The sequence below is a fragment of the Phycodurus eques genome, chromosome 9 (assembly GCF_024500275.1).
Source record: "Phycodurus eques isolate BA_2022a chromosome 9, UOR_Pequ_1.1, whole genome shotgun sequence".
NCBI classification, from domain to species: Eukaryota; Metazoa; Chordata; class Actinopteri; order Syngnathiformes; family Syngnathidae; genus Phycodurus; species Phycodurus eques.
Genome location: NC_084533.1, coordinates 15,495,739 through 16,072,454, shown reverse-complemented (window position 1 = coordinate 16,072,454; position 576,716 = coordinate 15,495,739). Strand labels below are relative to the sequence as shown.

Sequence of the window (576,716 nt, the reverse complement as noted above, 5' to 3'; positions counted from 1 at the left end):
CCCTGCTACGTCCCTGTGGATGTAATGGGATACAGTGACGGGGCTGTTCAAAGGCAAAGCTTTAGTCCCTACAGACGGACAGCAGGAAAATTCTGCATTTTTGTAGATGTTTTGGTGGGTGAATGTTCAACAATGATTATTGATGGTATGATATTGCAATCTGTCTGATCACCGGCCCTTTGGGAATACGATATGCATGTACAAGACTAATCCAGTTAAGGCACACTCATGTTTCATTGTTTCTTGTGTTTATTTTCAGTGGAAAAGACATCTGTATTTCACATATAAACTCACTCAGATTAGTCTGAGGAAGAAATTGGTTAAAATTGTTTGTACATATTAAGGGTGCGTGGTGCTTGACAATATGGAATTGGACCATTATTTTCAGGAATTTTTTTTTTCTAAAGTTAATGTCATGAGCCGTCACCATATCATCCAAGTTTATCTTCACTATACCTCAGTATTGTAAGCATCAAATGATTAACTGGGTTTTTTTTTTTTGTGACTTTTATATTGCAGCACTTATTCTTAAAGATTGACTGCAAAAGATCAGAATATCACATGAGACATTAGCGTATCTCATAAAAAGTGTGTTGAACTTTGAATGTTTTTATTTCTCTTCAGCTTTTTGGGGTTTGACGCCAATTCCAAAACATGGACCAGCATCAACAATGGTGTTAAAAGAAGAAGAACATAGTGGGATATATACACAAGGGCTGTGTTCAAAATCATTCCCTATCTTATATAGAGAGTTTCCCATTTTGTCGCGCTGTTTGAATGTGTAGTGAATACAATTACCTCCCCCCTATTGTGCCCTTTATACACTATATGCATCGGAACAGCAGTGAACGATGGTGACTAGAAAATCGAATGTTTACAAATGATGTGGGTTTTTGAACAATTCATTTTAAGTACTAAATTATTGAAGAAAAATTACTCCCATTCACACACTTTTTTTGGTTTGCCAACAGTCTTGGCATAGACGTGCCAAAGATAGTTTCGCTATTACTGTAGTTCCTTCTTTTTTTCAACAGTCATATGTTTGGGCTTCTAATAACACTATTGTTAGCATTTCTCCTACCACTTATAGGTCCATGCATCACACATTGTGGCTGTATTTGTATTTTGCTCTAAATTAGCCCTCAGAATGGCTACAAAGAAAGTGAGAAATGCTAACAATAGTGTTATTAGAAGCCCAAAAATATGACTGTTGAAAAAAAGAAGGAACTACGGTAATAGCTAAACTATCATCCATCCATTTTCCATACCGCTTATCGTCACTAGGGTCGCCGGCTTGCTGGAGCCTATCCCAGCTATTTCTGGGCGAGAGGCAGGGTACACCCTGAACCGGTCACCAGCCAATCGCAGGGCACATATAAACAAACAACCTTTCACACTCACATTCACACCTATGGGCAATTTAGAGTCTTCAATCAACCTACCATGCATGTTTTTGGAATGTGGGGGGGGGGGGGAACCGGAGTACCCGGAGAAAACTCACGCAGGCACGGGGAGAACATGCAAACTCCACACAGGCGAGGCCGGATTTGAACCCGGGTCCTCAAAACTGGGAGGCAGATGTGATAACCAGTCGATCACCGTGCCGCCTAAACTATGATAACAATCAAATTTGTGTTTGCTTTTCTCAACATCCAATTACACAAACAAAGAGACAAGTATCATTAAAAACTCAAGCCTCTTTGGATGCAGCGTGGACAGCGAAGCATTCCTTCCGCGGAAGGTAGCGGCGGCAAGCTAGCCACAGGTCGCTCGGCTCCAGCTATGTCTCAGCCAGCGAGTGTTAACCGCACAGAGAGAGGTGAAAGTCTGCCCAGGTTCTAGCTTCAGCCGTGGTGATAGGGATAGCCAGGCTTTATGGTCTATGATCGAGGATACTGCTAGCCAGAAATGGCCACCGCATCCGCAGCACAACCTTGTTTTTGTGCATTGTGAGGTGACCAATTTAGGCCAGCAGTAGCCATGGCAAACAACTATGGTGTGTGAAAAGGCTACAAAATTGGACTTTGCTACCAAACACTAGTGTTACTTATTCATAATAATGTGTGTTTTCAATTATTTCTATATTGTAAAATATTTTATTTTAACCAGACCTCTCAAAATAAGGTAATTATAACTTGCTAATGTGTATTTGTTTATACAACCTATTCTGGGCTAGAACAGATTGATATTAATTACATTCATCTCAATGGGAAACATTACCTCTTTGTGTGTGTGTTAACTTTTTTTTTTTTACACTTGTCTGAATAGGACAAATGGAACACCATATGATTGAGTGTTTTATTCTTTCTACATCTTAATATTAAAAGTGTTTAAGTTATTTTTACATTTGTAGGACAGGTAAAGAATGTTAAAAATGGTACTTGCTTATACAGTTATGGTTCAGGTTAAGGTTTTACTCAGGTTAAGGCTCTTCGAAATTCACATTTACAATACAATCAGTAATGCCAGCCTGGCGCCTGCTATTACATTACTGCTCCCACAAACGTTCTGTATCCAATATACTATGCTAAATATATTCCAAAGTCGGACTGCGACATAGTTTTGTGGTCAAAATTGCTTTCACAGACTGGGCGGGGCATCTCGGAGTGCTTTTTGAAATGGTTTGTGAGACTTAAACCCACAGACTCATAAATGTACTGCGGCAGGACCAGCATACTAATACCAATGCTAATACACTGGGAATGAATCCAAGCCACAATCAAATGGCACTGTTTGGGGTAATGCTGAAATCACACAAAGGGGTTTTAAGTCATTAGGAAAAACTAATAATAATAAGGTGTATGCAACATTGCCTCTCTTTAATTTACTCCTGGCAACAGTGCTGTTATGACATGAGGGAATACGGACCACAATGGAAAAGTCCTCTGAGGTTGTAGATTGCAAAATTTGGGAAATATAGAGCTTTAAAGTTGCACAAAACCAGTTTGAACCAGTATGTATGATGTCACCATATGAGTAAGACATCAACATGTTAGAATAGAGTTTTGTTTTTACATTGTACAACGGTTCACTTCTTTTTACACTTGTGTGAAGAAGTCAGCATGTTAAAAATTAAGATGCGTGCGACACATATGCAGCATCACCTTCATTTTCCATATTAAATTAAGATGGGTACTTCATTTTTATGTTAAATATTAATCATAGTTAGCTTCTTTTTAATATTACAGTTGAGAATTCCAAAATGTTCCTTAAACCATTGCCTGTACAATTAATAATGGTTTTATGGATTATTTGCATATTTTAAAATTTGAACAGGTTGGAGGTCAACCTGCATCCCACAAAGGATTGTGTTCAACTTTGGAGGTTATACTACATTTTACAAATAAATCTCAGGTTTGAGTCGTGGAGACTATTGCTGTTTTCTTCACTCCAAGCTTGTCTGGTTCTCATCACATTTAAATGCAATACATAAAATGTGATGTTATCCAGTTGAAAACCACACTCATCAGTGTTCACATGCCACCGGCAGCCAATTCAAACAAACGCCGGATGTTGCTTTTCAGCTCATTGTTTCCATGTAAGAACAGTGCAGCAGCACCTAGTACATGAGCGTGGCTTCATTAATGTCTCCCGTGGGATATTCAGTTGTTATTACATATGACACAACAGAGGTTTGTATGACACTACGAAACATTCTGGTTATTTAGCATTAATAGTTGATACTTCATTAGGCCAACACATGATACATTTAAATCAGGTTTACAACAACGTTACATTAACATTCAAATAAACCAAATTCAAATCCAACTTGTAATCCATCAGAAGTTGTGTACTATGCACAAACATATGGATGATTGCATGTGATATCCCTTCTGCTTCTGTTTGGTACAGACCATTCCCATGGAAATGCCTTTCTGCTTAGTAGCTGGGCCTCCCAGCAGACGGTTGGAAACAAGGCGGGAATTATTGTCCCAACTACAGTGAGCCTTGTGTAAAGGAAATGCATGCTGCAGGATGGAACCAAAATTTACCAGAAGATAATGATAATGAAATGGGAAATGTTGCCATGCCAGCTAAATTTATTTATGGCACGCCACGCAAGGACTTTAATCCTGCAAGTGACATCAGTACGCAAAGATCTGCTGCAGTCGTTGTCCATGTGTAATGCGGCGTAATGCCGGGAAAGCAGCAGCCCCGGTTGTGTGTGTGTGTGTGTCTGTGTGTGTGCGTGTGTGTGTGTGTGAGAAAATTGACTTTATTTGGATGTTTATCACAGTGTTCTACTCCAGGCTGACCTGATTTTTAACTATTAACACTTTGATTAGAGATTAGTCTGACATAGTGATTCAGCTCAAAATACTACCCACTTCCACATCTTGAAATACGACATGCACGCAAACACACACACACACACACACACACACACACACACACACACACACAGACACTCACACACACACACTACCCCGTCGTTTGCATTGCATCTGCAAGCAATTAAATTGATTCGTTCATACCTCCAGCCATCTGGCCGCTTTGTGTCTTTACTCTGAATTAAGAATCTGCATTGGATATTTTCCATTCCGAGGGCTCGTATTTTTTCCAAGGACACTAGAAGCTTTGTTACACACCAGCACGCCCATTTTTCAGGGCAAATCAGCCACTGGAGATCTGTTTAGTCTCAACTGGGAATAATTTACGGTAACAAGATTTGCTTAGAAAACTATAAGATGGAATGGAACATTCTTGTAAACTGATGTTTAAGGTTGTAACAACGAAGCACAATTAATGTAGCAAAGGGTTGATGCAGTTCCAAGAAATTCCCATGGCCGGATTCACTGAGGAATTTTGGAAAAAGTAATGTTTTTTTTTTTCTAATATATGCCAAATATTATGAATTAACTGGTAATTTGGATTAATGCAGTTGAAAATATCATACCCTCACAACATTTTTAAAGTGCATTTTTTATTTGTTGAATGGGAAATGGAAGACATTGTTTTAAAAGACAACTACAAACATTCACAAAATTGATTGTTGTTTTTATATTAATATGTGATAATTTTGATTAAAAAAATTATATTTTGTACCATTCTAAAGGTTCTTGATCCTGTCTCACATAATGTAGAGCCTTCTACAAGTAATTGGCTGTGCATGTATGAGAAACGCTATGAATGAGTAAGTATAAATGACATTACAAAACATTTTAAAATTACACTTTTCTGTGTCGTTTCCAAGTAAAATATTTACAACAAATAAATATCTCAAAATAAGGCCAATGTATTAATTATTTTGGCCTTAACTGTACATTGCTCAATGGTCCCAAGCCTGGGACCCCTATGAAGAGGGGAGAATGAGGGTTGGTCGCAGGGCAAGCGTCCTCGCATTGTTAAAAAAAAAACAACTATGCTACAGAAACCACAGCCGCAGATCGATGTCTTCGCGAGGACAGAAACACCTATGGTCAAAGGTAACTTCATATCCGAACTAATGTACATTTCAAAACTGTGATTTGTGACTTCTTAGTACAGTACTATAATCAATTGCTTGTTGCAAATGTCGTAAATGAAATAGTATTTCCTCAATAAGGGTGTGTCTGTGGCACTGGGGATGCACAGCGCAACTAGATTTGCATTAAATTGGGTTTAGCCATAATTATGTTGCAAGATGTTTTTTAAGTCACCTTTTAAAGACGAATCTGAAGTTGTAATCCCAAAAACTGAAGCTTTCCGAGGTCAAGATGGATGTTTTGCCAAAGTGGTGGTAATGGTTGTTTCTGCTGTTTGCATTAAGACTCCTCACTGTGTGCCCCTCTTATCACGATCATGGGCCAGGTGTAATGAACTTGCACTGATCCGCACAGGATCCCTTTACTTGGGAGATGAGTCAAGATACAGGAGAGGACACATTGTGGCCATTATAGAGCGTCAGTGGCGGCCAACAGATGGGTCACGGAGAAGCTACAACACTGGATGTTTTTAGATGGTTATTTATGGTCTTTGGTTAGGAGATGAGGAGAGAAAGGCCATTTTTAACAGCACCACTCTGAGCCATCCACCAGCTGCATGACAGAGAAGACTAGTGACAGACGTTTTCTTCACTGCATTCTGGAAAAGTCATTCTCTAAAAATGAACTGTCACATTCATGGTCAGTCTTATTTTTTATATATGATGCAGGGAGCTCGTTTGACGTGCGTTTCACTCGGAGCTTTCATTAAAAGTGCATATAATATATGAAATGCCGCTATGAACCAAAACAAAGATGTTGAACAAACATAACCTTTAAAACGGTACAGTTAAGATCTGTTAAATTACATATTGTGAAATTGTTTGAGACTTCAATGCAGCCCTATGGGGGGCACAAGTCAGTGCAAACTGTAGGCCGGTCCCAAGCCAGGATAAATGCAGAGGGTTGCGTCAGGAAGGGCATCCGGCTTAAAACTTTGTGCCAAACAAATATGATCGTTCATCTAAAGAATTCCATACTGGATCGGTTGTGGCCCGGGTTTACAAACCCCTCCAAATATATATGATTCCTAACCCTAAAGAGATTTAGGGTTCGATTCACAACTGACCATAGGCCGAAAGAACAAGATTGGGAATTCAAGCGGCCGAAATGAGTTTGCGCTGCAGGGTGTCCGGGCTCTTAGAGATAGGGTGAGGGACTCAGTCACCCAGAAGGTGCTCAGAGTCGAGCCGTTACTCCTCCGCTTAGAGAAGAGCCAGATGAGGTGGCTCAGGCATCTGGTTAGGATGATTCCTGGACACCTCCCTGTGAAGATGTTCCGGGCATGTCCCACTGGGAGGAGGCCCTCCGGATGACCCAGGACACACCTGGGAATGGCTCGGTCGGGATCGCCACGAAGGAGCTGGATGAAGTGGCTGGGGAGGGAGAAGTCTGGGCTGCTACCTCCGTGACCTGACCCCGGATAAGCAGAAGAAAATGGCTGGATGGATTGATAATGATTCTTACAAATTTCACTATTACTCAAAATTTTGCATCCAGGTCAACAACATTGAGGACTACATTCTATGACATTTTCAGTAGGCACCATTTAGTTTTAAGGGAACATAGAGGATTATGGAATGTTCACTTTTTAATTGCTTGTACTGTCTACAAATAGTTGGGTCTCTGGAGTGCCTCTGTTAAATGCCTTTGTTTTCTCATCCTCTGACTGTCCCTTTCTTTTTAACTCCTGCTAAGAGAGAATTAAGCAAAAATAATGTAACACTCCTTAAAGTGGCACTAAGCAGACCCAAAGAATGGCATGTTAATTCGACACACCACAGAGAAGAGTAATGTTAACAGGCCTGCCAAATTTGAATGAATAAAACATCGCTAAGTGTATAAAATCAGGCTTTTAAACTTGAATAATAAAGGCCAGCGCTTAGACGCTGTGGGCGTGTCGAATGGATGCGCCAAAAGGAATCACACATACTGAGGGGGTGATAGCTTATATGATGTGAAATCTCGTTAGGAGGCTCAACTTCAAAATTGAATGGTTATTGTGGACTATAGTCATCAAAATTTCCAGTCGAAAAGGTTTCCTGCAGCTCCTGAGTATTAACAACACATCTGTTACATCACTGGCATTCAACAACAAATGTTTATTTCATCATTTCAAGGAAACAGATTTGTTGTATTATCAGTAATGTGATTGTTACGCATCTGCAGACATACTAACATTCACAATTGAACTTATTAGTAGATATTTCCACCTCAACTTTAAAAACAGCAACGATATTTTCTGCACAATCTATTGCTTTTGACCTACGTATGGCGAGTATACAGTGTGTTATGTGCATGCTCAGCTGTAAACGTCCGTGAGACAGGGCCACCTTCTCAATACAGCTTTATTTCAGACACAAAAAAAAAAAAAAAGGGTGTGTAAAGTTTGACATAATTCTTGATTGTTGGGGTATTTTGACAAATGCATATCCCATTCATGTTATTAAGACACACAGGAGCTGCTTTAATTTAAAACTGAAATAGTAACAAAAAAATGAAAGAAAGCGATTTTTCATTTAACTGTTGCTGTGTTCACAGACCTTTGCTTGGACTGCTTACTGTCAGTTTTCATCTACCGTTGTTGATGACACACATCAGGGTCAGTAGACCTCCCCTAGGTATTACAAAACATACTGTGGCTAGAAAAAGTGCATACCCCATATTTAAATGCCAGGTTTTGTGATCTAAAAGGTAAAAGATAAATTATTTCAAAACCTTTTTGATTGATGTGACCTATAACCTGTACAGATCAATTGGGAAAAAGGGTCTTTCCAAGAAGGAAAATAAAAATAAAAAGCTGAGGTGTTGTCGTTACACAAATGTGCACACCCTTTTGTAACTACAAATTTTGCAAAAAAACACATTTGAAATCCCCTGAAGGCATGTAGGAATTTCTTTTATGGTCTGATAAAATCAAGGTTGGATTTTCTGGATGTCATTCCAAAATGTATGTTTTGGACCAAACACGACACTGCTTATCACCAAAAGAGCACCATACCTACAGTAAAGCATGGTGGTAGCAGCATCATGCTTTGGGGCTGCTTTGCTTCCACTGGAACTGGGTTCGTTAATCTTCATCAAGGTGGAGTGAATTATGAAGAGTTCAAAGTACCAGTCTGTGTTAGAACAAAACCTTCAGGCTTCTTTTAGTTGCTCTCAGAAGGGAAGAACATACCAGACAGAAAAGTGTACATTTTTACTCCAGTCTTTGAACTTGATGTGCAACCCTGAGTCAGTTTTGCACCACTCCCTGTTCAAATCAATCAGCAGTCTCACCTCACACTAAATTGTAAATACTTTACAATACACTATCTCTCTAAAGTGTACGTTGTAACTTTCAACTCATAACATAAGAATAACGTGTGTGGTTGTTCAATGAGTCTCAAGTGTATTCAATCACTGGCAGCAGGAATATGGCCTCAGCTGGATATGTGAAGGATACGCTTCAGCTTAGACACGGTCGCCATCGCCCTCAAACCCCAGCTTCTTCGTCATGTCTGCTGGTGCGTGAGACCAGATAGGCACTCAGTAAGGCAAGACAATGTGGAATGATTATTCACACAGTGTGCAGAGGAAATGTCCTTTCCAATTTAAACTGAACTTGTTTGTTATTACGAAGAGGTTACACTGGAGGCCATCTGAGTTGTTTATCCATCATTGCCTGTTGGCTTCAATCGCATCTGCTTAGCATATGGAGTTGAGAAAAAAGGGCTCTCCGCTGTGTGAAATGACCAATTAAGAAAACGTGTTTTTCCACCTTGTACAATTTGTTACGGAAAACCTACGTATGTGCCCTCAGTAAACCGGTCCTCCTCTACCATTACCATACAGCCACCCACTTCGATGGACTCCACCGGGGAGCTTTCTGTGCTTCGAAACTCAAGAGTGGTAAATCAGAAGAGACAGCAGGGGCTCTTTTTCGGACGTCCGCAAGCTTTTTTGCCAACTATTGCCAATCCACTGGCACAACAGATTAAACAAGAGCAGAGAGTAGTGTTCATACAAAATGCTGAATATCCATTGCCTCTCTTTTGTGGATGCAATAGCCTGCAGCTGTCTTCATTATTGCTCTTCCAGTCAAATGAAAGCTTTCCAGACGGCGGTGACTGTGTTGTAAACAGATGCAAATTGCTTCAACAGACTTCAGACATAATGCTCCCTTATTTTTAATGTCCTTATTTCTTACAGTCTTTGGACAAAAAGATTGCAACACCTATCATTTGCACTTATAAGTGAAAATTGAAGTAAAAATGGCCCCTATATTGGAGCTGTAATAGCTTACACTTTTCTGTGAAGAATGTCTAAAATATGTTGGGAATGTTTCTTTTATTTTTTTGTTGTCATTTTTCTGTCTAATCTTTGCTCTTTTTCATCCCAAAGGTGTGTTCAAGTAGAATAGGACTCCAAAAGTCACAAGGACAAGGAAGGTAGAGCGGTTGAACATAATTCCTGAAATTAGGCAGACCGAAGGTAACTAAACTAACAAGGCCTGGAGGTGGGGCTCGAAGGTGAGCGCCTGGTGGCCTGACCTGCACCCATGGGGCCTGGGCGGGCACAGCCCGAAGGGGTAACGTGGGTCCCCCTAGGTGGCAGTTCAATGATCGACTTTGTGTCATCGGACTTGCGGCCGTTTGTCTTGGACACTCGTCAACTGTCAACTGATCACCACCTAGTGGTGATGCGGACTTTGTATCGATCCGTTGTGGTGAAGAAGGAGCTTAGCTGAAAGGCGAAGCTCTCGATTTACTGGTCGATCTATGTTCCTGCCCTCACCTATGGTCACGAGCTGTGGGTCGTGAAAGAAAGAACAAGATCCCGGATACAAGCATCCGAAATTAGTTTCCTCCGCAGGGTGTCCGGGATCTCCCTTAGAGATGAAGAATTAATATTAATATTCAGGGAGAAATACGGTGGGACCATTCACCTAATTGATGAAGGACTTGATTGGGATTGTGGTCCCAAACCTTGCGTTCATATGGTGTAGTTCTCGTTTGCTTTGTTTTGGATCCCTTTGCTCCCCAAATATTCCGCCCTCATCACTGGCAAGACAACAGCTTTACTGTACGCACAAAAAGAGGTTCTTTCAGAAAATGTCATGGAATTAAAATGTCAGAAACTCATCCATTCAATAGAGTAGAATATTCCTTAGTTCTTCCCCAGACCTTTTTGCAGCACGAACGTGTGGTGAGGACTTCTTTTTAGGGGAAGTAAAATCACAGCTGGCAGAGATGTGTGGTTTTTGTGTCTGTGAGCGTCACCACATAGGGAGGCAGCCCAAAGAGAATTAGCTCAGTATAAAAAGGCATTTATTTGTGTCTGTGTACAGTATGTCCTCTATGCATCAACAGTGCTCTATATACATTAGAAGTTCTAATGTTTTAAGTCGCTGTGTGTGGTGGCATGTGGTTTTACATTAGACGCTTGCTGGTCTGGACACCAGTGTGTTTAGTCTACAGGGTGAAGAAAGCTGGCTTGGTGAGGATAAATAGATCACTTTGTGACCACCTATCTATCAGAAGATGACATCATTACTTCCGCTTTCATTTTGTTGGCGAGCTGGTAGTTAGGGCGTTGTGGGAATTCTCACTTGCACAGTAGACAAGATGCATGAGTGGAACACAGAGAAATACATTGGGATTGTATGTGTTAGTGCGCAACAGTGCAATGTGAATATCCTGTACAGTAAGGGTTTTTGTTATTTCAGCCAAAAATAACTCTTATTGTAGTCTTTAGTTATTGCTTTTTAGCAACTTAATTTGTGTTGGTAATAACAAGCTGCATACATCATGTAAATAAGTGTAATTCTAATAATGCTAATAGTTTTTAAGCTGTTTGTATGTGCAAAAATACACCGTCAGATGAGGGTTTGACAAACATCCCAAGACTTAGTCCATCTCTTTTGAAATGTATCTTTTCTTCAGTGAAACCTACAAAGTCTAACATAATTCATAGAGGGATAGCTTTCTACCTGAAATTTGTTTGAATTTAAAAACAGTTTTTACGTTCAACATCCATCCATCTGTTTTGTAAAAAGTACCGCTGTCTTCATCATAATCACGGGTGAACTGGAGCCTATCACTAAACTTGGCAGGCATGCGTATGCAGTGGAGTTTATGTATTTTAGGGGTCCCGGACATGACCCTGAAAAATAGATTTGCTAGCACTGCCTGGAAAGTTTTTTTTATTTTTTTAATCAGTCCTGACGCCAGTTTCGTTTCTTTCTTTTTTTTTTTTTTAAACCTTTTATTTGATTTGTATCGCATTGTATGTATGTATATTAGATATTTTAACAACAGGGCATATTGCATCTAAAAGCTTGCTTACAAACACTGTATTTTTTCACAAGATCATAAATTAAGCATCAGCCTGTAAATAGGTTCTCAGCAGGGTAGAATCAACGTGAAGCCAACGGTTTATTCGTTAGTTCACTGACTCTCCGAAGAACTTTAATTTGTTACTGTTATCACATTTCCTCCATTTCTTTTTTTGCTCGGCCTCCTTAAAGTTTCCCACAATTTTCCTTTGATTAGATGCACATCTGTCTCCCATTAAAAATTCCACAAGCACGTCCAGGGGCTGCCTCTGAGCTGGTTGGGAGTTTTTTTTGTCTCCTTTTCTTATGCGGCCAAGGCCGAGTTAAGCCCCTCGAAAATGTTTGACCCATAGAAAACTTGTTGTCTGCCGAGATGATATAGATGTTTTCTCATCAACACAATCCAGTTGAAGTAACTCATTTCACTTTTTACTCACTCCCACTGCTTTCACACTCTAACTTTCCAGTATAAGCGAGTGTTTTATTCATGAATTTAACCAGCAGGAATATTCTTTTCACACACAGTATAGTCTGTCTCTCGCTACTCAAGACAATCCCCCCAAACACTGCTCAGCGTCTGGGAATGAAGTTATAATGGCAGTTCCTTCCCTTTTATAGCTCAAATGTCCAAGCAGAGGTGTAGCCAGCCCATCATTCTTAAACAAAGTCTACAGGCACAAGTGGAGAGAGTTTTAAAAAAAACTTAATTTTCTAAAACTGAAAATGTCTTTTTTATTTAATTGCTATTTCCGATCGTAAGCATGTGTCTTCGGTAACGAAAGTCGCTAAATGCTTCACCTGAAGGGAGAGGAACCATGAAGGAAGTCAAAGGAATCATATTTGACAATATTAATGTTAAAGTATAGTACAGTAGAACCTCGATATAACAGACTATTATTACATTGAAGCACTTTTTTTGGAGACCATATGCACCCATATTACGGTACAAAATTATTGTTTTGTAGGGTTTTTTTCATGGCCTAAAATGCCCAATAAAGACTGACTGTGCTGGCCAAGAAGCTGACTATGTTCGGAAATGGCACAACGTAACGCCTCCATTTCTGCGGGGTCCATTTATTTTGGCTGGATAATTCTGCCATGGTTCCTGACCAGTCAGACCCCATGCTCTGTTACTGCTTTGGGGTCCAACTAGTCACAATCCATAACACATAACATGAACAATCTTGTGATCAGAAACATACAACAGTTTCCTTGAACACACCATACAAAAACTGTGTTGGGTAATGAGCCACATGCTGCTTCATCAAGTCTAAAGACAAAGGCATCATTACGTGATCACATGCATCAGCCTGTTCCGGTATATTTCCATGACATGCCACCATACTTCTTGCTGTCGTATCATGTATGGTGCATGTCTGTCCTTTCACATACGCTCAAAATGTCAACTTCACATAACGAAAACATTTCAGTCAGAGAGAAAAAAAATGGGACATAATTGCAGGTTATCATGTGTCCAAGTGTTTCAAGTTAAAACACAAAAGGAAAAGAAAAGCAAACATTTTCACACTGCAGTGGGCAGGGCTCACCATAAGGCCACAGAAATAGACATGGACAAAGAAAGGCCGAGTGGGCGGCTGCTTGGCAAGGACAATAGGAAGTGATTTGCCTGCTCTATGGATTCCAGAGAGGAAATGACACAGTGTGGAAAGTCTCAGAGGCCTTGAATCCCACACTGTTTGGCCATGCGGGTTCAACCCTGAAGAAGTAATAATCCCAGTAGCTCTCTGCCAAGATCGCCAGGCTGCTTTTGGGGAAGGTGATACAAAAATCAATAATCCACACGTTGTGCACCTTTTTCACAGTGTCGGTCTGATGCATGGGGTGTCATTACCGTAAAGTGTGGGCCGAGCAGGAATGTCCGGGTGAGGTCAGCAGGGAAAATATGCACGTGCCACGCACTGAGCAAGCAAACCGTCTATCTCAAACATATCCTGGCCTGAAACACACAGTGGGCACGTCTGTCTTACAGACCCATGAAAGGATTTTTTTTTTTTTTCAAAATTCAGAGAGGATACAAAATTACAGTACACCTAATATCAGCTTGTAACACTGGTTCAAGTTGCCCAGGTACTATAAAAAGGTGTTTGAGCATTTAGTCGAAAGACTAAGTTTGAGCATTTAGTCCTCACTAAAGAAATTCTGTCCTCCCTAGTAAGACAATTCAGCGCACTACTAGAACAACGGTGTAACGCCCCCCCCCCCCCCCCCCCCCCCCCCCCCCCCCCTTGCATTCGTTGGCAAATACATGCTATTAGTACTACTAGTGATACAATAAAATTCTACTAGTTAACTTCAAGCACTTCATTTATACTTTAGAGATGTCTTTCCGTGGATAGTTTTGCCTCACTAGTAACGTAGTTGTCCTACTAGTCAGCTCAATTAGTCCTACTAGTGTGCTGAATTATCTTACTAGTAAGAACAAATTCACATTGACTTTGAGATATCGAGATAGATATCGAGGACATTGAATAAATGCTCAAATGGCTTTACACACTCAGCGTTGCATCTTAGCAACTGTTACTATACTGCTACTAGTTTCCGACGCATCTGGCGCTTATTTTCCAAAATACCGACTAATTTTACTGTTACGTGCCGTAACAGTTGGGCAGAAGTGCAGAACGGCTAACCCACAGGCACATTTGCAGAAATAGGCAGATTTACTTAGCACACTTTATGGTTGGGCAGTCAATCCAGAGACCCAGCTATTTGTATAAGAGAAATTAAAAAGTAAGGTTTCCATGATTTGTCCCCTTTAATAGACTGGACTAAGGACTGTGCCACCTGGGTTAGCAAGATTACTATACTTGTATGTGTGTTGGGGCTTTTAAAAATGCTCGCTACTCCATTGGCATCCAACGTGCAATTAAAATTATGATTCATTTATTTAAAAAAAATATGTCGACGATAGCTGGAACAGGCTCCAGCACGCCCACGACCCTAGTGAGGATAAGTGGTACAGAAAATGGATGGATGGATGTTGGCACAGTCATTTGAGCATGTTTATCTGCTGAGCCTCCACTAAAAGTCTTAAAACTTCCTTTGAGGGTTGATAAAAGCGAGGAAGGCCACACGGAATGTATTACTCATCACACCCACTTTCCAATTGGCGAGCTACCACATTTTATCATTGCAGATTCATCAGAATCAGAATCAGAATCATCTTAATTTGCCAAATATGTCCAAAAAACACACAAGGAATTTGTCTCCGGTAGTTGGAGCCGCTCTAGTACGACAACAGACAGTCAATTGACAGAGAACACTGAGCAATAAAGAGTTGCTAGTTATCTGGTAATGCCGGTACAATTAATTTTTTTTATTTTGTTTCGACAATTGTGCAAAAAAGATGCAGAGTCCTCTAGCACTTAGAGCAGTTCGAATGACTAATCTCTCAATAGTCCGGTGCAATGACCATTGTGCAAAGGGCGCCGAGACTTCAAGGAGTGTATGCGGTTTAAAGTGACGAGTAGTGCGATAATCTGGGACAATGTTGATTGTGCAAATGTTGCAGATACTCCTCAGTCAGTGTGCAAATGGGGCAGATGCTACTCTGGCATGAGTGGCACAGACTTATCACATACCCCTGCCACAGCAGAACACACATGTTGTAACTAGAGCCTGTCACTGGAGCTTAATTGTCTGCTTTTTTCCCAGTAAACATAAATCAGTTCTCTGCATCCTTTCAGTGTCTTTTGTCGAATGCGTTGCTACAGGCTGTTAGGCCATCTGACAAATACCCAACTGAAATGCTGGAGTTGGCTGTAACCAATCATATAAACAATGCTCTGAAGTACATCATTATTAAGTTGACTGTTATCTGCTCACTTTTGTTGACAAATGTTCATTCAGAGACGTATTGATTTAGAAATGTGTACGAGTTTCATCTTATTACGAGGTGTTTCTAATGCATTTTTGTTAGGTTAACTAATTTCTAGTATTGCATAAGTGTACTTAGGGTGGACCAATTACATGTATTTGAATACGAAATACATCTTTAAATATCAGCCTTGTGTCCACACAGAGACAGCATTTTGTGAGACTCCTCCTGAGTCCTCTTCTTCTTCTTGTTCTTGTTCTTGTTGTTCTTGTTGTTGTTCTTGTTCTTCCACTTTCTTCTTCTTCTCCTTCTTTTCCTTTCAGCTTGTTCCTTTAGGGGTTACCACAGCCTGTCATCCTTTTCCATGTAACCTTCTCCTCTCTAACACCAACTGACCTCATGTCTTCCCTCACTACATCTATCAACATCCTATTTGGTCTTCTTCTAACTCTCTTGCCTGGCAGCTCCATCCTCATCATCTTTCTACCAATATACTCACTCTCTCTCCCCCGGACGTGTCCAAACCATCGAAGTCTGCTCTCCTCAACTTTGTCTCCAAAACATCTAACCTTGGCTGTCCCTTTGATGAGCTCATTTCTAATCGTATCCAATCACTCCTAGAGAGAACCTCAACATTTTCCTTTCCGCCACCTCCAGTTCTCACCACTGTCTTATTAACCTTGCCCTGAATCCTAGCAGAGACTCCTCTATCACACAACACGACTGACACCTTCCTCCACCTGTTCCATTTCTTCATCTCCTTACCGCTGAACTGTTGACCCAAAGGGCTCTATTTTTGTGGCCAGCACTAATCCAGTCCTGAGCTTGGTGTAATGGTACATCCACACCAGGCGTGAATTTACCCATTCACGTGAGCTGATTACATTCCATTTTCAACACCGCTTATCCTGGTTAGGGTCGTGGGGCACTGGAGCTTATCCCAGCTGACTTCGGGCGAAAGGTGGACCACACCCTGAACTGGTCGCCAGTCAGTCGCAGGGCACATACAGACACGGACAACCATCTGCACCCACATTCACACTGTCACTGAGTGGGAACTGAACCCACGCTGCCTGCACCAAAGTCAGGCGAGTGTACCACAACACCATCAGTGACGTCCTGATTACATATAAAGTCAATCCAAATGGCACAAGTTGGTGCAAAATTGCACCTCGGGGACATTATTAACATTAACAACATGCGCTCGGGCAGGTATATGAACCAGAGACCCTTCGGTTAAAGCGCGTACACTTATCCTATGTACCACACCGCCTCATGTATGGATGCCTTATGATTTTTTTAAGAAAACTGGAAAAACAGTCCAAACTATTAGAAAAACCCTCAGTGGGATACAATAGTAATATGAATGATAAATGAAGCTATTTATGTGGGTTTTGTGTGATTCGCTAATCACGGTGTAAAAACATACAGTATACTTTTGGTGTCAAGACTATTGACACCAAATGTCAAGCAAAATTAGAGAACAGGAAATAAATTCATTTTTATTGCAGTGCACACCAGCATTTAACAGGTTCCTGCTATGCACGTTTCATTCAAATTGGTGGTCCAGATTTTAAGTAATCCTTAACTAACACATTATTAACAATACAGCTCTCTTTTGCACTTGGAGGTAGTGAGGATAAAAAATGGAAACTCGCCACTGTGAAACGATGAGACAGTCAAAACAAATCAAATTATTACATGGCTTATTGTTATATACGTGCATATATTTCATGATAGTGCACTCAAAATGAAATGATAACATCTACACAGACACAATCATTTGTAACATATTTATAAGGAACGGGGCCAACTTGCCCCGTTGCTTGTTTTTGTAAGGTCATATTTCCTGACTGTCTGGCACTTTTCTGAGGTTCGCTAAGTGTTTGCAAGGTCCAAGTAAAACAAAGAGGACCATGGACCACTGCCTCAGCCCACCATCCCAGCTATCTGCTGATCTCAGCCCAGATCCTGTCCAGACAATACACTACTTTCCTCTGCTACACCAATCCAAACACGCGCCCATTATATGGCGGCCGGGTGCGAGGCTTAGGGTCTAAAAACAAAAAGAAAGGAGAGAGAGTGAGTGAGTGAGTGAAAGAGAGAGAGAGAAAGAGAGAAAAAAGAGGTTGTCGTGTTTTTTTGTTCAACCCCCAAAATTGCATTCTGAATGAATTCCTCAAATACATTGCAAAGAGTTACAAAGAAAGTTGAACAGCAGATTCAAGGATTATGTGGCATTTATTATTTAACAATCCATCAATTTTTTCGTTCGAATGAGAAAGTTTCTCATTCAAACGAGAACGTTTCTCATTATAACAATAGAGTTTCTCATTCGAACGAAAGTTTCTCATTAGATTGAGAAACGTTCTCGTTCTGGACACGAAACCAAAAAATCGAAATAAAAAATTCTAACCCAGAACTTCAAAACTCTGAACCAGCTGTGCGAACCATGTTTCCAACGTTTCCTCAAGTAATAATAAAAATGCAAAAGGTAAATACAAAAAAGAAACTAAAAAAAACTTGCAAATTAAAAGGTTATACTGTATAATAATTAAAGTGTGCATTCTGTGCAATATGCACAGTACATGAAAGCTCCTCTCCACTGGACTCAAATAAAATATAAAAAATAAAAACCTGAGAGATGGTGAACAGTCTGTAGTCTCTGCGGACCAGTGCTCTGCTGATGGCAGCCAGTCGGGGGCAGTGAACTTCATCCTGCTCCGCTGCTCCCGGACAGAATCTCAAAAACCATTGAGGTCAAGTCCTAGCTGAGAATCTGAAGTCTGACAAAGCTAAGCTCTTTTTATTTGATACAGACTGCTGCATTTTCTTTTAAAGCTTTTACAGAGGTGAGTTGAAAGTGGGCATGGAGCAGACCAACTTAACTGGATTCTAGGAACTAAATGTGCCTTTTTAACAACAACCTGATGCCTCCTTTGTGTCTGTTTCCCATCACTGTGCAGCATGACCAAGTAATGCAAAACAAAACATTCAGACAGCCAGTAAATTCCTGGTGGGTATTTCCAAAACTGCTTCGGTGCATTTTGATGTGGGGAGAGCCGAGCTGAATACTTTCTTGTTGTTTACAGGGCAGGTGGAAAAGCGTCTTATCAGCCCTGATGTTGTCTCTTTTAATTCCTGTCCTCATGCTTCTCTGCAGAATAGATGGGTGGGTCCGATAAAAAATGACTTACTGTAACATTACGTCTGGGAAATATGTGAGAATGCAAGAATAAAGTAATCATGAAAACCTGGGTAGGCAGTACACAAGAATGAAAACAATTTATTGAACATAACTGGAAGAAGTGTCAACAAAGTTGGACAGTGTTTATAAGTAGTCTGCACGCCTCTGTTTAAATGAATCATTTCAGAAGCTTTTCCACCAGTAATTGAATTACGCCTTAAATCTAGGCTTCACATGATCAGGATTTTTGGGGCCGATCACCAAATATATATTACAACATCTGAACCTTTGGGAGGGTTGAGCGACGTCATCTTGATGGCAATGATAGCAGGTGTGGACTGAGAATTCTTTAAGATGACTTTGAATGTCACATCCCCAGTTATCAGCACACTTATGGAATATCCAATATAATTGTGTGCTTTTTTTTATTCTCTGCCCTTGAAATAATTTTTCCAATTACTCTTGACAGGTTATAGTTTACATTAAAAGTGGGGACAAAACCCTGAAATTATTCATATGGGTCTTACTTTGTTATTATAAAAACCTTTTATATCCATTGGATGTATTTCCTTGTCAGGGTCCTTTTGTTTTTCGGTTGACAAGAAAATGATTAGCGGAGATGTATTATCTTTTTTTGCTGAATTTATATGGAATGTATTCAATAGAATGTGCATGAGCCAAACTACACTTTTAATACAATAGAGTGATTAGTTATGGGCGATGACAGATGACCATGTCACGTGTTGATTCGGAGTGAACACATGCAGGGTGTGTGGGTTCAACAAGCATTCTGAACCGTGGCGATGGATGGATGTCTTGTTCGGCAGTGTAAAATAGGTGTGATTGTGTTGGACACTTTCCCCGTGTCACATCCCGGCCACTTGAGGGCCAACGGGCCTCAACAGGATGATGCTTCTCTTTTAACCTCAACAACACCCCTTCCTCCTCCTCCTCTTCCTGCTGGTCACTGAGTGCCATCAAGTGCAGACTATGCGGACTCAACTTAGGGGGGAAAATGTAACCATGTGTGATTCTTTTCAAACAATTCCAGAGAAATGAAGTAAGGTTATATAACGTGTGGGCTGCATTTTCACTCTCATAGCAAAAATATTCGAAGCAGACAGGTCCGAAAGGTCTGCTCAAGGTTTACCAGATGATAAAGGGCCACATGCAATATGCAGACTCAAAGCCGCAGGTTTTAAAGTGTGCAGGCAGCGAGGGTTCAGTTCCTACTCAGAGACAGTGTGAATGTGAGTGAGAATAGATTGTCTCCAGTGGGATGAAAAAGTATGTGAACCCTTTAGAATTTCTTACATTTCTGTATAAATTGGTCATAAACTGTAGTTTGATCATTTAAATCACAAAAAGAAAGAAACAGTCTGCTTAAACTAATACCACACAAACAGGTACCTGTGTATGTTTTCATATTTTATAGAGCATAACATGTAAACATTCACAGGGGATTCCTTGGCTTTAATCACTGGTTGACACTCATTTGGCAGCAGTAACCTGAACCCAATGTTTCCTGTCGCTGCAGATCAGACATACAAAACAATTAGGATGAATTTTGGATCATTGTCTTTCCAATGCTGTTGCAGTACAGAGAGATTCCTGGGATGTTTGGTGTGAGTAGCTCTCTTGAGGGCATGCCACAGCATCTCAGTCTGGTTGAGGTCAGGATTTTGATTGGGCTAATCCAGGACATGCATTTTCTTCTTCTTCTGAAGCTATTCTGTTGTTGATTTGCTTCTGTGTTGGGGATCATTGTCCTGTTGCGACACCCATCATCTTTTGAGGTTCAACTGCTGCAAAGATGGCCTCAAGCTCTTCTAGTGTAAAAAGTATCTTGATAAACTTGTGAATTAATTTTTCCATTGATGATAGCAAGCTGTCCAGGCTCTGAACCAAAGCACGCCCATACCATGGTGCTTCACAGTTGGGATAAGGTTTTGATGTTGGTGTGCTGTGCCGTTTTTTCTCCACAGATAGCGTTGTGTTTTCCTTCCTTCCAATTAAAATTTGGTTTCATCTGTCCACAGAATAGTTTGCCAGTAGTGCTTTGGAACATTCAAGTGCTCTTTAGCAAAGTTGAAACGTGCAGCAACTGCTTCCTCCTTGGTGTTCTCTCATGAACCACATTCTTGTTTATCCATCCATCCATTTTCCATACCGCTTATCCTCACAAGTGTGCAAATTTAGATCCTGGATCAAAATGAACTTGTGGTGCTGAAATGTATCTATAGCTGCTTTGATGTTATACAAAAGAAAAAGAAAAAAAGGTGTACTCTGGCCTTTTGGAATTTGATTGTTTCGTTGTCTGCTTCTTCTGAAGTGGACAAAAGGTCAAGAAACATGCAATACACTTCCACGACAGAAAATAGTGTGACTCTTGTTTTTACATTTCAGACTTGGGCTGTATTGTTGGAGTCGGAAAATCAATAGTCCATACAGAGTTGTGACACCTCACCATTTCTGAAGATGATTTCTGAAGACCTTTCGTGTTTAGACGATACAATAACAGTTTTAGAAGTTTCGACATAGGAGACTAGTGGCAAGCAAAGTTTCTAAATTGCTTTGCTATGGATAAAGATAGCATTTCTTGTCAGCAGCCATTGGATTCAGTAAATAGGGACCCAAAGGTTGAAAAACACATTCAACAATGAAATAAAAACTGATTTTTTTTTTTAAAAAGCAGAAAAAGTCGCTGGAAGCTTCTGTTGTGATTCTTTCAGTGAAGGAAAAACAACCTAACAGGAGTGACAGATGATTTGCATGTTGAAATAAATTGGGACAACTTCAAAATAATTGGAAATAACGCCCTTCAGGCTTTGCTGTTTAGTAATGCAGAACTCTGAGGAGAAATACTATAAGGTAGTGGGGTAAAAGTTATGAGCTACACGAAAATACAAAAAGGCAGACAGACACCAATTTGGTGAGCCAGCCGTAAAGGACTGTCAGATTTAGAATATGTTAAAACATGCATCCATCAATCCAATTCCTCCACTGCTTATCCTGTTCAGGCTCGTGGGTGCTTGAACCTAACAAGTAAACAATAAATAAAAAGCTTGCTGCATCAAGGACGCTGCCGTGTTTTGTTCCAGCCCTCCAGGTGATCCAGTAAATGTTAAAACTAGCTAATCCATCCAGAACCACATTCCCTGAGGTGTCTGGCATGTGAGGGGGCCTGAGTAAGAGTACGTTTGACCTTCTGCATCCCTCTGCCTCCGGAGGACTGCTTTAAGCGCTAAAAACGTCATGTCTGAGGTTTCACTTTCCTGACCCACTTAAGTGTGCTGTGTGGCATGCGTGCCCGCAGCAGTCAGCAGCTCATCTGGCAGGAGAAGTTGAATTTTGATGCTGCATTTGGATCATCAAACTCACAAGTTTGGCAACCTATTTCCACTCCTCTCTGAATCGAGGGGACCAAAATAACAAAAAAGGGAAAGAGAAAGCAAAGAAGAGTATGTCAGTGAAAGCAACGAAGGAGAGTTGTGATGATAACCCTCAGCATGAAAATATTTGTGCATTCAGTGAAGGGAGGAGGGGAAAAAGAGCCTTAATAACAGATCATGTTGTTCGTTTTGGCAGCCAAATTCCTCCAAAAATGTCGAGCAAGCTCGACACCAGAGACGTGTTTTAGTGCTCCATGAGGCTTCCACCCACGTGTTGACTCCTCATGCACTGACCTTGATAGCGATATGAAGAACGCAGTGGAACCGCTGAGATCCAACACATTTCATTCAAGGTTGCTGGTTGACCTCGTTTTGTTAGGATTTCAACTTCTGTCTGGATGTACACTGCATGGGTCAAGCGACGACAGCACAGGAGACAACTGGTTTGCAGGTGTGCCTCTCAGGTCTGAGGTTCAGGGTTCGAATCTCAGTGCTGGCCTTCCTTGTGGCGTTTGCATGTTCTCTTCATGCTTGCGTGAGTTTTTCACTCCACAAATACATGTCAAGTTCATTAAAGATAAAATTGTCAAGGTGTCAATGGTTGTTCGTCTATTTGTACCCTGCAATTGGCTGGCCACCAGTCCAGGGTGTATCCAATCTCTCGCCTAAAGTCAGCTGGAATAGGGTCCAGCTCACCCACGACCAGCATCTACCCAGACTGGTTGTTTATGTGTTCACGCCACCATATTGGATATGTGTCACTTGAAATTGGAAACAGTAAACCCCTGTTTATCACAAAGGGATGCATCTAAGACCCACCTGCAATAGGTGAAAACCTGCTTTAGAGATCATAATTTAAAAAAAACAACAACAAAAACTCCCACACGCTTTGAATGCATTTACATACTAAAACACACTTTGAAAACATTGCAAAGGTAGTTGAACAAGAAATAAATTGCGAGTACAAAATGTATAGAAAATACTGTACGTATTGTGTCTGTACATGCAAGTGATGGATAGCAAATCCAGGTTGATATATTAAAACGTGTAAATAGGACTCAAACAAGCAGGAATAAACCCACACCAAAGAAAGCATAACCTCCTTGACAGAGGTAATAAAATTAAGAGGGTATCCGAATATGATGAATACGACGCCGTGAAGGCACCCACGGCCCCGCTTTCATCATTAACATAACACTTTTGTGTTAGGAATGTATTTCTCTTGCTGCAGGTCAAAAAATGTCAAGTGCTCAAGAGGTCAAACTCATCCATTCTTGGAGGAGTGCACTCCAATGTCAGCGCCGGCTGCTGCTGTGTGCACTTCTGTTACCCAGGGCTTACACGCTGACAGCATTTGTGTATAATCGGGCCTGCTGAAAATCATGACATTTTGTACTTATGCAAATGATTGTTTACAGGCACGGAGCGAAGACGTTTGCTTTGTGGAGAACTGTTGCTGATTTTCCACTGTTATAAGAGGAGGCTGCACAGGAAAGGAGTGACAGATGCTTTAGATTGCATCCAGGGTCACACATTTCACCTTGGAATTAAATGAAAATGGCTTCTTTTTTCTTTTTTTCTTTTTTTTTTGCTTTGCTACTTCTCGTCAGCTAGCTAGACTCCTTCCACTGCACTTTTAATGGTAAATCAGAAGATGTTTTCTTCTGAAATGTGCAATGGGAATTGTATTACAATATATACTGCGCTATTATATTCATTATTCCCTTTATTGCATTGATTTTCAATTCACAAGTCACATCTTAATAACTGCTTGCCCTCCCGCCTCGAGACTTACAAAGCTACAGCTTTGAGAGCGACGTTTGTCTTTGTGTTTAGTTGTGGTGAAGCAGCATGGGGCTCACTGTCAAAGGTTATTTTGAACATCCTGTTCTCAGTAACTGTACACAAATGTATGTTTGTGATTACAGGGTGCCTTAATTTTTTTTTTTGAGGCAGCATCAGAGAACCTTGTATACTGCAGACAACTCTTGGTGTTTCCAGTGTTTATTATATTATTGTAGAACATTTCGCCATGCAACTTCTTGCACTTTTCTCCCGTTAACGCCTTCATCCCATCAAATATTCTAAAACCTCAAATAAAAACAACATGCATTAGCGAGACTGTGAGTGTAAAACCCGAGAGTGTAGCTGGTGTGAGGAAATTCTCACTCAGTGAATTGGCACCAAGATTATCTTTCCAACATAAGCAGGAAACCAAATCTATGAGCCACATCAACAGGAAATTAAAGGGAACGTCAGTGTATACAAACTCTAAGGAAACTGCAGCAAATCCGGGTCCTCCCGGTAGAAAACATCGACACTGACAAAACTTGTGTGGTATTTAAGGACATCCTGACAGCTCAACACTCTCAGTGTGTCCAGTGTGTGGATAAACTGGCGCAAGCACTCACACTGCAGCGGCAGTCTCTAAAATTAAGAGCTGTTGGGATATTTCCTCCATATCAGACACAAGCATATCTGCTTCTACAACAGTTGAATTACTATTGTTACACATCTAAACTCAAGCACTTGTTGGTCATGTTTTTATCGCTGATGGTGATGAGAAATGACTGTTAAAGCTCATTTTGTTGGCACAAAATGAGATCTACACTCACAGGCCAAGCTAGATTATGTACAATTTGAGTGCTGTAGGGTGGCAGTGAACTCAACTCACTTCAGCAGCAACTGTTTGGCAGATAGTTAACAATTCTTCAAAAACAGGCTTTAAGATGTTTATTGCCACTCCCAGTTTGTTTACTTTCAAATTAAACAAAAAACAAAGAAGTACAAATTTTGTATTTAAAACAACCACATAACTTCGCCTGATGACGGTCTGTTTAGATTAATGCTAATAGCAATGCAAAACGCCATAGACGGGCTATTGAATAGCATCATTGTTGCTGTTTTATAAGCCTTTAAGATACAGATATTTGAACACAAATGATGGAGCAGCACATGCAGACAGACATAACAAGACTCAGTCTTACATCCCTTTGTGAAAAATATCACCGCAGCTTACTGAACCACGTACTCGTAAAAGTTCTTTGTTTGATTGTTTGCATTATACTGCCACCAGGTGGCAAAGGTGTGCACACCAGAAGGAGCACCACAATGGTGATTGATTTGAAGCAAAAATGAAGAAAAAAAACTTTACATTCTATTAGATTATGTCAGCGATTGGCTGGCGACCGGTTCAGGGTGTACCCTGCCTCCCGCCCGAAGATAGCTGGGAGAGGGTTAGTAGCCCCCGACCCTAGTGAGGAGAAGTGGTAAAGAAAATGGATGGATGGATAGATTATGTCATTACTGTATATTTTTAAAATGGAGTATTATAGAGTGTCATTTACCAAAAAGTGTTTTTGTTTTTTTTTGGTGACGCTGAAACAGATTATAATGGCATTTCCTTTTGAGATACTTGATTTGAGATACGAGTGTTTTCATTAGTCACTTTTTCTTACATTACTTGAGGGTGACTGAACTTTGTAACGTATGTCAGCGCCAATTCCCACCGGAACCTTCTAAGGGAGGGAGCTACACACTCTTTTACACACGATGTGCTCATTAATTCCGCCGATACATTTTTAAATCATTGCATCACTCCATCTGCGGCTGCTGCGGGTGCAAGATGAATCATTATGCAAATAAAAGCAATGAAACCTCACTTTCCGGATGAGACGGGCAACACATAATGAATCTCTTACTCTGGCTCACACAAGATAAAAATCATTTTAGTATAATATGAACAGAGTTGAAACCTGAAGTTCACATACTGTATAGTATACTATATAAAAAGATGTTTTTTTTTCCCTCTCACTTACTGAAATGAAATCATTTTTCCTGTTTTAGGTCAATTGGGATGACCAAAATTATTTGCATTTGCTAAATGCCAAAATAATGAGATACGGATCCTTTTTGACAATTTTTCATTACTTTCTTCAAAGTCAGAAGTTAACATACATGTTAACATGATTTGGGTCAAACGTTTCAGATGTCCTTCCACAAGCCTCTCACAATAGTTGGCAGGAATTTTGGCCCATTTCTCCTGACAGATCTGGTGAAACTGAGCCAGGTTTGGAGGCCACCTTGCTCGCACGTCTTTTCAGGTTTGCCCGTAAGTCTTCAATAGGATCGATATCAGGGCTTTGCGATCACCGCTCCAAAATACTCACCAAACTGTCACAGTTTTTACTGTATGTTGGCCGCCTGCTGCACCACCAGCAGCCTGTCGGTGATCTCAAGTTGTATGTGGTTGCGGTCAGATTCCCCAGAGGAGGGACAGACAAATACCCATATACCCCCTCCATATCGGCATACAGGGCGTTCAGATGAGATGGAGATTTTTTTTTTCAAAGGCAGAACCTTTAAAAGAAATTCTAGTAGTTTTTAGGCTGGCATAAGGCACTATGAATTTGCTTCAAATTGTTATTGGAATCGAGAACTTCCTGAAATAAGGCCATGGGTGGGGAATATCTTGCTTCTCTAAATTTGTTGTTCCTTCATGTCGCTGATGTCCCTGTTCCCAAGATCTCAATTCGTCAATCAATCAAGATCTCAACCGTGGTTGACGTTACCTCTTTCTATTGGCATCTTTTTTACGTCACGTCGTCATCCACGGAGGTTGAAAAAAGTAACGAGGCTATTTGAACAAAGCAAGCAGTAGAAAGTTCAGATATCTGGGAGTAAAAGTACAAATTCATCAGAAATCGAAGTACAGTAACAAATCATTTTCAGTTTTTTACTTCCCACCACTGTTATGAATAAACCTGTTTCAAATTGTGAAAACAATGCATCACTTGTCTCCTTTAAAAAGAAACCACATACTGTACTCCAACAAATAGAAAACATGTCTTACCACAGCAATGCTGCGCAAGTTGCGTCTAATCTTGTTACTGTGAGGTGCAGTGTGTACTGCAAATGATTGTCTCCAGAGCCACATTTCATATTGTTCTAGTGTACGGAAATGAATATTGATGTATTGATTTAACGGTGCTCTCTTGGGTGAGTGCACACTGCTGCTAAGCGATGGGACGAGGGGGATACACTGCATTTGTGGTGTTGGGGTGGGGGGCGGAGGGGGGTTGGTGGGTCTTGTAGGGCTTCTCCACCTATCTTTGGCTGCTGGCCCTCGCTTGGCTCGCACCCGTGTCTTCACTTTCCCCCCAAAAAAAACAAGACGCAGGGGGGCTCGCTGGCCAGGAAACGTCCAGCTCTGCCACCCCCAAAGAAACAATTGGACCGAGAACAATTTGAGCCCTAATTGAATGCAACTTGCTTTATTGCTGGCTTGTGCTAGAGAATTGTGTAGCATGTAATTTAGTCCTCATTTAAGGTGATGTTTGTTAATCACACAGGACTGTCCTTTGCTTGGCATCAATTATCTTCTTTCTGTGCTTGCTTCATATGCATGACTCTTTTCTATAAATGTCAAGGGGAGTCTCGTTTCAATCTGCATGCTGATACAAATATATACGTGTCATTTGTGGTCCAGCGCCGAATGTCTTCCGACTCAAATTATAGGTCAGTGCGCAGACAGCCAGAGTCTTCTGAGAAGTTCAGGCGGTGGTGTGATAAGAGTGACTCAATACACGCAGCGCATAGTGAAAATGACTCCTAATTACAGGGGCCAAATTCACTGACAGAGCATAAATAAAAGCTTTATTTAGCTCTAATATATTGTTTTGCTGGGGACAACCATACATAATAACCAAAAAAACTAATAACTCATCCTATGGTACGCTTTTTACTCTGAAGTCCCTCATAGCAGAAAGTATGCGCAATGTTCCCATGTGACCTGAAACATAATGCATGTTTCACCACATTATTTTTTGCAACAAGGTGCACTAACATGCTAACTCACATGTACTCCAGCTTGCTCCCACATTCCAAAAACAGGCATGCTCGGTTGACTAAAGACTCCAAACGATCCGCAGGTGTGAATGTGAGTGTGACTGGTTGTTTGTCAAAACATGATTAGTGACCAATCCAGGGTATAGGCCTATACTGTTAGTATTGGGCAGAGCACATCTAACTGGGCGGCGTCAGGTCAGCCTGGGCCACATTCTGCTACTAAATAAATATTTGATAATATTCGTTTTCTGTCAGCAACTAATACACTCATCCATCTCTTATTCTGAAACATCCCCTTGCATTGCCAGAAAATAAGAGCATGCGCACACACAGGCACACACAAAAACTCACACATACATTCAACATTAGGCGGTATAAACTGGTATGCCACAGAAGGACATTGTAAGGTAAATTAAACACATGGCTTAGCTATAGCAAAGTCATAGGTGGCAAGTTGTGGTACTTTTCTATATGTGACAATGTAGTAGTACTTTCATTTTTGCATTACGTCTAACTCAAACGCCAGCTGAACCAACTGGGCTTTTTCTTGTATGGAGCATTGTGTGCCCGGGCTCTGAAATTTGTCTTTATATTGCCGTGGAGGCAATTTTATTTTTATTGTTAGTACTTTTTTTTATCATTAGCTCACTGTCAGTGAATACAATAAATAGATTTACACATGGATTAGAAAATAGATCAAGTTTAGCGAGAAAAGGCTACACCGTCGGGGGCCACAATAATTCATATGGTGGGACTTGCCCGGGATTGCCCCCCGCCCCCCATGACACCAACACTGTGTACCCCACCCCTTGACCAAAGTCCGCTGGGATGGGCTCGAGCTCGCCCGTGAACCCTAATGAGGGCAAGCTATAGAAAAAGGGCGGAAGGATGGATTGATGTGGATTTTTCTCTCTTGCACACTTTGAATAGAGCTGAACAGAATGATCCAAACCATACCACATCATGAGATAAACATGGTGGAGGTGGTGTTAGAATGGCACGGGTGTGGAAGATTCCACGAAGCACTTTTTTTTTTGATTTCTGTAATCATATTGGATTTAAAAGCCTTTGCGTGCCCTCAAATGTATGTGAATTTGCAAGACAAAAATGGATGAAAATGTGATTTATATGCACCCGAAGGCTTAAGTAACCACTGGCTGAATCTCATGTGGTGCTGAGGTCAGAAACTGCCCGATTCTAAATTTGACTAACACACCAATCTGTGATTTCATTTCTTGTTTGCATTTCTTCCGAGTGAAGAGATGATTGCATAAACACAAAATTTCCTCCCTCTGGTGACTCCAATTTGAGACGGTGACCTCGACTCGGGGGTCCTGACACATGTAATTCGCCCGGTGATCAATTGAGCAAATAACAAACGAAAGCCCTCAGCGAGTGTGCAGTCAGTGTCTTGTAGTCCGCGGAGGCGGGCCAGCACTGGCGGGGTTGTGATCTTTCTACGACTGGGAGTCCAAAGTCAACATCTCAAACAACCTCCAGCTTCAGGAATGCTTTGTGAGGATGAAAGTGTGAGGAAATGGAGAAAATGAACAAATGAGAGTCGGTCTTTGAAGGCCTTTGCCCACATGCGGAGTCGTTCCTCTGACTGGGTGTCGTCGTTAATAATGAACTCTAATGAAGCAAATGATGGTCTGCTGAGCAGAAACGGAGGCGGTGATTAATCAGGGCTTGAAACTCTTGATAATTTCCTTCTTTTGCTCCTTGTGTGAAAACCTCCCAAACAATGTGTTCCACACACTTTTTCCATCCACCTGACACATCCACTTGTGTGCTAATCTGTGCAGTTGATTTAAAAATGGAATGGACATGAAATGCAAGCTTAAACTTGTAAGTAGATGAAGAGGATTTAAAGCTCTTTCTTGGGCTGTGGATTTTCCCCCCTTCTTTTTTCCGACCGGTGTCACTCATCTTCTGTGGTTGACTTCCTGGCAGGGGGGACCATGATGTAATAGTGGAAAAGGTCCGGGGTGCAGTCCCACTTGTGATTCAGTGAGGAATTTTACATCTGGCTGACGCTGGCTCGTTCCCTACATATTATGAAATAAAGGCGAAAGAGCACCGCGGGAAAATGAGCGGAGAAATGAAATCAACATGTCCCCGAGTAATATCGCAGCTGTGATATTCATTACTAATCGTTGTAAAATGTACACAGATCATTTCTCAGTGCTGTTTACAGTAAGTGCCAACATAAAGAAAACAGGATGAGTTTGAAGTAGATCCTGCTCTAATGCGGGAAAATTCTATGTAGATTAGGGGATTACAGAATTCTTTCAGATGGACTTTTAGAGATCGTTTCAGGCAACAGTTTTCTAGGTTTTTAGAGCCCACCAAGACTCAACACCATACTGCCAAAAGCATGGCTCTGGGGAAAGAAAAAAAAAGACAATCAATATTTATTTCATACCTAAAATAACCTCAGATACGTTAAAGGCAAGAAAGGAACCCAAGCTACTAAGGTCGAAATCAGCACTATGCACAGTGCACTGTAATGTATTATTTTAGTGTCCATACCCACGGTGACAGGATCAGAAATTCTCTGACTTGAAATTTCCCAAGGGCCTTGCAGTGAGTGAGGCATTGCTTGTTGTTGACATGAGGTTATTTGAGGCTTTATAGATTTTAGTTTGGCTATACAGTAAATGTCAAAGAGGAGTCAGACATTTTAAGTGTGAATATGGGAAAATGTTGGGTTGAGAGTGATGTAGTCCAAGTTTAATTTCGGCATCCAACAGTGTAGGCGCCATATCCCCAACAACATTAATAACTACAACATTGAAGTGTGTACTGTGTATAGTCGGGCTTTATTCCCCCACACTTGGAATGCTACATTTATTTATGAGTCTGTTTGTTACATGATAAGTACATACTCACAAGTGTGAGTCATTTCCAATTCATGTTGATCTCGCCTGAATTACGGCCGTGGCTATGAATATCTTAGCATGGTTCAGTGTGTCCATCTTTTCTCAATAAAATATGGCATGCCACTCATGAGGCAGCAGCCACTGCAGGCATAGATGAGCACAAGAATTCTGTAAGTGACTTTTCATGGGCGTCTGGGCTGTTTGTGGAGCATGGATTCACTTTGTGACGATTTTATTACCTCATTTTCAGGGGTGCCGTAGAGCCGCTCTGCTAAGCTGTTTATGTCTGCTGAAGATAAAAGAAAATCATGGCTTTATTACCCAGATGGAGAGGCACTGTTTACAGAGCAGACCGGCGTCAAATAGCTGAACTGCATTATAGCCTATAAGCTGTCCCGAGTGTAAAATAGCATTATTTTCCATCTAACCCCAGTGTTGGCAACGATATTTCATCTCCAGATAACGTTTGGTCTTGATTGGCTTCTTGTTCAACATTAGCGCGCAGATGGGTGGTGTCCTCTAACTGAAGCACTGCATCTAAGGGACATCATGAGCACCATTCAAGCAGATCTGCTGCTGGAGCACACAGTATGATGGCGGGAAAACAACAAAAAAAAAAAAAAAACGCTTACCTTGAACCAAGAAGGTGTGAAAGACGGACGGCAGCGTCATCTAGTGGTAATACAAGGTAAAAACACAATGAACACCATAAGAATCAGGAACAGTACCACCTTGTTACTTTATTGCTGTTAATTGTAAACCGTTTGTGAATTGCTATTTTAATTATACTAATGCAAGAAGAGAGATTAATGGTATTTTTATACTTTTCACTTTAACTTTCCTAAAGTAGATATGTGGAAAAACTCATAGTGACTGTGGGGTTTCTCAAATAGTTTTTCACCTAGTATCACCTAAACCAATTCAGCAGACGCTCTAACCAGTCGCTCACCGCGCGGCCTCTCTCTCACACTCTCTCTCTTTCTATATATATATATATATATATATATATATATATATATATATATATATAATTTTGGTTAATAATGTATATATATAATAAATATATATATAAATTATTAAGCAAAATAATACGCACCTAAATATAGGAAATAAAAATACTGTACTTAAAATGATTCAAGCCGAATGTATCATCCCGAAATTTTTTTTAAAACAAACAGTTCATAAAGATGAAGTGCAAATGTATCGAAAAAAAGTTAAATACTACTGAACTGTACTTGGCCAGTGATTCATCACTTCCCACTAGAGGGATCCCGCACACTACACCGATCCGTATTCATGATAATTGTTGACAAATGACCAACCATTCTCTTGACTCGATCACTATTGTTATTAAGTTCTCGTGTTTCGTCTCAAGCAGGGTACGCACATACCGATAATCCGACTGAATTTAAGCATTTTCCTTCCTTTCGATTTAAGTCAGCAAAAAACAGATTTTCGTATTTCTTTTAAAGATTATCTTGAGCAATTATTGGGTGATGTAGGATGGTGTGTAAATAGGTATGTTTTCCTCCCCCGATCTACTCAAAAAATTATCAAGGTCGACAATCACAAATCTTTAACATGTTCAATATTTACGATGGCAAATGCTTGACGATGTGGTGAACACCGACTTTCGGGAGCCACGGACTCATGTCTTGTGACATAAAACGAAACCTAGCCAATCTATTTCTTCTTCGTTGTATTTTACAGCATTCTGGGTGTGCTGTGCCATCATGCTGCCTCTCACAGTGTTGGTACTACAACAAGTAGCATCTGGGTCTGGGCCACTAGATACAGCACTAGAGTTGTCAATTAACCTAGCATGCATGTTTTTGGGATGTGGGAGGAAACCGGAGTACCTGGAGAAAACCCACGCAGGCACGGGGAGAACATGCAAACCCCACACAGGGGGGGCCAGTGATTGAACCCTAGTCCTCAGAACTGTGAGGCAGACGCTCTAACCAGTCCTCCACCGTGCCGCCCACCACACACGATGGGTTGCAAAAATATTTTTTGTCGCGGGCCACATTGTAATTACATTCCCTCAGAGGGCTGTCATGTGTGTGAAACCAAATAAATGTTAAATTGCTTCATCATATTATTACATATACACAACAAATTGATGGATTTAGTTTTGAAATCAGAAGTGAAGGATAATAGTTTGTTCAATTATTGCTCAAGTAAATGTAAAAAGAGGTTTGGTAACAACAACAACAAAAATATTTAGTATCTCAACATTATTGATTCCATATAACTATTTGACATTTTAGAACAGATTTTAGGAAAACAGATGGAACTTGACACCTGATTTGCTTTCGCGGGCCACATAAAATGATGAAGTGGGGCGGATCCGGCCCCCAGGCCTTAAGTTTGATACCTGCGCGACAAGAACACGCAAATTTTTGTCCTCAACGTGAGAGGTTTCTCGGATTTTAAAAGTATCCATCCATTCTCCTTATGTAAAAAAAAAAAAAAAAAAAAAAAGAAAGAAAAATCCTTGCTTTAGTCTAAATATTTTGACGATGCGAAAAGATGCATGTGCAGTTTAGGCAATTGGCATTATGTTTCAAACCGGCGGATGACGGGTTAGCACATCTGTCACACAGTTCTGAGGAACAGGGTTCGAATCCCGGCCCGCCTGTGTGGAGTTTGCATGTTCTCCCCGTGTCTGCGTGGGTTTTCTCCAGGTACTCCGGTTTCCTCCCACATCCCAAAAGCATGCATTAATTGAAGACTCTAAATTGCCCGTAGGTGTGAATGTGAGTGCGAATGGTTGTTTATGTGTCCTGCAATTGGCTGGCGACCAGTTCAGGGTGCCCCCCGCCTTTCGCCTGAAGATAGCTGGGATAGGCTCCAGCACCCCCGCGACCCTAGTGAGGAGAAGCGGAACGGAAGACGGATGGATGTTTCAAACCAGCCAAACAGTGAGCCAACCCTGAAAACTGGACTACAAATAAAAAGAAATGAAGTTTTTTTGTTCTTATAAAACAGTGACAGCTTTCTGGTCTTAGTTTCATTTGTACACAGTGTTCTTATTGCATGTTTTCACATGATTTCACGTCATTTGTTTCAGTATGATATTTTATTAGGGATTACAGATGATTATGCATGTAGTTTTACTCTTCACTTTACCAAGGTTACAAAATTGGAACCAAAAGTGACAGCAGCTTACAATACAAGACGGCAAATCAAACAGTATAGCTCAAAGACGAGTCATACTGTAAAACTACTGAGCATTTCGTAGTGTCAACAGTTCTCCATTTGCCAAACAGCAAAGCAGAGTACAGCAGCATGTGTGCAATGACAGTTGTAATATTTATTATTGATAATCCATGCGGGTTAGTGCAACACTATTGTCTGAGGAAGCTACACGTGCACTGTATGTGTGTGTGGGTGTGTGTGTGTGTGAGAGAGAGAGATAGCTGTGTTGTGGATTGTTCTGATTCGATCTCTTCTTTTGCTCATCTTTTATGCTGCCAAGTTTCAAGTGAACAACTGCTGTTGTTTTATGCATTTCATCATCACTGCAAACAGCTTCAGGACAAATTGTTGCCTTGAAGTAGATAGAAAAAAAATATATTTGAAGGGCGGTGGAAGGGAAACATGCAGCAGCGAGGAGGGTAGTCAACTCCTAGTCTCCTGTTATGCTGGGATTGCATATAGTACATGACTATACAAAGTTGGATATGATGCTCGTATCAGTTTGTCCTCATCATCCAGTTAAGTAAGAAGAACTGCATCTGATAATGCAACAAAGGCAAAAAAAAAGGCAAAATAACCCAAAACTGGGTCAATGGTGGGGCAGCAAAATCCCGTGAATTTCCTCAATCAGAAACTTTCCACAGGAATGTATGGGAATAAATTTTCTGTGTCACGTGCTGTCAGTCGATTTTTTTTTGCTTTGTTGCAAGCAAATATTCGAGTTACAAGCTAGCTTCAGAAACGCCGCCGCTCGAGTGAAGTGGGAATTTTTTTTAGAAAGGATTGTAATGTCCTCGTATGAGTTTGAATATCAAATGAAGCAGATACAAAAGGAGAACTATCGATTTTGCACGAATGTCAGTTTATGACAAAACACAAATTTATGCTTGGATGTTTTTCTGAGTTAATTCCCATGCAAAGGTTCCAATTAAGAAATTTTCCAGAATTACACAGCTTAACTTCCCATGGAAATCTAGCGGAAATTTTCCACCGCTTTGCAACCCTCATCAACAGTAAGCTAATGTTGACTGTTTGTTCATAATATTAAGCAGAAAAAGAAACCGTTTCAAACGATAGATTAAGGGACCAACACTGTGTGTGTGTGTGTGTGTGTGTGCATTCAAGGAACAAGCGGTCCCAGCCTCAGCTCGACGTGGTGCGTCAGCCAAATGGCCTCCGCAGTGGCGTCGGCGCCCTCCTCGCTCGGCCTGAGGGGAGCGGTGAGGTTCCGGAAGTCGTGACGGATCTTAAATGAAACGGTGACATCCGTGTCGTCCTCTTTGCGAGGGATCACTTTGATGAAGAAACCAATCTTGTTGGATTTCCTGAAGGCAACAACGCTGGGGAGGAGACCAGATGAGGTGAAGAACAGGGCGCAGTTGAGATTCTCTGTGTTAGTGCGCGTGTGTGAGATACTTACTCGGGGTCATCTTGGAAGTCCTGAGGTTCGGCCAATTCATCATACTCAGCGGCGGCATCCTTCCCTGCCAACACCAACTCCTTACGGGGCACAATGACCTTCAAGACAAACACCAGTCAAACACTCATTCCTCATCTCTTACACAAGGTCTCCCGGAAGCCTCATCATTATCCTTTCCCTCCCAATACAATTTTACAACTGCCTCAACGCATGTCTCCAACTCTAAAACTAATTATGTTTTGGGGTCATGGAGTTAAGAGATTCAATGAAAAACGCATCTGGATCATTGAAAATTGCCCGCATTATAATTCATCAGGAAAAAAAAACTGAGCAAAAACAAGCGTCTACGTAAATGCACGGTCATAGGTCACTTCCTATTGTCTGTTTATTGAGTCACACATTTTACATGATAAAAATCTCTAAGCACAAACCCAAACAATCACACCATGATATTTGATTGTGAATATTCAGAGAGGATTTTTATTACCTTTTTACTTAAAAGGCGTTTGTTTTTATCGTCTTATTTCCTTTTCTCTCTAAATTTATGTAACATAATTGTTATTTTCTATTCTTGATTGTTTTACATTACCTTTTAAATTAAAAGCAAATCTCTTATGTTGTATGAATGGCAACACAAGTTAACTGTACCTTCTACCACAAGAGCATTTAACTGTTCTGCTTGTCACTATATGTCACTGTCTTAGACAGATGGGGAAAAAAACTAAAAGATTATTTGTAGTACATCAATCATTTCTGGGCCAATTAAAAGAGGTACCTTTAAATTATGGACGCCCCTCAGTGACATAAAATTTGGAGTATGACCAAAATCTGGGCAAGAAATCTGCCCAAAGTCATAGATGGTGTAGTCGTACACTCGCCTGACTTTGGTTTACACTCAGTGACCGCGTGTGTGAATGTGAGTGGTTGTCTGTCTCTACATGTGCCCTGTGATTGAATGGTGACCAGTTTTCAGTTGTGTACTTTCACCCAGTCTACTCAGATAGGCTCCAGCTCCCTACCACCCGCAACAGGATAAAGCGGTACAGAAAATGGATGGATGGATTGAAATTCTGCCCCAAAGTTGGCACCGTTTTTAAAGTTGTGACTGTCACCATATGTGACGTCAGCATATTACGCAGTCAGTTCACCTCAGTAGACCTGGGCTGTGCGTATATTCTACTGATGTGAGCAGACGTCTGCCACACCTTTTGATGTCTTCAACAAAGCAGCAGAAAAAAATTAAATAAAAATCCAGTGGAGTGAGTCAGTGAGTGAGGGGTGGCAAATTATTTGAAACCACATCAAAGTTCAAGCACCATACCCCATCCATCAGTTTTCTGCACCGCTTATTCTCACAAGGGTCGGAGGCGTGCTTGAGCCTATCCCAGCTATCTTCGGGCGAGAGGCGGGGTACACCCTGAACTGGTCGCCAGCCAATCACAGAAGCACCATACAATAAAAGTTAAATTAAAAACATAAAATACAACTTTATGACAACCTGTACAATCCAATCAGGTGTATTACAAACATTTTGATAATAGTGAATGATACTGTCAGGGGTATTAATTTAATGCATTATATTTGCAGAGCATATTTTTTCAATAGAGTGGAGGCAGTTTTTCTATCGCCACCCTCTAAAACGCACACTACTGCCACCTGCTGTTCAAATGAAACTTACGATGAAATGACACCTGAAGAGAGGAAAAAAAAAGTCATGTCATGAAGATAAAATGTTTAGCTCATGGTTGAGACCCTAAGCACTGTTACTAGCACGAGCCATTTGAATGGGCTCCAAATAAAAACACAAAAGCGTGACATGAGACATCATCAGGTACGCGGTGGGAAATTATCTAATTTCACTTCACCGGTCCAAAATATTATTCACTACAAGTAGAGTATCTTTGTTCATCTATCCATGCCAGCGACGAACAGTGACAGACAGAACAACTAAATGCCCTTCCACTAGATGGGAGAAGGTACAATTAATCCGTGTATCCGCCTGGCAGCATGATTGCCATAAAAACTCAAGAGCTGTTAAAGATCATCTCTGTGCGAGTCTTTAATTCCTGCAAGAATACAGCTTTGTGTTCAACAAAACAGGACAAGATTTCACAAAGAGTAAGTAAAAACTACATCCCTTCCCAGTGCGGACCCTGACTGGAGTTTGCGAGGTCTTGACATGATGACTGATGTTTCCATCTCGCCTCCCAGCATTGCGGAAAATGAACATTTCACCTGCTGAGTCATGAGCAAACTAGTAGACTGCACAGGTCAGCAACATCATGTCACACCTAGAGGTGAGCCAAGTCCCCCCCCGCCCACTCTTTATTTTTGGAAGAGCTGGTCAATGTAAGCAGTCAAGCACGAGGCCCTCCAGGTGTTTCAATATCAAATGAATCAGACGGACAACTGCACACTCACTTTGGCCGCGATGTGACTAGAAATGGGTCACGCTCTTTGTTTGGCCAGAAGCTGTGACTTATTTAGTCAGAGCCTGTGACTTCATCACTAAAAGAGGCCAAGACAAACAGGCTGTCGAGGTGGGCCGGGCAGCATGCGACTCAACGGACCGCCCTCGGATGGAATCATGACGCCGGTCACTGTGCCTGTGACAGTTGACAAATGGAGCTCAAACTGGACCTTACTCTCCTGCGAGATGAATACTGCCAGATCCAGACAGCCAAGGTAATATGGCGGCGCTGGCCATCTTGTTCACATTCCAAGCAGTAAGACACAGTAAGTGACACCTTGTGCATTGTGACTTGCCATGGTTAAAATACCGTCGTGTTATTTTACATTACTACTATATATATATATATATATTTTTTTTTTTTTTACACTGACAAAGAATGTTGAAAAGTGAAATGATAGGCTATGACCTTAATTTTAATCAAAGCTATAACTATGTTTTATTTTTTTTAACATACTATGGATATAAAAAATAAAAATAAAACAAAAAGTCTACACCCCCCTGTTGAAATTCCCGGTTTTTGGGATATAAAAAAAGAGCCCAAGATAAATTATTTAAAAAAAAATTCCACCATTAATTTAACCAACAACCTGTACAACACAAATCAAAAAAATATTTTAGAAAGGGGAAGTAAAAATTAAACAATGAGATGTGGTTGCACAAGTGTGCACCCCCTGTTATAACTGGGATGTGGGTGTGTTCATAAACAAAACGTCTATAAAAGCCAAATAACTACTTTTCTTCCCCACAGTTGCTCACCTGGCCAGGTAGCCTTCCGCTGCAGATTTTCCAAAAGCACTGCTGACTGCAGATGAAATATAGCTTTCTGCCAAATCTGGCGCAAGAATCTCTCCATGTCTTTTGACAGTGTGTGTATATTGTAGATAAACTACATTTTTTTTTAAATTTAATAAAAACTGCTGATGTTGGCATGAGTTATTAATTTCAGTACCAGGACAAATGAAGCAAATTAACAAATAACATGCCTGCAAAAACATAACAGTTAATCACAGCTGGCTGGCTGTTATATTTGTAGGTTTCTTGTTTTCATTAACATTTTACCTTAAATTATATGTAATCAACAGGTACAGCACAATAAAAGGGAGCCTGTTTGCACTATTTGTCCAGTAACTCATTATATTTAATGTTCTGTAAAGACGTGATAAAGAGGTCCTGAGGGAGGGCCGGCTGTAATTACCCCAGCAGTGCTGTTGATGTCATCAGGATCTTCCTCATCACAAGAAACCAGGGTGACGTGGGTTACGTTCTCCACTGGGTTAGTCAGGGTCAGCAGAACTTGGCTCTCCTAAAGCAATAAGAAAGCGAAAGGTTCAACTCACATCACTTATGCTGTATGGAACCAGGCAGGGTTTCTCTATGCAATTGAGATTTAATTAACATTTGTGTTTCTTTTAGACACTTTGTAATCAACACTGGAATTAGATGGTTCGTTACATTACAACAAGCAGAAATGTACCCATCCATCCATTTTCTATACCGCTTGTCCTCATACGGATCGCGACCCTATCTCAGCTGACGGGCGAAAGGCGGGGTACGCCAACCAATTACAGGGCACATAAACTATTCATACACACCTTCACACCCATGGACAATGTCATCTTTAATTAATATAACCTGTATATTTTGGAATGTGGGCAGAAGCTGGAGTACCCTGGGAAAACCCACGCAGGCACGGAGAAGCAGACAAGCTAATGACTAGGAGACTGTGCCACCCAGCAAATATGCACACTATAAATGATTAATTTAAGTGCAGCCCATTTAATGACTATCCCCTTTCAAACATCTCAGACAGACAGACTGACCTTCATATAGCGCAGATTTGGAATGGACATAATTCTCACTTCAGGGATGTAACTCCTATAGGAGGAAAGGCAGAACTATTTATACCTCTTGATAAAAACAATTGCAAAAATTACAAAAGGACTGAAAAGATACTTCATTTTATGAATAAAATTAAAAACAACAAATACAAGAAACATCAATTGAAAACAATATTAAAAGGGAAAGCCCCAGGGTAAAACTGCAAATAGGAGCACTTCTAGAATGACCAAAAAGCACCACAGCTTAGACCAGGGACGGGGCAACTTAAATGATGGAGGGTGCCACAATTTTTCATCAGTCCTACCAGGGGGCCACATAGGACCGCACACTTCCTAACCCGACGCATGACAAAAATGCCATTTTAAATATGGACAAAATGTGTGCATGCGGCTGTTTATTTGTATTTTTTAACCAATGTACATCACAGTATCTTAATATATTAATGCTCAAAGTCCTGCATAAAAGACCCACTCTTTAACAACAACAACAGTGTCTCCTCATGGGAGCCTCCATGCAATGAGGTGTGTTCGGTTAGCCCTCTGTGGTGGCATTCTCTGTAGTTGCGGGCTGTGTCGCCTCTGGGTGTGGATGCCTCCCACAGGTTGTCTTTCCTCACCTGGACCCTCAGTGCCTTGCCATGTCTCTACACCATTAATCAATATGTGATGGGTACGTGTCTACATGCGGTGATGTGTGTTTGTGTGGGTGCGCTTTGGGTTTATTTGTGAGGACGGGAGGGGTGTGTTAATATTCTTTGCCATTTTAATTGTCTGGTTTTATCTCTGTAAAGCATGTATGAAGTGCTATGTAGATAATTTTTATTTGGACAAAGTGTTTGAAGCAAACAACAAAATAACTACATACTGTTGAGTTTTTTCCAGTGCAAAGGGCTCTCGTGCTTAAAAATTACCCTTCAAAGATGGCACAAAACTGCTGAACAGCAAATCAATATTAAATGCAAGAACCCATTTCACGTTTTTTCACCAAAATAAAGTCAAATATTTTAATATTACACTATGTTGCTGCATGTCATTCAAAATCCCCAAATGTTCTGTATTGATGGCACATGATTTGGCATTGACAATAAAGTAAACCTCATGAGAAATGAGCAAGTTATGACTTAATTTTAATGTCCATGCATTGTCTTCGATCGGAACATCGCCCCTGCAACATGGCCGCCACATATGCATGTCAGTTAGCCAGGCTGGTGTATAGCGCGCTGGCATACCTAGTCTCCTCTTGTCTGTGGTCACAACAGCTGTCGGTCCACCATACTCGTTGCACAGCCATTAGCAGCATTAAATGTGCCCATGTTTTTGGAGAACACACAGGACACAACTCCTCATGTACTTCAAATTAATAACAATAATTTTTATTTTTTAAATCACTATTTGTGTACTTTTGTTGAGATCGGTCAGTAAATCAGCATGCATTGCAGCATGTAGTGCTGAACCTTTTCCGTAATAAGGACATTAATCATTATCGTTAAAGTGAGATTATGTAATCTGTAGTTCACTGAATGTGTGTCTTAATCAACTGTCAGGTTTAATTCATGTTAAGATAAAACTGTGACTTGTGTACGATACAGTAACATCCCAGTCAGTACTGTCGTATGTTAAGCAAAGAAAAGCATTATGTGGTGTCGTAGCAGGAAAAGCTTGCGAGCTCTGTCTAGTAGTGATGCGACTATTCCTACTTCTCTGTGTTGTAAGAGTTGCCGCTTTCTTGAGCAACTCACCAGCGATCAACCACAGCTGACGGGTGTCTAGGTTTTTCTTTTCTAATGGGGAACAACCTGTGGAAGGGCTACTAAGCGATGTCTGCCATCTGCTGGTGAACACCTTAAAACTGATAATGTAATGGTCGAGGAGGCATTTTTACACCGTTTAAAAATTAGTTCAGTCGTCGCATTTAGTTGCCCATCCATGGACAAGACAAAGAAGAAATAAGGAACAGCCCTGATAATTTAAATTTTCAATACATACTAACAATACAGTGGGGCAAAAAAGTATTTAGTCAACCACCAATTGTGCACGTTCTCCTACTTAAAAAGATGAGAGAGGCCTGTAATTTTCATCATAGGTATACCTCACCTATGGGAGACAAAATGAAGAGGGGGGAGAAAAAATTAAAATAAAAAAATAAAATAAAAATCCATAAAAACACTGTCTTGATTTTTAAAGAATTTATTAGCAAATTATGGTGGAAAATAAGTATTTGGTCTCCTACAAACAATCAAGATTTACAGCTCTCACAGACCAGTAACTTCTTCTTCTGTCCTCCACTCTTTACCTGTATTAATGGCACCTGTATAGTCAGTATAAAAGACACCTGTCCACAAACCTCAAACTGTCACACTCCAAACTCCACTATGGCCAAGACCAAAGAGCTGTCAAAGGACACCAGAAACAAAATTGTAGACCTGCATCAGGCTGGGAAGACAGAATCTGCATAGGTAAGCACCTTGGTGTGAAGAAATCAACTGTGGGAGCAATTATTAGAAAATGGAAGACATACAAGACCACTGATAATCTCCCTCGATCTGGGGCTCCTCGCAAGATCTCACCCCGTGGGGTCAAAATGATCACAAGAACGGTGAGCACAAATCCCAGAACCACACGGGGGGACCTAGTGAATGACCTGTAGAGACCAAAGTAACAAAGTCTACCATCAGTAACACACTACGCCGCCAAGGACTCAAATCCTGCAGTGCCAGACGTGTCCCTCTGCTTAAGCCAGTACATGTACAGGCCTCTCTGAAGTTTGCTAGCATTTGGATGATCCAGAAGAGGATTGGGAGAATGTCATATGGTCAGAAGAAACCAAAATAGAACGTTTTGGTAAAAACTCAACTTTGGAGGAGAAAGAATGTTGAGTTGCATCCAAAGAAGAATGAAGAAGAATCAGCTTTTATTGTCATGAACATGCATGCATGCACACGAAATTTGTTCTCTGCATTTAACCCATCACAGTGAACACATACACGTTAGTGGAACACACTGGAGCAGGGGGCAGCTGAAGCGCCCGGGGAACATTTCGGGGTATCAGTGTCTTGCTCAAGGACACCACAGCCGTGAGTCTGGGGGATGTTGGCGGATGGTCCAGTCGGTGTCTTGAACCTAGGTCCCCCACACTGGCAGGTGATGATCTTAACCATTGGGCCACGGCTGCCAAAGAACACCATACTTACCGTGAGGCATGGGGGTGGAAACATCATGCTTTGGGGCTGTTCTTCTGCAAAGGGACCAGGACATTCTGCATGACAATGATCCCAAACACACCGCCCGGGCAACGAAGGAGTGGCTTCGTAAGAAGCATTTCAAGGTCCTGGAGTGCCTGAGCCAGTCTCCAGATCTCAACCCCATAGAAAGTCTTGGGAGGGAGTTGTAAGTCTGTGTTGCCCAGCAACAGCCGCAAAACATCACTGCTCGAGGGGAGATCTACATGGGGGAATGGGCCAAATACCAGCAACAGTGTGTGAAAACCTTGCGAAGACTTACAGGAAACGTTTGACCTCTGTCATTGCCAACAACGGCTATAACAAAGTATTGAGATTAACTTTACTTTTGTTATTGACCAAATACTTATTTTCCACCATAATTTGCTAATAAATTCTTTAAAAAAAGAAAAGGGAGAAATAAATAAATGGATTTTTTTTTTTTAATTAAAATCAGACAATGTGATTTTCTGTAAAAATCTCATTTTGTCTCTCATAGAAAATTAAAAATAATACAGGCCTCTCATCTCATCTTTATAAGTGGGATAACTTGCACAATTGGTGGCTGACTAAATACTTTTTTGCCCCACTGTATATTACTTGAATTTATACTCTTAACGTGTGCCCCAATCATCACAGTACAGTACGCTGCAATGACACTGAACAAGAGCTTCACTGCTACAGAACATCCTGTGAATCTGCACACTTACAAACCCCAATTCCAATTCAAGCTTTTTTGGAACATGTTTCAAGCATCATTGTATTCTGTTTTTATATAAAATTTACACAATATCACAACTTCATTGGAATTGGGGTTTGTACAATAATAAAAGGATAATAGCTTGTTTGCAGAATCTTATTAGATGGAGCACGTGTACCTAATGGTGTAATCGCTAAGAGTATGTCTGATGGTTGACACTCACACAGCCACCAGTTGAATTTTGAACTTGATTGAAGTCGGATTGAATTCGGGCTTGCTCAGGTTATGCTCGCATTTCTGAGGAGATCAAATGAAGAAAAATGAAGAAAAAAGATTAGCATTAGAGTAACGACAACCTAAATATTTTATCTGAATTATTGAACCAGAGCGTTGTGACTGACCCTGCAGCGAAGAGAGCGTTTCATCAGGAGATGTTTGTGCCGCGGGTGCAGCTGCGAGGCTCCTGCGGGCTGAAAGTCGGGCTGCAGGAGTCGCTGGCGCAGCCTGGTCACTAGGAAGAGGAAATTTATGATGAATCATCTCCACCTGAACTAGGTATACGTACAGTTCTGGGCACCATTACACAGCACACAGTGGGAGGAAAAATGTATGTGAACCCTTTTGTAATTTCTTACATTTCTGTATAAATTCTTAACATGCATGAACAGTCTACTTAAATTAATACCACACCAACAAGGCACGGTTGATGGCAGGTTGGATGGTTTTTTTCTTGTTTTGTTTGATGGTTTTGTCTAGGTACGTTTTAGCAAAAAAATCACAGGTGCCAATAAGTGCAACAAAACAATGAGAGAATTGTACAAACACTACTGAATAGAAATATTTACCCTCTGGCAAACAGATGGGCCTGGTGTAACAATCTTCAGGTAGAGGCTCCACCTCGTCAAGAGCCTGGGCAGGCTCAATGGTAATCTCCCGCTGGTCGTCTCCCTCTTTAAGGCTGCAAAGCAACACGTCCAGCTATAATTATTTCCATCCATCTATTCCTTTTCTATATTACTTATCATTATGATCGCAGATGCGGCACGGTGGCCGACTGGTTAGAGCGTCAGCCTCACAGTTCTGAGGACCCGGGTTCAATCCCCGGCCCCGACTGTGGGGAGTTTGCATGTTCTCCCCGTGCCTGCGTGGGTTTTCTCCGGGCACTCCGGTTTCCTCCCACATCCCAAAAAACATGCATAAATTGGAGACTCTAAATTGCCTGTAGGTGTGACTGTGAGTGCGAATGGTTGTCTGTTTGTATGTACCCTGCGATTGGCTGGCAACCAGTTCAGGGTGTACCCCGCCTCCTGCCCGATGACAGCTGGGATAGGCTCCAGCACGCCCGTGACCCTAGTGAGGAGAAGCGGCTCAGAAAATGGATGGATGGATGATCGCGGATGATGGAGCCTATCCCAGCTGACTTTGGGCATGTTTTTGGCTTGTGGAAGGAAGCCAGAGTACCAGTAGAAAACCCACACAAGCACAGGGAAACTTCACAAAGGAAGGCCGGCGCAGAGATTCAAGCCCGAACCACTGAACTGTGAAGCAGACATGATCACCACTACGGTGCTGTGCTGTCCCTATCATTTCCTTATAATGAATTTCCTTTTGCCACTTACAGTGCCGTGAAAAAGTATTGGCCCCCTTCTCAAATTCTTATATTTTTGCAGTTTCCCCACTTTAATGTTTGTGTTGAATGCAACCCAGAGGGCAGCTGATCACAACTGTCATTCTGTAAGCATGGATGATACAATGTTACGGAGGGTGACAGACAGCTGTCAACATGCCATTCAGAGAGTGGCCCTGCAAGTCACAGCATTCAGTAAATCGTACAATGAAAAATGCAACTCACGAAAGACCAGCCAGAGTAGAAATGGGCGCTCCAGACCTCTGCCGCTGCAGTCGTGTTCCAAGGCCGTACTTTTCCTGCACGACCGAGGAAGAACAGGAGAAGACATTTTTGATCTATTCATCACAAATTGTTCTCAAGCTACAATTTAATTTTTTTTTTCTCTACAGGCTACTTATAACAGAAAGTGTTGCGTACAGTGTCAACTGATTTGGACAACGTAGGGAACAACAGTAAAAAAAAAATGAAAGCACTTCATTTACATGGAGAGAGACAAGAACCTTTCTGCCAAGGATAACAAGGGAGTATTAGCTGAAGTTGTTGTATTGTGGAGGTATGTTTTCATAAATGATCATAAATAATAAATTAGCAGATTAGCAGCCCTCTCTCATTATCCTGAAGCACATAAATAAACTGTGCAGGGTGTTCCATCCATCCATTTTCTGAGCCGCTTCTCCTCACTAGGGTCGCGTGCACGCTGGAGCCTATCCCAGCTATCATCGGGCAGGAGGCGGAGTACACCCAGAACTGGTTGCCAGCCAATCGCAGGGCACATACAAACAAACAACCATTCGCACTCACATTCACACCTACGGGCAATTTAGTCTCCAATTCATGCATGTTTTTTGGGATGTGGAAGGAAACCGTAGTGCCCAGAGAAAACCCACGCAGGCATGGGGAGAACATGCAAACGCCACAAAGGCGGGGCCGGGGATTGAACCCCGTTCCTCAGAACTGTGAGGCTGACGCTCTAACCAGTCGTTCACCATGCCGCCTACAGGGTGTTCCAATATATTTAAAATTACTTTGTAGACAAGAGTGCAGTGTGCATTTTTGAGGAAATTCAATTAAAAAATACACCAAATGGGCAGCAGATTTGGACATAGCACAGAAAAAGTCAAAGGCGGCAGCAAAAGAGGAAAACTGGCAGTGTTCCAAGCAGTGCACACATTGAATAAATATATGTTGTTGGAATTTTAAGAAATTAATATTGTATTTTTCAACATGAAGACTATTTCATTGCCTTGGATATGTATTCACTTAGATATTCATATTTCAAATGATGTACATTTTGGGGAACAACCTGCACTATTGTTTTTCAAAATGATTTTAAATGTAAAATAATAATATACTTTCATCTTATGATCTGCTCACACTAATATGTCACTTCTCCCCTCTTAACCCGCATACAAAGGCTCCAACTTTGTGGCTATCATTTCACCACAGAGAGATTCATGTGATTTGTGAGGACACACACCAACACGTGAGATCAAGACTACATACTAAACTGCAAAAAGTCAAATACAACTCACCACCACATGAATAGTGTGTTGCTGGTAGGGGTCAAAAACAAAATATCGGAATGCATTAGCAAAGGAAAGGGGAAAATAAAGAGGCGTCAAGAGATTAAGCAAACATTTGGTGACATGCAACAGCAATACACAGTGCAGCATTTCAATTAGAAAAAGACAGGACATCACGATTTAAGCATAAAGGCAGACTGAAAAATTGTTGTACAATTTGTTTGCCTTTTTTTTTGGCTTTGACTCTTTGTGTATTTATTTTATATAAAAGTTAACTTAGTTATACTGCATAGCATCTTAAGAGATGGTTCTGAGCTAAATGTCACTGTGTGATATACAACTACAGTATATACAGTGGTAAACAATTTTTTAGTAAAAAACGAGAAGAGACCATCTAGCACCATGAACTGCTTTAGGCAGATTCTTTCTGTTTCAGTGAGCTCTCAACATTTTACAATTTTGAACAGCAATGAAGAAATTTTAACTGAATTCACCTTTTTATATGCAAATTTGACATGGCTCATTGGGCTTCTCTGAGAAGTCACAAATTAATCAGATATAACATTGAACCCCTAAACCATTTTTTCTGCTGAATAATACAAGTACTTAACTACCATCCAAAAATGCGCTTCACTGTTTTTTCAGATTACTGTTACAAGTTTGCATTTGAAAATTCATGGACAGGAAGAATAACTTAAATATAGTTTAGATAATTTTAGCTCTACAAAAAAATACTACAGACCTTCAACATACTGGTGTATTAACAATAACAGAAACATGGAAAATTATATTGCGGTTCATTTAGGGTAGGTGTGGCATAAAATTGGATGTTGGCTGGTGGTCAAATAAATTAGTTTACCACTGTATATAACCAAAGTGTAAGGACTTCAAACTAAATATTTGCTATTTCAGTTGGGTTTTTTTTCTCAATTTTATGTTGCAGAAAAATAATTACATGGCTGCTAAAACAAGAGTTTTGCACTTTACTGTATGCCTATCTTGCAAGACTAAACATAATAGCATATAAACTATGCATCAAATAAATCTCTTATTGGCTTTCCACAAGAACATTTTGCGACACATTACACAATAGTTCTGTGACATTTCCAAAGGTTAAAAACACAGACTTAATAAAGGGCTTTATGTTTGTCTCAGTGGGAAGAGTACCGAGAAAGCCAGAGGCATGCACTGTCGTCTTCTGGCCAGCTTCTTCCTGTCTCGCTCCTGCTTCTCTCTATGAGCCAGCTGCTGGTAATACTCAATCAGCTTGTTGATCTGAGGCATGGGAAATTCACATTTATTGTTCACAGTTAGAAAGATGACATGCAAATGGATGCAAATAATACAAGTCAATGTGTCAAATAAAAGTGGTTGGAGTGTGTATGAGCTACAGTGGAACCTCAAAAGTCAAGTACACGTTAAGTACAGGTAAATCTATTCGGACTAGGACTAAAAACCACACCTCAAATGTTACATGACATGCCTGAGAAGACGTCATGGACATCTTGTGAGACTTCAGCTCAGTGAGCATCTAAAGGACAAACTCCTTTTTTTGTGAATGTGATGATGACCATAGTCTTTAATTAATCTAACACATTTTTGGAATGTGGAGTGTGTTGGTAGAGTAGCCACAGAAAACCCGTGCAAGCATGTAGGAAAAAGGTAAACTGACCCAAGATTCGAATCCCGAACCTCAGAACTGTGAGGCAGACATGCTAACCACTATATCTCTGTGTTGCCATAGAACTGGAAAGTATTGTAATGTAAGAAAATGATCCAAACTCAATCTTACATAAAGGAACACTAAGTTGAAATCAATAATAAAACGAATACATGAAATTCACACTCCTCCTCTCTCTTGTATTTTATTGTGATGAGGTATATAGTGTTTCAATTCTTTTAACGCTCGTTTTACAGATAAGAATGTCAATGCTACATTGTAGTGTACACAACTGCACGAGTCTCACTCAAGTCTTTCGGTCCGAAACTCAAAATGCATTTCTGGGCCATTTTTGGCCGAATATTCAGTGCATCACTAATCAGAATCAGAATCATCTTTATTTGCCAAGTATGTTCAAAACACACAAGGAATTTGTACATTAATACATTTGATTTCAATTATTCCCTATGGGGGGAAAAAAGGGCTGCTCAATATGAACAAATTAGAGGTCGGTCAGTGTCCTAGAGCGAATTGTGTTCAACCAAGAGGTTTCCACTGTACAAAGATACACTCTGAGCGGCCGATTGTCTCAAAGATTTAGTCAAAGACATCTATTCACATCATTAAAACATGTGAGTAACCCAAGACAACATGACTGCGAAAGGGGAGAGACATACCCGCTGATTATGACAGTTTTCAGGCTCCTGCCACCCACCGCTGGCTACAATGAACAGAAACATAAAATTTATTGAAATAATCTTTAAATATGGTCACAGTCACACATACCTTACATCACATATCAACACCCACCCACTGATTTGTCAGCCATTCCAACATCCCTGGAGGTCCAACGGCAGAAGCCACAGGTCAGGTAGTATGCCTTTTTCATCGCAGTCTTCGTGGGATCATCAGGCAGAGGAGCCGCGATGTTAGTGGCTCGAGTCGACAGTGTGTGCATGCAACATGGGCAGTCAAAACAGTTGGCACACCTGGAACAACAATAGTGGAGGCATGTAAATTAATCAAGCAAGTATTAAAAAAAGAAAAGAAAGAAAGAAAGACCACTTATAAAGACCCGCATATCCACTTTGGAATCTTCTACAAGTTAACCTCACCTGTTCTTTTTCAGTTTAGCTTCAGCAGATGGCATATTTTCCAAGCAGCTTGGGCAATAATGGGAATCCACCTGATTAGTGAGAGAAGCGGTGGAAATGAGAATCTAGCTATGTGTGTTAATTGTACAGTATGTCGACAACCTTGGAGATAACCAACTTGGTGAACATCATTGTGGAATATTCAGACATTATTGTTCTGACACAAACTTGGTTAGAATACAAAAAGGCTAAAATGGACACGTGGACATACACTAACATATATTGTTTGACTTTCATCATAAAAAAATCGCAAAGATGTCAAGCTGGTGACAGTAAAAGTCAATGAAAGATGACTATGCTTAGGAATCTGAACTTGGCCTTTCTGGGTGTGGTGTTCGTAAATGGAGGCTAAATTAGCAAGCTTTGCTGACAAGTAGTACCTGGCTGAGGGATAAAATAATCGAGGTTTACTGCAGTTTTATTTTTCAACATTAATGCCTGCGCTCATCAACAAGTAACACAATTACCAAGCGCTAAGCCAGTTAGCTTGAACGCCCATAGAGGAAAGTGCTGCAACAAAAACGGAAGCGCAGATAAACAGCCAATCAAAAGAAGGGATTGTTTGACAGTCAGTAACTGGCAGGTTACACGGCCAATCCATGCACGAAACAGCTCCCCGTAACCTGCTAGCAAGCCAGCTATCAACATAGAAGCCACTCGGGAGGAAGAGAAAAAAGCTACAAGCTAGCGCGTCAAACTCAATAGAGAAAACCCGATAACGTACCTCGTGAGACACACATTCTAGGGATCGTAGCTCGCTACAATACCGGCAGAAATAGAGCTGGGATAGAGGAGCCCGGATCTTTTTCTCTCCGCGAACCAGGTAGATGACTCTATCTGGCTGGAGAAGAGACGCCATCTCTGTCAGACTTCCACGGCCACAGTGGTCGACTCGGCTGACTGTTCTGGGAGCGGAACCCGAGCTCAATGTCGACCTCTTGTGGTGACCATTCACAAATTAATAGACGTTGCAAGACTGAATGGATGGGCTGGTAAAAAACGAACAAGAAAAACAACATTTGCATCCACTTGAGTTTAGGTGAAATCAGGCAGGTTGAGTTCTGTATAAGATTATTTCTACTTGACTATGCTGACGTCACATTTCACAAAAGCAACTGAGTGGTTCTGGCCCACCTACAACCACAGGTGAAAACTGCTCTGGACCCTTGAAGTTCGTCTAGCAGCCCCATGTTACTGTGGATGATGCTTTCACCTATCTGATGCATTGTACTCCCCCACACCTGGATGGTAGTGGCGCTACTGTGCGAGTTAAAAAAATGTTTTTCAATTTTATTTATTATTATTATTATTATTATTATTCTCCAGTGCCTTCAATACATATCCAAACTTTTCTGTGAGTGAAAAGCTGCATCTCCTGGATCATGGACTATCAAAACAGACCCCAGTTTGTGCTGTCACAGGGCCCTGAGCATTTGTGGGGCCCCGGGCTGTCCAGCAGGGAGCCCAAAGTCCCCCCTAGCTCCCCAGGAAGGAAAAGTATAGTAGTACTAAAGTACAGTAGTTTGGGTCATTGTCCTGTTGCAACATCCATCCTCGTTTGAGTTTCAACTGTTGGAGAGATGGCCTTAAGTTCTTCTGCAAAATATATTGATAAACCTTTGAATTCATTTTTCCATTGGTAAGAGCAAGCTGAGGTAGTAAAGCATGCCCATACGATGATGCTTCCTCCACTATGGTTCACAGTTGGGATAAGGTTTTGATGTTGGTGTGCTGTGCCATTTTTCCGCCACTCATGACGTTGTGTTCCTACAGGACAATTCAACTTTGGTTTCATCTGTCCACATAATATTTTCCCCGGTAGAGTTGTGGAACATCCAAGTGCTCTTTAACAGACTTCAAACATGCAGCAATGCAATGTTTTTATGTTTGTTTGTTTGTTTGTTTGTTTAAATACAGCAACGGCATCCTCCTAAGCAAGAGTAAATATAGAGAGATAAAGTCAACCTAAGTTATCATCTTTATTGATTGAGCTCCTGGGGGCTCATAAGACACAGAGTAACGTGAACCAGGGAGCATTAATGATGACGATGCAACAGATTCAAAGAAGCAATATATTCCCCATGCATGGTCTTATTTAAGAGTATCTTTTGATGTTGTTACTGCCTACAATAATCTGTGATGAATGCATTGTGTCATGTGCCAGCAACAAACCAAAAGCTTCTTGCGTTAAAAAAATTATCTATCTAATCTAAAATTGCACTTACAGTTAAGGTGTATATTTTCGGTTGTCATTACTGGCTAATGTGGTAGATTTTTTTTGTTAAGTCAGTTCACAACGTTAGCAAAGCTATGGAAGAATTTTGTTTTTATGGCATGAAAGCCTGAGCTTTTATTATTTTTGTGCAGAGATTTTTTTGTTTTGTCAAATTATCAAAATGGGTTTTGTATGGGGGCCCCTCAAGGTTGTGTGTTGAGCCCCCTCCTCTTCACCTTGCTGACCTATGACTGCACACCGACATACAGCTCCAACCTCTTCATCAAGTTTGCAGACGACACAACTGTGACGGATCTCATCAGCAACGGGGATGAGACAGACTACAGGAGTGAGGTGAGCCGCCTGGCCGGGTGGTGCACGGACAACAATCTCTCCCTGAATGTGGAAAAAAACAAGGAGATTGTTGTGGACTTCAGGAGAGCACACTCCCAGCATGCTCCCCTGAACATCAACGGTGCTGCGGTGGAGAGAGTGCGCAGCAGCAAGTTCCTGGGAGTGCACATCACTGAGGACCTCTCCTGGACCAGCAACACCTCATCAATGGCCAGGAAAGCTCACCAGCGTCTCTACCAGAGCCCCGACCCCCATCATGTGCTCGTTCTACAGAGGGACCATAGAGAGCATCCTGACCAACTGCATCACTGTGTGGTACGGAGCCTGCACCACATCCTGCTGCAAGGCTCTCCATTGCATAGTGACAGCAGCTGAGAAGATCATCAGAAATTCTCTTCCCTCCCTGCACCCGCCTCACCCGCAAAGCCCTCCCGTTAGCGGGGGATGCCACCCATCCGTCACACAGCTTCTTCAGTGTGCTGCCATCAGGCAGGAGACTGCAGAGTCTGTGGGTCAGGACGAGCCAACTCAAAGACAGTTTTATTCATCAGGCTGGCAGGAATCTGAACTCTCTGCCCCTTCTACCTTTTCTGTCCTCTGCTCACCTGAACTTTGACGCCCCACAAACATGTAGATGCACACACACAAAAACAGACACAATACACACATGCGCACACTCACACGAGACTCAGGGTCGCATCAGCCACTTTAACACCATTGGGGTTTTGTCATTTAATTTATAAATGTCTTATTTTCCTTGGTTCTCTGACCTTGACTATGTTGCACATGTCACCTGACCTTTGATATTTGCACATTCAATTAATACTATTTATACTGTAGTTTATTTAGCTTTTATATTTATAATATTATTTGTACTGTCTTTTGTCGCACCGCGGGCCCTTGAGTAAAGTAATTTCATTCCTCTGTATGTTACACATATTGAAGAATTGTCAATAAAAGTACCGTGTACATATATAATTAACAGCAATTTTTACTTCTGTAAATCCATTATAATCTGTACTTGTTTTTACTTAAGTAAAGGAGTTGAATCAGTATTTACTTTTTACTGTTCTATTTTCTTGAACAAGTATTTGCTGATTTTAATGAGCTCACACTGTCTTCACGGGAGTTATGCCTAACCCCACATCCTGAAGTGCTAATTCAGTGTTTGTTTTAAAGAAAGACAGACAGACCGACCAGCCGGCAGACAAGAAAAAAAGAAAGAAAGAAAGAAAGAAAGAAACAAAGTTTTGAGTCTCACAGTGTCATCAGCAGGGTGTAACACAGACTGCAAGTCAAATAATGGAATAGAAGACACATAATAATTTGTTTAAAAAAATGTCGTTTAGCTTCTTATTGAAAAGCAAGTTATGCAAAAAGCAGTAAAACGTGCAAAACATGGACATGTGAATTCAAAAGTTTAAAGGAGGTCAAATTAAGCTCACCTGTAAATGTTACGGTGCCTTTTAGTTTAATCCTGAGATTTCCTACAGTGGCCTGGAAGTGCAAAAAATTGTGAAAAACTTTAACATTTCAAGAAACACAAAAACAAAACACTTTAACATTTCAAAAAACACAAAAACAAAACACTTTAACATTTCAAAAAACACAAGAACACACAAAACAAAACACTACCTTTTCAAGAAACACAAAAACAAATTGCTGGCACGGTGGATGACTGGTTAGCACATCTGCCTCACAGTTCTGGGGACCGGGGTTCAAATCCTGGCCCCACCTGTGTGGAGTTTGCATGTACTCCCTGTGCCTGTGTGGGTTTTCTGCGGGCACTCCGGTTTTTCTCCCACATCCCAAAAATATGCGTGGTAAGTCGATTGAAGATTCTAAATGGCCCATAGGTCTGAATGTGAGTGTGAATGGTTGTTTGCTTCTATGTGCCCTGCGATTGGCTGACGACCAGTTCAGGTGTACCCCCGCTCCCACCTGTAAAGTGTTTTGTTTTTGTGTTTTCTGAAATGTTAAAATGTTTCAGAATTTGTTATATTGTTTTGCACTTCCAGGCCACCGTAAATACCCCTAACGATTTGCGATTAGTGAAGGTACAACCAAGAAAGAAAGCACATAAGAGAAAGAGAAACATTGAGGAGGGATTCAAATAAATGTAAATCTTTTTTCTTTTTTCTTTTAAGAACAACACAGAAGACTATCATTGTATTGTCTAGTGTTGTTGCTATATGGAAAGTAATAAATGCAGTCTAATGAAATGATCTGACAATAATGGTATTACTCGTTACCATTTTGCGCCGCCTTGTGGTCGATGACGTCTATAAAGGGCGTCTCGCGCTCATTATCACAGGGGGAGGGAGCCTGCAGTCACCGCCGCCGCCGACGACGATTCTCCAGAGTGAAGGTGAAGGTGAAGGTGAAGGTGAAGGTGGCGGACGTGATGTTTCCCTTGTTGCTCCTGCTGCTGTTCGGCCTGCTTCGGCCTTCCGACGCCGAGGGAGTTCCGCTCACTCAGGTACCGCCGAAATATGGTACTTCCCAGCACCATAGACTTGTTAAGTGTTTGGGCGAATTTCCAATACTAATTTAAGGACGCGCGTCGTGATAATTAGCAGTGGCGTTTTTTTTATGGAACTAACGCAGCTGTTAGGTAAGCCAGGACAACTATAGAACCTCATCTATGACAGTGGAGCTTAAACTTTTTACACCAAGTATCACCTAAAAAAACTAAAATAAAAAGCTCCCCAAGCACCACCATCATGACCAACATTAAAATACAATAGCGTACTTAAGTGTTCATGAAAAAAGTATGCAGGTGCTTTATTCCTAAAGAAATAACTAATATTTTAAGCCGCTGTGACATTATGTGCAGTTTGAACATTAACACAAATATTAGGAAATGTTCCTGACAACATCAAAATGTTCCTAACAAAATATCCAGAATGTTCCTGAGAGGTGATGATAGGGGTTGGTGTCTCTGCAACGTAGCACTGACTGTAATAATGACTAAGTAAACAAAATTGCCTCAATGAGCTACAAAAGTCACCAGTGGCATCTGCTAGCCAGTGATAGTAGACTTGCACATTTTGCACATGGAACCACCATTGACTTTAAGTCCATCAAGTGAGGTCGGTGGATTGGGGGGGGGAATGAGCGCCAAGCATCAGCCTCTGGTGCTCCTTCGAGAGCCAGACCAAAATTCTGTGCACTTGTGACTATGGTGCACGTACCACACTTTGAGAATCACTACTCTATTACGCTGAAGTTCCAATGTCTCTTCACTTCCACACAAACCATTTGTGAGTTATTATAAAACTTCACAAATGTAATCGAAAGGTACCATCTGGTGGCTAGTAATTTAGTTCAACAGAATAATCAATCAAAATCATCTTTGTTTTTCCAAGTATGTCCTAAAACATCACAAGGAATTTGTCTCCAGTAGTTGTTTCCCTTGTGAGGTTTTAGGCTACTTTAGTTCAAAAGGAAGTATAAAAGAATAAATAAAATTAGCAATTACCAGTGAGCCAAGTAGGCTGTTTGATTGACATTGGGGCTGATAGCACTGTGCCTGTGGACAGGGAGCCTATAGGAAAGGATGCCAAGGAAATTGCTCCAAAAATAACACAAGGACCATGAAACTCATTTCTGCACACACACACACACACACACACACACACACACGTTAATTGTGTGTGTGTTGCCGCCAGTGGTGCAACCCATCCGCAGATGGCACCATCTACAAATACCAGGCAAAGCCCCTGAATGGCAGTCGTGCCATTAACTTCAGCCACTATGCAGGAAGGACTGTCCTTTTTGTCAATGTGGCTACGTACTGAGGTTACACCTCTCAGTACGTGGGTAAGTGACTGTACCACAATTTAAAGTTAAGAATATAAAATTAATAATGATATTTGAAATGTACCTTTTATCTGAATGCAGAGCTGAATGCACTTCAGGAGGAGATGAATATCCTTGGACTCACCATACTCAGCTTCCCTTGCAATCAGTTTGGGAAACAGGAACCTGCGGAAAACCACGAGATCCTGCCAGGTTTAAAGTAAGAAATTGTAAAATTATACTTTTTGTCAAGTTTTTTTAAATTTTAATAAGGGAAGCTCTGTGTGCTGTTAGAATTTTAACATGACCTCGCACTGCTAAATGTGAAAGGAATTTTTTTAATTACTCTAAATCATGTCATTCAACAAGGCTTCATTTAACCCGCTTGCTAAAAATCAGTCATTGTCCCAGTGGCCTTTTGCTGGAGAATTTCCATCTCATATTCCACCAGTCTTCTTAGAGGCAGGACAGCCTCTGCAGTAGACTGTAGCTAGGAGGGAATTTGGGCTGGCTTCCAGCGTGCAGCTCATGAAGTGTTGAAAGACTAATGTCTGATAAGGTTCTGCATCTGTATTCCAGGCATGTCAGACCCGGCAATGACTTTGTTCCAAACTTCCTGTTGTTTGAGAAAGGTGATGTGAATGGGAAAAACGAGCAAGGGGTTTATACTTTCCTCAAGGTAGGTTTTGCCAGTTCGCTTAAAATGTATTGTAGATGAGTGTGCCAAGGCATAGATTTTCATCCATTTTCTGAGCCGCTTCTCCTCACTCGGGTCGCGGGCGTGCTGGAGCCTATCCCAGCTATCATCGGGCCGGAGGCGGGGTACACCCTGAACTAGTTGCCAGCCAATCGCAGGGCACATACAAGCAAACAACCATTCGCACTCACATTCACACCTACGGACAATTTAGAGTTGTTAATTAACCTACCATGCATGTTTTTGGGATGTGGGAGGAAATATATTATATTGCAGCCATTTGCTAAAATCATTTAAGTAAATGTTTTCGCCCTCACTAATGTACACACAGCACCCCACATTAATAGGAAAACAAAGTTACATTTTTTGCAGATTAAAAAAGAAAAACTGAAATATCACACAGCCGCAAGTATTCAGACCCTTTGCTCAGTATTTAGTAGAAGCACCCTTTTCAGCTAATACAGCCATGAGTCTGTTTGGGAATGATGCAACAAGTTTTTCACACCTGGATTTAGGGACGCTCTGCCATACCTCCTTGCAGCTCCTCTCCAGTTCTGTCAGGTTGGATGGTGAACGTTTATGGACAGCCATTATCAGGTCTCTCCAGAGATTCTCAATTGGGTTTAAGTCAGGGCTCTGGCTGGGCCATTCAAGAACAGTTACTGAGTTGTTCTGAAGCCACTGCTTTTGTTATTTTAGCTGTGTCCTTAGGGTCATTGTCTTGTTGGAAGGTGAACCTTCAGCCCAGTCTGGGGTCCTGAGCATGCTGGAGAAGGTTTTCGTCCAGTACGTCCCTGTACTTGGCCGCATTAGTCTTTCCTTCGATTAGAACTATTCGTCCCGTTCCTGCAGCTGAAAAACACCCCCACAGCATGATGCTGCCACCACCATGCTTCACTGTTGGAACTGTATTGGACAGGTGATGAGCAGTGCCTGGTTTTCTCCACACATACTGCTTAGAATTAAGGCCAAAATGTTCAATCTTGGTCTCATCAGACCAGAGAATCTTATTTCTTACCATCTTGCAATCCTTCAGATGTTTTTTAGCAAACTCCATGCAGGCTTTTATGTGTCTTGCACTGAGGAGAGGCTCCCGTTGGGCCACTCTGCCATAAAGCCTCGACTGGTGGAGGGCTGCAGTGATAGTTGACTTTCTCCCATCTCCCGACGGCATCTCTGGAGTTCAGCCACAGTGATCTTTGGGTTCTTCTTTACCTCACTCACCAAGGCGATTCTCCCCCGATTGCTCAGTTTGGCCGGATGGACAGCTCTAGGAAGGGTTCTGGTAATCCCAAACGTCTTCCATTGAAGGATTATGGAGGCCACTGTGCTCTTAGGAACCTTAAGTGCAGCAGAATTTGTCTTGTAACCTTGGCCAGATCTGTGCCTTGCCACAATTGTCTCTGAGCTCTTCAGGCAGTTCCTTTGACCTCATGATTCTCATTTGCTCTGAAATGCACTGTAAGCTGAAAGGTCTTATATAGACGTGTGTGGCTTTCCTAATGAAGTCCAATCAGTATAATCAAACACAGCTGGACTCCAATGAAGGTGTAGAACCATCTCAAGGATGATCAGAAGAAATGGACAGCACCCGAGTTAAATGAGTGTCACAGCAAAGGGTCTGAATACTTATGGATGTGTGACATACGTTTTTCTTTTTAAATAAATCAGCAAAAAAATGAACTTATATGATTTTGGCAAATGGCTGTAATATAACAGAGTGAAAAATGTAATGGGGTCTGAATACTTTCCGTACCCACTGTAAATGCTCCTCCATTAGATGGCTGAAGGATATGCCTATGTATTCACCACTTGCAATTCGTACAATGGAATAAGTCATGGCTCCTGTGAGTACTGTATATCAGCTTTGCTTTGAATTAAATTGGCCCAGATTTAATTTCATTTTGTGAGTTAATTGAGATAACATAATTTTAGTATTCATACTTTTTGTGAAAATTTTCTAATGTAAAATGGGTGCTTTGGCTCAGTAAAGGTTGTTATCGTCAATATTGTGGCTATTTGTTGATTCAGTGTACATTACCTCCAGACAAATGTTGCTTAAGAGCTTCACCATTTCTAGGTATAATAGTGTACTGTATACTTTGTTGCTCTCATTACTCACCTATGTACATCCGCCTCTACAGAGTTCCTGTCCTCCAGTCTCTGATAACTTTGGTAACCCCACCAACAGACTGTTCTGGGATCCGCTGAAAGTCAGTGACATCAAGTGGAACTTCGAAAAGTTCTTGGTGGGGCCAGATGGAAAAGCTGTGATGAGATGGCACCCGGCTATCAAGGTTTCCGAGGTGCGAGCTGATATTCACGAATACCTGCTCCGACGTTACACAGAAGAGATTTTCAACTAGAAAGTCCAAACAGTAGTTTCCAAATGTAGTCAAGTGTGAAGAGCTGTAGAGCTAGCCGTTTCTCTAATTTGTGAAAGTAGCATGTTAAATGAAGAAGAGGTTTGAAAACAGAAAGTCTGTGGAGCTTCTTTGGAGTCTGAGGATCAAGGCTAGCTTTTTAGTGCATTCAAGCTGTCTTTTGATCCCACAGCAACATGTTGTTTTCACAAACCGGGAACTGCCGGCATTTACAGCCTCAACATCAACTACTTTTAATAAATGACAATGACAACAGCACACTGGTTTGCAATCTTTTACTGGAATGAAGATATTGTGTGAGGGGTGTGGAAATTCTGTCATGTTTCTGTCTTGAAATTAATAGTACACATAACAGGAGTGGGAGACATTATTGCAGTAATGGGCCATTTCAGTCCACTGAGAGCCATAGTAAAAATGATTGAATGAATGTTTGTTATAAACACTTGTAGTTAGTGTTTCAAGTTATTCCTGGTGGGCTACATATGCCCCATGGAATATAGGCTCCCCACCTTTGTAAACCTAGATTGTGTCACTGACATTCAAGTGTGTTCAGATGAATTTAAACTAAACAAACAAAAAAAGGGTGGTGGGGGGCGGAGAGGGGGGGGCTTTGTCACCACAGACAAACAGAATCCTAGATTTCTACTTTTAATACATGTGAAATCTTGTAAATCATTTGCATAATCTTGCTGTGTCTAGCAGAAAGTGCTACTGCTAACATACAGTAACTTCTTGAAGGCTGAAAAATGACAACCAGTATAGATGATCATACAATATAAACATTTAGAATAGATTTATTAAGCCAGTCAAATACAAAAGGCCTCACATGTGCTTTTGCCTACAGCAAAACAGAAAAAGGGCTGCAAACCAAGAAATACAACTGCCAGTAATAAAATACCTTTTGAAAAGTGCACATTTCCCTTCACTTTCCACCAATCCGATTCGCTTTCTTGTAACCTAATAACTTAGTTTAAAATGCTTTTTCTCAGATTCTGCACAATTTTAGAAACCCTACATCTGACTACCTCATAACACCTAGTGAGTATTCGGTTCAGACATTGGTATTGATTTGAGATTGGGGAGGAAAAAAAAAAAAAAAAAAAAACTAAAATGAAGATGTCTCATCCGCATTATATCAGGGCTCTTGACTCAGTGTCATGGGCTAGTTGGCAAGGCAGGCATCAGATTAACCCAGACATCCTCTGTTGTGAATGTCTCTCTACTGTTTATAAGTTAACAGCTATTAAAAGATTGCAAAACTGTTAGGTACTACACAGGGCTAACATGTTCATGAGATTACTAGAGTGACATAGGCGGTCAAATAAAAAAAAAAAATTTTAAATCATAGAAGAGCTGTGTTTAATGAGATTAGGTCCATCATCATGGTGAAAAGAAAGGCTTATGTGTTGTATACTGTGTCTGACACAAACATGTCAATAGCTACAATTATATCAGGAATACACTAACAACATTGAGCAGCATTACTAAAAGACAATGATTCACACTTAAGTCAATGCAACTATCAAAACAGCAGGTTATAAATAAATTATCAATCACAAATATGTTTTTGGTATGCTATGTCAAAATCCCCTCTACCTACCTCCCAAATGTTTGTATGCAACATTTTGAACACTTACACATATGGGACATTTCTATCACATCAATGTACTGTGGAAGTCTTCTGAAGTCAATTGACATTTACTTTGTAAATTCAGAGATTGAATTTGGCTACGTTGTCATCCATTGTTGGAATGATACATTTTGCTCATTCAGGGGAATGCTTGCTGTAACCCTACTAGCTAAGTCAAGTTGTTGCAGATTATAACATAGGAAGTTATATATTTTCTGGGGGGAAAAAAAAGTGTGTTAAGTATATATAACAAACTATAGTACATGATTTAAAAAGAAAAAAAAATCTAAATAGTTCATGTTTAGATTCAGAATAGTGAAGTGTTCCACAAATAGCCTTATAAAACGCAAGTATAAACAACATTACAATAGGATATCTACAGTTCAGTAGGAAAATTATAGATCAAATTACACCTTTTCAAATCAAAACATTGATTCCATGCTACAACCCAATTTCCATGACACGGTGATATTTCAGTGCTTTCCAGGATCTATATTTTGTCGCTCCCTTTTTCCAAATCCTCCTCCTGCTGCGGCCGCCGCTGATGCTGCTGCGGACTGGTCTGCAGGTAGAAACAAGGAACAGTACTGTCAAATGTAGATTGTGCATTTCCCCTACACAGATTGTGAATTTCCCCACTCTTTGCTACTTCTCAATAAAACATACTTTACCATTGTGTGGCATCACAGCAAGAAAATAAAAGACGACCGCTAATGGGCCGATGTTCGACTGATTACAGCTAATTACACTGTGGAAGCAGTGGAAAAGTATTTTAATAGCTTTTATCAGACTAACTGTGGTGAAGGCCTGTAATGCAGAAGGAGCAGACCCACCTCCAGACAGGCGCATCAATGCAATGACTTACTGTCATTTACTCAGCTTGCTTGCTGAGTAAATGACAGTTCCAGAGCTCCAGTTCCACAGCTCCACAGAAGCATTTTAATTTGTTTATCAGTGGTTTTTCAGTTTCAGAGCATCATGAACCCTCCACCATGCTTGCCTTTTGGGAGGGTGTTCTTTTCCTTCTTGACTTCCTTGTGCTCTGCAAGCATACTGTTTGTATGTATTGCCAAAAAGCGCTATTTTTGTTTCAACTGTCCATAAAATGTTTATCATTTGCTTTTTTGTATCAAAAACACATTCTCGATAGAAAATTGTTGTTTCACTTGTTTCATTTTATTCCAATAATGGTGAGCACGACTATGTACCTTTTCTTTTCCTATCTTTGTACGGTGACCTTGAGTGCCCTCAAAGGGGTCTATAAATCATATGAATTATTATATTACTATAAGCATCTGATTGGCTGCATATCTTGTGATCATGTGACAACAACAAGAAATACACTGATAATTGGCAGACTGGCCCACATGATCAAAAGGCTGCGTTTGGATGCGGAAGTAATGCGGACTAAACGCTGCTTTGCCGGATTTAACTGCAATGCCGTGAGTTTTTCCCACAATATGGCAATAATCATCGTACTGTACCCAACTGTGAGTTCAGGATATTGTTACATCCCTACTGCTGGCCTTTCATGACAGAAGGACAAAAAATGTTTTGTGTTCTTAAATTCCTGTTTTACAAATATGGCTTGTCCTACTATACTGTAGAGAGTGCCGATGTGAGTGGTGCTAAAACCTCTACCATACGCTAAAACGACAGCTGAATTAGCCGGCACACTTATTATATATAAAATGACTACATATACATACATGTGAGAGGCTAAAATTGTGGCCAATGAATTAAGCCCTTCAGGTAGGGTGAATTCACGAAAAGGCTGTGTTCGGAATCACTCCCTCGCCACTAGTGATTAGGGAGAAGGGAATGAATGAATGATTTCGAACACCGCCTAAGACTCACGCCCTTGGTCAGGGGTCGAAAACCCACGGCTCCAGAACCATATGTGACCCTTTAATCCCTGTTCTGCATTTCCCGGTGAGCTTTAAAAAAAAAAGTATTTAATTTGAATTTAGAAAACATTGGATGTGTAATATTACAACGTGCTTAATTTTTTGTCGCTCAAATTATGCGCAACACCCAGCATATCTTGCAGCCCCAATGTGCAGACACTGTGCATTCAAGTTCAGGAGCTAAAAGTACATTAACCAGGTAAAACAAACATTTTAATTGGTAATTATTTTGCTAATACTGCACATATTTTACATTGTTCGGTGGAAATGTTTTTTTATTCAAGTTGACAGCTGACTGATTCAAACCGCTCTGAGTATTTAAGGTGACGACCCCTGCCCTGGCTACAAAGTGTTGATGTCAAGTTCCACAGTTTTTACCTGCATTATCTGGTGCTGGCCGTGAACTCTCCCCCACTGCTCTAGCTCCTCTGGGCTGTAGAAATGACGATGACTGCCATGGAAAACCCTGAAGACACAACAACAACGTAATTCAAACTACTAAAAATATATATACCGTAATTTCTTGTGTATAATGCGCACCAATGTATAATGCGCACCCCCAAAGTTGACCTCAAAATTCTGGAAAACCCTTCAACCTATGTATAATCCATTTTTACAATGCATGATTTTGCCTCTACCCATATGATAAAAATGTTTTAAAAAGTATTTGTATTTTGTTATTTTTTTCAAATTATTCTTCTGAAGTTAAGTACTTTATTTGAACACATAATACTTTCTTTTTATTTACTTGCTCTTATTTTGAAATTCACAGCCCTACTTGTATTTAGTAAATGAGAAAACACAGTTGTGGTCATATGTTTGGTTACCCAGGCAGAATTTGTAAGATGTGTACAATTCTTAAAAGAAAACATTAAGGACCAAGCGAAACATTGAATTATATTTTAATGGCATTCAAATTAAACTGTCAAGCATTTCAGAAAAGCATTATTATTAAACAAAACATAACCATAGAGAAATTAATGATGGGTGTTGTTCAGTCATCAGTCGTATTTAAAAAAATATATATATACATTTCACAAATTCTGCCTGGGTATGTAAACTTATGAGCACAATTCTACATATATGCAGTCATATGTACCCTTGTCATATTGGAATGAAAGTGTAGTCTACACCTTTGTCATAACCTCTAGGTGGGACACTAGAATGAAAGTGTACAACTTTTTCATAACCTCTAGGGGGCGTGGGATAGTGGAATGAAAGTGTACAGCTTTTTCATAACCTCCAGACATTCTAAAATGTGAAAGGTATAGGAGAAATTGAAAGACTATATATAATGTGCACTATTGACTTTTGACAATTTTGGGGGGTAAAAAATGCGCATTATACACGAGAAATTACAGTACACTGCATTCACCACAACCAGTCTCCATCATAATAATAGATGTACCTAGACCCTCGTCAATCAGTATTAATCCGGTATATGCACAACCTACTTATGCATTCAGCAAAATGAGTCTCAGCGCTTCAGGTGAATTGGCGAAGGGGGCCGTGACAAAGCAACCATAGGGACTTTAAACGTCTACAATGCCATTTAATTTTTTTTATTTATTTATTTTATTTTTTTAAAAACAAGATGTCACCACAGAGCCACCAAAGATATCAATATTCAATGTTTAGGCTTAATTTGTGTTTACATATCATATTTGTATAAATAAATGATATACATGTTTTAAAATTTTGTGCAGACACCAGCCATAAAATAAACAACCTTTTAGCAAGTTCGGCTTCAAACAATCACTGTACTCAAGCTTGTTAGCGTGGGATACACAAGAAGTACTCTTCCTTTTTCCGGGTTTGGTCATGTGACATTCCCCATATAGCGATTTGGCGGAACAAAGACCTTATTCTGTCACCCAAGTGTTGCCCCAACATAAAAAGGTCGTAGAGGTAGAACAGAGAGCCTGGTTCTGTCAGTGAGACAGACATAGGGACCTTTGAGGACCCTTACCGGGGTAACAGGCTGGAAGTCTCGCACGTGGGGTGGAGCTGCGGTGGCTGCCGCCACATTGGGCATCCGCGGATGGAAGTGTATGGGCCACCCCTCAAGGCCCTGCGCTCCCACCTGCACAAAGGGACCACAGTAGGGGGGGCTCAGCGGGCCGTTCTTTGAGCCCGACGTGGGGTCTGAGGTACGTCGTTCCTGTTGCTGCCCCTACGAGGGATCACAAGTACACATGTGATCCCCAGTCAGTGCATGGACGCTAAACTGAGCGAGCATAGAGATGGCCTGGTTATGGTGTGGCCCACTGCTGAAACCCTGATGCACTGACTAACATGAGCACTGCAGTCAGCCTTTTGTCTCGACCCAGTACAATTAAGAATGGCTTCCACTGGTCACAAGAGGGCGCTAGTTTTCAAGCTTAACCATAAAATCAAGCAGTTCAAGTTTTGGGGCTGTCCTGATGTACTCTATCAGGTATCAAAGCTGGTGGCACCCTTTCATTCAAGAGTCAAACGAACACACGCACAAACCTTTTCACACACTGACACTTTCTCACACTATCGCTCACGCACTCACACACACTACCTGTTTATGATGCTGCATCTGCAGTCTTTCTAGCTTGCATCTTTCTGTGTGTTCTCGCTGACACTCATTCTGTGCTTGATGCAGCTGAAGGACAACACAGGAGAGAACAAATTCAGTTCAGTGAGACGTGTTCCTGCGATCATTATCATCAACTTCAGCATCAGCTCACTCACCTGATTGGTCAAGTTTGTAATCTGAATCTGCAGTCGCTCCACTTGCCGCCTCAGGTCTTCTTTTTCCTCATTCATTCGCTCCCTGTCACTACGTTCTTTTCGGAAGTCTTCTTCAAAGATTTTAACCTGATTTTGCAAAAAGATAATAATAATGAATATCAGATGAGGATATGAACATATTATTGCAGCAACATTTTTGTTTTATATTTTGTCTGACCTGTTCTTTTAGAACAGCAATTTGAGTGAGTAGTTCTTGCTTCTTCAGGTTACTGGCAGCATCCTGACCAGGTTGTTGTTGGGAGGATGAAGGGGCATGCAAATTTAAGGCTTCTTCTAAAGCCTGGAAATAGAAAGAAAACAAATAATTTTTCAGATTTTGTAAAAGGCAAACCTGTAAAAATCCTGGGCCTCCTCTTGGATGTCCCTTTCACTTACCCTATTGAGGCGTTGGATTTCCTTCTCTTGGTACTCTCGCTGTTTGCTGAGGGGCAACAGCTGGTCCTGCAGGTAGCGAACTTTCTGCTTCAACTCTGTCGTCTCAGTATTTAGACACTCCTTCTCACCCTAAAACACAGCCCAAGTATTCTCAAAATCGGTGTCTTCAGACTTGGGTTTCTGCTTTGAATTTAATTCTGACCGCATGTTTACCTGCACATTTTCAATCTTGGACTTTGCCAGGAGCAACTTCTTTTCGTAGTCACGCTGTCTCTGCTCTCGCTCCGCCTCCAGTTCAAGCACAGTCTTCTGGGAATCTGCGAGCCTCTGTCTTAGGTCCGTGATCTGCGTTGTTGAGTTAAAAAGCATTTATTGTGAGGGTATCAAGTACTAGTATGTCCATTAAATACTATATTCTTGTCGCTTGACTGCCCCAGTCAAAGTGTGTGCCAATCTGTTAGGGATAAACATGAGCTAGGTAGTCAGGCAATTTGTTATTTGAATTAAACCACAGTAACAAACATCTGCAATGTCATTTCAGTTTCTGTGTGAAATAAGAAGCCTATTGACGCAAATGGATATAGATTGTTTTTTGTGGTTTAACGCAAAGCAAGATGGTGTGCCCATCACAAAGAAGCGTCAAGTTTGTTTGCGATAGAGGGTGTATGATTATGTGCGTCTATCGGTCTCTGTCTGTGTGTGTTTACCCCTAACTGTACCACAGCAGGTCAGCAGATACAAGGGGAATTTTCACTGACAGCGCATGTGGTAAATATGCTCAGATAGCTTAGCTATTGCAAAAGTGTATCTTTTCCACTGTGCAAGAGCACAGCAAACAGGTGCTATACTGCAATGTGTTATTTAAAATCGAGGTGTCATTTATTCACTTGAGCCTTCAAAATGCAAGTCTAATAACGACTGTGCTATTAACATAATGTGAATTAAAACCATTACAAAAGTTCTAAAATGTAATTGTTGAAAAGCTGATAATGCTAGCCTATTTTATAACACAGCTTGCACTTGTGGTATTTATTTTCTCTCTCTTTGGGCAAAATAAAACAAGGGATACACAACAATATAGGAAATAATTTAAGACAAAGAACTAAACTATTGTCACCCATTCATAGCAACCAAATTTAATCAATATCATGGATTTTGTTTTGTTTTACTCCAGCTGGGTAATGCTACAAATTAAAAACATTTGGACTAAATGGCCTTAAAAAAAAGCTACAGAATTTTACAGTCATGAATTTGAGTGTGGTAAAATTTAAATATGGGCTGTAACAGAGGGCACAGCAATGTTTCCTTTCACCCTCATAGCAACCTTAGTCATTACTGTACCTTCTGTTCAAATTGTGACTTCATTGAATTCCACTGAATGTCCCACTGCTTATTCACCTCCAGTACCTATGTAGTGTATGAGACAAAAACAAATGAGCGCGCATATATATATATATAGAGAGAGAGAGAGAGAGAGAGAGAGAGAGAGAGAGAGAGAGAGAGAGAGAGAGAGAGAGAGGAAACTACATCAAATACACTTAAATAGTAGGACTATGGCAAAAAGAGGCTGAGACTCACATCTTTTCTTTGCTTCTCTAGGAGCTTGATCTTCTTTTCATAAACCTCAACGTCACAAGGCTTGCTTGGGCTTTTGTCAGCAGCTTTTCCACTCTAGGGGCATAAAGAACATTGCTACATGACATACACCCGACAGTGGGATCCATCATACAAAGAAAACAACTGAAAGAGTTTGTTTTGAAATTTGTGATAGTGTTTTAATGCACTATCAAAAGGTTTTTGGCCTGGCTACCACAAGCTTTCTGGTTTTAATTACATTAAAAGTTATTTGGACATAGTGAAAAACGTAAAAACAGCTATGGTCCTAAAACATACATTGTTGTTTTGGTTCAATTGGTGTATTTTTTTTCTCATGTACTTCTTAAGAAGGGTTCAGGTTTCTCTGCATTCTGTACATGTACATTATAATTATATATTATCACTATGTACCTGACAAAAGTGTTGTGAAAGGTCAAACTAAATGTAAATCATCATCATTCTATAAACAACAAATTTTATGACCTGAGACTTTTGTATAGTATTGTCTGCAGTACACCATGAGTGACAGTTTAAATGGTAAAAAAATAAATAATAAAATACAGCTGAATCATTTCATTTTAACTACCTTCTGAGGGGTGGACGCTTCCACCTTTGGTCTCACCGTAGCACATTCCTCTTTAACTGGCTCATCTTTGGTGTCAGGAGCTTCAGTGTCAGACACTGCCGTAGATGATGAGGATGATGATGATGCTGCTGCAGCTGCTGATGTTGATGCCACTGCTGCTCCTCCTGTCACAAGTTCCTTCAGTTTCTGATTTTCCTGCCTGAAAACACCAGTGCATTGAGCTACTCAACAAACAAGGCCCTATTCCAGACTTTGGTCCAACTTCAGGATGTCTTTTGGTAATACCCTTAAATGCCCAAAAGGCACAACACCACCTACACTGTGCTAAATATCACCCTACAAAAGGGAAAGCAGGCACAACAAGTGGCAACGCCCCACTAAATAAATAAATAAACAAACAAATAAATAAATAAAAAGCAAACAAGAAGGCATGGGGAAGCGGTCACACAATAATGGCTGCAACTCAAATTTATTTTCTAAAAGTGGTTTGATTACACTGGTCAACAACAAATTTGTCAAATTTTTTATTTTTTTTTAGCCGATTGAGGACAATTTTTAAATGCTGAATCAAAAAATCACATTGGTTTTGCTCAATCGGGTAAACGTTTTGAATTATTGCTACGTTTTTGTTTACATGTACTTTTGCGGTAACATTTAATTTACATGTACTTACTTTTATCAATGTCTACTATTCAATTTACAGTAAGCAAGATTTATAACAATTAATACACTGCTAACAACTAAAAATCCGACCTGAACAAGAGAAACGGATGTCATTTTTTGATTCAACGATGCAAAATTGTCCTAAATCAGTTGAAAAAACAGACAACTTACAAAAAAATAATAATTACGTTTTATACAACGCCCAAGAAATCAGAACTGTCAAGAAGGGCCAACGGCTCCCTGCATGATGTCGTGCAGTTCGACACCACCGCAAATTACAAACACAAAAATAAACATTTTGTTAAATAAACACTCCCCTAAGTGTGTCAATCATAAATGAACATGATTAATTTTTAAAGATACATACACTTCCATTGAAGCTCTTGCATTCGAGATTAGATTGTGCAGGTAGTGATAATATTGCAATTTATCAACAGTAATGAAGTGTTGCAGATTAATTTGATATTACTACTGAGTCATTTTTAAATTTATGATGACTTAAGATTGTTGTTGGTAAAAAACATTACAAACAGTAAAAGGAACACAAAGTGCAGCCAAATTAAAAGAGAAACATTACCTCAGCTGTTCCAAGTCTCGATTCCTGATATGATGATCCTCCTCCATTTTCTTCCGAAGTTCATTGTTCTCGTGTCTGAGCTGCTCACACAGAGTCTGCAAAACAAATTTTGGTAGAATTCATTGCCAATTTGTTCTATGTCATCTAGCTGCCAACACTGAAGAGATCAAACTTTTAAGTGAAATGCCACCCAGCCTTATGACGTATGTACACACACACATCAGCCTTCCCGTGACGTGCAAACTCCGTTTTTGCTCTCTAATTTGCATACACATAACTAGCAAAATCCATTGTGCAATAAGAAAAAAAAAAACATTATAAAAGCCTTCAATTGCAGCTCAATTGCACTATTTTGTATTAATTACTATATCACCTGATAGTATTAACCACTTGCTACCATGTTTAGAAAATGCATTATGAAGTACAAGAAAAATTATAGTATGAATCTGATACAATAAATATAAACACAGAATCAGCCAACTAAAAGAAGTTAAAAGACAATCTGCCATTAAAAGTGTTCAGGACTACAGAGAAATTATGTCCTAAGCCAAAATGCAAAATAAAACATATGAACTGAGGACTGCAAGGCTAGTTTAAACATCACAGTATATCATAGAACCACCCCAATAAATAGCATGCAAATAGAGGGAGAGGGAGGTTTTTACAGAGAGGGAGCAATTTGGTTGGACACCAGGTCTTTACCGCCATACTCTTTACAAACAGGCAACACCCTGTCTCTTGTTAAGGCTCTGATACTACCGCAGAAGGCAGAAAATTTCCAGGTCAACTTCATAACCCCATGTTTGTGGCATCTCGAACAGTATTTCCGAACCAATCGAGTGTTTGCACTGAGAATCGTAAAAGCTCATCTGACCTAAAAGAGCAGCACATTTTTCTCCAAGTTTAAATGTGTTGATCAACAGCAAAGTTATTCATGTGATAAAAATCACAACAGCTTTATGTGTGAATGCTCCTCTCTAAGATTTCACACTATAAACTAAGTATTTATTTTTAGCATTTGTGATGGTGGAGTTTCTTTATTTCTAAGAAACAAAGCCTGTCACATACCTGAAGGAGGGATGTCCTTTGTTCATTCTTTTGGACCTTAGAGGAAAGATGGTGAAACTCCACAGCCATTCGTCCCAGGTGAGCTAACAGCTGGTTTGGATTGGACTCCTCCGCGAATATGCTGAAGGAGCTCTCCAGTTTCTTCAGCTGGCTCGCTAGCTCGACGTTCTCCTGAGGCAGGAGGGGGATTACACCTACTGCAGATCGGGCCTGAAGATACCCACACCCACGTGGTAACAGTCAGTCAATCTTTCCTTTCAAGCTGAATCAGTATTATATCATATACATTAGGAGTCATAGTGTTACTACTTCTGATAAGTCAAACCAGTTGAGTCAGCTGGATTTAAAAAAATAAAAAAATAAACCGGAAGATGGAAGCAGATCACAGTGTGTGCGCGCGCAACAATCCAACCACAAATACACAGGTCACATGTGGTACTATTACCAAATTTAGAATAGTACCACATTGACATTTTATACCATATGTGTCTGTAGTATTCTGGTGGAGTATCTAATGACCACATTCCTTAGGATGCAGCATGTGACTGAATCATGTGTGATTCCAGTCAGTAATAATCCTGGACTTTCCCCAGGTTGACTCAGCGTAGAACTGCCAGTATTGAATGAGTTACTGGGTTACTTCACTGGGATAGGTTTCTATTGTTGGGAAAATGGCTATTTAATAAAGAGTGTATATAAACACACAATAAAGAACACTTTTATCAGAGACATACAAAAACTTACGAGGTTAAGAAATTTAAGAGCTTACGGTCTACTTCTAAAATTGAAGTTAGTGTTAAAATAACATTGGTACATACAGTCAAGGCATCTGACGTCCTCCTGTCCATATTGACCACTTCAAACTCTGATAAGGCCTCCTGTAAAAACCTTATAGTTAGGCAACACCAGCAAAGACCCCTCAATAAAAGTTCCACCAGTTGAAATCCTCAAAAGTTCACACTTACACTAAGTCTGTTGGGCTGAATGGCCCTCACTAAACAGCTTGCATCCGCTTCCTTCGGCTCAGCAGCGGGATACAAAAAAGGTTTACCTTTATGTTGGGAGGGCGGGACAGACAGTCAATGCCATAGTTATGTAAATATACAAAAGCATACCACTTATCAGTTGTTTTTCACAAAAATCAAAGCATCACAGACTGAGACGTACTTTGTGTTTCGGTCTGAACGTGTCCACCTGCGCAAAGACTGGCTGCAAAACTGGAGGACTTGAGGGCCTCGTTGTCTCTTACAAGTTCCTCCACTCGCTGACGAAGCCTCAACGCTTCCAATTGAGATTCTTCGAGCAAGTCACCTGCACAGACAGAGAAGGCTGTTGAGTTTCACCAAGGGGAGAACAATCCCCTGAGGCCCTCACACACACTGCCACTCTGGAAGTATGGTATCAGCCACAATAATCAAACAGGATATTTTGACAACAACTACCGCTAACACTCCTTCCATGAGTCATAGGCACGAGGATAGCCAAACACTGCCCATGTTCAGGTTTTACTACATTTTTGTTCAACTTGCTGCTTGTCAGTCGCTCCTACATTTCATTCATTTAACTTTGAGGGAATCTGTTGTGACAGAAATCATCATCATGTGAGTGCAGTGAATGTCCAATTTCATACGTTTTACCATTTGATTCTCTCTCTATATAGCATTCAAAAATAAAATACTTTGTTTCCTTAACGAGAACATGGAAATTGAGACAATTAAGATAAATTTCTATGTTTAATATGTTTAATTTGATCGCTCTGACATTGTCATAATAAGGTTAGAGTTTGAACTAGAAAATACTAACTATAATCTGTTGTTAAGGGTCCCATGCCATCAGAATCCACATATTTCTACTGTTTTATGCATAACATAGCCCAAAATGAGTCTGTGATCTTAAGTTTGACATCAATGCGGTGTGTAGATTGAATGCAATAGACTTTGAACACCAAAACCACTGGCAAAGGACAGGATATGAAATCGACAACGCTGTGTCGCAGTTATGCCAATTAATATTTAACGACCTGCCCACTTTGTGACTGAGTGACAACGCGGTTGCGTCTTGTGCACAGCTTAAACTTTGCTTCACCTGCCAAAGTCAGAGGAGTTGAGAAAGGAATGGCTTAAATTTTATTTTGGGAGACATTTGAACTATTGTTCATGCACAATAATAACTTATTTGTGCATATGGAGTAAAAAAGTAAAAACATGACGACAGCTCTGTATTGAAAAAGTGCATGTATAGTATATTATACTATTACTATTATTTTTATTACTACTATATTTCTTTACTTATTAGGGTTGGGGTTACCATTACTATTTGCAGGGTTTTTAAGTAATACGTAATTAAGCAAGATGTTTGCGGCATTGTGATCATTGCCGGTACTTTCTTTGTCAAACCCCATTAAATTATTGCCTCTGTCAACAAGTTCAGTATAATGCTCCGTGTGGCTTCTGTTGCAGGGGTCTAGTCTGCAGAACATTTAACACTAATTCCCACTCATTAGAAATTAAATGAGAAGTGAAGTTACTTACATAGGGGTCAGCCAACTTCAACTCCAAAACTGCTGTCTTAAAGGCTCTTTCACACTCCACTTGGCAAGGCGTCTAACGCCCTCGACTTTCCCATTCATTGTGTGTGTGCTGAAGGGGCGTCAGCACGCTTTGACGTGACGCCGAGCGTCGCATCAATGCAGGGGGCGTCTGACGCTCAGCGTCGCTTCATCGGACAGAAAAAAAGTTCTAGTCGGGAGCATTGACGCGGTGACGTCAAAAAGCTTCTCCAACGGGAGCGGGGCTGGCGGAGTGATTTCTGAGAGCTATTTTGGCAGACTTGTACTGTAAATGGCAAGGGGGAAATGGAGGAAGGCATAATAATTGCGATGTCCCACTATCCTGAACTTTGGGCCAATAGAAAAAAAACTTCCTTTTAAAGCTCCCTGCTAAGCCTGAACTACACCTTGAAGCACTTTCCTGGCTTAACTCAGAGATGCAGTCGTGAAATTTAGTATGGGATATTCCCATTCCCTTTTTGCTGTTGTTTCACCTCCTCCCCCTTAAAATAAGCAAAGTTAGGGTTTTCTTTTCAAACAATGACAAATACAGATTGCCGAGTTGCGGTCCACTCGGGAAAGCCTTCCAACTTCCTTCGAGGCTGTTACGTCACCATTTCCAAATATGGGATGGCCACACCCCCGTTGCCGCCATCCTCGTTGCGCTTTGACGCAGGGGCCTTTCTCACTGTGCAAGTGCAGTGTGAAAAGTTTTTAACTCTGTGTACAGTATCGTGACGGCGACCTCTGACATGTTTTCGTATTGCATATCGTGGTTTGAGTCTTTCGTCCACTTCCGGTGGTCCAGATTTATAGAGGAATTTATAGAGGCATTGATGAATCAATATTTTTACCCACCCCTAATATTGCATATCAATGAGAAATCCAGCTGTCTCAACTCCCAGGTGTAAAAAGACCAACTGGAACAGCTTGAAAAAAGACTTTCAAATAATAATAATACATTTAATTTGCATTGCACTTTACATACAAATATCTAAATGCTACAGAGAACCAAGTAAAAATGTATCATTTCTGGGCATTTTCAACCCAAATTATCTTGCAAAGCCAATAAAAGGGCGTCAAAGATTATTAAAAATAAAAAATAAAATCTGATGGTATGGGACCTTTAAGAATCGATTCATTATATGCCAACAACACTGACTAATGACTCGAGTAAAGTTCGCCAGGCACATCAATAATCAACTTAATTTGAATGCCGCTTCCTAGTTACAACAGACTTCATAGAGCAGCAGGCATCCATAGTGGACACTCATATGAGCTTACCTAGGCTTTTAAGACCCTTCATCCTCTCCCTCAGCATGCTGTTCTCCTCCAGGAGCTGTCGATAGCTGCTTCCTCCTGCAGCTTCATCCCTGGACTTGATGTCACTCCCACCCGGATCGTAGATGCGGTAGGGGCCTTTTCCTTCCATTGTTTGGTTCACTTGCTAAGCATGACCCTCTAAACTGCAGAGAGTAGACAAAAGCATTTTAAATAATAAGTCATTGTATTAATGTTAAGAGCCAAATGATGATACCAGTAGTACAAGACCAGAACGGTGCTTGATTCTTTACAGAACAAAAACACGAGTAAGTTTCTCTATCCCTTTGTCATAAAATACACTCACTTTTTTTTACGACGATCCTGTTTGATAACTATGAAAAAATACACTTACTGCAGACAAACATGTTATCATTGAACTAGGGTTGAATACAAAAGCAGTATTACTCCAAGTTCTCTCGCTCCAACCAAAAACTCTACTGCAGCCACAGCTTTTACGATTACAAATACTTTTAATAGAGCAATTGCATTTACACTATTCCCAGCATGCAATGAAAACACTACGGATCGCGTCACAAGACCATTCATTTCAAAGCACCACAAAAACCCCTAAATCTATAATGTAAAATCCTCCAAAGAAACATATAGCTAAAACGCCCGACACAAACTAGCTAATTGGTTGAAGCAGCCTTGATATTAGTTTTCGCTGTTGTCATGCAAATGCATAGCGACATCTCGTTAGCTGTCGGCTAGCTAACACCAGATAACAATGGGAGACAGGAAACAGCTCGCAGCTTTTAAGCCCTCCTATAGACACTTTTACCGAAGCGGTCCGTTAGTCAGAAAACGTAGAGTGTTACGTGACAAAGCAACAAACAAAAGCGGTGTCCTTTGGCAGAATACCTTTCCACTAGCGGAGGCCTATCGTCTCTGTACTCAGACAACTACTGCGGAAGTGGTCTGCTGATCTATGCCGTAACATGGGAAATTCCACCTTGCAACGTTTGATGTAAACAGCGATGAGTGACAGGCAAAGCGGCCAATCAGCGCGTACCAAGGAGGAGCGTCGTTTTTTTTTGGGTGGGGGGGGGGGGGGGTGGCAGTTGGAGTTTTCTGTGTAAAACGTTTTAACACTCGGATATGAAGTGGTTTTGAACTCGAGTGCATTACCTGTGAAGAGTTTACAAACAAATCCATTCTGTGCACCCTTTATTTATTTCAAGGATAGCTCCTTGAGATGCATCATACTGTACACAACATCAAGGCACAAGATATAGCACAGTAAAATACATGCACTCCTAAGGTAATACTGCGAGCAGATGGAGAGTAACTCCAGATAGACTATGTCCAGCCGAAAATGGAAATGAAAAAAACAACAGCAGGATGTTTGACAATGAATAAGAATAATGAGAAAAATTCACAATTATTGTGCCTTAAACTATACTGTGAGCTGAATGGAATTAGGACTTGTTTCAAATATGTAGAAACATTCAAGTTTATACATTTGAAAGTAAATAACAAATCAAGAATTGGCAGTAACGGTGGTTTGGTTTTTATTGTCTGCTTTGCAGTAAAACAGTTCCGTAAACTGAGATAGGCGTTTGAAAAAAATATCTGAGAAATTGTCCCTTATTACCAGACAGTCCCTTATTACCCCAGATTACAAAACGATAAAGTGACTCGAGACGAGGATATATTTTCTTAGAGATTGAATTGATGGGGTTTGTAAGATAAGTGTGAATCTAGCCAAAGGCCTAAATATTTTAATTCATCTTTTCCTAATATTGTTCCATCCTGAAAATTAATATACCAGTTTTGTGGGAAAGGCAACGAATCTGATCAAGTAAAAAATAACATGAAGTATGGACTCGACTAAACTCAAATTGTAATGAGTGTCGAATTTGTCAAATGTCCAAGCTAGAGGAGTATATTACTGTGTCATCAGCATATAAATTAATTTGACATTCAGAACAGATTTGTGGGAGGTCATTGATGAGGATAGAGAATAATAGAGGACCTAAAGATGAACCTTGCAGTATACCTTTGTTAAAAATCTCAAATGGAGCTACTGTATTTATTGTATTTAGAAACAAAATCACTAAAATCACCTTACAGGGTCTTTGTAGACTTGACGATTCAGTCTTGAGAACGTGAGGCCATCTCTGATTTAAAAAAATCATAAAAAATGTAATCAAACTGCATATTGTTGATGAACATTCATCAATTAATTCATCTTCTGTTCCGCTTATCCTCACTAGGGTCACGGGTGGGCTGTAGCCTATCCCAGCTATCTTCAGGCGAGAGGCGGGGTACACCCTGAACTGGTCGCCAGCCAATCGCAGGGCATATATAAACAAACAACCATTCGCACACTCACATTCACACCTACGGGCAATTTAGAGTATTCAATTAACTTACCCTGCATGTTTTGGGGATATGGGAGGAAACCGGAGTGCCCAGAGAAAACCCACACAGGTACAGGGAGAACATGCAAACTCCACACACGCGGGGCCGGGATTTGAACCCTGGTCCTCAGAACTGTGAGGCAGATGTGCTGACCAGTCCTTCACCGTGCCGCCTGTTAATGAGCAGTTGAATTCAATTCACTTCACTCATAATACATTTTGTGGATGAAAGGCTTAGTGGTGTGGACTTCTTTGGTTGCATCAAGGATTTCCACTGAACTAAAGACTCACCGTGATCATGGCCAAGTCAGCAGTACAGTATTTGTCATCAGGATGTAAAGATGTAAAGATGCATGTGAAATAGTGATTTGACACTTTGTACATCCTGTTCTGTGAAATGTCAGAATATTGCAAAATGAGGCTTACTTACATTATATCTTAGACTACATTCACAGCTGTAAGTTTGAGCAGTTGTTCTCAAAATATTACACCAAGAAAATGCTAAAAAAAAAGAATGACCAATGTAAAAATACAGGAGCATAGTAGGCCCAAGTGTTCATTTAAAAAAAATTTTTTTATTTCTAAAGCGTATATTTCCTATTATTGTAAGCTGCTGTAACACTATGCTCGATTTTAACATTAACATTTATTCCTCTGGGTGGATCTCATCTGCCACTGAGGAGCTTTTTAACCATCATGGTGACCTCAACCCCATAGATAAGAGAGAGCTTCATTACTTTGTAAACAAAATAGTGTTATATAATCGTATGATGTATAATATAATATCGATCCAACCAGGATCACCCAAAGATAGCTGGGATATGCTGCATCACGCCTGCGACCCTAGTGAGGATAACCGGTACAGTGAATGGATGGATGGATGGAAGGATTCATCCACGAGCCTGAGCCTATTCCTTCTTATCCCACTTGGTCAAGAGGTGGTGCAGATCCTGGTCTGGTCGTCAGCTAATTGCAGAGCACATATAGACAAATAAACATACCCACTATGGACAATTTAGCCTTAAATTAACTTAACATGCATGTTTTTAGAATGTGGGAGAAAGCCAGAGTACCTGAAGAAAATTCACACAAGCACACGGAGAACATACAAATTCCACAAAGGAAGAAGCCCGGAACCAAGATTTGAACCAACCCTCAGAACTGTGTCGGAAATGCTAACCGTCATATAGTGTATAATAGACATAGAAAACTGAAGCCTTACGGGACTTTATATTAGTTTGTCCATGAATTTGTAAAGACACTGCATTAATATTTTATTTTATATTGAGACAGTAAAAGGTTGAGAGTTTGTTCTAAACTTAAATTAAGCCCAAAACTGGCATTTTAGAGCAGTGTGAATCTTGTGAGAGTGACCATACATTATGGATAATTTAATGCAACTGTGACATCTTGTGACAATAATCAAATTCCTTTGGCTTAGTCCTCAGTGAGTTGCCAAAATTCCCATTCCAGGGGCATCCATGAAAAAGACCTTGCTTGGATGGCAGCATATGTTTCTCCAAAACCTGTATGTACCTTTCAGCATTAATGGTGCCTTCACACATGTGTAAGTTAGCCATGCCATTGGCACTAACACAGCCCCATACCATCACAGATGCTGGCTTTTGAACTTTGCGTCCATAACAGTCCGGATGGTTCTTTTCCTCTTTGGCCCGGAGGACAAGACGGCCACAATTTCCCAAAACAATTTGAAATGTGGACTCGTCAGACCACAGAACACTTTTCCACTTTGCATCAGTCTATTTTAGATGAGCTCGGGCCCAGAGAAGCCGGCGGCGTTTCTGGGTGTTGTTGATAAATGGCTTTTGCAGTGATTTTTCCAGATTCTCAGAACCTTTTGATGTCATTATGGACCGTAGATGATGAAATCCCTAAATTCCTTGCAATTGTACGTTGAGGAACATTGTCCTTAAACTGTTTTAAACTATTTTCTTACACACTCGTTCACAAAGAGGTGAACCTCGCCCCATCTTTGCTTGTGAATGACTGAGCAATTCTTTTATAGCCAATCATGGCACCCACCAGTTCCCAATTAGCCTGTTCACCTGCGGGATGTTCCAAACAGGTGTTTGATGAGCATTCCTCAACTTTCTCAGTCTTTTTTGTCACCTTTCCCAGCTTTTTTGGAACGTGTTGCAGCCATAAAATTCTCAGTTAATGATTATTTGCTTAAAACAATAAAGTTTATCAGTTTGGACATTAAATATCTTGTCTTTGTAGTGTATTCGATTAAATATAGGTTGAACATGATTGGCAAATCATTGTTTTCTGGTTTTTATTTATGCTTAACACAACGTCCCAACTTCATTGGAATTGAGGTTGTATGATGGAGTGTTTATGATTGGTAAATTGTAAAGATAAGGAGTGAGATGACAAATGAATTATAGAATAATGCATTGTTAATATAATTGTAATAAATAGGCAGGTGTCAGCAAATGAGTGATTAATTGACTTGAAATTTGCTGACGATTCACTGAGAAATTAACCTCAGAAAAAATATAAAAGTGTACAAGTAGGAAGACAAATCCTGGAGCTGTATCTTTACAAATATGTTCTCCCCAAAATTATATGGAGACAGACAGACTTGAGAAGTCCCAAGGTCAGTTCGGGGATATGGAATAATGAAAGTATTATGGCCCTGCACTGCAAGGTTGTTTTGATTACACAAACTGGGATGTTTTATAAATGCCCTGATAAAAATAAAAAAGGTATTAAAAAGGTTATTCTTTTTTAAATTGGTAGCATTATGAATAGGTATTATAATCATGAGAAAGTTCAAAGTAACAACATCGCATCGTGACAGATGCGATTTGATTTACAGATTTGAGAAAAATTAAAGCAAGACTTTTTCAAATGTAATTTTTACATTTTTCTGTATTTAACCTGATAATACATTATATTTTGAACAGTATTATGATTATGTTAGTATGTTACAATTGAAAAACTTATGGCAGTATGTCGTTTTTGTAATCATTATATTTATTATTTAGTTTTATTTACAACACAGGAAACGTACACAGAAAATACGTATTCAAAGTTGTGGCGCCAAACATAATATTTCCCCTAAAATACTGAACCAGTCAACAATATGAAGACTTAAGTTGATGTGTCGAATTCAGTTTTAAAGAAAGACAGTAAATTATGTACATTTTTGACAGACAGGGGGCATAAACACAAGTCTTTTTTTGTATTTCTTAACAGCAGAAACAAGCAGCTGCCAGTCATTGCTTGCTGCTTGCCTTTTGTTACTGCATATATATAATTTTTTTTTTTTTAGCAGAATGTCGAATTTAATCTTCTTCCATGTAGTCTGGAGCACATAAAAGAAAAATAATTGTTTGCTATAAGCCTGGACAGAACATTCTGATATGTTACAGGGTTTGGAAAATGATCTATTTCAAATAATGAATTAAAAAGTTCTATTACAGCACATTAAAAGGTACTGAACAATACAAAATTATACAATGTATTTCTTTAACATACTGTACTACGTCGATTCAAAGAAAGAATAGAGCTAATTCAACAGAAGAGGATGATATTTCTCAGAGTCCAACATAGATAACAGAAAATCGTGTTAGGTCATTACAAAATATTAAACTGGTACAAACAGCAACTCACCCAGTCATTTGGTTCGTGTTTGAGAGGCACTTTTTAAGAAAACTGGAGACTAGGGGGTAAACAATTTCACTGTGAGACTTGGGGAATTCCCATAACCAAGCAGAACGCCTGATACTGTAGGCCCAGTGTGAATAGAACCTGGTGTGTGTCCAAACTTTGTCTTCTTCCTTCTGAGAGTGACTCAACACATATTGAAAACAAAGTAGTGAAGTAGTAGCTTGGGGCCTTAAGCCATGCTGCAAATACTGATGTGTGCATTTAAATGCATGAACAGAAGGGGCCACAATGACGTAATGGTAAAAATATGTGCCGTGTAGAGAGTTTAATAAAATTTCTTGTACATGTCAAAACCAAATTAGAATGATTGGGAAACGATTAAAACAACAGTACTTGCAATTCCTTCTAATTGTGCAACTTGCTCACAGCAGGAGCGCTGTAATATAGTCCCCTCCCAAGCAAATAAGGCAATACAAAAGGATTCTGCCCTATTTCGGAAAAATAGCATTTCATAATTCAGCATTAAATGTCTATTTTATAATCTTACATAGTGATCATTGAATGGAGCATGGACAGGCCAGGGCATTACATTAAATGTTTTTGTTTTTTGTTTTTTTTTGCCTTGGATTTTGGCTTTCTGCCGGGGATTTGCTTGCCATATGTGTCTTTTTGTCTTCTTTCCTCTTTAACACAAAGAAAGGCTGCAGCAGCTGCACGCACACATGATGCATGTTTGCAGTGACCTAGAGGAGAGAATGTGTTGGTCTAGCATCATGCTTATTTTTGGCAATCAATAGCATCAAAGTACAACAACATGCAGGGAATTGATTGTAAAATGCAAATATGGTGCATTAAAGCAATGTTTCCTAAACTTCAGTTTGGGACCCAAAATGGGTTGCAAGGCATTTGTTGGACTGGCACCAGGTAAATACTTTCTCAAGCAGGCACCTCACTGCTAAGTTTTTATTCATGTTTGTGAATTCTTGTCCGATTTGTCCTTCATTACAGTTAGTTACAGTATGTTCCAATGTTAGTACACATTTGAGTTCCAGGGGACTAACATATTTCTGCAATATTAAAGTCTAACATTGTAATAAGCCCTTGCACATCTAATAACACTGTGCTGCTGTACTTGTTTCAACTAAGCCTCCTATTCATTATGCTTTTAATGGCCACTTCTTGATCTACTTGAAAAATACCCATGCTCATACTTTCATAAACCTTTGGCGGCATACAATACAATCTATAAAGAGATACTAACTTAGAGGGAGTTTCCTCATGGCAAATAGTTCCCGTTCTGCTCAGTACAATGTCATTGTGCCAGTAGCAACACAATAAATTAATGAACTTCACGCTAATATGCAAATCTGAGCACTTGTTCTTTCTACAAACAGGATGTGATGAAAATAGACGTTAGGGAAATTTGAAGACATTCATCTTCACTTATATCAATAATGTAAGACACCAGATAATATTGATTTTTATTTAGTTATACATACTAACAGTGATTTGATTTCATGTGTCTCGGGGAAGCACTGTTGCACCTTCAAATACTATAGCTCTAGAATTAAAAAAAAAGTAATGCAATGTCCTGACAGAGGATCTTTCACGTGACCAGAAAACTGCCTTGTTAGTGTGCTGGCAACAGATAGTGACCACCACATTTTCACTGTCCTGTTGGTGGCTGGCCTTGTCACTGTGGCTTGTGAAAGAAGGCTGTGGAGATGCGCTTTCTTTAATCCTCCCCTCCACATAGCACTAGCAGGGTTTTGCGATAATCTCCTGAAGTGTCACCCTGATAAAAGGAGGAGAGTACACAAAGTATTCAAATACATGAAAAAAATATTCATGCATGTCTGCTTATTATGACCACTCTCACACATACACACAATTTTCCCGGCATGCAGGAAGAAGAAGAATAAAGAACATACAGTACACACCAAGGCACCAGTCAAGAAATGGTTATAAACATATAGTAAGGATCAACTTTTTTTATGGTTGAATTAACACAAATTTATAATAAAAACAAAAATACCTAACTAAAAACTAAAAACAATCAAAACCTTTAAAAAAAACAAAAACAGTTTAGAGCTTTTATAAAAAACTTCAAAACCCTTTAACCCATAAATACTCATATACTATACTGTAGTACTAAGTATCCCCCGAGCCGTTTTATAACATTATTTTAAAAAATAATGTGAAGAACTTCAAAACTAACAAGCTACAATAAGGGTTACATACCCCTGTTCGAATGGCAGGTTTTTTTGTGATATAGAAAAGTTACCATTAATGGTCACATTAATATGACCCATAACGTGTACAACTCCACTGATTTTTTTTCCCCCTCTTTTAGAGATGGGTGGTAGAGCTAAACAACTGAGATAATGTGGTTGCATAAGTCTGCACACATTTTTAGAAATGGGTTGTGGCTATGTTCAAAATTAATCAATAACACTCATGTTAAATTGGAGTCAGCACACACCCGTCAGAATTTAAAGTGCCTCTGATGAACCCCAAATAAAGTTCAGCTGTGCCAGTAGACTTTTCCTGACATTTCAATAGGGGTGTGTAGACTTCTTATATCCTGTGTAAGAATGAGAGTGCTTGCCAAAAAGTGAGCCTGGATCTGGATGCACTGCTGCCATTTATAAACAGTAGAAGCTCATGCTATTTTAACAGAAGAGATATAAAAGGAAAGGACTGAACGTGCTGAAGAGTGAGCCATCAAAATCGAACAAAGTACCCGTCTAACTATAAGTCAAAGTACACACTTTAATAGTCGTGTTTGCTTCATGTCAGTGTGGCCAACAACTGTCTGCTGCATGATACACAGCAGAATCTGGAAGTGGTTTCATCATTGGAAAATACTTTTGCAAAGTCAATATGAAGCGATGTGCTTATTTGGAAGATACTATAGAAATGTTCCCGGGTACTTCCTGTCTCTAGAGTTTTCAGCCAATCATGCTAGAGCTATAGAAAGGAAGTTGAGCATACAAGGGGAATTCTTAAACAGCTAAACAGAAGCCACAAACCCACAGTCCATCGCAAGGAAGTTACAGATTACCGCGGTCCATCGCCGACTGCGTGAGATACTCTCACACAATGCAGCAGAACAAACGGTTGAGGACAAAACAAAGCAGGGGGGAAGTGTTAGTGAACACGGAAGAAGACTTACGATCATCGTCTCTACCTTGATGAATTCGTGCAGGGAGGTGTCCTGCGTTTCCTTGAACTCTTTACGAATGTTGAAAAGGTCAATCTCGCTACGGGACACCATGATGCGGATCAACGCTCTGTCGTCTGTGCCGAGACCCTGCACACACACAATTACAACAGATATCAACTTTGATTTTACGAACTAATGTACACTATCTGGGCTAAAGTGCCGTTGGGCTAGACCTCTTAGCTCCCCCTCCCTCTCCAGCTGTGGGAAGCACTTTTTCTGTTCTGGCATGACTGTGCCTCAGTCCACAATGAACGAATGACTGATAAAGACATACTTTGATACATCATGCACCATCACTAAAATATTTTAACCTTATTTTGCTATTGAGGCCACGAATGCGTCTCGTCATATTCAATGCACTGTGCATACCTTCATGGCTTTGTACAAACGGTCTGCAAGATAAGAAGGCTGGTTCTTCACACTGCGAACTGCAAAGGAGAGAGACTATGATGAGGTGTGGTGAGTCCCAGAGGCGGGTGTTGCTGTAAAGCACTGATGGTTTATTGTTATTCATGTCAAAAGTCTTGCATTACCTATGGCATAAAAGGCATTTTTAACATCTCCTGACATTTCCTTCTTGATGATCTGCTCGATGTCCTTATTGGAGAACCGGACAAACTCCTGGAAAACTAATAAAGCAGCAAGTTATAATACCAAATTGGAGCCACTTTGCACTCGCTGAGCCCTGACTACATCGATTACATAGATCTACTGTAGAGTAAACCCTTGTTTATCACGGGGCTTATGTTCCAGAAAACCTCCGCTGTGAATGAAATCTGTGATGTAGTAACCAATTATTTATTGTGTTAGTATATATATTTATAAGTTTCTTATATGCATTCCAATACCAATTTGTGAAACTGCACTTAAGTGACAGGTGCAGGTAAATTATTTTTCAACTCGAGCCACACACATAACACAAGTAAACGCCTACTAGGCATGCCCTGCTTGAATGATGTGAACGACAGCTCATGCAGACATGGTGTGAACAGCCCATTTCCTGAGTTTACCATTAGCACTGCTACTCACACTCACCTTCCTGGCAATGTAGTCAGCAAAAAGCATTACGGGTACCCAGAATTCATTGTGGTGATGTTTTAAACTGCAGTACTGTAGTTGTAGAAAATCAAGCTACACTTTGCTCCTTACTTACATTTGTTCCTGTCGATATTGTTAAGAGTGTGTGCATTAGCTATTAGTATTTGGAAATCTGTTTCATAAAACTCTGACTGTGGCTTGTGTTTCAAACAGATAAGGTAGTCAGTAAGTTTTATTTACCTGCTAGAATTGATCTCCTGTGTGTCGCTGCCACATTTAAATCAACTGGCCTATAAAGCTGACTGAATCAGAGCTCTGCAGATGGGCAATTTGCACTACATTGACCTTTTTAAAAAGAAAAATCTATGATGTAGTGAGGGATTATTGTATATGAATCAAATTTAACATGCGTCTTACCTTTCCTTAGATGAGTGAAGCTCCTGGTGCACAAAATACTCATGAACTTCATTACTCTGTCATCAGAATCAGCATTACATGCATCAGCAAGTTCCTGTTGATAGTTCAAATGGTTTAAAGGTCCCATGCCAACAAAATAAAAAACAAATTCTACTGTTTTATGCATAACATGGTTTAAGTTTGACATCTATGCCATATGTTGATTGAATGCAAAAGGTAATAAATGGTATAACACTTGCAAAACGGATGATTTGAAATCGCTATCGTTGAGACGTAGTTTCGTCAATCAACATTCAAGTGCCTGCCCACTATGTGGTGGGTACCCACCCACTCAACTCAGCTGAACAGCAACACCACATTTCCGGGTTTTAAGCGAGTAAGTCTAAGCTGCTCCAAAGCCATAAAAATACAGTCTATAAAGCATACATATGTTGTGTTTTACAACAATACTTAACTATATTCCTAATTTATAATGTAACTGCGGATGAAATGCGAAACTTGCAATCATTGTCGCCAAAATGTCCACGAGCGATGAACATTGCGCGCAGGTTCAATTAAAGTGAATGGGAGCGGAGAACGAGCCTAAACCTCAAAATATCCTCCCCTCTTTTTATTTTCACCCACATCCCCTTTCAGCTCACGTTCCCTATTAGTTGGCCACAATGCTGCTTCACAATGATAGACCCCACATAGAAGGATCCAAACGCGATGCCACTATGAACGCTTGGCTGCCACAAGCCAAAAGACGCTCTGGTATTACCAAGGATTAATCAGAGCATCAACCACCAACTAGAATAGTTTGAAAAAGGACATCCAAGACATTTTCATCCCAAAATATCTTGCGAACCCCATAAAACAACATCAACGATTATGAAAAATTTTAAAATATATATATTATTGCATGCACATTTTTACCTTTCTAGATCCATTACGTATGAAACTTTTACTCACCTGAGCATCTGTATTAGCCCTTTCATAATCTGCAGGGCCATCTTCTCTTGCACCCTAAGCAGGGTGAAAAGGATACATTGTGTAATCGCACAGTAATGTTTTGCAACACAAAAGATATTTCCCATATCACCATTTCTCAAGGGAGAACAAAATGTTCCTGTCATTCAGGACTATTATTCCTCTTAGTTCTCTCTCAACCTTTAATGGATAAACTACATATGAAAAGTCCAATAAGATGGTGTCCTGAGGAGAGCATGGAAAGGATGTAATGATATTGCTAGAAGATCATACCACTTACTAATCGCATTGGTCTTACAGTAAATTATGCCAATGCTGCTCAGCCCTGATTTGCATAATACCTGGGTTGTGATAGTCTTTTCCTTGGACTTTTTGACATTTTGAAATCTTCTCAATTTCTAAAGGGAATAAGCATTACGAGCACAGTGGGGTAGTGAAAGGGATTTCTCTCTCAAAGCTTTTGGTTCAAATCTCGGCTCTGGCCCTCCTGTGTGGAGTTTGCTAGTTTTCCCCATACTTGCGTGGGTTTTTTCCGGGTACTCCGGCTTCCTCTCACATTCCAAAAACATATATAATAGGGTTAATGAAAAACTCTAAATTGTCTATAGGAAAGAATGTGAGTGTAAATGGTTGTCCATATGTGCCCTGCGATTGGCTGGAAACCATTCCACGGTGTACCCCACCTCTTAGCCAAAAGTCAGCGAGGATAGGCTCCTGCTCACCTGTGACCCGAATGAGGACAAGAACTATAGAAAATAGATGGACGCAATAACCCCAACTAGTTCTCAGCTTTTTGGAAAACTGTAATATTGTTGTTTCCACCACATCGTGTTACAATTGTGTCGAAATATGTAATGCAATGCATAATGATTAATAAGTGAGAGCGATCCTATTTGAACATTACCTGCACAAGAGAAACGAGGATGCGGCAGAAGTGACCTGATGTGTCAGATTGAATTGCTGACTCTAAAGACTTCTTATAGCCTGTGAAGTTGAGATGAGAATTAAGTGTCTGTCACATTTAAAATGATCCCAACACAAAGATGTTGTCATTCCTGCCAACAAACTCACCCTCCTGATAGGCAGCGTTCATGGCTTGTATTTCCTCATTGTTCCTGGTGACTAGTATCTCAATCAGCGCGTGTTCATCTGTGCCTGCGCCCTGTGGAAAATGGCGGAAACTCTCACAATGAAAGCAGTGTCTCGTCAGGTATGACAGCAGCAAAACAGTTTGAGTTTCACATCAACACACAGCCTATTGGGATTTTGCGTCATGGAACACACACAGCCAAAGAGTGATGGAATGGCACTAGTTCCTATTGCAACAGGAGACTTCATGCACTTTGGCCATTGTTGTGTAATTGAAGGTAGGTTTGACAGACGTGAGGGGGAACCGGGAATTAAAGCAGATCTCCTGAGACATGCTGCCCCCTGATGTGGTTGCATGGTACTCTCATTGACCTGAAAGATGCATGTGTTTATTATTTTTGCATGATTTCTCTGCCAACCTAAACACTATCAGAAGCGCTGACCTACATTTACAACATAAATTCTTTTTCAACTCCATTCCTGAGGCTTAACTGACACCTAGGGGTAGAAACAGCACGGAGCACATATCGACACGAGGGCACTGTTTTAGGGAATTTAGGGAGTTTACATGAATGAACTGTAGGTCAGCCCTTCTGCACCGTTGTCCATTTTTGACCTTTTTTGGACTTTGATGTTCTCCAATTATAAATCATATTTTTAAAAAATGTTCAAACCTGAGGTGTTAAAATGGTTTTCCGATGAATACTGAATGAATCCATGCATTGGGGTGTGAAAGACATAAAAAATACATTTGGGGTGTATTTACGCAACCAAAACCACCAAATGGAACCAGAGACCAAAGCATTATTATTGCACATGCAAGCTGCTTATGTCCTATTTCTAATAGCGTCGAAATGGCGCCATGGTGCCACTTTAAAGTTCAACTTGTTCAAAACTGTGTGGCCAAATTACAGCCCTCTAAGCTTTGATTTTAACTAATTGGTCTTTAAATGGAAAACATCGAAGTCCCAAAAAAATGTCAAAAAAAATGCACAACGGTGCATAAGGGGTGGACTACAGTTCATTCACGTAAACCCCCTAAATTGCCTTGCCTTCCCTTGCCTATATGTGTACATATATTGTATATAGAGTAATGTACAGTTTAGGCCAGTGTTCCCAACCTTTTCTATTCCCTGCACTCACTCTTGCACACCCATCAGTGTTAATGAATTGAGCTGAATTTATTCACGAGTTAGGCAAATGCATTTAAATGTAGACATCACCTCTATGGCTTTCCTCATCATTTTGGCATCAAACTCAGCTGGGGTCAACATAAGACCAATGATCAGTCTCTCCAAGTTTTTGGACAGTTCAGACTTGAGGTCCTTTATCAGATCCTGAAATCAGTTCACACAAAATTAACTCTGAACAGTTTTATTTTGATGCTATTACACATACAGTTTATATTGTAAAACAATATACGGTATATGTATCCATTATAATAGGTTCATAAGCAATCATCTCTTACCCTCCCCAATAGTGATTTGAAGGTCTGTCTGATCTCTTGTCTCTGTGCATTACTTCTATTTGCAACTATGTCAATAATTGCATCTTCATCTGTTCCTGTGGGACATGTTGACATTACAGTAATGTTAGTTATTCTATATACATTTTTTAAAATAAATGTTTCAACTGTAAAAACAAGGTTACATACCAAATCCTTTCATGGCTTTTCTTAAAGCTTGTGCATCAGCAGCAGGGTCAAAGTTGGGTGAGGGGACAACTGTTGGCCTCAGCTGGTAGTGGAATTGTAAAAATGCACAAATTAGATTCTGGTTTAATAAACACATCATGAGGTTGTAGGTCAGACAAGGTTTAATTCTTTACCTTGACAAAGATAGAAGTGTTACAATGGCAACCACACATACAAATCTTACATAAATGTACATTGGTCCCATGCTATTTGGTGAGTAGAATCAACATTCTGTAGCAGCTCCTTAACATTTTTGGAAAACATGAAATCTTTGTTAGAGGTTAGAGACCATGACACAGCCAACAATGAAATGGGAGGCCTGAAAATCCAATTTTTTTAGTCAAAACTGTGGAATGTGGACTCTTCCAAGATAAAGAAAGCAAAGCAAGAGAACATTAATGCAAAAATATACAGTAACTGCAATTTGCTGACTCTATCGTAGCCTGTTTTCACAAGGCATGCATTAAGATTATTTGTTTTCACTGCAATAAGGAGATTACTGCAAGGCCAAGCCAAACCATGACAACTGTAGTTGCAGCACAAAGGAAGGCCGAACCTTGACTTTGGTCATGGAACTTGTTTCCCACATCTTGTAGGCTATCTGAGCTGCTTCAGGGAAGAACTCGCCAGCTAAACTGCAACAATCAGTTTGACACAACACAGCACACTGAGTATAGCTGGAACCTCACTTGAACCACTTTCAGAAGGACTCTTACACTTCAATTGTGGGGTTGTGTTTTACCACCCCCCATCCGGTTGCTACTGTAATTTTTACATGATACATTTACTTACTCATCATCCCCTCCACATAGATTCAACAGAGTCCTCTTGTAATCACCCGATGTATCGTCCTGTTTGCAGCAAGCACAATATTGCACATATCAGTTATGTACTTATAAGTACTCATGCAAAGACAGGCTCTTCTGCTTTTCCATTACCTCGATCATGTTATAAAGTGACTTTTCATATCCCAGTCTGAAACACTCGCGAATATCCAACATGTCTATTTCAGAGCGACCAATCATGATCCTTATCAGTGTGTTGTCGGCTGTACCGAGACCCTGGTAATAAAGCACAGGTTTATTGTGTAGCCACAACAGTTTGACTTTGCCAGTGTGTTACTTATGTAAAGTTGACCCTGGGCTTCAATGGGAATGATCAGACATTTTACTGTACAGTATATTTACCTTCATTGACTTGTAAAGGCGTTTGGCAAAGAACATAGGAACACTGCGTATGCACTGGACTGCAAGACAACAAATGAGAGTTTGTTACTTCAAAATCTAATACTGTATGTTACATTAGTAGTTGCTGTATTTATAAGTAATTATGGTACTTATATTGCAAATTAACCATCTGTGTTTTGTGTTACACTACTTCTGCACTACGTTTGAGTTAATTTTACCAAAACAATCACAGAATTATTTAGGACATTTAACTTTAACACTTCAATGGCCTGTTGCGAGACAACAATGACAAAACAGACAGAAAAAAAAAACAGGCTTACTTCGTACCTTTGAAATTTCATTCTTTTTTCTCCACAAAATTAAATGTTTTTGTTTTTTTGCAGCCACAAATTACAATAAAATAGAAGTCAGTAGCTGAAAAAAAAAAAACACTCTCACTATCAACCCGGGCACAAATGTATTTTGTCTTTCTATTAAATATTTGGCCTTAAACAATTAAAAACAATGTACTGTGACACTAACAACAACATGTAACTGTAACAATTAATGTACATAAATGCAATAGTTTTTTTAATTGCATTATTTTTTTGTCTTACTCTCAACACTGTTCGTTAACACCTTCTTTCAATTACAACAGCAGAAGCTGAAAAATAAAGATCAGTCCCTCACCAACAGCAAGCATCAGTCTCTCGAAGTCTCCAGACAACTCGCTCTTGATGCTGTCCTCGATGGATTTCTCTGCAATCTTCTCGTATTCATCGAAAACTAAATATTTCATGACACATAGTACATTATGAAGGCATCTTATCTTTGAAATAATATAACAAAATAGACACGTGTTTTTTTTCATTGATTTGCCATTCTTTAGGGCTGCACGATTATGGGCTAAACGATAATCACAATTATTTTGACAAATATTGCAATCACAATTATTAATCACGATTATTCCTCATGTTAGGGAAAATATATGTATTCTTTTTGCACTACTGTTGTCAGTGCAAAATTAAACATTAAATAAGAATAAAAAGTACAATTTACCCCCACATTTCAAATTTACCATGTACTAACTGAATAAATATGCATTGCTATTACAGAGTGCAATCACAAAGTGCAACTCAAAGGAAGCATATACAGTTTATACAAAATAGGCAAAAAACTTTAGGTTTCAAGCACTGACTTTTCATTTGAAAATCCCCGTCAATGTAGTGAATGGTGGAAAACTGGTATGGCTCCATTGTTTTGCTTGACTGTCATGGTGGCAAATAACTTTACAGTTGTGATTTCCCTCTTTATTTACTCCTGGCATTTTTCATACAGTATAGGTTAGAGCTGTGCAATATAGAAAAAATTTTTATATCCTGATAACGATATACAGTATATGCCAATATAGTATTTTTCATTTAAATTAAATTGTCATTGTCTGTGCCCTGCAGTTCCTTTTTTGGAACTTGGGTGGCGCTTTGTGCCTCGCCTTTCCCTCTCTCCCTCCCCAGCAATCACCGCCTCCTCGTTCGCGCACCTGTTATCAGCACTCATCATTGCCTGCATATAAGCCTGTCAGATCCAGGAATCCCATGGCGGAGTATTTACGCTCGTTCGTGATACACTGACTGACTCTCGTGATTCCTTCTCCTTGGCTATTGTACTAATTGTACTAATACCCTTGTGTCCTCCTGCGTCCCCGGTGCTCCTTCCGTGTCTCCCGCTTCGCTGCCCGCTCCAGCCGCGCCGTCAAACTCTTCTACCTGCCCACGCTCCCGCTTCTTGCACCTTCCCTGTTCCAACGGACCACCATCACTCCCCTGATAGCCTACCCCCTGAGCTGTTAATTAATAAACCATTCTGATCTACTTCCTCCGCCTGCTTTTGGGTCCAGTCCTATTTCATACGATTACCAATCGTGATGTACGTGATATAGTTGGGAATTTTCTATTACCTTATTCTATTTGTTTATGAAACATATTTTTATAGAACACACAAAAGTAATGAAATATTAATAAAATAAATAAAACAAATGTCTAATGAATGCCGAGGGCCGAAATGGGTTGTGACAAAGCAACTGTTGGAACTTTTTTTTTTTTTTTTTTTTTTTGACACAATGTCACCACAGAGCCACCAAAGATTACAACATTTGATGTTTTGGCTTTATTCGTGTTTACATATCGTATATCATATATTTGTATTAATAAATTATATACATTTATTTTTGCACGAATGTAATATTTACAATGATATAAATGATATGATGACGAATTATAATATCCCCAAAATATACAGTGTATGAAACTGTTAATATGCATAATGCGTATGTATGTATTTCCATTGCATGTTGTCACTTGAAAATTATAGACATTAAAATAATGAAAAGTCAATGTACTCATCATAAGGTCACATTCTGCAGTCACATTGGAACAACGAGTGAAAATTGAGATGCGGCTCAGAAAATGGATGGATGAATACCAATTATTATTATCGTAGGGCTTTTCCTAACATATCTTATGCAGTGAAGTATAGTAGTAGAGTCTGAAATTCACATTTTAGACACAATCACACTTGGGGTCACACTACAAATGTCTAAATGCCGCATGTGCATGTTAATTCCCCTTGCGCGCACTCACCCATGCGGAGGTGGGTCACACTGCGGTTTCCCAGTATCATGATGAATTTGGCCTCATCTGTCCCCCACTGCTCTTCGCCAGCAGTATAAAGGTCCTTTTGTTGAAACGAGTGGGACAAGAGAAGGCAGGATTACAATAACACTTCATTACAGTACAGTCATAAATAGAGGTGCACGTTCCCAAGCCGAGAAGGTCAAATGTAAAAGAATTTCCTTTGTCGACAAGATTGAAAGCAGCTGATTTTCTTGTTTAATGAATGATGCGATGGTGGACACAGGACATTTGAGGGCTCCCGACAGTTTCAGGCCAGTGTAAACTTAAAGTACATAGGTACCTCTGAGGCGACACGGTGGACGACTGGTTAGGGCGTCTGCCTCACAGTTCTGAGGACAGGGGTTCAATCCCCGGCCCCACCTGTGTGGAGTTTGCATGTTCCTCCCATGCCTGCCTGGGTTTTCTCCGGGCACTGCGGTTTCCTCCCACATCCCAAAAACATGCATTGTAGGTTAATTGAAGACTCTAAATTGCCCGTAGGTGTGAATGGCTGTTTGTTTATATGTGCCCTGCGATCGGCTGGCAACCAGTTCAGGGTGTAGCCCGCCTCCTGCCCGAAGATAGCTGGGATAGGCTCCAGCACTCCTGCGACCCTTGTGAGGATAAGCGGCTCAGATAATGGATGGATGGATGGATGGAGGTACCTCTGAGGTAAAACACAGTGTATTCTGTGGCGCTGGTGGATTTGTAAATTGGTTTAATTTCCAACCATTTTTCCCATAGAAAATTCTGGTAACTCCATTTTTTTTTCAGACAGAATTGTCCCATCATAAAGCATTTACAGGTACAGACAAGCTTTTAGTAACATTCAAAATATAAACATAAGATAACCACTGGATAATAAAACTAAGATAAGTCACTCTGAGAAGAAGCTTGACAAATACAAAATGGAGAATCTGTCACATTGTTTAATCTGTATTCATGGAATTAATAAAGCCTCGTGTTATTTAACTAACTGTATTGTCAATGTTGTACAGAGCAGTAAGCTCAAACTTCCATTGCCAGTTCAACTGTGGTTATGGTTATCCTCTCCTTTTTTCCATCACGCATAAACTATTTATGGTGGGAACAAAAAAGCTATGGCAAAACAACTTTATTGAGTTAATTCTTAGATGCTCACTGAGCTGAAGTCCCTGAAAATTTGCTGACCTCTCGTGTGATTTTGATTGAAACTCTTGGAGTTTTAATTGACTTTTGAGACATATATTATTCTGAAAATGTTGGTTAAACTCTAAATACTGTACCACTGTTAGACTTTTTGATTATGTCATTTTCTAACACTGCAGTATATAAATAGTTCAGATTCTCACTTGTGCATCTTGCCCCACCAGATTTGCATCCACAACTCCCGACCCATCTCTGGTCCCCTGAAACCATGACAACAAGGTCAACAGGAAGCCACGAGGACGTATTGCTGATCATCAGAGGATTTACTTACTGCTGACCACATTAAACCCTCAGATAACTGACCTGAAGTAAAACAACCATCATCTTCTTAAAGTGACCTGACGTGTCGCCTATCACATCCTCCTCCATGTTTCTGCCGTAGGCTGGAAAGACATGCGGACGTCAGAGTAAAGATGTAAAAAAAAAACAACAACAACAAAAAAAAACAGTTTTTTTAAATGTGTGTGTCAATAATGGACAAAAAAAGGCCTCACCATCCTGGTATGCTTGAACCATGTCATGTATTTGTTTGTTGTTTCTCGATGCCAGAATTTCAATCAAGCTCCTCTCGTTGGTTCCAGCTCCCTTATGACAAGGGTAACATGTTTAATCGAAATATGACTCGCCTTCCCTGACGTTGGAGTTGGCTAAGTGTCTTACTTTGAGCGCATCTTTTATTTCTTTGGCATCGTGGTAGGCTGGTGCTCTCATCAGACACACAATGAGACGCTCAAATTTACCCGTCAGCTCATATTTCAGATCCTCAATAAGATCCTGTAAAAAAAGTGTTCTCACTTAGACAGGTTATTCTGGAAAACACATATGCTACTCACTCCAAGTTTGGGATACAGTGTTCAGCTTCCAGGCGAAATTTAAGGAGCAATCTAAATTGCACTATGTCCTTTACAAGTGAACTTAGATATACTTACCTTCCCTAAACTTGTGAATGTACAATTCCAACTGTTCAACGTTTCATGACTTTTTGACATTCTTGCTGTTCTAAATGTCAAAATTCACAACATCCATGAATTGACCAATACATTTTCAGCAATGTTCACGTCTATGCCATTCTGTCACTCATCCAGTTATTCTGTATCTCCGGTGCAACCTGATGATGACACTGTGGCACTCGAAGCTACAAAGTGAGACTCTGAACAGTTAGATGTGCATTAAAGGTTTTGAAAAGGTCAAATTAAGTTAACTTGTAAAGGGTAAAGTGTATTTTAAGTCCATCCTGAAATTTCACCCAAATATATCCCTAATGTTTTGTGAATTGACTATAAATATGATATGATGTACCTTTCCAAAGTTACATTTGTACGCCGCAATGACTTCCTGCCTCTGAGCATTGCTACGAGAGGTGATCAAGTCCAAAATGGCTTCTTTGTCACTTCCTGAGAAGAATATCATAAACATGCGAGTCAGAGACTGTGGAAAGCACCGAATTACGGGTATACATCATGTGTACAGTTTGCAGACACTCACCCATTCCTTTCATTGCATTGTAGAGCGCCTCAGCATCGGCGCTGGGATCAAAATTGGGAGCATCTGTTATTGTGCCTCTGAACACCTGAGAACAAATAGGCAGTTCAATTTAAGCATAACACAGTACTGTTCATGTGGCACATTTAATTGTCTATGAGTTTTTACTAGAATACAAAGATGGGCACATCATTCAATAAATATTACAAATAAATACATAAAAAAATACAAATTAACCAATATGAGATAATGAATTATTCTCTGATTGAGTTATTTAGAATGTGATTCTAGAAGGCTTGAGCGGCAAAGATTTACTCACCTTTTCTTATACTATATCAAAACTTTATTCGACCTCTACTGTAGCCCTGAGTGTTATATACTTATCTTCCTGTATGACAACAATTAATGAGGACTCGGGAAACAATTGCACATCTGCGTAATACAGCACATAATGTATCACTCTCCAGAATGCAACAAATGCATTTCCCAACAGATTACATCAGGTTGGGCTACGGCTATTTTGAAAGGACAAACTTACGCTGTACACAAAAACGTGTGTCGCTCAAATACACGATGCCTATTATGTTAAAAATGTATGTAAATGTAAAAGTAAAATAACAGATGGATGAAAAACACATAAGTAGTGTTGGGAATGTTAACCTTTTTTTTTATACAAATTGATTGAGAACAGATTTTCATTTGCAATGCCAACCTGGCTGCAGACAGCAGAGTGAAATAAAGCAAAATAAAAGAAGCAAAATAAGATTTAAAGAAGGGTTTAACTTTAAATCTGGCAGGACTATTAACCTGCTCAATACTACAGTACATTTAAATACAGGTACACCTTAGTATACCTCTGTGCTCAACAGAGCATAGTTTCTTTTCTACTGAAGTTATTATAAACTGTCAAAACAATAAATCAGTCGGGGGGGGGGAAGAGAAATGTGTGTTGGTTTTCACAGATCTGTTTGATGTTTTCTTGTATTTTTTTTTTCACAGCGCAATATTGCTGGGTCCCAAAAAATTACAGTCATTTTCTTTTCAAATATCCTGAAGCTCTACTGTATATGCTTACTAATAATTACACAAATGTAGACTTTGTGAAAGTTCATTGTCAAACTCACTATTGAGTTCCGCCCACCTATATTTCATCACCATCCCATGGATTTGGTTTTGCATTTGTAATCTTTAGGAGGCTCCTCTGAGTAATATGTGACTGGACATGAGCTGAAGCCATTTGCCGTGAAAGCTTTTGACCACTTGCAGCTGTCTGACCCCCCTTTACAGAAAAACCTCCAATGCATGTGTGTGTGTGTGTGTGTGTGTGTGCGTGGGTCTGTATGTGAGTTGGTGCAAGGACAAAGGGGTGGGACAGTGGGTGTGCAGCAAGGAGTCAGATTACACACAAAGCAGCTCCATTTGTGGGGGTATTTTTCAAATGCAATGAATACAGGTCCGAATTTATCAACAAGCCCCTGTGAAGACCATTCAGTTGTACCGCGTGCACATGATTTTAGCCCAGTGAAGAAGCTGCGAAGATAAATGCAAAGTCATCATGTGGTGCAGGAAAACCGAGTGTTCAATGCAGCAGCTGCCGTACAGATCGCTGCTGTTTTAGGGCAGTCAGCCGAAAGGCACTTTCCACTGCACATTCACAACCAACCGCCGCCCTCAGTCCCCACGACAGCTGGACAGCTTCACTGTCATAGCAACAGGGCTACCAAACAAGCCCCCAGTAGCAAGCTTTGAATAAAATCCTTAAAGTGGGCCTTGCATGAAGAATAATAGTCAGGGTTTTCATCTCATGCACACTCACTGGACACTTTATGTGGTCTTCCTGTACTCTCTGATGCGTTGTATGTAAAATGCTGTCCTGTTTGGAGGTCATGTATCTGACTTAATACACCTGTTTGATAATCGAAATCAATACTGCGCATTACTAACTTTGTAAACGCAGGATGTTGTGTTAAAACTCTGCAAAAATGCTACTTTAGGAAATTGCTCGACAGGCGTGAAGGCTGACACTCTACACCACAGTGTCAAACTGGTGGCACGGGGGCCAGATCCGGCCCCCCACATCATTTTATGTGGCCCGTGAAAGCAAATCAAAATTGCTCTTTGTGTTCTGGTGTAATGCCATTGAGATATTTGCAAGCATTTTTTGTTACCAATCCTACTTTGAAAAGAAATGTAATAGTCAAAAAACATGTTTTTATAGGCTTCTGATTTCAAAACTGTTTATTCATCAATGTGTTGTGTATACTGTATGTAATTACAGTATATGAGGTAATCTTTCATTTATATGGGTTCACAGTTGTAGCGGCCCTCCGAGGGAAGTCATAACTACGATGTGGCCCGTGACAAAGATGAATTTGACACCCCTGCCCTACACTGTTGCCTTTATGGTGGCAGGTGGCAGAAACAAAAAAGAACACTCCCACCTTCATTCATACAACACAAAATCCATCCATTTTGCCAGTTATGTGGTCCAATCCACAAGAAGATGACACAATGCGAGAGCAGAGTCCACTTACCATTTTTGAATTTGCTCAGCTGTGTCTGCACTGTGGAGGGTTCAATAGCCTGGGGCCTGCAGAGAAATCCAGATGACAGCAATGCAAAAACATTCCTGCAGTCAAAGGTGTCATTCCACTTTGCATTTACTGCAATTGTAGTCATTATTGTGACATGCAAAGAGTCGCCATATGTACAGGGACAACCCCTCATCTCAGAGGAAATCTCATCTATTCACTGCATTGCCTCACACTTGCTTAATGGGATTACTTCTTAAATCTATTGGAACACAGGAAACAGAACATTTCGAATACAATATATATATATATATATATATATATATATATATATATATATATATAATTCAAAACTGAGGCTTTGGAGACAGGAAAATCCTTCAATGCAGTAAAATGAACACGTCATCTTCATCTGTGAGTATAAGTAATAAGTATAGATAAGTAAACTTAAACTGGTTGAGGCCGACTTGGCAAAGCTTTAGAAAAAAAGACAGCGATCCCTATAACTTTTCATGTGCAGCACCGTTTGCTTTAGACACGAGTGAGTCTTTCCAAAAATAGCAACAGAATGCAGTCTAAGGGTCTGGGCCTCTACTGTACATACAGAGCCACGCCCTTCCCAGTACCCCAATCCTTATGCATCAATAAAGTAGTTCTCAATTAGAAATCACCTCCAAGCACGACGGACTAGTTGTTTCAAATCTTTTTAACCACAACTATCTTCCATGAGCTGCAACGTTTGCATGAATATACAGAAATAGCTGAGAACAAGTTGCGCTGTATGTATTTTCTCGGAAGGAGTATTTAAATCAGAATAGATTACCTGTTCAAGGGGGTTGTGGCGAAAATGGTGCAAGAGTGGCTCGATCTTTGCGGACCGTTACGTGTCCTCCTCTGGTATGACGCAGAAACTGCGGCGCTCGCACGCACGGCCTCCCCTGAACGTGCGCGCGGCCGGGGGGAAGCCACGAACAACAGGCCAATCTACAGGCGCGCGCATTACGCACAATTTTGCACGTTACTTTACGGATCTTTTTACGCCCAGTTGCTGCGCAAAAAGAACATGCAAGCCGAGTTGATTCCATCACGTTTTATCTGCCACGTTTTATCTGGCACATTCAAAGACATCTAACATAACTGGCACTTTAAAACAAAAGCTTCGAATTTCACTTAGAAGTTGACCTTCGAGTAAAAAAAAAAAAAAAAAAAAAAGGTTTACAGTCGGCAGGAAAAATATGCTTGAAAAACATCTACAACAGATTCGACTTGGAATTTTGAGCTTGTGCTCACCTCACAGCTCCACAGCTCTCAAGTGTGATTTGCTTTTTCAAACTTTTTATTTTTCTTAACACACATTGCTATATAATGCCACTAGATGACAGTATTGCTGCGCAGATTTACACTTCCGTTCCTCCTGTCTCGATGAAGTCGTTCTCAAAGAGTGACTAGTTTTATTTATAAAAGCTGTATTTTTATTTTCTTAGGTGTAGTTAACATCTCTTCATGCATAAACATTTTTATATCTATTTAATTGTTCTGAAATGCAACAAACCAGCATCATTGAACGGAAATGTTTGACTTGGGAGGTTCCACCCTATACAGTTCCGTGAAAAAGTATTGCCCCCCTTCTCAAATTCTTATAATTTTGCATAGTTTCCCCACTTGAATGTTTAACATCACAAAGCAAATGTAAATATCAGACAAATATAACCGTAGTGAACTTAAAATGCTGATTTCATCCATCCATCCATCCATCCATCCATCCATTTTCTACCGCTTATCCGGGTTGGGTCGCGGGGGCAGTAGCTTTAGCAGGGACGCCCAGACTTCCCTCTCCCCAGCCCCTTCATCCAGCTCTTCTGAGGGGATCTCGAGGCGTTCCTAGGCCAGCCGAAAAACGTAGTCTCTCCAGCATGCCCTGGGTCGTCCCCGGGGTCTCCTCCCGGTGGGACGTGCCTGGAACACCACACTGGGGAGGTGTCCGGGAGGCCTCCGAATCAGATGCCCCAGCCACCTCATCTGGCTCCTCTCGTTGTGGAGGAGCAGCGGCTCTACTCTGAGATCCTCCCGAATGACAGAGCTTCTCACCCTATCTCGAAGTGAGAGCCTGGACACCCTGTGGAGGAAACTCATTTTTTTACCACAATGGGCCGATACAAAGTCCGCATCACTGATCCGCCTGTCGATCTCCCGTTCCATTCTTCCCTCACTCGTGAACAAGACCCCAAGATACTCGAACTCCTACACTTGGGGCAGGATCTCATCCCCGACCTGGAGAGGGCACGCCACCCTTTTCCGACTGAGGATCATGGTCTCAGATTTGGAGGTGCTTCACACTCGGCTGTGAACTGCTCCAGTAAGAGTTGGAGATCACGGCTTGATGAAGCCAACAGAACCACATCATCTGCAAAAAGCAGAGATGCAATACTGAGGCCACCAAACCGGACCCCCTCTACCCCTCGGCTGCGCCTAGAAATTCTGTCCATAAAAGTTATGAACAGAATCGGCGGAGTCCAACCCTCACCGGGAACGAGTCCGACTTACTGCCGGATATGCGGACCAAACACTTGACTCCGGTCGTACAGGGATACGGGCCCCTGATACGGGCTGTTCGGTACCCCATACTCCCGAAGCACCCCCCACAGGACTCCCCGAGGGATACGGTCGAACGCCTTCTCCAAGTCCACAAAACACATGTAGACTGGTTGGGCGAACTCCCATGCACCTAGAGGACCCTGCCGAGGGTGTAGAGAGCTGTTCACTGTTCCACGGCCAGGACGAAAACCACACTGCTCCTCCTGGATCTGAGATTCGACTTCCTGACAGACCCTCCTCTCCAGCACCCCTAGGAGAGCCTGTCGTACTAGAGCGGCTCCAACTACCGGAGACAAATTCCTTGCGTATTATTGACAGACTTGGCAAAAAAAGATCACTATAATTCCGATTCTGAAAATCAGTCAGTCTTTAGAACATGAGCATTGTGTTGCATTGAATTTCAACATTTCAAATAGGGACCAATGATAAAACAATATAAATTTAGCACAAAAGCATTTTTGAGATTCTCACTGGGATATTTGGGTCACAGCTGTGACTTTGCAATAATGAGCACATTATGATCCCAACAATGGAGCAAGAAAGGCTACTTTGTGAGTAATTCCATGGAGTGGGAGGGTCTCGCTGGCCACTCTTGTATATATTGCAGTAAAAAAAAAAATAATCATGTTGCCTTGATCCAAGTCAGCAGCACTGATACTGATGCCTGCCAATGGCCACTCCTCATGAGACAGCAAGCAAGGTACAGTACCAGGATATGCATGTCTGTAGAATGAAAATGTCATCTGCTGAGGAATTAAAACCTGTTTTTGATTTGCGAATGTGAATGTAATCTAGATGTGTCACGGGCAATCTTTATCTTATATAATATAATTGCGGTGACAAAACTATTTGTCACATGTGCAGTTGTTGTTGTTAATAAACCTCTTATCTCGACTGTGGAATAGATAGCTCAGTAGATAGCAAGGTCAAAGGTAGACGGAAAGGTCTGCCCTCCACTCGCCTCAAGCCTGCTGAGGTGGATGCCAGGAGGGCTTAAGGGGGGCTGAAATCCCCCTGGTAGTGGATGTGGAGGCGAACGCTACTTCTCATGGGGAAAGTGTGCAGCCTGCATCCACATGACTGCTTTGTCCTCCTGTGTTTTATTAATATATGGACTCTCAGGGTCATTACTTGGCATGTGTCACACATTTGAGTGGCGACATCCTCAGTAGAACTACCCAATTTCCTACTGAGCTGATAATCAGTGTCAGTGTTTATTCCACTGTATTTTAGTGATCGTATTGTATTTACACACACACGAAAAAAAGAGTATTTTTAGTGGTGCTTTTGGCAAGGCATGATTGACAGTTGTGTTTACATGATGAAAGAAAAATGTGTCAAAAACCCAACATACACTTTCTTTTACTTTAGAAATGACACTGCATAGTCACCACCCAACAAATATATATATATTTATATATATATATTACCACTATCTCTCAGTGTGATCCTCATTTAATGTCTTTATTTGTTTACAGCTGTGATTAAACAAGTTATCCTGACTCCATCTGTGGTTATCTTCTGGTATGATCCGGCTGTGGTGAGAATATATTGTATTGTTAGCGTCCATCCATCCATCCATTTTCTGAGCCGCTTCTCCTCACTAGGGTCGCGGACGTGCTGGAGCCTATCCCAGCTGTCATCGGGCAGGAGGCGGGGTACACCCTGAACTGGTTGCCAGCCAATCGCAGGGCACATACAAACAAACAACCATTCGCACTCACATTCACACCTACGGGCAATTTAGAGTCTCCAATTAATGCATGTTTTTGGGATGTGCGAGGATACCGGAGTGCCCGGAGAAAACCCACGCAGGCACGGGGAGAACATGCAAACTCCACACAGGCGGGACCGGGGATTGAACCCGGGTCCTCAGAACTGTGAGGCTGACGCTCTAACCAGTCGGCCACCGTGCCGCCGTATTGTTAGCATGTATAAATATATATATATACATATATATACAAATAAATGAATTGATAATTGTTACACAAGAAGAACACTGCAGTACATTTCAAGACTTAATGTAAATGACCTTTTCAAAATCATCAAGGAAATCAAATGGCTCTATTGACTAACATTATAGTGGGGTGTACATTTCAAACAGCAAATGTTGTTTATTGCCCTATACAGGGCTCCATAAATAGTATTCTATTGAGATGATGGCATTTTATAAAGAGGGTGAGTCCTACTAGAGGTCTGCCCTGACAATTATTCATTGACACGTTGAATGACCCGCCCTTGCTACTCCTCTTCGCTGTCTTTGACTTGTTCTCCTCACTCCCTACCTTCTTCCATGACATCCAGCTGCACTTGCACCTGCGTCTTCCTCTCCAAATTCGGCATCTTTACATCCTGAGCATAAGCATGGCAGGGCTGAAGTCGTTCTTCGTGAGCCTGTCGAGGACGAAACCTCTGGAGCCCGATGGGGAGGAGTCCACCTTTAACCGATGCCTAACCACTCTGGACCTGGTGGCGCTCGGTGTGGGCAGCACCCTTGGAGCCGGCGTCTACGTCCTCACCGGCGAAGTGGCCCGAGAGACGGCTGGGCCCAGCATCATCCTCGCCTTCTTCATCGCTGCCCTGGCATCCATATTTGCTGGACTGTGCTATGCAGAGTTTGGCTCCAGAGTCCCTAAAACAGGCTCGGCATACCTGTACAGCTATGTGACCGTCGGGGAGCTGCTGGCTTTTATCACCGGATGGAATCTGCTTCTCTCCTATGTCATAGGTAAGTTTCTTTTATCTTTAGCAATTTGATCTGAACACTAATGGTTAATGCCGTGTGGTAGGGGAAATGCTTGATTGATTAATTTTCCTTTTTTTCCCCCTTTGTAACATATTCAGAGAGCACCGAACTTAAATGATAAACCATCCACATGTTCCATCTTCTGACTTTCCACCTGTTGTAGAAGCAGATTTTTCAAAGATGATGCACATATGTATAATAATATATATAATCTTGTCATATAATATATATAATCTTGTCTTACCACCATGAAGATAAGACCATAAACCTCCAAAGTCTAAAGTTTAGCAGATGCCACGAAATATCAACGTGTATTTTCTGACTTTATGACTGCTGTTACAGTCATCGGTTTATTGCATTAGCTCACTCACTTTCTGCTCAGGGACGTCCAGTGTTGCAATTGCATGGAGTGGCACGTTTGATGACCTCATCGGGGGTGTCATGTCCAAATACTTGGCAGAGAATGCAGCAATGGACCTTCCATTCTTGGCACCCTACCCAGATGCCTTTGCTGCTTTTCTTATTATGGTTCTATCTGGTAATGTCGCTTTACTAACTCAGACTTGGACAGCAATACAAAAAAAGCATCAAACGTCAAATCTAATATAACCTCTTCTTATGTTTCCTCTGAAGGCTTACTCTCCATTGGCGTGAAAGAGTCAACCACAATCAACAAGGTCTTTACTGGGGTCAACATCCTAGTTCTGGTCTTTGTCGCCATCTCAGGCTTCATCAAAGGAGACATCGCTAACTGGCAAATCAGTGAAGATGATTTGCGCAACGCCACAGCACAGCTCAAGTAAAGTCAAAGAGTTACAGCTACAAGTCTGTTTGTGTTTGGGTGCATGTAGAATCCACTTGTTAGCAGATAAGACATTATCACCCTCCAGATTACAGAACATTAAACCCGCTGACGAGATAATGGGCTCTCTTTTGTGCAGTAACCTGAGCACCACCGCCAATCTGACAAGCAACTTTGGAGTCGGTGGCTTTTTCCCCTACGGCTTCAGTGGAACCCTGGCTGGGGCAGCAACATGCTTCTACGCCTTTGTGGGCTTTGACTGTATCGCGACGACTGGTGAGAAGACCGCTTTCTATGCAGATGCAACAACATGCTTCATCCATCAAATGTGGCTTATTAAATCTATATAAATCACTTTATTGCATATTGCATCACTAAAGCAAAACAATTACATTACAAGCTGAACATTCTGTCCCCCCCCCAAAAAAGACAAATTTAATTACATGTCTTTGCCTGGTAACCTCGACTCACCTGCTGCACTTAATAATCTGTAAAATTGTTGAGCAAGATACTCTTGCTGCACTAGCATCTTTTCTAATGTTATTGTTAAATCATTTCCAATGCTTGTCGTGTCGGAAGATTTTTGGAAAAGTCAAACATAATTTATTCCTGGATGCTCGTGGTCCTCCGAATGGATTCGATTTTGATTTCTTTTCTACATGGGAAATCATGTAAATCTTGGTTTTAAGAAACTTTTTTTTAAAAATTCTTTACTATTGTACAGGTGTAATAACTGTCTGCCTGATTGACCAATGATGAAAGTGAAGAGGAAGATAACCGGTTGTGCTTTGGAGTCGAGTGTCTTCACATAAAGACTAAATACAGCTTACGTTCTGGTGTACATTTCATTTTTCTCATGTTATTATTTTTATCAACTTTGGACCGGGGAGCCACTCTCCTATGTCACAATAACCTCAGTTTCCAGTTCGATGATGATGATCGCACGTTTGCAAAAATACACTCACAAAACACTTGTTGAGTTCATCTTTTACTGAGCCGAAGTCAGCTATGTCGAGGTCTCTCAAAACGTCATTATCAACTCTGACTTTTTTAACTTCTTCCTTCTTTAATCATTGGCTTTTTATTTAGTATAACTATGTCTGTTTTCGCTGCTCTTTCATTCAATTGTTTAAATCAGTTAAAAGATTTTGCTGAGAATTTTACTGGCATTGGTGTGCTACTCTTAACATGTTATTAAGGACATTAGATTAGAATAGAATAGAACAGGAAAAAAAATAAAATAAAATAGAATACAACAGAACGGAATGGAATAAGCCTTTATTTATCCTACAATTCGATGCACGATGTCTCTTAATAAATTGGATTTTATTTCAGTAGTTAAATTCAGTGAAATTCCAATAATAAATAGATTCACTGCACACATAGGTAAATATTGCCTGTTTTAAAATTTTATCATTTTGCTGATATAGCTGACAACGAATGAAAAACATAGAATTCACACTCTCAAGATATGTAAATATTACATAAGAAACCGAATTTGATATAATTGGCCTTCTAAAAAGTATTTTCCTAAGTATAATGATTCCTAAGTTTCACTTTTTTAAATTGATTTTTTAAATGAATTAACATTTGTATATTTGAATCTATTGAGCTGTGCCTGTATTATGTAGTAGATGTAAAACACTTGCGATAAGTAGATTGGCAGCTATACAACAATGAATAATATTTAAACACTACTATACTATACTAGCATCTTTAATATTATTGTGACTTTTTTCTGTTCCTATTAGGTGAGGAGGTAAAGAACCCTCAAAAGTCTGTTCCAGTGGGGATTGTGGCCTCTCTACTTATCTGCTTCCTGGCCTACTTTGCTGTTTCTGCCGCGCTCACGCTGATGATGCCTTACTACATGCTCAGCAAAAAAAGCCCCCTTCCCGTGGCCTTTCAACACATCGGCTGGGGTGCCGCCAAATATGTTGTGGCTGTGGGGTCATTGTGTGCCCTGTCCACAAGGTATAAGCGCAAACTCGAACTTTCATTTTAATGTTTGATTGTCACTGATAACAACAACACCCTGTTAAGGAGTTTATTGTTTACGACTGTTTTGTATTGGTCTGCGCAGCCTTTTGGGCTCCATGTTCCCCATGCCCCGGGTGATGTTCGCCATGGCAAGAGACGGCCTTCTTTTCCGACCGTTGACCAAAGTCACCTCCAGAGGTAGTCCTGCTGTGGCTACCGTATCATCCGGAACTGTGGCAGGTAAAGATTTGTAAGGGGGAGTTAGGATTTCAATGCTTGCGTACAATGGTGTTTTATATATAAAAAATAATAATAATTAATAAATGATGGCGTACCAGCTGCACATTTTGGCTCCATTACTCTCTCTTACTGTCTAATGTGCTTTTCCATTTTCTATTCCAATTGCAACGTGATGAATAACGCAGACAAAAAGAATCCTTCATCCTTTCAGCTCATGAAATGTCGATGTTAACATGGATAGCAAAATAGATACTGTAGATAGATACAGACAGATACAGTTCACATCAGTGGCAGGCTGTGCATTCGGTACTTTAACCTTTAGTGGGAATTTACCCACCTTTTAAATCCACCAATATCATGTCGTAAATATAGAAAGTTTTTATACCACACAAAAAGGCAATAAAACAGCACGCAACTGTGCCACATGCATCATCGACAACAGTTCAAAATCAATATTTATCTAACAACATGGAAAAAAATAAAATAACATACTCACCTGAGACGCTGATTATTAAATGCATTCATGTGTGCAGGTGTGTTTTGCTAGTCAAGCTAGTTGGCTGTAACAAGGGTTTTACTCAATCAGGGCGCAAAATGCTGACGTCATCGAGAGGGATTCATTTGAAATCTGACTCATTAAACATTCCCATTGATAATGTAGCCAGCACTACTTTTACGAACGGCCCTGGCCAGATGGGAAAAGAAGAACAAAAACAGCGCCGCCTGCTTAACGGGGGAACTACCACCCCTTGCTCCAATGTAAAGTCACATCCACAATATGAACTGTATATATTTTATGAGTTTTACTGACTGACCTTTCTTTAATTTTCAGCCATCATGGCTCTGCTGTTTGACCTGGACGCCTTAGTGGAGATGATGTCTATTGGGACCCTTTTTGCCTACACACTTGTGGCGATATGTATCCTAATACTGAGGTGATTATATCTTCATTAATACTATGAATGCTTTGAACGACATCCTTTCATGTCGTGTATGTGTATGGACATGTGTCATTCAAGGTATCAGGTGACGCCATCTGATGACGGGCAACTACAAATCATGGAATCCAACACCAAATTTGGCTTTATAAAGCCGCCATCGTCTCCAAATTCAGACACGTCAAAAAGAGTCACGAGTCTGATTTTAGTCTCCAGTAAGGACGTGCTCTTTTTCTGTCTTATTTCGGTCCTCGGCATTCGTCATTGTGTTTCTTATGTTGTCTGGGTACAGTTGTGTGTGTGGCTGCTCTGTGCATCACCCTGAGCCTGGCTATTGATGCCTTATACCGCGTGGAGGCATGGAGTGTGGCGCTCGTCTGCATCCTTTCCATTATCCTGCTACTTGCCGTTTTTCTCATCTGGAGGCACCCACAGAACTCCCAAAAGGCATCCTTCATGGTGAGTGCATTTTAGAATATGAATATGAGTAACCAAGCGCAAGATCTCAATGTCAACACATGGATATTCATGTGCTCAATAGGTGCCCTTACTCCCTGTACTGCCCATTGTGAGCGCTCTTATAAACATCTACCTCATGTTCCAGTTAGAAGGCGCCACGTGGTTACGCTATGCCATCTGGATGGCAGTAGGTGAGACTACACTTGTGATAAGAAAGACGTACAGTGTAACCTCCAAAGTGGAACCCCCCAAAAGTGATACAGTGTGTGTTGTTTTCTCATGTCACTTTGAAAAGGATACCAGTGATGGCAAAGAGGAAAAGTGTCATGATAACCATAAAACAGCTCAGTGTAATATGATGAGTAGTGCACAATTATCCATTTTGTGCCCCGTTTGCCCTCATAGGGTCACGGGTGAGCTCTCCATTAACTCATTCATTGCTAACCGTTCTTCATATTGACACTGACACTGATCTTTCAAGAGCCACAGAATATTGTGTTCTAATTGCGATGCCTAAACTTGTCCGACTTCTACTTCCGATTTCGACTGTTGGCATTTTTCGCTTTCATAATCGACGTGACAAGCAGAGATTCATTTTTCCCTCTTACTCTGAAATCCAAAGTGGCACTATGATGCCATCTACTGGTGTGTTTTCTTCATTACAGTTATGTACAAGCTGGAATTTCACAGACAAGTTGGGTGAAAGAAACCCTGTCTCACGTTGAAAAACGTACTTGACAAATATGTATATTCATCAGCGGCAGGAAATGGTTGGATTATGAGTGAATTAACATCACAGAGCTGATCGTGTTTAACTTTGGAGGTTCCACTTTCTGCTTTTGGTCAAGTCAATGAAGCGTAATATTTCATCTTTGCAGGCTTGGTCATCTATTTTGGCTACGGGCTGCATTACAGTGTTCAGAACCAGCGTCACAAAACCAACCTTTCAGCCATCGAAACCATCAGTGAAAAAACAGACAAGGACATGTTAAAAGATTGCCGATTATAAGTGCTCGCGGGATAGTGAGAGATGTATAGAGATGTTACTGTGAGTCACTGTTTTGTAAATGTGAGGTAACTATAAACACCACTGGCGTTCCTTCTTACAGTGTTAAGCATCTGAGGTTCACAATGACTTCATCACACGTCCGTGCAGTTAAAATGTGCACGCACATTTTATTTAATTTTCTCCACTGTCAGGTTCCACAATATGTTTCTTAGTCATCATATTTACCTGTATTGCCGAATTATTGTGAAGTCGTTCCTGCACCCATGTGCTTCATAAACTGTAGAAAATGTCAGCAGTAAAAACAAATCAGCTGCTAATTTATTTGTACTTTTTAATTTTGTTAAGATTATATGAAGTTGTAATTGGGATTTATAGATATCTTTTTTTCACACAATTAGTTTTATCACCCGGCGGACGTAAGAGGTTTTTCTGATTTTTGTTTTTGATGTATACGCGTTTTAGTAAGTTTCCTGTATCAAAGTGGAAATATGAAGAGTTTACATGTTTTCAAATGATAAATTGTGAATGTATACTTTAATTAAAGAGAAACTAACGTCCTCAAGATGTTTACAGTTTTTTTTCCCCCCGCTTGTGGAGCATTAGGAGTAAAAGTTACTAGGATAAAGAATTTACTCCACCCACACTCGGATTTACTGCATAACAATCAAACCTTTCATTTCAGATTACCGACTGCATGCCATGCTCAAAGCTGTTGCTTAGTTTCAAAAAACGATTTCCATAGTTTCACTTGGGTACCACATGGCGCCAACCAAAATGCAAAACATCCTTGAAACATCGGTAGAAACAATGTCTGGGCAGTGATACTGCCACGTCCCTGCTGCCAATACATTTTCTCAGGATCTAGTTCCATGTGCAGATTGATTTGAATTTTAACCACTTATTTTGAAACAACACCTTTCTTCAATGCAGGCAGCATGGGTGAATGGTTGTCTGTTTTTAATATACTGTATGTGCCCTCGGATTGATTGGCGACCAGTCGCGGCTGTCTGCCTTTCACCAAAAGTCAGCTGGGAGAGGCTCCAGCTCCCCGCAACCCTGAACAGGATAAGGAATTATAGAAAATGGATGGCTATTTTGTAACAGTACATATCATGTTTCAAAATGTTTTGTTTGGTCGTCTCGAGGGCAGCAAAGAACCCTCGTGGTTAGCATGTCTGCATCACTGTTCTGAGGTTCGGGTTTTCAATTTCAGCTCCGGCCTTGCCGTATGGACTTTACGTGTTCTCCACTTGTGTTTTTTTTAGCGGGTACTTATTAAGACTTCCTCCCACATTCAAAATACATGCAAGCTAGCATCATTGAAGAATAACTACTCACAATCAAAACATTTTGGGGGGCTTAAGACATTTTTTCGGGGTGCTTCAGCCCCCCTAAAATAGGCCACACAGCTGAAGTCAAAATAAACAACAAGGCTAACTGAGGAACACAAATTACAATGTATAATGCCTGGAGAAAAAGGAAATTCCTTTGGGGGGGGAATGCATAGCGGTGTCACCGGTGTGTTGCAGTCTGTCACAATGTCGCCAGTACAAAAAAAACAACACAATGTCAGCAGGCATCACTCTTCCAGCACACCAAATGCTTTGAATAAATTGTGTTCAGTGTTGTCGTGTCATGCTGCTCACAGACTTCCAGCGCAGCAGCTAAGCAAACAGCCTGTGCGATTTCACAGGGAGAGGCCTCTGCTTTTTTTTTTTTTTGCGTCCTCATTGGTCCAGACAAGCTTGAAAGCCTCCATTGAGCCAGTCGGCAGGAATTTGGGGTGCTAATGCCACGCTCGGGAGGCGGAATTTGTGTGATTCTAGACACTAGCTGACCATTCACTTTGCGAGTTCTGCCCACCTCCTCCTGTAACTTCTCTCGTTCACTCCTTGCTTCTTTTTACTCACTTTGTGTCGAAGTGTGTGAACTAACAACCCGCTGACGGCTTTGGTAATCCAGCATCATGACTTTGACATACTTGTTTGGGCGGAAGTGGAGGCTGGTGCTGAGTGCTCTCCTTATTTGTATCGTAATCTCCGAGTTAGGTAAGTGAGGCAGTTCCGTAACTAAGCAGTTCTGTGAATGTACACTAATTTGTAGAAGCCAGAGGCCGCCATCAGATTTGTTAGCAATGCTACAATGGGAAAATTGAAATACAATGTCACTAGGTAGAATGCAAACCTCCACCAAGGCCAAATTAACAAAAATTTAGAACAGAGCTCTGTATTTATTTTGGATTGTCCATCTGTTTGTTAGCTAGCAAGCTACTTCCTGGTTCATTGAGCATGATGAACAGAAGTAGGATATTTCATAGAAATCAGTCTTTTATATTTTGCGTGATCCTGCGAAGCGAATCGGCCCTACTTCTCATTTACAATATCAAAATGTGCGCGGAGAAGATGATTACCACATTGCCTGTTCTCTGATGCCACGTATTGTTGTTGTCGGCGACTCTTAAGATAGTCATGGTTATCGCTGTAGCACCTGTGTATGGGATGTTTTATGATGTTCTGATTGCTATCTAGCTTACTGTCATAAAGATGCTCAAGAGCAGAGGAGGAGGCCAGGGAGGAAGGCCAAGCTTGGCAAACCCAAACTGGCCAAAGCAGCGAAGAAAGGGACCCTGGGTCCAAAAGCCAAACCGAAAGTTAAAGCATCGACGCAGGCTAAGGCCTTGCTTACACAGGTAGAAGCCTTTCTTTAGACGCGACCCATTGCTCTTTCAAAGTGAGTGACTCTGGTTTGTATCTGACACCCAAAGGTGATTAACAGAGGTAAGTTCATCAAGGTGGAAGAGACAATAAGTGTGCACGTTGGAGACGCTCTGGAGTTGAGGTGCAGGGGTAAACCCGTCCAGTGGGGCGTCCCATCGTACCTGGAGGAAGATGATGATGGCAGGCTCAGGTAGGCTTTATGCTTGAGAAGTCTTGTCTTTAAATGATCTTACATAGACGAACACACCGAAGAAATAGAACTAAATAGGGTTCATCTGTTCCACGTGACTCACAGTGTGGTGGTTCCCTCACCTGACTTAAATGCAGACAGTGTGAATTCAGTTCCCACTCAGTGACTGGTTGCCAGCCAATCGCAGGGCACATATAAACAAACAAACATTCGCACTCTCATTCACACCTGGGGACAATTTAGAGTCTTCAATTAACCTACCATGCATGTTTTTGGGATGTGGGAGCTGCTGACATCAGTAAACCTTTATTAACTTTACTAACAATGGTTCATTGTCTCGTAATTTAAAAGAATTCCCAGATGTCTGTGTCAGAACACGCCAAGAATCAAGAATTATTGCACACATCCTGTCTGATGCAAGTGAACGACTGTATACCCCACACCAAAAACTGCTTGGCCAATGACGAGTCTGGCTTTTGTTACCTTGACGACTGAGGGCGGACTCTGTCATTGGGGCAGAGTACAGTCCAGACTGTGGGGGTGAAAGAAAAAAAAAAGCGCCTGTAAAAACAATAAATGCATTTATACTCATTGAGGCAGCAATTCATACACAAAACTGTGTTTGGGTCACATGGACACAAATACCCCCACCATTGCATCGACAACTTCACCGTGTAATCAAGTATGCACTGCTTATTTTTTTAAAATCTCACTGCAGCTCTGCTTACCTTTTGGCTTTGAAATTATAGAGGCTGTGGAGGATGTGGATGTTTCTGCATAAAAGTGCCTCTTCATGATGGTGTTTTACGCAGTGCAGTCTGGAAGCCGGACTTGAAAGTGGCTCTGGACTTTTGCTAAGCCTAGCTGATCTTTTTATTTTTATTTTTATCCTGTCCTATTCAGTTATCATGCAATATCATGCAATCCAGTGTGTCTGCCTTTTTATGCCGAAACAGTTTTTCTGTGCAACGGGAGCGGTTTATATACTCATTATGTGGTTATTTGTATTTCAATGGACAATTTGGGGAAATTCTCTTGGACAGAATGAGATAATAGAGGGTACAGACAGAGGGGAAGAGTGAGAAAGGGGGGGGGGGGGGGGGGGGGGGACAAAAGAGACTGATTAAATTATAACAACAATATGTGACAAACATTATACTGTATAATAGTTTGATTTTATCAATATGTAGACTAGGAAGGCAGTGTCAAAGTTTGCATTTTTTAAGCTTCCTATCTGCCATAAAAAAAAATTAACGAATTAAACTCCCTGGTAGTGAAACTCACCCTTTTATGATGAGCGAAATTTGCGGTAATGAATTAGGAGAGGGAGGATTATTGAAGGCATGTGCCCTCACATTTTTACATTGTCAACAGTCAAACAAGTTAATTGTTGTTAATCGTCAAACAATAACATCCATAAATGGTGAGCTAAGCTTTAACTTTGATGATGACGAGTGTACTGCTTTCCTCCGTCCTAAAAATTTGGAGAGATTTGGTTTCCACAGTATTTTCTCTTTCTCCGCCACAGGATTGTCCAGCATGAGCGTTATGGTGTTCTGACACTAGTCAACACTACGGGTGCAGACACAGGGGAGTACACCTGCTACCCGATGTTCTGTGAGGACACAGATTGCAGAAAGAAATACGACAAAGCTGCCAAAGTCTTTGTTTTCTTCCCTGGTGTGGTAAAAAACAAACAAACAAAAAACATCTCAATAGCATTAAAGCCCTTCAATTCACCATGACAATGATACTGATTCTCTGTTTATTTGTCTTGTCTGTTCCAAATAGACCCTCAGGAGCTTTTCGTCCCATCGTCTGACTACTACGAGGTAATCCAGCTGAGAACCAACTGGCCGACTCGTCTGCCCTGCCAGGTGACATCGCCCGCTGCCAATGTGACGCTGCACCGTGAGTTTCCGCCAGTGGAGGTGGCAGTGGACGGGACGGAGATCTCCTTCAATGTGCAGAAAGGTTTCACCATACATCGACCGCGGCCCCATCATGCCGGCGCCTTGTACTGTGTGGCCAGCCTGGGGGGCCTGAGGCAGAGCTCCACCAAGTACATGCTCATCTATGTCAACTGTGAGTGACATATGACTGACTTAGTGTTATATATTGTTTTTTAAAGGACTAATGAGGAACGAAACAAGTGAGTCATCAGAGCCACTGAGGCCTGGGATATCTCTCAATTCATTTTCTACACCACTTAGGGTGGCGGGTGAGCTGGAGCCTATCCCAGCTAACATTCACCAAAAGATTGCAGGACAAAGTTAAAATGTTGACAGATAGAATTTAGTTCAAAGTAAAAAAAAAAAAAAATTAACAGGTCAAGTTTATTTATACAGCCGTTAATCGCAAATTAATTTAACGTACAATTAACATAAAAAAAGAAAGTTTAATGAAAATGTGTCAAATAGTTTTATATGAAATTGTAAATATGTTTGAATGTTATAAGATGTCACACCATTTTTTTAATGAAAAAAAATATGTAGACATCACACTAATAACCATTGGCCCACCATGAAAAAAAAAAAAAAATTTCAAAATTGTTTTTGAAGGACTGCTAAATGGCCAAAATGACTACAAACTGCTTACTTCAAACCAAAATTGCAGAGCTTCTTTGTCTTTTTTCTGGGTCTACTCAGGATAGACATGTTTATGAAATTTATGTTGCAAAGGGAAATCGGAAACGACATAGCAATTTCAACATACAACAATTTTCTCATAGGAAAATAATTTAAAAAAACAAATTATCTACCATCATCATGAAACCTTTATTAAATATACAGTACAAGCAATGTTTTAGATTACACTTTAACATTCTTAACTGGATACAAGTGTAAAAACTAAGCTTCTGCAAATCTCATAAAAAATTTGGAGAGATTAAAATTCAGTTTTTTTTTTTTTTTTTTTTTACCATAAATGAAAATCAAAACAACAGCCAAATTGTACAATTTAGGGGCATTGGACTTGTGTATTTCAAAGCAAGAATCGTAAAGGATAGCTAACCTACGGTCTGTTTGTATACATACTGTAAGTATAGAAACTAACGTTAAAACCTTTAAGTCATTGAAGGCCATTTCCTGTCAACAAAGCTGTATTTACAGAACTTATTTATAAGATATATACTTTGCACACTTACAGTACTTCTATATTTTTCTGTAGAATGGTGAACTGCTGATTAGGGTTTGTAAGCTTTCCAGTGGTCCTTCAACGTGTCTGGAAAAAAATAACATACTTGTAAAAATGCCACCATATCCTTGTACGATACTACAATTATGTCATTGTACAGAATCACAGCTGACGTTTTTCCTGGGCAATGACTCATTGTGGGTACACCAAAATCCCAACACAGTGTCAACACAGAAGTCAGTTCTTCACATTTAAAGGGAAGGATAAGATGTTGTTACCCAATGCTGTTGGCTTTTAAATTTTACTTTGTTCCTTTGGAACATGTAGTAGAATTGTGTCCGTGTTTAGCACATTCTAATATGCCATCTTAAACATTTGTTTTAGACCCCATGGCACCCCCCGGCCCAGTGATCCAGTCCAGTTCGAGCTCTTTGGCAGCTGGTGACAATCTACGTCTCAGCTGCACTGTGATGGGAGAGAGGAATGTGGCAGTGGAGATCACATGGGAGTACCCTGGACAGCAGGTCACTTTGCTACATATCAAAAACATTCTGTGCTTGTTAAAACGGGTACACTCAGTTTATTATTGTAATATTGAAACATGGTTGATTGAGACTCACATACTGATAAGTAAGAGTTTGGCACATATCCAATCTATGGCTTCTAACTTTCTTTCCATGTGGTTTGTATGTATCATTTTACCGGTTTTGGGAGCAGATAGGGAGGCCTCTGTACACGCTCGAGAGCATCAATCCTGTCGGCGGGGGCTCAGATGGACAGCAGACTCAGTCCATTCTCCTGGTGGACGAGGTGAGGGACGTGGACCAAGGAGCATACACTTGCACTGCTGAGAACCTGCAAGGATCCAAATCCGTGTCCACCACAGTCAAAGTGCTTCCCAAAGCTAAACCTCCCAAACCGTGAAGAACTTCTTGACTGACAGAGGGCAGCATGTTTCACTTTTGTATCCAACCAGTCCTGGGAGGACATAATCCCAGAAGAAAAATAGTGGGGATGCATGTAGTTGTTCCATTGAAATGTACATGAAATATTGTGTATCGCAGGTTTAGATATTAAACTGCTTTTCAGACATGGGTACTCTTTCAACTTCTTTTTACTTTTTCATGATTCTTCATTGACTAACAATAGTATTTGTTTTGTTATGAGAGCAAAAAGGTGCTTAATTCATGTCTTTATGAAGTCTCCTACGCTACGCACAACACAACGCAGGGGTTGCTCCGTTCTTTAAGCGGACCACCGTATTTTACATGTTCAAGAGTCGTGTAATATTTATTTGCATTAATCTAGCATCCCCCAAAAAATGGGTAAATATTTTTGAGTCATTTATCGCAATAAAAAATTGGTTAGTGTATTCATTGTGAAGAATCAAATGAAAAATAGTTACAAATATATATATATTATTTTTAATCATTTGAAAAACAATATAGTAAACAATTTTACAAATACATTATATATTTTTTATTTGATTCATAATTGGTTGATTATTATTCAATGAATTCTAAATAATGCAATTCAAACAGAGTGAATTATTATGATATAATAATAATAATCCCTCTGTGAGCACAAATTTGCCCTCCCCTTAAATTGTGTAAGTACAGCTCTGGACACTAGATGTCGCCCTCTCTTGTTCTAACATTGCGCACAGCCTCTCGTGTTTCCACTCTGTGCAAAGGTTTGAGAGGGAAACGCTTCTTCGTGCCAGCGTGTGTGTTGCTGCAAGCACCGGGCAGCCTAAACGCGCTCTGCTGCATTTACAGACTCCGGGAAATTATCGTTTTCTTTGAATGGTGAGAGAGAGAGAGAGAGACAGGGCCGAAGAAGACATGTCCTGCATGCGGGATATGGTGAGCGACAAACTTCTTTATCGTTTGATGTGCTTCCACGTCTCGATCGCAAACGAACGTGTGCATGCGTGCACTGTGCTGGATGATGGAGGAACGTTACGTTACGATCAAAGTGAGCGTCAAACTTAATCAAGAGTAATCAGTCCTTCCATGATATACCCTATATTTAACCACGTCTTCTGTCACTTATTAAGCAGTGTTAATACTACTACTACTAAAAAAATAATAATAATAATTTTAATTATAATACTGTGTTTCCTATTTTTTATTGACAGCAACAAACAAAAGTGTCACAAAATTATAGGCTGTATCCTGAAAGAATGGTGATAGGTAGTGGTAAAAAGAGCATTTAATTGTTGTGTTTGTCGCTATAGTCGCTGACACAAATAGGTGAACAAAGATACATTATTTGTTGGAAAGAATTCTCTGAGCAAGTAAGTGGAATTGGTTTGTTACTCACAGTGGTTGGGAATCACTTCTGTAATGTGTTGAAAAGCGTTTGCGGTGCACAGCTGTAAATGTTTGGGTTGAGGTCGCTCTCTCACTCTCACACACACACACAATAGGGTTTCTTTTGATGCTCTGGAGTTTGGGGACAAAAGTTGTGTGTCACTCACTCAGTGTTTGTGTGCGTGTGTGTGTGCTTGGGGGGGGACTCAGTGTTGGGGACTGCCAGGCTGTCGTCGTGGAAACCAGAGGCCACTGGTGACCTCTGACCAGGAGGACTCTTGGAGCGTCTTTTGAGCGAGGTGGCTATGTGTGTGTGCAGGCTGACGCTAATGAAGGATCAGCTCGACAATAAGGCACAATGGATGTTGTTTCGAAGAGTGTGTAGTGTAGTCGAGGGTGGGCTATAGGTACTTTTCCTGCATGTTTGGCCATCACGGGGGGGGGGAATTTGCCTTCAAGTTCTTTATCCCACTCAGTTAATGCAGCGGCAACAATGTGTGACTGTAGTGACCATCACGTTAATATGTTCTTGCCTTAAACATCTGCAAACTGCTGTTTATATTGGTCTTTACCATAGGAAAATCCTAATTGGAGTAAAATGTGATTTTATAAAAGTCATCAAGGCCTGTTGTAATAAATTCCTGTCTGTTTGGTTTAAAAGGAGAGATGATGCATTCCCATCAATTTAAAACATTTCCCCGGTGTTTTAATAACATGTTTGTAACTTGCTTCAATCAAAATATGCCAAGGATCAAGAAATATAGGATGCTTTAGACCGCCTATTTTTGTCTTGCTGAAAATAGACCACTTTAGGGGTTAGCACAATTGTATACCCTTCCCCAGGTAAAGAAAGCAAGTTTGACTTTCTTTACCTGGACGGCCAGGGGCAGAGTGTGAGTCTTACGTGTGTCTTCTACTTGCCCAGAGTGGGGGGAAAACCGAGTACCCATAAAAGACAACAAAGGCATTTTACTTGTGTAGGCAGCACTTTATACACTACACTGTGTAGTGTGGCCATCTAAACTCCCAGGTGTAATAGACCCAACTTGAATAGCTTGAAAAAGGGCATTTTCAACCCAAATTATCTTGCGAAACCGGTTAAAGGGCATCATTTCAAATTTTTTTATATTTTTTTTTAAAGTCATCAAGTGGAGTAGTTTTTCTAAAACTGAACTTAACTGAGCATTATTATCATTGTAAAGGCAGAATATTTGAGACATTTTTTGTCTAAGGATACGGATGGTGGTGAATATCATATTTTTCAAGTTTACCTGTTAAAGCGGCCATGACATTACTGTGTACGTGTCAATACGATGCTATGTGTTGTTTCTCAAGTAAATGCGTCCTTTAATTCACTACTAGATTAGGAATTTACTGCAGGTGCCATAAATCCAAGGATGACAATGACAATTGATTCATTGTGTAATTGCAGTCTTGTGCTAAACAGCAGAATATTTTAGTACTTGAGAGAGTAGGCTTTCTTATCTCGCAGTGCAACAACTTTGACCATTAGTGCATCGTTTTTCTGCAAGACAGCTGATGCTACGTCGTCATTCAGCTGTAAAACGCCCCAGGGAGTCGTGCGCGCGCGTGTGTGTGTGTGTGTGTGTTGTCCTGCTTTAAACACCAACAGCTGATGTAACACTGTCCTACCGACTGTTGATGCCTGCTGACCATTTGTTTCACAAAGACAAGCCTCACAAGGGGGTTATTTGAACTTGTTGACTTTCATTTAAAATCCAGAGACATATTCGTAATTGCCGAGTTGCATGCACGTGCACATCAGATCATTCATGCATCCTTGGAGTCCAGCAGATGGTCCAATCTCACTGTGGTGAGTCAGAGAGGTTCCCCCCTCAAGCCAGTCAGCAAATCAAAAAGGCTAATCAGCCCTTCTTCCCCACCTCCCGTTTCTTTCTCTACTTGGCCCTTCCGCTCCTTTCAAATCTTTTTTTCTAAGTGTTAGGCCTTAATCCTGAGGTTATCCTCATCTCATAGACTCTCTATGAATGTAAAACTTTCCACTCCTTGGCTGCGCTGATCTTTTTTTACGACTATCTGCTGGTGTGATTAAAGAATGGCAATGTGGGAGTACTTGGCCTTTTGTGCACAGTGCTACCACCATTAGACATTCCACTTTCAACCATCCTGGAAGTTCGGTCATGGTTGGTTTTCGTTATGACAGATCAATTCAGGTATTTTGTTTTAGTTGCATGTCTATGAAGTTATAGAGTTATTTGCAGCATCTGGGCAGTAGAACACGCCTAAGTTAATCATTATCCTCAAATAGCAGGTGTTTCCTTATAGCTAAAGAAGGATGTTGACACTCCAGCTAGTTTCTTGTCTGGAGGGAAGACTGGACAAGCACATGAATTAAGATTAGAGAAATTAAACTTGCACTATTCAGGTAAGTGAAATTTAGCATAATTTGCAACACGTTGTAGTATGATATGAGGGTAAATATGCAATATGTGAGTCACTGCAAATTCTCCCTCTAAAATGTCACGTCATATAGAGTACCTGTTCATTCAATCTTATGTTGATTTTAACATCAAGTGTCAGCGTCTTGGGTGCAGACTGCACAGTGTGAGTGTTCATGTCTGGGTTTGGCATGCTGAAGTGACCCAAACGTTCATTTCCATCCATCCAAGCCTCTTTCGGCAGAAGAGGAAGCAGACATGAAGACACAGCAAAGTAAACCATTGAAACAAAAGTGATATGGGACAGGCAGGACCCACTGACCGTCTCTGTGTATGTGTGTGTGTGTGTGTGGGGGGGGGGGGGGGGGGGTGGGGGGTGGGGGGGGGGGGGGGTTCTGCAAGTGCAAGAGGGCATACAGACCCCTCACTGTGCCCTTTGTCCCAAATGTAACCAACTTCAACAAGAACATCTCATTGCACTAAAACTGACAGCGCCTCATGCAGGGACTTTTGTCTTATTTTCTCCATTGTGTCATTAACCAAAGTAAGCCTCAGTGTGTTTACCTCAGTGCAGCCTTATCGTCTTTGGCTTTTTATTGATCTGCTTTACCTCCATTAGAGGTGTGCCTCCACTCATGTGCCTCAGTAGCAGCGACGGTCACACACTGTATTGTTTGAATAAAAATCCAAGCAAGATAAATGTGTCACCACGTTGTGAATTGCACTGAAAGCAAAGCATGGTTGGTTTCATGATGGGTTTATCTCAAACCTGCAGCATGTACTTGCTGGTTGGGGTCAGCTTTAGGTCATATGTCTCCATTTATCTTTGTGCCTAGCCTTGCTATTTGCACAGCAACTGGTTCTCATAAATGATACAATTAGGGCTGCAGCTAATGATTATTTAAATAATTGCTTTATCTGTCAATTATTTATATATTATTATATCAATTATACAAGCCGTTTCTCCTCACAAGGCTCGCGGGAGTGCTGGAGTCTATCCCAGCTATCTTCGGGCAGGAGGCGGGGTACACCCTGAACTGGTTGCCAGCCAATCACAGGGCACACATAAACAAACAACCATTCACACTCACATGCACACCTAGGAGCAATTTAGAGACTTCAGTTAACCTACCATGCATGTTTTTGGGATATGGGATGAAACCGGAGTGCCCGGAGAAAACCCACGCAGGGACGGGGAGAACATGCAAACTCCACACAGGCGGGGCCGGGGATTGAACGCCCGGTCCTCAGAACTGAGAGGCAGATGCTCTAACCAGTCGCCCACCGTGCCGCCTATCCAAGTAATGATCAATTAATTTGTTAATCGATTCTGTCCGAGCCCGTATTGTCACTATTTAGAATTGTTCCCCTATTATCTTCACACAAGTGTAAAAAGTGTAAAAAGCGGACATATGGTTAGCACGTCTGCCTCCCAATCTTCAGGTTCTGGGTTCAGGCCTTCCATTGCAGTTTTCTACGCCTACATACTAAAGTGCACCCTCCGATTGGCCAGTCCAGGGTGTTGAAGGGAGCTGGAGACTATCCCAGCGGACTACACTCTGGACTGGTGGCCAGTCAATCACAAGGCGCATATGGAGACAGATAGCCACACTCGCATTCACACTGCCCCTGAATGGAAACTGAACCCACGCTGCCTGCCCTGAAGTCAGGCGAGTGTACCACTCCACCCTCTGTGTGTTCAATGTCAGTCAGTATTGCGCACCACTTTTGATCATACTGTGACGGCTTCGCTACAGTGGGTTTCTGGCCTAGGCTAATGTTATTTCTCAATCACCAGAAAGCCTATCTACTTCCTGTAATGTTATTGTCCAGGGGAGCTTAGACAGAGGAAATGAGTCTGGTCCAGACTGTCCTCTCATCTCGATGACAGGTCCAACAGGTACAGAATCTTTAAGCAGCCTTCCACAGAGCCATGTCTTGAGTTTCTCCTTCTATAGATCTCTGCATACATTCTTGTGTCAGGCTGAAAGTCAGTCTGGCCGATGCTAATCTCTCGAAGCACAACTGTATGAGCCCGTGGGGCTCAGAGGTCATGACAGGGGTTCAGCATATCATTGCAGGGGTCTTTTCATGTAGTATTTGCTTTTTTGTTGTTGTTGCTTTTTTTCAACCTAAAATCAATCAAGCCCAAGAATGTGTTTAATAGCCTGCCAATCTTGGTTTAGCGTTTTATTAACTAAAATTCCTGCATGCCCACCCATTGGTGCCGTCTTTAAGAAGTCAATATAGTCTAATGAGCTCTGCTGACACACACCACTAGTGAAGAAATACAGAAGTAGTTTCTCTGCAGATTTAGAGAACAATGTCCTCTCTTTTCTTCCCTCTGGTTTGATTCATGTAACCTGATATGTTGCCGAACCCATCCGGTAGCCCATCTGACAATCTGACTATTGTCCAGGAGTGCAGGCTGGGTTCACCACTTTGTGTATTTTCCTCCATTCCTCTTGTGTCAGTCTTTTAGCCCAAGTCAGATCCTTCATCAGAGAGTAAATATGCTTGTGCGTTGGTGTTGTTTGTGCGATGAGGCTGTGTGTCGTTGGAGTTGTTTGTCCGATGAGGCTGCGTGTGTCAATGTTGGCTCTGGACCGTCTTGCCTCCTAAGCGGATCCACGTGCAGGACTTTTGTCTGCGGGAGAACAGGCAGAACAAGTCCGACCACACGGGCCCCTAAACTGAGTACACAGTGCACAAAGCAATGAGCAGGTGGAGAGCTGGAAAGTACCAGGCACTCTATAATAGCCAATTTAGTTGACTTGGTGGTAGGTTAGAACAAAACGTGATTCTGCACAGCCGTCAAGTACAGCTTAAAAAGTAGCTTAGCCTGTTCTTTCAAACCGTGAAGTCCTCCTGCAGGTGATTGTTTAGGGCTACGCAGCTCCTTCCCTCCCATCACACTGACAAACAGGACGTCATGTGACCTGGTTATCAGTCGGGGAAACACAATATAGGATAAGTCACAGATTCAATTGGGCGAACAGGTAAAGTGATTTATTTTCATGCTTTTTACTATATCACACTCACAGATCAAATGTCCTCAAGAGTTGTAGGTCACACGATTCAACACAATTGTTTTGTTTGCTTTATTTTGTTGGTTAAAGACACACAAGTCAAGCTTATCCAACATTAAATTAACTTTTACTAGCACGAATAATAATTAATGTAAAAAAGAATGTGTCTTTACATAATAAGTGTGAAAAATTGTTTGAATAAAGTCCACATAAATTATTTGTTTTTTTTATTGACAACATTGGATTCTGTGAAAGCTTACAGTGATTTAATGTATATACTTGGAATAGCAAATTTTACATTACCTTTTTTTAATTCCATTCTGTTCAATCTTTTTAAATACAATGTCTTTGATTACTGTACTGTTAATTTGATTTGTAATTACAATGTTGCACAAAATTGAACTGTGACTTAATAAAAAAAATCCAATTTTAATTAGTAAGTTAATTAGGTTTGTTTGTTTGTTTCTCTGCCAGTTTATTGTTTAATCAACAAAATTTAAAAGCCTTTATTTACCTTTATTTTTGTGTGTGTTGTGAGTTGGTCATTTGTGCGTCCCACTATTTCATTCAAGGTGTCAACTCTGAACATGTGCATGTATTTTAGACTGTTTGTGGAAATACTTATTGATATGCCAATGAGATGAGCACAGTGAGAAGTCACGGAGCAACTCACCAAATTAGCCGCAAAGAATTGTTTGTAGAAGAGCGCTGAATTAGAATGAGTAAACTTTGACTTTTGAAGTCATTCCTTGCAAGCAGATGACACACTAAGCAGCCTCCCCATCGACTTGGTGCTAATTAACATGTGATGGCTGATTATCCCGAAAGTGAAGCCACATGGTGCTTGGATAAAGACATCTCCGATTGTCTGTACTTGCTGAACCATGCAGAGATATGCCTTTATTTACATTCTTTTGTGTGTTTTTATAAATGATTCCTGCTCTGATGGTCTAGTTGTGTCCTTGGAATTTGTAATGTCTTTTCTTCTACTCAAGGTGTCTCAGTCATTAGGTTGCTTTTGTTGTAACAGTGGTTTCCATTATGGTGCAGTCTCATGCTCACTGTACTGTTGACAATAGAAACATTGTGAAGAACTTGTTTCGACTTTGCTGTTTCTCAGCACAAATGACTAAATGCACAGCAGTAAAAAAAAACAAAAAAACAACAACAACAATGGTGGTATTGTGGATGCACATTCACTGCAGCTGTGGACTGAGCAGACCTGGTCCTGGTGTGATTCGATGTGGGAACCGCACACGATTTGTGTTTCCACAATTATAAAACGGTAACGTCTACGTGAACCGTTCCAGAGAACAAAGAAACTTTACAAAAGGGAAGGAAAACTCTCCACACTCTCACTAATGAATTTAATAAGAAGCTCAGCTCTGTCTCCCGTGCTTTTGTCTAATCAGTTCAGCCCCCCAACATCCCCACCCACACAAACTCACGCACACACATAGTATGATAATCTGGTAAAATGACCAGTTATTAGATCTCTCTTATTGCCTATGTGCAGTTCTCATGGGTCTTTGCTTTTTTGAGGCTGTTCTTAAATGACCCAACACACAGCGCAAGCCTCCACTTTATTTTCATTGGCAGTGTTTGGGTTACATGAAGGCACATTAATAATTAGCCAGGGAGAAATGCTAAGAATGTGCATTTCTTTTCTCATATCGCTCTCTCGGTTCAAATTCTTCTCCCTGAACAGCTGCTTATTAACAAAGTGAACACAAACCACATACTTGTTTGTATATTTATTTATAATAATTTTATTCTGTTTTTATTTACATTGTACACAACGCCCCAACTTCATTAGAACTGAGGTTTGTAATATCAGGCAAAATATTACATTTTTGCTGCACAATTGTGTTCCAAGATACTGAATTTTTTCCCCACCACAAAGCGCTATAAATCTCTCTTGATTATTCACAGAAAAATGACATTACAAATGTTTAAAAAAAACATTTGAAAAAAAGGCGGCACGGTGAACGACTGGTTAGCGCATCTGCCTCATAGTTCTGAGGACCAGGGTTCAAATCCCGCCTCGCCTGTGTGGAGTTTGCATGTTCTCCCCGTGCCTGCGTGGGTTTTCTCCGGGTACTCCGGTTTCTTCCCACATTCCAAAAACATGCATGGTAGGTTGATTGACGACTCTAAATTGCCCGCAGGTGTGAATGTGAGCGCGAATGGTTGTTTATATGTGGCTGGAGACCAGTTCAGGGTGTACCCCGCCTCGCACCCGAAGATAGCTGGGATAGGCTCCAGCACACTCGCGACCCTAGTGAGGATAAGCTGTATGGAAAATTAATGAATGAATGTTGTAAAAAATACAAAAACTATTTATTTTATTAAAAGGGATTCAAATATTTGATTTTGGTACTTTGTCAATGATACTGAGAAATGTATCACACTATACTTGAATTGATGTATGTTTGGTGGAGTGGGTTGTTGTCACACCAGTGTGATGTAGTGGTTAGCACGTCTGCTTCACATTCGAGAGCTTCTGGGTGCATTCCTGCAGTTTGCGTGCTTTCCCCTTGCTTGCTTGGGGTTTCTCTGTGCACGGCTGTTTCCTCCCACATTTCAAAAACGTACATGGTTCAATGAAGACTCTAAACTGGCCATAGGTGTCAATGTGAGTGTGAATCCATGCTTGTTTGTCTATTGGTTCTCTTCGACTGGCTGGTCACCAGTCCTGGGTGTACGTTGCCTCTTGCCCAAAGCAGATGGATGGAGAAATGCTTTGTTTTCACCACTTAGGCTGATTACTGTACAGTAGTCCGCGTGTGCCTGTGGGATGGGTGCAAAGCAAACAAATGCCAACCCTGGGGTCAGGTACTTATCCTTATGCCCCTAGAGCTAATCTTACACGTGTGTGCGCGCACACACACACACACACACACACACACACACACACACACACACACACACACCACATGGGGATCAACGCTCATTATTTCGAATTGCACCAAAGTCAGGTGTAATGTCCTTTATCCTCTCCCTGCTGGAAAATAAACAAGAGTGCACGTGACTATTGCCATAAATAAGAGTGCATGTCCTACCTACGCTGTCCCGAGGGGGCCACCATCTTACACTAAAACAACCTTACGTAACATTTGTCGGATACATATTAATATGGCTCCATGTAGTAGCATCAGATCAACTAGCAGTTACCCCAAATAACCCCACATGACTTCTGTTGGCTTTTTTGCAACACTTATTCTGAAACGCCGATGGTGCTAAGAGAAGAAGAATATCTACGATGCTATGAACCAGAAATGGGGACCTACAGTAAGTCATTGCGACTTGGACTCGAGTCAACTTGAGTCACTGTTTTGATGACTTGTGTCTTGACAAAAACTAAGACTTGATACTGGACTTGGACTTGGGAGTTAGAGACATGAATTGAGAGTTTATGCATACATGTAGGTTAGAGAAATTGGCCACTAATATCATTATTTGACCCTATTGGGCTTCCCTCTTAATGAAGACCAGATATTGCAGGTAAGACTGTGAAATTGTCCATAAGTGTAATGTGAGTGGGAACAGTTGTTTGTCTCTATGTGCCCTTTGATAGGCATGGAACCAGTCCAGGGTGTATCCCGCCTCTCACCCAACTGTATGCTGTTGTATTATGCCAATGCTGCTCGCGGCACTTTGGGAGCATATTTGCATGGTATCCGGGTTGCTGTGGTGTTTTAGTCATCAATAAAACATCTTTCTTGTGCATTTTGACATTTGGCTTTTATCAATTTCAAAGGGAATAGATATTATCAACACAAGTGATCAGCCTCACAATGCTGAGGTTCTATGTTTCAATCTTGAACTCCTGAACTCGTTTCAATCAAAAACTCCTGCGTGGAGTTTGCATGTTCTCACTGTGCTCGTGTGGGTTTTCCCATTAAAGACTCTAAATTGTCTTTAGGTGTGAATGTGAGTGTGAATGGTCGTTTGTCTATGTGCCCTGTGAATCACATGCGACTAGTCCAGCCTAAAGTCAGCTGGGATAGGCTCTCGCTCACCCACGACCCAAATAAGGACAAACGGATGTAGATGGTAGAGGGATAATAATATATGGAGATAGGCTTTGACCACAAAGTAGCTGCCAAGTGACTTTCTACTAGAGCTACGAACGAGTCGGTGGTGAGTCGAATCAACTCACGAGTCCAACCAAAAAAAAACAAACGCTGAATCAATATTTTCACATTCGAATCACAACAATTCAAAGAACAAAATACTACTTGTTTCATTTTGACGAGCTGCAATTATCTCATCACCGCATTTACTTTAAAAAAAAGAGAGAATAAATTACACGGTCTGCCTGTGTTTACAGCCGCCAATTTGACTTAGTGCGCATCGCTTCTGCAGATGTACACATTGTAGCTTCACTGAGATATCCGCATATAGTTCATTTAAAAAACAGAAAAAAAAGCTCTTCGCGGAAGGAGGCAGCGCCAAGGAGCAGCACGGATATTCACGGAAGCGCCACAAGCGAAGCCGGAAAGGGGCCACTGGATGCCGACCACAGCAGATTGAATTTGAGAAAGTTTATCCAACACAGCATGAAAGATGATGAGAGCCAGCTAGCTACCCAGCAGGCTAGTTAGAAAGGCGACAGTTGTCCAACTAAGGCAGCGAGGATTTACGGCATCTAAACGGGCGCAAAACAAATGCGGGCATTTACCTTTGGCCAAGGTCTGATGAAGAATCCTGGTTAAAATAAGCCATTTTAAAAATAAAACTCCAGAGGGGGACGTGGCAGCTGAAATGTATCAGCCAAAACGTGCCAGCAGATTTTTCATTTGTAGGACTATTATTTCGGAATAGTACAACGAGTAACGATTCGGTTCTGATTCGCTGGTCAAATAGCCAATGGGGATTTAGAGGGCGAGTAGATTCGAGTTTTCTAGTTTTGCATTTTCAAAAAAGGGCAATTGACCTCACCGAGGGCCTACAAGCAACATCCTCGACAGTCGAACAATGTGAAAGTAAAGTGTGACTGTGCTGATTTGATCATGTTCTTACTGTCAACACTTGTCAGAAGCAGCGGAATGAAGTGCGCTGCAGGCTTTGGAGAGAGCAATCATCTCCTACATGAGGCCAACCCAACGAATGCTCCAATGTGCGAATGAGTGTTGCATGCGAACGTAACCGTGGGGCAGGACTGACGAAGAGTGTTCAGTTGCAGCCTCTAATTGTTAGCTAGTTATTCATTATGGATGGGAGACACAGACGAACCCCGTGGCTAGAAAAAAAGGACTTTGAAATGCTTCTTCTTTGCATCTGAGGCCAATTTGTATGTCGTGTTGTATGTGTGAAATATGACATGACACAAGCTACACACGTACATGGAAATGCGGTGAGGGACGCCTGTGGCTAAACCGAGCCAATGTCGTTCTCGTCTTGGGAGTGAGCAGACGCCACTTGGCACAAGCGGTTCGCTACCGTTGCAAAACACAGAAGACGAGAAGCAGCCTTTGTGGGAGACACGGAGCATGACTCAGTGGTGGTCAAGAGTGCTGGCGTTAAAGCACAAGTGTTCTCTCTCACACTGTCTTCATTGATGGCGTCTGCTTGAGTCACTACAGGGGTCAAACGGGTCGTATTTGTTCATCGCTGCAGAGAAAAGCTGCTATTGAGCACTCAAAGTGTAGACGCCAGACACAAAATTGGGAAGTGGCTATTTTAAGGTCCTGGCAACTACAGTGGTGTTTTTATTTGAGTAAAAAAAAAAAATGGCAGGACCACAAACCATAGAGGTAGGCTATAACCAGGAAAGGAAAAGTGATCTACTTTTTCAAATGACTTTCAATATCTATTCCAATGGCATTTTTATAGCGCCTACAAAGGTTATTAATGATTTATTTTAAAACTTTAATCAAATGTTTCATCTCTCAAAATGTTTTGATTAATTCTGCTCAATGTGTGTGAAGCATGCTTCTTGACCTGCTCAATATGTAAAGTGCCATAAGACCACATTTGTTGTGAATTCCCACAATGTAAATAAAATTGAATTGAATTGAAAATTTGTTGCTGTGTCCCCACCCTTCCTTTCCTGACGAAGGCAAATAGTTCCCCCTATTAATTTTCAGTTTGAGGTCTGTCTAGCTGATAAAGGAACATAGATCCATAAAATTCTTTGTCCTGGTTACACGTATTCTGCCGGCCTCATGGTGTTGCAATCCACAGTTCTTTGGGTATAGTAAGCCTCACTACTACATTAAAAAAATATTCAATCTCTCCTGCCAGACTGTTTGAATGTCAATGTTTGCTTATATGTGCCCTGCGATTGGCTGGCGACGGGTTCAGGGTGTACCCTGCCTCTCGCCCGAAAGATAGCTGGGATAGGCTTATACACCCATGACCCTAGTGAGGATAAGTGCTATGCAAATGAATGAATGAATAATTTTAAGTTTGAATTCATTGTTGTTTACAGATCAGCTTTGGTGATCTTAATGGTTTACTGAGTGTTGCTCTTGATGAGTGCACCAAAATTGTATTTTGTACGATGTATTATCATTACTTTTCTTATTGTAATGCGACTGGATCATAGTCTGCCATGCAGACTGGCGTTGCCACTGCAGTAACTAAATATGGTTCCTTGCAAGATAAAGTGTGGAACATCTTTAAAACGTAATGCATACAGTGGTCAGCGAGAGGGAAAGTAGAGTGATGAAAAGTCTGACAAACTCACCATAAACCAAAAATATGGAATGTTAAGGAGCAACCAATAGAGAAAACCTTTTTTCAGGTCTTAGATACCACCCACATCGGAGATATAAAACAAGCTGTCCATTGACTTTCCATTGCATGAAGGTGTTTGGCTCTTTTGTCACATCTAAAAAGTGGTGCAATATACTGACATCAAAAGGCTGAAGAGATACTGTACACTGGTACAGTAAGTGGATGAACGTTATGATCCTGGTTAGGGTTTTGAACAATGCAACAAAATCACTAACTTTTTCTGCCCCCCTTCCCCAAAAATGGTACAATTACGTGACCTTACATCATCCTGCATTCAGCACATTATGATTTGTGTTAATAAGTTAGACTTGTTGTTTATGTTATGTTTTAGTTTATGTTTGTGTTTAGTTTAGGAGTAACTCGTCTGTTAGCAGTAGATGTTTGTGTGTTCCTTTCATTGCCATCTCCTGTTTAGTTCTTGTTTTGAGGACATGCTGTTCATTGCAGAATTTGACAATGTGCAAATTTTTTTATCAGTTCCACCTTGGCTGGGCTCCTTGCTCTACTGAGTGCTACTCAAGTGTAGGTTGCAATCATTTACGAAGGTCGTATACATACAGTTGCTATTGTCTCTTGTGATTGTCTCTGTGTTGTTAGTTTTTGTGTAATTGTGTTGTGGTTAGGGACGTGAGGAGCCAAATGGATAAATGATCATTTCTCATTCAGAATGAGATGACATGGACCTAAGTGTAGCAATACTGTTTAGGTGGAACAAGGAGGAAAGGACGATATATTGTCCCAAAAGCTATCACGATAAAGTTTGTTTTTTTTAATGCCTCTGAAATCATGAAAAATAAGAACCATCCTTATTATTTTTTATTTTATTTTTTACTTTTAAATCAGAATTGATATTATTATTATTGTTGTTGTTATAATTTCCTTTCTTGTTTCTCTATTAAATTGTTTTTCTTTCCTCTGTGATATGGATCTCCCTAGGTATGAAATAAAGAACAAAGAGCTGCAAGACTAGCCTGGTTTACATCGAGCTTTCTATTCCGATAATAATCGGTTTAAAAGCCCAAACCGAATGAAAATGCTCCATATAAACACCTCAATCGGCATATGCAGGCCGAATCCGAATGGAATTTCACTTGGTTTCACAGGGGTGGGATATTTTTTTTTTCCAAACCGATCAGAAGTACATTTTCTCCATGCATGGCGTCATTTGGAATAGAGCGGGGGAAAGCTGTCTGCGCATGCTTCGTCTCGACGTGAATGCGTGGTGACGTCATCGTTTACGCATGGTGTAAATATGACGCCTCCCAACAGAACTCGTATGTGACGGAGATCTTGTTTTTTCTTATGAGTTGTTTTTATCTTGTGTGTGTTTTTTTTTTAAATAAAGCTATAAAAACTACTGTGCTGAATAGACGACTGACCTCCATGTTGATAAATGACGTGACGTTCACGACGACGTGCGCATGTCACACGGCTGTTCCGAGTAGTGCATGTTTGCACCCGATCGGAATAGATCGCCTCACGGTACCAGTAGGCTTTACACGATCACAATTTTTTGGGCCGATCAGCGAGTTAAAAAAAACCCGATAACTGATCACCGATCCAAGTCATTTAAATAGACCAAAGTGTCTATTTAAATGACTTGTTCATTTACTGTATATACTTGTGTACTGTGTACTGAGTATCTTCAAAAGTATTCTCTATTCAGGTCATGTATTCTAATCAGTCAGGTCAAACCAACATTGACAGAAATAATTGGTTCTAACTTCAATCCATCCATTTTGCGTACCACTTCTCCTCACTAGGGTCGCGGGCTGCTGGAGCCTATCCTAGCTATCTTCAGGCGAGAGGCGGGGTACACCCTGAACTGGTCGCCAGCGAATCGCAGGGCACATAGAAACAAACAACCATTTGCACTCACATTCACACCTACGGGCAATTTAGAGTATTCAATCAACCTACCACGCATGTTTTGGGGATGAGGGAGGAAACCGGAGTGCCCGAAGAACACCCACCCAGACATGGGGAGAACATGCAAACTCCACACAGGCGGCGTCGGGATTTGAATCCCAGTCCTCAGACCTGTGAGGCAGATGTGCTAACCAGTTGTACACCATGCCGCAGGGTGCTAACTTACTGTAATTAAATTACTTTAATGTCATTAAATTACTTCACACACACCAAAACTTTAAAGCATGATTCGACAGAACGCCAGCATGTTTAAGTACAACCGTTAGTGCTAGCACTAGCTTGCTAGGCTACAAAACGTTTTGTTGCCTGCTTGCGAGCCGTATCATATTAAAAGTACGTGAACATACCTCAAGCAATCCTTGAATTAAAGTCCACTCCCGAGCACCGGTGACCACCAGCACGTTTTCCCCCATTTTGTTCTTATAATACACACAGTCCATTGTTGTTGTCGTCGCCATGGTAACGAGCATTTGAGTTGACAAGATAAAGCCCAGCGATCGTAAAAGACTGAATGCGGTAGTATCGGTATACAAGATTTTATTGCAGTAGTTTAATTGCCCGTAGGTGTGAATGTGAGTGCGAATGGTTGTTTGTTTGTATGTGTCCTGCGATTGGCTGGCAACCAGTTCATGGTGTACCCCGCCTCCTGCCCGATGATAGCTGGGATAGGCTCCAGCACGCCCGCGACCTTAGTGAGGAGAAGCGGTCCGGAAAATGGGTGGATGGATGGATGGATAGTTTAACATCGTGCAATCGTGAAAGACCAAATGTATCTTGTAGTCTGACGTGTCTGTCCCACACAGCCAACATGTTTTGTTTTTTTAAATAACTTTATTGACGGTCAGTCGCCAAGGCTGAAAATAAACTAGCTTTTGGATTCAAATATACTGTACACGATGGCAATGCGGAGTAAATGTCTTTTGCGGAGCCGATCCATGACGTCATTGATCAGATCGCCGAATTATGACATTAAAGCCGATCAGGATAAAATGCCAATTATCGGCTGATATCGATCAAGCCAATCAGATTGGTGTAAAGTCCAGTTACCAGTTGACGAGAGATCTTCAATGGGAATGATTTCTGGTATAGTTTTGTCTATCATACTCGTCTAATATTCCTCATCTTCCCCTCATGGGGTTTACACATAGTCTTCATCCATCCATCCATTTTCTATACCGCGTATCCTCATATTTATTTTCAGTGTTGACCAGCCCGACTAAATCTCACTATATCACTGTAGTTGTTTGTGGAACAGATTAAGTGAGGCCAGTGGATGATTTGGGTTTTAGCACAAGGTCCAGCCTTCACAGAGCTCATGTGATATAACCGAGTGTGCGCTTGTGTGGGAGGTAACCTGCAAAGTTAACCCACAAATGTAAACAAACTTTGATATGAGGCAGGGGAAGGCGATCTTCATGGGGGTAGAGAATCCGGAGCTGTTTTTTGTTTTGTTTTGTTTTTTGCTGAAAGATCCGCACGCATTAACCAGTGTGAGTGAAGTGTCCGTGGGAGTGAGCGTTCGGTGCATCCAAAAAACCGACAAGTTGGAATTTTGCTTACTCTGTGCGTTGTTGTGGTGCTGCTGACTGACCCAAGTGTCTCTGAGCGTCTGAAATGTCCTCTTTTCACAATCAAGTGTCAGACCTCTTTCTGCTATTTTAGGAGGGAGTTTGTCCTTGAGAACCTCCACTTGAAAGCTGAAGGTTTTGTCATCTTTGTGCTTGATGTAGATGTGGCAGTTCTGTGGGTTGAGGTCAAGAAACCAAAATTTCCATCGAGGAAACCATAGTGAAATTTTTTTTATACACTAGCTATGTAATGAAATGCTTCAAATCTTCTGATTTGTGCACATTTAAAAGCATTTAATGAATTGTCCATCAGAAAACATGAATTAACGCAAGTGTCTTAGTAATATTTAAAAATGTTCATATTCTCATCAAGTGTAGAAAGAAGTGAGCCACTATATACTAAAACATTCAAAACAATAAATTATTTGCATAATGGTTGACTCTGACGAGGGCGGCAGTGTAATTCTCTTGATAATGTATTAGAAGTGAGCGATGTCTACTAAATCTGTACTGTATATAGTACAGATTTGTATATATACTGTAAGATGTACTACCGTTCCAAATAATATTTTCTGGACAGATTTCTCAATCTTATATGTTGAGTCTGTCCTTAAATAATGTGTCCTATAAAATGATTCTTTTCGGCAGTCTCCCAATCCACTGCACTTCATTTAAGATGATGTTTGTTTTAAGTTTGTTATGGATTACACATCAGTGTCAAATATATGTCTGACAAAAAATATATATACCATCAAACTATACGACAATTTCACATGGCAGCCAATTTTACATTTATCTCAGGGGTTTATTCGTCCATTTACCTGACATTGATAGATACAAGAAAAATCTAAAGAAAACCGTTTGTGCTTCAGCTCATGAATAGATAGCTAGATAGATAGATAGATAGATAGATCATTTTACCTTAATGAAAGTCTACCACATTCTACAGACTGCAAGCATTCTGTCAATGGTACACATGTGACTTTCGTTGGATGGCAGGACATTTGCAAGCAAAATAAGCACCAGATTGAATCGTCCACATGGGCTCAGTGAGGGATCTTTTCCCCCGCTGAGCTCTGCAGTTGTAACCTCGTTGGATCAGAGTTACGCAACAGGCTTGTGATTTGACGTATGCTGCCCGACCTCAGGATAAACATCAGCCTCATGTACTGCATGTTAGATGCTGCCGGGACAGCCAGACGCGAGCTCCTGTTGAGTAAAACCACTACTGAAACAACTGCGAGCATACAGTGGTTATTTTTGAATAGCTGTAGGATGTGTGTTCTCATTGCAAAAGTGTAATTGTCTCATGCATTGTTCTCTGATGGGCGATGCGGATGGGCTTGTGTGTGCGTGCATGTGTTTAAGCTCCAACTCGGCTCTGAGACAACTACATGTACACTCACGAGGAGCACAGCTGATGACACCCAATCAGAGTAATAAAAAGAGGCAAAAGGTGGAGTGGAGCAAAAAGGATTGTGGGAAAATAAACCAAAGTGAGCATGTAGCATTTAAAATGTCAAGACATAAAGTGAAAGTCTTTACACATTCATCTCAGGCAGTGATTTTTTTTTCTTTCTCTTTTCAGAGCACCTTTCCTCCCCTGTGAGCCGTGTAACCAATGGCAGCCTCGGTCCAGACGCTTCCTCGACCTAGTAAAAACTTCCAAAGCCCGTTCCCAGCGCCGTCCTTTTCACCCCGCTACAACATGGGAAGTGTCGGCAGTCTGGTGGAGAGGCCCGACGTGTCTCCTACGAAAGTGAACCAGGCCGTTCCCCAGGTGAGGCCCAAACCGTCCAACGGGCTCCTAAAAAAAGGTTTCACCCAGAGAGAGCTTCTCAACTACCTCAACATCCCCAGGTGGGTGACGCCAATCGGAGGAAGATGGCGTCATGGTACATTCCCAGGCTGTTATCACATTACATGGACTATGTATCGTGTTCCCCAACAGAAAAGAGCCTAAAGCCAACCAGAGGAGTGGCTCCAACAAGGACATCATCGCCTCTGTCGGCGCGCATAAGGAAGAAAACCTGTATGCTAAGGTCTTCCACAAAGATGGCACAGAAATTGATTTGACAAAGAACTCACTGCCAAGTGGGGGCAAGTATGAAAAGGTCAATGTTTATTCAAGTGCACTATTGAGTACCATCCTTAACTATCATACAAGAGTAAAAAAAATTAACTGCTGTATGATTAAAAAAAAAAAAAAAAGACAACTCACCCTTTAATGCTCCTGTTGCGCTCGGGGTGGGCAAAGTGTGGCCCATGTGCCACCTATGGCCCGCTTTGATCTTCAGTCCGGCCCACCAAGCACTTACATGATCAAGAGTCTTGTAATGTTTGATGTGTTAACTTAGCATTTCTTTCCTAAAATCGGTTAATTGAAATGTATTTATTAAATTATTTCAGTATAAAATGGGTTAAATGATTTATTGTAAATGGTAAACAAAAAAAAGTAAAATACAAATTTTTACATGTGCTGTACACATTTTTATATAAATTGTAAATTCAATACAATTTAAATATTTTATAAATCAAGCAATCAAAACATGAGAACTTCATGTGTTATTTTATGATTACATACTTATCTACAAATGGCCTGGCCCATGTGTCCATTTTATGAATCAAATGTGACCATTGCCCACCAATATGTTACACCGTAGCTCAAAATGAGCAATTTTAAAGTTCAAATGATATGATAAAGACAATTTCTTGTATGAAACTTGTTCTGCTTTGCGATTGATTAAAAATAGTTTCTCAAGACTTATGTCCATATAATAGCAGATAAATTATTGAAGCACCATGTAGAGGGTGATTTGGGAACGCATTCATGACTTCCAAGCAGTGAATGTGGGTGTTTTATATTGACAAACAGCCAGTGGCTAACTGCCAAGATTGTGCTAAATGGATCAGTATCATATTTTTACCAGTCAAGATACATCCTTCGACACCCCGCAACCTGTCGGACGGCATCTGACACTCATTGAGCTTGGATTCGTTACTTGCAATAAAATCTAGCAAAATGGCGTTCAGTCAATCTATGCTGAGGATCTTCCGCCTCTGTTTCTTAATGTGATTTTGCGTTTTATAATCCAGCAATGGCCAACGTGATTTACATAAGTGTCTTGACTTTTTTTCCCCCCCAGGCTCACTTTAGGTCATCTGCCTTCATACCTGTCACTCCCAAAAACTTCAGTTCCATGCAGAACCTGTGTCCATCTTCCAAATCAGAGAACCAGGTGGACCACGGGCTATCTAATGGGCTGCACAAAGCCTACGCCCATGTCTCTAAAACTATGTCCAGTTTCTCTTCCTCATCGTCGCCCTCTCGTCATGGAGGGTCAATCACTGGTAACAAGGTATGCTGTGTGTTCCATTATCATTCACCAAACTTTTGCCTCGTCCCAGTTTAGCGCCAGAAAGTGTGTTCATTTCACAAAATCTCTTTAAAAGTCAGGAAACCAAATTAGAGCTAGAACGGCTCTCAGTTGGAAAGCAAAATTACTCCAAGGTTGAACTATACAACAATGTGTGGAAGTTTGTTTATTCATGTGATAGCAGCAGGTGACTTCCTAGTTCACAGAGGCTGATGGTAGATGACAGGACCATACCAGGGGAAAAAAAACTTCAATTGAGACTAAAATAGCAGGAAGAAAAAAAGAAAATTGGTGAAACAATAGTTTCCATTACAAACACTGTATTTGTTTTGGTTCATCCATTTCTTAGCTTGCAGGTGACTTCCTGGTTCATGGAAGATGGTGTTGGATGACTGAATATTACAAATCATGTCACTTCAGTCTGTGGCAGGCCGTGCATTTGGTACCTGGGCCTTCTGTGGGGTCTTACTCCACCTCTTCATACCACCACTCTCACGTCACAATTATGGAAACCATCAAAACTATACAAAAACGCAATATCACAGCACGTAACTGTGCCACATACATAATATGGAGCAGTTCTCAATCATTCATTCATCTTTCGTTCCGCTTATCCTCACTAGGGTCGCGGGCGTGCTGAAGCCTAACCCAGCAATCTTCGGGCGAGAGGCGGGGTACACCCTGAACTGGTCGCCAGCCAATCGTAGAGCACATATAAACAAACAACCATTTGCGCACACATTCACACCTATGGGCAATTTAGAGTCCTCAATCAACCTACCATGCATGATTTTGAGATGTGGGAGGAAACCGGAGTGCCCAGAGAAAACCCATGCAGGCACTGGGAGAACAAGCAAACTCCACACAGGCGGGGCCGGGATTTTAACCCCGGTCCTCAGAACTGTGACGCAGATGTGCTAACCAGTCGTTCACCATGCCCCCAGTTCTCAATCAATATTTATCTAATTACAAAAACGTAAAACATTAAATAAACCGTACTGATCAGATGTTGATTATTAAATGTATTAATGTGTGTCGATTGCTGCAAACATGTTTTTCTTGTCGAACTTGGATGTGACAAGTTTTGCTCTGATCAACCACGCAGAAGATGGGAAAAAGCTGGTTGGTTAAAGAAACTGTCTGATTGCTACTATACAGTAAGTTACATTGGCCAGTACTACTGATGAGATTGACCTGGCAGCATATCGAGGCTGAAATCTGATTGGTCAATAAAATCTTAGCACCCACATATTGTACAAGTAGCAATTCACCATCAGCTGCACTAAACACTATGAAAGAGAGAAAACAGATTTTTGAGAATAAATTACCGGTAATACAATTTCATGGAACAAATATTCGAATTTAGGTAGGAAATGTAGGTCATTGCTTCTGTATTTAGGCCAGTAGAGAAGGCCTCGCTGGCCCAGATGGCCCCTTTCCTGACTTGTTATGCTATGTTAAAAAATGGATTGCGTTTTAGTTTCATGAGAGAAGAGGCAGAGTTAGGAGGTGTAAAGAAATTGGAGAAGCTTTGACCATGATTATGACTGAATTGATTGGTATGAAGCTGTAAATCTGTAAGGAGTTGCAGAAAAAACAGTAAAAATCTGAAATCCGCTTCGACGTCAACTTGACGATTAACTAGATCCTCGCTTGCTTTTAATGGGTTCGGCCTTTGGCAAATGCATCACCCATCTATAAAGATTGTGAGTAATCCTGCTACTTTGGGGGAGAGGCCCTTGGCGGAGGTAATAATAAACTTTGTCGGTGTTTAGCATGGCATTTACACAAAATTTTTATTGCTGTGTAGGCACCTTCTTCCATGCGCAAGACGAGCCAGGAGGATGACAACCTGTCGGACTCAGGCCATAACTCCATGAGCAGTCTGCCGCCGTATCGCCCCTCCTTTCGCCCAAACCTGGCTCACATCAGGTCTGTGTTACTGCCTAGCCTTCAATAAAATCTGTTATCTTAATCACTGCTTGAAAAATACTTTTCGATGGCCTCTCCAGTGCATCTATGGGCCACATCAATACTATCGGCTCCCTGGACCGCACCTCTATTAGCGCCAAAGCAGTTGGGTCAGGAGGCGGAGCCTTAGGGGAAACGCCATGTCGGAGCATGGCAACCCTCAGCCGCCTGGTGCCATATGGAGGGGAGGCTCCACCTCCTTATGACTGGACCCTCTCCGTGTCTGTAGAGGAAGTGGTTAGTACAATAGCAAAAATAGAATGGCATTGAAAAATGAGAAAAAATATGCTTTTACAGCAGCATACAATAACAATATCAAAGAATCAAAAGGTTAAAAAATATACCCATATATCTACGCGTAGGAAACTTCAATCAATGACACTAACCAGAATGAGTCCCTGAATAATAAATATTAAGATAATTGGGATGGAAATATGAATAGATAGGAATAGAATGATGAACATGAATAGAATGATACTATGTGAATGTGAATATACCAGCAAGAATAGTCAGCAGCATTGTCTGGAGGATAAAATATACGTGTCAATAAATATCCATCCATCTATCCCAGCAATCTTTGGGCGAGAGGCGGGGTACACCCTGAACGGGTCGCCAGCCAAACGCAGGGCACATACAAACAAACGACCATTTGCACTCACATTCACACCTACGGGGAATGTAGAGTCTTCAATTAACCTACCATGCATGTTTTTGGGATGTGGGAGGAAACCGGAGTACCTGGAGAAAACCGACACAGGCACGCGGAGAACATGTAAACTCCACACAGGTGGGACTTGAACCCTGGTCCTCAGAACTGTGAGGCAGACGCTCTAACCAGTCGTCGACCGTGTCGCCTGTCAATAAAGTCTTCTGTAAATGCAAGCAGTTCAGCTTCAAATAAAATGAACTGAACAAATAACGTACAGACAGAATATATAACAAAAACAAAAACCAGCAAGAACAGGCAGCCGCACTTAACGAGCTTTCGCTCTGTTCATTTTATTTCCTGTTTGAAAGTGAGCTTCAGATATGCTGCTCTAGTGTAGTGGGAAAGAAATGGAGCAACAAAAGTCATGTAATGCCCTCGCATGTAGGTAAGGAGAGCCTTAGTCCAGTTTATCAAATGTGACAGTCAAAACACACAAATCAAACTGAGAACACAAACTGAGAACCAGCGAAACCTGAATCCAGCTCCTGAAGGCCATGCCCTTTAAAGGCACACATCAGGCACATGCACACATAACCACTAAGGGGTGCTCAAGCACCTGCCCTTTTGCACTAACCAAAAAAGTGCCCTTTTTGCTGCAGGCCATTGTTTTCTTCATTTGTCAATATTAAAAAAAAATAAAAATACTATAATAAAAATAACCCTCTCTGTCATCAGTTTTACCAAAAGTGTTTTGAAATCTGACAGGCATTTATTTGAGTCCTTGACATAATTGTACATATGCTCCCGCCTTGCCCCCAACCCCTCCTTCTCCTTCCAAAAACCTGTCATTTGAACAGGAGTGTGTTAACACACAAATACAACAGCGTGTGTGCCTGTGTGAGTGTGTGTGTGTGTGTGTCTGGGTGTGCATACGTGCGTGTGTGAGACATTTGTCTTAATTATGCTCTCCGCCAGTTTATTCCATTACATTCTCTTGTATTACGTTTTATTTTCCTTATTAAAAACATGTAACAAAAATGGTGTGGTTTTTGGCTTTTCAGTACATTTCAATTCAATACTATATGAGTAAATTGATTGAATTTAATTTAATTCACCTCGTAAGTCAAGGTACCACTGTACTACATATTGTAAGCAGATGTGAATTAAAAGCAGTAAGAATAGGCAACGTCGTATGTTTCAACTACAGTATACATGCATCGACAATACTGAATAGATGTAGTTGGGAAAGAAACAAGCAATATTTACAGTGGTGGGAATGAAATGTATACATTAATAAATAATATAATCGTTGGTTTATCATAGGTGGTGTAGTAGTTAGCACGTCTGCCTTACAAATCTCGGTTCAGGCCCTCCTGTGTGGAGTGTTGCACATTCTTCCTAAAACATACTTCTTTGGTTGCCTGAATTATATTGCCCATAGATATGAGTGTGAATGGTTGTTTGTCTATATGTGCCCTACATTTGGCTGGCAATCCGTCACAGGTGTACCCTGCCGTTAACCCCATGAGGACAAGCCATATAGCAAATGGATAGATGGATGGAGGGATGATATATAGAATTCAACATATGTTTATGCCAAGTAGATCCATGTCCAAGCTCATAACATGACCTCCTCCAAGGTGCGGGATCTGGAGGAGCGGCTGGTGGAGAAAGAACACGAGCTGAAGCAGATGAGAAGAAACCTGGATGAGAGCGAGGGCGCCATCGCTCAGGTGAGTACTCTCGTCTGGCTCATCAACGGATGTCGTGCGTCATGTTTGATGCCTTACCTCATGTGCTTGCTCTGTGTAGGTGTTTGAAGGCAAACAGCGTCTGTGGGAAAACGAGGTGGAGGAGCTGAAGCGCCTCTACGCTGCCAAGCTCCGGCAGGTTTCCCAGCATGCCCAGCGATCCCAGCGTGGTTTCCAGGTCCAGCTCTACAAGGTCCAGCAGGAGAAGAGCCGACTCCAAGAAGAGCTTGAGGGGCTTAAAAGAATCCAGGAGGGCGAAATCAAGGAGAAGCCAACTAGTCCGACCCTAGAGGAGACACAATGGGAGGTGGGTTACCCACTCACTTTGATGTAATTACAGAGGAGTTTTGTGAATTCCAGTATTGTTAGTCCTCATTTATATCTTGAAGGTTTGCCAGAAGTCTGGAGAGATCTCCTTGCTCAAGCAGCAGTTTCGAGACTCTCAGGCTGAGGTGACCCACAAGCTGAGCGAGATCTTCCAGCTCAAGACGCAGCTCCGGGAGACACGCCTGGAGCTGCGCAACAGGGACAGCCAGGTAGATGCGCTGAAGCTCATCTTGCATGGTTCCCAGCGTCACAGAAGACCCTCTCAGAGCACCAGCGACCACGGGAAAGGAGATGAGAGCGTTTCGACTGGGACAACAGGTAGCGTTTTCGGATAAAATATAGACACATTGAATAATCTTTCAAAATTCTGTATGGGAATTGACGTGAATAGATGGGATTTTAAAGGAATCAACTGGTAATTTGCTCAAGAAAATATGGAGTTGGTCTCCCCGCCCTTTGATTTTGCAGTGTCTGTGGGAATTTCTAACATCTCTGTTCTAGTTGATGGCAAATGTGGTTGATGGGTTAAATCAGGGTTCTCTGCAAGTTCTTGCACACCAAACCCATCTAATCATGCCTGCATGGACGTTGTTTTGTACAGAAGAACAGGAAAAAGTCCTTCTCCAAACTGTTCCCACGGTTGTCAAATACTTAATGAGTAGGGGCCACTGAGAGTTCTCGTCCAACCCTCAATTGATGGAGAAGTGTGTCTCAATACCATCCATCCATCCATTTTCTACTGCTTATCCGAGGTCGGGTCGCGGGGGCAGTAGCTTTAGCAGGGATGCCCAGACTTCCCTCTCCCCAGCCACTTCATCCTTGACCTTGCCACGAGGAACTTTTTAACCACCTCAGTGACCTCAACCCCAGAGATAGGAGAGCCCGCCTCAGAGAACCCAGACTCTGCTTCCTCATGGGAAGGTGTGTCTGTGGAATTGAGGAGGTCTTCGAAGTATTCTCCCCACCGACTCACAACCTCCCGAGTCGAGGTCAGCAGCGCCCTATCCCCACTATACACAGTGTTGGTGATGCACTGCTTCCCCCTCCTGAGAAGCCGGATGGTGGACCAGAATTTCCTTGAAGCCGTCCGGAAGTCTTTCTCCATGGCCTCACCGACTCCTCCCATACCCGAGTTTTTGTTTCAGCGACCACCAAAGCTGCATTCCGCTTGGCCAGCCGGTACCCATCGACTACCTCAGGAGTCCCACAGGCCAAAAAGGCCCGATAGGACTCCTTGACGGCTTGACGGCATCCCTCACCGTTGGTGTCCACCAACGGGTTCGGGGATTGCTGCCAGGACAGACACCGACCACCTTACGGCCACAGCTCTGGTCGGCCGTCTCAGCAATGGAGGCGCGGAACATGGTCCACTCGGACTCGATGTCCCCCGCCTCCCCCGGAACGTGAGCAAGGTTCTGTTGGAGGTGGGAGTTGAAACTCCTTCTGACAGGGGATTCTGCCAGACATTCCCAGCAGACCCTCACAATACGTTTGGGCCTGCCATGTCAGACCGGCATCTTCCCCCATCATCGGAGCCAACTCACCACCAGGTGGTTATCAGTTGACAGCTCCGCCCCTCTCTTCACCCGAGTGTCCAAGACATCCGGCCGCAAGTCCGATGACACGACCACAAAGTCAATCATCGAACTGCGACCTAGGGTGTCCTGGTGCCAAGTGCACGTGTGGACACCCTTACGCTTGAACTTGGTGTTCGTTATGGACAATCCGTGATGAGCACAGAAGTCCAATAACAGAACGGGTTCTGATCGGGGGGGCCGTTCTTCCCAATCACGCCCTTGGTGCGTAGGCACAAACAACAGTCAGGACCCGAAGGCGGAGGGAGGCTACCCTCTCGTCCACCGGGGTGAACCCCAACGTACAGGCGCCGAGCCGGGGGGCAATAGGTATACCCACACCTGCTCGGCGCCTCTCACTGTGGGCAACCCCAGAGTTGAAGAGAGTCCAAACCCTCTAGAGAGGACTGGTACCAGAGCCCAAGCTATGTGTGGAGGCGAGTCCGACTATATCTAGTCGGAACTTCTTGACCTCACACACCAGGTCGGGCTCCTTTCCTGCCAGAGCGGTGACATTCCACGTCCCTATAGCCAGCTTCTGTAGCCGGGGATTGGATCGCCAAAGTCCCTCCCTTCGGCCACCGTCCAGCTCACACTGCACCTGACCCCTATGGCCCCTCCCGCAGGTGGTGAGCCCATGGGAAGGGGGACCCACGTAACCCTTTCGGGGCGGGCCCGGCCCCATGTGTACAGGCCTGGCCACCAGGTGCTCGCCTTCGAGCCCCACCTCCAGGCCTGGCTCCAAGAGGGGGGCCCCGGTGACCCGCGTCCGGGCAAGGGAAACCTGCGTCCATTGTTTGTCGTCATCATAAGGGGTCTTGTGTTTGGTCCCTCACCTCGGACCTGTTTGCCATGGGTGACCCTGCCAGTGTCTCAATACTTTTTTCCATATAGTGTCTTTGAGGCAGAATGATGATCATAGACCACTTGGTTATTTTGAGACAAAAAATTAGGTTATTACCTTATTACTGTAAGCAGGTCAGAAGCAGACAGCTCCACTGGATCGAAGATGAAGCATGTGACCATCTTTTGCATTTAGGAGGGTCTGTAGGCCCGACAGAAGAGCGTCTGCGCGCCGAGCTACTACTGGAGCGGCGCCAGAGTGAGGCTCAGGCCGCAGCTTTCGAGGAGGAGAGGCAGACATGGCAGACAGAGAAGGACAAGGTCATCCGCTACCAGAAGGAGCTGCAGGCCAGCTATTTAGAGATGTGCCACCGCAACGCAGAGCTGGAGAGGGAGGTGCAGCAGTTGAAAGCCGGCCAAGAGAAAGGAGAAGGAGGAGGAGGGGGGAGCAGAGACGGGACTTTGGAAAGAGAAGAGCAAGAGCTGAGGAGCAAAACGGTAAAACAAGAGGACAGTCCACCCTGTGGTTTGCCATGGATTGACAGAATGGAATCCTCTGAAATTTGAACATGACGACGATGAGGCAGGCTGCGAGCAAAAGTTAGAATAGGAAAACTTTTAGATTCAAGTTATATTACGTGGCAACCATGATTGTACAATTCCAATGAAGTGGGGACGTTGTGTAAAGTGTAAATAAAAACAGAATACAATCATTTGCAAATCCTTTTCAAAATACTGTATATTCAATTGAAAACACAACAAAGACAAGATCCATCCATCCATCCATTTTCAACACCGCTTATCCTGGTTAGGGTCGTGGGACACTGGAGCCTATCCCAGCTGACTCCGGGCAAAAGGCGGACTACACCCTGAAGTGGTCGCCAGTCAGTCGCAGGGCACATATAGACAAGGACAACCATTCACACTCACATTCACACCGTCACTGAGTGGGAACTGAACCCACGCACCAAATTAAGGCGAGGGTACCACGACACCATCAGTGACTTACAGACAAGCTCAAACTGATATCTTTTTTTTTCTTTTTTTGCAATTATCTCATTTAGGTGGCACGGGGGACGACTGGTTAGAGCGTCTGCCTCACAGTTCTGAGGACCGGGGTTCAATCCCCGGCCCTGCCTGTGTGGAGTTTGCATGTTCTCTCCGTGCCAGCGAGGTGTTTTCTCCGGGCACTCTGGTTTCCTCCCACATCCCAAATGCATGGTAGGTTAATTGACGACTCTAAATTGCCCGTAGGTGAGAATGTGAGTGCGAATGGTTGTTTGTTTGTATGTGCCCTGCGATTGGCTGGCAACCAGTTCAAGTGTACCCCGCCTCCTGCCCGATGATAGCTGGGATAGGCTCCAGCATGCCCGCGACCCTTGTGTGGAGAAGCGGCTCAGAAAATGGATGGATGGATGGATACTACCTCATTTTGAATTTGATGCCTGCAACACATTAAAAAAAGGCTGGGAAAGGGGCATGTTTACCACTGTCTTACATCAGCTTTCTTTTTAACAACACCCAATAAGCATTGGGGAACTGAAGACACTAACTGTTGAAGCTTTGTAGGTATAATTCTTTCCCATTCTTGCTTGATGTACAACTTTAGTTGCTCAGCAGTCCAGGGTCTCGGTTGTCGTATTTTGCACTTCATGATGTGCCCTTCATTTTCAATGGGAGACAGGTCTGGACTGCTGGCAAGCCAGTCTAGTACTCACTCTCTTTTACTAAGAAGCCATGCTGTTGTAACATGTGGGTTGGCATTGTCTGATTGAAATAAGCAGGAACGTCCCTCAAAAAGACGTTTCTTGGATGGCAGCATATGTTATGTGTTTTTTGAGAATTCCTCAACTTTCCCAGTCTTTTGTAGCCCCTATCTGAGCTTTTTGGGAATGTGGTGCAAACATCAAATTAAAAATAAAAGAATATTTGCAACAACAACAACAAAAATAATAATAATAATCCATCCATCCATTTTCTGAACCGCTTATCCTGAAGCGGGTCGCAGGAGTGCTGGAGCCTATCCCAGGTAACTTTGATAATGATTATTTGTTTGAACATTATATATCTTGTCTTTGTAGTGTATTAAATTTAATATAGGTTGAAAATAATTTGCAAATAATTGTATTCTGTTTTTATTTATTTTGTACACAGTGTCCCAACTTGATTAGAATTGGGGTTTCTTCTCACCAATCTAAGATCTTCTTCCATGAGGTGCTAACCTCCGTCAATGCTCAACAATCCACATTGAATCAGCAACACACTGCACACCACCTTTTAGATACCTGTGCACCTCCTTCATATGTTCTGGGATTTTGTCATTACGATTCATGCATTATCTACTATAAATATAAGGAAATTGTGGATATGAGTACTATACTTCTGGCATAATATTGCTCCATATACTCTTTGGGGGAGGTAAAACTTTGACATTAAAAAAAGAAAAAATACTGAATATTTCTACTTTTAAATCACAGCCTTTCTATTTTGTTGATTGGAACGAAACAGTCTGAAACAACAGAAGACACAATTATAATCCTGCATTATACAGTAAGTCTTCCTAAATGTGAATCTGTACATAAACAAATGATTGTTGTGAGAAATGTTGTTGTTATTCTACCTTTGTTGTACAGTTTTGACAATAACCAAAGGATTCTCAAGGGATTTAGTTAGGGCCTGAAAAGCTTTTCCGGATTCAGGGAGAGAAGCTGCATGCTGAGGTTCGGTATCAACAAGGACTGATGTTTGGTGCCAAGATTTAATACTTTTTTTTGTGAAAACAGCCACTACTTATTAAACAGATTATGTTGAAAGTGTATTTTATTTCTCAGTTTCATATATTTTGTAAATAACTGGATTGTCTTTCACATCACTGTACTCCAAGCACACCATTGATATTTCTTTCTATTTATGACACTGCCCTGCTTAATGATATGATTTATTGTAGTCTTCTGAACAAAAATCCAGTGCATGATGAACTATATTTTTTACACATAAAAGCATTCAAAAGCCAGTTGTTATTTGAACCTTCCACAGCCTGTGACTCTTATCTGCTTACTGGAGTTTAAGCCGCACATCTTGGTCTGAATAAAACTGAATTTTGGTGTAAAATAAAAAAAAATACAAAAAGTTAAGAGGCTTTTCTGATTAGTGTGGTCTGGACTGGAGTGAGCAGAAATCAAAACGCTTGGACTGCACCCGAGGATCCAGACGTCTGCCACTCCTTCGGAGGGCTTAAAAACCAGCACAAAGCGTGCCAATAAAAGGTGAGGAAAAGCATTTTATTGCAGAATGAACAAAAGCGCAGCAGAGGCTTTTGGAACTAATGTGGCTTTTAGAGGTTTAGCCTTGGACCCTTATCTCGGCCTCTCCCGCCTTCACAGTGAGTCTCCTGCAAGGGGAGGGGGGCGGGGGTGGCTTGACTGAGATAGATCCCTGTTAAAAAAACAAAGAATCTATGATATAGTAAGAATTGTTTCACAGACTGAAAATGGCATTATGTGGAAGGATGCAGGATGTAATGTGAATAGCAGAAACTGACTCACCAGGTCCCTCCCTCGACATTTAAAAAATATTATATAAACTGTGCTTAATATAACTGCAGAGCTCAGGAGATGTGGAGTGATTTGCTGAAGTGGGATGAGAGGAGAGGACATTCTTCACTCTGTAGGAGGCAAGCGCCACTAAGTGCTACTCATCAGATGTACTGCAATGATTTCAAAGCTTGAATATTTAATGTCGAAAATGTTCAAGTCATTTTAATTGAATCACGTAACTTGAGGGACAATGTTTAAGACTGCACGGGGTCTTCAGTTTATAAAGGTCCATACGACATCACATTTCAAAGTAACGCAGTGCTCTCTTTTATGCGGGGGCTTAAGAATACGTTGTCATGCTCAGGGGCCCCCAAATGTCTGTCTAAAAACTGATTCATCAAGTTTTCTTTGATTTAAAGCAATTATTGCTTGTTGTGCCTTAAGGCTTACGCTATCTTGATCATTTCAATTGCACCTCCCCTCCCCCTTTCTTGTGCAATGCACTATGCCATCTTACTTCTTGCTTTGTGAAGAAAGTGAAGCCGAGGAGGGGAAAGGAAACAAAGAGGTTTTGTCAAAACTACTAAAGGGTTCAACCTTATTCACAGTGACGCTGAATGTGCGTAACATCAGCCAGAGTCAGACTCTCTTGCCAGTTGCGATAGGGCTCCTATCAGTGTCAGCCAAGAAGGATGCAGTCGAGGTGACGTGGCGAGAGACACAAGCGTCACTTTTCATCACAAAGCTGCATGAGTGGTCCAAAAGGTAAACGAAATGTTAATGTTCTTAATTACACTAAAAGTGTTGTTGTTTGATAATAATCCTCAAGAATAATTTAAGATGTTATCTAGCTCAGGAAATAGAATAATTTTCTCAAATTCACACAGTTAACGATAGAATAAAATAAGTCATTTGTTTAACCAGGTAAGGCAATTGAGAACAATTTCTCATTTACAATGGCAACCTGGAGTCAACTTAGGGTTCAGTGTTTCGCCCAAGGACGCTCTGGCAGTGCGACAATCAGCGCCCGGATCCGAATGGCTGACCTTTGCCTTGAGCCTCCAAATGAAGTACTCCCCTGCCACCGTATAGTGTTTTTCAATTTGATTGTATTATATTGACGGCACAGACACATTTACTGTAATCCTGACATATCTTGTTTTGCATAAATTCACAATTTCAGACAAATTTAGGTTAGGTCGCCAATGGAAGAAGGGAACACCTTGGTGTACCGAGGACCACCTGTCATGACCTCAGGATAAACAGCACCAGTGTCACCTAGTGGACATGAACATCCTTACCATTCAGATCTTCAACTACCGGTACATGAAAAGACTAAGGAGAAAAAAAAACATTCATCCATCCATCCATTTTCCGTACAGCTTATCCTCACTAGGGTCGCAGGAGTGCTGGAGCCCATCCCAGCTTACTCTGGGAGAGAGGCGGGGTACACCCTGAACTGGTCGCCAGCCAATCACAGGGCTCATACAAACAAACAACCATTTGCAATACGGGCAATTTAGAGTCTTCAATGAACCTACCATCCATGTTTTTGGAATGTGGGAGGAAGCCCACGGGGAGAACATGCAAAGTCCACACAGTAGAGGTCCCCCAGAACAGATGTGCTGTCACCGTGCCGCCCAGGGAAAAAAAACATAAGCCATAAAATGTATACTTACCTTTAATATTGAACCCCGTTTGTGCCCTATTTTACAGACGTTTACAGGAACGTCATTCAAAAATCTATTCACATAACAGTCTTCTACCATTACAGATTTGAGGCTCTTGTGTAGTGCAACTGAAAGTTTTGTGAGCCAGCATGACTTTTCTTAGAATTAAATATACAATATGTAACAAGGCTGTCGAGTTCCATGATTCTTTTTATAAAATGTAATAACAGTCATCAGTCATCTTAAGGAACAAGGTAGTCAAGTTCCACAATTTTTTTTTATGTAATACGAAATCGAAATGGACTGATAATCATAAAATGGAGTTATGGATGAAGTCCATCAAGTTCCATAACATTTTGTTATTAGTTTACTAATAAAATGTAATAATAAAGTCATTTTATGGAACAAAGCTGTTGAGTTACACAGTAATTTGTAATAAAATTTAGCCATAGAAGAAAATGCAACATCACTGTTTCCTAATAATAGTTATGCAACAAAGTGGTCGAGTTCCACAAGTTTCTTCTATTTAATTACAAAAAAAATTTAATCATCTTCGATGTAAACGTGACAGCCGTATTTTTCAAATTTTTGCATTTCAAGTTTAAACATTGTTTTGTATTCTGTGCAATTTATAAATTCAGAGGGAACAAAATTATCAATTGTTTGTGACCCAATTTATTAGAATTCTATACATTTTAGAATGTTCAAATTCTTTCAGGGATTTATTTCCATGACTGATGCTTTCTGATCATTCTGGTCTCACTGTAATTATACACTTTGCCAACTGACCTGGAGTATAAAGTTTTATTTATGATGCCAATATATGAAACATGTCAGGTTAAATATTTACAATAAACTCACATCACACACAGAAAAGCAGGAAATGCAGACAGATGTGATAGAGAGTGCTGGGAATTTCCCTGAAGGGACACTCTTATGAGGCGATGAATGTTTCTCAACCAAAACAAATCCTCTGAAGCTCCACACACATGCACACGCAATGAAAATAAAACATCTGCTTTGATCCATTGCAAATAACATCCCGATATGCATCATGTAATACTGAATATACTGTATATCAGTGTGAGAGCTATGCTGGTTGCTTGCAGAGCTAACAAGCCTCACCAATGTGATCACTACTTCCAGGACACAGGGAGCATGCATCCGGATGAATGCCTTGAAGCATTGTGTGAGCGTCCCAAAGATCTGTAAATTCTGATTCTGTTCATAAACACTACCTGTGTGCTGTGAGTATGAGCCCTGAGGAAACATCTTTTTTATGATGATTCTATTGCAATTCTGTCTTAAAAGAAAACCAAATCTATGCAGCAGAGGCTTTTTCTCTGAATATAATAAACAGCGGCCACAATAATCAGTGGACATCCCTGCCCACGATGAGTAAAGCTGAATCACGAGCCTCCGGGCAGAGCACACGGGGACCGTCACACCACTTCACACCTCCAAGTCACACGGTGTGCCAGCATTAGGATACACAGAGCGTTGGCGAGCTGTTAGTCGTGTTGCACTCGTGTCGATAACACGTTCACTTGGTTATTTTACATCAGGCTGTTGCGATGAAGAACAGAATACATTTCACAGTAGCGTATATTTCCTTGGTGTTGTGTTTGTTACATACATAAATGGAACAAGACAAATGGCTTCTATCAGGAGGAGAATCTTGCTGGTGCAGTTTATCACATGGGGGGGAAGCTGTTCCATCACCGATGAGAGAATCTGATCAAAGTGATGCTTGAGGCAAAAGTCTCAGTAAATAAATAATAGGTGACTTAAGTTCTACTGCACATATGATCTAAAAGGTGTTCTCAAGAAAGATGTTTGTCAGCCACTTGACAGTCCATTTTGCCCACAATGCATCCATCCACAATCATTCATTTAACCACTTTGCCCCCAAAAAAAGAAGAAACAAGCTGACTCAAAAAGGCCCAAAGAACAAACACTATAAATAATAATAATTATCACAATATTTCAGTTGCAAAGTTCAAATGAATGATTCTTAGTCAGTGGCGCTTCTTTGTGAGGACATTCTCATACAACTCCTCGTTCCAATGCATGTCACAGTGGGACCCTGGATTCTACAGGGTGGCCAAAGGTGTCCCATGAGCACAGAGATCAAACCTTAATGCTTACAAGAACGGGTCGTGAGCCAGGGAAAGAGGAGGCGGGCCGCACCTAATGGTTCTGGAAATGCAAGGCGCTCCAGGGAACTTCATCCTCTCTCCCACACAGGAGGAGTTTGCGCTATCAAAAGTAGATCTGCTTGGCGTGTGAGGGATTCTGCTCCATGGGGCAGTACGGGCATTTCAACCTGACGAGACACAAATACACAGTAAGGATGTGAGGAGGACAAAATGGATATACACAGTCAATACAGCCCTGTCAGAATGGCAGGTTTTTGAGAAAACACATAGGGCCAGGTAACTTTTAAATCACCATTTAAAAACAGCATGTTCAGTTCACTTAGGTTATATTTGTCTGATAATTACATTTGTTTGACGATCTTAAACATTGACGTTGGGAAACTATGCAAAAATATAAGAATTTGAGAAGGGGGCAAATACTTTTCCACGGCACTGTAGAGCACATAAAGACGACACGCAACATTCTCAAAATCATTGAGTGTGAGCAAAGTAAGATGCTGATAATGATAAGAATTGTTAACATCAACATTGTCCTTTTTTACGACATTCAAGACTTATTAAAGCTAAAAGCAGCAGCAAATGGGCCCTCGCACCCCCTTTTTCATGGCAAAGCCTCAAAATGATCAAATTTTACTTCCATGCTCCACCCTAATCGGAGGTCGAAAGCAAAAAAGAAAATTAAAAAATGGGAAAAAAATGACAAACTGTCTGGGATTCCTGCTTCTGACTGGAGCTCATTGGGGTGAATTCTCAACTGGGAGTTTGTCAACATACGAGCCCTGGAATTCGCCCAAACATGTTGCTACAAACCAAAATGACTGACATCCTGTTCAATTTCATGCATGGGACACATCCACTGAATTTCATGGCGATCAGTCAAACTCATGTCAGGGGGTTTCTCCAGGTGGCACTACTGAGAGAGTTTCATGGTGGTCATGTTTAGGGCTCTAAAATACATTAATTCTTACCAAGTGGCCCCCCAAAAGAAAAGAAAATAATAGTGATTCCAAGATAATATAATGAACAATGAGAGTTTTAATCATTTGTTTTTTTCTTCTTTTGAAGTAATTTCTTCAGTAATTTGGACCTAGACAAATATATATGTTTTTTTACATTGAAATCAAACTTAAATGACAAAATTGAGTAATAGTAGATAAATACTTGGGAAGGTGTATAAGATCCAAATTGGTGGAGGACCATTTAACTCTAAATGGTTCGATCCTGTATAAATACGATGAAAATGTTTCACACAAAATACATCACAGGGGTGTTCACTTACTTCCCAGCGTTGGTCAGTTTGTTGAGAGCATCTCTTGAGATGACATGGCCACAGATTAGCTTCATGGGCGGGTTGCTCTCTGAAGTTTGCTGTCTGAGGATGGGGCAAGCGAACACAGAGTGGTACCAGCACTTCTTGCCGAGGTCAATTTCAATCTGTAGAGGCGAGAGGTGGGATCGACATTAGCAGAGGACTGAGACGAAATGGGGAAATGAGACATTGGGACGGAGAATAAAACTCACGGGCAGCTCGTCTTTGTGCGTCCAGACGCCGCTGCATTGCCGCTGTTCGATCACCTGCTTGATGTTCATCAGCACAGGCAAAGCCATGCAGCCTGAAGCAAAGCTGGGAGAGTAAAGCATCACGGATTTCGTCACTTTACACCACCTCATATAAAACACTACATGAAAATTTTAACATTTTACTTAATTACCATCGAATGACACAGAGGACTCACCTAACACTAAGAGGAGATTCTACAGAGAGACCAAGTAAAGCGCAGGCGTCTCTGGTGAAGATATTACAAATCTCCGCCCACTGATTGGTTTCCAGCAAACTACGGTATGGAGAGTTCTCAATACCGTGACGCAGGTACACCAGGCTGCCCATTAGGATCTGAATATCTGCAAGTACATCACAAAGGAGAGAGCTGAAACAAACAATTTACAAGCTTCAGTATTTAAGTGCTTTCCATTCAGTTTTACAGTGAACACCTGTTCATCACGGGGGATATGTTCCAGACGCACCCGCTACAGGTAAAAGTATTGCAAAAAAGAAAATATTAAAATCAGTTTTTGATAGTTTGAAACCCTCAACACACTGAGCAGATTTAAACTAATTGAAGACCTTTTCTAACACATTGTAAACATTTCAACACACAAAAACTGCAAGCATAAAATGCATTTAAAAAATACTGTTCACGTTATACTGTCTGTGTGTTAGATATGTGTCTTTGAGAGGCAGAGCCTGGTTGGGTGGCGTGTGACATCGGTGAGTCTGCGTATGCGCGTGTCTGGGTGTTGAATTTGGCTGACAAGAGATCATTGTGTCGGTGTTTTGATGATCGCTATTGGCAATGGTGGAAGTCAGCAGCCTATCAGCTGGTAAAATCTAGCTGTACAATTTATGGTACAATAAGTGCCAAACTAAGGAAAGAAATGTTTGAAGAATTTGGATTAAAAAAAACATGACCGCCTCTCGCTCGAAGATAGCTGGGATAGGCTCCAGCAAGCCCGCGACCCTAGTGAGGATAAGCGGTAGGGAAAATGGATGGATGACTCAAAAATATAAATAATAAGGAAGTAGTAATTGGGAGTGGCGACAAACTCTCCAGGGTCCTCGCATTTCCAGTGCATTTCTTTCAAATTAAAATATGAAAGTTATTTACTTTTAAACTTTATGTTGTTAATGTTGCTAAGATGGCTTTGGAATGACATTTAAGTGTTTTGACTTGGTCCCTAAACCCCACGAACAGCAAGGTTTCACTGTATTTACTATAACATAAATCACGATCAGAAAGTTTTACTATTCTGAAAAAAAGAAAAAGGACGACATCGAAAGTTCATCATCTTTCACTGCACTTCTTACCTCGCTGGTGCTGCGAGGCAAAGGGCTGGAAGTGCCTGGCATACTTGAGTGCCTCCATCTGGTTACTAATGCCACCACTAAGCAGGCTGATGAAATACAAGCGGTGCAATTTAAACTCTAAACTGCTGTTGAGGTCCAGAAGACGCTGGCGATTTGTCACTGCCCACCTAAGGTAAAGCAAAATAAAAGTTAGGGTTCAATAATGTACACAGCTCACTTTGCAGTGTGCAGGATGTGGTATTATTATTCTTCAATTCAATACAGTACAGTACTGAGCAGCCAGTTAAGACAGTTTGCTACGGCAACATCGCAATATGGTCCATTAAAGTTTCTTTGGATGTCATCACATTTTTCCTTTTTGCCATAACTGACACTGACACTCTTCTGCAGTGGCGTCACAAAAAAACAAAAACAAAGAAAGATGGGTCAATTCTTTTTGAAGCTTGCGAAGATGCTCTCTCACCAAAATTGCTGAAGTCTCATGTGACATCATGCATGATAACAACTTGTTTTTCTGGGACTTTGGAAGCAGATATATGTTTTATGCGGTTACAAGCAGCGCAAAATGAACTGAGAATAGAATTGTAGGTAGTAAAAGTGGAATGAAAAGAAAAACGGTATAAAAAAAGTTTGTTTTTTTTCTTTCCCATTATTATTTATTTCCTAGTGTTTTTCTATATAAATCATTTACAGTAATTATCACCCTACTTGCACAGCGGTTATCACATGTCTTTTTGTGTGGTGTTTGCTAGTTCTCCCCGTGCTTGTGTGTTTTTTTTTTTTTTTTTACTCACACATTTCAAAAACATGCACGTTACTGTTAAGTTCATTGAAATCTTTAATTGATCATCAGTGTGCCTTGTTCCAGCGGACCCGTGAACCTAATGATGACAATTAATATAGAAAATGGAAGTCTTTACTACTGCATTAGTATAGGTGAGTGATTGCGAACAAAATGCTCCACCAGACTGGGGTTAAGTCAGCGTCATAGGAACAGAATTCAGTTGTACACAGAGCCCCTTGCATATGTTAGATTTTTGCTAACACGGTGTATTTCCAGTAGGTTTGAATCAGCGATTGACACTCTCACACCAACAAACTTGTTGCAAAAAAATATGTGACCCTGGTGTTCTTATTGGGAACCAACATTCTGATGTGCCACCTATTGTTTTATTAAACCACAAACTACATGGTGCAACTGTCAAGTAAAAAGCAGATTGCCCTGGCCACTCTTGCTATATTTCTCCAACGGCATAGAATACAAAAACAGGAAATTGCCAAAAAGAAAGGACAGACCGTGGGATAAAGTCCCACAAACATTTCCTTGGGGATAATAGAGGCACTTTTATTATCTTGTCACCAGATTTCAAGATGGTGATCCCGCATCCTTGGCATATTTTCCAGGGAGCATCCGTAAATATTTAAGAGGCTGCTAGCAATGATAGCCCCATTTATTGACTGCGTAAACACAAACTTTCATGCATGTGTTTTGGTGGCAGAAAGATTCTCCATAACGCTTTGCTTTTAGCATATAGTGACAGATTGGGTCTCACTTGGTACCCAAAAACAAAATTTTTGTGGTGAAAGATCATGTTATATAACCTGGCCTTTTGATCAGCCGTAAACGTCTGTGTTGGAATTTTGGAAGTTGGAATCGCAGCCAAAGTTGTTGGCAGATAGTTGGTAACCAATGAAAACGAATTGCATAACCCCACACACTGTGAGGCACAAGTGAATTGTTAATTGCCGTTCTGTCGGGTCGCTCGGTGTGTGGCTGGCTTAAGTTCCATCCATCCATCCATTTTCTGAGCCGCTTCTCCTCACTAGGGTCGTGGGCGTGCTGGAGCCTATCCCAACTATCATCGTGCAGGAGGGGGGGTACACCCTGAACTGGTTGCCAGCCAATCGCAAGGCACATACAAACAAACAACCATTCACACTCACAGTCACACCTACGGGCAATTTTAGAGTCTCCAATTAATGCATGCTTTTGGGATGTGGGAGGAAACCGGAGTGCCCGGAGAAAACCCACGCAGGCACGGGGAGAACATGCAAATTCCACACAGGCAGGGCCGGGGATTGAACCCCGGTCCTCAGAACTGTGAGGCTGACGCTCTAACCAGTCATCCACCGTCCCGCGCTGGCTTAAGTTGTATTGACAAAATGAACAGAAAGCTCAGACATCTCCACAAAGGTACCAGATGATGAATGTGTAGTCACATTACAGCCAACATACTCGAGTGCTGGCCTCAGGTTCTGCATCCTCAGAGCTTCAAGGATCCTGTTGAGTTCCAGGAAAGGCTGCTTCATGCTCATATCTATAACTACGCCGGACTCCTACAAAACAAAGCACTTTTGAGTTATGAAATGGCTGCTCATGTGGAGCACACACATGCATATCCAATAAAAATGATGGAGGTTTGATTCTTTACCTGACAAAGATCTTCTGCTACACTGAGCATGCCTTGTCTGTACAGGTGTTCCACTATGGTTTCACTCAGGTGTTTTTGTCTCTCCGGAGTGTCCCACACAGTCTCTGCGACCACCGCACTGATCTCTGCATCAAAGTTCTGTCAAGACAGATAACACACGTCAGGTGACTACTCGTCACTTTAAACCGCATACACTCCTTGACGTCTCGGCGCCCTTTGCACAATGGTCATTGCACTGGACTATTGGAATATTAGTCATTCGAACTGCTCTAAGTGCTAGAGGACTGCATCTTTTTGCACAATTTTAAAAAAGAAATAATAATAATGTACCGGCATTACCTGCTTACCAGATAACTAGCAATCATTTACTGCTCAGTGACTGTTTTTTTTTTTTGTCAATGTCTTTATGTCTCAAAAGTGTTCTCTGTCAATTGACTGTCTGTTGTCATACTAGAACGGCTCCAACTACCAGAGACAAATTCCTTGTGTGTTTTTTGGACATACTTGGGAAATAAAGATGATTCTGATTCTGAGGTATCTGTGCAGTCTTTATGAGGATATTCAATCGCTGTTTTTTTACCCTGTCAATGGCTTTGCCCACTTTGGACACACTGCCGTGAATGTCCTTATGTCGAGAGGCCAGCATCTGCACAGTCTCTTTGATATTCTTACAACACTGAGCCATAGTCTGAGAGAGAACCGATAGATCTCCATCTTGGACTCCTGCAAAAGATAAAAAGTCATTAATGACAAGGGGGGGAAAAAAAGACCAATATTTATTCAATGGAAGTTCATTTTTCCTTACCAAAGGCAACCAGCTGTCCTCGTATCTCACAGACGCTGCGCAGGAGCTCGTCCAGCCTCTCCTCAGACTGATGTCCGTACATGACGAAGCGATGGAGGACTTTCTCCAGCTCCCGCTCCACACACGCACACTGTTCCATGGTTCACACGGGACACACACGCACTCACACTTGCGCTCCCAAAACACTAATTAGGAGAAAAAAAATTGTGAAAATCAATTTTACATCCATTTCACCCTTACTTTTTGTTGCATACGTTTTCATTCCAGCTACATCGACATTTGTTCAAGTAAACCTCCGTCCATTGATTTTCTATAACAATTTTTTTTATCGGGGTCGCAGATGAGTTTGAGCCTATCTCAGCTGACTTGGGCTGAGAATAGGTATGCACTCTGGACGGGTCACCAGCCAATTGAATGACACATATAGACAACCAACCATTCGCACTCACATTCAATATGTGGACAATTTTGAGTCTTCAGTCATCCAAACATGCATTTCTTTGGAATGGGGGAAGCCCAAGCCTGGGGATAACATGCAAACACTACAGAGAAAAGCCAGAGCCAAACCTGGCTCAACTTCAAACTGTGACGCAGACGTAAGTAAAATAAACTTGCAGTCTTGGCTGCCAAAATCATCTTTGTTTCCTTTTGGTTAGTCTGATGTATCAATTGTCTAAACCAGGAGAGTGGAACCTATGGCACATCACATGGGTCAGCATGTGAAGGTAAAGGTAAAATTAAATACTGTGGAGATTAAAGATTATGTAATATTCTTGCAAGAAGGAGCAACTGTACAACAAAAAGCAGTGTACTGTACACAGTTGTTGTTCCAAGAATACAGCTGTAAGCTTCCCTTGTATACCTGTGTTAGTCACACCCCATTATCTTCACTAAACATGGACTCCCGGTATATATGCGGTCTCTCTGACTTCCAGAAGTTTTGTATCACAGGAAGATGATCTTGTCTGATTTAATCATCCTCCGATTCAATCTAACAGGAACTATCACGTTCAGGATCAGACATACTCAACAGTCTAATCAGTCATTAGTCAGTATTAAGGAAGTCATAAATGTAAGACTTAGTTATGCAATAATGTAGATAAAGTAATTTAGGTTTGTAGACATTTTCCACTAAAAGCCCCAAAACATTTAACCCTTCTAAAAATTGGAGGTGCAACAAATAAAAAAATCAATAATGAATTATCAAATCACTCAACAACTATTTTGATAATGGATTAATTGTTTAGCGCCATTGTTTAACATAAAATTGTCCAAATCATCTGATTTCAGCCTATCAACAGTAACTACTCTCTTGAATGTTATAGTCCTCCATGGAAGCAGACTTGTGTTTAATGAAAATAAGACATTTGCTTTTACCGTAACTGACATGTAGTCGAACCTGAAGCAGCCTCAGAAGTGTATTTCAACTAGTAGCGTAACAGTGTTGTAATCAAGAAGTCGCTCTGTTTAAAAAATGTTGGGGAGTACAACACTACTCCATGTCGTGTGATATTCCTTAAATGTTCTTCATTTGGTTTTATTTAATCATTAAACTATCAAACAAGAATAATAGGTTAATATAATAGTATGTGGGAAAAAAATATTTTGCAATAAACTTTAATGTAAAATTTATTTTTACCCGATTATTCGATTAATCGCTGGAATAATCGATAGAATAATATTTTCTAAAAATATTCCATAGCGGCAGTCTTACCATGGACATATAAGTGCTTCACATTCATTATAATATGGATGTTTTTTCTAAGATGACTTAAAGAAAAACTGAAATTAACCGATATATAAAACGGTTCTACTATCCATCCATTTTCTGAGCCGCTACTCCTCACTAGGGTCGCGGGCGTGCTGGAGCCTATCCCTCCTATCATCGGGCAGGAGGCGGGATAGACCCTGAACTGGTTGCCAGCCAATTAAACAAACAACCATTCGCACTCACATTCACACCTACGGGCAATTTAGAGTTGTCAATTAACCTACCATGTATGTTTTTGGGATGTGGGAGGAAACCGGAGTGCCCGGAGAAAACCCACGCAAGCACGGGGAGAACATGCAAACTCCACACAGGCGGGGCCGGGGATTGAACCCCGGTCCTCAGAACTGTGAGGCCACCGTGCCACCATGGTTCTACTACTACTATTTTTATTTAAAAGAAAAACTTTAAACAAAGCTCCTGACTACAATTCATCCATCCATCCATCCATCCATCCTCTGAGCCGCTTCTCCTCACTAGGGTCGCGGGCGTGCTGGAGCCTATCCCAGCTGTCATCGGGCAGGAGGCGGGGTACACCCTGAACTGGTTGCAGGGCAGATAGAAAAACAACCATTCGCACTCACAGTCATGCCTACGGGCAATTTAGAGTATCCAATTAATGCATGTTTTTGGGATGTGGGAGGAAACCGGAGTGCCCGGAGAAAACCCATGCAGGCACGGGGAGAACATGCAAACTCCACACAGGCGGGGCCAGGATTTGAACCCCCGGTCCCTAGAACTGTGGGGCAGATGTGCTAACCAGTTGTTCACTGTGTGTGTGTGTGTGTGTGTGTATATATAGATAGATAGATAGATAGATAGATAGATAGATAGATAGATAGATAGATAGATAGATAGATAGATAGAACCCCAATTCCAATAAAGTTGGGACGTTGTGTTGTGAGTCCACTGTGCCACCACGGTTTTACTGCTACTATTTTTATTTAAAAGAAAAACTTTAAACAAAGCTCCTGACTACAATTGTTATATTTAATTTTAAAAAGATTGGGTTTCATTAACAAAACTGCGTGGAACGGTTGACATAAAACATTAATCGCAATGATAATTGAATTTTTTCTCTTTCTTGTGGTATATATTTCGAAGTGAAAACTTGCATCAAAGTCTTGACATTGAAAGTTAAGTAGCTCGACCAGGTTATGAATTAACAGACATATATATATATATATATATATTTTTTTTTTTTTTTTTTTTTTTTACTGGTATACAATGAGGTTTGAACACGAGAAAGAAACGGGCAATCTAAAGAGATGCTGTTTAGACGAAATACTGCAGTACGCTAAGGGACACTGTCTATCTGCCTGCGGCCTTGTGTTTACTACTGGCAAAAAACCTAGACATTTAAATCATCGGGTGCTACATGAAATGGCAGAACGTGGTAATCGGCGTTCTTAGCCTTTTATTATTAGGACTGCGTCCCGATGTGACCTATTGTTTTGCGTGCAGGCTAAACACAGTTGTTACACAAAGCTAGCCGACGTTCATGTAAGCTATATTTCGATTAAGTTGCTTTGTACATCAAGTGTGACGTGACAACAGTTGGCTTAATGCCTTCCCAAAAATATACGTCTTTCACTGCGAAACAGTGCATAGGAACGTCGTAAGAAAAATGGTTGTAATAATAATAATAATAATAATAATAAAGCGTATACAAACAGTATCAAAGCTAGTCACCGCTAACAGCTAATTTCGGTTAGCCGGCAGGTAAGTGACTTGACAAGGCCTAAATTGTCTCGGGAGGGAATGGCAACGTAGCCACAATTATCTGCTAGTCATTTACCCAACAGTGGGCGAATTTACAACCGTGACTGGATATTAGTACACGTTTGAAACGAAACCAACTTACCGATCTGGATTAGTTAGCAAACATTAGCGTTAGCCACTTGTCTGCAGTTGGTAGCAGTCCGAATGCGGATGTTCCTGGGTCGCATCATCAGTTCACGCGATCACTTCACAGTAAAAGTCTTGGACGTGCCACTTTTCAAATCCAACAACGTTGCTGCGTTCACATTAACCTGCATGCAAATGGGAGCTATTCCACTAATAATATGACTTTACTGCTCTAGAAAGTAGTTTGTATTTGTTATGTGGGTCATTCTTGGCCTTTTCCAGCACCTCCGTGACCTTAGTGAGGATAAGCGGTTCAGATAATGGATGGTTGGATAGAAATCCATCCATCTTTCGTTCCGCTTATCCTCACTAGGGTCGGGGCGTGCTGGAGCCGATCCCAGCCATCTTCGGGCGAGAGGCAGGGTACACACTGAACTGGTTGCCAGCAGGGCACATAGAAACAAACAACCATTCGCACTCACATTCACACCTACGGGCAATTTAGAGTCTTCAATTAACCGACCACGCATGTTTTGGGGATGTGGGAGGAAACCAGAGTGCCCGGTGAAAACCCACGCAGGCACGGGGAGAACATGCAATCTCCACACAGGCGGGGCCAGGATTTGAACCCCCGGTCCCTAGAACTGTGAGGCAGATGTGCTAACCAGTTGTTCACTGTGTGTGTGTGTGTGTGTGTGTATATATATATATATATATATATATATAGATAGATAGATAGATAGATAGATAGATAGATAGATAGATAGAACCCCAATTCCAATAAAGTTGGGACGTTGTGTTAAACATAAATAAAAACAAAATACAATGATTTGCAAATCATGTTCAACCTATATTTAATTGAATACACTACAAAGACAAGATATTTCATGTTCAAACTGAGTTAGTTCCCAAACTGAGTTCGTTCCCATCAATCCACATTCCAGATGTTCACTCTTAAAGGAGCAAAAAGTAAGGTGAGTATAAACTTTCTGTCTCCCTTTTTATGTAAGTTTTAATCTTAATATGTATTTCCTGCATCAAAATTTCCACTGCGTTAAGCTAATATATGGTGAAAGTAAACTAAATCACAAACTTGTTTAATATATATAGTAAAGTAGTTTTTTTGTGATCAGATACCTAACTGAAATTTGCGGATTCACTGAACAATGGCTAATTTGAATGAAAAAAATCTTAACAAGGTGGAAATTCTACGTGTTCTGACTGAGATACAAATCCGGGTTAAGTCAGTAACATAGGAACGCAAATTAGTCATTTCTATCAGTGTGACAAGTGGATATTAATTGTGCTATATCAATTGCATTGTGTATTTTGACCGACTAATGTAAGAGACCTTTTATCAAGACACCTGGGAACTGTTTTAAATGGTAAAAAAATGGATTTTCATTTTAAGGCTCCTTTAAGGGGTATTGGATTTAATTCCAAGGGTTTCTCTTTAATGATTTAGTTTCAGTGTATGACATGCCCCTGTAATATGAATTCCCTCCTGAGATTTCTTTGAGGAGATCTGATGCCTTTAAACACTAGTTCGTAATGCGTATATATCGAATTAACTGATCTAAAGCTGTTGTCTTAACTGTGTCCAACGCCACGGTATAAACGTGTGCGCTTGTTGCAACGTCTTGACTGGATGGGAGCAAAGTGGACTAAATATGTAACTACTGCACTTCCCACTGCTGAGTGAAATCATTGTGCACTGAGTGAATAACTTTGGATTTGGCTGCAGTCAAATATTTTCCATTAGCATGTGTTGAATGGTCAAATGATTGAGATTTAAAGCTCATCTCATGAGGTATTAGGAGAGAGACAGTTGTCCAGGCAACCTAGTGTGGCTCATCACGAGTCTTCTGCCAACATAAATACATGCAATGAATTGACCACCAATTCAGCATTGGTTTAGTGCGATATACAGAACTCTACCTGTAGTTAAAGATCCAGACATTAAGAGACAAACCTGTCTCCTCATATTGCACAAGGACAGAGTTCACAAGCAGCCTGTGTGTGACCTGTTGAAGTTAGATGGTCTGTAGCAACCTTTGACCTGTCCTCCCTCCAGCTAGATCGAGAATGAATCTACACACTCACATTCGCATTGAATCTAAAGGGTCAACTTTAAGAGAATGCCCAAAATGCTGTCGTGAAGTATGTGGTCCGTACAATGTGCTTTATATTATTTGCTTTTCCTTCTTCCCTGACCAAGCAGCTAAAGCAATGCCTATCAGCTTCAGATAGTATGCTTCTATATATAGATGGGCCTTGTGACTTAGCTGGCCCTAAGTGTCAGATTCCAGTCGCACTCATCCGTTCTGGCTGGATCAGCACCTGCTGCTAACTATAAACCCACCCGGCCCGATGTTCACAAGAAAGCCAATGCCCGCCCGCACAGCTCAGCTTGAAGAAGAAAAGTGAGGAGCCAGGGTGGACTCAGAAGGCACTTTGACCAAGGCCAACTCAAAAGGGAGGGGCAGAAATGGAGACAGGAGCACTGGAGGATGCAACATGTTGGCGAGAGATGCCCCTCATGGCTTTTTTATAGTGAAGCCTGATCCATACCACAGCACTGACCTAAAGCAGTGAGGCTCAGTCACATTTGGGCTTTACAAAGCTGCTCGTTTTCATTTGGTGAACTCTTCGAGACATGAAGAGTGCCGTGGTTTTAAGAGACACTTCACTGAATGACTGGCAGATATTGCTGTACAGTGGAACTTGATGCCCATTGGAAAAGACCCATCTTTGGCCAAAGGTACAGTACCAATTATTCTGTCTTTTTGTACAAACAGTAACTTTCATTCTTGTTGTGAGCGATAATTTTTTTTTAAAAAAACACAAATATTTCCGAACTTTAACAATATTAATATATATTATGGGTGTGTCTGTGTTTAACTGGGTTCATTTGTCTTCTTGTTACTGTTCCTGTAATACAATACCTTGATTTACAGTAATGCTATATTAAGACCATTTGATGGTTAAATGGTGGTTTGTTATTAGTACACTATGGTTACAGTATTATTATAATGTTAATACTAATTTTAAAAGTCCACCAAACTCAACAATAATAGTCACTATTATCGAGGTTCTACCTCTTCATGTTATGTCTGTGGTAATACAAGGTGAATGAGCTCCACATGATCCTGGTGACCCTATTTCATTTTCAGTCCAGGAAGACACCCAAGAGCAAACTAGAAGAGACACACTGGACGGCCACGTTGAGACTTTGGTGCTTGTGGACTAGTGATGGACAGCTGTACTCTTCACGGGGACAGCTACTCATTGCTGCACAGTGCACCCTGCAGACCACTTTCCTTGTGCCATCGGGACGGCACCCCTAACCACGTTGAAATATTTGACATCACAAGTTCTCCAAGTCAACGCAGTGCCATCTCTGAGACCACTTGCCTGTGTGACATATTTGGGGATGACTGTGAGTCACCCTCGGCCTCCAGCAACGCTGCGGTAGGATCGTTTGTCCATTCCCAAACCGAGGTGGAGAGGACAACGGTCGTATCACCCCTGGTGGATGATTTGAACGACTCCTCAGGCTCGTACCACACAGCTCCAGGCTCCACTGAAGGAGAAGAGGGGTTTGAAGACCTAACAGAGAGGATTTACAGCCCTGCACTGCAGGGTGAGTCCACTGAGTGTGAGCAGCTTGAGCAAACCATAGTGAGCTCAGAACTTTCTAAAGATAGTAGCTCAAATTTTGAGTTGAAAAGTAAATCACCCATTCCTCAGCTAAACGCAGCAGGCCCTTTATCTGAATTTGACAACACTGACTTTAGGGAGAGGACCCCTTCTCCTGGACACAATAGTTCCTCTAGCCTCTGTTCACAGGAAACATTTTTGTGTTATTCCTCTGCTGAGACGAGATGTTCTCCACCATTACTTCATCCAGGATGTGAACAAGAGAGACTCACCCCTGTGTTAAAAAGCACAAGAAATAACAGCTTGCCACATCAATCTCTAACTCAAAGTCCTTCCTGTGAGCCCGTGAACTGCAGCACCTCATCCTCCTCAGAATCTGTCAATACCCAATCTCAGCTGAAAGAAACAGAACCTCAGCCAAGGAGCACACACCTTAACAAAAACATCAGTGCATCACCTGGCCCCACACACACTGATTTTGCTTCTCAATCTTCAAATGTAGAGTCCGTAGCTGACCTTTCATCTCATTTGCCTTACCCTGGATATACAGAATCCCAGTCAGGAGAAGCGCTGCTCTCTTCTGAGCTGAATTATAGTTCCTCCTTAGCTGACATGCAAGCATCATCTCCTTTAAATGAGCTGAGAGGAAGGGTCTCACTGCCGGATCTTTTGAGCAGAGGCTCCACGCCAGATGTAGAAATAGAAAAGTCTTCCCATAGCTCTGAGTCGACAAAAGATCTCAGTACAACAGAAATCAAATTTAAAAGTTCTCAATTTGGTACAAACATCCCAACAGCTTCCCCAAGATACACACCCCAATCCCCTGTTATATCAGTGAGCCCATCTCCAGGGGATAGTGGTGTTGTGCCTGAATTAAAGGACACTTCTCCATCACCTGACCTGCTGAGTGCACCATCAGCACTCCACAAGAGTGGGTCAAGAACTTCCTCACCTGGACTCTCAAGCCATAGTTCAGCATTTTCTGAAGTAATCACCGAGGCCTGTTCATCTGTGATCAGTTATAGTTTATCTCCATCTCCTGGGATCAAAAGCACCTGTTCTTCCATCGAGAGCACATGCACAGCTCCTTCGCCTGAGATCAGGATCACAGCATCTTCACCTGAGATCAAAAGGAGAGACTACATCTCTGAAGAGCAAACAATACCAGACTCTCCTCTTTTCGAGAGTGCCCCATCAGGGAGTCTCACTTCCTCCCTTCACATCACTGGGATATCTTATTCTGCTGTTCGATCTGAGGAGGGGATCACTGCCCCGCTTCCTGAGCTCTGTCGTCTCCCCACGCCTGGGTCTGATATTACACCTACATCACCTATGAGAAGGAGCACCTCCCCTAGTAAAGCAGGTACACCACGATACTCTTCTCCTGTATCAGGCTTCTCAGGCTCTGAGTTACACACTGAAATAACTCATTCCAGGTCACGCACATCTTCACCTCAGTCAATGCGTTGCACTCCCTCACCTGAGTTGAGATACCAAAGTCTAAATTCTTCACCTGAGCTCAGAAGTAGAGATCCATCACCTGCTACACCCTCTCTAGCGAACAGATATAATCAACATTCACTATCAACACTCTGCTCTAAGTACAACACACATTATTTACAGCCTACTCCTCCCTTGGAGACATCTGAGGGAGTTACCTCCTCCTTACCCAACCAACACATAGAGTTGGAAACACAGGGAGTTCAACGTGCATTTGAATTGGATAAAGAAGATAAAGCATCTGAAACCAAAAGCAGTTCCCCTCTTGTGCTAATTCAGTCGCCAGTATCTAATTCACCTTTCTTAAGTGAGGAAAATGTTGACCATGCATTGATTCAACAACACCCACAGGGCAAACTTACACAAAACAAAGTACCTGTTGCTGGTTTGGTATCCTTGTCTGGGGAAAATCTAGACATTGGCCCTTTTAATCATTTTAATAGCCCTACCATTAAATGTGAGTCATTTCCTCCAAATTGTCTGTTTACTAATAAGGGAAGGGCTCATCGTATTTCTAACAAGGCTAAATCACTGCAAAGAGAAGAAAAAAGACTGAATCAACACACACATAATTATTTTAAATCAACTTTTACGTCTGATCATTCAAGACAAAAACTCGGTGAAAGAGCAAGGTTTGCGCAGAACATGGCCCACCATGTCAACAGGAGAAAAACTCCCTCTCCCCCATTAACCAGATTTACTCCTGTACACATTATAGCACCTGAAAAACCACGCCGACAGTGGCAGAACAGAGGCCACTCTGACTTTGTAGCATCCTCACAGGGTGGTTATTTAAAGAAGACTGTGTCAAATAGGGAAAGCCCCGACATTGTCCCGTCTGATAATAATAGTCAGCTCCACAGTGTCCAACTTGGGAATCAATTGGAAGTGGAGAGGAAAATGCAGCTGGAGAAGAAGAGAGAAAGGGAAAGGGGGCTAGAGAGAGAATATCACAGGGAGGGGCGGGAGATTGAAAAGGGGGAGGAGTGGCAAAAGGATGTCAGTTACAGAGGGGAACAGGTTGAGCTGTCATTCAATGCCAAGAATAGAAAAGGGCCTGCAAGTCACAGTACAGCTCCCACAAACACAGAGAGCTGTCAGGGACTGTCAACAGTGCATTCCTATTCAGAGAGTTTGCTTACCACCAGACAGCCACAGGAACAGGAAAGTCGACTTAAACTTGATTCTCAGCGAGACAAGAGTGATGGTCCACCCCGGCGATTTCAGAATTCTGCACTACAGAACAAGTTCAGTCCTCGATCGGTCACAAACAGGCCTGGCCGTAGTTCAAGCTCTAGCATGGGAAGTGAGTTGGATGAGGCAGACAATGAGGTGAAGTGGCTCACAGACGTGGCTTTTCGTAGCCTGTCCAGCCCTGAGGTAGATTACCTTGATATGTATAACTCCAGTCACCGATCATCTACCAACATCTCCCAGCCCTCTACTCAGGAGAGCCCAGCTGGGATCATTGGTGCCTGGCCGACCTATGCTGATTTCAGGGGTTCTGCTTCAAAGCTGGAAAGTGATGACCTCTCATTCCAGCAGCAGTCTCTGTACCATTCTGATGGAATTGATCCAGCCCGCTGCTATGAGATGGGAAGCTTTGAGTGTATAGATGTGGCTGTGGAAAGAGAAGACACTAGGAATTTCAGAAGAGGAGTACCAAAGAGACAGATCCAGCTGAAGAGAAAGGAGCGTGTGGATGACGGCAGTGAAAATACCAGTCCTGGACTCCCTGCGATGGAGAACAGCCCCTCACTTGAAAGGCATTCCAAAGAGGCATTGTTGAGACAGTATAGTACACCAGCAGCTGGCCAGGAAGGCTATGGTGGGCACGATGGTGGGCAGCATGATAGAAAAGCCAAACTTCAAAAATCTATTTCTCTGGATGAAACATCCTCTAAGACAAAGATGGCCACTTGCCTTATCAAGAGTGTTTTGTCCAAGAAGATGCAAAGTGCTGATGAACAACTTCATGATCCAAATGGAGATGAAGTGAACACCACTTTTGGTCAAAATAACACCTATGAGGAGAACCATGAATGTGACAAATTAAATTCCTCTCTGTACTCTAACTACAGTAATCCCTGTGAAGATTTTGCTATGAAAGAAGAACAAAGCCAAAGAGATGACATCAGACCTCCAAAGAGCTATGGAGAGAAATCCAACAACAGACCAAGTTCAAACAGCAGAATTAAAATTTCTAACCTTTCACACACTGACAACCAACAGTGGGGTTCTCAAGACTGCAATACAAGCGCAACATCTGAAATAAGATCCAAACTTAGAGTGCCATCGGATAGCTCTCAGTCAATAGGTGGAATACAACATGTAGATGACAGTAAAACATGGCAGGGAAGAGAGAGTGGAGACTCAGCAAATACCATTGCCGGGAACAAAGGAGCTCCTTCTGCTCCCAGAGCCTTCAGCACACAGACCAGGATGACAAGCCAACATCAGGAATGTGAAAACACAGAGGTCCATAAACAACTGCAACAGGGTGACAAGAGCCACCACATGACACAGGAGAATATACTTCAAGGGGGCAAGAAAAAGAAAGCATCTCTCAATGTCTGCCTTACACCTGAGGCAGAAAACAATCGAGACAAATCTTCGCCAGATATGCATTTCAAACAGCAGGAGGAAAAGGTCAAAGAGACCAATGTGGATCTTCAAACAGAGGAAGAAAATAGGAGTGAGGATAATAAAGTGAAGGGCCCCATCCACAAAGTTAGAGACGTTAGGAGACTTGTAAAGAATACATATAATCTATCTTTCAAAGCACCCAGTTGTGTATCATCCTCAGATATCACTGAAGAAAGGATTGAACATTTGAATGAGACAAACAAGAATGAAATTAAAGAGAATGTGAAAGAAAAGCTCAAGGGAAGAACAGTGGAGGTATGTGAGGAAAGGACAAATAAGTGTACGGGGGAGAGGAAAGAGGCAAAAAATGTGGAGGGGAAAGATGAAAAGTTGTCTACGTTACCCTCACCTCTGCAGACTGAAGGGAAGCCTTTATCTCAATTACAACCAATGCAAATACAATGCAAGGCAGTTTGCTTGAAAGATGACAAAAATAAAATACAAAGCCATAAAGATCCAGGGAACCACGGTGGCAAAACCTTGGGCTCTACAAACACAGAGCAAGACAAGAACCCCTCTAAAACAGACACACAGGAGGGGATGCAGAAACCATCAGCTCGAGGAGCAACTACCAAATCGCAGCAACGCAATTTTAATATGGACACAGAATCACTCAAGGCGGACAGTGAGGAAAGGTCTGTTCTGGTAAGAACAGACACAAAAGATCCCATGCTAGGAAGTCTCCCCAAATTGCCCAGTAAGGAAAGAGAAGTTTCCACTGCTGTTGTGTTGATAAGAGATAGATCCAGCCAAGCAAAAACATGTGCACCACTTACTCAGGAAGAGGTCCCCACCCTTCTCCAGGCCGCATCCTCACCTGAGATCACAACCACTGGCAGCACCCCAAGCAGTAGTAGTCACTCAGTTTCCATGTTATTAAAGGAGAAAGGCTTCCGAGCTGACATTGGAGCAGTGGTGGGTGATAGACAGAATAGAACTGGAGGAAAGGGGGTACCACATAAACATGTGAACTGCTTGGAGATCCCTCTACAGATGCCTTCAGATGATGGAGCTGAGCCAAATCGAGAGGAAACATTCTCTGCTTCGTCCACTGTGCCCAGCCCGTCGTTGGTGTCTGACTATGTAGATAAACCCCCAAAGAGCAGAGACAAAGAGGGGGGTTGCATCAAGGAAAAAACAATCAGCCCACAAGGAAATCCACCAGACCAACTTTCAACTCTAAACAAACACAAGGAACACACAGATTTTGAAGTAATGAAAAGACAGGACCCAATGTTCCACCCAGGGTCACCTGCGATAAGAAGATTCAGACCTCAGCCAATTGAGGTAAAATCCCTTTCTAAAGAGACACCAAAGCAAGAGATGATCACAAAAAGCCCTATAAACAGGCCGCAAACCATCGAAGTTAAATCAATTGCTAAAAATTCAGAAAAGCCAGCCGTACCCCCAAAACCAACTTGCAAATTTAAACCTGCAGATTTAGGAGCAAAGACTAATGAAGTGGCTGCATCAGCTATGCCAAACGTAAAACCTCAGAGTGAGGAGAGGCCTCAAACAATAGTTGTGTCATCCCCCACAATCTACAGAAAGATCCCCAGTGAGTCCTCCTCGATGTCTAACCAAATGAGAAAATTAGCTGTCTCTGCTGTATCCAGCCTTAAACCCTCACCAAGCAAAATAACAAAAACGACAGTGTCGAGTGTCACTAACCAGGCTGCATCATCATCAGGCACAGAGGCTTCCAAAACCCAACAGCAGCACCCATGGACAGCGCATGTGAGATTGGCACATGCTACAACTGCAACATCCGTTCCTTTGCCAAGCATTCCCTCAATCGAGGGTCAAAATTCTGATCCGGTATCAAAACATGTGCCTGAACCATCTTCTACAGAAGCCAGACATACAAGCCAACCCGTTGTTGTGGAGCAAAACCTGCATGAAGCAGCTGTGACAACATCGTCAAACAATCCCAAACCACCTGCTGCTGTCTCCACAACACAAGCCCTAGGATACACACATCAGCAATACTGTCGGTCATTGTCCAGTGAACGCACCCAAAGGGCCGGTGACCTGCATTTTTATGCCTCTGATGACCCTCCAAGCTATGATGAAAGAGAGAGCTTTAGTCCCCTCATGCCAGATTTGACTCACCGGCGTTCAAATCGCTATCAAAATCGCTCCTACCCTCCTTCTTGCTCCTGTACAGCTGGCTGCCCTCCACAGCCAGCTCTCCCTCCGCCTGCACCCCATCACCACAGCCCACACAACCTCACCCCACCAGTGCCTCCACACTCCCCAGGTCATGTGTTACCATACCAGGCCTCCCAACCTCTCGTCCGTCCCCACCTGTGCAGAGCTGATCCTCAGCCCATGAGCTTCCAGCCCAGCTCATCCCCAAAGCCAAGTCCTCACGGACCAAGCCATCTGCCCACCATGTACCAGCCTCTTCACCTGCCTCCCCCATGTCCTCCCCACCCCTCCCTCATGCCAGTGGACCGCACCATGCCCTCTGACCCACGGCGGCTCCCTCCCCATAGATCCCCCCAGCAGCAGCAGCCACCAAGCATGCCAGGTGCTCCTTATAGTGATCCTATCCACAGCCACTCCCCTGGCCTCGCTCCCATGGAGCACCAATACATGTGTGGGCAGTATGGCTCAGAGTATGGGGGTGACACCTCCAGCTTGTACTCAGAGAGCAGCTATGGGCCGACACCTCGAAGAGTCCTCCTTGATCCTGAAACAGGGAAATATTTTTATATCGAGCTGCCTATGCAGCCCTTAAGGAAGATGTTGTTTGACCCAGAAACTGGCCAGTATGTGGAGGTTCTCATCCCCCAGCAAGGCATGTCTCACTCAGGCCTTTATCCTCCATCAGCAGCCCCATACACATCTCTCCACAACCCCAATATGTATGGCTCAGCGCCACAGTACATGCCCTTTTCCGCTCCCCTTCCCACTGCTCATCCCCAGGCTCAACACCAGCCACCACGATATCCCGAGGCTTTATCTGCGGCGACAATGCACCCAAATGGGCCTAGTGGTAACTACAGGAGTTGTTCTGGTCAGGGATCCAAACCAGATGCCCCAAGCCATCCGCCGCTGGATCAGAACTACCTGGAGGGTATGTATTATGTTCCAACAGGGATCAATGCAGGCTCCAATCCCACCCCGCCAGTCTACTACCATAAACATCCACCCAGCCTTCCCCCATCAGGGGGGAAAAAGTCCTGAAATAGCGGACATGGGCCGTCTTGCTGGAGCCTGTTTAGTTTTAGATACACACTGTATAAAGTGAGTGCCAAGTGTTAGCTTGTAATGTTATTTGAGTTTTCATGTTGCAATTGAAGACAGCAATTCAGTTGTTTTTATTCACTGCCTCTTGTTGTCTGCCAAGCTGCTATATTAGAATAAGAAACAGTTTTTTTAGACGATGCTTTTTAAAACCTGAATGTGGGGGGTTTGGGGGGGGGGGGGGGGTCTATATTAGAAATACCTAAACAGATCCACAAATACTTTGTCATTTTTGATACAAGACACTTTCAACTGCCAAAATGCTAAATCAAAACTGGTACCTATTGTGTGTACTCGAACAATGAAATGTTTCCCCAAAAAGAACCTCAGTTACTTTGTCAGTGTATTTCTTTACAAATAGAAGTTTGACTATGCCAATAAAACATGTCATGTCAGTGCTTCTTGTTTTCCCTTGCATTCTTTCTCACATCTCAGTGGCATGGTAATATTGTACTATACTATATTATCCATCCACTTTCTATAGCCCTTGTTCAGGTTCGTGGATGAGCTTTGGCCTATCCGAGATGATTTGGGGTGGGAGGCGGGCTACACCCTGAACTGGTCAGCAGCCAATCGCAGAGCAAATATACACATTATATTTTACATTTATTTTTTATTTTAGTAATTCAAGTCAAAAAGTGAAACATTATACAGGTTAATTAAACACAATAAAGGCGGCACGGTGGCCGACTGGTTAGAGCGTCAGCCTCACAGTTCTGAGGAGTGGGGTTCAATTCCCGTTCCCGCCTGTGTGGTGTTTGCATGTTCTCCCTGTGCCTGCGTGGGTTTTCTCCGGGCACTCCGGTTTCCTCCCACATCCAAAAAACATGCATTAATTGGGGACTCTAAATTGCCCATAGGTGTGAATGTGAGTGCGAATCTTGTTTGTTTGTATGTGCCCTGCGATTGGCTGGCAACCAGTTCAGGGTGTACCCCGCCTCCTGCCCGATGATAGCTGGGATAGGCTCCAGCACGCCCGCGACCCTAGTGAGGAGAACCGGCTCAGAAAATTGATGGATGGATGGATAAACACAATAAAATACTTTTCACAAGACATATCCCTACCTAATTTCTACATTAAAATTTATTTTGATTGCTTCTTATATATCACCTCTGTGAAGTTTGCATGTTCTCTCTGTTCCTACGTGGGTTTTCTACGGGTACTCCGGTTTCCTACCACGTCCCAAAATCATGCATGGTAGGTTAATTGAAGACTCTAAATTGCCCGTAGGTGTGAATGTGAGTGGGAATGGTCGTTAGATTATTTGTGCCCTGCGATTGGCTGGCGACCAGTTCAGGGTGTCCCCCACCTGGGATAGGCTCCAGCACGCCCGCGACCCTAGTGAGGATAAGCAGTATGGAAAATGGATGGATGGATGTTTCTTATAAAAAATATTCTAGTTTCTCGAGAATTTGGGGTTGTATTTAGCTGTAAACTACAATCATCAAAATTAGATTTAAAACGTCATGAAATGTTTTACTCTGTAGAGAATCTATAATACACACACACACACACATATATATATATAACTGCGGGCAGGAGGCGGGGTACACCCTGAACTGGTCGCCAGCCAATCGCAGGGCATATAAAATAATAGTAATAGTATAATTTAAAAAAAAATACAAATTAACGAGTTTCACTTTTTGAATTCAACTATTGAAATAAATCAAGTTTTTCACAACATTAAAGTTTATTATACTTGTATATTCAAAGTTCTACATTTAACGTTCAATAATAAACTTCTAGTTTGTGTTTGAGTCACAATGTGCATGAAAGTGCACTTGTGCGTCGGCAGTGGATTTTCATCACGGTCAATGTGCCTGAGTTACCGCTAGAGGATGCCACAGCCTAAAGAAATGTATTATCATCACCCATCCTGGAAAATCCTGATCCAGGCAAATTAAGCAACCACCCTTTCGTGAGAAGCTTCAGTCACTGTTGTGCACTCTATTTCGGCTCCCTACTTAAAACGTGACCCTGGTAATTGAAAGCAGACGTATTTTGTTTGTACGTGAAGAACAACGTGTCTCGACTTTGATGTGAGTGAGTGGCAGTAAACTAAATGGATGCGTAGTGCCTTTAAAGTTGTGTTATTGTGTCTGTGCCTCAGTAGAAAACACAATTTCATCTCAAAGGCAAAACACACACACACACACAAGAACTCAAGATCTGCCACTTACAGGGCCACAATATTGGCTACTGCTAAACAATATAATAATATCCAATGCTAGAGCTGCATCAAAAGTAATGCTCAGTTTTGATTGACACAGGAAGAGAGATATTATTTAAGCAATGTTTATTATTGTGCATTGGTGTGTATGTACTAATAACAATACATATAATCATCATCATCATAATGTTCATCCATCCATGTTCCATACTGTTTGGTTGTGCTGAAGATTATTCCAACTGACTTCAGATGAGAGGCAGGGTACAACCTGGACTGGTCGCCAGCCAATCGTAGATAATAAGAATAATAGTAATAAGTAAAGAGGAATTTGTTCATAGTAATATTATAAATTGAATTAAGAAACAAATGAAAACAACATTTCAGTGTACACCATTGTGTGGAATTGCATTGCATCATAATATGATTTTTTTTCCTCATATTTTGCTTTCAGAAAATAAATATGAATATCCATCCATCCATCCATTTTCTGAGCCGCTTCTCCTCACTAGGGTCGCGGGCGTGCTGGAGCCTATCCCCGCTATCATCGGGCAGGAGGCGGGGTACACCCTGAACTGGTTGCCAGCCAATCGCAGGGCACATACAAACAAACAACATTCGCACTCACATTCACACCTATGGGCAATTTAGAGTACCCAATTAATGCATGTTTTTGGGATGTGGGAGGAAACCGGAGTGCCCGGAGAAAACCCACGCAGGCACGGGGAGAACATGCAAACTCCACACAGGCGGGGCCGGGGATTGAACCGCGCTCCTCAGAACTGTGAGGCTGACGCTCTAACCAGTCGTTCACCGTGCCGCCTAAATATGAATACAATAATAATAATAATAATATCGTTTAGTATTATTATTATTATTATTATTATTATTATTGATTCAAATATAATGATAGTTAAACAAAACTAAAACTAGTGCTGGATTGCCTCCAAGATGAACAATGATCAGAATCAGAATCAGAATCATCTTTGTTTGCCAAGTATGTCCAAAACACACAAGGAATTTGTCTCCGGTAGTTGGAGCCGCTCTAGTACAACAGACAGTCAATTTACAGAACACTTTGGAGACATAAAGACATTGACAAAAAGCAATTGTGCAAAAAGATGCAGTCCTCTGGCACTTAGAGCAGTTCGAATGACTAATATTGCAATAGTCCGATGCAATGACCATTGTGCAAAGGGCGCTGAGACTTCAAGGAGTGTATGTAAAATTAATAAAAAGCTGAAGAAACATGAAAACAGCATGGAAACCACTGTCAACATAATGAACATATTGTCAAATGAATACCTCTTGGACAGTGTCAATCAAAAATTATAATTATTATCTTTGTTAAGGTATATTTTTTTAAAACAACTCCTTGTTATCACTCTGATGTGTGTCTGTCTAAAGTTACATGATGCAAGGATGACCCAACGGAGGGGCAATAGTATACTGCTCGCTATAAATGAAGTCAAATGATTTGTAGTTTATGTTGCTGTTGCCTTCACTGGTAATAAATATTACATAGTAAATAAACTTTGATCCAATCTATCACGCTACACGCTTCTGGTTAAAGTTCATTCAAAGCGTAGTGCCTTGATCTCGTACTGTCGCCATTTTGATAAAGGAACCACACCTTATGAACACAGACTTTCATCTTCTTCTGACACGCCTTTGTGCACAATCACTTCAGCACACACAGAGGCAAACATGCTTAGGGTACACACGGGTGATGAATCAATTTATCATTTGAAATAAATTCCAGAAAAATGTTGCATTACTGTAGCAGTACTCCAAACACTTCTAAAAGTCGAAATATGTGAGTCAGCGTGACCTTGAGCCATGCAATTCTTACCTTCACGAAAGCATTGACAATACATTCTTGTACTGATTTGCATTGTCAGATAAATGATTGAAATAAGCTCTAATGTCACTTCTTTTGCCCCTTCAATTGTGTTTGCCTTGCACCCAGTCCCGGGGCCTCCTTTATTTGGACCGTATTAGAAATTTAGTCAACAGGACAAATGGAAAAGTCGCCTGTCCACGTTGCAGTTTTGCTATCAGGAATGTGAAAACGTGTAGGCGGCATGGGCCAGGCCGTACGATAATGAACCAGTTTAAAGTGATAATTGGACAATGGTTTGGATAGTGAGATGTAGTTCCTTGTGTTTTTCAATGATCACCTCCTTCTTTTGTGGAGGAGGTCAAACGTTTGTACACCCCAACTGCCGATTACTGTATTGTTGACTCAGAGTGAAGTAAAGCAGCTTCTTGTCATTTGGTCTGTCTGTGATGTGTTGTGTGATGTATCTATCACAGGAAGGATATTTACACACCAACAAGCATTTAAACACAAGGGCATTGTTGGTTTGTTTGTCAGTTAGCAGGATTACACACAAATATGTAACAATTTGTAGAGGAACCGATTACATTTTGGTGAGAATCTGGATATCCAGTGGTGTGAAAAAGTGTGCTCCAGCACGCCCGCGACCCTAGTGAGGAGAAGCGGCTCAGAAAATGGATGGATGGATGAATTTCGTTTGACTCACAAAAGAAACATTCTTCCCACCTCAGGATGAAAAAATGGTGTGATCCAACTTGCATCAGCCTCTGCTCACCAGGAAGTGGCCTGCCTTTATCCATTATCAATAGTCTTTGCTTGTTTGTTTGTTTGTTTGTTTGTTTGTTTGTGGGAAGCCTGTATAGTAGACTAGCCTCTCTATATGTCCCATTTAATTGATTGGCTAATAGTCCATGGTGTAGTCTGCCTTTTGCCCAAACTCAGATGTGATAGGCTCCAGCTCCCCGCAACTCTCAACAGGATAAATGGTATAGAAAATGCATCAATGGAAAAGGCTGTTTGATTTAATTAAAAGGCAATGAAAGTTTTAATTGAGAGTGAAGCAAAAGTAAGATTTTGTTATTTGGGGATTAGTCTTGTGTTGTTTAGGATTTTGTGGAAATTTCCAAATTTCTTGAATGCTGCTTGATATATGTACGGACAAGGAAAAACACGGCCCTCCAAGATTCCCCCTCCCTCACCCCCGCCTTTGGTAACAGTCCAACCTTGGCGGAGGTCTGTGCTCTACTGAGTCACATTCATTTTTTCTTTTCTTTTTTAAAATAAAAATGTCCCCAACAGACTCAGAACTTTTAAGACTCAAAGATTTTTTTTTTTAATTATACAAAATTACAAACCATTGTGCACAGGAACATTTTGTGAATGAAGTAGCGTCTACCTGTGACACAGTGTCTGGGTTGCCACCTATAAGGGTAAATCACCTTTACCCGAGATCATAAAAAACTACGAGTCATGTCCGTTGCACAGTGTCACTCACTGTGTAAGAGAGGAGAGATTGCCTTCAGAACAAAATATAGTGTAACAAGCCAGTGAGGAGGACCCACCTGAAAGGCTTGCATTACATGCATGCCCATAAAAGGCATCCACTTCCGCAGATACACACGCATGTGCCAGCATGTATCATTGTGACAGTCGCCGAGTGAGTAAAGCAACAGGAGAGATGAGAGAAAGGGGTGGTGCCTTGTGAACACCTGAAAACACGCCTTCCGGCGTTCATTCTGTTGCCTAGCAAATGCATATCCTTATAATAATAAAGATACTTTATTGCGAGGTCTGAATTCTGCAGCAGGTGGTGAGCCTACCTGTATGACAGCTAAATACACATCATCCCCTTTTGGAATGAGTTCATCCTCAACTCCCCTTACAAATACTCATTGGTCGCAAGCAACCCAGTGTCACATGACTCATCTGTACACAGACAGCTCAGGTCCTCTCCATGAGTTTGCATGTTTTCCCCGTGTTTTCGTTGGTTTTCTGCTAGTACTTCGACTTCCCATGTTCCAAAAACATGCAGGTTAGGTTCACTGAAGACTCTAAATGGTTCAAACTCCGCCTCTCGCCTAAAAGTCAACTGCTTGGAATACGCTCACCCGTGATCCCAATGAGGATCTATCTCTTGTATCGATCCACGATGAAAAATGGATCGATACAAGACAGCCCGGGTAGAGACCGATCAGTTCAATCTATCCATCCATTTTCTGTACCGCTTATCCTCACAAGGGTCGCAGGGGTGCTGGAGCCTATCCCAGCTATCTTCGGGCGAGAGTGGCTGGGTACACCCTGAATTGGTCACCACCCAATCGCAGGGCACATAGAAACAAACAACCATTTGCACTCACATTCACACCAGTTCAATCTAACAGGATCCAATACAAAGCCATCTTCATACTGCTGGTCAATTCCGATTTTTGGCCCATATGCGACATGTATTGATTTTTATTTTCTTTTTTTCATGTCAATGTGAACAGTACAGTTCCGATTTTTTTAAAATCCACCCCAGGCGTCTTTCGTATGTGGATATAAATCTGATATTTATCCAACACAACTGTATTCTGGACGCTCATCCGATCTACACGTCAGTCACCAAAATCACAATTGCTCAACAAAACAGACACGTGCGAAAAGCAATGGCGGACGAAGGAGCAGAAAACAGTCAGTGGCGAAATGAATATACTTTAGAACTGATAAATAGATGAAAATGTTGGCTCCGGTTGCACAAATTCTAAAATTGCCACAGATCTACACCTTCTACCTACCTACACTACGGCATATCTCCTTCCGTAAACACACAGCGCCATGTCATGTCATGTTTTGTGCACATGCAAGTCTCTTCACGGACACATTCCAGTCACATTAGAAGCATTTGTTTGTGTAATGTGAATGACTACATAGAAAAATTGGATTTAACAGAAAATCTGAAGTGGTTATCATACCCTGCAGTGTGAAAGTAGTGCAAGATTTAAAAGTTTTGTATTTTTTGAGACAATTGCAGCCACAACATTAACATCCATCCATCCATTTTCTGAGCCGCTTCTCCTCACTAGGGTCGCGGGCGTGCTGGAGCCTATCCCAGCTGTCATCGGGCAGGAGGCGGGGTACACCCTGAACTGGTTGCCAGCCAATCGCAGGGCACATACAAACAAACAACCATTCACACTCACATTCACACCTACGGGCAATTTAGAGTCTCCAATTAATGCATGTTTTTGGGATGTGGGAGGAAACCAGAGTGCCCGGAGAAAACCCACGCAGGCACGGGGAGAACATGCAAACTCCACACAGGCAGGGACGGGGATTGAACCCGGGTCCTCAGAACTGTGAGGCTGACGCTCTAACCAGTCTCCACCGAGCCGCCACAACATTAACATGTTAGATTAATATTTTTCTGCCATTGTAAATCCAAAGTAAACATTATAATTTTAAAGGCAGAATACAGCTCCTGTGTGTTATCTTCTGAGCTACATTTAAGCCCCAAATTATTCATACCCTGGACAAACTTTGGGTTAAAAATGTATTGTAAATTGTTGAATGTTGTTTATTAGGAAGCAAAAAAAACCAAAAAAACACAAAATTGTTAAAATACTTTTTTGAGACATATTAATGGGGGGAAAAATATGTCCATTGTTTTTCCACTTTATCCCTGATCCTATGGGACAATTTTGAGGAAGCTTAATCTTTTGCACCATTCTGAAGGATCATGGGTAGTTCTGGTATAGTAGAGCATTTTAATCAACATACTTTCAGAACATTGGCTATGCCTATATTGAAAAATGCATCCATTCATTTTCTGTCACAAAAATAAACATATCCCAGTCCTTCTTGATTCATTTCCAGCTAAACGACACAGATTCATTCAATAAAAATGCACTTTTACTCGAAATTTTGCCAAGGAATGAATAATTTGGGGATTTGGGAAAAGAACAATGGAATGAAATGTTGCAGTGGAAATCATAAGTCTAGACGCGTCTAGTCCCCCTAGCATCCCCTGACCCCCTAATGTCTAGAAAGGAAATTGTTACTTATACTATACTCACGTGCCCCATCACATCAACCCACTTGCATTATCCAGCGCTAAGAATGAGGTAGCTCAAAATGATGTCATGGCCTGATCACTTTAGCCGAGCACCTCGCAGGGGCACAACGTGCATGGCAGATCAATGAGGAATGGAAGGAATGGGCGTCAAGGGAGCGAGCACATCGCGGAGGCACACAAGACTTACGGACGGGAACAACTCCACACCTTCTATCATTGGTGACATGTTTATTGTCATTGTAAACATGCGGTGACATCTTCGAGATAGTGAGCCTGCTTCATATTAACGTGAGAAATCCTCAAGGGAGGTGTGCCTTTGGTCTTGCTCAGTGGTCAGGTCCATTATAGGTCACTGGATTCTTCCTGCATGAGGTACAAGTCATGAGTCATGCACACAAGGGTGGCCCTGCTCTCACAGACATCACTCATTTAATAATACTGTATGACCATTAGACATGAGCGCACAAACACATCACCCTCCTGCAGTTTTTCTGGAAATAATATTAACAGGCCCCTCAAGTCGGTGAGAGGAAACTTCAACACGACCAGAACAATCCACGGGATGTCAGTGGGTACTTGAGGCTATACAGTGTAATGATGTACAATATAGTGACGAGAAGATGCTGGGGCTAATACTTGGGTGGCAAAGAGGAACACTCACAGTCATTTGTACTACATATCAGCAACTAAAGCAATAATTGAAATAGTTTTTAAAAATTTTGAATCATCATCATTACTGTAATATTGCTAATCAACAGAGGTAGGTAGGAACACGGTACGTTTACTCCGTGACGTTTACGCAAGTCACATTTTGGAAAAATTTTAATTTTCAGAGTAATTTTAATGAACCATACTTTTTACTTTTACTCAAGTATTTATTTTAAGAAGCGATGGTACTTTAAACTCTGTTACAGTAATCTACATGCTATTCACTACTTTCATTTAACAATAATTGTGTGCCTGATCTATTTTTAGATTTCATTTTCGACTTGCCTTCACGTCGGTCTCCGTTGCTCCAATCCAACGTCATTACCACAGTGATGTTGGACTCAAATTCACCAATCAAACGACAGAAGAAAGTCACATGGATGTCCGCACACAAAGTCTTCTGTTCGGCTTCGCGGGCCAATCAAAGTGAGTCATGACAGCCGCGCACGACTCATTACATTACAGACTACGAAAAACAACAGCTTTAACATGCAGCGTAGTTTTGTCACTGCCCAAACTTGGATATTTCAGCCCACTTCTAACTTGAGAAAACACTTTGTGGTAAGTTGGAGATGATTTTGCTGTTTTAGCTGTGCAATGGCAAGATTAGCACTATTTTAGTGTCACAAGTACCTGTCAAACTTGCATCTTTTGGGTATGTTCTGTTTTCTCTCTCTCTCTCTCTCGCTCTCTCATACACACGCACACATGTACTAACACACACACGCACACATTTGATCAATACGTCTGGTCAACAAACTGCTTCTTCATTCAGTCATTTTACTGGATAAAGCAAATAATATGTCTGTAAGGCCCTTTGTGTGTGTGTGTTGTTGTTTTTTTCCCACTTAAAATTTTTTAATGGGGGCAGGTGTGTTTGGACTCCCATTGAACATGAGTTTGAATGTGAGCTATTACTTCTGAACACAGCCACATGCCAGTTATAAGAGGGAGCGCTTCCTTGTGCAACCAGATTTATTTGTATTTATTTTATTTGAGCTTTATTTCACCATGTAAAAGACCAGTTAAAACAGAACATCTCTTTTGCAATGTTGACCTGGCCAAGAAGACAGAAGTTGAACGTCAAGTCCAAGTCAATTACATTCAAGTTTATTTCCGTTATTATTTTTACGTCCCCTCTCAAAAAGATAAAAATAAATTTTAAAAAATAAAATAAATCAATTAAATTGTACAAATTCTAGGTCACAATAATGGTGGAAAAAGTTTAAAAATGATTTATCTTGGTCAAAATTATTTTACCACACAAAAACCTGGCATTTGAACAGGGGTGTGTATACTTTTGATATCCACTGCAGCCTTGTTCCTGTTTTTGTAATCTGCCCGGTGAGCTTATAGTACTGTGCTGTTTAACAAGTAGAAACAAGATAGTATCAGATCATTTCTTGGAGCTGAATTTGCCTTAATTTTCTATTGTACGAAGATTTTATTTGATAAAGATTTTATTTATTATGTTTTAGATTAAGTGATATTGTTCAGCAATATCTCATTTTGCACATTCATATTCTATTTAGTTATTTTTATTTTATTTGACGTTCATGCTTTGATTTAAGAAATGAATCAGAAGTTACTCACTAGTTACTAGGGTTGGACATCGAGAATCGCGAACCGATTCGAACCGGGACTGACATTCCGGTTCTCCAGGAATCGTTCAAATTTAAAAATTTTGGTTCTCAATTTCGGTGCCGAGAGTCTGCCAAGCCCGAAGAAGAAAGTGGCAAATACCAACAAAGAAACGTCAAAAAACAATGAAGAATAACATGCACGAAGACGTCCTTGTGCCCAACTGCGTCAGCAAACAAGTGTGTCTTAACTATTTTAAAACAAATGACCAGTTACCTTAGTGCAACACTTGGAGTAAGATCATATTGTGCTAAGTAGGCTTTCACAATATGTAGAAGTCTAATGCGTTCCCTCCTGCTTCGAGCCTCAGCCTACACCACACGGAACTTCGCTGAAGTCAATTGGATGAGTGTGAAACAATAACATAAGTCAGCTAACAAGTTAAATGGTAGTTTGCACTCTTGCACTGACAGCTTTTAGTGTTTATTTTAGCCTTCAAACCAACGTAAGAGCTGATGACAGACACAAAAATAAAATATAAATTACTTTACCATACTCAAAAGAAAGTAGAAACAGTCACATTAAAAGCTTAACATTGAGCTAAAACTTCACTAAAGGACCAACTAGCAACTTTACATCTCAATGAATTGGGACAAAATTCACCCCAGAAAAATTCTCACAGTATCTCAAACACTAACTTTGTGTCTCATCCATGGGTAGGTAAAGGAATCAACGTTTTACTGAGTATTTGGTTCAATACATTGCTCTTTTTCTTGCGTCTCGTTTTACTTTTGTTTTTACCGGTGGTATTTGAAGTTATTTTTCGTGCCAAAATGGTGAGTTCCAGTGCGTACCTTTCAAAATAAGAGGCTACATGCTTACAACTGTAAGTCAAGTTGAAATTTTCAGATATAAACAATGTGAAGTGATAAAACAGTCACAAATAACAATTTTAACAATGCTATAGTTAACTTTTTGCTGAAATATGAATTAATGATAATTAAGTCAATTGGGTTAGTTCCACATATATTGCCTTTTAGTACATAGGTTTGATATTGATACTGGTTATAAGGAGCCCAGAGTCAAATGTTAATTTATGCTGCGGGCTGCTAAGAAAATGAATGTTCATAATTTGGACAGCCTTTCTTGAAACCATGCAAACTGTTTTGACCCAGCCCCCTAAAAGAATCAGAATCGAGAAACGTTTGTACCCAGAATCGAAATGAGGAACCGGAATCGGAGCTGGAATCGCTCAAATTTAAACGATGCCCAACCCTACTAGTTACTCAGTACTTGAGTAGTTTTTTTTCACTGAGTACTTTCTTACTCTTACTCAAGTAATTATTTCCAAGACTACTTTTTACTTTTACTTGAGTCATATTATTCTAATGGAACAGTACTCTTACTTGAGTACAATATATGGCTACTCTACCCACCTCTGCTAATCAGTATAATGTAATTTGTATTACATTGTATTTAATTCAAACATTTTTGCTATTGGCTATAGTAAGGTGTTTGTAGCCCATTTTGGGGTGTGCTGAAGCACCTTTAAAATGAATCCCAGCACTTAAAAGTTGAGAGATTAAAAATAATGTTTTTTCGTTGTAAGCCTATGTTGTTTTTAAACAACCTAGAAAAGTGGAACAACCATGCTGTACTTGGTTGTAACGTAATATTTTAACAACAAACATAAAGCACTCCCACTCACTCAAAAAAGGTTTGTTCTGCCAAATCCATCCCACCTCTCCCGACTGTGCGCTCTACCTGTGCAGAGCATTAGTACGCTGACTTCCAGTGATATACAGTAGCGTAAGTACCTGCCTTAAACCAGGATATATGGCAGATTTCTCAACTTCAACTACTCACGATTATTACCAGTCCTCATTTTTGCTTGACTTAATTGTAGGTCACTGTTAATGTTTGTGAAAATTCAGCTGCTGAATTTTTTTCTATCGACAAAATGATTCAGGTGGTCAGACAGTACACTGTCCCACTGTCTTCTGTTTGAATTGGATTGAGAGAAGTTAGTTGTTGTGTCGCGGCACGGTGGCCGACTGGTTAGAGCGTCAGCCTCACAGTTCTGAGGACCCGGGTTCAATCCCTGGCCCCGCCTGTGTGGAGTTTGCATGTTCTCCCCGTGCCTGCGTGGGTTTTCTCCGGGCACTCCGGTTTCCTCCCACATCCCAAAAACATGCATTAATTGGAGACTCTAAAATTGCCCATAGGTGTGACTGTGAGTGCGAATGGTTGTTTGTTTGTATGTGCCCTGCGATTGGCTGGCAACCAGTTCAGGGTGTACCCCGCCTCCTGCCCGATGACAGCTGGGATAGGCTCCAGCACGTCCGCGACCCTAGTGAGGAGAAGCGGCACAGAAAATGGATGGATGGATGGATAGTTGTGTCATTTGCTGCACATGTGATAATATTCAAGCAGAAGTGCTACTAAATAGCATATTGACTGGAAGCCCATTAACATTATTACTCCTTCTAGTACAGAGACAGAGAGAGAGAGAGAGAGAGAGAGAGACAAGCAAAGTATTCACAAAACTCAATTGATGTGTCTGACATTTTATGTATTATGTTTCAAATAAAAGTAAAAAGAATTGTTTTCCAGTTTTGTTACTCAGTAGGATGCTGGTTTACTCTGGACAAAAATGCACAGTCTACTACTAATATTTAGGGGTTCTACTGTATCAACATGAGTTGTCTACCCTCAGAAATTAGGGTTACAATATGTTTATTTTATGATTTCAATCAATTCCCCTTTTGCTGTGGCTCAATCTATAAATAACCTTTATCAAATTTGACGGTTTAGTCACAGACTTTCTTAGAAAGTGTTGTGATTTTTGTTCATACGGTAAATGTGGGAATAAAATTGTTTTAAAATTTACAAAACATCGAAATGTATCTTGCCTGGCCGGGCAAGCTGATGGGGTACACCCTGGACTGGTCGCCAGTCAATTTCAGTGTAATAGTCTACTACATAAAAAAAAAAAACGCATCTTTCAGTACACATTGGTATTCTCTACAATCCAATTTTAAGTGACTACCCCTCATAAATAACAAAACTGAGAGCTTCATAGTAAGCCGAAGGCCATTGGTGATAATATGTATGTTATTAAGAACACGTATCAAGAAGAACAAGACAACACCATGTAAAACATGCAGTTCCTTGCTGCTTGAGCATTTGTGATTAGTTGGCTGTGATTAATTTGTTAAATTGGTGTAATTTTTCCACTGCTACCAAAGCTGACATGCTGTTGGCCACTGAGTATACAGTATTTTCATAGTAAATATTCTCCTGAGAAAGCTAAAGGCTGACTGCAAAACCTCTCGTCAGGGTTGGAGGCTTTTCTCATCTCAAGTTTGTTATTGTGTTGATGGGTGGAGAAACAGCGTGATAACAGATTCATTAGTCGCCCCGCATACTTTCCCTTAAGGACCAAACAGCATTGCACAGGCTTCCCATCTAGTTTTATTTTGATGTGAGCCTGAGCCAAGACATCCACAACCAACCACGTGAAACTGAGAGAATGTTACGCAGGTTGTTGCTTGCTTTAGAAGAAGAAGAAGAAGAATCATCTTTTATTGTCATAACATGCACGCATGCACACGAAATTTGTTCTCTGCATTTAACCCATCACAATGAACACATACACGTTAGTGGAACACACTGGAGCAGGGGACAGTTGAAGCGCCCGGGTATCAGTGTTTTGCTCAAGGACACCACAGCCGTGAGTCTGGGGGATATTGGTGGATGGTCCAGTCGGGGTCTTGAACCTATGTCCCCAACAGTGGCAGGCGATGATCTTAACCATTGGGGCACAGCTGCCCAATTAGTTTGAGATGGTCTCTGTGATTAAATGAAAAATGTGCTGACAAAAGTGATGACAGATTGAAAGAGTGCTGCTTCTGAGCTGTGCTTCCTCAATAGCTTTGTTTTCCTCAGCATTGCCAAAATCATGCAGCCTTGAACGCATCAGGAGATGGCACATATGCAGTGGAGTGTATGAACCCCTGAATGCTTTTACTGATTACAAAGTGACGAGATAAAGTGGCTATAATTGTTAATCCTCTGGATATTTTGACGAAAGCATGTCACAAACACGTTATCAAAACACCTTGGAAAGGTTTTAAATGACGAATAAAAATCATAAGATGTCTCCCAAAGTTTGTTACGGTCAAATGAATTACCTAAGAGAATTTTTTTATCAAGTACGATCCCATAATATGGTGGTTCAAAACTTAAATGGCCCACTTCCTGTTTTTTTTCAAGTATTGGTTCTTGAGACTTTTCGTTATTTTGACGACCAAATTTGAGGTTGATCGGTAAAATTTATGTTGGTCGGTAATTTTCTATACTTTCCCCTGAAATAGGATATGTGCGTACACAGTTTGGTGAGTTTGTGAGAATGTTGAGCCCCTTAAAAAGGCAAGTTTGTAAGAAACAAAGGCAATTCAATGAGGTCCTCCTTGCACTGTTTTGCTTCGGCATGATCATCAGGGGCTCAAGTTTTGGCATGCATCTAACAGGGGATTATCTTTCAAAGGATTCACCTAATGTGCTTTGAGTAACACTGGGTGCAAGGGCGCATTTAGATCCTTTTCCATTATGTCAAAGCATGTAATTACTGATAAGCAGTTGTGTCCACATTGATGATATAATCATTTAATCATCATCACTGTGTAAAATGTTAGGCGTTGGCGTTTGTCATGTATTTGTCTTCCCAGATGATGATGTGTGATATCAGTTGAAACAACAACAGAGGGGGGAAACCGCAGTTGTGTTTGGGTGATTGTGATGTATTTAGTCACCACGGTGGAGGCAGGGTGCCTGGAGAAGGGCCTCTATTGTTGTAAATAATGGAACATTTCAAGCAACAGATCCCACCCCATCTGTGCAGTCATAGTGGCAGCACTCTGATAAGACGCTTATGCACCAATTTCAAAAGCACCCTTGTCTTTCTTGAGCTAGATCATATTATTTCTATGTTTTAGTCAACTGGCATAATGCAGCCCTATGGGGGGCATAAGCCAGTGCAAACTCCCATGACATGATGATTAGGAGAAAGGTTGATATATTGTGTGTCCAGGAGACCAGGTTGAAAGGCAGTAAGGCAAGAAGTTTAGGGGCAGGGTTTAAATTATTTTACCATGGTGTAGATGGGCAGATAAATGGAGTCGGGGTTATTTTAAAAGAAAAGTTGGCTAAGAATGTCTTGGAGGTGAAAAGAGTATTAGATCGAGTGATGAGGCTGAAACTTTAAATTGAGGTTGTTATGTATAATGTGATTAATGGCTATGCCCCACAGGTAGTGTGACCTAGAGGTGCAAGAGAAATAGCTAGACAGAGCTAGACAAAGTAGTTTTGAGCATCCCAGACAGAGAGAGAGAGTCGTGATTGGTGTAGATTGTAATTGTAATGTTGGTGAAGGAAATAGGGGGTGATGAAGAAGTGATGATTAAGTACGGCATCCAGGAAAGGAACTTGGAGGGACAGATGGTGGTAGACTTTGCAAAAAGGATGCAAATGGCTGTAGAGAACACTTTCTTCCAGAAGAGGCACGAACATAGGGTGACCTACAAGAGCGGAGGTAGAAGCACGCAGGTGGATTATGGAACGGCAGTTGGTCCTGAAGACATTCCTGTGGAGGTAGGCAAGCATCTAGGTGAGGTGGCTGTGGAGTTTTTGACCAGCTTGTTCAATAGAATTCTAGCACGTGAGAAGATACCTGAGGAATCGGGGAAAAGTGTGCTGGTGCCCATTTTTATGAACAAGGGTGATGTGCAGAGCTATGGGAACTATAGAGGAATAAAGTTGTTTTGATAGCATCATGGTCTCTTTGGATAGCTTGTTGCCACATGATACACAGAGTAGAGCATGTACAGTATTTGAGCATTGAATCACATATTGCAACTTACCTGAAATGTTCTTTTAAATGTGTTTGTCAGTATTGTACTTTCTCATCATTGGGTCTTCCGCCTTTAAAAGTCTCATTTGTTTTAACTCATTTTACTGACATGAGGTTATGCTCATGTCCAAACCCAAATTCCAATAAAGTTGGGACATTGTGTAAAACGTAAATAAAAACAGAATACAATGATTTGTAAATCATTTTTAACCTATAATCAAGTGCATACACTACAAATACAAGATATTTAATGTTCCAACTGTGAAACTTATTTTATTTTATTTTTTTATTTTTTTTCAAATATTCACTCATTTTTAATTTGAAATTAATACCTGCACCATATTTCCAAAAAGCTGAGACAGGGGCATGTTTTCCAGTGTGTTGCATTAGCTTTACTTTTAACAACACTCAATAAGCGTTTGGGAACTGAAGACACTAATTGTTGAAGTTTTGTAGGTGGAATTCTTTCCCATTCTTGCTTGATGTACAACGTCAGTTGCATAATAGTTTGTTGTCATATTTTATGCTTCATAATGTGCCGCACACTTTCAATGGGAGACAGCTCTGGACTGCAGGCAGGCCAGTCTAGTACTCACACTCTTTTACTATGAAGCCACACTGTTGTAACACGTGCAGAATCTGGCTTGGCATTGTATTGCTGAAATAAGTAGGGACGTCCCTGAAAAAGACTTCGCTCGGATGGCAGCATATGTTGCTCCAAAACCTGTGTGTACCTTTCAGCATTAATGGTGCCTTCACAGATGTGCAAGTTACCCATGCTATGGGCACTAACACACCTTCCTACAATCACATGCTGGCTTTTGAACTTTGCGCTAATAGCAATCCGGATGGTCCTTTTCGTCTTTGGCCCAGAGGACACGACGTCCATGATTACCAAAAACAATTTGAAATGTGAACTCGTCAGACCACAGCAAACATTTTCCACTTTGTATCACTCCATCTCAGATGAGCTTGGGCGCAGAGAAGCTTGCATGTTTCTGGGTGTTGCTGATGTATGGCTTTTGCTTTGCTCGGTAGAGTTTAACTTGCATTTGTAGCTGTAGCAACAAATTGTGTTAACTGACAATGGTTTTCTGTTCTTGAGCGTGGCAACGTCCTCTACACGAGTGGTCCTCAATCCCCGGTCCGCGGACCAGTACCGGTCCGTGAGGCATTTGTTACCGGGCCGAATAGAAAGAATGACCAATTTATATTATTTCCGCTGTATTGCGTTTCGCGTGTCAAATGTGTTTTATTTTGAAAATTGACCGGATCTTCTCCACCGCAACGGCTGTACGTCTCAATTGACACGTCAAGACTGCACAGAACGCTTCTGTTTCCCCCCGCAGCCGACTCGCTAACGGCAGCCAAGCTCAAAGAACCAATCGTTTCATAAACAGTTTAAGTTCATTACGTTCACTGAAAAGATTTGTTCTTTGAACGAAACATTCGCGAATGAAACAGCACAAGACTGCACGTGTCGGTCACATGATACATTAGTAAAAATAAGGCCGCAAACTAGCAAAAAGGAGTAAAAAACAAATGTCTTTGGAGAGATTTTTTTCAAAAGGAAAAAAGCCACCTGAGGAGCCAGAAGAGCGTACGACCTCAAAGAAAAAGAAAGCTTCTTTTAATAGAAAATATCAGGAGTCCTACTTAAAATACAGGTTTATCACAACAAGTAACTCTCACGCACAGAGTCCACTCTGCATATTACTGTATGTTGCGACAAGCTAGCCAACGACACGTAGAGACAAAGCACCCTGGACTAAAAGATAAGTCGTTGGGAGTTGTTTGAAAGAAAAAGAGATCAACTGAATACCCTGCTACCATTGCTAAACATCCTACCTTTGTGAAGCGGGCTTTTCTGCAGCGACAGTAACGAAGACAAAATTACGGAACAGACTGGACATTAGGAACAATCCCAGGGATCACACTGATTCTGCGTTATGGTGAGTTGTTGTATTTAACATTTGTTCTTAAGCCGGTTGTGTTCATTTAGTTTATATATATATATATATATATATGCCACACTTTGATAGCCGGTCTGTGAGAAAAAAAGGCCTACTCTAAACCGGTCCGCGGTACAAAAAAGAGGAACACTGCTTTACACAATAATGCGTTTTTTTAACGCAGTTCCATCTGAGGGATAGAAGGTCAAGGGCATTCAATGTTGGTTTTTGGCCTTGCCTCTTACGTGCAGAGATTTCTCCACATTCTCTGAATCTTTTGATGTTATTATGTACGGGAAATGATGAAATCCTTCAATTTCTCGCAATTATATGTTGAGAAACATTGTACTTAAACTGTTGGACTACTTAGTCACGCAGTTGTTCAGAAGTGGTTGCTTGCGAACAATTGACATTATTATACTCACTTGTTTCTAATTAGCCTGTTCACCTGTGGAATGTTGCTTTTTGTTTTGTTTAACATTCCTCAATGTTGCCCCTGTCCCATCTTTTTTGGAATGTGTTGCAGGCATTAAATTAAAAAGGAGAAAATATTTCCAAAAAAACAAAAACCTTCATCAGTTTGAACATTAAATATCTTGTCTGTGTTGTGTATTCAATTGAATATTGGTTGAAAAGGATTCGCAACTCATTGTAATCTGTTTTTATTTATGTCCTACAAAACATCCCAACTTCATTGGAATTGGGGGTTGTATTTTAAAGAGTACATATTATGGAAACATATGTACTCTTGTACATATATAATATGTACAAGAGTACATATTATGGAATGCATGCTTACAGCTAAAAACAGAAGCATCTGCACCATACACACGTTCAGACCTTCTTTTCTTTATTTGTGGAGGAACCATGGTTGTGGCGTATAATTGCACCTGAAAAAAAAAACATTCACATGAACTCCGCAAGCTGTCTGCTTACGTCACTGCAAGCTGCTGGGTTTTATTTCTGCAACCACAGCTCCCACGATGGATATGAACACAAAATCAAACTTGGATGGAAACCGTGGTGATGACTCGTCACCACAGCCACCACTACACTGGGCAGCTTCTGTGTAGGCAGTTCAAGAAGCACACAGTTTTGTTCCATGGCGCTCTCAAGATTGTGTGTGATCGTGCAAACATTAAGCATTTACTTCCAAACAGAAGGGCCCTCTGTCTCTTTTTTTCTATTAGATTTACACCCTGGCCTGTCTAAACAACAAACTCAAATTCGATCTGGACGTATCTATTTTGGTTATATATTTAGCTTATGACTCCTTGCCTGTATCATGCCAGCGATGTTAACTAGCTGGAGCAAGGCTATATTTACACTGAGCTGGGCATCCATCACCACAGTGCAAACCCATGGACAGCCAGTGAGGCGAGGAAAGGAAAGTGTGGTCCATCAGTCACCAAAGTCCAATCACAGGGCTTCCCTATTTAAAACATTTTGCAAAAGGGCCATAGGTCACCATGTATTACTACTTCTTAACATCTGCACCTAGAATGCACATGTGCACACTCATACAGATTGCACGCATTGAGTATGCACGTGTTCCCAGACTGCATGGTTTCCAGTGACACAAGTGTGGACAGGGTGAAGAAAAAAAAAAATCAGATGGTGTCACCTGGGCTCGCTGCCCGGGCACGCAGCACCTGAATGACCTCACTCAAGGCACACACACAAAATAACACATCAACTGTCAAACACAAACTGGATGGACTGTCTACAACTGCAAATAGACCAGTAGACACAGCCTGGCAATGACAGATGCATTTAAAGCAGACAGACAGAGGTCAGACAGTCTGCACTGAGACTTTCCTCCATTTTGGGGTTTGTGGTAGACTCGCAATAAAGGTGTAACTATGGCGCTGTAATATGCAGTACTGTGCAAGTCTCCATTCATCATCCATCATTAGACTTGCTATGATGACCATAATGTAATTAGTGCACAGTAATTCTAATACAGAAGAAAAGCTTGTGTCAAGTATTTAGTGTGATGTCACCGTAGACTTCCTCTTTTTACTACGTAATCATTCTTGTATAGCATGCTGTGAAGTTCAGTGGTTAATCTGTTTTGTGAACACGCTCGTGACTCAAAACGCAATTATCTCAAATCATCTTTTCCTAATAAAATGAATAGAAATGCCATTAATCCGTTCCAGTCCCTTTCCCCCCCCCCCCCCCCCCCCCCCCAAGAAAAACAAAATAATTTAGTCATGTGTTTTTACCATTACCACTCTATAAATATTGCCCTTTATCAAAACATACTTATAAAATAATTAAATATAATGTAAAGAATTAAACAATTGGTGCTTCATGATTATTTTATTTGAAGCTCCTTCTGGTGTCAAATCCTGGTTTCACTGCCGGGAGATACCAGTCACCCATGTGGAAACATTGGTATTGTTGCCTTTTTCAATTTATTACTTTGTACCGTACTGTATTTGTTTTTAATGGACTATGAGTCTGCTTCATAAAGGTGATGATGATGTTGATGATGGTGTGCGCAGCTTGGCCATCGAAGGACAGTATAATGCTGTCATGCAGACACAACTGAACAAGGTTTTCAAAACGATTATAAATGACTCAGTAAGCTGCAGTAATATTAGTTGTTTTTTTGCAGAGAATGAAGTGAGTTTTGTCATATTGGGTCTCTACATGTGTTCTTCCACCATTTGTGTTCAAAAATCTGCTGGCTTAAGTGTTATGAAACAGCCAGATAGATGCTATTTGTTAGCCTGTGTATGGCATTTAGCATTGTTCATTAGCATTAAGTTATGCGGAATTAAAGCTGAAGTTTGCGGTTTAAAAAAAACAAAACTTTTTTTTTTATGTGTTAAAACTGTCTCTGTGACTTGACAGCAGAATATTATTAAAATTATCTTTTAAAAAATGATCCCTCTCTGGCCCCATCTAATGACTTAAATTTTAATTATTATTTTAAAACCAACTAGCCAATCAGTGGGTGTAGAAACAGGTGGCGTGACCAAAGAGATGATAATAATCAATAATCAATCATTTGCTCACACGCAACTCGTGCTCATGAGCCACGTGCGGGGGGACACCCCAGCCTCATGTAAAAGGAGACTATTGTAGTTTCTTAGCTTGATTTTTAAACTGGTGAGCAACCACTCCCTACTTCAAATCAAGGGTAATCATCTATAACAGTGGGTGGTGTCCGACTAATCTTACTAATGTATGACTAATCTTGAAAAAGCACAGAGAACGTCACGTCACCATTCCCACCAGGTCATCGGGTATGTCGATCACCTCACTTATAGTTTTAATTGATTTTACATTCCAAAAAATTCAACATCCAACCGATAACATTTAGCACGGTCACGATGCATTCTGAATGAGGCAGCCACAGGCGAACGTAACTCAGCCCCATCTTCGTTCCTCCTGTGGCTCGTCGCGCTCGCCTGGCCGAGAAAGGAGAAGCACTCCGAAGCGGGCAGCCCGGCGCGACGAGCTGCTGTCTTCCTGGTTCTTCTCCACTTCCAGCCACACTTCCCTCTGACCCTCACAGCTGTCAACGGTGCGCTGTGAGCAGCCATGATGGCCCGGTGGACACCCCGTCTTCCCAAATGATCAATTTCCAAATGATCATTCAAACAAGAACACTAGTGTCATATGACTTTAGTAGCATAATAACATATACTGTAACATTAGGCTACCTTGCCGTAAATATCACTTTTGCATGACAGTGTTACAATGTTGCATGAAGAGAACGATTTTCTTCACAGTTTAATGTGGTTCAACGTTACAATGTGTGACATGGGTTGTCTGCCTGTATCTTCATGAATGATATCATTCGTTTAGTTATTAAAGTCTGTGAGACAATTTTGGAAAGGTGACTACGTACACATTCAGTCTCTTGCTAATCCCCATTTTTAGCAAAGGACTGGACTTGCTATATCAAACCACAGTCCCCTGCTGTTCTAGCCTGAACCATCCCAGTAGACCTCCCGATGGGACCTTCACTGCCATGTTTATTGCTGAGGTAGCTGTCCATCCCCGTGGACGTGGATTCTCCCGGTCTCTCTCGGGATTTTAAGGCAAGTTACAAGTTGGCTGCACATGCAGAACGTCGATTTGCAAGCTTGTGTTCTGACAGTCTCTCCGTGCAGTCCAGCTGGCAGCAAGTAGTCTAGGCAGCAGCGGGCCGTTGCGGCCCGGACTCTAATGGGTTGGTATCTTCTTTGCAGGGGCCAAGTGGTTAACACCTTGGAGTGGCAAAGAAACATGCCATGTAGGGACATTTGTCTGTGAGCTTAGAAACACTGAAACCTAAGAAGCCTTTCAAATCCCCTGACTGACTCTGGAGTATTAATAACGCTGCCATACACACAAGCCCAACTACCTACTGATTAAATCGGACCACTGCCGGGAAGAGGTTATTGCGTGCGTAGTATTTAGATGCCATGATACCTTTCACCTGCCTGTCCCTCCTGAAGAGTAGAGGCTGCAGTCTTGATGTTGGGGTGTGACTGGATGGTAGTGAGCGTGCGTGTGTGTGCGACCACTTAATTGCCATGTTAACTTGTAAATTAACACCCCAGCTACCCACAACCCACCATGACCACACGAATGAACAAGCCTCTTGGATGGTGAGGTCATGATGGTCAGTAGATCCTTGTCATGCGGTGGGGGGAGTGCGGCTGACTGCTATAAACAGAGAACCCCAAGTAGGAGGGGGGGATACTTTCAATACACATGCCCAGTAAACTTGTACGCCTCCCCCCCACATCTCACCTTTTAAATCCTGGCACTTATGCACGACAACAACTTGCACTAAGCTCAGGAAAATGGCAATATCTGATTTTTTTTTTTTTTTTTTTGGTGTGCTGGACTAAATAGAACATTTAGAAAAGTGTTCCAATAAAGTGGAAGCACAGCTGCTCCAGTCACATCACAGCCCGACTTTGTGACCTCTGAGCTAAGCACAAGGACTACACATACACAATGTGCTATAAATCGTGCGCGTGTTGATAGCTGTAATCTGCAATGTGCATTGGTGTGGTGACAAGGGTTGAAGTGTTGAAACTATACAGAAAAGGACACATACAATGCAAAGTAACAATGTATTATCACCAAGTACAGTAACAAGTTGAACTGATATGCCGTTGTCTAATGCGGTATCATTTAGTTTAGCTTCACTTTGGAAATGTACCACAAATTTACGCCTGGATTCCTGTATTTGCATTCCTGTGTTGTGAGGAGAGGAATCACTCAATGTGATGTCATGACAGGTTCATAGGTTGTGTTCCCATACATGTCCAGACAAAGCACCCGTGTCAACACAACTTCACCACATTGGGATTTTTTTTCTCCTTTCTGTGAGAAATGTTCATTTCACTTTCCATTACTCCTTCTTACTTTGTGGGAACAGTTCAGTGAACAACTTGAAGTGGCGCAAAGCAGGCTCAAAAAATGGCATGTAAATTCGACACAGTACAGAGAAGAGTAATGTTAACAAGACTGCGAAATTTGAATGAATAAAGAAAATCGCTAAGTATATAAAATCAGCTTTCAAAACTTGAATAACAAATGCCAACTCTCAGCTCTCAGATGCTGTGGGCAATGGATGCGCCAAAAGGACAAACATACTGCAGGGGCGATAGTTTATATGATGTAAGATCCCATTAGGAGGCTCAACTTCAAAATTGAATGGTTATTGTGGACTATAATTATAAAAATAAGCACACAAGTCAACTTATCCTCATTGTTGGTGACATAATGTCACAGCGGAACACGATACCTCACGATAGCGGGACGGTAGGAGGAAGCTCAGGTAGTTATAGACAATCGGCACTGCCCCATTCACTAGCATCCTTGGCTGTGAAGAAATGAAAGAAACCGAAATTAGTATTGTGCGTGTTATACAATAAAACCAGAATATGCGACACCAATTGGATTTTAAAATAGAAATTAAATTACAAACACTCAAAAACTTAACAAAATAAAGAAAACACTTCACTAATGTGATCTCACTTAGTGAGCATCACAAACCAAAACAAGGTTTCCCAACTGAAGTCAGGAGTGTGTTCTTATTGTTGTACTCATGTTTTCTCAGATTCTTATGAAAATGCTGTTTACATGGTCGTGTTTCCCAATACTTATGAAAATATGTGAATGTCAATCATCCATGTAGCCAGTGACATTTCTCTTGCTATCCAAAAATCTGAAAGGCCAAAGCCATAAAATGTAAATTACATCTGGGTCATCTTGCACAAGAGCTAAAGCTGTCTATAACGCTCTCCTTGCTTGCTTCATCTCTGTGTGTGTGTGTGTGTGTGTGTGTGTGTGTGTGTTCGCATGCGCGCGTGTGTGTGTCAGCAGAGTCATCAGACTGTCTGCTCTGACCGGGTTAGCTTCCAGCATCCTTCACATCAAACAGCGCATTCTGTCTCCCACGCGTCCACTGCATTTTTCACATAATTCATGCAGCGCAGCTGAGACTGTCTCCATAATTCCCTGCATGCGAGTGTGGTCCACCCTGGGTAAATAAATATGTATTTTCCTTATGTCGTCCCCCCCCCAAAAACAAATAAAAAATCAACAACACACTCCTGTGCTATGCATTCAGCATATGCAGGTTCCTGAGGAGAGCTAGAAACCACATAGAAAAGCATGGAAACAGCAATGGAAAGCTTACTTATGATTGCAAAATGCACCATTGAATTGCTGGGCCTGTAAAACAAATATGGTTTGTTCAGGGATTCCCCTTGTATTCTGCAGAAGCACACACACACACACACACACACACAGTAACTGGCTTCTCACTCAGTGGCTGAAAAGCAGCATTGTGCGAAGGCCGGGAAAGTCTGGTAAATGGAGACGTATCATTGTGACATTCTCCATTCTGTGAGAAAGACAACTCCTGTTACAAGAACCAGAGGAGAGCCATCTAATAGGAAACAAATGTACTCTTGCCTGGAATGTGTGCAGTGCCACCATAGAGCAGGAGGACAGTCTGTTCTTTGGTTGACTCTTTGCTTGTCAAACATCAGAAGGCTGTGACACAGTGATCAGTGATTTCTCTCTTCAGAGAGCGTCCTCACAACTTCACCCACCTGATAAATGGCTCAATTGAACTTGATCCAAACGTGATTTATTGTAGTGTTTTTTCCAGCGCATAATTGGACTTACAGGATTGTAGTATTACTACGAAGAGGCCATCACTTTTTGTGTTTGACTTTTGTTGAGGAGTGGAATTTTCATAGGAAAAAAACATTGGTGGGGCACCAACCACTGAGGTAGACTACATACCAGGAAAACCATAGCATGCTCTCCCACCGTCTAAGGTACCTTTTCAAAAATTCCAAAGTCTGCCGAACTAAAGGACCACTTAACGAATAAAAGGAAAAACATTTGATGCATATGTAGCATATCCAAATATCCAATAGCAATAAGACTCTTGGAACTGGACCATACATTTCAAGGGTTTGTGCCAAGGTTGAACATGAATCTAGAACCCAAACAAGCATGAGACAGATGATCTCCCTCGCCTACCAGGGCACCAAAAAAATGCCCCCCAAAATAATAATAATACAAATAATGACAGTATGTTAACGAGTGATTAGCATGCCTGCCTCACATTGCTGAGGTTTTGTTTTCCAGTGCTTGTATGCTTTGGCTTCCACCCACATTTGAAAAACATGCATGTTAGGTTCATTGAAGACTCCAAATTGTCAATAGGTGTGAATGTACCGTAAGTGCTCTGTGATTGGCTGGCGATCAGTCCAAGGTGTAGTCCACCTATTGCCCGAAGTCAACTGGGATAGAGATGGATGGATGTACTCATATTTAATCTTTTTCTATTGTGAGAAACACTTTGTGTAAATAGGTTATTTTACCAGACCACAATTTCACTTTGACTCTTGCAAACCTCTGTCATTCATAGTAGAAGTTACTCAAGGAACACTTGAGGTTTCCCACAAACCAGCTATGGTCCGCAAATCATGCTTTGAGAAACACTGGAATAAATCACATAAAAAAACAAAATCACTGATGACTCTATAATATAATATGTTTGTATGTAGTGGAGCCTATCCCAGCAGCTGAATTCGGGCAAGATGGGTGCATTCTGGACTGGTCGCCAGTCAATTGCAGAGCACATATAGACAAACAACCCATCATACTCACTTTCATAACTATCGGCAACTTAGGTTTGCCGCACACTGAGCGATGTTGTCGAACCCGTTTGGAATGATAACTATAGTTAAGTAGCGTAAAACACAGTATTTGATACTTTATATACTCTATTTACAAAGCTTGGGGGCGGTGCGCCCTCCTTTCCGTCTCGCTCTCCATAAATCCGTCAATGACTCTTTAGCATGAGTGAAAGTTGATGTGCATTTTGATTGGATGTAATGTGCAACGGAAATCGTGGAAAAAACAGTGGCCGACTGTTCAGCCACTCATGAAACAGTTGCCAAATCATGCACACTTCGCGACACTTCAGTTGGGTTCAGCCGCGTCGCTCGGTGTGTGGTAGCCATCAATTTAACATGAATGCAGTTTGGAATTAGGGAGGAAGTACTCGGAGATTCAAACCCAGAGCCTCTCGATTTTGAGCCCAACGTGCTAACCACCGAGCTGCCATCAGAGTTCAAGCAGATAAAACATCTGGTTTGGGTTGAATTATTTTCTACTGGTCATGTAACATGTTTGCCCGGCAACTTGTTGCTAGGCACTGTTCATAGGACTCAATTATAACTGCCCCATAGGCCAATGAAAACATTTGCATAAACAATCACGCCTATTAAGCTGTTTGAATGGACAATTGAACCGAGAGCCTCCAGGGACTCAGACAAACACACACTCAAGAAATGTAATTACTGCATAAACAGCACTATGATTGAGTTTAAGAATAATACATTATTAGTACCAGACGGGCAATTCAGGGTTACAATCAACCCGTCCAAAATGAAACATATATGTATAAACGTGTATATATACACATGTACATACATACGTATACTGTACATACACATACATACATTTAAGGAAATTTGAACTATGTAAATAATACCTCGTAACATCACAACGACAACCACAACCAGTGACCGACCGTAAAGCCTAATGGCATGCTGATTGATTCTCCGTTTATTTTTTATCCTTATAGCAGAAGGGATAAAGGAATTTGCGTAGCAGTAAGTTTTCCGCACCGACACAATAATACCGCTGACCTGAGCCATTATTGCAAATTCACTGCCACGTACGTGATTGGGTTGGGTTTATATTGTATTTGCTTTCTGGACCACCCGTATTGGCCTTGTCCGAAGGGAGCAGAGGTGCTTGAGATGGACTCTAGTCATTTTGGAACACATTTAGATTATGCCGTTCAGACACTTCTTGTCTTTCACAGCAAAACAACCAAACCAGCATACGCTAAGACAACCACCCCTTTCTTCATTGACTGAGAGCAGGTTTATTTGTTCCAATTATTATGTAATCAAATCACTACTCTGTATTGAATATACAACTTGACTGACTTGTGTATTAATTCCGTTTATGTGATAGGTAGAATAATTATCATTTGACATCAAATGTGTCAAATCTGTGAACAAAACTCTAATAATAGTTAAAGTGGAGATGATGACACGATAATGAAGAAACATACGAAATGATAATGAAGAAACATACAAAAACACCATTTTCACTTTTGCGCAATCTGTAGCTTCCTCTTTTCTATAGCATGCTGCAATACTCTTCCTCTCTGCATGATTCACATTTCCTGTGGTCACACTATCGCAGTACACATCTGAATATTTGAGAGAATTCCATTGGATCAAGCGATAAATGAATAACTGCCATCAATCTCTGTCACCGAAAGTCAGTTTTTGTTTGCTTAGCTTCATCCAGAGCTGTGTCTAAAAAATTATCCATACTGGCAATTTTGCCCTTCTCATACTTTACAGAAAAGGCATACAAATGAATTATTACATGCGGTAACAGAAATATGAGTAACAGACCTCTCAAACTACAACAATGACAAATTACAAATAACAAATTAATACCACTCTGATGGCGTTGTTCAAAACACACAGCTTTTGTACTGGATTGTGTAATGTGCATGTGTACCTAATGAAGTGTTTCAACTGAAATGATGCAACTGAAACGATGCAACAATGTGTGTGTGAACACGTTTATCTACACATCCATCCTAAATATGCAAGCAAAAAATATCTTCCAACAGTTGTGCTGCTGACAGGCAATTGAAGCGCTGCCAATATATGGATAAATTTAAGTTCATCCTTACAGAAGAGATTGGAAATTAAAATTATTGACTCATAAATTGGTCCACAACAAAACATTTGAAAATAGTACATCAACACATATAGGGGTATCCTTTAATAAAACAAAAATAATTGTGACGTACCTTTATGGTCCTGTATTTTGGCTATTTAGACCTCCATAGAGTGATTCTAACATGGACTTAGTATAAATGTGTCAATTTCATTTTAAAAAAACACCTTGGTTTTATCGTACAAGTATCTAGAAAAGGCCCCACTGACACCTATTTCTGTTTGACCCAGTTTTGTGTCCGCTTTGTCTATATTTGGCTAAGACCGCCCCTTTCCACTGTTTGGTTGCCTCTGTGGAAAAGACCCACACGTGTTTGTTATGTTGACAGCGCTGGCTCGGGAGCGGAAAGGGAAGGCGGAGATCTTCGCGAGTGACGTAGATAAGCTTGAGAAATTCGAATGGCCTGATTTCAGTCCTCTCTACAGAAGAATGTCTTCAACTCGGGAATGCGGGGACTATTTTAATTCACATTTCACATGTTTGCTGAGGGGCCATAGAGACAATATTACAACCCAAATACCAAAAAAAAGTTGGTTTGGCAAAATATGACCCCTTTAAAAAAAAAAGTCTTCCTTACCCAATCAGAAACATGAATAATGTATGGCATAATCTGAAAGACCACACACATCACGAGGACAAAAATCGGCATCAATGTTCTTACTGCTATTATAGTTTGTGGTGTGCTCTCACGTCACGATAGCTCCGCCGACACTCGCGTCTCCTCACCCAAACCAGATGTCTATCGTAGTGCCAAGACTGACCTGGGAAAGGCAGCATGGTGCCACAGGGCAATACAAATACAAAGAGGGAAAAAAAGAGTATCCATTTTCTGAGGCGCTTCTCCTCACAAGGGTCGCGGGAGTGCTGGAGCCTATCCCAGCTATCATCGGGCAGGAGGCGGGGTACACCCTGAACTGGTCGCCAGCCAATCTCAGGGCACACATAAACAAACAACCATTTGCACTAACATACACACCAATATTGCACCTCTGTGAAAACAAATGAAATTCCATTTGGATTCAGTCCGTTTATTCCAAATGGTTGTTTATAATATATGGAGCTTTTTTATTCAGTTTGAGCTTCTCACTCGATTCTAATCAGAATAATGCTGCATGTAAATCCGGGTTAGGTGAAGCACTTTGTGAGTCCTCTCTGGGAAAAGTGCTATCCATCCATCCATTTTACCGAGCCGCTTCTCCTCACTAGGGTCGCGGGCGTGCTGGAGCCCATCCCAGCTGTCATCGGGCAGGAGGCGGGGTACACCCTGAACTGGTTGCCAGCCAATCGCAGGGCACATAGAAACAAACAACCATTCGCACTCACAGTCATGCCTACGGGCAATTTAGAGTCTTCAACTGACCTACCATGCATGGTTTTGGAATGTGGGAGGAAACCAGAGTGCCCGGAGAAAACCCACGCAGGCACGGGGAGAACATGCAAACTCCACACAGACGGGGCCGGGGATTGAACCCCGGTCCTCAGAACTGTGAGGCAGACGCTCTAACCAGTCGTCCAACGTGCCGCCTTGATTTAACATTTGAATAAATATTTTTAAATCTAGGTATTCACAAACTTGCACAATCACTGTGACATTTATTTATTAAATTAAATATTTACTGGCAGTTTCAATTAGAGTAACCCAGTATTATAAAACAGCATCTGATTGCTACTCAATATACTGCTCAATATAGGTTTAAGTAAATAAATAAATAAATGGTAACAATAATAATTAATTAATAATATAATAAATAAACCCTCTCTTGCTATGATTTGAAATGCACAATTTGTTTTCGATTTACTTGATGCATTACGTTTGTTTGGATAGTCGTTTGTAAGCATAAGTATCACATCAAAAATTAAATCACTCGTATCGAACATCACTGCTCGTCATTGGCTGTTTTATGCATTTAATTTACAAAAAAAACAACAGTTACGGTACATTATTTCCTGATTGTGGAACATCACTTCAGCGTCATATTTCATCATGCCACTTTACAGGTGCGATGTGACAGCTGTGAATCACTAGTAAGCGAGCCACTGACAGGTCTGGTTCAAGTTTATCTGGTGTCTTATGACTGGTTGTGCGATGAGGTTGCTAAAATGCCAAACATATCTTACATAAGTGCGAGGGGCCTGAGACAGTCACGTGTCGTGGAAACATTTCAATAATGCTTGGCCGCTACTGGGAAGTATTTAGAGGAATGATGTGCCGCCTCGAAAGTATGGCATTACCTCAAGATGCATCGGTGAGTGCCGTGCTCATATTTGAGGTCGATGTAAGCGAGCATTGTCCATGATAAAGGGCATCCCCACATGTTGTAGTTTTTCTGGGAACAGACCTTTAGGATATCAAACCTATAGTATCTTGCTGCAATAATCGGTAAATAATGGGTTTGATTCCCAGCAGGTAGCCCAATAGCCAGCTACCAAGAGTCCTCCAGCCAGGATAAATGGAAGGGTCAATATCAATGAAATGTATTGCTTAAACACTTTATTTTAATAGTATTTACAGAGTCCTCAAAGGTTAATCTCCTCCATACTTGGTGGATTTGGTGTTATTTTATTGTCCTTTTAGGTCAATGCCTTTTTCTTGATGTCCCTCACACAAAATAAAAAATTAAAGGTGACTGAGCATTGCAGGATCCCTTACCTCCAAACTAAGGAATGCACTTCCTTTTGAGCTAAGGGTTTCCTCCTCTGTGGACATTTTTAAAAAGGATTTTAAAAACACATTTGTAAAGGCAGGAATTTGAGTAAGAATACATTTAAAATATAAATATATATATATATATATATATATATATATATATATATATATATATATATATATATATATATTGTATTAACTGTAAAATGATTCTGCATCTTAAACGTGTAGGCCTATGACTGTATTTTGGATGTAAAAGGAGACCTTTTTTTGTCATTCTGATTTAAATCATTCTGATTGAAGATATTTGGTCAACTGTTTATTTGGTGTATAAATGTGCATTACATTTAATTGGAAATAGCCATTTTTCAGAAGTGTGACATCTAATAAATAAATCTGAGAGGACTCACAAAGTGCTTCACATAACCCAGATTTACATGCAGCATTATTCTGATTAGAATCGGGTTAGAAGCTCCAACTGAATAAAAAAGCTCCATATATTGTAAACACCCATTTGGAATAAACAGACTGAATCCAAATGGAATTTCATTTGTTTTCACAGAGGTGCAATATTCCTTTTGCCAAACTGATCAAACGTCATGTAAACGATTCAATTGGAACCGTCAGACTGTGTCCTGTTGGCGCATGCTCTGTCTTGACAAAAATTCGCAGTGAAGTCATTGTTTACCCTCTTGTAAATATGTCGACTTCCAAACTGTACTCATATGCAAAGGATATATTGTTTTTAATTACTTGGAACTTGCTTTTATCAAGCTGTTGCTTTAATAAATGTGTAAAAGCAAGTGCAACTACTATGCAAATAGACGACTGACCTCCATCTTGATAAATCCCGATAGATTGAGTCTGTTTATTCCAAATGGGTGTTTACAATATATGGAGCTTTTTTATTCAGTTTGAGCTTCTAACCCGATTCTAATCAGAATAATGCTGCATGTAAATCTGGGTTATGTGAAGCACTTTGTGAGTCCTCTCAGATTTATTTATTAGATGTCACACTTCTGAAAAATGGCTATTTCCAATTAAATGTAATGCACATTTATACACCAAATAAACAGTTGACCAAAGATCTTCAATCAGAATGATTTAAATCAGAATGACAAAAAAAGGTCTCCTCACTTTGTGAGTCCTCTCTGGGAAAAGTGCTATCCATCCATCCATTTTCTGAGCCGCTTCTCCTCACTAGAGTCGAGGGCGTGCTGGAGCCTATCCCAGCTGTCATCGGGCAGGAGGCCGGGTACACCCTGAACTGGTTGCCAGCCAATCTCAGGGCACAGAGAAACAAACAACCATTCGCACTCACAGTCATGCCTACGGGCAATTTAGAGTCTCCAATTAATGCATGTTTTTGGGATCTGGGAGGAAACCGGAGTGCCCGGAGAAAACCCACGCAGGCACGGGGAGAACATGCAAACTCCACACAGGCGGGGCTGGGGATTAAACCCGGGTCCTCAGAACTGTGAGGCTGACGCTCTAACCAGTCGTCCACCGTGCCGCCGGGAAAAGTGCTATATAACCAAAATGTACTGACTTACTTTCTTACTTATTTGACTAAAATTTGAGGTAAATCTTCATTTACCATCAGTCAAAAGTTAATTCAATGTCAATGTGAAGCAAATTGCAAAGGGATTTGCTTTTAGTAGCTAACACACTCTAACTAACATTAACTAACTGGCGTTCTAGTGTGTGCGTGCGTGCGTGCGTGCGTGTGTGTGTGTGTTTGTGTGAGTTTGTGTGAATTACGTGTGTGAGTACGAGTGTGCGTACGAGTGTGTGCATCCATGTGCACGTGTTCGTGTGTGTGTGTGTGTGTGTGTGTGCGTGTGTGGGTGTGGGTGTGTATGTGAGCTTCTACGTACCACTTTTCCACGCCGCAGTACTGACTCAGCTCTAATAGGTTCAGTCTGGTCAGTTTTGCTCTTCAAACAATACTGCATGACACTACTAAACACCCATCACATTGAAAACATCGATAGAAGGACACGCTAACAAACAACTGTTAGCTACAATAAAGAGAACAATTTTAATCAAAAGGAGATTGAGGGCTGCAAGAAAACAGATCATCAGTGGGGTAAAATACTGCAGCATCAAGAGCGAAGGCTTAATGGGGTACAAAGTTCGTTACCATGAAGACCAGGGATGGAACTAGAGCGTTTAAGAGCGAGGGGCTTCGTCTTGCCACAATGGAGCTTAGAGTGAAGGAAAAAAGTGAGTGTCTGTAAAGACAATAAAAACCTTTAAGGAGTCAACACTTTACCACTAAATTGCTGAATTACACTTGTTTAATCCAGTGTGCAAATCCTTTCAAGTGGACATGTCCCCAGCCCTCACCCACCATGTCGACAACATCTCCAAGCAATCAAGTATCAAGGACTCTACAAAGACAAGATATTTCATGTTCAAACTGGAAATCTTTATTCAAAAAAGAGGTTGGAAAAAATTCCGGATCTAGGCACTCAGTGCCTAAGAAACAACCAAACCAAACAAATGTCAAAACCCTTTATTTTTTCGGGCTCAAACATTAAAAAACACCAATGCGTAGAATAGACCCTGATGAAGGTCACTGGCCTTCATCAAGTTTTATTATTAATTCATTCATTCATCTTCCGTTGCGCTTATCCTCACTAGGGTCGCGGGCATGCTGGAGCCTATCCCAGCTATCTCCGGGCAAGAGGCGGGGTACACCCTGAACTGGTCACCAGCTAATTGCAGGGCACATATAAACAACCATTCGCACTCACATTCACACCTACGGGCAATTTAGAGTCTTCAATTAACCCACCCTGCATGTTTTTGGGATGTGGGAGGAAACCGGAGCAAAAACCCACGCAGACATGGGGAGAACATGCAAACTCCACATAGGCGGGGCCAGGATTTGAACCCCAGTCCTCAGAAATGTGAGGTAGATGTGCTAACCAGTCATCCACAGTGCCGCCAAGTTTTATTATTATTATTATTATTATTATTATTATTATTATTTATAACTTTTTTTTTGCAAGTAATTACTCATTCTGATTGGTCTCTGGAACTGTGTGAAGTACGATCCTGTTTCAAACGCTCCACCATCATCCCAGTCCCCAAGAAACCTGCAATCTCGGGGCTGAACGACGACAGGCCTGTTGCCCTGACATGACATCTGTGGTCATGAAGTCCTTTGAACACATCATGCTGCTCTGCTGGACCCCCGAGCAAACAAGTCTGTGGATGATGCAATCAACATGGGACTTCACTTCATCCTAGAAAACCTTGATGGTGCGGGGACCTACACGAGGATCCTGTTTCTGGAAATCAGCTCTGTGTTCAACACCATCATTCCCGAATTCTTCTCCTCCAAGCTTCTCCAGCTCAACGTCTCGCCTACCATCTGCCAGTGGCTTTACAGCTTCCTGATGGGCAGGACACACCACATCATCCGCACGCACCACCAGCACTAGGGCGCCCCAAGGATGTGTCCTCTCTCCGCTGCACTTCTCTCTCTACATGAATGACTGCACCTCAACGTACCCGGCTGTCAAACTCCTGAAGTTTGCAGATGACACCACAGTCATCGGCCATTCATTCAGTCATCAAAGACGGTGATGAGTCTGCGTATTGACAGAAAGTGGAGCGGCAGGAGCTGTGGTGCAGCCGACACAACCTGGAACTGAACATGCTCAAGACTGTAGAGATGATCGTGGACGCCACTCACGCTGTCAACCGTTGAGACCTTCAAGTTCTTGGGAATTACAGTCTCTCAGGACCTGAATTGGGAGACCAACTTCTGAGGAAGCACGGCCTGTCACAGGAGCTGTTGAGGCAGTTCCACACAGCAGTCATTGAATCAGTCATGTGGTCATCCACATCCATCATAGTTTGGGGCTGCCAAAAAAAAGGACAAACTCCGACTGCAACGGACAATCAAAACTGCTGAAAAAATTGGCGGTACCCCCATACCCACCCTTGAGGACTTGCACGCGGCCAGAACTAAGACAAGAGCATGCAAAATCCTCTTGGACGCTCCACATTCTGGTCACCACCTCTTCCAGCTCCTTCCCTCAGGTAGGTGCTATTGAACAATGCAAACTAAAACTAGCAGACATTCCAGCAGCTTCTTCCCTCTTTCCATTAACTTCTTAAACAGTTAACTTACCATTCCATTGTAACATGCTGCCAATTTTGTCTTGACATTGTTGTCACATCTCTGTCAGGCCAATTATACATTATTCGTGCACTCACTGTAGTAGTCTCGCCACTCTGCACTATTTGTATATCTGTTGTTGACTAATGCTGGCCACTCATGTGCTTCAGAAGTATCTGCACCCTTTGCACAATTGACACTGTTGCAGATTATCGCACTGCTAGTCATGTTAAACTGCTTACATTTCTTGAAGACTGCACCATTTGCACAATGGTCACTGCACCATATTATCGTGCTATTAAGTCATTTCAAACTGCTCTAAATTGCTTGAATATATATATATTATTATTGTATCGGCATAACTCCGTGACCGGTCTGTCACCTTTCATTGCTCAGTGACTCCCCGTACTGTGTTTTTATGTCTCAAAAATATTTTCTGTTCAATGGCTGTCTGTTGTCGTACTAAAGTAGTGTCGTACTTTGTTTTACACAATGTCTAACTTCAGTGGAATCCAGGTTTGTACAAGGAAATAAAAAGTCAATTTTCCATAATATGTTCTTTTTTAAATAAAACTTGTTAGTGCCCATGTTAGTGAATGATAGTCATTACTACCGTTGTTATTTTTAGAGACACTATTATGAGAAAAGGTCTATAACCACTCACATGGCGGCCTCTCTTTCATGTCATTCAACAAGATCTCTGAATGAGGCAGTGGAACATTTCATAGGGCAGAAATGTGATACGTTTGTTTGAAAGATGAGCTTTAAAGTTACCCGAGTGCTGCTTGGTCATACATTGACTCAGGTTACAGCAGCTGCAGGATTGGCCACCACAGACATGAGACATGAATCAAGGCCAGGCTGGCGCTGTGGAAAGGATCTCTCTCAGAGTGAGTCAGGTTGGCTTGTGTAAATCCTGTTTTATCGGTACAAAGGTGGGCCCTTGGCTACACTTACCACACTTCCGCTCTTGTCCCTTTTCTTTACTGCTTCGCACCTCCATTCATCACATTCCACTGTTTTCCTGTCACACCCTTCACGTGTACTATATAACTAGCTGTATCGCACTACTCATTGGCCCGTACAAAATACCGGTCATACGCAATAAAAGAAGAAATACTTTCAAGTTAATTACTGACGTGTTTTTAGGTCACAGAGGATGCCTTTTATTAGTTTCACTGTCAATACCAGGCTGAGTGTCACGAGACTTGTGTTGAGGGTGGCGCATGAACGAAATGTGAGCTAGAAATACCTAATGTATTTTACATCCCTGGTTCAAGAAACTGAGGTCTGACTCTGATTTGTTTGAATTTTGAAGCCATTTGTCACCAAAGGAATGAATACAAATACAAGGAATCCATTCCCTGGTCAAGCTGTCAGCTTTACAGGCAGTGTGTTTTAAGTGGATTAAGTGTACATATAAGAGGTTAGTATTTCCAGTAAAAACAACACTGTAGGTTAGTATTTCCAGTAAAAACAACACTGTAGGTTTAATGAAAACAAAAAGCTCATGCCACAGATGCGCTTGTTGGAGATCCCTTTTTAACATTCCTAATTGTCAGTGAAGTGTAAAAAGAAGTGCATCACTGTTAAAAGTCAACCATGAAAACTATAACACTCTAACCCCAGCTGTACTATACATCATATCAAGAAACATCAGAAAAGTGTAAAGTTAACAAGTCTTCAACTTTCAATCTCCTGTATATTTGTCTTTTCTCATGGTGTTTAGGCAGGTACTCTAACCCTTTTGAAATAGCTGCAGCAAAAATAGCTAAAGAAAAAGCAAAAGGCTCCGCACTGAAGCTTTCTGAAATTTAAGACGTGTGTTTGCTGAAATCTTTGGTTAATATCCCAATTGTCAACTTCACAGCTTCAGGAGTACGCTTTTCATCTGCAATCCGGTATATGCGTAGACAACGTCCGCATTCAGTAAACCAGGTTTGCACTTCTTCCTTGCTCGGGTGATTGGCGAAGGGAACCGTTTCAAAGCACCCGTAGGAACTACTAAACAACTAGGAACTACTAACTAACATCTACAATGTCTATTTTTTTAACACAAGATGTCACCACAGAACCACCAAAGACGACAATAGACGGTGTTTAGGCTTCTTTCGTATTAATATGTATCCTATCATATTTGTATAAATGAAGGATATATATGTATTTAACTTTTGTCGTAAGACACTAGCCATAAAGAAAACTCAAGTCAGCTATTTCATGTTCCGCATTGATCACGTCACGTTCTGCATATAGTGGATTATTTTCTGTTTTATTCTAATAAAATAACTAGATTTAGTTTCTGCAGAAAGTAGTTTGAGTTTGAGTTGTCAATCAACCTGCCATGCATATTTTTGGAATGTGGGAGGAAACCGGAGTGCCCGAAGAAAACCCACGCAGGCACGGGGAGAACATGCAAAACTCCACACAGGCGGGGCCGGGGATTGAACCCCGCTCCTCAGAACTGTGAGGCTGACACTCTAACCAGTTGGCCACCGTGCCGCCTAGTGTAGTATCGCCATAGTTAAAAGGTCCGGAACTGCACTGTGTCCAGCCCTAAACCCTAAAAATAATATTGCTGCTTACAGTATATTATGCTTTTCAATGGCCATTCCATGTAAGCAAAGTTGATCATAAACTATTCATAGGAAACTACCAGTAAAAACAGGTTTACCTGGAAAAACAAGATTGCCAAAAACAATCAAGACACGTTTTTGAGTGTTACTGCTGGTGGAGTAATACAGCAATAACCCTGAAATAGCAATAGCATCGGTTGCGTGAACCCATGGGGATTATGGGAAGGTGCCACCATGATGCCAACAACTCCTTATTGTTGTGTGTGTGCGCGTATTGTGTCGGATATTGCTTTAGTTTTCCCTGTATTTATTTGAAGTTCAAAGTTTTTGCAGTAAAAGGTCATTTTCTTAACTGAGGGCAGCAAACTAAAAGCAGGTGGAACGCCTCCTGCGGAACACATACACACTCATTCAGTCTACTTTTATCCTCACAACAATCGCGCTTCCTCACTTCAAACGGTGTTATTTCAGCTTTTCTGTGTTTATTGAGGGCGGCCCGAGAGCTGCATTATAAGTTATGCCTATTCTTCTTGCCATTAGTTCAGCCCGTAGTATAAACACGAGTATTTTAGCCTCAAATTATCTCGCCGCTTGTGTGTCAAGGCCACCAGGGTATCCATGGCAACACAGGAGCAGTGACCTCACTCGACCGCTCTCCCTTGACGTCGCTCTAGCTGTCACCGCTGCCACTTTGGGCCCTCTTTCCTTCTCTCTTGTCAGTATTGTTTGGAGACAATCCGGGAGTTGGTGAAGGAAGGAATGTTGCGGCACAGTGACACAACACAGATGGAACACCCACATGGACACACCAGAAATGGAAAGAAGAAAGGAGCGTTGCTCAACTTTGCGATTGAGGCAGACCTGCATCATGAGCAGGTGTCATCTGTGAGAAAAGATGGTAAAGACGTTAAACATGACTGCAATAAAGCAAGCGTGTGGTTTCCGGTGACGTTCCCAGCTGTAATATTTATCACGAACTCGGTCAGCCCGTGATGAAGTCAACTTAAAAGCACATTGTCAGCTGATGTCATTTGACTGTGTCCAGCACTAACCAGTGCGTCATGTGGTCTTCTTAATTTGACACCAGGATGTACACTCACTGCTGGCCACAATAATAGATACCTCTGCACAATGGAATGAGACACAATGCAATGGATACAAAACATAAGATCACTTTTGACTGACACTATTAAGAGAGTTTTATTCAACAGCACAGTGGTACCTCCAAATTGTCGTCGGAAAACAAAAGTTGGGGGGGGGGAAATGTGCCTTAAAAACACGAAGATCAAACTGTCATCATGTCAAGAAAATTTTTTTTATAAAATAAAATACAGTTTCAGCCAAGCATATCCCAAGTCCCAACCTCTGGATATTAAACTATGAACCTGCTAAACCTGTTAGTATCTGTAGTGATGTCAGAGGAAGGAGGTTTTTTTTATTATTATCCCTCCACGTCCTATTCTCGAGCAAGTTCCTTCTTTTTAGATTGTGGTCATATAAAATGGCATATTTTTAGCAATGTTTGTTGTTACTTTAAGCGGCAAACATCCACTGTTCTAAAAGTGGCACCGCTGACAGACACATGGAAGAAAACACTATGCTGGCAAAGGAGAGAGTCCAGAAAAAAACACAAAGAAACAACAATCTTTGTGTTTATGTAAGACAAGCCTTTCCTTGGTAAGGTCAGCAATGTGTCAGTGTGTGTGTATGAGTGTGTCCGTGCGCGTGCGTGTGTGTCGACAGTATATTTTCTTTGTGTATCTTATGATTATGCAGTAATCATCCAAGAAGGAAGAGCCTGTCCAAATACTCATGGCGTACCTTCATTTAGCTCCACCCACTTTCTCTCAAAATTAACACCCACTCGCACAAACGTGCAGGCGATACGTAACAATGTGTTTAGTTTAGATTACAGAACCAGGAAGAAGTGAATGGAAGAATCAGTACAGCGTCATTGACTTTGACAGAAATAGACACAATGGTCTTGACAGTTCATTTTTTATTACTCGGCTGACCCTGACATGGAGGTAAATGAATGGAAAAACATGTGAAATATGACATAAAATTATCAGAAGGGAGATCAGAAACATCAATTGAAATTCTTAGTAGATGGTACTGTTTGTGTTGCACTTCACAATAGGTATTGTCTTTGGAAATAATTAGATATTGGAACAAATGCCTTCCTTCCATCCATCCGTTCATGTTCTTTAGTGCTTGTCCTCATTAAGGTCACAAGTCACTGGAGCCTATCCCTGCTGACACTGGGAAAGCTACGACATGGACTGGTTGTCGCAATATAGTTGCACCCAAAATGATTTGTATATTCATTATTATGAATTTGAGAATACAAACTTTCAATACATTCCACCTTCAATCAATAATGACCATTTGGGACATGAGTTGAGATATGTAAATTCTACTTGTTTTGTTGGTTCATTTTGACTGTAATTTTTGCAAGTATAATTTGCAGTGCCAGTGTGAATGCTCTTGCCTGTCTCTGTATGTGCATGTTTTTGGAATGAAATCTTTTTGAGAGGGGGGCGCATACAAACAACGAAGATAATGCGGTGGCACAAGTGTGCATACCCTCTTAAAGCTGGGGATGTGGCTGTGTTCAGAATGAAGCAATCACATTTCAACTCATGTTAAATGAGAGTCAACACAGACATGTCACCATTTAAAGTGCTTCTGATTAACCCCAAATAAAGTTCAGCTGTTTTGTTCTATTCTGTAGGTTTTCCGAAACTTTTTTTCCGCTTTCTTGCAGAAGCCCGAAGGTTGATTAATACAGGTTAAATTGTAAGTCACATTAATGGTGGACATTTTTTTTGAAATGATGGTCTCATTGTTTTATATCAGAAATTCCTGGCATTTGAACAGGGGAGTGTAGACCTTTCATATCCACAGTAATTATTATTTATTTGACGTCATTGACAACATTTTTAATCCAGAACTGCACAACTGCATGACAGTTTTAACTGTCATTTAATTCCTCTTAAAATTGGTTAAACCACTCACGATGTTCTCACTGAGGCAACGCCTTCGCTCCCAGGCTCCGAAATCAATCATGAATATTTGACAAATGTTTGCTGTCTTATGAAAGTTTATAGTGTTCACGATGACCCGCTCACACATATATCAAAGGGAAAATACTACCACAGCTAAGTACTCACATTTAGGGAGATCCAAGCAAAAGGCAAAGTTGGAAATAATGTGTGAGATCTCCTGGAGGAAGACTGACTAACACGGACAAGGAAAGTTGTAACCTCATCCTCACTGTCAACTCTACGGCACACAAAACATTTCTTTCAGTCTCCAAAGAGCGAAACATCTGCCTTCAATTACTTCCACCCACACTGCTATACAGTCCAATAATGACTATGAAACACAACAGCAATTTTCTTTTATGATGTTGTTTTCCCTACTTGGCATTACTTTCGGTAACTATAGCAATGGTTGGCACGGGCTGGCACTCCAGAGAATGCCATTCGATTGAACTGGTCCTCCATTATTCGGGTTTACCGGATGCATTGCCGCTGGTTTACTATCCGCTTTTCTTTTATGGTATTGTGGTATAATGAGGTCCTGTACACACACACACACACACACACACACACAGGAGTGGCAGGAATTTGAACCTTGGATTTCTGCCAGTGCCCACTCGCTGTACAACATTCATTCTTCAGAGCCCAACAGGGTTTGAAGTAAGGCCACAATGAATTCAGTCTCTCAAAGGCTGTGATGTGGTGATGTCGTTTCCTGCTGGTCTGCGGATCCGTTTGATATGAGGACTTCGTTGGTGGATGAGGAGGCGGAGGGAGATCGCTCCTATTTGCCACAGACGGCAGGTCACAGAAATGGCGAGCAATGGAGGCCATTAATAAGCAACAGGAGGATGTTGTGGTCGGTCACACTGTGACAGCTTGGTTTAACAGCTCATTTCCTTCTTGGGCTTCTGGAGGGTTCAGTTTCATCTCCATACAGCTCTCAGTCCTGAAAGTCAGGCTACATACTGTGGATATGTCAGGTAGACCCAATGCAGAAATACACGACCCACAAAATGTTTGGGATATATTCGGTTTTCAAAATCTCGGTGAAAGTTCAGGATGAACCTAATCTGACATCCTCTCAACTTGTGAATGCACAAGTGTAACTATTCAATGTGTCGTTACTTTTTGCCCAACGTTTGAGCCACAATTCAACCAATACAATTCCTGGTTCAATAAGAATTAGTAGTTTAACAATCCTCCCCCTCACCTTTTGACATCATGAGACCAAACGACCCCTAACAAATGATCAATTGTACCTTCCCATTATGAGGCTTCAAACAGGATGTACTCAGAGGGAAGTGGCCACTGAGCTTAGAGTGTCACAGAAGTATCATCAGCAGTTTGGAACAGAGATTGGAAGAGTAAACGAAAATAGGGGCAGGGGAAAAACATGGGGGGGGTGGCATAGTGTTATCGGGTAACTTTTTACCAAATCCAATCGTCGATGGGGGTTTGCTTATGGAAGATTTTCAGGAGGACCTTTGCCACTCCGAGGGGACTTTTTGCACCACACATTGGGGTTAAAAAAGGGACACATAGGCTAAAAAGTGGGGGGTGCACATGCCCCCCCCCCCCACCCACACACACACACACCCTCCCCACCCTCTGGAATTATATTGGTCGATTCATGGATCAAAAATCTGTGGTGAAATTAGTTGATAGAGAACCGCAAGTTGGTATATACATTATACGTGGTGGAGGTCTGCTGTCTAACTTCCCTTCTGGAGTCACAAACGCTTGCTGAGAGCCCAACATTAATTGACAGCAACATGTGTCAGGGCTTCAAGCGAACGTCAATCGGTGAAACTGTTTGGTAGGCGCAGCATAGTCGAGAGAATACTTTGGAGTGAATACTCCTTACGGAATGCCGTCGCTCCTTCCCACCTGTTTCAGTTTTTCTTTTGGTCTTTGTGTGTGTATCTCTTACACGCACACAGCTGAGGAGCTTCCCCGTCAGGCTCCTGTGTTTTCAAGACAGTGATGTGATTGTTTGAAGCCGCAGGTGTGTTTGTAAGTGTGGGAGTTCCCTCCTGCTAAATACAGCCTCTCAACTGACATGTTTATTTGCAATTGAAAATTCCAAAGTTGCTCAATCATTCCCCCTCATACACTACTCAAAAAAGGTTAGGGATATTTGGCTTTTGGGTGACATTTTAGGATAATTTGCAGTTTTCTAAACCTAAGAATGCACATGCCCAACTAATATACCAAAAGTAGTGAAACACTTATATATAGTTACAGTATCTATATCTATCTATCTATCTATCTATCTATCTATCTATCTATCTATCTATCTATCTATCTATCTATCTATCTATCTATCTATCTATCTAGCTATCTGTATGTGTGTGTGTGTGTGTGTGTGTGTGTGTGTGTGTGTGTGTGAGCGCACATGCTTGTGCGTGCACGTGTGTGCAAGTGCTGTACACATTATATGGCAGCATGGTGGGTAAGAGGGTTAGTGGCCAGAGTTCTGAAGTACTGGGTTCAAATCTAGGGTGTACCCTGCCTCTTGTCCAAAGTCAGCTTGGATAGGCTCCAGCGCACCCACAACCCTCATGGAGGCAATGAGTATAGAAAATGGATGAACTGTAAGTCACTGTACAGTATATTGTAGCAATCGTGCTACAAATATGCGCTCAAGGGACTCCAACTGTTCAAAGGAAAGTAATAGTTGAAGCATCCCCCGTTAATAAATGTCTATTTTGGCACACATATTTCTTTCAGCATTGACATGACTCATGAATTAGTTGAGACACTGTCTGGTTTCCACCACTAGGTTCTTCCACTTCTCCCTGCCACTGAGGTTCCAAAACCATGCATTCAGTGGCCAAAAAACAGGTGGTTTTCAGACATGCTCCACTGGAAGTGGAGCAGAAGCATCTGGCTCACCACTCAAGACCTTCCACACTGCTTGGAGCAAAGCAGGTGCTCGCGTTTATTGGCCATTTGTACTTTTATTTTTTTCCTGATCCTCCGTGTGACTTCCTGCCTTTTTTCCTTCCTTTTAACCACCAGCATCTTGAGCTTTGTGGTGTTCACTGCTTTGCTACTGTTACACCAGAAATAATTACACTGCTGCTGGTGTGTTGTGTGAGGAATCGCTAAAAATCAAAGTTGCCCATTTCAAGGTTGCTTACTGTTCAGCATTCCTTTTTCTTTGTTATTGTTGCTGTTCAGTGTTGTCATTATTATTTTTATTAGCCATATTGTACAGAGCAGCCCGGACCCAAATGTGTGGGCCGGTTTGGTTTGAATCATCTACAAATGAGTCAAACCAAATTCCATTAATTCATCCCCTGGTTCATTTCATGTTCAAAGGTAACAAAATGTGTTACAACAAACCAGGTGACATCGCTGTAATAACACACAAATAAATAATAAACAACAATTGTTTTGTTTATAATAGTCTGTACAATCTAGCAGGTTGCAACACACCAAAAAATAGCAGAGTGTACTTTAAAAACATGAATTGAGCACATTATTCTCCTTCGTGCGGTTAAAGGAAGACGTCTGTTATCACATCTAAACAAAGCAAGTCAGCAAATATTGCACATGTATGCAGGTGCTAACTGCAAGCATGGTAAACAAAAGACAAGTTTGTTATGTCGATTGTCTAATCTGTTGAGATGCCACCCGTATAGGTACCAACGTCATCATAATGATTACTTCGTGTGGTGTGAACAAATCAATAACACCTCCCTTCATTCTGTTAGCTGCTGATGCTACCGCTGATGTTACTGGGCACACACTGCATCGTTTGAATACAAAGACGAGCTGTTTACAGAGACATTTAGAAAATAATGCAGTCACATCAGATGGCCTTCACATCACATGCAGACCTCGCTATAGTGTGTTTGGAAGCATATCAAGACCACCACTGATACAGGCGTTTGTGTCCGCGTCTGCCCAAACAACACAGATAAATACTTTTAAAAACACCTGCTGTAAACCTGAACTACAGCAAAAGCATTGGCCGTTATATATGATGTTAATATGGTATATGTGTGTGTCTGTCATTAAATAAGCAAAATACGAGTTATTGCAGATATACCAATAACCAGTGTATTAATACAGAGGTTATCCTAATTTAAATCAATGGGGAAACAGTCAGCCCAGGTCAACTAAATGTATGTAGCGCTTAATATTTGTGTTATGTGAAATTTGGGCAACTGTGCATGTTCCACATGTTCCTTCCGTGTCTACATAGCCATAATGGATATGTGTCATTTTGAAATGTAGATCGCAGGCATCAAACTCAAGGCTCGGTGGCCGATCAAGCAATAAAGCAAATCATGTGTATGTAATTCATGTTTCTTGCCAAAAAAATCCATACTAGAATTGCAAATAGTCTTCACTTTTAATAACCTTGAGATATTCTGAGCATTTTCTTGAAAATACAGTGGCACCCTGACTTACGAGTGCCCCAACTCAGGAGTGTTTCAAGTTACAAACCGTGGCTTAGCTGATTTAGATCTTGTTTTGTCGAAATTTGAGGTACTAGCAACTTCAAATATGTCCCCGCTAGAGTGAAGTGGGAACAAAATTGATCAATTAAGGTACTGTAATGTACTGTAAGGTACTGTAATGCCCTTGCATGTGGGCATGGAGAGCCATAGTTGCTGGGACAAACAGTCAAATTGAGAATGAGAACGCTCACAAGGAGCTGTTGTAATCCATAGCTCACACACAAACTAACTAGCCATCCTGACTCCAGCTTCTGTGTCACTCATTAGGCCAGGGAAGGAATATATCCAGCACATGAATATTACAGTATATTCAGTAATTACCCTTTAGAAAAACAGTTTTTTTCCTTCTTTACATTCTGTTTTGTGTTTTATGTTTTTTATAAACATGGGGGAACCGATTAATGCAATTTCAATCAATTTCAATGAGGAAAATGGATTTGCTACTGGAGTAAATCGAGTTGTGAGTTTGGTCACGCGAAGAATTCAACTCATAAGTCAAGGTACCACTGTAAATTGAGCAACAGTTAAACTTACTATTTTCAAACTAGTTATGCATCAATTTGTTGCATATATCCATGCCTACATTTACTGCATGTCGGTTTCACAGTTATAATGGCCCTGTGAGGAGAAACCATAACCACAATGTAGCCCATGACAAAAATGAGTTTGACACCTCTGATGTCGTTGTATATAATCATATATCAATTGGACATAGGCATTAAAGCTGAACTGGCCGCTTGGTTCCTCAGCCTTCATCTTCCTTAAATGTTCATATACACAGCAACTGTTACACTCTGTGACAGTAAAGTTATGGGGGTTGGGCGTAAAAGAATGACTCCTATAATCCAGCTCACAGGGAGAAGATCAGTGGGCTCATAAAAACAACAATTGCACCCACACGGATGTGCAGCATGCAGGTGGGGGCCCCCATTGTGCCCGACAAAGCCTCCCTGCTATGTCGAATTCCCAAAATCTACATGGAGAGAAGGAGAGATATATAGTATTTCACACTGAGGCACAAAGCCACAAACCGTTGGCCTCCCTGACTCATATGTTGGGAGGAAAAAAGGCTGAGTAATCACAATAATAAGCATCATCATCCTGCCGTCTCGACAGTTGCTGCTCAGCGGGACTCAACAACCAATCAGTGTTGGAACAAAGAATCTGATCTGATCTGAATCCTCGAGATGAGACGATATTACTATTAAATCAACTGGGAGTGCTGACCATAATAATTGTAGAGTGTTACTAATCGTTTCCATCTCTCAGCTGGTAATGCGGTAGTGGGCTTTTCACTTGGCTGAATCCGCTCAAGTGTTCCTCAAGGGCTTGACTTGATTACCTTATGCTAAGCTGCCTGCTGCATGATGTGTTGATGAAGACACAGCACTGTGCTTGAGGGATTTACTGTGGCGTATGGAAAGCTATTTGAGCATTTATAATCATCACGTTTTGTCATTTTTTGTTAAAACTGTCAGTAAGACCTGATAATAGTACATTAGTAAAATAATCTGTGGAAGGAAAAAAAATCAGCCCTCTCTGGCTCTATGTTGTAGCTCGAATTTGCTTTATAAGAAACCGGCGCAGGCGTTCAAGGAAAAACAACCAAACAGAGACAGCAGGTTCATACGTAGCAGTCGTGGCTAACGTCGGCTTGTTTACAGTGAACGTTATGTATAGTGCATGTCTCGTGCATGCCAGTGAGGGGCGTGGCTTTGATCAGAGTCTCGAAGTGGGGAGGGATTAGTGAATTGAAGCTACATCCAAATCTTGCTAACTGAAAACTCCCCTTTAAGCTAGCAATTAAATAAATGCTTAAATGGCTTTCCATATTATTAGCACAGAGATCAATCAATCAAACCTTTAGTTGGGCTGGCGACCAGTTCAGTGTGTACCCCTCCTCTCGCCCGAAGATAGCTGGGATAGGCTCCAGCTCACCCGTGACCCTAGTGAGGATAGGCGGTACAGAAAATGGATGTAAAATGAATAAATAAAAAGAGTAATAGCATCCTATGACAATAATAAAATAGTGTAAAGTAAATGAGATGTGCTAATAGAAATAACAAATAAAGCTTTAGTAACCTAAAAGTCCATAAAATACTCCATAAAATTAAAACAAAATATTAGATGTAAAACAAGCGACTCATAATCAGTTAAAAGCCAGACTTAAAAGATGTCCACGAGTGCACAGTTTTGCCTCACTGTAGTTGTCCGCCTACAATGTTAAAGTTGTTCTTCTAGTGTGCAGAAATGTCATACAGTATTGGAAGGTAGGAGTGAAAAAACCTTACTCGTAAGACACAACTGTACCCTAGTCACTTTACGAATAGACTGAATTGTCTTACTAGTGAGGATGAAGACTGTACTAGTACATGGACTTTCGCGTAAATGTCCAGGATATCAAATAAATGCTCAGACCATTTTCATAGTGGCGTAATGGGCAGAGATGAAAACTAGATGTCATCTCTGACAAGTGTGTATTTATGTGTATGAGGCAGCAGAAGAGAAGCCAGGGGCGCGTCTTAGCTGCCATGAGCTTTGCCTCTTGCTCTGAGAAGCCATCATCCATGATCTCATCTAGAGAGTGGGGGGGAAGTCCCCCTCCCCTCGCTCGCCCTCTCCCAATCAGCTGCTGAGCTCTCCCTCGACATTCCAACTCTCTGGGCAGCTCCCACTTTCACTAGAGGAAGACACAGAGCTGGAGAAGCAAAAAGGGGAAAGTGGTGCTGAGGTCACAGACCCCACCAAGAGGCTGTGGGCAGCCTCACGTGAAGTCATCCACATTGAATTTGTTGACAGCGAGGGAAATGAAAAGAGATTACTTTAAAAGAAGTAAGGTCATCTTGGAGCTGCTTCATACTGTACTTCAAGAAGCGAGATGTCGACACAGTGGTCATGGCCTATAAATATTGACGGCCTTATGGTTAAGCAGTCAGCCGTTGAGGCCAACATTATCCTAATGATTGCTGATCTCCGGAACTTTTCCCTCAGGCCACCCACAGCGCAAAAATGTCCAACTTGCCCTGGAAAAATACAGTTTGATTCCCCCCTGACAGGGAACTATCACAACTAATAGCCTTTTGATGGGCTGGCTGCATTCAAGTGAAAGTAGTGAAAGGTAAAGTGAATGGTACTGGGAACTCTTCAGTTAATCAAGTAATCCACTGAAGGCTTCTTTATACTCGCGCAGACGGTAACCGCGCTGACGTCACTGCAGCTATCCCGCTCACAGTTTGCATTGATACTCGAGCACAACCCACGCGCGCTGTTTTGAAAGTGTGCTGCAGTTCTCCTCCAAGTCGGGGGTGTCGCTACGGCTGGTATTGGCTCGGACGCCACAGGGTGGATTTTCGTCTGCATTTTATGCCCAATTTCGGTAGCCGTTTTTACTCTCCGGAACAAGGAACAAAGCAACAACAATGGCGACTGTGGAACAGTGCCTGCTAGAACAGATGGACCTAGATGTGACCTAGACTCAGTCGAAGAAGGGTAGAGTGAAGCCGTCCTGAAGTCATTCTCCATGGCCTCCACCGAACTCCTCCCATGCCCGAGTTTTTGCCTCAGCGACCACCAAAGCTGTCAAGTCAAATAACAGAACACCACTTGGGTTCTGATCGGGGGGGGGGGGGGGGGGGGGGGGGGGCATTTCTCCCAATCAAGCCCCTCCAAGTCTCACTCTCATTGCCCACGTGAGTATTTAAGTCCCCCAGCAGAACAATGGAGTCCCCAGCGGGAGCGCTCTCCAGCACCACCTCCAGGGACTCCAAAAAGGGTGGGTACTCTGAACTGCTGTTTGGTGCATAAGCACAAACAACAGTCAGGACCCGTCCCCCAGCGCAAAGGCATAGGGAGGCTACCCTCTCGCCCGCCGTTGTGAACCCCAACGTACAGGCGCCGAGTTGTGGGACAATAAGTACACCCACACCAGTTCAACCCCTCACAAGAGGAATGGTACCAGAGCCCAAGCCGTGTGTGGAGGCGAGTCCAACTATATCTATTCGGAACTTCTCGACCTCACACACCAGCTCGGGCTCCTTCCCCTGTCAAAGAGGTGACATTCCACGTCCCTAGAACCAGCTTCTATAGCCGGGGATACTGATCATAGGGGTCTTTCTATTTCAGAATATACTGTACATGTGGAATGAAAAAAAGACATTTACTCTAATTGGCATTGGTTTAAAAAAAAAGATAAGTCTTAAAAAAGAGTAATCTACAGTTAGTGCAATTGGTAATCTACAGAGCTAGTTGCTCTAAAAAAAAAATCTCAAATTTATAATTACGGAAAGAGTCATTCAAACACACTTATCATCCCCTAACAATCACTTGGTGGTCAATGCAGAGTCTTTGAGATATAATTTACTGTAAATGTCATAATACACTCTCACTGAGAATACTGTATCATACAATGTAAATATATGCTGTACTGCTAGTATGGGTTTTTGCATGGTGGTCATCCACCTTTAGATGATGCAATATCTTTTTACATTTCCCTTCTGGCCTCATCACAGTTTTTTACACAACAAAAGGTTGGTGGAGATGTGCACGTCCAAGTGGGGCATGGGTACGATATAAGATATTGAGCCAGGATAAGCACTAAGCACTTAGAACATACAATACTTGCAATGCAGCTGCAGTCATCACATGGATCAGATGAGATTTATTATATATTTTAATTTTAATTACATTCTTTATTGTAGCTTCATAATGTTGAAAGAGGCATTTTCAAAATAAATATTTCAAAAAGCGTTACCTACAGTAGATAATAACGGGTGTTCTTCATTAAGGAAATTACCCCATTATTTTGCAACAACCCTTTCAGGATCAAACTAGCACAGTCATGGTTTAAAATATTTAGCAATGTGGGGCCGGGTGAGGTTTTTTTTTCTTCTTCTTCTTCTTTCTTTTGGTATGCACAGCAGTCGACCACAAAGGAAAGACAGTGAAAAAGAATGTCTGCAGCCCACTCATTTGGTAACCAGAGCCTTCTGCTGTGTGCTCTGACATCCATCCACCTCCTTTGTAATAGGCTGCGGTAGCGGCCACCTCAACTGACCAGCACGCGTCCACTTGATCCTCTCAAACCACCAATAGGTGGTGAATGCTTCTGCAAACAAGCACAGGGCGGATGTGGGAGGAGTTTTTTTCATTTTACAGAGCCACAGGGCCTACTGTAAAAAGCAGAGAAAACAGATGAGTCAAGCATGCAGTCAGCCTTCCTTCCTGTCTGTTTGTCTGTGCCTTTGTGTGCGTGCGTGTGTTGTGTATATCCGTGTGCGTATTGGTGTGATGGCTCTCTCTCTCTCACCCAACTGGGCTTGCTTGGTAAGTAATGTGATGCCACCGTCAGCCTCCTGTGGGCCTAAATAGAGCTCAGTGAGAATTTAATAGTGTGATACATAACAAGTGTCTGTCCAGCAGGGTGACATCAGCAGTGGGGAATCTGCTGGCGTCCCTGCGCCGTCAGTACCCTGCTGACATCAGGGGCAATCAGACGGGGCAGAACCAAGCTGAATGACTTTCACCAACAACACAAAAACACCACGTCATTGATAAGGTTTAGTCGCATTTGATGAGTTGCAATGGACTCAGCAACTAGCCGTGTATGGAGATGCTGCAAAATATACAGTATCATAATGCCTGTGATGCCACATACGTATCAATGTACAACATGTATTCTAAACCTTTGGCAGTACAGTAAACCGGCACTTTATTTTACGGTTCATCATTCACGCACCTGGTATCTTGTGGATTTTTTTGTTTTTTACAATAACAAGGTGAGTCCAGATTTAGGATCATGCACCTTTGGTGTAGTACCACGTTATGCCAGTAAGTGAAATGTAGTGCACTCTACTGGAAAAGATGAATCGTAATTAACAGCAAGAAAAATGGGACTCCTCTTCAGTGTAACCAACTTCTGCTGTTTCGTTATTCCCACAGAGAATAAAGAATACTGCTTATGCCTGTGAGTATGGTATTATTGTATGTTCTGTTTGTATGTGTTGCTGCTTTTCCATTTGTCTTAAAGTCGCAGTTGTTTGAAGGCTTATAAAGCCTTTTGCGGATTGCCGTTAGCCCATCTATGGCATATTTTACTATATGTAAAATCTTATTTTGCTTGTATCACACTCCAAAGATATTAGTGCATTTGGGGTCACATCAACAAAATGTCAAACCTGAATAAACTGTAAAAACAGCACATCACGACTAGCTGCAGTACATCACAAGAAAAAAAAAAAGCTTCTGGAATAACAATGTGAAGCACGAATATAAAGTACAAAGCATTTCCTCTCTGATCACACTTCTATTACTGCATATTTGAGTACCATCATTTCAATCCTCTGTATGTGCTACACATATTGTGGAATTGACAATAAAAGTACCTTGTAAACCTTGTAATATGAAACAGGAGTTCATGTTTCAAAAATTACGTACCTAAGAAAAAACATTGCAGTGCACAATACATGTGTGCCAGAGGCCTTTCAGCTTGCATATTGTCATCAAAATATAAAACAAATCTATCTGGATGCTCCTTGAAGTCCTGCACCACCGCAAACTAAAAGCACAATACAAATCTATACAGCCAGAATTATGGACACATCTCTTGTACTTGATCATAATCCAGTCATGGAAAAAAATATTAGACCAATTTCCGTTTTTTTGTTCACTTTTAATGCCTAGATCAACTCATGGTACATTTGTTTGCACAAATATCGTGATGACAACAAAAATAGCTCATGCGACTTAAATTTAATAGCTGATATTTAGCCATTTTATGCTTTGTTTTCTTGATAGTAACCAAAATCACTGGGAACATAATTAAGCTTATGCATAAAATAGGGCATAAAGGTAATATACCTTTAGTGGTACCAGGCATTAAAATGAACAAGAAATTGAAGAAACATAGATGGTCTAATGATTTTTTTATGGCTGGTAAGAATCTTTTCTCTTCGTGTAACACTTGCAGGATGTTGATCATTCCAAGTAAATTAAGCACGTGCTTGCGTTGCTTAATGCATGTATCCGTTTGTGACGAAGCAGGAGACAGGAAGAGGAGACAGGATGAGGAAATGGAGCAGGGTGTATTAGAGATGTATGCAGGACAGGAATAAAGACCAAAGCAGGTAGTGGAGAGGAAGTGAATCAAAGTAAAGCATTTTCCCCCTGACCCACTCCCTATGCCTCTGTGTTCATCTCTTCCCTCTCACTTTGTTAACCTTATCTCTCCCTCACTCCTCTGTCATCCTCCATGCTTTGAATGTCCTCACTCTTACACATTAAATACACTCTTTTTGTCATACCACAAAGGCAGCAATGTTGTCACCGCCTCATCAGTCAGTCCAGGGTGGACACCCGAGGCTTCATTTTGACAGCAGCAGCTGCGGACAGAAACAAACGCATGCTTTTACGGTAAAGTCAAAACTCAAGCCAGTTGATCATCTAACAACGTGCTCCTGTTGATGAGATGCGGTAAGAAAATAATTGTGTTTCCAACTGTCGGCATACACACTTCCATGGAAAGCACCTATTGTTGCTCCTCAGCGGGGCAGGAAGCACCTTTCCACAACAAACTCACCACCCTCACTAAGATTGAATCAAGTCCAACGACTGACGACTCAAGCATACTTCGCAAAGGGATCTTTTGTTGCAGCCAATGCCAAATGACTTTGGCTGAGAGGTAGGGTACACCCTGGACTGGTTGCCAGTTGATAGAAGGGCACATATACTGTACAGTTACAGGACATTTTCACCTATGGAAAGTCTTCAATGCACCCGATTAGAATGTTTTTGGAGGAGGACCTGGAGAAAACCCACGCAAGCACAGGGAGACCGTGCGAACGCTACACAGGAATCCCAAGCAGAGATTCAAACCCAGACCCTCTCAACAGTGAAGCTGGAGAGTTAACCACTTCTCACCGCACCACCCACTACATTTCTTAAGACTTATAAATGAGGTCAAATGATGAGATTGTGGCATATGGTGGAAAAATACCATGGCATGCTACACCTCTGTAACTGAAATACCTCAATTCACCTCAATTTACTACTTGTTGTCCCCTTTTGCTCTGTCACCTTTTTGTTCTATGTATGTGGAATAACATCTCCTTACGCTATGATCTCTGAGGTGCCATGAGGCCCTGGTACAAACGCTGTTGACCTGTTGTGTATATTTTCATTTACTCATTTAAGATTCATACAACTTTGACAATGCCCGATCTTTTCTGATCTCAGCAGCCAAGCAGGGTCAGGCCTGGTTCATATTTGGATGGAAAACCAACTGGGAATACAAGGTGACATAAGCTTGCCTAGGCTCTGGTGGGGGTAAGCAAGCCCAACTCAGTGCCGTCCCAAGCACAGATAAATAGGGAGCATTGGAGTTAGAAAGGGCATCGGTCCATACAAACCCAGGCTGAATATAGCAGATACTTGTATGTATTTAGTCCACCTGCAGATCCTGAATTAAACTCCCTTGAAAGACAACAACAATCTTGGGCCTGAACGATCATGCGATTATGATGCCATGGCATCACCAGAAACAAGTGTGAAGTTTACAACCCAGAAAGGGCACATTATCACACTACAGTGGAACATCAAAGGTGGACTTGGTAACAATTCTTCTCGTGGTAAATGATGGAAATAATATATTGAATTCTTTTCCAAGGTCAGTCTGTCGCCATCGTGAAACCTGCATAAGTCATTTTAATTCACATTTATCATTCTTACCCATTACGCAAGTGTAAGGTAAAACAATCAACCACTAGTCTGCATGTATGGTGATAGCCTTCCTGAAGTCTTGCTGCATATGCTGATGGTTCAACTCTAAGACAAAGCGTTTTAGAGACATGTACAGTATTTCCAAAAATATTAAGCTGAATTGCTGGCCTTGAGGGGCATACAATTAATTGTCTTACCGTGTAAATTTAACATACTAAGTACAATTTAACATACTTGTTTGCTTAAGAAACAGAATACAGCGAATGTTCTTCTCTCTCAGCATTCCGTCTCCTGGGTGCCCATCATCCCGGGAATAGCAGCTATGTGATCATGACGGCACGGCACTATTTCTGTGTCTTTGCTACTTGACATTGAAGAGACGGGATTATGTGGCTTGACTACTGTAAGTGACCATCCCTTGTCACACATACATGTATGTGCAATCACAAATACACATACATTTCCATTCATGGTACCTGTGACAAATACCAAAGGCTCTGCTTGAACAGTCAACAAATGTTTGAAAAAGTCAAAGGTTGAATAAAGAATGAGCTTTTTTTTTTAAACAAATACTGTAGCTTTTTCATGAAAAGAAACGCCCCATAGGTTGAATCAAGGCAACTGGACTGTTCTTGTTTGTTGAAGATGTTTCACCTTTATTCCAAAAGGCATTGTAGCAAGTAAAACGTCTTCAAGAAACAGGAAGATTCCAGTTGCCGTGATTCAACCTTTGTGGATTACCAAGACCTAGATACCTGAGAATCTACGCAGATATGAGAGACAAGTGCTCAAGGCAATTCATTTGTCATTCATCAACTTCTTGGGATGATTCTGAATCTCCCACCACACCTGACCACCATTGTTGCACCATGTGAGCAGATGTAGCTCGGTCCTTGGGGACTGTGGGGAGTGTTGCAGGTTAACACACATCCACAAAATTACCAACACCGGTCTAATCCGCCTCTGGCGCACAGTTGCGCCGCCAGCCGTACAGGTTTTATGCCCTTCACAAAAATAGGGCCCTTAGTGTTTAAATAGACACTGTCTGCTTCTCTTTTGTTTTATGTATTAGTTTGACACTAAACTTCAACTGCAAGTTAAAACTAAAGAGCTTGAAGCAAGCACGCTGTGGATCTTAACTGAAGAACTGAGAAAGCGAGAGTTTTCTTCTTTTCATTTCCTTAAAGTGATGTTATATGATAGTCTCCCATTTGTTGACAGCGAGAAAGTGAGACCAGGAGCAAAGTAATACCTTCAAAAGTGTTTTGATAAGTTTTAAATGTGTTTGCGGGAGGGGTAAAACTATATACAAACAAGGTTTTTATGTCATCTCTATAGCTGAGATTTTCTGGAACATGGATCTGGAACTAAAAAAATAATAATGTAATGGTCACTGTCAAAGCATTTTAACTCGTGGAGGAAGCAGTTCACTGTATGTATGCACCATTTTAATATAAATGTGACACAGAATTATGACTAAGGAGAAACTTAAACATTTCCCTACATTTTCTTAAGGAAGTGCTGTGTTTTTACACATAAAAGTTAGGTTAACCTTCACGAGCACAGAAGGCAAACACACACACATGCACACACATGCACACACACGTGTACACGCACGCACACACACACATACACACACTTACACACACACACACACACACACACACACAGGCTGTATAAACTTCCGAGTAGGAGGAAACTTCAATGGGTGACTCACTTTCAGCTTGCCTTTGAGCCCAGCTGGGTCTTTAGGGTGTCCTCAACCCTTATTAAAGCCGCGTGTGGCACACATGCATGACAGCATTGTTGCATCCTGCAACTATTTACTGCATGTGGTTTGTATGAACCCCTGTGGCATTCAGGGGCGGTCGAGGTCTCAGATGTTCTCACTGGTGCTGTGTCTTTGAACATGTCATCTGTTGGGTTGGCCGTATGAGTAATAATTGTGCCGCTGTAACCTGCTGTGTACGCCACACTGTACATCTGTTGCTTGCATTCACATGGCTGTAAAGTGTCTCATTGAGCCGTCATAATGATGATGTCTGCACTCTGCATTTCACTTTAAGGCTACTCATTGAAAATCGAAATACATTAATGTAGTACACCACATGGGTTTATACCTCAATGTCGACACAGCATTTGCTAAACACTGTTTTACACAGCAGCAACTCTGTCATAAATAAGGGTACATTTGGAGTCAATTTTGTCCCTCAGCGTGCAATCTATATTAATCCGTTTTTAATCATTAAACTTGTCTTAATAAATATAATCAACAAGGCAATGAAATAAATATTGATTGGAATTGTTAGTAAAGGACTTAATCGTGAGATACATGTTTTAAGATATTTTTGAAGGTCGACGAGGGTTGATTTTGGTTTAATTATTATTGTGAAAAGTAATTGTTTGTAAGTTTTTCTGCGCTGAAAAGCCACAGGTGTGTTCCCAAACTGTAAAAGTCAAGTATGAAAGGCTACAAAAACAGCATACACTTACACCTAAAACTAAAATTGTGTTCTTCTTTGAGGAGAGTGCAGGATGCAGGTGCTTCAGTTGAAAAGAGCTGGCTAACCCGTCAACGAGAAAAGGAAATGGAAAATATTATGTTTACTATTATTACAACTTAAGCCTGACCCAACAGTACGGGATAGAGGTTTTATTATTACCCAGACTGGACATTTTAAAAGGCAACAATAACCTGTGCCTAGACTCCGTAGGCAAAGCTGGGAGTTCAAATAAAACTTGACCTTCCTGATCTGATGATTGAAACACAATGTTATCATTGTTTCAGTCAATTTGTAGACTCACAAGTAAATGAAGATGCAACACACACATAAGTCAAGAATTCTAATCTTTTATTTATTTAAATCACATTTTTAAAAAAAATTAAAAATTCAGAATGCAGTTTTGAAAGCAATGAAAACTTGAATTCACATTTTATTGCTTGATAGTTGCTGTAAGTGTTTCTCTTTTAAGGATGGTAAGACAAAGACAAAAACAACAATTTTACACCAAAATACTTTCAACAGTGCTTCAGCTCCAGACCCAAATGTTATATTGGACTCCCTTTTGAATGTTTCATAGCCATTTTGTCAATTAACACTCAGACACAGACAACTCTGAGTGAGGCATTTATCACCAATGAACCCTCACCTGTCCCATGCGTCAATTTACTTGTGCAGCATACCGCAAAGATTGTTTGTTTTCAGTGAAAATGACAGTTAAAAAAAATAATACTAATCAGTAAAAAGACCTTTTAAAAAAGAAATCACAGTGCTACTGATCATGTTCTGAGTGCCAAAATTAAATAAAAAAAATGGTCATATCTTTTTTATAACACTTTTTTTGTCCAGGAGCCGCAAGCATTGTACTTTTTCTGAAATAAATAATGTCCACTAAGGAATATAAAAACAACTGCAACATCCATTTTGAACTGTTGAAGGAGGTTAAAGCCTACATAAATACAGTTACCTTAAATAAATAAATTAAAAAGTATAAATATACTGTTTACTGTACAGAAAAAAATAAAATAATAATGCGCTTGTGCAGGAAAATATAAAACGCTGCCTGTTTTGCCTTTTTTTCCAGACAAAAAATTACAAATTGAATTCTCTCTGTTGTTATTGAAATAGATTCAGTTCAGTTTGAAAATTCTCTTCACACAATCAGAGGCAGCAAATGTTCCTTCTTCTTTTTCTTCTTCTTCTACAACTTGTCATAACCTTGTGCCTGCCACGCTTCCATTTCAGTCCATTATCCGGCCCGTCCAGTATTCCACTTTCAGATATGGCCGCTTTCTCCTGAGGCCTGCAGGAATATGCTGAGCTGTCCATTTTTTTTTTTTTTTCACGTGAACATCCAGCAAGGGGTGAAGCGGACACCCCCTGTTTCCCTTCTTCAGCCGTCTGTGTTCCTTTGCTTTTCTCCAGGACCTCCTTCCTTGGTTCGCTTCTCTTTCTATTTTGAGGTAGTATCTCCGCTCCTCTGCCTAACACAAGGGGAGAAAACAATGAGCTAAGCATTTCAATTTATTCGATAACGTGGAAATAAACGTGTCAGTGTGCAATATTGGCCCAGCTCGTTACTACATTGTCACAAATAAGAGTTCTTTCCGAGTCGATTTGTGTCTAAAATATAAACCAGGGGTGGTGAACCTTTTTGACATCAGGTAGCATTTCAGTTTTGATAACGTTTCCTGTGATTAATATTTAATAAAACATTATTAAACAATCAAACACATTTTTATGATGATATATACCGGTAATACCATTTGCTGCTTAAATGATTTGGGGCATTTTAGATCAGTTCATCCGAGGTTTCATTTTTTTTTTTTTTTAGATTTGCATGGTGAGCCAGATCAAATGCCCAAGCAGGCCAAATATGGCCGACATACTGTAGGTTTCTCAGCTTTGCTTAAGACTAATATACCAATAGGGTTTCTTTTGGACCCCACGGCCCAAAATGTACGGTTATGCTACCAAGTTAATAAAAGTCCAAACCAACCAAAGCAGTACTTTTGAGGGTATCATGATAAACTATTGCACCCAGAAATAATCAACTAAATTAGGGTTTCGCAAATGCTAATCCTGATCGGGTTCACTGGCAAAATGGAGCCTATCCCAGCAGACAAAAGGCAGATTACACCCTGGATTGGCTAACGGTCTATTGCAGGGAGCATTGAGCGGGAATTGATCTGAAAGCCAGCTATGTGAACCACTACACTATTAATAGTGTCTACCATCTGAATACTAAGCATCAGGTGCTTTTCAAATGTAGTATGAAGTTGAAGTTGCCTTCTTAGGGGGAATAGAAGAGCACTAAATGTACCATTTAACTGATATTGTACTCACCCTTCTTTGTCTCTTCAGTGGTTGGATGCTAACCCTAACTTGACCTTCTCCTCATTCTCTACATCATACGCTCCCCGCTTGTGAAACCTGGAATCAATCAGAAAACGGGGCTTAGAGACTATTTATGCCTATCTGTGACACATATCATCCTTTTAAATTCCCTACACAGCTCTAGCGTGTGCATGTATGTGGGACTGCGTGCGTTGATGCGCTGTTGGGCTCACCTGAGCATGAGCAAAAGGCCGATGATGGTGAGGCAGATGGACGAGAGCACGACAGCCACCACAGCCAGAGCCGTGGTACGGTTGTAGCCCTCTTGAGGCCTTTCCACGGGGAGAGTGAAGAACTCACATCTTTCCCCGGAGTAACTCAGGTGGCACCTGCACACGGATGAAAAGGTTTATTCATTATTGAGGTTACACAGGGGTGGGAAATTTCTTCTAAAGTCCTGGGAAGTTTCCCAAAAATTTCCAATCACTTCTGTATGCTGCTATATATCGTGGACTATAATATGGCAATGTAGTTTACAAAACCACTTGTTAACCTCAAATGTTTAAGTATAACTACTTTAAAATATCTTTAATAGTACATGATAGTTTTGGCCAGGATGCTGCAATGATAAAACGCTGACATTCTACTGCAAAATGTGTTTGTGGTCACACTTTTTTTCTCCTGGCTTCCACAACAACATAATTTAAGATTTTAAATGAAATAAAACGGAACTTGTGAACTTTTCATTTGTCTTTAAATGATCTGCCTGTCTGCTGCAGCTGCTGCTGTTCTCCTCTTTTCTTCTCATTAACATGACAGTGTAACGTCAGTAAACGGCGAGACAAAACCTTCCATAGACTAAGCGTGTGATGCGAGCATAGATGCCTGATGACTGTTGTCTGACATGTGCCCTCCATTTTTTGGGTGGATTTAGGAAACGTTGGTCAAGTAGCCACGTAATGGTTTCTGCTGTGCAACAATCTTTTGTGTAGTATTATGCTTAATTTCACTAGGGGTCTATTTGTACACGTCCCTGGGCTGGGGGATTTTGGAAATATTCATTCATTCATTCATCTTCCATTCCGCTTCTCCTCACTAGGGTCGTGGGCGTGCTGGAGCCAATCCCAGCTATCTTCAGGCGAGAGGCGGGATACACCCTGAACTGGTCGCCAGCCAATCGCAGAGCACATAGAAACAAACAACCATTCGCACTCACATTCACACCTACGGACAATTTAGAGTCTATAATTAATGCATGTTTTTGGGATGTGGGAGGAAACCGTACTGCACGGATAAAACTCACGCAGGCATGGGGAGAACATGCAAACTCCACACAGGCGGGGCCGGGATTTGAACCCCGGTCCTCAGAACTGTGAGGCTGACGCTCTAACCAGTCATCCACCGTGCCGCTTTCGGAAATATTACAAATTTTAAATTAACTGGTAATTTAGGGTAATTTAATGAAAAAGCATATTCAAATGTAAATATAAACATTTTGTTTTGTCATAAAATGGCATCCAGTATGGAAAAAGAGACAGTTCTATTTGCCCACATGCAACAGTACCTTAATTTCACCATTTTTTTTCACTTCACTAGGGGGGCGACGTAGCCGAAGGTCGTTTGTACATCAAATGTTAGCTCGCAAAACAACAACAACAACAAAAAACAATTAAGTAATGGTTCATAACTTGAAAATCTTGTAAATTAGGGCATTCTTGAGTCAAGGTACCACTGTACTTTCATGAGGTCCAGTTGTTTAAGTAAGCATTATGCTAAAATATATTTTACCCACCTATATTAAAGTTCTCTATTAAGGTCCAGCCTTCAATTTGTTAAAATCCCGGTTTATTACTGTTACTGTTTTGTTCCCCCCAAAAAATCCCATAGAAAGTTTCCAACTTTGAAAACACTAGGGAGAGAGAAGGATCTAAAATTGGATGTGCTACTCACACACATGAGGGACGTCGGATGTCCCTCAGGTACTGACAGGTGCCGTGGATGCAGAAATCTTTATACTTCTTCAGGCAAGGATTTCTCTTCTTTCCTTTCCCTTTCCCCTTCTTTCTTCCCTTTCCTCGCCTTCTCTGTCCTTCACTGCTTTCTGCTTCCAGAATGGCAGATGGGGCTTGGGGCTTGCTTGACATAGCAACTAAAAAAAAAAAAAAAATTTGTTAACAAATCTGATAGAAGTGTCATTATCTGTGATGCTTCTCGAGACCTCACCTCTCGCCACTTCCACTTCATCATCCCCAGACGTGCTGTCCTCATATTCGTCTCCATCGTGGTAGTATTCATCATCATACCCCTCATCCTCATCCTCCCCGGATGGAGCGGCCGCTGCGCCTCCTCTGCTCTCCTCCTCCGGCCTTCCGTCTTTGCTCGTGCCCTGGAAGTTGACGACAGCAGTGTGCCGCTGCCTGTCGCTGTCATACCGGTCCACCGCCGCGCCGCACGCCAGTCTAGACGCCACTGGATAAGAATGGGTTAGGAAAACAGTTAGGAAAAACATAGGCATTGCTCTAGTTGGGGCAAAAACAGTATTGTGCCAAGGTGGGCGGGCCTGTGTGGACAAGTTGAAACATGCTCCTGAGGCTTTGAAAGGGGGGGAGTGGATTTTCAACACTGGACATTTTTTTATGTTAGGGCACCAAAGACTCAGACACACAAATACCAGCTAGTTGGGGTTGGCTCTTATTCTCTGCCTTGCTCAAGGGCACACTGGAGCAGAAGTGACAATGGACATGACATATCTGAGGCACAAACACGCTCGGTTCAAATAAGTATACACCAATTTATTAAGATACACAATGATATGTTTACCCACAGTCACAAGCTCTACATTCAAGAGCTGGGAGTGAATGTCACGCAAGAATATGAGTTAAAAATAAATGGATCCGGTTACATAAAAGCACGCTCTAAAATAGCGTGACGCCCCCATTAGCTCCTGGATAGCCATGGCACCGAGAAAATGGTTGGCGGAAAAAAAAAATGGTTAGCAGGTTTACAAGTCATTTTATAGCACAGTCGTGGCTTGTGGCTTTTTATAACACCTCTGAGGTGTCACGCAGATAGAGCCATTAATAACAATAATAAGAAGTTATTCAACAACTTACCCAGAGCGTGAAGCAGCAAAAGCACAACACTCCAAATCCTCATGACGGCAAAACTTGTTGAAAAAGGGGGGGAAAAAAGCTTTTTGTTAAAAATAATAATAATAAATAATCCTTCTTCTTTTTTTTTTTTTTGTTTTTTTTTTTCAGGTGGACTTGTGTCAGTTTATTCCGGCAGGTTTCAACCTCTTGGTGGTATTTCACACGAAAGGCGCGCGTGTGTAAAGAGGAGTGAAAGAGCGTCAAAAGAGAGACTGCGGCGTATTTAAGGGCCACTCTCGATCTTGACCGCGCCCACACACGCACACGCACACGCACACGCACACACTCACACACACGATGTTGAAATGTTGGATATAAGTAAACCAAATAAATAAATACAAAACAATAAAATGTCTACATGTATAAATGTAGATGTTGGGATTTATAAACACCTCAGCTTTGATCATATAAAGCAATGCATATGTATTGAGTCAGCATACAATGTGATTGTAAATTGCAGTTCACTGTCTGTCTGTTTAGTGCACTGTGGTTTGGGGTATTCCTAGATTATACAAACAACAGCGTGCTAATTAATATCTTACAGATGTAAGTAATTTATCCATTTCTCGCAACAAAAAAAACTAAAGCAAGGGAAAATAAGAAAGTCAAGGACTTGTAGCAGTAACATGTCATGAGACAATTATTCTGCTCGCGCGCACCACCTTATGGTAAATAGTGGTACTACAAACATGTGCTGAACAAGGTGGTCCTCGGTTTGCGACTGAGTTCCGTTCCTACGGCGGCGACGTAACCGAATATTTACGTAGGTTGGATTTCGCCGTAATATATGACTACCCTATGCCAAAACAGTATAATTATAGTAAATATGTGTATGTAAAACATTTCTAGGCCATAAATATAAAACAATCAAATGAAAAAGTAAGTCAGTAACTGAACGTCCCTTTTTGTGCAGTGTGACGGCATATTCTTACGCCGCTGCGGAAACCGGGGACCCCTGTATTATGTTTCTCTATAGTCTCTTGATATTATATTACGAAACCCGTACTAATTGTACAATACAAACATATTCAATAAGTCATTACTGACCATTAACCTCTTCAAGTCGTTAAAATGGGTAAAAAGTTCGCCAAGTGACTAGTTAGCAAATCAATAAAATCCACCGTACCGTATATGCATTACTTCTTTTAGAAGTATACAAACAAAAGCAACGATAGGACAGAGAATAATGTCTGTGTGCGTGCGTGTGTGTGTGTATGTGCGTGTGCGCGCGTGTGTCTTCTGTACCGCTTATCCTCAGTAGATAGATAGATAGATAGATAGATAGATAGATAGATAGATAGATAGATAGATAGATAGATTGGTCAATTCAAGGTCAATTTCTTTGTTTTTGTTGTTTAGTGACGGCATTTGGGTTTCAGATCAAAAGATGAACATGAGACAAAAGTTCAGAATTCCAGCTTTTATTTCATGGTATTCACATCTAAATGTGTTAAACAACTCGGGACAGAGCACCTTTTGTTTGAAGCCACCCACTTTTCAAGCTGGAATTAATGAACGTTTGTCTCATTAATCTTTTGATCTGAAACCCAAATGTCTTCAGCATACAACAAAACAAAGGAATTGACCTTGCCGTTCCAATACTTTTGGAGGGGACTGTATTTACATATTTTATATATACTGTATATAATGGATTTCCTTGTAGTGGGTGTAGTTTTTACTCCAGTCAATAGGTGGGGCTCGTAAAAGTTCGGGATAGGTTTGATTACAGCCAAATTAACGAGTCACGTGACTATTCAGCAAGGCGGGAGGGGCGGTCAAACATGGCCGACGAGTTGGGGGAAGTAAACACAGCTGTAGAGGATGGCGAAGCAAAACAAGAGCAAGAGGTCGCCAAACTTTTAAACACGGAGATTGACGACAATGCCTGCGACAGCAACGCTCTCGGCCGGGCTGAGAGGTCGTTGTCTGAAAGCAGCTGGTCGGCTCCTCTTTTGTCGCTGGCTCGCAAGGCCACGGAAACGCTCAGCAGCGGAGTGAGCTACGCTTCTGTCCCGAGGAACTCCGCGCACGGCTCCGCTGAGAGTCCCGCAGCAGAAAAAGAGCCCGAAAGCGAGTTAAACAGCACGGGAAAGAAGCTTCCAGGTATGCAGAATAGAATACGGAAACTCCCGGCCTAATTTCCTCTTGGAGTTTTACTTGGCTGTCACCTGTTAAGACACATGACTTCCAGCTAGAAAATCTAGATTTTATGGCTCTGGAATCATGGGAGCTGCCTCTCACTTTTATTACTTTCGCCGAAGTCTGACTGGTGTATTCTCTACGGAAAGCTGTTTTCAGCATTTATTCGATATCTATCATACGGTCCAGCCAACTAGACCAGTACGCTCTTCGTCCTCACTTTATAGACAATTCGGCGTAATAGTAGAACTGTGTGTGCAAGTTTTTTTTTTTTTTTTTTTTTTTTTTTTTTTTTTTTTTTACACCATTGTATGACATTTCTGTCGACCACTAGGTCAACTGTATCATGCTAGTCGGTACAGTATATGTTACCAGTGAGGCAAAATGATGCACTGGTTGAAATCTGTGCGCTACTAGTAACCTACTACTAGTGAAATTATAAAATTCAACTAGTTAACATTCAGCCCTTAACTAGTGGTTGTAGTGGTGCGTGGATATCAACTAGTGCTTTGCCTCGCTAGTAACATGTAGTTGTCCTACTAGTATGCCAGAGTTGTCCCACGAGTAGTGGAAAAAACATTACTGGCAAGACACAGTCTTTCTACAACAAGTGCGCTGAGTTGTCTTACTAGTGAGGACAAGGAGCGTACTAGTACATGGACCTTTGGCAGGATATCAAGGAAATCAAATAAATGCTCAAAAGTCTTTTCATGAAAAGTGCCACTAGTAGTATGGCTTTGAATAGTAGTCTGACTGGTGTGTTTACAATAAGTGAGGCAAAATGATGCACTGGTTGAAATCTGCACTACTAGTAACCTACTACTAGTGAAATTATAAAATTCAACTAGTTAACATTCAGCCCTTAACTAGTGGTTGTAGTGGTGCATGGATATCAACTGGTGCTTTGCCTTGCTAGTAACGTAGTTGTCCTACTAGTATGCCAGAGTTGTCCCACGAGTAGTGGAAAAAACATTACTGGTAAGACACAGTCTTTCTACAACAAGTGCGCTGAGTTGTCTTACTAGTGAGGACAAGGAGCGTACTAGTACGTGGACCTTTGGTAGGATATCAAGGAAATCAAATAAATGCTCAAAAGTCTTTTCAAGAAAAGTGGCACTGGTAGTATGGCTTTGAATAGAAGTCTGGCTGGTGTGTTTACATTGCCTCTGCTTTCTGTTAAAAAATCAGTGTTGCGACCCAAAGACCCCATGGCAATAGAAAGATCCAATCTACTCAGCATGCTGAAGCTAAGCATCAAGGTTTTAATGCAGTCCTCACTGAGTTTGGGCAGGACGCTGGACTCTGAGTACCCGCCCTTGCAGCAGTTCTTCTTAGTCCTGGAGCACTGCCTGAAACATGGACTGAAAGGTGACTTGTTAAATATAAACTACAATGGATTGCAATCTGTGTGTGTACAATATCAGTTCAAAGTCACAAAATCTTGTTTTTAACCACACTTTTCAGCCAAGAAGTCTTTCATTGGTCAGAACAAATCCATTTGGGGACCACTGGAGCTGACTGAGCGGTTGTGTCCAGATTCTGTCAACATAGCGACAAGTGCCAGAGACCTGCCTGGCATCAAGTATGCTTTGGTCAACTATTTCCCAGTAAAACTGTTATAAAAAGTAGCACCAGAATTTTATCAAAATGATCATTTGATATGCCACAAAACTGTGAGGAGTTTACATGGGTTTTTTTCCCCGTTTCTTTCTTTCTTCCACATTCCCAAAACATCCTTAGAGTCATTAATTAACCTAACAAGCATGTTTTTGGAATGTGCGTGTGCATGGTTGTTGCTTTTATCTGCCCTGCGATTGATTGGCGACATTCCACGGTGTACCCTGCTTCTCGCCCAAAGTCAACTGAAATAGACTCCAGTGACCCACAACCCAAATGAGGACAGGTGGCATTGGAAATGAATAGATGGATGGATAAAATTGGTCCGTTATCTCTTTTTAGGACTGGTTTGGGGAGAGGGAGGGCATGGCTGCATTTAGCGCTCATGCAAAAGAAAATGGCTGACTATATGAAAGCCTTGCTGGACCGCAAAGATCTCCTAAGGTTAGTAACATAGTTTATTGCTTTGGTAGTTATGTTTAACATGTCGCCATCTTCCAATGTAATCATAATTAATGACATCCATGTTTGTGTCTTCCTAGTGAGTTTTACGACCCCGGGGCCCTGATGATGGAGGAGGAAGGGGCAGTGATGGGGGGACTCCTCGTGGGCCTCAATGTAATTGATGCAAACCTCTGTATTAAAGGCGAGAATCTGGATTGTCAGGTGAGCGTCCCCACCTCATCTCTGATTATTAATTAAATCAGGACACACAGTGGTATTTTTCTGTGTTATTTAGGTGGGAGTCATTGACTTCTCCATCTATCTGAAAGACTCTACCAGTACAGAGACCCCGAAACAGTGAGTACCTGCTCACAGATTAATAACAGTTGAACCTTGGAAGTGAAACACAATCCTTTAGATCGGTGATTCCCAAACACTGTACAGCGGCACATTATTGTGTCATCGGTGGGCCAATGGCGATGGGCTACTGTGTTGGGCCAAAACGTACCTTACAGACGCTGGCCCGACCGGCCTAGTTCAAATTTCATAAATAAATACGATGAAATCAACACATTCTTGCACCCCAAAAATTAAATTGATCAAGCCATTTTATTGTATTGCGCACATTTTCTGTCCATCCATTTTCCGTACCACTTCTCCTCACTAAGGTCGCGGGTGTGCTGAAGCCTATCTCAGCTGACTCTGGGTGAACGGCGGGGTACACTCAGAACTGGTCGTCAGCCAATCACAGGCCACATATAAACAACCAACCATTCACATTCACACCTACGGGCAATTTAGAGAGCTTCAATTAACCTACCATGCATGTATTTGGGATGTGGGAGGAAATCGGAGTACCCAGAGAAAACTCACACAGGCATGGGGAGAACATACAAACTCCACACAGGCGAGGCTGGATTTAAACCTGGGTCCTCAGACCTGTGAGACAGATGTGCTAACCAGTCACCCACCATGCAGACACTAAATATAAAATAATCATTGAAACTTATCGTAGGATATTAGAGGTGTCAGAAATAGTCGATTAATCGGCAACAAATCGGTTATCAAATTAAACAACTCTTTTGATAATCAATTAATCATTTAGAGCCATTAACTTAAAATTGTCCAATTCCTCTGATTTCAGCCTCTGAACTGTAAATTTATTCCAATTTCTGTTGTCTGCCATGAAAGCAGACTGATTATGTTTGTTTTTAGTCAAAATAACACATTTCCAAACATCTGGTGTTACTTTTGAAAGTCAGTTGAATCTATTGAATCTAATCGTTATTTACAGCCGTAGTATGAATAACCCGTAATTGACATGTAGTTGAACATAAAGCAGCCTGAGAAGCACATCAAACTAGTAGCCCTTTGCATTAATCATTACCCAAGACGTAGCTCTCAGTTTCAAAAAGGTGACGTCAGATTGCTTAATTGTTCTTTATTTGGAATTGTTTAATGAACAATAACCAGTTAATGAATACATTGGCCATGACACTGAAATATCAATTTCCATCATTCAGTTAAACGGTATATATACAAATAAAAGTTTAAGCCGATTAAGTATCAAAATAATGACATTACCCTGTGTAGCGGCATTTTGACAGTCACGTGATCACTGTGATGTTACCTGCGCGTAAACACGGCGGCAGTCGTAATTTTTCCATTGGTGTTTCCGGGTGTGATTCTTAATACAAAATGCCTTATTGCATCGCCAAGTACTGCCATAATTTGGACAAGGATAAAACTAACCATGTCAGGTTTCACCTTCTTCAAAAAACATCTACGGCGACAGTGGCTGGCGAAATGCAAGCGGCCGGAGCCTCCAAAAGATAAGCAATCCCGCGTGTGCAGTGCGCACTTCAAAATGTAAACAAACCCAATGTGTTTTAACTCTTGTACCATCCAGCCATTCTCGGTACCGCTTATCCTGTTCAGGGTCGCGGTGTGCTGGAGCCTATCCCAGCTGACTTTGGGCGAAAGGCAGACTACACCCTGAACTGGTCGCCAGTCAGTTGCAGGGCACATATAGACACAGACAACCACTTGCACTCACATTCACACCGTCACTGAATGGGAACTGAACCCACGCTGCCTGCACCGAAGTTAGACGAATGCACCACTACACCATCAGTGACTACCCTTGTACTGTTTCTGTTTCATTCATGTCTTTTCAGTGATACCAAGATGACCGCCATCTTGGATCAAAAGCATTACATAGAGGAGTTGAATCGTCACCTGAGTGGCACCGTCACAGATCTTCAGGCAAAGATGGACTCTCTGGAGAAAACCAACAGCAAACTTGTAGAAGAGGTCAGAAGTTGTTGTCAACAGAAGGAATTGTTGTTTCAATGTTGAGCGTAAATGTGCTGTACGGAGCATTTACCTATACCGATATCAGATGTTTGGAGGTTACAAATGACACGTAATGTACTAGTTTGCGCCTCGACTTTAGAATGCACCTGCGTCGTCACGGCACAGGAAGGCACGTTCAGTTACTACTTTAATTACTGTTTTTTACAGTAATTAAAGTAGTAACAGCGCGTTCTGACTTAAAACGGATGTACATTATATAGAAATATGGCCAATACACCTACAGGACACGAAACCTTATAACTAATAGCTCTTCTGAGAAAACTGTTTGAGGTCATGGTGTTGAGCACTGACTCACCATCTCATCCCAAAGATGTTTGTTGGGGTTGAAGCCAGGTTTCTATGAAAGTTCTTTCACACCAAACTCATCCAAGCATGCATTTACAGACCTAGCTTGGTACTCTGGGGCACAGGTCATACTGGAACAGAGTAGGCCCTTTCCCAAAACCAATTAGGATGCATTGGGCACAAGAAAGTCTAGCCCAGCCATTGATTAAATTTTTCTTTATCTCGATGCCGTTTCATCTTTTGTACCTTACCATAGTAGACTTACGTTGAAAGATAGCATTTAAATGTAAGATATTATTATTATTGTTGTTTTTGTTGTCATCATCATCATCTATGGAGTGTGCTGCAGAACAGACAATCCATGCTGACTGCTGTATGCGAAATGGTGATATTGCAAACATTATTGATCATCTCTTTCTCATTTAGCTGACGGCAGCGACGGACAGAATCAACTCTCTGCGAGAAGAACAGGAACAGCTGAAACAGGACAACGAGCTGATCTTGCTGTCCAGTCAGAAAAAGGAAGAGGTCCGAATGCAAATGGTTCAATTGTCCCCTGATGACACGGCTCCAAATGGGACAAATAGTCTAGCAAACTGTGTGGTGCGTTTGCTTTTTTCAGGCTGCACTTCAGGATAGCCAGGCAGAACTGGAGACGTACAGGCAAACCCGGCAGGGCCTGGATGAGATGTATAATGTTGTGTGGAAGCAGTGCAAGGAAGAAAAACGCATTCACCAGGTCAGGTATCGATAGTCAGTAGCTCTGAATTATTCAGCTAGGTGTATATAGTCATGTAAAGCCCCTTAACCCAAATAAAGGTGAAATAAGTACTGAATTTTCAGCCTTCAGTGACATAGAATATGTGCATGCATAGGCGTGTTACGATAACTTCTATATCATCTTATTCTTCAATAAATAAAATGGACACGATAGTTTTTCCAGACTTGATAAATTGTCATTGTTGTGGTTTGCTGGCGCGCAAATCACACAATGAGCTGACAGTTGGCTGTGTCATTAGCTCCTAGTGGGCTCATAGAACCCTGGCAGACTAGTACACTCTTACCGGTGTTGGCGCCGTCCATTACTCCACAGCATTGCTCTGTGTGTAGCGCATAGATTCACACAACAGACACACTTAAGGGAAAGTTAACTGTTTGCTGTGTTCTCTAGCCCGCGAGCTAACGAGTTAGCGAGTTGAGGAGCTAAAAAGCTCGCTCCACGCCCGCAATGTCGTTTAAAACATCTGCGCTTCGCTCCCAAGTTATTATGTGTGTTAGTCCCCAATTAACACAAACACGGTAACCTTAACTGTTTATTAAGCATAACCTCAGTGGCATACGTTATTCTGGCAGTAGTTGAACTACAGCGAACGTCAACATATATTTGATTGATTTGAAGGGCTCATCTTCAGTGAATCAACCACACAGTATCTGGGTTTACATGGAGACTTTTGTCATTCCAAGTGACGATCTCTGGTCAACTGTTTACATGATGTGATCTATTCTGATCGGGTGTGTACATGTGCACTACATTTATTCTGAAAAGTCTTGTGACATGCGTCGTGAACGTCAAGTCATTTATCAAGATGGAGGTCTGTCTATTCAGCACAGTAGTTGGGATTGTTTTTATACGTTTATTTAAAAAAAAAAAACGCTGGGTAAAAACAACTTATAAGTAGTTAAAAGCAAGATCTCCGTTGCATACGAGGTCCATTGGTAGCCGCCGTATTAATGCGTAGCGTAAGCGATGACGTCACCAAGTATTTACATCAAGACGAAGCATGCGCAGACAGAGCTTTCCCTGGCTCTCTTCCGAATGATGGCATACGTGGCGAAAATTTACTTCCGATCGGTTTGGCAAAAGGAATATTCCACCCCTTTGAAACCAAATGAATTTCCAGTCGGATTTGGCCTGTTTATTCCGATTGAAGTATTTTTATGGAGCTTTTTTATTCGGTTTGGGCTTCTAAACCGATTATTATCCGAATAGAAAGCTCCACGTAAACCAGGCTAGTCTTGCAGCTCTTTGTTCTTTATTTCAGACCCGACGGGATCCATATCACAGAGTAAAGAAAAACAATTTAATAGAGAAACAAGAAAGGAAATTATAAAAATATTGATAAAATTAATAATAACAATAATTATTTAAAAGCAATAAAATAAATTATTATTTCAGAGGCATTAAAAAACAACAATATTATCGTTTATCGTGATAGTTTTTGGGAAAATATATCTTTAAAAAATTATAGTGACAGGCCTATGCTTGCACCTTAATACCATATTAACATTCAGTCAGTTTTCAAATTTTGTGACTACAGCGTGACGATAGTCACTTGACAACATCTGTTCGATTATTTTCTTTTCGGTTTTGTGTACAGAATAATAATAAATCAATGTTTTGCTCCATATTTGGACTGGAAGTGACATTTTAATTGTATTATAAATTAATACATTTATATCCCATGGCACCTATCATACTTAGAAACATTGCTCTACTTGATCTTTTTTTTCTTAAACATGCTATAGAAATAAACATAACTAGAAATATAATATGCTCTTAGTGAGAATAAGTAAAAATGTCCATGTGAAAATGACAATAGTCACAGGTCGCATCTTTCATTAAGTGTGATTTGTGAGAACGATAGCGCTGAGTTGCATTATAAAAACAAGGTTACCCTATTTGTCGATGCAAAATGGATCTCCCCTCCACGTTCCGTCCGAAAGGTGATTGTATCGTGTGGAGTCTGAAATGTCACCTGTTGGCAATGTTTAGGAGTTGGAGCGAGAGCTGGAGCTTCAGTTAGGGATGAAGCAGGAAATGGAGATGGCCATGAAGCTGCTGGAGAGGGACTCACATGAGAAAGAGGACTCACTGGCAACCTTGCGACTCCAGCTGGACCAAGTCAAAGCTCTGAACGTTCAAATGTTCCACAAAGCACAGGTACGTGGTAGCGATTACACTTAAAATGAGACCCAAGACACATTTGAACCAGTCTTGGGGCTCTGCAGGACTTTGAACGAGAAGCGGCCAAAAAACAGGCAGAGGCTGAACAGCTTGAGCAGAAGATGGATGAGATGGCAAAAGCCATGACTGAACTACAGCAGAGGTATGTTTTTGTGCATTGATTCACTGATGACGACGATTGATGCCAATGAGTTAATGTGTTTTTTTAGGCTACAGAATTCAGAACAGGATCGTAAGAAGAGCGACCAGTCCGATAAAGACTTGAGAGTTGAGCTGGAGGGAAAAGTGAACGCTCTTGAAAAACAACTGACTGACCTGGACTCACTAAGGTAAACACACTGAACAGAAACAGAAATGAATACAAAGCATATTGTCATTGTAAAGTGCAGAATAGATACAATAAATTTGGGGTGCAACTCCAAGTTTGCCCGAACTCCAAGAATAGAAATATAAAATAGCATAAAACTATATTAAAGGTCCCATGCCATCAACCACCAGCAACCAAAGAATTGGAGTTCTTATGATTTGACTAAAATTTAGAAGGCACATTATCATATTTATTTAATTTTGTATTAATTTTAATGATGTAACTTTTTACATTTTCATTGACCTCTGAAACGTAAACCAATAGTTTGTAGACTTAACACCAATCTGATCGGTATCGGACGATAATTAGCATTTTATGCTGATCGGCTTTAATGTCATAAACTCCACAAAAGACATTTACTCCGCATCGCCATCGTGTACAGTATTTGAATCCAAAGGCTAGTTTATTTTTAGCCTTGTTGCATGTCTTTTGACATAGTTCTGTAAATATCTGACCGCCAATAAAGTTACTTAAAAAAAAACACTGACCCGTTCAGTCGGCGGTGTGGGAGAGACAACAAGTCTGAGACAGACGTCTTGTAATGCCTGTATACAAATTTGGTCTTTTGCAAGACTACTGCAATAAAATCTTGTATAATCTTGTATTCCGATACACCCATTACCTTGGCGACGACAACAGCAGTGGATTGCGTTGTATGTATTGTAAGAGCAAAATGGGGGAATATGTGTGCTGGTGGTCACCGGTGCACAGGAGATGATTTTCATTCAAGGATTGCTTGAGGTATGGTCACCGTACCTTTAATACGTTATGGCTCGCAAGCAGGCAACAAAAGGTTATGTAGCCTAGCAAGCTAGTCCTAGCACGAACGGTTGTACGTAAACATGCTGGCGTTCTGTTGAATCATGCTCTAAAGTTTAGGTGTGTGTGGAGTAATTTACAGTTGCGCTCATAAGTTTACATACCCTGGCAGAATTTATGATTTCTTGGCCATTTTCCAGAGAATATGAATGACAACACAAAAACCTCTCTTTCATTCATGGTTAGATCTTGGATGAAGCCATTTATTATCAAACAACTGTTTACTCTTTTTAAATCATAATGACAACAGAAACAACACAAATGACCCTGATCAAAAGTTTACATACCCTTGAGATTTTGGACTGTTAACATGCACACAAGTTGACACAAATGGGTTTGAATGGCTACTAAAGGTAACCATCCACACCTGTAATCTGTCTGCTTGTAATCAGTGTGTATAAAGGTTCAGTGAGTTTCTGGATTCCCGACAGAGCCTTGCACTGACATCTTTGGATTCTGAGTCATGGGGAAAGCAAAAGAATTGTCAAAAGATCTCCAGGAAAAGGTAATTGAACTGTATAAAACAGGAAAGGGACATAAGAAGATATCTAAGGAACTGAGAATGCCAATCAGCAGTGGTCAAACTCTAATTAAGAAGCTGAAAATTAGAGATTCTGTTGAAACCAAACCACGATCAGGTCGACCAGCAAAAATTTCTGTCTCCATGGCCAGGAAAATTGTTCGAGATCCAAAGAAAAACCCACAGATGACTTCGGCTGAAATACAGGACTCAATGAAAAAAGGTGGTGTGCATGTTTCAAGATGCACAATAAGGAGGCACTTGAAGAAAAATGGGCTGCATGGTCGAGTCGCCAGAAGAAAGCCATTACTACGCCAATGCCACAAGAAAAATCACTCTTACAATATGCCAAACAGCACAGAGACAAGCCGCCAAACCTCTGGAACAAAATCATTTGGAGTGCTGAGACCAAAATTAAACTTTTTGCCCACAACCATAAATGTTACATTTGGAGAGCAGTCAACAAGGCCGATGATGAAAGGTACACCATTCCTACTACGAAAGATGTAGGTGGATCACTGATGTTTTGGGGATGTGTGAGCTACAAAGGCACGGGAAACTTGGTAAGAATTGAATGCAGTATGTTATCAAAAGAATACTACAGGAAAATTTGCACTCAGCCGGAAAGCTGCACACGAGACGTACTTGGCTATGCCAACATGATAAGGATCCAAAACACAAAGCCAAGTCGAAGTGTCATTGGCTACAGCAGAATAAAGTGAAGGTTCTGGAGTGGCCATCTCAGTCTCCTGACCTCAATATCATTGAGACACCCTGGGGAGATCTCACGACATACAAGACAGCCCAAGAATTTATAGGAATTGGAGGCCTTTTGCCAAAAAGAATGGGCAGCTTTACCATCAGAGAAAATAAAGAGATACCACAAAACACTCCAAGCTGTCATTGATGTTAAAGGGGGCAATACACGGTATTAAAAAGTGGGGTATGTCAACTTATGATGAGGGTCATTTGTGTAGTTCCTGTGGTCATTATGATTTAAAAAGCGTAAACACAGTTGTTTGATAATAAATGACTTCACCCAAGCATTAACCATGAGTGAAAGAAAAGTTTTTGTGCTATCATCCTATGAAAAACGGCCAACAAATCATAAATTATACCAGGTTATGTAAATGTATGAGCTATAATTACAAAAAAGTAATTTAATTACAGTAAGTTAGCACCCATTATTTCTGTCATGTTGTGATGTTGGTTTGACCTGACGAGAATATTTTGGAAGATACTCAATATATAGTACAAAAGTACAGTGGGTACAGACAGTATTCAGACCCCTTTACATTTTTCACTTTGTTATATTGCAGACATTTGCTAAAATCATTTAAGTTCATTTCTTCCCTTATTAATCTACACACAGCACTCCATATTAACAGAAAAAAAACAGAATTGTTAAAAACAAAAAAAAACCTGAAATAACACACAGCCATAAGTATTTACTATTTATTTATTTATATACCCTTTGCTCCGTATTTAGTAGAAGCACCCTTTTGAGCTAATACATCCATGAGTCTTTTTGGGAATGATGCAGTTTTTCACACCTGGATTTGGGGATTCTCTTCCATTCCCTGTTGCAGATCTTCTCCAGTTCTGTCAGGTTGGATGGTGAACAGCCATTTTCAGGTCTCTCCATAGATGCTCAATTGGGTTTAAGTCAGGGTTCTGGCTGGACCATTCAAGAACAGTCACAGAGTTGTTCTGAAGCCACTCCTTCATTGTTTTAGCTGTGTGATTTGGGTCATTGTCTTGTTGGAAGGTGACCCTTCGGCCCAGTCTGAGGTCCTGAGCCCTCTGGAGAAGGGTTTCCTCCAGGATATCCCTGTACTTGGCCACATTCATCTTTCCTTCGATTGCAACCAGTCGTCCTGTCACTTTCTCCCATCTCCCGACTGCATCTCTGGAGCTCAGCCACAGTGATCTTTGGGTTCTTCTTTACCTCTCTCACCAAGGCTATTGCTCAGTTTGGGCGGATGGCCAGCTCTAGGAAGGGTTCTGGTCGTCCCAAACCTCTTTCATTTAAGGATTATGGAGGCCACTGCTCTTAGGAACCTTAAGTGCAGCAGAATTTTTTTTTTTTATAACCTTGGCCAGATCTGTGCCTTACCACAATTCTGTCTCTTGAGCTCTTTAGGCAGTTCCTTTGACCTCATGATTCTCATTTGCTCTGATATGCACTGTGAGCTGTAAGGTCTTTTGTAGACAGGTTTGTGGGTTTCCTAATCAGAATCAGAATCAGAATCAGAATCATCTTTATTTGCCAAGTATGTCCAAAACACACAAGGAATTTGTCTCCGGTAGTTGGAGCCGCTCTAGTACAACAAACAGTCAATTTACAGAACACTTTGGGGACATAAAGACATTGACAAAAAACAATTGTGCAAAAAGATGCAGAGTCCTCTAGCACTTAGAGCAGTTCGAACGACTAATATTGCAATAGTCCGGTGCAATGACCATTGTGCAAAGGGCGCTGAGACTTCAAGGAGTGTATGCGGTTTAAAGTGACAAGTAGTGCGATCATCTGGGACAATGTCGGTTGTGCAAATGTTACAGATACTCCTCAATCAGTGTGCAAATGGAGCAGATGCTACTCTGGCATGAGTGGCCAGTATATGCAAATAGTGCAGCATGGCGAGACAACTACAGTGAGTGCACAAGTAATAAATAATTGGCCCCACAGAAATGTGACAACGAACTCAAGTCAAAAAATTGCCAGCTTGTTGTAATGGAATTATAGGTTAGGTGTTTAAGAAGTTGATCGCAAGAGGGAAGAAGCTGTTGGAATGTCTACTAGTTCTAGTTAGCGTTGATCGGTAGCGCCTACCTGAGGGAAGGAGCTGGAAGAGCTGGTGACCGGGGTGCAGACGGTCCGAGAGGATTTTGCACGCCCTTGTCTTAGTTCTGGCAGCGTGCAAGTCCTCAATGGTGGGTAGGGGGTTAGTCCAATCAGTCTAATCAAACACAACTGGACTCCAATGAAGGTGTAGATCATCAAGGATGATCAGAATAAATGGACAGCACCTGAGTTAAATATACGAGTGTCACAGCAAAGGGTATGAATACTTATGGCTGTGTGATATTTCAGTTTTTCTTTTTTTAATCTGCAAAAATGTCAACAATTCAGTTTTTTTCTGTCAATATGAGGTGCTGTGTGCACATTAATGGTGAAAAAATGAAAACTTATTTTAGCAAATGGCTGCAATATAACAGAGTGAAAACTTTAAGGGGGTCTGAATACTTTCCGTACCTATCTTAGTTTTAAGATGGACAATTTGTTCATTAACAATACATTTTACTTAGATTTATCGTCTTTTCTGTGGTCAGGCTGGGCTTGGAGAAGGAGCTTCTCATTGAGAGGGAACAGCGACAAGGCCTTCAAAAAGCCCTCCAGAGGGAGCAAGACAATAGTGTTGAGCTTCGCACGCAACTGCAACAACTCCAAGGCCTCCACGCTGTCAGTAATTCAGGAGTTTTATCTATCAAGGCATTTGATTTAAATGATGGTGCGCAGGGATTACATTTGATTGCAAGAAAAATTAATGGTCAGAATATCCAGTAGAAAATAGCAATGTCAGAGACTACAGCCCTTAGAACACTGAGCGACGTGTCTGAATGCGACTGAGCTGTCGCGCAGTTTGCAGAGTTCAGCTAATAGTTTGCATGATTAGCCGGCCGTCGGCCACTGGGTTTGCTGTGATTTAATATTTGAATCACAGCTGAATGGCATTGCAACTTTGCAGATGTCGCCTTGTTTCCTGCTCGATTCCCATGTTCCTCCACGTAACTGACAGCTTGCAGTTTAAACTGTGCTTCGTAAGCGTGTCTCTTCGTATGTGCCATTTTCAGGGGTCCTTAGCCAAACCGATGTTGTTTTGCACAATGCACATACCGGCGCTTTATACTTACTGGGGGCGTGCCTTTAGCGTCCTCGTTCACGCGCACCCTTCCCCCATTACGGCCGCAAGCTATCCTCAGCCACGTCCACTTTTCCTCTGTATAAGCAGCGTGTTGGCAGGTAATGCTCCCAGTCAGTGAAGCAGAGCACTCATCACACAATAACAGTTATAGATTTTGTAACTCAGTGCACATTATAAGGCCCCCCGTCCATTTTGGAGAAAATTTAAGACTTTTAAGTGCGCCTTATGGTCATGAAAATACAGTAGTCAACTTTAAAGAGCAAATAGCAGGCAAATTAGTGTGTGTGTAGAGCAAAATACTGTCAGCCTTACAGGGACGGAAAACCAGAAACAAATGAATGCTATGTCACTTGAGAAAATGAAACTACAATTTAAAAGTACATTAATATAATAAATCTTAAAATAACCTTTATTAGTCCCACAATGGGAAAATTTGCATGATTGCAGTAGCAATAGTGGACACAGGAAATACAAAGCAAATGAATCTGCCATATGCAATAAATACATTAAAATAAATATTGAAGCCATAATTTATTAATTATAGAGTAATGATTATGTTGTGAAACTGAACAGTATCCCAAATTATTTTTATCCTACATACTTCAGGCGGCACGGTGGACGACTGGTTAGCACATCTGCCTCACAGTTCTGGGGACCGGGGTCAATTTTTTTTACGCTATCCTAATTTGAGATATAGGAAAAAAAATAGCCATAACGAACACAATAGAAATTTGTCACAACAAACGAGAAACTACCTTTCAATATGCCAATCGGTGACCCTTTTGGATGTATGCAATTGTATGTATTTAAAATAAAATTTGCAGATGAATAGCCTGCTTGTTTTGTGATTTTGCAGGAGCTACAGGAGCTGAAGCAGGAGAAGCAGCAGCTGCAGCAGATGTGTGAGCAGCAGGAGCAGGCTTTGCAGGAGATGGGCCTGCATCTCAGCCAGTCAGTGCTCATTCAACTTTTGTAATTGTTGCCAGTGACATGAATTGTCATGTTATTCCATCACTTTTCCCCAAGGTCTAAACTCAAGATGGAGGACTTTAAGGAGGTTAACAAAGCCTTGAAGGTAAAATGTGAAATCCAGGTATACTTGATTATAATTTTTAAATGCTGTTCGTTCCTTGCAGGGCCACGCCTGGTTAAAAGATGACGAGGCTATACAATGCAAGCAATGCCAGAAAGAGTTTTCTATCTCGCGAAGAAAAGTGAGTTGTTTTTTTTATGCATTCAGATTGAAGCGAAGTATACCAATGTTGTTCTCACGGCTTTTTCTTTGTTTTAGCACCATTGCAGGAACTGTGGGGATATTTACTGCAGCACTTGCTCCAGTAACGAGCTCGCCTTACCTTCGTATCCTCGTCCCGTGCGGGTTTGTGATGTGTGTCACTCCTTGTTGCTGCAGAGGAGTTTGTCCAAAGCTTCCTGACAGAACACTGACCTGCCACCATTTGGATCTCACACTGCACAGACTCTGTTTAGCCACATTTGTTTATGAATGTCAATTTGGTTTTACATCTGAACTTGTTACCTGAAATTCAGGAACATTAATGCATTGCATACCACATGCAGTACTGTTCAAGATAATTCATTTTGCTGTAGTAGGGAAAATCATTGTGGTTTTCAAGCAAGACTGAGTGAAGCCTTTTCATGTCAGCTTTTCTATTATGTAGAAATTATGGCTTCCACCAAGATTGTCCCATGAAATGTTTGATTTCATTTTGTTTTTCACATCATAATGCACTAACACTGCAGTAGCTAAGTTTACAGGAGTCCTCTGTTTAATGAATAGATTTTGCAATGTTTTCATGACAGTCCAACTAGTTTATTCACTTTGCTCACAGAAAATATAAACAGCATTAGAGGCAGAAGACAGGAGGTCACGACAACTGATTTCAGATTAAGTTGCTCCCGATGGTTCCCGTCAAGAAAGTGCCTTTTAACTGGTCACATCTTAACATGCTGCAAATGTCAATGTGGAATTTTGATTTACCTTGACCACGGTAAATTAAACAAAGCGTTGTTATAAAAATTTTAACAAGGTTGAAAACAGATTTGTTCATGCACTCTGACATACAAAATGTTTTAAACAAGCAACACGATTTCAGTTTGGGTATGTGGAGAACAAACAAACAATTCTGGTATTGGAAATGGAGCACCCTTGTCCTGTGAACTGACAAACAGAGGAGTGGGTGACAACTGTGACAGCAAATCTCTATTCCATCTCAGGACCATACACTAAAAAAATTACAAAGCCGACCATTCAACACGTTCAAAACCCCATCTTGACCATTACCATGTTTACGGGTGAGAGATTTCCGGTCATTGGAGCAAAATGCTGAGTTAAAACAAATCCTAACAAGAAACCTAACAAAACGGTACAACAATGGTAAAAAAAAAAAAAAGGAAAAAAAGATTACATTCCCCACCCCCCACCAAGTCCATTCATGGAGCTTCTGCTACTGCCTCCACCACCACCATAGTAACTGCTTCCCATTCCACTCTGGTTACCTAACAAGAAAGAGGAAAATACACAATATAGGACCCCACAGTTCCAAGGTGATCAACACTAATGAAGTTATTTGGAATTCAGGCCAAATGCCATGGCACTCACTATAATCACTGTAGCCACCCATGTTTCCTTGGCTGCTGTATCCACCAGAATAGCCTGAGCTCAGCTGGCCACTACTGTAAGACGACTGGCTCCCTGCGAGCAAAAACATGAGCGAACATTTATATTCAGTTGTGTTTTTAACAAACCACTCAAGTTAGAAGACTATGAGCCATACTCACCCCCCATCATCTGGCTACTGTAGGCGCCATTACTGCCACCTGCTGTTGAGTTTAAGAACAGCTCGACATAGCGGTGCTCTGATGGCCAGCGAAAAAGACAAAGGAACGTTTCCATGTGTTATTGTTATTAGTGTCACTTCTGTCAAACTCACGCATGTTGGCTTTGTCTTTGGACATGGCGGCCACTGCGTCCTCATGTGTTGCAAACTCAACATCGGCCTCGCCGGTCACCCTGCCGTCGGGGCCAACCTCAATGTGAACTCGCACTGGATTCAGTGGGGAGAAGAACTGCCAGATGCAAAGGAAATGTGTTTTTAAAAAAAGTACATTCTCAAAAGAGAAGGGGACAGAGGCACTTTGAGTGATCTAATGAAGACTCGCAAAGTCAACTCAGTCTTACAATGTAGATGTCTGATTCAGTGGCTCTGTAAGGTAGGCCCCTCATATGGACACAATGGCCTGTTGTGCTCTGGAAGGATGAGCCGCTGTCGTTGTACCGGCCATCCGAAACGCCTGAATATGTAATCGACAACCCATTTTAGGAAGAATTATTTCCAATTGGATTACCACTAGGGTGCCTTGTTGGAATGAATTGAGAGAATGCTGCAACAATACATCACCAAATCTGATTTCAGCTCTTCGTCCACCCGACACACCACCTCCGTAGCCTCCGCGGCGCATTCGATCGTAGGAGCCCGCCCGGTTCATTATGTTGTAGCCACGCCCACCAGAAGGCCGGTCGTAAGGGCCCGGTCTCTGCATGCCCATGGGCTTCCGCTGGGGCTCATAATGGGTTCTCACCTCGGCACGGCTACTCTTGAAGATCTCAATGTACCTATGTACATAGAAATGCCATGGTGAGGGAATGAGGAAAGGTTTGTTTGGGGTTTGTTAATGTAGAAACTGTCTTGGTGTAGCCTGTCACAGTAATATAGTATTTTGTTTAGTCCATGTTAATAGAACAAGTTTAACTGCAAACAAAAGTTTGCCAAATTGAAAATGGCCTTTCACTTTTATGGTTACCTGGATTTATTTAGAGATCTCAAAATCACATGCCCTGAAAGCCATTGTCTTCTTATTAGCAGGGTCAAGTGCTCCAGCTTTCTGAAGCTCATTAAGCATTACCTGTGAAGGTGGGCTCCGTGTCCTCGTGCACAGTTGGCCTCTGATGCACCACCAGGGATTATCCTTACCAATATAAACCTGTACTGACATACCATTTGTTGCCATAATTTGTGAATGTGCTCAATTTTATTTTACACATCATATGTTTCCATGGAACAATGAATGTGTTGCATTGTAGGATCTGGCATACAGGTTAGTGTGATTGTAGCAAAAATGACAGTGTCAGTGAGTTCATGTTGAGGGTGCACACCATAAGAAAAGCAATGTTTCCAGCCAACCAACCAACCATCCCCACCTGTGCCCTATTCTTTCCTTGTGTTTCTTTAGAGCCTTTTCAGCTATATCCTGTGAAGCAAACTGCACGAAGGCCTCCCCCGTACTCCTCCCCTGGATGTCCACCGGCAATGTTATCCCATTTGGCACGATTTCCAACCCTTCAACCCAAGGACAGATAACCCCAGCGGGGAACATATTAAATCACATGCCCAATCACAGAAAGAAATGTCTCTAAGAGAGAGAGAGAGAAAACTTATGGAACACTATACATCATCACACATACCAGTCGAGTTGTTAACCGGCCACGGAAAAAAAAAAAAAAAGCGTTGGATTTTGGGGGATCAAAAAAATAATAAATGAGAGTAGAGAAATCGGTAGAGGTATGGAGAAGGGCACCGACGATCTGGTGGGTGACATCAATTCAAATTACTCTTGACCCATTCCGTGCTACTTCAACATTTACCCATTCAATCAAAGACTTTTTAAAGCCAAACTGGAAGAAAATGGGATGGGGTCACTGTGCAAAGACCGTGACTAAAGGTATGAATTTAAAGTCAATGAGATTTAGTCTAAGAAAGTGAGAAAAGCGGTTATTCTCTGCGATCCATGACTATTATTAAAAACAAGATTAGACATGGGGGGCTAAGGAAGGAAAAAAAATAATCACAGGGGTCATCAACATGGTACACATGGGCATCCATATTTATGGAAATTAAGTGTAGCATGTGTTCCCTACCTTTTAAAATCATTGTTGATAATGAGAAATCATTAACAAGACCAGTGTATTCACAAAGAGTATCATTAATTAATAACAACATAGTTAAAGGTAATTTGAGAAAATTTCCTATTTCAGAAGTGTGCAAACTGGCGGCCCTTCGCTTTAAATCAGTACCAAAAAGGTTGGTAACCCCTGGATTATCACATTGGGGATGTGCCGGTACACTCCGATTAATAAGGTTAAAATGATTTGATTCTCTTCAGACAACAGATAATGGAACGGTTTTGCTGTAAAATTGTAGGTCGTGTGGATTTCTGATCCTACACACCATGGTTGACTGATTTTGTATAGTAGCTGCACCTCTGTAGCTTGATAAATTAATGATGATTATTTATGGTCAGTGTGTAGAGCGGGACAGACACCAACTTTGGTCGACTTTTGCTCTTCATACTTGTCTTTTGCTTTACTGAAATAAAATGAGTACAGCTGCAACCAGTGATAATTTTCATCATCAATTAATCTTGTCTATTTTCTTGATTAGTTTGTCAAATAATTGTTGAAAACAGTTTTTCTAAAACCTCAAGGTGATGTCCTCAAATGTCTTGTTTTGACCACAAACTAAACAAACTAAAATATTCACATTTAAGATGTAATCTGACAGTTTAGTGATTTAAAAAAATAATAAAAAACTCAAACCAAAATCAATCAAAAGAGTTGACAATTTAGTACTCAATTGTAAATAGACTATTCAGTTAATTGCTGCAGCTCTAAAACTGAAAAACTAATAAATAATATAATATCACCGTTAGTTGTTAATGGTGGTAAACAAAATGGTAGGCAATGTAAGGGGGATACGTGCAATAAGAAAAAAAGTGGTACCGGCACATCTCTCGTTTGTATGGCACATTCATGGTCTTGACCAAAAAGCAAAGCTGTAAATTATTCCTAGCTTCTTTCAGGGATCATTAATCATTGTTATTGGTTTAAAAAAAATAAAAAGTTGATTCTCATTATCGGAATAATCAACAAGATTGATATAATTATGACCGAGTCAGAGGGGTTTGTAATTATAAAACATTCATTTCTCAGAGTCTATAAGAACGGAAACAATAAAGGAAGACTGGGTGGTAGATCAAAATTAAAGTCACAAATGAAGAAAACTTCTTACCTGAGAAAAACTGGACGATCTCCTCTTTGCTGCAACCAAAGGGGAGGCCTCGTAATCGCACAAGCCCGTCTCCTGCTGTCTCTGGACAATTTGGACCAGTGTGCTTCATGACCCAATCCATCTCCACATTGTTTGATTTAAACACTGTTTAACACAGGACAATTAGAACAAACACAATCATATTGTAATTTGTGCAAAAAATGCCAAGACAGTGTTTCCCTACTATATACGGGTCATGTTTCGCAACCCCTCGATATCACATTTTGTTTTGGACTGCACCTGCCAGAACAGCAATTTAAATTTTTTTTTTGGTAATTATTACTAATAGTGCACAGTATTGAAAATAGGGCTGCACGATATTGGAAATGACATTGCAATATTCTTTAACCCTGCAAAATATATCGCAATGTTAAAACTTACAGGATAACCACCACGTTTCTCTTTTTCCCTTGATGGAAAAACTATGCCAAGTAGAGCACCAAAGTCATTTGTATGAAGTCTATCTGTACTAGGCTTTACACGATCATGATTTCTGGGGCCGATCAGAGTTTAAAAAAACGTTAACTGATCACAAGATGGAGAATGTGTCTATTTAAATGACTGTTCGTTTACAGTATATACTGGTGTACTTAATTGCAAAAACATATTTACAATAAATAATGTATCTTTGTTCCTCTATTTATGCCAGTGAGGCCTAGTGACAGACAGAACAAACTGTCTTCTATTAGATGTCATGAAGTAAATACAGTAATTAATGCATCAGTTTTTTGTGCCATTTTTGTTTGTTGGTGTGCCGTGAGATATTTCAATTGTAAAATATGTTCATTGGCACCATAGAGTTTGGAAATCACTGCTCTAGTCAAATCGTGTATTCTAATCAGTCAGGTCAAACCAACATTACATGACAGAAATAATGGGTGCTAACTTACTGTAATTAAATACTTCACCCACACAGAAACTTTAGAGCATGATTCGACAGAGCGACGGCATGTTTAGGGACAACCGTTCATGCTACCACTCACTTGCTAGGCTACATAACGTTTTGTTGCCTGCTTGCGAGCCGCATCATATTAAAAGTATGTGACCATACCTCAATCAAGACTTAAACGAACGTCCTCTCCTCAGCACCAGTGACCACCAACACACATTTCCCCCCCCCATTTAGCCCTTATAATAATAGTCGGTGCGATCCACTCTTCTTGTCATCACCACGGTAACTAGTGTATCCGGTCGCATTTGAGTTGACAAAATAAAGCCCAATGATCGTAAAAAACGTGATACCGTGGTATCAGAATACAACATTTTATTGCAGTAGTCTGATCTTGAAAGAACAAATTTGTCTTGTAGTCTGGCATTACGTGTTGTCTGTTCCACACCACCGACTTTTTTTTTTTTTTTTTTTAAATAACCTTTATTGGCCGTCAGATATTTCCAATACTACGTCAGACACGTGACAAGGCTAAAAATAAACTAGCTTTTGGATACAAATATACTGTGCACGATGGCGACGCAGAGTAAATGTCTTTTGCGGAGCCGATCAATGACATAATTGATCGGATCGGTGAATTATGACATTAAAGTCGATCAGCATAAAACGCTAAATATCAGCCGATACCGATCAGCCCGATAAAATTGGTGTAAAGTCTAATTTAAACACACTGTAGTATTGATCAACAGTCCGGCCAGACACAAAGTTAATCATTTATTTTCATGCCCAGTTATACTATAGTCATTCAGACATTCCTAAAGGGAGGATAAGCGGGATGGAAAAATGGACGGATGGATGAATGCTATTTTTCACATGTTTTAACACCATTTATTAGTAATTCGATATTTGAGTCCATTTGTTTAAGCAAAACACATTGCATACACCTCAAGTTTGTCCCTTCAATGCCGTGGCTCTGCCCCCTTCACCAAACGTAATCTTTTGCGACGTGCATTTGTTTGTCACTTTCTGAAGAGAGCGACAGTAAATGCAGGAGTGCAATTGTTTCCCCATCTGCTCATTAATAGTTATCATACAAAACAAAAAATACTATAGAACACTCTGGGCTGCTCCGTGTATGTTGTTTGATGGGTTATAATTTACCTAACATCACCACTAAACTTAATAGCATGTTCAACCAGGTCCCTCTGCTGGGGACCTGGTTGGACATGGTTAATTTCACAGTTGATAGACTGCATACAAAAAACAACAACATCGCGCAGGACCATGCAATGTGACTATTATCAGCACATACATTGGGATGACAATGATCAAACGAAACATTGTGCGGGCCAGTACGACTTTCATAAATAAATCCGTGGTTGCCAACTCCATTTGGTGTTTTTGTCACAATTTTTCTTGTCTAGAATTGTGTTTCTCATAGATGCAAAACGTTTCTCAAGAGCCACAAGAAACCAAGGAAGCATTTCACACGCATTTTAGTTTCAATGTTCCCATTGGCCGTTATGACTACGGAATGAATCAACTACAGTAGTTACAACTTAACAAGGACTTCAAAGAAGGAGCGCAAAACAGCCAGCAGCGGATGAGTACAATTACTGTTAGTGTGAAGGTTGATTTTCAGCATGTTAAACAATCATTTGTGAGGAGGGATAGAACGGTTCTTGAAAACTGTCAAAACAGTTCGGGTCGACTGTTTCGGTTCGGTTCGGTCCGTATGAGTTTCATTCGTTTCATAACATGCACAATTTTTTTCCCCCTCATTTACCAACGAGATGAGTGTGTACACTCCAGAGCAGTAGCAAGTTAGCCAAGATGGCAGCGCGGACACGTCATCTGCATCATGCCCTCCAGCAATGCAGCAGCCAATCGGGGCGTGTCACCAGATATCTTAAATTGGAGAGAACAGCTACAGACCCGGATAAGTACAGACCTACAGTGCTGTGATAAAGTATTGGCCCCCTTATCAAATTCTTAAAAAATTCTTTTGAATAGTTTCCCCACTTTAAGATCCAACATTTGTAAATATCAGACAAATATCACCCAAGTGAACTTAAAATCCTGTTTTTAATGGGTGATTTCATTTATTAAGGGGGGAAAAAACAATTCAGTTACCTGGCCCTGTATGGGACCCCCAGTCCCCTTTAAGTCATGAATTAATTGTGGCTAATCACAATTTTTGGTTTATTTTCAATGATCACACACGAGCCTGATTACCTCCAGACCTGTTCAATTAAGAAATCACTTAAACAGAATCTGTCCCGACAAAATCAAGTTGGACTACAAAAGCTGCAACAAAATGACACGATCCAAAGAAATTCCAGAACAGTTGAGAAATAAAAAGTGTCATTATCATTCTGCAAAGGGTTAGGAAAGCCATTTCTAAAGCTTCAGGATTCCAGTGAACCATAGGGAGAACCATTATCCTCACATGGAGAGAACATTAAACAGTGGTGACAAGGAGTGGCCAGCCAACAGAGATTACCCCAAGTGAACAGCAATGACTCATCCAGGAGGCCACAAAGGAATTTAGGACAACTTCTAAAGAACTGCAGGCCTCAATTGCCTCAGATAAGGTCAGTGTTCATGACTGGGGAAAAATGGCATCAATGGCAGAGTTCCAAGGAGACTACTGCTGACCAAAAAATCAAAAGGCTCGTTTCACTTTCGTGAAGGGGAAGAAAGAAAAAAAACAACAATGATTCCAAAGACTTTTGGGAGGATGCGGTATGGACCGACGAGATGAAGGTTGAATTTTTCAGAACATGTTTGTCTCGTTTAATCTGTCATAAATGTAGCACAGCGTTTAATCTGGGGTTGCTTTCTTCTTTCAGGACCTGGGCAACTTGCTGTAAATAATTGAACCATGAATTCTGCTCTTTAACAGAATATTACGAAGGAGAATGTTCAGCCATCAGTTTGTGACCTCAAGCTGAAGCACACTTGGGGTCTGCACCAGGATAACGATCTAAACCACACAAGCAAGGTAACTTCTGAATGGCTTTAAAAAAAATTATTTTAAAAAAAATTATAATTTAGATTTTGGAGTGGCAGAGTCAAAATCCAGACTTGAATCAGATTTCAATGCAGTGGCATGACTTTAAAAAAGCCGTTCAGGCTCGAAAACCCTCAATTTTTGCAGAATTCTAACAATTCTGCAAAGCCAAAATATCTCTGTTCAACGGAGATGTGAAATACTCATTGCCAGTTATAGAAAACGGGAGATTTTAGTTGCTGCTGAGGATGGCCCAACCAGTTATTAGGTTTAGGGGGCCATTACTTTTTCACTCCGGGCCAAGTAACTGAATAGTTTTTTTCCCTTAATAAATGAAACCACCATTTAAAAACAGCATTTTAAGTTCACTTGGGTTATGTTTGTCTGATATTTACATTTGTTTGATGATTTTAAAGTGGGGACGCCATGCAAAAATGTAAGAATTTGAGAAGGGGGCCAATACTTTTTCACAGCACTGTAGATAGACGTGCAAAGATATATTTCTGATTAATAAAATTAAAATAACAATACAAAATGTACAAGACAATTTTACTATCAATATATACCGAACGGAAAACCGTCCCAACAAAATCGAAATAACAACCAAACCTTGGATTTTGTGAACCGTTCCACCCCTATTTGTGAGTACCCAACAGGGTTTAGAGTACATGGCATGTGCAAATGAAAAACTATCAAACAGGTGGGCTACACAAGTGGCAGTGCTAACTTGTCCACTAAATTTTAAAAAATAATTGCTGGTCTTGGCAAGTCAAATTTACGCCCCTGTTGAATGGGTTGGACATGGATGTATGGGGTTGGCCCACTGCAAGCAGGACACATTTATTCCATTAACTTTATTTGAGTCTGTTGCAGTGATAACACATCTGTGTGTATTATGTCACTAGAAGACAGCATATACAGCATTGTTTTTTGGAAGTCGTAGTAGCAAAAAGAAGCCAAGGTACAGGAGAGTGACAGTCTGCAGTTTCCTGCTGAGAGTGAGCTCGCAGTTTGCCTAGTGGATCTCTTAAAGCACAATAATGACTATTATATCTGTATGAAAACTATATGAAACTCAAATGCCAGGTTTTTAATCTAAAACAAAAAAGACCAAGATACATAATTTCAAAACGTTTTCCAGCATTGTGACCTATAACGTATAAATAAATAAAAAACTAATTTTTGAGAGAAAGTTAAAAAATAACTAAATTAGCCAATTTTATTTTTAGGTGTTACTTTGTGTAAAACGCTTGAGAACCACTGCTGCACAGCATTTACAATACATTTTATGCTTATACATGTTTTTTTTTTCCAAATATGTTTATGAGTTTAAAAAGGTTTCTTAAAAAGTTTAATGTATTTAAAGCGTGTGAAAGGGGCAAAAACATTACAAAAAAATGTTAATTAGTCTCCGTATAATCGCACTTATGGGTCTAGAACGCATCCCCACAATAAACAGGCGTTCACTGTAGTTACGCTCACCCTCCACATATCTGTGCCCCATTGTTTCTCTGTCCTTCTTCAAGGCTTGCTTGAGGTCGTCTTCTGCTTCCAGCTCGACAAACGCCTCTCCGCTGGGACGACCCTCTCTTGTGGAGGTGAAGTGGATGCCGCCGCCGCCCCCATTGCCAAGGATTTTACAATCTAAAATTAAAAATATAACATTGTCAACATTCATTTACATGCAATCAAACTTTTATTTGAATTTGTTCTTAAATTGAAAAAAAAAAAAAAGTAATACCAACCTGAGAAAAATCTCTGTACTTCATCGACAGAACAGGACCAAGGGAGACCCCTGATTCGTATAACATACCCCTCATCAGCCATATCTGGTCACAAGCCTTTAAAGAAAAGAGCTTTAATTATTTCGGGTATGAAGATTCAAAATTAATATCCACGTCTTGAATGGATCACTCTTTATAGAGTTTCGTCAGATGATGCGGCGCCACAAAGGTACACGCAGTCTTTCATTCAGTTCAAATTATGCACGTACGTGGTTCGCGCCATCTTGGAAGTATTTGACTACAACTATTCAATCGTGCTGAAATGTAACAATCGACTTCTGGGTCTTTAAGTACAACGCTATCACATAACAGTAGCACGTATAAAACCACAATTGTCGTTATTTCGCTTCACAGAGGGACTGGTGCAACTTCACAAAAAGGGGATACTTTTACTACATTCATTTTAAGGGCCTCGTCCTACAATGTTAAGTGTGATAAATTAGAATCATTTGTTATACGGAGTGAAGCGATAACATGAACAGTTAATGATAATGGACCAGTTTATTCAATTTACGGTCGTGCACACTACCGCACCCTGGTTGAAGAACAAAAGCGGCCCTCGCAGCCTGCGCCACATTAGGCTAACTCACTAGCTTCCAGGCTTGCATTGCTAACTAAATGAATAAATGCGTTTGAATAACCTACTGGTAGCTATAATCGTATCGCAGAAGCTACAACGTTACACTGGAGGACGTGTAACCAAACAGCAAGCGCATGCCTTACCTTTTAAAATCAAAGCGCGAACACGCCGTAGACAAAGATGCGCGACGGCCTGCGTGATGTAGCTGAAAAAGGCTGGGTTGGGTTGCCAGGCGTCTGGCCTAACCCCTTTCAAGAAGTACAAGAGCACGCATCCGGTTGAGACTCGGTCGAACGCTCTAACGCGGCAATAAATAGCATTAAACGTCATTAATAACCATATACTTATACATTTTCTGGGTTCAACAGCAAGAAAACCCCAAATAATACTCGTCGGACCAAACGTAGTCGAAATCTTAAAAGTAGTTTTTTAATCAATCTGGCAACCGGAAAGGTGCCTCAAAAGGGAGAGAGGGGTGGATGACGTCGTCGTTCTAGGATCCAGGCTGAGCCAAAACTGTTGTCATTTCTCTTGAGTTTGGTCATGGGGCATTCTACTATATTTTCATTTATGGATTTAAAAAAAAGACTTGTTCAGATACTGTTTAATATTAGTACTTGAATTTGGCATTCCTGCTTGTGTTGCTTTCATTGTGGATATAATGGGAATAATGAATTTCCAATTAATAGTAGGTCTATCTATCTATCTATCTATCTATCTATCTGTTTAATTTAACCACATGTAGTTATTAGCGTCAAACATACTCATTTGGTTTAGCAACAAGCTTTGCACACTCATAGTCTCATAATGTCGTAGTTACTCCTCAACACGAATAGAGAGATGGACTTTTTTCACGGCCCTGTAGAAAATTTTCCCTCCTTCCCTGGAATTATGACTATCCATCCATTTTCTGAGCCGCTTCTCCTCGCTCGGGTTGCGGGAGTGCTGGAGCCTATCCCAGCAATCATCGGGCAGGAGGTGGGGTACACCCTGAACTGGTTGCCAGCCAATCACAGGGCACATACAAACAAACAACCATTCGCACTCACATTCACACCTACGGGCAATTAAGAGTCTCCAATTAATGCATGTTTTTGGGATGTGCCTAGAGAAAACCCATGCAGCCACGGGGAGAACATGCAAACTCCACACAGGCGGGGCCGGGGATTGAACCCCGGTCCTCAGAACTGTGAAGCTGACGCTCTAACCAGTCGCTACCGTGCCGCCAAATTATGAATAATGCTTCATTAATGTAGGTTAGCGATATGACGCGTTCCGGCTCATACTAATTTGTTGGAGTGGAACTCCGTTGTAAACCAGCTAACTAATGCTAACTAGTATAATGGATGTGTTTCATGTTAATATCAATTGTTTATTTTGTGTTTAGTTGTTTAACTACTTAATACAGTGATTTGTGTAGCTTGGGTACAGTATTGTGCAATGTGCCCTAAACTTATGTGTATTGGACATACAGTATGAAGTTGATATGCAATTCTTCTTTGTCTGTATTGTTGCAGACCACAGTAAACTAAACAAGCAATCGGAAGAGTCTGTGTTCATTAACAGGAGTACACAACCTCTGTACCTTGCCACTCTAAAATTTAACAAACTGGAGACATCATACTACCTTTTTGTGATACTCTCTATTTTAACAGCGATCGGTATTTGTTCGTCAGTCATGTTGGAGGTTGAGCTCGGAAGGATAAACTATGCTTGAAATGGAAAGAACAGTAGACCGACTCAAGTTAGTTTTCGTTTGCTCATTCTTTTTCTCTATAGCCCTAATCAGTTACTGTAATATGAGCAGTGTTATACATTTTTCAATCTCCCCAGTATAGAGAAACTTTAGATACAGTGGCAAAAATAGGAAACATTGACAAAGTTGCCGTCATAGTCAAGTCAAGTTTATTTGTATAGCCCTTAATCACAAAAGAGTCTCAAAGGGCTTCACAGGCCCCCAGTTGACAAAGATTGATGACATCCCTTAATATAAACCCCCCAATCAGGCAAGAAAATGCTCAAAACCGCATTTAGGGAAAAAATAAACCTTGAGAAGGGACAGCAGATGGGGAGGGATCAAGCTGTAATGGATGTCGAGTGGGCAACATTTATCAAATAGTATGGTGCTGTACAATACTAATTAAGATGGCATAAGAGTCAATTTAAAGAGATGAAGCGCCTTCAGGAAAGTAGTTCTGCCTCAGGACCTGGCCTGGTCACAGAATCCTCCAGAGCAATGACTCCAAGGAAGTGTTCCACCTCAGATCTCCTCCCACTTGGTCGGAGCAGAATCCATACTGCATCAGCTTCAGATTCGCTCATCGCCACCAAGCCCCCTCTCCAAACAGGAAGAGATAGGACAAGCCGCAGTAAAACATGCCTACATGTTCAACCCCAATTGCAATGAAGTTGGGACGTTGTGCTAAACATAAATAAAAACAGAATACAATGATTTGCAAATCATGTTCGGCCTATATTTAATTGAATACACTACAAAGACAAGAGATTTAATGTTCAAACTGATAAACATTATTGTTTTTAGCAAATAATCATTAACTTAGAATTTTATGGCTGCAACATGTTCCAAAAAAGCTGGGACAGGGTTATGTTTACCACTGTGTTATGTCACCTTTTCTTTTAACAACATTCAATAACCGTTTGGGAACTGAGGACACTAATTGTTGAAGCTTTGTAGGTGGAATTCTTTCCCATTCTTGGTTGATGTTAAATTACGATTTCAACATTTCTATTGAGGCGGCAGCTCTAATATTCGCAGGTACGGCATTCCACAGTACATGAGTCTGAATAAAAACTGCTGTAGAGCCTGCAGACTTCTTCCTGGCTGTCAGAGTCACCAAAAGATCAGCCTGTTGCGACTCAAGTATAGGTATCGTGATAGAGCCTATCCTTGCTATCTTTAGGCGAGAGGCGGGGTACACCCTAAACTGGTTGCCAGCCAATCGCAGGGCGCATGTAAACAAACAACCATTTGCACTCACATTCACACCTACGGGCAATTTACAGTCTTCAATTAACCTACCCTGTATGTTTTTGGGATGTGGTAGGAAACTGGAGTACCCAGAGAAAACCCATGCAGGCACGGGGAGAACGTTCAAACTCCACACAGGCGGGGCCAGGATTTGAACCCCGGTCCTCAGAACTGTGAGGGACATGTGCTAACCCGTAGGTCACCACACCGCCAGCTGTAACATATAAATACAAAAGAACAAAAAAAAAAGAGGGCCAAGAACTGATTCTTTCGAGACTCTGCAAGTGACATCACAATACCCAGAGGTCCCATTACCATGGATTACACGGTGCGTCCTCTGCGAGATAAACTGTAAACCAAGAAAGTGCTGAGCCTGTAATACCGATACATGTTTCGAGTAGTATGCTATGATCGAGAATATCAAAGACTCTGGCAAGATCAAGTAATAATTGTTTTGATGAGGTGTCGCAGTCCATAGCTAGTAAAAGATAATTCGTCACTTTTACAGGGGCCATTTCAGTAGAGTGGTCTGCCCTGAATCTGGACTGAAAAAGTTCAAATAGGTTGCTAGAAGCCATGTGATCATTGTGCTACTTTGCTGCAATTTTTTTCAATAATTTTCTAAATAAATGGGGAATTTGACACCGGCCTACAATTGCAAAGACTCTTATAGTCAAGGTTGGGTCTTTTGAGTAAGTGTTGGATAACAGTCTTAAAAGCTTCAGGTACAGTGCCAGAGGAGAGTGATACATTTGCAATATTTAAAATGAAAGGTCCTAGGATTAAAAACAGCTCTTTAAAAAGTTTCCCACGAAGAGGGTCAAACAAGCATGTTGTGTGTTTTCTCGCACTAAAAAGTATTGTGAGTCTGTCAACAGATACTTCCTTAAAATGAGAGAGGCTTGGCAGATGGGTATCCACCTTAGTGCCCATATTAGTTTCAGTGATCGAAGAATTCAACTGAGTTTGAGGCAAGGTGTCCTTAATCTCATTCCTAATGAGATAAAATTTTTTAGTAAAAAAAAATGTCATGAAATAATCAGCCAAAAAGGGAAAGTTGTTGTAAGTAGGCTGATTCTGGGTTATCATTGCTACTGTAACAAATACGTATTTAGGGTTATTTCTATTAAAACAGATTATTCTGGAAAAATAGTTTAGCTAAAATAAGAGCTTCTTTGTATTTCAGTAAAATACGGGCCCATGCCTGACCAAAGACCGCAAGTTTAATCGCACACCATTTGCACTCATGCTTCCGACATTATTAATTGCTTGTGTGTCATCTTTGAACCAAGGAGTAAGGCTCTTAGGACTTGTTTTAAGCCTTAATGGTGCTACGGAGTCGATGGCATTACACAGACCCACATTAAAACCGTGTGCAAGATTATCAGTTGGACCAACATAACACCACAAACAATAAACAACTATGATCCCTACACAAATCAAACATTTGTGCAAAGACAAGTGGAAATACAACTATTTCACTTAATGATGGGGAATACTCAACAGCTTGGCTTACTTTAGCAAAAACAGCACTGATTTTGATGCCCATTATGCAGTAATTGGATTTGTATTTATTTATTTATGTATTTATTTTTAAACCCAAGAAATTGTTGAATAAGCAGCCAATAAGCATTTTCGAGATTGGTTCCCCCAAAAAATGAAAAAGAAAAAGGGAAAAAAATATACATTTAAAAAATAGAGAACAAATTTGAAAAAAAAAAAAAAAAAAGTATGCGGAGGTCCAATGTAGTATTGAAAATGATGGATGGATGTTTGAAGATAACCCAAATATTGAAGAATCATTCATTAGTGTGTTCTCTTCCAGTATAACTGGTTATATTGTTAAATGAAACCTTTACATTTTATCAAAAAGTTTTGACTTAAAACTGTTCTCGGTGTCTTAATAACATGTATATTACAATTTTTTATCAAAGTACCGTAAAGATAAAAAAATCATAGCATGCTTTACACACCCTATTTTTTGTCTTGCTGAAATTTTCCTGACAGGGGTGGGGGGGGGGTTCAGAACGGCTCACGAACAGACACATTTGAAGAAATAGGCAGAAAAGGATTGGTTGTTTATGTTGACACTTAATGGGTGGGCAGGCACTCCAGTGCCAAATTGTGTATCCATAATTCCATAATGATGTCTCCTTTAGATCAGGGAACCTATGATTAAATATAAAAAACTGAACCAAACATGCCAAACACAATAAATACACAGATTTAAGGCAAAAAATATCCTATATTTTCAGAATAAACTGAATTAGTTTTTCGCATACTCAACTGTGGTGGCATGGTGAAAAGTAGTTAGCACATCCGCTTCACAGTCCACTCCTGAGGTTGAATCTGGGCTCCGGCCTTCTTGTGTGAAGATTGTATGTTCTCCTCGTGCTTGCGTTGGTTTTCTCTGGGTACTCCAGTTTCCTTCCACATTCTCAAAACATGCATGTAACATTAATTGAAGACTCTAAATTGCTCTAAGGTGTGAATCTGAATGTGAATGGCTGTTTGTCTATATGTGCTTCTTGATTGGCTCAGGTAACCCACCTCTCGCCCGATATCAGCCGTAACCCTAGTGAAGATAAGCGGTATAGAATATGGCCGGATGGATACACAACTGTCACCAACATTTTTTGAATTAAATAATTATTTCTAAGAAATAGTGGATTTTTAAAGGTAGCCTTCCATCGCTTTTTTTTTAAATTTAATTTTGATATTCTTTGATGTCCTCTTATCGGGTTTGCATGATAATTTTGGTTGGAAATGCCCAAAATGTCCTTTTTCAACCTATTTGAGTTGGTCTTTTCTACCTAGCATTTGAGACGGTTGGATTTCTCATCGTCATGAAATAATCAGCCAAAAAGAGAAAGTTGTAAATGAGTTTTGCTCTGATTGGATCGCTCATCTTCTCTAATTTAAATGTGCAAAACCGCTTGGCTCTGATTGGTCCATATCACTGCATCTGCTCACATAAAAGATTGGGGTGGCCAAGCACAGATATGAATAGGGAGCTATGACATTGGAAACGGTCAAATTGCTCATTATTATGTGACATGTAAATAAGCTCTGCTCTGATTAGATCGCTCATCTCCCCAATTTAAATATGGAAAAGAGCTTCACTCTGATTGGTCCGTATCACGCGTTTGGTAACGTACAAGCTTGGGGTGGCCAAGTACAGATATTATTAGGATGCTACAACACATCGATTTTGAGTTGTATGCCTTTGGCGACGCTAAGGTAGGGAGGGCAAAGTTGTCATCGAATTCCATGTGTGGACGGCAAGAAAACCAAAAGACCAGGGATGCCAGCGCATTGCATACAGTTTCACACAATGCTGTACAATCATAACAAAGGAGCTGGGATTACCTTTCACAGGTAAAATTTTTTTTTTTTTTTTACTTTTACAAAATAAATTCTGTATTGGTAGTACATCCTTTGGCGTTGACGATAAAGTAAACCTCCTGAAAATCGTTTGAGAATTGAGCTAGTTACAATTTAATTTCAATGTCTATGCATTGCCTTTGCTGGTAACGTTGACCTCCCCAACATGGCCACCACTTAGGCACGTCGGTTAGCCATAATGCTACAGCTCATTGGCTTATCGACTCTTCATATCTATTTTGGCAGGCATTCATAGAGACGGCACATCCTTCGATACAACGTTCAGACTGGTGTCCCTCACAAGAATTTAATTGCAGGGTTGTTTATACACACCGAACGCGCATTCGCTTTATTTGCGCCACATTGATATGCTCCTCACACTTCAGTCCTCTTCAATGGGTCGTTGGCGCACTTCTGGCGAAGGTGTGCTGTAAGCGACCACGGTCAGCGAGACAAGTCACCCCGGCTGGTTCCTTTGATGTCTTTTTCTTACCCCGTACTACTCCCCATTCCAACGCCTCTGCCCCACCACCCTCACGACTGGTAACGGAGCAGCCACGGCGGCCAACAGGACGTCCGTCCCCCGTTGCTATCATCGTGAAGCACAATTCACCAAGCGTTGGATTGTTGGCCCACTAATAGTGAGCGTGATCTGAAAGGGGACATGAGTGAAAATTAAAAGAGAGGGATTTTTTGAGGTTATGCTTGTCTTCTGTTCCCATTCATTGGAGCTGAACTTGCCGCGATGATGATCATCTGGCGAAAATGACTGCAAGCTTCGCTATTTCATCCACTGTTACATCAGAAATTATGAATATATTTAAGTATTGTTGTAAAACACAACATATGTATACTTTATAGACTTTATTTTTATGGCTTGGTAGCGGCTGAGGCTCGCTCTAAAACACAGAAATGCCGTCCGAGTTGCCCTTGAGCTGTATTGAGTGGGTGGGTACTTGAATATTAATTGACAAAATTAAGGTACGTCAAGAATTTCAAATGCAGCCATTTTGCAAGTCTTATGCCATTTATTGACTTTTGCATTCAATCGACAAACCGCATAGATGTCAAAATTAAACCATGTCACAGACTCATTTTGACCTAGGTCATGCATAAAATAGTAGAAAAAAAAATGGATTCTGGTGGAGGGGGACCTTAAAATGTTTTGGGATAATGTTTTGGGGTAGCTCAGTCTGTACGGACTTGGAGTTGAAGGACATGGGTTCCATTTCCACTATGGACAAAAATGTAAAAATGAAAAAAGTTTAGCTGGCTACTGTCGGGGTGATCACATGCATGGCCTCATCCCCAACACCCCAGCTCAAGTGATGCAGCCGTCTTTGCACCCCTAAATATCTGAATCTCTCCTTGCATGTGTCTGAGTTGGTTCTATGTGTGGTTACGCCACAAAGAATACATCGGAGTCGGAGTTGAATTTCCTCTTGAAATTAAGTATAATACATTAAATGAATAAAAGCAACATGTAACTTTGCTTGACTGTATCATTTTAATACAATAACAGATTATTATCATTTTCCATTTATTAATTCACACCAGGCCACGGCATATTGTGAACTCAAAAAGAAGAATGGATAGTACATTAAACAGTGTCATTTTCCATTGTGTCACCTCCGGTTCAATTCATTACTAAAATGGCTATTTCAAATTAAACATTTTCAATCAAATAATTATTTCGCAGAAATTGAAGGGTTTTTAATATTTTGGGATAAGGACATCAATGAGTAACTTGACTTAAATACATTATTGTAATAAAATGACAGATTTTTAAAATTTATTCATGCACGCTACACTAGTGTATATTCTTTAAAAAAAAAGTTTAAAAGTGGATTGTAATATTGAACAGTGATTGTACAGTTTCCATTTCTTCAAGTACAACGCACGACTAAAATAATGTGTATTTCAAATTTAATGTGTCCCCACAAAAACAATAAAGTTGCACGTCTGACCATTTCTGCTCTTTATTTATATAGACATTAACAATCCTCTGATCTTAATAAATAAAATTGAGAAAGGTTCAAGTGTGGCCTCACTGTTGTCTTTAACAAGTATGTAACGTCCCGAAGAGAGTTCACACGAACTGGTAAAGCTAGCTGCCAGTTAAGTTGGCCTTCCATGTCATTTCTTGACGTTCGTTATTCAGCCTCGTGATATTGGTAAACCTAACTTGACGTTATGGCCTCTTGTTTGACAAGCGTCGGTGATAGCGAATTAAAAGCAGATATTTTTCAGAACGGACCAATGGCATTGCTTGACTTCGCACAATGGGCGGTCTTTCTCAGAAACGGTGCGTATTGTGTTAGGTTGTTAGAAAGTTAATGGCTGGGGGAAAGAGAACCTCCTCAACCGTAGCTTCGGGAGAGTTTCTGGATTCCCCTAAGTAAAACAGCGCAAATAGCCTAAGGGAAAGAGTCCGGACGGCAGCTTAAGTCGACAACTAGCTCGTTCACCCAAGAATCGTGAAAATAAGTATGCAGGATGCAGTAGCCGGGACGGCAATGCTGACGGACGGCTTCGAGGACGAGATTGACTCGGTGACTCCTCGCTCCCCAGTGGCAGGGATGGGGGTAGGAGCGACACCAGGAGGAGTTGGGCTAGGGGGCATTGGGATTGGTGTAGGTGGAAAGAAAGTACGTTTGTACGGAGAACCCGGCGGGCCTTCCGCAGAAAGACTGGACTTCAAACTAGCGGCCGCGGCCGTCCTCTCGTCGGGTCCGGGATCCGGCAGCGACGAAGACGAGGTTTCAGAGGTAGCTAAGCTACGCTAGTTAGCTAAGCTAGTTAGCTAAGACTTGGCAGAACGCAAGGCTTACATTCCTCCTCCTGCGCGAACTGGCTAGCTAACGTTAGCTCGCAGTTGCTAGCCACCTCCTCCTAGGCCGCTGAAATGACGTAAAATAAACTAGCCCTTTCACCAAACCGCACATCTTTCCACTTGAGGTGTTTAGAGAGTGTTTTCTATCTGTAATGTTAGCAGTGTGCAGACATTTGTTTGCGTTAACCCGCTCAATGTTTTATTTATGCGGCTCAGGCTTCAACCGCGGCCTAGTTGGGGTGGAAGCAACGACGGCCTTTTTCGATGCAGTCGTCTCTTAACACCCATCACAAGTTTGTTCTTCATTTTGGCTTAGCAACCACCGCAAATAGAAGATGCCTGTAAACCATCCCACGAACTGTTATATTTGATTATTAGTTATATTCCAATTACAGTGGTTTTAATGTAAATAAAGGCCCACCGCTAACTTTGCGGGGTACTATTATACGTATAATGTTTTAATTGCGAAAACAGTACGAATGTTTGACAGTTGGTTTTGTCATATAAGCAATTTCTATCCCCTCGTCGATGTAATATCGTTATCAATATTTTATCAACAGGATTTTCGTAAACATAATGATCTTTTCTAGAGTTTACGTCGATCGGTCTTCCAACTTCCCATGTGCTGGCAGTCACAGTGCGAAAGGTGTGATTGTATTAGCCCCATCTCCTGTGAGTGCCCCACTGGCTTATCAATGTCACCTCACAACCATACATTAAATCAGGAACACAAATTGGATTTTAATACCTAATGTCACAACTTGCCCAAAATGATTCATGTTAATTCTTGCTGTGGTACAATCAATTTACCTTACTTTTCAATATTATGTAGGTAACACTTAGTCAGTTTGTCATATGATATGCCAGTGACTGACACACAAATGGACCTTACTAGAATGGTAGATGGTAAATATTTGATTTGAAGCCTATCTGTTACACTTCGATACAATTTTCTTGGTAACATGTTAACTGTCATTCTGAATGAATGTAATGTGCCTTTCATTGCCTGGAATACAGCCAACAGTAGCTCTAGAATGAGTGATCACATTTCTTCATCGCTATTTTGTTGAACTGTCTTTATTTTTTACAAACTTGGAAGTATAGCAAACCAGAGGGGACTACAGCTGATAGCAATAGTCTGTCTGTGCATCAGCTGTTAGGTAGCAAGCAGTATGAGAAATGGTAATGTTTGACTCCCATACTGATGGGTAGGTAGATAGACTATTCGTCTTCTGAGGGAAATAAAGGATCACAATTATGTCACTTCTCTTAACTTAACTACTTAAGCCTGAAAGCGAGCGCTTGTTGTGGTGTTTTACTGCATTTGAGATTTCACTGCTGTGGGCAATAGCTAAAATCTGAGCCCCAGGATTAAACAGATGCCATTCTAGGCCTTTCCAGCTCTCTGGATACCAACACTCTGGGAACTGTAGTTCAATAGCAGTGAAGACTGATGTCCATTGTTGATTATAAAAGCTTTCATAGAACACCAACCCCTGTGAGTCGTAGTGGTTTTTGGTCCTGTGGCAGAATTCCTTCCTCCTCCCATTTGTGAGTTATGCCTGTCACACATAGTTTGTTTTTAATACTGAATAAATCATTTGCTTTAAAAGTTAAGTGTAACTAAGGGAAACTATTATGCAGCTTTTTTGTTTTCAAAAGGCAGACACTAGATGGACATCAGTAGTAAGCCTTGAGGCAAATACGATGCCCCTATAGATGAGACCCAAAACACTGTCCCCTATTGTTTCAATCAGGAGGGTGAATTGTTTCATATGTAAATACAATTTAACTGTAATAATTTGACCAAATTATTCGCCTAAAGTGTATATAAGTAGTGAGTACTTAGATTAAGAACAGCTAACATTTCTGTGAAGGCAAGGTTGTCATTCATTAGTGTCATTAGATACAATAACACAATAACACAGCCTCTTTTGAAAAGTAGTAGACCAGCTATTAGAGTTAAAAGTGTTGTGCTGTCTTTGAATTATAAGACAAATTGTGACATGGCAACTAACAAAAACTAGGTGTGGGTTATTTGGTTTTATTATTAAGTTCATTCTTAGAATGTTAGAAGATTTAACCCATGCGAACCAACACGGCCATGGTATGGGATGTTGAGCTGCTGTACTGTTCTCAGCAGAATCTCTGCTCGTGTTCAAGTATTGTATTTCTTGGCTGTAGTGCTGCTGCCACTCTCCTATCCTTGTGCCCACCTTCCCCCAATTGCAGTAAACAAATAAGGGCAGCAGGCCTGCTCTTTTAAAAAAAATTTTTTTAGTCAAGTTGTGTAATGTAACACTACCTATATTCTGTCACCATATAATGGGCCACGTGTATACCATCACACTTATTTTTCCGCAGTGTCATTTTTATTTAGAATATTTTTTGTGGATGACAGGTTGTCAATTAGATAATTAATTGATCTCCCTTTGTGCTCATCACTGTGTATTTTTCCAGGTGGAGTCCTTCATTTTGGACCAGGAAGATCTGGATAACCCCATCATGAAGACAGCATCAGAGTTACTTTTGTCTAGTGCAACAGACGGAGTCGATTTGAGGACTGTTGATCCTGAGACACAGGCCCGACTTGAAGCGCTACTAGAAGCTGCAGGTACAATTGCATTACCTACATTTACATAACTTGACCACCACCCCAGTGGCTGAATGTCAATGTGCGCAAAAGATCAAATTTATGCCCTCAATTTCTAAAACTATGACTTTCCTTTTATTTTCCCTATCTAATGTAAACAAGCAGCCCTTTGTTTGTAGAATACCTCAGGGTGAAATTGGAAGAAAAGAGCACATTCTGGTTCTGCAAGTATCATATCAACACAAAGTTTCAATGGGATTTAGGAAAATTAGTTTGGAGGTTGTAATTGAGGAGTTAGAAAGTATGTAGAGTAAGCCATCAGGCCTAGGTGCCCTGCCCTTTTTTAGGCTTATGAACATTATGAGGCAGATTAACCCCGCAACATACTTGAGCCTCCAATGCATGCAGAGGGCCTGTGTGGAAAAAATACAGGCTAATCTTATCCTAGGCCTATTTCTCCTAGACTAGTTTGCACAGAGGAGATTGTAACCTAAATTGTTTAGAAACAAAAATACGGATTTTTTTTTTATGTTAGGGATTGGATTGTTCATTATATAACCGCTGAAAGGAGATCATATGTGTAAACAGTCCAGAATAATCTTGAGTAGTATGTTATTGTAGTATGCATTTACCAAGTGGCACCGTTCAATAACTGTTAGGCCCCATGTATTCATTCCTAGATTTTTGCAATTTATATTTAGGGCATTGTGGGCATAAAACAATTCATCAATATAATATTGTTTAGTAATTTGTGACATAGCTGCTGTGTGTTTGTAAATGATTAAGGGATGTTACTGAAAAATCTGGAATGGAGTTTCCCCATGGTTCTCAGATATATTCAGAGACTCATTTTGCACGTATAGTTTCCTGTCCTGAAGTATGTCAGGTTGATTATCATACCAATCAAAGGAGTTGATTGTTAAATGTGCCGAACAATTGCATACAAATGAAGTTAAATTAGATTGGTTACCATTTTGTTTTTGTTTTTTTTCTTTACATTTAAAACAATTGTTAGTGCCAATATTGCATATCTATGTCTTGCCTAGTAGTAGTATTTGATACAGTTGAAAGTTGCACTTAGGAGTTCAATGACATTTGGCCATTTAATACCCTCATTTAAATAGATGAAAACATTTTTTTTCAACAGCTTGAAAACTGGAAAAGACAAAAGGTTACATGTTATGTTTTCAATAGTTAGATATGTAGCAATTGTTTTGTAAGCAAAACCTCGCAAGACTGAATTTATATTAGCCTGGTTTACATGGAGGCTTGTATTTCGATTAGAATCGGATGAAAGCCCAAACCGAATAAAAATGCTCCAAATAAACACCTCATTTGGAATAACCAGGCTGAATTTGAATGGAATTTCATTCGGATTCAATAATGGTTGATAATGGTGGAATATTCCTTTTGCCAAACTGATCAGAAGTATCTTTTCGTCATGTAAACCGTGAATCAGAATGGTGTTGGGCTGTGCTGTCTGCGCATTCTGTCTTTTCATAAAATACGCAGTGACGCCATCATTTACGTACTTTAAAAGAAGGTGGCATCCAACCAGAGGTGGTCTGCCACAGAGATATTTTTAACAAATTGTAATGTTTAATCAATTGCTTGATATATATAACACAAAATATTTTGTACCTGTACAGTACTAGCAACTAATTTTGTTACCAGACACATCAGCACTGCCTGAAAAGAAAATTTCCAATCATGATTGAACATTTTGGTTGTTTTGGTCAATTGTTCTTCTCTGGTGGGTTGGATGGGGGCGAGTCACGCGACCACAGTTGTGGACCTGCAGCCCCAGCAGGTGGCTCTGGCTTTTACCCTGCAGCTGAATCCAGCCTTTTTAGCATGGAAGAGAATGCGAGAGTAACCGGGTGTGTAGATGTGCCACCATGCAGTGCCTGTTGTCTTAGCTTCTGCAGCTTTTCGATCTTCATGTGTCTTGTATCATTTCAATTTAGACCTGATTCACATGGCATCTGCTGACTCAGTGCACGGATGGAGTGGGTTGGGTCTTCTTTAAAATAGACTCTGCATTAACCTGGTTTTCGAGTTACACCTGTGTTCTGAGCTAATATGCCGTACAGAAAACTATTAATGCTCAACTTCCTAAGCCTTGTTTTCTCTGAACATGCGACCATTGTGAAATCATTGAGAGCCAGACTAAGTTCATCTTGAGTCAGACGCTCAGTGGTGGGGAAAAAAAGAGAACACATCACTTGAGCTTGTCCATGGAGGGGCTGACAATTTCAAAACAACCCATTGGTTTTTTTCTTAACATATCTCTAGTTTGAAAATGTACACTACTATACAAAAGTGACTAAATACTGGTGAAAAATGGTTTTGTTAATTGGAAAAGTGCAGATTTATCAGATTAAATGTAGGTCATTAGCAAAAGTGGCTTTTTCCACATGCTTGCTCTTTCCCCACACCCTCTTCTTTGGCTCTCTTCCCCTGACATGACAAATGCACAGATGCAGTGCAAATGACTTGTTTTTATTCCAGCTGTGCGTTTATCCAATTTCTTTTTCTCGCACATTCGCTACCTGTTACCCATCTATAATTCACACTGGACAAGGCCTGTCTCTAAACCCTTGTTACTAATCTGTCGAACTATCTTGCTCCATTTATTGGTCTATTGGATGTTTTGTAGATCGAGTAACAATAAAACAGTTTTTGAGAATCATAGATGAAATATTGAAATTAATGGAAAAAAAGTAGTTGAGCCACATTAACAAATGCTTGTGTGTGTGTGTGTGTGTGTCTGTTTTTCTCTCTGTGTGTGTGTGTGTGTTTTCATTTCCTCTTTCTGTATGCTGCTACTAACCTTGGATTGGTTTGGCTGGACTGGACTTGCGCCCTCATCGGATCTGGTTTGATTATGCTCCCCTGTGGTTTGCCTTGCCCTCTGCACCTCTGCCCATTGATGTTTGCCAGGCATTGGTAAACTTTCCACTGCCGATGGTAAAGCTTTTGCAGACCCTGAGGTGCTGCGACGACTGACGTCATCTGTGAGTTGTGCCCTGGATGAGGCTGCAGCTGCGCTGACTCGTATGAGGGCCGAAAACACACTCAACGCTGGCCAAGCTGACAAGTATGTATCTCACCCGTTTGGGCTCTTTGCACAGAATGCTGTGTCATCATATCCTTTGAAAATATTACGGCTTACCCTCTTCTGGTTTGCTGTCCCACGACAGCTGTGTAGTCATAGTTGTAATCAGCAGAGTTATGAGCCTTATAAAAGATCGGTTTATTTATATGTATTTAAAAAGAAAAAAATAATTCCAAAACCAAAACAAACAATACCATGAACATTGTTGTGTTCAGATGTACACATCGTCATTCAAATTTAACGGCGTCTTAACCATCCACAGATTTCCCAAAGGTTTAACTAACTCATGATTACATATATTTCTCTGTCCGTTTTCTGAACACCGCAGTGCAAGAAAACATCAAATTAAAAGAAAAAATAGATTCATTAAAGAAAGTGTTCCGGGAACAAAAAATTAACTCTACTTATGGATTGCAAAGATTCGCCGTATCTAAAGATGACATTTGCTTCTATTAGGTAAGTTGGGGAAAAGCTACCCAGAACATCAAACAGCCTTAAATTTATACAGGGAGCTTATTTCGTGCTGGAAATGTGAATACTAACATTAATAAAATACCAGATGCATATTATATCACTAACCGTTATTGTTTACTAGCATATTGATAACGTATATGTAACATAACCACAACATTAAGAATATTAATTTCTCCCTTTATATCACGGATTTAAGAGGAGACATTCATTTTCAAGCACTTCGCTAAATTGCCGCTCGACGCTTCGGAGGAGGACTTATTAGAATGATGTACATCTGTGATGGGCAAGGACAAAACCACTCTTCTGCAACGTGGGAGATTTTGTGTAAAAAGCCTGTTGTCACTGGTTCTTGTTTTCTACACTTTATAAGACTAAGCTATGTGATGTATTTGTTTAGTTGTGTGTTTGTGTTTGCTGTGGTTTTGGCCACACAAGTATATTTAAAATGTTTTTCGCATGTGTACAAATTACATTTTAAGTCACTGAAAACAAATATTTTGGAAAACTGGTCCAAAATAACTTCTCAGTTTGCATGCGGATGGTAAAAACTTTGTGGCCCCTTTATAGAATGTCCTAATGCATACTCCTTACATAAACCAATTTCAGTCTGATTTTATTTTTATATTGTTTTTTTTTTTTTTTTTTCAATTGTTAAAATTTTACTCAAGTGCCATATCCAGGAATAACTTAATTTGACTAGCAGTTGTCGAACTTATTTTCATCACGGGCCACTTCATAGTTAGGGTTGGCCTCAGTGGTCTGGTTATAATGGCGAAACCACATAAATATGTAAAAGTGCTGCTTGAAGTTACTATCCAACACTAATAAATATAATGCATAACAGTAATAATGCGACCCCTCTCCAGTCTGCTCAGCTGGGAAGGGGGAAAAAGTGTCTCGGGGCAGCTCTCCTCATTACCTGAAAACTTGTTTGGTTTGTGACAGTTTTGTTGTCTTTGCAAGCAGCCAATCATGTTGTAGCGGAACTCCAAGGAAATAGCTCATTATCGGTAACCGACAGATTTGGCAGTTATTGAAACCTTGACTTTTCAAAACTGCGGTGTACATTCAAAGCGGTAATCGGCCCATGCCTATCCATGAGCTAATGTGAATTACAGGAGTCATTGATCATTGACACTTCAAATGCAGCTAGCGGCCTGGGCTTCACCCCTCTATTGCTTGGGCAGCCTGTCGCTTCGCCGTTGCAGCAGCTGGTGGACCAGCATATCTCTATGCAGTTTGAGGGGGCCGGGCGGTGGTGACCTCTCCTTGCTCGGCCTTAGCATATTCCTAAACAGAGGAAAAGAAATTACAGGATTCCATCCATAGCTGTGAGGGGGATTTAAAATCTAAAATAACCATTTAATGATGAAGATTCTACCCCATGGCAGACATTTTAAAATCGCACTCCGATATATATCACAAAGTTTACTAAGGCATGCAAACTAGAGCGGGCAGCACACTAGTTTGCTTTCAGGGGCCACATAGAATGACTTAGAGGGCTGAACTTGCCACTTGTTCTCGATAGGCTTTTGATTTGCTCATAGTATACTGTATGTCCTTATGGTTAGGGACTCTTGGGCTTGGCGTGCTTAATTGCCGTTATGTGTTCTCATGTGGACAGATACTTTTTTTTCCTTCTCCCCAGGGTGGGGACAATTAATTTCATTTTAAATGTACTTGTATACGTGAGCATATGGTGGCCTTCTTGGTAAACATAATTGTGAGGCGTATGTGTGTTCACCTGTCACAGTGGCAGTAATTGTAGCAGTCTGGTTATTTTCAGTCGTAGTTTAGCGGAGGCGTGCTCGGATGGTGATGTCAATGCTGTGCGCAAACTGCTGGATGAGGGGCGAAGTGTCAACGAACACACAGAGGAAGGGGAAAGCCTGCTATGTCTAGCGTGCTCGGCTGGCTATTATGAACTTGCACAGGTATGTAAAATCGGGATGCGAGATGACATACTGTTCTCAAAATTACAGCATGTATAGAATCGAATGTCTTTGCCTTGAAATAATCTTGCTTTTTTGTTTTGGTTGTTAGACTATTTGACAGTATCAGTGGCTTCTACTATAAACATATATTATTTATTTTCTCAACCAGGTCTTGTTGGCCATGCATGCTAATGTGGAGGACCGGGGCATAAAAGGGGATATAACGCCACTCATGGCCGCAGCTAGTGGAGGCTATGTGGACATTGTCAAGCTGCTTCTGGTACACGGAGCAGATGTAAATGCACAGTCCTCCACAGGTAACTTCACTTAATATCTTTACAGTTTTGTTTATTTGTGATCTCGTTGGGTTTTTGTTTATTTGTGATCTCGTTGGGTTTTAATCTCCCTGCTGTCTTTTTTACCTCCAGGCAACACAGCTCTGACGTACGCATGTGCTGGGGGCTTTGTGGATGTGGTGAAGGTGCTACTCAAAGAGGGTGCTAACATCGAGGACCACAATGAAAACGGACACACACCTTTAATGGAGGCAGCCAGTGCTGGCCACGTCGAGGTGGCTAGGGTACTCCTAGAGTATGGTGCTGGCATTAACACGCACTCAAATGAGTTCAAAGAGAGTGCTCTCACACTAGCCTGCTACAAAGGTCAGAACCAATTTGACCAAAATTATTCCAACAATAGATTATTCAACAATTATTATACAACAACTGTTTAACGTGTTTTCACACATTGCAGGTCACTTGGATATGGTGCGTTTTCTGTTGGAGGCTGGAGCAGACCAGGAACATAAGACTGATGAGATGCACACAGCACTGATGGAGGCCTGCATGGTGAGCATCTGACCCAAATCTTTACTTTCTTTGGGTCATTAAAAACTACAGACACTGTTACACATTTTGTTCAAACTGGGGAATTTTCCGCCCTTATGTTCGAGTCGCTGTTTTAGACAAACGGTACGGTAGGAACGGTTTTGCAACGCCTGTGTAATTGCTGTTGTGATTTCCGGAAAGGCAGAACAGGGCTGTGAAATTTCACACTCTATACTCACTTCTCTTGCTGTGGTGTGTTGAAAGCAATTTCGCTGTCAGATGTTGTGCGTTGCAGCAGATAGTGGTGCCGATGTGGTCAGACCTCTTAATTATCTGATTCTAGAACACTAGGTCTCACAGTTGTATCAATATCCCTGCTTTGCTCTGCTCCAGGTTGAAAGGTGGCTAATTGCTGTTGTAATTCTGATACAGCAATTTTGCGAAATGTGTAAATAAGGTGTGCATATTTTTTTGTTTTAACTTCTGTTTAGGAGTGCAATAAACTCCCATTTATAGTTTTGTTTTTTTTAGTTTTACCCCTTCCACGATCTTTAAACACATTCAGAGCTCCCAAATATTACGGAACGTCCGTATTTTCTTATGAAAATCACTGAACTTTGACTTGTTACTGCCGTAACTCTGATTGTTATGGATACTGGGGAAAAAAATCCAGCGCTTGACATTACCAGCGTGTCCATTGATTTCCTACTGTGTCGTTATTGTTCATTTGGAAACTAATACTAGTTTTTCCACTGAACAATCAATGCATCAATTTGGAAAATTAGACGAAGATGCATATTCAGAGATGCCAACGGTTCTGATTTGTCCATTTTATTATTTTCGTTACGGGCATTTGCCATGTTTCTCTGTTCCACACAAGGGTTAAATGTTCCGAATAGTGAGCGAGAGTGGGTATCACGTGATGCTTGACGTGTACATGACTTTTGGCTCATACCGATATCGGTCTGATCTGTTTTCAGTGATAATCATACATGCTGTACTTATTTTGTAGTATGGAATGTTAGAAAAGGCTTGATCAAGTAACATTAGTTAAACAGAGAACAATAATCAGTATTAGGTGTGAGGAAAAACTAACTCATTTATTAAACAATGGGTTATATAAAGTAACTGGTGTGCACGTCTTGACTGCTCAGTGTGGAGCATGCAATGAGATGCACGCAGTAACAAAAAAAGTAGACGTCACGATTGGATATTGTTAATAAAACTCGTTTTTCACAAAATTTGAAGAATATATGCCTGAGAGTATTTTTATATTGCCTGTTTGTACAGTCCCCTCCAAAAGTATTGGAACAGCAAGGTCAATTCCTTTGTTTTTGTTGTATACTGAAGACATTTGGGTTTCAGATCAAAAGATGAATATGAGAAAAAAGTTCAGAATTCCAACTTTTATTTCATGGTATTACATCTAGATCTGTTAAACAACTCAGGAAAGAGGACCTTTTGTCTCAAGCCACCCACTTTTCAAGTGAGTAAAAGTATTGCAACAGAGATTATTAAATTTACTTATATTGAATAGCATTTAATATTTGTTGGCATAACCCTTACTTGCAATAACTACATCAAGCCTGTGACCCATTGACTTTACCAGATTGTTGCATTCTTCATTTGAAATCCTTTTCCAGGTCTTTACTGCAGCCTCTTTCAGTTCGTTTGTTTCTGGAGGTTTCTCCCTTCAGTCTCTTCTTCAGGAGGTAAAATGCATGCTCTATTTGGTTAAGATCTGGTCATTGACTTGGCCAGTCTAAGACCTTCAACTTTTCCCCCCGATGAAGTCCTTTGTTGTGTTTTGGGTCATTGTCTTGTTGCATGATGAAGCTTCTCCCGATTAGTTTGGATGCATTTTTCTGTAAATTACCAGAGAAAATGGTTTCGTAGTCTTTAGAATTCGTTCTGCTGAAACTATCACACTATCAATAAAGACGAGTGAGTTTGTTCCAGAAGCAGCCATGCAAGCCCAGGCCATGACATTACCTCCACCATGCTTCACAGATGAGCTTGTGTGTTTTGGATTATAAGTAGATCCTTTCTTTCTCCATACTTTGGCCTTTCCGTCACTTTGGTAAAGGTTAATCTTGGTCTCATCAGTCCATAAAACTTTGTTCCTAAACGTTTGTGGCTCATCTCTGTATCCATCCATCCATCCATCTTCTGTACCGCTTATCCTCACTAGGGTCGCGGGCATGCTGGAGCCTATGCCAGCTATCTTCGGGCGAGAGGCGGGGTACACCCTGAACAGGTCGTCAGCCAATTGCAGGGCATATATAAACAAACAACCATTCGCACTCCCATTCACACCTAAGGGCAATTTAGAGTCTTCAATCCACCTACCATGCATGTTTTTGGGATGTGGGAGGAAACTGGAGTACCCGGAGAAAACCCATGCAGGCACCGGGAGAACTTGCCAACTCCACACAGGCGGGGCTGGGATTTGAACCCCGGTCCTCAGAACTGTGAGGCAGATGTGCTAACCAATTGTGAACCGTGCCGTTAGAATGGGATATGTCACCCTCATCTGTGTACGTCTTTGCAAAATCCAGTCTGGCCTTCCAATTCTTTTTGCTGATGAGTGGTTTGCATCTTGTAGTATAGCCTGTATATTTCTACTCTCGAAGTCTTCTTCGAACAATGGATTGTGATACCTTCACCTGTGCCCAGTGGAGGTTGGCAGTGATGTCACTGACTGTTGTCTTTGGCTATTTCTTCACACCTGTAAAAATGTTTCTCTCATCAACCGCTGTTAATATCCTTGGCCGACCTGTTCTATGTCTGTTGCTCAGTACACCAGTAGGTTTCTTTTTCAGGACATTCCAAATTGTTGCATTGGCTCTCCCCAATGTTTGTGCAATAGCTCTGATAGATTTTCCCTCTTCCAGGTTCAAAATGATATGCTTTTCTCCCATAGACAGCTCTCTGGTCTTCATGTTTGCTTAACAGCAAATGCAGTTTCTTGAGTATGCAACAAAAACAAAATTGAATTGACTTGGAATTGACCTTGCCATTACAATACTTTCGGAGGGGACTGTATGACTTTATACACCTTTTGTGTACCAATGTTCATTATTTTGAGAGAGATAAGTGCAGCGCGTTTTTTATTCATTGTGTGTTAGCTTTGAGCTAGCGATTTTTGTGAACAAAAATGACGAAATAAATGAAGACTGATGTATTTAAACATTTAATAAGTGTGTTTTTTTTGTTTAATTTTACAGTGAATTTAAACTGGAATGTCAATAAATGACTTAGCCAACTGACTCAAGGGGAAAAAAATAATCACTCTTATTGCTTGCTACGATGGTAGCACCTTAGCAACCTGTTCTTGTGATCACATGGGCTCTGCAAGCCGTCTGGGCGCTGCTGGATCGAAGTCCTGGAGCAGTAAAATCTGAGGTTTTAGATCCGATCCGATACTCGTTTTTTTTGCTGACATAGGACCGATTTCCGATCTCAAAGATCGGATCAGGACCCCCCTACCTGCCAGACTTATAGTTTGGAGAATTCATTTTTGTCAAGCCCATTTATGCCGTAGTATAGCCTACAGTAGTCATTTTATTTTGTTAACATTTAGATCGGTCTGTTTCAGTGCTGGGTGATTAATTGATTTTATCGTTTAATTTGAGTTAATTGTGTATTTATTGCAACAGCAGCAAGATCAACAGTTCTTGAACAGTATAACTTGTAACATACTGCACGGATTATACGCATCTGTTAATGCAAAACTTCTTATTAAAAATATTAGTGTTGTTTGCAGTCTTTCTGGTGGTTTGTGTTTGGTTTGACTGAGATGCAATTATTTGTAACAAAAGCAAAATGTTCCTGACAAAATATTCAGAATATTCCTGAGGTGTTAATAGGGGCTGGAATCTCTGAATTTTTATTCAGGTGCTTATCTCCACATTCTTTGTGTGTCTCGCTGTCCCAGGATGGCCATGTGGAGGTGGCACGGCTGCTGTTGGACAGCGGTGCGCAGGTCAACATGCCAGCGGATTCTTTTGAGTCGCCTCTTACCCTCGCAGCTTGCGGAGGACACGTGGAGCTGGCAGCCTTGCTCATAGAGAGGGGAGCCAACTTGGAAGAGGTTCGTGGAAGACATCCATAAAATCTGATATGCTAAGATTTTAAAATGCAGTCAAGTAGGATGGTCACGATAAAAAAATTCTAAGACAATATATTTTCCCAAAAACTATCATAATAAACAATGTTGTTTTAATGCTTCTGAAATCATGAAAAATAAGGCCCTCCCTTATTTTTATTATATTTAATTTTTTGCTTTTAAATCATTATTGTTGTTGTTGTTGTTTTTTCCTTTCTTGTTTCTTTCTTAAATAGTTTTTCTTTACTCTGTGATATGGATCCCCCTGGGTCTGAAGTAAAGAATAAAGTCCTGCATGACCAGCCTGGTTTACATGGAGCCTTCTATTCCGATAATCTGTTTAGAAGCCCAAACTGAATGAAAAGGCTCCATATAAACACCTCCATCGGAATAAGTGGACCAAATCCAAATGTAATTTTATTCGGTTTCAGAGGGGTGGAGTATTCCTTTTGTAAATTTTCGCCATGTAGATGTCATTCAGAATAGTCGGGAAAAGCTGTCTGCTCATGCTTCGTCTCGACGTAAATGCGCGTTGATCTCATTGTTTACGCACGGTGTAAATATGGCGGCTCCCGACGGAGCTCGTATCCGAAAATAGGGAAAAACGTGTGGTGGTGGTCACAGTGACTTTAATTCAAGGATTGCTTGAGGTATGTTCACATACTTTTAATACGATACGGCTCGCAAGCAGGCAACAAAACGTTATGTAGCCTAGAAAGCTAGTGCTAGCATTAACGGTTGTACGTAAACATGTCGGCGTTCTGTCGAATCGTGCTCTAAAGTTTCGGTGTCTGAAGTAATTTAATTCCAATAAAGTAATTTAATTACAGTAAGTTAGCCCCCATTATTTCTGTCATGTAACGTTGGTTTGACCTGACTGATTAGAATACATGACCTGAGTAGAGAATACTTTTGAAAATACTCAGTATACAGTACACAAGTCTATACAGTAAATTGTTGTCCATTTTTATTTATCAAACGCTATGTCGATATAGTAATTATTGTGACAGGCCCACAGTCAAGTATGACCTACATAAAATGTATGCATTGTTTCCTGTTTGTAGTCATTAGTGTAAATAGGGCTGCACGATATTTTGTTTGAGCATTGTTATCGCAATGCACGTGTGCCATAGTCACATCACACGGTCTGCTGCAATGTTGGTGTACTGTAATAAACAGTGAATCAATTGTCATATTAAAAGTGACCACCTGTTTGGAGATGCTAGTGCATGCATGTTTGGATTAGCACCCATGTTACAGTAAATTATAATGCTTTAAACAACACTCGAAGCAGCCCGGAGTGTTGTATACTTATCTCCTTGTATGATAACTATGAATGAGAACGTAATTGTAAAAATTGCTTAGTAAGAAAATTTTTATTTTTATCAGAATGCTTTAGTTAAAACACTGTCTGATCATACTGTGATGATAAGGAATTTGTTTTGTACAATAAGAATAAATTATTTTATGATAGTCAGCCAGAGCTGCGATGAATGCAAAGTTAATGTCCTTTCACCATCGTTCCTTTCATACTGTGTTGCATGTTTTTGTTTGCACATCAAGGACAAAAGTCCTGTTTTTGTTTTAATTCCTCATTTAAAAAAAAAAACACCATTCAAGCAAGTTTTTCCTCATGTTTTTGAGATTGTAGGGTTAAAGCTGCAGCTGGCTACTATTGTGGACTGAATGGGTTGCAACAATGAGGAAATTAAGTGCCAGTATTTTGAGGGTAATAGCCCATCAGCAGCATATTGAGAAAAAGAACTGAACTAATTCGTTTTTGGACCGGTGAACTTAGTTCAAGATTTTGAATTATGAACTGAACTAGTTCATTTTTGTAACGATGAACTCAACTTTGAACTAGTTCGTGTAGAAAATAAACTTTCCCAACACAGATCCTGTATTATTTCACATCGCAATATATATCGCAGGTTTAAAAAAAATCGCAATGTCATTTATTTCCAATATCGGGCAGCCCTAATTGTAACACACACAATTCTCCAGAGATGAGAGACTGCAGGTGTAACTCTATCCTTGAAGCGATAAAGCCTTACCCAGTTTGACACAGTGTGGTCTCCATCCATCCATCAATTTTCTACCGCTTATCCGGGTCGGGTCGCGGGGGCAGTAGCAGTAGCTTTAGCAGGGACGCCCAGATTCCCCTTTCCCCAGCCACTTCATCCAGCTCTTCCGGGGGGATCCCGAGGCGTTCCCAGGCCAGCCGAAGGACGTAGTCTCACAGTGTGGTCTCATGTGTACGTAATGTGATGGAAACTTTTTATACAATTCGAAATCCAACAGTTGAGAAACCTGGCCCATTTTTTAACCAATACCTCTCAGCTTAAGGTTTCTTAACCTCAAGAGACAGCCATTTCATGAGCAAAGCATTCAACATTTGTTTTGCAGTCACTGTGACTGTCAGAGGAATCGCATTTTCACACAGGCACATTTGGACTGTTAAAGCACTGCTTCAAAAATAATATAAATGGAGAAAAGATGCAATTTGTCATTGCTTATGCTTGAATGTTTTAATTAACACTAATATTGCATTTTCTTGCTCAAGGCCATGGATGCAATGTCTTCTAAAATAGTTGAAGTCTATGTGGAGTGAGACGGTGCAGCATGTGTTCTTAACACCTGATGATGTTTGTTTGTGTCCAGGTTAATGATGAGGGCTACACTCCCTTAATGGAAGCAGCAAGAGAAGGCCATGAAGAGATGGTTGCACTTCTGCTTGCACAAGGTAACAAAGCTTTTTCCCATAAAAGCTACAAAATTGTGGCAAACTGTCAATTATTTTTTTCCCCCTGCATGAGCTCTCTTTTGAGTTCATTACACTTTTACCATAGTGTGAACTCATTATTTGATATTTATTTGTCTTTATGTAAATTTAAAAAAAAAATTAATTCATGTCGAGGCAGGTATTTTTGTGTGTTTGATTTTCCTGGAATATATGGTGCTCTGTATATGTAAAAAAAAACAAAAAAACTGACTGCTAATGACGATGATGATTTTTTATTTTATTTTTTGGTTTTTGTCCAGGTGCCAACATCAATGCCCAGACAGAAGAGACACAGGAGACGGCGCTTACTCTAGCATGTTGCGGAGGCTTCTTGGAAGTGGCCGACTTCCTTATCAAAGCAGGGGCTGACATTGAGTTGGGCTGTTCCACTCCCCTCATGGAAGCGGCACAAGAAGGCCATCTGGAATTGGTCAAATATCTACTGGCGGCAGGTGTGTGGAAAGCGTTGAGGCAATCAACAGAGCACTTTCAATGCCAGATTATGCATCGGTGCATTAAAACATTTCACTTTTGTCATTGTGATTGAGAACGTTTGTCTGCTTTTGTAATTCAGGGGCTAACGTTCATGCCACCACAGCGACTGGTGATACAGCGCTGACATACGCGTGTGAAAATGGTCACACGGATGTTGCAGATGTGCTGCTGCAGGCTGGAGCCAATTTGGTATGCTCTTACTATATACTCAAAACACTGATGGTTTGCGTAACAAAGGCTTTCAGGATTCATATAGCTATATTCATTTTCATATAGCTAATTTGGAAATAAGAAAAACCTAATAATATCTTGTATCTTCCTCCCAGGAACATGAGTCTGAAGGGGGGCGGACTCCCTTAATGAAGGCAGCAAGAGCGGGGCATCTCTGCACAGTACAGTTCCTTATCAGCAAAGGTTTGTTGTTTACAAATGTTGTGATTTCAATTTTTTTTCAAAAACAAATAAAACGTGGTCTAAAGGCACTTATTTTTGTAGGTAAAGAAAATATAAGTGTTCCGAGAGGCATTATTATTCAGAAAAACATACTTTGCATCTATCTAGAATGAGCAACCGTTTGTTTTGAAAAAGTACATTTTCCGTACACTTTGCATCCATCTAGAATGAGCAACCGTTTGTTTTGAAAAAGTAAATTTTCCATACTGATGCAGCCGGTTTGAATATCTGAATGAAACTATTGCACTTTAATGCTTTTTTTCCCCCTCTCTGTCTGATGTCCAGGTGCTAATGTGAACAGAGCTACTGCCAATAATGATCACACAGTGGTGTCTTTGGCCTGTGCTGGAGGACATCTGGCTGTTGTGGAGTTGCTGCTGGCACATGGGGCAGACCCTACACACAGACTCAAAGTATTGTGCATTTTCATGTGTCAGTGGAAGCATGTTAAAGATTATTCTATCAGATATTAACAGTATCTTTCCCTATTTGTAGGATGGCTCGACCATGTTGATTGAAGCTGCTAAGGGTGGCCACACCAATGTTGTGTCCTACCTGTTGGACTATCCTAACAACATCCTTTCTGTCCCAGCCCCTGATCTCTCCCAGCTAACTCCCCCCTCGCAAGATGCTTCTCAGGTGAATAGAACAACTGTATTATGCATGTTGTCCGAATACATTTTTATCCTTTTTGCTGTAAAATGATAATTTCCTGCTGCAGGTTCCGCGTGTCCCATTCCAAGCTCTCGCTATGGTGGTTCCCCCTCAGGAGCCTGATCGAGCTCCATCAAACATTGCAACACCCCCCCCTGTCTCGAGCAAAGGTATTGTGTGCCTATGTATCTCCAAAACTTTAACAGGAATATGATTAGATGAGCTTTAGAGCCAGAGGTGAGGGAACGTCATAAACAACACACCTCTGCCTGTTTAGTGCTAATCAATCCAAAATCACACTTTCTCTCTTATGTTCATCTTCAGGTTCGTCAAAGCAGAGACAGGCAGCACTTCAGCCCAGCGTCCCCAACTCAGTTGGCCGGGGTCCTGAAGCAGAGTCTCTGCCACCCTTCCACCTGTGCCAACCTCTGGAGTGCATTGTGGAGGAGACTGAGGGAAAGTTGAACGAGCTAGGTCAGCGGATTAGCGCTATTGAAAAAGCCCAGCTTCAGTCGCTAGAACTCATCCAAGGGGAGCCACTCACCAAAGATAAAATCGAGGAGCTGAAGAAGAGTCGAGAGGAGCAGGTAACTCATTGCCAACTACACAGTCCCAGGAGCTTGCTCAGTCTGTTTTTTAGTACTGGGTCATTGGATTTCCTCTCTGATCTTAGTTATGTTATAGACATGTAGCTTGGAATCTCAGGTTAAATTGTTCAAACAAAGAGGTTTGTCGTCTTCTCAGGTTCAGAAGAAAAAGAAAATCTTGAAGGAGCTGCAGAAGGTGGAACGCCAGTTGCAGCTAAAAACACAACAACAGTTCACCAAAGAATACATGGAGGCCAAGGGCTTAAAGGAGGAGCAGGAGGCTGGACAGAGCCAAGGCCCAGGCCCAGGGCCTGGAAGTACCTCATCTCTTCCTGGGTCCCTTCCTCTCATGCCAGCTGACCTTGTACGCTCCAGCTCCGACACAGATGAAGAGGCAAACAAAGATGGGGAGCAAGATGAGCTGCATGGAGAGGATGAGGAAGAGGTTCATTTTTATTCTCATCACTTTGAAATAGTTGTTTTAATTATTGCTGTTGGATGACAGTGGGTTCATAAACTATTTTCTTCTTACACTTATCAGGATGAGGAAGATGATGAGGAAGATGATGAAGAAGATGATGATGATGACGATGAGGAGGAAGAGGAGGAAGAGGAAGAAGTTTCAGAAGATGAGGCAGATGGAGAAGAGGACGATTACACCAAGCTTCCTCAAGTGGACACAATCCTCTACAGAGATGGGCCACAGCCCCCACAACAGCCTCCACTGCCCCTCTCACCACAGGCCCAACCACAGCCACCGCCCCCACCTCTCCATGCGGCCTTCGTTCCTGTCCAGCCTCTGCCGGACTACAACCCAGCAGATTACCCAGGAAGTACCAGTCCCGACCTCCAAAGGGTGCTGGTAGGACAGCAGATGCTGGGCCAACAGCAGCAGGGTCAAGGTCAACAGTTGTCTGGGTTAGGTCCTGCAATAATACCTCAGCAGGCCCCAGATGGACTCATGGTTGCTACACCTGCACAGACGCTCACAGATACGCTGGATGACATCATGGCAGGTAGGTGCATGGCTCTTTACTTGTGACTGAAAGTTTCTATTTTCTATGAAATTGTCCCATTCAGGGTGTATATATGGAATAGAACAACATTGTGGAGCATGTCTCACAAAAAAAGGTTACATTCACAATCTTATGCTTCTCCAAACTTTCTCTATTTTAGCAGTGAGCAGCCGTGTGCCCATGCTGAACACAACCACTTCACCCACTCCCTTGTCCCAACCACCCACACAGACGACTGCCAACATCTCCTCGCCACCATCTGTGCTACCCCTCTACCCCTCTGTTGACATTGATGCACATGTAAAGCACTTTATTTGCCAATATACATACACATTACAAGTGTAAGTGAAAATGCTAAAATAAATAATGATGGAAATGATCTGCTCAGACGGAGAGTAACCATGACACCGCACTGACGTTGGCCTGTGCTGGAGGACACGAGGAGCTTGTGTCTGTCCTAATTGCACGGGGAGCCAACATTGAGCACCGTGACAAAAAAGGTACAGTGGAACCTCGGTTCACAAATTTACCTCATACTTTGGTGAACTGAGGTAATGTTTCCCCTTGAAATGAATGCAAATGCAATTAATCCCTTCTAGCACCAGGACAAAGTTAGGTTTACCTTGTTTTTATTGGTGTGTAGTTAAAATTACAGTACAATGTAAAAATACACTTTATTATAAAGAAATAACACTTTTGCTAGAAAATCACTGTGGAACTTAGCCTTTTATGTGCTCAACAAATGGTCATGTGAGCAGGACTTTAAAAATTACATAAATTGTCAATAGCGGGGGGAACATCTCGGCACCCTATTTTAAATGTATAGTCATTTTTAACCTTTCAACTTAACTGCGCACTTTTAAATTACCCTTATTTAACATTGCGCTGTTGTAAACGACTGGTCAAATGCGTGCTTTTAGCATATTTTGGGAGAATGTGGGTTCTTCCCATTTTATGCTGTTTTTAGTCTGTATTTTAATTTTTTTTAATGGATCTTGTTTGTGCACTATTGCTCTGAGGGAGCACCCCCAGTGCAATGAAACTCAAGACTCTTCTATTCCAGTCATTTAGAATGATCAAAACAGTTTTCATTAGCCATTAAATGTTCATATTGACTGTTCTTCTCAGGTTTTACCCCTCTCATCCTGGCTGCCACTGCTGGCCATGTTGGAGTTGTGGAAGTGCTCCTCGACAAAGGGGGTGACATTGAGGCTCAGTCTGAGAGAACCAAAGACACACCTCTCTCCTTGGCCTGCTCAGGGGGACGACAAGAGGTACAATAATCATGTATTCTCATCACACTTTATTGTACTGGTATTCTTTAAACTTTTAACATATTTGTCATTATTTAATCAGGTTGTTGAGTTGCTGCTGCTACGGGGAGCCAATAAGGAACACCGCAATGTTTCTGACTACACACCTTTGAGCCTTGCAGCCTCTGGGGGTTATGTCAACATCATCAAGATACTCCTCAATGCTGGAGCTGAAATCAACTCCAGGTGAAGGCACCTACTCTAGGCTACCTACATCTTCTCTCGATAGGTTCACTCTGATCATCCATCCACCAATTAAATCTTAATGACCAATGATTCATTTATTAAACAATGTATTTTATGATGACCTTTTTACTTAAGTGTTCTCGGTACTGATCTACAATATCTACTCTAGCTAATTAAATATTTAATTAAGCAAATCAAAACTTGTTAGTCCACTTGAGTTCCTCACAAACATAGTTCTAATCACAACACAAGAAATTATGGGCGTGTGATTAATGTGCAATGGATGGGAGACAAATATGCAATTAGATTTACTACAATTACTGCATATTTAAAGTATATTGTGGTTTGAAATCCAAATCTTATGTATAATATTGGACCTCATAATGACACTTAACAGTTTAGTTCATTAAAAAAAAATATTTTTTTTTTAAACTTTCCCACCAGGACTGGCAGCAAACTAGGAATCTCTCCTCTGATGCTGGCAGCAATGAATGGTCACGTACCTGCAGTGAAGTTGTTGCTGGATATGGGCTCAGACATTAATGCCCAAATTGAGACCAACAGAAACACAGCTCTGACCCTAGCCTGTTTCCAAGGACGGGCTGAGGTTGTTAGTCTGCTGCTCGATCGCAAGGCCAATGTTGAACACCGTGCTAAGGTGAGTAATTGTTTTCGTTTTATACATTTAAATATTCACGTAAAATTTCTCAATGTTTTTGAATTACGTCTTGAATAGAGCAGCAACAACCATGTGTCTTGCACAGAAGGGCTGCACAATTAATCAAATTTTAATCGTGATCACGATTTTGGCTGCCACAATTGTATTAATGTGCTCATCGGTGATTTTAATATTTCTCCCACAATTAAATTGTGATCATCGGTGATTTTAACATTTAAAATGGCGGCATTGCTGCATATGAAGCCCTTTCTCTACCTAGTCAGCCAACCACCAGGGGGTGAACGCATGGTTAAGGGTTCATTAAGCTGCCTAAATATCAAGCAAGCAGAGCCCAGTGCACCCTGCAGTTAGAGCCTCAGTCACTCTCAGTGGAAGTACGAAAGTGAGTCATGCAGAGAGAAGCAATAAACTGGAGATGAGGAGCTAGTGCCTTGGAAAGGGATCAACAATCGTTTTCTGGACATGTTTTGATTCAAGTGATGTTAAACAAGAAGTCCTATATAAAGAGTGCAGCAGAGTTGTCTACCCCTCAAGATAAGAAAACTAATCTGTTCAACCATCTAAAAAAATGGCAGAAAACATTACCAGCTCAAAGTACCGGACAGGAAATTTGTGATCCCCTCCCCCAATTATTTCTCCAAAGGGCATTAACTACACTGTATGAACAATTACTGCGGCTGCACAACGATTTTGTACTATGCATAAAGGTAACATGACCAATACACTGCGAGGGCCAACTTCAAGATAAAATCCTAACAAGGCATTGATGTTCAATATATTATTTGTGAAGCTTTTATTTAGAAGTTGATTTCCCCCCCCCTAACATATGAGGAATAATCGTGATTACAATATTGATCAACATAATTGTGCTTATCATTTTGGCCAAAATAGTAGCCCTATTGCACAGATTAAATAAGATTGTGATTGTATTTTGTTGCTTTTTCCAATAACTTAATGCCTCACTATATGCAGACTGGGCTCACTCCTCTGATGGAAGCAGCCTCAGGAGGCTATGCCGAGGTGGGCCGTGTGCTGCTGGATAAAGGCGCTGATGTAAATGCTCCACCTGTTCCCTCATCCAGGGACACTGCGCTTACCATCGCTGCTGACAAGGGTCACTACAAGTTTTGTGAGCTGCTTATCAATAGGTGAGTACTTCCCAGTTAATTTGATGGCACGATCGCAATTTAAGATTAGTCACGTTGCAAATACGTTTTTGGCCGTCAGTGTTTGTCTTTCTGTCCCTCTGTGTGCCATTAAGAAATTTCAGAACCATGCTTCAGCACAATTTACCTATACAGCGGATCCCCATTATTCTCGGAACGTCCCCCGCTTATTCGCGGTATATTTTTCCCCCGATTCCCGTTTTTAAAAAAAATAAATAAATAAATTATTACCCGCCTATTCACGTTAGTTTTTTTTCATGGCAGTTATAATGAGCCGTAATTATTCACAGATTTTCTCCATTCACAGTTGAGCCCTATCCCCCACGGATAGCAAGGGTCCACTGTACTGACAGTCATTGTGTAGAGCTGATAAAATGTTGGAAAACAGTTTAAAAATTAGACTGGTAGATGGCTCACTTGTTCAAACATTGTAAGTCAAATATCCTGCCTGGTACATTTAACAAATATTTAATATTTAAGAAATGGCAGATGGCGAATAGCTGTGCAGGTGTTATCGCTGGTTTTCATTAGGGATACGTAACTATCGGACCAATAACTGTCGGGCCGATGTTGGGGAAAAAAATTACGTCACACTCATCGGTCTGAAAACTAAAAAACTGGACCGATAACAATCACCGTATCATTTAGCAGCACGCTGGTTGCCAGCGGGAGCCGTTTGCATTGGACAGTCAAAAATAGTCAATATCTGTGGTCAATTAGCATGTGATTGCCAGCACTTGCTGAAATTAGGAGCATCCAGTGACTTTGAGATCGTAAATACGACGCTCGCGTCCTTCGAAAAGCAGCTCTCGGCAAGACCTGGTGGCCAACGAAGCAGCGCCGACAGAGGAGTGAGGGGGGCGGTTTGGCTGCATGCAGAAGCACGTTTGTCGCGGTGGGCTAACAGCTAAGGTAAACAACGCTAAGCCCTGCAGAACGCCGCTCCTACACATCATCCTTTGCAACGTTCACTCACTGGATAATAAATTAGATCATCCACAAATGGAATTAACATCCAAACACATAACGGCCCTCCTGCGTTTGACGGGGCAAGCGCAAGTCCATATCCACTAAAGATCCGCGACTGCCAGCTAGCTATTGTAATTATGAAGCTTCCAGCAGGATCAGTTCTCCCTCAAGTCATCTTTGATATCCTGAATGCTATTTGGTCAGAACAATTAAGTTCATTTTCTCATATGCATTTTATGAATTTAGCTTTTAATGCAATTCCAAAGTTCTCTAATTTATTTCTGTGAATCTTAATGCTGCCACAATTTTGCAGGGGTGCCCATATTGATGTACGTAACAAGAAAGGAAATACGCCTCTTTGGCTGGCAGCAAATGGCGGCCATTTTGACGTGGTCCAGCTCTTGGTGCATGCAAGTGCTGATGTGGATGCAGCTGACAACCGCAAAATTACCCCGCTCATGGCTGCTTATCGCAAGGTGCCTTGTGGTCACTAGTGGTTATTTCATATATGGCCTTTTGTATTTGATCTGGTATCTGACTTTTAGTTGATTAACTTTATATTGTAGGGTCATGTAAAAGTGGTGCAATACCTTGTCAAGGAAGTCAACCAATTCCCATCAGATATTGAATGCATGAGATACATAGCCACCATTGCTGACAAGGTAGGTATTTACTGCAATTCATTTGTGACATCAGACAATACATGGGCTTTGCCACAAAAGAAATAAAATGAAAGTTAAATTTTAATAAACTCTTGTTCTCTGCAGGAGCTTTTGAAGAAGTGCCACCAGTGCATGGAGACTATCGTCAAAGCCAAAGACCAACAGGCAGCGGAGGCCAACAAAAACGCAAGCATTCTCCTCAAGGAACTAGATCTGGAGAAGGTAATGCCAGCCTCATAGCTCTGCTTTGGGAGTTGACAGCATCAAAATGAACTGCAGTGTTACTCAACAAGGATCTTTGTGTTCTTCACAGTCACGCGAGGAAAGCAAAAAGCAGGCTCTGGCTGCCAAGCGAGAAAAGCGCAAGGAGAAGCGCAAGAAGAAGAAGGAGGAGCAGAAGAGGAAGCTCGAGGAAGAGGAGGGGCAGAAAATTAAGGAGGATTCATTGGATATGCAAGATCTGAAGGAAGAGTCTGCTGAAGGTGATTTTAATTAATTTAGTGTCTTGGATTAGAAATGCAGAGGAAATTTCAGCCTCAATCTTGTGTAGACCGTAGCAAGTGCAACAGCATGATCAGTTGTATTTCAACAGCCTTAAAACTGCCAAGGCCTAGCACAGTACTATTTGATGTTCAATTGAGCCATTTTGAAAAGTATTTCATTTTGCCGACAGTCCATGGCAATCAAGTGGATTCACTAATGGGGATTATGAATGGTCATTTTGATTACTGAATCAGAATCATCTTTATTTGCCAAGTATGTCCAAGAAAAAAAACAAGGAATTTGTCTCCGGTAGTTGGACCCGCTCTAGTACGACAACAGACAGTCAATTGACAGAGAACACTTTTGAGACATAAAGACATTGACAAAAAACAGTCACTGAGCAATCTTAGTGACGCAACGGATCATCTTTGATCCGTGCGGATCACGCTCCACGGTTCGGTACACACGTGGTCCGTGAATTGGTCCAAGAGTATGTTCACGCAGTATGGAGTAGGGTTGGGCATCGTTTCAGTTTCAGCGATTCCGGTTCCTCATTTTGATTCTGGTTCCAAACAATTCTCGATTCAGATTATTTTAGGGGACTGGGTCAAAAAAGTTTGCATGGTTTAAAGGGTGTCCAAATTATGAACATCCATTTTCTTAGCAGCCTGCAGAGTAAACTAAAATGAACATTTGACTCGGGGTTCTTTATAACCAGTATCAATATCAAACCTATGAAATAAAAGGAAATGTGTGTGGAACAAACCCAATTGACTTAATACTCAATTATTGTTTCATCTAATAATTAAATATAGCATTGTTAGTTATTTGTGACTGTTTTATCACGTCAAATGGTTTATATGTGAAAGTTTAACTTGACTTCCTGTTTTAGGCATGTAGCCTTTTATTTTGAAGGGTTTGCACCGGAACGCAGCATTTTGGCACGAAAAATAACTTCACACGACACTGGTAAAAACTAAAGTAAAACGAAAAAAAGTAATGAATGGAACCAAATGCTCAGTAAAACGTTGATTCCTTTACCTACCCACCAATGAGACACAAAGTTAGTGTTTGTGATACTGTGAGATGTTTTTGTGAATTTTGTCCCAGTTCATTGTGATGTGAAGTTGCTAGTTTGACCCTTGCTGAAGTTTTAGCTCAATGTTAAGCTTCCAATGTGGCTTCTACTTTCTTGAGTATGGTAAAGTAATTTATATTTTTTTGTGTCTGTCATCAGCTCTTACATTGGTTTGAAGACTAAAATAAGTGCAAAAGTGTAACCCATCGTTCAACTTGTTAGGTTCGTCAATGTTGGCATAGATGTAATTTATTGTTTCACTCACCCAATTGACTGAAGTTCTGCGCGGTGTAGGCTGATACTCAGAGTGGGAGGGATCACGTCAGACTTCTACAAATTGTGAAAGCCTCCTTTGCACAATATAATCTTCAAGTGTTGCACTGAGGTGACTGGTCATTTATTTTAACATAGTTAAGACACACCTTTGTTTGCCACTGATGTTTGGCACAAGCACGTCTTTGTGCGCGTTCTTCTTTGTTCGTTTCCGCCACTTCTTCTTCGGGGTCGGCGGACTGTAGGCATCGAAACTGCGAACGGACATTTTTTAGTTTGAACGATTCCGGGAGAACCGGAATGTTACTCCTGGTTCTCAATTCTCGATGCCCAACCCTAGTGTGAAGTCGCCTTCAAATCTCTATTTGTGCCCCGGAAGCATTAGCATGAAAGGATTCCACAGCTAGCTAACGTTAACTAATATGCATTTTATTTGGAGATACACTCTTGCATAATGTGATTTACCCATGACTAGTCCATATTGCTATTTTGAAAACTAAAATCACACCTTTTCCATGCGTTGGGTGTTTGGATGTCTGCTTGATTAGGGCTATGTTTAGTCCTAGTTTGGCGTGAACCAAAGCGGCTGCAGCAGATATAGGCTTTGCCGTATTATCTATCCACTGCAGTTGACTGTCAATCATCACATTGGATGAGCGAGTTCGGGGGGCTAGAGTGGAGTGAGGGGGCCTGAGTGTGTGTGTGTGTAGATGAAACTTCAAACTACACACAAAATGTCCGCTACGGAATTTTGGTTGATCGGATGAGTCCCCCCCCAACCCCTCTCCCCCGCAATGTTACAGAAAATCGGGAATTGGCGAGTTATTAACGAAGGATATAGTGTGAATAAGGGAAGGCGGAACTGCAAATATGCAGGGAGTCCACTGTATAGCTATGGAATAGAAAATGTAAATTAAAAATGACAGGCGTAAAATCATCATACTGTGTGTAGTCAATGTACTCGTTTCTCACATTTACTTCTTTCTTCAGAATCGGAGGTTCCTATTGAGCCTCCCAGTGCAACCACCACCACCACCATTGGGATATCTGCCACCTCAGCCACTTTCACTACAGCTTTTGGTAAGAAGAGAGCAAGTGTCGCCACAACCCCGAGTACCAACCGCAAGAACAAAAAGAACAAGACAAAGGACTTGCCAAATGAACCTATAATATTACAGGACCCGCAGGTGAGTAGCTATTTTGTGCCTTATACATTCAAGAGACTTGAATCTTCAATTTTATGTCGGTTTCATCTGACACCGTTTCTTCTTCTAGGTTGCCCTTGCACAGCACAAGGCTGACAAGAACAAAATCCACGGTGAGCCCAGAGGTGGAGGTGGGGGTGTGACAGGTGGAAACAGCGACTCTGACCCTCTGGACAGTACCGACTGTGCCAGCGAAAGTAGCAGCAGTGGTGGAAAGAGTCAGGAGCTCAACTACCTTCCTGACCTCACCTCGTCCGCTTCCTCGTCGTCATCTTCCTCGTCATCCTCCTCTGCCCCGTCCTCAGGGGCCACCCAAGCCCAGACTCTTTTGGTTGGCCCAGAAAAAAGACACTGTCCTCAGCCTCAAACAGAAGGCAGGATGGACAAGGTCACAGTCTCCATCTCAAAACCAACACAAAAGTGAGTTAAGTGTTTGTGAATGTGTGTGTGCTCAACAAACAAAATGGAGGGGAACAACCCTTGGAATATTTTGTTTTTAACTATTTTAATGCAGATGCATTTAACAGATTTTATTTTTGGTCTGAAATATTCTCCCCAGAGCTCCAGACATGAATGAATCCACCTCAAACTCTTTCCCCTCTCCATTCAAGACCATGGCTCTTCCAGTTACTTCACCCAACAGTAAGCTTAGCCTTACAAGCCCCAAGAGGGGCCAGAAGAGGGAAGAAGGTTGGAAGGAAGTTGTTAGGAGGTAAATGTTTGTTTTTCTGCCAGTTTTTACACACATTCACATTTCGTTTACTGTATTTTTTAACTCTGGCTTTTTTTCCCCCCTTTACAGATCTAAAAAGCTTTCTGTGCCAGCCTCTGTTGTGTCACGTATCATGGGCCGCGGGGGCTGCAACATCACAGCCATTCAAGATGTGACAGGAGCCCACATTGATGTAGACAAACAGAAGGACAAGAACGGTGAAAGGATGATCACCATAAGGTAGAGATGAATGCCCCCTTGTGGACTGAATAATAAACTAGCTAGAAGGGTATCATAACAATTGTCCACACGCGGTATTTTGATTTTTTTTTTTAACTTAAGTCCATAATAATTCTCGCAGTGTATTTGGGTTTGCTGGTCGTCTTAATTAGGTGTGCTTTGTCGTTGCAGAGGAGGCACGGAGTCTACACGATATGCAGTCCAGTTGATCAATGCGCTAATTCAAGACCCAGCCAAAGAGCTTGAGGATCTGATCCCTCGCAATCACATTAGAGTACCAGGCTCCAAAGCATCCTCAGCTTCCTTTGGTAGCAGCACAGGGGGGGGCAGTGGTTCAAATTCGGGACCAAAGTCCCTCAGCTCACTGGTTGCCTCCACAGGTGTGTCATTCCAGCCCTCTTCATCCTCTTCATCGTCCTCTTCTCAGGCTGGAGGAAAGATGGGGAAAGGGCTGTCGTCAAATGTCAGACAGCCTTTTCCAGTTTCGCTGCCCCTTGCCTACGCGCACCCTCAGCTGGCCCTACTGGCCGCTCAGACCATGCACCAGATCAGACACCCTCGGCTGCCCATGGCGCAGTTTGGTGGCACTTTCTCGCCTGCCGCCACCACCTGGGGCCCCTTCCCCGTGCGACCAGTGAGTCCCGGCAGCGCTAACAGCTCTCCCAAACATAATGGAGGTAATGCAGCCGGGCCGGCCAGACCTAGCTCTACTCCCAGTGAGCACAGCAACACTGCCAGCTCTGCAGTCGGCACCAACACCGCCACCACGAGTGCTCCCGGCCCATCCGCAGTGTCGTCCTCTCCTCACACCCCCAATGCCACGCCATACAATCCTCAGCCAAGCATCCCCACCCCCTCCTCAGTCAGAAAACAACTCTTCGCGCCCGATCCCAAATCTGCCGTCGTCACCTCTGTGTCTGTCGCCGCTACTGCTCCCAGCAGCAGCAATGCAGTACGAGGCACAGGGTCTCCCGCACACCACAATTCCTCTACGGCTCCAGTTAATACTTCTCAGCAGCAGGTCGGATGCATCTCGCAGCCCCACATCCAGCAAGTCAAAACAGAGCCCAGTGCTGTTATGACGCCTGGAAAAGAGAAACCACCTCAACATGCTGAGAATCAGCCTGTTTCTGTCAGCGACCGCATCGCTTTGGCAGGCTTCACCGCGGCTACTATTGCTTTGCCTCCCAAACCAGAACCTCGGCAGCAGTTGCCTCACCCATCCTCCTCTATTTCATCAACGCCTCCCCCAGCGCTCCTTAACACCCAGCCCAACTCCCACCTCACCTCAGTACCTCCTCCTGTCCTCTCACACAACGTTGCACACCCTAACAACACGTTGCCACACTTCTCAGCCCCCGCGCCCAGAGTCTCCCATCGTATGCAGCCATCGGGGCCTTACTATTCCCTTCCTGAGCAACAACAGATGCAGACACAACAGCAGTCGCAGTCTGTGTTTGTGCCCTTCAATCCTCAGCAAGAACCTGTTAAACAGACCCAAAACCAGTCATCCCAGTCTTCAAGTTTGCCTCTGCAGGCTCAAAGCCAGGCCCAAGGCTCCCTTCATGTCTCTGCCAATCTTGGCCTGATGAATGGTTCCCAGATTCAGCATGTGGCCAACGCAGGCAAGCAAATGCCACCCAACTTCGGTCCTGCGGGCCTCTTCAATTTCAGCAGCATCTTTGATAATAATAACCAGGTAAATCAAATGAACCTTTACAGTACAAGTGATTTGAAAACATTTTGAGGCTGTTGTGGCCGTTTTCCTAACTCGTACAAAAGCTGTGACCCTTTTGTTGCGTCAACTTTTTTCTTCAAATGTGATTTCAGGAGTTAAAACTACATGCCAGTACTTTCTATGTCATTTGTTTTCCATCACTGCTCACCTTGCAGGTGGGAAACAATCAGGTGTGGGGTGCCTGCCATCTTCCTGCTCGTTCGCCTCCAGAGCCGTCGTACTCTGCCCCACCGGCCTATGTGAATGTGGGCCAGATGGAGAGTATGATCCCTCCGCCTCCAGATAACTCCAAGGCTCCCGGTTACCGCTCTGCCTCTCAGAGGATGGTCAACAGCCCCATCGGTATGAACAAGTTGATTGAGTGTATCCATTTTTATTTTTTGTCACAATGTAGACCAAGAGATTGACTTAAACTCAAAATACCTACTCACTGCACCCACAGCATTGACCAGCTATGCCACCAGTATCTCTGGGAGCCCCGTGTATCTGCATGGTCACACCGGGGTCGGCACGCCCTCATTCAGCAGGCAGCACTTTTCCCCTCACCCCTGGAGTGCATCCACATCCGGTAGGAGCCACAAAACGGGTTTATGTATGTCTCGGAAAAGTGAAGACGTCAGTAAATGACACTATGTTGGTTCAATCCACAGCCAATATGTCACTATTGCCTCCCCCTCCATCAGGTGAGTCTCCAGTTCCTCCTCCATCGACAGCATCAACCTCCACCCTCACCACCTCGGCTGTGGCCCCTCCATCCCAGCCCAAGCAAGGCGCCTCCTCTCAGCAAGACCGGAAGGTTCCGCCACCCATCGGCACGGAAAGACTGGCAAGGATCCGACAGACTGGCTCGGTGAACCCCCCTCTCCTCACCACCAGCTACACGGCATCTGTGGGACAGGGTGGCATTTGGTCATTTGGTGTTGGAAGTGCTTCAGGTTAAGACAAATCATTTTATTTACACAACCATTAAATAGGTTTGGTCACCAAGACAATTTAATATTTTTCTTGGAAACATACTGTTGTGTATATACACACTACAATTCAAAGGTTTGGGGCTGACTTATAAATGTCCTGAATGTTGAAAGAAAAGTACAGTTTTTTTTACTGCATTAACAATGTCTAGACTTTGAGATTGATTTCATGTTATCTTCATTCTATCGCACCAGCTTTTTCCACTCATGTCCGCAAATGTTGTAGCCTTAAAAAGGGGAGTTTTCACGGGAAGAACAACACATGCGTTATTTAATTTAGTATTAAAAAAAAAAAAAAAAAAAAAAAGTTGCGACCTGAACGAGATATATGCATGCAGACCCAACTGGAACACTTGAACCGAATGTTTTGGATGGTCTTCAAAAACCGGTCCACCCTTAATATGTATATGTATAAAATACAGTGGAGCAAAAAAGTATTTAGTCAGCCACCAATTGTGCAAGTTCTCCCACTTAAAAAGATGAGAGAGGCCTGTAATTTTCATTGTAGATATAACTCACTTATGAGACACAAAATGAGAAAAAAAATCCGGAAAATCACAGTCTGATTTTTAAATAATTTATTAGCAAATTATGGTAGAAAATAAGTATTTGGTCTCCTACAAACAAGCAAGATTTCTGGCTCTCACAGACCTGTAACTTCTTCAATAGGCTCCTCTTTCCTCCACTCGTCACCTGTATTAATGGAAACTGTTTGAACTCATCAGTATAAAAGACACCTGTCCACAACCTCAAACAGGCACACTCCAGACTCCACTATGGCCAAGACCAAAGAGCTGTCAAAGGACACCAGAAACCTGCACCAGGCTGGGAAGATTGAATCTGCAATAGGTAAGCAACTTGGTGTGAAGAAATCAACTGTGGGAGCAATTATTAGAAAATGGAAGACATACAAGACCACTGATAATCTCCCTCGATCTGGGGCTCCATGCAAGATCTCACCCCGTGGGGTCAAAATAATCACAAAAACGGGGAGAAAAAAATCCCAGAATGACACAGGGGGTCCTGGTGAATGACCTGCAGAGCGCTGGGCCCAAAGTAGCAAAGGCTACCATCAGTAACACACTACGCCGCCAGGGACTCAAATCCTGCAGTGCCAGATGTGTCCCCCTGCTTAAGCCAGTACAAGTCTAGGCCCGTCTGAAGTTTGCTAGAGAGCATTTGGATGATCCAGAAGAGGATTGGGAGGATGTCATATGGTCAGATGAAACCAAAATAGAACTTTTTTGGTAAAAACTCAATGCTGAGTTGCATCCAAAGAACACCATACCTACTGTGAAGCATGTGGGTGGAAACATCATCCTTTGGGGGCTGTTTTTCTGCAAAGGGACCAGGACGACTGATCTGTGAAAAGGAAAGAATGAATGGGGCCATGTATCGGGAGATTTTGAGTAAAAACCTCCTTCCATCAGCAAGGGCATTGAAGATGAAACGTGGCTGGGTCTTTCAGCATGACAATGATCCCAAACACACCGCCCGGGCAACGAAGGAGTGGCTTCATAAATAGCATTTCAAGGTCCTGGAGTGGTCTAGCCAGTCTCCAGATCTCAACCCCATAGAAAATCTTTGGAGGGAGTTGAAAGTCTGTTGTCCAGCGACAGCCCCAAAACATCACTGCTCTCGAGGAGACCTGCATGGAGGAATGGCCCAAAATACCAGCAAAAGTGTGTTAAAACAAAAAAATTAACTTTTGTTATTGACCAAATACTTATTTTCCACCATAATTTGCTAATAAATTCTTTAAAAATCAGACTGATTTTCTGGATTTTCCCCCCCCCCCCTCATTTTGTCTCTCATAGGTGATGAAATGGATATGATGAAAATTACAGGCCTCTCATCTTTTTAAGTGGGAGAACTTGCACAATTGGTGGCTGACTAAATACTTTTTTTGCCCTAATGTATATACACTCATACAGTGGTACCTTGACTTACGAGTGCACTAATTTAGAAATTTGTGGACTTCTAAGCCTCACTTGTGAAGTGGACAAAATAAAGTCACAGATGCACTTTGAGCTGTTTATTGAATCGGACAAACTGTATAACGGGCAAATACAAAATGAAAATACAAGGACCCTATAGCAGGCAATAGCACTGAACTAACCACGTGACTACAGCGCCTGATTTCACTCACTCGGCCCCACCCCTTAAAAGTACACAACAACACACACTACAGTTTGTGACTTTGGGCTTAATTACACTTAAGTAGCTCATGTTTTCATATTTGACAATACGGTGCTATTGTTCTTTATTAAAAACAAACTGGGGTTTTTTTGTTTGGGGGGGGGGGGTGGATGGCATTTCAATTCATTTCAATGGGGAAACTTTATTTGATTTCTTAGTAAATTGAGTTACGAGCTTGGTCATAGAAGAAATTAAACTCCTAAGTCAAAGTACTACAGTATATCCAAATTTTTTTGTGTACACTATTGCTTTTCTTTCAAAAATACCAGAAAAACCTCTCAGTGACCCTACATTTTTAAACGGTAGTAGTGTATATATCCACCAGTTTTATCCGTGATTCTTTGTATTCTATTGCTAAAGCTGTAACCTGTTTTTACAGAGGGAATGTCTGGTTGGTCCCAGCCCCTGATGAGTAGCCACATGATGCATCCTCAGCTGCAGGCGGACCAGTCAGCCTTCTCTCAGCACCAGCCCATGGAGCAGGATGACACGGGCATCGCTAACCCCGCTAATAACTTCCACCAGCCTCAGCACATGCCCAGCACATACATGGACTTCCCAAAGGTAACAAAAAGCAATAGCTATGTTCAAGGGGTTCTCAATTTTGTGGGAGTACTGACATTTTGAAGCTACAAATGGCGCCCAATAAACTAAAGTGAACCTGTTTATCCCAAGGACGCTTGCAAGACATATCCCATTCTAACGGCACGGTTCACAATTGGTTAGCACATCTGCATCACAGTTCTGAGGACCCAGGTTCAAATCCGGCCTTGCTTGTGTGGAGTTTGCATATTCTCCCCGTGTCTGCGTGGGCTTTCTCCGGTTACTCCGGTTTCCTCCCAAATCCCCAAAACATGCATGGTAGGTTAAATGAAGACTCTAAATTGCCAATATGTGTGAATGTGAGTGCGAATGGTTGTTTGTTTATATGTGCCTTGCGATTGGCCGGCAACCAGTTCAGGGTGTACCCCGACTCTCGCCCGAAGATAGCTGGGATAAGCTCCAGCACACCCGCGACGCGAGTGAGGATAAGCGGTTTGGAAAATGGATGGATGGATTCCATTCTAAATCCATATGGTTTAATACCATGTTGGTCTAACCTTTGCAGCTATAACAGCTTCAACACTTTTGGGAAAGTTTTCAACAAGGTTTTGGAGTGAGATTATGGGAATGTTTGCCCGTTCTTCCAGGAGCATATTTGTGAAGTAACACACTGATGTTGGACAAGAAGGGCTGGCTCACTGTCTTCTCGAAATTAACCCAAGGGTGTTCTATCGGGTTGAGGGCAGGACTCTGTGCAGACCAGTCATCATCCATCTCTTTATGGGCCTTGCTTTGTGCACTGGTGCACAGACATGTTAGAACAGGAAGCGGTAATCCCTAACTGTTTGACTGTCTAAAATCTCTTGGTATGCTGAAGCATTCAGAGTTACTTTCACTGGAGCTCAGGGGCTAATATTTTATTATATTTCCAACTTTGTGGGAACAGTTTCGAGATGACCCCTTCATGTTCCAACATGACTGTGTATCAGTGCACAAATCAGAATCATCTTTATTTGCCAAGTATGTCCAAAAAAACACAAGGAATTTGTCTCCGGTAGTTGGAGCCGCTCTAGTGCGACAACAGACAGTCAGTTGACAGAGAACACTTTTGAGACATAAAGACATTAAGAAAACTGAGCAATAAAGGGTTGCTTGTTATCTGGTGATGGTGGTAAAAAAAGTATTTTTTGTTTTTTGTTTTTTAAAATTTATTTTATTTTTTCTTATTATTTTTTTTTTGACAATTGTGCAAAAAGATGCAGACCTCGAGCACTTGGAGCAGTTTGAATGACTAATATAGCAATAGTCTGGTGCAATGACCATTGTGCAAAGGGCGTCGAGACTGCAAGGAAAGTATGCAGTTTAAAGTGACTACTAGCGCGATAATCTTGGACAATGTTGATTGTGCAAATGTTGCAGATACTCCTCAATCAGTGTGCAAGTGGGGCAGATGCTACTCTGGCATGAGTGGCCAGTATTGGGCAAAAACAGATATGCAAATAGTGTAGCGTGGCGAGACTACTACAGTGAGTGCACGAGTATGTATAATTGGCCCGACATAAATGTGACAACAAACTGAAAACAAAAAAAAGTTGGCAGCATGTTGCAATGGAATTGTAGGTTAGCTGTTTACGAAGTTGATTGCAAGGGGGAAGGAGGTGTTGGAATATCTGCTACTTCTAGTTTGCATTGATCTTGATCGGTAGCGCCTACCTGAGGGAAGGAGCTGGAAGAGCTGGTGACCGGGATGTGGAGGGTCCGAGAGGATTTTGCACGCTCTTGTCTTAGTTCTGGCACCGTGCAAGTCCTCAAGGGTGTGTAGGGGGGTACGACAATCTTTTCAGCAGTTTTGATTGTCGGTAGCAGTCGGAGTTTGTTCAAGGTTCATAAAGACATGGGTGATTGAGTTTGATGTGAATGAACTTGACTGGCCTGCACAATCCTGATCTCAACCATCAGTGTGTAACCTCACAAATGCGCTTCTGGAAAAATGGTCATAAATTCTCATAAGAACACCTAAACCTTGTGGAAAACCTTTCCAGAAGAGTTTAAGCTGTTTTAACTGTAAAGGGGGTACCAATGTCATATTACACCCTATTGGTTAAGAATGGGATGTCAATTAAATTAATATCTGAGTCAAGGCAGGTGAGTGAATACTTTTGGCAATATAGTGTATATTTTTTCATACTGTAGGTTTACCCCTCCTACATGCTAAAGTCACATTTACTTATTAAAACACCATCCATCCATCCTCTGAACCACTTATCCTAACTCTGGTGACGAGTGCGCTGGCGCCTATCTTTGGGCGAGAGGCGGGGTCCAGCCTGAACTGGTCACCAGCCAATCACAGGCTGCATATAAACAAACAAACCATTTGCATTCACGTTCATATCTATGGAAAATTAGTCTTCAATTAACCTACCAGGCATGCTTTTGGAATATGGGAGGAAACTGAAGTACCCCGAGAAAACCCACACAAGCACGGGGAGAACATGCAAACTAAACTCCACACAGGAAGGCCAGGCCAGATTTGAACCTTGGACAACTTGGACACTGTGCTGCCACTATTATTCTTGTACATACATACACATATTGTTATTATTAAAAACAACAAATTAAAACACCCTTACTTACACAGATTTTTATTGTAATTAGGACTTTACTACTGTACTACTACTACTATTGCGACATGGAACTTGAACTTGGTCATAAATCGAGGACTCTCCAGTATGGATCATTTCACATGCCCACTAAAGTAACAGTATGCATTATTTTCTGTCGTCCTGTGTCAGGGAATGCCCATGTCAATGTATGGAGGAACCATGCTGCCCCCTCATCCACCAATGGCAGAGGGGCCCGGGGGACCCATGTACAATGGTTTGCATGCCAGCGACCCCGCATGGAGCCCCATCATCAAAGTGGTCCCAAACAACGCAGACAACACTGACCCACAACAGCAGGTAATGTCCCCATGCTCATGTTGACTGCAGTCATTAATGTTAGACATATGGCTTACTTACTTTCTACCCTCAGATGTGGCCTGGTACCTGGGCGCCACACGTTGGCAACGTGCACCTGAATCATGTCAACTAGATGGCATCGTTCACAATCAAGAAAAAAGAAAAAAACAAAAGAAAAACAGCTTATCGACGGATGATTCTGACCAATTATGATGAACAAACAAAATTACATATTAACAACACAAATAAAAACAGAGTGCAGAGCAAAGGTTGAAGAACTGGAAGTTCTCCCGAGCCCATTCTTGACGTGCCTATTTGAGATGAGGAAGGAGATCAATTGTGTCGTGGTGATTCAAACAAAATGTCCGATCGCCTGTTCAACAGGAACCGTTCTCTGCATAGTTTAGCGATTTTTGACTTAAACCCGCATACACCGTTCTTTGGCTGCAAGGGGCTGAACATGAAGTAGCTATTTAAACTCGGCCCAAACCTAGATGATGATTACCTAAAGAGAAATCAGAACCTTTTAGAGTGGTAAATAACATGTATAATTGTTTACATACTAAAAAGGGTTAAAATGAGAGTAAATTTCATGTCGTATAGTGGCTCTACTTTATGTAGCCTGTATTAATGTGAAATATTTACCTTAATATTCAATAAAAAGATTAAAAAGTATTTGTGTTATTGATATGAGAGTTGTCTGTTTTGAAATGCAACAAAATGAACAAAATTAATGATATTGCTTAGCATTTGGCTCTTTAGCTGTGGATCAGTTGGTAGAGGGTCGTCCCGTGATCAAAGGGTCAGCGGTTTGAATCTCTGCTGCGACTGTCCGCTGACGAAGTGTCTTTGGGCAACACTGAAGCCCAAAATGCTCCTAGTGGTCCTGGCATTACCTTGCATGGCAGCAGCCACCCCTTGGTCTGTGACTGTGAACCTCTATAAAAGTGCCTTGGGCACCGTGATGGTGTAGATAAAAGCACTATATAAGTGCACTGCTCTCCATTTACCATTTAACAATTAGGCATTGGTGTTCTGGTTTGTGTTTTAATCGTCCCATTTTAAATAGAAAATAATTTTAAAAGATGAACACAACCGACTGGTTTGCACATCTGCCTCACAGTTCTGAGGACCCGGGTTCAAATCCGGTCTCGCCTGTGTGGAGTCTGCATGTTCTCCCCGTGCCTGTGTGGGTTTTCTCTGGGTACTCTGTTTCCTCTCACATTCCAAAAACATGAATGGTAGGTTAATTAAAGACTCTTAAATTGCCCGTAGGTGTGGATGTTAGTTTGAATGATTGTTTGTCTATATGTGCCCTGTGATTGGCTGGTGACCAGTTCAGGGTGTATCCCACCTCTCGCCCAGAGTTAGCCTCGGAAGGCCCAAGTGAGGATAAGCAGTACGGTAAATGGATGGATGGAACACAAAAGCAATGTTGTACAACAATATCCATCCATTCATTTTCTAAAGTGCGAGTTCTCATTTGGGGCATGGGTTGACCAGAAGCCTATCTCAGCAGACTTAGGTGAGATTTGGAACTGGTTGCCAGTCAAACGTGGGTAAAATGTGTTGTGGTGTGATAAAACAAAGGTTAAAATTTTTGGCCATACTTCCAAAGGGTATGTCTGATGCAAACAACACAGCTCGTCATCAGCAAAAGAACACCACAGCCAAGCGTAGTGGTGGCCACATCGTGCTTTGGGGCTATTTTTCTTCAGCTGAAGATGTGGCCTTAAGGTGGAGGGAATTATGAACTGGTCGAAATAGCAGTCAGTGTTATCACAAAGCCTCCAGGCTTATGCTAGAAAGCAAAAAAAAAAAAAAAAAAAGCATGAAAAGCCTACTAAAACATATGAAATTTGAGGTTAAATGGGCATTTTAAATTGTGGCAGGTGTGTGCTGACTCCCATTTAACATGAGTTAATTACAAACTGCTATATAACAGTTATAAGTGGGTGTGCATACTTGTGCAACCACGTCAGTTTATTTTTGCTTGCTTTCTCGAAAAGATTAAAGCAGTAGTAGAACAACTGTCTTATGGGCAATGTTTTTTCCCACTCATGCCACTTTTTGCCCACTAGTACGCTATTAAACGTCCGGGAGGCATCCGAATCAGACGCCCCAGCAACCTCATCTGGCTCCTCTCGATGTGGAGGAATCCTCCCGAATGACAGAGCTTCTCACCCTATCTCTAAGGGAGAGCCCAGACACCTTGCGGAGGAAACTCATTTCGGCTGCTTGTATCCGGGATCTTGTTCTTTCGGTCACGACCCACAGCTCGTGACCATAGGTGAGGGTAATAACGTAGATTGCCCGGTAAATCGAGAGCTTCGCCTTTCGGCTCAGCTCATTCTTTACCACAACGGATCGAGATAAAGTCCGCTGCACCGATCCGCCGTTCCATTCTTCCCTCACTCGTGAACAAGACCCCAAGATACTTGAACTCCTCCACCTGGAGCAGGATCTCATCCCCCGACCTGGAGAGGGCACGCCACCCTTTTCCGACTGAGGACCATGGTCTCAGATTTGGAGGTGCTGATTCTCATCCCAGCCGCTTCACACTCTGCTGCGAACTGCTCCAGTGAGAGTTGGAGATCACGGCTTGATGAAGCCAACAGAAACAGATCATCTGCTAAAAGCAGAGATGCAATACTGAGGCCACCAAACCGGACCCCCTCTACGCCTCGGCTGCGCCTTGAAATTCTGTCCATAAAAGTTATGAACAGAATTGGTGACAAAGGGCAGCCTTGGCGGAGTCCCAACCCTCACCGGAAACGAGTCCGATTTACTGCCGGATATGCGGACCAAACTCTTGGACTCCGGTCGTACAGAGACCGAACAGCCCGTATCAGTGGGTTCGATACCCCATACTCCCGAAGCACCCCCAACAGGACCCCCCCGAGGGACACGGTCGAACGCTTTCTCCAAGTCCACAAAACACATGCAGACTGGTTGGGCGAACTCCCATGCATCCTCGACGACCCTGCCTGCATGAAGTTATTCGGTGAAATGCTTATGATTTAAGATATTACTTTATTTACATAAAGCAAATTACCATTGTATAAGTATATAATGCTTACAGATATACGAAACAAACAAACGAAAAATTTAGCGCGGTCGGTCATCTTTATTTACATTCGACTGGAACGCTTTGAGGTCGGAACTGGTACAATCCGAGTGGGGTAAATTCCGATTTCCCACTTTTAAAGAATGCAGCATTTTATTGTGAAGCGCGATACGGAAGTCAAGTTGCCGAACGTGTGAGGTTCCACCCCGAAGGTAAGCAAGCATGGCGGCGTCCGACCAAGCGTCGACACCAGCAACCTCGGGAAGGGGAAGCAACCCGTTTGACTTCTCGCAGCCACCGGTCATCGAGGGCTTCAGCCCTTTGCCGAGGGCCAAAGATGAAACCTTTAAAGAAAAGTTCATGCGGAAAGCAAAGGACAACCCGTTCGTCCCAATAGGTGAGTTACACCAGAGACTGCGCTGTACAATCGAAATGATTTCTTTAATCCTACAAAGCGTCATTTTAATCTTTTCATTTGCTAGGTTTTCGGTTCAATCAAAAGTATGACAGTTGACAGTGACAGTTCTTGCACTTAATCCTCCGTGTTCGGGTGAATGGAGACAAGTGTCTCAAAGCGCAAGTGAACCCGAGAGGTCAAAACGTCCTCTTATACATGTATCTTCTTTATCTGGTGCCGTTTTCTTGGATCTACGAAGTATTCTAAAAATGCTCTTAGAACACCGCATCGCGGGATACCATATTTACGTCATTCCATGTGCAAAAGTAGCAAGAATGTGAAAGGGAGGAAGTGACGTCACATTTAATGTGGCTACTAGCTAGCTAGCTCGTTGCTCCTTTCATTGGAGCAAGCCCAGTTTGTTATAAATGGATCGGTAGGAACTGTGTTAGGCTGTCAGCATCAAAGGGAAGTGTGCTGATTCATTTTCACCAATTAAACTGCCTCGGAAAAGGAGTCCACCGGCAGTTGCGAGCCTGCTGGACACTCAGGCAGCTAGCTGTTAGCTGCCTGCAGTCACTGGCAGTGTAATAAATTAGCATTAAAATAATTATCAATTGAACGTGGTTGTTTTGATTGTGTTGATGTTGGATGCAACAGTGTATGATGGCAATATAAACTGAGGTCAGGACAGCATCCAGTCAAGGATTGGAGGGCAGCTGGCGATCGTTCATGCCGGAACCCTACTACGATATGCGGAGGACAACTTTAAAAGAAAAGCCGAACAGGGCATTGATGTCCTGTGTATTATAGGTGGGACTTTTATTTTGAAGTTGGCCTACGCGGTGCGTTGGTGACGTCCGGCGCGTTGCCGTGGTCCTTATGAACAACAGTTGTGGCGGCTGGGTTGACTTCGACTTTTTGACTGGAGGCAGAGGTTGATTACATGATAGTTTGAACCCAAACTTACTACAATATTGTCCAAACCATCATGTAATCAACCCATAATTTTGCTTGTTAGTTTTGATAGTTCATTTTATCCACGAACTAGTTCAGAGTTCATTTCAGTTCACCATTTCAAAATTGAAGAAGTTCAGTTCATAATTCCGACACAGTGAACAACTGGATAGCACATATGCCTCACAGTTCTGGGGACTGGGGTTCAAATCCCGGCCTCGCCTGTGTGGGGTTTGCATGTTCTCCCCGTGCCTGGGTGGGTTTTCTCCGGGCACTCCGGTTTCCTCCCACGTCCCAAATATATGCGTGGTACTCTAAATTGCCCATAGGTGTGAATGTGAGCGCGAATGGTTGTTTGTTTCTTTGTGCCCTGCAATTGGCTGGCGACCGGTTTCTGGGTGTACCCCGCCTCCCGCCCGAAGATAGTTGGGATAGGCTCCGGCAGCCCGTGACCCTAGTGAGGATAAGCGGTAAAGAAAATGGATGGATGGATGTTGCTGACGGGCTATTCCCCTTGAAATACTGGCATTTCATTTCCCCATTGTTGCCACCCTTTCAGTCCACACTAGTAGCCAGCCAGCTGCAGCTTTCACCATACAATCTCAAAAACATGAGTAAAAACTTGTTGCTTGAATGGGCTTTTTTAAAAATGAGTAATTAAAACAAAAACAAAACTTTTTTTTTTTCTTAATGTGCAAACAAAAACACACAACTCAGCATGACAGGAACGATGGTGAAAGGACATTGATAACTTTGCATTCCTCGCAGCTATGGCTGGCTATATTAACAAGTTTTTATTTTATCTTTTTATTTTGCAAAACAAAATAAATTCCATATCATGACAGTGTGATCGTACAGAATTTTAACTAAAGCATTCTGATATAAATAATAATTTTCACAGTAATAAATTTTTACAATTATGTGCTCTATTACAAAAGAACCACCGAAGAACACATTCAATCCCATTTACGCAGTGTCCCTGAATGCAGCTCGCGTTCCCACAGAGCTGGGAGGTGCCTTCCATGAATGGCGGCCATGGCCGTACTGAATCCGTTGCCAAATACAGCGTTTAACGGCTGACATATTTGAAGGCTCGTGTATATAGTGTGCTGAGATGGGGTTGTCCTGGAATTCCCTAACAAAACCTGGCACTCTTGAATGAAAATAAACTTTAGTTCGAAAACCGTTCTTTGGCGCTAGAATGAAACGGCAGAAACGGACTAAGTTCAGTTCACGTTCGCACAAAATATTAACTAGTTCATTGAACTTGTTTCGGTACAACACTACCCGGGGAGCCCGATATGCTGATATACGGGTTTGGTCACGTGACGTTCGTGAGGGGACTTGTAACATGAGAGTGCTATATTGTCCAACATGGCCACCCCCAGGAATAGGTGAAAAATGCAAACGCAATACTAATCAGAATACCATGTTTAGACTAGTGGGGGCACATACAACATATTCTTGGAAGACATTTTTTTTTTGCCTTTCGTTCCCCTCACTGCCAGCCTTCCCAGTTAACATGGATATTTGACTTCAAAAGCCGTCAATGGCAGTGAATGTCTTAATGCAAAGTCAATGGGGGTTGAGATTTTAGGTGTGACCTTTTTTTGTTGAATCAAAATTTCAAACTTTCATAACTTCCTTAATCTTTATCCTATTTTCAAAAGACTGGTCTCATTGAGGCGGCACGGTGGCCGACTGGTTAGAGCGTCTGCCTCACAGTTCTGAGGACTGGGGTTCAATCCCAGGCCCCGCCTATGTGGAGTTTGCATGTTCTCCCCGTGCCTGCGTGGGTTTTCTCCGGGCACTCCGGTTTCCTCCCACATTCCAAAAACATGCATGGTAGGTTAATTGAAGACTCTAAATTGCTCGTAGGTGTGAATTTGAGTGTGCATAGTTGTTTGTTTATGTGTGCCCTGCGATTGGCTGGCAACCAGTTCAGGGTGTACCCCGCCTCCTTCCCGATGATAGCTGGGATAGGCTCAAGCACTCCCACGACCCTTGTGAGGATAAGCGGCTCAGAAAATGGATGGATGGTATCATTGAAAAGTTAGAATTATTAACAAAGAGGGTATTGAGACCAATATTTACAATGTGTAAAAACAAGGAGCTGGTTTACTTATCCACTGCACAAGTGAAACTACAGCTAGTCAGTTACTTAGCCGACACTATTGCCATACCAACTTTGAGGTCACAAACAGCACCCAATGAAATAATTTAGAATAAGTACTCACCATCGCACCTCTGTTTTTCATTTGATTGTTTAATATTCATGGCTTAGAAGTGTTTTTGATGAATATTAACTTAGGTTATGACTTTACTGTGTTAGCCTAGGTTAGTCAGTGTTCCTTGCAACCTATGTACAAATTTGGTTCCACCGCCACCGGAGGAACTGAACTACTGTATGTCGTAAACTGAGAACCCCTGTAATAGTCTGTGACGTATTAAATACTGTATCATGATAAGTTCCAGTTCATTGATACTCAGTGAAGCCATGCGTGCTGAGCCAATGCCACTTTCCTGTGTTGTCCAGGTTGTTTGGGGACGGCAGGAGCGCTGATGTATGGCCTCCGGGCATTCCACCAGGGCAAAACCAGGCAGTCGCAGTTGTTGATGCGGGGCCGCATCTTCGCCCAAGGCTTCACCGTCGTCGCCATTGTTGTCGGCGTCTTTGCCGCTGCACTCAAGCCCAAACAGTGACGAAGAGGTGGAACCTCAGCACCGCAATCTTCCATTCATCTAGAAAAAAAAAAAAAAAAGACTGTTTGAAGGAATGGAATAATATAATGTGTATATTAACAGTCTAATTATCCAGATAACAATGAGTAGGACAGCCTTATTTATTGTTTGGAAACAGATTTTCTCATTTCAAATGTGGCCTACACAGGATATACTATGTAGTATGCACTGTGCTATTATTCTACTTATGCTTTAATTATAGTATTATGTAAGTAAAATCATCCAACATTGTAAATGTGTCTTTGGAAATACGGATACGTCATGCAGGCATTTAATAATTATCCATCCATTTTTCTATAGTATGTGTCCTCATTAGGGTCAAAAGGGTCTAGCTGCCTTTGGGCGAGAGGTGGGTCACGCACCGGACAGGTCGCCAGTCATTTGCAGAGCACATAGACGAACAATTCACCCCTATAGACAATTTATAGTCTTCAGTATGCCTAGTATGCACATTTTTGGAATGTGGGAAGAAGCCAGAGTTCATAATTATATTGAAGGGAAAAACTGTTATTAGATAAGTCATAATAGTACACAGGACTGAGTTGACTATCATTATGCAGAGCTCTGAGCATTCTCATTGTCATCTCATGTAAATCCTTAGGCCTGTGCAAAAGCGAAAGGAACTGATTGGTCACGCTTTGGTTTAAGTATAATGGATCAAATCCAATTTACCTTTGTAAAACAAAGAACAGCCCTCTTTGATTTGTGTCTTGGCTGTAAAACCTTATACAGTTGAACCTCCTTGAATATAATTTTTTTTTCGTGATACTGGTTAACTTCAAATTTATGTCATTAAAAAACCAATGTAATTTTAAGTAAGTAACCTTTAAATTTCTGATTAAATGGTTATGACATATTAGGGGTGTCAAACAAATTTTTGTCGTAGGCCACATCGTAGTTATGGTTTCTTTTGGAGGGCCGTTATGGCTGTGATCCCATATTAATGTATGATCGCTTCATATTATTACATATACACAAATTGATGGATAGCTACTTTTAAAATCAGAAGGTAGTAAAAACTTTGTTCGACGACATCCATCCATTTTCTGAGCCGCTTCTCCTCACTAGGGTCGCGGGCGTGCTGGAGCCTATCCCAGTTATCATCGGGCAGGAGGCGGGGTACACCCTGAACTGGTTGCCAGCCAATCGCAGGGCACATACAAACAAACAACCATTTGCACTCACAGTCACACCTACGGGCAATTAACCTACCATGCATGTTTTTGGGATGTGGGAGGAAACCGGAGTGCCCGGAGAAAACCCACGCAGGCACGGGGAGAACATGCAAACTCCACATAGGCGGGGCCTGGGATTGAACCCCGGTCCTCAGAACTGTGAGGCAGACGCTCTAACCAGTCGCCCACCGTGCCGCTGTTCGACGACGGTATTATTTAATTTATTTTTAAAAGGGCATCGGTAACAAAATGCTTGCAATATCTCAATATGTTTAAAAGTGAAGGCAATTTGCAATTTTGGTATTTTAGGTGGAAACATGAAGTGGTTTCGCGGGCCACATAAAATGATGTGGTGGGTCGAATCTGGCCCCTGGGCCACCACTGTATTAAATAGATTTTTTTTCCCCTTTGATTGTTCACATTCTAAGGCAGTATCATGGCACACGATGGTTTAGTTTAACTTTTTGAGGCACTTTTTATTTTTTTTTCTTGAAAATTTTGGTTGAACTCCAATTTATACCAATTTTGGGGTGTTTGACTTTGGATATTGCACTGTAGTTTCAGACTTAAAATAATATTGCTAGTGCTATGTGGATATACATGGTTGCAAATAAACCCACACATTTTACCAGAACCACAAGCTGTAAATCACAATAAATTAGGATAGTGGAAACTTATTTTAGTAAATTTCAAAAAGTGAAACTCAGATTCTTTACAAACCGTTAACATCTTAAAATTTCATTATAGCTTACAGTGAACTAATACTCTGAATTATCTCAAGAAACAAACAAAAAAAAAAGATTTTGAATACAAAAATTAGGTAGGAATTGGGTTTCAAAAAGTATTATCCAATGCATGTAGTGAATCAGTTAAAACCTTTCAAATGAAACTCACTTTTTGACACTATTCTAACTTTTAGATACACCTGTATGTGAAAGCATTTTACTCAACGGGTGACAAAACTAGGAGAATATACCAAGACAAATAAGTACAAGTGATTAGTCTATTTTTTTATTGACCAATTCCCTTTTAACATTCTTTCCTCATCTTTCATAATATCCAAATAGGCAACACGTGAAAGAATGTGAAATTTGACAGAGTTGTTTGCAGTGTATAAAACATGGATGAAATGAGAAAGCGGCTCAAGCCTGTGAATTTCGATGTACAGTAATAGCAAAATTGTTTGGCTGGGGAATATTGTTACTGCTGCTTTGAACTGTCCAATTTATCTTCAGCTTCTAAGTGTGTAGAATATATTGAAACCCTATTGGCAAACTATTAGAGGGTACAACAAACATTCCCAAGGTTGTGGTTCTGCATTCTTGAGAGGCATATGTGGTTACAATCTGCAAGTATCTGACGACAGAATGAGCTAAAAAAATACAAATATTCATTTAAAACCTTGGCAGAGGCATGCATTAAAAGTGACCAAAATGAACAGAATTTAAAAAGGTAAGAAATGGTTAACTTAATAGTAACAGTATTTTCCTCAGTAATGATAAAACCTTAATTTAATAATAAGAGCAGTCCTTCATGGTGCCACAAGAGTAAGATTCCAATAAAAGAGGGAACAAGAGACGTTGAAAGGTTACATACCAGTGGTTCTTAACCTTGTTGGAGGTACTGAACCTCGCAAGTTTCATACACGTGTTCACCGAACCCTTCGTAATTGGTAAAATAAAATGATAACATGCAAAACAGCAATCTTTCATTATTGCACAAAATAAACCACGCATCAGTTGGACACAAAATCAGTGTTCCAAGAACAAAACCAACAATACGTGAATTTTACACAAAAGAAACCTCAATGAAAGTTTACTGCAAGTGTCACACTATCATTTTTTGTAACAAAGTCTGTTCCTTTTTTTGTTTTTATGTATATCATCCTTGAAAAGGATTGTTTGCAAAGATACTTTGTAACAAACTATGAGCATCTCAAGGGCTTTGAATCAGCGGACACACTACGATTTGGTGACACTGAAAGGTTGAGAGTGTTGTTGTTCTGAAGTGTCAAGGCCTTTTCACATTGTACTTGGCTTTCTTGGTGTTCACTGCAGGACAGGATGCAGGGACCAAAGCCATAGAAAACCAAGTCTGGACTGTGCCTTATTGTTACGCAGCTTGACATAACATTGCCATGCAATGCAATGCGACTATTTCCAAAATTTACCATATGTAAGTAGGATAGTTTCCACAGAAATCTAAAAATTGTTTTTTATATAGTTCATGTTAATCTGAGATTATCATCATGGCCAGGTAGTGAACTATGAAAGAAATCAGCTCTATGTTTTTCTTTACCAAGGCTGTCAGAAGAGTACAAGGCGTGCATTTGTGAGCACCCCTATTTAAAAAAACTATTATTAATCCCTTTAAAGTAATTGTGCTTGATGCTTGGTTAATTAACATTTAATTAATATAGGGTTTACCTTACAGGGGCGGTGTTTTTTTGATGCATCTACTCTGCTTATCCTGCTTACAGCCACACAATTGTTTTGAAAAATTGTCAAAAATCCACTTAAAAAGGCCAAAAACTGTCCAAGGCTAATGCAAGGCAATGCTGGGAATACAAACAACATGGCATCCATTAACCATGTGATGTGTATTTAACCAATGCAGACCAGTGTGGTGAGATGATCAAGAGTGTCCAGACTTTGTTTTCAATGGCTTTGGCAGGGACTACGGTGCTCCGGTGCAAGCTTGCCCATATTTGGAAGTGGTTGCTTAGCCACCCACCAGGAAGTAGCATGGCTCCCTTTCCCGCTTGTTGGTCTATTACTGTTAGCACTCTGAAATCCCTCTGTAAATTCCTCTCCTATTGGATGAGGCATCACAGTGACGCTGCTCCCGAGTTGATTGTTCAACTCGAGGCGCACCACGGTGTTCTGTCGTCGCACCCTCGCAGTACATACATAATGGGTTCGTTCACAACACGTTGCGAACGGCTACAGCAAGTGCAGTGTGAAAAGGTCTTTACAGACAGATGCACGCAAGCACACACACAATGTGTGTGTCTTGACCTCTGCTGAACCCCTAAGACTGACTCATCAAACCCTTGGCGTTCGACTGAACCCAGATTAAGAACCACTGTTATACGTACACTATATTGGGAGTTTTCTGCAAAAAGGGGGATTACAAACTCTTCTGATGTTGAGGTTTGGTTACAAGTGAAAAGGCAAAGTTAGTGCGAGCGAGTCCCGTTAGCGGACGAGAGGGGTCTGTTTGAGTGAGATGAGCACGGAGCGCATTCGGGACACATCCTTGGCCTGCTTGTTGGTCTTGGGATTGAAGTCGCAGAGATGGGCAACGCGCTCCCACGCCGAAGCGGGGCCGTCGCAGTCGCTCTCGGCAAGGAAGGCCTCCTCTGACGCTCTGTGGACAGGAAACTCTGTGTTAAAACACAAGCTTTTACATGCAAACTTTCACATTACGCCACACATGCCAAAATGATCTGTCATCCCTACAGCATGTTGTAGCTCATCTAAGACAAGTTAGCAGGTTTTTATGTTCCAATTTCACTTAACAGGTCCAAAAATTCTTTATTTACGACAAAATTGTGCCTTTCTTCATCTATCTATGCCAGTGACGGGGGGGGGGGGGGGAGAAGGACTCTTCCCAAGAGGCAACTGTTGTAAATTCCCTATTATTGCTGTGTTTTGTGCTTGCATTGTTCGGACGGTGGTGAACTTAAGTGTATTTTATGTCAGGCACCTTGTTGGGCAGCTAAGGGGTCCTCGGACAGACGGGTTAAGATTGCTGCAATTTTTTCCCCCCATTTACACCAATTATTATTCGCTTATTTTCTGCTACAGAAATGCAAAATAATATGTTTGCGCTTTACAAATGGGAGACAAGCGACCACGCCCTATCGACTGGAAATAATTTCAGGTATATGCTATGTCTTTTCCCGTTCGCTCGAAAGTGTGGAGTCCAGGAATGCCGCCGATTGGCACAAAATATAAAAGAGGAAATACTGAAAAATACAGCAAGGGGTTAGCGGAGCTCATAGACTACTCCCTAAAGCAGCGTTTCTTAATAATGTTAACTGAAATTTTAAATCATGAATAAATAAATAGTTCCTTGAAGTTTTAAATTGATCTCTTAGCGGCCGCCAGATTTAAAGAAAACAAGCCGATGCCGATAAGCGTCAAAATGCCGGATATTGGCCTGGCCGATAATCAGTCTATCCCTACTCGAAAACCAAAAATATCTTTATTGACCAGGGGTGTCAAACTTCTTCATCGGCCACATCGTAGTATGGTTACCCTCACGGGCCATTTAGAATGGTGAAACCACATAAATGTATAATGCTATGGGTAGAATGTTATGCCCAGAATCATGGTTTAGTACGCAGTGCTTCATTTAAGGCCATAATTTGGTTCACATTCATTAAAAAGAGCAAAAAAAAAAAAAAACTTTTGTGTTAACATTTGTGATAAATAAAAATAATAAAATAAAACATCCTTTTAAATTTTTGCTTTTTTTTTGGGAGGGGGGGAGTGCAAAATCAGTAGTTTGTCTTTTCAGGAAACGAAAGATATAGGCAAGTGCAACAGTAACAGTTTGAACAGTGAATTCATCCATCCATTTTCTTTCACGCTTGTTTAACATTTAATTCTTTTTAGGCATCTTTGTATTTTGCTACCTTCATTTTGGTTGGTAACACAAGTCAATGTCATATAGAAATCCATCCATTTTCTATACCACTTGTCTTAATTTGGGTCACGGGCTTATCCCAGCTGAGTTTGGGCAAGAGGTGGGGTACACCCTGGACTGGTCACCACCCACTTACATACATTTCTAATTATTATGCTATAAAAACATCTATGGCATTTGTCCATTGCTTTAGCTTTATGATCTGAAGAGGCTGCTTAAATGCTGCTGGAAGTTGTTTAAATAATGCTCCACTGATCTTCACATGCGTTGGAGTGTGACACCGATTCTTATGAGTTCACAAGCTTGACATTCTGCCGAAAACAACTATGATGCCAGAATATGAGCTGCACTGTGTTTGTTTACATCTAGTTGTGTGTGCAGGGGTGGTCAAAGTATAGCCCACAGGAAACATATAGCCCACACAGTTCTTTCATCTGGCCCACCGAGCATTTACATTATATGTTATATTACAAAATTACTTGCCTTAATTTTGCTTTTTTTTTTTGCTTAATTGGTTCATAAAATGTATTTATGAATGTATTATTTGTTTTATTCATTTAGCTCATTAAACAACTGGTTCATTTCACAACATATAATTTTGAATTCGTTTTTTAAAAAATGGGTTTAATAATTTCATTATTAAAATAAAAGTATTTATAAAATTTAAAAAAATAATTTCAAATTATGTTACATACACATTGTAATGTTTTATTTATTTATTTTGACTTCATCTTGCCCGCCTGTCCTTTTAAAAAATCAAATGTGGTATTCACTACAAAGGTTTGCCCTCCCCTTGGCTACAGCGTGTAGCACTTTCCACTTCTTGTCCCTTTTACCTTCTATCTTCTATGCGGGGCCCAAACACGTAATGGCCCCTGCATTGAATTACGTATTATCACTTTATAATGATTACTACTTTTGAACAGGAGTAAAGGAAAAACTGTCAAGCTTTCATAGGCCACACAAAATGACATGGATGGCTGGCTCTGGCCCGTGGGCCTTGAATTTGATAACACTCTGCTACTTTTAGTGTTGGGGGATGTGTCTGGTGAAAGGGAGTTAGGGGTGCTGGGAGGGTGGGTGCATTCAACATTAAAAAGCACAAGAGTTCTAAACCTACACAAAACCTATTAGATCAGAGTTGGGCTGTTTGTAGAAACCCTTGTCAGCAATCCTTAGTTGACAGGCAAGGCCAAGTGAGCAGGAAAGAGAAGAAGACAGGGAGAAGAGTGTCAGTCTCACAACAGGCAAACACATGTTGGACTCTATTTCTACGACTAAAGAAGGGATAGTCAAACAACTGAGATTGAATTAGTGAACAGAAATTTGTGGGGAAAACACAAGTCATGGATGCAAAGTGATACCGCAGCAGACTTGGGCAGAGTCTGGAGGGAAAGAAGGACATGTTAACTTTATAGACCAAACAAAAAAAAAAAAAAAGCAACACCACACTATAACAAAATGACACACACACACACACACACACATATACATATATATATATATATATATATATATATATATATATATATATATATATATATATATATATATATATATATATCTATATATCTATATATCTATCTCTCTCTCTCTCTCTCTCTCTCTCTCTAAGAATCTGACATGCACCGACATGCTCAGTAATAGCAAAACAAGCAACTAGGTTGTTATTAATCTTTCAACGAAAGGACCTATGTATTATATTGTACTTCGTTAACATACGGTATATTTTAAGGTCTACTCAGTCTACAACCTGTTAACATAAGATATTGTACAGTATAATTATAAATCTAAGTATTGTTCATTATTGTGGGACCTGCCTAAAGTATGCTACTGTTGTGGTAATATTTCCTGTATTAACATTCAGAGTATTCTTTTTGTGATTTTATTCTACACATGAAGGAGGAGAGGTTAGACAGAGCAGCTTGCAGAGTCTTCTAATTAGCAGAGTGGCAGTGGGGACACTTAACACACGCTCATGATCATAACATACAACTGTTTACAGAAATTTGGGACACAGTGTGCACAATAACATTGCGGCTAAATAGCCAGCAGAAGCCTGATCTAGTAAAGTCTCATTAAAGCTACTGTACATGTTATTTTATTTTACATCTTATACACATACAGTCATATACACTCACTGGCCCCAACATTAGAGGCATACTATGTGTGTTTATTGCACTGGTGTAATAACTGTAGTATATAACTGTTGTGATGTTACTAATATTTTGCCACTCTGACTAAATGAAGTAACCAAAGTAGAGGAAAGACCTCTGAAAATGCTATGTCTTCCATTACCACTCTCGCTCCAGATCTCATTATATGGGCAGCAACAAAAGTTGCTGTGAGAGTTTCTTTGCCTCACAGTTAAATGATGATTTGGATTCATTTTAGCTTCATTATGGAACAGACATTTTACTATTGGTTCCTAAATGGGCTGTCAGCATGCCAACAAGTGCACATTTCAGATACCACTAACCTGTTGTTGGCCTTGTTTTTCTCCATCTGCTCGCTCTGGTGCACGTGCCAGTCTTCCAGCTCCTTTTTGGCCTTCTCTCTCCATTCAGCCTCTGCTGCCTTGGATGCAGAGTCTTATTCAGGTGCATCAGAAGAACGAAACAATTATTTACAGCATAATGACTGAAGATTAAAGCGCAAAATGATCACCAGATGTCCACCAAGCAGCAGCGTCGCTGCTCATTGACTCACCTAAAGCCTCAAGACGTGCTTTCTGTTCCTCCCTCCACTTTTGTAGACTTTCTGGTTCTTGTCTCTGAATATCCACCTGTGCGATGGCTGCGTAGTTATCCGTGGGCCCATTGGACTCCTTTTGGAGAACAGGAAACATGTCCATTACAAAAGCAGTCAACACCATGCTTCTTTTTTTAAAACAAAAGTGCATGACTACACTTGAATCAGACTTATGTCGCCAATTTTAAGCCTTGGGATGTTGCTAAAACTTAAGACTCAACATGAATTTGACATGCTATTCTTGAGACTCAAACTTGATTTAAACTTAATGCCTTGCCTGTTTACATTTGAAAACCTGCATTTTCAAGATAGTGTGCAATTAGTTTTTAATTTTTTTTTTAAAGTTTTTTTTTTGTGTGTGTGGTGCACGTAATTCCTAAACCTAGCGACCCACCAGTATGCTAATGCAGAGTGCAGAGGCCATCTCATAAAAGAATCGAGTTCACTTGCTTGATTTTTGTCGTAGCAACTTGGGACTTGCTCAAAACTTGAAGGTTAAGATTGAAGACTTACTCATGACTATTACTCCCACTTCAGCAGTGGCTTATACATTGGAGAGAACAAGCAACCCCTACACCTACAGCATGGCACAACAAAGGAGGGCAACATCTTTGGGTCCAGAGTCAACAGTTCATTTGTACCTCAAATAGAAGGGATACTCGTTTCAGGACAAATATGTCAAAATTCTGGATAGATTGTTTGAGGGAGGTGCGAAATAAGTCACCTATCAAAAAGGGAAGGCTCTCTTTAAACATAGGAGGTTCGAAATATAACCGAACCCTTCTTAAAAGCACATTCTGACATCTCTCCCCTAAATATTGTCTCACTGTGTGTATATTGGTTACTAACAAGCCACTAGGCCCATTTTTACACAAAAGGTAACCCACCAAGCACACCTGACTGCAACAACAATGGGACACACCCACCAGAGACCTAAACAGGGCAATGCCACTAAGATGTAAAAATGGACAGGCTATTTGGATGAAAAAATTAAACATATTCAACAATTAAGAAGAGTCCAGTTACCTGGATTTAAAATGACATCCTTTATTATTCTTGCTGTAACTTACCTGAAACAGATCCCCGTTCACTGTGGCTTGCTCCTCCCCAAAAGAGTCTAACATCATGACACAAACAAAACAATTGATATTAGATGCAGTTTTTAGAGTGTATTCAATGTCACTTGGTTGCTGCACTGTCGCCGTCCTGTCCTGTTACTGAGAAGTCATGCAAAAATGCTGCAGCACCTGTTTGGGCTGTTGATGATGTCTGGCCTGTTGAAGGACGCGACTTCCGGTTTGACGAGTTAACGATAAAACACTTCTCTTACTTATATAGATGAAATTCTGGAGCTGGTCTACGATAATAAAGTAACGAGACGAACTGTGTATGCTCTATCCCCTGGAAAAAAAAGCTATTACACGGGGGGCATTGATTTAGCCAACATGGATGCGATTACGCTAACCGGCGTATATAAATTATTATATTAATGATAATAAATGGCTACATTACCACCCGTGGTGTGTCAACGTTATATTAGTAAACATGATTGGCACTGTTGTTTGGTAAGTATGGTAACAGTAAGGCAGCTATACACAGAGCTAACGTTAGCTCGGTTAGCCAGTAGGGTTATGTTCGCTTTCATTAGCTCGTAGCTATTAGCTCAGCTATCGGAAACTTGCCGTAGTCGTTCGTCGGTAGCTCCGGGGGCTCTTCCAGCACCCCATACCCTTCGTCGGCGTCATTTTCTATACCAGCTATCTCGCTCTCCTGCTGGGCTAGAAACGCGGCGGCCGGGTCCTCTTCTGTCGGGTGCGCTCCGTTGTCAGCCATCTTTCACAAAAGTGTTGACAAGTTTAACTAAGCTAAGTGTGCGTTATCGGGGCAAACAAACCTTTGTTTAATCACCAACCGAACAAATGAAAACTATTTCACTTGTAAGGGCACAGATAGCGCTAAAGAACGGCAGTGGGGAAAAAACAACAACCGTCAAATCGGGCTTTGTGAAAACAATCTGCGACTGAAAGACCTCACTGATGATTCATGATTTCTCCATTTGATTCAATCATCGATAATGGAAGCGGCCAGCCAGTCCCCAGTCACAGGCGACCAGAGCTTCTTGTTGTGTGGCTCCATCTCCTGGCTTCCACGTGTATTGCTCTCGACTGCTTTCGTCCGAGTTTTGCGTTGTACTTGACGTTGCTTCTGCAGTCCAGCAGGGGTCACCAACCTTTTTGAAACTGAGCTACTTGGGTACTGATTTATACGAAGGGCTACCACGTTGCTAGACACTTCTAAAAAAACAAAACAAAAAATTGCTCAAATTACCTTTATTTATGTTATTTTTAATAGCATATAATGATATTCATCCATGTGAAGACTGATAATTATAAAGACACCATCAGTGACCCCCTGTCACTATCCAGGCTTTGTTTTCTTCAGTTTTGGCACTAATGGTATGGATTCTCCCTCTATTGGTGTGTGGAATGATCACTGCCCAAGTACAGTTCGGTTGTATTTAACTTTTAAGTACAATACATTTGCATTAAATCTTCAAGAACTCCTTGTAAACTTTTATTTAGGTAATTTTTTTTATGTGCAATACATTTTGATTAAATAAATATATAAGTAATCCCCCCCCCCCCCCCATATTCAAGTGCAATGCAAAAGTTCAACCTGTGCATAATATTACATTGGCTTACAATAACATTAAATCTACTTTTTAACGATTAAACTTCTGTCTCGTTTGTGATGAACACTACTGAACTTTAATGTTGGTAATGGTGGTGGTACTTGGTGTAAAACGTTCGAGAACCACTGATCTAGAAAATATGTGACCCTTTATCTCAAAATTATGCATCTTCATTCTCATAAAATTACAGATTCAGTCTGGCAGAGCAGTATTTTTTTCCTTTCAGTTTTTTTCTTTTGTTGGACTTTTTTTTACGTGCAAAAGTGCCAATTATTATAATTTTTTTGTTTGTTTGTTTTATCATGCCAACATTCTAATTGGGGGTTCATCACTAAATTTCAGATCCTAGATCCGCCCCCAACTCAAGGATCTGTAATGATGTGTACCACTATTGTTCATGCAATTGAACAGTTAATTTTTCTTCTTATGGTAGGTTGATCTTCCCCGTGATGTGGATTAACCACAGGCCACCCATGAAAATTGGACAAGACCGACCTCTTCCTGGTGTCCCACCCGGAGCGCGAGACTCCGCAGCGGGCCATGTGACCTCTGACGTCTGGGGGCAGTAAAAAGACGTCTCGGCAGCCAACGGGACTTCCATGGCGGCTTCCTCCTCGCGTATCCGCCTAGAGGAAGTCCGACACTCGGACAGCTTTTCACGGTGCTACCCAGTCGTCTGCTGCTGGTAAACACAAAAAAGGATTCGAGGTAAGGTAATGAAGTTAAACTAGGAATTCCTTTTTTTTCCTCGACTGTCGTGTAACTTTAAACCAACTTTTGTTCTCAGTCGTGCAGTTGTGGTTACGGGGCTCTCATGTACACGGGCTAACTTTTACGAGCGACTGCTTACTTTTAGTAACGACAAGTTTGACATAATCGTGTGTCGGAGCGCTTTTTTACTTGATTAAATTCTAACTATAGGCTCTCGAGAAAAGTTGAACGCGCTGCCTTTAATGACCACTTTTTGGCGAATATTCACTTGGAAATGAACTACAGTAGTTACGAGTAAACCGTAAGCTGTTGTATTTGCTCTCGTAGTAAATGTAAAACTTTGTGCAGTTGCGGTTAGTAAAGGCTTTTACTTAGTATGGGTTATGATAATTAGCAAATACAAAAAAACAGACAACGTTATGGATAGTGGTTATCAGAGTGGTATTGTACTACATTTTAAAAGAATAAAATTAAAAAGTATATTTCGAGATAAAAAGTTGTATATTTTTTTAGGTTTAGGTCAGAATTTTATGAGATATTTTTGATATTAAAAGTCGGACTGTTATGCTAATAGTCATATTGTCACGGTTAATATCTTAATATCATTTGAATAATTGTCTATTTTCAAGATTAAAGATGTAATTTTGCTAGAGTACATTTTTTTATTTTTGCTAAAAAAGGTCATTTATATCGTATTAAAGTCGTAATAATACGAGAATACAGGTGCATATTTTCAACATTAAAATCGTATTCAAGAATAAAGTTGTATATTTTTTAGATTAAAGTCACAATAATACGAGAGTAAAGTCATATCTTTGTATATTTTTGAGATTTAAGTATTAATACGTAAAAGAACAATAGAATGTTATTTTTTGAGAAAAAAATATCAAGATAAAATGTCCTTTATTTTTGGGATAAAATAGTCATAAATAACGAGAATAAACGTATATTTTTGAGAAAAAAAGTGATGTACTTTCAACTACTTTCTTGTAATATTACAAGAATCAAGTTCTTAGTGAAGGAAGAATATAAGTGGCCCTAATACAATGTAATATAATCTACTACTACTTTGTCACAAGTCTGTGTGTTGGAAAACTGTTTCGATTTGATCAAGTATGTACTTACTAGTGTATCACAAGAAAGCTTCATGTGTTGCCTTCAATGACTGTACATTATAGCGTGTATTCACTTGGAAGTAAACTACCAGTAAACCATAAGATGTCGTGAATTGCTCTTGTAGTAAACATAAACTTTGGGTAGTTGAGGTTAGTAACATCTTATTTAAACACACGTATTCCGACTATATAGCATGGCTGATTATGATTAGCAAACACCTAAAACAGACCAGGTTATGGATACCAGGACTACACAGAGTGGTATCTTACTAAAACATGAAATTCTGAAACTTCATTCTATTTGAATGGTAAAATAAAAATTTCATGACTATTTTTTATTTTTTATTTTAATTTTTTATCTTCTTTGTCCAAGCTGCCTTATCGGACTTGTAACTAACCCAAATATTAATTCTGTAGAAGATGTGGTTTGAGCCAAAGACTTAAACTACTTGAAGGCAAGTTGCGGCCACTAGTGTAAGAGTAAGATCGGACATTATATTAAGACATTATGTAACAAGAGATTATGTTGGAAGCCACGGCCCTAAAATGTTGCAAGTGACTGTCAGCTGGCAACTGCCTGTCACAAAGTGAGAGTTGATGAGAAAATCGGATTACATGTTTGCAAACCTTTCGTGCCAGCAGCCCTAAACTATAAGTTTATTTTAGTGATTTATAAATTGCAGAAAATTATTCCTTAAATTTATATAGTTATTCTAAAATGTGTACCACACTGCAGATGCGCTGTCTATGAAAATAGATCCCTGATTGTCCATAGGTGTGAATCTGAGTGGAATGGTTGTTAGCCTATACTGTATGTGTCCTGCAATTGGCTGGCGACCACTCCATGGTGTACAATGACAACTGGGCTAGGCTCCAGCTGACCTGTGACCCTAGTGAGCATAAGCAGAATAGAAAATGGATGGATTAATACTTGTTTTGCTATGCGCTGTAAAGTTAAGCTTTACAAATGCCATGTCTACTTTTCTAGCGGTGTGTGCGTGCGCGTGTGTGTATGTATGTGTGTATGTATTGTATCAGACATAGTAAAGACAATTAAAGCCTCCAAGAGGTACCACCTGTTGTTTTTTTTCTTGAGGGGAAAAAATGTGGTGCTTTTATTTAATCAAGTGTCTTTTATAGGGCCTAGGCCACTATTTAAGGAATTAATATATTAGAATTAGCCCTCAAAGTGATGCTGTTGTACCCAATTTTTGTGTTTGTTAACTGCAGCACTAGGCAAAAAGAGTTCTGTTCAATATTTATATTCATTCTTCAGATTTAGTTTATGATTCCTCTCCAAGTGACTCCATCTGTTGTTTTAAAGGTTTGTTGTCATGTCATAATTGCCGGTTTGGTTGCGCTGTGCCTTATGTCGTCCAGAAGGAATGTTACGTCTTCTTGCCCTCTCTTCACTTGTGGGCCTTTGGCTGCCCCACAAGCATTTAAAACCTTTTTTTTTGAGGGGTGGGACACTTAGTTCAACTTAACAGTCATTTGTTAGAGTACAGGGGCAGTTGACGTCGTCCTATCCCCCCACGCGCCTCCTCCCTCCTCCCTGTGACTCATGTGGGTGTTGGGCTGAAATAGTTTGGTGTAGTTTTACATTCCTTATATAGCCTCCAAGGAGTGAGTTGCAGCTACAAAGTTTAGGGGGGTAGGCTTTGCCAGCAAGAGTGAGGCTCTGCTTGCTTGACCGAGCTAAGTGATTCTCTAGCTTTCTCCCAGGTTTGGGCTACGGGCCGGCCCTTGAGGACAAGGTAGGTCTTGTAGTACTGTTTGGGTGAGGTGATGCAATGAAGAGCAGGTACAGAGGTTAGGTTAGTTGCACAGCTGTAACCCCACGGCAAGTGACGTAGCTCTTCGTCTCAAGTTGAGCTCTCAAAATTGTTAGTTATTTAGTAGCATGTCAGCCAATGTCAGGGACTAGATTTAACACAGCTGTCCTCATCTAATAACAGCAAGACAGATTATGTGAACCATTTCAAAATGTCAAAAGGAGTTTTCATTTTGCACAAGGGCCAGTGTTTCATGATTACATGGATCATTACAGGGGTTATCTTTCAATGAAATCTGTTGTCTGTACTCTATGTTATGTTGAAATTGGAGCTGATTGTTAAATGTCACCGCTGTTATTGTTATGCAGTAGATTCATGCTGACAGTGTGCCTGGTGTATTGCACTCATATGATATTACACTCAAAATATGAATGTTCACGTCAGATCCTGGCACAGGGGAAAACCAGCAAAATGTCTGTTTGTGTAAGTGCCTATTCTATCCATCCATCCATTTTCTTTACCGCTTATACTCACTAGGGTCGCGGGCTGCTGGAGCCTATCCCAGCTATCTTCGGGCGGAAGGTGGGGTACACCCCGAACCGGTCGCCAGCCAATCGCAGGGCACACAGAAACAAACAACCATTCGCACTCACATTCACACATACGTGCAATTTAGAGTCTTCAATCAACCTACCACGCATGTTTTTGGGATGTGGGAGGAAACCGGAGTGCCCGAAGAAAACCCACCTAGACACGGGGAGAACTTGCAAACTCCACGCAGGCGGGGCCGGGATTTGAACCCCACTCCCCAGAACTGTGAGGCGGATGTGTTAACCAGTCGCCCACCGTGCCTATTCTAATGTTGTATTATTTATGCTATGTAAAGAGCTGAAGCCATATTGGGGAATTCTTCCATTGGATGCATTAAACACATTTCTGTTAAAAACATATTATATCCCCCAACATGTAAATTAAAACGAGACGTGGCCATAATAATTGATTGTCAAGAATTCTGTCAGTTGTGTGATTAATCGTGACTTGAAGCATTTTAGGCTATATGGAATGCACTACTTGGCTGCAACAGAGGTGCTGTCGATTCAGTCTCAACTAGAGACGAAAGAGAACAACATGATATCAACTGTCGGAAGTTGAGCTACATTCATGCTATGAAAAGATCTCTTGGTGGCATTCACCTGTTCAATACAACACTGATATGAAAACAGGAGATCAGAAAATTAAAAAGCCTTCCTTTTAAAAATAATATATAAAAATAACAATCCATTTACTGATTTTTGCTTTGTCCCATAGTTTGATCAAGGAAACTGAGAAGTGCCCATCCTTAATTTGAACATGTGGACTGAAAGAAAACATACACAACTTTAGGTCGCATAGCCTTGCAGGCCTATCTCAGGAAGTAACATTGTTTGCCTTTTTGTCTTTTCCAAAGGCTATGAACGTGTACTCTGTAACCCTCAGTGGCCCAGCGCCATGGGGCTTCAGGCTGCAGGGTGGCAAAGACTTCAGCATGCCCCTCACCGTGTCAAGGGTAAGACTCATTTTATTTTTTGTATATACCGTACCTGCATTTTTTACCAGAGGGATGTTAACAGAATTCAGAGTTCAGAGAATTTGGTCTTGTACTGGTATATCTTTCGGTGTTTTAAAATTGAAAAATGACTTCTACAGTAATTGGCTAAACTGCAGGGGTGTCAAACTCATTTTTATCGCTGGCCACTTTGCAGTTAGGTTTTCCCTTAGAAGGACGTTATGACTGTGACACCAAATACTGTAAATGTTTAATTGCCTCATCATATTATTAAATATACACAACAAATTGATGGATAACTAGTTTTTTAAATGGTTAAGGATAATAGTTTGCTCAACTATTGGACAAGAAATTTTGATACAGATATGATACAGTATTTTACAGAATAATGGAAGTTGACACACATGATTTGCTTTTGAGGACCACATAAACTTATATATAATTCTTGGTTATATGAGGATACGAGCACAGGAGAAGCCTGATTATATTGCTTTTGTTTCCCTAAAAAGTACACGACCGGTTTTCAAGCAGTTAAATGTCTGACGCTCTTGGTGTTGTATTCAAAAGTGACCAATATTGAGTGATTGAAGTGTATTTCAAACATGCAGTACAAAACAAGAAAATAACATCAATCCACACAAGATATTTCTTAATTTTTTTTGCCTTTAAATACTATGCTCTTGCTAGTTTTACCGCGACTGTAAACTCTACTGTGAAGTCATGACAGTTACAACTGTGAGTGGGTGAATGTGCAACAGGCACCCACACACACAAAGCATCAGCATCACTGCAAAGTGAATAACATATCTAAAATACACTGCAGTTTGTAACTGTCACGATGGTGGGGTATATTACATTAGCTAAGTTAACAAAAACGTTACCTTGCGCCGTTGGTGGAGACGATGTCGAGCTGGATTTTGAATGTGGATGTTTTCTGTGTAAATGTTAAATCCTCGTTGATGTGCTGCTTTTGTACATTAGCACCACTTCATAGTAGATGCATGGGACTTTATTTTCGTCTTTTTTAATTTAGTTATTTAGTTATTTTTTTTCTACTTAAAATGATCCAAAAGCTTCGACAATTGACATCCTATGTCTTTGGCTATGTTTTGTGTGTGGCTTTCTCCTCACTGGCCGTCATCACTGCACCAACTTTTTTCTGCGACAACTGGGTACGTGCGTCTGTTGAGAAAAGTTTGTGTGGAAACATCGACGGTGCTGGAAGCATGGTGCCGGTGGAGCGTCGAGGCAGAGATCCAATTTATTATTATTTTTTTTCCAGTTCTAGCTTGAAAGCCTGACTATTGATGATCATTTTTAGTGGCCCACAGGGACATGCTGTCATCGGTTTTCAACCTCTTCTTGAGTGACTGGCTTGCAAATACCCTATAACCTACTATTGAGAAGCACAGCAGCCACTTTCCTGGCCTTATAAGTGCACAATAACTTGCCTGCACTCCCAATTTACTAGTGGTTGCCAGAAAGCGCGCACACACACACACACACACACACACACACACACACACACACACACACACACACACACACACACATACACAATGCAGTACTGCATGAGTCACACTGTTTTGTAAGGGGGATGCCATTGAGGTGTAACATCATCAGTCTTGTCAGTACATGTCTCCTATCTGCTCTGATCACTGGCTGGCATCGCTAACAGAAATGCGATGTTCCCTTGGACTCATGACAAGATAGATACCCTTCTCCCTAACACACCAAACAAATGAAAAAGTAATAATTTGATTATTTTTCCTCATCCAAAGAAGGATTTGGGGCACTTAAAGAAATTTCAGTCCAGACAGGCGAGACCAATCTACCTGCAGGCTTGTTGATGTTCTAAAAAGAGTGAGTAGTCAGTGGTGTTATCTCTTTGTTAGCTCCAGTAGTTTTCCAGGCCCTCTGGCTCAGGAGTTATAAAGTTGTGACACGGTTTCTCTCATTGCCTCTCTGGCATTGTTTGCTCTCCTCACTGTCATTAAAAAGGGCAGAGTGAATCAGGCAGTGCCCGAGGACGCTAACGGCCTTACCAAGTCTTATTCTGGCACCGAGTTTAGGCTGGATGAATTCAGTGGGTGGTCTCTCCGTCCTCACATCGAGAGGAGCCAGATGAGGTGGCTGGGGCATCTGATTCGGATGCGTCCCGGACGCCTCCCTGGTGAGGTGTTCCGGGCACGTCCCACCGGGAGGAGACCCCGGGGACGACCCAGGACACGCTGGAGAGACTACATCCTTCGGCTGGCCTGGGAACGCCTCGGGATCCCCCCGGAAGAGATTGATGAAGTGGCTGGGGAGAGGGAAGTCTGGGCGTCCTTGCTAAAGCTACTGCCCCCGCGACCCGACCTCGGATAAGCGGTAGAAAATGGATGGATGGATGTTCTCTCCGTCTCTGCTGGCTGGTTGCTGATGAGATAAGTATCCGTCAGGCACGGAGTTAAAGGAGATAATACAATGAAGAACATGCGGACATACTTGACCAAAGGCTCTGCAAAATGCTGAAAATGAATGAACGTGACAGCTCCTGACAGATCAATGGGTTGAAGTGTTTTTGTTGTTGCAGTAAAGGTGAGATGTCAATTTGTGACTGCTCAATCAACTCTTATGATTACTTTACTCATGTATAAATTATTGCCGTGTCACCTCAAAATAAATAGTCTAAATGAGGATTATGAAGGGCCCTTGTTTTGATTTGTATAGATTAGGACTATGCCATGTTACTTTATGCATTTGAAAGCTGTAGTAAACCTGTAGGTTTCCATGCTCTTTGTGCACCCCCTTGCTTTCTTTCCCCTCTTGTTTGTGAGCCTGGGAAGCTATGCTTTCTCAGCATTCCCCACATTTGTCTTGCATCCACCCTGTCGCTGCCAATAGACAATCCCTGCCTCTGTGTCCAATGTCTTCCACACTCTATTTTGTCAACTATATTCCAATTAATATTCTGAACAATAACAGTTAATAATTCTCTCATTTCTACTAGTGTCTGACTGATTGATTAAAATGATATACTATATTTCATTATTGAAACAACAAACATTAATTGATGTGTAATTTAACTTTGTAGATAACCAACACTTTTAAAACAAAAAATAATAAAAGACTCACAATAATTTAAAAAACTACTAATCTGCAAATGACAAATTCACCCAGATCATTTCAGGGCATTTATTAAAGTAATAACACTTCTTTAGTCCATCTTAATTAATCAATTCTTGTAACTATATTTTACAAATAGATTAAAAATCTGGATTAGTAAACCATACATATTAGCTCTGAATCACGCAATAAGAGAAGAATATGGTACACATGAGTCTTTAGTCATTAGTTCCACTGCACTTGAACAGCTTGGGACCAAGCTGAATCCTCACCTTAAACAGTAAAAACCATCACAGTGTGCTTGTACTTTTCACTCTACCACTAAAAGAAAAACAGAGGAGAGAGGAAAAGCCAGTAAAACCTTCCTCTCCCTTTTTTAAATGTTCTTTTAGACCCCAGTCGTCTTGTCACTAGCATGAACTCCACTTGTTTTCTTCCCAGCACTTTCTCTTGTGTTTTGACACATTTGAATTTCAATGGAATTATAGAAAGTTTCCAGTGAAAATTTAGATTTATTGTGGTTTATAGTTTGTACCTGTCAATGAAAATAATTCTGAACTCCTCAAATTAGTAATGTCGATTTCTTGTAACTGTCCAAACCCAAAGTAACTGGTAGGGTAACTATGATGTCATAATTCATTTTATCATTTATAATACCGTTTATCCTGTTTAGGGTCGCGAGGTAACCGAAGTGACTGAAGTGACAGAACTGGATTATGGCAAGAGGCGGGGCACACCCTGGACACACTATGATATCGATATCATTTAAATGTTATTTCGGCCCATTTAAGAGTTGTCTCTGAGAGATGTTCCACCAATCATGCACCACATGCTGGATGGATGGATAATTATGACTTAAAAATGTGGTGCTGTAACCAACTAGACCAAAACAATTGAAATGAGGAAAGCACTTATTTGAAGACAGATAAAGTGAAAAACATATTAGGTGCAGCTCATGTTTGTGTTTGGCCGTCAGTTTGTTATTGGCAGGCTTTTAGATAGTTCACGGGAATGACATAAATTGTTACAAATTGGGCGAAGACTTTATTCTGGGGTAGGCTGAATTATTCACAACTGGCAAAAAGTGACGCTACCATTATCTGGATCTGGACTAAAACGTAATGGGTTCTTGCATAATTGGGCTTGATAATGTTGAAAAAAATTAACATAAATATTCAAGATTTGGGGCATAAATAACTTTTTGTGGTACTGCTTATTCAGTTGGCAATGTGTAGTTAGTAGACTTTACACCGATTTTATCTGCCTTATCGGTATCGGCCAATAATTATCATTTTATGCTGATCGGCTTTAATGTCACAATTCACCGATCCGATCAATGACGTCATTGATCGACTCCGCAAAAGACATTTACTCCGCGTCGACATCGTGCACAGTATATTTGAATCCAAAAGCTAGCTTATTTTTTGGCCTTGGCGCATGTCTTTTGGCGTAGTCCTGTATATATCTGACGGCCGCTAATGTTATTTAAAAAAAACAAAAAAAAACATGTCGGCGGTGTGGAACAGACAACACGTTTGAGACAGACAACACGTAATGCCCGGATCACACTATAAGACAAATTTGCGCTTTCAAGATTGCACCATGGCAGACGACTGCAATAAAATCTTGTATTCTGATACCACCGCATCCCGTTTTTTACGATCATTGGGCTTTATCTTGTCAACTCAAATGCGACCGGATACACTCGTTACCGTGGAGACGACAAGAAGAGTGGATCACGCCGACTATATTATGAGGACAAAATGGGGAAAAACGTGTGTTGGTGGTCACCGGTGCTCCGGACAGGAGAGGACGTTCGTTTAAGGCTTGCTTGAGGTATGTTCACGTACTTTTAATACGATGCGGCTCGTAAGCAGGCAACAAAAACGTTATGTAGCCTAGCAAGCGAGTGGTAGCACGAACGGTTGTACATAAACATGCCGCCATTCTGTCGAATCATGCTCTAAAGTTTTGGTGAGGGTGAAGTCATTTAATTAAAAATAAAGTAATTTAATTACAGTAAGTTAGCACCCATTATTTCTGTCACGTAATGTTGGTTTGACCTGACTGATACACAATCTGACTAGAGCAGTGATTTCCAACCTTTATGGAGCCAGGGAACATATTTTACAATTGAAAAATCTCACAACACACCAGCAAACAAAAATGTCACAAAAAGTGGATACTTTAATTACTGTATTTACTTCCTGCCTTCTAATAGAAGACCATTCATTTGTTCTGTCTGTCACTATGCCTCACTGGCATAAATAGAGGAACAAAGATACATTATTTATTGTAAATATAATTTTTTTGAGCAATTAAGTACACAAGTATAGAGAGTAAATGAACAGGCCATTTAAGGCCAAAAATCCTGATCGTGTAAAGTCTGGTAGTTAGGTGACCTCAGGTTTCGTGAAACAACTTTGCAAGGCATCTGGATTCACAAGAATTCAGGCATGTAATGTCAATGTATCTTGCTAAACGTCATTACTATTGTGGCCACTGATGGACGTGATAATTTTCCACACAGTTCCTATGTATCTTTTTCCAGATGGATTTGTGGAGTAAATTCTTTTGCAATAAACCAGCTGATGGCTGGTCTATGTACGAACTCTTGACCATAATCTGATTAGTTTCTGGAACTCCTCACAAATAACATGTCTAGTTACCTCTCAGTTTCATTTGACTTTGAGAAAATGTACATGTGGTAAAGTAACATGATATCACTCCTTACATACAGTATATTCTCCACTATGTTTTTAACCAGAAAAAAATAAAATTACAGAGCATGATATGAAATTGCAGTGTGTTTCAAAGTTTAGTCACAGTTGGGGGCAGCTTGTCAGGAGTTTATGCCCTAGATCTCGAGCCCATGCAAGTGCATAAACGTTATGAGAAAATTATGTGTGTCCTCCTGCGTGCCATCTGTTTTTTATCAGTGAACACATGTCCCGTCATCGGAAATCAAACGTTGGGAGGAAATTACAGATGATGTCATGTCAATAAGCTAGTAAGGAGACGTATAATGTCTCATTACCACAGCTGGATGTGTCTAGATCCTCTCTTTTTGCATCAGCATCTGACTTGTCAACCATCTCTTTTTGGATCTCTGCCCTTGAAGGCTCTCTCATACATTTGAAGAAAAGCAGCCTTGTTAGAGGACCGGAATGAATATTTCAGTACCTACTGATAGATTGCCCACAGGGGGCATGCCTCCTGTGGCGGTTTGACTGCAAATTTCTTGTGTTGTGAACAGTGTAGCAGTTTTTCAGGTGGGCTAGTGCAAGGTGTTTCGACTGTACAATGCAACCATGTACTTAAGGTTTAGTTTCTCGTTTCTCAGAGGACTATTTATGGATTTGTATCAGCTGTGCCGTGTGAGTGATGTCTGGACAGACAGTCTCTCGGCCCCCAAATAGCTGTGGAAATAATAAAAGTGGGCCGTTGCTGAGTTACTGGGCTAATATACCTACAGCTGCAAATAAAGTGTAAAAAACAAGCCAGGGATAGTGTGCAGGATCAGTCAACAGAAGCACTTGAAAAGTGTATTGAAGACCTTACACGTAGAAAGGCTCCTGAGGCTTTGAAATTTTATCGCCTTGCAAAACACCTCTACCGCTGTACTCCTGTAAATTGATTAAAAAAAGGCTTCACTTTCAATAATACCTTGTCCTTTATGTGAAGAGAGCAGCTATTTAATAGTTACTGTAGTTACTGTAATAGTTTGTTACATGCAAATTATAACATGGTGACTCTGCCATGCATGCATCACGCTTGCATTCTTTCAGCTCTGCTTCTCGTTATCCTCTGTACAAGTGCAAGTTACACCGAGAGAACATGTTTTCCACTTCCCTTCACCATATTTACAAACTGCTGGGAGATATAGTGTTTCTGTCCACCCCCCTACCAACCAAAGCCCTGAGCACAGCAACTTTAGGCGCAGCCTTCTCAAGTGAGAGAACAGCTGCATTCTGAACCTTGAGCCAGGAGCACAGGTGTCTGTGTCCAGCACTGACTCAACCATACATGTAAACAACCTTTGCAGCTCTTTAACATCAATATTTATTTAGTTCACTAATTGACTGTACTCTCATCCATTATCTACGTTTTTGTAGTTAATTAAATTAATTGTATTGTAAATTATTTACATTTTATGTTAATATTATAAATATCAACCTTTATGTATATTATATAACTTGTGCACAATATTATAATGATAAAATATAAAAAAAATAATATAAATATAAATCTTTTGAAATTATAAATTATTCAGTCACATTGATTCATGTAAGTATTTCAGTAATCCACTTAAGACTCCATTACTTAATTGGGCAGTTAATTTAGACAGACCATGTTATCATGCGACACAACATTAGGTAAGACAGTCTCATGCTAATGAGATCCAATGGAGATACTCTATCACAAATTCCGCTTTTACATGTATACTACGGTCCAGTTTTAGACTACTGCAACCAGAATAACAAAGCTATAGCTGTCAATCGTATTCGCTCCCATTAGAATGTGCAGGTGGTGCTAGAACATTGCATGTTCTAATGCATGGGCTGTTAAGGAAAAATGCAATAATGTGGTTTTGATGTAGAGAGTTTTTATGGGTTTGAAAGCAGGCTTGCATCAGTAACAGTCCCAGCCAGGGCTTACAGAATATGTTCTAGGATGTTGCTAATGATTTAATTTAGGTAAAATTGCTTTTACGAGGTATTGTGGCAGTAAAAGAGAGGCCAGACTGTGTTTCTCAGCATGAAATCTCAGTGATTTACCAGAGTGTGCCTCCTTTTAGTATACAGTACAAGTGTCAAAGTCATCATTATTTTCTGCCATAGAAGACTCATAAAAGTGTTTTTCTTAAGTTGACAAGCTGTTTCTTTTTTAGTCTATCTCTTTGCTTCCAGAGAGGGCCAATCAAAGGCAATTAAAGTGATGTTCTAACTTGACTGTAAAAGCAGAATTGCCTCAGAGGAATGCATTTCTTCTTATTTTTAGCATTAACATGCTTTGAGTCAAGGCGGGCTGTTTTTGTGGGGTGCACTGTGGAGCTGTCTGTCATCAGTTTACTTGCTCGCACAAGTGTTTATGTTTAATGTGCAAAATCAAAGCACCGAGCATGATAGCTTAGCTGAACATGACAGAACACTATTGATTGAACTGCTGAGTCCTCTAAGCTTCTGATGAGCCAACATTTGCAGGGATGCATGACACCAGTGAGTAATCCTAATGGGGTTTTGCCTGAAATCCTGGTGCAGTCTCTCTTATCTGATGCCACTTTGTACGTCACTTATCAGAGCATTTGACACACGTATCGTGTTTCATTAAGCCGCATGGCCAAGCTGACAGGGGTTTTGCTAAACCTGATTTGGCATCACCCCACTTTGTATTAGAGGTTATAGTGGAGATGGCAGGTAGGGCAGTTCAACCTAAATTACAGACTGTATTTTCTTCCTGTTTGTAACAAGACCTCTTAGTGTTGACAAGAATGTTTGCCCCGAGAGGATGATGTCACCGTTTTGTCAGTGAAAATGGTCAGATTTACCTGTCTGCATGGAAATAACTACATGCCCCTTCCAGTAAATTATGTGATTGTGTGAGCCATGTGGCGACTGTCTGAGGCTTTCATGGGCTGCTTTCATCATCTGTAGTCACATCTGCAGTGAATCATGTGATGACTGATGACATCATGATGGCCTTTTCCCTCATCGTGCTGAGTGAAATATCTCTCTTTGTTTGTCTGACTGGACACACACCCTCATTTGCTTATTAGGTGTTATTCACATCCATTAAATCACTGTCAGCCAGACATGACTTTGCATTCATATTTTCTATTTTGTTGTGTGTGCCTAAAAAAGAAACAGGATAATTATTTGTAATTTAGGGGTCGTGTATGCAACACTATTTTCAGCTGGGAAAATTTTTTGTTTTTTTGGCAGTTTGCTGACAGGAAAAATGTTTTAGAGCCTGGAAAAGCACAGGTTGGAAGTGGATTTTTGTTTTGTTTTAATCACAAATCGACAACAGGGCGTTTTTTGTGTTTTGTATGACCGCTTTTCTAGAAAATGAATTTACTACTGTAGCATATATGGGTTAAATAAAAATGTTATTAATTTAGGAGAAAAGAATGAGCTGGAAGCGACGCCTGCATTACTTCCAATTTAGCGTAATTTTAAATTACATCGTTATAAATTAACCTATTTTATCTAGTAAAAGGGGCACCACATCACTTTTTATGTGGATAAAATTTAGGGAAAGTGACGAGAAACCTTTTTATCAGTCTCGTAATCTGAAAGTTGCTACACTTTCTGAAATTTTGATAAGAGTTCTAGATGGCCAGAGGTTTCTTTCCTCGAACCCAAACACACACAATAATGAGGGTAGTGAATTTTATGGACAATTTAATGATCTAACATGGGGAATCTACAAGGAAGCAATACAGAAAAACACAAAACAAACAAAGTACAGACGGACATTGACAAAGGAAACTGACTTGTGATGTGAGATTGGTAGTGAGCATGGGGTGTCAATGCGTATAGCTGGAATTCCTGTTCACGCTAGTTTAAAACCCAAATATGCACTGATCTGTACTTTTAGTTGACCGCAAGTTTGACTTACGTGTGTTGCGAATTCAGGCAGGCGGGTCGACCTTTCGGGGGTTGGCAAGAGCGCTCACGAGGGATGGCTTGTAGGAAAAGGAAGCAAAGAGAAAAATACGCACTTCAAGTACAGATTGGCCGGCGCGCTGGCAGTGGCAATGCTTGCCACGCGGTCAGGGAAAACTCTCACTGCAATTCCTTCCCATCGGAGCCTCGTCCGTAAACTGCCCCACACCGAAAAGGGTAGCTTTGGGGAGCTTGCAGGTACCTCCTGCGGTCCACGCTTGGCAGCGCGGCAGGGGATTCGGTATCTCCCAGCCTCCGCCACCTCGTGATGAGGTTGGGGGCTCCCCGGGCTGGGCCAGGCCTTAGGGAGGTGGAACAACGAGAGAGTGAGAGAGAGAGCGAGCCAAAGGATTTCGGCCTTTTATCTGCTTCATAGAACGAGGCCGGCACCTTTTGACCAAATGGAAGGGAGACCGCGCCTCTAGAATTGCATTTCATTTTAGTATAATTTGTGGTTTAAAACCAGTGGAATAAAATATTAATTATTGGATTTAAGATAACGAGACCATTGTTCCGCATTGCATTGTCACACTCCCATCCTCTTTAATCCCTGCAACGAATGTTTCAAATGTTATGTGATTGTTGAGAACGTGTGGCATTCGTGTTGTAGGGTGGAACATTTCATCGGGTTCAGTTGACAACAGATTCGACGTCAGACATTTGCAGAAATACAGTCACTAGTAGCATTCATGTAAATTTCAAGTAAAATATTAAGTCAAGTCCAGTGAAGACTGTGGTTAGTGAACCCGCGTTTGCAATGACGTTCCGCCGCCTGTGGGTGTCGGTAGTACCCGTCCATTGTCCTGGTCTGGCTGGTAAGTGGAAGTTAATTAATTTAGCGGTCTGGTGCAAAACCAGGTGTCTTTTGTCTCACTTTGATGCTCCTAGGTTGTAATTCACTTAGCCTCTGTATGCAAAGTTGAATCTCGCCACTCTGTGGTCGTCAACCTCGGTGGGGAGAGCGGCGGTAGCTGGGGGTGCTGGGTGTCATCTTTTAATGGCGTGTCTGTTAGACTACACTGTTAATTTGTTCAACAGAGTCACATACACTGCATCAAATTCTGAAGCCACACAAAGCTGAAGATTACTTTGCAATGAAATGAATGTGCACAAACCCTTATGCTGAGTTGAATAAGTTTATTTCAAAATAGCTCAAAACCTTTTCTATCCTCTACTCTCTCTTCCAGGTGACTCCGGGTGGGAAGGCAGCTCAGGCTGGTGTCGGGGTCGGAGACTGGGTGGTCTGTATTGATGACCTTAACGCAGAGGACTTGACCCACGTGGAGGCCCAAAACAAGATCAAAACAGCATTAGACTCCCTCACACTCACTCTTAACAGGCAAGTCCTTTTGCAGACAGAGATGCAAAGAAATTTGATTTACATTTTATCTCAGTCAAGTGCATAGCATAAATCAATACACATCAGTATCCACTTAATACTGTATTACTATTATGGTGCCGCACGGTGAACGACTGATTAGAGCGTCTGCCTCACAGTTCTGAGGACCGAGGTTCAATCCCCGCCCCCGCCTGTGTGGAGTTTGCATGTTCTCCCTGTGCCTGTGTGGGTTTTCCCCGGGCACTCCGGTTTCCTTGCACATCCCAAAAACATGCATGGTAGGTTAATTGAAGACTCTAAATTGCCCATAGGTGTGACTGTGAGTACAAGTGGTTGTTTGTTTATATGTGCCCTGCGATTGGCTGGCAACCAGTTCAGGGTGTACCCCGCCTCCTACCCGATGATAGCTGGGATAGGCTCCAGCACTCCCGCGACCCTTGTGAGGATAAGCGTCTCAGAAAATGGACGGATATTATAGCAAAAATTCTATACCGCTTATCTTCATTAAGGTTGCGGGTGTACTGGAGCCTATCCCAGCTGACTTGACATAGACAAACAAACAACCATTTGCACTCACATCTCAGGACACTTTCACGTCTTCAGTTAAACTAACATACATTTTTTAGGAATATGGGAAGAAACCGGAGTACTTGGGAAAAACCCATGCAAGCACAGTGAGAGCATGCAAATTCCACACAGGAAGGCTGGAATCTGGATACGAACCCATGACCTCTGAACTGTGAGGCGATCGTGCTAACCAGTTGTCCACCTTTTCACCAAGATAGTAATGTTTAGTTTAAATATAATTTTTTTTAGAGAGGTGTTTATAGTATTGTTTTAGTTTGCAAGTCATAGTCAGGTGAGTACAGTGGCTTTTGTCCCTTCAAGACCTGGTTAATAAAAGTATACAGTATATAGATAAATGCACTTTCTTGAAGAACGAGCCAGAAAATGTTTTTATGTTTTCAGTAATTTTAATTAAAAGTGGTTGACCTTCATACAAGAGGCACTTAAGAATATCCCATTGAGATTCTGCCAAGAAGTCCTGACTGATAAATTGTCTCTTCCGAGTGCAAAGCAAAACTTATTCATGGGGTGCTTAATTAAAAGTGGAAAAAACACAGACCACCCACCCAAAGGAAGATGGACTGTTTTGAGGTTTGGATGAAATGAGAAAGTATTGACTTGTCAAGTCATAAACATGAGTTGGGGTGCTGTCAGGAGACTCATTTAGATTTTGTGATCCCCATAAGTTCAGAGGCTGTGATCACAGCTGTTGCGCCGCCAATTTCCCCCCCATCCAGCTCTCTTTGGGTTTGCTTGCCAACTCGCTGGGGCTGATATGTTCTGACAAATCTTTCACTATGTTGCCTATGATTTTCTTGATAGCAGAGCTAGAACTTCAAGTACAGTGGAACCTCGATTTTAACCGACTAATGGGGGTCGAGGGCGCGGTCATCCGTTAAAGCTGATCGTCTGTTAAATTGAAGCACTTTTTTTCAAGGCCTAAAAACACCAAGTACAGTGCAGAATTATTGTAGCTAAATATAACATGTAGAATCTGCAGTGCGTCTGCAGGAAATGTTTGTGCAGAAACATGGGCGCTCCAGAAAGCATGGTGCCGCCAGAGCGTTGAGGCAGAGATTTTGTGTCGACCTTTTTTTAGTGGTCGACTTACCCGAGTTATTTGATTATTTTAAATTTTTTTCCCCCCCTAGCCCTAGCTGAAAGCCTGGCTTTTGATCAGAGAAGAACATGCTGTTACATGCTGTTATTTTTTTACCACCTCTTCTTGAGTGACTGGGTTGCAAATACCCTATAACCTACTATTGAGGAGCATAGCAGCCACTTTCCTGGCCTTATAAGTGCACAAGAACTTGCTTGCACTCCCAATTTACTATTTGTTGCCAGAAAGTCACATGCTTGTAAAGGGACACGTACACACAGATACACACATCGCACTACTGCATGAGTCACACTATTATCTAAGGGGGATGCCATTGGGGTGTAACATCATCATAATTGTAGTACTAACAGACGTTGTCAACGGTCGTTTGACTGCAAAGTGGACACTATTTTAGACACTATTTTCTGTACATTACATCCGATATCCGTTAAATCGGTGTCCGTTAAACGAGGTTCCTCTATAGTTTCAAAGTCGCGCATATAATTCAAATATAGAAGTGATCGCCCTGCCAAAAGCCTAACAAGCCAAATGACTGTACAATGTCTACATTTATGACCATCATTGACCTACCCACAACAACATCAAGGAGGTACGGTTATGCAGATGACCTCGCCATCCTTTTCAACAAACCATCCGGCAAAGCGGTTGTAGTGACAATCGCTGCTGTCTGGCGTCCGGAGGCCCCTCCGAGCGGTTGTGGCACTAAACCTGTGGAACGGTAGGTAACTGGTTAGCACATCTGCCTCACAGTTCTGAGGACCGGGGTTCAAATCCCCGCCCTGCCTGTGTGGCGTTTGCGTGTTCTCTCCATGCCTGCGTGGGTTTTCTCCGGGCACTCCGGTTTCCTCCCCCATCCCCAAAACATGCATGGTAGGTTGATTAAAGACTCTAAATTGCCCGTAGGTTTGAGTGTGAACTGTTGTTTGTTTATATGTGCCCTGCGATTGGCTGACGGCTAGTTCAGGGTGTACCCCCCCTCTCGCCCGAAGATAGCTGGGATAGGCTCCAGCACGCCTGCGACCCTAGTGAGGATAAGCGGTACAGAAAATGGATGGATGAATGGATGGGTCAGCCCTGGGGAAGAAGTTCGGAACCACCATGATACTTCCTAGAGCTGTCCGTTGTAGTTTGCCCAGAGGCAACTGGTGGAGTCTCAGACCATGAGAGACAAAATTCTCAGGTTGGAAGAGACAATGATTTAACTCTTTGGCATGACTACCAGATGTCATGCTTGGAGGAAACAAGCCACCTCTCATCACCTAGCCAAGTCCATCTCTACAGTCAAGCATGTTGGCGGCCACATCATACTGTAGGAAACACAGGCACTAGTACACTAGTCAGGAATCTTCCAGCAGGACAATGACCTTAAGCACACAGCCAAGATATCAAAGGACAATGGACAGCTTCAGGACAGCTCTGTGAAGGTCCTTGAGTTGCCCGGTTGGAGCCCAGATTCAAATCTGATGGAACATCTATGGAGAGATTTTAAAATGGCTATGCAACAATGCTCCCCATCTACCTTGATGGAGTTTGAGAGGTGCTTCAAAGAGAGTGAAACTGCCCAAACATGGGTGTTGTGCCAATCCTTTTGCATCATATTAAAAAAAAAAATGGAGGCTGTAATTGCTGCCAAAGGTGCATCAACAAAATATTTAGCAAAGTCTGTAAATACATACAAAAAGGGGATTTATTTTTTATTTGTAATAATTTTGTAATAATATAAATAAATGTTTTCATGTTCTAATTATAAGGTCTTGTATGTAGATTTTCTGAAAATGAATTTATTCGATTTTGGAATAGGGCTCTAACAATAAAATGTGAAAAAAGTGAAGCGTTATGAATACTTATTGGGTTTTCTGACTTGACGAGATTGAGCAGAGAAGGAAAAGGGCAGTAGTGCCTATGAAAGTTAGATCAGGGTTCATACTTGTTGAGATGCAGCCAGCAATTCAAAGATCCAGCGTGTTAAATCAACATCTTGCCCTCTGCTATTGTTTTTATTATTAAAGAGGAAAAGATGTACGTAAATGTTTCTGAAACAACATCAGTGATTATCTTTTTTGTTTTTTTTTAAATAATAAATATTTATTCTGTTGAAATGTAAAAGCACAGTGCTGCCAGTAGTTACATTTATGTGTGACAGTAAACCCAGTATAATTATGAAATGTCAATGATTATGTTTCATCTTAAAAACAAAAATATTTTTTTGGAGCTAGGCTTGCCTCATGCAGTTGATTGAACTATGAAATGAGGTCAAATGATCTCATTGAGCGAGCGCGTTTGTTCTGTCTCATGGGTCAAACTCGGTCCAAGCAAACTCATTGCCCTGAAAAACACAAATCATCTCTACATATTTTTCTCACGAGAGTTGAATAAAAACTTCAAGACAGCGATGACACATTTTTTCCACGATTAAAGCGTGGCTCATCAAATTATGGGTTAGGACTACGACAGCCAGCAAGCTCTAACTCTGTGAACGTCACTTTGATTTGTCGACATGTCTGTATGCTCTGCCCGCTGCTCACTATATCTGTTGTCATCCTGTCTTTAGCGCCTCTTTATCAGGGCTTGGACAGGCAGACATAAGCGGTTATTCATCCCTCATTGTTGCAGGAAGCAGCCATTGTGTGTGTCCGTAGCCCCAAACAATGTGGGTGACTGACATGCAAGTTCATTCTTGCTGTAACCTGTTATAGCTTTGTGTTAGCGGTACTTTGATTGAGGTACATTTGGATAAACTGACAACTTTTTGCGCTCAACTCAGTGAAGACAAGGCAGAAATTTGCATTCTGGATTAAAGGTAAAATGTGATGAGTATTTGACTTTAGTGGGTGATTAAATGTGGACAACAGTATATAATGTATTACCATAGAACTTTCAGTAATTTTCTTAAACTCTTGGACAGTGGTCAAAATACACTCCCAAGATTTGCACGTACTGTATGTTCTGTGATTTTAAAAAATGGGGATGACATTTGTTCAGGAAGGTTTAATCTCAGGGTGATAATAATTTTGTTTTAATTTAGTTCAATTTAAATATCCTTTTTAGATTATTTTCTTTATTCTGTCAATGAATCCAAAGTCACTACGGGATCATATAAGTGTTGTCGTTATACCATTAATCATTTTGGATTTATCGACGTAATACACATTGTCTCTGCTAAAATTGCTGTTTTGTGAAGATGCGTTGAGTTGTATGGAAGTTGGAACTAACTCATGTTCCCATGGTTTCTCCACAGAGCTGTCAAAGTTGACGGTGAGCAGAAGGTAAGCCTGTATTCGTCGCAGTCGTTTCCACTCACCACATATGCAGAAGCGGTTTGTTACATACTAAACTGCCTTGATTGAGACTCTATGTAATTGTTGCTCACATTTGACCGAAACTGTGTGTGGTGTCACTTTGGTTTTAAAGTAATGTGATTCGCCTGAGTCATCTGTCAAGCTCTGACAGGGTCCAGAGGCTGCGCATTAGCGAAGCATCAGCGCGCCACTGAATCACTTCACCGGATGGAGTGGCGTGAATGATGCTTTGGAATTTCCTGGCTTTTATTTGTTGCAATGCCTCACATATCCCCTGATACCAGATTTAAAGTGATTGTGACACATTCAGTTTTGCTCTCGCGTCTCTTAAGAGCCACTTGGCCTGCTGATTACAGTTGGAAAAGCACAGTGGTGTCATGAACTGCCTTGTGCTACGCTCTGTTATTAGAACAGCAGCTGGGACGTCATACTTCCACAAAGTCAATGCTGCTTTTTAGTGGCTGTCCTTTCTCAGTCCATCTGGAAGGCTTTTTGTAAATCAATTTTATATGTGACCATTTCTCATGCTGACCACTTTTATTTTGTCATTTTAAAAGGATACTCAGGCAACACAAATAAGTAGCATGGTTCTTGAGCACATATTCTTTGCATAGGAAAAAGGCCTTCGGGCTTTGACTCGTTTATCATCTGTTTGGGGAAGCTATCAGGCTTCAAATAAAGTTCAGTAAAAGAGAATGTATTTGTGCTTGCCATATGTCTAACTGCATGTTGTGTGCTGTGCTGGATTGTCTCCTTCTCTTGCCACCACATAGGACTCACGCGCCGAGGCTAGTGTACAGCCCAAGTACTCCTTTGCCCCCAGCACCACCATTAACAAGATGGCGAGGCCTTTCTCAGCAGGGGGCGCTAGAGCAGGACCTGTCATAAAACCTGTGGCCTACTCACCTAAACTTAACACACCTCGCTCTCAGGGCCGTGCCAGTGTGCTGCAAACACAGAACGGGTAGGTGCAGCAACAGAAAAACATGCGTTCTTGTGAAAATGACCACAGTATCTGAAGTATTCTTTTGGTGAGCTTTTGCCCAATTACTCCAAACTCTGACACAACTACATTTTGTCTCATTTAGAGTTTGCCTCTCTTGGCCTCAAATTGAACTTATTTCCAGGAATCGTTATAGAAATGTAACATCACTTTTATGGGCCTCTGATCTGTCTTTGAATTTTATGTGTCGTCTCTTTGCAAATCTTAACTCGATGACATGATAAAAAATTTCCATTTTGCTGGGCTTTTGAACCAGTTTCTACAGATTTTTTTAAAGTTACAAACAATACTTATGGATATATAATTAGTAATTTGAGCCCAATGGAAATTCTGTCACCCAATAGAATCTCAGCCAAGGCAAAGTAATGTAATGGTGCTAGATGCAACAATATCCTTAAGAAGAATGAGCATTTGACTACACTTCCGTGATCCACTGTGGGCTAAATTAATGCATCAATCAATTAATCAATTAATTCTTTATTTTTATGGCCGACTATTTGCCTACTGTGTGCACCATTGAAATATCCACCCATCCATTCTCTTTAGCACTTATCCTCACTAGGGTTAGGTTTGAAGCCGCGACATCCGATCTGTGAGACTAAGGACACTGCTTTTTTGCATCGATATCTGTATTTCATTTTTTTTATGACAGTTTCAACATTGTAACATTAAGTGCTTCATAACTAAGGAAAGTAAAACAGACCTACAGAAGAAAAGACGGTCAAGTGCTTGGTCTAACTAAACCCTTTCTAGCAAATGTAAACACAGCTGAACTAATGCAGAGATAATGACATGATAATTTTGCTGGCATGTTTGCTAACATGGCTAGCTTGGGTAAATACACTTTATTACTTTTCATCAGTCTGTGGGGTTACAATCAAGAGATGGTAGAATCTTTCTTTGTATGTTCTGAACTCCTGTTTCAATGCCAGTGTTCTGTTAAGCAGAATAATCCTGCCCAAAAATGTTCAGCCAGGGCTTTTTAAGAATATACCTAATGTCATTGGGATCTTCTTTAGACAAACTACTGTAGTTGATAATATAGTTCCTGCTGGTTACAGTCAAGTATTGCACTAATTTTTGCCTAAATTGCGTCAAGACACAATTAACCAACAGTCAGTTCCACACAATCACACTAATTCTCAGCAATACATGAATTGTTTATTTTGGCCACCCCTAATTTTTAATGACACACTGTCTCCTTGGTTACGCCTATCTAGTTGCTGGAATTTGGGTCATAGTAATCGTGCTACTTCATGTGGTGTAATCCTGTTGAACCAGCCTGACTCATAAATTCTGCTGAGTTTTACATAACTTTAAAACCTTGGTGCTGGATTATTTAAGCAGTCTGTCTGACTGGATTGCTCCTCATGGTTGGTTGATGTGTGGCAGAATTTCATTCCGGTGGCCTCGGAGCGTAATAATAACACTTATGACTAGTTTTAATGAAGACATCACTGAATCTGTCTAAACCTTAACCATTTTGGATGATAGCCTATTATTCAAACATGTGCACTTTGCGTATAGAGCTCTGAGTTGTTGTTACAGACAGAATCACAGCACAAGAAAACATGAGAGTGACTGCAGCACTGCAGAAATCCTGTGTTTGGGCCAGCGCCAAACTATTTACATAACTCTTGAAAAGCATTTGCGTACGTGGCTGAGAGGACCAGAATGATGAATGTTTTGTGCCAAATCATTGTGGCTCAGTGTGACAATAGGTAGGGCTGACAGGTGCACAATGCTGTCTTTCTCTCACAGTGCCCACTGACAATAAAAGCATGCCTCTGCTCAACTCTTTGCATGCTTGCTGCATTCTGATGATGGTTCTGGTTATGCACAAACTATATATTCCTTACACCCCAAAATGGTGCTCTGACTCCATTTTCTTTTCTCTTTTTGTTTTCCCTCTTTTGTTTTAACTGTGCAGATGGAGACTCTTGAAAAGTTAGTATATTTCCTTCTCTCTCACCTCCTTCCTTAAAAGCATGGCATTTAGTCATTGGCCACAATACTAGGTAAACGGGCTCAATCCAATCTAATGACATCCAATACGAAAATTCTCCCTTTACAAATATAATGATGCTCAGTTTTGACTGATGCTGTCTGAGAGATGTTAATTTAAAAATATGTTAATTTTAGGCAAACACTTTTTCACACCGCTGTACAATCATTTGAAAAGGCAGAGGTCATTACGCTGGAGCTCATTAGATTGTGTAGGTGTCCCTAATGTTATTGCTGAATGAATGATTTTAGATTTTCAGTCTTCACCAACACTATATGCATCCTTTGTGCCCTCGTTGGCCATTTTCATTATACATTAGTTACAGTGTTTCCCAACATTTATTGACCGAAGGGACCCATTTTACATAAAAAAAATCTTTTGGAAAAAAATGTTACATAAAATATGAATACTGAAATAATGAACTCGACTCAGTTTACTAAGAAATGTACATACAGAGTGTGAACTTTGGGCCTGTTTAATATAACACAAAGCTGATATACTTGTAGGAAACAACAACTTAACCTGTGGTATAAATGGTAACAGGTGGTTACATACATTTATTGTACCTTCTGACATCTAATGGAAGAATATTTAATTATTTTACCTGTCACTATATGTCGCTGGCATAGATAGATGATATGTTTGTAATTAATAAATTATAATTTTTGAACAAATTAAGTCAAATTGGATAATTTCCCACGGCACCCCTGATGATCTGTCACGGCAAACTAGGGTGTCATGACACCCAGGGTGGGTTTCACTGCATTAGCATTTCAGACAGTCTGCTACCTTTTCTGAACTGCCATCTTATTATGCATGCAACACTTTTTATGTGCTATAGGAGAATAGTAGAATCTTTTCTCAACACAATATTACTACTATTTATGTCTATTTTTAGTTCATCGGCATCATTTGTCTCTGTCCACTGTTAAACTCATTATGGTATTTTTGGTCTTTTCTGTAGGGGCGAACCTACCTTCTATGATATGTGCCAATCGTCCAAGTAAGGGGCCTGTGCATGTAGGTTGTTTTGTTAGTGTAGGTGTGGCTTAAGATAGTTACTCGGGTCAAATGGGTTTTAATTAAAGGCCCTTTGGTCCACATTCGTAACATTCCTTTTTAGTTGTTCCATGGTAGGTTCACAATGTCCTGTGTTCACAATGACGTGATTATCTAGTAGTCGTGTGTAGGTGGTCCCTATTTTCTGTAATTAAGCATGCCTACCGTGTGCCGCTGGTTATGTGTATGTTAGGCACAGCCTCAGGATGGAGAACATGCCTTGTTTTATCCCCAACGACCGCAGCAAGAAGAGGTTGATCCAGGACACAGAGGACTGGCAGCCTCGCACTGGTACCACCCAATCCCGCTCTTTCCGCATCCTGGCCCAGCTCACTGGCACTGACTTCAGTAAGTCTGGGACCAGGCCTGGCATGTTCACGTTGTAGTGATGGACTACTAGTGTGAGCGTGTGATGAATAGATTATTTGTTCTGGTGATGCTGGCACTCAGTAAGAGCAAACAAAAAGAAACAATAGATTTGATTCATGACTGGAACATGTCAGCCAGATCAACATCCACCCACAGTGCACTTTGATATCGCAAATCCATAATTATCCTCAATATTACTGCATTCCTTTACCTTCCAAAAACTCTTCTACCCAAGTACTTAAGGACTGGAATTTTGGATAAAGCACTTAAAATTGTTTTTCAAGCCAGGCAAGCACTTACTGTATCTACTGTATTCACAGACACGCTATTGTGCGCTGTTCTTTTAAAGTATGTCTGTTATTATAAAATAAGATTTCAGGTCTTTATAATATAATGCGTTCTCTTTTTCATGGATAATCCAAAATAGAATTTTTTTTTTTTGCACATTTCTAAGGAGCTGGACAGACTTGAAATAAGGTCAATTACCATCATTTCTCGTGTATAATGCACATTTTTTATCTCCCAAAAATGGTCAAAAGTCAATAGGGCGCATTATACATAGGTATGGGGAAAATGGAAAATAATTTCACATTTTATAACTGTATTCCGCCATCTCGTGGTTATGAAAAAGCTATACACTTTCATTCCTATATGACAGGGGTACGTACGTATGACTGCATATATGTACAGTTATGCTCATAAGTTTAAAGACGTTTTTCTTTAAAGACTTGTACCCATCTTACAAATTCTGCCTGGGTAGTCAAATATATGAGCACAACTGTGTGTTTTCTAATTTACTAAATAAAAGTAGGGATGTTAATTTCAAAATAAGAGCAAGTAAATTAAAAAAAGGATTACGTGTTAAAATATAGTGCTAAACTTTAGAATAATTCTTTGAAAAAAACAAAACAAAATACAGATACTTCGTTTTGATCATATGGGTAGAAGCAAAATCATGCATTGTAAAAATGCATTATACATAGGCAGAAGGATTTTCCAGAATTTTGAAGTCAACTTTGGGGGTGCGTATTATACATGGGTGTGCATTATACATGGGAAATTATGGTAATTCCAAATTACTGTACTTTATTTTGACCTTGGAAAGTGTAAGAAACCTGCATAAAGGTAGTCTATTTCTCTAGAACTTTAGCTTTTAATAAAACAAACAAAAGTAGATTTATTGTTTATCTTTGCTGTAGAGTGCACTCTGGGTTATTTTTAGAGTTGAAGTCAGTTGTCGACATTGTGCAGAGTTGGCTGTTTAACCTCTGACTGGCACCATAGGAAGAATAAGAAGAACTCGAGCAGCTATAATCGGGCCCTCGCACCCCGGCCCCGTTGGGGTAGTGGCAGTTTGAGGTCCTGGCACGTTCATGCAACCCTATTGCAGATAACATTGTGACCTGGGCACAGTTCTATGCTTTACTAAATGAAATTCTAGTTATTTATGCTCATTATAAACAAAACAACCAACCTAACAGTGGGCCAAGACTTTGTACATTGCAAACCATTCATATCATATCAAATCCAGCAGTCCAACTTGAGATGAGAAACTCTCTCCTGTAATTCCCAAATTGATCACAAGAAAAGCACAATCTTGTTCATTGACTGCCCCATTTTGTAGTAGGAGTGTGTCACCATCACTCATACGTTTGTGTTTCCTGGATCTCCCAGTGCAGGACCCAGATGATGAAACCATGAAGAGGGCCAGGTAAAGCCTACGCGTGGTTCATAGTGGTTGAGCAGTTGTTTTATTGTTGAGTTTATTCTGCACGTGTACTTGTGTGTAAATTTCACTTTGACCTTTCAGTTTGAGCTTTCAGAATTATATAGTTGTAGTTGAATGTGCATGTTGCCCCAATCTGCAACTCCTCTGCTGTGTTTGTGCATTTCACTTATTTTGTCTCCCTTTTATTTCTCCTCCATATAACATATTTCCTTTCTGTCCATCTCTCCCTCTCTTCCTGCCGGGCAGGGAAAAGTTCCTCACTGAGATTCAGAGCCCCCGCTATGCCCGTCTGAGGGATTGGCACCATGACAGGTCCGCTCGTGCCCTAAATATCAAATCCTGAGCCGCACCGCAAAGACCACGAAGATAGCCAATCATCCAGTGGAAGATAACTTTAAGACACAGGCGCGGCGGCGAAAAAGAGGTTTGGGAGGAGGGTGAAAATAAGCCAAAACTAGATGTAATGTAGCCAACGTGACTTTGTTTACTTAACGTGGAACGTTGCACACTGAGCCAAGTGTTAAGATCAGTGGGCCACTGTGTCTGGAGCCCTAGTTTTTATCTGACTGAGCTAGTGGGGGAAACTTGTGGAGGAGAGGGTCTCTGCAGTGGGAAGTACCTTACCTGTTTGATTCTCCCCCACACTCACTCCTCTTACTTCTGAGTTTTCATTTTTGATCCTCTCATCTTGTTGTGTCTCCAAGCTATATCTGATTCTTTTTTCCTTTGCACTCATCAAAAATACAAAACATCTTACGAAACCATTATCTTGCCTCGCTCTTATTTCTTGTGTTTCCTTTTTTTTAATGTTTCCATCTTTCATTATGCAAGTTGACATCTTTCCATCTCATTTTTTGCCATTCAGCGCGGCCTCCTGGTGAGCTCACCTTGTATAGACTTGACTTAATGGGCTGACTGCTCACACTTCACTCTTTTGTTGCCTCAGTGAGAAAATAGTTCTGCAATTAGTCATAAAAACCCCAACAAACATGGATGAACACATGTCATTGAACAAGTTCTTGTAAGAAACCACAGCCTTTAGTCTAACATTACCTCTGGAGCCAGAAAAAAATAATTGGAATAGAAATTGTAGTACAATTTGAATTCTATTTTAATCCTCTTTGTTCATTCCATTGAGAGCTGTGGTGATCAAAGAGAACAGAGTCATTATAATGTTACACAGTAGAGAAATTGTAGTAAGCTTTAATAACAACACTTATTATTTTGTCAAAGGAGTTATCAATGAGCTAACGAGTAATTAAGTTTGAAAGATCAAGTATTAATAAAATCATGGCATGTGCATCTGACATCTTGTTGAAAGAAAAGAAAAGCTTTCTGACATTGTACTTTGGAAGAATTACTGTATTTCAGTGGCAACATAATGCGCTATTCTATTTATAATTTTTTAACACTGATCAGAAAGCGGAAACACCAGACTTTATATACACGCCAAATATGATGATTTACAGGTGATGAAAGCTATACTTGTACCATAGCACATAACTTCATAATAATTTGTAGTATTGTATTGTGTTGTAGCTCCATGACAATTTGTAGTATTGAACAGTTATTTCCTAACTAGTTCAACTGCAGTCATGAGTAACATACTGTATTATTAACTGAGGAGCATATTATGAATGAAAAGCCTGTACCATGTTCAAATCTTGCCAAATAGGAAATCCAGTAACTTCCCTTTGTGTTTCAAATAAAGATAAAAAAGCGTGCCTTTTAATGCACAGTGTTGAAGGTACACTTAGTCTAAACTAATTAATCAGATTGTCTCCAGGGCTCAATTGTCAAACTCATGTTGTGTAACTGTAGCTGTTCAACCATAGTTTAACTAACAGTTCCTATTGGAAAGCCTTTTTTAAACTGGAAAAACAAGAGTGTTAAGTAACCTTTTCCATTCTTAACGGCCATTGAGGTGTAAAAAGACATTGTAACACAACCTGTCTTAAGTTATATGATAAATGACGAAGGCGTAATAGTTTTTAAAATTCTGTCATACAAATGTAGAGAGAAGTTAACCATTGTAAAGAAACTTCTGGTGATGATTTTTTCCCCTTCTCTCATGTTCCTTTTTCTCTTAAGACACATTGTTGAGAATGGTCCTTTTTTTTAACAGTCTTTAAGAAAAAAAGCCATAAAAAGCAAAACAAACACACACACAGAAAGAGATCCCAAAATGCAAATCTCATGCAAAGTCATGCATGACTGTGGTTCAAATTTAGGATTTTTTGTACATCCATCCATCCATTATCTGTACCGCTTTATCCTCACTAGTGTCGCGGGCGTGCTGGAGCCTATCCCAGCTATCTTTGGGCGAGAGGCGGTGTACACCCTGAACTGGTCGCCAGCCAATCGCAGGGCACATAGAAACAAACAACCATTAACGCACACATTCACAACTAAGGGCTATTTAGAGACTTCAATCAACCCACCATGTATGTTTTTGGGATGTGGGAGGAAACCCGGAGGCCCGGAGAAAACCCACGGAGGCACGGGGTGAACATGCAAACTCCACACAGGCGGGGCCGGGATTTGCACCCAGGTCCTCAGAACTGTGAGGCAGAACCAGTCGGTCACCGTGCCGTCCAATTTTTTGTACATTTAAAGGCATTTTTTTGTGCACCCATTTTGTATTTTCATAAAAACTAAGGAATGAGTGAAGCAGCCATTAGACATGCAGCCTATTTCAGAAGGTGTTGTCATGTTTACGTTTGTCGACCTCCATCACCTTTTGTTTGGAAGATGACGTGCTATCTTTCGCCGTCTAAAAATAAAATAGAAATCCTTTCTTTTCTCTCTGCTCAAGTCGACACTTTGCTCTGGGGATGAGGCCAAATTAAGAACAACCACAGTAGATGAAAAATCACAGGTGTAAAGAATGAACTGCAAATGTCAAGCTCTCCATGGCTTTTTACTCTGCAGCTTGCAATCGTGAACCTGCATCTTCCTCGGTGTGGGGATGGTTTGGCCCCATGTTGAAAGTGATGAAAATGTCAAGAAAACACACTCTAGGCCACTCCAGCTGGGAATAGACACGGTTGAGGATACACATGTACGCTTCAGCAGCACACATCTCACAGGAGCTGCTGCTGCTTGTCTGCTGTAGGAATAAACGGACCTTCAGTCGGCCCAGTCAAGGTGGAGGGCGGCTGACCCTGGGTCTGCAGGTCAAACCAATGTCGACTAATTTCCTTCATTTGATCCTTAGTTCCCCTCCATCTCATTAGCTGTGTTCCGTTTAACCTCCTTTCTATTACCAGACCTGCAAAGGGATTTATTATTCATTAATATTCTGAGTATACCGTGCAGAAATGTTTTTTCCTTGCTGTGCCTCTTTGAATGTGTTGTTTTGGATACAAACGTACAAGTATAATTGTCTGGCCCACTTGATGCTAAAAAGACATACTGTGTGTGCGTGGTCAGGCTGAAGAGCTAAGTTGATTTAGGGTAATCATTTGCTGGATTATCTTTTTTCTTTGGAAATGAGCCACGATTTCATCATTTGCAGTGGCTGAATGTAGATGGCACTGTTGATGTTGTCAACACAATAGTCGCTTCAGGCGCTGGCATTTTTCCCCCAGAATGATGCATCTCCAGAGCATACTGTCTTCACGCAACTTGTTTTCGCTCCATCTCAGATTTAATTTGAAGATTTTCTGAATATAGTGACGCTTGCTGTGGGTAACAGGACTTTTAGATGCAGAAACAAGTCTTCATTTCCGCAGCTCAGCATATGCGTGCTGAAAGCCAAACTCCTCTGGATTAAAAATTTGACAGGACGCCACTGAACACGTCTGATGAGTTTCTTGTCTCTGAACTTCGTCTGTGAGTTATGGAAAACATTGAGGGTGTTCGGGTAGTGTTGCTATTGTTCTTCAGCCTTTATCAATATCTTTACCATACACACAGTCTAATGTGTGATGCTAATTTTGATTCAGCTTCTGATTCCCTTAATGTGTTTTACCAAGTGAGACTAAAACATCTTGTTGGCTTATTACCATCTCTGTACATCAAGTGATCCAAATAGAACTTGGCCTTGCTCCAAGTCCCATTTCTCAACCAGGACTGAGACACATAGTGAGATAGGCACTAAGCCCCTGATGAACCTCACACCAGCAGGGATCCAGCACTGACCCACCAGAACTAGAGAGAAGACTGAGAGTGCATAGTAATACAAATAAACAACCTGTTCATAATTGTCTTCCAAAACTGTGAACACACACACACACACACACACACGCACGCACACACACACACACACACTCACACACACTCACACACACGCACGCACACGCACACACACACACACACACACACACACACAAACCCTTGTTGGGAAAAGAACAACCAGCCCCACTAAAATCCCTTTGCATAAAGGACAAGAGGGCCAGGATAATGCATTCATTTTAAATTGTCCATGTATTGCTTTATCTATTTTACATGAAAATATTATCATTGGGGTTTTATACATTTATCATGTTTAGGGTGACACCAGAAAGAAGACATTTTTTTTGCTGTTTTCAGTTATAATTTCCTGTTCCAGCCATCTCCTGCAACCCACATCCATATCATCTTCCATATAAGCATAATGGGTATACACCATTATATGATCATTAATATGACAAATCTGGTATCCCTAATCCACTCTTCCTCCTAGGAACAAACATTCTTTTTAGGCTAATTCTACGTTTTTTTAAAAAATCTTTCCTCTGGAACCTAGAAAACAATTTATTAATCTATTTGAAACATTTTTGAGGGATTTCTAAAGGGATAACGGAGATTTAAAAAAAAGTTCATCTTGGGAGCACATTCATTATAAGCACCACTACACTCAACCACAGTGCTAATGATACGTTTGTCCATCTATGAAAATCATCCCGCACAGTCTTTAATAATTTGGGACCGTTCAACTTAAAAATTCTTTCAACTGGAAATGAGACGTTGACACCAAGATACGGCATAACTTCACTACTTCTACCCATTATGTCCCCGTCCCCCCCTTACATTGTTGTTCACGCGCGGCACGGTGGACGGCTGGTTAGAGCGTCAGCCTCACAGTTCTGAGGACCCGGGTTCAATCCCCGGCCCCGCCTGTGTGGAGTTTGCATGTTCTCCCCGTGCCTGCATGGGTTTTCTCCGGGCACTCCGGTTTCCTCCCACATCCCAAAAACATGCATTAATTGGAGACTAAATTGCCTGTAGGTGTGACTCTGAGTGCAAATGGTTCTTTGTTTGTATGTACCCTGCGATTGGCTGGCAACCAGTTCAGGGTGTACCCCGCCTCCTGCCCGATGATAGCTGGGATAGGCTCCAGCATGCCCACGATCCTAGTGAGGAGTAGCGGCTCAGAAAATGGATGGATGGATTGTTGTTCACACCAGTGGTCATTGTTAGTGTAGTGGTTCACATGACCCGAAGCTATGCGGTATAGAAAATGGATGGATGGATGTTCATAAGTAAATGTGTAAAGTGACCCAAATCAGCACAGGTACACACCCTCCAGTTTCCCATGTAAGGACATGAGACTGCAGGGTTGCCAAATGCCCCACATCTTCCCCCCTATGATGATGCGGTGGAAATGCTTTGTAAAATAATGAAGACGAATATACCATATAGCCTACTTGTAATCTAAATACTATATTTATTTTTCTCCAGAGCTCTCAATGCCGTGAGGCACATTAGGCTGCAATTGCATTTTTTTGTAATCTGTAGTTTTTTACAGGAGCAGATGATTGGCCTCCCGCCCAACCCCAGCACATGGTATTCCTAGGTTGTCTCCTATCCAAGTACTAGCCAGGACCGACACAGATTAACTTCCAAGATCAAACAAGATCGGGTGTTCTCAGGGTAGCTCCTGGGGCGAAGTCTATAATACATCTGTCAAATTCAAGAAAACACAAAAGACAATCATTGGTTGTACAGTATGTTTGCTTGCTGTAGAGTGTATATAAATTAGTAAATATCAGACTCTTTTAAAAAGTGCATAAAAGGATTGAAGAATATAATCATTTAACTTTGGGTGAATGTTATTGTTTTTATTTTTATTTTTTTGCCATTTACATTACTTGTTTTATTTTTCAGCTGATTTTTCGCGCTGAGTACCAATCACACTGTTCAAATTGAATGTTTAGGACCGTACAACCTAATACGAGGCAACCATGGCTGCTGACATCAACACAAACATGACGTATTCTTTTTGAGAGCTATGTACTTTTTTCTCTAATTAGTCATCTTCTCTCCACAGTGTTGAGCCAACTCCGTCACCTGCCAAGGCTCAGACTGCCAATAAACCAGATGGTGAGTTTGTCTTTCGGTCCTGCTAATGAATTAAAGGAGCATGTAGGATGTGCTAATACATTTTTATTAACTGTCAGTACATCAGGATCAACAACAACTCCATGTTGCATTCAAGTGGCAACAGAAATTTGGAGAGCGACCTTATATAACCACCCCCACCTTTGATTTGCTGGAACGATCTGAAGTCAGAGCCTGTTGTAGTTTATTTTCCCAAAACAAATCACACTGAATGTTTTTTTACCCCCCAAACGCAGGATCTAAGACAGCATCAATGGCAACGTGCGCCTCAGCTCCTTCCTCCCGACCTCCGTGGGTCACTGATCCTAATTTTGCTGACCGTTTTCATCCGGATAAGACAAGCACGGTGGTGACACAGCACCAGCAGCCAGTTCAGCCCACGCCGATGGAGAACCGTAGCTCCATCCTGCAGGCGGCGCAGCAGGCGCCTGAAGATAGTGGGAGGACCCCAGTGTGTGGTGCCTGCAACAAAGTCATCAGGTGACAATCTGAGAAAGTTGTTACAGTATGTGAATCACTTACTCGGCAGATAAAAGAAAAATTAATGCTGCGAGCAGTGATGAATGGTCCCTCGATGCTCCCCCCCCTCTCAGGGACCGCAAAAGTTGGGAGGTGCGCCCGATGGAGGACTCAATGCGAGTATAAAGAGTTTGAAGAAAATTAGCGTGATAGGAGTTGCATGTCGCCAGTAGGGAAGTTCTCAACCTGTGGAGCTAAGTTATTAATTTTGTATTTTAGCGAGTCATCAAAACATTGCTGACATTCTAATGTATAGTTAATCATTTATTTTTATTTGTTTCACAACAAGACAACGCTGAGTCTCACTGGTTGCCCTTTTGGTTGTTTTAATGCGGTGGATTTAAGAATGTGGGATATACTGTTCTCCACCTCCGCTTGTTGCAGACGGCGGTAGTAGAGGTGCTCCTCCTGACCTACTACTGATTTTGCTATAAAAACAATATTATGCTCGGGAGTTTCGGCAGCACAAACGTAACACGGCAATTCAACATTGTTGTAAATGTTGGCGGTGTTCGCGCATGGTCAAGTATGGTCTAGGACAGCCACGTCATCGTCCAAGAAAGATGTGTATTGGAATGAATGGTTGGCTGGCGACCAGTTCAGGTTGAACCCCGCATCTCGCCCAGAGTCAGCTGGGATAGAGGCTCCAGCACGCCCGTGACCCTAGTGTGGATAAGCGGTACGGAAAATGGAATGGAGTCAGAGCTCCCTCTAGTGGAAATATGGCTCAAGGACATCATTCTGCATGACACTTAACACCATTTATTGTTTCATGAAAAATTAAGAATATCAGAATCAGAATCATCTTTATTTGCCAAGTATGTCCAAAAAACACGCAAGAAATTTGTCTCCGGTAGTCTCCGGTAGTTTTTATGTCTCAAAAGTGTTCTGTTGTCTGTTGTCGTACTAGAGCGGCTCCAACTACCGGAGACAAATTCCTTGTGTGTTTTTTGGACATACTTGGCAAATAAAGATGATTCTGATTCTGATTCTGATATAATGACGTTCCATCGGCAAAACTCTGACAGATTATGATTATTTTTTAAGATGGCTAAAATCGGCTGATTTTGAATCAGTCAGGCCCTACAAAGCACAGATAGAATAGTACAGTGAACATCGGGGATGGGTTCCAGACCCACATGCAATAGGTGAAAGTTTTTCGATATAGAGGGAAAAAAAAAATCATTTTCCACATTTGTGTTACCCTCCTACATGCTTTAAACACATTTAAATTACCAACCCCAATTTGAATAAAGTTGGGATGTTGTCTAAAATGTAAATAAAAACTAACTATATTCAATTGAATCTACGACAAAGACCAGATATTTAATATTCACACTGATAAACTTGATTGTTCTTATGCATATATTCACGCAGTTTGAATTTGATGCCTCCAAAACGTTTCAAAAAAGCTGAGACGGGCATGTTTACCGCTGTGTTACATCACCTTTCCTTTTAGCAACATTCAATAAGGGTTTGGGAACTGAGGACTTCAACTCCTTGTGGAAGTTCTGTAGGTGGAATTCTTTCCCATTCTTGCCTGATGTACAACTTAAATTACTCAACAGTCTGGGGTTTCCGTTGTCATATTATGCACTTCGTAATGGGCCAGACATTTTCAATGACGGACAGGTTTGGGCTGCTGGCAGGACAGTCTTGGACTGGCACTCTTTTACTACAAAGCCATGCTGTTGTAACACATGCAGAATGTGCCTTAGCATTGTCTTGCTGAAATAAGCAGGGATCTCCCTGAAAAAGACCTTGCTTGGATGGCAGCATATGTTAGTCCAAAACCTGTATGTACCTTTCAGCTCATTAATAGTGCCATCACAGATGTGCAAGTTACCCACGCCATGGGTACAAACACACCCCCATGCCATCACATATGCTGGCTTTTGAACGTTGCCCTGATAGCAATGCGGATGCTCATTTTCCTCTTTGGTTCGGAGGGCACACCGTCCATGATTTCCAAATATATATACAAATTTGAAACGTGGACTTGTCAGACCACAGCACACTTTTCCACTTTGCCACAGTTTATCTTAGATGAGCTCAGGCCCAGAGAAGCCGGCGGGTTTTTGGGTGTTGTTGATGTAAGGATTTCACTTTACATGTTGGAACTTGTATTTGTAGCGAGAGCGACAAACTGTGTTGACTGAAAATGGTTTTCTGAAGTGTTCCTGAACCCACGTGGCAATATCCTTTAGACAATGTGCCAGATTTTAATGCAGTGCCATCTGACGGATGGAAGGTCACAAGCATTCAATGTTGATTTTCGGCCTTGCTGCTTACGTGCAGAAATTTCTCCAGATTCTCAGACTCGGGGATGCTCTATTTATACCCAATCATGACACTCACCTGTTTCCAATTAACCTGTTCACCTGTGAAATGTTCCAAACAGGCATTTTTTGAGCATTCCACAACTTTCCAAGTCTTTTGTTGCCCCCTTCCCAACGTTTTGGGAACGTGTCACAGGTATCAAATTCAAAATGAGAGAATATTTGTAAAAAAACTATAGTGTTCAACAGTTTGAACATTAAATATCTTTTCTTTGTAGAGTATTCATTTGAATATAGGTTAAAGGATTTGCAAATCGTTGTATTCTGCTTTTATGTTTTACACCACATCCCAACTTCATTGGAATTGCGATTTGTAATTAAACACATTCAAACTTATTAAAATACACTTTTTAAACTAATTGTAAATGTACTCGAAAAAATTGCAGCACAAACTGGAAAGAAATACTGTACGTATTGTAGTGTCTGTGTGATAGCAACAGTATGTGCCTGAAAGAGGCCTGGTGGGGGGTTATGTAACTTCGGTGAGTCTGTGTGTGTGTGTTTGGGCGTGAGCTGCGGCCAACAGCAGCTCTTGCATAAGTGTGCTCCTTGTGTTCATGTGTTTTACTGTTCTCTCTGTGTTCATCAAATGACTGTAAAGTGCCCCAGCGACCGTGGCTACGAAACACCCACCTAGATCTTTTCCCAGTTGAAGTGACTCTGAAGCCATGTTGTGTTCTTCAGGGGTCGCTACTTGGTCGCCCTGGGACGCTCTTGGCACCCCGAGGAGTTCACGTGTTCACAGTGCAAGGCGGTCCTGGAGGAGGGGGGCTTCTTCGAGGAGAGAGGTTCTGTTTTCTGTACCAAGTGCCACGATAACCGCTACGCACCGAACTGTGCAAAGTGCAAAAAGAAGATCACGGGGGTATAAGAAAATGAATTTAATGAGACTAATCATCCGCTGTTTTAAACAGGACTTAATGGATGTAAATGCATGTTGTAGCTGAGGTGAAAATAAAACATTTACAAGCTTTTCTTGCTACATCAGGAAATCATGCATGCCCTGAAGATGACCTACCACGTTCAGTGTTTCAAGTGTGCAGCTTGCAAGACTCCTATCAGGAATCAGGCCTTTTACATGGAGGAGGGAGAGCCTTACTGCGAGAGAGGTGACAACTCACAAGGCACTCTACATTAAAGCTCAGTAGCCTAAATAGACAGACGCCATGGAAAGTGATGCTATGAGGTGAAATGACACGCAGCGTTCCGTTTGTTCGTATGATGTCTGGAAACACAACCACACGGGCAAATGCACACCACATTGTGATTAATCATATTTATAGAGATCTTCCCTGGTATTGCCGATATTAAACCTAACTATAAATGCACATCAAGGCCACAGTGAAAAGTAAAAAAGATATAATATAGGAATAAATGAAGTTAGACATAATTAAGCTGTAATTTTAGGAGAAAAAAAGTGGACATTCTGAACTAATTGTACATCAATAATATTGTGAGTATTAATGTTTTCTAGTGCTACGCTATGGCTGTTGGGATTTGAGTAATATTCATAATAATTAATAATTTAATAATAAAACATCAACGTTTCCAATTTACAAAAGTCATACTTTAATGAACAAGGAAAAAATAGGAATATCACAATAACGCAAAAAGTTTGAGTTTTATGAAAATAAATGCATATTGCAAAAAGAAGCCTGGATTTAACGAGGCAAAGTCAGAATTTTATGAGCGCAAAGATGTAATTTTACATCATGGTATTAGCAGAATAAAAGTCCAATATTAAAAGACAAAGACAGTCTGATGTTACCTGATCGAATACTGTAAAGACAGTGGCTGCTGGTCTCAGAGTAGTGCGTTTATATTTGTGGGAACTTTGACAGTCATTTAAAAATGACTATTCTCTAATATTCTTTTTTTTTTAAATTATATTTTAAAGTAAAATAAATTAAAAATTGACCTTACAAGAAAATGTTTGTAAAACATTCTCATGTGATACTGTATAAAGATGAAAAAGAAACACAAAACATTTTTTTTGCAGTAAATTTGCTTCTTTTCTTTGCTAATACAGTCCGAGTTAAAGATTTGCTGGTTCGTTGCCCCTTAGTGCAGATTTTAGCAAAGTATAGACAGAAACAATGAAGATTACGTATATTGTGCTAGGATGCATCTGTGTAAATGAGGAAGCATGAATAAAAATAGAAGCTTGCTCCAAATCTTAATTTGTCGTGTTGCATGAGAACTTTGTATCACATTTTTTACACACATTTTGTCTCCTATAAGTATGCTGAAGGCTCGAAATGCTTGGTGGGGTAGCGGGCTCTGCCACAACTGGTGACTCAAATGTTAGTTGTGCTGTGGAGGGAAATGCAGATATGTTTTGGAGAAAATATCACCCTTGCAGGAATAATTTCCATATATATATATATATATATATATATATATATATATATATACCGGTAGTGTTTAAGTAGTGGCTTTGACATGATGGCGGGGGGAGTCGCACTTGTGATGATAATTTTCAGATAGTGTAGACCAGTGATTCCCAACCAGTGTGCCGTGGCACATTAGTGTGCCATGAGCGCTCTTCAGGTGTGCCGTGGGAAATTATAACATTTTACTTAATTGCTCAAAAAATTATGTTTACAAGAAATCTTTCTTCATCTACTTATACCAGTAAGGCATAGTGACAGACAGAACAAATGAATGGTCTTCTATTAGAGGGCAGGAAGTATATACAGTAATTAATGTATCCACTTTTTGTGACATTTTTGTTTGTTGGTGTGCCGTGAGATTTTTCAATTGTAAAATATGTGCCTTGGCTCCATAGAGGTTGGAAATCACTGGTGTAGACTAGCTGGTGCTTGAAAGTGGTTCTGGCTCTTCACCCACTCTAGCTGATCCTGTCATGAGTGGATTAATTCTGTGAAAGGGCGATCATTATGTAACTTGCGCTCGTCCCCAGACGCAGTTTCAGAAAGAGGAAGCTAAAAAAAGATTTATTTGGTCGTTTCATTTTCCACATGACAGGCATGCAGCCTCTTCAGACACATAACTATTTGTATACAACACAGTTAAAGTCAACTTTCCGTAACATGTCCCCTTTAGAGAACACAGTTTTAAGGGCTTTTTCCTTCCAGATTACGAAAAGATGTTCGGCACCAAATGTCACGGCTGCGACTTTAAGATCGACGCCGGAGACCGCTTCCTGGAGGCTCTGGGCTACAGCTGGCACGATTCGTGCTTCGTCTGCGCTGTGAGTCTTTCTCGTTCAGATCTTCTCCTAGCGTACTGGGAACGCCTAGAAAATATCTGACATACGGTTCTGTGAAGAAGTATTTGCGCCCTGCTCATGGCCTTTTTTTTTTTTTTTTACATGGTTTCCCCACTTTAATGTTTAAGCTCATCAAACAAATGTAAATATCAGACCAAGATAACCAAAGTAAATGTAAATTGAGGCCCCCAGGCCATACTTTACAGGTCTACGGCCATGTTTTTCTAGTAGTTAATGTCCACCCAGGTGTGATGCGATTGTGCGGGTGTGCACGAAGACAACGTTAGCCATTCCCTCATGTTTGTGACCTCTCGTGTCTGAAGCTGTGCCAGATCAACCTGGAGGGGAAGACGTTCTACTCCAAGAAGGACAAGCCCCTCTGCAAAGGCCACGCCTTCGCCCCCGTGTGAGAGGACGTCCTCGTCCGAGATCTTCGTCTCCTCCTCAGTCACACGCAGCCTGTGCTCAATTTGGATGTTAGAAGCTTAACGCTCTGCTCCTGTCTCTCCTACCAAATTCTCAACGTGTCACTCGACTGGATCGAGTCGACCCATTCAACCGTGCCGTTATATTGTTTACCTTCAGTTCACTCTGAGTACATTGGAGTTTTTTTTTTTTTTTTTATACCCATTTTCATTTCCAGACACTTTCCACTGGATGTTGGGTTTAGGAATGTTGAACACGTATGGAAAAGAACTTTCCAATGGAATTAATGAGACTTTATGGGAAATGTCAGAAAATCTTTAAAAACCTCTATTATAGACAAACAAAAAACATTTTTTTATCATATGCAGACATGCAAAATAATACATTTGATTAATTTGTAATTAGTAGTCGAAGTTATTTCATTGACCAAATAAATCAAAACAACCCATGAATGTTGAATATATAAACAAACATTGACACGCACACCTACTTAGTGACAGTTTAAGGCACAGTTATCAAACTGATGGCCCGGGGGCCAGATCCGGCCCGCCACATCATTTTATGTGGCCCGTGAAAGCAAATCAAAATTGCTCATTGTGTTCTGGTGTTATACCATTGAGATATTTCCAATAATGTTTTTGGTACCAATCCCCCTTTGAAAAGAAATGTAATAGTTGAAAAACATGTTTTTATAGGCTTCTGATTTCAAAACTGGTTATTCATCACTGTGTTGTGTATACTGTATGTAATTAGAATATATGTGGTAATCTTTCATTTATATGGGTTCACAGTTGCGGCCCTCCATGGGAAGTCATAACTATGATGTGGCCCGTGACAAAAATGAGTTTGACACCCCTGGCTTAGGGTTTTCAATTAACCTAACAAGCATGTTTTTGGAATGTGAGAGGAAGCCAAAATACCCAGTGAAAACCCAGGCAAGCATAGCGAAAACATGCAAACTCCAGACAGGAATGCCATATGCCGCATTTGAACCCTCAACCCTGTTAACCACTCAATCACCATGCTGCCAACTGTTGAATATAATAAAAGTTTCTTACTGTATGACCGTCTCACTCACCATTTTAGCTGTCATTGGGGTTTTGGACCTCATCAAGTGAACTTCCTCAAAATATTTGGCAATGCTAGAGGTCCCCTTCAATCAAAATCAATTTTTTGTGCACTGTTTTATGCATAACATAGGTCAAAATGAGTTGTGACGGGGTTTAAGTTTGACATCTATGCGGTTTGTTGATTGAACGCAATAGCCTTTGAACACCAAAACCACTTGCAAACTACAGGATTTGAAATTGCTGACGGTGTGATGTAGTTTTGCCAAGCTGTTTTCCTCTTTAGATTGGGGGAAGATGAGCAAACCAATCAGAGCAAAGCTTATTTATAGATTGAATATTAATAAGAAATCCATCCATTTCAACTGACAAGCGTAAAAGAACAACTGGAATAGCTTGAAAGAGAACATTCTGGGCATTTCTAACCCAAATTTCCCCAAAAATTGATGGGAGGGAACCTCTAAGTTTTACTACCGATTCAATTTTAATATGATGGATACGCTATAGTATTTACCCTACAATATGTTTTTCCTCTCCCAAAACACAATAGGCTATGCTATTGACTGGCGACCAGTCTAGGGTGTAGTCAGTCTTTTCAAAGATAGAATTTAATTACAAAAACAGTTACTCTCATCCTACATTTATTAATTTGTTTTTAATTTCCAGGCTGTTGTTGAATATGTATTTCTATTGCTTTACATTATACTTTTTTTTTTTTAAATAACTGCTGGAGTAAGTGAAGAAACATCTGTTATGATGCTTCAACAATGTGCTAATTAAAATGTAACGTTTCCTTCACCAGAGTAATCAGTGATCAATCTTGTAATCTATCTATTACTATCTCCACATTTCCTACTTTGTCAAGTCAGATCTGCAAGATATAATGTACAAAATGATTTTTAAAATAGCCTTAAACACAGGATGCAAGTAAAAGACTTAGTCCTTGAATAAACAATATATAATTTATTTACAGAGATTTCAGGTTCAATTACTATACATACCTTTCTGAAATGTCATAGATTGATATATATATCTATATACATAAGGCCAAGTAAATACTTGAAAGCACTTAGAAACGAATTTCAAAAACTCTACCAACAAATCCATCATTGTCCAAAAAGTACAGAAAATCTCCCTTTGCTTAAGTTTTTCCTTTGCCACAAAAAGTCTCGACAACAATTTACATTGACGGTAAAAACACAAAAGGTAATAAAACAAAAACAAAATAAAACAGAAAATAGGGATTATACAATTGCATAAGCGCAGTGGCATGTAATAAGTACAGCATTTTTGAATGCAGAAAGGCAAGGAACATTGACTCAAAAAAAGAAAAAGTTCACAAATACAAAAGCCTACTCAGACAAAAAGAAAAAAACAATAGCAACGTCATGTAATGAACACGCATACACACACCTTGACTTGAAATAGTAACGAGTGATACAAAATGTACAGTTGTGATGTAAGCAAATGTGGGATATGCCGGCAGCCAGTTTAGTGGGACGTGCATTCATTCATTCATTCACTCACTCACTCACTCACTCACTCACACTTAGAGCGACTGAACAACTGCCACGGCTTATCAAACAAGGCCACCGTCTTCCTCCAGCTGATATGTACTGTAAATGCTGACACTTGTAAGTGATGGCAAACAAACAACAAACACATAAAGAGCCTCTCTAAAGCCTTATAACACTGCAAAAAGTCTCCACTGCTAGATCGCCAAACAACAGTTAAATAGGCAAACACGTCACGATTTAACTTGACAAATGCCGCGGAACTTAAGTGTCATTTTTTTTTAAAATTATTATTTGGCTTCATATTAAAATATAATTTACATTTCTTTACAAAGTGATCACACAAACACACACAGTCAACATTACGGCTTAAATAACAGAAAGATGTGGATGCTCGCCACACAGCATTGCAATGAAAAGGATGAGGGAAAACTTTGGTTACCAATTTAGCTCACGCACAGACACACACACTAAACTTTATGCAAAATGACAGCATGTGGCTGTGATAGAAAAAGTATTATATTACATGTGAATGTGATCCTTTTCAACAAGATTTATTTGGTGAGATGAACATTTTGTGTCAGAAGGCTACTACTGTCAGAAATGACACAAACACTTGGTGTCGTGGCATTTGGGACCAAACGCTCTCTGGTGGTTGGAGAAAGTGGAAATAAAAGTCAGGTGGAAAAAGAACCAAGGAGTATTGGGGCCACAATCAAAAGTGGAAATAAATATGCAGTATTACAAAAAAATACAAAATAAATCCAAATTTATTAGAATAAAACATGGGAAAATTTGATTTTACAAGAAAAAAGTGGCAATTTTATGATGAAAAAGTCATAATTGTACACAAATAAAATTATAGTTGCAAAAGACTAAATAATAAAACATTTATAGTGCTAATACTACACGCAACTTAAGTTGAAATATGACAAAAGTTTCATTTGACAAAAAAAAGAAGTTAAAATAATGTTAATACCTACAATGGTCCAAGAAAACCTGTAATTTTACGTGTTGACTTATTTCACATACACTACAGTTTGCGTTTTTGACTTTGGGCGGGCTCAACAAGAAACTAGCTTGTAGCTCCGCCCCTAGTCGTCATGGCACCGAAAAGTTTTTGTAGTGATGACAGGGAGCCGGGGTGGCTCCTTTGGCCCAGGACCCCCGCCCCCCGACCCCCCTGCAAAACAAGTTACAACAGGTTATGTTGAGTGTGCTAAAATATTAAAGTCATAAATGAATTCGAACAAAATATTTTTCATGCATAAAGTAGTAATTCTAGAAGAATTTAGTCACAATAAGAGGTCAATTTTAGAGATGATGTATGCAATCAAGATGTATGCAATCAAAATATATGTATTTTTTTTAAGATTTCAGGAAAGCCAAGAAAAAAAAGTTTCAATTTTCCCATTTATGACTTTCATCACATTCCAACTTTTCTTGGGACATTACCACCTTTTTCCATGTAACATTGTGACTTTTCATTCTCGCCACATTATGACTTGCCTCTATCTTTTTCCAAAAATTCAGACTATTATAATGACATTACAAATAAATTCTCATAATATTAGGACTGTTATAATATCACAGCATCATTCTGGAAATGTTTCTTAATTTTCTATTGGTTTGTGGCCCTAATAGTCCTGAAGCTGCAGTAGCTGTGGAATTACAGTGTCGGAATAGTGTTAAAATGGCACATTAAAACTAAGTGTCCCCTTTGCAAAGCACACGGAAACATAAAAGTACATTCCAAAAATCAGGACAATCATAAAAAGAAGCTCCGGTGTGTCGAGGGGCTTTGGAGCCTACGCCAGCTGTTTGACTGAGTGTGTCTTGAATGGGGGAGCGAGGGCGGGCAGGGGGTCTCCTGACAACTTTATGGACATCACATGCAACCCTGAGGAGGAGCGCACTCACACGCAAAATGGCTGAACTGGGGATCGAAACTCCGGATGTTCACTTTGTGTGTGCGGCCTGGTTGTAAATGCAGCTGCAAGAAACGTGGTACCGGAACAGAAAAGCGCACCAAACATGGCTTCTTCATAAAAACGACTCTATAAACAAAGTGGCCCTTTAAGTAGACGCTATCTACTGCAGATTATTCGGTCAACAACAAACATTAAGTGTGCCTCACAATTAAAGCAATTAAAGGACACGTCACTTAGGACTGTGATGTCATCCGTTGCTTCCCAAGTGTTTAGAGGCCCCGCAGCGCCTTCATTAGCAATGGCACGTGAACTTAAGTGAAGAAATGAGGGAGTCCTCGCTGTAGAGAACACACATGTAACATTGAGACAAAGTGTGGCGGGGGGTGGTTGGTCATTTGGGGTCCTCAGATGGACGTTCCATCGTATTGCAGAAAGCTCCTGCTTTAAATACTGTAGCAGATCTCCTTGATATGCACTTCATGTACATGTACTAGTATGCTCTTTGTCCTCACTAGCACTGGTAGAGTGACTGTCTTATTACTGTAGTATGGCCCTTAAAATAAAATCCCTGATTTTATTCCCAAAAGTCTGATTTTTGAATTTAATCTATTTTATCTCTTCCAATAAAAAGAAAATGACAATGACATTGTTCAAAACTTGGAAGTGGCCCTTTAAACACAACCACCAATACATTTATAATACAGTTTAAATAATTGTAAATCTATAATTTAACAATAATGAATAAAAAATATTCCCTTTGGGATTAATATGTAACAACTGTCACTGAACATAAATAAAAGGTGCTGCAATTGAAAAGGAAATCTAGCTCAGAGTGTGCGTCAGCAGACTATGGTAGCTGCCGTGGGGGCTGGGGGGGGGGGGGGGGGGGGTAGACTTTTAAACTTTTTTTTATCCACTACCGTATGACATTTCTGCCCACTAGCACTTCTACTACGAGTGAACTAGTACAATTTTATAATCACACTAGTAGTACTAGTAGACCTGTGTGCGTGTCTGTGTGTATATATGTGTGTGAAAATGTATGTAATGTATGTGTGTAAAATTATGTTTAGAAGTAATCACCTAGTTACTGGTAATCACCTAGTTAGTAGTAAGACAGTCGTTATACTAGTGAGGACAAAGAGCCATATTCTACTGTGTGCGTAAATCAGAAAATGCGCGCAGCTGAGCGCTTTTCTGGCTGCGCGCATTCTCCCATCCACTCAAATCTGGCGACGACACATCTGTTACGGAAGGTATTTTCATATTTCATACGTGCGTGACTTTATGTTTTCCAAATTGATTTCTATGACATTCACATGTCGCCATGCTCCATGATTTACAGCCAGCCTCAGACTTATGCACGAATGGGAGAATATGACCCAAAGAGTGCATTGGTACCTGAAACTTAAGATGGATATCAAGGATATTGAATAAAGAATCAAAGGGCTTTCTATAGATTTCCTTTTTCAAAGGAATTAAATGACTTTGTCATTGTTAGACAACATTAAGTGCTACATAAGACATGGAATTATGTATGTAATAATTTGGGGGTGTTACTGAGCTGCTTGAATATGATTCTCTCAGTGGAAATAATTAAAACTGTGTCCTCCTAGATCGCCTGATCTAAAACAGAGAGCTCAGATGATCTATTCCCACTGCATGTATTCTTCCACCCTGCTTGTCTTCTCCGCTGTTTCCTCTCAGCCTGTTAGCACTCGCCGTCCGACACCAGGAAGATCATGGCTTCCTGCTTGCCGATGTCCGCCATGACGGCGGCCAGCTGGTTGATGTTGCCGCTGTGGAAATGTTGCGCCTCCCACAGGTCGAGGATGGCCGAGGTCGGGCTCGCTTTGGACGCAAAGAAGCCCATGTGTCTGCATGCACAACAATAACAATTAGACGAAGAACAGCAATCAGTTGGAATGAATCAGAATTATTTGGGCTACAAAATGATTCATACTCGGGACACATTTCCAATTAAAGGAGACATATTATTCTATTTCCACAATTTAAAACATTTTCTTTTTTGTTCAGTGCAGCTCCACTTTTCCATAACAGTGCAGAACGGCTCGCTTACAGACAAAAATATACAGTACAAGACATTTTCCATAATATGTCCTCTTTAAAGGGATTTAAATTTTTTTTTGTTTTTGTTGAACGGGTCTTCCAGCCAGAGACAATAAGAAAATGACATTAAGACATTCTCGAAAAAGGGACACAGTACAGAAAATTTACTTTCGAAATGCTTGTAGTTGGCTCTCTGGAGTGCCATTAATTGTTTAATTACACAATCAAGTAAACTTTTGTTAGATGCCTATTCCCAAAAATGTGTCTGTAAGTGAGCTGTTCTAAATTGTGCAGAATTGTGACTTAAGTTGCCTAATTTTCACAATCCCACCGTTTCTCCATACAGGACAAGACAGGCCATTTTCAAGCAATTGCTGGGATTTAATTTTTAGTTGAATTTATTATACTCATTATAATCCCTGATGAGGAAATGGAAGATACTCTGTCTGATGCACTACAATGTCAAAGCCGAAAGGTAAGCAGAGCTACAGTAATTGAGATGTTTGGCGATGTGTCCGCTGGATGCACTGCATTTATGGATCCGCTAAACTAATTGACAAGTTTATTCAGGAAGCTTGGTGATGAGGTGCTACCTTCACAACTGAAAATGTAATCCATGCTATGCCGGTTGCACTTTTTTAACATTTCTTTTTGAAAGACGGCTAGATACCTTCTATTGAGGAAATTGTGGGGTAAAAAAGTCTCCTTTAACACATCTTAGTCTTTTTCCATGTCTGTGTGTCATTTACTGCCAGATCCCTACTCAACAAAGAATTCACTTAAACTCAACATGTGTTCAAAGTATGAGTAATTTTGGTCTTAAATGTCTATATACTATACGTCGATAATATGGCAATACACAATGTATTTCCATACATTTGGGTCTGTTGTAGTTCATTTCAAAGGTATTTGATTGGTTTGGATTTGAGGTCAGGGCTCTGAAGTTTTTCCACACCCAATCGTGCCTTTCTGGACACTTTTATGCATGGAGAAGAGAAAAGGGCCCTGTTCAAACTGTTCACACAGAAGAATACAATTGACTCAAAAGTCAAATGAAGATTCAGAGGGAGGACTGATTAGTTAATGAAAATGTTTTTCAATACTTTACTTTTGGCATTTATTCCATTGAGTCTCTACTAGCTTTCACCAACTTTTAAGTTGTAGCGTGCAGCAAATTGTTACATCCGGATTGGATTAGGGTCCTCCAACTGCTGTAAAACAAAACTAAAAAGCAATTTTCATTTGAAGCCCAAAAGCAGCTTTACAGCAAAAGCCCCATTCGTCTTTATTTGATGTTGAAATGGGTCCTAAATCCCATCAAGTAAACTCGATATGGACTTCTCACAGTTCACACGGTAGGAAGTGACCTTTTGCCATTTTAGGTGCTCAACCTTTTCCCATCGGGTCCAATCAATGACAACAAAGTGGCTGCCCCAATGGGCTCTATATTTGATGTTAACTGCTGCCTGATCCCTAATGTACTCGCACACACTGATTAGATTTAATGCCCTTTTTTCTGTTTGCCTTGCCGCATCTACAGCCTTAACTCTCAAAGACAGCACACATGGACGAAAAACATTCAAACACCTCGACGTTTGCACACCACCGAATACTTTCCACCTTGACAAAGGTCACTAACAGTGTTTGTTTGCACTATTGAAGGAGAGCAGTGTCGTTCTGCACAATTTTGGAGGGCAAGCTTCTTGCTATTATTTAGTTTTTCAAATGTTTTAGCAACAAGTTTATTATATTCACTAATTTCAACACCCAAAGGGACATTAGATAATGAAAAAATTATAGAAACATTATTACATGTAGAACAACTACAAAATGATGTCACCGTATGCAATATAGTGATCTCCAACACACCACAATCAGAATTTCTGCCATTACAAAAACAAAAATTCTCAGTGTTAATTGACACTGCCAAAGATGTAATAATTATGCTTATTATTGGCCTTGTAATTTTCAGTGATATGGAACTGTTCTGTATCATATTGAGAGCTGTACGTAATATTTTTCACTCATGTTACTAATTGAGGTACAAAAGACAGCTCTCAGTATGATATTCTACACCAGTGCATTAAATACAGGCAGCACATTGACTGTCCTACCAGGGAAAATAAAATTTTAGACCACTGCTACACTACGCTAAATAATGCCTACCATGCTATACCTCGCGCAGCTCTGGGCTCGTCTGAGCATTGCTTAATTCACACAATACCAACATACAGGCAAGAACTTAAATGTGCGAAGCCTACGGTGAAAACAGTGAAAAAGTGGACCAACGAAGCAAAGATTGAACTTCAAAGCTGTCTAGACCGCACAGACTGGAGTCTCTTTGAAAATTCAGCTGGCAGCCTGAATGAATATAGGGACACTGTCACATTCTGTATCAGCTTCTGTGAAGAGGTGTGTGTACCAACAAAGTCATTTTGCACGTTCAACAACAACAAACCAATCAATTACTGTAATGTACTATATTTCTGTACTTAGGCCATACATAAGGCGCACCAGGCGTATTATTTGGCGCATGCTAAAACAAGGTAACGGAAGCAAAACAGTGAGTTTGGTTGAACTTTATTCTACTACGTATTTAAAAATACACTCACATTATTTTTTATCAATCTTTTGTCACAAATCCATCGAAGTCCTCATCTTCTGTATCTGAATTGAACAACTGGGCAATTTCGTCATCGTCGGAGTCAGTCTCGTTGGCGGGTGGCTGTTCAGCAATGATGCCGGCTTTCGCGAAAGCTCGGACAACAGTCAAAGCAGATACCTTAGACCAGGCATCCACAATCCATTCACATATGGTGGCGTAATTTGCCCGGCACTGCCTCCCAGTCTTAGTAAAGGTGTGTTCGCCGTCTCTCATCCATTGCTCCCACGCCGTGTAACTGATAGCCTGTAGTTTGAATTCTGCCTCGTAAGCAAGTCTCTTCGCTGATGCCATTTTCGGGGGTCCTCAGCCAAACAAATGTTGTTTTGCAGCATACAGGTAGTACAGTATACCAACCGGAGGCGTGGCGGAGGTAAGCGTACGTACTGTACATAGCTTTACGTAATGTTCTCTAATTGGTTCATCGCTGCCAGCGTACGTAGTGTACGTATTACGTACCCATGTCGGCGGGAAATGGTCCGACAATCAATCAAGCAAAGCGCTTACTAAAATCGCACAACACCATTTTTACAGATTATGGAACTCAGTGCACACATAAGGCGCACAGGGTTAAAAGGTGCACTGTCGATTTTTTAGAAATTTAAAGGCTTTTAAGTGCGCCTTATAGTGCGGAAAATACGGTAAGCAATTTCGCCAGGCGAAAGAGGATGCATATCGAAGTGGGGATAGGGCCCTGTATAATCACGCTAGAAACCAGCTGACTAAAGAAATTAACATTGCAAAGAGAAACTATGCAGTAAAGTTAGAAAAACAGTTTACCGCTAACGACTCAAACTCAGTCTGGCATGCATTCCAATCGCTAACCAATTACAAGCGACCATCCCCCCAAGCTGAGACACCTCTGACGTATGTGTTGACCATCCACGAACAGGATGTGAGACGCATCTTCAAACAACAAAAGATTAACAAAGCAGCAGGCCCAGACCTTGTGTCGCCATCCTGCCTCAAAGTCTGCACGGACCAGCTCGCTCCAGTCTTCAGACAGATCTTCAACAGATCTCTGGAACTGTGCGAAGTACCATCTTGTTTCAAATGCTCCACCATCATTCCAGTCTCCAAGAAACCTGCAATCTCGGGTCTGAATGACTACATGCCTGTTGCCTTGACATATGTGGTCCTAAAATCCTTTGAACGCCTCGTGCTGGACCAACTCAGGAGCGTCACAGGTCCCCTGCTAGACCCCCTGCGGTTTGCCTACCGAGCAAACAGGTCTGTGGATGACGCATTCAACATGGGACTGCACTTCATCTTAGAACACCTCGATGGCGCGGGGACCTACGCGAGGATCCTTTTCCTGGACTTCAGCTCTGCGTTCAACACCATCATCCCCGAATACCTCTCCTCCAAGCTTCTCCAGCTCAGCGTCTCGCCTGCCATCTGCCATTGGATTTACAGCTTCCTGACGGGCAGGACACAGCAGGTGAGGCTGGGGGACACCACCTCATCCACACGCAGCATGAGCACTGGGACACCCCAAGGTTGTGTCCTCTCTCCGCTGCGCTTCTTTCTCTACACGAACAACTGAAGCTCAACCCACCGGGCTGTCAAAATCCTGAAGTTTGCAGACGACACCACAGTCATCGGCCTCATCAAAGACGGTGACACGTCTCTTTATCGACAGGAAGTGGAGCGGCTGGAGCTGTGGTGTGGCCGACACAACCTGGAGCTGAACACGCTCAAGACTGTAAAGATGATCGTGGACTTCGGGAGGCAGCCTTCGCCACAGCTGCCCCTCACGCTGTGTCAACTGTCGAGACCTTCAAGTTCTTGGGAATTACAGTCTCTCAGGACCTGAAGTGGGAGATCAACATCAACTCCATCCTCAAAAAGGCCCAGCAGAGGATGTACTTCCTGCGGCTTCTGAGGAACCACGGCCTGCCACAGAATCTGTTGAGGAAGTTTATCACAACAGTCATCGAATCAGTCCTGTGTTCATCCATCACAGTCTGGTTTGATGCTGCTACAAAAAAGGACTGCAACGGACAATCAAAACCGCTGAAAAGATTGTCGGTACCCCCCTACCAACCATTGAGGACTTGCAGGCTGCCAGAACTAAGACAAGAGCATGCAAAATCCTCTTGGACCCTCCACATCCTGGTCACCACCTCTTCCAGCTCCTTACCTCAGGTAGGCGCTACTGAACAATGCAAACTAAAACAAGCAGACCTTCCATCAGCTTCTTCCCTCTTGCCATTAACTTCTTAAACAGTTCACTTACAATTCCATTGCAACATGCTGCCAATTTTTTGTCTTGAGTTTGTTGTAACATTTGTGTCGGCCAATTATACCTTACTCGTGCACTCAATGTAGTAGTCTCGCCACGTTGTACTATTTGCATATCTGTTGTTGACCAATACTGGTCACTCATGTGCCTAAGTAGCATCTGCAACATTTGCACAATCGACATTGTCCCAGATTATCGCACTGCTAGTCACTTTAAACTGCATACATTTCTTGAAGTCTCTGCGCCATTTGCACAATGGTCATTGCACTGGACTATTGCTATATTAGTCATTTCAAACTTCTCTAATTGCGAGAGGACATCTATTTGCTGAATTATATATATATATAAAAAAAATTGTACTGGCATTACCAAATTACCTTTTATTGCTCAGTGTCTGTTTCCCCCACCACCCCCCAATGTCTTTATGTCTCGAAAGTGTTCTCTGTCAATTGACTGTCTACTGTCGTACGAGAGCAGCTCCAACTATCAGAGACAAAATCCTTGTGTGTTTTTGTCATACTTGGCAAAGATGATTCTGATTCTGATCAATGACTACCTCTGTGACAAGTGGACATTATTATCTTTGTGAAGACAATTTATTGTATTGAATATCGTTATATTGTGGGAGTGCTCATAATGTTGTGGAGTATTAAGATACTATAAATTCAATGTACAATTTGAGAAGGGCAGAAGAGCAAATAGGAAGCTCCTATGTTTTATTTCCCGGTAACAAATGTAGTTGAGGCCAGATCAAACAACCCTAGAGGTTGTTGTCGTCTCATCTTCAGGCCTAATTGAGTATTGATTCTGCTGAGCAAAGCATTGCTAATTAAACCTGCACTACATCAATTCACCGGGTGATTAATCGGGGCAAATAAAGTTGATCGGATAAATTAACTTTACCTATTTGGTTTCATTAGGCGGGTAGAAATTTAATTTGTGTAAAAGGGATCAATGGCTGCAACTTCTTTTCAAATATGCCAATCGAACACGGTCGCAGCTTGGCATGGAGCCACTAGACCAGATTTGCTGTTGATGGATTCTATGCTTGTTACCTTTTCATGCCCTCAGCATTTTAAAGAAGAATGTCGCACTGACAGAGCAAAGCTGTATACATTCAGAAGCTTACCTGAACAAAACAACTCTGCAATGCTTAAATTGCTCAAATAAAGTTATCTACATACCTACCTATTGAATAAAGGGGGCTTGTGAGTATGACGCTATGCTCAGAATTCTAAGGTGTCCTATATAGTGAGCTCGCCATTTTGTAGTACTGTTTGAATGTGGAGTGAGTAAGGAGGAAGTTATCCCCTTATATACCGTATTTTCACGACCATAGGGCGCACCGTATTAAAAGGCGCAGTCTCAGTTACCGGGTCTATTTTTGCATTTAACACATACATAAGGTGCACCGTATTATTGGGCGCAGGCATGGTAAAACATACGCTAGCTTAAAACATACGGTAGCATGCATGCACGCTAAAACAATATTTTTAAAAAGGCAGCGGGAGCAAAACTGAGTTCGGTTGTACTTTATTGAAGTATTTAACAATGTACTCATCTTATTTTTTTATCAATCCTCATCCACAAATCCATCAAAGTCCTCATCTTCTGTATCCGAAATGAACAGCTGGGCAAGTTTTCCATCAAACACGCCAGGTTCCCTCTCGTCATTGTCGGAGTCAGTCTCGTTGCCATGCGGCTCCTCAGAAATGATACCGGCTTTTACGAAAGATCGAACAACAGTGCAAGCAGACACGTTGGCCCAAGCATCCACAATCCATTCACAAATTCTGGCGTAACTCGCCCGGCGCTGCCTCCTCGTCTTGGTAAAGCTGTGTTCGCCATCTGTCATCCATCGCTCCCACGCCGCTCGCAACTTCACTTTGAACGCCCTGTCCAGCGGTTGGAATTCCTTCGTCAAGCCTCCCGGAATGATGGCAAGCTCCGAGTTATTGCACTCAGTCGAATGGTGACTGTAGAGACGCTTCTCCCGGCTGTTCTTTGCTTATTAATCCATTGTCCGAGTTGGAAGACCACCTCGCCTTGTTTCCGCGGAAACTCAGCTTCGTCTTCTTGACTTGGCGAAGCTCGTTTTTCTGCTTCCTCCACTTGCGAACCATGGATTCGTTGATCTTGAATTCTCTCGCGGCTGCTTGATTACCATGTTCCTCCGCGTAACTGATAACTCGCTGTTTAAACTGTGCTTCGTAAGCGTGTCTCTTCGTAGGTGCCATTTTCGGGGGTCCTTAACCACACCGATGTTGTTTTGCACAATGCACATACCGGCGCTATATACCTACAGGGGGCGTGCCTTTAGCGTCCTTCTTCACGCACGCCCGTACCCCTTTAACGTCCGCGTGCTGTCGTCAGTCACGTCCGCCTTTCCTCTATATAAGCAGCGTGTCGGCAGGAAATGCTCCCAGTCAGTCAAGCGGAGCGCTCATCAAAGTCACACAACATTTACAGATTTTGGAACTCGGTGCACACATAAGGCGCGCCGCGATATATGACGGCCCGTCCATTTAAGACTTTTATGTGCGCCTTATGGTCGTGAAAATACGGTAGTTCCCTCGATGAATCCCACGATGCAGTTTGAAAAGTAGCAAGCAACGATGGTCACCAGAAAATCAAATATATCCTATTATACACTGCACAGATTACAAAAAAAAATATTTTCCGCTTCTGGAGTTTTGTTAGATTTTCAGCGTGAGACAAATTCATGAACTGAGGTGCAAAAATATCTTTAATATACTTTAAGTAGCAAAAATATCTTTAATATACTTTAAATAAAGCATAACATTACAAAATTGATGGACATAAAGTGCTCTGCCTGGATTATTGTTTTTAAAACCCACTCATCTGCCAACAATATGTTTTTATGATTTATTTATTTGTTCATCATGATTACGTATAATCCACCAGCTGACAATGAAATGGCAACAGCAATGACGTAATTAACAGCGCACCCAAGTAGTGTTTGAAAACTATTTTTCATTTGACTGATGAGTGATGTAAGATAGTCCACGATATAAATATCGTTATGTAGGGAGTATGTTAATTATTCCGAGCACAGCCTGTGCAGAGTACATGTTCCTGGTAACAGCAAAGGATTCATCGACAAATCATCACAGATGAAATAAATGACCATTTAACTATAATGACTGACAGCAAGACTCAGTGAATAAGAATTTTATTTAAACGGTCACAATGAACTTTAGAAGTGTACAAAATAAAAGGGACGAGTGTACATCCATCTCAAATACGGTTGCTTCTGGCTTAAGTGGGGTCCAAGCATACTGACATTTAGGTCAAATTTGAGCATTTTCGTCACCTGATCAAAGTCAGCAAAGGCTGATGTCGCTGAAAGATTATCCCGAGTGATTATCCTGTTGTGTGGTGTGTGTTAAGAATGTGTTTCCGAACCTGATCTGCTTAGAAAATAGTTGTGGCTGACAATTGTTAATATTTCTGTTCAATATTTATGATCGCAAATCCTTATGTTCGTGTTAGTTCGGCTGAGCCACAGACTCTGTGATAGTGACGTGGAATTGAACACAAAATAGTGGAGCAACTAGTTGTGTTGTATGTTTGTATAACGTGACTCCCAAGTCATTCACCAGGATTAAAAAAAATGACAGAGAAAAGTTTGTAGTAATGGAATAAATAGTTTCTATTTTTTTCCACTACTCCTACTACTCCTGCCCTGTCGCACCATGCTGCCTCTGGCAGGTCAGTCTTGGTACTGCACCAGACTACTGTTTTGGGGGAGGAGCCTAGTGATTGTTGCATGTCATGTCATCTCAAGCATGCCAAACACTACAAGAGCAAAAAGAACGGGTGTTCTCACATTTTAAATATTATTACAGAAGTTTAAAAATATTTGTGTACCAAACTTTACAAAGCACTATGACTGTGGTCAAAATGTTAAAAGTGGAGCTGAATGATCAATGCTGATGAAGTCATTGAAAATATCTCCAGTTGTGCCTTGAGATACGAGTGCCTTGATTTAAGAGTTTTTTTTAGATACGAGCCATCGCTTGGTCGATTTTTTTTTGTCTTGAGCTCCATCCATCCATCCATCCATCTATTTTCCGTATCGCTTATCCTCACTAGGGTTGCGGTCGTGCTTGACCCTTTCCAAGCCGACTGGGCGAGAGGCGGGGTGCACCCTGAACTGGTCTTCAATTAACCTACCATGCATGTTATTGGGATGTGGGAGGAAACCGAAATACCTGCAGAAAACCCACACAGGCACGGAGGGAACATGCAAACTCCACACAGGCAAGGCCAGATTTGAACCCGGTCCTCAGAACTGTGAGGCACATGTGCTAACCAGTCGGTCGCTGTGCCGCCTTGACTTGAGATATGAGCAAAAATTTGAGATACGAGTACACTTCAGACCCCCGCCACTAGATGTTAACAGCAGACTTCACATCATCCAGCCACCGTGAATTCACATTAGTTTCCTTGCATTGAAAGCACAACATCAGTTGGTGGCGTTAATGTACCATTAATCCGGTTTGCCAAACGCCAAGAGACCCCACAGAAGAACAAGGAAGGAAAATATATTTGGTCGTCACATTTTGTGCTTGCATTTGTTGTGTGTCTGCAGGTTATCTGGAGAGCAAGTGTTTTTACTGTGCTTTTACAATACTGTTAAGTGCATTTAAAAAATAAAAATAAAAACACTGGCTAAAATGGATGAATGGTTTTTCTATTCATTTCAAAGGGAAAGATGATTTGAGATAGGTGTTTTTAGATAGTGTGGTCACAGAATGACTTAAACTCATACCACAAGGCACCACTGTATTTTAATCATGCGCAATGAGCTGACTTTTCATCGAGAAACTGGCTACTTTGTTGGCACAAGTGCCTGTTTGTCATTTCAAATATGTAGTATGTACTGAATGTATTATGATGCAAGCACTCTGCTCATCGAGTCAGTTCAATGCAGTTGTACTGTATTATTTTTTTGGCTCCTTGTTCCAACGCACTGCCCTAATGAGTGATCAAGTAACACTCGCTCTTTACCTCTCAAGCTTGAGTCTTTGTGCGAGCATTCTCCAGTCGGCTCCGTTGGGACACGGGGCGTCCAAGCTGCTGCAGATCTTTTGCCTGATGAGGTACGGGATCTGAAAGGCGCTGGGCCCTGCGAGGGCAGTGGCATTAGTGTCCATTAACAGGAACTCGGAGTCCACGGCTCGGGTGTCCTGCTTGTGACAACAACAACAAAGAGGAACACCTCTCATGAAAAGTTGCGCAATTGTAAAAGGAAAAAGGCGTCTTCCGATGGCGCTCCTCAGTTTTACCTTGGCGATGTTAAAGTCGAGGCTGAAGCTCTGTCCTTCGCCCTCCACCTGCCACACACACAGCTGGCAGGTGAGCTCGCAGGTGCCGAGGCTGAGGCGCTCCAGAGTGAACGTGCAGTGCAGGTACCGCTGGGAACCATTCCAGATGTGGTAGAACGGGATCTCCTGCAGCAAGCGCAAATGCGTCACGTGATTCAAACACGCAAAACACCCGCAACTATGGAAGCATTTACAGGTATTCGATATCCTTGATATCCAGGTTAAAGTCAATGTACGAGTACTGTAAGCTCTTTGTCTCCATTACTGAGACAATTGAGTGCACAAGCACAACGGCTAAGACACACAAGTATAACATCTGTCTTACGAGTAACATTTCTTTCCACGACTAATGCCACTTTTTATGGAAACCGGTATGAGCAGTTATTCAATAATCCTTGATATCCATCTTAAAGTCCATGCACTACTGTAGTACTCTCTTTGCCCTAACTCCTAAGATAATTCAGCATACTACTTAAATGATTTTCTTAATAGTAACATATTTTCCACTACTGTATGACACAAGAGCCCTACCATGAATAGCAAAAATCCAAAAGAAAAAGAAAATTAGTTTAAGGCCCCTTGGAAAAGATTCAACAAAGTTAGGAGCAAAATGTCATGATAATCTCACACAAGTCGTTCGTGTGCCTATTCTAAAAATAGCTCACCAGTGATGGGACATTGTGATTTCCTAGGAAGATTGAAGTGTTAATGTGAAAATCTATGCACAGGGTTGCTCTGTATACTAGTACTAGAAAAGTACCACGATCCCTTGCTGCTAAAAATGACCCGAAACAACTTGTTTTCGGTACGGTAAGAGTGATAGTAACAGCCAGCTTCAGGCAGCAGTCTATGTGCCTGCAGCCAGGCACAGTGCTCCCTGTAGTGGGCTGCGCCTGCCAAAAAAGCGTCACTCCCTGTAGTTGTGTGTTCTGAGTGAGAAAGAAATGGCCACAAGCTTTTGCGCCAATCCGCAGCACTTTAAGAAAGAAAAGAGCCACAGAGATGTGGAAACATTTTGCTTACACGGCTGACTTACCAAGTCTGCACAGCCCAAAAGGGAAAACATCCAATACAGTACTTTTAAATAGAAGTCAAACAAGCCTGAATAATTTTGTGACAAGCAAACTTGTGCCCCACTGGTTGCATTTGTCGAGGCAATGAATCCATAGTGTTGTTTGTAGAGGAGAGTAGAACATTCAGCCACCAACTACGCAGCTGTACTGAGTCATCATACATTTAATTAAGATAAAGGCTTTAGTAAAACAGTGCAACAAGCGTATATATATATAGGCTAAGAGAGATTTACCCAACTGACTAATGTTAAGATATTTTTGGGTTAAAAATTGGAAATTCAATAATTTGTCATCTAAGATGCTGCTTTTAATGATATTTTAGGTTTTTACCACAGTATCGTTTCAATTTTGGTATTGTGATAATACTTAATAATAACAAGATAATATTATGATTGAATATTAACATGATAGTACTTAAATACTAAAATAAATAAATAATAGAAATAAAGTGTTGCTTATTGATATATGTCCGTTTCGTACCTTGCTGAACCACTGTTGATATTTATTGTGAAAACCTAACGGTGTCTCCACATAGATGACTATCATTAATTATTTAGAATCACATGATTAAAGGTAATTTGAGCAAAGATGTTACTTCAGAAGTGTGTGTCAAACTGGTAGCCCTAAGCATTAATCAGTACCCAAGAAGTAGCTCTCACTTTCAAAAAGGTTGGTGACCCCTGATTTGGAGTACAGTTTGCAATGAACCAAACATGCATATTTTGGGAATGTGGGGCGGAAACCGGAAACAAACACACAAGCATGGCTTTGCCGCGACTGTGCGGCAAAACCACTTATCCACTGTGATGCTTGTTTCCGGTTTTTGTGAACTATAATGTGAATATTTTAAGACCATTTATTTATTTATTCGTTCATTCATTCATGCATTTATTTAAATTTGGAGCAAAAACAAATCCATACTCAGGTTAATGCCTGATCAACAATTAATTGCTTGATCAAGAGGTGTTTCTTTAGACTTTCCCCCCTCTAGTGAATGCATGCAAAGTAAGTCCTTGCTCTGTCTAAAAAAAAAAAAACAGCTACCAGGGTGTGTTTCCTAGAATGTATTCAAAGCTGATGATTCCAACATCTTTCTCTCTGTTGCTCCATATTCATGGCTTATACGCATATCCCCAGAGATCATGGGGAATGAAAAGAAAGAAAGAGGGGAAAAAAATCAGGGCACTAACTCATTTTCTCTTGACAAGAACTGTGTTAAAGAGAGGCTCTGGGCGGCAGTACATGCGAATGTCCAACTAGGGGCACTATTACCCAGGCAGACAGAAGGTGCAGGAAAAAGGTGAAATACGGGACTAAAGGCCGTTTTCCCACTGCACTGCTGTGAGTGTAAGCACTTCCAAATAAGCAGGCTCAGTCCGGAGGAAGATTTGGTTCTGGGTTCCATGTTACCGCTGTGGTTGCTTGGCACAACCTGGATTTTCTCTACAGGGACCCTGTGCAGCTCCAATTTACAGCCAGGCCATTTTCTAGTCCTCTTTGAACTCCCCTCACTGGACCGCAGTGCAGTGAACGTGGACAGCTCCCAGGATCCAGGTTGGCACCTTCCAGATATTTATTTCCCATTCCGTATTTCTAGGCTCCCTTTGAGGGTGCAGCAGCTGGGATAATCAATCGGCTCGCAGCTCTGGGTTACTGCACCGACTAAGCTATAACGTGGCAGAGTCAGTGAACAATAACGTGCACTCTCCAAGCGTCACACACTAAAAAGGTTCCGTCAATTCAAATTGTGCATCATCCTGCTAAGGAGACAAAAACACTCTTCAGCTGGGATCAGCTGGGACCACAAAGAACAACCTGCATATTAAAAAAAAAATGTTTCAGAGAGATATTTTGCTTTGTTGATTATTAAAGTCTCGGTTTGACTTTTTCAGGACAAATTATTCAGGTAAGACAGTTTTTTTGATGTTTTAATGTTCCACAGTAGTTTCTTTTTTCGCATTCATAAGACATAAAATGCATGAAGAATTACACCTCAGTTATTTTTTTTTCATTTGTATGGTAGTCTACAGTGGGCACGGAAAGTATTCAGCCCCCGCTTAAATTTTTCACTCTTTGTTATATTGCAGCCATTTGCTAAAATCATTTAAGTTCATTTTTTTTCCCTCATTGATGGACACAAAGCACCCCATATTGACAGAAAAAACAGAATTGTTGAAATATTTGCAGATTTATTAAAAAAGCGAAACTGAAATATCACAAAGCAATAAGTATTCAGACCCTTTGCTCAGTATTTAGGAGAAGCACCCTTTTGAGCTAATACAGCCATGAGTCTTTTTGGGGAATGATGCAACAAGTTTTTCACACCTGGATTTGGGGACGCTCTGCCATACCTCCTTGCAGCTCCTCTCCAATTCTGTCAGGTTGGATGGTGAACGTTTATGGACAGCCATTATCAGGTCTCTCCAGAGATTCTCAATTGGGTTTAAGTCAGGGCTCTGGCTGGGCCATTCAAGAACAGTTACGGAGTTGTTCTGAAGCCACTCCTTCGTTATTTTAGCTGTGTGCTTCGGGTCATTGTCTTGTTGGAAGGTAAACCTTTGGCCCAGTCTGAGGTCCTGAGCACTCTGGAGAAGGTTTTCGTCCAGGATATCCATCGACTTGGGCGCATTCATCTTTCCTTTGACTGCAACCAGTCATCCTGTCCCTGCAGGATCTAACCTTATTTTCTCACTATCTTGGAGTCCTTCAGGTGTTTTTTAGCAACCTCCACGCTTGTTGCTAGTTGCTTTTAGGGAAAAAAAGTCTCAAAGAGGAGTTGGAAAGTCGCCAGATTTAGCGTGAAAGTCACCAGGTTGGTGACACTGATGGGCCCTGATGAGCTTTTGTTGTTTATCTTTGATTTCTCTCCAGATGTAGCGAAATATTGTACATCAATATTTATAAGATTACCTTGGAAGTCCCAATACATACTTCTCTTCATCCGCCTCTTTGGAATAACCTCCCCCTAAACATGAGGCAAGCCTCCTTAATGTCCATTTTTAAAACTCGGCTTAAAATCATTTTTATTCTTTGGCTTTCAACTCAGCACGAGACTCTGCACTGCTTGTATTTTATTGTTTCTATTGCTTTTAACATTGCTATTAATCTGTTGTTTTAATTTCTCCGATGTTTCACTGTTTTATGTTTCATTTTTATATAATGTACAGCACTATGTGTGCAGCTGTGGTTGTTTTAAAGTGCTCTATAAATTACGTTGAGTTGAGCTCTATTACATGTCCTTGCTTGTGCTGGGATTCTGAGCACCGAACCCCCCTTGGACCCACGGCCTCGTGGCCCCCACCTGATAGCCGGCTAGCAGCTTGCTCCTCCAGTGGGCCTGGGGCATATCATGGATGGACAGGCGCAGGTTGTGGTAGCTGTCCTTGAAGAGCAGGATGTGAGGCTCGTCAATCAGCCGACCCCCGAGTTGCCTCTCCATCGCCATCACCTCCTGATGGGATCAAAATATAGTCGAAGCATTTTTATTAACAGAAGGAACGAACAGTACAGTGAATCCCCATTTATCGTAGGGATATATTCAAAATCCACCCGCAATAGGTGAAAAATGACCCTCCAGCATGCTTTAAAGAAATCTAAACTTATTGAAGTATACTTTTTAATGTATTCCTCAGCGCCCGTTTTCACTCGCTGGTTGATAAGAAATGGGAACCTACCAACATCACTAACATCACTTTGAGGAAATGAAAAGACAAAGCGTACTTGCTTCAAGCTGTTTTTGTCCCTCCAAGGTAGCTTAGTGTAAAACTGACACGTCAAACAAAAGACAATTAATCATTGTATATTTAAAGGGGAAAATGTTCTACCAAACCATATCATTTCATCTAACAAAAGTCTGCTAGCTTAATGCGAACAGATAACGCAAAACACCATAGATGGGCTAACGGAGACAGCAAACATTACGGTTATTGCAAAACTTCAAACTACTGCTACTTTAACACAAACAGAGAAGCAACACATAAAAGCAAAGTCTACAAAATCACTCACAGGCATAGCATATTCTCTCTGCTTCGCGGGCACGACTATTACTGCAGCATCTTCTTCTTAGCCTTAATTTAGCTGCATCTACATCGAGTAGAGCTCAACTGCGTGGCATGTTGGGGCACAACATGGTCGTTACTACACTGAAGGCGTAGAAATATAAATTCAATTGGTTGCTTTATGTGTGAAAATTGAAATTCTAGACTCGCTCCAAATCTAAAGTGACTTTAGACAATTCCTGCTGTGATTTGACGCTACAGTATATAAATAAAATTGAATTGAATTAAATTGGGACTTGCCTGTACACTGTAAAAACTCATGAAAAAAACGGTTGCGGCGGGATAATTTTTCTCTTGCCATCCAAATGACCATCTGCAATGGGGGGATAAAATATGTGACCTTTACAAGTCACTCATCAAAGCCAGAAACTTTGAAGAACCCACTACATTTTAGATCTGACATCAATGGACCCTATTCTGAAAAGTGAGCAGTATTGTAAAATTATACATCTTATAATTGGGCTCACTGTCTGGCAGCAGAGGACAAATGTGAAAGACATACACTCACTAGCCACAACACAATTAGCTCGACTGCGCAATGCAAAAGATCAAATACAAGAAAAATCTGCCTATTAATGCTCTTACTGTACATCATGACAACTGTTATCTGACCATCATTGATTGCGTTACTTGGGTTATTTTTAACTGCAACATCAACTCCGTCCTCAAAAAGGCCCAGCAGAGGATGTACTTCCTGCGGCTTCTGAGAAAGCACGGCCTGCCACAGGAGCTGCTGAGACAGTTCTACACAGCGGTCATCGAATCAGTCCTGTGTTCTTCCATCACAGTCTGGTTTGGTGCTGCTACAAAAAAGGACAAACTCCGACTGCAACGGAAAATCAAAACTGCTGAAAGGATTGTCGGTACCCCCCTACCCACCTTTGAGGGCTTGCACGCTGCCAGAACTAAGACAAGAGCGTGCAAAATCGTCTCGGACCCTCCACCAGCTTTTCCAGCTCCTTCCCTCAGGTAGGCGCTATCGATCAATGCAAACTAGAACTAGCAGACATTCCAACAGCTTCTTCCCTCTTGCAATCAACTTCTTAAACACCTAACCTACAATTACATTGCAACATGCCGGCAATTTTTTTTGTTTTAAGTTTGTTGTCACATTTCTGTCGGGCCAATTATAGATTACTCGTGCACTCACTGTATTAGTCTCACCACGCTGCACTATTTGCATATCTGTTGTTGACCAATACTGGTTATTCATGCCAGAGTAGCATCTGCTCCATTTGCACACTGATTGAGGAGTATCTGCAACATTTGCACAATCAACAGTGTCCCAGATTATCGTACTACTCGCTTGAAGTCTCGGCGCCCTTTGCACAATGGTCATTGCACCGGACTATTGCAATATTAGTTATTCGAACTGCTCTAAGTGCGAGAGGACTCTGCATCTTTTTGCACAATTGTCAAAAAAAAAAAAAAAAAAAAAATGTACCGGCATCACCAGATAACTAGCAACCCTTTATTGCTCAGTGACTTTTTTTTTTTTTGTCAATGTCTTTATGTCTCAAAAGTGTTCTCTGTCAATTGACTGTCTGTTGTCGTACTAGAGCGGCTCCAATTACCGGACCATTTTTTTGTAAAGAGTATCTCGATAACAGGTTTTTACCTGCATAAAAAATTTGGTTGCCACCTCTGCTTAATTTCGGGCCACCTTTGGCTCCAAAAGCTCTTACTGTACATCATGACAACTGTTATCTGACCATCATTGATTGCGTTTTAACTGCAATTATGGTAAAAAGTGTCAGATATACAGTACTAGTTTAAAATTGTTCCTAAAAGTAGTAAATACTGTATTGTTTATTTTTTAACTCAGCATGTCAGAGGTTTTTTTTGGCTTTTCAAAAAAAAAAAAAAAACTCAACAAGTGAGTATTCTTTCAAGGTCAGGTTCAAGGTTTTTTTTTTTTTTTAAATAAAAGAAAATGTTAAACAATAAAATACATGTACTGTAAATACAGCGGTCATATCTAAAAAAAAAAAAAACAGCATTTCTCAAATCATCTTTCCCCATTGAAATGAATGGAAGTGCAATTAATCTGTTCCAGAACCCCCCAAAATACCAATATATATTGTTTTTTTTGCACTCAAAAATACTGCGCTGTACAAAAACACACAGTGATAACATATGCACTCTACATAACCTACAAAGGGAAAATGTGAGCACAAAACACGACTGTACCTCATGTATTGTCTATCTTTGTTGGTCTGTGGGGTCTATTGGCTGTTGGAAAACCAGTTTAATGATGTATTACCGTCACCAACTGATACTGTCCTTCTACTGCAAGGAAATTAATATTAATTGATGGTGGCTGAATATTGGGAAGTTTGCTTTTGCTAAAGTGGGCAATGGGAGTCATTTCTCTCTGACAACAAAGATTAAATTTGCTGCCCTCTTTCCCCAATATGAACTGGCCTCATTCCAATCATAATAAGGAAGCTGTTAATTATATTTTCTGAATGTCTACCTGCTTTTGTGATTGCATGCGTGCTCTCCCCGAAAAAGCGCTTTTCAGCTCAGCCCGAGTGGGGAATTTTCATGTTTGCTTTGTGCATTTCTAATTTCAATGTTTGCATTGTGCTCACTCGCCTTGTTAACATGGTTTGTATTCCCCCTTGAGGAGAGCTACCCGCATACCAGCATCTTTAGTCCTCCCACTCAGACACAAAAATATATCTAATACATACAATACATTGTTATGAACGTGACCAGCTGCAGGTACAGTACTGAAAGAAGCTTGTGATGATACCCAGAAAGACGATGCCAAACAATTATTCAGAGGTCTAATGGCTGAATAGCAGGGGGCAGTGTATCCTCCTAAGAATGAAAAGCGCTCTGCTATTATGTGTCGTACACAGGCAAAAGGCACATTATTAGGGTTTCAAGAGAAGTCCAGTTAACACAGTTCTTAAGCACTATTATTTGTTAAGCAGAATTAGCATTGCTAATCACGGCTGGCGGAATTTGATCAGGTCTCTGACCTACAGTAGGAGATCTATAGGCCTGTTAGAAAGAAAAGGTGGGCACGGAATGCCAATGACGCCGTTATCAACATCTCGCTAACAGGATGCATACTAACTCACCTGTCCAACAGTGTGTCAGGTGAATGGCTGATGCAGCAGGATTACGATCAAACAAGGCCTACAACACGGCACTCTGAGCCGTGATCTTATTGAAGGACAACACAGCCCTTTACGTGTGTGACTGTGTCCTCGGTTAAAAACAACCCTGCTGGGCTTGTGTGTTGTGAGCCCGGGAGTGGGTGTATTAAAGTATTTCTGTGCCGGAACCAGCATATGCTTTGGACTGAGAGAATAATGGCTCTCTTTACGCCCCATTATCCTGTTAACAAATAACAGAGTGAGTGAGCTAATAGAGTAAATGAGAAGCTAAATTTGACCGTATTATTTGCTCATTCTACAGGGGGGAAAACAATGCAAGGTTTTTAATTAGTTTATCAAATCATGCATTAATCACAAAGGCAGAGCCAAACAGAGCACCCGTTTGCTGAAGATAACACAGGCGGGCTCAGTTAAGTCACCCTGACCCCGTACAACTGTGGCAACATTAAGATGCATGACATGGGCGGCATGTTCATATACTGCAGGAGACCCGCTCCTTTTGTTCTGACGGAATCTGAGATAGGGCCAGGGTGTGTGTGAGGACTGTGAATTTTAGAATCCGGCAGAGGGGAGACCACCCCCTGACATTCAATGAGGTTGGCTAAGGAGGGAGATGGAGTGAAAAGAGAAGAGAGACACAGGCAGCTTAACATTTGGGTCTCCGGGTCACTGGAGTGGCCAGCTTTAGCAGGAGAGATAACAGGATTACTGCAATCATGGCCACAGTATTCTATGACTTCAACCCCCCCTTCATCCAACGCTCAGCCTTCCTCTCATCGTCTTGGCTCGGACCAGAGCCGGGACTGAGATGGACTGGGGCCTGCCTCCATTGGGGAACAAGAGACACTCATACAGCTAATCTCTTCAGGCTGGTGCTGACAGAAAGAGGTTAGCGGCTGCAGCAAACTCTCTCTCTGAGTGCTGATGCAGAAAGGCCAGCTCTAAAAACAAATCAAGGCTATATATGCCATAAGGCGCTGGGTTGAAAGCTCAGGATTAAAATATTGCACTCTCCTCACAGCAAGCACTTTTAAATGTCTGTATTGTTGTGTGTAATAAAGTGATTGACCTAACAAATTCAGACGGATTAGAAGCAGCGTTTGATCAGTTAGTTAGTCAAGCTTGCACATCAGAGACAGAGGGACAAATTGTCGGGCTTTTAACTTTAAATCCTGGCCCCTTCTCTCTCGCAGCCTCCTCACAGTAATCCATTTTCATAGTTTTCATAGAAAATGTATTTGTTGCTACAGAAAATGCCTGACAATGTGGGCTCCATAAATCAATGTGTCTGTCAGCGGGATGTGACAGATTTTTCTCTCATCAGTCTGAGCTCCAGTGGCCGTGCACGCCACAGTCAACTCTGACTAGTAACTACAAATACAAGGGTCTTGTCCGCTCACTTATAAATGTTCTACTCGCATTGAGTCATGCATTCCGCCTGATAACTCACAGCATACGTGAACACTAAAAGATTACATAAAAACATTATCTCAGTCATTCTTATTTGAACATATTCCCCAATAATTTTCTTTAGAAGAGATCTGCAAAATAAAATGCACCTCCCTGGGGGAAGAAAGTCACTATTTAATGCTCAAACTGGCCAGTAAATTATTGCAAAATCATTTAAATGAAAAAAAACAAACAAACAAACAAACACAAAAAAGAAAATTGCTGGAGGTTAAACTGTGTAAAAAAGACACAGTGAGCCACCCGTTTAGGACAGTTGTTAAACAACCATTATTTTACACTGGAGCATACATTTTTACGATCTGAAGACAACGAGACAATGAGCCGAGCACATTAAACTCATTACATGAATATCGATTCAAGTGTAAATTCTGGGCACTAATACAAAAGAGGAGTTCACACAAATACAGTATTTCCTATGTGAGAACACATGCAGATGAGGAGCAGTATAAATAGATTGTAAAAACACTGCATTTATTAACTCAGCAAGATGAAATGTTTGCAGTGCGAATTGGGAAGGAAAAACTTGGTGGCTCTCATTCGGTAATGATTAAGAAAGCAAACCAAATGAGCAGAAACTGCCGCTGAACTTTTATTATACTGAAGGATGCATGGCCAATGGTCATCTATGACGATGGCTCACTACAGTGGAATGAAAAAATGATGCAGTGGCCCTGCATGGCTTATACCTGGCAGCACTGGCAACAATGAGGACATGCAAAGCAAAACTATATTTACATGAAAAGTGAAAGCACCATTTTCATCAATACATCTGGAGGGTACACTGGCTAATACAAGAGCTGTCTTTGCCATTGTGACCCTGGATGGCTACTTTACAGTAAGTGGCATTGGTGGAACAGCATTGATACCGCTCATGTTTTGTTAGCATGCATGCACACCAACATGATCAGATGGAAGGTAAAAACATACCACACCACTTCTGTTTAATTGGTTACATATAAAATTAGAAACAAAAAACAGACTAAAATATACAAGATATTGCATGTAAATATTAAATAGGTATAATGTTTATAAGCTCAAAAAGAGTATGTGCATTTTTAAGATCGGACCGACCTAGGAGCACTACTGTATGCAACAATTGCATATTATGGAACATGAAGCTTAAATGTATCCCTCAATAGGAATAAACTCATCTAGGGAACACTCGCATAGTGTTGTTGTGATTTAATTCATTTTTATGTTCCTTTGTTACTTTGCTTACCATATCAACTCGTTGACTTTAAAACTAGCTTATTACGCAACATGTTTGCAAATATTACCCGTAGGGCTCAATGTAACTGTACTACTCGGTGCCATGAACACATGGATGACTTTACAATTATTTAAAATGGCATGGTGACACAAACATACCGTGTACGGCATTGAACCAGAATAGCACCCAGTAGTGCGCAGACCTCCACCTAGCCTGAAAAATGTCTGACTTGTTCAATTGGAGGATGATGCCTTAAAAGGACATACTGTTCAATTCCAGTCCTGTGGGTAAAGCGCTACCTGCTGGTGTTGGAGGGTCACCACCCGACTTTACAAGTGGTCTGTAAAAACTACTTGACATCGGGTTATAATCTTTGACCTGTAATTTTGCGAGGCAACTTGTTTACATACGGATCTGTGTCATATACTGTATTTTCACGACCATAAGGCGCACCTAAAAGTCTTACATTTTCTCCAAAATGGACGTGGTGCCTTATAATGCGGCACGCCTTATGTGTGCACCGAGTTCCAACATCTCTCTCTCTCTCTCTCTCTCTCTCTCTCTCGCTCTCTCTCTCTCTCTCTCTCTCTCTCTCTCTATATATATATATATATAGTTTTTATATATAATATTGGAAAACCCTTTACTGCTCAGTGACTATTTTTTTTCTCAGAAAAATATATTCTAAGGTAATATCTTTCTAACTTTTAATGCCAAAATGTCTTCACCGTTAGGTGTCTGAAATGAAGTTTTATAATTTGCAAATAATTTGTTGTTTTGTGAAGATGCCAACTATATTTTGGGATACTGTATACAGGACTTTTCTCCTATTGGTTAATATAATATATATATATATATATATATATATATATATATATCGAATATATAATATTGGAAAACCCTTTACTGCTCAGTGACTGTTTTGTTTTTTTTGTCAATGTCTTTATGTCTCAAAAGTGTTCTGTTGTCTGTTGTCGTACTAGAGCGGCTCCAACTACCGGAGACAAATTCCTTGTGTGTTTTTTGGACATACTTGGCAAATAAAGATGATTCTGATATGCCTTTTCCTTGAAAACTAACACAAATGCATCTTATTGTGTTCAGAATTCCTTTTTTTTTTTTGTGGTTCTTTTAAAAACAGTCCTTCTTTGTCACTCCAGCTGTCTTTACCATTAATGCCACTGGAGAGAGCCTCATTATGTTGTTGCAATACACCAGAGGGATCTGGGAGCTGGAGTGGCAGAATAAGGCAGCCGTTTTGCACTCACACAATAGCAGACAGAAAAAAGAAATGGTTTTATTTCTGAGATTTGAATTAATATTTCTGAACGTGTCAGAACTATTGCATGTCTTATTACAATTATATGAAGACTAGATTGTAATGGGTTTAATGAGCAGTTAGGATCATTTGTGCACTTGTATCCGGAGAGTTTGAAAGGAAACACGTGCAAATTGTGCAACTCACACAATCTTTATGAAGCTGCTCATGTCCATATTGTTATACAAGTGTATTTCAGTGGGCCACCACCATTTGCTCAGTCAAAAAGGAATTCCTTTATTATGAATGTCTAAAATTTTAAATCATCAATAACCTTTTGAAAATAGGACTTTAAGCGTGGCTGTATCAGCATGGGAGACAATTACCCATATAAAACCAAAGCGGCAAAAATGTTTTGCAAATTTATAAATTTGTTGTCTCTTTACCGTTATTTGATCTAATGATATGAAAATGATCCAGATTGTTAATAATGCATTGTTTACTTCACAACCACAGCTGTCAGGTAGTAAATACTGTACCAGAGCTAAATATAAAACAAAAGCATGTGGCAATTTAATTAGAAGCTAGTTTGAGGTCTATCTCTGTAGTGCGTAGGTAGGAAGTTCACTGCAGGTGTTCAACGAGTGGTGGGATGGCAAAACATCAGTGATGCTCTCCCACGGGCTAAGTGGCGATCAGCCAAGTGCACGGTGAGGGCAGGGCCCAAAAGCAAATCACGCCTCCTCTTGTACCGAGCCAGCCTTGGCCGGCCGGGCCCATCAAGCGCAGGACACGCATTAAATATTAACATAATTGGTCTCGGCAGAGCCCTGGTAACATTCGTCGCACATCAGATGGAAATGTCACCGCTTCCCCAGAGCCCCCACGCACTTAGGATCAAAGACAATAACTTTGCTTCTAATATGCTGTAATTGGGAGATAAAAGATTGCATGGTTCAGCGAGCCTGCACGTACTGTATGTATGGATGCGCATGTGTTTATGGAGGCACTGATGCAGGCTTGTCAGAGCAGCCAGCGATGAGACTTGAGTGGAAATGTCAGCCTTTCTTTTCATTCTATTGCTCTTCCTGTCACAGAGTAGACAACAGGAAAGGCACAGCATCTCTTTTTCAGATGTTCTCATATGCCATTGCGAGTATGTGCTGTTTAATGACTGGGAAGTTGGCTTGCTGTCTGGAAAACAAGGTGCAGAGCCTTGGCAGACGCCAAATGCTGCAGTTTTACCTAGGTTGTCGATGAGGAGCTACTCCCCATCAGCACCACTGTTGCTTTGCCACTCACACCGAACCCCTGCTTCTTTAGCACCGATACACACAACAATTAGCAGCAGCCATGCTAGAAGTCTAATCATAAATGGTGCATTTTAAAAACAGTGATTAGTGATTAGGCTGAACTCTCCAGGGAAGTTTAATCTCCACTCAAAGTGGTTAATGTACTTGCTAAATGAACTGCTCCCTCCACAACAGCATCAAAAGCAGTGTGAAGTCGAGATTAGTAAAACAGTGTGGGCCACATTCTAAATCACTCACTAAAAAGTACAGAACCCTGGAGATGCTGTGGCTTACCAGAGGGCCAGGTTGTGTGAGAGACGGCGAGCTAATGCACTCAAAGGCGTCGGGGGAGCTTCAGAGCACGGCGGCACAAGTGCTGGAGTCAACAAGCTCCCGTGTCCTTTTCGCGGCTCGGAGAGTGGAGGGGAACGCCAACGAGAGATGAGCAGACAGAGCGACAAAAAAATGGGAAAGGTTTTCCACGCAGCAGCAATTTTCCCACACGGTGCACGGGAGGTCAATTTAACAGTCAGACTGCAGGCAATCAGAGCGGTAAGATGAATATGCAACTACAACCTTATCATTACTGCTGCTTTGATACAATGCAAAGTCAAAACAAACTCTGTGTGGTGCAGCATCCACAGCACAGGCCTTTCACAACTTGGCACAATCCAGACTCCCCAAAAAGTTCTCTATAAAAACAGAGCGTGATAAGAATTCACTTTTGAAAACAGTACAGAAAACATATTGAATGTCAGTGACCTTCAATATTTCAGGGGGCACTGCACACAGGAAACTATCAGAGCACACAGAAATGCTATAGAAAATGTCAGTAAAAATATATTGCGCATTCACAAATGTTCAATATGTGGTTGAAGCCATCATGTACGTTGTAAAATGGAGAGATATTCAGCAGCAACATTCAGAAATATCACAATTCAGCAGGCCTGGAGTGAATAAAATACAAATAGTGTACTGCAGTCTGGTAAGTCAATTTTTCAATATTTTGTGTTCCAAAGCATCAAAGTCATGCCCCGGACCTCAGAGGAAAATGGCCTTCAAGACCATTCTCTGCATGTGATGTGTAAGATGGTGTTGGTGCCTCATTGCATCATGAGGAACAGCAAATGAAGTCAAGCAAAAATGGTTAAAATTGGTGTCCTTGAGCTTGAAAAAAGATAGTGGAAAATTTACCCATTTACCAGTTCTTGTGAACAAGAGTATTTTGCAATCGAGATTGACGTTTATCAAACCTCTAAATCCAAAGAACCTGATGTATAAATTGGAAACATTTCTGGAAACGTGCATTGAAGGTCGCATAAAAGCTTGGAAGTAAAAGCGTCATTATGACGTGACAAATTGTCAACTCAACATACAGTACCTTGTGAGACCTTCGGGTAAGTAATCATTTCACAGATTTACTCAAATAGGGTGTGCTTTGCTTTTTCTTTGGCTTTTTTTGCGGGGTCCAGAAGTGAAAAGACGACAAATATCAGAAATGAACACATGGCTGATGTGGGAAAGTGTCTACAGTATTTCCTGGCTGCTCATTAAAATGAATCAACGATAACTAACGAACAAAAACTAACTACACTGCAAAGTATGCAAGTCTTCTCCGCATTTATCATCAAAGGGTATGTACACACATTGTATGTGTTATACATTGTATAATTAACAATGGACTTATTTTTACACATGGACTTTTTGACACTTTGTGAATATTTGCAAAATCTGCATCATGCAAACTCTGATACAGTGGTGGGCCCAGAACAAGGACAGGTTTTCTCGTGGGGCCAAGTTACGCTGTCCCAGCGGCAAGCACACTGAGCGAGCAAGATTTGTTTCTTGGGCTGGAAGTACATCAATGCTCTTGTAAATTAATATGTACGTTCTGCATAAATTCTATGTTAAGTGATGTCCATTGTCTGCGAATATAGGTTATTGCAAAACATTTCCTCCTCCTGTGATTTCTTTGAATTATAGTACTGTACTGAAAAAAAAACAATGTCATTAGCGATTACAGTAGTCAAGTTCGAGTCTTATCACATTAGCGTCGACTTAAAATAAAAATTGAAGTCATGCAACCTCTGATAATCACACAAAGGCATTACTGAAGTTTTTAGTAATTTCCATCCTTCAGCTAAATAAAGCCTATGCTTGGCTCTCACCAGCTTCAGCCCAACGAGCCCCCACCTCCTCCCCCTTGTTTATGCCCCACTGCTGCCCATTGATTTTGGTGGTGGACAATGAGGTCAGCCATTACAGCCAGCAGAAGTGGACTTGAGTGGGAAATGGTACTTGTGACTGTGGGTGGTGTCAGATGAAGAGGAGTGGGCCGGCGAGAGAGCGAGCATGGGCGTTGCTGGGAGAAGACTGGGACAGGCTCTCCTTTTAATTTACTAATTAACCATGCAAATGAAATCTTAACCGACTACTCAGAGGCAGCTCCCGGGGGAGGGAGGAAAGCATTAGCACTTGATTAAACCACGTCCACACGGAGGGCAGGAAAGAGAGGCGAAATACGGAGGTGAACAAAGTGAAGGAAAACACGATAGCCTGCAGCAGCTGAGCAGCACACAGATACACTACCAATGACTGTATAGTGTTATTAACCAGAACTTGTGCATTGTTTCACATCCACAACTCACACACGGGCAACTCCACACAGTTTAATCGTGGTTCCATTCCCTCCGGCTATGTCTAATGAATTCACTTGAAGACAATGCTATCATAATAGAAACGCATGGTCATAGACAACAACAACGTATCCCAACGGGCAGTTGTTTATGATTATCTATGTGTACAATAAAATAAAAAACCATCTGGCTACAATAATAACGTCTGCAACAATTTCTATTGAGTTCCTTGCATGATTGATTTGTTTTGCTTTATTCTTACATAAACACAGACCGGCTTCAACATTAGGGACACCTGCACAATGTAATGAGCCAATACAAGAGCTGTACAAAATAAAATGTACTATGTATTATGACTTTCACTACTAACAATGGTGAATGTATAATGCACCACATACTGATGAAACAACTAGAAAGCTCAAGATGTGATTTTATGCTGTCTCCGTACACTCATATGTACAACGCCACAATTCCAGCAGTACCTATGAAACGCCACTAGGTGCCAGTATCGCTCGGCAAGCACCTTCCTGTTCCCTCTCATTACGGATCGGTAGATGTTGTTAACATCTCTTTAGAGCAGTGCTTCAAGTCAAGTTTATCTGCGAAACCCCTCATCACAAAATTGTCTCAAAGGGCTACACAGGCCCACCGTTTAAAAATATCAGCGACATCCCCTGATCTAAACCCCCCAACATTTATTGAGGCAAGGCACATATTTTACATTGGAAAAAGTACATACAATGGCACCTTGAATTATGAGTTTAATTGGTTCCGTGACAAAGCTTGTAAATCAATTTATTTGTATATCATATCAATTACCCCACTGACATAAATTGAAAAGACATTATCCGTTCCCACCCCCCAAAACCACAATTTTGTTTTAAATCAAGAAAAACAGCAGTAATTGTATAAAAACATAAAAAAAGAAAGTGTAAAGAAAAAAAGCTGTTGTACATTGGGACAATCCAAAAGTCACTCAACTGTAGTGTTGTGTACAACCCTATTAGGGGCATCGCCTAACCTAGACATCAGAGCTTCACTTGGCCCAACAAGGTCAGTTAGTCTGCGTGTAAGTGTGACATTTGGCCTACTGTAGCTCCGTGCGAGTATTTTCATTTTGTATTTGTGTGTTTGACTGCTTGCCCCATTCAATAGATGGCTGAAAGTGCATCGGTGACTGTTGCTCTCCTTTTTTTTTTTTTTTTACTGCATTTCTAGTCCATTTTTGCAGCATTGAAGCACCCCTAAAATAAATCCCAGCATCCCAACCCCTAGACAGGCCCCTGCTGTAGAGGAACAAAAATAAAAAAAATTGTAGTACTTTGAAAAAAATTTTCAGACCAATTAAGTGAAACCTGATCATTTCCAGCGGCACAACGGATGCTCTCTCACAGTCCACTTATTGCTGTATGGGAATCACTACTTGAAAGAGTACCAACAAGTCAACCAACTGATGATCAACTAATTCCATACATGTGTTATTGGGTTGAGAAACCCCCGCACTGAACAAGTGACATCACAGTGTACCTTGAAGACATCCTGCGTGTCGTCCATGCAGTAGACCCTGACGTTGTACTCCAGCGTGGAGCAGTAGGCGTCGGAAAAGAGCACCAGCCTCAAGCGCTTGGCAGCACCCATGTGGAGAGACTCTCCCACCAAGGCGAAGGTGCCCAGCTGCTCAGAAAACAGCTGGCACGTCTCGGCCTCCAGCTGGCAATAATAGGGATCCGACGCCAGTTCCTCCCCCATTAACAGGACGTCCTGTAGGAGGTGAAGAGTACAAAAGGAAGGTGTCAAGGTCAAGAAAAGGTCAAGCAGCCATTTTATGTAAAGGATGAGGGGGTGTTGTTCTGGGGGGCTTTGGTGAGATTAAGGTCTTTAAGTTAATGTTACATTAGATAGTGGATATAAAAAATTCCATACACCCCTGTTCAAATGCCAGGTTTTTACCATCTGTGAGATGCCATTTGTGACCTAAAACCTGTACAACTCAACTGAAAAAAAAGAGAGAGGGGTTAGTTAAAATAAACAACTGTGATACTGCGGTGACACGTGTGCAAAAAAATTCACTAAAAGCCTACTAGAATACCTGAACATTATCTGGAGTTACCCAGAGGCACTTTAGATGGTGGGAGGCATTTCACATGAGTTTGAATGATTAATTTTGAACATAGCCACATCCCCAGTTATAAGAGGGTGTTCACACATATTTTGATTGAGTTGTACAGGTTATAGGTCACATTAATGGTGTAAATACAGTTTTAAAATGATTCATCTTGGTCACAATTTTCTATATCACAAAATCAGGGATTTGAACGGGGGTATGTAGACGTTTTATTTTGGACTGTGTTGTGTTGCCTCAAATGCCCCTTGCAGTGCATTTACACACAATCAAGACACATATCCTATAGAACACCATCAATGGAATAGATGGTTGACGCAAAAAGAGGTTTGGTAAAAATATTGGATTATTGACGGTTTTGGAGTTTGTTAAGCGAGAAGAAAACGTTTCAATTCCATGTACAAAACATCACTGTTGCCTTATCCTAAGGAGTGATAAAAACACGACAGCTGTACACGAATTCACTGCTACTGATTTTCCAATGAGAAAGCGGACAGATTTTAAAATGTCAGCAGGGCAGATGTGCCACAACAGCATCTCCTGTAATAATGATGGGACACTAAAAAAAAAAAAAAATAAAAACACCAGAGATCAGAACTAGTTTTATGAGACAACACTGCTCTCTCTATGCTAATTTGATGGGGACAAATTGGACTCAAGGTGACAATATTTCTCTGGAACTTCCATCATCCAGTTGACTGTCTCTTCCCATTGGCCACATCAGGCTGAGGCGAGCATTAATGGCTGCCAAACGGTCTGATTAATGGAACTGCACACCATCTACATCGATAGAATTAGTATTGACAATTCATTTGCTATGCAACAACAATAGAGTCTCACTTTTTCATCATCTTAATATTTCCTCGAGGTGTGGGACGGCTCAATTACGCCACTGAGTGCTCACTCTAGGAGCAATTCATTTCCCTTACGTCTGCTCCTGGATCCATTTCCTCTATCTTTCCGTACTCCTGGTTTAAATCGCTGAAACGACACTCTCCTTTCTTTGTCCACTTTCCTCCAGTGGTGGTTGTGCAGTTGGGCTAAATTTGGTTGAATTGATCATTAAAAGTGCAGGTGAAACCCCTGCCTCAGGCAGACCAATCCATTCCACAGACAGCCCACTGCTACCACACGTGGCAAAGGTGAATTATTTATGCACAGTACTGTATTAAAAAAAATGAGAAGCACTCCTAATACCCCAAATCCAACCATGCAGTCTTTCTAATCTCTGGATTGTTGAGATGGGTCTAAAGCCTCAAACCATGAAACAAACCATGTTTGTAGATGCTCAAAAGTTCTCACCAACTTCATCCTCTAATTTCAGATTTCATGGCTAGACAGACGGGGAGGGATCTCCACCTCCAACAGTAATTAAAAGCAGAAATAGCCAAGAAGGACTAAAAGTACTTTGAAGAAAGCAATTTCTGAGAAACGCGTTGCCTGGCAACTACTGAGCGGGAAAGGTTTTGTTTGAGCGCAACAAGAAAACTTTCTTGTGGTCAACTGTTGGGCACTATCAGACAGCAGATGCTACTGCACCAGGTTAAAGACTCTGTGGTGTATTTCCATTAAGGCCCAACGGTTGGTGTTATTGTGCCATCTCACCTCCCAAGCGCCCTCGTATGTCTGCTTCTTGAGGCGGACGGCCCAGTTATCAAGGCAAGCGTCAGAGCAGTGGTCCATGCTCAGGATAACGGGGCGGCTCAGGACCACCCCCGGAGGCCCGCAACTCACAACGGGGCTGAGCAGGGTTTGGCAGCCAGCCAGGGGTAACCTACACCAGTCAGGGGAGAAGGGGGCATTAAGCATAATGAAAAGTGTTCGCTGGTGTTATTAGTGTGAATATACTGGTCTCGTTAAGGTAGCATGTGACACTGTCACTTCTGCAAATTAGCTGGCTGCATAATGAAGGTTGTGAGTTGTCGCACACTCTTAGCATGCTCGTGACTATACGCCATAGGCTAGATTTACAGCAGTGTTTACAAACAATTTGACATCATCTATGGGCACTTTATTTACTTACCTTAAATCCTCTTTTTTCTGAACGGTGAGATAAATCTCATAGATCTTGCCTCTGGGAATGGCCTCTGGAGGAATGAGCAGACTGATTCCTAATGCAAAAAACAAAAGGTAGAGAGAGAGGTAGTGAGAAGAAGGCGGCTCGTTTATTCACTAAGAGGGGGTGAGCCTCGACAAAACTGTATGGCTACGCAAACAGCGAAACAAATTTAATGTGAAGGTCATAAGCAGTTTGAGCCGCGTACAGTAGATACAAATCTCTGCACAGGCAGCCGAGGTCCTGCACGTCTCATGTGGTTGACAATTAGCAGAGACAAAAGCGTGTGCTGCATTGCAGTTGTAATGTGTTCTGCCTGCCGCAAAGTAGATAATTGCGACCAAGGAACAGAATACTCCGGGAGAATCCTTGCATCCCCATGAGAGAGGGGAAATGCACCTCAGAGGAAAAAGAAGCATTGTGGCATTGTGAAGCCACAATTCCCCACTTCGAATTCTATTTAAAGCAGTGTACAAAAATGTGACACAAAAGTGTGAGGGTTGCAAAAAGTCTTATCTGTTGAATCAGGTGAGTCTGCTTTAAATGCTCACAGCCCTGTAAGGATCTATAAACTCCATCTCCAATGTGCCTCAAATAAATGAGCTCAGGCAAAAATAGGTTAAAGAATTATACGGCTCTGCTCTGACTCAGTAAAAATTGTGTTTTTGTGTCCCACACAGAGATGATGCATTGTATAGCCCACATGACTTTAAGTTAACCCATGAATAAAACATTGAGTGAAAACCAGAGCTCTCAGAGTGCAACCCTCCGCAAAGGCTTAAAGGTTTGTCACCTGTAAAACCAAAGTGTGAGCAGCTCAAGATCTACGATCCTAATAGCTAAAAGGAACTAATTTCTTACAGGGGCTGTATGAGTACAACAATTTAATTTACCAGTGATAGACACGTGGAACTAAATTTAAATGAATGCCAAATATGCATCCTGAATGTGATTCGGATTGCACTAAGCATTCACAAACAAGAGAAAACGACCCGGAATATTACCTCTTTTACCCATAAAAGACAACTAAATTTAATGAAAACATCATTGAAATAATACCTAGCCATTAGGGATGGGCATACTAACCAACGGATCATTATTTATAAATAATAAACATTAAGAATTCTGTTGTGTAGAGTTGGCTGGTGATTAATCACCGTTTGAAGCAAAACTGGGTGCACTACAGAGGTGCCATTGTTTCAGTCTCTAATAGTTTGCTGTCTAAGAAGAACATGTTATATATATATATATATATATATATATATATATATATATAAATGATTGGTAAGTTTCCCCATAGTTCAAGTAAATTTAGCCAAATATCCATCGTTAATAGCCATTTTAAATATATACAGTTCAGAAAAATAATAATGCCAAGTAGGAATAAGTGCTGTGGATATTTTCGAATCTTTAGTGGACTTTGCCTGTGCATTTAGCACATACTTGTAGCCCAGCTTGTGATTCACTGACTGAAAGTCGTAACTGGAATAATTTGTTCTCGGTTTTATTATTAGAATCTCTCAGAGTACATTTCATTTGGTACAAAGTCTTCATTATACTGTTAAAGAGAATGTTCAGTGCTGTGATAATAGGCTAATCATGGGCTGCAGCGTGGCCTTTAAAGGTTGCAAATAAGATTGACAAAAGAAATGCCTGTATATAAAAAATAAACGACTACAGAGTTTCAGCAGCAATTTATCTTTACCCCCAAATAAACAGACATTTATCCATGCATTTTATATGGCGCTTATCGTCATTAGTGTCGCGGGTGAGCTGGAGTCTATTCCAGCTGACCTTGGGCGAGTGGTGGGGTGAAGCTTGGATTGGTCGCCAGCCCAAAAACAAACACTTCACCTCAATAGCTTTCTTTTGAGTTCGATTAAGCCATTATTGCCTTCAGAGAAAGACCCTGTTTGAAGGGCAAGAGGCAAAAGAAAAAGATGTACTTCCACAAGGATGTCATGTTGTTGAGATGGAAATTTCCCAGATAGACAAGAAAAAGGACAGATAGATAGAAAGATAGATAAGAGTAGATAGATACATAGACAGAATGACAGACAACACTCAGATAGCTAGCTAGCTAGGTAGATTATTCATCCCGATTTATTCATCCCGAGCAGCAATATTCACAATTACAACAAAAAATAGGAACAAACAACAAAGTACAAATGCAGCATTTGAGGGGGGACCCAAGGAAAATGAACATCTAAGAAGAAAAAAAAAATTAAAAAAAAGGAGACATACTTTAACTTGTTGCCCGTTTGGCTGTGGCAAGTAATAAACAAAAAAAGTACAGTATAAGTATAGACCCATTATGCCACATCAGTAGTCCTTCAACAAGTGCAAGGGGAACATATTGTAAGGACAGGGCATATATAATGACAAGCTGATGAATTAAATACACACCCTATGTATTTAGCATGCAAAATAACTGCTCATATGCGATGACTGTGATAATACAGTGGGGTTGCTGTGGTGACACCTCCTCTGCTAATGTGAATTGAAGTCACCATGGTTACCAGGTGGCGAAGGGACTCAACAGACCACATGCCCGAGTGTTCTTGGAATCACAAGAGCTATTAGATCTGTTTTTTTTGTTTGTTTTTTTACTACTGTTTCTTGATCAAAGGAACATTAATGAATAATTAATTACTATTTAAAATTGTTTTTGAATGGCATGGGAGACGCTCATGGAATGTTCTGAACACCTGCTTACGTACTAGTGTCGTTATGAGCAGAATTAACTCGCCCAGAAGCGGTGCCATCGCTAAGGTTTGCCCAGCTGAGTTTCCTGTACCTTAGTGCAACCCATTTGATTCCGGTTGCTTCAAAACAAGTTATTCCACACAATTGACCAAATTCTGAAGGATCGGTTAATTGGTTACTAAGCTCATGTGGAATTTATACACAAGTTATAAACCGGTAGGGCTCCAGAAAAAGGAAAGGGGGATCCCTCCATCTGTGGCCCCCTCTTAAGGTTTTTTCGCCTCTCCCCAAACAGGGTTTGGAGTTTTTCCTTGCCCGATTGGGAGGTTTAGATTAGGAAATGTCGTCAATCTTTGTCAACTATCGGTTGGGGAAGCCCTTTGAGATTATTTTGTGATTAAGGGCTACATACAGTAAATAAACATGACTTGATTTATCGCAGGAGATATGTTCCAGGCCCACCAGGAGTAAGTGAAAATCTGCAATCCCGCATCGCGAGACCATATTCAAAGAAATACATATTTTTAACCCCACCGACACACTTTAAACACAGTTAAACTTATTAAAAATTAAAATGTTTAAATACATAGCAGACATATTTGAACACAAAAAAATGCAAGTATAAAGTTTAAAAGGATAAAAGGTATTGTAGTATGTGTGTGTTATAAAGTATACAGCGCATGCAAGGGCCTTCAAGAGGCTGAGCCTGGTGGGGTGGAATGTGACTGTGACGAGTCTATGTGTGAGTGTCTACGCGTGAGCTGTGACCGACGGGAGCACCTGTGTGAGGCTGCTCATTGTGTTTTTGTTTTACTGTTGTTCTCTAGGGCTTCAATAAACGACTGAAAAGCGCATCTGCGACTGTGGCTCTAACTTCCCACATTCAAAGACATCACAGTAGAAAAAAAAATTAAAAAATGTAAAAATATGATAAGACCCAGATTTTCACAATATAGCAGGGATTTTTGCGAAAGACAGATGTTTCACCCCAAAAATTCTTGAAATAGTGAGGGCACGAACGGTGAACAGCGATACAGAAGGAGAACACTAAACGAAAGAAAAACTCACCAGTGTTAGGAATTGTCAGCCTGCCGCCCAGGAAGTTGAAGGTGCCATAGGAAGTGTTGGCCACATCACGGGACAGCGTTTTAAAGTAGCTCTGAGTGGACAGCCTGCTCACGAAGTCTGCTGGGTCCGAATTGAGCTTCCCATTGTGCAGCGTGTGTGAGCCTTTGGGAAGCGGGTCCAGCAGAGGCCCGTTGGTCATTGAAAACTTACCAGTGGCATCGTGTCGAGACCGCAGGGTGCCCTGGTAACTAGTGGTGGTGGTGGTTAGATCTGGCTGGATGGTAAGCAAATGAGAATTCTCTGTTTGGATGATAAAACACGAAGAGAGAGAAAACAATGAGTGGTGAGAGCGGAGCTGATAGCTCACACAGACAGACCTCACACACTCTAATGCTGTCAAAACACCATGAAAACTGACAGAAAAACAGGAAAGACACATGGCACTGAGAAAGACACTCACAATGCACAAACACCCGAGCCTGTTGACAGCCCTCCTCTCCTCCTCTCTGTCTATTCTTCAGCAGCTAAACCAATTACGGTAATACCAAACAACTCTGATACAGTTTACAATATTGTTTTTCATAGTGAATCACAAATGCACCAGCCTACTTTTCCATCTCCATCTAAGACAGACAGTTGTATTTCTATTACTGGTGAGTAAACCTCACAGCCACACACGGACAGTGAGAAAAAGTAGATCTTGACAATGAGGTGATGGCAAAACAAGCACTGTCAGCCAACTTAATAAACACACACACATCTTAGATTTAGTGTGAACCACTGCAAACACATCCAACTGGGGAAGACACACATCTTTAAAGCCACGTTTCCAACAAGCAATACAGTTGAATCCAGCTTGCCATTGTACCGGTTGGTAATCTAAATCCCGATTTCCCTAAACGGTGGGATGATAGGAGGCCGATAGCTGCATTAGCGACACAAAAGGTGTGAGGTCATATAAATGAGAGACACATAGCTAAACTGAATTCAGTCCTTTTAGGCTGGAGTTACACTACATGGTTTAAATGATACCATTCCAATTTATTTTTCTCATAAATACATCAAGGCGCAGGGGCGGTGAAGACTGGTTAGGATATCTGCCTCACAGTTCTGGGGACCGGGGTTCAAATCCCGGCCCCGCCTGTGTGGAATTTGTCTGGGCTGGTTTTCTCCGGGCACTCCGGTTTCCTCCCACATCCCAAAAACATGCGTGGTAGGTTGATTGAAGACTCTAAATTGCCCGTAGGTGTGAATGTGAGTGCGAATGATTGTTTGTTTCTATGTCCCCTGCGATTGGCTGGCGACCGGTTCAGGGTGTACCCCGTCTTCCGCCCGAAGATAGCTGGGATAGGCTCCAGCAGCCCACGGACCTTGTGAGGATAAAGCGGTACAGAAAATGGATGGATGTAGAAGTACACAAACAGCATTTTTGTTTTTACTTTCCTTCATCATAAGAACCGTTGACAATTTGTTTGAAGTGCATGAGGAGTTACAAAAATTTGTGTCCTCCAATAACATGGACATATTTAACGTCGTTAATAGTGTTGCAAACACACGTCGGCTTGGACAAGAGGCCGTTGACGTGCTTTGCCAAGGCTTCATCAACAAGTGAGTAAGTTGGCCTATTAACTTGGGGATTTTGTATGACGGACAAACATAGTATAATATGAAAATTTGTGAGTGAGTTGATTTTTGTGGAAAAATGAACAACAGGAATTCATGTAGGTTTGCTGTTCAGCAGTTTTGTGCCATCTTTGAATGTTAATTTTTATGCGCAAAATCCCTTTACAATGGAATAAAAAGAAATCACAGTTTGTGGTTATTTTGTTGTTCACTTCAAACCCTTTGTTGGTGAAGAGTGGCTCCTTTATATATGCATTTGAGGATGGATATGGTGATTTACATTGGTTCAATAAAAATAATAATTAAAAAAACAGACATGCATGTATTCTGTCTATATTCAAAATGGTATTTTGGGGGGTTAGGAAGTGGTCCTAGTTGTCCTAGAATATGGTTAGGATGTGCACGGTTCTATGTGGCCCCCTGGTAGTGCTGATGAAAAATTGTGGCCCCCACCATCATTTAGGTTGCCCATCCCTGCTGTATATAGATAAAAATCACATAAATCTGGGCCGGAAGAAGTACATTCACCCGTACTGCATCATTGCAAAATCGATGTCAACTGCATGTTAATGGTGTACGGTGGTAAATCAAAGCTATAGCGAGCCATTAAATAGGGATAAAGATGGCCAAATTACAAACTAGTTATGTTTACAGCTCTGTAATTGTTTACTTGTGTTTTGGGAGTGTGTGCATGCCGGTTCTTTTAGGTGTTCAGTTAATATGAGCAGAATGATATCGGATGTAGGTTACTTGAAACTAGATCTAGTAATAGACAGTACAATATTGGATTTTCCCACTTAATCAAAATTGGGCATGCAGCATGATTCCAGCCTTGGTGAATTGACAGGAACCCTTTCTGGTATTAAGGGGCCTCAGTCAATGCAATACATTTAAACCGATTTGCATTGCACAGGTTAAGTGTATGACGCCATGAGCTGGAAGCAAACCAAACTGAGATCATCTTAGGAAGTTGAGTGAGCTTGCAGATGTCTCTGAGTTCTTTTGGAGTGTTCACATATTCACTAAAATAATGACAAATCACTCTGGGTTTATTTGGAAAGCTAAACTAGACCAAGTCAGAAAACGTAGAGTACGCTGTAAACCTCTAATGAATTCAACTAATAGGAAGGGGACACAATCTTTATCCACGGACCTTTATTTAAAAGGGTTTGTTTTGTGTTATTTACATTCTTGTTATTTCAAGTAACAAATTTCTGTCAACCTGTCAACAGTGTGGCGAGCTCCATTCGGCATCACTCGTTTGTACATCAAGGAATAAAAAAGAGGCAGGCTACTTAAGTTTAAAATTCCTTAACTTACTAAGGTACTTTTTACACCTTTTGATATGTACACTCTCCTGAACTGAATGGTATCCCTTGGTGGAAACGTGGCCTAAGGATACATATTGATGAGTGCGGCACTGTCACAGCGGGTAGACAGACCGATGAACGCACAGAGGAAAGTAAAACAAAGAACAGTGTCCTACTGCTGTGGGTGAGGGGCCTGCGTGGCCGTGGCGCCCACACACCTGGCTTGCTGGGCTTGATGCCCATCGGCTGGAACCCAGTAGTGAGAATGGAGGAGTCTGCCACATCGGCATCCAGACCTCCCTTCTTACGCCGGTAGACCAGAACCACGATGATGAGCAGCAGGGTCAGACACAGAGCCACAGCCACCATGCCCACGTACAGCGCCACGTCCTCCGCTCTGCTCACGGCTGTAAGAAGAAAAAAGAAAAAGAAAAGAACAGCCCTGGAATTATTTACAAACAAATAAAGCCTCACTCAGGTGGAGCATGGAAATACCCGTGGTTTCCTGCAACGTGTTTTATTACCTGCTGTGTAAAGGTCTCAATTCGTTTAATCGAATAAAATCAGTTATGACATTGGGTGCTTTAACGCTGCTTGACATCCCTGAAGGTTTCACACAGAGTTAAGAGAATGCATTTGCAAATATTATGCAATCGTCCTGATATAAATGGCTTGACTTTTATTTAAATTTGTAGACAATTCAAAAGAATACAGGTTATCCCTTTCTTCTTCCCCTCATTCCTGCCCTGGATAAATATTCATGAATGTTCTCTTACTTCTTTGTCTTTTTCTCTCGGAACACAACAACACCCCGAAAGAGAGAAAGTGGATTTGCCCATGATATTCAAAAGTCTCTTATAGAATATACTTGTCTTTCAAAAGCATGGTAACTGCATACAGTATGGAGATGACAACTGCGCCCAGACAAACATTCATACATTTGTGTGCGCGTCCTGCAGGAGAATAGGATTTGCTATGGCTGTCTTTCGACAGCTGGAGGACTTTCATGGCGGGGGTGGAAGATGTTCCTGAGGCCTTTGTGGAGGGCATTGTCCCAGGTATCCACGGGGGCGTAATACTGTCAAGTGAACACAGTCAAAAGGGGGACACATTCAAGCACGGCCGAATCCTTTCAAGAATGGAGAACATCGGCAAAGGTTAAAACACGGCTAGTGGATCTGTGATGAGTTGATGACAGAAGGACAAGGACAGAAAAAGGATTACAATTCACACCAGAGACAGCAAAAATAAAATAATAAAAGGGCAACGAAACAAGACAGCATTCAACAGTGACTAACATGATGTGATTTACTTGCCCAAAGATTTGAAAGAATTGGTGTAAGAATGAACAAGATCATCATTACATATTATGACACATTTTAAAGACACAGTGGGGTTTTTCCACTACTCTGAATGCCTACTGCTTCTCAGGAACTAAAAGCTGCATGCTGAAAGGACACATTTGACACATTTTAATTGGTGTTAGTTAATCTGAGGATTGAAAATCTATACATTAGGGGACTTGTAACAATCAGGTTCATAAAAATCTAACTACTGCACAGTATATATCACTTTATGATCATTTTGACATTTGTTACATCATAAGATTTTTCGTGTTCTCCTGCATGCCCCGTTTAAAGTGTGTAGCAAAAAAATAAAACATGTTTTATAATGGCATGTTTATAATGAGCATTTCCATTCACAGACAGAACTGCCCTTCAAAACGTACTTTCATGACCGCGAGGATGACAATCATCGTTATTTTGTTCAGGTTAACCAAGTACAGACAACTCGGATGATGAATATGTTTTTGTGTACATGTTCCATTTTTGCTGAACTGAATCTAATGGATCAATTAAATGTATGAATTGTGCTGATTGTAAAGTAAAAGTGTAATAGCATCATGAGGTGTGCATAATCAGATTACATGATCTAATCTACATTAATCATTACAAACTGAGGGAAGATAAATGTTTCATTAGTATCCATTCATCATTCGAAGAACAGATTGATAGAGACATTGTTAAATGTTGATATTGAAGCATTATTACATACATACATAAACATGTCCTTGTCCAGACAATCAGAAATGTTACACATTTCAAAACATAGACAAACAATATACGGCGATTTACGTTTTGTAGTGATAAGGCTAACATTTGAGGATACGAAGCTTTGAATGACAAAAACAAACGTGGATACTAATGTTATCTTATGGTGTTGCCTTACCTTATCTGTGGGCACAGCAGTATTACACACCACCTCCTTACTCCCTCAGGGAATAAGCAATGTTCTTTAACCAAAACTAAGCTAGCTAAACCTCTCACCTCCTACAGTTTTGTGTCCAAAAAGAGAGAAGAGGCTACACCTCTCATCAAATCCTCAAAAGTCAATAGTCAGGGTGAGTCAAAGCCGGGAAAAAGGCAATGCTGTGGTATTTGTACTTGTGATGCTCCAGTCTACTGAGAGATGAGCAGACACAATACAAGGCTTGTCAGCTAACTACTAATTGGATAAACATAGCCTTGGACTGGCTGCTTGGCTGTTTGTTTACTTTTTAAGGGCAAACCAAAGGCACCAAGCAAACGTCCGATGCAAAGATCCAGTATCTCCCGCATGTACTATTCTCAAAGCCAAACAGTCTGTCAATCAGCTAAGGGTCCCTGGTCCGCCTTTCACATTCCGTCAGTATTCTAGGGCCCTTATCGGAGAATCAGCGAGTGAACTTTTATCTGCCCGCCAGGTGTCACAGCCAAACGATCCCAATGCTCACTTACAATCCTGACCAGCATCAGCACTCAGCTCCTCCCGGCCCCGCACATTGATTTGGCTGATGCCAGTCAATAAGAAAGAGGGCATTTATCACACTTTAATTGACAGTTAATCAGGCTATATAATTGGATGGGCTTCATGTTCATTCAAAGATGCACCCCCAATCTCTCTTTTACACATTTATGTCATTCCATCATTCATTGCTACTTCATCAAATTGCTACTATAGAACTTTTGATTCAATGTGCGTGACCTCGCTTTATGATGGATGCCCATCTGTGAGGAGTGTCAAAAGACCTCAGGCCAATCATTGTACTTTAAGATCAGAAGCTGAGACTGACTGCTTAGGGATTCCTTTTTGAGATAGGCTCATAATTCATCTCGTCAGTGGGCACCAAACCCGAAGTTCTTCTGGCACTGGCATTCGCACCTGTTAGGCCTGCTCTTGCTATGATAAATAAAAAATATTTGCAGCCCCCTGTGCCTCTTCCTAGGGTGTTTATCATGAGCCCTGGGAATATATTTCATCCCATGGCCATTCCGAGTCACCCGGCTGAAGATGAATCACACTGGAGTTCTTCAGGTCAGGGATATGTGGCTAGTAAAAAGTGAACGTGACCATTACTGTCGTCACAATACAGTCATCCTATCCCTCAGCAAAGCCCTGGTGAAATATGGGCCTGAACAAATGGTCATCCATTTTTCATACCACCTCTAACCCCGCAGTGACAAACAAAATCATGACAAAAACATTAGATGTTGTTCCACCAAATTAACCCTCAAAGCAAAGGGAGATGATGAGTTTGATCTTATCAACCAAAACAGGATCCTGCAGCAAATCAAGTTTATTACCGTCATCACAATCATGCAGCTGGAGTTTTTTATTTATGACATCATAATCTCCTGCATTTCTCCCACTATCCTTTCTGTGCCCTTTGCCACCTGTCTGCCATTTTGGCAATGTGCCAACATCTTTATCATTTTCAGAGTGTACATTGCTTATAAAAAGGACAAGGTCTGTTTGTTTTTGAGAGATGCCACACAAAAGTAATTGCAGCACATTTATTCTCCTGTAACACCCAAAAGAATACCCTCATTGAGCATTCTGTAATTTCTTGTGTATAATATACTCGAGTATAATGTGCACCCCACAAATTCAGGAAAACCCTTCTACCTATGTATAATGCGCATCATTGATAGGCTGCTATTTCTATGCTCAAAACAAAGTATTATCCGTATTTCATTCAGTTTTGCAAACAAAAATCCAGCTCTTTTTTTGTACTGTATCATATATAAATTTGTAACAATTGACATTATGTAACATATTGGAACTAGAGTACAGTGGAGCTTCGATATAATGGACTAATAGGGACGGGGGTGGGGGGTCGTCCGTTATAGCTGATTGTCCTTTACATTGAAGCACTTTTTTTTTTTTTGTGGCCATATGCGCCCATAATACTACACAGTACAAAATTGTTTTGTGTTTTTTTTTCGTGGACTAAAACACCCACTACAGTACAAAGTTATTGTAAAGAAATATAAAAAAGCTAGAAAATGTTAGAAACCTTAACATGACCCCCACATAGGCATGGGAGGAACGTCTTATGGAGTTAGATCTAGTCATATTGTACATCTGTGACCCTGAAATACGTCAGTCCCATTCTCTGCCTGCATTGCGCCACAGTGCCAGTAAACAACAGTGGCCAATTCTGGAACTAACAGACTTTGTGAACAGCAATTTAAGTAACAAATGAAACTATTTGTGGACATATTGTTCGGCCCCAACAGTCCGTTTTATCAAGATATCCGTTATATCGGGGTCCGTTATATTGAGGTTCTACTATACACCTTTTTCACAAACCCGAGGTACTGGTATGTTTATACAATGTGAAATAATTTTTAAAATATTCCTTATACCTATGTATAACGCACGGTCTCAATGTTTGCCAAATTTTTTTTGGGAAAAAAAGCGCATAATACACGAGAAACTACGGTATGCCTTTTCTATCTTAATGAGGGAGATTAGAGCTGTGTGGAAGGTCCTCTGACAAAGGACATCCTTTGTTGCAGTCTGTATTTGTATTGTTGGATTACACTAAATGAGAAGGGTGCCTTTTGTTTCAGGGGGAAGTTTTCCAGCTCAGCTAATAGCGCACAAACATGGTTGAAGTATGGGAGTTGCTGAATAGCCAAAACCATTTTGCTAATTTGCCTATTCTCAAACTTCACACTGCCATCGTCTATTGGAACACATATGGTAAGAGCAGATTGGCCTTCTTGAGAGGTGTGTGCAAATACAGTCACTCTGGATATGTGTGTGTTATGAACAATGACTGGCTATCTTTGTGTGCACGCCTCTCTGGGGAAGAGCAGCTGACCTTTGATGATGGGCCGAGTGATGCTTCCTGGTTCTCTGCGGCAGACTTGGCGATGTTTGAGACATGCACATGCATGCGGAAAGACACACACAGGAGGCTTATGCATATGCAGTGCACGTCCACATGTGCGCGGCCCCCTGCCCACGTGCCTTCCATGTATCGGCCCATCCAATTGTGCCAATCAGCATGAGATAAATTCATTCAGTTTACTAATTCACTTGCCCATGTCAATTAAATCCACATTAAAAGACAGTGTTTACCAAGCAACAACAAAGATGATTTATAACCATTTCTCTCTGCATCTTGAGACTAGTGAGTGGATGGGAAACAGTCTTCAAGGCAGTTTTATGTTGGAAAATATATTAAATGAAATGAATGGACAAAATGTGCATTGTAAATTATGGCAAGTCAGAACTGTGATATTGAAAGCAATTTCTTTAATTTCTCTCACAGGATAAATAAAGTATATCTAACGAAACTATACCCGTAAAAGGAGCGTAAGATATCATAAGTAATGACAGCTCTATGTGTAAAAATCTATAAAGTATTTCAAAGGAGTTTTACTGTATCATATGGAAAATTTACTTTTTAATTGCCTTTATACAAATACAGTCGTGCATTGAGATATGACTGACCCGACTTAAAGGTTTTTCCAGATATGAGCAATCTTTCAGCGGATTATTTGCTTTTACTTGCAAGCAAAAACTTGAGATACAAGTGCTGCATGGTGGCAATGAACTCAGCTCAACTCAGTTTGAAACAAGCAGCTGTTCGGTAGATAGTGAACAATTCTTAAAAAAAAAAAGGGGCTTCAGCTTGTTTATTGCCACTCTAAGTTGAAGTTTACTGTCAAACTAAACATCCATCCATCGTTCCATTTTCTGAGCCGCTTCTCCTCACTAGGGTCCCGGGCGTGCTGGAGCCTATCCCAGCTATCATCGGACAGGAGGCGGGGTACACCCTGAACTGATTGCCAGCCAATCGCAGGGTACATACAAACAAACAACCATTCGCATTCACATTTATACCTACGGGCAATTTAGAGTTGTCAATTAACCTACCATGCATGTTTTTGGGATGTGGGAGGAAACCGGAGTGCCCCGGAGAAAACCCACGCAGGCACGGGGAGAACAAGCAAACTCCACACAGGCGGGGCCGGGGATTGAACCCCGGTCCTCAGAACTGTGAGGCAGACGTTCTAGGCAGACGTTCTAACCAGTCGTCCACCGTGCTGCCCCAACTAAACGTAAAAAAAACTAATTATACACTGTGTATTTAAAACAATATAGGTTTAGCTTTTGTAAATCAGTTTAGCTTAATGCTAACAAATAATCCAAAACACCACAGGCAGGCTAACAAATAATATTGTTGTCGCGGTGTTATAACCTTGTAAGCAATTTAAAAACAAACACTGGGGCAACACGTGGACAGATAATATAACAATACTTACACACATATACTTTCTTACTAACTACTTACTAATATTACTGTGGCTTAGAGAGGTGTAACTTGTGATCGTCTCCATATACTGTATTTCCGCATAACTGTATTATACTGCTGCCAGGAGTCCAAGGCATGTACACTAGAACGAGCAGCACAATGCCCATCTAATTGAAGCAAAACATGTAAAGTACAATATTAGATATTAGAGTGCTATTTCTAGGGTGAGAAGCTCGGTCATCCGGGAGGATCTCAGAGTAGAGTCGCTGCTCCTCCACATCGAGACGAGCCAGAGGAGGTGGCTGGGGCATCTGATTCGGATGCCTCCCGGACGCCTCCCTGGTGAGGTGTCCCATTGGGAGGAGACCCCAGGGACGACCCAGGACACGCTGGAGAGACTACGTCCTTCGGCTGGCCTGGGAACGCCTCGGGATCCCCCCGGAAGAGCTGGATGAAGTGGCTGGGGAGAGGGAAGTCTGGGCGTCCCTGCTAAAGCTACTGCCCCCGCGACCCGACCTAGTAGAAAATGGATGGATGGATGGATGGAGTGCTATTTTTCTCATCAAAAACAAACGCATTACAAAAATGTTTTTTTTTTTTTTTTTTTTTTTTGGGAGGCTGGAATCGATTTTCATTCATTTCAATGGGAAAAGATGTTTTGAAATATGAGTGTTTGAATTACAAGCATAGTCATGGAATGAAATAAACTCATATCTCAAAGCACCCCTGTAGTGGGTCTTAGCAAATAGTTTTTTATGGGGAGGGCATCTTGCTGGCCCCCCAGCAATGATGCGCTGTGCGGCCACACGTGTCGCAGATGCCAAAATCCGTCACTGATTATTGGGTGGGGTGGGGGCTGGCTCACTTGCATGAGACAAGACTGTATCACACATATGGTTTTAAGACACCTGGGAACTGTTTCAAATTGTGAAAAAATGTCACCTTTAACGTCCCACAAGCAATTTAATTCAATGAAAGAACATCCGTCTCAGTAATTTTAATTTTAACCCTATGCAATTACAGTAGTTTACTGATCATTTGTTTAGTTCTAAAACATCTTCCTAAAGGACATGAATATTCAATATGCTGGCTGTAACAAAATTTTGTCATAGTGAGACATTGTTTTATGCAAAGCACAAACAGGTATTACACACAGGCATGGAGAGAACACCATGGTGCATGCAGCACATATGTTTGTTTGAATCAAGAGAGATGATTTCTTTTTCTGCTCTATTATTTGGTCAGAAGGCATCACAACATCAGTGTGAGTGAACATATATTACTGCAGCAGAGAGCATTGCACCAGTGTTAATTACTATTGTTAGTAGTCACGCTCTTAAAGCAATGTGCCAGGTGCATTGAGATATCTCTCAGCTGACTCCTTTTTATCATGAATGTACAGTACACATCAGAAGGTAGCTGGGATTCTTTTATGTCATGTTCATCACAGACACGGTGTTTCAATAAAGCCACATGCTGCAGTGTTAATTAAAAAGTACAAATCGAGTGAAAAAGCACTCACTGGGCCTGCACCACTGTCATGAATTATATTTTAACGGAGCTTTCTGTTCGTTGGTTGGCACAGTTTGAAAGGCTTCAAGTTCATTACCCAAGGTTATTGGACGAGGTGCTGTCACAAAGGTATTTCTAAACATTCTACTCTTGTGGGGAAATGGAGTACTGAAAATATTAGCAGCACCTCACATTATGATGTATTTGGGTGTACTTGAAAGCCTGTATGACAATTTTCAACAAAGAATTATCTTTTGTAAAGGTGGAATTAGATTTAAATACTTCATTGTATCACATTAAACTATGAGTGTACCTAAAGAAGCAAATGACTGCATGTTTAGTGACTTGCCTTTCATGTGAACATTCATCCATTCATTTTCTGAGCCGCTTCTCCTCACTAGGGTCGCGAGCGTGCTGCAGCCTATCCCAGCTATCATCGGGCCCCCAGGAGGTACACCCTGAACTGGTTGCCAGCCAATCGCAGGGCACACATAAACAAACAACCATTCGCACTCACATTCACACCTGCGGGCAATTTAAAGTTGTCAATTAACCTAGCATGCATGTTTTTGGGATGTGGGAGGAAACCGGAGTGCCCGGAGAAAACCCCCGCAGGCACGGGGAGAACATGCAAACTCCACACAGGCGGGGCCGGGGATTGAACCCTGGTCCTCAGAACTGTGAGGCAGACGTTCTAACCAGTTGATCACCGTGCCGCCTCATGTGAACATATTTTCATTAATGTTTTAGGTAATTATGAGCATATACTAAGAAGAGTGGGCTTTTAGCCTATGCTGTTTTTCTACCCTGGTTTTATTTGAGCCAATGCTTTGGCCTTGAAAACTCATAAGGGGCACTGGAGTTGTACATATTTTCTAGCCAAAGTGTATTAAATTTAAGTTCATTCAGCACTTAGTAGCCTTGGCATGCTCACAAACTTCTGGAGCCTACTAATTCTGTTCCATTGCATAATTTCCCTGAAACTCTCCAAGTGGCACAACTACAGTGCAGTTTGCAGTATGTGGGTGGTTGTACACTCACTCTGTGGGCACTGCTCGCTGGTGCAGTTAAGAGACTGAAGATCGAGCCCCTGGCAGTCCTTGCCTCCGGTGCCAGGTGATGGCTGGGTGCACTCCCTGCTCCTCCACATCGCACAGTCAGCCCCGCATGGTGACCACTTGCTCCATTCGCTCCAACCGCCATCCACTGTAAACACATATTCATGAAAAAGAAAACATGGTGAGGTGTTAATGTATTGCAATGTAATGTATTTGACTTCTGAATAATACAAAAATAAAAAAAGATGACTGATTGGAAAGTATGTTCAACAAATTAAATACAATATATATATATATACACACTGTATGTATAAAACGTTTGCATATTTTTTACAACATACAACGTAGCACTCATGTAAAATTAATGGGTATATTTGCATAAGACCTCCAACAGTGAGAAGAAAACTCTGTTGCCATCTTGTGCAAATCTACAGGCTCTAAAATGTAAACCTGTTGGGAAAGCACCAAGACATGCAAATCTACTTGCAAATGCTTAAATCCAAGCAGATGTACAGGCAACCTGAATATCTTTTTCCGTTTCTCTTTTTTTGTTTATTTAGTACATGGAAATAAGATGCAACCAAGCAAAACCTTAACGCTGAGTGAGTAGTTTAACTCTGTACAGCACATCCGTGTGAAATTTGCGCTTCCAATCTATTTGATGTACAGAAAAAAAACTTTGCCTGACGAAAGTTGGCGAGCTTACACCATAGACAGGCTAACAAAACTCACATTGATACTGCGGTAGTTACAAACTTTTAAATAACTTAAATTAGAACAAATGGTAGCAACACCTGCAGACAGATACAGTATAACAATACTCAGAGGCGTATATATTTTTTTGTCCTCTGTGGAAAAATTACTAATATTACTGCATGTTGAGTAGGTCTTCTGTGTTTCCTCATCAAATCTGTGTGTAGTATGTCTGTATGTAGTATGAGGTATGTCTATGCCTGTGTGTATTAAATTGCCCCCAGGTCGCCAAGACAGTCACACCAGACACACAATGCCCACTGAATCAAAGCATGAAATCATGATGCACAACTGTTTAATGCGTTACATTCTATTTAAATGTGTCATTACTGTACAGTGCTATGTTTCTTATTAAAAACAGGTGAGAAATTTTTTTTGGGGGGGAACTGGAACAGATTACTAGCATTTCATGTCATTTCACTCATAAAAGTACATTACAGCAGACAGTACATCCAAATATATAATAGGCCTATAGTATGAACATAGTTTTGAGAGTATACTGCTGTAGGATACAGTACAGCTTTAACACAAGCATAGGGTGTATCCATTTTCAACAAAAGGTGGGGGCTGGTGGCAAGGAGTGATATCGAATGACACGGCACCCGGCCCGGGGAAGGTTACCACAGGGCTAATAGGAAAAAGAGCCGTAATGAGCTCTCGTGGGGGGAGCAACACCAGTGTCTTGCTCTTCCTTGCCCCGAATGTATCAGTGGAAAGTACCGGGTGAAATTACTAAAATGACACACACACTAACACACTTCTATGACAGCAACAACTCTCTTCCTGGCTGACCCGAGGGCAAGGAAACGATAGCGCTCATTAATCCTAGCAATAAAGAGTACAGGGGACATGAACCCCAAAGTACGAGTCTGACCTAGTGCAGGTCAGAGGCTTTTGTTTATGAAGCATTAGTGCGACAAAGGGTGGGATAAAAATAACAGCCTATAGGATAACTACTCTGACTGATGATGTTATTTGGATTTGGTGGCAGCCCATGACTGAAAACTGGGTAGAAGCCGAGTTACAAGTGCGTGTGTGAACTAGGCCCTTTGCGTGACAACGCTACAAGCTCGCTTGTGTGTGTCCATAATTTGTGTATGTGTGCGTGTAGAGAGGTGGCTGTGAAGTTTTTGACCAGCTTGTTCAATAGAATTCTAGCGTGTGATTCTAGATGCCTGAGGAATGGAGGAAAAGTGTGCTGGTGCCCATTTTTAAGAGCCGATGACAGAGTACCCAGAGAGGAACTGTGGTACTGAATGCGGAAGTCTGGAGTGGCAGAGAAGTATGTTAGAATAATACAGGACATGTACGTGGGCAGCAGAACAGTGGTAAGGTGTGCTGTAGGTGTGACAGACGAATTTAAGGTGGAGGTGGGACTGCATCAGGGATCAGCCCTGAGCCCCTTCCTGTTTGCAGTGGTGATGGATAGGCTGACAGATGAGTTTAGACTGGAATCCCCGTAGAGCTAGAGGAAGACCAAAGAGAAGGTTGATGGATGTCGTGAGAGAAGACATGATGGCAGTTGGTGTTCGAGAGGAGGATGCAGGAGATAGGCTTACATGGAAAAAGGATGACGCACTGTCGCTACCCCTAAAGGGACAAACCGAAAGGAAAAGAAGAAGACAAACCAAAATAAATAAAATGTTAACATAAAATATGCATTTGCCCCAACCCTGCCTTTTCAAGTCATTATTTAAAGAGTGCATTTTTTAAGATTTGCATTGCTCTGTGGGTTTGTTGCATGCACATGACCATCCCATATGAAAGACAAGCTATGCTTGTTCTTGCAACCTTTCTCCTAAATATTTAATATGAATTTCAATCAATCGATAACAGTAATTCCTTATAAAGTGCATGAGGGTATTTAGTCAAGTGCTGCTGATTAAGATAATATATATTACAACCAAAACTTTAACATAAAATGAAATAAAATGTCTCCTGCATTCATGAGAATAATGCAGAAACTGCAAGAACCAAAGCAGCTCGGTTGCACATAATACTGCGGCGTGATTACAGAGGCAACTAGGAACGATTGTCAGAGTTTGTGTTTGTCTGACATCTGTATTTTTCCTCGAGCGAGAAAAGGAAGCCTCTTTTTAGGGAGAAGGGCCAGCAATTAATTGAGACACGATGTCTAAGAGGCCACTATTTGAAGAAATGTGGTCACTCAATACAGTGACAAGAAAAGTTCATTTCTCTTTAAAAATTTAAATTTAAAACCAAAACCGGACCTGTGCTTATTCCTTCCACAGTCTAAGAGAGGAATGTGATTATCCACAGTTTTTCATATAAAATCCCTAGGAAGAGATTGTTGGCGCAAGAGTGAAAGGCTGTGCAACTGATTTTCAATCACGCAGCACCGCAGGTTTGAGGTCAGGCCGGCTCCTGAGAAAGGACAGTAATCCAATAGCCCAGTGGCACGCCTCAATTTGAACATGTTGTCAAGAGGGAAAGGAAAAAAAGAATCCCGCCATTCTTTACAGGTGGAAGTCGGGTCTGGTTGAGGCTTTTGCTCCTCATAATGACAAAGGCTTCTGACTGTCATCGTCAGAGCTCATTGAAAACCTGTGGTTTGCGTGTCCTTGAGGGAAACATGGGCGCAAAGGGTCATCACTCAGTTCCTACAGTCCACGTGCACAGTAATCGTCCCCTAATCCCACCAACCTGACCAGAACAAGATAACCACAGAGCCATTGAGGTGGATGGGAGTTCAGCCCAGTGAAGTGACCGTTGCAACGTCACATAATTTTGAGAGTTTGATTTTCTATTGCTGGATAAATGGAAGTTGTAACTGACAACAGAACAAAGCAGACGTGTCTTCTTTATATTAATTAATACAGTGGAATAAGACAAGATGGTTGACTGAATGTGAGAAGAGCAGAGGGAGCCAAGGCAAATGGCACAGAATGATTGAAACAGCAATGGTCCAAGTCTGTCACCAGATGGCCTTTCAATGTGAACAAATATGTTTTTCTGTGCTATTAGCAACAACTTGTATTTGTTCTTTGGGTAAAAATGAATGTCTCCAGAAAACCTGCTTTCTAAAAAGAACTAGACACTTGCCCGCAGTGCACAAACAGCAAGCATATGGGTGCTGAGATGCATGTGTATATAACACGGCCTTGCGCACGCTTGCAAACAAACACGCACAAATACACTAGCCCCGAGTCTGTTTATTTTCCATCTAGTGGAATTCTCATGACTCCACTGGCAAGCCTGAGGGATTAGTACAATATTTGAATAATTCACCCAAGTTAGCAATCTTTTCATGTTGTTTGCATTCCTCTCTCACATACGGCAACAGCTTGATTCATTTGTATGAGTCAGGTGTCGCCACCATGCTTGGCTCCTATTATTTACAGTTGGCCCGGGTACTGCATATTTGCTGGAATGTGGCATTTTGCCCTGACTGTTGGCCCTGACCACAAAGTAGCACAGGAAGGGAGTCAACGAGAATGCATCAGGTGGAATGTACATTAATATTGCAAGTTTAATGGAAAGACGATAAAACAAAGTTTAGCCAAGTGTGCGCCACAAATGTTGTTCATGTTGTGCCTCAGCCTCCTCCTTGAGATCACTGGGCCCCTCCCAGGATGGTGCCCATCTGATCTGACAGACTGGACTCCCTCCGCCAACTCAAACACTTTGGGGACTTGGACCTTTCGAGCTTCACAAGAAAAAAGGTGTGAGTGTCCTTTCGCAAGGAGGACTCACTGAACAAGCTGCTGGGGAAGATGACAACCTGAAGAAGTCGAGTTGTGTAAGAAAATACCATTTCTACTGATGAATGTTGGTATTTTCATTAAAAAATATACCCGTGCAAGGACGGTGCAGATAACGTATATTCTTTTTATGTCAGCGGTTTCAAACTCAAATGGGTTTGTTCACCAGGGTATATTCACACACACAAACACAAAAGAGGCAAAGCAAATCCTAGAAGCGATCTATTTACTAATGGGGTAAAAACAAAAAACAGACGCAAGTTGTAACCACACATTGGCCAATACAAGCAGCTCCAAAATAAACTCTCTCTATGCAATAGCCTTCTGCTATACAATAAAACCCACATCACAAATGAATGAAAAAGGTGTTAAAAAGGCCTGAAGATGCCTCTCAAGTGATAGTAGAAAAGAGAGCATTACATTTAAGTACAAATGATTGACAATGTGCATCCGTGGAAAAATTTTGACCTTTTTTGAGAAATGATGGCAACTCCACTCTTGTAAGAGGACTTTCAAAAGAAAGCTACAAGGATGGTTTTAAAAGGCATTCTCCAAGTATGTAAGGATGTTTGCATGCTGGCCATGTCAGTGAATGTGACTCTGACATGCCTCCTTTGGTACTGTATGTCAAGGCAGGGCGATTCATGAATGCCTCGGTCGTACGATTGATGAATTAAAAGTGAGAATTCAGATGCACTTGGGTTCGTCACTGCCGGGCTGTGAGTGAGCTTGCTGACAAATGACGGTGCAGTCACTTCATCTCGGTGGACTCGGGAGGCATGTCCGTGAGTACACAGCCGAGCAGAGATGCCACTTGTGATTGGAAATAACAAACTTATCATGTCCATGGCTCTGGCGTGTTGGACTATGGCCTTGAGGGGAACCTGCTTCAGGTGCTGACAGCTGGACTTGTCTGAGACAGGTAACAAGCGAGTAGAGGACGCCTAGGTCGCCGGCTGTTGCCAGACCATAAGACTGACAGGGACGTGACAGAGAACCTTGTTGTTTTCGCACAATACTGGGGAACCTGCAGAGGTCAAACGTGAAATGTCTCAATCGACTTCAGCTCAATGCACATTGAAGGGATTACGTCACAAGTGTTTTGCTTTTTCTTTTGATTTCATTAATGTTTTTGGGGTTTGGTTCCAGCCCAGAAGCGTACCAGTGATGGCAAAGAGGTAAAGTGTAATAGTAAACATGAAATAGGAAACTGAAATTATTGTCACTAGACTTTACACCGATTGTATCAGGCTGATCGGTATCGGCCAATATTTAGCATTTCATGCTGATCGGCTTACATGGCATAATTCGCCGAGCCGATCAATGACGTCATTGATCGGCTCCACAAAAGACATTTACTCCCTATCGCCATCGTGCACAGTATATTTGAATCCAAAAGCTAGTTTATTTTTAGCCTTGTCGCGCGTCTTATGACGTAGTAATGGAAATATCTGACGGCCAATAAAGTTATTTACAAAAAACAAAATACAAAGAAACATGTCGGCGGTGTCGAACGGACAACACGTCTGAGACAGACAACACGTAATGCCCGGATCAGACTACTAGACAAATTTGCTCTTTCACGATTGCACTATGTCAGACTACGGCAAGAAAATCTTGTATTCCGATACCACCGCATCCCGTTTTTTACGATCATTGGGCTTTATCTTGTCTACTCAAATGCGACCGGATACACTTGGTACCGTGGCGACGACAACAAGATTGGAGTGCGGTGACTTTGTATTATAAGGACAAAATGGGGAAAAACGTGTGTTGGTGGTCACCGGTGCTCAGGACAGGAGAGGACGTATGTTTAAGGCTTGCTTGAGGTATGTTCACGTACTTTTAATACGATACGGCTCGCAAGCAGGCAACAAAAACGTTATGTAGCCAAGCAAGCTAGTGGTACCACGAACCGTTGGATGTAAACATGACACCGTCCTGTCGAATCATGCTCTAAAGTCGTGTGGGTGAAGTAATTTCATTAAAAATAAAGTAATTTAATGACAGTAAGTTAGCACCCATTTTTTCTGTCATGTAATGTTGGTTTGACTTGACTGATTAGAATACATGATCTGACGAGAGCAGTGATTTCCAATCTTTATGGAGCCAAGGAACATATTTTACAATTGAAAAAGCTCACGGAACACCAACAAACAAAAATGTCACAAAAAGTGTATACATTAATTACTGTATGTACTTCCTGCCATCTAATAGAAGACCATTCATTTGTTCTGTCTGTCACTATGCATCACTGGCATAAATAGATAAACAAAGACACATTATTTATTGTAAATATAATTTTTTTAGCAATTAAGTACATAAGTATATACAGTAAATGAACAGGTCATTTAAATAGACACTTTCCTCCATCTTGTGATCGGAACGGTGATCGGTTATCGTTTTTTTCAACTCGCTGAGCGGTGATCGGCCCCAAAAATCCTGATTGTGTAAAGCCTAATTGTGACATTTGCGAGTTCCCGGTTGTTCTGTCTAACATGTGCACAACAATTATTTTACTATCAGTTACACAAATGATGCAAAAGCATGTAACGGAAAGAATACTGGCTAATGACTACCATGAAAATGGGCACAGAAGCTTTACTGCCCTTAAAACATGATTTTGTTTTCAGTTTCAGAGCCAATCATGGAGAGTATCATTTTTTTCCATCCATCCATTTTCTGAGCCGCTTCTCCTCACAAGGGTCGCGGGCGTGCTGGAGCCTATCCCAGCTATCATCAGGCAGGAGGCGGGGTACACCCTGAACTGGTTGCCGACCAATCGCAGGGCACATACAAACAAACAACCATTTGCACTCGCATTCACACCTACGGGCAATTTAGAGTCTCCAATTCATGCATGTTTTTGGGATGTGGGAGGAAACCGGAGTGCCCGGAGAAAACCCACGCAGGCATCGGGAGAACATGCAAACTCCACACAGGCGGGGCCGAGGATTGAACCCTGGTCCTCAGAACTGTGAGGCTGACGCTCTAACCAGTCGTTCACCGTGCCGCCATTTTTTTTCCAAATAAATAGATAACAACAGACTGACCACAATACTCGTGATGTGTTCTCATCCTGCCTGCTTACGGACATATAGTACAAGAACAGTTTTACTTTATTTAAATTTTATTTTACAGTAACTTCTCCATGTACGCCAGAAGTATAAATGTTAACGTTACTCAAAACAGTACAGTTAATCCAGATTTTTTGATTGTGACAAGTTTGTGTCTGGAACAAATTATTTCACTTTACATGATATGATATGGAAAAATAGTTCTGCAAATAGAACAACTTGCAAGTCAAGCAGCTTAACAGAATGAATTATGTTTGACTTTTGAGACTCCACTGTAAATTAAAATGTGTTTTTCTCTGTAAACTATATTCATTGGGTACAATGCAATTTTCTGCTACAGCACTATAAAGGCTGAAATTACACTCGTTCTCCTTCCGGTGCAAGGGACGAGAGGAGGGTTTGGTCTAACAATAGCAGGACTGACAATCTCGTCAGGTTCGTAGAAGTCAGTATTGTGCTTTTGCTACAGTGTAATGTCAAGCATTTCGGGACAACCCATTTAATTGAATTGAATTTAATTATTAATGCTTGAGAAAAAATAGTACCAGATCCATCCAGATAGAACCCTGAACAAGCATCACACGAGTTTGCCTTTCCCTTGTTTCCATCCACTTGCTGGCTTAGGTTACTTCCACTCACGCTTGACATCTGGTGATGTCTCTACATGGGCGATGTGTAACATAATACCTTGATTTACGGAGAAAATAACCTCTGTTTTAGCAAGGGAGAGGATGCTGCTGACAGAGGTGTTGGATTTCCCTCTGTGCTTTTTAGGCATGGAGGATTTCTCCTGCAGTCTATTTGCTGTTTGAGCCACAGACAGCACAACAGCCGTTGCTGGTTTGTACACAAGCGTTTTCCTTTTCACATTCACTCTGAGCTTTGTTCCTGTATTCACGTGCATCTTCCTTCTTTCACCTTTAACATTGTTTTCATACACAGCTCTCTCGCTCTCATGCTATCTCTGAACCTTTGTGACGGGGCTAATGTAGGACTGTAAATGAACCAGGCTGCATCTCTGGCTACAAAAGGATCGATATCTGTTGCTCAGTATCAGGCAAGACACTCCCTGCGTCTTGGATTCTCTCACGAGACAGACTGGGCAGGGAAATGAAACGCCACTGACTCTTGCAACGTAAACACAGCACACAGGCCGCCATAATTCACCCTTTTATTGCCCATATTTATTACACAGCTTTAGCTGGAAACAATAACAAATGAAGTACCTGGTGTGAGACAGCAGCATGGCTGGTTGGGAATATGTCTCTTAAATCAGAGAGGTATATGAAATAAGAGCAGGGTCTTCATAAAAGATAATGAGATATGTGAACAAAGTGGAATGATAAATCAGGTTCAAGGCTGTGAGGACTAATAGGTTCTGAAAATGACAATGTACGCTTAATTGCGGAATGCAACAGAAAGAGCACCATCCGTGGAAAGGGCTGCAGGCCAAAATAAAGATGAAGAGATGACTTCTGGACGCAAAGAAAGCAAAAAGAAAGCCACAGGTAGCCAAGTGCCACAGGACAAGCAGGAGGTTTGCCTGGGAGTTACCTGGACAGGTGGCCACACAAGCACTTTTCTGGACGTTCTGCCCCTCACAGGACGTGCCGCCGTTCAGTGGCGTGGGGTTGGTGCAGCTCCGACTCCTCTTCTGCCAGCCTCGCCCACACACAGCACTGCAGGATGACCAGGTGGTCCACGTGGACCAGCCGCCGTTGACTGTCAGACCAGCGCAAGGAGAGGGATGGGTTGGTGGGGTTGGGGGTTAGGGAGAAAGTTGGAAGGGAAGATGAGATGAGGGGACAGAGCAGCCAGGATTACCTGACATGCACTAAGGACGTGTGTTCCAAGAATAATTGTGAGTGCTGCTGCAGTTCTAACAGAAGCTTGAGAGAGCGGGGCTGCTTCCTGCACTTGAGATGGAATTACAGCCACCAGAAGTGCAGACACAATGGCTACATTAAGATGACCATATCAAACTGACCAACCAAAAGGATGCAAGAAACAATATGGTGACTAAGTTAATGTTATGCACAGACAACTGCTCAAAGCCAAACGAAGCATATAAAAAAAACTTCAGACACACAGGAACTGGAAACTCTGAGGTGTGTAATCCATCATGGCAGTGGAAGTCATTAGGAAAGGTGCCTATCAAACATCCATCACTGATTGGACCATTTCACGTCACTTGTTATGTTGTGTGAATTATAGAGAACAGCCCTATCATTTTTAACCTGCAATTGCAATTGCAAAGTGCAGCACAATCAAGCTCATGTTATTACTTCTCCTCCTGATAAACCAGTGAGCCCATGTTCTGAAGCTGCACCAGTCGTAGCTGCTCTCCGCTACTGACAGCAAGCAATTACATCAAACCATGCTGATGTGATTGTAATCTGCACCTCCCTGCATCTAACTGTGCTTGTTTCGTCTTACATGATACAGTGATTGCTGATTTATTGACTTGAACAGTGCAGTTTTTTTTCCTTTCTGGACACAGACCCTAAACACCCACTCCGCCCTCAATTTCCCCTCTTACTTTCGCCTGGGCTTGTCGTGACTGAATCATTTCCTTGCACTCTCTATGCGATTGATTGCCCGCCGGAGTGAGGTAAATTGCCAGGCAACACAAGCCCTGATTACCTCTTAGCAAAGAATGCAGTCTCACCAGCCAGGCCATGACAAAATGCATTTCTGCCCCCCTGTTGAACCCTTTGAAAATAGTAGCCACTATTATGACCCACTGCAGCTAGCTAGATCAACTAGCATGCCAGACGTGCAGTTTATTCTTTTGGGGCACAGTAGGTGATCAACAGTAAGAAATGAGTGCTTTTATTGTGATTTAACCTCAATTCAATACAAACAGTGATTAATGTTTGACCTTTTCAGGCACAGAAATAAATGTGCATGCAACAAAGCGATCTGTTCACAATTTTGCAGGACTTTAAGTGACAAATATGGTTTGGAAATGGACCTCCGATGGCACCTTTACTCCACATTTAAACTCTAAATGCTGGATGCACAGTTTCATTAAAAATAACCTCAGTGCTTGAGCATGTCATGAGCAGTTTGACAGTACACTGAAAAATTGACACAACACACAGAACATGTAAAATACTTTTACAATTAACCAAAAACAGCTATTTAACTAATTTCGTTATTTGTAGACACATGCTTACTTCTGGGGCTTGAATCAAAAACTACTGTACTGTATTTTGATGGACACATTTCAAATTTTTTTTTAAATTGCATTTTACGTACCTTATACTTTTGGAATCAAACTGTGTCATGCACATAAACTATGTGTACAAAATCTTAACTCAATCAAAGGAAACGTTTGTATACTGTTGTGTCAAAGCTCACTTGCGCTGCATACCCCACATCTTTTTCGCTACCCACAATTTTTCTCTATTTTAATTAACAGCCTTCAATCTACTGAGATTGCTGGCATCAAAAGGCAACAGAGCCACGATGTTAAATGGTAATTGATATTCAAGTCTCAACAACTTGAATCTGAGAACTGCATAACATTTTCTATTTTGGCAAAGAAATTTCCACAGCCACTGTAATTTCACAAGGGATGTAACTACAAACAACGTGGCTGCTATTTAAAAAACTAACAAACATATTTACAGAAGAAAAAAAAGTCATGGTGCCAGGCAAATATTGTGGAAGCCAGCCAGAGATAACTATTTAAGGCATTTTGAAGCAGAATAGAGGCTAAAAGTGAGGGGATGTATTACCTGCTATAGCATCCTTTATTTGTGGCATATAATATGTTAAAGTTTACAACAACACAGAGGTAAACGTGCCCCTGTCCCAACTTTTTGGCAACATGTTGCAGGCATCAAATTAGAATTATGTAAATATTTGCCAAAAAAAAAACAAAAAAAAACATTTATCAGTTTGAACATTAAATATCTTGTCTTTGTTGTGTATTCAATTGAATAGAGGTTGAAAATGATTTGAAAAATCCATTTTATTCTGTTTTTATCTATGTTTTACACAATGTCCCAACTTCATTGGAATTGGAGTTTGTATATAGTTCCAGGAAACACTGGACAGACAATTCCTTGACTGCATTTTAATACAAATGTCAGTCAGCCAATCAAAGACATGGCATTACTTATACTTGATTCACTTTCTTCAACCATATTGGGCCAGCAAGCTTTGTGAAAGCACACACACACAATGGCTGCCAGAAACATTTAAAAAGGTGCTATTTCACTTCATCCCATCATAGCCTTTCACATCATTCACTCTGTTAAAAGTGGACACTGCTTTATCTATGAACACAAGACCCCAAGGAGCTAAGTGAAGGAATGACCTATCATACAGTAATAAAATATTTATAAATAAATGAGCAGCGAATGCTGCCAATTTATGAAAGATTACTTTGTAGCTCTGGAAGTGCACAAATTTTGTATTTTTATTTCACAATAACAAAGACAAAACATATTTGTGACTGTTGTTACATTGAAGGTGGCATGGTGGGCGACTGGTTAGAGCGTCTGCTTCACAGTTCTGAGGACTGGGGTTCAATCCCCGGCCCCGCCTTTGTGGAGTTTGCATGTTCGCCCCATGCCTGCGTTGGATTTCTCCGGGCACTCCGGTTTCCTCCCACATCCCAAAAACATGCATGGTAGGTTAATTGACAACTCTAAATTGCCCGTAGGTGTGCATGTGAATGCGTATGGTTGTTTGTTTATGTGTGCCCTGCGATTGGCTGGCAACCAGTTCAGGATGTACCCCGCCTTCTGCCCGATGATAGCTGGGATAGGCTCCAGCACGCCCGCGACCCATGTGAGGAGAAGCGGCTCAGAAAATGGATGGATGGATGGATGGATGTTTCATTGAACATAACAGTAGTGGGGCATAAATGCACTCATTCTAGTGTGCTGGATATTAGAAATTATCTGCATACAGTATGTTCTGGGGGAATACAAGACTACATTTGCATTAAATGTAGTTTATTTTAATCCAGCATGCGCAATATTTCTTATTCCAATTATATTTTAGTTCTCTGTCAGAGACTAACCTGAATTTTTGCAGTTTAATCACATTAATTCCGGTACATTTATGTATACTGTATTCCTATTTCAATTGCATTTAATTCCCAGGGAAAGTTAAAAGAATTCCCTTAATTTTGCAAATCTGTTGTTGAGTACATACAGTACTTAACAGTGCTCTAATATTAGTGGTGTCACATGTGCACAGTACTGCATATTATTAGAAACGTAAACCCCTGCAGCTTAAACAATGATGCGGTTTATTTTACTGAATCCAGGAGCCCTACATTTGCTTCTATTCTTAGCTTCTCTTTAACTCTTTAACTTTACCAAAATCATGTTCACTGTTCATGAATGTTCTGATGAGCTCTATTTTTTAGAATCTTAATGGCTGAAAACACGGCATAATGCCTACGATGACAAAGACATCAGTGAATTTAGTTAGAAGACAACATTGAATAAATATCAACCCTATTTTTTGTGTGCAAATTTTGTTGCGGCATTAGCAGTAGTTTCGCTTATGTGTTACTTTGTGTTGTTTCCACATTTTTCCGCAGTTAGTTTTCACCTGATTTTGTTTATGTAATATGTTGTTTATAATACACTGTGCTTATGTGAGGAAACAAAGTTTGGATTTTATGTAAAGGTTTCCTGTTAATATAGCTGAAAACTGTCGGACACTGGAAAAGCCACCCATTAAAATTCCCAATCATGTCTATTTTTTCAAAATGAGTGTCCACCTACCATAGATTAGGACCGTAGCAGAGTTACTTTTGCGGCGAGCGACGATGTTTTTAGCCACACATGTATAGTTGCCCGTGTCGGCCAGTCGGGCCTTCTTGATGACAAGATTATGGTCAGCCGTGATGAAAAAATTGGGGTCGCTCTGTGGGTCGATCACGGCCTCGTTCCTCTGCCACTCCACCTGAAAGAGAGTTGGATTGGTCAAAAGTGCAACTGAGCCCAAATGTCTGCACCAGCCATGCACTCCAACAGCCAGTGATTTAAATGGGAAACACAATGATGTAGTTTTGTGTTGCTGTAGATTTATGCACCTGACTGATAAAAATATTTTGTTTCATTTTCTAATATCTGGAGAGCTCTGCAGCTCCTAGAGCATCAAGAGAGAAAGAAGAGAAAGTATGTATGCATTATTAATTTCTGTTTTTGGTGCACTCATAGTTGTTTTCTTGGTCTCACTTGACCTTCTGCCTTCTTGAGGGTGCTGCAGCATTGTTGTTGGTATTATTGCCCCATGTGATGCACATAATTGGGCTGTCTTTTTCTTCTGTGCGCGCCTTATTTTCTCCTGTGGTGACTTCTGCTCTGATCTCTTTTTTCTCAAACTGTGGGCTGGCACTTTCCTTGCTCTTTCTCTGCAAGCTGTCTCCACACTATCCAACTGTGATTGACTAGTTGGCGGTTTGCGGTCCCTGGGCTGTCTCAATGGCTCGTCCAACGTAAGCTGCTCATGTCATTAGAGCTCCCACTGTCTACATAGCTGCGTTTCCAGCTGTATGGTTCAGTAAACTTTTTTTTTGGGGGGGGGGGGGGGGGGGGGCATTTCTTTTGTTATAAAGTCACCAAACTACAGCAGTTCACCATGATCCCATTTGTAATTGTAAAATTGGTCCAGTGTTCTGGACAGATACCTGTAAACAAGCACCATAAACTTCACAAAAGTGATCATTATCTGTCCAACAACCAGATTGCAGTGTGTCTAGTTAGTTATATTTACTGGTTATAAAGAATATGAGGTAAATTAGCATGCTCTACTTAGCATAAACCAGCAGAGGCACTGTTGAGTCAGTCTTAACTAATTTGTGGCCTTGAGAAGAGCATTATGACATAATGAGAGTTGAGCTGTACAAGGGCTTAATAATTAATGTATTTTCCAGATTAGCGCTTATTTTCTTTTTTTTTTTTTTTATAGCGGCTTCTGTAATTCGAAGCATGTCCCCAATGATGTGCACTGCTTCAAGTAGCAACATGGCTGGGAACAGAGAGGACCTAGTTTACAAAAGCAATTAGAATTAGAAAAAAATCAAGATGGCGCCTACTCGTGTGGTTGCCTCGGTTACGCGTTCTCTAGTATTGTTTTTGTTTTTGTGTTTTTCGTTCGTCTTTGGAGACATTACACGACTCACTTACACAAGGGGAGACTTGTTAAGCATCAAGGAGGCTACTCTGGACTTTCTTTCACCAACTTTCGCAAATCCGCTCAGTTTTTCCCTGAGTTACTCAGCGGAGCAGCGACCGCGATCTTTGGTGCATTACTCAGCGGAGCAGCGACCGCGGTCTTTAGCGCATGGAGGCGTAGGCGACGCCACAGAGGGTAGCGAGCCGGCATCCAGGTGAAGCTCCGCAGGAGAGGATACAGATTGGCTTTTCCGTCGATCCACCTCGCGAATCTACGCTCCCTACCCTTCAAAATGGACGAGCTTCATCTTCTGATAAAGACCAGTAAAGACTTCGGACGTTCCGCCGCCATGTGCTTTACGGAGACTTCGCTTTGTGACGCTGTACCCGATGGCACCGTCATGCTTCCCGACTTCCATCTTGACCGGGCAGACCGCGACATGGAATCATCGGGGAAAACAAAAGGCGGCGGGATATGCTTCTATATCAACAGAAAATGGTGTACGGACGACACAGAGCTCAGCACACACTGCAGCCCGCATCTGGAGTCGCTGTTTTTGAACTGTAAGCCATTGTACTCGCCTCGCGAGTTCGCATCATTCATTCTGGCTGGTGTCTACATTGCACCTCAAGCTAACACGAACGCCGCACTGCTAATGCTCGCCGAGCAAGTAAACGAAATTGAAAAAAAAACACCCGAACTCACCCCTCATTATTCTCTGGGACTTTAACAAAGCTAAACTCAACCACGAACTCCCTAAATACAAGCATTACATCGACTGTCCCACCAGGAAAAATAACATTTTAGACCACTGCTATACAACGCTAAATAACACATACCGTGCCAAACCTCGTGCAGCCCTGGGCTCGTCTGATCACTGCTTAATTCACTTGATACCGACATACAAGCAAGAACTTAAATGCGCAAAGCCTACAGTGAAAACAGTGAAAAAGTGGACCAATGAAGCAAAGATGGAACTTCAAAGCTGTTTAGACTGCACAGACTGGAGTGTCTTTGAAAATTCAGCTGGCAGCCTGGATGAATATACGGACACTGTCACATCCTATATCAGTTTCTGTGAAGAGGTTTGTGTACCAACAAAGTCATTTCGCACATTCAATAACAACAAGCCGTGGTTCACTGCCAAACTTAAGCAACTTCACCAAGCTAAGGAGGACGCATATCAAAGCGGGGACAGGGCGGGGACAGGGCCCTGTATAATCGAGCTAGAAACCTGCTGACTAAATAAACATTGCAAACAGTTTAGCGTTTAGCGCAGTTTAGCGCTAACGACTCTAAATCAGTCTGGCATACATTCCAAACGCTGACTAATTACAATCGACGATCCCCCCAAGCTGAGAACAATAGCACACTAGCCAACGACTTGAATACCTTCTACTGCAGATTTGAAAAGGACACTTTCAGCTGCCTTGTGTCAACTGTCGAGACCTTCAAGTTCCTGGGAATTACAGTCTCTCAGGACCTCAAGTGGGCGATCAACATCAACTCCGTCCTCAAAAAGGCCCAGCAGAGGATGTACTTCCTGCAGCTTCTGAGAAAGCACGGCCTGCCACGCGAGCTGCTGAGGCAGTTATACACAGCGGTCATCGAATCAGTCATGTGTTCTTCCATCACAGTCTGGTTTGGTGCTGCTACAAAAAAGGACAAACTCCGACTGCAACCGACAATCAAAACTGCTGAAAGGATAGTCGGTACCCCCCTACCCATCCTTGAGGACTTGCACGCTGGCAGAACTAAGACAAGAGCATGCAAAATCCTCTCGGACCCTCCATATCCCAGTCACCGGCTCTTCCGGCTCCTTCCCTCAGGTAGGCGCTACCGATCAATGCAAACTAGAACTAGCAGACATTCCAACAGCTTCTTCCCTCTTGCAAGCAACTTCTTAAACAGCTAACCTACAATTCCATTGCAACATGCTGCCAATTTTTTTTTCTGAGTTTGTTGTCACAATTCATTCGGGCCAATTATATACTATTCGTGCACTCACTGTAGTAGTCTCGCCACACTGCACTATTTCCATATCTGTTGTTGACCAATACTGGCCACAGTCAGGCCAGAGTAGCATCTGCCCCATCATAACACAGACACTTCAGGGAAAGTTAACCGTTTATTAAATACAGCAGCATTACACATTTTTCAGCCTGTGGGTCACAATACTTGGCAGACATTTTAGTATATACTGTACTTCCGGCTAGTTATAAACCCTACAATGTTTTGCGATTCAACACGTTCCGGTAGCCTGAATAACACTAAATAACACTTGGGAATTTAAGTAAGTACACTAAAATGTTGTGGCATCAAGGGAAGATGCGATTTTCAGGTTGTAGGCATATTTTGCGAGCTAACCGCATGCTATAGTGGCAGAAATGGGCCAAGTACCGTAATTTCTCGTGTATAATGCGCATTCTATAGTGCGCATTATACATAGGTATAGGAGAAAATGAAAAAGACTTTCACATTCTATAACTGTATGCCGCCATCTAGAGGTTATAAAATAATACACTTTCATTCCGCTATGCCACTGCCCCCTAGAGGTTATGAAAAAGTTGTACACTTTCCTTCTAGTATGCCACCTCGAGGTTATGAAAAAGGTATAGACTACACTTTCATTCCAATATGACAGGGGTACATATGACTGCATATATGTACAATTGTAGTCATATGTTTACATACCCAGGCAGAATTTGTGAAATATATATATATATATATATATATATATATATATATATATATATATTTTTTTTTTTTTTTTTTTAATATGACTGATGACTGAAAAACAACCATCATTTATTTCTTTATGGTTATGTTTTGTTTAATGGTAATGCTTTTCTGAAATGCTTGACCGTTTAATTTGAATCCCATTAAAAGAAAATTAAATGTGTTTCGCCCGGTCCTTCATGTTTTCTTAAAATAATTGTACACATCTTACAAATTTTGCCTGGGTAAACAAACACATGAGCACAACTGTGTGTTTTCTCATTTATTAATTAAAATTAATTAATTAATGGGTAGAAGCAAAAATCATGGATTGTAAAAATGGATTATACATAGGTTGAAGGGTTTTCCAGAATTTTTAGGTAAACTTTGGGGGATGCGCATTACACATGGGTGCACATTATACATGAGAAATTACGGTAATTATAACTAGGTAACTCACAATTGTGGCGAATACCTACTGATGGAACAAAGGCACTCAGTTCTTATATAGTGGGGGAGGGACCTGTGGATGGGGGTGCGTCACTGGACGCAGATCAAACTGAAATGGTGAAAAACAGTTTAACGCTATATGTGCACAACTGAGTGCTACAGAGTTCTCAGTCTTTGCACGTTTTCAGCAATTATCTTCAAATGTATTTACAAACAAATCTCTGAATTGACTTTGCAGTGTCTGTAAGCAACAGAGAACATAAGTGGAATCATTTTCACATTGTTTGCCGTATGACAAGAACGGAGCCCAGTGGAAGGCGATCGCAGTCAATCCCGCTGAACATTGCCAAAGGCAGGGTGCCCATTTACACTTTGCAAAAGCAGTAATTTATCAACATGTTTGAAACCTTTGACCCAAGGTATGTGCTTCTTAGCCGCAAATATTTTGCAGAGGTTGCCTTGCCTCACCTGTTCAACTCTACATAAGACAAGAGTGTGATAGAGCTGGGAGTGCAACATTAGTCTTACATATGGACCAGAAAAGCCATGCAGTTTGATGCAAACTGAGACATAGTATTAGCTTGTAATTAATAGAATCTGGAATAAGTTGCAAACAGCCAGGTCCACTACACACAGATACACACCACTTGAAAACTTGGACAACGCAAAAGACTTGAAAAGACCACATGTGTACGAAAGATAGCGAGATGGCAAAGAAACCGAATAAAAATGTGAGGCAAATACAACCATTAATTATCAATGGGCCTTTAGCGATGCCAAATGCAGAGTGAAGCCTCCCCCAGCTTATCCTGGCTGATATGAGGAGCCCATGTGATATATGGCGACTTAGAGATGTGGGAGAGATAATAAATCAATAAAAGGGGGTAATTAGAGGTGTAATTTATCCATATGGGATGGCTGTTCCCCCGTGAAAGCCGGAGAGATGCCAGGGAGATGATCACTGAGCCTCTATTTGCTCTTTGTCCTCCTGGTGAAGAAAGGGTAAATGGATGCAATAGATGCAGGCCTATAAATATCTTCCATATATTCTCACCTCGGGTTCTGGCACTCCCTCGGGGGGATGGCAGCGCAGTGACACCTCCTGGTCCAATGCCACCTCTTTAGCCTGAGGCTCCTCCTCAAAGTTCTTTCTCAAGTCTGAGGAGAGAACACAAGCAAACGCAACCAATTAGGCTATTTGTAACTACATGTGAAGTGAAAATGAAAGCTGCGCCAAGCTAAATCTCAAAATGTTCATGGGAGCGTCGCACTCCAGCTGGCCCCCGAAGCCACACAGGGATTGGTGGCACCAACCATGTTGCTTATTACAGCCTGCCTGGCTGCTTCAAAGATGCTTGTCTGCTGCCAGAGGGGCCCGGCATCAAGCAAAAGCAATTGCATTACCGCTCACTCCTTCCTCCCTCGCGCACCAACCACTCTCTACAGCAGCCGCCTGCCTGCAGCTTCCATCTGTAAGAGGGCTTGGAGCAGCCACACGAAAACAAAGCCCTGAGGCACCTGGACAAGAGCTCCTGCAAGCTTGGCTGACTGCATGAGGCTTCACATTTCATCTCATTGAATACTTTCACTGTTGCACTCAGCGTTGCTATATACAGTATTTGCCCATCAGTCATGCTGAGCGTTACACAGGTAAGGCTGGCATTGCTCATTCTTTTCTTTCATGCGTCTGATGAGCTAGACAGGCCACTGATAGCTAGCAGCTTGGCACTAATTTGATGTTTCCGCCCCGGGTTTGCACTCACAGTGAATCGATGTGTTGCTGTGTCGCGTGGGGCAGAGGGTGCAGCCGTGAGCTGCTGGGGAATTCCTTTTAACTAATGGGAGAGCCTGTCCTCAGAAGAGCATTAAAACAGAGTGTTTTTGCAAATGAAATGAACCTCATACAGATGACGTGAGTTATAAGCATCCATAAGAGACATACGCGAAATGAACACAGAGCTTATGCAGATGTGTCCTCAACTCAGGTCTTAATAACTCAAACAGGGTTAGATAATGATGGCCCGTCTTCTAAGGTCCTCTTGTGATTTGGGGGGGGGGGGGGGGGGGGGGGGGGGCGTTGTTGTCGAGAACAATTCATATTTATGTGGGGTGTTGTTGTCTAGAATAATTCATATTTATGTGGGAATTAATAGGCAGAATGCTTTAAAACACTAAAACAGAAAAGGGCTTCCTCTCATAAAGCTTTGAGGCCACAGCAGAGGATGTGCCTGTGTTCCCCAGACAGATTTATGGTTGGTACATTGCAATACATTTCAAATCTGTTTTTACTCAGATACTTTCATCTGGATTATCACTGATACCATCTATCTCGTGAAAACTATGCTCATGAATACTCAAATTTAGTGTGCCACTTTTTCAATCATCTCTCCCTGCAAGCAGGAAGAAACACTGGAAGAAGAAACATTGTGAGATAAAGGTCACTAATAACATTGTGGATTATTATGGATTATTATAGTTTTATTCAATCCCATGAAACTATATGCAGTTTTTTCATTCTTCAGTTTTTCATGCATATCATCATGGTACAGTGGAACCCCCTAAGTCATACACCACAAAAGTTAAACAATTTGGAGTTCAGCCAAAGATTTCTGGAAAAAATATGCCTCAAAATTAAAAACAAAAATTCCAACATTTTTTTGGTGCTTTTTGGATGCCACTACAGAAGGCTCCCAATAATGACAAAGAGTATGACAATTACCATAGAACAGGAGATAAAAAATAATTGCAATCTAGCAAAACTTCAGGTTGCTCAGTAATACAGTATATGAGCAACACAATTTGTTAAATATCAATTACAAATAAAAATTTCCCAAGCAGCTGCTAAAGTAAATAACTGCAGCGGAAATCATAATGGTCAATGACCAGCATTAAAATAGCCGGAGAAGGTTGTCAAGCAACCAGTAATTTTTTTTACTGCACTGAAAATGTATATTTAATTTCAGAAGCAACAATATTGTCTTAATCACTATAAACACCCGGACACCCTGCGGAGGAAACTCATTTCGGCCACTGATACAAGCGGCCGAAATGAGTTTCCTCCGCAGGGTGTCCGGGCTCTCCCTTAGAGATAGGGTGAGAAGCTCGGTCATCCGGGAGGATCTCAGAGTAGAGTCGCTGTCCTCCACATCGAGAGGAGATGAGGTGGCTGGGGCATCTGATTCGGATGCCTCCCTGACGCCTCCCTGGTGAGGTGTTCCGGGCACGTCCCATTGGGAGGAGACCCCGGGGACGACCCAGGACACGCTGGAGAGACCACATCCTTCGGCTGGCCTGGGAACACCTCGGGATCCCCCCGGAAGAGCTGGATGAAGTGGCTGGGGAGAGGGAAGTCTGGGCGTCCCTGCTAAAGCTACTGTCCCCGCGACCCGACCTCGGATAAGCGGTAGAAAATGGATGGATGGACTATAAACACCCAGAAAGTTTAGTATGTGCGCTTGCAGATAAACCCACATTAATTCCAGCAATACCTATTAAACAACACTTTAACCTGATCAAACACCTTCCTGATCCCACTACATTATGCATCTGTCATACTTCTTCAAAGGTTGAGTAGTTTTATTTTGTTTTAGTTTTATTATGCTGTGGTGAACATCTTTCAGAACAAATTAATTCACTTGACATGATTTCCTATGGGAAACTGTATTCTAATTAGAAAAACTTTGAAGTCAACCAGCACACTGAAATAGATTGTGTTTGATTGTGATTGTGGTTTCCTTGTAATAACTATAAAGTGCACTCACAAGCAATCCTGATGTATGCTTTTTGGCTTTTCTGAGTTCCCGTGGTGCTCCAGGCGACACACTGACACCAGTACTCATCGAGGCCGAAGATCTTCTCCACCTGCTGTCTGGTGATTTCTATCGTCACCTCCATGACTGGCAGAGCTGCAAAGCAAAACAAAACAAACAAACAAACAAACAAAAAGTAAATGTGGTGGGCAAGAATGAGCCCCCAACAGGTAAGCTAAGTCTTAATGTGCCATTTGTACCTTTTTCAAAAATCTAGCCATGTAATTTGCAATGTAATATGCAATTTCAAAAGTAGTGCAGAATTAACAACCAGGGAACTATAATAATATATAAACAGAGCCCTTGTTAACTGAGGAAAAAGAGAAGAGAGCCTACTGGCATTGCTGGTTTAATTTGGAAGGCTGATAAAACAGCAACAGTTGGAATGGAAAACTGAAATGCGAAACAACACACAGCAAATAAACTACTGGGCCTATGCAGCTCCTCTGTAGTTACAAAGCTCGTAATTAAATCTCAGTAATACAATACAAAAGTTTGCACTTTATTGCTAAAAGACAATCATTGTGGACATTAAACAAGATTGAGACAAATCTTTTCTGTAATACAATTCTGTCTAGTCAGGAGTTCATATTGAGGAGACAAGCTTTCATCTTCCTTTAACCTTGTACTGATAATCCAATCCGGTCCTGTTTCCTTTATCTTGAGCAGCGGCATTCAGTCTTCCTATGTGTCCTACTTTCTCGCCACTTGATGATGAGATATCCTCATTTTTCTTTCAGTTTCTGGCTCACCCCATCTGAGCTTTCCTCTATGGGGTCTTTTCCAGAGAGGTGTGGAACCCTTCATATAAACACAAAACATTCCGGGGACCCTCAGAGGACACATCTACCAGACTGGAGAGGCAGTATATATACGCCGGCTGTATGTTTAAGTCTCAATGGAGCGTCGCTCTTCAATTCACATTTGCATAAAAAGCACTTTGTGACACTCCTGCACTTCACACATATACTTGAGCCGTCTGGTCTGATCGCTTCCAGCTCCAAATACAAGTTGGCGGGAGCTTGGGTAAGTGGCACCTATCAGACTATCAAACATATATAACAATTATGTGGAGTTTGAGATATTCAGAAAGATATTCAGAAATTATATAATTAATATATATATTTTTCTGCACACAAATGGAGGCTCTGCATTGGCCTTCCATCTTTAAAGGAAACCGAAGGCCTGTGTATCAGTGGCGCACAATACATTTGGATACATTTGCAGTAAATCCAGCTTTTTATATATATAGATAGATATAGTCAAATTCATATAGCACCTTTCATACATTAACATGCAACACAACCCACACATCACATCCCCACATATAAACGGGAAATAGACCCACACAAACACACACACCCGCACATATAAGCGCACACAGTCCACAGTGATTAATAATGGAGAGATATGGCCCTGAGTAGTCATTTATTATTATATGGGAAAATAAATATATTTATATATTTAAATTAATATTTATATTATATAGGTCTAGGTCTTTTTTATGGTTGCATTTGTTTTGTTTGTTGTAGTTGATGTATTTTTTTTCTTTTCTTATTATTCCGATCCAAGATACTGCTGTTACTGATATTATCATTTGTATTATTGCATTAGTGTTTTAGAAATACGTATGTGTATACTGTATTTTAATACAGTGGAACCTCAATAAAAAGGACCCCGATATAACGGATATTGGACAAAACAGACTGTCGGGACCAAAAATATTTTACATTTGTCACTTAAACTGCCGTTGATGAATTTAACTTTATTTAAATTTTTTTTTCAAATTGTGTTTGTTTTGTTGTTTTTCTGTGAATGTTTTTATTTTTTAAACATCTTTGAAATAACTCAATTCAAAATATTCAATTCAAATTCTGGAGTGCTTCACTCACGATAAAAACAAATCAGGGGGAATGTAAGTTAAGTAAGTTTCATGCTTTTCTTCTTTGTGCTCAGGTTGAATATCCAGTATGTTACAGACAGTGAAAAGTTCAAATGAATACCTAAAGCAACAAAATGGGATCTAACGCGATTCTGTAAATGGAGCAGAAGTTCCTCTCCTTAAATCGGCTGTACCAAGATTTTCCCCTTAAAATGTCAAAAGAAATGAAAGATACTGTGTGCATCTGCTGGTACATTAGATAACAGTCACAAAACTGCCCTTGTTAGTGTAGTCCCCCCCCCAAAAAAATTTTAATTAAAAAATCCATCCATCAATCCAGTAAAAAAAATAAAATAAATAAAAATAAAAATCCAGTGGAAACTCCAGGGTCAAACACAATTGGTTTCAGGAGGTTGAGGTTTTTCCTCGTTGGAAATAATGGAAATAGCATTAAAGTATTACCATTATGAAACTTCTATTAACTGCACAGCAATGTTTACATAACTTTTTATCATGGTTCATTTTCATAAAAGTGCAGGACCAACTGTTAAAATTGAGACATAAAAACCCATTTCATTGCCCAACCACCAAGTGTGAAATTAAATAACTGGGTAATCTTTCTGATTTTTTCCAGTTTGTGATATACAGTAAGAGTGCTGATAATTTACTTAACGAGTTCCTCCACCCATGCCTCGACAGTTTGGCTGGGCAAAGATACGCCATTGTAAAACAGCGGTTGGAGGCCTGACTGCATGGAAGCACGATGTCAAAGCCAAAGGGTAAACACAGATTAGCATTAGCTAACATTGTTCCCAGTGTTAGCTACTGACAGCTGTCACTCATTCAGATATTCCTCAGAGTTGAAGAAGTAGGGTAAGGGGGTATTTGTTTTTGGCCATGTGTCTGCTGCTTGCACCACATGGACGGCTCCACCACACTAATTCACAAGTCTAATTCAACAACTTGGGGATGAAGTGCTGACTCCATGAGTGAAAATTTAGCTTTTATTTGTGTAAGACAAGCCACCCACTCAAAATTTTTCCAGAGTTTTCTAAGTATGCAAAATGGTGTAAGTCGGAATCCTTTGTGTAGTTTGTGTGTCCTTTGTGTAAGTCAGAATCCTTTGTGTAGTTTGTTAAACCGTTTATTAAGACACAAGGGAAGCATTTTAAATGCATAAAATTCTCCTCCTTAAATTAAATTGCGAAGGTGTCGTGGTGAGTCACGTCTCAGATATGCCTCAGTCACGCACTTCACTTTTTAACATTCACAAGTCACACAAGTGTAAAAATAAAAAGTTAACTACTGTTGAAATTAAACAAATAAATTTCAATAAAATGTGATGACATGTACAGTACCATTAACAATATTTCCCATGTGCTGACGTTATGGAACATTCATAGTTTATTCTTCTCACGTTCTTAATGCACCTTGTTATGGTTGAAAAATAAACTCTTCATTGGATAAGACTGAAAAACAAAATATAAAACACTTTCTAATAGTCACTTCCTCAAAACTGTACCAATTTAGCCTTAAGTAGTAGAAAATTAACATGGTGACATTACTAAAATAACGATCCTTAAAAATCTGACTGCAACACGATTGCAACAACAGTGCTTGATAGAAAAAAAAATCTACTGTAATCAGTCTGAAGCTTTCCCATCAAAGCTGCATGTAAAATACAAATTCAGATTATGCAGTAAAGCTGCAGAAATGAAATGCAGTACAGCATTAAAAAAATGCAATGGCTTTGAGTCAGACTGAGCGCAGAGCAGTTTATATATGCATATCATTTGCCATATATTAGAAGACATACAGTATATTAGGTGCTCACTAACAGCCCATATTCAGTGCCTAGCAAAGCTGGAAAAATGTATCTGATTAATGCAAACTTCTTGTCTTTGAGCTTGAGGGTAAAAGGAATAAAAGATCAGAAGGGAGATGCAATGCATGAACAATAGGAACCTGAGGTGAGAAATTCCAAGAGGAGCAATTTGAAGCTCTGCTTGCCAATGTAATTGCATTCGGTTTCCTTATCTCTTCCCGTCCCCATAATTACCTGCTTGCTGTCTGACACCTAAAAGAAACACTGCTGTGAGCCAATCCGTCCAATTTCTGCCCAATTAAGGCGTACCACAAAATAATGATGACATTGGTGAGTAAAATAGGCATACACGTTCATAGCAGTTAATATTGACTATTGCTTACAACACATTTATATCAATACAGCTGCATCCAAGGTGTCATGAAATTACACAATTAGCATGAATTTAAATTTCAGGATTCACTTGACTTTACTGTTGTGTTAGGATTAAAAATGTGAAGTTCCCCTCGGTCTCTGCTTCTATAATTTAGCTATTAATTAACACACCAGAGAAACTTGCAAAATGTTACAGACACATTGAATAGCAATTAAAATTGCGGTCTTTCTTGACCGCAATCTAGGAACCAAGTAACGCAAAAAAAAATGATAGGGCTCTGTAAAGCAATGTAATAATTATAATTAAAAAAATAATGCTGAGTGATTTAGCAGCAGATAGTCAATGTCTGCATCTGACTGATCCACACATACAAGGTTTTGTTTTTCTAAAAAAGCCCTGCAAGGGAAAGGTTTTTCTATAGCGTATTTCATGCACAAGGTAACTGCTTGACATGAGTAAAAGCATTTAAATACAAAGAGGAAAATATATTTTAAAATAGTACAGAAAAATAAATCAGCTTATTAAAATTACTAAAATAATGTATAGTGAAATAAAGATGTATTTAAAAAAATTGAAATGCTCTACAAGGCTCAATCATAAGCATGAGAAAAAAAAGAACTCACACTTGGGGCTGACTTCACTTCTGTTGGGGCAGACTTCACTTCTGTTGGCAACTTACTCCATTTGTGTTCGACATAAAAGCTAAATGCTGCTTCACCATGTTTGCTTCGATTTCTGGGCTCCACTATCTGACCTGAGTTTGTAGAGCTCAGAGCCTTACTGCTCTGTATTACATTATCATTTATTTAATGTATTCAGTCTGTTCTATAGCTGACTGGGAGCCAGTGTTGATACGTTGGAATTGGAATGATATGTTCTGCTCTCTTTGTTCTGGTCAGAACCCGAGCTGCAAAATTCTGAATGAGCTGCAGTTGTTTAATGGTCTTTTTGGGGAGTCCAGTCAGAAGACCATTACAATAGTCCAGTCAACTTGAGATAAAAGAATGGATGACCTTCTCCTGGTCTGCTTGGAACATGCAAACCTTCCCTCCGGATATGTTCTTCAGCTGGTAGAAAGCTGTTTTAGTGATTGATTTGATATGACTGGTGAAAGACAGGTTGGACTCTATCAGCACACCAAGGTTTGGGACTTGATCTTTCTTTTTTAAAGAAAGTGACTCCAGGTATTTACTAAGAGCAATCGTCTTTGCTTTACTGCCAAAAACAATTATTTCGGTTTTGTTGTGGTTTAACTGAAGGAAATTTAGATTCATCCAGTTATTTATTTGTTTTAGAGAGTAACACAACACCTCAATTGAACTGTTGTCATCTGGAGACACTGCTAGATATAACTATATCAAACGCATAGCTATGATAGACGACAAAGTTCTTAAGAATTTGACCCAAGGGTAGCATATACAGACTGAACGAAAGGTGCCAAAGAACTGAGAAGCAAAATGCATGGCCCCCCCACCCCAAAACAAAATCTATGCTTGTGAACAACAGCATTTCAGCAAGCATGCAAATGCAACAGCAATTGCCTTGATTGCGCATTCTGACACCTCTGTATAGTTAGAGATAGGGGTGTTGAAATTAATTATATAATGGATGCATCAGCATGCGTACATGAATGACTCCATCAGACCATCATCCATTATGACAAAATGATGTATGTTGATTTTGAGCTCGGGGCATTAAAATTCTTGTGATCTGTCATGCTATGTGAGGTGTCAATGATAGTCTCATCCAGGGCATTACACCCCTTATGTAGCTGATATCATGAGTCGCAAACGTGACAAAATAAAACGGCGGAGGGAGCCCACAAGTTAAAGACTATCCAAACTTTTTTAAAGCGTATATATCTGCTTTTATATCTTTAAATATCCTCAAAATAAATTTAAAATCTTCACTTGTATCTTTGTCATTTCATAATAATCTCATTGGAACTGTGGTGGTACTAAATAAAATCATACACAAATAAACAGACACTATAATAGAGTACAAATGTACAAGATGTATCACGATTTAAAAAAAATAAAAATGTAAATAGAGAATTAGTTAATAAAGCAATGCAATTTAGAAAGTATCCAAGAGTTTTCTATAAGTGGAGTTAAACACCATTGTCATGGTGACAAGAGCCCAAAAACCCTATATTAAAAAAAAAAAAAAAAAGTTTATTTGGACATGGCCTGAATTTAGTCATTACATTTTTGTCATTATTCACTGCAAAATTAAGCAAAATGCAAAACATCTTACAATGTTAATAGTGGGAAAAAAAATTCCTGGATTTGTATTTAATTTAATTTCCTTTGCTCAGGCCACGACCCTCCACAAAGTTTTGAGAAACGATTTTGTCTAAAACTGCTAACTAACAAATGCCTATGAAAAAAATAAAGAGGGGAAAGAATATGGACATTAAAGCACAAAATTATTATCAGTGTTATTTTCTGCAGTTTGCAGGGAAGCTTTTAACTACAAAGTAAAATGCATCCAGCTTCTGATTTGATTCCCCTGTCCATTTGACAGCGTGTACTATCCAAACATCAGAAATTCAGCACCGGCAGTGGTAAAATTCAGCGATGTTTTTACACCCCCTCTTCCTGCTAAACTCACAGTGCACTCATTTGGGAGTTCAACTTTCCGTTCAACTTTGGGAACACCGGCACATTCATCAATGTCACTTCTCTTTCAACAAGCAATCAAAGTAAAAAACAGGAAGGGCCTTAAGATATCAACGCTGGCAGCTATGGAGGAGAAACCCGTCGTCTGCGAACGTGCTGTGACTGGAGTTGTGCGTGGAGAGAGATGTTGTCTGGTGAGAGTGTTGTCACGGTCGTTTTTCCTGCCTTCCTTGATTTGTGAATTTGCAAGGAGGAAATATGGAAGTGCAATAAATTGATTTTGTAACCAAGCAACAAAAAATACTTGAGAGGCACTCAGAAAATGAAGCTGTGGGCACTTACAAATTGAAAAAAAAAGTCTTGTAATCAATAATCTAAAAGAAGCTATCAAAAACCTCCATCCTGGCTGCAGACTTGAGAGCGCTCAAGAGTCAGCAGAGTTTCACCAAATTAAGGAGGAGGAATAAAAAGGAACTGAAGGAGATTTAAGATGGCTTTGGCAATTCACTGACCTTACATTTTGCCCTTCTTCAGACAACAGAGTACAATACATCTTAGTTCTTGAACCAATGGCAAGTTGGCATAATTGGCAGCGGGATATGATTTCTTCTCCTATGATTACTTGCTCATGCACCATTTTAAAACATGCACAAAGAATCACCAAAGAAGAGAAATATTTGTCTGTGGGCAATCTCCCCTTAAGTCAAAGAGAAGCTCACACCGCACAAATAAACCTCACTGGACTCAATCTTTAGTGAGTTGATTGTGAGCGTGGCCAAGCGCAGTAGTTTAGCTTTCCTTCCCACACTCTTGTTTTCACAGGCACTGACCTCAATTCCATAGGGGTCATTTGCTTATCAAAGGCACAGACTGGAACTTACAGGTCTTGGTTGTGTGTCCATTGTGAACACAAGGAAATTCAATTAGGTGTCATGCCTGCTGTGTGTGGCTGGGATTCATCAAGAGATATAAAGGGATTAGGGTTGGGTGACTTTACATCAGGCCAATCAATGCACCATTTCAAGAGAAAGCGTACACAATGGTTGAGAGGAGACATTACCGTTGAGGCTTTTAAGGGATTGTCGACACATGCATGTCACCAGTCAAAAGCAACAGCAAAAAAATAATAATCTTGAGAGCAATTACTACAATTACTTGAAATGAATCCAGATCCAAAGCCAGATTGGAGATTTTTTTTTTTTAAAAGAGGAGATGCGTTTGCTTGAACTTGGGGGTATACTGTGAAGGAGCTATACTGGAAAGAAAAACACATAATAAAAGATGAAATATCATAATAAATGAAGTTGGATTTATCTGAAAAAAGGGTAATTTTAAGAGAAAAAAGCTGAAAAATTATGAGCATTGACTGCTGAGAACAAAATAGAGAAATGAGAAATAAATAAAATTAAAAAAAATAAAAATAATAATTTGTAGGAAAAACACTTCTGGGCCATAAGTATCAAAGAATCAAATGAAAAACAAAGTACAGTTTAAACTAATAATAAAATACAAAGTGATGAATGTATACTGATGCTGCACGTCGTCAGTAACCTAGAAATGTTATATGTTCTAATCATCGTAAACCGAGGATCCACCATAGAATACGGTACAGTACGTAACGTACAGTATTCTCCATGAGTAAATAACCCAAAGTCAATGGCACTTCACACAGCCAAGGCCATTACAGCCATGTTATTAAGTCTGGAAACTTAAATTACTTTGTAAAGCGGCATGATGATGGCTTGGCAGGTGGCGCCATAAGTGTCTGCCCTTTAAAAAGTATGATGTGGCCTTCTGAGTGACGCCTGACTTCAATTAATCTGTAAGAGGGACTGCTAACAGAAGCAGTGCGGGGGGTGGGGGTGAGGGAGACTAAAAGGCACTCCCATTCAGGGATGTTGGTGATGTTGAGACTGCAGTCAGTGGGACAGTATTCTAGGTCAAGGCACTGCCTCCAGTTATAACCAGATTTTCAAGACCTTCTTTTGATTGAGCTGTCCATTTTCCACAATGAATGCACGTTGCAAGGCCCGCGCCGATGCGCTGAATGTCATTACAGATTATTCATGGCTGACAAACAGGAGAGCAGGTAGTGGCCCAATCAGTCTGTCTGGTGTCAGTCCAATGCCACTCCAAGGAGAGTCAGATAATTTTGATGATAGTGAATCATGTAGCGAAACCCTACTGGAAAAGTCCTGGAAGCTTCTAGTAGGCAAGTCTAAACGAAAGGCATTGCAAGCAGTTTAGCTTACGTGAGAACTTCCGCTTCTGTAATTTGTTCAGCAGCGCTTAACACAGGATCCAACAACAGAATACAATGAGTTACAAACTGTAGTGGAATAGCACAAGTGTTCTCAGCTTTGCAACGTGCTAATTAATTGAAACACAAAACCTCAGAATAGCTTTTCCATGTCACAGAATGCACACAAGTTAAGATTTTATACAGTGCCATGAAAACGTATTGGCCCTCTTCTCAAATTCGTATATTTTTGCATTGTTTCCCCGCTTTATTGCTTCATCAAACAAATGTAAATAGACAAATATAACCCAAGTGAATTTAAAATGCTGTTTTTAAATGGTGATTTCATTTATGAAGGAAAAAAACTAATCAAAGCTAGCTGCCCCTCTGTGAAAAAGTAATTACCCCTCTTGTTAAAGCATGTATTAATTGTGGCTAATCACAATTTTCACTGATCACACCCAAGCCTGATTACTTCCAGACCTGTTCAATCAAGAAATCACTTAAACAGAACCTGTCTGACAAAATCAAGTCGGATAAAAGATCTGATAAAGCTGTAGCAAAATTACACTATCCAAACAAATAAAATAATTGATAGCTATCAGTCTTGAACGGGTTACAAAGCCATTCCTGAAGCTTTAGGATTCAAGCGAACCAGAGAGAGAGCCATTAACCTCAAATGGAGAAATTATTTAACAGTGGGGAACCTTCCCGGCAGCATGGTGGCCAACTGGTTAGAGCGTCAGCCTCACAGTTCTGAGGACCAGGGTTCAATCCTCGGCCCCGCCTGTGTGGAGTTTGCATGTTCTCCCCGTGCCTGCGTGGGTTTTCTCCGGGCACTCCGGTTTCCTCCCACATCCCAAAAACATGCATGAAATGGAAATTCTAAATTGCCCGTAGGTGTGAATGTGAGTGCTAATGTTTGTTTGTTTGTATGTGCCCTGCGATTGGCTGGCAACCAGTTCGGGGTGTTCCCGTTTGCCCAATGATAGCTGGGATAGGCTCCAGCACGCCCGCGACCCTAGTGAGGAGAAGCGGCTCAGAAAATGGATGGATGGATGGGGAACCTTCCCAGGAGTGGCCCGTCTACAAAGATTACCCCACGAGAACAGTACTGACTCCTCCAGGAGGCCACAAACATACATGCAAATCAGTCGCCTTTCAGCGAAATTCGCCATTTTGAACTCAAAATAGGCCATTTATGTGAATCGTAAAGATCCGATGAGAATTGTGAATTGAGAATTAGTTGTCGCTGCCGCCATCGCTGACGTCATAGGCTGTACTCCTTGAACGCTAGCAGCTAGACCCATTCCCCTCAACCACCATCCACACACAGATGTAATTTCTGAATATTACTCCGCGGCAGACTAATATGCGAGCGCATCAGTCTGTGCTCAGGACCTGCTTTGGATAAGTCACAGGAGTTGACGGGATCAGAAAAAAACACTTCCGCCGCTTCTGCTTTTAAGAAGTAACGGCACTTTTACTCCATTACAATGAGCTAAATGTCGCTTGCTACTTTTATTTATGAATTATTTCTTAATTATCAACTATTTCGTGCACGAGATTACAACTTCGACATCTGCATTGGGCGCTGTTTGCTGCAATCCAATTTAAGCACTAGTGACGTTTAAGTCTAGCTCACCAATCAAACGACACAAGAAAGTCACATGACCTCACACAACGTCTTCTATTGGGCTTCCCGGGCATAAGTATTAACACTAGATAAGACACGATCTAAAACACACCAGCAAGTCAACTTCTGAATGGCTTAAAAAAGTGGTGTGGCCTCGTCAAAGTCCGGACTTGAATCCGATTAAATGCAGTGGCATGACTTAAAAAAGTCGTTCATGCTCGAAAACCCTCCATTTTTGCTGAATTCAAACAATTCTGCAAGGAAGAGTGAGTCAAAATATCTACACAGAGATGTGAAAGACTCATTGCCAGTTAGACAAAACCCTTGTATTCAGTTGTTGGTGCTGAGGATGGCCCAACCAGTGATTAGGTTTTACGGGGGCCATTACTTTTTCACACAGGGCCAGGTAACTGAGGAGGTTTTTTTTCCCTTAATAAATGAAATCAATTTAAAAACAGCATTTTAAGTTCACTTGGGTTATATCTTAAACATTAAAGTGGGGAAACTATGCAAAAATATAAGAATTTGAAAAGGGGGCCAATATTTTTTCACGCCACTGTATTTAGGGGCCAGGCAGCATCACTGCCTGGATACAAGATGCACTCTCTGATCAATCAATGTACATTGTTTTCTATGGACGCTTAAAGAACCATAGGTTAAAATGTTATTACATTTTGTACATGGAGAGGCTCATTATGGTTTACATTACAGCTGCATCTTTTGCACAATTGTTTTTTGTCAATGTCTTTATGTCCCCAAAGTGTTCTGTAAATTGATTGTTTGTTGTACTAGAGCGGCTTCAACTACCGGAGACAAATTCCTTGTGTGTTTTGGACATACTTGGCAAATAAAGATGATTCTGATTCTGATTCTGATTCTGATCTCCAACAGGAAAAGTCACACAGTCAGTCCGATTTGGAAACATAAGTCTGAGTTACAGCAATCTCAAAATGGAGAGAGACAATACAAGCAAATAAAACACTATATAAATATATTTGTATGTATTAATTACACTAAATATCACACTTCAGCACAAATTCTGCAAAGAAATGTATTTGTTGTAGTTTGTTTTACTGGAACACATAAGCTCTTCTGAGCAATTCAGAACCACCACCAGATGTCTTGGCCAGCCATAGGAATACATGTCTGCTCATCTTTGAATATTCATGTGTGTCATACCTCAAGTTTCCACGACAACTCAAAAGTTGTCCTGTCAAGTTTACCTGATAGCTAGTAACTGATTACATCAAACTGACATTAGTTCAAAGCAATGGATTTTCTATTTTTACTGTCCTTGCCTAATTAGCTTACTTAACCTTTTCCGAATGATACACCCACACCACATGGCGAGAGTGCTGTGATTCACCACAGTGCACTTCCCAAAGTGCCTTCATTGTAATTACTCTCATCCAATATCCCCACTCTGATGACTAGAAACACCAGAAAGCTCGGCAACCATCTTCAAGCTGCCAGTGACTGGGACCCACTGCTTTATCTCCTAAACACACCTTGTCCTACCTCGAATGAAAACACGTTAGAGGTGAAGGCCTTGAGCACTTTGCCTCAGCTTCTATTTCATTTGGCTGAGAAGGATATCTGAAAAAATGTTAGCCACATGAAAGCCGTGATAATTTGCTCTGTCCAACACATTTTTCTTCCCCTTGTCTGACATGGCACTGGGCTCAGAAGTAAATAAGGAAGACTGCTTGAGGTAAGGCAACCAGGCTCCCATCTGGCTGCAGAGTGCTCTGCGCCATACAAATTACATTGTTTATTCCTCCCGTCTCACTGTTGGTTGGATTCTCTTGGGCCTTTGGACTGGCGTTGTTCAAATATCGAGGCTTATTTGGGAATACGAACGATCAAGTGATGTGAGGAACAATATAAATCATGATCCAATAAATACCATTGTGGTGTTTGCGCACAAAAAAAAAAAATGCTCTCAGAACGTCACTGCGTTATACCTGATTGAAATTGGATGAACTTTCAACTTTTAAATTCTAATAGTAAACATGACAGTTGGTTGCATCAGGGCTGAGGCACCCTTTAGCAAACCCGAACTGTTCTACGGCCTGACACTATTGTAAAATGCTGTTGCTCCTATTAAAACTCAGACAATCTTGAGGTGACACTAGAACACCGTGGAGGAGAACAATGATGGTAAAGACCTCTAAATCAAAGTGTAGGAAAGCAGAATGTAAGTGGAGAAAAACTAGACTCCAAATTGACTATGACCTCTACACACAGTCTTTTTAATTTTAACCAAGAGTTTGTCAGGGCTAGACAGCAACACCTTTCTGAAATCATCAGTAAGAACTTCAACAATACTTGCACTCTGTTTGCTGTGGTTGACAAGTTCACAACCCCCGCGAATCAGATAACTCCAGAACTCCTAGCAGCAGATAAATGCAATGAATTTGCTTGTTATATTAGTGAAAAAATACAATACATCAGGTTAAATATCAGCACAAATCAGCAAAATGATAAAATGATACTACATCTGAAGCCACCCAGGAAAAACTCTATTATCATGTCAGAATTTGATACAGTTGACCAAAAAACTATAGTGAAAACGGTACAGCATCTGAAACCATCAACGAGCTGTTTTGACTCAATACCATCTGACTTTTTCAAAGCTATTGCAAAGTCTGTGCTAGCTGATTTGCAGCAAATAATCAATTGCTCACTTCAGTCAGGCGAGTTTCCTAAAGCTCTTAAAGTAGCTGCCATCAAGCCTCTGCTAAAAAATAGAACGATGGACGCTTCCATGTTAGCAAGCTATAGACCCATCTCAAATCTCCCTTTCATTGCCAAGATTGTTGAGAAAGTTATTTTTAATCAACTCAGCAATTTCTTGAACTTAAATTGACCTTTTGAGAAATTTCAATCAGGTTTTCAAACTCATCACAGTACAGAATCTGCTCTTAATAAAGTGTTAAATGATACATGGTTGAATACTAACTCGGGAAAGGTGTCAATTTTGGTCTTGTTGGACCTCAATGCGGCTTTTGATACGGTAGATCATAATATACTGCTGAACAGGTTGGAAACGTGGGTAGGACTGAATGGAACAGTCCTTAAATTGTTCAGGTCCTACCTGGAGGAAATTAGGTATTTTGTAACCATTGGAAGTGTTCAATCTTATTGAATGGCAATGACTTATGGCACAGGTGTCAAACTGGTGGCCCGGGGAATAGATCCGGCCTGCCACATCATTTTATGTGGCCCGCGAAAGCAAATCAAAACTGCTCATTGTGTTCTGGTGTAATACCATTGAGATATTTCCAAGCATTTTTTTTGTTACCAATCCCCCTTTGAAAAGAAATGTAATAGTTGAAAAACATGTTTTTATAGGCTTCTGATTTCAAAACTGGTTATTCATCAATGTGTTGTGTATACTATATGTAATTAGAATATATGTGGTAATCTTTCATTTATATGGGTTCACAGTCGTAGCGGCTCTCCGAGGGAAGTCATAACTACGATGTGGCCCGTGACAAAAATGAGTTTGACACCCCTGACCTATGGTGTCCCTCAAGGGTCAGTTCTTGGACCCCTCCTATTAAGCCTGTATATGCTACCCTTGGGTCAAATTATTCAGAACTTTAATATTGACCATCATAGCTATGCAGATGACACACAGTTATAGCTAGCAGTGTCTCCAGATGACTACAGTTCAATTGAGGTGTTGTGTCACTGTCTAAAACAAATAAATAACTGGATTTTCAATTAAACCACAACAAAACTGAGATAACTGTTTTTGGCAATAAAGAAAATAGGATAGCAGTTAGTAAATACCTGGAGTCACTCTCTTTAAAAGCCAAAGACCAAGTCTGAAACCTTGGTGTTCTGATAGATTCCGAACTGACTTACAGTCATATCAAATCAATTACTAAAACTGCCTTAAAACTGACCAGGAGAAGCTCATCCATGATTTTCTCTCAAGTAAACTTGACTATTGTAATGGTCTTCTGACTGGACTCCCCAAAAAGAGCATTAAACAGCTGCAGCTCATTCAGAATGCTGCAGCTTGGGTTCTGACAAGAACAAAGAGGTCAGAGCATATTACTCCAATTCTAAAGTTTTTACACTGGCTTCCAGTCAGCTTTAGAATAGATTTAAAGTTCTGCTACTGGTCTATAAATCGCTAAATGGTTGAGGTCCTGAATACATGAAAGAAATGCAAATGGTATATAAACCCAGAAGGGCTCTGAGATCGACAGACTCAGGTCAAATAGTGGAGCACAGAGTCCAAAGCAAATATGGTGTAGCAGCATTAAGCTATTATGCTGCACACAAGTGGAATAAGTTGCCAACAGAAGTGACATCAGCCCCAAGTGTGAATGTTTTGAAGTCCAGGTTAAAAACTCTTTTTTTTTCTCATACTTTTTAGAGGATTACTGCTTTTAAGTGATATTTCTTGCACTGTATGCTGTTTTAATTGTACTTTTATTTTATCCCTTTGTTTTTAAATGCTTTTAATCATGTTAAGCACATTGAGTTACCTTATGTATGAAATGCGCTATATAAATAAATTTGCTTTGTTTTGCTTTACTAAAACCTCCTCACTCCAACTTCAACTTAGAATGCCAAGACCTTCAGTTAAAAAAAAAAAAAAATAAAATATATATATATATATATATATATATATATATATATATATATATATATATATATATATATATATATATATATATATATATATAGTGTTGTACAGTAATTACAGAAATTTCCAATTGAAACTCCAACAGAAACAGAAAACAGAAAGTGAAAGCTTTGACACTGTAAAAACTGTAAAAAAAAAGTGTAAAAGGACTGTAAAAATTCACGTTCTTCTAAATACCTGGCGCCACTTGGGAAAAATCCTTGGGTGAAAAGTCAAAGTGTGATTAACACTAATTAAGTAAAAAAACGAAAAAAAATGGAAAGACAGGCCGCCAATTGTACTTCAGACTTCGCAAATACTACTACTACTTAGCAACCTTCCTCTTTGAAAAGTAAAGAATTTCACTCTTTAAGGTGACAAAAAGTATTAACAGGCTATATTACCTTATTATTACAATATGATGCTTAACATTTTAGCCAAGATGCTATGGCTGAATTGAAAAACACGCTTAACGTACTACAGAATGTGGCCCCACAATTTCATGTTTTTTTGTTTGCTTTGCGGCTATTTCACGAGATGTTTTAGTATGGTAATTGATTTTTATGGGTTTTTACAGTATACTTGCTGAAATGCTGTCGGATGTGGAAAAGGAGAGCCACAGTCACAATGCACTTCTCAGCTGTTTATTGAGTGCTCGGAGAGCATTAAAACACAATTACAATGACCACAAACATGCAGGAGCTTCTATGGGCCACAGCTCACTCCCAGACACACACATGGAGACTCGCCGACGTAACACACAGCCCAAGCAGGCCCCGGCTTGTAAAGGCACATATCTACACAAAGCAACTACAATATAAACAGTATTTTCTAAACATTTTATGCTTGCAATTTTGTTTTTGTTCAAATATTTTTACAATGTGTATTTTAAGTTTCAGTGTGTTTTAATACATTTAAATGTTTAAAGCAGGTGGGAATGTGTAAAAACCTGAGAAAAATGTTTATAAGGGCTCTATGTTGCCGATTTTCACGTCTTGCGAGTGGGTCTGGAACGTACTGTACCATCTGTAATAAAGGGAGATTCACTGTATATGAAAATAGTTGGTGTTGTTAGCCTGTGATACTTTGCTTGCTTGGCAGAATTAAAATGAGCATTTTATAAGATTTTCTGCAGCTGAACTGGGTACAAAGAAGTATACCTGGGGGTGGGGGGAAATGCATTGTCCATTTAGAGTACCTAATACCCACTGTTCATATGGAGGAGTCAACAAGCTTTGCGCCTGAATCAACTGTAAAGACATAAGGGGATGAAGTGCTTCAGACTGAACACGCATTGGGCCTTTAATTATTAATTTCTTTGTTCAAATGCAACTGTGTAAATTATTTATTGAGTAGATGCACGACCGAGAGCTGTATATTTTATAAATAAACTGACGCTGAAACTTGAGGTAAGGCAGTGAAAGAGGAGAGTGGACCCTTGAAATTGGTCAGGAGTTCGCTTGAACTTGAGTTGACCTTGTAAATGTCCAACCAATATGGCACATTAAAAGCTGTTTAGTATACAATCGTTTAGAAGGCACTAGTTGACCTCTAATTTGCTAAAAAAAAAATCAAATGTTCCCCTTGAGTGAGTACAATTAAAACAATCTATTCCAGAAACTAACTGACACAATCAAAAGGCTAGAGGGAGAAGACCAAGGAGGTGATACTCTTCACACAAGAAAAAAATAAAATTGGAGTAAATTATGTTCTTCTCTTTTTATTTTTTATTACTTGTTGTCGCCATATTGTTGAGAGAGAGAGAGAGAGAGATGGAGTGAGAGAGAGATGGAAAGAGAGAGAGAGGGAGAGAGAAAGAGAGAGATGTCCTAACATAAAATAAAAAAAATGTTTGTATAGACATTGAGCCTTAAAGACATCTTATTGAGGTTTTAGCAAACATACAGCAGACAAAATAATTTCCAAAAACAAATCCATGGTCTGCGATGATGTGAAGTGATTAATTATTGAAGCAGATTGCATAAAATCCTCAGGATTGCTTCCTGATGGGTCCCAGACCAGCACACTGCTGTTCCTTTTGCTGTCTGAATGGCTCATTGAACATGCACTCTGATGAAAAGACTCTCCAAAACACGTGCAAATGTTGTTTTAGTATTTGCTTTTTTTTCTCTACAGGAGAACACAGACAAGCTATATATACTGTAAATGCGGTATCTATCTATCTATCTCTCTATCTATCTTCTATCTATATACAGTACACACACATATATATATATAAAAGAAAAAAAAGAAAAACCTGTCCACAACCTCAAATCCCACTATGGCCAAGACCAATGAGCTGTCAAAGGACACCAGAAACAAAACTGTAGACCTGCACCAGGCTGGAAAGACTGAATCTGCAATAGGTATGCAGCTTGGTGTGAAGAAATCAATTGTGGCAGCAATTATTAGAAAATGGAAGACATACAGACCACTGATAATCTCCCTCGATCTCGACATATATATATATATATATATATATATATATATATATATATTTATGTATATATATTTATATATATACACACACACACACACACACACACGTATATATACACACACACACACACATATATATATATATATATATATATATATATATATATATATATGTACACATATATATATATATATGTACACACACACACATATATATATATATATATATATATATATATATATATATATATATATATATATATTGAAAACATCGTCTCATGTACACTTCTGGAGTGAAATGTCTGTGCTCCTTTTTATCTTTCATGGAGCATTTCACGTGGACACGGAAGCTTCTAGTTTAAAAGGAGGTGACCGGTGACTTGAAGTTTGTTCCAGGAGTGTGTAAAATACAAATGCTCTAAAATTCTCCCACAGGCCAAAAACACAAAGCATTAACTGTCAGCCAACTTAGTTCCTCTACCTATCAAAAACTCTTTAGCTGTCAGCTGCCTCTCACCCCCAGCTCCACTATTACTAAACCAATTTGAACAGAGCAGATGCTGATTGACATCACAAAGCCCCACTCGCTGCACGGCTGTCGGCCTAACAGTCAAATCTTTCATTTCACAGCCACAACGCTGCAGTAAGGTTACAATATAAAGAGATAAAATGTAACGTAATTGCATGTAATGATGATAGCGAGACAGGGAGGAGGTTTATTGGCTCTTTTTAGAGTCCTGATGTGGAGCTCACATTGTCAAATCAGAGCTCATTGTCAACTTTGGTCCCTATTTGCTCAGCACAAGACCAGGTGGACTGGATAATGCACGTGCTGCACACAAACCACTACTTTTCCAGACATTTGGGGTAGGGAATGGAGGGTTTATGGTTACACAGATCTGAAGAAATGACTTCCATGAAGTTCTCTAAAGCTACCTTGCCATAATGCTTCACATCAGGAAATAGTAGTTTAAAAATATATATATATTTTTTCCCACTATAAGGTCATATTTATTGCTGGTAAATTTAAAATAGGTGATCAGGGGTTAGGGCTGCCAAACTTTAAAAAAAAAAAAAAATTACTTCCCAAACAATTTGTCCAAATTTGTCTGATTTCTCATATTTAAAAAATCTTTGTCAAGAACATTACCGCAGGACAGTTATTGCAGTTTATTTTGTCATAGGATAAAAGTAATTCTGCATACTGTTCAATTGCACAACATAGTCATTACGCTATAATCGTAATCATTTATAAATTATGGCTTCAATAGTTATTTTAATGTCTTTAGTGCATCACCCTTCTAATGGCGGATGCAGTTTCAGCCTGAATCAAAGTAAAAAAAATCCTCAAAAATGGATTAATTCGCCTTTACCGATTCTGTTTTCAACCTCGGTTGGAAAAAAAAAGCAAGTCTGTTAAATCAGATTATTAGATCTCAAAAGTCAATTAAAACTCAGCACTCTATTTTGCAAACAAATAACATTGCTGATAGATTGAGTTGGATAGTTTATGCATGGGATATATTATATTAAATATTTTTATTTAAATAAATATTAAATATTTATTTAAATATATTTATTTAATATATTTTGTTTTATTTTAATATTTATTATTAATAATAGTATACTTTTAACCTGACCCCATTCTCAGACGACGTCTCCAGTGACACATTAATTCATTTCCGGTTCAGGGGGCGTCTTGTGAGGCCGTGAATAATTTTACATTTATAACTTCAGAAGCGTATTAATTGGCTTGTTAGTTTGTTGTTCAAACTTGGTTACAATCTGCTATAACGCGTTTCAGCGAGACCTACTGTATGTGAAAAGTGTACTGGCTGCTTTATTTTTTTTCTATAAATTATCGTTTCGAATTTACTTTCCCATGAAGAAATAATGGAAACCCACCCCGCATTTCTGGACTATTGTGAAAGTTCAGATGTCAACCAAACTGTTGTGGTGCACTGTATGGCAAAACATTTTCAGCAGAGCATGTCCAGCATTTTCGTAATGTGTGTTGCTATGACAGTTTGTCCTTTGCAAGGTATTGTCACAGAAAATAGTCCCCAAAAAAATAGCAAATATGGCACTGAGGTTGTTTGCATTATTTCCTGCAAAGTTTGTGAGAGACTACTTTGTTGTTTCAATCTATCAATCAAAATTAAGAGTTAAACACACTGTAATTGACTTCTCCAAATACGCACGCACACACACATGCCCGCGCACACACACACACGCGCTCGCACACACACAAACTGAGCCGACCTGTCTGAGAAGCCTAATGGAACACATTGGCAGATGTGTTCTGGGAACAATTCACCTTACCATCTGTTTTGTGGGCTTCATCGCCAAATCCTTCCTGCTCATACTCATAGTCAAGGACAGGATGAAATGAAAGTCTCATTATGAGGGAACTACAAATAATCAGTTAGACCCCTCTGCTACTGATCGATGCTTAGCAGGTAGTAAAAGGCCATTTTGTTCATTTAAGACTACCGTATTTTCACGACCATAAGGCGTAATTAAAAGTCGGAAATTTTCTCCAAAATGGACGGGGCGCTTTATAATGCGGCGCGCCTTGTGTGTGCATCGAGTTCCAAAATCTCTAAATGTTGTTGTGTGATGAGCGCTCCGCTTGACTGACTGGGAGCATTTCCTGCCGACACGCTGCTTATGTAGAGGAAAAGCGGACGTGACTGAGGACAGCATGCGGACGTAAAGGGGGAAGGGTGCGCATGAAGGGGGGCGCTAAAGGCACGCCCACAGTAGGTATATAGCGCAGGTCAAGCCAGCCTCCACTCTTAAAGTAGCCATCAAGCCAGCTGCCCCTAATTTTGTTCATACTCGGCATTACGGTATCCGCATGTCGAAGTGTCCTTGGGCAAGACACTGAACCCTAATTTGCTCCCAGTGGGCCTGGCAGCGCCTCGCATGGCAGCAGTCGCCCATTGGTTTATGAATGTGTGTGTGAATGTGAGGCTTTGTAAAGCGCTTTGGGCACTGTGATGATGTAGATAGAGTGCTATATAAGTGCCGTCCATTTACCATTTATTTTTCCCCAAGATATCAAATAAACAAAATTTTTTAATGTATCTCAAGATTCAAATTAACTTTGCTGGCACACCCTGAACTGGTCGCCAGCCAATCGCAGGGCACATATAAACAAACAATCATTCGCACTCACATTCACACCTACGGGCAATTTAGAGTCTTCAATCAACCTAGCACACATGTTTTTGGGATGTGGGAGGAAACCAGACTACCTGGAGAAAACCCACGCAGGCACGGGGAGAACATGCAAACTCCACACAGACGGGGTCGGGATTTGAAACCCGGTCCTCAGAACTGTGAGGCAGATGTGCTAACCAGCTGGCCACCGTGCCGCCCAGAAAAGACATCTTTGATACTGTGGTGACGTGACATTATTAGTTCTCATGAGAAAGTGATGGCTGTTTTTAAGAGTTATTGATCACATCATCGCTGGTATTGAAAGGATTGACAGAGGCTAGGTCCTTGTGCTGATAAACCTGAGGGATATAGGCCATGGTTACAGAGGTTCAACGTTATTAAAAAGTGAATATTATATACTGTATGTTATTAATATTGTGTCCGCAAAAATCTACTTTCATAAGACACACACCAAACCTGTGCCACTTTATGATTTTCTTCATTTTCTGCATCTTTCAAGCCTTGTTGACAAACAGTTCAATCAAAAAAGAACACCTCATCTGCCCAGGCCCTTATAAAGCAGTTGGAGCTTTATTGAAATAGGAATATGAAATGCATGTATTTTCCACCTGAGAGGCTTTTCTGCAAGGCTGACAATGCAGCACAAGGATCAAAATCATTTCCATCAATGCTGGCAGATGAAATGCAAACAATCAAATCAGTCTGGCCCATAGAAACATCCTCTGCTCAAACGCTTATCTCCTTTCTCCTCATCATGTGTCTGATGAGAAATCATAGACCGGGAGAATCCCCTAATCTATGCAAACACACCGTCACTATTGATTTGTTCAGAGGGGATATGTCTTTATTAAAAGTCACAAGACATCCCCGTTCTTCCTCTTCCATAAAGGTAAACCTGGGAAAGAGACAGATGCTTTGGAAGCTTTCACAGCCACAACAATTGAGATAAGTTACTGAGGGCACGTAATTGAAACCGATAGACTCAAGGATGGATCAATAACAGAAATTGATACCATGAGATGAAGGACAAATTGTGACTTCTCTTTTCTCATTCATGTTCAAAGTAACTTCTTGGAGACAACTGACCCTATGCATGTATGTGTAGAATCAAAAACGCTGTCTACCTGTCTTAAACACACACATTCCCATCACACACAATAATACTGTACAGGTCCCAACTTAGGTCCTGGGTCACTAACTAGAACATTAATGACGGATGCTGCTTTTCCACTGCACAGTATCAACTTAGTTGGGCTCCCCAAGGTGAGGGGCGACCGGTACTCTACTTCAAAATAACAACGGCCACGAAAACCAAGCCATATTGAATGAATTAGTCAGAATGAGACGCGTACAAAAAACAACAACAATAGACAAGAACGAGCACATCCGGTGTTTACTTTTCTGTATTTAAGGAGAATAAATTGTTCTTAGCTTAAACGAGGACAGCAAGAAAACCACTGCGGCAATGTGGAAACTGGAGTGTGGCGTATAAAACCGCAGCATCCAGAACTCACAACAACAAAGGCACAACAACAGGGTATTTCATTTTTAGCACGTGTTTACTTTTGTCGTTGTACATTGGCAATGACAAAAGTAAACGCGAGCCAACTTGCAGTGGTTTACGTAATCCATATGGTATTAGCTGGGCACGCTTGGACCTAAGGTTGACCAGACAATAAAAATACAGTAGTCCAGTGGAATACCTGTTAGTAACTACTATTGCAAATGTAAAAGTGTCACTAACAAATTGAGCCATGGTGCATGTGATGTGGAAAGGGGTCAAATTAAACACTGTTGAAATTTTATCAGCCACATCAGGGGACAGTTTGTGCATTAACATATTTTAATCGTGTATAATACGCACAGGTTGGAGTAAGTCACATATGTGCAAATCTCAAGTCATAACGTTCAAGTCTCAAGAAAGTCCCATGGGGAAAAAAATTAAAATAAATCAAGCAAGTTGAGTCGCCACTACATTTCAAGCAAGTCGACTCAAGTCATTACTTGGTTTCGGCAAGTTGCAAGTCAAGTCATACAATCTTGCACCAGTCGCAACATATATTGGAGTAGTAAAACAAAAGTTTTTTCAAAATATTTCCCCCCATAAATCATAACACTAAAGAAAGTATGTACACTTTATAAAAGATAAAGGAACAATAACTGAGATTAGTTATTAAATAAGTTATTGCACTGAATTGTTTTAAAATTGTATTTCAAACTCAATTTAACTCAACTTTAATTATGAACAAACTATACCGTGTACTTTGTGGTGACAACCTTGTAACTCCTATGGTTCTTAAGAGAACACCATTAAACAAAAGCTAAGACTGTTTTGTGTTGGTCAAATATAATTAGATATGTACCTAATGGGCTCATGGTGAATGAAAGAAATTCATAATTAAGGGAATAATACATGACAAAAATGTTGCCATCATTCAAAAAAAAAAACCTTATGTGAACAAAATCTGCATTCCTCATGTGTCCTCCATTTTAATTAAATCACTCAGTCGGGTTTGTTTATTCACAGTATTTAGAACCACTGACAATTGACAATTGTCATTACATCAAAGCTTGTTTCATATGCTGTGGTCACAGTTTTAAAAACATGTAGACAACGTGCAGACAGCTTTATCACAGAACCGTCACACAAGATTTTCGTTTTTTAAAGGCGACACCTCAATAAACACGTTTAGCAGTATGAAAATTATATTCAGACGTAGCTACTCACAATTTGTACTGTACGTACTAATGGTGGAACACACTTTTGTCAACGACTTTTTTAATCGCCATGATCCTAATGCAAAGTGATCCCAAACAGCAGACCTATAATGCACCATATATTTTCTAGTGCTGGCTCTTTCGTCATGATCGCAAACGATCCACACCTTTTTTTTTTTGTCTCCACACATGACCCCTAGCAACGCCGCTTCACTTCTACATTCAGCGGTTGGCGTTATATTTTAGGCGTCACGCTCTGTTCGAGAGTGCACACTGCTTTGCCTCGTTAGTAAATGAGAGAGAGAGAGAGAGAGAGAGAGAGAGAGAGAGAGAGAGAGAGAAAGAGAGAAAGAGAGAAAGAGAGTTTTGCATGACTATGAACTGAAAGGAAAGGTTTGGAGATTTATCATAAACCATCCCACCCCTAGTTACGTTACTTAGCTGTACTAAAATGTTCACAAACATCCATCCATCCATCCATTTTCTGAGCCGCTTCTCCTCACTAGGGTCGCGGGCGTGCTGGAGCCTATCCCCCAGGTATCATCGGGCAGGAGGCGGGGTACACCCTGAACTGGTTGCCAGCCAATCGCATGGCACATAAAAACAAACAACCATTCGCACTCACATTCACACCTACGGGCAATTTAGAGTCGTCAATCAATCTACCACGCATGTTTTTAGGATGTGGGACGAAACCGGAGTGCCCGGCGAAAACCCACGCAGGCACGGGGAGAACATGCAAACTCCACACAGGCGGGGCCGGGGACTGAACACTGGTCCCCAGAACTGTGAGGCAGACGCTCTAACCAGTCGTCCACCGTGCCACAGAGTAGAAAGTCACCACATAAATAAATACTCAAGTACAGATGCCTGAAAAATCTAAAGTGCAGTAAGTACTTTGTTACTTCCCATTTCTGCTTTTAAACCACGTGTAGTGTTCAAATTGTCTCCTGCTCCGCCTTACGTCTGGATTTTGGCCTTTTTAAGTGCCACTTCTCTCTCCTCCCCCCTTCTCTCTTCCTTAGAGAGGTGGCGATGACCAAATCTGAGGCTGCTGCTGTATGGATTCTGCACCGACCGACAGGGACAAGATCTGAGGTTGACCACTTCCCTGGAGGCGTTGCTATGAAGGATTCTGTATCGACCGACGGAGTCAGGCCCTCAGGATGAACCACTTTCCCGACGGTGTCTACCTGCGGCAATTCATCTCATTAAATGGACACCTACGCTGTTTTTTTCATAACATTGTACAACAACATCCTATATGATAAATGTGGCCCACTCTGAATCCATTGCAGCCTGGTAATCCTGAAAGGGGGATTTCTCCATCTGTGGTCCCTTATCAAGGTTTCTTCTTTTTTACGCAAATGCGGATTTGAGTTTTTCCATGACCAGTTGGGGGATTTAGATCCAGGCATATCGTCGATCTTTGTCAACTGTGGGCCTTTGAGACTCTTTTGTAATTAAGGGATACACAAATAAACTTCACTTGGATGGGATGATGAACTCAAGTCATCCCTCACCTGACACCACTACCAAGGGTAGGACCCTATCATGCAGAATTAGTGTGATATGTCTGGTTGATTAAAAGTTTGAAAGGTGTAAGACTGGAGTATGGTCCACAGCTGGTGCAGTCCTTTTATACTTGCAGCACTGGATCGGTTTCAGTAAACAAAGTTGCCTGATGAGGGCAGAGGTTATTTCTGGAAGAGATAGTTATCCACATGTCATGTTCTCTACCACCTGAGCCTGAGTCACGTCAAGAGGTGATTCAGGTATTTAATTTAAAACGGCAGATACACTGACATTTGAGTAGGTGGAGATGGGGGGTTAGTTGAATATTGCATCTACAGTGTTGGGCCACGCTGTTACATCTCTGAAACAGCTGCCTTTTTGACATCATTATCTTTCAGCTCTACTGTGTGAGGTTGATGGTATCAACAGTCTCGCTGGCACATCAGTTTGTATTTACACACTAAAAACAAACTGGAAGCATTGCAATTCATGGATTCCATTCCTTCTTCAACTCAAAATCCATTTCTCAGTTTTCCTCACAGGAATATAAATGGATTGATATACTGTATAAGAAATGTCAATTGTGTAGAATTTATTGTTGATTAATTGTGTCTTGAAGGAATTGTGACAAAATGTAGCGCATCACATGGTTGGAACCAGCAGAGGCATTTTACAGTCAATCTGAAGAAGATCGTGGTCTAAAGAACAAGTAGTTACTTATGGGAAGTTGAGCTATAGTCACACAGACCTCCGCTAAAGCATTCCCCCCCCACTTAATCAATCCCTAATTTGCCTTCCCTTTCATCCTCTCTATAGTAGATTAAGAAAATTTAGTAAAACGTCTTGCCCTGTTGCTAACACATCTAACATTCTGTCCACGAATGCATTCGATATAACGAGTTTAATTGAGTCTGTGTGATTTGACAGAATGATTTAATTTGCTTGAAACGATTATAACAAACCGGAGTCACTGTACATTAACCTTCCCTACAATATCTCATTGTATCCTACATTACGCTATTTGAAGCAATGACAAATGAAACCTCATTATAAACCAACACAAGTACTTCTCAAATTAAACCATATACTGCTCCTATCTGGGGCTGCAATTTAGACATCGTAGCCATTTTACTGCACCCACTATCTGGTACCTTATGCACCGAGATCAGTTTTAGTTACTTTAGTCTTCATTTAAATTTGTGAATTTAAAATGTGTGTCTTGATTCATTGTTTGAGATGCGATGGAAACGCTTGATCTTAGTATTGAGTTTTGAAGGCTCTTATGATTTACAGTATATGATCTGATAGAAATGTCTCTGAAGGATTTTTCAAGCAACTATATACTAGGGATGCAATAATATCTTAATCTCACAGTTGCGATATTGTGGGAAAGCTCAAGGTATTGCGTGAAAACTCACGGTATTGCAGGATGGGTCATGGTACAGATGGAGCAAAGGGGCAGAGAGGTACATGCAGAAGAACCGAAAGACCTCTCTTTTTCTTGTGACAGAGTCCTCAACTGGCTTTAGTAGTTTCTGTGCATTTTCGATTTTCGTGGAAAATCTCCTAGCCACACTTGTGTTTAGTTAGACACAACATCCTGTGTGTTTATGTGGCTAATCCTTTAGCCGCACTTAGCCAGTTCACAACACTGGGAAGCCAATAAGCTTTTAACAATGTGGGCCCAAGTAAAACTACCTAGTCATCATTCCGGACTACTGCTGAACGATTACGAAAATAATGTAATTGTAATTTATTTATGTATTTACATATTAAACAAATATTGTGATTTTGATTTACCATGCAATTTATTGGGGGAAGTTTGTTATCTTCAACATTATTCACCGAATGCAAGAAATAAATCATTCGATAGTATGATCAACATATAATCAACTCTTTCCTGTAGGCCAGGCATAAAAGTGATGATGAACTGATAGGAATAGCAAATCGTTATTTCACTATTGAATTGTAAAATAAAAACCTTCCATCACAGTAGAAAATTTCCTGATTGATTTTACTTCAATCCTTGTAAACGTAATATAATGATGCTCTTGCCAGTAGCACTGCAGTCCGTGTCAGCTGAGGAGAATGCAGGATAGAGATGAATTTGGAGAGTGACACTATCACCAAGAGCGGTTGAAATGGTAAACGCTATTAAACAGTGATATTGTGATTTTGTGAATATCCTGTCATCCCTACTATATACTCTAATTAACTTGCACTGAATTCGCTGGCAGGTTCACCGTATTTACCTTTATGCCACGGTATTTCTGTAGTTGAATGCTATATCTGGGTTGACTTGTTTCAAACTTTAACATGGCATACCAATCGATTAATGGAAATACAGATTATTGATTAAATAAAAAAAAAAAGACAAAGTATTAAACATTTTCTTATTAAACCACTCCCACAATTATGTCCTTGGGACCTGACTGTGATTCAAAAAAATGTCTCTAGATATAATTCTGTAACATGAAGCACATGTTATTGTCACAAGATGTTGTGTTATTGCATCCAGGTATTGCTGTGACATTCAGAATGCCAATTTTAATTCACTGGAACATGTGCTAATTTGTGTTTAACATGCACTTGTATTAAGGTAATGCCTCAGGCAGGGCTTGCAAAATCTTTGCACCTAATGAGACTCACTTGGTCCAGTAAGATGTCGTCACTATTTTTTGTTTCAACATGAACATATAGAGTGACAAACTTGGGACCATTGTGACTGTGGGACAGCTTACCATATATCAAAATATAATATTGACAGTTTTTCGTATTGTACGTCAAGCTGTTGTGCAAACCGAACTCTATGATTGATCATTGTTGGGCCACTCATCCATTAAAAACTGGAAAGAAAGATTTTGATATCAAACATAGGACACCGTTCTCCAGCAGTGTTTTGACTCCCATGTGATCACATGAAAACGAACCACTGAAGCAGTGGCTGATATAGCAAGCTGATGTCATGGAATTTACAGTACATTTTTGTCTTTAACCCTTTTAAAACCACAGGGATCACCGGTAACACCGCGGCGCATGTGTATTTCAAATTACCTTAACTCCTCGCTAAAAGGTGCTAAAAGGGTGAAGCAGTTCTGTGCAGAGTGTGGGCAGAGAAAGCAACAAATTCAGGTAGAATTAATCACAAAGTTCCTCTTGAGGTATTTTCAGCAGGTGATTGTCCACTCTTCCCCGCTGAGTAAATTGTAAATAAACTTGGGTTTACATCCAACTCATCATGTCTCCCTCATAATGGCATGTTGTTAACGGCCAGCTTCTACTGTGACAGAAGTCTTGTTGCCTGGCAACAAATCTAAGTTTGGAGTCCAGTGTGATGACCGTGCAGTGAGGACAGCCTGACAAGTCTGTACAGCACTGTTACATGGTGCTTTTTCCATAACTAAATAACTATGCTAACCTTTCTATATCCCCTTGAGGGTGTATCAGTAAATAACACACACATGGATGTGAGCTCGTCTCATCTGCTGGTTTGAAGGGGAATTAGAGAGACCCATCCGTAAACTCCTCAGGGCGGCACTGACATTAAACAGCCTAGGTGTTTGCTAGATCGATGTGGGTGCTTTGGAGCAGTCATACCTTTGGACAGCCATGTGTCCTTCACAACTACACAGACCCATATATATATAATATACATCAAAGATAGGGAGAGCACAGAGTGATGGCCACTGTTGTGAGGTGGAACTTCACAGAGTGTGAAGACCTAGCAAGACAGATTTATTTTAAAGAAAAATAAATGCTGACTATGAGTGCTCATAACTGTATGATAAATTGGTCCGTTGTCATGAATGGTTGGCAGAGTGGCGGTTCATTGGTAATATGATGTTCCCTCACAGCTTAGTTTATGACAACGCTGTGACAACACAATTTATGATTATCTTATCAAAGTTGGCCAGCCAACTCTACAAGGTCACAACTGGGGAGAAGCCAATACACTACTTAATATTCACTCAAGAGCATCCCTCTCATGTATTGAAAGGGACAAAGGGAGAAGTCGGCACTAACATCAGCCTGGATATCAACATTTATGTTGAATATTTGAACCTGCTAAACTGATTTAGTCTATTGTACGAAAGAGGTTAATCCATTGAAAAACAGACACATTCACTGAGCCATTCATTATTTACTGTTCAGTATAATGAAATGACTTTAGTGAAATGCTTGTGTATATAGGTAAGACGGAGGGAGTGCACAGACTGTATTTGCTCAAGAATACTGTTTACCTGGGCCACAGAGTCTCTAAATTTATGGCTTGTCACTACTTACATACCATGTCCTTAAATAGTGCTGAGTGTTCTAATTAATCTTGTGCATCAATTAGTTGTTGGTGTAACACTTTAAAAAAAACAAAAAAACAAATATAAACAACTCTCTCAAAATAAATGACCCTCACCCGTCCCACAGAAGAATTAAATGCCGCAAGGGGCCTCATTTATAAACGGTTCATGAACACAAAAGGGGGGCTAAAAGTGGCCTTCGCCACTTTTAGAAGCAAATTTCTAAAACAAAAATTGGTGAGAGAATACATGATGTACATGCATCTGGATGCAAACTCTGTAGCTGTCATATACGCACGTTTTTGAGGCAGCGAGGGCCGGCAACTCATATGGCATCCTGATGAAATCAAGTCTCATTAACAAAAGAAATTTTTCATAACGAAAACGTAATCATTCCATTCTCTCATATCTTGAAATGATCAAAAAATAACAGATATAGAGATTAGTCGGCTCAATATTTCAATGCTCTCAGTCTCAAGCCACCACATCGATGGAGAGCACGACTTAAGTACAAAGTGCTCGAAAGCACGAGAGAGAAAGAAATAAAGAAATAAATAAAGAAAGAAACATCTGTAACTTACCGCAAGGTGTTTTCTCAAGTTAGAAGTGGCCTGAAATATCCAAGTTTACAGGAAATATGGTACAGTAGAACTTCAACCTAAAACAAACTCAAGGTCTAATTTGCATCTCCTCTTAGCAGTATAACATACAGTTGTATTTTATTATATTATTACTACATTATATATTATTTTAATAAACCAATAACCTTGTGTAATCACATTGTATTGTACCAACAAAATTCCAGATCCTTTTTAAACTTGAATGATTGAACCCAGTGAGAGTAAAAGTCTGCCTGTAACATGTCATGCAGGTACAGTGCTCAACATAAATGAGTATACCTTAGAATTTTGATGATTAGACTGACCTGTGGTTGACTTCTTGTAAATTTAATCTAAAATTAAACCAGACTTTCATTGAGTGTAGTGGTTGTCAAACCTTTTACACAAAGTAGCCATCATCTCAAAAAATAGCTCTCCAAGTACCACCATTATTACCAACATTAAAATACACTAGCAAAGTGGAAAAAAAAACGAGACAGGTTGTATTCCTAAAAAGTATAATTGATATTATGGTAAGCCATTGTAAAATTATGCACATTTTGAAGATCAACACTGCTCTTAAATATGGGAAAATAAAAACTCTACCAAAATAATGATTCGATATATATGTATTGCACATAGTAATTATACCAAAATTATTCAAAACAAATAGTTCTTAAAGATTATTTCTTGAAGAAGTTAAATACAACTAAACTTTACTTAGGAAGTGATTCTTTGGATAGCCCTAGAGGGAGCCAGCACACCACTAGTGCTACTCATACCACACTTTGCGAATAGTTGATCTCGCGCATATGCATTTTTCCAACATTAAATTTGTTAGAAAAAAGAATGTGTGTGTGTGTGTGTGTGTGTGTGTGTGTGTGTGTGTGTGTGTGCTCAACGAGAGTGTATTGCATAATACATTGAATCAGAAAGGAAAATCAGGAGAGAAGTCAGAAAAAACAAATCAAAGGCTCAGTGTGGTAAAAGAGTTTTAGTCGTCTGTGTCAGAATACTGAAGCAAGGCAGAATTATAAGTCTCTTACGCTCTTAACATTTTGATATTGTAAAGCTGAAACAAATTCAGTCCTAAAGACCAGCTACCATAAATATTTTGCTGAGTGTTTTATAAAAGACCAAGAGAGGCTCCTTCCAGATACATGTTGATGTGCAAAGATTGATGTGTGTCTTTTGACTGGCTATTGTGGAGATTTACATGTGCTCACTTTTGCCTCCATGAAAGCTTGTTTTATCATGTTATTATCAGATGTCAGGGTGCGAATGGGTGGCTCGCATTGGCAGATCGTTGCTGAATCACACAACATCAGTGTCGTGCACGTTTATGCCATTGACGGTGGAGGCAGGGGACTGTAGCACAATGGCAAAAAAACAAACATGTCACCAAGGTGATTATGGGGATTTCTGCCACTGAAACCAATGTGCGTATTATGATCCTGGCAGGCTAAATAGGCTGGCGCACAAGCCAAGGACCTGATGGAGCACGAGAATCACGAGTAAATTGCAAACTTCCCTTTTCTCAAAGCCTCGTATCAAAAGAGTTGCACAAGGCACCAGCACATCCACTAAAATAAAGAAATTTGTTTTAGATGGAAAGTTACATTTAACATAACTCCAAAAGCTACCTGTAGCTGGGTCCACAGTCTGCACAATTAAGTGGTCATCCTGGTGAACCCACTCGCCGTTGCACTTGAAGTAGATCTGCGTCGCCGGGGTGGATCGGCAGGTGAGCATCACCGGCTTGTTTTTCACTATGAACTCGTCTTCTGGTTCCACCAGGAAGTGAGGTAACAGGTCGGAGAAGGCTGCAGGTTGTGTCGCTGTGGCGGCATGCTCAGAACCTTAGAGGGAAAAAAAAAAGATTTTAGAAGGATGCCAAACAATAATTTTCTGGAGAGCCAGCAATTGTGACCACCTCACTCAAAACTGGCAAATTATTTGTCCCTACAAAATGTGGAGTTGGGTGCCCACTTTGCAGCTATAACTGCTTCCACTCTTGTGGGAAGACAAAGATGCTGGAGTGCCTCCATTCCAACAGAGCCCGAATCACAAACTCTGTCTAGTTCATGCCCAAGGTGTTTAGCATAGCATTGAGGTTAAAGGGAAGTTTACAGTTTTAAAAGATATCACTTTTTGTCATATTTGTTAAAACTGCCAGTATAAACCTGACAGCAGTAGAGAGCTATGCGATATGGACAAATGTTGATATTCCGATACAGGTATCCTGCTAACGATATATATCCCGATATAGCGTTTTTCCTTAAACTTACATGAAATGAATTGCAATTTTCTGTGATCTTTTGTGTTCATTTATAAAATAATTTTTTTTCCGACCACACAATGAAAATGGCCAAATTTAGCATTTTTTTTAGCATCAAGCATTTTTCCTTAAACTTACATGAAATTAATGGCAATTTTCTGTGATCTTTTCTCTTTTTAGTTATGAAATGCATATTTTATATCGACCACACAATAAAAATTGCCAAATTTAGCATTAAAGAGCATTTTGACTTGTTAAATGGGTATCTTTAAGATGAAAATGTCAACAGAAAGTTGTGTAAACCAGAGTTAAAGATACAGTATTTTCATTATTTTGTTACATTTTGAAACTGATTCATAGCCTTGATAATTTTGAGGAAACATTCTAAAGGCTCCTGCATCCTACATTAGCTAACTTTTAGCCTAATATAGAGCAACTAGATCAATGACACATTTAGAAAATTGGACATGAGAAAGGGTAGCGATCATTCTGGACATAGAACATTTTCTCAAGATGGAAAAAAACAAAACCTTTGGGTCATTTTCATTATTTCAGCTAAAAAGATTTACAATCTACAAAAATAATTTCATCTAAAAATTTGGGGAGTGAATAATGTCGTCATAGCTGTATATGGTGATGTAAATTAAGGTTTCTAACAGTACATGTAGCTAAAGAATGGAAAACCTTTTAATAAAAAAAAGTCACATTATAACCCAAGCAGCAACTGACATTTTGTCAACAGCTTCGACAACAGCTTCTTTTTAGGTGCAGGTTTTTGGTCAGATTGTGGCTCTTATTTGTGCGATTCAGGTCAAGTTGTGGTACTAATGAGTCAAATGTGTGGGTTGCGGGGACGGATACAGTACTGAATATTGGGGGCTGGATGTTGAAAATAGATCTGTGACTTGAAAAAGAAACTCCCGTCAATAATCCACGATGACCAGACAGGCTTCATTAAAGATAGAAGTTCCACAAATAATGTCAGACGTCTGTTAAATTTAATAAGCATGTCACAGCGTAAAAATCTAAACGCAATCATCAAGTCACTTGACGCAGAGAAAGCTTTCGATAAAGTTAACTGGGAATTTCCTGCTTGCAGTATTTCGCAAATTTGGCTTTGGAGATTCATTTATACATTGGATAGCAACATTATACAATTTGCCGAAAGCGATAGTCACCACAAATAGGATTACTTCACAAAGTTTTACATTACAAAGAAGAACCAGACAAGGATGTCCACTCTCACCAATGCTATTTGCAATATTCATCGAACCTCTTTCTGCCGCTATACGTCAGAATGCTAATATTAAAGGCATCTGCTCACTGGTGACAGAACACAAAATCAATCTATATGCTGATGATATTCTTCTTTACTTACAGGAACCCAAGTATTCTCTTCAGGCAGTCTTCAATCTCATTAAAACATTTTTACAAATAGATTACTCGATCAACCGGACAAAATCAACAAACTCCCAATAACAGCAAACTCATGGACTCCTGCAGATCAAATCCCAGATTAGCCTATTCCTATAGGAAACATTAAGTATTTAGTTATTAATATTTCTCCAAAACTCACAGAGCTAACCAATCTAAATTACACACCACTTTGGAAAAAAATCACAGCTGACTTAAGACGCTGGAATAACTTGGCGATATCACAACTGGGAAGAATAGCCACAATAAAAATGAAAACCTTACATCAAATAAATAATTTATTCTCAATGATTCCATTTAATACCACATTTAAATGGTTTCAAACCTTAGATTTTCTGCTGTAATACATTTTTATTCAAAAAAATCAGAAAAATAGAATTAGTCTATCCACTCTTCAGAAAAGTAAACAGGAGGGAGGCCTAAAGGCTCCCAACTTTAAACACTATTATTTAGCTAACCAATTACAATACCTCATCAGATGGTTGCACCACAATGAGGAGTGTGATTCTTGGCTAGAATTTGAACAAACAGACTGCAACAACATAAAACTCCCAAAACCCCCATTTAGTCTTTTTCATTCATTCATCCATCTTCCGTACTGTTTATCCTCACTACGGTTGCGGGCGTGCTGGAGCTTATCCCAGCTATCTTCGGGCGAGAGGCGAGGTACACCCTGAACTGGTCCCCTTCCAATTGCAGGGCACATATAAACAAACAACCATTCACACTCACATTCACAGCTACGGGCAATTTAGGGTCTTCAATTAACCTACCCTGCATGTTTTTGGGATGTGGGAGGAAACCGGAGTACCCGGAGAAAACCCACGCAGGCATGGGGAGAACATGCAAACTCGACACATGCGGGGCCGGGATTTGAACCCCGGTCCTCAGAACTGTGAGGCAGATGTGCTAACCAGTCGTCCACCGTGCCGCCCCATTTAGTCTTAAACACCATAAATGCTTCAAGAACCCAATAATCGCATCCACCTTAATAACGGCTTGGTGGCAAAGTTTACACTCTAAAGGATCTCAATTAGCTCCCAGTATGCTCTCCCCAATATGGCATAATCCAAATTTCGAAATTAATAATGTACCCCTTCATTTTAGTACATGGGAACAACTTGGAATTGACCACCTACAACAACACCATCCATCCATTTTCTTTTGCGCTTATCCTCACTAGGGTCTATTTAAAGATAATGTTTTTAGGACACGTGATGAACTGTTCCAAGAAGTCTCAATAACAGGCGGAAACTTTCTTAATAATAAATTAAAAGCAGCAATAAAAAAAAGAATTACTTTTTACTCCCGCAAAGTAAAAGAAATCTCTCAAAAGTTTATAAATTAATTTCATGCAGTAAATCAATGCACTTACCAATAACCAAATGGGAAGAAGACCTTTCCATGTCCGCTGACCGTAGCTACTGGATATAGATATGTAACAATACTTTTAGAATGACAAAAAACACAAATCTACAGCTTATACAATAGAAAGTGCTCATAGAACACACTTTACTCAGTACACTATGCATAAAATGGGCTTCTCTCCATCTAATATATGCGCGCAATGCACCAAAATTACACCAGACACCTATTTTCATGATATATGGGAATGCACACCAATTCAATGCTTTTGGTCTTTGGTTACACAAAAACTCTCTTACATTTTGAATTTCAGGATTCCAGTTTCCCCAAGATTGTACATACTTGGCGACTTAAGCGTAATCGACCTCCCTATTAAATATTCTCAATCATTACTCGACGCGTTAGCTACCGGTAAGAAAACAATTCTATTAAACTGGAAAAACAAACAAGCTATTAACATCAAACTGTGGCTAAATCTCATCATAGACTATATTGCGTTAGAAAAAAGATCAGCAGAACGTATATATACCTATACCTATAACATATATAGGTAGAGAGCTGGGGCCTCATGTATAAAAGGTGCGTACGTAAAAAAACGTGGCGTCCGTTCTTTTTCACGGCAAAGTTCAAATGTATCAAGAGTGACATGACCGTGGAAATGTGCGGTGCCTCACGCCAACTGCATGGCTGGCGTACACACGTTTCTGCAGCTTTTGGCGCTTTGGCGACACTAAGAGGTGATGCTGGGAAACTGTTCTCATAAATCTGCACACCAGAGACACATGAACAATTAGCACTGATGAACAATTCATACCCAGCAACATTTGATTTCAACAATGCAATTGAGGCAAGGACTGATATTTTTTTTTACCTTTTTATTTCTTTTTCTCTTTCTCACATTTTAGATCGGTTTGCATGGTGAGAGGACACATGCACGGAGTGGGGATCTTCTTTTTTTGTCCCTGTGTTTGTGGTTCCGACGTCTGTGGGGACGGGGCTTTCTTCGCTCCTTCCCGATCTCGGGGGTGGGAACCACTGGGGTGACCTCCCGGGGAGCATTGGTGGTGTGAAAATAAAAATAGATCTGTGCAGAGGTCCTACGCAGTAATGACAGCTTTCGAATGAGAATACTGAGATCCACATCATATGAAAAGTAGGAGAGATGCATTAACACTGAACCACCATCATATTGATATCTGACACTGTATTCCAAAAGAAAATGAAACGATCCATGACGATATGTACACTTTGTCACACCCAGAGTTAAAAGGCAAATAGATTCAAATAGATGGACAGTGATGGTTGAGAGAGAAAGAGTGAGTGACGTGTAGCACAGTTGGCACTGACAGAGCTTGGCCTTGTGTGCTCTTGGCGGGATCGGAAGTCCGTGTCTTCACTCCAGCTCTTAATCATGAGCCTTTAAAAATCACTGCGGATGGATTGTTGGCCATAAATCCTGTTTCAGCGGATAGGCCACTTCAAACAGTGTTATATGATTCTCCCTTCAAACAGGACTCTACCAGTGTTCAGTCAGAGCCACTCAACATTAAATCTCTCATATCGGATACACACAGTAGATGTTTTATTCCACTGATATTCTCCTTGAGGCTCGCTGTGAAGAAGCGGAAATACATTGTCACTGTTTAGAGATGCAGAAGCTGCCCTTTAGGAGCACAACTGTACAAATGACAGCTGAGTTCTGCACGCGCCGTAAAACGTTGGAGAGGAACGCTGAATGTGACAAGGAAGCCTGCGGCACGGCACAAACGCCGATTCTCTCCAAAGATTTTGGACTTCAAGTGGGAGGGGACATAGGAGCAGAAAGAAGAAAATAGCCTCTTTATGCCACAGACACTCAAGGGAAGCCAGTAAATTCCCAAATAAAACCCTTTAAAGATAGATATTAATATACTGCTTTGAATCCAATATGGCTGACTTAGCAGGCATGAACAACAATTTTCATCACTCCCCATGCAGCAGGAGACGACGGAAACCCTCATCTCTCCTAATGAAACGGCAGCGCTTGTGATGACCTTTTGCTCCATTCCTCCACCCCTCCGTAGCCTCCTCAAAGCAGCTTGCTGATGTTCGAGTCACAGATGATATTAGATAGCATCGTAAACACCAATCCTCAGACAAAGACGTTTTCTAGCAGTTCCTCCCCCACAACACATTAATGCCTCTACTTTTGGTAGCCCCCTCATGTGCTGAATTGCTAATCTATCAGGATGAGATACAGTGAAGCACACCATTGCCGCTGAACCCCATTAATGTTCCGTGTGCATGTTATACTCTTAATGAAAACTAAATGTTCTGTATCCAATGAAGAACATGCCTCACTTGCTGACACGCTCCTTATTTCCCATTTTCTGGAGCCATTTTCGATTTGGAGGAGGAAAATTAACATGACAACTAAGTATTGAGTACAACCAAGCTGCCTGCAATGCATGTTTGCGTCTACTGGATGTGTCAAAGTGTTGAGGATAAGACCTGGGCCCTACAAGACAATTACTGTAAGCGAGAGCCAACACTTCAACATAACACTCGTAAGGCAGCAAGCAGTTCAGTTCAGCGGGGTAGCTAGGTGAACGCGGATCAGGTTTACGCTTCCACCAGGTTTGTGTAGGCAGGATGGTGGTAGTTGAATCAGCCTGTCAACTAAACTTTATTTCGAGTGCACGTTAACATCAACTGCAGCTACTTAAATACCATACACTAAAAAATTTGGCCAACAAAATAAATCTAGGTTTAAAGAGCAAAAACTAAGTTGAACACAAACAAGCCCACATAAAAGCCATACTCTCGTTGGGAGAAGTACTAAAGCAGGGGGCTTGAATTACCGGAGAAAGTGGTCTTCTAATAGTCCAACTTTGAACTTTGTTACCATGGTCATTACCCAGTGGGGCCCGACCCTGTGGACTCGTACACAGAATGGAGAGGTCATCTCAAAAACAGTGGACCAGAATCACCTTACACCTGTTAGCTAATGAGTCTCAAACAGAAAGTCAGAGACCAGCTGAGATACTGACATGATGAAAGCCTGATGAACATGTGACAGCGTGAATGCACCTCACTGCTGGCTTCTCGTTTGAGGGTCACATTGAATACTTAACTGCACTTGGATGCTCTCACTTTGTGTTTGTGTGCGCCCACTTGTATGTTAGGGGTTAGTCTTGCATTTAACTGCATGCACTTTGGGTTAATGAGGTCAAACAGGTTTACCTTTGAAGAGCAAATTGTCATTTTTTGGGAGGATATTGTGGTCACCCACTGCTTTTTATCAAACCCATGATGAAGGACTGATGTGTAGTAAATTGGCTTAGATTACTGTCACGGCACACTGTACTTCAAAGTCAACGTGCACACACAAACAGGCGCACGCATGCACGCACACAAACACACACACACACACACACACACACACACACGCACACGCACACACACACACACACACACACACACACACACACACACACAATGGGAGTATGCCACTGAACAGAGTCCTTGCAGGTCAATGCAGAAATCAAATAGACATGCAACAGCACTGCATCAGTTTTCACTGAATGTGACTGGCTCATCTAAATCGATTTACATCAAATGCCAGGTTGTTAGCCGAGCACAAAAAAGGGTGCTAAATTTCACCATCAGATTTAATTGCTAGGACATTCTTGTCCACCTTTATATCACCCACTTTGTAAGTAGGAAGGGAAATATTTATTTGTAACCAAAAGATGCATGCAGCATTCGGACTTGATATTTGTCTGCAGCTGCTCTTCCCTCAAGAGACATTTCAACTGACCTAAAATACACAAAACAGCCCACACACAATCCCAACAAGGGTGCACCAGCTGCCAGTGTTCAGAGCCATCATGTCTGTGACAGATTTTCCCTCTGCGCCTGGACCACAACATCTCCTCGGTCCAGCTGACCATGTCAACTCCCCAGTGAGGCACTGAATACATGCACAAGAGATGATGAAGTGGGGGGAAAAAAGGCACTTCATTTTTAGTTTTCATGAAGGACTAATCTAGAGTCCTGTTGAGCTGAGTTTGTTAAATTCTCATTTATACGTCACCACAGTTCCATGAACCATCTTGTTTGATCACCAGTCGTAAAATAAGGCTTTAATTCTTTAATTTTACTCTTTACTGGCATCCCAAAATTCCACAAACAGTAAAACAGTATGAGGATGTCAGCTGAGATAAAACACTAAGAAGAGAAAACAAATCACAGCGGTTTTACTATTTATATATTCAGAAATGTTAATTTAAAATCGTCAATATTTTTTAAACAAACACAACACTCACTTGCAAACTTAATTTCACAATTTAACGACAGAACTAAAATTCATGTTGATGTATTTTTGCAGACCAACATTGGGTAAATTCACCATTTAATCATTAATTATGTTGATTTGAACAAAATAGTACAAAAATGGCATTACATTGAGAACAACCATATTTGAAGAAATACATGTATGCTGTTTTACTCGCTATCTGTAGTTAAATGTTGAGCGAAACCTGAATAGGAGACATTTGATTTTTAACCAACCATTCGTCTGTAATTATTTTGAAACATGAATGCCATTTTAAACTACTATGTAAAACATAGGACTTATAGTAACGGCTGCTCTTTTTTCTTTTTTTCATTTTATTTGTTATAGAGAGACAACGCACATTAATAAACATTCATTCATTTTCCATACCCAAACATCGTTTTTTTTTTTTTTTTTTTAACTTGTATGTATAAGAAAATACATACATAAATGAACTGCTACAAGAACAGGAATTTTTTTTCTGCATGTAAAAAAAACAACATTTTGAACTCTGAAAAAATATGCTTGGTTGAAGCTTACTTTCAAATAAAATAGTCAGTGTCTAGTTGAGTCCTCCTTTTATTCATGAAATTAAAGCCAAACTTAGATTATCAGCCTGCAGTGAACAAAAAATGCAAATCAAAAATGCCGTCTGCTTCTGTGTTCCGTCATCATTTTTATCACATGTGGCGTGTGCAGTCAGCTGTCATTTTGAATTAAAAATGACTATTTGATTTAACAATGTAAAATAAATATTTTCAAAATAATAACCAATTTAAAATGTTCATTTTACCTGGTTAATGTGATTTTTGCCCCTGAATTTCAGCGCAAGGCGTTGGCATATCGGAGCTGTAGATGTCACCTTGTGGCATGGCATTGTCTTGCTGAAATAAGCACGGACGTCCCTGAAAAAGATGTTACTTGGATGGCAGCATATGTTGCTCCAAAACCTGGATGTACATTTCAGCATTAATGATCCCTTCACAGATGTGCAAGTTACCCATGCTATGGGAACTAACACAACATCACAGATGCTGACCTTTGATCTTTGTGCTGATGACGATCTGAATGATCCTTTTGCTTTTTGGCCAGGAGGACACTATGTCCATGGTTTCCCCCCAAAGAAATTGAAAGTGGACTTGTCAGGCCACAGCACACTTTTCTACTTTGTGTCAGTTCATCTCAGATGAGCTCAGGCCACAGAAGCTGGCATGATTTTTGGTGTTGCTGATATATGGCTTTCGCTTTGCACGGGTATGTTAAATAACATTTATATAAATAATCAACCATTTCATGTTAGGCTGTCATAAACAACAAAACTGCTGTAAATGTACATTTTGTTACATGAATTTGCTCTCCAGTTGCTTTTAAACCGCACAATATATTTACTGAGCAATCACCCTGAATATTGAGCATGAGGGGAACAGAAATGTTCTTATGTTAAGTTAAAAATAGTATAAATAAGCTGCTGACAGAATAAACAATTCAAGTGATCAAACACAGGAAGAGAAACAAAAGTGGCATGTTAAAAAAAAAAGCCACATATAATAGAGTGCATATCTGAGTGATGACAAATATTTACCTTCACATGTCAGAATCTCTGCAATGAGAAACATACATTATGATAGCTGAGGAAAAACAAAGCTTTTCGTGCAAACGCACATTGTGGACGAAATATAGTTTTGGATTGCGTGACTGAACCAAACTGCTTTCACAAATCAGTAAATGGGAGATGAAGAATTATTCGTGTAAATAACGCCGTAGTCTTGAACTGAAAAGCTGGAAGATGTAAAGGTTTGTGTTGTTATGCTCACCGTGGAAATAATCAATCACTGCCACAGAAGGATAACACGCTATAGAGAAACATTAAATAAACATGTCGCATAGAAACCTAATCACATCCCATTTGTGTCATTGGCAGAAGGAGGTGGTGACATCAGAAAATATATAAAGATGGCGACTTGAAGGACAGAAGGTTTGGATGGGGCCCCTTGTGGGAGTGGAGGGGAAAATGTAAACGATTCTAACACATTATTGCAATTTTCCTTCATTCAAATGAATAGAAATCGGCTTGCTGTACATCAACGCAGGCCTGTACATCTGTGTGCATACATAAATTACGAATACTAATGATGCGCTGCCTACGCTGCAGCACAATGACAGTATATCCATGACAGATGTGCTCCTGAGTCTCGGGTCACTTCATCAACTTTGAGAATTGCCTTCAAAAGCTTCTCACATAAATCATTTTGCAGGCGGCGTTTTCGGTGATTAAATAGTGTTTTGAACTGTGTCAAATAGTGTGTCCAAAGGAAAAGGATTGAGCTGTTAATTTTGTAAATTAAGTTCACAATAGCAACACGATAAATGAGCCTCATAGCTTTTGAACAGGAGCACTTACAGCTGCTTATTCGAGCTTGTTGATATTTCCATCCATCCATTTTCTGAGCTGCTTCTCCTCACAAGGGTCGCGGGCGTGCTGGAGCCTATCCCAGCTATCATCGGGCAGGAGGCGGGGTACACCCTGAACTGGTTGCCAGCCAATCGCAGGGCACATACAAACAAACAACCATTTGCACTCACATTCACACCTACGGGCAATTTAGAGTTGTCAATTAACCTAGCATGCATGTTTTTGGGATGTGGGAGGAAACCGTACTGTCCGGAGAAAACCCACACAGGCACGGGGAGAAAATGTAAACTCCACACAGGCGGGGCCAGGATTGAACCCGGGTCCTCAGAACTGTGAGGCAGACGCTCTAACCAGTCGTCCACTGTGCTGCCTTGTTGATATTTATTTAATAAAATTTTCATGTTGTCTATTTGAAGTAACATCTCAGCAGGGTGTCCTAGCCCTCCCTCCTCCCCACCTCGCTCACTTGATATCGTCTTGAAAGACAATTTTTTCTTGAAACTTGTGAGAGGCTTTCAGGTTTGTGTTGATGCAAAGGAGTTGACATTATGAGTCGCCTATTAGTAAGACAACTCGTGCATTTGTCTGCGCAAATGTGTGTGAGAGAGAGGACGCGAGACAGACACCAGCTGGAAGTCTAAATTTGTGTACTGTACATAACAGAAAGCACGCTGAGTACGAGAGGGATTGATTCTTTCCGATTTGGTTAAGTGAAGAAACCTCTGATGCGACAACTGTCTTATTCCTCTAAGAAGCGTCATTAACATTTGGAATCGTTAGACTGAAGGAAATATACATTCTCATCCATGCGGAACCAAAGCTGATACTTTATCCCCAGTCGTCGTTGTGTTTTCTTGACGTGCCATTTGCTTGTCCAAGGACCAAATTATGCAAACTCAACCACGCGCTGTTTCAGTCGGGCAATGAGCAAGTTTTTTCCTCCTCGCTTCGTCGTGGTATGCGTTTTATCCATCCATTTTCTGTACCACTTATCCTCACTAAGGTCACGGGCGTGTTGCTGAACTGGTCGCCAGCCAATCGCAGGGCACATAGAAACAGACAACCATTCACAATCACATTTACACCTACGGGCAATTTAAAATAATCAATTAACCTTCCATGCATGTTTTTGGGACGTGGGAGGAAACCGGAGTACCCGGTGAAAACCCACGCAGGCACGGGGAGAACATGCAAACTCCACACAGGCGAGGCCAGATTTGAACCTGGGTTCTCAAAACTGTGAGGCAGATGTGCTAACCAGTCGTACACCGTGCCCCCATGCGTTTTATTATATTGAAATAAAACACTGACCTTTATGAAAAAACAGGCATATACTGTAGCTAATGAAATATCGTCTAGAAGTACAGTTCAGAGTGGCATATAATAGAAGAGCAGACATTTGGCCTTGGCAGAGCTCAGTAATCTAAGTGGACAGCTTGTTTCAGATGTTTCCACAGTCCTATTACAATCAGTGTCCTTAAGCCATGGTTTATTCACCGGCTACGGCTCAGAATAAACCCTCCTATAAATATACCAGTTACGATGCATTTTCCTATGTCCTTACTCCTTAGCCCTTACTAAACAAGTGTAGTGAGATTATTCAGTGGCGGTCAGAGACACTATGCAAATCATGCCTTTTCCAAGACTGATTCAGAGATGGAAAATTCCATTCATCATGCAGAGTAAAGAACAAATGAGATATTTGTCAACTTCTGTCAAATTCATCCAATGGTCATGGGACCATTGGATGAATTTTTGCCATTTCAGAAAGTCGGTCAGCAGTGAAAATTACCTCACTGTTAAAACAAAACTCATATTACATTAATAAATGTTGTGCATTTTGTTCTCGCTGCGCCTGAGTGTATGACCAACATGTTAACGTTAATAAAGGATCTTGGTTTGTGTAACTTTAGAGTATCTTTTTTTTTTTTCACAACAGCAGCTTTTTTTTATCTATGTGCCCAGACAAAGTGGATAAAAAGTATCCATCCATCCATCCATCCATCCATCCATCTTCTGCTTATCCAGGGTCGGCTTGCTGGGCAGAGAAGCTCAGACTTCCCTCAGCTCGTGACCAAAGGTGAGCGTAGGAACGTACATCGACCGGTAAATCGTGAACTTTTACTTTGGGTTCAGCTATTTTTTTTTTTACCATTTCAGATTGATACAGAGTGCGCGGCTAAACTGTATGTACTGTATAAATCATGTTATCAAGGGGGTTTGCTGTGTGTGTCTGTGCCTGTTCTCACCTTTTTAGTTCAAGGTACAAAATTTGGGAAGTGTGATGCTTTGGTCTTAGTGTTCTCTTCATAGCATGACTATTCCTAGTTCACAGATAGAGGAAACACTGTATTAATAATTTTGTTATTCTTTTGACATGACAACCTCCACAGGACTTCAGTGGAAACCACCTGAAAATGACTGAACCTGTTTATAAATCGGCACGTCACTCGTTAGGCTTCAACTTCGTGACACAGGTGATTTATTTGTGTAATTGAGATTCAAATTAAAAAAACACTTCCAAAATTGTACAAAAACAAAAAGCTATGCTAAGATTAAGTTCCATTAAGTTCTCTGGATCAAATCCCGTTGTAGAAGAGGATGTTCTTCTAAAGCTTACGTAAGTCTTCTCTTATCAGTTCGAGTTGCTTTATGTTGAAAAAAAAAAACAAAAAACAACAACCACAAAATGTATATCAAGTTTAATTTCAGCCTGTTCAATTGACCAAGGAACTGGCTCAACATGAGTATTTGGTCTCCAAATGCCTCAAAGTGGTGGTAAAGTGTCCTCTTCAAAGTATTTCACTTGATCAGCTGCAACGGCATAACAGGAGATTTCGTCTTGTACAGCAAATGCTCCACCGATTAAATTTACACCCACATGACACAATGGACCATGTAGTGCAATTTCAACACACACAGGCTTAAAGTAAAATTTGTTGAAAGAGTGTTTCCATAGAGAGTGCAATTTAGACAAGTCCATGCAAGCCAAGGAGGAGATCTGAATAGAAAGCTTTAGATGCCAGAACCTTGATGAACATGCTCAATGTTAAGAGGCTAGCAAAGGTGAAGAGGTTGCCTATAAAAGTGACAAAAGCACAAAGGAATCCATAAGCCAAGTCTGTTGACTGTGTTCACCAATATATTGACCATAGCTAGCGTGACAGAAATCACAAGAATTGTAGGCTCAATATGTTATGTAACTCCAATAAAATATCCATCCATGCATCCATCCATTTTCCGTACTGCTTATCCTCACTGAAAGACATTACACAAATGAGTTTTTATTTATGAGAGAACTAAAAAGCTTTTAGAAGGAGGATTATACATTAGTTTACTCCATTATAACTGCTGCAAATCTTAAAGGAGTGACCTCTTTGGGGTGGATGTTTTTCAGCCACAGAGATTTTAACACTTTATGACTTAAGCAGACACAATCATCAGAAGTACTACTACTACTACTACTACTACTAATAATAATAATTCATTTTATCTACAGGCACATTTCAAGCCACTCAAGGTCACTGTACAAAAATAGTTAAAATAAATCAAACACTACAATAAAAATAACAAAAGAAACAAAATGGCAAATGTTATGGGAAGTGTTAAAGTGAGTAGGCAGTCTGGAATAGGTGTGTCTTGAATTTGGTTTGATTTTTGAGTCTGTGTTTGGGAGGTCAGGTGGTAGTGAGTTCCAAAGGCGGGGGGCCGAGTAGCTCTGTCTCCCACGGTGGACAGACGGGCAAAGGGGACGGTGGATGGAGAATGAGGATCTAAGGGAGCGGAAGGGTATGGCAACGTGCAAGATGTGAGCAAGATATGGCGGGACGAGGTTATTGATGGTGAGGTTATTGAAGGTGCAGATCAGGATTTATTTGGATGCAATATTGGATAGGAAGCCAGTGGAATTGTTGCAGGGCTGGAGTGATGTGGTAATTGAAAAGGGTCCTTGTGTTAATACAGGCGGCAGAGTTCTGGAGAAGCTATAGTTTTTGGAGTGACTTGCGGGGGAGACCAAACAACAGCAGTGTGGGGGGTGAGGGGATGGACAGAAGCGATTGATGTTTCGTAAACGAAAGTATCCAAACCGGGTGATTTTGTTTGTGTGCTTGGAAGGAGTGTGTGCTCTCGAGGATGACACACAGACCTTTAACCTGAGGGGAGGGGAAAACAGAGGAATTATCCAGTGTAATGGGAAAAACTGTCAATTTTGGCTAGCATGGACTTTGTACGGCGGACGACTGGTTAGCACATCTGCCTCACAGTTCTGAGGACTGGGTTTGAACTCCCGGCCCCGTCTGTGTGGAGTTTGCATGTTCTCCCCGTACCTGCGTGGGTTTTCTCTGGGTACTCCGGTTTCCTCCCACATCCCCAAAACATGCGTGGTAGGTTGATTGAAGTCTCCAAATTCCCTGTAGGTGTGGATTTGAGTGAAAATGGTTGTTTGTTTATATGTGCCCTGCGATTGGCTGTCGACCAGTTCAGGGTGTACCCCGCCTCTCGCCGGGAGATAGCTGGGATAGGCTCCAGCTCGCTGGTGACTCTAGTGAGGATAAGCGGTACATAAAATGGATGGATGGACTTTGGACTGGACTGTGTAGGATTTCGGTTTTATCACTGTTGAGTTATAGAAAGTTGGATGAGACTGTTGGGAGGAGCAGACAAAGTTGTGGTGTTTGCCATCCCAGGCACACAAAGACCTTTGGAAAGACTGCTTGTGCTCATTCGAAAATGAGGTTACACTAGAAGCAAGTTGATTACAAAAGAAACAGACAGGCAAGGAAAGGAGGCATTCTTAAATCATTGACATTGTAGAAAATAATGGGAGGAAAGAGGAAGGCAAAGCCAAGAAACTATTAAGATTACCAAATTAATCCTTTAATTACCGGATATGCCTACAGCTAAAATGAGAGGTTTTGCATATTGTATTTCCCAACTGTGGAACAATTTCCTTTGCAGCCTGTGAGGTAGACTGCCAGAAACTTCAGGAGCAATGAACTTCAAATGAGTGATTTCCAATTTGTCTTGTAAATTATATTGTTTATAATACTGGAAAAAAAAAAAAAAAACGATTACAGAAGTGTTAAAAAAAACCACGGTGTCACTACGAGGGCTGAGTATAATGTGTATAATGAGTATGATTGGGCCTCATGAATTCAGTAGATTGTTAATTCATTGTTGATAAATTGTGTCTTGAAAAAAAATTAAGGCAGAATAGAGGGCATTGCAGTACTTGGCTGATGATTCAGTCTCAACTAGTCTGTGGCCTAAAGAATGAAAAACAAACTGTCAGTAACAGAAAGTTGAGCTTCATCTCCACAGCTAACCTTATAGCACAACTATTGAACAGTTTATTCTAGTCAATACGACACTTGCATTGAAAGAGGAGTTCAGCAAATTGCCACTGCAAAGATAATCTTCAAATGTATGTATTTTATATTTGTATTTCTGTATTTAATTCATTCATATAAATCTATCAAATGCTACGCCAATATAAGGTTGAATTAGTCAAAATGACGAGCACTCACAAAGTGAGCCTACACAAAGGCGGTTAGTGCCCGAAGCGATACAAAACGCTTCCGTCGGCTCAAAATGCCTTTGACACAAACTGATGTAAATATGGGGACCCTAGTGACATTTTCTGAGTAGTATGTCCCTGTGACTACTTGCTCCCGCTCATCTCATCAGTTACCCTCCACTCAATAAAGATTCGGGTCGGACGAAATTGGGGGATTAGTCACAATCAGAGTGATGGATTGTGGGGTCTTCCTCAGCATCAGACAGTGCATCCGAATACAATGTAAAGAGATGATCCATAACAACTGTCACCTGCTTAAATAATGCCAGTGCCCGTGTTCCCAAAAAATACCCCATCAGCAAACAGACACAGTAAACTGTAAAAATAAGAAACAAGCTTGGTGACTGTTTATGTTGTCAACTAAATCCAATGACAGACTTGACTTACAGCTGACATACAGTATAAGATTTATATGTGGCCAAAGCAAAGGAAAGTGTGTTAGATTAAATTCAAAACAACACTTATTTACCTACTATACAACTTTTAATCTATTTTTATTTATCAGGGTGATTCGCAGCCAGCATAACTCTATCCCTTCTTCTTCAGGCTCCTTAAAAGTGTGTTCTGACAACGAGTCAAAAATAAAATATTTTTGGATTTAGATTCTCATCAGCATCTTTGGGTCTTCTTAAAAGCCCTATATAATTGTGAACCTCCTCCAAGCACCATAACTAGTATTTTTTATTTTTTTATTTCTATCTATGGTTGGTAAAAAATTATTTGTTGCAATCTTATAACAACACAGTAAATTCATTTTTTTGACAATGTGGACAAGTTGTATTCAGTGATTCTCACTATTTCATGTTTCATCAACATTGCCTACATAGACAACCAATGGGATGGGAAAAAATAATAATCCCTTAGTCGACTAACATAATTATTGTGTGGAAACTCATGCAATTATTGCTAATTTTCCCAGTAGTTGATAAAGCAACTGTCAAATATTGATCCCTATTGTTTTTAACAAGTGTCTTCATTGGCTTCCAGAAGTATTTTCATTACAGATATCAGCAAATAAATACAGCAAAAAAATAAAAACAAATCCTGGGTCAACATCAAGATCCACTTAGTATTCCCTAATTACCAGAGCAAATTAATAAGTTCATAGGTCAAATGTTATTATCCAGATAACATGCCTAAATAACACGCTTATGTCAGATGTTAATGTGGAATTCGGGTGAACAGATTAGCGCACAAACAATTTTTGTTAGAAAGCTGACAAGGGTGATTAACATAAAGCAGCAGAGGATGATGGGAATGTCATTAGTTTTGATGACCTTCAGCCACGTAGTTAAAACGGACGATGGTGCTCGTAATCAATGTGATTCTTCCTCTGGGTACCGTGACTTTAACATTCTCAAGGCCATAATAGAGGAAAACTCTAGAAACTATCTATGCATTTGATAAAATGTTATCAAAATCTAGCCAGCAGGCCTGACACACAATAGCTTGCCTAGTAAGGGTCTTCTCTGGTACATAATTACTTTTTACGCTAATATGAAGTCTTATCCAACATCCCCCTACATATTCCATACCGTCATTACATTGCATGCCAACTAGAATCCAAGCATGAGGCAAATAATGAAAGCCACAAGAAAAAGAGATGCAGACGTGCTGCAGCGAGCGGCATATCAAAGACAAACTCGTTCAGCACAATATGATTGCGAGTTCACACGAGACAAGAAAATGGATTAATCAGCTTTGGACCTGAAATAGAGCTATGAAAAAAGAATATGTATTTGAGTGTGTACCTGCCTCGAAATGAAAGACAAGGCTTGTTATCTGATTTGACTTTCCGCTAAAGCAAAACAAAGCATATCTGAACTGCTTGTGCATTTAGGGTATCAGTCATAGGCAGAGGCAGCGTGCACAGGAGGTAAAACTTATTTCAAAGTGAACAGCTTGGAAATTATTATTATTATTATTTCTTTTTCTAAAACTTCATCCATACAGTATACAGCATCTGCTAGTAGAGAAACCTTACCCCCTCATCATAATTGCTTGCAAAATTCACATACCTCAGAGTGCAAAATGTGTTATCCAGACACATGAAAGATAACTTGAAATGAATAAAAATAAGCTTCCAGGGTGTGAAACAGGGCCGGTTCTAGGAATGCATACTCGAGGGAGTGGGCAGAAATGTTAAGTAGGCATCATGTGATCCCATATTTTTATTTTATTTTTATTATTGTCAGGCCCCTGCGTTCTCCTCCGGGTGGGCTTTGTCCTACATTGTCGTGTTCTACTGAGAGGGTCTTTACAAGTATTTACAAGTAAATAAAAAAATAAATAAATCAAAAAGAAGAAAAAATAGATGATGAGGAAGATAAAGATATTAAAAATTAACATCTACACTTGATTATACTGTACTATACTGTCTATACATAAGGATCTGTTTTCACACAAAGCACACAAAGCTCAGTGAAGTGAAAATGAAAGTTACTGCGTTGGGTGAAAACAACTTTTTCTTTCTGTTAATTTGTCTTTTGCAGCAACATCACTTAGGCTGATGTATAAAAAGGAGAGGAAGCTGACAGAGGATGGTACACTTGAGCACAGCGCTTGTTCTGTTTTAACCCTGCAGATCAGATGTAATGTTTGAGGCTTTAAGTTGCTTTAGGCACTGTCTGCTAATGGCTACATAATGGAGCACCTCAAACCTTCTACCGCTACAGCATCTAACTGAACTTCACTTCAACAATGTGACATACTGAAAGGCTCTTGCCTTCTCTAAAATCACAGAAAACTTTGGCGTTTCAACTGCCATATTGCGTGATATCTCAGCGTATGTCATAAGACGTAGTCCCAGGTGTACGCCGCCACTCATCCAAACTCATCTGAGATAGACTCAAGCTCACCTGTGACAGAACCAAACTCACCTTTGACCCTGAACCAGATAAGCGGTAGAAAAATCAATGGGTAGACATAATTTCATATCGCACCAGAACATTTTGATTTGTACTCAACCTTAGATGCTCCACTGTGATTAAATTTATAGTATATTGGTGATTTTCAACAGTTAAGAGTAGCCTTTTTAAATTAAAAATTGGACAACCAGTTTTGCTAATCTGGACATGGGGGAAAAAAATTAACACATATTTAATGGCTATCCCTCATAAGAAGTTAATCTGTTCAAAGGCGCTACATTGTGTACAATATTGATACACTATTGTATATAGCGTCCTTGTACCTGACAATGGTACTTAGATATTTTTACCCATCACAAATGACTCCCTATGAAGAATAAATGAACTTCAGTTTTCCTTTCCCGGACGTGGGTCACCGGGGCCCCCCTCTGAAGCCAGGCCTGGAGGCGGGGCTCGAAAGCGAGCGCCTAGTGGCCGGGCACAGCCCGAAAAGGCAACGTGGGCCTCCCTTCCCATGGGCTCACCACCTGTGGGAGGCGCCAAGGGGGTCGGGTGCATCGAGAGCTGGGTGGCGGCCAAAGGCAGAAGACAACTGAAATGCAGCCTCACCGTGTTTAGTCAATGCTCACGTGGGCAGTGACAGTGAGACCTGAAGGGGCAAGATTGGGAGGAATGGGCCCCCGACCAGAACCCGAGTGGTGTTCTGTTTTTGGACTTCTGTGCTCATCATGGATTGTCCATAACGAGGACCATGTGCAGACATAAGGGTGTCCAAATGTGCACCTGGCACCAGGACAACCTAGCCCACAGTTTGATGATCAACTTTGTGCTCGTGTCATCGGACTTGCAGCCACATGTCTTGGACACTTGGGTGAAGGGAGGGGGAGACCTGTCAACCGATCACCAGCTGGTGGTGAGTTGGTTGGTGGGGGAAGATGCCGATCTGACCTGGCAGACCCAAATGTATTGTGTGGGTCTGCTGGGAACGTCTGGCAGAATTCCCTGTCAGAAGGAGCTTCAACACCCACCTACGACAGAACTTCGCCCACATCCCAGGGGAGGTGGGGGACATTGAATCCGAGTGGACCATGTTCTGTGCCTCCATTGTTGAGGCCACCGATTGGCACTGTGCCCGTAAGGTTGTCGGGTGCCTGTTGTGGCTGCAATTCCCCAAAACTGTTGGCGGACACCAGCGGTAAAGGATGCTGTCAAGGAGTCCTATCGGGCCTTTTTGGCCTGTGTGACTCTGGAGGCAGCTGATGGGTACTGGCTGGCCAATTGGAACTTAGCTTTGGTGGTTGCTGAGGCAAAAACTCAGGCATGGCAGGAGTACGGTGAGGCCATGGAAAACGACTTCCGGACAGCTTCGAGGAAATTCTAGTCCACCATCCGGCGTCTCGGGGGGGGGGGGGTCGCAGTGCGCTGCTGACCTCAACTCAGGACGTTGTGAATCAGTGGGCCAAAGAACTCCTCAATTACACCGACGCCCCTTCCAATGAGGAAGCAGAGTCTGGATACTCTGAGGTTGTTTCTTCTATCTCTGGGGTTGAAGTCACCAAGGTGGTTTAAAAGCTGCTCGGTGTCAGGGCCGTTATCAAGCCGTGATCTCCAATTATCGCTGGAACGCAGCTGAGTGTGTGAGTGCAGCTGGAATAAAAATCAGCACCTCCAAATCTGAGGCCATGGTCATCAGTTGGAAAAGGGTAGAGTGCCCTCTCCGGGTCAGGGAGGAGATCTTGTCATAAGTGGAGGAGTTCACCTATGGTCGCGAGCTGTGTTCTGAAAGAACAATAATGCAGATACAAGCAGCCGAAATGGGTTTCCTCCGCAGGGCGTCTGGGCTTTCCCTAAGAGATAGTGTGAGAAGCCCTGTCATCTGGGAGGGGCTCAGAGTCGAGCCGCTGCTCCTCTGCATCGAGAGGAGCCAGATGAGGTGGCTCGGACATTTGGATAGGAAGCCCCCCCCCGGACGCCTCCCTAGTGAGGTGTTCTGGGCACGTCCCACTGGGAGGAGTTCCCAGGGACTAACCAGGACACGCTGGAGAGACTATGTCTCTTGGCTGGCCTGGGAACGCTTCGGCACCCCCCGGGAGAGCTGTACGAAGTGACTCGGGAGAGGGAAGTCTGGGCTTCATGCTTAAGCTGCTGCCCCCGTGACCCAACCTCAGAAAAGCGGAGGAAAATGGATGGATGGACGGACAATATAGGATTCCATAATCAATCCATGACTCGCCACTGGCGGGACCGAAATAATAAATCACTACACCGTGGCCATGTTTTGTGTTCGAAAAAAAAAGTAAAAAAAGAGGTAAAACGTGTGCTGTTGTCACCAGGTCTTCCAGGGAGTAAATTTTGGGCTGTCCATTCTTCTAGGAGAGCTTGAAGTTATGTTCACGTACTTTTAATACCGCTAACAACAGGCACACGTATGTACATATAATGGCCATTCCCGACTAACTATGTCAAATCGCCTGCGATAGCATCCATCCATCCATTTTCTGAGCCGCTTCTCCTCACTAGGGTCGCGGGCGTGTTGAAGCTTATCCCAGCTATCATCGGGCAGGAGGCGGGGTACACCCTGAACTGGTTGCCACCCAATCGCAGGGCACATAGAAACAAACAACCGTTCACACTCACATTCACACCTACGGGCAATTTAGATCAATGCAATCAATGCATGTTTTTGGGATGTGGGAGGAAACCGGAGTGCCCGAAGAAAACCCACGCAGGCACGGGAAGAACATGCAAACTCCACACAGGCGGGGCCGGGGATTGAACCCGGGTCCTCAGAACTGTGAGGGTGACGCTCTAACCAGTTGTCCACCGTGCCGCCTGCAATAGCAAATCGGGCCAATAATGGTGCTAAAATCACGTATGATTTAGGTATTACGATATGATGTGTTGAAATCAGACTCGAATGGCTCTTAGGGGCTTTCCCACCTCAGGAACCTTTATAGGAACATCCCTAGCTACCCTGGTAGCTTGAGGTTCCCCTGTGTCCATTTCATTCAGAGAGCCACCATTACTGAATACGGTGTTACGCAAGGATAGCATTCGGAGGATTAAAATACATTGAAAAGCAAAACTTCCAAACACCAATCTTATGTTTTCCCGCTGAGCCACACTTGGTGGACAAGGAGCAGGCTGGACAAACTCTGTGCTCGCTGAGCTCATGTCGCCGGGCCGAAGTCCGCTCCCAGGAAGTTCGCTGCCGACCCCGCGGCACGGTACACGGCTGGCCGACTCGGTCCCGCTAAGGAGTGGAGGTACAATCCCAAGCAGGCGTGTACGTCTTCCTCGGCTGGGCCAGAGGAGACGAACACTGGAGTGAGGCTGGCCAGCGGGGCGTTCTGATGGTTGAGTCCAGTCAGTTGCGGGCGAAGAAAAATTAAAAAACCTTCCTTGGCAGGAGCTCCTCCAGCCTGTGGAAAAATGCCACGTTTGCCATAGTGCAAGACAAGGAAATGAAGCCCGGCTTTTTGTCTGTGTTTGTACGTTCACAAAAAATATTTGCAATTTACAGTCGGCTGTTTTTTTTTTCCATGCAAACACATTTACAGATACTAAATACTTCACACTGCTGTATTTAAAAACTGATTAAAAACTGTCAATGAAGTCATGTATTTTTTATTCATTTATTGAACCTTATCCAGGTAAGGTATTTCCAGTGCCAACCTGGCTGCAGACAGCAGGGTAAAACAAAGCAAAATAGAAGCAATTACATGTACATCCTGTACAATGTGATATCATAACAAGTTAAATATTACATTAAATCATAGCACATGGTGAATAAAAGGTCCATAAAAAGCATGTGAGCGGATGTTCTCTAAAGCTGGAGAAAATGTAATCGCCTGAATGCCAATACATTAGAAAAACTTGAATAAATATATAAATATAGAAGCCTGCAGATGACTATAGATGTTATTTATTGTTCTCAAATTTGTAGTGGAACCGTGTAAGGCTTCAGGCTCATGTCCCTAATGCATTTTCCAGCTTCTGTTGCATAATCTATTTAGTAATCTATTCATCTCAATAACATGGAATAAATATATTCAAAATTATTTAAATGTGGCTGTAAATCATAAAACTCCCCACCTCAAAGACAGTCTGCAGCCAAGTTGGCATTGCAAATGTGAAGCAGTTCTTAATTGCCCAACCTGGATAAAAGGTTAGGTTTTAAAGGTATCAAAAATATTAGAAGTTTAGATTAAGACATACAATAAGACATTAACTTGAAAGTTGGAAATAACAGCATTTTTTGCAGGTTTCAGTATTGAGCAACATCAGCGTCATTTGCTTAAGCTACCCTGAACCAATAAGTGCGATGGAAACACAAAGCACATGGGTCACAGGAACCTTTTGCTACCAGAAACCTTTTGCTACCAGAAACTCAAAGTTCCAAGGCTGGTTGGTGGAAAGGCCCCTCTTGAAAATGTCTCTTTGGCCATGGGGAGCAAGCTATGCTAAGCTAAGCTTTCCGGAGAAACTTCAACGTGCACTGAGACGAGTTGAACCGGACTTGAAGATGGAATAATGTTTTACTCCAGTAAAGTGATGGTACATAACTGTGTTGAGCCTAGCATTGCTACTTGCTAGCTTCGGCAAGAGGCGTGAACTGATTTTAAATTGATATCTTGGTGCATCTCCTCATTAAAATGCGCAAAAAACAAACAAAAACAAAAAAAACTTGTGTACCGGCATAGCCGCTTGAGCTTTTCCAATGTGGGTGTTTTCGTTTGGGATGTTTAATCATAGTAGAAGTGGAATGCCATGCAACACACAGTACTTGCACTAACACAGAATGAGGGTAAAAGTGATGAGATGTGCCCTTTTCACGGGTATTCAGGGCAGTCAACTCATTTGCAAATTCCCTCTTTGAGTTATTATCGTTAAAGGTATTATTATAGTTTTTAGAAATGACTCTAGTTTAAATATGTCTTGGGTAGAAGATGGGCTTGGAGATTTTTCGCAAGTGGATCCTTCATTATATGTGCGTACACATGGTCTGAGGATGTTTTCAATTTGTTCGCAGAGTACGCACAAATTCAAGTACGACCATATTGATGAATCAGAAATTTGTGCGTCAAATGTCCGTACGCATGATTTAAGCGCAAATGTATGCATGCGCACTGGTAGCGAATGAGGTCTATTGTGCATTTCATATCAATGTCTTTTCACCATCTCACAGTGAGTCGCAACAAATGACCAAGCTGAAGTGTCCTGAACTGATAGTGGGACAAATCGAATTTAGCAGCACAATGGTAAGCTTCTATGGCTTGTCTCTCACTTCAGCAGAAGGGTTATGGCCTTTTGCAGGATACACAAACTCCTCAAGCTGTCCTTGAAATCCTCCCTTTGTGACTCAGCCCATTCAATCTGTCATCACGACAATTGCAAGTATAAAAGACAAAAACAACAAAGTCAGTATGATTGTTTTGTTACTGTAGTATACATGACGAGCTTAGTCGACAGTTTCCTCCTGAATTCTCCCCAAACAAAAGCAACAATAGTTGGTCTGGGATTTCTTCCTCTTTGCTGCCATTCCAACCCCATTTTGAGCTGTGATGGCCACGCTCCACATTACGTGGGTAGAAATGGCTCCCACAGCACATCCAGTCATGTGCTTGAATAACCACAAAGAATTAGGTGACAAGTAATAAATAACTCCAGAAAGGCAATAGAAGCCAGCCTGGAACCCAATGGAGAGATGAGCGCTGTCAAATCTGTAGTTAGAAAAAAACGGAATGGGAGTAACTTGCCTTCTCAGGTGCACAAAAGCAATTCGATGTGTGGTTAAGAAAAGGAAATGGTGGTGACAAACGGCAAACCAGCCTTATTGGACTGTAAACTATAACTGTAAAATCTGCGAGCACTTGAATGAATACTGTAGTAGTATTTAGAGATTTTATAAAATTTTGTGCGGCACTACTGGTTAGAGCGTCTACCTCACAGTTCTGAGGACCGGGGTTCAATCCCCGGCCCCGCCTGTGTGGAGTTTGCATGTTCTCCCTGTGCCTGCGTGGGTTTTCTCCGGGCTCTCCGTTTTCCTCCCACATCCCAAAAGACATGCATGGTAGGTTAATTGACAACTCTAAATTGCCCGTAGGTGTGAGTGTGAGTGCGAATGTTTTTTTTTTTTTTTTTTATGTGCCCTGCGATTGGCTGGCAACCAGTTCAGGGTGTACCCCACCTCCTGCCCGATGATAGCTGGGATAGGCTCCAGCACACCCATGACCCTAGTGAGGAGAAGTGGCTCAGAAAATGGATGGATGGATTGGCAAAACTTTGTGTTTTATTTTTGTATTCTTAATTTTATTGTGAAGCAACAAGTGAGACCGACAAATAAACATTCATTTGTGAATTTGACTGTGGGTGTGGGTACATGGAGGGGGATGACAGGTACACATTCGAAAGAATAATGATACAAGTCGTAACAATAGTAGGGATAATAATAAAAGTAATACTATTGGTAATAAGACAAAAAAATATATAAAAAATCTAAATCCTCTCTCTCATGTATATCCACATCTAAATAAATATCTGATAGATATATACCTGCCAGAAGGCGCACGGCCATGTCTTGAGCTATATACATTTTCTGAAAAGGCACTGAAAATGCTTTCCAATGATGTATAGATTGTGGCAGTTGGGTAACATTTAGTGAAGATATGTCTGTTTCAAGATCAGAAGCGGCGTTTCAGCGTTAGCCTAACAACAAGGATGTTCTGTTTACACCACGAGGGACTATATTACAGCCTCGTTAGTTCATACGTGTAATGACGTACATTTGAATTAAATCCACGGCTGCAGAAAAGCCCAAGCTTTCTGTTGATAGACATGATGTGGTTTTTCTTGTTTTGCATTTCCTTGTTCGTTGCACGGCAGCATCTGGTAATTGTTGTCGATTTGTCATTGTCTGACTTTTCTCATGGAGATTTTGCTGTATCCTCTCAATAAAAGCATTTTTTTAAGCTAAGAAATTCTAGAAATTCCTAATACTTAAAAAATTACCGATTAACAAATTATTTAATTGTTTAAACTAAGATAAAGATATAAGCAGTTCACTGACACGGTTGCTAAATGGAATGAAGATTGTTACATCACTTTTTAATGATAAAACTTTATGGATATGAAAAATACAATTGTATATATACAATTGTAATACAAAATACAATACAACAGTTTTAGTTCTGTAATGAATCCACATTTCAAATAAACACACTGATCTGTCTGACAGAAAATTTAATTCCAAAGCTAAGTGACATGTCATTAGCTAGACAGCACAAAAAGAAGTGCTTGTGGAGACCATTATTAGGTTATTAGCTAGGATCGTAATCAAATAGTCAAACTGAAAGATTCACTGTGAAGAGAATAATCTCCTATCACCACAAAAGAAACATATATATTTTTTTTTTGATCACAGAAACCAAAGATGTGATACCATTTCCTTTCAGAACAAGAGAAAGAGACTAATACAGTTGAGTTAATATTGTTGTCTTCCGAAACAAGACAGAGAATAATACAGTTCACATATATTCTTTTCCTTTTGGCTTGTCCCGTTAGGAGTCGCCACAGCATGTCATCCTTTTGTTAGTTGGTATGGGCCAAAATTACTGCAAACTATTGTAAGAACTTTGTGTAAGTATATCAAAAATCTTTGCTTCAGGTCATACAGTTTAAAGACAATGGAACCAAATACTAATGAAAAGTAAGTACATTTCTGACTTTGAAAAAAGTAATACAAAATTGTCCAAGAAATATTCTGGCATTTAGCAAATTATTTTTTTGTGTGTTAATCCTAATTGACCTAGAACAGTCTTTCATATAGTGTATGTAAAATACAGTATATACACTTTTTCTGCATGTACATTTAATTTTTAGAGGTGTAACTGTACTTTTTTTGTATTATGATCAGGGAAGAAACATTTTGTTATCACTCCAATATAGGTTGTGACTGAGCAAGATTGTATGACTTGACTTAGGACTTGCTTAAAATAAGTAATGACTTCACTTGCTTACAATGTGTCCAAAAATAGTTTTCATTTGTCACTTAAAATGCCGCTGAGAAAGTCTGCTAGTTCCAGGATTGGCTGTTGTTGTTTACTGGCGCTGTGGCACAATACAGACAAAGAATGAAACTAACGTATTTGCAGGTCACAGATAAGAAGGCTAGATCCAATTCCAAAAGACGTGCCTGCCGTGCCTACGTGGCAGACGTTGAATGTGGGGCATTCACATGGCGGCCATGTCAGGATGGCTATATCTATTGTCTATTGTACATAAAGCCCTGTGCAGGGAGAGAGTGGCGTGGCTGCGGCAAAACAAGTCTCTGGACTCTGGAACATTTGTTTTTTGTCAAGTCGTTCGCCTTGGGCAATAGATTCGGAACTAGTAAGCACACTAATTCCTCGTAGCTCATGAAAGCGACTCTCCTATGACGAGTATTGTACAATGTCACCATGACCAAGCACACTGGCGTGGTAAGTTTGGATAAATTGTGAAACTTTCAAATATTTTCAAGCTTTTTTTAGATTTATTCATAATAACTTTGTTCTGTACTGGGTGTTTTTGGCTACGGAAATAAACCTACAAAACAATAATTTTGGACTGTATAATAATATGGGTGCCTACGGCCTAAAAAAAAGTGCTTCAATGTTACGGACAATCGGCTATATTGGACGAACCCGCATTAGTTCGTTCTATCGATCTTCCACTGTATTTGACTTAGTACTCCTATCCTGGTGTTTGGTCTCTGGATCACACTTGAAGATCCATTACTTATCACCGGTAATTAATCTCCCGAGAAAGGCTCATGGTATCATCATCAGCTGAGAGTTATATCCTCTGTATCATCCAGTGTGATTACATTGAAGGGGAAAAACTTGTAAGCTTGTTGTTTTGGTTTGAAATACTGTATATAGGGATCTCGTTTGATCTGCCATTAGCAGGGACGCATAAAATACGATCAAGCTGAGTCTTCGGACACATGGCTTAGTACTCTGGCATGGTGCTGGAAATCTGGCGTTTTTATTGATTTATTTATTTTTGACGAGACAGGACTATAGTGTGTGACTAATTTGGTCGCATATGCATCCAAATTTCTGAATGGTGCGGTGAAAACAAAAACAAAAAGAAACAAAAAAAACAAGATGGTGCGTACAGGTGCCCAGTCATTTGGGGAAGAAAAAAGGCATTTCTGCAACTTGAAAGCAGACACATGATGGGTTTCATTGTGGTCTCTAAACCAATCAGAGATAGTGAAGAGCGGGAAACCTCCATGTGATTGGCCGTGTACGTGTCTGCATGCGTGTGTGCATGCATGGGTGTGCGCTAGTTCACATGAAGCTAGGTTTTCTGAGGGCGAGCAGTCAGCTGCAGTTACAGAAAAGTGAGCGGCATAAATGGAATTAGTTCCAAAACCTAATGCCATTACGACGATGTGGGAACATTTTGGATTCAATTCAGATGAATGTGGCCATCCCGCTAACACCAACAAGCAGGTATTTCGAATTTGTATGAAGTCGCAACAAAGACAACATAACTTAAAACCTCAAAGTGACAAAATCAATTTCAAACAACCATTGCACCCAGTTTCTTCAGCAGCAAACAAAAAACACGGTGGAAAATCGCTTGTTTCCCGTCAGCTTGCAATTATGAAACCCTTTGCCCAACAATGCAAATACAAAAGCGAATATGGCGCATGTATGCTCACATTATCTACAGTATAGCGTTATTATTGTAAAGAGTTGTAGCTAATGAACGTTGACAAAGCAGCATTTAAAGAAAGGCTGCAGACTTTTAAAAAGTAGTACACATCTTGAATCAAAACAGGTTCCTTTTATCTACTTGTGTTGTCATTAATGTTGCTACTTGGCACTTTTTTTTTAATCAACTGAAAATTTGATTGGCAGTATAATGCCTGTTAAGGCATTAATGACTTTATACTGCTGTGCCAAATTGAAAATTTTGTAGAAGGGCAATTTTTGGGAACAGAGACTGAGTCTGTTTTATTGATATTTTTTTAAAATAAAGTTTATTTATTGTTCTACATTACAATGTCAATGTTCATTATTCTTAGAATTAAAAGGGAATTGTTCTTAAAAAGGATGGACTTGAATTATTATGTTCTATCATTATATCAGTGGCATAAAAAACATCAATGATACTATCGTTTGTAATGATAGTTTTTGGAAAAATATATCATCCTAGAAAAATTGCTTGACTTGTGCCACAGAAGAGGCCTGTATGGAGATAGACCTTAGATGTATATATATATATATATATATATATATATATATATATATATATATATATATATATATATACATCTAAGCATATTGTCATATTACTAGTTGAGATCCAATAAACAGCACCTCTATTGATTGCAGCCAAGTAGTGCACTCAATTTTGTCTCCATTGCTTCAAGTGTCAGAATCTAATTGGTTATGATGCCCATTCCTTGCCATGAGCAATCGTTGTACAGCCCGAAGACAACCTGCCCCAGGTTGGTTGAATTTCATTAAAACACCCGTTTGCTGCTGCTTCATGTTAAGTGACAGTTACTGATGCTCAGTAGCAAATCAAACATTTTCATCACCTGTGCTGTGTGACTCCTCCTTTACGATCACAGTTAAATTCTCTGCAAGTCAGGTAATGTATGGATCTGCTGATGTGCTGTGACTGGGCCGGGCTAAGCCCATCTGACAAGCATAAGGGCCAGCTGTTGTGGCTCATTTGTTGCGTGAGCATAAGCTCTGATGGTCGTAAACATACAGGATCCAAACATAACTGCACATCTACCTTCATCATGCTGCACACAATCCCATCCTTTTACCAACAATGATCAAAATTATGCCCAAGTGCCAACAGAATCGAGTCCAAGAATGCGGATTAGGGTGGGTTAAATGTAGTAACGGTGGATTGACTACACCTGTAGGCGACGCTAATTCTTTGATTAATTTTTCCAGAGAGGCTGAAGGAGAAGAACTCAATGTAACATAAGCGCTGTAAATTTAATGCTCACTGATAATTGGTGGTGACTGATAACGACCGGTTCTATTAATGACGATTACAATAAGCGCATGAAAACTACACTGTCAAAAATGTAAGAAGAAAATCTGTGAACTAATTTGAAAAAAAATACTAATTTGTCATAAGCCAAGTAATATAGCACTTTTTGGCATTAATTCTGAGATAAATGGAGCCGGCAGCGTTAGGGACGTAGATACTTGTCTCACTGTGGTTAGAAAGATGAGGGAGGCGCCCTTTTCAAAGTTTGAGCCCATGAACCCCACAAAGGTCTAGTTCTGCCCCTGCTGTCATGAATAATCACCCCCAGCTCTCCTGTAATGTGCTTTGGATGATATATTGAACCACATTTATTACTGCTCCACTTCCACCTGGCTGGGAGCAGCAAGGCTTCCATTAATAAAGAAAGGCTGAAACAGGACAGCCAAAGACTACGTGATTAGATCTTCTGTAAAAGACAGAATGGCTTAATTGCTAAAAGTAGAGTCATGGGCAGCTCATGTTTGCCAATAAAGGGTCAGCATGGCTCTGGTGGTAGAGGACGTCTAACAATTGGAAGAATGCTGAATCCCTAAGACCTTCCGAAATAGAAAGCGACAGAACCAAAACGTTTTCCTGTTGTTCCTGTGAATCTTCTATGAACATTAAGGATGGCCATTGGACAATGTTTTGAACTCCTCTTTCAATGAAAGCATTGTACAGAGTAGAATAATGCCTGCAGGAGTCCACAGCAGGGAAGAGATCTGCACATTTGTAGCTTCACTTCCCAGAGCTAACGTCATGTGACAAAATCAAATGAGCCTCTATTGGTTGCAGCCAAGTAGTCTTTTACCCCACTTGCTTCAAAACAAAATTCCTTGCATCCATCCATTTTCTGTCCCGCTTATCCTCACTAGAGTCACGGGCGTGCTAGAAACTATCTCAGCTGACTGGGCGAGAGGCAGTGTACAACTTGAACTGGTCGCCAGCCAATCGCAGGGCACACATAGACACACAACCATTCACACTCACATTCACACCTACGGGCAATTTAGTCTTCAATTAACCTACCATGCATGTTTTTGGGATCTGGGGGGAAACCGGAGTACCTGGAGAAAACCTGCGCAGGCACAGGGAGAACATCCAAACGCCACATTTGAACCCGGTTTGTCAGAACTGTGAGGCGGATGTGCTAACCAGTCGGCTACCGTGCCGTCAAAACAAAATTAATCAATAACACCCATACAATCAGAATTTATAATTTATCTATTAATGGCTTATTTAATTGCAATGCCCATACCTAATGAACATTGTGTGGAACACAGCAAATGAATTAAAAAGGCTGCAGTGAAAAAACACTTAGGCTGGCTTTAAACTGCATGGTTTAAGTGACAACACAGATTTAGCTTTGTTCAGTCAATGTAAATAGATGTGTCACTTGAAAATACATGTAAATAGACCAAATCTAGCCTTGGAGAAGAAAAATATAGATCGTCACTACATAAATGCACTTAATTTATCATCAAAACCACATCTGGCTCTTAGCAAGTTCAACAGTTAAAGCCAATGCTAATCCTTGTCCAAATGCATCCTTGCAAGTTGTATTTCATGGCTCCTGTCAACTCAGCCAAGAGGGAACGTAACAAACTGTAAAGACACATCAAACTTTCACCAGCAGTCACATGCAAAATATGCTAAAGATGAGTCATATTTGACTAAATATGGGCATAGCCCGTAACACTTAACAGCTTTTATTCAATAGGATGCAGTACTTGACATACTGCCCATGTTTTCCCTTTGTTTGCATGCAGAAAAAATCATATACATTAGTAAATTATTTGTATTTAATGATTCTTTTTTTAAATAATTTTACAAAACAACCTCAGATTTCTTGAGAATATTTTGCCTCAGTTTGCCATCGACAATGTGTGCTTGATAACTGGTTACAGTGATTTTATTTTAAGGCACAAAACTTTAATTCACAGGAATTTGGAACTGTAAAATATAGTACTGCACTTTAAAATTTAATTCATTTATTACCTTATTACCTTTTCATTTTTTACAGGAGCATAATTCATTCATTCATTAATCTTCCGTTCCGCTTATCCTCACTAGGGTCGCGGGCAGGACCATAATAATTATCGTAGTTATCATTAGTCCCCACCACCATGTCTTTTGTATTTTTTCACTTCACTTCAAATTCATCCTGCGGGCAGGATTGTACCCCCTAGTGGTCCAGTTTTGTCCCCCGGGCTGTATGTTTGACACCCTTGTGTAAGCTATTACTACAGTGGATCCTCAGCTCCTTAACAAACAAAATGTTCAAAGAAATATGGCTTTGACTCCCGCACTACTATACACTTACGTTCTCGAACAAAAATGCCATGGACGTGGAAAGCACAGTTGTGCTTTTTTCCTCATTGATCTTTGATCTAGCAGCCCAGCTTTTATAGGCAATACAGTCAATCTTTTTTTCCAGTTTATTGTGTGTGTGTCGATTATTGGGTCAATTTACAAATCTATTCCTCCTAAAGGGGAACCTTAAGAATTAGTCCATACATTCAATATGTATGTGTTAAATAATTAAAGACTGATACTAATTTGCAAAAAAAGGTTATCATTTTTATAATTTTTTAAAATTAAATTAAGGTTTATCTGGGTGGGGCAAATGTAGGTACTTTTTGGCCTGGGACTTGTAAATCAATGAGACTGTAAGCAGTTCTACATCAGCTTTTCACTGCACACTCACTGCAAGGTGTCTGAAAATTGTTGTTTCTCCTCCCAGCCCTCATTCATTTCCCAACGCTAAAATGTGCAAGCATTGCAAATGGATGGCTGCATTTTGTGAAGGTCAACAAGAGACCCTGGCTGTATGTGTGCACATCGGCTCAGTATTACAGTAGTTGGGTTCTCAACACTGCAGTAATTTGAACGTGTGTTAAAGTAAAGGTCCAACGTTGCCTGTGATTACGCCTGCTCAACCAATCGCTGCACTATGTGTGGGTATGTCACGACATTAGTTAATTCTAATCCATTTCACTACCTACAAAGAGATGCACATTTTTCCTCATTTAATCATATGTATCCCCCAGATGGTGAAAATCCAGAATTTAAACACTTATTAATTGAAATATTTGCCTCAGGGAACACCAATGCAACACACTCCAAGGAGCTGCTCCTGCAAAAGTGAGAGAATCATTGATTTTCAGCAGGAAATAATCTCTGCAAATGAGAGTGGAGAAGGCAAATGGTCTCGTTCAACAGGAGATTCAGTTATTCTTTCATAGACATGCCACAGTGTTCGTCTATTTCCAACCTTGTAGTTATTAGAAGACTAGTCTCTCACAGAGGGTGTTTGCTCCTGCGCTTTTGTTAGGTGCAAATGGAAAGCACCCTCGAGTGAACCAAATTGTATTGTGGAGCTTTTGAAAGACACTTGCCAAAAATAAAAATGGGACCAGATAGAAGTAACGGGAGCAACCCAGAAATCCTGCTGTGGATGCAACATGTTGCACTGCGGAAATGAGCCTCTTTGATGTTTGATTAAAAAATATCCTCCTCCTTTGGATCTCTTGTAAAAATGCACTGAAAATTAATAAGTTTGGAGTTAGATTTCATTTACGGCCACTAGCTCAAACTCACTTCACAACATTCGGTTTTCATCTCCCCTCAAAGTGACAGAAATTGCCTTCATTTAAAAATAAAATAAAATAAATCCTCCCTCAATAAACCACCATTTGTCGTAACAATAACAGTGTGTCCAGTGCTGTCTGGTATCACAGCATGTAGTCCAAGGCTAAATGGGGGAGGTCGTTTCAATGTACATTTTGCCAAAACATTTCTGTCAGCTGTTAGTTTACAAATAAGTGGTGGAGGCTTGAGATTATTTCATGTGGATATGAGGGTGAGATAAAGATTACAACATCTGTATACTAAGCATTTTTTTCTCCTGGATTTGAATACATATATAAGTATGGACAAAGAGTAATGAAAAGTTTATGGGCATACCTAAAAAAACAAGTGAGGATGAAAAGAGAAAAAGTAGAGATGGACATGATAATTGATTAGTTAATCACTGAGAATTTTGATGAATGTCTGGAATGGATTGTTGATAAAGAAGCAATTACGAAAAATGGAGTGTACTACTTGGCTGCAATCATTCACGCAAACAGTGTTTTACTGGGCTGAAAACGAAGCTTTTCGAAAACTGCAGACACGGTGGAGTGTTTCTCAGCATTTACATAACAAATGGTTAATTCCCTTTAAAGGCGACATATGATGGAACATTGTCTTTTTGATTGCTTGTATACAAAGAATTGGGTTGATAGGTATGGAGTGGCTGCCGACCCAAGTAAATTACAAAACAAAGTAAATCTTTTCTTAGCTGCCTATTTCTGAAAATGTGTCAGAGAGCGAGACCTCCTGAATTTTGACAGAATAAACATCCTTGTTAATTTATACAATACCGCCCCCCAGCAGAGTTTCTCCATCTATGAATGTGCCACATTTACAAATTCATACACTAATTGACCAGTGTACATTTGCATTAAAGGGATTGTCGTGTGCAGTGGCTGATTTGCATGAGACAGGACAGTTGAAAAGGCAAATTCGGTGTGGCTAATGAAGAAAAAAGTCTGCCATTAGTCTTGATCTATGGGCTACTTGGACTAAAGCATGTCACAGACATGTTATCAAGACACCTTGTAATAATTTTATAGAGTGACCACAAAAATGCAGGTCACCTTTAAACAATATCACAAATGCATTCTGTTATCTCATTTTGAAATAATTTTTCCATCATATATTTATATACTGTTCCTACTTTAAACATACTACTTAGTACACTGCATGTACGCATTAAATGTGATAAAATACAATTAGTTTTCAGTGTTTGCATGCACGATAGCAAAAATATTCTCAAGGCATCGAATCGATTCACAGGCATTACCAAAATAATATTTTGGGGTGGTCCCCTTTCAATATCAAAACTGTAAAACAGTAACTGATTGCTGCAAACCATCAGCGAGAGCTGCTTTACAGATTGAAGCGAAAAAGATATTAGGTTTCACTCATGACATATGGAAAATGACTGACTGAGCTGGCCAGAGGCTACACGAGAGACATCTGAGATGAAGTTGTACCAAAAAATAAATCAGGGGAATATGTGGTAGGACTGTTCAAAGGCTTAACGAGAGAGAGAGAGAGAGAGAGAGAGAGAGAGAGAGATAGAGAGAGAGAGAGAGAGAGAGACAGAGAGAGGCAAACTGTCGTCTTGAGGTACGCTGGATTTTCATGTGGAGGAGCCGCCTGCAACACTCGGCTGTGGTTTATCCCCTGCCTGGCATGAACAATAAGAAGGCTGGCACTGTGTTATGGGGTGTGATGTGTGGGTGTGTGTACACACAGAGTGTGCAAGTGAATCCCCTGAGCAGCTTAAGTAAAAAGCAGTAGAAGCAGTGAGCTGCTATCTCTGGGAATTCATTGCTCTTTCACTGTCAAGCAGGAAGAGAAGGGCCAGGATCTATCCAAAGAATCTCCACAGCCCTTAATAGTATTTATTACATGTCACCTGCTGCAGTCAGGAGTGGTTACATATAATTGTGGCCATAGGTCTTATACTGTGAAGACAAACAATCAAGATGGACTCCTCTGCCGTTGCTAGGATTGACCGTAAGGGAATCCCGCCACCTGAGAGATGGCACATTATTTAACATGAACCCTGAATGTTAAGGATCGTTAGGTTCAAGGGTTGTTAAAGCACTTGTCACACTCTAAATGCATCCATCTGAACAATGCCAGCTGCGATCAATAGCTAAGTAATAGCCTGCAATGAGTGCAAACATGCTGTATTAGTCACCCACGTTGTCCTGCAACAGCTCCAACCAATAGTTATCACTCAGACCTGGTCATGTGCAATTTCTGCTACCATCGCATTGCACTAAATAAAACAAGCAACTGGCCCTCAACACGCTCGACCATACATCTAGCACCTTCGTCATAGAATGTACAGTATTGGCTTACAAGTAGAGGCTACACTGCTCTGATGAATGAAAAATGACTAAGACCATTCAGTGAGTCAGAGAGGGGACCAGCTGCTGTCCTATTGAGAGGCTCCTTGAGATGTTTAATGGACTCAATAAGCGCTTGACATTTCCTCTTTTGCAAGTCTCACTGTGAACTATTTAAAAAAAAACTTATACGAACTACAGTGCAACCTTTAAAGTCAAATTAATTACATTCTTGTACAATGGTCTACCTCCAGTTTGTTAAAATTATTATATTATAAATGCATTTTTTTCTGAATGAAAATAGAAAAGATGACTTTCAGGGTCAATCACATAACATTGCTTTAACTGTACTGACAATGTTTTAATATCATTAACACCCTACCAATTGTAAAATTATTAATATTAATATACATTCATCCATTTACCATACCACTTATCCTCACTAGGGTCGCGGGTGTGCTAGCGCCTATCTCAGCTGACTCTGGGCGAGAGGCAGGTTACACCCTGAACTGGTCACCAGTCAATCGCAGGGCACATAAAGAAAAACAATCATTCACACTCGCATGCACACCTATGGGCAATTTAGAGTCTTCAATCAACCTACCATGCATGGTTTTGGGATTTGAACCCAAGCCCTCAGAACTGTGAGGCAGATGTGCTAACCAGTCGATCACCGTGCCGCCCTATTAACATACAGTCTGTTAATATTTAAAAACAATGTCAAAAATGGGATGGGTGGGGGGGAACCATTTCACATGTGCCAGAAGATGGCGGACTTCAGTGGTTATACAACTAAATATCAGTTCAGTGATGCACATGACTTTTTATACAGTTGGAATAACAATATTGATCTTTTTTTTAATGTTTTGATGAATGTGCAGCATTCCCAATGCATCTGGTTGTTTGGAAATCAAAGCTATTTTTGAGCTTTGAACACCACTATTGTTCTGACCACGACTGCACATATAAACAATAATAATAATAATAAGAAGAAGAAGAAATAATTATAGTAGATGCACAAACCAGATGAGTCTTCTTCCAAAACATTTTGTGAAATTACAAATTATACATTCATTTTTTTTTTTTTTTTTTAATAGAGGTTCCACTGTACTAAATGTTAAAGTAGCTCTGTTATGCATTTTATTCATGGTTTTAAAAAGATCCCCGGAACTCATACTGGAAATAAGGCAAAAATACATTGTTTACTTATTTAAATAGCTATGTAGGTCAGTTTATTTGCATCAATTTTTCAGCTTATCTGATGATGGAACAATTTATTCACCCAGAGAGCCACAGTTAAGCCAACAACTGATTGTTTGTTGTTGTTTTGTTTTGCAACAAAGTTAGGGCAAACAGCCTTCCTGCACACTGTAGCTGATTAAGAACAATGACCGCAGTGTCAGGGAGAAACTGGATTAGTTGTTTTAAGAGTTCATGAGATGAGCTTTTCTGCTCCAATTTGACTACACAACACTACCACGCATCATTAAAAAACAACTTTGATCTTTAGTTTTATCTAGACTTTCACTCAAGTACAAAAGTATTGAACCACAATGTGCATGTCACATTATTATTTTACTTTTCAAGCACGTCTGAAGTCCCATCCCAGAGGACAAATTACTGGAAAAAATATGCAGAGCAGTGACAGGCAGCAGAAAGAAAGCAAGTCACAGGGTGGCAAAAAAATGGATACACCCACAAAAGAGTGGAGGGTGGGGGCAGGAGTGCCTTGAGGCTTTGTGTTCGATTTGAGGGGGTGGAAATGTTGACTGTTATTGGAAGTAAATGGACTCATCTGAGTCTAAAATGAAAGCCTGACATGAATGTAACAATGAAATCAGGGAGACGTGAAGGTTTGCTAACGTCCTTTACGGCATAAGAATGCAATCAATCTCCGTACTAACCTACCTCAAAGACTCTTATTAGTGCAGGCGAGAGCACTCTTACTTGCAGTCAGTGAACACATATGCTGTTGACAAGCTGGATGACATAAAAATTTGAGCTGCGGGCATTTTTTCCATTCAGATAGTACAATGCTTCGCACCTGATGTACAGTACATCAATGTGCTAGCGACTGATTGCATGTACGATAATTCCGGCTGTAATTGTTTAGGCACAACAAGTGGTTGAGGGGACAGACCCGCAGTGAGTTGGCAAACTGGACTATACTGGGTACAGAGCGGTGAGATAAAGTTTCTAGTCTTGGAGGATCAATCTGCCAAACAAGTTGAAGAGCGATTGACTGCCGTTTATGGGGAGTCTTCCCCTTCTTCTGCAACTATCAAACGCTGGGTGAAAGAATTCCAGTGTGGCAGACAGAGTTTAGAAAATGACTTCCGGTCAGGACGGCCAACAACCAGTACCTGCCCAGAACACATTGAGGTTGTGCACAAACTAGTTATGAAAAACCGTCGCATCACTCTTTATGATTTAGAGGAAGCAACTGGCATTTCATATGGATGCATATACAGCATACTTCATGTCAATTCATGAAACACCGAAACACTGCGGGAACATCTGTCGTGGGATTCAGCTTCACCAGGACAACGCGCCAATCAACACTAGCCGAGGTGCGGTGGAAGCTCTGCGCGAATGTGGCTACGAACTCCATCCTCACCCACCCTATTCCCAGACAAGCCCCCAGTGACTTCCACCTCTTTCCCAGGCTGAAAAAATACTCTTTGGGGCCAGAGATTTGAAGATGAGAGATCTTAACCATTGTTTTCCAAGTGAAAATTTGCCTTTTGTCCAAACAATGCATGCACATAAACAGCATCGATGCCTTCAGTGAAATTAGGATGATGATGTGGACTCCTGCCGTAGTTTCTCTGAACCGACATGCACAACACAGCTGGGGGGTCAACATGGTCCCCAATTTACTTTGCGCACGGCAAATATGTGCAAGAGATTCTGAGGATGATTGCAATGCCCATCAACTTAGCACACATTGTTTTAAATGAGCCACAATTGCTCATATTAAATCTTTGCTAAGACTTGATTTGATTGTAATCACGTGGAATGTTTTTTCAGTTAACCACACATTAGATTGTAATACTGTATGCCCGTTCAAAAGGGTATTTGCAAAAAACGTGTCAAATTTATTATTATTATTTTTTTTTTAATAAAGCAGTAGTATAAAAGCATGTCATTGTTCTGGAGACAGTGGATATTGATTTTTCGGCCATCCGCTCTTAATGTTGGCATCATACAAAACAAGGCACAAAAGGCTTTTCTCATGATAGGAACACTGCATTCAATCACTTCTTACTTCAATGCTGCAAAAATTAAAAGGTATTCTGGTGGAGCCAGGCCTCATTGTTCCTGGTGTGTCCAATGGTCAGAACATTTAATGGAGCAGCTTGAAGTGAATGGGGATGTGCTAATCTGAGGACCATGATGAACACAAAATAGAAGGCTCAAGGCTCTTTGGCCTAAAAATCAGTCGTCTCTTCTCCCAGAACGGTCGCGGTCCACCACTCCCAGTGTCCTCAGTGTCCTAAATTCAGTGCTGAGCCAGCCTACCTTAGCGCGCTCATCCTCATCTTGCAGATATTTTATTACTTGCCGTTTTATAGCTCATTAATGAAGACTTATGCTGCCTCGGTAATGAATGGGTCTTGCTGGAAAAGGGATCAAGTTTCTGGCATGCTTGAGTGCTTTCTTAGACAGCTGCTTTTACCTTTCTTTGCTTGGTTTCTTCAGTGGATGGAGGAAGGGACTGTTGAAATGGAAAATTAATCAGAAATCCTAGCTATGATATGGTATTTACTTTAGAACACGTGGTAAAATGTGAAAATTGCATTTTAAATATCAACTAAAATATCAATCACTATTAGGAATGTTCTCCGGGCATTCAATAAATGGCTTAAAAGTGTTGTGGCTCCCCTTTCCCAAATGTGAAAGCATTACATTACGCACACTCTGAAAACCCCAAAACCCTATTGCAACAGCATGATTTCAGCCACTGTAATGCCTTATTCCTACTTCTGTGTCTTACTGTCTGGAGTGTCGGACACTGATGCGGGAGCTCGCACTAAACGGAGCACCGTATCAGAATGTCGGATATGTCGGATAAACCATGTCATTTTTGTTGTTGTAATTTCTCACATATTTGTAGCCTATTGTTCCATGTTTCATGCACCATCACCCACTGTACCTATTCCCCATGGATTTGCAATGTCCCTCACTGATTTGTTGAGAGAGAGAGGTGAAGTCATGCTCTCTCTCTCTCTCTGTCTCTCTCTCTGTCTCCCTCTGCATCGAACTTGTACAAATTGTGTAAATGCCTAATAAAGTTGATTTCAAAATCATTAAAAAAAAAATCTACTACTCTAATCTTTCTATTCTCCAACCCAACCGGTTGAGGCACATGGCCACCCCACACTGAGTCTTGAGTCTGCTTGAGGTTTCTTTCCAAGAGGGAGTTTTTCCTTCCCTCTTTTGCCTATTGCTTGTGTGGTCTTTTAATGAGTGAGGAGTATGGTCTTAGACCTGCTCTATGTGTAAAGTGTCCTGATACAACTTCTGTTGTGATTTGTCACAATATAAATAAAATTGAATTTAATTGAAATGTAATGCAGGACCAACAGCCTGCTGGGTTTAAAAATCAGGAAGGTTTTAAAGCCTTCAAGGCTGCCCTCTACCTGCATTAGCCTAATGCTGGGCAAATATTTGGTCAAACATTATATTGAAAGTCAAATACTGATAGATCTGGAAATAGACAGCGGCCCAACTGCTATTATAACAATGAAATTTATACCAATGTGTTTACATGCTTGGGTATAATTGTCAAAGAGTCTAATTGGGTTGGATTGCCTTCGGGGTGTAATTTATATATGTATTATTCAGGAGACTGCAAAATGAATAAATAACCAACAACACTTGAAATCTATTGTACAAAACAGAAAGTGCATGCTGAAATGATGTTTGTGACACCCCTCTCTGTTCTTCGAACATAATTTGCCGCTTCAATTCCATAAACGGACACCAAAGCAGAGTTGTAAAACAGCCTAAGCTGTGACAGCTCGAAAGCAGTTTCTCGGATATAGAGACACAAATGCTGCATAATCAAGTAGCATGTACACTAATGTCTACTTGAAAGCTATATAGAAGCAAATATACAAGGGGTGTCAGAAAGGTCCCAGGATTGGTGTCACAAAAAGTGCATTTTAAACCAAACTAGTACAAACTACTCCTAAAAATAACCCAGGTCAAAATCATGGTACATTCCTTTTAAAACAGATAGAATGTATGAGAATAAATTTCTTGGAGTGATAATTGATGCAAAACTTTGCTGCAAGCCACGTATACTGTATAGGGTGGGTGGAAAGTAACTAGGTGTGAGAATATGCTGATAGAATTTTAGTATTACAAAAACAATTTTTAAACTGGTTTACAATACAAAACATTGCACGCTGGAGGACTTGGAGGTACGGATTAAGGAGGTTCTCAATGATATCCCGGAAGACATCCTTCAAAAGGTTGTTTCTTTCCTGGCTTTTTGGGGAAACTGGTTGACGCCACCGGTGCTAACATTGAAATATGGAAATTTACTTTTATTTTCCCATGTAATACATAACATGCATCATTTTTGTGCCTCGTTACCTTTCATCCACCCTGTAGATAATGTGAAAAGCAAAATGTCCAAAACGTAACTATTGTTTTTTATAAAATTAAGGACGTCCAAAACAAGATATCATATCAAGACTTTATTGTTCACTGTTCCTCCCATATCTCAATAAATAAGAATATATTTTAATTTTAGACATCTCAATAAATTACAATATATTTGTTAAATTTATTGAGATAAACTAAATAAATTGTGCAACAGAAGCCAGCAGAAATGTATAGATGTAATTTATTGTTTTAAAATTTGTGGTGGAACTGTGTGAGTCCCTATTGCATTTGCCATCTAATAAATATATAGTGTAGAATAATAATAACGGCACGGTGACAGATTGGTTAGTACATCTGCCTCACAGTTCTGAGGACGGGGGTTCAAATCCCGGCCCGGCATGTGAGGAGTTTGCATGTTCTCCCCGTGCCGCCGTGGGTTTTCCCTGGGCGCTCCGGTTTCCCCCCACATCCCAAAAACATGCATGGTCGGTTAATTGAAAACTCTAAATTGCCCATAGGTGTGAATGTGAGTGCAAATGGTAGTTTGTTGATATGTGCCCTGTGATTGGCTGGCGACCAGTTCAGGGTGTACCCCGCCTCTCGCCCGAAGATAGCTGGGATAAGCTCCAGCACGCTCATGACCGTAGTGACGATAAGCGGAATGGAACATGAATGAATAATTTATTGACACTTTGCAACAGTACTCACAAGCTGTTTGAGATCAGAGAAATCAGGTACGATCTGAGGTTAACACATTTTAAAAAAACAAAGACAAGAACAAATATAAAGCATTGGATGTGTTTCTCTTAGATGTGTTAATTTATGGAATCATTATGAAACTGAATTGACAATGCGTGGTTCACATGCTTTTTTGTAAAAGGAGTACTACCAAAAAATGGATATAACAGAAGAAATATTGGAAATGTTGCAGAATTTGGTTATGTTAGCTTTTGTGTTCTATTGTAATAGGAAATTGTGAATTAAATCTTATATTTGTTTTCATTTAGTCTTTTCTTAGACTGTTTTAAATTTTGTTTACGTTCGGCCCTTGAAAGTAGTCTTGCTGAAGTTTTCCTTTCTGTTTCTTTATAAATACATATGAATGAATATAAGTGGAGTTTGCATGTTCTCCCCGTGCCTGCGTGGGTTTTCTCCGGGCACTCCTGTTTCCTCCCACATCCCAAAAACATGCATTAATTGGAGACTCTAAATTGCCCGTAGGTGTGACTGTGAGTGCGACTGGTTGTTTGTTTGTATGTGTCCTGCGATTGGCTGGCAACCAGTTCAAGGTGTACCCCGCCTCCTGCCCGATGACAGCTGGGATAGGCTCCAGCACGCCCGCGACCCGCGTGAGGAGAAGCGGCTCAGAAAATGGATGGATGGATAAATATAAATCTAAATTATATAGGGAACAAGGGGCAGGACAAGATATATATATATATATATATATATATATATATTTTAACTTCTTCATACTCCTCCTTGAACATGTAAACAGTGCTGAAGGATGAAATTACCGCCTTCTTTCTTTTATAATTACCTTTTGTTCATATTTTCAAATATAAACAGTCAATCAATCAAACCCAAGATAGGAAGATGTGGTGCTTTGTGTGTTTTTTTTCTACACTGAAGGCCAACACTTTGCACACATTTAGTGGAAGCTACTGTATGTGCTTGCCCTGATGAGAGTGGTCACAAGAAATGAGTACACCAAATGCGTCATTCGTGGGACCAGAAATAAAAGGCCATTTTGTGGCGCGTCATGTACGTCACTTCTGCCTTTGCACCTGTGAGGCCAACACATTGTTGAGAATAGACCCCAGTATGTGTGGGTTGGCAGCAGGGACAATTACACCAGGCGGATGCACATAAAAGGTTTAGGCATCCCATTGCACGAAAATGTCAAAAATGTGCAGATTGTAGAGAATTGCTACCTCCCCGTGGAGCTAAACAAACAGGTGCAGAAAAATGGGAGAGGAGGAGACAACTCCGTGATTGTGTAGAAAATTATCTCAGCGGGGAGGTGGAGTGAACGAGAGGCAAGAGAAATGATGGGTGGTGGATGTATGTGTGATCCATCGAGATTGTCACAAAGAAGGATTCAAACTCAGGTCACCTTCGCCAGAGAGAGCAGCTGTGCCCTTCCCCTCGGAGGGGGGTCAGAGTGGAAAGCTCTGTGTGTTCTATATGAAAGCCCAGATTCTCGCTTCCTGCCTTCACCCTGCACTCGTCAGCAATAACAAAGCCAATTAAGAAGCCCAAGAGAGACGCTAGCCCCGTCTCATCGTCGCATCTTGGTGACTTGGCAACCAGACTTAAAGCTCTAGAGTGTACCATTCAACGTTGAGAGAATTCAAGCAATTATCAGTGAACAGCTCCATTCTGTGGCTCCATAGCTCCAACTGATGTAGTGACTCACCAAGGCAAACTCCAATTTAGCTTTCATGCACACTAGCCCGGCGTACGAAAGAAATGGATGCAACAGCATATTACCTCACGTTTTAAGAATAAATGGCAGTATTCTCAGAAGAGTGTAGTTAACTATAATCTGTCCATTGTTGAGCTGTACTACTTGAAATGTGGATGGCGTTCATTCTGATTCAGCTATGAGAAGAAATATCACGTGGAGTGGTGGTGTAGCGGTGGGACGGGGGTTTGTTGGGGGTTAGAAAATGTATATTTTTTGGAAGCGCGGGATTGTCAGGGAAACATAAATACTGTATGTACATTCCCTACCCTACTTACGAACATTCAGACATACAAACATACTACCGTGGTAGTTAATATTTTGTTTGCAGTACCACCGCAAGTCAGACTATTGGAGTTGCAGGCCTTCATGCGGTATGACGTTTTGCCGTAACCCAAGCCGGGCTGCACCAGTCTACTCCACTAAATGCCTGCCTCTTCTGCTCTTACTGTTTGTAATTATTTATTTTTTGTGTGTGGCCAGGCCCCCTCCTCCCCCCCGTTTCGTGGATGGGGGCCCTGTCTTCACGGTGAGGCGGCTGTTGTCGTCTCGTCGGAGGGGGAGGGGGTTTCAATATCGGGTGGACTGGGAGGGCTACGGGCCTGAGGAACATTGATGGGTGCCGTCTGGGTTTATCGTGGATGACTCCCTCATTTGGGACATCCACGTTGCGCATACTGGGGCTCCGGGGCCGTCTGGGGCCAGCCGTTAAGGGGGGGGGGTATGGGTGAGGTGGGGGTACTGTCATGGGTCTGTGTTAGGGTTGTTGTCTTCCCCCTGTCTCGTACACACATGCTCCTGAGAGCATCTTCCCCACCGGTGCCTCGTTTACCGTAATTACCCCATGCATTTAACCTCCTGTCTCATTGTTTCTGGTCGCCAGTTCGTTGTACCTTGTTGTCACATTCCAGCATTCCTTGTTTCCACGTCACCGACTCATAGTAAGACTAGACCCTGTTCCGATTATTGACTTTGCCTCTTTGCCTCACGTTTTTGGGATACTGTTGCCTTTTCGGATTGCCTGCCTGTGTACCGACCTCTGCTTGTTTATTAAACCTCTCTTTTGTAAAACTGTCCATTTGTATTGGAGTCGTGCATTTTGGGCCCTGTCCTCTGTTCTGTTCATGACACTTGATAGTCTGAGGAAAGTTAAAATGGTGACTTATTTTTTATTTATTTTACTATTTAATGTTATTTTATAATTTCGCTCTCAGATGGTCTGAAGTCCTGTCTCAATTTCAGTGTTATATTCATCAAAATGCACAGTTGCGTCACCGTGGAGGTCTGCATGACATCAGAAAACTGTTGTCATGATGCTTTTCTTTATAAACTAGGAATATAAGATAGGAATCAATCAACAGTACCTCTGCTATTAGCAGCCAAGTAGTGTGCATTCCATGTTGCCTCAATTGCTTCAAGACATGAAGCAACCACATTTTTAACTGTTACACAATGAATCGATTAGCATGCCCTATCCTTGGCAAAAGGCTCAATACTAGACTGATGAAGGAAATTTACATCTTAGATCCAGGGTTGACGAGGGTGAAATACTCTACTTGGCTCACCCCGGGCACTGGCAACTCAAGCTAAGCCACCGTCACAAAGAAGCAAACTAAGATCTTTTCTAGAGGCATAATGATGCTGTTGCTCGACAGTCTGTGCAAGTACCGTGATTGCTAATAGTAATTTCTGCCTTAGATGCTTTATATCTGAAGCTAATCTCAGTCAACTTTGTGCTCCTGTTTTAACCATCATCTGGTAGACTTGAAGCCACTCCCCTAGAATCGATTGTTCTAAAAGCTCTAATCTGATTGTTAAAAGAGCTGATTTGACAAAGCTTTTATCAAACCAATTTAAGCACCAATCAATACGACATTACTGTTTGTGTTGTGCAAGCGCAACCTTTTCCAAGGACACAAAATACATCTGCGTGGGAAAACCCATGCAGCATGATGGCACAATACCCGTTTGCTCAAGTGTGACGAAGAGAAAACCACTGTAGCATTTCTTTGTTTTTGTTGCACATTAACTGAGCTCCGAACATTCCCCCATGTTCATGTGGGATTGTGTTTTCCAGGATGGTGTAATGCCCCATGAAGAGTTGTGTGGTTGCTACTGAAAGGATCATTTCTCAGTGAGAACATTATGCAGATAGGACAGCACTTTTACACCCCTCAATCTGATATTTCAGCATTAGTCCAAACACATTCAACATTGGGGGGAAAATATCTTGATTACAGCTGAAGGCACTTATATTTCTGTGAACTTTCTTTGCAGTGGCGACTCCACACCAGAACTGGGAATACTTCATTACAGTGATGCACAAAAATAGGGGGGAGCACATCTAACAGGGACCTTAATACATGGAAATTTGTGGAACCAACAAAAGGGTCAGTGCTACTAATAACAAAGCAGGATTTAAGCAAAAAGAACTAGCCATAGCCTCATGCTTGTCTTAAAAGTGATGCTCAGATAAACCTCTCTCTGATGAGCCTCGCATGAAATTAGGAAGACAGAAATCTCGTGTTAATTTCTGATGCCGAATACCACACATTGTCCTGTGGAACATACATCTGCGGCAGTAAGCTTCCAGATGTTTGCTCCTGTCATTGAACATTAACAAAATGAGATTGTGTGGCTCTAATGGCACACAAGTTGATGAGGAGCCTTGCCAAGTCAACACCAGGAAGCTGATAACCCACCAAGGAGTTGACACACACTAATGTAACGAAAATTATATTGTTTTTTTGAGTGACAGCCAACTTGCCTGCACTATTGATTGAACTCACATTGCAGGATGTAACTGTGTTAAGGGAGCCCAGAATACAGTTGCACTAGTATGGAAGTAAGCAGAGATATTTCTTGTAATGACACCATAGGTTGACATGTACAGATGTGATTAGAAGTTTACATACAGTGCACTCATGGTGGGCATAAATGTCAAGTTTATTTTGTGTCTTTAAAGAATCTTTTGAACAGTTCTTTTTGCAGGGTGGAACGATTATAACAATTTTTTTTTTAAAAAAAGAACAATTAGGTGCACCAGTTAGAATTTATTTTGCCTTTTCTCTAATTCTCTTTCCATTTTTAGCTGGTCATTGTTTGTTTTAAAAGGATAATGTAGAAAACGAACAAAATATTTTCAGCAGATAATTGACAATAAATATGTCATTTTGTTAATGTATTGTGGTAAAAGAAAATTGACCAATAAATAAGGAATTGTGCTGATTCCAAAGTAAAATAAAGACAATGCACAGACAACGCCACAAACTTGGTGTGAAAATGTCGAAGTTTTCTTAACTATTGTTAAAAGCTGAAAGGAAGTACAATAGATGGGACTCGCAAAGAGACGCTTGGCTTTCCCACTGAAAACAAACTTACAACATGCAGCGATGTTTGTGAAAAGATTGAATTTAGCACCTGAAATGGGAATGTAATAATAATAATATATTTTTAAAGCGTCATGACATTATGAGCACCAACCGCTAACTCATATGCTAATATGAGTCTTTGGGACTCCCAAATAGCAAATTATCAGTCCAAATCAACTTATTCCCGCCACCATGCAAAAAACGAGACTTTTCCTAACACGAGGCCTACTACTGCATTGTCGCTAGTCGCTTTTTTGAAAAATAGTTGCTAAAGGGATTGGAAATGTCACTAAATATAGCAACAGTGAAAACATGCAGTTGCTCTTGTAAGCTTGTACCACCCACACAAGTGCATATCAAAAATAAAAGCGCCGCTTTCAAACTAAAACATATTTTAGTTTGTGGCCCATGGGCTGTGCTTTGCACGAGTGTAAAATAAAAAAGAAATACACTAATTTACCTTTTCATCATTTGATTAGACAATTATGATTTAAATATGAGAGAGTTGTTACACTAAAATCACTCCATATTAAATTTCACGTTATTTTTTTGTATGTTTATTGTGGAAAACGACTATGCATTTTCCCTTCTTTAATTACAGATATCGTTACGTATCCCGCCGCAATATACAAATTGTAACAACCATTGGTAAAATATCACAATTTTGTCATACCGCAATTTACGCTGCAGTTACCACCTGCATTACTAGTATTTCAGTGACAAAAGAAAAATTTATTTCGGCTAAATTAGAATGTAATTGAACTCTCCATAGTAAGTTTTAATGTGTGACAAGATGGGTGACAATCACTAAATGGACACAGCGGAAAAAAGTATGTATTCACGGGTGTGATGATTCATTTAAGTGCTCTTTTTGTATACAGTACTGTTACAAAGTTTCATCAGCAAATAATGCAATGATGCAATTAATGTGCGCATCAGTATCATTTCAGCAAGTAATATGGATTGCATTGCTCAAAAGCTTTAGTTCAGCGCGATGCATTCGCCTACACAGTGGCGCTTTATGCCATTAAGACTTCCAATCTCTTATTGCAGCCAAATGTGCCAGTCTCCCCGAGACCCTTCCCTGGTTAGCGCCGTGGCAGGTGGCACTAAGCACCAACCATATGCCTGCTGTAGCAAGAAAAAGAGATTGAAGGATCACCTTTGACATGTATTGCGACACAGATCAATGCTAGATCTTTAATGCCATAGCATGAACACGGTGTGGGTGTGTCTGTGAGCTTTATGGTTGCTCGGACATCAGCAGCATACAAATACAACTGAGATCCAGTATAGCCAAGAAAATCCTCGTTTTTCATCATCATCACCTTTTGGGGGAAGACAAATATCACAAATCTGCTTGCATTGTGTACACTTAAGCCATGTGCGGGCAATAAATGACTGCTCTCCTCTTGAGGGCTATTTACTAACACTCTATCAGTGACAAGCTGAACATTTGCGACTTTTTGGTTAAACACACCCACAACACGAAAACAAATTAAAAAGCCACATGGGCAGCTTTTTGTATAACTAATGGCACAAAACAACTTTTTCTGCATTTCAAAGCTAGACATCTAAACTTTGGACATCCTTTGGCAATACTGGATGATCATCAATTGTATTAAGGCACCAATATAAAGTTATTTAGAATCTATTATTTTTGCTTCCATTTGTACTACTGTATATTTCAGTCTGCAGTGCCTTGATGTCTTGTATTGTATATAGCTCGCATGTTAGCGAAGAGGGTGTGCTGTTTGCTGGTGCTGCTGCTTCCTTGAATTTATAGCCAACTGTTTAATTGTGTAGAAACTGCTGGTGTGTTTACACAGATGCTCGGGTTTCCTCCTCATCCTTGGCAGAATAAACAGATACCAACAACCCATTAGAGATTTTACATCTTTTTTACTACAAATAAAGGCAAATCACATGAAAATTGTTGTGCCTGCTTTATTTTTATTTCTGTTTGTGTGTGACGAGAATTTGCATCCAATGTTGCCAAATAGATTTACAGGAGACGCTTGTTTGAACAAAATTGCAATCATCTTTTCATTTGATACACACAAAACAAATTGTGTGCATCATTACTTACATATAGTGGTACCCTGTAAATTACAACCAGGGGTGTCGAACATGGGGGGGACAACTGTCCCAGGGTCCTGAGCATTTGGGGGGCCCATGACTGTCTGGCAGGGGACCCAAAGCCCCAAGGCCCCCCTCCATTGACAAATTATATCTGGAAGGAAAAAGCTTTCTGCACCCCCCCATCCCCGTTGACACATAATTTTGAAGGGGGCCCTCCATGAAGTTGTTGTATGGGGGCCGAGAATCGGGTGCTATGCCCTTGATTGGAATGATGCGAAGGGTTGGAATCTGAAATCTTCAGAATGTCATATAAATTGTAAAAAAATGTGATGGACCAACAGCTATCACACTGCCATGCGAGACGTTGCATTATTGCAGGAGACTGGCCATTAGACTTGACTATTCCTCAAGAGAGCTCAGTTCAGCCTTCAAAACATAAACTCTACGGGTTATTTTTTATTTTATTTTTTTTAATTTACTTTTGGTGGCCCACTGTGACCTAAGATGCACTCTCATAGCTGGCCACATTTTAATCTTTTCCTGTACAGTTAATAAACTCTTTTGCTCGTGGATCGGATTAATTCAATTTCCATTATTTCCTTTTGGAAAAACCAGTCATAGGTTGACAAGCATACTCGAATGCACTGAGTTCAACTTTTAAGTCTCAACTGTATGGAAAAAGCTCAAAAGCTTCATTTTTGCATGAAACATACTCTTGAAGTGAATGCTCTTACATCATACTGTATTTTGTGGATAGGTGCTAATTCAGCCAAAGAGCAAATATTATTACATCATTTCAACATTACCTTAAATTACTTTTGAGTTTCACATCTAAATTAGCTAGGTGCGCAGGCTTTTACTAAAGTCCCAGAGGGCTCTGATAAATTCTGACAGCTGCTGAAAGACACGTCAGAAGCAAACCGTGACCAGATGGACATTAGCATAACCTGTCAGCAGCACGTTGCCTCCAGGACCTCACATTTGGACGGGCCCACGTTGCTGTGCCTGGTTGTGGTTGGACAGGGAGCAAAATCGGCTGGCATGCTTTCAATTCACATTGGACAGTTGAGTAGCTGGATGGTGGCCGAGGTCATTTGTTGACACTATGCTTAATTGACACACAATAGACAATACATAAACCCAAGTGAGAAATTTTTACTTGTACTATTTTTGAACTACTAAATAACCTTTCCTCCTCACCAACTAGCTCAAATGTTTAAGTGAGTAATGCTTGTATTCTAATATTATTACAAGCTAATGTGTAGTGTCAGACACATTGCTCTTTGTGATAAACCTACAAAGAGTCTCAACAAAGCCCTTATGTTGACTGTACTTAAGAGTTTGAAAGTAGCAATTAGCTTCTTGGCTCTCCGACCTCACTGTGTTGATTGACTCTCATGTCTCTCACAGTGTTGTTTCCTGCTGTAGGAGGCAGCTGTTTGCTGGGAAAAAAGCTAAAAAAGATCCACAGTAAGCCACCTGCTCAGCACCCAGCTAACACACACAGTTGGTGATAGCTGATGAGCACACTTAAAACCTGAGGAGCTTGATATTTGATGGAGTCCCTCACCTGGCTTCCACTTTGGCTATGACAAGCACCTGTCTCCAAAGACAACGACAACAACAACAAATGCAGTGCGGGAATAAAGAGGCATTTATTGTCGCACCAAAATCAGACATGTTTTACTCGGAAGCTTTAACAAGTGGATCCAGTCCAGTCAAAAGTGGGAACGTGTTTCATTATAGTAACTGTGTGTCACCGCTGTGTCCAACGAGACGTTCAAGATTCTTGTGCTGTATGTTTTATTTGAGAATCATGTAAGGATCAGCACAACGGGCTTTTAAACTGCCAAACTAAGGTGGTAACCTACTACTATTTAGTGAGATAGTCCTAGTCTTTCTCATGTGGCTTAATATATACACAGAAATATACTTCAGCATACTGGATGGGACAAAGAACTGGGAAGTAGCTTGCAATTAAAGCCAGCCACTATAAGGAGAATGCTTATAATACTCTATATAACATACAATATTTTACAATACTTTGATCTAACTATCTCTTAGAAACACTAAATTACCATTTCAACATGTAATTCTTCAAATAGTGCCTCCACTGTAATACTGCAATATGCACCATGTTATTCACCAGGTGAGTTGTTGACTTAGATATAAGTACCTCACCTCAAATGATGGCCCTCCACCAAAAGAAAAAAAAAAAACAGGTGGTACCAACAGGAAGTGAGTGAACCATTAAATACAAGATGACAGCGCCATAATGCAGAAAGTGCGCAGTTTGAAATATTACAGCAGACTATCACTGGGGAAGATGTTTACATGGCGATGTAGTCAGACGTTAAGATCTCCTACTACAAAAAGGGATGCTCCTCCAGAAAAAGGACAACTCATGTCAGCATGTTGATGCACAACAACCTTGGCACATCAGACATAAATGTCACGACTAAAACATTCTGTGCGGCAAATGTCTTAAAAATGCAGTTTTTTTTTTGTTCAGCATGTAATATTTATCTAGTAAATGCCATGCTGGCTCAGTGTCCTCATGGGCTGATAATATGTGTACTTAGCTATGCAGCTTGGCCCTCCATGCATGCCACCTTGGGTGCTCTGTGCCACAGATACACCACCTTAAATTAAATAAAGGGTTATTCCACTTCTAAATGTAGACATTTCAACATCAAAAAACCACCCGTTCTATCTACAGCTCCAATGTTACGCTATCAACATCACAGCAATAAGACACAACCCTGCGGTATTAAAGTGGACCAGAATATGCAGCAGAACATTACAATCGTCAGGAAAAGCTGCCTTTGGGTAGTGTTTCTGATCCACATCAGCTTAGCAAGGAGGCTGGAAGTAATCCTGATGTGGAAGTATAGAATAATTACACTTTACCTCAAAGGAAAATGAGCTAGAATGGCAGTAGAGTACACTGCAGACCTTCACCAAGGCTAAACAAGCAGCATCAAATTGTACACTTTTACACAGACCAACCTACTGCATAGAGTTGAATGTTGTCGTTAAGTAGCATACTCTTCTACACTCCACTGCTTGTCCTCAAACTAACTGGAGCCTATCCCAGCTGACTTTCAGTACAATGTGTGGTTTACCCTGGACAAGTCGCCAGTAAATAACAGGACACCCGTGTGTCTTGTGTCTCTTTTCATGGGAATTATAAGTACCGGTACAAGTTTCAAGTTTTCAAGGGTCCACTGTACACTTTAGACATAGTAAGCAATTGTATTTAGCCATTTGGACACTATGTACTTCTATTTGGACACATGCACTTCTTTTTTTTTTTTTTTTTTTTTTTTGTGGTGACGTGGTCTTTTCTTCCTCATTTAATAAGTAAGGACATTTTGAGGCATCCACTTCCCATGTAAGAGTTAAGTCTCAATCAAGATGAGTACACCACTCTCTTGATTGGATTTAGCCAGAATGTAGAGGCCATGGCTAAGTTCAGGATATGAATCATGTGTCTTGCTGTCTTGTTTTTGGTAACCGTTAGGATTAGACACGACTCAATCCACCTGCCTGGTACACTGTGCCAAATCTCTAACTAAATGTGATGAACAAAGCAAATAGCATTGGGCACAAGTGTATGAAGTAATCATTCATGTGTCCCCTTTTACTACTACTGGTACTATTGACATTGAGAAATTCAAACAAATGGTGTTGAAAAAGAGCTGTTTTGGTAAAGTTACCATTTTCGCACTGCAGCTGAACATTTATGTGAATGCATCACTACATTTAACTAGAAATGTATTTCATTTAGGTAAGCTGCACCCTAGATCAGCTATCACCAACCTTTATGAAAGTGAGAGCTACTTCTTGGATACCGATTAATGTGAAGGGTTATCAGTTTGATACACAGTTCTGAAATACAATTGCTCAAATTACTTTTAATTACATGTTATTATTAAGTATTAATCACATTGATCTATGTAAAATGATCACTTCTACAAGATAGGAAATCACAACGTCCAATTATACTGGTTTTTATAAGTGGTCCACGGGTGGTCCTACAACATGTGCCCCTTGGTGACTACCTCGTTCCTGCGGGCACCATGTTGGTGACCTCTGCCCTCGATATTTTAGCTTATGGCTACTAGGGAAGGAACAAAATCCACAAAACTAATACAGAATATATATTTTTGACAACGGTTCAATACTGAATTAACACATTTTTTCTTTAACTCTTTTTCTTCACAAGCTAAAAAGATACCATGCTGTGTGGAAGGGTTCCAAACCAAAACACAATCGAATTTGTGTTCGAGTTCAGACCGCATTCCACCCTTACAAAAATCATGACAAATAGGATTGGCTGCTTTCAAGTTCTTTTATGTATCGTAAAAATCTTTTGCGTTTCCATCACCTGTGTTAGCGCAAAACAAAAACTTTTTCACGTTATTTCATAAACTGAAAAACTTATATTACCTCTCTGTCTGGAAAAAAGACTGATTATACTCACTTTAACCTCCAGGAACTTTGACTAGTGAATTATAGATATTACCTTATTTAACAGATATATTAAATAGATAAGAGTCTCACTGGCCTTTTCTCTCATGGGACAGACTCAATTTATTAAATGTAGTGCGTGCACTATTAGAAAAGCTGCTTGATGACCTGGAGGTGTGCAGCCAAATTTGACCTTTTGCAAACCTCGTTATTTCTTGTGCTCGAGAGAATTCAGAGGTCCCCCCCCCCCCACCACCCCCTCCCTTCGATTCTGCAGAACCAAGAGAAGATAGCCTTTACCTGCTGCCTTTGACATAATTTTCTATTAGAAATACTGTCATTACCTCGTCCTTCACTCAGTACGGTCAGTGAACTCAACCTAGCACAATATGGACATCTGAGGATACTGTATAGCCATTTAACTTGTGTGTATAGATCAAAATTTCGACTATGGGTTAAACCTGAAATTGTACAACCTCTAGCTCATACTTAAAAAAAATAAAATAAAAATTGTACATACAATACAAACATACAACACTATTTTTCTTAACTTGACATCATATATAGATTTGTATAAATGGCAAATATTGCAACCTTGAGATGTGGGCTTTTATCTGGGGTCGTAAATCATGCAAACAGAGTGAGATGATGTCAAAAGGCCACAACAATCCTCAGGCAAAGTGCTGCATTGAGGAATTATTGCACTCCTTTTACCAAAGGTGCGGGGGAAAATATGGCTATATGGAGCAATTTCTTATTTTATTGTATTTGATATATGCAATATTTTCATTGCGTGCACAATCTAAGAATAGGAAATGTGTCTACCATCGTTTCCAGATTTGAAAGAATGTTTAGGAAAAGAATATGGAGCTTTTATTTAACCTTAAGAAAAGTTGCGTTTCTACTGTTATTGTTCAATAACACTGAACTCTTAAAATGTTTTACTAAGCCTGTTTGTTATTTTAGCGTGCTTTCTCTGAATTGAGCAGGCATTGTAGGAGTTAGTAAACATTGTCATATGGTGCTCAAAATATGCTTGCATATTTACAAGCATAAAGCTTTTGAGTCCTACCAAAATGTAAAAGCCACGATGTTTCCCCCCCAAACTTTTCTCTTTCTCAGCCAATTATAAATAATATCGCTAATGTCTGAAATTACTAGGTCTAAGTGGTTGCTTGAGGGCGATTTTAAAGCAAATCCATAAAGCATAACTTCTAATAATAGCTTTAAGCCGCAAATAATTTTCAGAAGCGCAGCGAAAGCCCAAAGACCACCATGATCTCTTCTTGGTCTCTGTGTGACAGGGTCATCATCGTCCACAGGTCCTGGGTCGATTATTGTACACACAGAGGCAAATAAAACTGGATGTGTCTCCAATTTATGAAGGTGGGGGGGAATACTTTGTGCAATGAGATGCATTAAGGCTGGTGCACACCACGCAATGCGCTCAAACGCGATTGGATCGGATCGTCGCAAAGAAATGAGAGTTGTCTACTCACCTCCACATATTGAGCGATCGGACATATGGACGTCCTGAACTGTGAGTCTGTATGTCTGCTGCACATACAGTATCTTGAATTGTATCACATTTATTGAACCATTAAAAGATAGATTAACAGTTAAGAAAGAAGCGGGTTGCTACAGAGAGTAGACGTGGGGGATAATAAAAGTGAGAGAGTGGATATTTTAAGAACCTTGCTGGCTCCCATTCATTTGAACATACCCGGCACGGTACTACCACGTTTTTTTTTTTTTTTAAACCTGCGATATATATACTGCGATGTGAAATAATACAGGATCAGTGTTGGGAAAGTTCATTTTCAATGCAAACTAGTTCAAAGTTCATTTCACAATTCCAAAAACGAACTAGTAATAATTCAATATTTTGAGCGAAGTTCACCAGTCCAAAAATGAAGCAGTTCATAGTTCTTTGTCTTCAATATTGTATCTTGCTGATGGCCTATTGCCCTCATAATACTGGCATTTCATTTCCTCATTGTTGCCACCCATTCAGTCCAGCCAGTTTCACCCTACAATCTAAAAAAACATGAGGAAAAACGTGTTGCTTGAATAGTAGTTTTTTGTTTGTTTGTGTGTTTTTTTTTTTAATGAGGAATTAAAACAAAATACAGGGCTGTCTTTAATGTGCAAGCAAAAACGGGGAACAGTATGCGTGCAATAATGGTGAAATGACATTGATACTGTTGCATTACCTGCAGCTCTGGTTGACTACATTAACAAAATATCTTGTCTACTCATACAGTATTACAAAACAAAATAAATTCCATATCACAGTGTAATCATAATCATATAATGTTGTAACTAAAGCATTCTGATACAAATAATATATTTTTCTAATAATACATTTGTACAATTATGTATTGTATTACAAAAGAATCAAGGAACATATTCTTGCCCATTTATGCAGTGTCTCTGAACGCACCTCGTGCACTCCAACTGCATGTGCCTGTCGACACTAATTTCATTCTGAAGAGCGAAATATCTTATTAGCATGTCCAAACAGATCTCTCTGTTGGTAACTTTTAATATTACAGTTGATTCATTACAAGACACCAACATCTCAGCAGACCCTGCAATGTGACTATAGCGCACACGTACATCATAATGACGATGTTCGAACAAAATATTGTGCACCCCTAGTACACCGCAAGAAATTCAACAAAATAATTATACCACAGTTGCTTTGTGAAGAAGGCAAAGAACAACACCAACTTCTTGATCATTCCCATTACCATGAAAATCAGTGCCCAGATGAGCGGGCTGTGTTTTTGATCCTTAGGCTGATTGAAATTTGATGCTCATAAGAGCTTGTGAGCACAAACCATGAATCAAAGTAAGACAGATGGGAATGGTTTCCCCTGGAAAAACGCCTTCCTATTAACTGGCATGTAGCCCACCTAACGTGCTAAAGAAAACGACTCAATTCATCACCACCTTCCAATGAATGCTAATGAGGCAAAATCAAAGCACTACATTTTGATGGTAATAAAGAATAAATGGTAAAAATATGTATTTTAGGACCCAACAATTACAAGTTTACTCCTCTTCTCCTAAAAAAAAAACCATTATTTTTTTCAGCGTGCGCGTCCTCTCCTATGTATTAAAATAATAAATTGAGTAATCAAAAAGCAGTCAAAAGTTTTTGATAGGTAGGTTACTGTATGAACACATTTGTTATGAGTTCTAAAAATACATGGTATTAACCTTGTGGGGTGATCAGAGTCAGCCACATGTGCTCCCATCACTCCTGAGAGAGCAGCGTCACCTATAATCACAGCGATTCTCTCCTCGAACGGGGTGAGGCCCTCCGTGCTGGTTCTTCCGCCTTTTTTTGGCCACACTTTGGAGGTGGGCAGATGTCCTCCGCTTCACATCCACCTTAATGTCTGACCTCAGATTTAATTCTGACACTATAGGTGAAAGAGAGCATTTTTTCTACCTCTCACACAATTATTGTTACATGTGGTGACATGTCTCCCTCGGTCAGAATGCTAGTGAAGTCATCTGCCAAGATACGCCTCTGACTCCTGGTGCGATTAAGACACAATAAACGCTGCAGAAACACACATTAGCTCTATTAACATTCACATTATTACAACTATTTATGGAATTATGTGTTTAATTTTCATAAAACAGCATATAAAAAATTTAACAACATTGCTATGGCTTCTGGGTAAATCTCTGATAGCGAGCCGCCATGTTATAACGATTATGTCATTGCTGACGTCATTGTCATGGCGACTCGCCCGTCAATGATGTCGGTATTGGCTTATAGTACTGTAAATGACACTTGGCTGTCCCAATTATGTCGCTTGGGCGTTTGAACCACATTAAGATTAGCTTTTCCCCCACCCGCCAAGTGCAGTATGCAGTGCAATGTGCAACGAAGATGTGTGAAAAAACTGGCTATGACGTCTATGTATATGAAAAGACTCTAGGCCAGTGTTTTTCAAACATGTTGACCCAATACCACGCCAAAATAAGTACGTAAAGTCAAAGTACCACCATAACGACCAACATTAAAATACAGTTGCGTCGTCGTCCCAAGTGTTCATAAAAAATGAGCCTCACGTTTTAGTCCTAAAAAGTGTATTTAATGTGTAGGAACGCGCTACATTTACTCCATTACATTTACTCAAGTAACATTTTGGATAAATTTTACTTGTCAGAGTAGTTTTAAGGAAGGACACTTTTACTCGAGTATGTATGTTAAGAAGAAACAGTAATTTTACTCCGTTACAATGTTCTACATGCCGCTCGCTACTTTGATTTATAATTGCGTACGCGATCTATTTTTAGACTTTAGTTTTCTACTTCCGCATTGGGCACCGTTGCTCCAATCCACTGTGATTTCCACACAGATGTTTGTTCACCAATCAAACGACACAAGAAAGTCACATGTCCGCACAAAAAGTCTTCTATTGGGCTTCGCGGGCCAATCAAAGTGAGCCGTGACAGCCGCGCGCGACTTTTACATTACAGACTATGAAAAAACCAACAACATGCAGCATAGTTTTGTCATTGCCCAAACTTGGATATTTAAGACCACTTCTAACTTGAGAAAACATATTGTGGTAAGTTGCAGATGCTTTTGCTATTGTTTTGGCTGTGCAAATGGTATAAACATCTTTTAGGGTACATTCTGTTCTGTCTGTCTGTCTTCTTTCAAGTACTTCTAGACGGAGGCCGCACCATACCACGCTTAGAGTACCACTGCTCTATGCTGTTGTTTTATACTTAATTGTTGTCCATGTGACACTCATAGTACATAAATTATTGATCTTAAAATTTTTACCCCCCCCAATCGACAAATTGTTTCTGGATATCCCCCCACCTTTCAAACCAAATGTGTCTGCTACTCGGGCAACCCCTTCTCTTATAAGCTGACAAGTTTCAGTTAAAAATATCCAATTGCTCGTACTGGCTGAAATTCCGAGTTATTGATACGTCAAAGTTATCATTACGTTTGAAATGGCATCACTTGTCCTAAAAACTTAACAAGTGCAAATGGAACATTATTGGTAGGGCTACAAACAAATCAGTGATGACTGGGCGCTGCATTCGAATGCGCTGAAAAAAACGAACGCGGAGTCGGAGTTTTCAGATTCGAATCACAACGAATCAAAGAACAACATACTACTTACTTTATTCTGAATGCTAAGTAGCCAGGAAGCTAGCTGGAAAGGCAGAAGCTTGATCCATGAGGATATACAGTATGGCACTGACCAGCACAAAACACACCCAGGAGTCTACCTTTGGGCAAGGTATGGCGCGGGATCCTGGTTGAAGTAAGCCATTTGAACTAAAACTAACAACTTTTCTGTACGGAAACGCGGCAGCCAAAACGTGCCAGCGTCTTCTCTTACTGGTTCAATGGATAGTTTTCAAATAAGCAATCTGGATGTTTCATGTGTTGGACTTTTATTTCGTAATAGTACAAGGAGTAACAATTCTCTAGTTCATTCGCCACTGTAGTGACGACCATGAACAATTACAGTATATACAATACAATAGTCAACATATTGGCCCAAAACCATGGAACGCTGAGTCATTAAAAGAGTGCATTAGATGAAAATTAGGCCTGCGTACAAATAATGAGCTCTTCCTCCTTCAGTAAACAGATATGTTGTGTTTACTGACAAACTCTTAAAAGATCACTTAGTCACAGCACAGGCTCTAGATGCATTTTAAAATTCTACCAAAATGATACACACACACAAAGAGACACTTATACTTTCAGGTTGTATCATTAAAAATAGTACATCATAGAATTTTGACACGCACGAAAAGAGAGCGCATGTCTCCAAGCCAGATAGGAGCAACAGCAGTGGTTTGATCTCTGCTTGAGCTCTACCTTTTTTCAATTGCAAGTCCCAAAGATGTAAGGAAGCATATGTCTGACATTTACCAGCTATGAAAAATAGTCAAGGAGGAGGCTCGGCAGAGACTTTCTTCTGTCTCCCTCGTCAAAAACGCGGAAATAGGCACAAGTGGCTTCACATCAGCATGCGCACACACAGAGACAATTAAAATTCTCGGGAGACAGCAGAATGATTGTTTATCTGCATCACAGCATGGAGAATTGAAATCCACAGCCACAGATAAGACATCAATCTTTCTCAGTACGCCTTGCAAGCAAATGTGATTACGAACAGGATGGTTTCCCCTTTAGGATTGTTTAATCTGTTCATAGTGTGTCACAGCAGCGGATAACTCAGAGAGCGCTAGGTATGCAGTGAAGTCCGGTCCGTCTTTTTCAGGCTTCTTGCCAATGAAACAATGTCATAGCCACACTGAACATCAAGTGTAGTATGTCTCCTAATCTCACGTTGACACCATGAATGTATCACTGCCTAAACTAACACGTAAATCTATTAATAACTCATGAAATAAAATATTTGGAATTCATATGTCAACATCGTTAATCACTAGGATTTAAAAGTTGTGACAATTACTGATGCAATGAACTCAGACAAATTTGTCTGAACAAAAGAAATTGGAAAACTCGTCATCACAGTTTTGTAACTGACAACTGGTTGTGGTAATGTTCTATGAGTGGGTTGTCAATTAAATCAACAATAATCTCTAATTCCTGTATTTTAAATCATTTGTACGGCATTAGATACATAAACAATTCCCTGGAGTTTAAGGTGTGCAACTTAATGGAAATGTGTTGCTTTTGCTCAATTATCAAGAAATCGTTTTAGACATTCTGTGTTCAAAACCCTATGTATCAAAAAGGTGCTTGTTGGCATTTCTGTATTAGATTTGACAACGTATGCAAAGGCATTCAGACTGAGGCGTGTTCATATTTGGGCCTTGAATAAGAATCAACAGTCACCAAAAGAAATGTAAAATCGGACAAGCCGACAGCAGAGTACATCTACTTTGTTTGAGAGTGTATTCCTCTTAGAACCACTGTGACAAATCATTCCCTTAATACACACCAGATAAGACTAATTTGGTCAAGTGTTGCTGGAGGTATGCTTATCTCAGAATTCAAATAAGGTCAAAAGAGAAAACACAGTCACAGACACAATGACAAGATCTTAGCGGAAAGGAAAAATAAACACTGCACTCTCTTCAGAAATTAGTCACAAGCTGTATCTTTGTAGATGTGGTTATGCCCTTAATTGTAATTTACCTCCATTGACGGGGACATAAAAGTCACCATCACAAAAAGGTAAAATAAATAACTGATAAGGGAAAACAAACGCGTTAATAAGAAAAACAGGCTTCAATGGAAACCTTAAAAGATAAAGCACAAATCAGTATCCATACTAAGAGGTCTCTTCAAAAAGAGTGAACTGTTATTTTCCAAATTGCCAAACTGCTTTTCCAATTCACAATGCTTGTAATTATGTTGGAGCAAAACAAGCAAAAACTAGACACAATTAAAATCACCTCACTTTAGTGTAGCAATACACTGTTCGCAGAGACCCTGAAGCTAAATAGAAGTCATGTTCTGAAGTAACATTCGCAAAACATGTTAGAGCTCCTCTTCTGTGTCAAAATTGCTCCCATTCAACTTGACTGTCATGTGGCAGGAGGAGGGGGACTGCAGAGACTCTTATCCCCTCAGTAGCAGGATGTGAGGTGACAATAGTGTTGCGGAGGCAAAAACATTTCGATAAATAACTTGTACGTTATCGTCAAAGTGATGTTTGCAGGCCTGCATGGTGGAAAATCCAGTTGCCATCATTCAGAACTGTTTTGTCAACTTAATTTAGTCAATGTTTAATCCTTAAAGTGTAATTTCAAATGCCTACAATTATAAAGTGGGATCAAAATTTGCCAGTGGCACACCTCATGATGCTTTAGCGAAGCATGTTCACATTCACAAAGGGGTATCAGTATAGTAAAAATGACTACCCTTTCCAAGTTCAATCTATGAAGACTTGTCTTGGGGACTTGGCAGTGGTTGGTTCAAGTCCAGCTACAGATGAAAGATGAGAAATTGGTACTGGAGTCCTGGACTGCTGGATTGTCTCCCGAGGGAAATGGTAGCGGCAGTTCATTTTCAAGCTGGAAAGCTTTGGAAAAGCTACTGGTGCCATTTTGTTTTTGAAAACCTCAGTATGACATTCGCACTGAGAGGGCTGCAGCGGGAATTTGATCCAGGCACCTCCCTTCACTTCCTGATTGTGTCTTATCAGTCACTTGTCACAACCATGTCAGGAAAACACCAGCCAGCCTGCCTGAATAACTCAGAAATTGAGCACTGAAGTGGGTGACGATCATTTCATTGCTTTAGGGATTTGCACATTTTTTATCCTCAAGCTTGAAGGTTGTGTCTGCCTAAGCCTTATTAGATTGTCTATTTTGTTTTGCAACCCATCCATGTCCTTCTGAACTATTACATCTATGTTGGCGAGTTAAAAACATTTCAATTACTGTATATATGGAGAAATAAACCATGACAACAAAACAAACAGTAGGCGCAGAAATACAATTTCAGCATGCATCAAATGATGCCAATTAAAGGAAGGAAAACTGAACATCTTTTGAATATCTTCTGGCTTCATGGATTGCATGCAATGGAGGCAAATAATGTGCTCCATGAGACAATCCCTCAACTTACTGCTTCACCTGTTCATGTTAAAAAGGGAGAGAGAAAAATTATGCAATACTACCGCAAAATGCAAATGAACTTGAAGCCATCAGAGCCAAGTTCCCGTTAGAATACGATGGTGGATCACAACCCTTTAGAATTGCAACTAACCTATTATTTTTATTGGTCTAGCTAGTTCATTTATTGAGGAGCTACAGATAAACGACCTACTAGAGCGGATTAAATGTTTTTATTTTATTTATTTATTTATTTATTAACAAAAAACTCGATAAAATCATCATACCCTTTATTTTTATATCAAGGTTAACATACAACAGCGGTAATAGTTTCGTTTAGACAATAGTACCGAATAGGCATTTGACTCGATTTGCTTGATTGGCTAATGGGACATATAATACATTACTTGATTGTTCTTTTTCTGATATATTTTGGGATAGAGGAATGTCTTTGAATGTTATGAACTGCCAATGTTGTATTGAGCAGAACATTTCAGCCCAATGACGTTTTTTGTGTGGATGTAGTTCAACCTCCCATAGCTGACATAATGTTGTTCCTCCTCAGATCACAAACTAGTTGAGATTGAATCAACAACGCCTCTGATGGTTACCGCCAAGAAGTGTACTCCCCTTTTACATCACTTGTTTCATGATTAGTCAACAATCAATTGCAAACAATCAACAGAATTGTTTTAACATGTTTAATGAAAAATCTATTATAATGCGCATCCCTTGTACTTACAGTGAGCAGTGAAGTTTGACTATAAATTATTTGTAGAGAAGCAAAGACAAGGTTAAGACAAGACAGCCAATGTTTAATCATTTTCGACAGCGGCTACTCACCAACAGCGACACATCCAGAGTGCTAGTCCATAAAGGAAATGTCCTCTTGTTTTGAGAGGTGCATAACACACAGATCAAACAGCATCCAATTAGGTTGTTCCACATGCTGTGATAAATTGATGATAATGTTAATACCTATACGACAACCAAGTGTATTGGTTGCACCTGCAGGACAGCGGCCATTTGTTTTGTGATTGCCAACAGGCATAATGAGAAACAGGCACCCGGTGGGAGTGAGGCTGATTTATTTTGTTATGCGTCGCATTATCCAGCCGGCCTGTCACCTCTGTATAACGGCAGCTTTATTGGATTTCAACACTGTGTGGTCACACCGACACCCTCTGCTGTCAAGGGCGCTGACCAGAATTTCCTGTGGGTGTGCACGTTGCCATGCTGCCCTCCCTGCGGCCTCATTTTAAATTGTCTGCTGGAACTGATGAATACTAATGTGATGATGTTATCAAAAGAACATAAGTGATGACTAGAAAACCCACAAGAAAAAAAATAATGTGTCAAGCTTAGGCCTATTGTCCTTAAGATAAAACAAAACATGGGGGAAAATAAATATTTTGACTCATGAAAACACATCAAGTGGCAATATAAACCTCAGCTAAAAGGACATTTTAGCCAATGATAATCGAACATTTGTATGGAAAAATGGATAGATGGATGGTAAATCAAGGAAAAGGGGAATCCTACACATGGACTGAAAGGTATTTTTCAATGCATGTACATACTCAAATAAAATATTTCTCCCACCAGCCATTATAAAGTCCACTTCTATACATGTAATGTATATTGAATTCGAGCTTATACATGGAATCAGGTTTAGATTTATTCACTGTATTATGACATTAGTAGTGAATGCCCATATAAAACAGGTTAGCTCATGGAGACAGCACAGCACGGGCTGTAGCTACAAACACGGTGCAACGATTCTGACAGTCTCTGAGCAAACAGATTACAGTATATAGTATCAGCATCACATCCCCATTGTTGTGCAGATTTTTGCACATTTTGGGCCAAAATCAATCACGTTTGAAAAAATAAGCCCCTTGTGCCCAGAAGATACATTTTTCTTGTTCCCACAAGGTACAACAATAAAATATGTGGCAGATGCAAAAATACTGGTCAACATCGCTTACAGTACACATGATTTCCTAGAAGGCACTCCAAATTTCAAAACTATGAATATGTATGCACGACGTTACCATAAAGGTTGTTCAGGTATGTTATGGTTGTCTTTATATGTACATTCAGATATACACCTGTGTAGTTTGAGAACAAATGAAAGTGCATGACAATTATAAATAGTAAATAGTGTGACAAAGCCAATTGGATTCCCTGTTGGTCCACGATCACAAGTATTTTTCAGCACAGGTAAGCTGCTTAACTTCACCTCTCAACATTGGACTAGAGCGGGAGGAATAATTCAATAAAGTCCACTCTCAGTAACATCATGTCCCGCAAAGCAGTGACACTGCCTGAAATCTACAATGACAAAATGGACAGCTGTTGAATGGGGCTGTTGCAATCGGGGGCACGGGGGGAACAAAACAGCTCCCAGGCTCACAAACTCATCGTTTGGGTGCAAGAGGAGCGACACAGGCGGGAAACAGGAAGGGAACATGAATGCATCATTCACTTGAGTGCTGCACCCTGACTGTCCTGCAGGATGAAAACATAACTGTAATGAAAATAGTATTGATCGTGGTCACATCCTCTTAGACAGATTATGCAGTTTTCTTTTTCCCCTGGTTGTTTGGAAAATGTAAAGCACAAAGAGGAATTCTTTTGAGCAATGCCTGTCAATCCACGATAGTAACAGTGCACCCAGGCTCAGGCTAATGAATTGTAGTCATTCAGTGGGAAAAAATGGCAATGTGAAATACACAGGCTTGATTTTTGTTTTTTAGTTTGAAAAATGTTTTCACTGTGAAAAAAAGCAGTTGAGTCAGTTCAAGTTAACTTTCACTTGTATGGCGAATGAGGCATGACCCCCTAACCAATCCACCTTAATGATTTTGCAGTCATGTGAGCCCTCGTAGCAGGATAGAGCATCTCTGCTTTGATCTACCGGCAAATCTATTGCAACTGCAGGGGAGCTGCTCCCGGCTGCCCTGGTGTGTTTAAGCCTCGCCGGCAAGCAAACAGTCCCTGACAAAAATAACACAAACATTTAAAACCAACACTGAATGTTTTCACAAGTCTGAATCCTTTCATTAGTTGGCCCTTTGCTGTCCTGTCTCAGTGGGATCACTGAATCAAAATAAAAATCTTTAGAGATGATCTAACCGTCTGTGGTCATTAAACCAATAACAAAGAAAAGTACCCTCAAGTACTGGAACACAGACTGTTATTTGGACCCATGGGAGGCTGTAAGAGAACATGCATGAAAAGACAGGCTAGACAGAGAGCTAGGATAACCATCTCACGCGTGTTCAGTCTTCCTGCATTTCTAAATTAAAGATAGGGAGATAGCACAGCCACATCCACTGTGTGGGAACTCTCAATGATTTCCTAAAGTCAAGGGACTTAAAGAAGGAAATAGATACAACCAGCCTTCCAAAGGTCAAGGGTTTATTTTTCATTATCTCTTATCACTGATGCTCACACCTTTCTGGAATCATCAGGTGTGACATATGCGGAAACTGAGAGTAAATACTTTTGCCTTGTTACTCAAACCAAGCTTAACATACACTATTTTCTAGATGGACAGGCATAATAATTGATTAGTTGGTTAATTAATCATTGGGAATGTTGTGGAGAGTGTGCAACTGCTTGGTGATTAACGACTTAAAGAAATTGAGACAATGTAGTTGGCTGGAAGCTGCAAAGGCGCTGTTGCACCTCATGTTTGTGGTTTAAAAGACAACAAAAACATCGGGTGACAATTTGAGCGACATCTACACCACGCACAACTCCTAAACAATGGTAAGGGAACAGAAGTTAAGAACATTCATTCAAGAGTTTACCAAAGCTAGCAGACAGTAAATATGTTTAGTTGGGCCTCAGGCTTGACGTTTTTTGTCTGTTGTTGATGAGTTTTTCTTTTGTTTCAAAATATTCAATTAACATTTAATTTAAATACATGCAAAAAAAAAAAAGGTGCTTTATTAAATTAAAGCAGTTGGTAGGGAAATATTTTTCATCTGAAGTTAATGTAAAAAAGTGTTTGTTTTGTTAGACTGTATAATACAATATAAACAAACATTAGGCCCGTCGGAAATATTTTCAGCGATACATACATATTTTGGACTACGTGCAATGTGCACTGTGAAAAAAATGCATCACCTGTTAACCTGTTTCCTTTGTTTATTTCAAGACAGCCAAGGTGCTTCTGCTTAGCATCCACATTTTCAGGGTGAATTAACAAATCTACCCATCTATCTATAAATATCATGAGCAAAATTTAAGCAGGGACATGGTGAGGACATAGTGATGATGAGGTCAGCATCCTCTTGCAGTATTCTCCAAAATTCAAAATTATAACAAACACTGCAATGTCGAGTGTGTGCTGGCGGTTTGTAGCCTGCATTCTGTATCGCTAGTAGTGTGGATGTATTTGGGGATCCTTGTAGTGAAATAAAGCCATCAGTAAAAACTGAAAGAATAAGCCAGAGTTGCGGATAAACTGTCAGAGAAGCTTTGATGGGAATAACCCAACATGCAAGAGAATTAAAGAGGGTATTACAGATAAACCTATGGGTCTCAGCAACTTCCATAGGGAGACTTAGATGCATGCTGTGACCTCCAAAATGGGGTGGGTGGGGGAATAAGATAATAAAGCCACTCTGACTTTGAAGAAATATTACTTGTAAAATCTTTTGGTTCACAACATACTGTATGTGGTGCAAAAAAGCCTGATTAAACATATTTAATACTGTCAGAACCATTAGATTTTCAGGCTTGGAGCACTACAGTATTTCTTGACACTGGGAGGGCTCAAGTTTTCCTGGCTCATGTTATGACTCTAAGTGTCATGGAAACAAAGATTTAGTGTGACATCGCTGATGCCAAATGTTGCACTCCAATGCTTTGCAAAAACACGGCACATTCAAGCGTCTGACTCGGCACACTAAGACAATGTAGAATATAAAATTACTGCTCAAAATAAAGTAAAATAAGGTTCACTGAGTTGGTGTTTCTCAAAGACAAATAACACCAAATGCACTTTTTTATTTTATGTTTCACCCTTGGGAGAAGAGAGTGATAGTATAAAAGAGGTGGAGGTTTGACTAGTTTCGGAGCAGAGAGACGTCTCGGATGATGCACAGCTGTCAATCATTTGTCTCCTGTTAGTTTGGGGCTGTATTTTCTGTTGAGATTTCATGCAATGAACGGCAATCAAAAAATGATGCCAAACTAGCTCATCTTTTGCTACTCACAATACTCATCATGACAGAGGACCACATTGCAAAAATGTTTTATTAAACAACTGTTGAAAGGTAAATAAAGTGCATTTGTTTCGTGCTCACACTATTTTACCCCAGATATTAAGGAGAGTGATCACATTAATATATTCATATTTCACTTTTGGCAGCAATACAAAAAGGGCACTAAATTCATTACTCAAAAAATTGCATATAACTGAAATTAACTGAGAATGAAGCAATTATCAGCGGCAATATTGGGTTCAATTTATTTTTGTAGCCACAGAAAAACTACAAATTTAGTCCTTTAAACATTTTATCATTCTTTCTTATTCTCATCATTTTGTGCACGGTTTTGTTTTATTAACACTCAAATCAGTTCAGTTTGACCTTGGGAATAAACTGCAAAGCCCAAAGGAGAGGATATTACGGATTGGCACAACATTTGATTAATAATTAGCTTGATTGTGTGCAATTGATTGTTGATTATGAGCTTTTTCAAGGAAGGCAAAAAAAAAACTGCGTGCACTACTTGAATGCAACCAGGAGTTTCCATTCATTTGTGGGCTTAATGAACACAGCATTAGCTACAGCTACACAGACCTCCGATCTGGAAAGTGTTCTGGGCAGCATTACAAATATTAACACGCTATGTTTTTAACAAGGTCAAACAAACGCAACCACAGATCATACACGTGAATATGCAAGTGTGTATTTCTACACTTGTGCAAAATTGAACAGGTTAATTCCTCCTTTTTTATTGAAGGGGCTGCTAACTTAGCTTCAAGCACAAGGTGCGATAATTGTTCTTTGGTTTGTACCTGTCATGACATTTCTATAGGTCTGCGGCCACTGTCATAACTATAGCCTGTGGGGGCCTCAATGGGGTCACTCCATTTTGTTCTTCAGTATCTCACACAACCAGCCTTTGTTCCTCATAGCACAATCTGGAGATGCCATTAGTGGCGAGGGAGACAGTGATGTTTAGTGACAGCCAACAACTCTTCTGGTCAAGAAAGTGGCCTCGAGTCATCAGTGTCACACACACTGCCAGAATACACAAGACCCAAGCTGTGAGTCCACCTTTGTTCTTGCTATCTGTGGATAGGAAGCTAACTCTGTAATGGGGCATCAGGTGGGCATCACCCACCACAAGCCATGTTGTGCCATGGTACAAAGCTGGCAGCCCTGTTTGTCAAACACGCTGCAGGACTATACAAAAATAAAATTAGTAGAGACTCGTGCCTCTGATTTTGCTGCAAGAGACAGTTTTTGTCTTTGCATTACGTTTGTGACTGCTGTTGTGACATTTATGGCCCGAGCTCAAAAACATTCAGAAATTCAGCAGGCAGCTGGGAGGAATGATAACAGAGAAGCTACATGGCCTGTTTGGGGCCGATAAGTCAGACTCAGCACAAATCAAACACCTTCTGGCCATTTAAATAATTTGTAGTTGGGCATCATATGTTCAGAGGGGGTACAAGAAATCTGAGAAATAAAGTATTATCCATCCCAAATGAAATCTGCAGACATGTCAAATCATATCTTCCCAATGAAAAGCTTGTGCTGTGCAATACATTGAAAGTATTTAAAGAAGTTAGTTTTACTACTGTAAATTGGCCACAACTGTAGCTTTGCGACTACCTTACTTCCAGATGCCAAATGGTGTAAACTCGGGCTAGGCGATTACATGATCGTGATTAGTGATTGCGGTAAATTTTCTGTCAATCACAGTGATCAGCTGTGTGTGTATTTCCTCAATCAAGCGGGCAATTAGAATCGCCCTTTCCCTGCACCACTTCCATTTGCAAGTTGTGGGTGTTAACAGAAACCGCTCCTCCTTGGCTGGCCCGCTTTGGAGCGAGATCGAGACTCCCCGTCCGACTCAGCCGTCCTCACACGGTGCCTACAAAGCGACGTGGAGCAATGTAATTTACCAGCCGATGTGCAAGGTATGTCTTCAAAAACGGACAACACGGCAAACTTCTTCATTCATTTTAAGAAGTACCATCCAAGTGATTATGTGGAAAGCATAAAAATGCTACCGGAGTCCGTACAGCCTGTCACTTGCTGCTACCAGAACACCCAGCATTCGCAGTTAGCCTGTGCTAGCAGTTAGGCCACCCGACCAATCAATCAATCGTGTCATCATCATTATGTAGGCGGTTTGTGAAATGTAAAAGTAGTTAATCTGCATCGTTATTAAAGATGATGCACATTTGAAAAGTAGCAATACTGTTAACAGGATATGTAGCATCATAACTGGAGAATGATAATGTATACAATCCATGGTGTCTTCATTATCCCTGAGGGGGAAGTTTGTTTATTTTCTATCTCGTACATCTCCAAAAATACTCAGGACTTCAAACTAGTGTTATATTTTTTTGCATTCACTGCATTGTTGAGTGAAAAGTGTATTTTATTTGCCTTATTTGCTTTGTATGCTAATATAATATTGGGATGACTGTTTTAAATATTAACCATGAGGAGTGCTGTTACCAAAAGGTGTTAATAAAATGTTGAACTACTCTCTAGCTTCTTTCATTTTGTGTGTGCAATTGTGATAATAATCGAGATGGGACAATATATAATTCATGGTGATCTTTTTTCTTTTCTTTTTTTTTGCCAGATCACCTAGTCCTAGTGTGAATATATTTTTATTTCCGCTCCCATTAGGTAACCAAATGAACCAATGTTGTTTTCTTTCTCTTGGCGCTATTTAAATTGTGGTTCATTTGTGGAATGATAAGAACGCAGTGTGCAGACAATACCACAGACCACTCGATAGGCCCTTAATAGCTTTGCTTGGCTGCCTCATGCTTATGGGACTTGGGGGGCTACTGTTTGCTTTAGGACCATCAGGCTGTGGAGGCTCCATGCATTAAAATGGCTTAACACAGAATGGCACCCTGTTACAAAGATGTATACTATGCAGAAGCTTCCTGACACACCATTGAGCTCGGTGCTTTAAGCGGTTTTAAGAGACTTTTTGAAGTTCAGTTTTTCAATGAGCATGGAGACGGTAAGTGAGGAGACCACAAAAATCACATTTCAGCATCCCACTCGCCTTTTAATGAGGGCTGAGTGAATGAACTGATTAATATAAATGGAATTTGAAAGGTAAGACAAGCCTGATAAAAGAGGTAAGGGCTGCTGAGCTAAAAGCACCTTTTGTAGATATTAGAAACATTATCCAAGTTAGGGAGTCTTTTATATCTACACGAGACTAAATTTAATCTTCAGCCTGTGAAAACGAGTGGGACAAATCCTTTTTTACAAATCTGGACAGGGAGACTTTCTCAGCCAAGTGCACAGAGATAAAAGATGTCAATGGTCTTAAAATGATTACTTCAGTTACTTCTCTTGAAAAACCGATGGATTTCCCAGTGTAGTAAATGGCAAAAATGTAATGGAAATGTATAAGAAAGGCAGTTTCAACAATGGCATTTACAACAACAATCAGCCCTTGCCAGATGAATTATGTAATCATTACTTTAGTGGAAATGTCAAAGCAAAGCCATAATCAGCGCATGTGGCAGACCAAGAAATTTGCTTTGTGATGACTCATCCTGAAAGCAATCCAACCAACTTTTCAACCAATAAATTATTTATTTATTTTTAGGTGGTGGGAGTGTGGGGGAACAAATTGTGTTTTAACAAAGCACATCCATTGAAAGGTCTGAAAGTTTTTTTTGTAAAATTAGAACATTATTACTCAGGTGACAAAAATTACAGGTGTGTAGACTGCAGTTGAGTTGGCAAGATTATTATGATTAAGATGATTTATATTAAAATTTATAAGGTTTAATGCATTTCCTTTATAATGTAAACTTTTATTATTCCGTAACTCTGGTGTAACTTCTTTGAGATGTCTAGCCTTGCTAAAAGCAGCACGCCATTGTTTGTCTTATCCAAGAACATTCCTAAACGGGCTACAACAGCTGGCTGGGTAGCTGCTGGGAATCTTCCAGATTATGGACATTTACTGAATCTGACTGAAGGACCTTCCTTATAATCTGTTTTTTCAAGTTTCAAGTTTCAGGTTTCAGAGAGAGTGTGGCGGGCTTGCCAAGAGCATGGGCACAGGTGCCCATCTTCCCTTCTGTCTCTTTTTGTTTTGTTAATATCATGTAAATAGCTCTTTGTAATAAAAAACCCTTAAAGACAAGATTGTTCCCTTAATTATTCTACAAAGGAGGAATTTCCAACACACGGTGAAATCACATACAAAATGTCAATTTACGTATATCCAGCGTTCACCCAGTGTGGCAAGCAAGTGATGTGGAAGTTTACATTTTGATTAAGACCATACTCAGGGTGGACCATATACGTAAGGGCAGAAATGAACTGCAATGACATTATACAGGAATTTGAAGTGTTTAGTATTCAGTGCTCATGTGAGGCTTTATTTTAAAGTCTTATTGAACTATAAATGTTTTTGTAGAACAGACTGATTGCATTTTCTTTCGACAAACAGGTCATCAGTTAAAGACAAACATAACGAGAAAAGAAAGAGGCATTATATTAGAGGTATCAGCGGTCTATTGTTGTCTGAGCCATGGGGTTTAGTTTGGACATCAGACCGATAGAATTACTAGTTAATGTAGGAGGAGTGGATGTGCATTCATTTGGGGATGTGCTGTCCGTTAAAACAATAAAAAGTTAAAGAGGGGTCACACTATAGCGGTAAATTAAGGATATCAGTTAAAAATGCGCTCTGTCTCCTTATGTTTTCTGTTTTAGTTGTATTTACTGTGATTCACCTTTTGAATGGTAAAATGAAAAGAGCAAATGGAAGAATATTACAGTAAACAGTTTCCTGTCTCTCAGCAACGAAATATTTGATTGTGGATTAACTCATTCATTTTATATACAGATAATCCTGTGTAGGGTTGAAAATTAGGATAGACTACGCAATTTTACTGTTGTTGGAACTGACCCAACACAAGTAAATGGCCTGCAACAAGAAGTCCAAAGTGCTCTTACTGTAAGAATCAATTGAGAACCAAGACTGACCGTTCTTATTGGACATTGAGGTTGTTGGCATTTCATTTCAATCCTTTAGGTATGAGTAATTTGTGTAGATTGTCAAACAAAGCAAGAAGACGGCACTTCCGCCGTCTATGGAATATTAATGTTGTATACAAGTCACTGGGCTTCCTGTATCATTTGTCACTTCTATTAATGGATTAATTTGTTTTATCTATGATGAAAACTCAAATATATTCACTTAGCGTGGGTGCACTAAGGGAAAATGACTGTAACCGTCTATCCATTTTCTGCACTGCTTATCCTCACTGGAGTAACGGTAAGCGGGAGCCTATCTCAGCTGACTTTGGGCAGCATGAACTGGTTCCCAGCTAATGGCAGGGCAGGGAAATAAACTATGAGTTTGGTAAATCAAGTCGTCACTCGGCTTTGAGGTCATTGTTGCACAGAACCAATTTCTGTCACACAAGTCAATCAGAAATTCACGTGTTTGTTGTATGAACGGTTGCAAGCTGCCTATGGCTCCTTGTATTGTCATTTTCACTGCATGACACCACAAATGACACATCAATTGAAATCAAAATGGTACAGTGTATGACCAGCTATAAGGGAACCAATGGGCTACACCCTTGACTGATCACAATTCACAGAAGACTGACACAAATCAACAACCACTCATGCTGACATTCACAACCTCAGGTTACAGATTAACCTGTTCTTTAGTCTATGGTATGAAGGCAGCAAGACTAAAAACCTAAGCAAGTAAAGAGAAAAACTACTAATTCTAGAAAGACTCACCTACAACATTCTTGCAGACAATGCAAACCAAACCACCTCAGTGGCTAATGTTATTTATTTATTCACCTTCCGTTCCGCTTATCCTCACTAGGGTCGCGGGCGTGCTGGAGCCAATCCCAGATATCACCGAGCGAGAGGCGGGGTATACCCTGAACTGGTCGCCAGCCAATCGCAGGGCACAAATAAACAAACAACCATGCGCACTCACATCCATACCTACGGGCGAGTCTTCAATTAACCTGTATGTTTTTGGGATGTGGGAGGAAACCGGAGTACCCAGAGAAAATCCACGCAGGCACGGGGAGAACATGGAAACTCCACACAGGCGGGGCTGTGATTTGGACCCCAGTCCTCAGAACTGTGAGGATTATGTGCTAACCAGTCGCCCACCGTTATTTATTTGGTAAATGAGTCTTAATTCAAGCAACAAAAATTACCCAATAATAATTAATTCACAAGATATGCTTGCAAACGCAGTAAAGGTGTTTCTTTTTTTTCTGTTACGTGGCAAACTCAAAAAAATAAGTTGCTTATTTATATTCTGCACGGGTGTCTATAAAGGTGTTCATGTACTAAGTAGCCCCCCGACCTTGTGAAGATACACAACAAATGACAATGTTTTTGATGACTGAGGGCATTGTCGATCTTTGAAAACCAAATCTGTCTATCACAAATATGATCGCATCATCATTTTTACATGCGGAGGAAAATCTCCCAAATCTCAAGTTATAAAATGGAAACTACCGTCTTTTGCAGTAATATTAGGAGCAAGCAGTTTTTTTAATATAGAAATTCAGCAATACGATGAAGATTACAAGACAACAAACTGTTGACTCCACACTTCACTGTGAACTCCTTAGGCTAAATACAATTCAATATGCTGCTCTGTATTCATGAAAATCAACCTTTGGCGACATTTACGGCCATGGTTTTGGGATTAATTTCCCTACAGCGCACTGGACTTGTTCTGGAAAAGGGCAGATGCCATTAACAAAAAAAAATAAAAAATAAAAAAAAATATCTGCAAACATGATTTTCTGATAGAGTAGCCAGGAGTAAACCCGTCAGGTTACATGAACGAAGCGAGGACATTAGGTGGGGGAAAGAAAAAAAACTTCTCCTTAAAGTGGGCATACTGTACTCTTTAAACATTTATTTTTAATTGTGTGTATACAAAGAGTGCCTGCCCACCGATCAAGTGTTAAATTAACCAAGTAAATCCTTTGTTACCTGCATATGTCTAAAATGTTTCTGTAAGCGAGCCTTTCGGAATTTTGTCTAACGGTCACATCACAATTCAATTAAAAGCAATTTACATAATACCGCCCCCACTCAAGATTTCTCCAGCCATGGTGTTGGAGCTAGGCTGGGTAAAGATCAGTCATTTTCAAGCGGTGGCTCGACTAGATCAAGGTTATTATTAACGCACGAAATAACAAAAACTAAAATTGGAAAAAACATTTTCATGAATGGAATAAAATAAAAATTAATATTTAAAAAAAAAAAAGTTAACTCAAACAACATTTTACGTATGCAAAACTAACTAAAACTGTAATTATAGGGAAAATGTCCTTCATTTTCATCGTCATGACTGGTTAGCACATCCGCCTCACAATTGACCGGGGTTCAAATCCCAGGACCACCTGTGTGGAGTTTGCATGTTCTCCCCGTGCCTGCGTGGGTTTTCTCCGGGGACTCCGGTTTCCTCCCACATCCCAAAAACATGCAGGGTAGGTTAATTGAAGACTCTGAATTGCCCGTAGGTGTGAATGTGAGTGCGAATGGTTGTTTGTTTATATGTGCCCTGCGATTGGCTGCCGACCAGTTCAGGGTGTACCCCGCCTCTCGCCCAGAGGTAGCTGGGATAGGCTCCAGCATGCGCGCGACCCTAGTGAGGATAAGCAGAACGGAATATGAATGAATGAATGAATGAGCTTTTGGTATTGATTTTAAATGTATTTATTTCGGATAAATACATAGGTACTGAACTGACGGAAGGGAGGTCGAACAGTCCTTTGGGAATTGTACCTCAGTTACTGTGTGTCGCCTAGAAGTGACACATCGGGGAGTTTTGCCAGAAAGCTAACTTTTACTTCCAAGCTGTTTTTGTTGCTACGTTTTGCTCAGGGAAAGGGCTAAGATGGCTACTGACGAGCTAGCGCCTTCACGGAACCTGCACGTCTGTTATTCATCATTTGGGAAAATTCTGAGAAATGGACAACTGCAGAGACTCTCATAATGCCAATGTTTCCCGCCACAAAAAGCAGATGTGAAAGCAGACAAGACGTTTGTGTCGCTGACAGAGCAGGCGATTGAACTACTGCAACAACAGGACATTTTCTCAGCACGACTATTCTTCAGCAACAGCATGACCACTTGAAAAGCATTGTAACAATCATGGACTAAAAAAAACAAAAAAAAACTGGAAATACAGCAGGTAAAGGCAAGCTTACTTTATAGCTGTCTGTCACAAATCTGAAAGTCCACTTGAGAAGTTCGCAACTTAGCAAAAAGGGAAGGAAAATATGCAAATAAGAACATATAAACACATTTTTCTTTTCATGAATGGTTTTACTGTACGCTGCGATGCATCTAATCTAACCCTAGAAGCAGTATTATGCACTGCAGTTCTTGCACTTCAAATTCTGTGAACTGTTATATAGCACAGTACCTTTGTTGTTTGATTTGTGGATGGTTGTTCTTCTGTTGGAAAGTAAATTATTAATTTTTTTATATGGTATTTTTTAAAGTTTTTATTACACAGCACTTAGTGATTTTTTTATTATTTATAATAGTTAGTGATTTTTATTTTATTCTCACACTTGACAAATACCCCGAATTAAAAAAACTATACTTAATACTGGAACTAATTAAAACTAAAATGAAGCATTTTTGAAAATAATTAAAACCAATATAAACAAACAAACCTGCTCGAAAAGCTAATTAAAAACTAACTGAATTTGAAAAAGAAAAGTAAAAAAGAATTAAAAACAAACTATAATGGAAAATCCAAAGCTATTACAATCCTGGACTCGACAGAAGCACAATCATGTCAATGTCAAAAGGTAATCAGAGATGCAGCGTTAGTGTTACGTAACTGTATTAACCAGAGTTAGTTTCTGATAACTGCCACATAGGCATTTATGTTTGATTATATGTCCGATGCATGTGCCACATGCAGTGATCTGCTAATCTAATTGACAAAGTGTAATTTAAAGCTAAACTCAACTACGCACTCCCTAAATGCAAACAGCAGACACAATACAATACAATACAATACAAATACAAACAAAAGACTGCACTGGAGTGTCTTTGAAACTTCAACTGGCAGCTTGGAAGAATATAGGGACACTATCAGATCCTATATCAGTTTCTGTGAAGATGTGTGTGTACCAACAAAGACATTTTCGATCAATGACGTCATTGATCGGCTCCGCAAAAGAGCGATGCTCGGGAGATTACGTTCATTTAAGGCTTGCTTGATGTATGTTCTTGTACTTTTAATACAATACCGCTCACTGCTTGTGAGCGGCAACAAAAGGTCATGTAGCCTAGTAAGCTAGTGCTAGCACTAACGGTTGTGCGTAAAACGTCCCGGCGTGATGTCGAATCATGCTCTAAAGTTTTGGTGTGTGTGAAGTAATTCAATTGGAATAAAGTAATTAAACTCCAGTAAATTAGCACCCATTTATTCTGTCATGTTGTAATGTTAGTTTGACCTGACTGATTGACCAGTGTTTTCCAACCTTTATGGAGTGAAGGCACATATTTTACAATTGGAAAATCTCTCAGCACACCAACAAACAAAAATGTCTCAAAAAGTAGATTCTTCCTGCTATTTAATAGAAGAGCATTTATTTGTTCTGTCTGTCACTATGCCTCACTGGCACAAATAGAGGAACGAAGATACATTATTTCTTGTAAATGAATAATTTTTTTAGCAGTAAAGTAACATTTTATAATTTCCCACGGCACCCCTGAAGATTGCTCATGGAAGACTAATGTGCCACGGCACACTGGTTGGGAATCACTGGACTAGAAAATGAATAAATTAAGATGCTCAGTATACAGTACACAAGTATATACAGTAAATTAACAAGTCATTTTAATAGAGACATTGCTCCATCTTGTGATTCGATCGGTGATCGTTTTTTTTCTAAACTCGCTGATCGGTGAGCGGCCCCAAAAATCCTGATCGTGTAAAGCCTACACACACACACACACACACACACACACACACACGCACACACACACACATGGGTAGATGGATAGATATATAGATAGATAGACAGATCGATAGATCCATAGATCGGTAGATAGGAGGTGGACCACTTTCATCTACAGTATGGATATCTGTTATAATTGATTGGCTCACACTCTAAGGGTCCATTTTTCACTTCTTCATTCTACCTGAAATGAATGCTCAAACGTCAGAGGGTAATTATGAGAAGAAAGGCTCCTCAACAGATGTCTTTTGAATTTGAAGCATGGATGGAATTTGCACACTTCGATTGTAGTACTTAAATGCGCTGCCAGTGGACATCTACTGTATAATCAGGGAGGCCTTACTCAAGTGCAAGGCACTCAGGAAAAAGCAATGGTCCAGTTCCAACGTTAGCTATGTTGTCATCATTAATTGTACTGCATGTTTTCTATGAGCCCAATGTTCCTGATGGTCTTGGCCAAAATTCAACTGACTCACTTTGAATATGTCATGTTAAGACCTCTTTTCACAATTGAAAAGGAGTTTGTTTCAGCAAAACAATATCAGAAAGACCTCCACAAATCACAACCTGCTCCCTCACTGCCCCACATCTACAATAAATTATAAAAGATTTATGTTTTGTGGAAGACAGAATCCAAAGCTGAACAGCACAATAATTTTGAAGTACATATCACGAACAAATGGAACTTAGAAAAGTTACATCAGTGTTACTCAACAGGGGGACAAAAAAGACAAATGATGTTGAATGAATACCAAATTCTTAATTAGCTTTTTATAACTTTACGTAACAAAACATGCTGTATTGGTTTTAATGTGCTCTTCGAGTCAGCGCTCTGTTGACTCAGTTGAATTGCTTGCCTAAGGCATCAGTGCCTGGACACAGAAATAATTAGAAAAGGTCACTGTGCCTCCTGTCTTGTCAACAAAATCACTGAAATATGACAAATTCAGGTGGAGGCGGATCTGTCGCATCAAGCCTCCCTTTAGATAACCCTTGCCAATTAAGGCCCAGCAGGATACGGCTGTCTCATTTATAATTATGTCTTTTACATTTTGAACTACCACATAAGGCAGGCGTGTCAAACACATTTTTGTCACGGGCCACATTGTAGATTCGGTTTCCCTCCGTGGGCCATTATGAAACCATATAAATGTTTCATCGCCTGATCATAGTATTAAATATAGACAACAAATTGATCCATCCATCATCCATCCATTTTCTACCGCCTATCCGAGCTAGGGTCGCCGGGGCAGTAGCTTTAGCAGGGACACCCAGACTTCCCTCTCCCCAGCAACTTCATCCAGCTCTTCCGGGGGTATCCCGAAGCGTTCCCAGGCCAGCCGAAGGACGTAGTCTCTCCAGCGTGTCCTGCCTGGGTCGTCCCCGCGGTCTCCTCCCCGTGGGATGTGCCCGGAAGACCTCACCAGGTAGGTGCCCGGAAGGCATCCGAATCAGATGCCCTAGTCACCTCATCTGGCTCCTCTCGATGTGGAGGAGCAGCGGCTCTACTCTGAGATCCTCCCGGATGACCGAGATTCTCACCGTCTCTCTAAGGGAGAGCCCGGAAACCCTGCGGAGGAAACTCATTTTCGGCCGCTTGTATCCGGGATCTTGTTCTTTCAGTCACGCCCCACAGCTCGTGACCATAGGTGAGGGTAGATAGACCGGTAAATCGAGAGCTTCACCTTTCGGCTTAGCTCCTTCTTAACCACAACGGATCAATACAAAGTCCGCATCACTGCAGACGCTGCACCAATCTGCGTGTCGATCTCCCGTTGCATTCTTCCCTCACTCGTGACCAAGACCCAAAGATACTTGAACTCCTCCACTTGGGGCAGGATCTCATCCCCGACCTGGAGAGGGCACGCCACCCTTTTCCGAGTGAGGAACATGGTCTCAGATTTGGAGGTGCTGATTCTCATCCCAGCCGCTTCACACTTGGCTGCGAACTGCTCCAGTGAGAGTTGGAGATCATGGCTTGATGAAGCTAACAGAACCACATCATATGCAAAAAGCAGAGATGCAATACTGAGGCCACCAAACCGGACCCCCTCTACGCCTCAGCTGCGCCTTGAAATTCTGGACATAAAGGTATATGTAAGTCCCACAGTATACATTATACAGAGAGTTAGCAGCGCCACAAAAACATCTTGGATACATATAAATAAAAATAACAACACTGATAACTGCCACTTGAAATCAACTGACCTTCAGAACATTTCAGACTTATTTTCTCACTCCCTTAGTGCAGACCTTGCCTCCACTGGATGATGAAGTGGAAGAGGCTTTCACATCGCTCCCTGGTGGCATCACTAAGGAACTATTAATCTACGGCTATCCATATTGCATTCAGATCCGCTTTCCCCGTCTGCCGCGTAGCCTGAAGTAAAGGCCAGAAGAGCACCCAGAGGAGTGGACACGCTGTTATGATGAGCTGCACTGAGGCCCCTTTGGGTTTCTAAGCACTTCTGCAGACAGTGACTGATGGCCAATTCACCATTTGGAGAAGACTATTGATCACTTGGAGAGTCAGAACATCAGGAAAATCTAACCCACCACCACCATTGTCACTGTACAAGCTGTGCAACTACAAATGCACAAACACACACGATTCTGTTCTATAAAACACTGTTGGGTTTGTCATAAATCCAATAAAACCTAAACAACACAAGCAGTGAATGCTATGGGCTTTGCGAAGTGCCTCTGTCGGCAAAATATAAACTAAAGTTGAACCGGAAGCACACAGACACGTCTGAGATATTGTGAAATATCTTCAGTGACAACACAGCTACAAGACAATTGAAATGAGTGCATTTACATAATTGTGGAATATAAAGATAGGATCTCATAGTTCTTAACTAGTACTGGTTAGCAAATTATTTTCAAACACAACTAAGAAAACCTAAAGTTGTTTGATTGGGATGAGACCTAGTCAATGTGATACTTTAAACCACATTGTCATACTTTAATCACAGCATAGACCATTGAAGGCTATTTTAACCAATGAAGATGATGCTTTAGTTTGCCACCTTTCCGGATGACGTTAGCAAGTAGAAACAGAAACAGTGTAACTTCCTAAATTGTGACAATGACCATCTATTTTATTTCACTACTTGCTTGCATTGATGCACAGGGTAATCTCATCCCACATCAGAGGTTAGAGGTCAATGCTATACAAGCCAGAGAAACACGCAAACACCGACACATGCACACACACACACACGCACACACACACACACACACACACACACACACACCTATAATGATGTTCATCATTCCAAGAGGGGAACGGATCAACTTCAGGACCTAAGCCCTCTCACATGGTCTTGAATCATAGAAATGGGGCAATTGAAACAAAAGGCCAGAAACTGACAGATGCAACGGTTTTGCAAAGCCTCTGCATAGAAGGCAGAAAATAACACCTCCCGAGAGTCCAGGGTTCATCCTCCATATGACCTATGTAATGTCCTTTTTTAATTCCTCAAGACTGGCATTCGGCAATGTTGAGCACAGGGACATAGCTCAGTGAAAGATGAGGTGCCTGTGTATTTGTCAACAAATGGAACATGTTTGTCCATTGTTTCAATTTGTGCATGAGTCAAACAGCAGCAACATTTATATCAGGGTTATCTGTAAACTGAATTAACATGAAAAGAGAATGAATAAATGAATCTTATTTGATAATCGTCGACCTGCAAGGAAGCAATCCCCATTTTCCTTTCACTGGAATATTGATATTTAATATTTAATTCTGTAAACAGTTTGAAAATAAAATTAAAAAGAAGACAGCGAAAGGAGATCATTTTAAATTTACACAATATTCAGAAAGTAAGCCCATTGCAAATATTCTGCATGTCATTACTAGGATTGGGCATTGTTTGAATCTGAGCGATTCCGGTCCCGATTCCGGTTCCAAACGATTCTTGATTTAGATTCTTTTAGGGGGCTGGGTCAAAAAGGTTTGCATGGTTTAAATAAAGGGTGTCCAAATTATGAACATCCATTTTCTTAGCAGCCCGCATCATGGACTCAAATGAACATTTGATTCAGGGTTCTTTATAACTACCAATATCAAACTGCTGTGCAGAACTAACCCAATTGACTCAATATTAATTAATTAATGTTTCAGCTAAAAATGTAATATAGCATTGTTAACATAGCTATTTGCGACTGTTTTATCATGTCAAAAAATAAACGCTAAAAACCATCTGTGCAAGAGTGCAACCCATCGTTTAATTTGTTAGCTGTCTCAGTGTTGGCATAGACATATTATATTGTTTCACACTCACCCATCCGACCTCAATAAATTTCAGCGCGGTGTAGGCTGAGGCTCGGAGCTGGAGGGAGCACGTCAGACTTCTACACACTGTGAAAGCCTCCTTTGCACAATATAATCTTATTCTAAGTGTCGCACTGAGGCGACTCGCCGCCATCGTTGGGCACAAGTCTTCGTGTGCGTTCTTCTTCGCTGGTTTTCGCCACTTTCTTCTTCAGGGTTGGCATCGAAACTGGGAACTGAAATTTTTAAATTTGAACGATTCCAGGAGAACCGGAATGTTAGTCCTGGTTTCAATCGGTTCTCGATTCTCGTTGCCCAACCTTAGTACTTACTCATTTATTTAGTCAAATCTGGCAGTAAAGGAGAAATAATCCCAGTACCATTGCACTCGTCTAGATGCATGTGTCAGTTGAATTATTTTTCAATGACTGGAGGAAAAAAAATAGCATCTATACAGTGTGAGCGAATTATTTTCTGGAAAAGACTATCCCCATTATACTGTGGTACCTCTATTTATGAGCGACTCAACTTTAAGGTTTTTTGAGATCCGAGCTGTTGCTCTGTCATTTTCATTTTTTTTTTTGCAACCTTCTGTTGCAAGCGATGATTTGAATTATGACCCGCTACCGCTAGATGGCAGCAGCAAACTTCACAGCCGTAAACAGATTGGAACACTTCTTCATGTTAGAGTTTTAGCGGCTTGCTTCAAGCTGTTTATTGACACTCCCTAGTTGAAGTTTGAAACTAAACATAAAACAAAGAAAATTACACAGTGTATTTAACTAAACCATATAACTTTGTTGGACTAAAATCTTAAAGGTCAGAGGGCAAACATTTAAAAAAAAATTCTTTACAAACCACCACTGCCATTTTGACGTGATTATATAGCCGTTTGCTTTTTGCATCCCATGCCTTCCGGTCTTCGTCTTTTTCCGGGACTGTGACGTCACACAAGCCAAACACACAAGCCGGCCGTCCTTGTAGATTTGTTGTCGTATGATTTAACGATGTCACGGTTTATTGTGTGGCATTTGGCTGTACAAATGGTTCAGGCAGCAGCAAGAGTTCCTTTTTTTTGGCTTTCCAAGTGAAGAAGGAATACGTGACCAGTAGATAGGGAAAGTCAATCGACAGGAGAAGAAACGTGGTCCGCTATGGGTGCCTAACAAGCATTCCAAACTGCGCTGATCACTTCAAACCGGCGTGTTTTGAAAAAGGCTGAGCAGAAAGCATTGGATACAGAGGCAGAAGCTGAAACCAGCTGCAATGCCAACTATTTTTCCTACAGCCATCGGGACCTCAACCGGCAGCAACAGAACTAAATCTCGCAGCCGCCACGGTGCAGCAGCGAAGCGGCGCAGACAAAAGGTGAGGATTTCGTTGTATATAACTACGACTCTATTATGGTTACTATGCCCTGGAGAGGAGGAAAAAAGACCCACACAGTAGTTTTCAGTACTAACGTCTGTACTTTTGCCTATACGACAAGGCAACAGACACACGGCAAAAACTTAGTGTGCGGTGTGTTATAACGCAACTCGAGCGAGGGGCACACAATATATAGGAATACTGTATACTATGTAAAAGCTTGTGCCGTGTCACTGAAACGTATGTGAATATATAATACGTATAGTTGTGGTCAAAAATATTGGCACCCCTGGGGTGGCATTATTTCAAGCGATGAGTGTATAAAAAGACATGCTTTTGACATACCGTCACATCGAGCCAGTGACCACTCTCTTTTTCTGTTGTACAGTTGCTACTTGGTTGCTCGTCGTCGTCACTGTCTGATCGGCTCAAACATGGACGCTTTGACGATGCCAAGTTCAGTTGGGTGCTCCTGTATGCCGAAATCCTCCTCCTCCGCATATTTCAACAGGTTGCTCGCCATTGCGTATAGTGTGTAGCGCACAGTGTTTGTCAATTGCAACGCCACTTCTGGTAGCCCTTGCGGTGGATACAGTAACCACATTACCGTCTTGAGGTTTGGGGAGGATTCAATATGAGTCATAAAAACCTCAATTTTAGCTAAACTATGGTTGAAAACTTGCTGGAAGTTACGTGCATGTATTACATAACATATAAAAACTGCAAATATGAATTTTAACTGACCCCATAACATATTTGTCATCTGACCTTTAATGCCAACACACAATTAAAAAAAATACCATAGGCGGGCTAACGAATCTAGCATTGACGTTGCGGGAGTTATAAACCTTTAAAAACAGATTTTTTTCAACACAGTGCAGCAACAAATGCAGAAAGACAATACAACAATCACATTGTTTATGCTTAGCTAAAATGACTATTACAGCATCCTACTAAGGTGTGACTATCTTCTTGGTGTATGTATAATACTGAGGCGCAGTTGCTGAGGTGCATGCTCCAAAACGAGCAGCAAAATGTACATTGGATTAATGCATTCAAATCATGATGCAAAAATTATTTATTCTTTAAATGTTCTTATGTTATACACTGTGCAATGGCAACCATTCCATTTATACTATAATTATGTTATTCCTGTTTTTTTATGCAGTAAAGTACTGACAGGCTATTTTTATTGTTAAAAAAAACCTGAAAACATGTTTGTATTTTTGAGAGGGCTGAAATGGGTAAATGGCAGTACCATCAATTTCAAGATGATTTGCGATAACAGCTATTTGAGTTATGAGCATGGTCACGGGACAAAGTAAACCCTCAAAACGTAAGAGTATGAAGTTTTCAAACAACTAGCAAGATTTGAATGTAGCCTCATGTCAATCCCCACCCCCGTACCCTTGTGTCTCTGCCCAAAGAAATGCCCCCAGCTCGCTAACACACGTGCATGGGGTGCTGCATTGCAACATGACTTATTCATGATTGAGTATTGCCAAACACTAAATGTTACCGGTTGGATGATGTATTTTTATTCTTTTTTTTTTTTTTCATGGAATGTACTATCAATTAAAAATATAAGAGAGGTGATACATTTGCTTGAGGACCTGGTGAAAACGGTGACGTCGCCGCTGGTGGTTTTCCAAGCTAGCCATGCAGCGGTCCTCATACAGGACCACCGGCGTTATATACGTTTACTATTATTTTGTCGGCGGCCGACTGGTTAGAGCGTCAGCCTCACAGTTCTGAGGACCCGGGTTCAATCCCCAGCCCCGCCTGTGTGGAGTTTGCATGTTCTCCCCGTGCCTGCGTGGGTTTTCTCCGGGCACTCCAGTTTCCTCCCACATCCCAAAAACATGCATTAATTGGTGACTCTAAATTGCCCGTAGGCATGACTGTGAGTGCGAATGGTTGTTTGTTTCTATGTGCCCTGTGATTGGCTGGCAACCAGTTCAGGGTGGACCCCGCCTCCTGCCCGATGACAGCTGGGACAGGCTCCAGCACGCCCGCGACCCTAGTGAGGAGAAGCGGCTCAGAAAATGGATGGATGGATATTATTTTGTCTCGGGTTCTGTCTAATTCCTTCTTTTTAACTTTTGTTGCTAACAGGGTGGGGGGAGGGGGAAACAATCGGGCCAAATAAAGTCTATCAGAGGTGGCTGGGTGTACAGACATCGTGGCTGGCGTGTCACTCGTGCCGTGCGTGTGGATACAAATGATTGATATCTGTTTGATCACGCCTTCTGTCAATACAGTCTCTGATAGGCTGTTCCTGTCATGTCATGTTGTAAAATAATAATTAAAATTAAATTATAAGCCAGAGAGGGATGATTTTTCAACAGATCTTTTTAATAATATTCTACTGTCAGACAGTTTTAACATATGTGACAAAAATTGTTGTTTTTGTTAACTGCAAACTCTATCTTTAAGTCAAGGTACCACTGTGTATTGTATTGCCATCATTTGCTATGCATTAGTCATGAGACGGCAACACAGTTTTTTTATATTCCATTGACTGGTAACCATTTCCCCCAATAAATAATGTTAATTTCAGCTTTCGCTCTCCTTATCACATCCTTTACTGAGTCAATGAGAAGAGACAAACTGGCAGCAAGAAAGATAACACACTGGCATGAATTACATTAAACAATGAAAGACATCTGGCAAAGGAAATCCTTGCATTAGAAGGGTACAAGCAGGAGCAATGGAGAGGATTATGCAATAGATTTCTGCCTGGTGTCACTAGATCGCCACATGCTTGCATCATCACAAAATGTACACCCCGTGGAAATTGTGTCCAATTCCCATGCTTCTTCTCGACAACAATTGCTTAGTAACGCTCTCTTGGGGCAAAATGAAGAAAAACAAAGATTTTTCTATTCTGCTCAGCTTGGATTTTTTGCTTATGTTTTTATGGGTATTAACAGGCATGAAACAAGTTGCAAATTCAAATGCTGCAAGTAACTGTCAAGAAAAGCAAGAGGATCTTGAAGCAATTGATGAAATACAGTGGAATTTCAACTGTGTCTCACCATGAAATTTCTGCAGTTGATGTTATACAGTTGGAGTGACAGTTTTGTGTTAAAAATGAGATGCATGACGCGACACTGCAGCAACATCACATTTCTTACCCCTTCTAGTTTGTCACTGACAGGGTGTTTTACTGTTTTTTAACATATTACTACTAGACAGCTTAACTTCTGATTATACTTGTACGACGGTTAATGTTACATTGTTAAAACATTGACTGTCTAGTTAAAGGTTTTATGATTGTAGCAGTTAGTATGCTGGAACCAAATACAGTACAACCAAATTCATTCAGAGTCTCAACATGGGAGCGAACCGAAGCAATTTTCAAATTAAATTGAACGGAAATAGAAATAATCTGTTCCAGCCATAAACCAAAACCACTTTTGCACGCGGCCGATGCAGTCATCTGGCAAGAAGGCGACGCATTGAGAGCTACCCGCCAAGCCGCCATAGCCCCGCCAGACGAGCCGCTTGCATCGCAGCTCAGGCATCTGCTCCCTCAGTGGAAACACACGCCTAACCCCACCAGGGAGAACGCACCACTACTACAACACTTTCTAGGGCTTCCAAATAGCAATAGCAAGGTAATTGGCTACCATATTACCTAAAATCACTTGTACTTTTCGCTTTCTTGGGAGCAATAATTTTTAAAATGCAAAAAACCCATCACGTAATAACTGGCTAATAATGTAATAAAAGTCTTGAACCTATAACCTAACAACTTTTCATCAATAATGTAATAACATATTAAATTGTTGGATGATTATTACATTATTGGCCTGGGGGAAAAAATGCAAATTTAATAACTGAGCCCATAACGTAATATTAAATTAGATTTTAAAAGGGCAAATTTATTACGCTATAGGCTGTTATTGTTATTACATTTACAAATATTTTTTTTAACCACGCTTATAACGGCCCATAACGTAATACATTTCTCCTTTTAAAATGTAATAGGACGATAACGTAATAACTGGCCAATAACGTAATAAAAGGAGATAGCTTGAAAGGCTAAATTTCAGCAGACAGGACAAGAGATCAATGCGAACCATCAAGTTAAATAGAAAAATGCATGGGGAAAGGGAGAGAAAGAGAGACAGAGAGAGTATGCATTTTCACAGTTAGATCCAAACAGAAAAAGTTAATGTGCTTTTTGGGCTCAGTTATTACAGTTGCAAAGAGTATTTTTTATTTTTTTAACCAGGCCAATAACGTAATAACCACCCAATAAGGGTTATTGGCCAAAAGTTATGTTATAGGTTCAGTACCTTTGTTACTTTATTGGCCAGTCATTAAGTTACGGGCTTCTACACGCTGTGTGAGAGAGAAAGCACAACTGAGCATTCTGCATGTATGCTGTGACTCATGAGCTGAAGCATTGTTCGTGATACTAAAAATATTTGTTCATAAACCGATTTGTTTGTAAACAGGGGCATTAGTGAACTGAGGTTCCACTGTGTAATTAATTACAACAGGAAATTTGACTTTGCAGGTCAACCTGGAATTTCCCTCAGGATTAAGAAAGTTTATCTAACCAAATCAGCTAACCAATAGCATCACAGATTATGGTTGGCCTTTGAGGTGCCATTGTACACTAAAGCTAAAAATACATGGAGCAAATTAGGGCTGTCACTATCAAATATTTTTAGAATCGATTATTCTATTCATTATTCCATCGATTAATTGAATAATCGGATAAACAAGATTTTGCCTTAGTTTATTGCAAAATAATGCATTGTTCAATTACTGTTTATTGACCGATTATTGCTGTTTATTTGGTATTGTTTGATGATCAAAGAAAACCAAATAATCAACAATCAAGCAATTTCACACAAGAAGGAGTGATGCACGCACCAACCTTTTTGAAACTGAGAGCTATCGTCAAATCATGTAAAATTATTTATAAAGCACTTTTCAACATTAAAATGCAACACAAAGTGCTTTAGAGAAATAAAAAGAGACAAAACAGCAAGAACGCACGCACTCACGCACGCACACACACACACATAGTGAAGACGTCAAATGTTGTGCACAGGCAGTGCTGCACTTTGTTCCTGAAGCTCAAAGTGTACCCGCTCACAACACTGCCAAAGAAAAAGTGCTGGGCTAGCTAAAATGCAGACTGACAGGCCTACCTTTATTAGTGAATGACTGATGTTTTTACAGCAAAAGAAAAAAGACAAGTCGTCTTTTGATACAGGCGAGCGCAGAGTCAGCAGCCTTGTCTCTCAGTGGATCACTTGACTGATCTTAGTGAAGACTGTCCCTGTCCTGATGTAGGAAGAATTGGCTACCATATTACCTGCGATCCATTTCTGGCTCTGGCCCTGTCCTATAAAAGAAGTCTGATGGGAGTAAGCATGCTCGCATTGACCTGGTACCGTATGTGACAGGGACTGACAGACGGAGGGGGAAGTGTGCCTAGAAATCTGATATCCGGGTGAGAGGGGGGGACATAACTGACGTTAAATTCCCTGTTTTCATCCACATTAAACACATGGGAGGATATCCCAGCATGCATCGAGTGAAAGGAAATAGACACACCCTGAATGGCTTGCCAGTCGATCACAGCTCGAACAAAGAGTATCAAAGTCAAACCGCGTCACTCCTGCGGGAATTTAGAGACTCATCCTGACCTTAAGCTTCACGCCTTTGGACTGAGGAAAAGCTCACAGTGGGGGGGTGGGGGGGAAAGAATCACATAAAAATGAGCCAAAGAGGAATTACGCAGCTCAAATAGGATTGTCCCACTGTATAAAAGACTAAGCAAATGCATCCAAACAAGACTTGTACATACAACAGCATTCGCACTGCCCCATAGATTGGAAGATGTGGTCCCTGGGGTATGCCTGTTTATTTATCCCTAATATATTCATAATTAAACACTAATTGATGCAAGAGGAAAAGCCCACTTAATTCATCATCCCTGTGCCCCGAAGCAAGACAATAACACAACTTTAACATCTTTGTCATTGGCCCCAAGCAAGGTTAACAGTTTGGAAATAAGTGAAATACAAATGATGTGTGAAATCTTCTTGTTTTTGGACACACACCAGCAGCTTCCGGAGAATTGTAAAAACAGTCACGAGTAGCTGAATTTTAAAACGTTGTCTCGTCACAGGCCACAGACAAACGGAATGAGGCGTTATACAGTATGTGCCACACTGAATAGACAGTCATGATAGCGAGTGTTCTTTTGTTCAAACACTGACAAATCAAGATGTTTGATTATTCTTAGAAATAGAATCAAATGAATGGACAGGAAATTGATTGTTTGTTAGAGCCAGTGATTCGCAACTAGTGGGTTGCAAGCCAAAAGTAGATCTCAGACCCGTTCTTAGCATGTCACTGAGAACTTGTCAGAAATGTGCACCCAATGTCTTTATTCATGAAATGTTTTATTTTTTATTTTGTGCAATTTTGATAACATTACAACATTCCTCATCAGTTTTTAGTAAATGTCTGAGTTTTTTTTTTTTTTTTTTAAAAAGGCATTCCTTTGTTGTCAAATATTATTTTAACAAGAAAAAGTTGTTTTGAGTTTAAAGTAAAAATTAATGTTGGTTGTGACCGAATGACTTCCAAGGGTAAATGTGAGTTCCTGTGATTCAAGTTGAAAAGACTCCCAGTCAGGCTTAAACCAAGGTAACAATTTTGTACTTGACAGCATACACATTTGCATGCAAGTAGCAACACCACAAAATGCAAATCATCAGTGCAAGTCGATTGTGTCCCAACTCCGTAAAGCTGTCAACGTGCTGCAAATGCAGCAGGATGGATCGAGCCTTGCTGTGTGGGACATCCGTGCTGCAGCCGGTGGACGGAGGGAGACAGCCTCGAAATGTCTCCTCATATTAACCGACCGGTATTCCACATTTACTGGGGTGAAGGTTGCTCTTGTGACAGTAAAGGAGCGCCGTGTCACTGTGCATTGTCATTCATTAGACAAGAGCCGGCGGGTCAAAGCGTCGTTGTGCATGTTGGTCACATTTCAGCAATAAACCCCTTTTACAGTGGAAGCAAATGAAAGATGCCGTGCGTGATTAGAATTAATGACCGCATCGGAACAAGCGGCCGTCAACGTTGCGCGTGCGTAAGTGACATCATACGTGGATCAAGTAGGAAGTGCGCGTGCGAGCCTCCCCTTGTAACCTTGAGGGTGCAAGGCTCACTGACGTTCGGAAGTCGGGACAATAACGACTCACGTGCTCCGTCACACGCCGCCGCTTCCGCGCGCAGAGACACGATCCACTTGACACTCGCGTGCACTTTGCCAAACGAACGCACGCGCAGCAGCGCCAGAAACGTCAAAATGGGACACGGAGAGTAACTTACCGGTGCAGGTGACGCCGGCGAAGCTGAGCCAAAGCACAAGAAGCTTGGCGCCGAGTCGACAGCGGACAAAGGGGTCCACAAGTAAGGGCATATTCGTCTTTTGAAAAATAAATAACAACAATAAATAAAAATTCAAGTTTCACGAGACGACCGAGCAGAGAAGAAAGGTGAGCGTTAAATGTCCAAAGTGTGTGATGAGATTGAAGCACTGTTAAGACGATGCTGAAGTGTGCTCCTCAGCACATGGACTCGGCGGCCATCCTCGCTCGCAACAACGAATCACAGGTGTGGTACATCAAAATGATGCCTTCCCGCAGCCGCGGAAATCTGCCTCGTTTTGTCCCAAAACTGATGCTATCGTCTCCCCCACTCCTAAAAAAAAAAAAAGAAAAAGAAAAAAAAAAAGTCTCACTCCCCGCACTTGCAGAAAGAGGAAAGGACGCACTTTTCTCCCCACTTGACAGCCGTCGAGCGAGCGAGTGTGGCCAAGATGCGAGAAATTGCAATAATTGGCCTCAGCGAGAGAGCATCTGCTTGCGCAGCAATGCTGGAGTGCTGAGAGACAGACAAGGTTGGAAAAACGCCGAGGCTGAGAGAGGAACGGCAAAACCAGGAGCGGATAACTGGGAGAACGTGGCCACGGAGCGTCCTAAACACGCCCATTCAAATTGCACGAGGCAACGAAGTGAGTCGCGTTTATACATGATACTGTAGTCAAAGTCGAATCGAGATCATCACGCAGTGCAGTTCACTGTACACTGAAATCTGTTTTTATTGTTATATTACTACTACTACTACGACCACATTACTATTATACTACGACACTGTAAAAAGTACTTTATTTTCGGTTGCACATGGTTAAAATGTGATAAACTGGCACAGTTTGCCCCTCTTTTCCCAAAAAAGAATAATCAAATAATATTTGTTAATTTAACACATTTTAATCATGTGCAACAGATGTACACGTTGAATTAGGTCAATTCAAAGGACTGCATGAAGGAACGAAGTGAGTTTTTATTGTTCTATTATTACTACTACTACTACCACACATTACCACATTTATATATTTGATTCCTCCATGGAACCATATGTGTTGTGTTAACATTGACACAACACAATCACAATAGAGTAAGGTATCGTTATGGCTTGCGAAGCGGTGACATACACGCCAGCATCCTTGCTATTCACAGTGGGTCTTGGTCGTAAACCGCCCATGAATAGAGAGGGTTCACCGTAGATCACAATAGACATGAACACAGCAAGTCATCTGCGCACTGGCGTCCGATGACGGTGCGCTGTGAGCGGGCACAGGAGATGACCCGGTACCTCCTTATTTTTTTTTAATTCATTGTCTTGTGCCATAAAATGGGCATGAACGCAGCACAATTCTGGTTCCGAAATGGTTAGGAAAGTAATTTATTCATTCGTTTTCCGAACCACTTATCCTAACTAGGGTCGCGGGCGTGCTGGAACCTATCCCAACTGCTTAGGAAATTCTCCAAAATAAATTAAAGCCATTTATTCATCAACTCGTCTGAGGTTGACCACTTTTCCCGGAGTCGTTGCAATGGAGGATTCTGCTCCGAACGACCGGGCCAGGTCCTGAGGCAGAACCACCGAAGGGGTCTACCCTGTGGCGCCGTTTCTCTTTAAACGGACTTCTATGCCATCTGAATGAACGTTGTACAGCAACAGACTATGTGATAAATCTTGCCCACTCGACATCCATTGCGACCTGGTCATCCTGAAAGTGGGATTTCCCCCCCCCCCCATCTGCGGTCCCTTTTCAAGGTTTCTTTTTTCCCCAAATGGGGTTTTGAGTTTTTCTTTGCCCGATCGGGGGGGTTAATTAGCGGATGTCGTCAATCATTTCCAACTTTGGCCCTGCGAAGCCCTTTCAGACTCTTTGTGATTAAGGGCAGTACAAATAAACTTGACTTGAGTTATGCAGGTGATGCAAGGCTTGGCACATGACGCAGCTGTGTAGTCACTCAGCCCTTTTTCCTGAGATGAGTGGGCGTGTACCAACCATGAAGTGGGCAGGCACTTGAGTAATGGTGTTTAAAGGCTCTTGTGTTCAATCAACAAACCTCATAAATTTCAAACTTAAACCAGGTAACAGACACATTTTGACCTATGTTATGCATAAAACAATGGAACATTTTGGATTTTGACGGGAGGGGCCCTTTAAACTTTGGCTAAGCCACACCCCTGAAGAATAATGGTCAATCACATCACCACATCTTTGTTATACATGCAAATTTTGGATAATTTTCTTCGCTCTTTCAAAAGGAAATTATGTTTGCCTGTTAATATTCTTAGTCATCCATGTCATTTCATTCTCAGGCCGTTGACTCGATCGCAACTGAACTGTTCTGGTTGTCTTAGAAGACTCTAATCCGACCAGGCTTCATCAGTTCATGCAACAAGGCTTATTTAACCAAAATGCTAACATGACGCTACCAAACCGAGGGCCTTGTTACTATCTGTGGTGCCAGCAAGTTTAGCCAGCTGAGCTAGTAAGCTCAGTGCTTCCGGATCCAACGTGTGTAGGCCAATTGGCTTATGCTTTTAATGTTTGTAATGGTAATAAATAGAGATCTACCCATCTTAAAAGGAACAGTGTTGCTCCTTAATAGCCTTGTCTCTTGTCTTGTACATCAGACAATGCACTTTCACTATGATCAGTAGGCAATGCATTGATCTTTATTTTGGCATTATGTTCTTTTATCTGGTAGATATTGTGGGTGTAACCTTCAACGCCATATGGTAGACTTCAGGTCTGAATTATTGCATTTTCTTAAATGTATGTACATATGTGCAATAGGATGGGTGAGTTTGACAAACCATTTCATAGTGGGTGTGTTTCTAAATGCAGGGAAGTTATCAAATTTTAACAAAATAAATACTGTACCATCCATCGATTTTTCAACAGTGTTTGTTTTTAGGCTCCAGAGCCTAACCCAGCTGACTCTGAGCGAGAGGCGGGGTACACCCGGGAAGGGTCACCAGTCATTACAGGGCACATATAGACAAACAGTCATTCACACTCACATTCACACCAGCAGTGGGCAAGTTAGAGTCTTCAGTTAGCCCGATATGCATGTTTTTGGAATGTGGGAGGAAGCTGCAGTACCCGGAGAAAACCCACACAAACATGGGGAGAACATGCAACTAGTTATTATTCATATTTTGAGATACCTCTTTTAACTACATAAGATGGGCCAAATATTAGAAAAATAGCTCTTTATGATGCAGTGCTGTTCTATTACTGTTAAATACAACGAAAACAAACAAAAAAAAACATAACACTTCAGACAGTGTCTGTCAATTTTTGTTGGAATTGTAACAGCATAATTTTTTAATCAGGCTCTTTGTATTGGCTCTGATTGTAGGTGTACCTGATGTTGTGGCCAGTAAGTGTTTGATGGATATGTCTTGCGTTCATATGCGACGGGAAGCATATTCGTGCTTTGCATACATATAGAGTAGCTGGACACACGGCTCATGTGTCATGTTGCTGTTGAGCATGGCTATTCTTCTGCTAGTCTTGGGGGCTTGTGTGTCTACCGGTTCACACTGCTGTCGGACAAACACAGACGAAGAAGCGTGAGCATCGGCACTCCTGTGAGAGTGTACACCACACCTGTAACTCACACCAGCTTAGACTTATGTTCCAGATAGCTTTTTCCCATTTTCCGAGGATGTCAGTCGAGTGATTATCGGACTGTTCAGCCATGCTTTCTACAACGCCGCAGAGCAGATTATTAATGTGCTTCAGAGGGGGTTTGGTCTCTTTGTTTATCCTTTTCTCTACTGCCTGCATACTAGTCAGCAGAATAATAAGTGGAAGTGGAAGCACAGAACTGGACCAGCGTCTTACCAGCTAATTATGGACCTCATCTAGATGAATGATTCTTCGGCTAGAGCTTAGCTATTATACAAACTCATTAAGCCTTCTCTCAATCCAGCATTCCTTGCAAAAGGTCAGTGGCAGAATGACAGTGTAAAGCACAAGCCCTCAACTGTGTAGCTCCCTATCCAATCCTGATGGGCGCTTCTGCATGTGCAGGGATTGTGCAGGAAAATAAGAGAATGACTCAGCCTTGGATACTTGTGAGGCTGCTCTTAATGGTTTCTCTCATTCTGCTAATCCGCTCTGTGGCCTATTAGTTAGTGCAAGCTGCTGGATTGTCTCTTTTAGTCATGTTTTTCTCTCTCTCTGAGAAAGTACCCACATTGCACTTAGTGTATTTCAGATGAGAAATAGAAACAAGTCTGCAATATAACTATTTTTACAAAATATTCCCCAAACTGTGAGGTTACATTTTACACTGTTAGGAGCTGAGCTTCAATGAATGATTAAAGCGCGATTTCTCATTGTGATGTGTTTTGTGTCTGTTTGTTTGCATGGCTCCACAGGTTCAACACGCTGGCCTTCATCCTCATCCATCAGGCGGCTATGAACAATCACAGCTCTTTGGGGAGTTGACACATTCAGTGGTTCATCGATTTGCGGTGTTGTAATTAATTTTCTCGCTGTCACTGGCTGGAGTTACAATATCCCGAGAGTTGAAAAGCATGCAAGCGATCGCAATACGCCGAAACAGAGGCACATTTTCCCTTGTAATATGTTAAATTATTTAGAGCTGCTGTGGTACCAAGGAGACGTCTTGACTAATAGATATTAAGAAAACATGAGTCTCATTTGTGTGTTACTAATGTGTTTGTGTTCCTGACTCTCTCCATAAACTATGTAATTACTCTCCCGACGCACTAACGGAGAAATTGATGCAGTCGACGAGTATCGATCCAATAAAGGTGTCCGCCATGAAATTAATATCATTTATTGTTTGCACAGAAAAAAAAGACACACAGATGTCCCTTGAGGAAGATGCAGCCTTGCAGACGTAGTGTATCAGCTTCCATCGTGACCACAGCTTCATATCTTATTGTTTTGTTTGTATCAAATTAAACTGCAATGCTCCTCCAGAGAGATATAATTGACCAGTGTCTCAGATTAAATCACTGTAAAGATCTTAATAAACCATCAGTGGATTGCATATTACATTGCAAACGACTTATGAGGATGCAGCCCAGTGTGAGTGAAATTGAGGTTCAGATTTGCATGCAACAGCATTTTGGTCATCATTACCATACAGAAAGACTGCACGAGGATCAATAGTGCATTAGTTTAATTAGATATTGTTGATATGGCCATTGGAAGATTAATTATAAGATTAACAATTACATTCTTCTTCGAGGTCGAGTATTCCTTTAAACATCAAGTGATCCCGCTGGGTCCTTCAATCTTGCTCTGGCTAAATTATAGTTGTAACTGCTTCTGAGCAATGCCACTGTCAGTGTCACTTGAAAGAAAACAGGGACAGCGGCAGGATGACAGCGCCCCCGTTTATAGGGATCACTGGATGCTTTAATGCTTTAATGAGAAATGAAGTGGATCATATGGCTTTGACACTCACTACATCTCATGCCAAAACGACACATATGGGAGATTTTGGATGAAAGCGTCCTCATCAACGCACACCAAATGGTGGGCGGAGGTGCTATCTTTTGAGAGATCATCCCCCCAGAGAGTGTGCCAAGAAGGGCTTGTACTCCACACGCTCCCACTTCACCAGTGGAATGTAAATATGAATGTGTTTAATAATCCTTTCACACAATAGTAGCTGAAGAAGCCTCTGTGTCACCTCCCTGCACTTTTGAGAGATGCAAAAGCCCAAATGAGAGTGTGTGATGGAGAGTTAAAAAACAGAGCGGGAGAAAGTGGTGAGGAGAGTGGGGGAGGCAGATGAAGAAGCCCAATGAAGGTCTCATTTCAGCGACACAGACTGCTGATGCAGCTGAACCTCCAATCTCCCAACCATGATGATTTCTCAGTTTTGCAGATAGGAATGTGGTTTGATGAAAATGTAAATTAGTACAAGCACAAAAAAAAATCATAGGAAATTGGCCACTTGATAGCATTTCTATAAATCAAAAGCAGACACTTCAATTTTTCTAAAGATGTGTTCTTGATTTCACCACTCTTGACTTATGTGTATTGTTATAACGTTAACTTGAGCTTTGTCTTTAATGACACCTTATGCTGATTCTGATCTCGACATTAAAGGTTTAAATGTCTGAATTATGTACACTCCCCTGAACAGTGAGGTCAATTCCTTTGTTTTTGCTGTGGACTGTCATTGTCAGTTTATGTTCAGGTATTTTCATCTGGATTGGATACACAACTTGGAAGATTGGAGCTTTTGTATGAGTCTCCCCGTTTGTCATGTCAGCAAAAGTATTGAAACGTGACAAACAGGTGTGTCATTTTGCGCAGGTGTCTCAGAAAACTACTGGTGTACTAGGTAGCTGATGTTGAATGGGTAGATTGAGGAAAACAGCAGAGGCTGATGACAGAAACATTGTAAGAACAGCAGAGGCTGATGACAGAAACATTGTAAGAGCGCCAAAGAAGGCCCAAAAACAACTGTTTTTGTCATTTGCAAATTCTGGGAGAAAGTTTTCAATAAAGACCCTGTACAGTGAATTCAGAGATTTGTTTTGAAATAAATTAATGTTTGAAGATAATTGCTGAACACGTGCCAAAACAATGTATTACTAAATTGAATTAAGCAGATATAGCGTTAAATTGTTTTTCACAATTTCAGTTTTCCAGATTTTTGGGGCGTTGCTAAAACTACACAGAGTAAGGTACTTGGGCCACGGTATGAGTCTCCCCTCCTCCACTAAGTACTGTGTGCCGTCATTCCATCAGTGACTATCCGTTGCAATTGCGAGTTAATTACGTGGGCCATTTCTGCTACTACAGAGTGCAGTTAACTAGCTAACTATTCCTACACCATGCCACAATTTACAGAACAGCTCGCTGTCGTTACTTACAGTAAATTCCCAAGCATTATGTGTTTTGTATTATTCAGACCAATGTATTACTGTATGTTGAAACGTAAAGCATTGTGGGACTGCTTATAGCTAGCAAGCAGGAAGTACTGTATGTGCTCAAATGTCTGTCTTGTAGTGTGAGCCTCAGGCTGAATGACATGTGACATGTGCCGCCATATTTAATAAACTGCTGACTTTTCCTGAAGTGTCTCTGTTAACGGCTAGCTGTTAGCTCGCTGGTGGCTAGTGCTTCTCGTTCGGACATGGAAAGCCACGAAGGCTTTAAGCGGATATTTTTTTTTTGTGGCAAACATGTAGGGATGTGTAGACATTAACAAGACGTGTGGCATTTGATTGACATTTGTAAACCATACCTGCGACCGTGATCGGGGGAGGCAGGGGAGATGTTTCGTTCTGGGCCGAGTTTTTCCTCCTCGGGGCTGAGTGAGAAGCAGGCAGCAATAAAGTAACAGAGACACCGATATACTGCCAGGATAGGCTTTATTAGCGACACTGCACATCAGTTCCAGACAGTGGACATTCATTCGCCGTAGCTCGCTAACTGTCCCCGGTCACTGCCGCTACACCTGAACCACCATACAATCACGCATGATCTCGCTCCTGCGCAGTGCACCTCTGCACGACACATGCGCAGTTGCGCACCCACTGACATGTACACACCACACACACTGAGCTCCCTGTCACATTGAGTAAGACAATCCCCGTAGCACAGTTGAGCACGGCAGAGCTTCAGCGGACACATTTGAGAGCAGGGAGAAAGGCTTGACTTTTCATGATTTTGAAGCCTCATTTTATGTACTTACCAATTTTTCTAATCATTTGTATTTGGTAGGGTTGATACCAATACTCTTCTATGTGGTGTGTCGAATTCACAAGGCATTTTTATTTTCACTTTACAGGGACTACCAAAGTGACGGAAAGGCTAAAAGCTTTGAGGAAGAAATTACAATCCTAAAGATACAAGCTCATCTGTGAACCTCAGTGGAGTTAGTGTCATAACTTAGGTCTACTGAAACATTTTGTCGAACCAATTTGAAGAAAGATGCAAACCAGACTCACTAGGAGATCTTTCATGATGCAGCAGGGTAATGATCCCAAGCAGATAGCCAAAACAATAAAGAAGCTCTTCAAGTAAGATATAATGACAATTCAATGAGATTAACAGGTTAAAATGAATGAGATGGACGTCAAGCATTTTTGTCTTACTCTGAATTTAAATGGCAAGAAATGCTCAAGTTCATTTGACAAAAAGTGTAATATCACCACAGTCGTGTTTTATATGACTCTTCAGCAGGATGGTAGGACAAAAAGAGTGTAACTATATATTTTTTTCCCCACAAACTGTATTCCCTCAAGATTCCATTATTCTCCCCAAATGGAAGAAAAGACTTCCTTAAATATGTTTCCTGGACCGACATTCTCTTGTAGTTTCGAGTGTCAGATTGTCTCAGTGTCCATGGGAGAGGAGACTTTGAATGATGTTGAATGTTTTATGACTCCCTGCTTTTGTGTCGCTCTGTCGTTGCTGCGCTGAGACTTGCATCAAGAGAAAAACACAAAACTTCCCTTTCCTGTATACCGGAAAAACATCTGTGGGATAATGTTAACTGAATAATATTACTCTGGGTTAACTTTTTTTTTTAAAGTATATGAATATCCATTTTTGTCACTAAGAGCACACTTTGTTGCGGTCTGATGAAAAGCTTACGTCTTCTTTTTTTCACTAGCAATAAAAAAAAAATATGAAGAGCACACTTCATGAAATAATAATAATCAAAATAACTTTTTATGTGGTCCATTTGAATGTTTTGTTAGTTTGTAGCTGACATGTATCGTTGGTACTGTAACATCAGGAAAGAAAATCGCATGATGGAAATAACTTGCAACTATCCAAACAAAAGAATAATGACAACTAACTAATGACATTGCTTTACTTTGGTCTTGCTTTATTTTTCTGGGCCAACCAAAGTTATTCTAAATAAATAAATAATAAAATGCAGCCCAAAATAATGGTACCCTTAAAGGTGCCATATTTTACCAAACCAGCTTATTCTATTATTTGGGATGTTATATTGGCTCTGTGGTGCCTCAGTAAACATGTGAAATAGGAATTAAACATTTCCACACATTCCTGAGTTACAGGCCTTCTTCTGCCGAGAGGCCTGAAATCAGGTCACTCGAATTTCTTGAGCTTATCTATGGCACTAAGGAAGATCTCCGCCCACCCCTCCGCCCCCGAGCCAGCACTGTCAACATAACAAACACGTGTGCTCTCACAAGTGGGTCTTCTGCATGGAGGCAACAAATGAGAGGAACGGGGGTGGTTTTAGCCAAATATGAACAAAACTGGGTCAAACAGAAGTAGCTGTCAGAGGGGCCTTCTCTGGACACTAGTATGACAAAACCAAGGTGTTTGTATGTTTTTTTAAAAATGAAATTTACACTATTATAACCCCAAGTCCATGTTCGAGAGTCACTCTATGAGAGTCTGAATAGCCATGATATGGGACCCTAAAATTAATATTTTGTTGAAGGGTGCTGTCTCCAGACTGCATGTTTCAGCTCCTTCCACAGAAAAGGATTTAGATCAGGGCTCTTCAGAATCGTCAGATGTCGTGTTTTTAGCCGTTCTTAAGTATTTTTCGCCGTGTGTTTTGGGTCATTAGGCTTTTGGAGGACTTGTGAGTCAAACCAATCTTTGTGATACTGGGCAGCACATTTAACTCCACAATGCTTTGAGTTTACATTGTATCCTGCATTGATTCAAGAGACACAGTATGGAGCAAAGCAACCCCACAATGTTTCATAGGAGGTACTTTGTTTTTCTTCTTTGTGCATCTTCAAAAACAGAGCTGAGGAAAAACAGATCATCAAAGGACATTCTTCCAGAGCATTGTGGCTTGTCAATATGCATTTTTCCTTCTTTAACGAAAGCGTACCAACAATTTTGCCTGTGATGTGGAAACAAAAAATTAAGAACATTGGGAAAACTAGGAAACATGGAGGAGGCTTTGTTACGTTCTGGGGCAGACACGGCATCTTGAATATGTATAGGATACAACAAAACCTCAAGACAGGCATTTTGGACTCAAATGTGCTGCCCAGTGCTAAGAAGCATTTGGCTGGTCTCGGCCGCAGGTCATTGGACTTGCAATTAGATAATGACCCAAAACAAACAGCTAAAAACACATTACAAAACATTGGATTATTCTGTAGCGGCCTACAATAAGCCCTGATCTAGATCCTCTTGAACAGCTGTGGAAGGAGCTGAAACATAGTCTGAAGAAAGCACCCTGCAAACCTGAGACAGCTGGAGCCATTTGTGCACAAGGAATATGCCAAAATACCCGCAGTCCACCGGTGCAGAATTCATTCATTCTATTCGACAATAAAAATAAAAGAATGCCAGATTTTCATTAGCTAATTTTCTCTACATTTTTATTTCTTATTGCTTTTGTCACTTTCATGTTATTTCTGTGTGCATTGTGGGTTTATCTTTCTTTCTAATGCCAGGGTAACAGTTTTTGTGGTGAATGTTCATCTCAGCATGTAACAATATGTCGCGAGGTAAACTGAAACAAAAGCACGTCATTTACATTTCACATAGAAATGAGTTTAATGAGAATGAGAATTATTAGCCCTTAATTTTGACCAGGACACATCAATTAGACCTTCACTGTCAGTCATCTGCTCAACAAATTTTATTCATTATCCAAGGTTGTCAACACTTAAGTCATTAAAACAAAGTCTGTGTGTTATTGTCTTAACTCATCAATGCGCATCCATTCATGTGGCTCATTGTTATAGTTCCAAGCTCATTGCTGAAGTTTGTTATAGTTCCAAGTTCAAGTTGTTCCAAGTTCCAAGTCAATCAATCTTCTATTGACAGGAGGCAGCGTATGTTTACTGTAAGTGTGACAGCAGCTGCTTATTGAGGGCCACTACTACTACTACAACACTAATTTGGCTTCTCTGTATTAAAGAGCCTGAGAACGCCCGATCTCGTCCGATCTCGTCCGATCTCGGAAGCTAAGCAGGGGCGGGCCTGGTTAGTACTTGGATGGGAGACCGCCTGGGAAAACCAGGTGCTGTAAGCTTTAAGGGCGGCACGTTGGCCGACTGGTTAGAGCGTCAGCCTCACAGTTCTGAGAACCCGGGTTCAATCCCCGGCCCCGCCTGTGTGGAGTTTGCATGTTCTCGCCGTCCCTGCGTGGGTTTTCTCCGGGCACTCCGGTTTCCTCTCACATCCCAAAAACATGCATTAATTGGAGACTCTAAATTACTCTAAATGTGAGTGTGAATGGTTGTTTGTTTGTATGTGCCCTGCGATTGGCTGGCAACCAGTTCAGGGTGCACCCCGCCTCCTGCCCGATGACAGCTGGGATAGGCTCCAGCACGCCCGCGACCCTAGTGAGGAGAAGCGGCTAAGAAGATGGATGTATTAAAGAGGCTGCTTTTTAAAAAAAAAATAGGCCTCGGGAGTGGTCTGCACACCAATGACATTCTTGATTTATTTTATTAATTTGACTTTCATGAAGAAAGATTGTGAACAGCTATAATTATTTGTCATGGCATTGGCATGACTGAATCTGTAACAATTTGTTCATTTTTTGTTTTAACACTTGGAATCATACAATAATTATACTACTTTATAAGTTGCACAATCTAATCCAGCAACACTGTCTTCGTTCCACATTGGAAGATAAAAATCTTCCAAACATTTCTATTCAAAGTTGCTTGCACATGCAAATATGTCCAAAATGATTCATTGATTGATTCAGGTTCTTCGTATTTTGCCTCAATGTATTCTAGCATGAAGATATTTAGTACTTTACAGGATTGTGCCTACCCAACTATCATATACAGTTATTAAATATAAAGAGATGTATACTTTAGAGGACATTTATTTTCAGATCATTCATGTACAAATGTTGCTACTCCTTTCAGAATCCCTGCAATGCTATGACTATCAAGACACATTTGTGTACCATTAATATGTAAGACATTTTTTTTATGGGTAAAAGTGTCACGTAACAAGAATGGATGAAACGTGCATTTGTCATATTGCAATCCAATAGTGTCGCTGACTTTTGACATGCAAATAGATACAGTTCCTATGTTAATGGAGCCAATGGATTTTTCTGTCACGCCACCCACCCGGTTCAATGACACCTTAATTAACTAATATTTTCTGAGCATGCATGTATGAACAGTCTTGCCATTAGATTTATGTGGCAATTTCACAGTGTTCCGGCAGAATTAGGTTTCTTGGAAACCTGCTTCAATATTTTTAATGTGATACATTTGTCCATCTGTTTCAGTACACAAGGTCTTTGGGGGCATGCACCGAATATATTGAAATCTTCATTTTGTCACTCATTGTCTGTTTGTGAGAAGTCCAATCTACTTGTCAGAGCCCACTGCTGGAGAAAGCGTCAGAATGTTAGTGACAGAGACCGATCAAGAGGCAAGTGCACACATAGTATGTGCCACACACATTCCACTGATTCATTTCTGGGAAATTGCTCGGCCTTAAAAAAAAAAAAAAAAAAAAAAAAAAAAAGTCATTATTTTGTCACCACCTGACATTTACAGAAAATAACCCCAGCAGATGTAGAAAAAAAAACGCAACAGAGAAAACATTGTCATGTTTTTATCTAACTTACAGACGGAAAGAAGCAACATGTTGTCTGTGACAGAAAGAGTATCAGTTGAATTGCCCTCCGCTCTCAATTCTGCATGGCCAATATTAGATCTTTTTACATGATGTGGGAATTAACTTGAGAACTAAATGTTCTCAAGCCCAAGACAGTATTTTTATCACATGTGACAAGTTTCACATGAATTTTCAGTAACCACTGATTCCTTTGAGTCCTGCTCTTATGACATCTTTTGATCCCAGAATCGTAATTAAAGACAATCTATTGAAAACTAAGCCCTCGACACCTAATTGTGGTCAATGGTGTGGGAAAAAAATGTTGGCCAGAGATCTTGTTATTAGCAAAGTAGAAAGTTTCTACTGTCTACACCAGTTGTATCCAAAGTCAGGGCATATTCTAAAAATAGAATTTGCAGAAGGTTACATTAAGCTTCCGCTTGCCTGCATTGTACTATCAACTTTCGAAACTGGGTGGTGATGCTCTGACTTCGTATGAGCCATCGTTCAAAGAAGTGTGGACACAATTTAAAACCTCCCATGAGCCATCGTTCAAAGAAGTGTGGACACAATTTAAAACGTCAAATGAGTAAGATGAAAAATAATTTTTGCACCTAACGTGGGGTACACGGATACCAATTTTTATCATCTTAATCTATTTTTAAAACATGAGAGATGCCACACATTATGAGGAAAAAAATAAATAAATCAACAAATGTGTGCTGACTGTTCTTAGTGTGTGTGGCGTACGATGACCAACACAGCAGACCAAGCTTATAGTGATATTTCCAGCGACAATTGTGAGTCTCTTCCCCCAAACCAAATCTCGGTCAGAGTACCAAGACTGAACTGTGGGAGGGAGCATGGTGCCACAGGGCAGCCAGGTGAAAAATAAAGAGTAGTAGTAGTAGAGCAAGAAATAGAAGAAGGTGAGATAGAAGTTTAGTGGAAGTAGCTGTACCAGTTGGTAGCTACTGAACATTCCAGTTGGAAACTCTTCTACTTGTCATCATTATTGTGTAGAAAGACTTGGGAGACGCGTTTAAAAAAACAAAAACCACTACACAATCAGATCCTCTATTTGTGTCCGGCAACAGTGCGAACTTCAGCTGGCCACCTAATTGGCTATTGTTCCATTTCGTGTCACACTTATATAGTCTGTGGCTCGGCCAAACTCAATGCTGACCACATCCTTCAGGATTTGCAATTATAAATATTGAACAGATTTAACATTTATGATTGGCCCGACCGTTTTGCAAGCCATTCGGTGAAGAAAAATCTATTTAAGACACTCCACACCACGGGAAAAAAGCGAAGGATAATCTTTGAGACATCTGATAATTGGACTTTTGCTGACTTTAAACGGAAAGGAGGAAACATTCTAAAATTCACCCTGATTATCATGACTGTGTACCCCGCTCAAGTCAAGCGTACAATAAGTGTATCTGTTTTACAATCAATGACTTTAATACTGTAATTACAGAGTAAAATTTTAGAGGACCGAACTGAATTTTTTTTAAAAAAAATAAATTAAAAAAAACAAACAATCAGTCCTGCATTGTAACAACTGCTAGCGTGTTTACTTGGGCAAACAACAAATTCCTTTGTGGAGGTTTATTGCTGCTGAGCTGTCCACGCTTAAAAAGTCTCAGGGACGCTTGAGAAGATGCCTGGTGCCAGCAGGTGTGACAAGCAGAGATACTGTGCAGAAAATTACACTAAATTGGAAAAACAAATTTATAACTCACTCACAACTCAACAGTATAAATGTGTAAATTATCCACAGTCATATATATTTAATGTCAAATCACAATAGGCTGTAACATTTAGTGTCAGTGCCTATTCTTGTATCCTTCTGTTCAGTATAGTGTTCTGTTTATATATGAATTACATATTCATTTATAGTTGTTGTGACACTGCTTATAGTCAATAC

General features: G+C 40.9%; 17 protein-coding genes and 1 long non-coding RNA gene across 46 annotated transcripts; 10 read left to right on the top strand and 8 right to left on the bottom strand.

Moving 5' to 3' along the window:
* Positions 1 to 33,971: 33,971 nt before the first annotated feature.
* Positions 33,972 to 50,634, bottom strand: dctn4 (dynactin 4). Of its 2 annotated transcripts, XM_061686046.1 has the most exons (14): positions 50,463 to 50,634; positions 49,700 to 49,770; positions 49,395 to 49,573; positions 49,262 to 49,305; positions 48,092 to 48,199; positions 46,934 to 46,954; positions 45,624 to 45,697; positions 44,617 to 44,729; positions 44,173 to 44,282; positions 43,995 to 44,068; positions 39,836 to 39,890; positions 39,211 to 39,318; positions 35,543 to 35,640; positions 33,972 to 35,462 (listed from the first exon to the last, which is right to left on the bottom strand). In XM_061686046.1, exons 1-14 carry the CDS (start codon positions 50,595 to 50,597, stop codon positions 35,243 to 35,245), a joined length of 1,410 nt encoding a protein of 469 aa, XP_061542030.1. In that variant the 5' UTR covers positions 50,598 to 50,634; the 3' UTR covers positions 33,972 to 35,242. The 2 variants fall into 2 exon arrangements, with proteins under 2 accessions (XP_061542030.1, XP_061542031.1); XM_061686047.1 differs by lacking the exon at positions 46,934 to 46,954.
* A 3,985-nt stretch (positions 50,635 to 54,619) lies between these two features.
* gpx3 (glutathione peroxidase 3) lies at positions 54,620 to 59,447 on the top strand. Its single transcript, XM_061685955.1, has 5 exons — positions 54,620 to 54,786; positions 55,979 to 56,129; positions 56,211 to 56,328; positions 56,688 to 56,787; positions 58,950 to 59,447. The coding sequence occupies exons 1-5, from the start codon at positions 54,712 to 54,714 to the stop codon at positions 59,169 to 59,171; spliced, it is 666 nt and encodes a 221-aa protein (XP_061541939.1). The 5' UTR covers positions 54,620 to 54,711; the 3' UTR covers positions 59,172 to 59,447.
* A 520-nt stretch (positions 59,448 to 59,967) lies between these two features.
* Positions 59,968 to 81,608, bottom strand: tnip1 (TNFAIP3 interacting protein 1). 8 transcript variants are annotated; one of them, XM_061685943.1, is made up of 18 exons: positions 80,246 to 81,608; positions 74,205 to 74,386; positions 71,540 to 71,683; positions 71,338 to 71,423; positions 71,191 to 71,250; positions 70,373 to 70,582; positions 69,305 to 69,399; positions 68,065 to 68,263; positions 67,461 to 67,553; positions 67,224 to 67,289; positions 66,096 to 66,227; positions 65,883 to 66,011; positions 65,665 to 65,787; positions 65,448 to 65,573; positions 65,275 to 65,358; positions 64,696 to 64,899; positions 63,105 to 63,192; positions 59,968 to 61,381 (listed from the first exon to the last, which is right to left on the bottom strand). In XM_061685943.1, exons 2-18 carry the CDS (start codon positions 74,350 to 74,352, stop codon positions 61,293 to 61,295), a joined length of 2,076 nt encoding a protein of 691 aa, XP_061541927.1. In that variant the 5' UTR covers positions 74,353 to 74,386; positions 80,246 to 81,608; the 3' UTR covers positions 59,968 to 61,292. The 8 variants fall into 8 exon arrangements, with proteins under 8 accessions (XP_061541927.1, XP_061541932.1, XP_061541933.1 ...); XM_061685948.1 differs by having other exon boundaries at positions 64,696 to 64,809; XM_061685949.1 differs by having other exon boundaries at positions 64,696 to 64,809; positions 68,101 to 68,263.
* A 103-nt stretch (positions 81,609 to 81,711) lies between these two features.
* Positions 81,712 to 98,640, bottom strand: anxa6 (annexin A6). 2 transcript variants are annotated; one of them, XM_061685952.1, is made up of 25 exons: positions 98,537 to 98,640; positions 97,717 to 97,772; positions 95,186 to 95,270; positions 95,000 to 95,094; positions 94,361 to 94,474; positions 94,195 to 94,285; positions 94,004 to 94,083; positions 93,844 to 93,900; positions 92,480 to 92,573; positions 90,531 to 90,626; positions 89,862 to 89,920; positions 89,613 to 89,735; positions 89,467 to 89,525; positions 89,231 to 89,309; positions 88,636 to 88,717; positions 88,450 to 88,544; positions 88,205 to 88,318; positions 86,964 to 87,054; positions 86,797 to 86,876; positions 85,875 to 85,928; positions 84,924 to 85,017; positions 84,002 to 84,097; positions 83,838 to 83,896; positions 83,418 to 83,555; positions 81,712 to 82,037 (listed from the first exon to the last, which is right to left on the bottom strand). In XM_061685952.1, exons 2-25 carry the CDS (start codon positions 97,717 to 97,719, stop codon positions 81,978 to 81,980), a joined length of 1,998 nt encoding a protein of 665 aa, XP_061541936.1. In that variant the 5' UTR covers positions 97,720 to 97,772; positions 98,537 to 98,640; the 3' UTR covers positions 81,712 to 81,977. The 2 variants fall into 2 exon arrangements, with proteins under 2 accessions (XP_061541936.1, XP_061541937.1); XM_061685953.1 differs by having other exon boundaries at positions 83,433 to 83,555.
* Positions 98,641 to 100,920: 2,280 nt separating this feature from the next.
* LOC133407731 (cationic amino acid transporter 2-like) lies at positions 100,921 to 109,044 on the top strand. Of its 3 annotated transcripts, none has more exons than XM_061685916.1 (13): positions 100,921 to 101,008; positions 101,787 to 101,832; positions 101,916 to 103,036; positions 103,437 to 103,592; positions 103,688 to 103,853; positions 103,996 to 104,132; positions 105,608 to 105,830; positions 105,940 to 106,076; positions 106,909 to 107,011; positions 107,096 to 107,229; positions 107,307 to 107,473; positions 107,556 to 107,664; positions 108,352 to 109,044. In XM_061685916.1, the coding sequence occupies exons 3-13, from the start codon at positions 102,673 to 102,675 to the stop codon at positions 108,480 to 108,482; spliced, it is 1,827 nt and encodes a 608-aa protein (XP_061541900.1). In that variant the 5' UTR covers positions 100,921 to 101,008; positions 101,787 to 101,832; positions 101,916 to 102,672; the 3' UTR covers positions 108,483 to 109,044. The 3 variants fall into 3 exon arrangements, with proteins under 3 accessions (XP_061541900.1, XP_061541899.1, XP_061541897.1); XM_061685915.1 differs by having other exon boundaries at positions 101,787 to 101,848; positions 102,613 to 103,036; XM_061685913.1 differs by having other exon boundaries at positions 101,787 to 101,848.
* A 1,114-nt stretch (positions 109,045 to 110,158) lies between these two features.
* On the top strand, positions 110,159 to 115,614 carry LOC133407732 (platelet-derived growth factor receptor-like protein). 2 transcript variants are annotated; one of them, XM_061685918.1, is made up of 7 exons: positions 110,159 to 110,530; positions 111,026 to 111,171; positions 111,247 to 111,389; positions 112,918 to 113,069; positions 113,181 to 113,474; positions 114,909 to 115,048; positions 115,242 to 115,614. In XM_061685918.1, the coding sequence occupies exons 1-7, from the start codon at positions 110,449 to 110,451 to the stop codon at positions 115,446 to 115,448; spliced, it is 1,164 nt and encodes a 387-aa protein (XP_061541902.1). In that variant the 5' UTR covers positions 110,159 to 110,448; the 3' UTR covers positions 115,449 to 115,614. The 2 variants fall into 2 exon arrangements, with proteins under 2 accessions (XP_061541902.1, XP_061541901.1); XM_061685917.1 differs by having other exon boundaries at positions 110,161 to 110,530; positions 111,011 to 111,171.
* A 608-nt stretch (positions 115,615 to 116,222) lies between these two features.
* Positions 116,223 to 146,120, top strand: n4bp3 (NEDD4 binding protein 3). 6 transcript variants are annotated; one of them, XM_061686281.1, is made up of 11 exons: positions 116,223 to 116,389; positions 133,898 to 134,025; positions 134,118 to 134,389; positions 134,481 to 134,643; positions 135,676 to 135,888; positions 137,717 to 137,838; positions 137,919 to 138,114; positions 140,167 to 140,259; positions 140,339 to 140,584; positions 140,667 to 140,922; positions 143,218 to 146,120. In XM_061686281.1, exons 3-11 carry the CDS (start codon positions 134,151 to 134,153, stop codon positions 143,586 to 143,588), a joined length of 1,899 nt encoding a protein of 632 aa, XP_061542265.1. In that variant the 5' UTR covers positions 116,223 to 116,389; positions 133,898 to 134,025; positions 134,118 to 134,150; the 3' UTR covers positions 143,589 to 146,120. The 6 variants fall into 6 exon arrangements, with proteins under 6 accessions (XP_061542265.1, XP_061542264.1, XP_061542268.1 ...); XM_061686284.1 differs by lacking the exon at positions 116,223 to 116,389 and adding an exon at positions 119,004 to 119,034; XM_061686285.1 differs by lacking the exon at positions 116,223 to 116,389 and adding an exon at positions 122,212 to 122,258.
* Positions 146,121 to 147,055: 935 nt separating this feature from the next.
* LOC133408149 (uncharacterized) lies at positions 147,056 to 148,120 on the top strand. Its single transcript, XR_009769240.1, has 3 exons — positions 147,056 to 147,322; positions 147,482 to 147,627; positions 147,741 to 148,120. It is a non-coding gene; the product is annotated as an uncharacterized LOC133408149 (long non-coding RNA).
* An 897-nt stretch (positions 148,121 to 149,017) lies between these two features.
* On the bottom strand, positions 149,018 to 160,202 carry rmnd5b (required for meiotic nuclear division 5 homolog B). Its single transcript, XM_061686364.1, has 10 exons — positions 160,122 to 160,202; positions 156,490 to 156,674; positions 156,265 to 156,407; positions 155,685 to 155,822; positions 155,489 to 155,589; positions 153,253 to 153,419; positions 152,123 to 152,288; positions 151,908 to 152,010; positions 151,666 to 151,820; positions 149,018 to 150,553 (listed from the first exon to the last, which is right to left on the bottom strand). The coding sequence occupies exons 2-10, from the start codon at positions 156,626 to 156,628 to the stop codon at positions 150,490 to 150,492; spliced, it is 1,176 nt and encodes a 391-aa protein (XP_061542348.1). The 5' UTR covers positions 156,629 to 156,674; positions 160,122 to 160,202; the 3' UTR covers positions 149,018 to 150,489.
* Positions 160,203 to 163,357: 3,155 nt separating this feature from the next.
* On the top strand, positions 163,358 to 171,103 carry LOC133408088 (uncharacterized). The gene is made up of 4 exons (XM_061686582.1): positions 163,358 to 163,748; positions 164,316 to 164,507; positions 164,601 to 165,128; positions 165,984 to 171,103. Exons 1-4 carry the CDS (start codon positions 163,358 to 163,360, stop codon positions 171,101 to 171,103), a joined length of 6,231 nt encoding a protein of 2,076 aa, XP_061542566.1.
* Positions 171,104 to 228,109: 57,006 nt separating this feature from the next.
* On the bottom strand, positions 228,110 to 233,472 carry hbegfa (heparin-binding EGF-like growth factor a). 2 transcript variants are annotated; one of them, XM_061686459.1, is made up of 6 exons: positions 233,226 to 233,472; positions 232,336 to 232,581; positions 232,063 to 232,261; positions 230,346 to 230,501; positions 230,122 to 230,208; positions 228,110 to 229,259 (listed from the first exon to the last, which is right to left on the bottom strand). In XM_061686459.1, the coding sequence occupies exons 1-5, from the start codon at positions 233,266 to 233,268 to the stop codon at positions 230,136 to 230,138; spliced, it is 717 nt and encodes a 238-aa protein (XP_061542443.1). In that variant the 5' UTR covers positions 233,269 to 233,472; the 3' UTR covers positions 228,110 to 229,259; positions 230,122 to 230,135. The 2 variants fall into 2 exon arrangements, with proteins under 2 accessions (XP_061542443.1, XP_061542444.1); XM_061686460.1 differs by lacking the exon at positions 230,122 to 230,208.
* A 1,560-nt stretch (positions 233,473 to 235,032) lies between these two features.
* Positions 235,033 to 250,769, top strand: rufy1 (RUN and FYVE domain containing 1). Its single transcript, XM_061685109.1, has 17 exons — positions 235,033 to 235,367; positions 236,592 to 236,771; positions 236,868 to 236,985; positions 237,363 to 237,464; positions 237,563 to 237,686; positions 237,760 to 237,821; positions 239,642 to 239,777; positions 240,552 to 240,653; positions 240,748 to 240,864; positions 242,899 to 243,066; positions 243,135 to 243,232; positions 243,300 to 243,419; positions 248,130 to 248,259; positions 249,579 to 249,673; positions 249,749 to 249,797; positions 249,859 to 249,936; positions 250,014 to 250,769. Exons 1-17 carry the CDS (start codon positions 235,046 to 235,048, stop codon positions 250,155 to 250,157), a joined length of 2,145 nt encoding a protein of 714 aa, XP_061541093.1. The 5' UTR covers positions 235,033 to 235,045; the 3' UTR covers positions 250,158 to 250,769.
* LOC133407342 (heterogeneous nuclear ribonucleoprotein H-like) lies at positions 250,532 to 261,565 on the bottom strand. Its single transcript, XM_061685111.1, has 11 exons — positions 261,257 to 261,565; positions 260,495 to 260,590; positions 260,232 to 260,393; positions 254,809 to 254,952; positions 252,942 to 253,080; positions 252,142 to 252,356; positions 251,922 to 252,034; positions 251,674 to 251,809; positions 251,522 to 251,599; positions 251,343 to 251,435; positions 250,532 to 251,239 (listed from the first exon to the last, which is right to left on the bottom strand). Exons 2-11 carry the CDS (start codon positions 260,574 to 260,576, stop codon positions 251,145 to 251,147), a joined length of 1,257 nt encoding a protein of 418 aa, XP_061541095.1. The 5' UTR covers positions 260,577 to 260,590; positions 261,257 to 261,565; the 3' UTR covers positions 250,532 to 251,144.
* Positions 261,566 to 269,797: 8,232 nt separating this feature from the next.
* Positions 269,798 to 307,412, top strand: ankhd1 (ankyrin repeat and KH domain containing 1). 6 transcript variants are annotated; one of them, XM_061685318.1, is made up of 39 exons: positions 269,798 to 270,254; positions 272,780 to 272,933; positions 275,856 to 276,012; positions 278,291 to 278,438; positions 278,608 to 278,755; positions 278,867 to 279,100; positions 279,192 to 279,286; positions 283,203 to 283,358; positions 286,035 to 286,116; positions 286,416 to 286,607; positions 286,730 to 286,839; positions 286,977 to 287,064; positions 287,389 to 287,516; positions 287,599 to 287,742; positions 287,825 to 287,927; positions 288,082 to 288,344; positions 288,502 to 288,789; positions 288,886 to 289,360; positions 289,524 to 289,660; positions 289,749 to 289,860; positions 290,489 to 290,634; positions 290,717 to 290,859; positions 291,304 to 291,517; positions 292,511 to 292,686; positions 293,987 to 294,149; positions 294,240 to 294,335; positions 294,441 to 294,557; positions 294,649 to 294,817; positions 297,160 to 297,356; positions 297,445 to 297,794; positions 297,934 to 298,086; positions 298,177 to 298,326; positions 298,498 to 300,025; positions 300,220 to 300,406; positions 300,507 to 300,632; positions 300,715 to 300,999; positions 303,614 to 303,798; positions 306,570 to 306,737; positions 306,811 to 307,412. In XM_061685318.1, the coding sequence occupies exons 1-39, from the start codon at positions 269,976 to 269,978 to the stop codon at positions 306,868 to 306,870; spliced, it is 8,106 nt and encodes a 2,701-aa protein (XP_061541302.1). In that variant the 5' UTR covers positions 269,798 to 269,975; the 3' UTR covers positions 306,871 to 307,412. The 6 variants fall into 6 exon arrangements, 5 of the variants coding, with proteins under 5 accessions (XP_061541302.1, XP_061541303.1, XP_061541301.1 ...); XM_061685319.1 differs by having other exon boundaries at positions 289,521 to 289,660; positions 300,748 to 300,999; XM_061685317.1 differs by having other exon boundaries at positions 289,521 to 289,660.
* Positions 307,413 to 309,980: 2,568 nt separating this feature from the next.
* Positions 309,981 to 318,184, top strand: higd2a (HIG1 hypoxia inducible domain family, member 2A). The gene is made up of 2 exons (XM_061685442.1): positions 309,981 to 310,201; positions 313,695 to 318,184. Exons 1-2 carry the CDS (start codon positions 310,027 to 310,029, stop codon positions 313,859 to 313,861), a joined length of 342 nt encoding a protein of 113 aa, XP_061541426.1. The 5' UTR covers positions 309,981 to 310,026; the 3' UTR covers positions 313,862 to 318,184.
* Positions 316,065 to 324,613, bottom strand: cltb (clathrin, light chain B). Of its 4 annotated transcripts, none has more exons than XM_061685439.1 (7): positions 324,514 to 324,613; positions 324,162 to 324,312; positions 323,550 to 323,596; positions 322,438 to 322,555; positions 322,208 to 322,319; positions 320,849 to 320,902; positions 316,065 to 318,444 (listed from the first exon to the last, which is right to left on the bottom strand). In XM_061685439.1, exons 2-7 carry the CDS (start codon positions 324,310 to 324,312, stop codon positions 318,273 to 318,275), a joined length of 654 nt encoding a protein of 217 aa, XP_061541423.1. In that variant the 5' UTR covers positions 324,514 to 324,613; the 3' UTR covers positions 316,065 to 318,272. The 4 variants fall into 4 exon arrangements, with proteins under 4 accessions (XP_061541423.1, XP_061541422.1, XP_061541421.1 ...); XM_061685438.1 differs by having other exon boundaries at positions 324,509 to 324,606; XM_061685437.1 differs by having other exon boundaries at positions 324,162 to 324,607.
* A 958-nt stretch (positions 324,614 to 325,571) lies between these two features.
* pdlim7 (PDZ and LIM domain 7) lies at positions 325,572 to 366,486 on the top strand. 3 transcript variants are annotated; one of them, XM_061685436.1, is made up of 11 exons: positions 325,572 to 325,879; positions 330,220 to 330,318; positions 341,282 to 341,433; positions 346,359 to 346,386; positions 347,193 to 347,383; positions 358,838 to 358,890; positions 359,145 to 359,388; positions 362,451 to 362,631; positions 362,755 to 362,875; positions 364,865 to 364,980; positions 365,245 to 365,327. In XM_061685436.1, exons 2-11 carry the CDS (start codon positions 330,223 to 330,225, stop codon positions 365,248 to 365,250), a joined length of 1,188 nt encoding a protein of 395 aa, XP_061541420.1. In that variant the 5' UTR covers positions 325,572 to 325,879; positions 330,220 to 330,222; the 3' UTR covers positions 365,251 to 365,327. The 3 variants fall into 3 exon arrangements, with proteins under 3 accessions (XP_061541420.1, XP_061541418.1, XP_061541419.1); XM_061685434.1 differs by having other exon boundaries at positions 325,574 to 325,879; positions 365,322 to 366,486; XM_061685435.1 differs by lacking the exon at positions 325,572 to 325,879 and adding an exon at positions 328,626 to 328,754 and having other exon boundaries at positions 365,322 to 366,486.
* A 1,056-nt stretch (positions 366,487 to 367,542) lies between these two features.
* unc5a (unc-5 netrin receptor A) lies at positions 367,543 to 562,543 on the bottom strand. Its single transcript, XM_061686306.1, has 15 exons — positions 562,201 to 562,543; positions 471,734 to 471,949; positions 440,067 to 440,210; positions 437,360 to 437,463; positions 431,742 to 431,922; positions 418,420 to 418,584; positions 409,496 to 409,684; positions 406,345 to 406,644; positions 402,538 to 402,625; positions 402,120 to 402,288; positions 399,920 to 400,153; positions 386,639 to 386,788; positions 382,226 to 382,390; positions 381,948 to 382,126; positions 367,543 to 371,813 (listed from the first exon to the last, which is right to left on the bottom strand). The coding sequence occupies exons 1-15, from the start codon at positions 562,289 to 562,291 to the stop codon at positions 371,648 to 371,650; spliced, it is 2,541 nt and encodes an 846-aa protein (XP_061542290.1). The 5' UTR covers positions 562,292 to 562,543; the 3' UTR covers positions 367,543 to 371,647.
* Between the last annotated feature and the right edge of the window lie 14,173 nt (positions 562,544 to 576,716).

Excerpts from the sequence above, each read along its gene's own strand:
- dctn4 (XM_061686046.1), bottom strand. The coding sequence starts at position 50,597 with ATGGCGTCTCTTCTCCAGCCAGATAGAGTCATCTACCTGGTTCGCGGA. Across the intron at positions 49,306-49,394 it reads AATGGCTGACAAATCAGTGG|CCAGCGGTGGGTGGCAGGAG; the intron begins GTGGGTGTTGAT and ends TGTTCATTGTAG. Across the intron at positions 44,730-45,623 it reads TCTACTCTGGCTGGTCTTTC|CCTTAAAGAGGGAGACGACC; the intron begins GTGAGTTGCATT and ends GTTGCTTTGCAG.
- tnip1 (XM_061685943.1), bottom strand. The coding sequence starts at position 74,352 with ATGGAAGGAAAAGGCCCCTACCGCATCTACGATCCGGGTGGGAGTGAC. Across the intron at positions 65,788-65,882 it reads AAATCCAACGCCTCAATAGG|GCTTTAGAAGAAGCCTTAAA; the intron begins GTAAGTGAAAGG and ends TTCTATTTCCAG. Across the intron at positions 63,193-64,695 it reads ACTTCCAGCCTGTTACCCCG|GGTTTTCCATGGCAGTCATC; the intron begins GTAAGGGTCCTC and ends TTGTGTCTTCAG.
- anxa6 (XM_061685952.1), bottom strand. Across the intron at positions 89,526-89,612 it reads CACTTTATAACATGATCGAG|GACGATACATCGGGTGATTA; the intron begins GTAATGGAAAAG and ends TGCTGCAAACAG. Across the intron at positions 89,310-89,466 it reads CTATGTGGAGGGGATGATGA|TTTAGCTGGCGAGTTCTTCC; the intron begins GTAAGTAAATGT and ends TGATTGTTGCAG.
- LOC133407731 (XM_061685916.1), top strand. The coding sequence starts at position 102,673 with ATGGCAGGGCTGAAGTCGTTCTTCGTGAGCCTGTCGAGGACGAAACCT. Across the intron at positions 103,593-103,687 it reads TCTTATTATGGTTCTATCTG|GCTTACTCTCCATTGGCGTG; the intron begins GTAATGTCGCTT and ends TTTCCTCTGAAG. Across the intron at positions 106,077-106,908 it reads ATCATCCGGAACTGTGGCAG|CCATCATGGCTCTGCTGTTT; the intron begins GTAAAGATTTGT and ends TTTAATTTTCAG.
- LOC133407732 (XM_061685917.1), top strand. The coding sequence starts at position 110,449 with ATGACTTTGACATACTTGTTTGGGCGGAAGTGGAGGCTGGTGCTGAGT. Across the intron at positions 111,172-111,246 it reads CTAAGGCCTTGCTTACACAG|GTGATTAACAGAGGTAAGTT; the intron begins GTAGAAGCCTTT and ends TGACACCCAAAG. Across the intron at positions 115,049-115,241 it reads GGGAGTACCCTGGACAGCAG|ATAGGGAGGCCTCTGTACAC; the intron begins GTCACTTTGCTA and ends TTTTGGGAGCAG.
- n4bp3 (XM_061686280.1), top strand. The coding sequence starts at position 134,151 with ATGGCAGCCTCGGTCCAGACGCTTCCTCGACCTAGTAAAAACTTCCAA. Across the intron at positions 135,889-137,716 it reads GGTCAATCACTGGTAACAAG|GCACCTTCTTCCATGCGCAA; the intron begins GTATGCTGTGTG and ends ATTGCTGTGTAG. Across the intron at positions 138,115-140,166 it reads CCGTGTCTGTAGAGGAAGTG|GTGCGGGATCTGGAGGAGCG; the intron begins GTTAGTACAATA and ends ACCTCCTCCAAG.
- rmnd5b (XM_061686364.1), bottom strand. The coding sequence starts at position 156,628 with ATGGAACAGTGTGCGTGTGTGGAGCGGGAGCTGGAGAAAGTCCTCCAT. Across the intron at positions 152,289-153,252 it reads TGCCTCGCAGCACCAGCGAG|ATATTCAGATCCTAATGGGC; the intron begins GTAAGAAGTGCA and ends ATGTACTTGCAG. Across the intron at positions 150,554-151,665 it reads AAACTGACCAACGCTGGGAA|GTTGAAATGCCCGTACTGCC; the intron begins GTAAGTGAACAC and ends GTGTCTCGTCAG.
- LOC133408088 (XM_061686582.1), top strand. The coding sequence starts at position 163,358 with ATGGACAGCTGTACTCTTCACGGGGACAGCTACTCATTGCTGCACAGT. Across the intron at positions 163,749-164,315 it reads TTACAGCCCTGCACTGCAGG|AATCCCAGTCAGGAGAAGCG; the intron begins GTGAGTCCACTG and ends CTGGATATACAG. Across the intron at positions 164,508-164,600 it reads TGAGTCGACAAAAGATCTCA|TGAGCCCATCTCCAGGGGAT; the intron begins GTACAACAGAAA and ends CTGTTATATCAG.
- hbegfa (XM_061686459.1), bottom strand. The coding sequence starts at position 233,268 with ATGAGGATTTGGAGTGTTGTGCTTTTGCTGCTTCACGCTCTGG. Across the intron at positions 230,502-232,062 it reads ATCCGACGTCCCTCATGTGT|GTGCCACCTGAGTTACTCCG; the intron begins GTGAGTAGCACA and ends ATCCGTGTGCAG. Across the intron at positions 230,209-230,345 it reads GGCCTTTTGCTCATGCTCAG|GTTTCACAAGCGGGGAGCGT; the intron begins GTGAGCCCAACA and ends GATTGATTCCAG.
- rufy1 (XM_061685109.1), top strand. The coding sequence starts at position 235,046 with ATGGCCGACGAGTTGGGGGAAGTAAACACAGCTGTAGAGGATGGCGAA. Across the intron at positions 239,778-240,551 it reads ACAGCAAACTTGTAGAAGAG|CTGACGGCAGCGACGGACAG; the intron begins GTCAGAAGTTGT and ends TTTCTCATTTAG. Across the intron at positions 240,865-242,898 it reads AAGAAAAACGCATTCACCAG|GAGTTGGAGCGAGAGCTGGA; the intron begins GTCAGGTATCGA and ends GGCAATGTTTAG.
- LOC133407342 (XM_061685111.1), bottom strand. The coding sequence starts at position 260,576 with ATGGCTGATGAGGGGTATGTTATACGAATCAGGGGTCTCCCTTGGTCC. Across the intron at positions 251,810-251,921 it reads CTGAATCAGACATCTACATT|TTCTTCTCCCCACTGAATCC; the intron begins GTAAGACTGAGT and ends TGCATCTGGCAG. Across the intron at positions 251,240-251,342 it reads GGGTGGCTACAGTGATTATA|GTAACCAGAGTGGAATGGGA; the intron begins GTGAGTGCCATG and ends CTTTCTTGTTAG.
- ankhd1 (XM_061685317.1), top strand. The coding sequence starts at position 269,976 with ATGCAGGATGCAGTAGCCGGGACGGCAATGCTGACGGACGGCTTCGAG. Across the intron at positions 289,361-289,520 it reads GCTGGATGACATCATGGCAG|CAGTGAGCAGCCGTGTGCCC; the intron begins GTAGGTGCATGG and ends TCTCTATTTTAG. Across the intron at positions 300,026-300,219 it reads TCTTTGATAATAATAACCAG|GTGGGAAACAATCAGGTGTG; the intron begins GTAAATCAAATG and ends CTCACCTTGCAG.
- higd2a (XM_061685442.1), top strand. The coding sequence starts at position 310,027 with ATGGCGGCGTCCGACCAAGCGTCGACACCAGCAACCTCGGGAAGGGGA. Across the intron at positions 310,202-313,694 it reads CAACCCGTTCGTCCCAATAG|GTTGTTTGGGGACGGCAGGA; the intron begins GTGAGTTACACC and ends TGTGTTGTCCAG.
- cltb (XM_061685439.1), bottom strand. The coding sequence starts at position 324,312 with ATGGCTGACAACGGAGCGCACCCGACAGAAGAGGACCCGGCCGCCGCG. Across the intron at positions 323,597-324,161 it reads GCTACCGACGAACGACTACG|ACTCTTTTGGGGAGGAGCAA; the intron begins GCAAGTTTCCGA and ends TCATGATGTTAG. Across the intron at positions 322,320-322,437 it reads AGCACGTCTTGAGGCTTTAG|ACTCTGCATCCAAGGCAGCA; the intron begins GTGAGTCAATGA and ends CACCTGAATAAG.
- pdlim7 (XM_061685434.1), top strand. The coding sequence starts at position 330,223 with ATGAACGTGTACTCTGTAACCCTCAGTGGCCCAGCGCCATGGGGCTTC. Across the intron at positions 341,434-346,358 it reads CTCACACTCACTCTTAACAG|AGCTGTCAAAGTTGACGGTG; the intron begins GCAAGTCCTTTT and ends GTTTCTCCACAG. Across the intron at positions 362,632-362,754 it reads GCAAAAAGAAGATCACGGGG|GAAATCATGCATGCCCTGAA; the intron begins GTATAAGAAAAT and ends TTGCTACATCAG.
- unc5a (XM_061686306.1), bottom strand. The coding sequence starts at position 562,291 with ATGCCCTTACTTGTGGACCCCTTTGTCCGCTGTCGACTCGGCGCCAAG. Across the intron at positions 440,211-471,733 it reads GACTGTGGACCCAGCTACAG|CTCTGCCAGTCATGGAGGTG; the intron begins GTAGCTTTTGGA and ends TTTGCTTTGCAG. Across the intron at positions 437,464-440,066 it reads AGCATACATCAGGATTGCTT|ACTTGAGAAAGAACTTTGAG; the intron begins GTGAGTGCACTT and ends TTCTCTCCTCAG.